This window comes from Cupressus sempervirens, chromosome 3, assembly GCF_028749045.1.
Source record: "Cupressus sempervirens isolate cs-2001-9-10 chromosome 3, ASM2874904v1, whole genome shotgun sequence".
In the NCBI taxonomy this organism is placed as follows: Eukaryota; Viridiplantae; Streptophyta; class Pinopsida; order Cupressales; family Cupressaceae; genus Cupressus; species Cupressus sempervirens.
In genome coordinates, this window is record NC_143120.1 from 834,209,967 (window position 1) to 834,786,682 (window position 576,716).

The 576,716-nt window shown below is 35.4% G+C and overlaps 2 protein-coding genes across 2 annotated transcripts; one reads left to right on the top strand and one right to left on the bottom strand.

Annotated features, from left to right (window-relative positions):
- Positions 1-87,313: 87,313 nt before the first annotated feature.
- ERA1 (Prenyltransferase family protein) lies at positions 87,314-388,598 on the bottom strand. Its single transcript, XM_089822091.1, has 13 exons — positions 388,113-388,598; positions 373,098-373,184; positions 324,818-324,923; positions 284,426-284,461; positions 252,683-252,765; positions 252,455-252,508; positions 226,427-226,478; positions 207,112-207,176; positions 176,303-176,359; positions 176,032-176,104; positions 148,073-148,162; positions 147,538-147,963; positions 87,314-87,893 (listed from the first exon to the last, which is right to left on the bottom strand). The coding sequence occupies exons 1-13, from the start codon at positions 388,223-388,225 to the stop codon at positions 87,657-87,659; spliced, it is 1,479 nt and encodes a 492-aa protein (XP_089678217.1). The 5' UTR covers positions 388,226-388,598; the 3' UTR covers positions 87,314-87,656.
- Positions 388,599-503,741: 115,143 nt separating this feature from the next.
- On the top strand, positions 503,742-504,333 carry LOC149569370 (uncharacterized). The gene has a single exon (XM_089816904.1). The coding sequence runs from the start codon at positions 503,989-503,991 to the stop codon at positions 504,331-504,333; it is 345 nt and encodes a 114-aa protein (XP_089673030.1). The 5' UTR covers positions 503,742-503,988.
- Positions 504,334-576,716: the final 72,383 nt, after the last annotated feature.

Below are 576,716 nucleotides of genomic sequence, written 5' to 3' on the forward strand. Positions count from 1 at the left end.
GAAGAAAGTTGGAAAACTTTCTTTACCTTATTATGATGCTTCAGGGAAGATGACTGCACGAGCTTGGATGCAGAAGGTAGATACATACTTGCAGCTTAATCCTATGCCTGAGGAGGAGGCTATCAAGTATGCGGCTATGCACTTGGATGGCGTTGCACATGAATGGTGGCATCATGGCATGGTGACTTTGGGGCATAATCAGATTACATCCTATGAGGAATTCACTGAAACATTGATTGGGAGATTTGACACTAAGGATCCCGAGTTACATTTCAAGGAGCTAGCACAGTTAAAACAGTCAGGTTCTGTGGATGCTTACATTGCCGAGTTTCAGCGCTTGTCTGTACTTGTTATTGATATCTCTCCTAGGAGATTGGTGGTGTTATTTTGTGATGGTCTTGCTGATCCATTACGAGGTTGGGTGAAGGGACATGATCCACTCATGTTAGCTGAAGCAACTAAAAAGGCACGAGATTTAGCCCCTTCAGTATACAAAGGAAAAAACCATTCAACAGATTCTTCCTACCGCAAGGACAAAGACAAAAAATCATTTCAGAAAGAGTATAGCAAACCCAAAGAAGGATCAAAAGGACTAGACAATGAAACCTTGAATGAACTTCGAAAGAAGAAGCTGTGCTTCCATTGTAGAGAGCCTTGGGACTTATCTCATAAATGTTCTCTCAAGGCTAAGGCAAATCAAATGGAGTATTTTTCAGCAGAAGAGTTAGAGTCAGAAGGGGAGGATCAGCACTCTGATTCAGATGAGGGTAACACTATAGATGAGAGCAACATTCCTAAGGATGATAGATCGTTGGCACGCTTGACAGGGGCCCAAAAGGCAATCACATTTAAGGTCAGGGGTACTATCCAGGGGCAGAAAGTGATATCTCTTATTGACACTGGGGCTACACACAACTTCATAGATGCACAGTTGGTAGCTAGGAGAGGGTTACAGACAGAGGAGCATGATGGGTTTAGAGTCATGGTGGCTAACGGTGATAAGTTATTATGCACTCGGAAGATATCTAATCTTCGCATCAGGTTTGGAGATGGCTACGAGTTGGAAGATGAGTTCTATGTTGTGGACATGGGAGATTATGATGTCATCCTCGGCATGACATGGATGGCTTCACTAGTTGAGTTCACACTCAATCTAGCGAAATTGGAGATGAGATTCCAGCATGAGGGGAGAACTGTGGTACTTAGAGGGCTTTCAGATGGAGGTTGCAGAATAGTGTCCTTGAGGAGAATGCAGAGACTTTTTCGTCATGATGACATAGAGTGGGTGGCAGAGTGCCACATCATGCCAACTTCACCAGAGCAACAAGAAAAGAGTCATCCACTAGATGTCCAGAAGATACTTGATAGAAACGCTAAAGTATTTAGCGATATTCCTCATGGGGTTCCTCCTGACAGAGGGATGGAACATGTTATTGAGCTCGAGGAGGGAGCCAAACCAGTTATGATTACTCCCTATCATCATCCTAAGAAACACAAGGATGAGATAGAGAAGGCGATTAAGGATTTGTTGGAGATGGGGCATATCAGGCCCAGTAAGAGCCCTTTTGCTTCAGCAGTAGTATTGGTAAAGAAGAAGGATGGGACAATGTGCATGTGCATCGATTACAGGGCACTGAATAAGACAACAATTAAAAACAGGTATCCCATTCCTAGGATTGATGAGCTGATTGATGAGTTGCATGGGGCATGCTTCTTCACCAAAATTGATTTGCGATCCGGATACCATCAGATCAGGATGAGAGCAAAGGACATTGAGAAAACAACCTTCCGATGTCACTATGGCCACTTTGAGTTCATGGTTATGCCATTTGGTCTAACCAATGCACCTGCTACATTTCAAAGTTGTATGAACCAGGTATTCAGGAAGCAGCTGAGGAGATTTGTCTTGATCTTCTTTGATGACATCTTGGTCTTCAGTAAGACCTGGGAGGATCACTTACATCATCTGGAGGAGGTGTTATTTATTCTGGAGAGAGAGTCATTGTATGCCAAGGAATCTAAATGTGAGTTTGGCATGACTGAGCTCCTTTACCTGGGGCATATCATTAGTGCAGATGGCATTCAGGTTGATCTCGAAAAGATTAGAGCTATTGTAGAGTGGCCTACTCCCACAAACCTTACACAGCTTAAGGGATTCTTTGGTTTATGTGGTTTTTATAGAAGGTTTGTTAAGGGATTCTCACAGATTGCTACACCCTTGACAGATCTTACCAGGAAACGAGCCTTCGTGTGGACAGGGGCAGCACAGAGGTGTTTTGAGCATTTCAAGCAGGTAATGTCTTCATGTCCAGTTCTAGCTCTACCGGATTTCACAAAGCCTTTTGAGCTTCATTGTGATGCATCAGGTGATGGGATTGGAGCAGTATTGATGGAGGAGAAGCATCCCATTGCATTCGAGAGTAGGAAGCTCCGAGGAGTTGAGAAAAGTTATTCTGTCTATGACCGGGAGATGTTGGCCATAATGCATGCATTGGCCAAATTCCGATCATATTTGGTAGGTGGACGTTTTGTGATCAAGACTGATCACAACAGTATTAAATACTTCATGAGCCAGCGTGATCTTAATGACCGGCAACAAAAATGGGTGACTAAATTGCAGGCTTATGACTTTGACATAGAGTTTGTCAAAGGTAAGAAAAATGTGGTGGCTGATGCCTTATCTCGGAGACCTCACTTATGTGCTCTGGCAGAGATTTCAGGAGATTGGAGAGATCGGATTATAGCAGAGTATGTCGGAGATGCTTGGGCTTTTGGATTGATTTCAGGTACCATACAGGATGATCGCTATGAGGTGATAGATGGATTGATCAGAGTTCAGGACAGGGTTTATTTGATTCCATCATCACATTTGAGAGAGGCGATACTGAAGGCATTTCATGATGCACCCACAGCTGGACATCTGGGGGTCTTCAAGACCTACAGGCAGATCCGAGAGCGGTTTTCATGGAAAGGGCTCAAGGATGATGTTCAGAGGTATGTCAGGGAGTGTGTGGTTTGTCAACAGAATAAGGGAGAACACACATTTCCTGCAGGTTTATTACAGCCCTTGCCCATTCCTGATAGGAAATGGGAAAGTATTTCGATGGACTTCATCACTGGTTTACCACGAGTACAGGGAAGGGATTGCATCTATGTGGTGGTGGACCGCTTGACGAAGTTTGCTCACTTCATTGCTATTCCGTCCACTTACACATCAGCACAGGTGGCAGAGCTTTTCTTTAAAGAGATATTCAGGTTACATGGGTTGCCCAGATTCATTGTCAGCGACCGGGATAGTAAGTTTATGAGTGTTTTTTGGAAAGAGTTGTTTAGGTTGTGTGGTACAGATCTTACACCTAGCACTAGTTATCATCCGCAAACAGATGGGCAAACAGAGATTGTGAATAAATGGGCGGAAGGATATTTGAGGAACTATGTAACTACACAACAAAAGGCTTGGATCAGATGGTTGCATATGGGAGAGTATTGTTATAACACCACTTATCATATGTCCATCAAGATGACTCCTTTCATGGCACTCTATGGTTATGAAGCACCTAGCTTCATGGATTTAATTTTGGGGGACAGTAGAGTGCCCAAAGCCAAAAACTTATTGCAGGATAGTCAGGACATCCTGAAAGTGCTCAAAGAGAATATACAACAGGCCCAGAATCAACAAAAATTGTATGCTGATCAGCATCGAATAGAGCGTAGCTTCGAGGTAGGGGATATGGTTTACTTGAGGCTACAACCATATAGACAGTCATCACTCAAGAAGAGCGGAGCTGAAAAGTTGAAACCTAGATTTTATGGTCCATACAGGGTGATTCGCAAAGTGGGCAAAGTCGCCTATGAGCTTGAGCTTCCAAAAGGCAATCGAGTGCACAATGTGTTTCATGTGTCTAGGCTTAAGAAAGCCATTGGTCAGAGTGTAGTGCCTTCTGCAGATTTACCCCCTTTGGATGAAGAGGGGAAGCTTGTGTTAGTACCTGAGGCTATTCTGGATACCAGAGAGAGGAAGCTTAGAAGTAGGATAGTGAAGGAGTATTTGGTCAGATGGAAAGACCTGCCGGAGGAAGATTCTACATGGGAGAGTGAGCAGGTTATTCAGCAGGCTGGACTGAGATTGCTTGAGGACAAGCAATTTCAAGGGGGGCGGACTGTAATGTCCCCATTTTAGCAGTTGACCAAGAGTGTGTGCGTTAGCCTTGTTCTACATGGTCCCGAGGGCTAACGAAGGGTTTAATGGGATCTTGGAGTGTTTTGGCCTAGTCATTTCCAGTTTGGGCCAAAACGAAGTTGATTTACTCAGTTTCAGGCATACTTACTATTTTTAGTAAGTTGGCAGGACACAGTGCAGGTCAATTTTGGTGATTGGATTCGATACTCCTCGGTGAGAGCTTTCTGATGAGCTATCACTCGCATTATTCGGAGTTTGATTGCTAATACATTTTAATGCCTGAAGTTTTATGAAAGTAACGTCTAATTTAATTGTAAAATATTAAAGTGTTACTTTAATATTTATTTTATGGTGATGTGTACCCAAGGGAGACATAAGGGGTATTTTAATATATGTTTTATATTACACATCTTTTATCCCACATTGCCCATATGAGTTGAGCGGACCCGTGGGAATAGAATAAAAGGAAGCATCTGTGGCTTCATTAGGCAGGTTGAATATGAGAAGAAATTGGTATGTGAGTTGCAGCTCAGTTCTTGGCATTTGAGGATGTCTATCCTCTCTTGTAACATTCTAGATGTCATTCCCTTGGGGTTTGGCCTTTGGAATTCTTTGTTTTTGGCTTCATTATCAGGCAGTTTAGTTGCATTTCTGGCTACAGGCAGATTTGGTATTTTGCTCATATCTTCTTCACTACTTGTCCGACGCTTATGCCGCTTTGAGGGAATGGTATTACGAAGGTAGTGGAATGATTGAAGGAAAAAGTATTGTAGCAGCAAGTTCGTAAGCATGGGCTGGAGTATTATGACAATATTGCTGAAGTAATTAGTGAGTTGATAAATCTGCCATGTATTTGGTTTTATGAATTCTGAAAATAACATTTTATTAGCAGCAGTTCATTTCCACTTTGCATATTATTGTAGTTCCTTTCTTGTTTATGTTGTATGATACCAATTCCATGTATGAAACACAACAAACAAATAAACGTTTGATTTCCGGAGTTATAAGGGGTTTTAAGAAGTTGAATGCAAACTGTTTGACATAATTCCTTTCAGCAATTTGGTTTAGTTTTTTGGGACATCCAGGGGTGCCCATTACAATAGGCAAACATATAAGGAAAAATAACTTCTTAATAGAACTTATACATATCTAAAAAGTATAACTTTCACTGTTAGAGGTCAATGTTTGTGTGGGATTGGTTTTCAGTAGGAGGTATGATATAGTAGATGTTAAATTGGAAGCAACTACACCTCCCATTAAAGATGCCCTGCGGCTTTCCAAGGAATCAGCTACATCTCTCATGGAGGATCATTCTCTTGGTGACTCCCTACTACAAACCAAACCAATGTTGATGAAATAAATAAGACATCCATTTTCTTCCATGTGTTCATTCACATCTCTTAATAGCCTCCTGTCAACAATATATGCCACTTTGTTTGGAAAAGCTAACCTCACCCAAGTTTGCAAGTTAAGGTCTCCCACAAACATTCCATCACTTGGCATCTTCCTTGTAACCAAGTTGAGGTCTCCAACAAAAATTCCATCACTTGGCATCTTCCTTGTAACCATCTCTAATATCAAAATTCCATAACTATAAACATCTCTTTTTATAGAAACATCCGCACTGGATCCATACTCTACAATCAAACTTATTCATGAAATTTTTGAAAATCTATTAAAGAAAGTGACAATACCAATATTATTATAATGATAATAACTAAAATAATCACTTAGAGCAATATAGCCAATAGATCCTCTAAGTGCAAACGTTGTAATAGTTAGTGAATCTATGGAGTTTGTAGCAAGTAAATGAGATATACCAAAATCACTCACAAGGGTTGTCATGTCGGCATCCAAGAGTACATTGCTAGGTTTTAAATCGTAGTGCACAAGTTGCAAAGGACAATCATGATGTAGATATTCTGTGCCATGAGCTACTTCTATAGCAATGTTCAAGCACTCACTCAATCCCAATCAAAAAATATCTTGAATATCTATTTTAGGGTACAAATGCTTTTCCAAGCTCCCCTTAGATGCAAATTGAAGAATCAGAACTTTCATCAAGGAAGTAAAATGCATGAATAATTCTGATGAGATTATGGTGCCGAATCCTTCCTAACACTTTGCATTCTGTATTAAAGCTCTTATCAACTTCTTCCTTCTATAGATTGAGATTCTTGATGGCAACCATCATACCAGCCCTCAAAATACCTTTTTAGATTGATGCAAAATTACCCACTCCAAGAAAGTTTGACTCATCAAATCTAGTTGTTGCAATGACAAGATCCTCATAAGAAAACATTGGGTAGCCAAGCCTTTGACAAATAATGTTTGGACGCGATGCTTGTCTTGAAAGTTTATACCTTCGTAGCATTGCTATCACGAAAGAGACTAATACTAAACCAATGGCTCTGGCAATCAATAAGACAATTTTTTCAGTAGTGAATGTTTTTCTTGTTTCTTCTTTGGCCACAGAGGTAATGAGTAGTTTCTTGAGCCACATAAGCCAATGTTTCCCACAAGCAATGTTAAAACACTTCTATTTGGAAACAACCCTCCTTCTGGAATTTGCCCTAAAAAATTATTGAAAGAAACATTCATGTACTAAAATTATTTTAGTCTTTAAAGGGACATTGGTATTGAACTTGATCAAAAATTGGTTGAAAGGTCCATTTGTAGGAGATTTTGTAATCTAGAGAGCAAATTTGGTATTGTACCTTTAAGTATATTGTGGGATAGATTTAGCTGCTCTAATGATGTGTAGTCTCCTAGAGAATATGGAATGACCCCAATAAGTCAATTTCCAAATACATCTATTTCTTGAACCATTATAATCTTACTCATTCCCTATAGAAAGGACCCTTCTAGAGAATTCCATGAAAGATTTAGGTAGATTTGCTGGTTTTTAAGTTTGGCAATGACTTCACGGGGTATGCTTCCCTGTAGTTTGTTGTAAGATAAGTCAAGGAGCTCCAGCTTCTAACATCCCGCTAAACTAAAAGAGATCTTCCCTAATAATTTGTTGTGATCAAGATGAAGATACCATAGCTATTGGAGGCTACCTATAGAATTAGGTATTTTTCCAAATAACTAGTTGTGACTAAGATGTAAGAGTCCAAGATTTTGCATTTGACCCATGTCACTTGGAATACTTCCCTCTAATTTTCTCTCACCCAAATAAAATCTTTCCAACTCATGAAGTCTATTCATTTCAAATGGAATATTTCTACTGAAAGAATTAATGTCTAATGATAATTAATTTAAGTTTGTCAAGTTGACAATCTATGGTGGTATGCTTCTACTTATCATGTTATCTGATACATCTAAGTAATAAAGGTTGGAAGATAGTAGGCCTATGGATGTGGGAAAAGTACCAGTTAGATGGTCATTTGTCACTAGTAGTTCTTGCAAGGAGGAGTAGTTAGTGAGAGTAGTGAAAAAAGCCAATGTGTTACTACTGTCACCAACAAGTTTATTGCTATGTAGGTAAAGACTATTAAGGAGGTTCAAAATACCCAGCTCCATTGGAACTATTCCACTGAGATGGTTTGTATCTAAATAAAGAAAAGTTAGATTGGAACAATTTCCCAAGTGTAAAGATTGCCCCTACAAAACCAATGCCACATCAACAATCTCTGTAAAATGCGGAAGATCAAAGAGAGTCAAAGAAATTGGAATACTAACTAGTATACATAAATATTTAATATACATTTACCAAATACTAGATACCAGATGGGCTAACCATGACAATTGAGTTGAAATGAGCTCCAGAACCTGTCTAAGAACACAAGGGAAAGAATATTGTAGGAGTGACTTACCACTCTACTACAAAGTTGTTAAGCTTCCTTGGAATCTTTCCTGACATGAAAGATACCCAGCTCGACATCGAGGAGACTAAAAAAGAAAAACTTAGAGGAAAGTAATGGAATTGTGTAGTAACAAGAAATCATATTCTAAAACTAATATACTACAAGACACTCACAAAACCACATAATTAGGTCAGTATCCATCTTATCATAATTAAAAGAATTTATCCCTATTTCTAATTGACATCATAACCATCATATATGCATGTGAAACATGTAAGATAAGAATCATAAGCGATTCATAATGTGGCATCCTCAACATTCCATGTAAAACCATCATGAAATCATTATACGACTTTATCAACCTATCATTTTCAACATCATACCTTGTAAAATATAATTCCATTATATACATATAGATTGACAAAATCCACTCAAAACTTGCTAGTTGGAAAGGTTCTCTCCTTAGTTAGGCTAGAAAGCTTATTGTTTTGAAGTCTATCCTACAAAGTGTTCTACTTTATGCTTTGAGTGTTTTCAAAATTCTAAGAAAGTTTGCTCTTGCTATTGAGAAAATTCAGAAGACTTTCTTGTGGACTAGAACAGAGAACAAAAAAAGACTCCCTCTGATTGCATGGGAAAATGTTTGTATGCCTCGAGAGAAGGGTGTTGCAAAGGGTTACTACTATGAATGATTTTTTATTGGCAAAATTATTATGGAGATGCAATAAGGAGGGGGAATGGAAGAACATTTGGGTTGATAAATATAATAGGGACCACTATGATTTTTATCTTTTCCTTAATAGTGACTTAGATCAAGGGGGGTCTATGATCTGGAAGAATGCTCAAAAATTCAAAAATATTTTAAGAAAAGGGGTTAAATGGAAGGTGGGTAATGGTAGAAGAGTTCTTTTTTGGGAAGACATTTGGATCTTGGACCACCCACTTTGTGATGATCCAAGGTGGAATAGGTATATGGAGCAATGTAAGAATCAGATTGGTACTTTTGTGGCTGACTATTGGAAGGATGATATGTGGGTGGATCTTAGTAGTGTGGACTACAACTTGGTAGAGCTTGGTAAGTGCCTAAATGAATTCTTTTTCAACCATAAAGAGGATGATTTGATATGGAAAACTAACCCTAGTGGAATGTAATCTATTGCCTCAGCCTATGATAATTCTTTCAATGATCATGATGAACCCTGCTAGGCCAAGGCTTGGGTGAAAGGCATGACACCCAAAGTTAATATCTTCTTTTGGATTCTTTTGCAAATAAAACTTTGATTCTTGATAATCTTAAGAAGAGAGTCTTCATCATTATAAATAGATGTGTTCTCTGCAAGAATGATGGGGGATCAGTTGGTCATATCACACTACATTTACCCTTTACCAAGAAGGTTTGGGATAAAGTTTGTAGCTTATTGAATGTGGATTGGATTTTTCCCTGCTACTATTCAATTGTTCTTCACTAGTTGGAAGGCCCCTTCCAAGAATGCTTTGATTGTAAAACTGTGGGACTTCATTCTTCCTTATCTATGCTGGGGCATTTGGAAGGAGTGCAATGGTAGAATTTTTAGAGGCATGGAATCCAGTCCTGATCAGGTTTTCTATAAAATTAAGGTCCTTATGATTGAGAATATTTAAATAACTGGTTTTGGACAACAACCTTGTAATGAGTGGGAAGACTGGGTGTTTTATAGTTGGAACCTAAGGAGTTTGGGTATGGATATTTAGGAACCTAATCCAAGGGATAATGCAAGACGGGACTGTCCTCCAAAAAAATGGTTCAAGATAAACTTTGACGGGGCCTCAAAAGGGAACCCAAGCAAAGTAGGGTGTGGAGTTGTTATTAGAAACTCTAATGGTGACTATGTGGGATGCATAGCTATTCCAATTGGGGATCAAACCAATCATGTGGTAGAAGCTTGTGCTACTCTACATGGTCTTCTCTGTGCTAAGAGTATGAATTTGAGGAAGATATGAGTGGAAGGTGACTCCCTCAACATTATTAATTGTCTAAATAAAATTACTAAACCATTGTGGAAAATTAGCAATATTATCCTCAAGGCTATTCACATTATAAATTCTTTTGAAATATGCATTATAACTCATAATTTCAGAGAAGCCAACCATACTGCTGATTGGGCTACAAACATGGCCTACTTTAGTGATCATAAAATCATTTGAGATTATTATGAGTCCTTACCTCCAGATGGCCACCAATTTATTGATTATGATAAATGGAGGTCTATGCAAAAATGTTTTAAATATGATAGTGTCAAAAATTTGTAATTATGGGGAGAACTCTTTCAGAGAGTGTTGGGTAATAAATTTTAGAAAGTCAAGCATTTATTTGCATAGATTCTAGGTAGTTATGCCATTTTTCTCTTTGAATGTGGTGTTTCCTTTTGTTATAGAGCAAATTGGGGGTTTTAGAGAAAGAAAACTAGTGAAATTGGTGAAGGGAATATGGTAGGAAAAAAGAAAAGGGTGGAACCGACAAGCTGCTTGGAGTGGATGAACAAGATAGAGGTCTGGGATATCTTAAGGCACACAAATTTCATTGGATACATGGAAAGGCTTAAAGGTAACAATCCTACCATTATGCATCAAATTATTAAATCTTGGAAGGATGGCTTTGTTATGGTTGGTAACCAGTGAATGGAAGTTACTGAAGAAGTGATTGCAGAGGCCATAGGGCTGGACATGGACGGGATTAACTTTTATCAGGAGAGGAAGCTGTCGAATAGGGCCATAGATGAATTTATGGAGATAGAGCATGGGAAAAGCCACTTGGTGAAAATAGGTAATTCTTATATCAACCCGACCTCTATTTCTTGACCATGGCAATTTGTGCTTTTTGTTATAATGGAATACCTCACTTTAGATGGGAGATTTACTAAGTTGTATGGGTACCATTTCATGTTGCCCAATCACTTTAGGCATGATGTTAGGATCAACTTCCCATTTTACTTAATGTAGTCTCTTAGCATTTCCATTCAAGCTATTCAGAAAGACCCGAATGGTGGGCATGTTTTCCACAAGGGTCTTATGGTTCTTATAATGAATGTGTTAAATTCCAAGAAGATTGTGAAACCTAGAGGCAGTTTGAAAGGGGCAGACTGTGATATGAAAGGGAGTCTCCCAGAAAAGGGTTATGATTTGCATACCCAAGATGAAGTTGAGGGGGGTATGGGGAGTTTGAAAAAGGGCTCTAGATGTAGTTCTAGAAAGAAGAAAAAGATGGTTGTTAACTATGATTCTGATCAGGAAAGTGATTTTATGGAGGAATTGGTGAGAGATCACTATAAAAAGAGGAGTGGAGGTAAAGGAAAGGGTATTAAGGGTTTTCAAGATGACCAGGCCTCTCGCCCTTCTGACAATGAGCCTTTGGCTCACCAGGTGGAAAGGAAAAGAAAATCTTCAAGGTGGCAGGAGGAGAGGTTACAAATTATGAAGAATGGGGATTCGAAAAATGAGGATGATGGGGAATAGGGGCATCTTCTAGATTTGGATGATAATACTGATGGTGGGCCCTGGTCATCCAAAGGTCTTTTTGGTAACCTTGGTACAATCATGAAGGAGATTGGCTTCCTAAAGCAACAAATGCAGATGCTTGGCAAGGAAGTGGAGCAAGTTAGTAAAACTGCCAGAGGTGAGTGTACACTTGGCCAACACATAGACAGGCTTTTAGAGGTTATTAGGAATGTAGAAGAAGTTAAAAACCTTATGCATAAGATACCACAAATTGAGGCCAAACATAGGATGCTCGATAAAGCGATTACTGTTAATCAGGGGAAGGTGTCTAAGATGGAAGCTAAGCTGTGTAATCTGGAAAAGTTGTTCAAATAGATGGCTGATAATGTGGGTAACCTCTTGAAGCTGCTTGAGCATGAAAAAGGGTAGGACTCCCCTCCAGTGGTAGAGAATTAGGGTCCTAGCAAACACACCTAAGATCATTCTAAGAAGAATGAGGAAGTGAGTAAAATGGACAAGGTGAAGGCCATTGCTAAAAATATGCATATTCTGGCGGATCAGGCTGTTGACTTGATAAAGTTTTCTTAGCTGGTCAGTTGCTATTTTTTTGTTGTCTTTTCTAGCTTAGTCTTATGTGACCTCATGGCTGTTCTATTTGGAGGTATATCTCATGTTGTCATGTGCTACTTTTCTATGCTGTTTACTTCTCTTGTTTCTTTCTAGATTTTGGCTTTATGTAAAAGGTTTTGAGTCCTTTGAAACCTATTTTTACTTAATCAAAAAATTATGCCAAGACTCTCCTTTAACACATAACACATCATGATTCTTATATGCATTCTATACATATAAAGGAATGTAATCATCCACTTAACTATCAAACATGTCAATTTCATAACACTTCCTTTATTTTTTTAGATAGTTTGATATGCCATTTACTTCAAGGAACTCTATATATGGGAAACATAGTAATGATAAAATATCCACTCTTCTTGGCTAAAGGCAACATTTATTTTCAAAATATGGCGTGTACACTACGGAAATAAGATTAAGGAAACCTAAACATCCTCTTATTCTTTACCAACATATTAATACTTTCCATACTTCCCAAAAATACATGATCATTTCTCTTACTCTTCAAATATTAATAGTTAATGAATTATTTCCCTTGAATATTGTGTATTTTTCTCTACTCTCTTAAGGAATCATCTAAGAGTTCATAAAATTAAATTACTCTTATTCCAAACCATTCCTTATCCCTACTCAGGATCAATAGAGACCTCACCAAAAATAAACAAATAGTTCGCAAATTCAATATTGAATAATTACATATTCTCAATTATGAGGTAATCTTTGATCACAAATGTATTTTAGACTAACATCTAAAAATAAGAAGAATTGATTGATAAAAAGTATCCATCTATTCCTAAAGTCAATTCTATAAGAGAACAATGAGCAAATGAATTATACATCATCTCATATAAAGGTTCATAATTTCCCAATTTAGTGCAATTATTTAAACTAACCATTTTAAGTTTTCATTAGACTAATATTTCCAATAGTGACATTATATATAGAATACTCCCAAATATCAATAATTAGAATTAGCATTTTATGGAGATCATTTCTATCTGCAACCAACCAGTGTGAATGGTACAACTAACTCACTACGATCCCATTCAACTTTGTGAGACTAAAATGTTTATGGTGGGGCCTATGCTACATTTATTAATGTGTTCAACTAATTGAAATTGATCTTGTACTATATTCAAAACATGTTTCTTATGTGTATGCTTTATAGTAGTATGCTTTTATGGTTATTATAACATCTCGTTATCTTGGATATTATTATAGGATGGTATCTGGGATGAGATCTATAGTTAGAGCTTGTAGCTTAGGCTGTAGTAGAAGCCAAGGGTGAGGCAGGGATGCTAGTGTGCATGAGCCTATTGTGAATAGTCTTGTTCAAGAGGAGAATCAAGCAGATTCAAAGGAAGTTGACTTGTGATAGATGATGAGGACCATCATGGATCACCTACCTCTTCCTCAGGGTACTGACCATCAGGAGTCACACCATGTAGGGAATGAGGAGAGACATCGGTCTAGGAGTCCTCATAGAGACCTTCACATTGATAGATAGAGGTTAGTTGTAGCTACTCAGATGAAGGACCTTCAAAGGTCCAAGGTCAAAGCTTTTAATGGGCTAGGTTCAGGTTATGTGGTTGAGCAGTGACTTATTGCTCTAGACAGGTGTTTTGCTTTATACAACTTTGACTCTAACATAAAAGTGAGATTTTCTATCACCCACTTGGAACTCTTTGGAGCCACATGGTAGACTATTCAAGAGAAGAAGTTGGGTATAGACATGAATATTTTCACATGGGAGTTATTTTTGGAGAACTTTCATGAGCGATTCCTATCAGAGGAATGAAATCAATAGAGAGTAGATGAATTCCACAACCTAAGATAATTCACTATGACCATAGTAGAGTATGAGTGTAAATTCTATGAGCTCATGCCTTATGCAAGGATCAATGATAGCTTGCCACAATTGGCACAACTTTTTATCAGAGATTTGTATAACAGTCTAGTTGGGGGTGTTAAAGTATTTGAACCTAAAACCCTCAAAGATGTGGTACATTGAACCATACTTGTAGAGCATAGTGTCACCTTAGGACATGGTGGATTTGTGGGAGCACCTGCAACATCAAGGTCCAAAGGTAATCAAGGAGCAAGAAGTAGTAGGAAGCCTACTTCTACAGGAGGCATTCAACAACAACATCAAGGAGTTTCATATCCTTCAGTGTAGAGTGGTGGTGGTGGACCACATTCTAGGAATTCTCAGTGTAATGAGTGCAACATGACCAGCCATCATAGAGTACTCAGTCTTTTTGTAGTAGGTGTAGTTTTCAGCAGTCCATCGCACCTAGAGCGTAGAAGAGTTTTGATGGAGAGTGTTTTTTTTGTAGACAACGTGGACACAAGTCATCCCATTGTCCTCAATGGAAATCATTGTTCTTAGATCAAAGACCTATAACTTCAGAACCCAAGGTTGGAGATATGGGTAGATCTTAGTGAGTGTTCTCAATGGAATCTCATCCTCCTACATTAGGAAAGGGTCCAATGGGACCCACATAATGAGTGCTTTGGTTTTATCTTTCTTGTAGGCTTCCAAGAGTAAGCCTAAGTCTAGGGGGAGTGGATGTAATTCCTACCCCTAGTTTTCTTTTCAATTATTATTTGGATGTAATTCCTACCCCTAGTTTATGTTTGATGATCAACTATATTTGTTTTCTAGATTATTGGATATTGTTTCATACTTAGTTGATTATATGATGAGATTACTTTGGTACTAGTTATTTCATGTATGAATGATTCTTCTTCGATGATGATAGTTATATACATTGATTTCAATTATTTCATGATGATAGTTAGATGGATTGTTTATATGTGTTTTCTATGGATACTTACCCCATATTTGCATGTGTATGGTGTACCTGTATGTTTTACTTTATGTATGATGTTTCTGATATGGTTGAGGGAGGGAGTCATAGTCACCTGCTAGTCAAGATCTACATAGTGCACCACTTCCTACCATTACCTTCTTAGTTTAGAATATATGTGTATGTAAATGTGTCGATTTTATGTAGATTACAGGTATTGGGTACTGACTTCCGTGAATTGCTAGGATGAGCATACCCTATCACAATATCTCAATGGTAAGAGAGGGGAGATAACTCTTGAGTCCAAATCCTATCCTTAAGCCAATTGTCATAGAAAGTAGGACAAATACCTAAGTTTTTTACCTTTCAAATTTGTCAAGTGACGTAAATTCGTGATTATAACCCTTGAGTTTGATCTAGTTTTTTGTACTTTATTATGGATTTTCATTTTAGTCTTGTAGGTCTATGATTATTTTTTGTCATAATTAAATTAAATTAAAAGAATAATTAATGATTTAATTTAATGAAAATTTTATAAGGAAAATTTAAAATTTAATTATATTTAATTAATTGAGAAATTAATTAAATAAAATAATTAAATTTAAAGATTTAGTTAAAGTCTAATTTTGGGTGTACTAATATTTATTTAATTTAATAATAATTTATTTAGGAGTTCATTTTTAAATAAATGCTAAATATTATTATTACTTAATAAATATTTTTGTTAAAAATGTCTCAAAAATTAATTAAAGAGAGAGAAAATTAATTAAATAAAGATATTTTAATTAAATGGAAAATTTTTTGTGCATGAATATTAAAATATAATTAAATAATAAAGGTAAAGGGGTTTTTGTGTGATTGCACAATCAAAGCCCTAAATTTGGGGAAAAACTCTTCATTAGCAATTTCCATGCGTGCTCCGAGCATTTTTCATATTAGCATCAGATTCAAGTAGAGTCTTGTGGGTTATTCACATAGTAGTTTCCATTCTTCAAATTCTCGTCTTCTTCGTGTTTGGATAAATTTGTTTTTTTAGAAATTTAGATTTGGTTGAAACCCTCGTGTTAAAATTTTTATTCTCCGTTCTTCAATACAACCTTGTACAAATTAAGAAGATTGAAACCCTTGTATGTGAACTATCATTCTTTGATTTAGAAATGTCTGTATAAGAATTAGAATTTAGAAATCCTCATGTGGTAAATTTTAGAAAATGAAATTGTGGGCAGGGTTTGAAATTGAATAAAGGTTGTTGATTAATCAAATTCATTTGATTGCTAGTAAATTCTCTCTTAGATCTACTATTGGAAAATTTATCAAAAAAGATATATATTAAATAATGTAATTACATAGTAATTTGTAATTACTATGTAATTACATTATTAAATATTAAAAAAAAGGAGGAATGCACATTTTTTAGTGGGGGACTTTTGTTGTTTTATTTAAAATAAAAATATATTTAATAATTATGGTGGGTGGGGGCCACCCCCCAATCCTCTCTTCTCCTCCTCCTCGTTTCCTATTTTCTCTTTTTCGGTGGCGTGAGGAGTGCTGCTATGTAGAAAGTACTGTTGTAGCAACAACAATACTATGTACTTTGCTACGACTACAGTCTACTACGGGAATAGACTTGTTGCCAGTCGGTGGGTTTTTAATTCAATAATTTAATGTTATTAAATTTTAAATAATATTTTTAATGTATTTTTAAAAATTAATTCAAATTTATTAAATTTTAAGTAATTTAAATAAAAGTTATAAACATGGTTTTTATTGATTAATTTAATTACTATAATTTGTTAATTATATTATTATTGTTCTTTATTACTTTATTAATAGATTAGTAATTATTTTATTAATAATTTAAAATAAGTTATTTTATTAATAGATAATTCTATCATTAATAATTTAATAGATTTTGATTGAATTTTAATAATATTTAATGAAAGTTTTTAATTAATTAATTATTAAAATATAATTGTACGAGTATATTGCAAATTGTGAATTAGGGGAAATTGGCAAACTTGGGTTTCTCTTAATGGCACAATTTATATGAAGGTGATTTATATTACAAGGAAAATTTTGAGTCAGAAACCTTAATTATAATACTTTGAATGTAGACAAAAACTGAAACCCTAGTTTTGAACATTGAATCTTGTGCTTGAAAATGAAAATGAGGACTTGAATTTCTATGTGAAAATTAAACCTTCATGTTTTTAAAACCTAACATATTGAGAAAGTTACATTGTTTGTACTGTATGCGATGTGTGGTTTACTGATGCTAGGTTTTGAGGTTGACTTAGCTTTGACCAAATAAGGATGTTTACCTAAGGCTTGGCGGTTTATTCTGTGATGTCATAATGATGTTTTGTATATGATCTTTTATACCCAACCTTGGTGATGTGTCACATGTTTCTATAATGAGTTTGATCTATTGGTGGTTATTGCTTTCTAGTGTTCTTGTGTGGAACTAAAGTGAATGGTGTGACTTTTCTAATATAACCTTTGAGTCTTTTATCAGTTATTTTTGGATTGGTTCCTAGTTGCTTGTATAGGACTAAGGTGAATATGAGTTATTTTTTTAGGTGATGTCATGGTTTCGTATATGTGTACTTGATTTTGGATCAGTCCCGTTAGGATGATCTGTGATGTTTTCAGTACTTTCCAGTTGCTTGTTTAAGAATTGATGTGTGATTTATGGTCATATGTGACCTTCTACTTTTACTAAGCTTAGGGTAGGTTATTTGTATGTCATGTTGGGAAGTGGCTTGCAATGGAGCGTGGAGCCTTAAAGAAGCTGTCTGGGTATTTAAAAAGTGATAACTCTACATTAAATGAGAGTAAAATGAATTAATAAGAGTCATTATTTTTCCTCGCCCATGCCTCAAGTGCTAGTACAAGCTAGAATGGGAGTAGAGAGGATGCTTGGTTGCAACTTTCCTTCATTAGTATGCCTTGTTAGTATGAAAGGATACTAGTGCCCCATAAAGTCACTATGGGGCCAAAGTCTAGTCAGGCTACCAGGGTAACCTTAGAGTTGGCTCATGGGATGATACTTGTGCACTTACATAGTAGATTTCTTATGTGTCATTTTTGCCTTTGGGTTTAGATGTCACTTGTGTCTTGGTACCTTGAGTTGATTGCTTTCAGGTTTTTCTTGACCTAGATGTTGATTTTGACTTTTGGGATTGTTATCCTGTTTGGGACTTGAGACTATCTCCTTAGCATAGTGGGAGTGGACCCTTTTTGGGTTACCATGAGGTCGGTGGTAGTGTTTTCTACTTTTACCATTGAGATTCAAAAGTTCGATGCTGTGACTAGAGTTCCTTGTTCTGTATTTCCTTTCATTCTATTTTTGTGTACTATAATGGATAGTTATATACCTATTGTATTTTATTTTATTTCATGGATCTTAAGAGATGATGTAATCTATTTTAATGATGTATATTCTTTCAGCCTTTCATACCCTATGACTTGTACAATGGATGATTGTGCATTCTGATTATTGCCAAGTGGCATTTGTGATAATTGTAGATTATTTAAATGGATTCATACTTGTAGTTATTCTTTAATATGGATGTGTTATATATTGGTTTTAGTATTAATTAAACTTAAATGTGATTCAATGTCCAATTGTAATCTATTTTATGGTATGTGTTTATGTGTATGCTGTTGCTTTTGCTGTATTATATATGTTGTTGTTAAGTTATTATCTTTCAAAAAAAAATGTTTGGCAAACTTAGTGAAACTTTAGGTTATTTTCTTTTGAGTTCCCTGGTGGGGTGTTACAGATCAGTCCTATCCACAACTAGCCATTATGAATGGTACAACTGATTCACTATGATCCCATTCAACTATGTGAGACTACAATGTTTATAGTGGAGCCTATGCTACATTTGTTAATGTGTTCAAGTGAGTGAATTTTCCAATGATCTACTTGCATAACAAAGATTGATGAATCAAGAACGATATTTGCATATGGTAAGTTCCAAATACAATAGAATAGAGACACTCCTCTTCCCAATATTATGCAGCATCTCATTATCATACAAGGTGATCGCTTGCTTGTTTTTCTAATATATTGGCATAGCCTATTATCATTTTCTAGCATTGACATAACAGGTGAAAATGCTAGTTTTAAGCATGGTAATGAGTTAAGCTTTGCATGAGTTTGTTTTAAAAGTTCCCAGATTAATGCGTTGGCTAGAATTCAAGGTCTTGATTCATAGAGTAATCACATTCTAGTTTGAATCAAATTACTATCAAAATTGTTTCACCATTTAGAAACATCGTATTAAGCAACACATAGAAAGAACATGATGTAAAGATTGACTCTTACAACATTATGCCAACTCATCCATAAAGCGAGAAATACAGAGAAAAAGGAAATACACATTAGTAGTGGAGTTGAAAAAGTCAAGATACTTCATTAAATCAGCTAAATATAGATTACATAAATTGTTATCTCCAATTTACAATACTGATCAGATAAACATAATGCTCACAAGTTAAATCTTATAAGTCTTCATTTCATCCATTCATTGTAATGTTTACATAATTGTATATGGTAAAAAAGTACATTCCTAGAATTCATATACATCAAAAGAAAGAAAAAGTGATCATCCAATAGGCATTAGCAACTTCCAAGTGTTTGTTGTCCTACTTCTGAGAGTTCTATTCCTTAGCCAATGAATGACGTCTATCTGCTTATCTGAATGGGGGTGTGGCCAAGGCACTTTTACCATGCCAATGAAAAAGTAATACTCACCTGGGGTTCTTCCTAACAATGAAGAACTCTCTGACCCTAACACACGAAGGTTAACTTCCCAGAACAAGACAGATCAGATGGCTCTGGTGCTACTGTGAAACTTACTACAAACATTCATGTGCTAAGTAGCCTAATCACAAATATATGGTAGGGAAATAAAATAACATTCTACACATCAACACATATGTAGAAAGTAAAGAGAACATATTTACCCATATGTACAAATCAACATATCTACCCATACGCAATGTCAGAAATAATAGTATTTCAATTGAAATAATAAAAGATGGCTTGGCCAAGCACTAAATTCACCAATATGATGCATGGAGAGTCAAACCGTAATGAATCCTACCACACAAAACTTGATAGGTTGAGAGAAGAAAAAATAGAATGCATCCATCCTGACCCTCCCAATGCTAAATTACACCCTTCCATAAGGAATTTAATAGCAACACTCAATCTATTTACTAGTATCAACTATCTATCTCTGTATTTACTCGTTCAAAAATAGTATACTTTGTTGATCAACTAGTTAAGATCTAACATGAAGTTGGGATATATGCTTATTCAATCATCTTCATGAAGATACTAAGCTATGCTTAAGTAATTTTACATTACTAAATCTATGCAAAAACTAAATCAAATATCAAGGAACTCATAGGCTGCAATCATATAATAACAAAAATTTACTCTATTTAAGTTTGATTACTACCCTGTAAGATATACAATCTTTTAGTTTCTCACAGAGTGAAGTTATTCATTGTTCATGAAAATAATCAGCACACATGAATAAAATAAGCATATGAGAATATATTCAGCACACTGATGAATATCTAATTTAATTTAACTTCATATTTAGTAATAAAAACATTCTTTCTAAAAATTCCTAACCAGCAAGTTAATAAAATATCTTATCTAAGAATTCGTATTCAACAGTAAAATAGCATTTTATTTCTAAGTTATAATCAATACAATGAACTATTGCTAAATGATGGAACAATTCAAGTTGTGCACACCCATCTACTTGGATGTTATTCTAATAAAGGTTTTTACCTATCCCTTGAAGATGTTGACAATCACACAACAACATATACAATTTCTAATTACTAATTTCAACAGATGGTTAAAATCTGATGATTGAAATCTTAATATTTGAGGCAAAACCAGAATTTAATACAAAGAATAGAGATAAATTCATAGCAAGGTTGGCTTAGTTACCCTTGTCTACCATACAGTAATATTTCCAACTATGTGAAAGAATCCTCCTATTTATACTTTTAGAGTATAATGTACAATTTTTCCTTTTATATTGAAAAATAATACTATATAAACCTGAATGCTCTATTTTAAGGCAATCAAACAACAACCTAATCACTCTAGGGTTGGTAATTCACATAACTAAGCATGTTTTCAGGGTTCTTTACATATGGTGATATCTTGAGGCAAAATAAACAAACAAAGAACATAATCTTTGGATAGAAAAATGCCAATCTAAACCTATGGATTTGTATCCCCAATTTTAAACCAAATCATGCATGTCGATAATAGAATAGAGTATAATATTCTATAGTGTCAATCATTCTATAGTCTCCTTGTATTGGCTTAGGTTCCAAACAATGGTTCAAGGTTATTTTTCTAATTACACATTCTATAGGAGATGAGAGAATAAACATGTAAAATAAAATTAATGCAAAATGAAATGGAAGGGTTTCTAATGGATCAAGTTAGAACTTATATGCAATAGCTAACATAAAGACATTTGGGTCTGTCCCTAAGAGATTCATTTTTGGGTTGGAGCTTGTTTTCCCTTAGGCACATCACATACTTCCCCAATTAAAACGTCATTAAAGGAAACTGAAGAAAATTGTTTTCATAACACAAATTTATTCTCTATTTATATAATCAAATCCGACAATATTTTTTTAAAGAAAAAACAATGTAATAGTTTTAAAATCATACTAACAACATTTTTTTGAAAACTAAAGGGTATGCTAAGCATTTTAAATAGACTAGAAGTTTTGAAAAAAAAGAACCTGCTGATTTCAAATCCAATCTTCCCAAAAATGTGCACCTCCAGAGCCGTCTTCATTGCTGATTGCTGGTCTCTCCAAGACTATGGTATTCCCTTCGGATCAACTTGTTAAGCCCTTCCCCAATCTCCTTTTTAAGAAAACCCACAACCACTTCCATTGTCCTCCTACCTACCCTGTTTTCCAGCCACGATTACTACTCCCATTATTTGCCATAAATTATCCTTGAATGCACTCCATTGTGGTTGTAACTATCCCCAAAAATGGTTAGTAAAATTATTCTCTCTCTTATCTTTGCTTTTTTTTTCGTAGGTCTCACCTCTATTTATCATTTTCAAAATTAGAATTCATGAAACCCTTGCACAAATATATATATATATATATATATATATATATATATATATATATATATATATATATATATATATATATATATATATATATATATATATATATATATATATATATATATATATATATATATATATATATATATATAAAGACTTAACTTTAAATGAATGAAATTGACCATACACATATCTTACCTCTATTTATTTATTTTTCAATAACAAAATAAGCTAAAGATATTATCTATTCACACATACACTCATCACATTAGCCGAATCAAGTATCATTATTAAAAGAGTTAAGCAAAAGATTAAACACAACATGATCTAAATCTATAATACACTCTAAGTGGTGTGTGTAAGATGCAAGGATTATCTATTTGTCCCCTTTTGAAAAGCTAATTTTTCTCTACCTCAACCACACCCTTGTCTTTGACAACCTGTGATCACTAAAACACTCAGAACCAAAAGCAAGTCAGTAACCATCAAAATAATAACAAGATTCATCATCATGACATCATATCATCCATGCAACATAATCATTACATCATCATCTAAATGAGATCCAACATAAAACAAAAATGTAACCAAAAATTCCAATGTGCTATTTAACCAATTAACCATGAAAAATAATCACATAATTAAGTAGTAGTCATCATAGCATTATTTAATCCTAATTAAATCAAGTTTTGACCAAGTCAAAATCAACAAGGTTGCCACATAATCGCCATGTAGGTGCAAACAAAGAAGTTGAGTTGTGACACATGGCAATGAATTTTTTTTTTAGAAACAAATACTAACATTAAGAATACACCATTATCTCCACACCCAAAATTTTTAATTTCAGAGAATAGATGGTAAATGCATAGAATACAGTTTTAGAATTAATGAAATTGCACGATAAATGAATAAGAATTGCAATGGAAAAACTGAGAAAAAATGGAACCTATGCATTCCTTTTCAAATCTAAGAGACCTCCTAATTCTCTTTATCCAATCTTTTCATCGTTCGGCCACCACCAGAGCTCCCAAGGCAAGCTGTATCCTTGAGTGGTTTGGGGATGATATGTGCTTGTAGCTTAGAGTTGATGAAGCAGTGGGCATTGAATTTATTGTAGTTAATTTGAGGCATGCCATGCTTTGTAGTGGCACTCCATGGCACTACTTTAAAAATCTCACTGGTGAACTCAAAAAATGAACCCTTGAATCCTGATTGTTGGGCTACCTAATTGTAGAAGCCCTCAGATGACAAAAAATCTCGCAATACCTCCTCAAATTGTGGCTCCAGTTTAAAAGATCCATCATAGATTTCAACAAGATTAACCATGCGAGTGACATGTAAGGGATACAAAAACCCACTCTGCCAAATAGATGTTCTTATTTTGTTGTGCAGTTGAATAAGAGGAGAGGGATTAGACAAGAGGGGAAGATACTATGGGGGTGTTGCAGGGGAGTGGATACTAAAACTAAAATTTTTCAAGGTAGTGGCCATGGCTTCATTTTTCAATTTTGTGGATAAGGCATACATGGATTTGAATTTCCCCCTTTATAGCCTTATGCTCAAACAGACAATTTGCTTCTTAGTTGCAGGACTACTGAGGATAGTCTCTGGCCCCCTCCTTTCCTCTCCAATAATTTTTTTTTTCCATATCACAATTCATAACTAATCTACTATCTTATTCAAGAAAATTCCTGAGAGGAAGATTAGTGGTGCAAATTATTAGGTTTGTAATTAACTAAATTCTTTTTAACAATGACATTCAACCACTAATGCCATTTTTAATTTTATAAAAAAAAAGAATTTTTAAGAATAAAAACCATAATAGGGTAACTCCTTTATAATAGGTAACACATAACCCCTGATCTCCTTCAAAGTATTTCTCATGAAGTCCTCTGGATCATACATTATGAATGAGGCAGTGGATAGGTTATAGTGGTGAAGGAAAGCACAGATTTGATCCAAGGATTCTTTTCCAATTGAAAAATCTCCTATCCTAAAACATCTACACAAGAAAGTACCTTTATGAAACTTTGGCCCTAAATATTCCTTATTTACCATAACCAATTATCATATGAATTCAATGATGGCAAGTCTATGGGGATATATTTTGGGAATATATGAGGAGGTTGGGAACACACATAAACTCTCATAAGAGAAAAGGTTTGAAACAAATATATATCACCCCAATTATGATCTAATCTCTTATGTTTGGGTAGGAGGGTTGTTCTCAATAAACTCTTCAAAATTTTAGGGGCTCTAAAGAAGCTAGGGTCTAAAATTTTCATTATCATTAAACTAAAATTATTGAACAAAGAAATGGAATCATAGTAACGGTAAAACCTATCCCATACCCGTGTCAATAGTTGCACTGGTAGCTCTCCATTCACATCAGATGTTTGGTCAATGAAGTCTAGGCTAATGTATCCCACATTCTTATATAATATAAGATGCATCAACAATGAATAATGGTGGAAGTTGAAATTCCCCAATTCCCCTCTCTGTGCTAATTTGATTTGTCCTTGCATCTTTTCAAGGATATAAGCCACATAGTAATATTCCCAACTATGGTATACATCTTGTACATCTCGGGCTATGATGTATATTGACCCATGCATCATTTCAAAACCATCACTTCCCACTACTTTTTGGACACCATATACAGTCTTCTAAAAGCAATTTTTGAATTTTCCCACAAGAATGAGTTTATCCACTTTCTTAGGATAATCCCCCACCTTCTTGAGGTCCATAGAAAAGTATTGCAACATAGCCTTCCTAGTGTAGGAATTTGTGTTTTCCCAAATTTCCCTTGAAGTTCATCTATATCTAGTGGGACGCTCATTTGACCCTCCAATACAAAAGGTTCAATGAATGAAGCATGATCCAATGTACACAAAATACTCTTGTCATGCCTATGAAGCAATTTGGTTGTTGGATTGTAAGACTTGATTATAGCTTTTACTGAATTTACATCTACATACACTTGTGAGAATAAGAGCTTTTCCAAATTCTTCTTCCATGGGTTGCCGATAGGAATCTTCTCAAGCCTATTATTATAGAAGTATCTAAACAACTCATATCCATTGACACCAGTGTAAAGCACATCCCTAAAAAATGAGTATGGATCTTCAAATTTGTTTGGCTTTCTCTACTGATTCTTTCCTCCTTTAGAGGTCAATATTTCTGCAATCTCCATATCTTTATCTTGAATCTCCTCTACTTCTTTCTTTGACATCTTGTATACAATCAAAATTTGGAAGTTTTGCAACTAGCAACTGAAAACCCTAAAACCTTCAAACTGAAAACTCTACAACTTCTCAAATCCTTCATGCTCTGTAAATGATATTTTGTATTAGCTTGATAAGTATCTTTTATATCATACGTACTTCATCAACTCTTTGTTGCATTGATTGTCTACATTCACAAGCTTTAAATCTCAATTTTTTCTGTCACCTCAATGGAGCGTCGACATAACTATCTAGCTTAGCACTTTTCTATACCTTTTCAAATTTTATTGGTTGAAATCTTTCTACCCTTTTCTAGCTCAGAGAAAACAAAAACACTTTTTTCATGTTATAATTAGGGCTTCCAATCTTACACTTTTAGTTTGAAATTCAAACCCCTTGTAATCCTATAAAAAAGGAAAATACCCTACACAATGTTATGCTCAGTCCCTAATTGTAGATATAGAAAGCCCTTTTATACTTCTTACAACCTTATGCCTATTAGTTTATGATAAGATCGAAAGTATTATCTACAATGTCACCTTTAGACCACAAACTTATGCTAGATGGTTTACAAACCTCTTCATAGCATCAATAAGATACATCTGAATCTTTACAATCTCACACTCATAGCCATCTAAATCTCCATTGTAACTCTAGGAGCTTTCTTTTAACCATTGCCTTCATCTTTTGACCATACACCAACTATTATATTTTTTTACTGTAGCCACAAAGATTCCAACATATTCTTTTCTTTAGTCTTTATGACCATATGCTTAACTCTTCATTGTAGCATTGAGACACTTCTTATTTCATCCTTTGATCTTACACTTTTCCTTGTCTCATAGTTGTGGAAGTCTTTGTAGCATGCTTTCATGATCTTACAATTTTCTATCTTTGTATCCTTAGGGAACTTTATTGATATGTGTTGAATTTCTTTATACTTATGCGCTAGGTTCCATATCATAAGATTGTAACACCATATAACCTTAAAAATTTATACCTTACAATCTCCTGCTTCTATTATTTGCATATGGTCAAGGGTCCATTCAAAATATTTTACAATTCCATGTTGCTCCTCTTGTCATAGGATCATAACACCCACTAACCACATAAGAAAACTTACAATGATACACTACCATCATGAGTGTAAGATAAAAAAACCACACAAAATAATTCTACACCTTTACAGTTGCAATAGATATCGTAACATTGGAAGATTGAAGAACTAACACTTATGATCATGTGCTAATCTTATTTTCATAACATTAGGATATTGCAAACCTTAAAAGTACAAAGGAGACTTAAAAATCAAATGCGATCTCCCTATAGATACAAAACCTAGGGTAATTCCAACCTGATCATGAAATAAGAAAAAATTTAAATGATAAGGTATGGGACACAATTCTTCAGAATACTTGCATGATCTTAGGTTAAGGTAAAATTTTGAAATGGGCTAGGGCATAAACCTTTATATGTTAGGGTTTTTATGGGAAACTTGATGCAATATATGAGAAACCCTAATTTCCCAACATTCTTCATGATATTTTCATAATATATTTTCAAAATTTTAACTCAATGAAAATATAGGCTAACAATAGGAACTCTTTTATCACCAGTCTTTTTGTCAGTATTGGGACATTCAAAATATTTGTGTTATTCTTCACTGCATATGTAGCAAGTTCCCTTAAATGCACCTTTTTCTATTCTCTTCCTCTATTCAACAGGTTTTGGTTCATCTTTAATAATCTATTTATCCTTCACCAAGCATTCCTTCTTTTCCTTTCCTTTGGAGTTACCATCATGTCTTCTCTTCAACTTCTCTTCTTGTCTCAGAGTATATTGATAATCATCCTCAACTGATGCAATATTCAAGGTACCAATCTCATCCTGAATATTGAATCTCAAACCATTAATATATCTTTCCACCTTTTCCTTAGATAACTCTTTGTCTAGAACACATAGTCAACTTATAGAACTCCTTAGTGTAATCTTTAACAAACATATCCTTCTGCTTTAGATTCTGTAGCTTCTTAAGCAATTCATGTTCATAATAAATAAGAATGAAGCTAGCCTTCAACTTTGTAACCATCAATCTCCATCTTGTGATCTTCATTTCTCCTTCCTCTTCTTTATCTCTTTGGAATTCTTTCAACCATAAAGTGGCATGTCCTTTCAACCAGCTAGTTTGTGCCAACCTCACTCTAAGAGGATCTAAAATATTATCTAACTCAAATAAGTCTTCCAATTTTCAAATCCAATCAATCATGTCTTCAGGATTCAAAATTACTAAGAAATTAGAAACATCTAACTCATACTTCAACTTCAAGTGAGATCCAGATCTATCCAATCGTCCAACCCTATCTTCCATAGGTCTCTCCATGGGATCATCTCTTTCTTCACCACTAGATCCAACAACTTCAAAGTCTTCAACAGCTTCCTCATAACCATATTGAATACCCACATTCCTAGGTACATTGATAATATCTCTCATGATCTCATTCTTCATCATCTCTAGCTTAGATCTAAAATATGATCGAACCTTCTTTGAAATCCCACTCTCAACAACATCATAGAGATAATCAATCACCCTAGGGTCCAATCTTCTCTGAGTAATCTTCCAAGATCTTCACAAAACCAAAGAAATAAATCCACAAGATCAACTAGCATCAACTGTCTCTTTGATACCACTTGACATGGTACAAGGCGGGAGAATTCCCAAAGGGATGTCCTATCCCCCAAAAAATAATTAAAAAGTGGAATATAAACAATAACACCAAGATTTAGATCCAAATTAACACCAATTTCAAAATAGATTCATAAGACTTTTATTGAACATGCCTGACTGTAAGGCCTTCTGGGTTATGGCCAAATCCATAAGCAATTACAATAGTAATTCTATAAGACCTCACAAGATTCAATCTCTAGCTATCCTAGACATAGAATCTAGTAGAAACTCCAAGAAGAGACTAAAATTGTGCTCACAAGCCACCAAGCAACCTTCTTGTTTTCAAAGGCCACACTTAGCTACTAGCTTTCCTAAACCTCACTCCTCTTAGCTACTCTTCTTATCCATGCTGAATGATATGACTCTAGATAAGACAAGATCCTCTACTTATACTAACCAAGATACAAGTTGGCCTAGAACAATAGACATTAAATATACTATCAAGCCACAAGTCATCTTGGAAACACTCATTAATTACATAAAATAATTTAATACTTAGGATAGGCCCCAAGTTTACAATGCATAACTAACTCTAAAGACCACATGAGAATATGTGCACTAAGACATAGGTCCACATGCCATCCAACCATCCAAATCCAAGAGTGCACATGCCAAATCCCTTAGATCAAAGTTCATGAATAAAATCTCCATAGTTTGGCAAAAAATGAAGAACACATGACCAATAGTCACCAAAATGGATCTAACTTGAAGATAATAACTCCAATCATTATGTGCACTTAGGACAATGTTGTCCAATGTGTCCCAAACACAACCCAAATTGCATAGACCATAAATTCACAAATCTGATCTTGAAGACCCTACATACATGATTGTTGACTTTCATAGGATACTACTGCATCAACTATCCATGTAATTAAAAAATTATATGTTAGATTGTGGTGACTGATCAGGAAAGTATTGTACATACTTCATAAATAGTGGGGTAAATTTTTTTTTTGGGCAGTAGCCGACATATTATGGCCGACATGTTATAACCCTAAAGCGGTTTAATACTTGTATAAAAAGGGCTTAGGGTTGGGTATTTTTCATTAAGTTGTGATACGAAATTGGTTCTTGCGACGGTATTGAGCTGTAAGGGATTACATATTGTAATTAGGTTGTAATCACTAGATTGTAATAAGATCGAACTTGCTGTTTGGTGGACATAGCCCAGGAATTGGGTGAACCACGTTAAATCTTGGTGCCTTGTGTTCATTTCTGTGTGTTCTATTATTTTTTTTGTTATTGGTAATATTTGCATGTAGTTTTTATTTCTGTCCGTGGTTTATCCTAAAAAGTGGTATCAGAGCGAGGTTGTCTTTCAGTTATCCTCTGCAGGAAAGTCTCACGGTTAAGTGGGAGTCTCACGGTTGAGTGGGAGCGATGGCAGATGAGGGTAAATTGAGGGTTGGCAGGTTTAATGGGCAGAACTTCCAGTTATGGAAGATGCAAATGGAAGACTATTTATATCAGAAGGATTTATGGAAGCCGTTGGAAGGAAAAACCAAGAATCAGGGAACTATGTCAGAGGCTGAATGGGATCTTTTGGATAGAAAGGCACTCGAAAGCATTCGATTATGCTTGGCACCATCGGTGGCATTTAATATTACAAAAGCAAAGATGACAGAAGATTTGATGAAAACCCTAGTGACATTGTATGAAAAGCCCTCCGCTTCAAACAAGGTATTTCTCATGAAGCATTTATTTAATATGAAAATGGTAGAAGGTGGATCTATTGCAGATCATTTAAATGAGTTTAATACTATTACTAGTCAATTATCTTCTGTGGGTATCAATTTTGACGAAGAAATTAGGGCTCTCTTGATTTTGTGTTCTTTGCCTGAAAGCTGGAATGGCTTGGTAATGGCGGTGAGTAATTCTGTTCCTGGATCTAGTACCCTAAAATATGATGATGTGATCAATGTTATTTTAAGTGAGGAAACTCGTAGAAAATCCTAAGGTGGATCTACATCAGGAAGTGCTTTAAATGCACAAAGCAGGGGCAGAACGACTGAAAGAGGAAGTAACTCTGGAAATCGTGAGAAATCAAGAGGAAAGTCAAAGGGGAGGAGGTCTCAATCAAGAGGACCAAATGATTGTTGGTACTGTGGGAAACCAGTGCACAAAAAGAAAGATTGCTGGAATCGAAAGAAAAATGAAGGAGATAAATTAGATGGAGACAAGGAGGCAAATGTGGTAAGTAACAAATCCGAAGAGGATGCTTTTCTTCTATCTTTAGAGAGTGTTGATGATTCATGGGTTTTAGATTCTGGTGCTTCATTTCATGCTACACCTCATAGAGGTTATTTCATTGATTATGTCCAAGGGGATTTTGGGCTTGTTTATTTGGGGGATAATGAACCCTGTCAGATTGTTGGAAGGGGAAAAATTAAGATTAAGTTGCAGAATGGGAATCATTGGCTACTACATGAGGTAAGACATGTTCCAAAACTAAGTAGAAATTTAATTTCAGCAGGGCAACTCGGTGATGAGGGTTGTGTAGTTAATTTTAATGATAAAAATTGGAAGGTTTCAAAAGGTTCCCTTGTAGTAGCAAAAGGTGTGAAAGTAGGCACCTTATATCTTTGTAAAGGTCATATTGTTCCTTCTACTTTGATTGTTTCAGAGAAAAATGAATATTTAGGAACAATTACTGCAGTTGAACAGGGAGAACAAATAACTGCTGTAGATTCTGATACAACGTCGTGGCACAATAGACTTGGGCACATGAGTGAGAAGGTATGAAAGTACTTCATTCAAGGAAAGTTTTACTAGGTCTAAAATGTGTGAATATGGATTTCTGTGAAAGTTGTGTATATGGAAAAGAAAAGAGAGTGAGTTTTGTAAAGACAGGGAAGGAAAACAAAAAGGAAAAATTAGAGCTTGTGCATACAGATGTATGGGGACCAGCCTAGGTATCTTCCCTTGGTGGCTCTCATTATTATGTTACATTTATTGATGATGCAAATAGAAAAGTATGGGTTTATTTCCTTAGACAGAAATCTGATGTATTTCAAACTTTTAAGAAATGGAAATGCTTGGTTAAAAATGAGACTGGTAAGAAATTAAAATGTCTCAGATATGATAATGGTGGTGAGTATTGCAGTCATGAATTTGAAGATTATTGCTCCACTAATGGTATTCATAGACAAAAAACTGTTCCAAGGACTCCACAGGAAAATGGAGTGGCTAAACGCATGAACAGGACTATAATGGAGCGCTCAAGGAGCATGAGGTTGCATGCTAGGTTGCCCTTACACATGTGGGCGGAGGCTGTCAATACTGTAGTATATTTGATTAATAGAGGTCCCTCTACTCCTTTGGGCTGTGGTATTCCAGAGGAAGCATGGACTGGTAAGAAGGTGAGTTATTCTTTTCTCAAGACCTTCGGTTGTGAAGCTTTTTCTCATATAGACTCTAAAAATAGAACCAAGCTAGAAGCTAAATCAAATAAATGTGTCTTTGTTGGATATGGCATTAATGAATTTGGTTATAGGCTTTGGGATTTTGAAAATCTTAAAATTTTTAGAAGTCGAGATGTCATATTCAATGAGAAAGTGTTGTACAAAGATTTGTTGCAGCAACATGAGAAGAAAGAAGATGATTATGTAGTGCTGGATGATACTCCAAAAGCTGATGTTCCAGCCATTCCTCATGATGTGCAAAAACTGCAACAACAAATACCACACACACCAGTAAACGTTAGACGATCAACAAGGCAAATTAGACCTCCACAAAGGTTTTCTCCCTCTTTGTATTTTATTTTATTTACTGATGTTGGTGAACCTGAAAGTTATGATGAAGCTGTGCAGGTGGATACTAAGATTCAGTGGGAGTCTGCAATGAAAGATGAAATGGACTCTTTGCTGAAAAATAAGACATGAGATTTGTGCAAGTTGCCTGCAGGTAAAAAGGCTTTACAGAATAAATGGGTTTACAGGTTTAAAGAAGATGACGGAGGTAAGAAAAGATTTAAGGCTAGGTTAGTTGTAAAAGGATTTGCACAGAAAAAGGGAATTGATTTTGATGAGATATTTTCTCCTGTTGTTAAAATGACTTCTATTCGTACTGTTTTAAGTCTTGTGGCTACTGAAGATTTACATTTAGAGCAGATGGATGTTAAAACAGCTTTTCTTCATGGTGATTTGGATGAAGAAATATATATGGCTCAGCCATAGGGTTTTGAGGTCAAAGGTAAGGAGAACTTAGTGTGCAAATTGAAGAAAAGTTTATATGGCTTGAAGCAAGCACCTCGACAATGGTATCTAAAATTTGACAGTTTTATGCATGAGCATGGATATAATAGGTGTCATTCAAATTACTGTGTTTATTTTAAGAGGTTAGATGATGATAGCTACATTATTTTATGTTTATATGTTGATGATATGCTTGTGGCTAGGTCTAACATGGATCATATTAAGGGGCTGAAACGCCAATTAGCACATGCATTTTCTATGAAGGATTTGGGGGAAGCAAAACAAATCCTTGGTATGAAGATTTGCAGAGATAGGAAGAACAAAACATTGATGCTATCTCAAGCTGATTATGTTGAGAAGGTGTTGCAACGTTTCTCTATGGAGAATGCTAAAGCTGTCAGCACACCTTTACCCAGTCATTTAAAATTGACTAAGGAAATGTGTCCCAAGACACAAGAAGAGGAGGATACGATGTCCAAGGTACTCTATGCTTCAGCTGGAGGAAGTTTTATGTATGCTATGGTATGCACTAGGCCAGATATTGCACATGCAGTGGGAGTCGGTAGCAGGTATATGAGTCATCCAGGATTTGAGCATTGGAATGCTATCAAGTGGATTCTCAGATATTTGAGAGGAACATCCAATAAGTGTTTACACTTTGGGGGCTCTACTACTGATTTACAGGGCTATGTTGACTCAGATTTGGTAGGGGATATTGATACCAGGCAGAGTACTACAGGTTATGTCTTTACTGTTGGTGGGGCAACCGTGAGCTGGGTTTCTAGGTTACAGAAGATTAATGCTTTATCCACTACAGAGGCCGAGTATGTTGCTACTATAGAGGCAGCCAAGGAGATGATATGGATTCAATTCTTCTTAGAAGAATTGGGACATCCTCATAAGGATAATTATTTGTTTACAGATAGTCAAAGTGCCATTCATCTTGCTAAGAATTCAGCTCTACATTCTAAGACCAAACACATACAGTTGCGGTACCATTTCATTCAGTCAGTTCTAGAGGATGGACAGTTAAAGCTGGAGAAGATACATACCAATGACAATCCAGCAGATATGTTGACAAAGGTTGTAACAAGGGAGAAGCTGAACTCCTCTTCAGCTTCAATTGGTCGTTTAGACTAACCATGAATAAAAGAACAACAGAGTCCAAGGTGGTTTGATCCAGTGGGAGCCCCATGTAGTAGTTGTATTGCTACAGGATCAGTCTCCAAGTGGGAGATTGTTGTTTAGTGTGGAGCCTGATCAGTCCCCAAGTGGGAGATTGTTAGATTGTGGTGACTGATCAGGAAAGTACTGTACATATTATGGCCGACATATGGCCGACATGTTATAACCCTAAAGCAGTTTAATACTTGTATAAAAATGGCTTAGGGTTGGGTATTTTTCATTATGTTATGATATGAAATTGGTTCTTGCGGCGGTATTGAGCTGTAAGGGATTACAGATTGTAATTAGGTTGTAATCACTGGATTGTAATAAGATCGGACTTGTTGTTTGGTGGACGTAGCCCAAGAATTGGGTGAACCACGTTAAATCTTGGTGCCTTGTGTTCATTTCTGTGTGTTCTATTATTTTTTTTGTTATTGGTTATATTTGCATGTAGTTTTTATTTTTGTCCGTGGTTTATCCTAACACTATAATCATAGGTTAACAATAATTTTCCATTAAGAACATTAATACATGATAGTTATCCAAAGATGTTAAAATATGTGTCATACATCCATCAATGTGCATGATTCAAATAACTACATATCATTGTTAAGTATCAAAATGGATACATCATTTACATATACATAATTACATTCAATTGTTCAATATAAGATGATTGAATCAATTACAACATATGATAAGTTTGAACAATGATTGCCTTGGACAAGTATCTGTCTTCAAGTCTTGATCTCCTCAGCCATTGGGCATCATCCATCTGTTATCTGAGATGAAAGTGTGTCCTAGATGCTTTTATCATACCAACCAAGAAGTGTTTATCTCCCTTTGAGCTTTTCCTAATATGAATAATTCCTTGAACTTGGCAGCCTACCAACCTAGAACAAGAGGTTCATATGGATCTAGTGTAGTTGTGAAACATACTACTTTTTACATATGTCTAATTATTCCTAATCATAGAATGTGATAAGGAAAAAGAACAACAACAAGCATATCTACATTATGCAATTAACAACTTTGGCCAAAGTAGTTAATCTAGAATTACTAATAGAAAAAAACAAAGACCATGTATCCATTTCTATTTGGAGTGACTAGTAGATAGACAAAAATAAAAATAATGTACCCATTAATATCCCTCCTTGATTATCCACTTTTTGGAAACCATCCCATAAGGAAACATACACACTCATGACAAAAAAAAGAATTCAAAGAATGTATTATAATTTTGAAATAATGCACTTTTTTTACCTTGAACACATGGCACACAATTGATCACATGCTACCTAAAGATAACCCTTAATACCCTTAAATATCACACTCTTATAAAAGGAATTCAATAAGGTTATATGAGGTGTTAAAATAATAAAGTACCCTTTTTGCGCTATCATCATATAGGAGAATAACATTTAACAGGTTTGTAAGAAATTATCAACATCTAATTAAGTATAGTTTGCACTCTTATAATTCTCTCTATACCATGTGGCGGTGTTCATATCACACAATGAAATGTAATTTGTTTACTATTTCCGTCTCATTAACATATACATAGGGATCCTAGAAAAATAGTCTAACCAACACTGCATAATAAAAACTAAAGTCAAACAACACTCATGGAAGAAGAGGAAGGTAAAAGAAAAAACAACAAAAGTACAAATTCATTATCATACACAACTAAAGTTAGTTGGTTATTCCACCTCTTTACAAATATTCACAATCACGCTAAACATGGATAACTCATGTAAACATATCTAACCATTCATTTTGAAGCTAAAGTAAGAATGTTGCAAAATAGTGGAAGATTTCTAGTATTTCACATAAAGAAATTACAGATATCACATTTAGTATGAAATTTTACAAAAAAACTTAGACATTCCCCCTTTTTAATAACCATCTAGAAGTTGAGTTTGGGGCTCATATGTTGAATGAGACTTACTATATTTTATTTTCACTTTATGTTATAACATCTTTGGGCAATTTCAATTCTACATTTGAACATATCGGCTGTAGGATTCTTACAAGTTACTCTACTATAATTAGAGGTGTTAGTAGTTCATACACAACCTTTGCCATTTTCCATATTCAAGGTTGGGATTTATAAAGAGAGACTTGACTCAACATGTAGTAAAGTTTGAGATATGTATTCTCCAGATATAATTTCAATTCCCATGCCTATGTAAATTTTTCAGTCTAGTCCAATTGTAAATACAATAATGTGTGAATGAACATTTCCAATTTGTTGTATTCATTAGTTCACAATAACACTATGGCTGAATGTTTGGAACCTATGTTATAAAGTTTATTTTAACTATGTGGATCACAATTTGTCCTCAAATCTAAAATGACACAATAATCTTCATACCACTAAGCTTTCACAACTATGAAATCGATAGGTTGAGAGCGAACTAGATTATTAAATGGACCAATCAATTAGAGTGAAATGGTCAACTCATAATGAAATGACATAAACATTTACATTCACTTTTGAGGCATAGTGTATCTTGTGACTTAGACTGATATGCATGTTCATGTTTACATATATATATCTATATAATATATATATATATATATATATATAGAAGTGTTATTTCTCTACATCTGCATTAAATTCATTTTTCCAAACTGTGTGTTGCAAGTTTGATCTATTAATATAGTTATGACAAACTTATAAAACAAAACAAGGAAATGCACTTGGATTTGTAGCTCAATGTTGTTTCCTTTAGAGAAATACGACAAAGATTTTTCCTAATTCCTCTTTTCCAACTCTCCCCTCTAATTCCAGCTCCCAAGATCAAGAACCAAGAATAGAATACTACTTTTAGTTATTTCTCCTCAATTTCCTTTTCTCAGCTTTGTGCTCTCAAGATTTATAATGGTATGCTTTAATAATCCTCAAAAGACATAACTGACCCAATTTCCTTCAAGATTGAGAAATATCCATTTAAAAAAAAAAATGGAAAGAAATTAAGTTTATTTGGTTAGTCATCATAAGTAGGGTTGTGGACATTTTCAAAATTTTTTCTACCATCAAGCATGTTTAATTTTTAAAGAACATAGGTATTTCTCATTTCTTGAGCCTAATTGCAATGCAATCATATCTAATCACAATATTTCATATGACTTTAAATGTCTACACAATGTGATTTCAACATTATGCAATTCATATTGTTTGTTCAATTTAACTGCCTAACTTCTAACTGAATTCAACACTAAGATATTCTATCTCTTATCACATCTTATATTCTATTGGTTTCGATCCCACAATTCTTTCTCATGTGAATTCCATGTGGGATAGCTTAAACATCACATACTAATGCTTAATTCCTAGACTAAAAGTGTTAAATAGTCAATTATTATTATTTTTTCATTTGTAGTTTATGCCAATTAGAAATATATTTCTCTTTAGCTTGTATTGTTGTGGTTAATTACACGATGAAAATTTCAAGGGCCAAGGGTTTGGTCTGGCCTCTTGTAGTTTTCGGTTAAGGAGGCTTCTAGGCTAATTGGATGCTAAAAACTCTAGGTGGAGCTAGATTCTTATCTTTCTCATTGCCTTGTCGAACTCTTTTAGACCCTCTTTCTAATATTTTTCCTTAAAACATGTTTAAGTATAGCTATCATGTTAATTTTGGCTAGTAACGTATGCTCAACATTTTTAGGAGTAATTTATGGAGTTGATGGTTTCATGAAAAGTAGAATTTGCTATTTTTTAACATTAATATTGAAGGAAATTCTAAATAAAAAGTTTAATATTATTTATTGTAAATAAAATGGGGAAGAAAAATTTCTAGGGAAATAAAAATAGGAGAAAAACTTAAATAATAGTTTCTCTACTAATGTAGGAAAAGATTCCAAATTTATCGATTTCCTAAAATTAAAAATTTGCACAAGAAGACTTTAATTTCTTAAATTCAAGCAAACTTCCTACTTAACTAGTCATCTGGGAATATGAAGTTAGAGGTTTCTATTGTGTTGATGCCCCCTCTTATTTTTTAAGGGGCCTTCATATGACTCGATGTCAATTTGGGAATTGTTTTTTGTTGTTTCCATTGGTTTGATTTCCTATTGAGATGGATTTTTCATCCATGGAGGTGGTGGTGTGTATTGAGGGCGATGATAGATATGGAATCAAGTGACTTTCTTTTGTTACTAGTTTTTGAGAGATGCCTAGTAGTTTTCAAGTTGGAGTGCTCTTTCTTCTTACAAACCTGTTGAGGTGAGATCCCCTTCTATCGGGGTTGAGGGGAGTTTTTTTGGGAGGAAAGGGCAAGTTCTTTTGGGAAACTTGTGCTACCCACATTTGGATGGTTTGGGGTTCTATGTTAACACTCTCTCTTCAGGTTGACTTCCCAAAGTTTTAGTTGGTTCTTTGGCATTCAATCTTTTGTGGCAACATCCAATTATGCTTTTGGGAGTCATGTTAAAACCCAAACATTATGGTTTTTGGAGCCATCAAAAATCTATAGATCTCTTTGCATAAGAGATGTCTTCTTTGATACAAGGGTTTGACCTCTTGTTGGGATGTCTTGGGAAATTGGTGCTTTAGATGATATGTATTTTATGGTTGTTGTCTATTTGCTAGCATTGGGCTATTTTTATGCAAATCATTTATTTGTTGTAGTGTCTTTTCTTAGTGGGATTTTAGATCCCCTCAAAATTTGATTGTAATTAGTTTTGGGGCCCATCATTACCTTTTTTTTTTTTCTTTCATCAAAATCTATAATCATTAACATGCATGAAAAATGTAGTTACCTTCAGTTCTTCTAAAATGTCAACTTGAAGGAAATCAATCTTCTATGAAAATTTTCGTGCTGATTCCAAATGTCAAACCAATGCAAAAATGGAAAACTTGTGTAATCCTCCTTCTTTCAACTAGGATAAATAGTGATTCAAGGTACAACTCTAGAATAAATTCAAAAAAACCCTCAAATCTAAATTAAGAATAAGATTAAATTATTGCCCACTCTTCTCTAATCTCTTGAATAATTCTCTATATATAATTAATGACTTTAATTAAAACCATTTAATTATTTAATAAACTTTAAAACACAACACTAAATAATTAAATCCTTTATAAATACTTTTAAACTTAAGTAATAGAATGATGTTTAATTTTTCAAACCTACAAAATTGGGATACCACTTAAGGAATAAAAACAATTACGAATGAGAACTATAAATGAATTACGAAAATTTTAAACACTCTTCATCATCATGATCATGATCATTAACCATGTCCATTGAAGACCCCCTTCCATTCTCCCCTCATTTCAAAAATCTATTAATAAATAGTTTGTTATTAGTCCATGCTTTTAAGATAGGAGACTAGTATTTTCGAGTCACACTATCACATTAATTTGTTCCTCGAATATGGTACATCTTTCATTTATCCTATTTTTATTCTATTCTTTTATGAAATTCTTATTAAAGTGAATTTCTTTTTTTTCTATTGGTTGTCTCTTTTATGCAGGGCAATATTTTCACTTTTTCCTTAGAAAATTGATAGAAAAGTAGAAATAAATGTGTCACGTGTTGGTCTTAAAAATAGTTTTGACATTTGAGTGTCAACACACTTAACCAATTTCTACATTGAAGCTTAGTACACTATGTATGCCAAGCCATAGTGTGTGTCGAGTCAGATTTGCAACAGGTGCCGAGTGACTTCAAGTGCTGAGTGATATATAGGTGCCAAGACACAGTCAATGTTGAGCAATCTAGAACTATGCATGCCCTAAGCAATCTAGGATCTTACATGTGCCAAGCAAGACAAAATTTAATAGGTTATGAGCAAGCTAGGATAGTATATGTGCTAAGCACCAGTAGTCCAGTATGCACTGAGTAACATAGAATCAACATATGAGTTTGTGCCCTCACAAAATCAGATGTAAACCATTTTTGGAGCTGACATAGAAGGATTTCAAAGGAGACAAAGGATAAGGACAAATCTTTTACGTTTCCTATGAAATCTACATGTAGCCAATTAGAAAAATGGAGAAGGCATGCAACCAATGAGGTAAATGCAAGGAATGAGTAGGAACTTAAGATTCAATATGGATCGTAGATCCATACCTAACCCTAAGTCTTCACAATCTTTGAAAGGAGGTCAAAAACCCCATTGCATGTGTGGAAGAGAACAATGTATGGGAAAACTATAACAAAATTCAGTGTGAAAGAAGAAAGACTTAGAGGAATAGAGCAGCAATTACATATCCAGTTGATTAGAACAATACAAGGGACAAGAGACATGATCAGATATCAGATCTCAGAGGATCAAGACAAGAAGGAGTAGAACAAGAGCCTAAAATCAGCAATTGAATATTGTAAGCAATCAGGTGAAGGATTCCTAATACTTTCTAGCTACTGTATTAGATAAGTGAAAATCCTATGTTGATAGGTTAGTTTAATAGCTACTTTGTAGATCCTTTGAAGAGGTGACTAAATCCTTTAACAAGGTAACACTTCATGTTAAGTGTTTGTAAATCCTCTAACTAGGTCACTATTGACACAGTGTAAAGCCTTTAATAGGGTTGGCCTTTCATAGGGAAGACCATTAGAAGTGGTCAAACATTTATTGTTGTAGTGATTTTTTGTGGGTATCATCCCCACCCCAGTTTTACCTTCTTATTCTTGGAGGGTTTTTGGGTTACCAAATTTGGTGTTATGTGTTATTGCATGTGTTTACTTTATGTTCATTTATATATTTGCATGCATGTAGTTTAATTTTTAGTTATTTGATTTAAAGGATTAGAAAAGGTTTAAAGTGTGATATTTCTAATTCAAACCACCCCCCACCCCCCCTCAGAAGTATTCTTCCCATTTTGAACATTTCAACAATTGGAATCAGAGCTAAGGTTCTCACAAGGAGAAGCCTAACAACTTAGAGAAAAGGTCTGAAGATGGAAGTTGTCAAACTTGGGAAGATCATAGACAATCAAGTGATTGGTGTGCACCTTGCTCTACACAAATTGGAGGAAGCCAGAGAAGAATTGAGAAAATCCTTGAAAATAAGGAAGGATATAGCCATAGCTGAAAATGACATACACTATAAGGAGATTGATACCACACAAGTGTTCTCAAATGGAGATTCCAAGGAATTTGATGCAGCAATAGCAAACTGATGGAGAAAAATAGAGCACAAGCTAAAGAAATCAGATTACTCAAGCTTGAACAAGAATCACAAGCTATAATACTTTGTGAAGTGATTGAACAAAAGAAGAGAGCCATTGAAGATAAGGTCATGATAGAAGATGACAAGAGAAATCTTAACAATAGTCTGGAGGAGAAGACAATTGAGTTTGAAAGGATCTCAAACATGTAGCTAGACACCTTGAGTTAGATGATAAATGCTCATCATGAGCTAAACATGAAGGACATTGAGATTTCCACTTTGAGAATTCAGAATGAAAAATTGTAGAATGAATTGAAGAGAGAAAAGGAGATAGAAAAAAGCTTCAACAAACTTAATGAGGCCATCAAGTACTTTGAGCAACTACTGAAATCACCAAGGGCTAGTAATGATAGTTCAGGATTGGATTACACTAGCACTGAACAAGGAGAATCATCCAAGACTGTAGAAGAAAGGAGTAACAAAGGTAAGAACACTAAACCTACTTGTCATTTCTGTGGTAAAAAGGGACATACTTCTAATGTGTGCAGGAGCAAGAATAGTCATCAGGATGATAAGCCTACAAATGTAAGCTTTTGTTACAAATGCAAAAAGTAAGGACATCAAGCACATGAATGTAGAACCAAGACCATGGGTACACCAAGATTTGAAGGTCATTGCTACAACTACAAAAAATATGGACATAGAGAATTTGAGTGCAAATCAAAGCCTATGTGGACACCTAATCAACTTGTAAGAGGAACCAACCATGCACATCACTACAATTGGGATTGCAACACCAGGTATAGGTATCACTATTGTCAAGAGTATGGACAGATTCTTGAAAATTGCATAAGGACACATTTTAGAGGGAGTTATAGTAGATGGTTAAGTCAAACTATATGTTTCAATTGCTTGAAAACTGGTCATATCAGTAGGAATTGTCCAACAAAGTCAAAAGCACCCAAGATAGAAGGAAAAGAGAACATTGATGTTGAACAAATAAGAGGGAAAATGAACAAGACTTGGAAGAAGAAAGATGAGTGCAACACATCCAATGGAGAGATCACTTCACCCAAGAGGTCAATTGATCACACTCCATCCAACTAAGCAAAAGAAAGGTGTATGTGACTGATATAGAATGTTATATTATACATCAGTTCCAAAACAAAGAAGTACTACAAGGAAGAAATCTGTATGAGCAAAGATGCCAAGCCAAAACTTTGAGGAAGCTACTACGTTACCCTTGGATGTTGAGTAAAGCTCTAATGGATGTCGAGTTTCTAATAGTGACTGAGTTGATAAGTTGAAGCTGAGTAAAGTGGTGAATTAGTGGAAACCAAGTAAATGAAATACAATGGGAGCCAAGTCATGGTGAAACTTTCAAGTGCCCAGTTGACAACTGTATGCACTAAGCATGTAAAGATAGGTTTTGATAGGTATAAGGTTGAATTTCGCTCATTTTTATGCCATTTGAGCATAGAGAAAAGATGAGAAGAGTGAAGAAGTGATTAAGAAAAATCTAACAACCATTTGCATGGATTTCAACAACAATTCAGCACAAGTTCATCGATTCAAAGGTATTTATCAAGTGCCGAGCTACGTAGAAGTTAGAATTTTAATACGTTTAAACTCTATTTCGGTATAATGACTTCTAGCTCAAGAAACCCCAAAGGAAAAGAGAGTCATGAGATTCAATTAGTTAACAATGAGGTCAAGCAACCAAAATTTAGGCCAATCCCTAAAGTTGCCTACAAAAACAACCCAGCTGGCGCATTATCCATTATTCCACCTAAAGTAGTCATGGTGTAAGATGTGAGAAAATGTTACAACTACAAAATTGGTGCCATAGGTGATTTTGAAATATTCCAAGCTTACAAAAAACTATGTGAGAACAAGATTTTGAAAAAGGAATTCGAGATAGTTGAGAAAAAGGGTTTGACCAATGCCATAGTCTACCCTATAGGATTCAAAACTGAATGGATATGGATTTTTTTGAGAAAAATTCATGATGGCTATCTATGGATGGAGATAGGACGTATTAAGATTACAAAGAGGATAGTTCATAGGGTTATGGAATTCCCAACCCTAGATTGGCCAAAGACCTTGAGAAGTGATAGAAAGGAGGTCATTGAGAAAAATATAGGAGCCAAATGGAACAATAGGGGAATGACCATTGATACTATAACAAATCCTCTTCTAGATTTTGCTGTGAGAATAATATCTCACAAATTCTATCAATCCAATAGATTAAAAAATGTGCCATGTTTAGTAGTTGATGTAGCCTACAAATTGGTGAAGAAAGATCACACATATGATCTGTCAAAACTCATGTTGCAGCAAATTAATGAGAACCTAGGAGCAATAAGGAGATCAAAAGCTGCTCAATGCAAATTTGGTTCAGTTCTTATGTGTATATTCTTTTATGTTATGGAAGAATTTCTGTCTATAGGAAAGGTGAATTGGAACCCCAACAAAATTGCAATTACACAAATCAATGAGTTCATTGATCAAATGAGTGACAATTTTGAGACACAAATGACAAGTTATTTTAAAGACTTTAAGCAATCCATGAAACAGAGAATGAGAATAATAGTTTCATTGGTAGAGAAACATGCCAATGCCATATGCTTCCTGGTTGACATTGACTACACCTACATCCAGGCAGCAATACCAAGAGTAAGATGGCTAAGGCCATTAGGATATGAGCTTGAAGTAGATGAAGCCTTAGCAGCAATCACAACATTTCTAGTAGAAGAGACAAACAAGAAGGCTCCTCACTTTGGAACATATGATGTTTCAAGTCCAAAGTTGAGAATGAATTAAAAATAGCCACTATTATCAAGAAGAAAGATAAGTTGGTAAAGAAGCGAAAGAAGCAATTTAGAGCAAGCATTGAAGGAGAAGCAGGTGAAGAAGAAGAAGAGCAAGGGCAAGGCCCAATAGAACTGACACAAGTCTTAGGAGAAGACAAGGAGGAAGGTGTCAAGGAAGAAGAAGCTGAGGAAGCACCTACACCTACTAAGAAAAAAAAGAGAAAGGTAAAAACTCAGCCTACAGCTCAGCCCAAGCCTAAGAAGGTCACTGAGCTAGCTCCAACAACAAGGGCCATTACAAGAGCATCCACTCAAAAGGCTAAAGAGGCATCAAAAGAGAAGAAGAAAGCCACTGAATAGCCTACTGAAGAGCCAAAGAAATGAAGAAAGTATGTGGCACGACCACATATAGATGATGAATAAAGAACAAAATCAGATGACATTAGCCAAGTTAAAGTGGTAAGCCATCCTCCTAAGACTACGATTGATAAACTTTGTGATAAGATTAAAAATGCAGATTTGAATGATTTAAAGTCTCTAAATTTCAATAAGCTCAGTAGGGAAGAGCAGAATAAAGTAGAGGAATTTGTGGATTCCATGATGGCAGAATTTAAAAACACACCTTTAGAACTTGACAATACCATTCCTAAGGAATTGTATGAAATAATTGAGAATAAATGGCATTATTGTCTAAAAATGGAAAAATAGATTAGAGAATTTACCCTAGCTCAAGTAAAGCCTGGCATGACAAAGGGCCAAATAACAAAGGAAAATAAGAAAAATGGTGGAAAATTTGCACCAAAGTATAGGGCCTTTAACATCCTTCAAAACAAGATTGAGAATGTAGTGAATAAATCCACACAATTGTGGAAAACAATTTATAAGATAACTAATGACAAGAAAGAAGAAAAAAATAAGGTAGAAACTAGTGCCAGGGAAAATGAAGAGGTAAAGGAAATAGAGAAGTAGGGGGAAGGAAAGATAGAAGAAAAGAAAATAAAGAAGAAGAAAGGAGAGGAAGAAAAGCAACAAGAGGAGAAGGAAGCAACAACAAGAGCTAAAGAAGAAAAGAAGAAAGAAGAGGAAGATAAGAAAGTTGAGGAGGATAAAGAAATGGTGAGGAAGAAGAAACATAGGAGGAAAAAACTATGGCAATAGCTGATTAGCAACAAGAAGAAGAACATAGTGTGCAAGACACACAAATGCCACCTCCCAGTCCACCTCATGTAACCATTACACCTGCAAAGAAAATAATCATTAAGAATTTTCTTGACAATTCAGCTCAAAACATCAATCCCCTAAATGTAGAGGATCTCTCCAAGATCCTTCACCAATACACTCTATAGGCATAGTTATGCACAAGCCTTGTATTGGTGAGTGTTGATGAGTTACAAAAGGCAGTAGCAGCACCACAAAAGGAAAAGGTGAAACCAAAGGAACCACCTTTCACATATACAACTACTTGAACTAAGATTTTGATACTTCCACCACCACCTCCACCAAGTGCAACAAGTGATACTGTTCAGATGTCAAGTGCAATGGAAGGGAAATCAGATGAGAAGGAGGATACCTCAAAAGAAAAGGAGCAGGCTTCCATACAAACATTGGTAGAACTACCAAAGGCTGACACTCCTACAAAGACCATTTAGAAGCCGAGAACTATAGCCTTTCCCTTGCAATTTTCAACTCCAAGCTCGAGCTCAACTAGAGTGGCCAAGGTACTTCACTATGGAGACCTTGAATTAGATAAAGATATTGTTATACCCTCCTATGATTCCAAGATCATCACAATGGCACAAATGACTGAAATGCAAAATGCATTAGATAGAAGGATGAGGTAGGAAATACTTAGGAAGGAGTTAAAACATAAGAAATCACTTCATGATATTAAGGACATCTTTATGGATGCCTTTAGCTTGCAGTCACCAGATGAAGCAAAGCCAATAATAGAGAAACTATCAGATACAGTTGACCAGGTGACCAATGAAGACCAAGATACTAATGTTAAACTCATGGAATGGTCAAAGAGAAAGTTTCAAGGAAAAGTGAATGAGAAGATATCAAGTGGAATAGCACTTGAACAAGTAGAGTTTGCCAAGAAAATAGACAAGGTCAAAGTTGTACTTGAGAACATTTTCTCATTGTACAGGAAGTTGTGTGATTTTGCCAATTTCACACAAGAATTGGGATGCAACTTTGAAAATAATAATGGAGGTAAATAGTAATTTTTTGGCTAAGTATGGTATTACTCCTTAGAACCCTTTGCATTAGTGTCAAAAAGGGGGAGATATATGTTTTAGGGGATATATAAAATTTTGATGGATATAACTAAGGGGGAGAATACTATAAATTTTGATTACATTCTTTCATGAGGAAAAATAATGTTTTGGGGGAGACATGAATAAATCAGCACACATGTACAAAATATAGGTATAGGGTAGAAGACAAGGAGTATCAGGCACATTCAACACAACATTTTAGTTGCAAGAATGTCAAGGCACAAATTAGCTCAGGGGCAGTTAAGGTATTTTGAACAAATTTTGAAATTTTGTGGATAGGGTACTCATAAGGACAGATTAGTAATGATTAGTTAAGTGTTTTTGACACTCATGTCAAAGTGGGAGATTGTTGGTCTTAAAAATAGTTTTGACATTTGAGTGTCAACACACTTAACCACTTTCTACATTGAAGCTGAGTACACTATGTATGCCAAGCCACAATGTGTGTCGAGTTAGATTTCCAACAGGTGTTGAGTGACTTCAGGTATCAAGTGACTTCAAGTGCCGAGTGATATATAGGTGTCGAGTAATAGTTAATGCCAAGCAATCCAGAACTATACATGTGCCGAGCAATCCAGAATCTTACATGTGCCAAGCAAGACAGAGTGTAATAGGTGCTGAGCAAGCCAGGATAGTATATGTACTGAGCACCAGTAGTCTAGTATGTGCTGAGTAACACCGAATCAACATATGATTTTGTGCCCTCACAAAATCAGATGTAAACCATTTTTGGAGCTGACATAGAAGGATTTCGAAGGAGAAAAAGGACAAGGATGAATCTTTTACATTTCCTATGCAATCTGCATGCAGTCAATTAGAAAAATGGAGAAGGCATGCGACCAATGAGGTAAATGCAAGGAATGAGTAGGAACTTAAGATTCAATATGGATCGTAGATCCATACCTAACCCTAAGTCTTCAAAATCTTTAAAAGGAGGTTGAAAACCCCATTGCATGTGTGGAAGAGAATAGTGTATGGGAAAACTATAGCAAAATTCAGTGTGAAGGAAGAAAGACTTAGAGGAATAGAGAAACAATTACATATCTAGTTGATTATAACAGTACAAGGGACAAGGGACATGATCAGTTATTAGATCTCAGAGGATCAAGACAAGAAGGAGTAGAACAAGTGCCTGAAATAAGCAATTGAAGATTGTAAGCAATCGGGTCAAAGATTCCTAATACTTTCTAGCCATTGTATTAGATAAGTGAAAATCCTCTGTTGATACATTAGCTTAATAGGTACTTTGTAGATCCTTTGAAGAGGTGACTAAATCCTTTAACAGGGTAACACTTCATGTTAAGTGTTTGTAAATCCTCTAACCAGGTCACTATTGACATAGTGTAAAGCCTTTAACAAGGCAGGCCTTTCACAGGGCAGACCATTAGAAGTGGTCAAACATTTATTGCTGCAATAATTTTTTGTGGGTATCATCCCCACCCCAGTTTTACCTTCTTATTCTTGGAGGGTTTCTGGGTGTGTTATTGCATGTGTTTACTTTATATTCATTTATATGTTTGCATGCATGCACTTTACTTTTTAGTTATTTGATTTAAAGGATTAGAAAAGGTTAAAAGTGTGATACTTCTGATTCACCTCCACCCTCCTCTCAGAAGTAGTCTTCCCATTTTGAACATTTCAACATCATGTTGCATGAAGCTTTAACGGTTGGCAATTGTTGAAGAGAAAAATGGTTCTTTTTTTAGATTGATGGTCAAATGGGTCTTTCTTCATAAAAAAAACCCACAACTTTCATTCAAATATGATTTTCTTCAAACAAAAACACCCACGCCTTTGATTTTTGTTAGTCTTTTGTTGCTCACATTCTCTTTAAGAGACTTTTTAACTAGTTATTTTAGTTTGAAACCATTTCTTTTTTGTTTTCGTTCCTGGTTCATTTGGACTTCACATAACTAATAACAAAAGGCAAATATTTAATTTTTTATTTTTCTACAATAATAATATTTTTAGTTTATAAATTTTGTACAACTTTTACAATTTTTGTTGTTGAAATTATAATCATTTATATTTGTAGGTTCCCCCATCTTTCACACCTTTTGCTCTGATTAAATTCCTCAGTACCTAATTCTACACAACTATAACATAGTCAACTCTAATCATAATCAATTTCTAAATTTTGCATAGATTTTATGTATTTCCTCCAACTATGATGAATGTGTTTTTTAGCTACATATTTTGCTTATTTCTTCTTATTTACATCCTCAACAAGAAGGTTAATGAGTTTAGCTTCATACTTTTCCATAACATTCAATTTTGTGGGACTTTTCAACAATCTCATTTTGTGCATATTCATTTGTGATTGTATCCTCTACTCCAAGTATGTCAATCACATCATGTTGGTTTGTTCATTAGGTAAGGTCCTTGTTTGGGTTTATTTTTATTATCGAAATGACTTGATATTGAATGTCTTTTGCCTCAACCTTTTATGTGTAATGCCCCCTTTCTAAATGAGATTTAGTTATAAATATTAATTAAAAATAATAATTTTAATAAATCAATAATAATATTGAAATAGCTAATTAAATAAATCATATAATTATTAAGAATAATATTTGCGTTACTCAATGATATTTAATAAATAGATATGAACATATACTTATATATTAATAATGAATATGATTGTGATGATCTTAAATAAATATATAATTATATAATTAAGATGATAAATATAATAATAAAATATTTTCATTTTCTGGAGTAATTTTTGTAAAGCATTTCTTTATTAAATTGAAGTTTGGATTAACTAATTATGTAGTTGTATGTCCCTTTTCCTTCGCCTTTGTTTCCAAATTAGATTTGGGTTTTTCATTTTATTAGGGGGTTGATGCAAGAAGTTGAGTTTCACTTTTGGCCATAAAGTGGAACTGTTGTTTTTTGTTTTTAGATCTTATTGTCAAATGATGGTAGAATATGAGGCACTTATAGTTTGAATATCAGAAAATTTCAGTAATAGAAATTGTAGTGCTCAGAGTTGCTTTTTGAATATGTAATTATTTGAATGCTTATATGATAGATTTTTATTTTTATTTTGTATGGATGTTCAGAAACCACATTTTCAAAATGTATGTTTCGTGACCATACCATTCTCATATGTGGACACCATAATTTGACACAAATAAATGAATTTTTGTGAATCCTTTTGAAAGCAGTTACTTGACACACCAAAGATTGATGAGAATGATTTTCCTTAATTTTTTATTGAATTTATTTTAAAATTATTTTTTAATTAACGATTAAGCTAATTTTTAAAACATCTCATGTACGGACACCATAATTTAATCAAAATTTAAGTTTTAAAATTTATTTAATTTAACTTCAAAAGAATTGTGTGTAGATTGATGACATGTAAATTGATTTAAGAAATATCATTTTAAAAAAGAAAGTTATTAATGTTTTAGTGAATCTTGCTATATTATGTTTAGGTGACACTTTTGATTAATAAATAATGTAAAAATAGAAAATAAACTTATAACACTATAATTTTAAATTTTTTTTTTTTAGGATAGTAAGATCTATAATGGGTTTTCATTTTGTCAAAAAATTCGACGAGGAAGACCCTGTAAATTTTTTGGTAATGCCTAAATTTGTCAAATAATTTCCTTAGTCAAAATTTGATGGATAAAGGCACATGCTTGGTCCCACCAAGCTTGTACCATGCCTTTCCCCAAGGAAAAACTTGATGCCAATGGAAAATTATCGACCGTGGCTTTAGAATGGGGCACCCAATTTTTATATAAAAAATCAGGCACCCAATTTTATATCAATAATCGAGAGCTTGATTGTAATTTAGTTGTTTCAAGAATTAGGCACTTGATAGTTTAAAATACAGGGTGTTTGATTTTAAAATTGTGCACTCAGTTATTTAAAAATTGACTACCCAATTCTTACATAGTCGTTTGGCCCCAAAAGATAACCCACAAAGCACAAAACAATCATTGCTTTCACTCTTTGGTAGTTTTGAGTTGCAACAAAATTTTTCTGTCACATAATCTTATTTTCTTTTCATCTTTTGCATTTTACAAGCTCTGATTGATTTGAATTCAAAATTGGTGCAAACATTGAAGAAAAATAAAATGAAAGTTTTGTTAGATGAGGAGATTTCTATAAACAAAGAGAAGGAAGCACAATGTCAACGAGAGAGAAGACAAAGAATTAGAGAGTTGAGCAATGTTGGTCTTCAATTTCAAATATTGTTTCAGAAGAGAACATTGAGGATACCATGATGGATGAAGAAGCCGAAGAAGAGAACCCAATACAAGGAGATTCAAGCGCACATTCTAATCAAGCATTCAATATAGGCATGTCTCCAAACCCTTGAGTTTATTCTCATAAAGAAATTGGTAATTTTGTATAAGCAGGTTACAATTTAAATGATTTAGATTTTCTTCACAAGAATAGATTGTTAAATGATTATGCACAACAAACTCCAATGGAAATGCAAGCCACAAAAGAAATACAAAGAAAAAATGAAAATGAGATTCAAATTCCATTGAAAATGAAATGCCAATTGAAAACAACAATTATATGAATGTAGACATGGAAGCACCAAGCAACGAAGAAACATGTTTGAATGATACTAAAGTGCATGAACATTTCCATTTTTCTAATGATATACTAGACAATCTTATGGATTGGTTTCATGGAGACAAATTATGACACATGCTAATAGATTATATAGACAATTTTTTTATAATAAGAAATTTGGGTTTCAATGTAAATTAGCAACTAATTAAAATTTCTAAAATGCAAAAAGTTATGAAAAGGTTAGGAATGTATTCAAAACCCAAGAATAAAAAGGAAACTTTAAAACAAGTTGTATCCACTATTTCTAGTGCCTTTAATATTATCAGAAAGAGAAGTCACTTTAAAGTCACTCTAAAGATAAGATTACAACACGACGAGCAATAACAACATCTTTATTTAATAAATAAACTTTTGGCAAAAGATTGATTAGTAACATAACATGATATCTTAATGTGATTCATTAAAATTTAGAAAGAGTTGTAAAGAGAAGGGTTAACTTTCAATGTGATCCAACAAATAGTTTCTAGACTTCTAGTGGTAGACTCTAGAGATCTGATATAAAACTTACTATTGAAGTCAAAAGTTTGGTTGAAATTTTTTGGGATGACGATACAAGAGTATCACCTAATTCAAGAGATGTTCTCAAATTGAAAATTGGCTCAAAATACGTGATCCACATCCTCAACACCTTTTGGACATGACTCAAACTAAATTGTACAAAAAAAATTTAGATGATAAGGTCAAAAATCTTTTGAAAAGTGTAAACCAAGGTATGTAAGGATTAACAAGGAAAGAGTTACATGTTGTTGTAAAACTCATGTTCAATTTTGTTACCATTATGATCTCTTTTGATCTCTAGATAGTACCATGCATAGTATAGAAATGTTGCAAGAATCTGTTATAAAAATACCACCTCTAACTATAAATGATTCATATTAGGTTTATTTTGTAAGCCACCTAATGAGCAATATTTTCTTTTCAATGCATGTCTTTCGGGTACATGTGATATATGTGGAAATCTTTCTTTGTTATATTAATGTTTGCATGATAATTCTTTGACTACTTTTGGACAACAATTAGTTGATGTCAAAAGATTCAAAACTATTGAATACGCATTGAAGGATGGGAAGGTTGGAAGAAGGTGTGATCTAGATACAAAAAAAATTAGTTGTCATGCATTTATGGATGAGTTTAAGAGTGTGATCATACCAAAATATGTTAAATACTCTCAATATACTAGATGAATTGATGGAAAGTTCCACATGTGTAAGAATAAGTTTCCAATTGGTACTATACTTCGAATCGTTGACTCTCCAGAGAATTACACACTTGCACCCCAAGATGAGGTACAATCACACTATTACAAATCAGTGCAAGTAGCATTTTTTGTTCATAAATATGTGTGTGTGTGTGTGCAAATAGGCATGCACCTGATAGTATAGAAGAGGATCAAAAAATATTAAGAGAGTACCATTGGTATATGAGTGATAATAAAATTCATTCATCTAAGTTTGTCCAATATTGCTTCAAGGTCTTTTATGATAATTTAAGAGAGAGAAAATCAAATGACACAATGTCTAATATGGTAAGATAATTGTATAGGACATAGGAAAACTAATATCCAACATATGTGGAGTTTTTTTGAGGCTAGATGTGGTAAAGGAGAACATGACGGTGTTGGTGCATGTGTGAGAGAGCCCTGTATATGAGCAATGTTAGTATGCTAATAGAAACCAAATTTAAATAAAGCTTCTACAAACTAAACAAAATTCATAAACTTCAAGATAGACTAAGATGAGCTCTCAATTGAGAATATGAGCCATTAATGGACTCTCTCAATAAGTAGCTCTCTTGTTGAGTGGCTTTGTCTAAATGGATAGGATGTATGCTCAATATGCTTCCAAAGGCTTCAATGGATGATTGTGGATTTTTGGTGTGGATAGATGGATTTAGTATGGATTTGGCTCTCAAAATAGCATTATAACTTTACTTCAAGGATTGTGTTATTTTGCAAAGGGGAAGGATCCAATTTATAGGCAAGAGGCTTGAGAGATGGAGGGCTAAGATGGAAGGAAAGATGAAAGCTTAAGGAGGGCTAGGATGCACTCAAAAGGGAGCACATGGATTGTGCTTGTTTAGCACCAATCAAGGAGTGACACATGTCACAAGGTGAGAGGATGGAGGAAAGGGCAAGGATGAGTCAACAAAGGAGGCTCAAGAGATAAAATCTTCATAAAGACCCTTCATAAGTGCTTTGTAAGAACATTTATGACTTTTTGGGCTTTATAAAGTTTTGTGGTTGAAGATATTTGTGAGAGATACCATGAAATTCGAATTTGAGGGTTTAGGGGGGTTTTAAGCTTGCTTAGGGTTGTAAAAATGATTAGAGGAAGGGTTAGAGATGGCTTAGGACTAGGCAAGTGGATGGCAAGTGGATTGCAATTAATGAGGGTGGGTGAAGGAGGAGATATTTGTTAACTTTGGCTTGAGTTAGCAAGTCTTAACCCATGTTTAGGGAATGTGACAAGGTTAGGAGGGGATTAGGATTAGGGTTAAAGACATCTTCTAGAAGAGTCTAGGCTTTGGATGAGGATGAAGACTTTCTAGAAGAGTCTAGAACTTTTTAGGATAAGATTTTATGAACTAAATAAAGTTTTATTTATTTCAAGGGTTTGGGTTGAGGAGATATTATTAAAATATTTTTAATAAACATGAGGATTAATATTTAATCTTGATTAAATATTTTGAGTTGGGATTAGGGGTAGGCAATGATGGGATTAGCCTTTAATCAAAATTAAAGAAGGATTAGAAGATTTTGGAAGAGGTTAGTGGTCTTAAGGAAATTGGCCAAGTTTTGGGCAAAAAATAAATTATTTATTTATTTTAGGATTTTTGGTCAATTTATTAATTAAATAATTAATAAATAAGGAAATAATGTTTAAATAAAATTTAAACATTTTTGGGAGGGATTCCTTAATTAAATATTTTTAATTAAGATAAAGGGATTTAATGGCATAAAAATTAATTAATTAATTAATTAAAAAATTAATTAATAAATGATGATGTCATCAAGGATTTTTCCAAAAAATAAAAATACTTTATTTTTTAAAGGAGTTTTATGTGTCTACATTTTGCCCCTCTTTGATGTGATGCCGCAAGTGGCATGGCATCAAAGATAAGAAAATAAGATGCCCAAGGCTAGAGCAGAAGAGGAGAGAATGGACTGTGAGATGCCCCCTCAAGAAGGCAGCGAGGAGAGAAAGTGAGGCTCGGTGGCTTCTTGAAAAGTACAAGAATCCAAGATGAGCAAGAAGACTCAGATTGGCTTAAGAGAAGAGGTTTAGTTAGCGCAAACTCTCACTACGGGAGAATGATAAAGGAGAATCAGATGCACAAGAGGAAGCAAGCTTAAGACTTTAGGGAAGGTGGAGGATGAAGGAGCAGAGCGCTATAAAAAGGAATCCAGGATAGGGAGATGGATGAGGGGATTATAAAGCTGATGCAACAGGATTTCAAAGAGTCAGATTGGTGGAAGATGGGTTTCGGAGATCCCTAGGACTAGGATTGTGGATCTCGAAAGATGAGGCTTGGTGGATTGATTTGGATTGGTGGATCCCTAAGACTAGGATTGTGGATCCCTAAAGCTAAGAGTGATGAGTGATTCAAAGAGATACTAATGCATAAGCTGGGGTAGGAGAGACGGATGCTGGATATGGATGGGGGATAACGGAGATGAAGGAAAACCATTGAAGCTTTTTGAGCGGGGGGATACTTCAAAGAGAAGTACCACCATGTAGTTGAGCACTAGATTTGCTATAGGACTGTTGGTTAATTGCCAAGGTTACCAAGAACATCAAGGCCTTTTCACCAACTATCCAGAGGACTAATGGACTGACTTAAAACAAACACACAAGGATTGCCCCAACATCACACATGAATCTCGAAAGAATCAGAGTGGAACCGACACTGGGTAACCCACAAGCAGAAAAGAAAAATAAACAAAAGACATGATCAAGACCTTACGCTCTGATTGCCCCATTCACAGTATACCATGATATGGAAGATTGTGGAAACCTTGAGGAGGGAACAAGGAGATTGCTTGGAAAAGATATTTCAAGACCCAACAGGGAAGAGTCCAAATCAAAAGAAAGCGAAAATCCAAAAGAGAACCCTTTGCCAACTAGATGGGTAGGACGAGGTACTAACGGACCAAGATCAGACATGAGGAAAGCTATATCCTGCAAGGACCTATCGGAGATCACCTAAGCTAGTGGATTTGGATGAGTGATGTGTCTGGCAAGCTGAACTAAGAAAGATAACACTTTGGTGACAAGAAATCTAGCTAAAGGATGCATTGGAATAGCTAACCAAGATGTGCGATGTGTGCAAGATGTTGATCAAGGAGGAACTGGCACAAAAGCTGGATAGATACAATGGTGCTAAGCTAAAGAGGATGTACAAGCTGATGGACCAAGATATTTACAAGCAAGCTAATCAAGATATGGTACAAGCTAATGGACCAATGATAGGTATGATACAGATGGATAAAAAGCTCAGGATGAGAGGATAGCGGGATGGCTAAAGTTGGTACAAGAGGCAGAAGCTAAGGATGAGGTGATAGTGAAAGATATGGATTTGGCAAGATGCATCCAATGATGATGATGGGTACAATGCTAAGGTTGGTGGTAGCTGAATGGATAGATGGCGCTAGAGTGAATGGCTAATGAGAGGATGACATTGGATTTGCATGAGGATAGCCTAGAGTGGGATACCAATGAAAAGGGAGGATGGGCAAGACAAGATCTCCAAGGAATATAGTGCCCCCAATCAGAAGATAACATGCAGAAGGAGGTCTTATGATGGATGTGATAGGATTGAAGCTAGGATGGAAAAAGCTGAAGGGGCTAGGGAGATGGATGATAGCTGGGATGGTTGGCTGAAGCTGCAGGAGATAAGTGGATGGTGTGAGATGGAAAATGGAGGGTGGAGGATAGGTAGATAGATTGGAAGATGGAGTTGGATGTCAAGAGATGACCAAAAGCATGAGGGTGATAGGCTAAGCTGGGGATGGCGGGATTACGCATGACGCTTGTTTGCCAAGTTTTCATCATGGTACTTGTCCAAGGTGCTTGAATTGCCAAGTTTTCACCAGTGGATGCTTTATTTTTTATTTTTTATTTTTTATTTTTTGACTTTTGGACTTAGCTGGAATGATTTTGGCTTTCTTCAGCTATTTTGGCTTTTTTTTGGGATTTTTCACTGGCTGTTGGAATGTTCAATTTTGTTGCTAGTTGTTGGTACACCGGATGTGTGATTTATGCAATAGATTGGATTAGATGGGATTGATGGTAGGAGATGGAGGGATGAAAAGGTTGGAAAGGAGCATGATATGGGGATGCTTGCAAGAGCAACATTGGCACATGTTGGGACGGGTGTGAAAAGAGCATATGGGGGATAGATGGTAGATGCGGGCGTGATGGAAGATTTGTGGAAGCGTGCTTGGGGATATAGGCACCCAAGATGGAGTTAGGAGATGGGGGACATGAGTCACTAGATGGGGGATTAGCAATGGTGGATGCCATTATGCATTGGGTTTCAACTTTTTTCTTGGTGATCCACATGGTTTTGGATTTTCTTTTCATAGGCTTTTGCATTGTTTTGCATTCTTTGATTGGATTTTTCCATTTTGGAGTATGTCTTTTAGAATAGACATATGATTGCCTAGGATGTGGATTTTTAGCTTTATGCATTTTGAAGTTGGCATTTACATTGTTGTGGTAAGCTTTGGGAAGATGGTTAGGAGAAGCTTTGTGAGATGGAGATGATATGGGAGACCATGTAGGGGGATGATGATGGATGATATGCCTCGATATGTGCCTTTTCTGATCTTGCATAGGAATGGAGGGAATAGGATTTGAAAGATGGCTGATAGGAGGATGGAGGATGGTAGATTTTGGGACATAGGGACCCAAAATGGATTTAGCAGATGAAGGGGGGATATGGTAGGTTGTTTTAGTTTGCAAAGATGGTGGAGGGGGGATGACATAAGATTTCTTGAAGGAGTGATGGGAGGCTGTCATGGGGGATTTGGAGATAGGCTTGGTTTGGGGGTGTGGTGTACCTACACCTTTAGATGGTGAGCCTTTGGATACATATCCAAGACCATGAAATCCTAGATTTTTTTGTGCAATAATAGGCTCTCTGATTCCTTGCTCTTGTGGTCCTAAACCTTGACCTTGATAATTCCATCGATTGAGCATTTGAACAAGCTAAGGAAACTTTTTGCTTGCAAAAAATGGTAGAAGTGATTTATTAGGTGTATTGCAATGGGGAGATACTGTTCTTAATTCTTCTGCTGAGAGAGGGCCACCATGGATGAATGTAAGTGAACCAAGAGGGTAGATTATAGATGGTGGAATAGCTTGGATAGGTGGTAAGATGGAAGCATGGAGCGGGGGAGATGGAAGGATAGGATCTTGATGTAGCTGGTGGGATGACAAGATATCTTGTAGTGGAGGAGATATGGCTTGAGGTTTTGGAGATGGAGGAGATGGTGACTGCACTATGGATGGAAGACATGGTACGATGATATCTTCATTTATGCTTTGGGAGATGTCAACATGCTTTTGGGCAAAATTTTGATAGGATTGGTTTGGAGTGGATTGTGCGATAGGAGGTGAAGGGATGGATTCTTCAAAGGCAGCAGATGGATAGATGGGAGATTCAGTAGTGGAGATGGGTGAGTAGAAGATGGATGCATAAGGGTCATTACGAGAGATTTGGGAAATGCTTGGAGGTGATGTGGATAGGATTTGGAGGGATTTGATAGGTGGTGGGATTTTGATGCTTACAGGAAGTGGAAGGATTTTAAGCAATTTTATGGATGGTATGGGGATGATAGCTATGGGAGATGGAGGTGATATTATAGATGGGGAAGCTTCATCACTGACTACTTCACATGGTTGGATTAGATGACATGGCTTATCAATTGTTGGAGGCAACTTTTCTTGTATTTCCTCTAGGAGATTCCTTGGAGACTCGTGTGTCGAAGGTGGAGGTGGATTGACAGGAATAGCTAGTGTGATGGGAGTGGAAGATTGGAAGCTTGGTTGATGGGGTGATGGAGGGGAAGCTGGAATATCAGATGGCATGACTAGATAGTTTGGAATAACTCTTGGATTTTGGGGGATGCTTGGGGGAATGTTTCTAAGGCTTTCAATATACCCGTCATAGTCAACAAGATTTTCATCATCATTGGAATAGGAGGTGGCGGGAGCAAGGACAATGTGACCAAACACATCATGATAGGATTGGTACTTCATGCTCTGATGGTGAGTTTGATGGGGATGGGGTCTTGCATATGGATGAACACGGAAGCTCATGGTTGGATTTGGATTAAGCACAGATTTTGGATTGGCTGATGAAAGATTTCCTAGGGAGAGTCAAAGCTGCATGACAGACCTAAGGAGGATTGGCTTTCCTGCGGATGGAAGACTTCACGGGCATGTTGTCAAAAGGTGAGAGTTTTGCTTTCCTATGCGCTAGATTTGGTGGTGGCTTTGTCAACTTGAGGATAGACTAATGATCCTATGGGCATGACATGAGATTGACCACTTGTGGATCCCAACCTTTAGCTCAAGGTGATGAGGGATGCAAGTGACAAAGTTAGATTACCCTAGACAATGCTCTGTCAGAGGGATAACCTTGGTGAGATTGGTTGATTGGTAGGATAGATTGATTGGATAACAAATTTTGGCAAAGTGACAACAACTCTTTAAAGGCTTGGGTGATTTTGGATTGGGTTGCTAGCTGGCTAGGGGGATGATTTGGATGGACTTTGGATTTGGGATTGTTCTAAGGCAAAGAACTAGATAGATTCGGTTGCAGCGGGGGAGCTTGGATAATTTTTTGATAAGGCAGTGACTACACTAAGTATGCCTTGAGCTAGGAGATTTCTACTTTTCTGGGATTTCGACCAAAATTGGCAAACATTCATTCAAAAGCTATGAACAAACAAGCAGACAAAAGTTTTCAGCAAGCACGTCAAACACACCAACATCCTAGGAAGCTTTCTACAAGGATGAAATTTGGTTTAGCTAGGGAGTCCTCGATATACGCAAGGTACATGAGGCCCAAATATGTAGATGAAACCAAAAAGATGTCATACAGTCGAGAGGAGCGGTAACCCACTTCTCCTCTTTCACTTCTCAAGGGTATAAAGTTCCTTGAGGCTTAGCCTGAGTGACAAAATTTTGATCCCAAGAAAGGTGTATTTGGATTCACCTCCTGATCTTTATACTCCGTAGGAATGCTGGAGTTGAGGTCGTCCCAAGGGGTGATGAAATCCCCAAGTAGGCCTCCTAAAAAGAAACAAGGTTTTGGATCCTAATCTTATGCACCCAAGATGGCCTCGAAAGACGACGAGGGGAGAGAAGACTTGGATGACCTTGGGCTAAAAAACACACTTGTTCTTTTACCAACTGACACTTAAGTTTTCTGATCTAGACTTTGCAACCACTCATGTTTAAGATACAATATTTATTCCAACTTTGAAGCGTCGACAAAAATAAAATTGATCGAAGAATGCGAACAAGAAGAAGAGTTAGGGTCAACAAAAGAAAACTCGCTCGCCCAGAGGCCCTCCACGTCAAGTATCGATTAGTTTTCTTTAAGGCATTCAAGATTGAGTGTGAGTTTGTTTTAAGCCCAAAACAAAAGTGTGTGAGATTCGATTTCAAGCGCGCGCCCGGAGGCTCTCCACGTCAGTTGTTGTTCAATTTTAGTGCCCAAACTTGAAGTGTGATCGATTTAATCTAGAGTTTTGATCATTTAAGAATTTTGATAAAGTTAAAACAAACATTCAAAGACCAAGTGAGTGAGTTAGATTGTGGAACATTTAACACCTTTTTCAAGTAGACCCATCCCAATAAATGGCGCTGAGATTGCAACCAATGGTTAATATTTGATGGGTGATTAGAAAAGAGGTGAGTCCAAGGAACTACTCAAATTGATTTTTGCAAATTTTTATTTTAACTTAACAAGGTTTCTTAAATGTCCAAAAATCAAACTTTACCTAGATTGCATGTGGAAAAGAGATTTGTTTTGTTCAATTTTTAGAAGCTCCAAATGAAGTGTTTGATATTGCAATGGTTAATTGATCCTTAGAATTCAAGATTGGATTTTTTGTTTTAATCATGCATTCAAGAAAAATTTGATTTTAATCCATGGCATTCAAGAGTGATTTTAGCAACATGCATTCAAAGAAAAGTGGTTAAACATTCAAGTGTTTTCTTTTGAGCATTCAAGATTGAGATTTTGTGTGTTGTTTTAAGAACTTTGAAGTGCTTTGTTTTAACCTTAGATCATTCAAGATTGTTTTGGACTCAAAAGTGAAAATGACTCTTTGGACTTTGGTTTTCATTCAAGATTTTGTGTTCTAGTTTGCATATTTTAAGCCCAAAAATGATATTCCTAGATTGTTTTGATGCATGAAAATCCTAAGAAACATTCAAGATTTTGCAATAAGAAATTTGTTTGGAACAAATAACAAAGCTTTTAGGACAATTTTTGGCAACCATTTAGAACTCTTAGTTTTCATGAGATTTTTTAAAAGAACTTTAGTGTGCACTTAGTGTTGATTTTGAACCTTTTGAACTGAAAACTTGAAGTTCTTTTTAAATTCCCAAAAATGAAGTGTTCCTAATTTTGCATGAATGCATCTAAAACCTTGATGTTTCAAGGATGCAAATGATTAGATTGGTTTAGTTTCACTTGTTAAAAGATTTTTTCTTTCTTGCAAATTTTTAATTTTTCAATGGATTTAAGTATGATTTGGGGGTTTATTTTAAGCACTAAAAAGAAGTGTGTATGATTTTGCTTCTTTAAAAAAAAATGGCCAAGATCTCCCACAAGAAGAAGAAGAAGAAGTAGATGGAATAAGAAGAATATAGAAAAGAAGAGGAAGAAGAATTTCAAGTTCTTTGTCCACCTATAAGCTTGAAAAATCTGCAAACACTATGAGATAGATTATGAGTTCCTTTGTCTTCTTCATGCTCATGTGGACCTATAAAACAAATTTATACAATCCTACCAATCACAAAAACAAGAAAAATTAGCCAAAATCAAAAAATAACATACAAAACTTTGACTAAAAAAGCTAATGAAGATGACCCATGCGGGGTCCCACCGGGCGTGCCAAAATGTATATGAGCAATGTTAGTATGCTAATAGAAACCAAATTTAAATAAAGCTTCTACAAACTAAAAAAAATTCATAAACTTCAAGATAGACTAAGATGAGCTCTCAATTGAGAATATGAGCCATTAATGGACTCTCTCAATAAGAAGCTCTCTTGTTGAGTGGCTTTGTCTAAATGGATAGGATGTATGCTCAATATGCTTCCAAAGGCTTCAATGGATGATTGTGGATTTTTGGTGTGGATAGATGGCTTTAGTATGGATTTGGCTCTCAAAATAGCATTATTACTTTACTTCATGGATTGTGTTATTTTGCAAAGGGGAAGGATCCAATTTATAGGCAAGAGGCTTGAGAGATGGAGGGCTAAGATGGAAGGAAAGATGAAAGCTTAAGGAGGGCTAGGATGCACTCAAAAGGGAGCACATGGATTGTGCTTGTTTAGCACCAATCAAGGAGTGACACATGTCACAAGGTGAGAGGATGGAGGAAAGGGCAAGGATGAGTCAACAAAGGAGGCTCAAGAGATAAAATCTTCATAAAGACCCTTCATAAGTGCTTTGTAAGAACATTTATGACTTTGTGGACTTTATAAAGTTTTGTGGTTGAAGATATTTGTGAGAGATACCATGAAATTCGAATTTGAGGCTTTAGGGGGGTTTTAAGCTTGCTTAGGGTTGTAAAAATGATTAGAGGAAGGGTTAGAGATGGCTTAGGACTAGGCAAGTGGATGGCAAGTGGATTGCAATTAATGAGGGTGGGTGAAGGAGGAGATATTTGTTAACTTTGGCTTGAGTTAGCAAGTCTTAACCCATGTTTAGGGAATGTGACAAGGTTAGGAGGGGATTAGGATTAGGGTTAAAGACATCTTCTAGAAGAGTCTAGGCTTTGGATGAGGATGAAGACTTTCTAGAAGAGTCTAGAACTTCCTAGGATAAGATTTTATGAACTAAATAAAGTTTTATTTATTTCAAGGGTTTGGGTTGAGGAGATATTTATTAAAATATTTTTAATAAACATGAGGATTAATATTTAATCTTGATTAAATATTTTGAGTTGGGATTAGGGGTAGGCAATGATGGGATTAGCCTTTAATCAAAATTAAAGAAGGATTAGAAGATTTTGGAAGAGGTTAGTGGTCTTAAGGAAATTGGCCAAGTTTTGGGCAAAAAATAAATTATTTATTTATTTTAAGATTTTTGGTCAATTTATTAATTAAATAATTAATAAATAAGGAAATAATGTTTAAATAAAATTTAAGCATTTTTGGGAGGGATTCCTTAATTAAATATTTTTAATTAAGATAAAGGGATTTAATGGCATAAAAATTAATTAATTAATTAATTAAAAAATTAATTAATAAATGATGATGTCATCAAGGATTTTTTCAAAAAATAAAAATACTTTATTTTTTAAAGGATTTTTATGTGTCTACAAGCCCTTTGTAGAGAGAAATTCAAATTTGAGGAAAAAGAAAAATTCAAAAATGCACATGACATTGTGGAATGGTGTAACACATATTTATACACAAGATCAAGTCATAATTCTACAATCAGATATTTCTTCTAACTAGTTGAAGAGAAGAATATCCTTTCAAGATATGACTATGATACAATTAGCAGGTCAGCTAAATAGCATTCATTTAGGAGTTTAGATTCCAACACTTGGACTACAAGGACTAGGGAGCTTGCTTGTTTTTGTCAGTTTTTTCTTACAAGTGAATGGGAAGAATGTGAGAATATAGAATGGGTTGAAGATTGGAAAAAAAAAATCATTAGCACCTATTGACACACAAATTGAAGATGATATAGTAAATGAAGGCCCAAATATTATGTTTGCATCAAAAGACTATGGTTGTATTTCAGACCTCATACAACCTGGTATGTACAATTTAATAAAATTTGTTGTGAGTATGCTTCAATTTATATTATTTATTTATGTACATGCCATTAATATAATTCAAGTACATGCATGTGTACTTTACCTTCTTGTAGGACATGTTTATGTTGTTATTTCACGTGATGATAATGATGAAAAAACTCAGTATTGTCTACCTAGATGTGTGGAACCTAAGAAAAAATTGATATGTCATCAAGTATATGATGATGGTTTTGAGTATCCAATTGGGTCTGTTGTTGTAGTTGACACCTAGCTACATACATACCTAATAAGAAGAAATGGTTTAGCAATGTTTGAAGACTACCAATCAGAAATAAGATTTTACACTATTCTCATTTGGTTGTGGCAACAAATATCAAATTAGAAAGATATAAAGAGAGACCACCAATAAGGAACTATGGACAATTTCAATAGAAGAGGATGCAAATGGTGTTAGTGTAGTTTTTTTATTTTTTCCTATTTTGCTAGGTTTTTCCTACACTTTTAATCATCTCGCTTAGGTTAATAAAGCATGTCTTATTAGGTGAATGGTTGTGAGGTGTTACCTTCCTACATGTGAGTATCCATTAGCTATCTTGGGAAGATACTTTGCTATCTTTAGTTCGATAGATGGTTTCTCCTCATTGGTTGGTGTTGCCACCTCCTCCCTCTTCCTAGCCTATATAAGCATGCCACCTGGCTTGTATTTGCATCTCTTGTTTTTGCATCCTCTTAATGCTATTTTGCTTCCAGCATTTGCATTACTCTTTTGGAGACTAACTCTATGATGCTATTTTGATTTTGTATCATTTGCATTCATAGTTTAGATATTTATTCTTTGCACTAGTTTTCTGGGTTATTAATCTTATCAAATTCTAACAGATGGTACAATAGGTTGACTACAAAATGCACACATGCAAGTTTTTTATTTATTGTTTGTGTTTTTTTTTAGTGTACTTATATAATTTTAATGTATGTGCATGTTGTCAATAGTAAATTAAAGTTTATATACCTCTTATTCAAGACTCAAGTATAACTTATGCAAATTTAAGTGTTTTAGGTGGATCCAACATCAACATACTGTGTGATAAAACATAGTGAGTGTACATTAAACATATTTACATTATACACATAGGTCTTATAAAATTATTCTTTTACTAACATTTCAATAAATTTATTTTTTAATTTTTAATTTTGGAGGACCCCATTTGAAGAAATGTGTCCATCCAAATTTTTATTTCAATTGAAACATATTGTAAACATTTAAAAACATGAGTTCACTTCTATTTATGTTCTTCATATTGTTTTACAAATGTATGACTTCACTTGTTTTAAATATATGACTTCAATAGTTTTTTAAATATATGAATTTAGTTGTGCAAATATAGAAGTTTACTTCTATTTGAAAGTTATGGGTGTACATTTGATATTAAATTCTCTGTTAATTTGTAACGATCTCCTATATTTTTCCATTAATTTTGCACTCAAACATGTTTACATTAATGCTCCTACATTTAATTAAATTATTGTTCATACCATTTACTAACAAAATGTGTCATAATGAATAAAACGTGTCACAATAAAAAAAAAAGTGTCTACTTACAACATGATAACATAAGAAGATACCACATACTAGCATGATAACAAGTCATAAAAATATATAACATGGTCTAATATGTGATAACATGATATCAAGTCATAAAAAATATAATACATATAAGTGTCCTATTACAAAGTGTATCATACTAAAAAAAATGTGTCATCAATAAACAATGCAAAGGTATCAAAAGACCTAATATATTTGATATGCAGTCCTCTTTATTCCATGCAAAGAGGACTCAGATGGATCATCTTGTGTAACATAATGTGTCTCATCATGTGGCACATCATATGTGATATCTTGTGTGGCATCATGAGAAGACAAGATGTACATGCTTAATTCAAATGGGTTTCATAATCTAGTTTGCATAAAATTAAATATTTAGTATTTATTTAAAGATTTTACCATGTGAGATAGGCGTCCCTTTGCAAGAGCAGGTGCACTCTCATATCTACCAAAAGTGGCAATAGTCCAATCCTACATGAGAATACATAAATTTTAAAAATTTGATAAAGATCATAATGAACTACATAAATAACAATATTGCTGATGTTTATACCTCCATCTAGATGAGTCCTATACTCCCACCAACACTCATGGCGACATCCTTCTAAAATCATGGATACATAAACCCTGTGTCAAAATTATATAAACATGAATTAAAAAGTACATAATTTACACTACAAATTTTTGAAATAAAAGCATATATATCATACTTGAGTACTAGCCAATGTCACAGATGATTCTAGAGATATGCTTCTAACATGATGATCACATTTTCCAATGGCCTACAATAACAATACACAATGATGAATTAGAGTTGTGCATATAAGTTAGTAAGCATACATATGTAACAAAACAATCTTGAAAAAGTACATACAATAGGTATTTGAGGCCGAGCCTCACTACTAGAATCACCAACATGTCTGAAATTGCCAAAAGATGAAGGACTTGAAAATAAACTATATTGAGGCCTGGATGGAATAGTACCATTCATCCCCTATTCATAAAACCAACATACATTATATTGATGAATCAAAGTTGAAGATAAGTTAATAACAATGCGTACATAAAAGTAGTAAAAAATATTGTTCTTGAAAATTTCATATCATAGGTATTTGAGATTGTGCCTCATTAGTGGATGGATCAAGACATGTAGAAGCATCCAACTATGTAACTAATGACAATCCATAAAAAATTAGAAAAATATAATGTATTAGCATATGTTACTAAATTTGAGTTCCAGTGTACATTATTTTAAGTACAATTCAAAGTGCATACCATGTGAGGGATGCCAATGCCCGAAGGTCTTGAAAAAAGACTATACTACCTCCTACAAAGAACTGCATCATCCATCCTCTGTTAATTCAAAATCAACATATATAATGATTAATATAATTATGCATATGTAGAAGGTAAATAATTATGTACTTTATAAATTATAATTAAATTTTTACCAGCTGCTCCTAATTATCTTCCTCCACACAAAGAAGGTCAATATATGATGACACATGAATATCATTTCCACCACCACCATGAGCAACATACACCTCATCATCAAGATCACCACCCTCGGTAGCATGGGCATCTTGTATTGTACAACTAGTACAAATGTGTCCAAGGGGATGAATATCACTTGCATGTGTCCATTGCTATACTAAATTTCCTAAAAGGTCTCTCAATGAATTGAGAGAAGATGAAACTACACGATGATGGAGAGGCATTGGAGCAACTAGCGTAGGAAGAGGAACAAGCGGTTGAGGATGCCGATAATCTCTAGTATTATCACTAAGCTTTTCCCCAGACCTATCCAGGGGCGTCCCTCCACCGACCCCCTAAAATGGTTTTATATCAAAATAATTTTGTTTTAAACCCAATTCAAACTCTGACCATAATTTCCTACAAAAGTACATGGGCACCTCATGATTAGCGTGTAGTGGATAGTCAAATACCATCCACCACCACTCCCAAAATGTTGAGATATCCAGGGGTGTGTACACCATCCAATAGACATACATGGCTTCTTTTCACTTATCTCATCATCCTTCTTTGGGTTCTTAAAATATCATTTAAAATTTCCTTTATTTATTTTCAATTCATAGACCTGTTTATAAGATAGACCATCATAATAAAAGACACACATGTTTTCCCTACATGCTCTAAATCTATATAACTCATAGTCTAAGTGCTCTTCAGAGTGTACAATGCCTTACATGTTATCTGGGGCAAGGATGTGTCTTGTGCCTAAGGCTCTCTATGTCATGCATGAGGTTGTGGAGGTTGCACTTCATTCTCTCTTGTAACTTCTCAGGGATAGGTGGTGGAGGAAGACTAGGTGGTTGTGGTGGTGGGGGTGGAAATTGAGGGGGCAGGGGTGGGGGTGGGTCCTCAACAAATATGTCATCCATGAAATATAATTTGCATATATGTATACAACATAACAATTCACAAAATTGTTATTTAATTAAAAAAGTATAAAACATAAATCTAATTACATGTCTTTACACTACTTAAACATCTTAAAATACATGTCATAGTTAGGGTAAGGTTTGCGATTATGTATTAGTTAGCTTGTTCAAACTAGTAATGTTCATTTTTCATCTAGGCTGACAATAATTTGAAAAATGGAAACCTATTTTGTCATCTAGGTCGGTACTAATTTAAGTCATCATCTAGAGTTAGGCCTTTGAGGTTTAGGGTTAGTTTCAGGATGATAGTAGGAGAGAGAAAGAGGAAGGGAAGACAGAGTAAGGGAGGAGAGAGAAAGGTGATGGTAGGATTACTTTCTAGTTCTACACATTTGAGGTTTAGGGTTGGTTTTAGAATCAAAGTTATTATGTAGTTCTACGCATTTGAGGTTTGGGGTTAGTTTTATAATTAGGGTAATGGTTTGGGATTATATGGGGAACTCTCTAAATTAATATCCAAATAATATTTATTTGTTTTCTTAAAAAATCTAGTGAAAACCACTATCAAACTCCTAAATGAGAAGAACCACAATTAAATGTATCTTATGTAAGACATAGTAAATGCAGATTTGTTAATATTTCTTTGGTGCACATTGATCCTTCTACACATTGTAAAACCTTCACCACCAACCATATAATTGATGGATTAATGAAGTTGGAGATCACTGAAGGAGAAATAATAATGTTGAAAAGCAAGAAGAATGAGTATTTCCATAATAGATATAATAAAATCAAAATGATTTCCTACTTTGAAGATCAATAACACATTTGGAAGACATGACATAAAACTATACAAATTCTAGTAAAGTTTCTCTTTACAATTTAGATTTATTTTAAATCATTTTCATAATTATTGTGATTTTACTATTTATTGTTTAGTATTGAATTATTAAAATAATCTAAAAGTAGATGTGTAATCTATTGAACATCATAAATTTTAATAAGACTTTAGGTTGATACAAGTTTAAGTTTCACAAGCAACATAATATTTTATGATTTTCCTTTACATTGATACATTATCCTTTGTCAATGTGGTATTCTATGTTTTTGACACTAAAAAATATATTAATGCATATTATAAAGAGAAGGGGAGATTTTTAGCATCCTTCATGTTGGTCAAAACCTTTTTTCAATATATAATATCTAAAGAGATGAACCAAAATTAAATATAATTCCTAGGATGTAATATTATGACACAGCTTCAACTCTAATTTTTCTAGTGTATATGCTATTTCTATGTGAAATTTTCATTCAATAAGATGAACTTTCAATTATAGCTAATTGCATAAGACTATCTATACATGTAGTTCCTTAGTATATCAACTTAAACTCTATAGTTTAAACTAATAGGGCAATGATAAAATTCTAGAGAAGTTAGTCTAGGGAATATTTTTTAATTTTCAAATATTGTAGCTAGGTCATGATGTGACCTTAATAGAGATATAGAGAGACACATATGAACTAGTCTTAGAATAGAAAGAATCATATGGATCAAACTAGGGTTGACTAACATAATGGATACGTCCAATATTGATTATAGGCTCAAGATTGTCACCTATTCTTGCGAGCCAACCAATTACTATTATGTGAATGTAAACGCACAAAACTTAAGTGATATAAAATCAAGGTGTAAATGTTCAAGATATTTATTTTTGTCACTTACATCCCCTACCTTAGGTAAACATTGAAAGGGAAACTACACATGAATCATGCAAAAACAAACACACATGGAAAAATGAAATGCTTGGAGTTTTTAAAATGTTGTTATGGATAAAACCTCAAAATCCTCCATGTAATTTAAAATGAATGATTATGACAAGTTAATTTATTCATTTCTATACATGGACTTATATGAGAAGTTCATCACTAATATAGGTCCTAGGGAGGGGAGAGAAAGAGAAAGGAGAGAGAAACAAAGGAGAGAGAAAGAGAGAGAAAGGAGAGAGAAATGGAGGAGAGAGAGAAAAAAGAGGTGGAGAGAGAAAGGGAAGAGAGAGAATTTAGAGATGGAGGAGAGAGTAAAAAGATGGGGAGAGAGAAAAAAGAGAGGTAGAGAGAAAATAGATGGGGAGGAGAGAACAAAAAGAGATCCTTTCTCTCTCCTCCCTCTCTTTAAAAAAAAAGATGAATGAGGATGAAAAGAGAGAGAAAGGGAGGAGCTTGAGGACAATAGGATATGAATGCAAATTTTTACATTTTTTAGTTTTCTAAGTTTAGAACTTTCAAATTTAGATTTCTTTTGTGTGATGAAGATTTTTTTAAAAATTGTTTTACCTAATGTTAATGTATTTGTTTTGTTTTGTTTTATCTAATACTATTGTTTATGTTTTCTACTTAAATTTTATGTTTTTGAATTGAAATTGAACCTATAGTTTATGTTTTCAATATTAGTTTAACCTATGATTTATGTTTTTGTTTATAGTTTACCTATTCTATGTTTTATATATAATTTTTTTTAAAGAAAATAAATTTTAAAGTAAATACAATGAAAATTTAATTACAAATATAAAACAAATAATCATTAACAAAATCACAATAAATTGAGCTAATTTTAAAGCAAAAAACTAAAAATATTGAAATATAATAATAGACAACAAATTAAAATACCTGGATGAGTGAAAAAATTAGATGGGGGGAGGGGTTAGTAGGGTTTTGAAAATTGGGCTCTCGCCTCCAAATATTGCCATCACAAGTGAAAATGACAAAAAAATGCTCAAAATTTTGATATATAAGATTTTACGAATCAAGCATCTAGTTTGTTTAAAATCAGGCACTTGTTTTTTCAAATCGTGTGCCCATTTGGGTTTGGTAGCCTAATTTGTAGTCGAGAATCAAGTGCCCAATTTTAAAAAATGGATCGGGCTACAGAACCATAACTAGCACCTGATTCTTAGATTTAGAAGAAGTCTCATTCCATAGAAAGGACTTTTGCAAAATTGAGACTCATCTTCTTGCTCCTATCCTAGAGTTTGGTGCATAGCAAAAAATCCACTTCAAGCTTGGTGTCGATTTTTCCCATAAATTATTGTGTTCTTGTGCAAATGTGTGAGATTGGTCTATTTATTTCATTCATAATCTTTGATGCACACAAATTCTTCAACGACCACCTATAATTTATTTTTAAGCACCACATATCAAAAAAAGCTCACACACCAGGTAAGTTGTCTTGATTAATACTCATGTCATTTTCAATAGCCTACGCTTTGGAAGAGTTTTCTGCAATGCACTAACTATGTTGATGAACGAGGCTTTTTGGAGTTTTAGGAGTGATCATGAAAGAATGAGTCAAAAAATTTCCATTGGTATTAATGAGAAATTCATTGGTTCAACTTATAATTCATGGATGTACTACATAGGCTATGGCCCCCTTTTTTAATGAAGTTGTATAGGTAGATGATTATTGTATTCTTATAATTTTTGTATATTACATACAATACCTAAATGCTCATGTGTCAAACTTATTTTGAAATTCAAAAGTTAAATGTTTTAAAATTCAAAAAGGGTGTACTCTACAAATCTTTGAAACCCTGCTACTTATTTATTTGTTACATTGATAAGATTTCCCTAACCTACCATCTAGAACTAACATCTAAAAAATGACACTAGATCTTTTCCCAACATGTAGTTTAATTATATTCTATGGAAATTAAAATTATCTTATGATTATTAGAGTTTCTTAAATCTTGTCAATGTTGTTTAATTTTGTTGAGTTACAAAGATATGAAAATGGGATATAATGAGTAGTCAACCTGTATACTATTATTTCCACCAAATTTTTTATATTAGGAATTTATGATTGTTTTACGCTATAGGTGGTGGTCAACAGTTCTTGTGGGTGATAGAAGAGAAGGAACAAATAAAATGAATTTTGTTCAAAACTCAGGAACAATTTCATTCTTTTATTTTTTCTATATTTAATTTTCATCAATGTAGGATGTCGGGAGCGTGTTTTCCATGCAAGTCACACATTCCATGTGGATAAAGCATTGGTATGTGCTCATGTCAAAATTGAGTATGGAGATGATGATGCTAAGATTAAAGTAAAAATGTAATTATTTTTTCTTTTTTATCAAAATGTAATTGAGAGAAACATATGTATAGGGATATTGATCAAATACATCAATGTAGTCAGATGCAATGCTCCATCCTTAAGTTTTATTTACAATTATAATAGAGAAAAATGTATTAAGAAACAATATTTGGTTTTGCTAGGAGGGTAAAAGCACAAACCTGTGTCACCTTTTTATAAAGAAAAGTGATATCAGAATGTGACAGTTCAACATTAATGACAAAAAAAATGGTATTTGCATTTAAAATATGAAGATGATGTAAACTGATGAAATGTGTAGAATTGTATGAATTTTATGCCTATAATTTTTATTATTTTTTTGACTAAGAATTTATTCATTTTATTTTATTTTGAAGTCCCTTTTTTAACTGTAAAAAACATAGAATGCAGTTCCCGTCAAACAAGTATGTGCAAATCATCTTTTTTTGTTATGATTTGAAAATATTTTATAGATGACATGTATAGCTAGTGCACAAAAAAAGAAATAATTATTTTTGATGTATATTTTCTTTGTTATAAGTACTCAAGTTTGACCTTGTCAGAATCCAACAGTTTTTTCCTCCCGTCAAAACTTCCCTATCAAATCTATACCTTCTTGAAAAAAAATTACATATTCATGAAGAGGATTCTCTCCTCTAGTGATAAATATATATTTTTTTATTTTTTTGATATGATTTACTTTTTTTTTTCATTTTTTGAGAGAGCATCTTCTGAAATGTTGAAATACCGACTTATAATATTTTTAGATTATAGCATATTATAACTAATCAAAACACTCAAAAATTTATATAATGATGATATTGAATCTAAAATCTATAAAAGGGTATTTTTAGTTTTTTTTTAAAATTGAGTTTTGATAGAGAAATGAGATTTGACCAAAACAGGTTTTTGTATCACAAACGGTGACACAGATCTATGCTTTTACCCAGGACATTATGCTATTTCTATTTTTTTAGTTAACTAAACTTGTTAAGGGGCTGACGTTGTGATATAGGACATGTATTCTCTTAAACCTAGTTGGTTTTTGTAAGCAATCTTGCCCTACTATTGTTTGTTCAAGTAGACCACATAGGTACAATATGTTTGATAATTCACTATCGCTATTATTAAGATATTTGAACTTATTTCTTTATTATCATGAAAGTCTTATTAAAGGTTTTATTTTGTTCTTGTCTCAAGTGATGTGTAACTATTTCATCAAATAGCAAAACTTATAGAACTAAGTGCGATATGCTCTCAACACATAATCTTGCTTATATATTGGATACATATTTTTGCTAAATATACCATACCATATCTAAGGATATAAATTAGATTAAATTTAGGCAGTTATTGCATGCAATTTTGCTTGTCCTTGTTCACTAAAAATTGAAATGCATCACACATAGAGTTAAATGTAGATTTCATATTTACAAACAAGCTTTCGTAGTGTATCCCAATTTTACTTTTGCTAATCTAAATTTCTGCAAGACATGGTAACATATATTTTTTTAATAGAGATACTGGTATTGACAACAATGTCTTCTAAGAAACTAAACTAAGCTGTTGAATTCTACATTTACAACTAAGAATATTTTTTTCATAACATAAATCCTTTTATCTCCAACATGAACCTACAAAAGACAACCAAATGTGACATGAAGTTCCTCTTATCTACATACTAGATCTTGATGCATGATTGGAGGGTCATAGGTAGTCACTTTCTATCTAGAGGATACTAGAAGCCTTTAAAGCAACATAAGTTCTCGCTAATAATAGTTTTAAAGATAATCTCATATTCTTCAATATTGAAGATTACTTTGAGTTGATTTGGAGTATGTTTGGAAGTCACTAATTTAGGAGAATTATTGAAAAGTCAAAGTATTCAAGAGGTGGTGATTGAATTGCAAATTTTTATTGGGTAGTTTCCCAATTATCTTGGTGGTTAAAAACCCTTTGATAACAAAATCTTTTTTACACATTTTGTGTGTATGGATTAAGGAATGGTTTAAAAGTTAACATATAAATATTAGAAAATTTATTGAATAGCATGAAACTTGCAAATTAAAGATTGAATGCTTATAAAAAATTAATTTGTACGTTCTATGAGCTAGACTAATTTAACCAACTATTTGATTAGTTTTATTGGTTTAAGGAAGTGTTAGTTATTTCAGATAACAAAATGATTTTTTTCTAATAGATTTGATTACCCACTTGTTATAAATAATTAAAAAAAATTTAAATACAAGTCTAATTTTTAAAAATGCTTTCCTAATGTTTGCATGCAGATATAAACATTTTCAGTTTACATTTCACAATAATAGTTTTTCTAGGCCTACAAGAACAAGTGTTTTAATTTATATTTGTCATTTTTAACACTCACAAAACTTGTGATCTCACAGTATAAACTAATCACAATTTGACCTGAGATGTCCCTACAAATACATTTTCTCATTGTATGCTTAATTTTGTGGGATGCTTGAAGATTGTGTAATAGTTTTGTATTTAAGTGTGTCCAGATGTAATAAGTTAATTTTCTTTTAATTCTCCTATTGTAAGAAAGTTGCTTGAGGTACTAGTTGAACTACTCACACCTTCAACTAGATGATCCATAAAGAAGAGACTTCGAATCTTCAATAGTGTAGTAAATATTCGTCACTATAATAGTGAAAATTGTAATTCCAACTCAACATATCAACATTATAACTTGTTTTTGTAGCCCAATCATAAATTTGTCTCCTATTGTCTATATTTATGTTGGAAAATTATAATTTACAAATAAAATTTTGTTTTTCCTTATAGTTTGACAAGCACAATTTGAAATTGATAATGATAAATAAGGGTTGTATAACAACCATTAAGTGTTTGATAAGAAATTTTCCTCTACTTGATTCCATTTTTGTTATATTTTTTTGACAAGAACAATTTAGATTTGATAATAATAAATGAGGGCCACATGTGAAGTTGTATAACAACCATTAAGAGTTTGATAAGAAAATTTCCTCTACTTGATTCCATTTTTGTTCTATTTTTTTCTTTTACCAATACAATTGAGAAACAAAAACTTTGTTTCATTAATTCCTTACAAGGGAGGAATAATGGTCTCTTCTTTTTATAATAATTTTTTATTTATTTCATCATTTTCATTAACTCTAACATTTTTTTGGGTCACTTTGTTCTTTGCATATTTGGTATAAGAACAACAAATTTTTCATGTCCTAGGGTTCACATTACTCCATGGCGATCACTATAACTTTTTAATTCCTTTTGTAATGCATATCAATCTTACATAATATTATCACATTGAGTTGCCAAGTATTTCAATTCCAACAATTTTCATATTTAGTGAGAAAGACACTCATCTAGAGTTGTAAAAGTGCAAACCTACATAAATATGTCTATCTTGCAGATTTTTCATTCATACACCACTTGTTAACCATGTCTTTTAACAATTACATGTTGCTCATATAATGGACTACACATACATTCTCCTACTCCCCTACCTTAGACAGGAACTTGAGTTGTGCAAAATCCTTGCTATCTAATATCACATAATTTGATATCATTTTGTTACACTTTGGTGTGATAACTAACTAGCCAACATGCAATAATGCACACTATTTATAATTTACTAACTATTAAAATTCTCCAATTATAACTTCAACTATCAAATCATCAATTTACACTTGACATGGTCAAGCATATGATCATCCAAAAATTATATTGCTACCAAAATTTGGAACTATTTATAATTATGGTTGGATGTATTCTAAAACCTTTTCGTCTTTCTTTAAAAAATCAATTGCTTATTCAAAACGGTTTTTCATTTGATGTAATTTTTTTCTTTCCAAATGAATTAATGATTGAAAACCTTGCAATTTTTTTTTTTAAATTATGCCATAAGAAAAAAGTTAGGTTGGCTAGAAATTTTAATTTCATTTTCTTTCATTTTCTTTGTGAAGTTGCTTTCTAAATTTGGAAAAACAAAATCTTTAATATAATTAGGAAAATGCCACATCCAAAAGTTTTACCCATAAAAATATTATTAACCATAAGGACATTATCAAAATTTAAACATTATCCTTGAGATCCCAGGCAACAAGTTGGGTATTTTCATCAAGCATGACCTTATCCCCTTTGAAAATATCCAATTGTTGATCAAGATTTGTTTATTGCTTAAGGTTATGCATCCAATCCTTTTTGAAATCAATGTTTGTTCTCAATGGGTTTCATGGGACCAACATATCATTGTTTTAGATGCCTTCACTATCCATTCTCTCTGCTTCCTTAGGGCACTTCAACATTGATTGTAGGGGCTCTCTACTAGATGCCTTATTGGTTTGAGAGGACCACTGCAATGACCCTTCTAAATGTTCACTAAAAACTCAACATGGATCTCTTGAAGCTAGGATTGACCCATCTCCCTTCAGTGCGGATGTGGACCAACAAATTTTCTCATCTTGTGAGCCAATACTCCATGAGCTAAGTAGATTATCTCCAGCACCTTCCCCTGAAGGTGTTCAAGAGGTCACCCAAACTTATGTATCTCTAGGTTCACTGGTCATTCATGCCTCTATCCTTCAGGTGGCTTTAGATCCTAAGGAAATCTTGTATGAGGGCATTCCACTAGTTGTCCTCCCATGTCATGCTGAGCCTATTGCTACCCCTTTTGCTCATTTTGCAGCTTCTCTCCTCCCTTTGTGTGAGGAAGAACTAATTGATCCATCCCTTCCATCGACAGTTGCTCCTGCAAGCTGTTCTAGTCTCTTTGCTCCTCACTCCCCATTGTGCTTTGAATACTTGGAGCCTCATATGTAGGCATTTTTGGACTTGGACAACGAGTCTCAAGACATCTCTTCGTGTTCCTCAGGCCAAAGGTGCATTTTCATGATTATTTCTAGCCTCTGTTCCAACTTTAAAGATCAATTCAATCCTATGACATTCCTTGACTCTACATTCAACATAAGGATAATTTATTATAGATGGATCTTTCAAGATAGATTATTCATCACATTATGTTTCATGATGACCCAAAGGATAATTTGGCCCTAGGGGTTTCTAACCCAAATTTTGAGCTCTCAGTGGGTACTAAGTCTAACCAAGATCTTATTAAGATGGTGAATGCTCTATTTGTTCAAGTGGCTTCCAAACACTTTGATATCATTTCTTAGGAGGAAATGTTCAGTGAATCAACCTTTATCACCTTGCCCATAAACTAGTTCATGAATACCTCCAACTCTTACATGGAGGAGATGTTCAGTGAATCATCCTTTATCACCTTGCCCATAAACTGGTCAGACCTCAATTGTTTGATCAAGTTCTGGTTGCCATGGATAACTAGTCTATCAAGAACCTTCTAGTTTTGAGTCCCCCTAAGTCACCCTTGGTTTCTCATGACCCTCAGGTTCCTTCTTTTAGCTTCTCTCAATCCCTATCTTTCCACTAATTTGTGGTCAATTCTGATCCTCGTCCCATCTCCCCCAAGCCCAGAGGTAGAAAGTCTAAAAGTGCAAAAATGAAAGAGGAAATTGTGGTTGGCATCCAATCTACCTTGGAAGAAAAATTCAAAAATGCAGTGGCATCTAACAACCATTCCAAATAGGTAGTTCATTCTTCCCTAGTTAAAAGAGTCTTGAGGAGAACTAGGTGTTCTCCTTGAAGGATATGAAGCTCATAACTTGGAATGTGAAGCATAAACACTTCTGACAAGAGAGGGAGGGTCAAGAATCTTCTTAAAAATGCTTTGAGTGATATTGTGCTTCTCTAGGAGACGAAGTAATCGAAGGACTCCTACTAGAAAATAATGGCTAAATGGTCTAAGTGAAATTTTGCACATCCTCAAAGTTTGAGAGCTACTAGTGATTGTATGACATTGTGCAACCCCAAGTCATTTGTTGGCAATCTAGTTGACCAAGGTGCAAGTTGGCAACTTCTATGTTTCAAACACTATAGTATTTCCTTCTGCGTTATTAACACATACCTTCTTCTTCATTGGATAAGAAAATACTCTGGGACATTTTTATCTTTCATCATTCATTACAGGTCAGATCGACATTTCATCATTGGTGGTGACTTTAATGCTATCCCAGACACAATTGAGAAGCAAGAAGGAATTATTCCTCCTACAAAAGAAATGGAGGTGTTTTATTTATTTATTCAGGCCAACTACCTTATTGACCTTCCTCCATCTAATGACACTTTTACTTGGTATAACAGGTGTGCCTCCTTCCCCATTGCCAAAAGATTGGGTAGGTTCCTTGTCTCTCATAATTGGAAGTTGTAAGGGTTCTCAATAAACTCTCTGATCTTGGGGCTTCTCGCTCAAACCACTTCCTAGTCTAGTTAAACTTATTTAAAATTGCATCCCAGGATCTATTGATTCACAAACTTTCTTTCAAATTTGAAAGCATGTGGTTTAGGCACCCACATTTCTTGCCTCATTTGACAATGGTGGGTAAGTGCTCCTCAATTTGTTGGGACAATAATCTTTCAGTTTCAGAAAAAACTTCAATATGTTAAAAAGAAAATCAAAGCTTGGAATATCAAGGTTTTCAAGAACATATTTGTTCAGAAAGAAGTGGTGAGTTGGAAGATATTAATGAGCATATTATTAAAAATGGGTTAGATCCTCTAACCTTTGAAAGATAGAAAAATAAGATGGAAGAATGGAAAAAACTAGGTTGTAGAGAACTTGAGTACTGGTGACAAAAATCATGCAAGTTTTGGCTGAAGGAGGGGGATAGAAACACAAAGTTCTTCTATGCTTCAACTAAAATCTGCAGGTCAGTTAACACTATTTTTAACATTAAAGATGTTGAATCTGGCACTAACATTTTGGATCCTATTAGAATCCAAAAGGAAGGAGTTAGATTCTTTCATAACCTACTGCATCCCTCTCCCTGCCTCCTACAAGATGAAAATAAACTTCAAGAGTTAATTGATTCTATGCTGACATTAGTTTCCCAACAAGAGAATGACTCATTATTAGCTCCATTCTCTCTAGAATAAATCCAAGGGGTGGTCTTTTGCGCCCCCCCTCGTCCCTTGACAAGGCACCTAGCTCAAGTGGATTTACAAGTCTCTTTTTCCAAAAATGTTGGGATGTTATTCCTCAAGATATGTTGTTAGCCTAGAAGAGGCTAGAAGGAACACTACTATGCTCAAGCACTTGAACACCACCAATATTGCTCTCATCCCCAAGGCTTTAGAGCCTCAATCTTTTGCTGGTTTTAGGCCCATCTCCCATCTGCAATACCATATACAATATCTTCACTAAATCTATCTATCTAAGGCTCCAACCCATTTTGAAGCGAATTATCTCACCTGAATAGGGTGGCTTTGTCCCAGGCAAAGAGATTATAGAAGGTGCACTATTAGCCCATGAAGCTCTTCACTCCATCAGTCAAAATAAACTTCCTTCTTTTGTGATCAAGCTAGGCATGGTGAAGGCTTATGATAGGATGAATTGGTTCTTTCTTTTGAAAGTTTTAAAGAAGTTCAGGTTTGTTGATAAATGGTGTACATGGATAAAGGCATGTATTTCTGGTGCATTTTTTTGAGTTATCATCAATGGATCACTGATGGGTTTTTTCAAATCATCTCAAGGTGTTAGATAGGGAGACACACTATCTCTTGCAATATTCATTCTTATGGTTAAAGCCTTCATTACAATTATTTCTTCCCAAAACTCTCAAGGCTTCTAGATTGGCGCTAAAATTGAGAGAACTAGCCTTGCAGTGACCCACTCCCTATTTGTAAATGATACTCTTCAATTTGGATCTGTCTACATCTCAAAGGTGAAGCAAATCAAATCAATTATGGACATCTACACGACATCTTCAGGTAAGGAAAAAAATGCTCCTAAATACAAGATTTTTTCTTCAATGTTAGTATTGATATTGCCAATAGAATTTGCAAAATTTTGATATTTTCAAGGGATACTCTTCCTTCTACATATCTTGGCATTCCCCTTTTCATGGGTCCTAATAAAGCCACATACTAAAAATTAGTTATTGACATAATTAGGTAGCGTACCCTTGATTGAGAAGTCTGTCGCTTGTCTCTTTCTAGAAATATTTTACTTATTAAATCTGTCCTAGCTACCATCTTGAATTACTACTTCTCAATTCTCCAAGCTTTGACTAGAATTATTTCTCAAATTGAAAGAATTAGTTAGGATTTCTTACAAGAGATGGCATCTCATAAACATGAAGGCAAGGTCAACCTTCAAGAACTTTCTAAAAGAAATATGGCATTTGGAGGGAAGTTGGTTTGGTAGCTATATGAACGCCCTCACAATAAATGGTATCAGATTATCAAACATAAATATCTTGACTCATAGGACCTCATGAGAATCTTTACTACCTTGGATCCTCCTAGGGGCTCAACAATATAGAATTTCATGGTTGCATCAAGGGGGTTAGTTTCAAAATACATCACATGGAAAGTCAACAATATAGAATTTTTTGTTTTGTGATGACTCCTCAAATGGTCTCCATCCAATCTCCTTGTCTTCTCTTCTGGAGACAGAGTACATCAAGACTTTTCAATCTCATTGGGGCAAATTTTTAGCCAATTAAATTGATCATGTAGACATTTACACAAGGAAAGTAGGTTGGAGAGATCCGTGTCTTCTTCTATTACCTAATGACTATAAATATTCTTTCCAATCCATAGTCAAAGATATGATGTTTTTCTTGTCATATCAGAAGGATTCTATTATTTGGGTTCCAATGAAAGATGGAAGATACTCAATCAAGATGGGTTACAAGATTGCCTTGAAATGGAAAGAGGGTCGACTCCAATGCAGAGCATTCAAATTTTGCTGGAGTGCCCATGTTCTTCCAAAAGCCAGTTGTTTTGCTTGGTTAATTATGAAGCGAAGAATTTTAACAAGTGATTAACTCTCCAAGTTGAACATTGTGCAACCCATCTCATGTGTTCTTTGCAATTCAGTGTTAGAATCTACTGATCATCTTCTCGTGCAGTGTGAATTTGCATAATAATGTTGGTCTCACATTCTTAAAAAAACTCTATATATATATATATGCCTCTTCCTTCAACATTATGTGATTTTTTTCAAAGCTAGTTGATTATATTTCCTCATTCTTTTTATTTGTGCATTTGGATCTACAAACCTATTGCAATTGTATAGGCTATATGGTGGAAAAGAAACAAACGTATCTTTAGGAAAGTCTCTTCACCACTAGATGTGGTCCTGAAAAAACAAAAAGAGTTTTGTTGTTGAGGTTGTTGCATTACATGAGAAACACATTGGAACATCTTGTTATCTTTGCTTGGGACATTAATCTTTCCAACAGATGGGAGGTCTCCCCTCCCCTTCAAACGTTTTCAATATACCTATCTTCTAGATAGTTAAACATAGAAAGTGTGTGAAATGGTTCACACTAGTTGAAAATGTCATTAAACTAAACTTTGATGGATGCTCTCTTGGTAACACTAGCATATCCAGAGTTGGGGTGTGTTTAAGAGATCATAAGGGGGAACTAATTGTAATTTTGGCACAATCGATCCCACCTGGAACAAACAACATGGTTAAAGCCTATGCTCTACTTCAAGGATTATCTATGGCAAAGAAACTGAAGATTGACAACCTACATATCAAGGAGAATTCAATGGTTGTTTTAATTGCATGTATAATCAGGTTGATAGGTAGTTGGAAGAATGCCTATATTCTTCATCATGCTTGGGTCTTGATGGAATCATTTGCCTTAGTGTCCTTTAGCCATACACTCCATGAAGGTAATGCTCTGGCGAATGCTCTTGCAAATATTGGGTGTGACAACATTTCACTAGACTCAACAACTTCAAGTGTGATTAAAACTAACTACCCTAGACTCCAGGTGTCTATTAACTTGGATAGAGCGAGTCTCACTTGATCAGGTACTAGTCTACTCTCACATTGACTCTATATCTGGTTGTCTTCACTCCTATGAACAGTAAATGGTTTTTTTGACTTGCGATCAATGGTGTCTCAAGTAACATGCAACTACTCGATTGTCTTCATTTTCTTGCCTCTGACCTTCCCCTGGTTATCTTTACTCTCAACATACTTGGGTAGTGATTGTCCCTAAACATTAAACTAGTTATGATTCTTTGACAGCTCATGGTTGATTGATTGATTCCATATTCGTACCTTGGGGCATTCAATGAGTTTAATTAATCTTCTGCATTAAACCCCTTTAATTTTTGTTGCAAGTACATTGGGATTTTGTGGAGTGGACCACTTCAAATAACTCTGCTTTCTTACCATCCTTTACTGCAATGTTGTTTGAAGAAGGAAAGTATAGATATTGTGCATAAATTTCCTAAATTCCTTTATAAAGCTTGATGGTTGGCATGTGGGCAATGCCTTTTCATTCTTGCATGATCACTTGCTTGGTGAAGTTCATTTTTGGTAGGTCATGTTGCATTTTCCAACATCATTCAATGCGTTTCTATTTATACCTATTCTCGTTGGGTATTATATTCACTCCAACCTGTCTATTTCCTCTCTCCAAATATGGAATATTGGCCAAGGAATTTCATAATTCAACCATCGTTTGTTGAGTGGGAAAGGTTGTTTGAGGACTCTATCTCGGACTCCCAACTGGCTCAGGTATTTATATGTTCATGTCCATTATGCTTCAATGTTATAAAATGCATCATTAGAGAAGAATTTCTTGCTCCATCTGAAAAAAGGTTCATCTTCCCAAGTCAGCTAGCTTCAATCTTTTATATCTCACATCATGGACTTTGTTCAATGCATGGGTGATCTTGAATTCATAATCAACTACACAATGTGCCCTCAAATTAGGCCCCCCATTGTGTTATTGGAGCTTATTAAGCAATATGATCTTTGGTGTGAATGTGAATTGGTTGCTAGCATTTTTCTGTGGGAACAAATGAAAGGTAATTGGGATTTTAAGCTTATCATGGACAAATTGAAAAGGTCTACTCTAACATGTCACATTCACCTACTTTGGCATACATTTCTAGAACGTGGGTCAAGTTATTTCCTTTTAAGTGTGCCTTGCAACCTTTTCCAAGCTATGGGCTATTCTGACCATCATTGGTCACGAATTCCATACTTGACCATTTGCTTGGTCGGGTGTTGCTTCACATGAATCGTGTGCTCCTGACATTGGCTCCTCTCATCCTCATGTGATTGTCGCTCCTCCTTTGGTTACCCTTAGATCTGGTGGCTTTGTTTATAGACCGCTTCTCCACCAATATGACATTGGTGGTTTAGAGAAGACGTTCTCCAATTTGAAACTAGAGGATGTGGGTGGGTGCCAAGTGGTCCTAATGGAAGAATAGACCTACACTTTTAAAATTTTGTTTCACAATTGGCTCCTTGCAGTCACTTAGGAGACTTCGTTTCAAGATGCCAAAGCAATCCCTATTTTATCTGATTAATAGGTGCCTTGTATTTTTGTTTGCTATGATTGTTTTTTCACACTTCTCCAAACTGTCTCGTGATGCCAAGTTAATAGCTTTTTTCCTTGTTGACAACTGCTTAAATGTGTCTTCTCTTCGTGTAGATTGCTTGTGATAAGGAGGAAATGCTACTAATGATGCTGCCCCACCGAATTTTTGGCTATACTACACTACTATCTGGTTCCTTATGATGGCTTCCGGTGGCATCCTCCTTTCCCCTTTGATAACTAGTCTAATACTTGCTCATACTCTTCTATGAGTATTACTAGGCCGACAGGTCCAACCGTGAGATTAACGAACGCGAGTTTTGTGCTAGGTTCATGACTTGTTCTTCGTAGATTCAACACTCTGTTGATAATGGTTGCTTGTTTTAGTCGTGTTTTGACCAATCTATGCACAATCCCTTTGAGTTCACACTATGGTTCATGAATTGTTTGACTACTAGCTAGACTGTATGAAAGAGTTTAGATACATTGATTGTAACCCATATGATATGGGCATCCTAGCTATATTAGGGCTTCTCTCTTTTGCACATTCCCTTTGATTTCGCATTTTGGCACATGAAGTGTTTGACTACTGGCTAGATTGTATGAAAAAAGTTTAGATACACTAATTGTAACCCATATGATATGGGCATCCTAGGTATGATTATGGCTTCTCTCTTTTGCTTTCAAGTATATCGAGTTTAGCTAGGAACCACAAACTATGTAATCTTTTGTATTTGTTGGCATTAAGGGTTTCCTTACTAGTTCTTTCCCTCATGAATCTTGAACCAATATTATTTATTAATATATTAGTGGCTTGCTAGTTTCACCAATTTTATTTTAGTTTTTAACATTATGTTCTTCAAATTAGAGAAGATCTTAATATAAAATCTTAGAGTTAATAAATGAACTTAAAACATTTTAGAAAAGTTTTATTTATTTCTTTATAGAATTAAATTTTTTCTAGAAATATTATTATTTTGTAAATTGAAATCACGACTTACATTGATAAGCATATTCCTTAGTCATCTTTAGGTCTTTAAACAAGATTGGCCCTTTAGATATTTAAGATTGGAGAATATATATAGGAAGGGGGTGACTATAATTTTACTCTTCCAAAAAATTCAGGGGCAAGAAGTAAAGTGCTTACATAAGCATTAAAAAATGACATTAATTTATGAATCTTGATCTAAAACCCAACAATCATACTACATTAACGATGATGTAAGTAGTGAGCATGTTCTTCAGTGGGTCTAGTCATTAATGAAGTTGCATAAACATACTAAAAAAATTCCTTCCATGCAAGCATCAAAAAATCCATTGCATGATTGAGAAGCCTACACACATCAGATGTTCACTATCAAACCTTTGTGGTATATTTTACTTTCTAGCTTGGTTATGGACCTAAGAGAAACCCGTTTCATGCCTCAACTACCTTCATCTTCCTTTTTTATTAAGCATGTCTAATTGTGTGTTGAAAAGGGAACTTTTATATGTTGTGCCTAAGGCTAGCTTTATGTAGTTATCTTGTTTGCAACCATATAGATAGTTTCATAGTTCAAAGGGCCTTAGGGTCCAACAAAGTTGGGTTGTATTAATCACCCCATTGATTGTAAATTATAACAAGCTCACAAAGCTAGCACATGGACCTAATCTTTCCTCTCCCTTGTCACCTTGTATTATTTTTTATTATGAAAATAATATTACTTATAATTGTATAGTCTTCTTTTTTGTATTTGGGTGTTCTCCTTCCTTCTTCGATAAAAACCTTTATCTTGGTTAAATTGACTTTGCTCTAGAATTAAAAAGCATTTTTGTAATTTTATTCTATATTTTAAGATGAATGATTCAATATTTGGAAGGCCTCATTTATAATTTAGTGATTATTATGTTAAGTTCATGTGTTGAAATATAATTTGCATACATAAATGTGAGCACTCTCATATTTACTTTTGGAACATCTTCATGTTGGTGTTGAACACAACATTTTAAAAATGTTTTTCTCATGTTCAACATTGTGATATAGACATGATTGGAAAACACAATTTCATTATACTTATAGAGTGATCATGCAAGCTAGGTTTGTCTATTTTCTATTTTTTGGGTGGTGGTGTGATACTTGTGAGTTACAACACTTTTGGTCTTGGGACTTGTGCCCAATGTTGAGATAACTAGCCTAGAGTTGTTGGGTGTTCCATTGGATTTCCCTCTCTAGACCTTTCAACACATGGCCATTAGATCCATATCATGATCCACGTCCTCATAGATGTGTGTAATCGACCTTTTCGTATATTTACTCAAGAGAATTGAATTTAAAGAAGTGTCTTTTTCAACTACAAAATTCTAAAGAATTTTTCCATTGCGAAAGAATGAAACTACACGACAAGAACACCATGTCCTTGAGGCAGTAGAGTCCTAAAGGTACCCTTACTATCTAAAAGTACACCATAAATCAAGCCATTTGAACAATAAGCATTTCTTAGAGGAAAATTATTCTTAGGAGTTTCCTTAGCGTTCCTAACATCTTACTTCAAGTTGTCCATTTTATATGTGAGAAATTGATCTCCTCATATCCAATCTTTGGTTTGTAGACTTGGATCTTATTGTTTCCACAACCTTAGGGCCCATTTGTTTACTAGAATTAGATTGGCATTGGGATTGTCAAATCTTGGAATTGACATTTTCAATGTTTGTGTTCAAAATATGAAACTGAATAGGGATTTGTTAATTCTTATTTACCCCCAAAACCAACACTTGAATCTTCCATCTAAATAGATGGAATTGTAAAATCAATTCCAACCCCACTTACATGGAATTGGAAGTAAAGCAAAATTTATAACTTTTTCAAATCTACTTCTCATATGTATTACACATTTATTTCGTGCCTTTCTGTTTTTGTATCTGTATAGGGCACATCAATGATCGAAGAGAGCTAGGGCATTGTTTGTAAGATGACTATGGAGTCACAAAGAATTTTGCTGAAGGCAGGAACGTTTGGTCTAGGCAAATGCTCAAGAATTGACTTCCGTTGGCCCCAAATCTGAATAGAAAAGCTTTCATTTCCAACCCTCATCATTGGAACCTTGGCTAAGGAATCATCCCAAGAACACAACTTAAGATTTGGTAGATAAATTTTCTTTTCTTTAGGGCTGCTTGCTCGAGAGCGATTTCAGATGCAACATTCCTTCGTTGGAATCACACCTTGCAGTTAAATTCATGGTGAAGTGGTTTAATCTTCATGCGTTGAATCCTAGACTAAGATTGTGCTCATATGGGGGATGCAAGCGGCCAAAAAGGAGAAAACATGAGTTCTGATGGTGCTTTGTCTATGATATTGTGAGCTATTGTTCAAGGGCTTGTTAAGCTCTAGACTGGAAAATCCAACATATAAAATACTTGCATGCCTGTGGAGAAAGAATCGTTGTGATATTGTTATAGAATATCTCATCAATATTTTTCATCTACTCAAAATACTTTTGGAAATTCTAGAGTTAACAAATCAAATGGAGAAAATGCATCTTCTTACTATGAATTCTAGGTGAACCAAATAGATCCACTCCTATTCCCAAAACTGTTTTCCAAATCTGAAACTTCCAAAATTGTCCAAATTCTAGATTTGGACAATTCCAACACTATTAGTTCTAGCAACCAAATGGGCCCTTATGGATGCATGCTCTTGGTGATAAAAGTTCTAAAGTTATGCCATGCTCACCTCTTGTCCTTTGCAAGTACAAGTGTTACTAGAAGTGACACAATCCCTACTTGGTTTGGCCATTGTGAGGGCTTGATCACATAATTGGTGAAGTCTTCCCCTTGTATTTTCCTTGGTGTGCTTTGACCATGGTGATGATGAAATGACATGATACTGTGTTGCCTTCTTGTTAAGTGTTTGGGATGTTGTAGAATTTATAGTGCTTTAGAGTGGGATTTTGATGTCTTACACTTACCTTTGAAATATTCATTGGTCCAAGTTTTTGTTCACTATGTCTTTACGTAAAAATTAGGGCATTACACTATTTGGATGTTGTGATGATTTCTCCTGAAGTCAAAAGAATACTTGGGAAGCACGAAGTAAGATGTAGAATTATGATTTTTTCCCTTTGGTTTCATTCGCAAGAGGAAAAATGCCTAATCCATCAGAACATAGGGAAAAAATGGAATAATTGGTCACAATAAGGGCTTGTTTGGTTGCTGGAATACAATGTGAATTGGATTAGAAAATTAGAATACGTTTTTAATTCTTTGTTTGGTTCATGGAATGGGAATGGACAAATAGGATTACAAATTCCTATTTTAGCCCAAAATGAGATTTTATCCATTCCCAAAAAAACTTGTAATTGGAATGGCCAATCCCATTCCCACTCTGGCTTTCCCAAAATTTGGCAAAATTTATAAATTGTCGGGTCTGTGGGAGCCTTTTTACCCAGTAAAAAAAACTCGCTCATACTCTGCCATTTCACGAGATCTGGTTATGATGTGCATTTTCAATGTCATCGATCACTGAAAACCCAATTTCTGGTCTTTCCGAGAGAAATTCTGAAGTCAAATCTTTGTCATTGTCCATTTCCATATATGCTTCAGCTAGGGCATCTAGGGTACCGTTACACTGCTTTGGACGACCATGTACTTCATGGGATTTCTCATTTCTTTGTAGTCGTTCAGAATCACTAACGTATTATATTAGCCATGAAAGAAATACCATCAAAAACACATTGAATGATGCACTTCCAAGGATAAAAGCAAATAGAGACTTGCCCTAGATAAAAACATATTGCAAATGTGAGAAAGCAGATATGCAAACAGTAAGCACCACCCACTTCTTCAATATATTAAAACAAATAAGATATATTAAAATATAAACTTAATTGTATTCCAATTTTAATTTTAGATGAACCAAACAAGAATGGGATTGGTCTTTTCCATTCGCATTCCCCATTTCCATTCCTATTCAAATTTTCCATTCTAATTTTCTATTCCTATGCCGACAACCAAATGGGCCCTAAATGAAAAAAAATACTTCATGAATCTCATTGATAGAATGCTACAACAGAGATAGTGGACATTGTTATCAATAACCATGAAGTTACATCCAAGGGAAATGACTAAGTGGTAAAGGTAAGATATTATGGCAATGGTGGCCACGTTTTCAATGTCAGATCTTTGAAGTATATTATTATGGGCCAAAATATACATATAGGTGTTGTAACCGGCTATGACACTAGGCCCCTAGTTTTGTTCCACACCTGAAGGACCTGTAGCATCCCCATTCATCAATTGAAAAACAAAATTACTGGAAGTGGGAAAAATTTACACGAGAAATCTAACAACACTCTCCTTCCGCTTAGCAGCAACCTTCATTCTTCCCAGGGAAAAAGCAACATTGAATCAAATTCCACAGTTAAAGAACATATTTTTAAGATAAAGAAGTTCCGATATAACTTTACCTATGTAAAGTACATAAATCACAGGAAGAAAAATCAAGAAACACAATTTCCATCCTATAGGTTGATTTCATGCATATAAGTTGACAGTATATAGTGAGGTGAGATCCAATTATCACGTTATAACCCAAAAAATAGTAGAACAAGGATCTAATCTAGAAAATTATGTCCACTGTGATATTATTGTACTTTCTAAATAATGACAAATGGTGAAAACTGAAACCTATAGACACAAGAAAATAAACTGTGGTGATGTTTTAGCATCATCGATCTTCTTCAGTATATGATATATAAGATGATTGAGAATTTAGTATCAATAAAGGTATTTAAACCTTATCAGATATGTATGATCTGTGAAGAGTATATCTTGTCTACTTTGAGAAAAATAATATCATAAAGCATGTGAATAGAATACCCATCACTAATATTTCAGATTATGAAAGTAAGCTCTGCACCTGATTGACATATAATGATCACCATTGCCTTCCAATTTTCTACATACTAGAAAGGTATCTTTGAGCATCATAATATCGGTCCAATACAACATTAAAGAGAGGGTGTATGGGTTCCAGCAAGTTGGTAAAAGGGCCCAGCACTGCTGCAGGAGGTGGAGGAGTCCCAATTCGATGTGACCAACTGTACTGTGCAGTAGACAAACCGCTAAGACAATAGCAAGTATGATAATAATCACGAAATTTTCCAGGCTTGTCTCGTAAACCTCCATCAGGAACCTGCAAAAAGTAAAGCAAGTTGTCATCACAGTAAAAAACCTTAATAGTTCTAGTGAGCCAGGGAATAAAAGCCAGATCACATAAGCATGCTGATGACAAACAATATAGTGCTTCAAATTTTAGTAGTTAAAAAGACACTCCAACAATACTCTGTTTACTAAGCAACAAATTGACAACAGAACATCAAAACGAGAACTAATGGAACCACCATTAATGACAACTGAAAACATTTACTGTGGGATCATACTTGCAAAGCTTGAATTTGTTTGAATAAGCACCTGTAGATATGCTGATACAATAACCTTTTGTATGGTATCTATGTATGATAGTGAGAGGGAAGACACACATTCATACATTTTGTCTAACATTCATATAATCTTATCAACAGTAAGAGGGGGTGCACAAGGTTGCAAGAAACACAATATGACAAGTCATATGAAAATGATGACGTTCAAGTCAGAAGTCTATGGAATAGATACACTCATAGTTTGGATAGGTAACACATCTAATTATCAGTCTATAAGGAGTCTTTTGCTCCATCCTGATCCATTTGGATCATATGATTCAAAACTAATGTCAATCAAACTATAATCTTTAACGTCTTCTGTTCACATTTATGAAAAACATTACGAGGTTGTTGTCTGAAGGTAAGCAGAGGGAATTACGATAGATGTGGATTCCTAAACCAAGGGACATAGATAGAGAAACCAATCAAGAATATTTGCAGCAGGGAATCATGTTTCATATCTTTGTTTAACAATATTAATGGAAGAGGGATAGAATGGGCATTTGATTGAGGTATTGAGGCAATATAGATCATAGATGTACTACTGGCAGAGTTGCAAAAACTGGCTGAGTTTTCTGGCCAGGCGAGTTTTTTAGACTTTTACTAGCACCAAAAACTCTCCAATTTTTTGCTAAAAACTTGCCGAGTTTTTGCCAAAAATCTCGATATGTTTTAATTTAAAAAATAAAAATTCAGTCGTAGTTTTATAACAGCACTTAAAGGCAGAAAAGAGTCCAAATTAATTTCATTTCTCATTTTTCACTTGTATTTTGTAGAGGGGGAAAATAGTCTTCCAAACACTTGTACTCCAAACACTTGCAAACTGATTTTTATCGATTTGAAGAAGATGACATGAATGATTTGGAGAAGGCTATGGAGGAGGGCAGTGGATTTAGTTTCACATTGGACACATTGAATTGAATTAGTAGTCATTGCTAGTGCTAGGAGAAGCTAGAGGTAGGGCTACATCTTGGATGGAGGACAAGACACAAACTGAGTTAGAAATACTAAACGAGCACACACAGTCATGTCCATTACAAATTCTAGGACTAGACCCTCTACTTGTACCCCTCCCTTAGTTTTTACTAGAGCTAGGAAGATGATTTATACAAATATAACATTTTAATATAAGTTATATTTGTATAGATACTGTCAAGATGTTTGAGATAGGTTTCAGCTTCATAAGAGTCAAAATACAGATTCAAGATTGTGAGGTTTTTCAAGAAATTCCAAGCTTAACCAAATTTCAGGATTCAACATGCCTTCATTAGTGTTATCTCCCACAACTTCTCTTGGCTATTTGAGGTCAACTTGAAGCTGAAACAAGGATTTTCTAATGATTCTAACTCATTTTCTCAGACATCACTTAGTTGCAATTCTATATTCTTGATTCCTGACAGACTTAGCTCACCACTTGCTCACACCCAAGACAAACAATACTTTCCAACATGCCAAAATTGCTCCAACTCACTCGGACTATTGTTTTTTATGATGTATTTGCTTCTAGTTTTATAGAAACTATTGACTATGATATGTTTACTTTTAGTTTTATAGAAACTAACTGCAATGATGTATTTACTTCTAGTTTTATAGAAACTATTTACTATTTTTCTTATCGCCATCAACATTTTGTATGAGAATGTGATTTTGTACCCACTTTGCATTTATATCTATGTTGCCCCAAGTTTCCAGGATGGGGACGACAAGACGAGTTTCTAGGACGACAATTTTTTTTAGTGATTTTGGAGACAAAGGGGGGGGGGGGGGGGTGTGCTTTTAAAATATACACTGAAATTTAAAAATATGCATATATGCATGTCATTCATATGAAACTAAGCACAAAGCATGTCATCTAAACATTATAGAACCTTAACATACAACATTTGAATGCCATCTAGGAAATAGTAACCAATTTCAGTACTCAATTGTCAATATGCATATCAATATGTGACAAAAATATTTAAACATAAGTTTAGCAGTGAACAATATCATAGAACTTTGAAAAATCTAAACATGCCCAAAGGCTAGAGGGCTGCCATAAAGTATCAATGTATGATCATCATGTTTAAGTTCAACATAGAAAACAAAATATAGAAAAATGAAGTAGATTGTTGCTCTTATTCTACCTCTGCCACCATGGCATCAAAATCGGAGCATAGTTTTTATGTTTTTTTGTTGACTTTATTTTTTATTTTTTCATTGAACAAATAGGGGACAATCAGGGGACATCTAGATGTTCCCTTTCCATAATGGGGACGACAAGTCGCCCCTCTTTTTTTGCCTAGGCATCCCTGAGTACTCGAAATGTCCCCTATGATTTTTGGCATTTTGGGCACTGCGGGGGGGTGTCCCATACCTATCCCCTCGTCTTGGGGACATCCCACTCTCAGAAACAAGTTGTCCCTCTTTTTTTGCTCAGGTGTCCTTGAGTACTTGAAAAGTCCCTTGCGATTTTTGGCATTTTGAGGACGGCAGGGAGACGTCCCATACCTGTCCCCTCGTCCCAAGGATGTCCTTGTCTCAAAAACTTGAGGTTTTTTGCTGAGGACGCATTCCCAGGGTACGTATATTTATATATACCTAAACTCTTCTTGTTTCTTTTGTATTCTCATTAATTAACTTATTGGATGCATCTTCCCATTGAATTTTGCAAAAAAAATATATTTTTAATTAAACTTAAGCTGTTTTCTAGGTTCATGAGTTTTTTTAAAAACTGGCCAAATTTTTCTTGAGATTTTTTTGGGCGGTTTGGCAAATTTTCATCGAGTGAGAGTTTTCCATCAATGATACAGATACTCTCAAAAATTGAGGGAGAGTGAGGGTTTAAGTCGAGATATATGTAATGGGCTTTTGTGGTGGTTACACAAAATTAAATAAATAACATTTTGTTTATTAATGTGTTGAATTATTTAAGGCAATCAAAATTTTATTAATAATTATTCTAATTTCAAATAAAGTAACTATTGGGGTGAAGAATCAATTTATGGCTTAAATATTAAATGATTATTATTGCAAGTAGCTAAAAGCGGTTGCTGGAAGTAAATTATAAAAAGGGAGTTCTTGTTAGGAAAGGAAAATTCATTCAAAAAAGTTTGGAAAATTAGCTTAGGAGAGCTTTTTTATGTTCTAGAACTTAAGGACAAAAACCCTATGGCTTGAATTGCATGAAAAGCCAACTCAGGTTGAGATATCATCTAGGCATCTCATAGAGAATTTATAGGTCTAACAAATTTGGTAAGTCTCATACTAAGAAAAATTTGCAAAGTAATGGACGTTTATTACTGACTTGATTTTTGTTGAAACGATTTTATTATTGGACAACTAGAATAAGTTTCTACATCATTATTTAATTCATGGTTTCCAAAAATTAATATAAAGAAAGAAAACTCTTAGATGTATTTGTCCCTATTCAAAATTGCTGACCTTGGACAAAAGAGTTTGTCCCTATCCTTGGTTCCATGGGTAGATGTTTTTTTACTTATCCTTGGATAAAAATACAATATGGTCAATCCTATTGAAGAAACCTAGTGAGTCCAGTTCCACTACTACTTATCTTGAGTAGATCTGTATATCCCTACTCATACCTCATGTTTTTCATCAACTACTAAATGGTCATTAAGTACTGTCAATTGACCTATCCACATTAGATAATGATGGAATATGTGGAACTTTTAGGAATATTACATCATTAGGTGTCTTGGTTAAGGTTTTTAAGTTTGTTTAACTTTTCTACCCATAATTATTTGTTTTTCCATGGAAGGGAATTGTTTAGTGATAATCCTTTAGATATTTAATATCTTATGAAATGAAAATATGAGAATTCAAGCATATTTTATCTAGTGTTACCCCGGCGCGGGGGTGTGGGGGGACGTTAGGACGAGTTTTGAGTGCGGGAAAAAAATGGCCTCAATTTGGGGATGGTGGGGGGACAGCGGGGGTGCGGCAGCGGGGTGCGGAAGGGCGTGGGGGGAGGGGGGAGACGGAGGGAGAGGTGGTTGCATAATATATAATATATATGACTGAAAATGCTAATTATGAAATGATACTTCAATATATTATATAACATACCAAATATAGTTGAATGGACAAAATTGAAATGTGATTCACAAACCATAAGTTCAAACTTGAAACTTGAAACTTCATAACCATTACCAATGACCATTTAACAAATTAACTTAGTTCAAGATGCAAGATTCAAAATTCATTGTTCAAATATGAATATCATAAAGATGCTCATGATGACAATGAGCTAAGTAGCATGAAATAGTGAAATGAAATAATGTATTGTAGCCATATCAAAGTGAGTACAATCAACAAAATGACAAAATGTCAATAATGAGAATGGAATCATCCCAAGTGCTCTCTAAGCATGCATAAAAAACAAATTTAAAAAGAAAAGAAAAGAATACTTTTTAAAAAACTATTTGGGCCATTCAGCCGGCCACACCTTGCGAGTACCCTGGGAGCACCTTGGAAGCACCCCCAAGCACCTTGGGAGCACCCTCGCACCTATGAACCACCCAGCTGCCTGACCATGCGGCGATACATTTTCGGACAGCGAGGGTACTCGGGTGCATGATGCACCCGCACCGGGTGCTTCAGGTTTTTGAACTGGGTGCGTGCACCCAAGTTACATTGATTTTATTTCATGCATAATCTTGTGCAGCTTCTATAAATTCTCCAAAATTCCCTAATAGATGCTACAAATATTTCAACATTACTTGGTAATATATGACACAAGCTTGCAATAGGTGTGACCGGAATTATAGATTTAATCCACACATAATAATACAAGCAACATGGGATTATAATCTTTCCATCATGCCACTCTCTAGAAGCAATAGGCATATCAATTGTACTATAAAAAATTGAAATACTCAAACCCTATAAACTTGTAAAAGCGTTGATTTGAATTATTAACCACCTTTCCGATATTGTCCTCGAACTATGTTACCTAGGGATGTGTCCCCAGCCATAAAAACCCTTCCCTATACCAAAAACAGTCCCAAAACTTAGGGATGGCCAAGGGATGCCTCCTTCCCCCAGTACCCAGATTTTAAAATCTAGTAGAAACATCTCGAAAACCTATGATCATTGATAAATATTTTTGGGGATAGTCATATGTCCCAAGGAGGGCCATGATTTTTTTTTTTAAACTATATTCTTTCATTTCTAATTGTTATGTAAGTCCATCCTCCCAAGTTCACCCTAACATGCATACTGGTTTATTTTTTGGCTCATTAGTTGTATTTCACTCATGGCAAAAAGTAATGCAGCAGTAAAAAAGGTTGTGTTAAAATTCAATCAGACTAATAACAATTTATTGCTTATATATATATGTAACAACATACACTTCAATAGGCAAAAACCTACAACACAACGGTAATTGTGAGCCTCTTATCTAGGAGGTCTTGGGTTTGAGTTTGCTCGAGTTTAATATATCATCATAATAATAATTAATCATAACACACAATAATAATTAATCTTGGCTTCGACGTCTAAACAATAAAAAAAAGCAATATACACTTTAATATTCTATATATGATGTCAATCATATATATTTATTAACAAAATAAATTCTCTTCCAAATATGTTTTTGGACTATGCCAGGTTCCACTTTATTTTAATACTGTTCTCTTTTTCTATTAGCTCATTTCACTTGGCAGATACGACTACTCTCATAAAGATAGGAATGGGTAGAAAGAGGACCAACGTGACATATAGGGTTCACATCAATCTGTGACATGACCAATGACAGTGATGGTGATGGACGTGATGGTATAGTTAGGCCCAATAATGTGACTATTGGTTATCAAAGATGCCACGAAGGCATAACTAGATAGTAATAAAAACACTCACCACTTTATAAATGCCAACTTAGTATATCATATGTTTAATATGGTAATTAATATCATTTTATTATTGTGATAACATCATGATATTAGATTACCAACTTTTGCTGTAATCACCATGAGTTAAACAAAATTTTATTTATGACATGTGCTTAGATATCACCATATGTGAAATCCATCATAAAGAGTTTAACTACCTACCATTTGTTGGGTAATAGTACAATATGCATTACCCACTATAATGGATTTAGGAAACTAACTTCATGGCATGTTATTGAATACCATGGTATGTGCTATCCACCATGAAGGATTTAAGACATATATCATTAAGACCTTGGACACCACTGTTGTGGTATCCTCCATAACGAATTTACAACAATATCTCTACCATTATGGTATATTCTTAGGTAGCACCTTATGCGCTTCCCACCATGATGTATTTTAAGACATCCCATTATGTCCTTGGATACCATTGTATGCAGTATCCTCCATAATGGATTTAGAACATCTACCAACATGGTATATTCTTGGGTAGCACAAATATGCATTTCCACCATGATGGATTGTAAGACACATACCATTGTGTCCTTAGATACCACCATATGCGGTATCCTCCATAATGAATTTCCAATATCTACCATGATGGTATATTCTTGGGTAGCACTCTATGCACTTCCCACCATGATGGATTTTAAGACATGTCAGGGATTTGCAATATCTACCACCATGGTACAGTCTTGGGTAGCACCGTATGCGGTATACTTTGTAATGGATTTGCAATATCTACCATCATAGTACATTCTTGGGTAGCATTGTATACGCTTCCCACCATTATGGATTTTAAGACATACCATTATGTCCCTGGATACCATCGTATGCAATATCCTCCATGATGGATTTATAATATCTACCATCACGGTATATTCTTGGGTAGCTCCGTATGTGCTTCCCACCATATGGATTTTAACAAACATCAACCATCATTGTAAGATAGTCACCTCACAGTGAAGGTAGCTATGTACAAGTGTCTTATCATTGAAAGATTGTAACCTCACAAAGATATTCATATAATAATATAACAAGTGCATTGAAATCAATATTAAATAAATTCTTTAGTATGTATACAAGGACACGTAATGTTTACATCTTAGTATTCAAACTTCATTCTCTACCATACTAAGTTTACCTCTAAAGTATTCAAACTTTATTCTAGGAAGAGGTTTGGTGAGAATGTTTGTTGTTTGTCCTTCAATCCTAGTGTATTTTAGTTTAAAGGCATTTGTTTCTACCATATCTCTTACATAGTGATACTTGATCTCTATGTGCTTTGTTTTGTTATGAGACATAGGACTAATAGATAGATTTATACAACTTTGATTGTCACAGTGAATGATAGTGGACTCTAAGGGTTTTCCAAGCAAACCAATAAGAAGCTTTCATAACTAGACTCCTCATGCTCCCACACATATTTATATATATTCAGCTTTTGTAGAGATTTGTGCAACTAAAAATTGCTTTCTGGTGGACCATGAAATCATAGTTGCGCCTAAATTGAAACAACAATCAGAGGTGCTTTTTCTGTTAGTAACACTTCTTGCCCAGTAAGAATCCATATAGCCATGTAGCTTCAATTCTTTATTTGTAGAACATTTGAGGCCAAATCCAATTGTGCCTTCTAAGTATCTTAGAATGTGTTTTGCAGCAACCATGTGTATTTGCTTGGTTCACTCATAAATTGACTAAGTACAATGTGTTAGGTCGAGTATTTATTAGCTAAATTAAGGATCCAATTATTTGTTTGTATATAGTAGAATCTTCTACTTTTGAATCTACAACAACTACTTTTAATTTGTGTTGATTAGATTCTATGGGTGCAGACATGGATTTACAATCCATCATTCCAAATCTCTTTATTATGTCTATGGTATATTTTCCTTGACATAGTATAATCTCATTTGATTTCTACCATACTTCTAATCCACAAAAGCAGTGTAATAATCCCATATCTTTCATCTCAAATTCAAAGGCTAGCTTTTGTTTACATTTAACAATAAGGCGATATTTTCCAGTGATAAGTAAATCATCAACATAAAGTACTAAGATTAGAGTCTCCCCATTGATTACCTTGAAGTACAAATTTGGATTTGAATCATTCTTGGAGAAACCCCAACTCATTGGATAGGAGTCAATCCTTTCGTATCAAGCTCTTGGGGCTTGTTTTAGTCCATACAATGCTTTCTTTAATTTACAAACATGAGTTTCAATGTTATTCATAATAAATCCTTTAGGTTAATCAACATATACTCCTTTAATGACGCTATTGAAAAAAATTGTTTTGACATCCATTTGATAGATCTTCCACCCTTCGGATACAAAAATAACAATAATAGTTCTAACTGAAGTTTAATGAGCAACAAAAGAAAATAATTCATCATAGTCAGTCCCTTCCTTTTGTGAGAATCCTCTAGCTACAACTCTAACTTTGTATTTGTCGATACTTCCATCAGCTGTGTTGTCCTGCATTTTGTCACCACAAAATGTAGGTAACAGCATGAAACTTTTCAACTTAGTTTTGTATTTCTCTGAAACAATTCATTATTTAGTTGGCAAACATTGATTAATCAATCGACCCAAATTCGCATAGTGAATCCTTTCATTGAAGGCTTTCGTCAAGTCCTTTTTGTTTTTCATTTTATTAAGCCTATGCTTCATTTTTGAAACCTTCAATGCCTTTTCTTGTGTTTTTGCGTGAGTGTTTAGTTTCTTTTAGTCTTTTGTCTTGTCCAATCTCTTGCATTCAATTTTCCTTTCGATTCAGTATATCTTAGACCTTAATCGGACTTAGTAGTCAGAAGATATGACCATTTAGGTGCCCAAAAAGTGGACTCTTTGGGCGCAATCGCATATTTAAAGTATCAATGTTATATTTTAATGTTGACATTCACTTGTTGAAAAATCTAACATAAATTGACTTTATGTTATGTTTTTTAGTTACTTTATCACTTAAATTTATTACTTAAGCGACTATAGTGCACTGTGTTATATTTTCATGTTGAGTTGCTTATAAATTTCTCACTTAAGTGACTTTATTAACTATATAGTTCTAATTTAATGTTGAGTATTACTTTATACTTTATTTTAAAACATAAGTTAAATATTACTTTTTGAATAATATTTGCACATGATATATAAACTATATAGCGTAAATATTACTTTTACCCCAATTAAATGATATTAACTCAAAAATCAATTAGACGTGCATTTAATTGGTCACATAAGTTGTGCAAACTAAATAACATGTATTTTATATGTTTACATGCAAGTGCATTCCTAGTCCGATTTTGGCTTTAGCATCTTGAGAGTGAGATTTGCACAAAGAAGGTAACTTGTGGACTTAGGCAAATAAAAAGTGAGTTTTAAAACATGTAAAGACATTCCTATAGTCTGATATACATGTAAAAGGCATTTCCAACCAAGGCAACACATGCAAATGCCCTTTTAGAGTGTGATTTGCACTAAAACATGTTATGGTAAGTTTTTCAAACATGCAATAACCTTACAAGAGTTGGATTTGCATGGAAATGGCTTTGTACATGCTAGCCATTACATGTAATTATTCCTCTAGAGTGCAATTTGCACTTCCAGCCATCATATGAATACATTTTAAACATGTAAATGCATCCATAGACCCCAACACATGCAAAAGCATTTGCGGAAACCGTTTTTGCATTCCAAAGTTAAAAACATTTCAAGTACATGCAATTATAGGGCACGGTTTTTCCAAAAATGCCCAAAAAATTGGATTTTTATCCACATTTTTGCTTTGAAGGGCCACATTTTTTAATTCTAATAAATGAATATACATTTGGGGAACACGTTTTTGCATTCCTTAGTCAAAAACAACACCTATATATGCATTTCAAAGCCAGGTTTTAGTTAAAATTGCCCATAAATCTGCATTTTGGAGCCATGAAATCCATGTTTCAAATCATGTTTTTGCATTTGGAGGCCATATAAATGCATTTCCAGCTCAAAAAACCAACGGCAAAGCCACAGTTTTGCATTTGGATGCTTGTTTCGACATTGGAGAATCATGTTTTTGCCCCATTCTTGCAAAAACGACCCATGTATGAGCGTTAAGAGGGCACATCTTTTATTAAAAATGCCTCACGATCATTATACTTGCAAAAATGTTTTACATTTTGATGGTTTTTGTGACTTACATTTTGCCATTACATGCAAAATCGACCAAGTGTTTAAGCATATAGATTTGCATAGGTGATGTTGAAAGGGTCAAAGGATATTGAGCCAAGTAGAAGATTTCAACTTTGCTTGTCTATCCTTGCTTACTTTTCTATTATGTTGCATTTTTGGCTCATCTTCATCCATTTGTTCAAAGGCATGCCATGTATTTTGCAATTTTTCTTTCAATAAGTTGAAATCTTCTCATTACAACTACTTGAAAATCCTCCAAACTCCAAAAATGAAATTGCATGTTGAAGACCATTTTGAAGTTTGTCAAAGTTTCAGTGAAAGCAAGAGGTATGTTTCTGTTTTACTTGTTTGTTTGTTTGCTTGTTTTAGTTTCCTTTGTTTTTTTGGAAGAAAGTTGCAAATTTCTAACCAAGAATGCAAGTGCATCCACATCCCTTCACCTTTCACCTTTTCATGTCAATGTATATTCCATCCTTTTTCCTACATATGCAATTACATCCTTCGAACTCGATTACACGTGTACATCAAGTAATTATTACATGTATTTACCATACATAGAGAACCCAATTTTTGTAAAAGGTCACTCTTTTAAATACTAAAGCTGTCATTTGCACACATTCCTATACACCTAGCTTGCATTCTTAGCCATAAAAAGTTACAAGCAAAAACCCATCTGTGATCACATGCAATTCACCCTTTAGAGTCCAATTTTGGCCCTTTTTGCCCAAATATATATGCTTTCCAATTCATTTCCAGCCATCATATGTGTTCCATAAGTATCTAATCCATACTTTGAACACTCATCCCTTGTGGATTCGTCATTGTAAACTCAAATCCCAAAATTTTCATGGATCCAATCTCATTGAAAGATATTTTCATCTTCATGTTGTGACACACTCTTTAAGAAATGTGCTAACTTCTTCACAGAAAAAAGACATCCCATGAAGAAGACATAGTTTGGTTCTCAAGAAGCAGTAATTCATTTTCCTAATGGTTGTTCGAGAATTTGAGTTCGTGTGAGAATGTGCGAAGCACTTTGCTTCACAAAAACAAAACTAAAGGTGCTAATGGAAAGTTGTTCTGAGTTTACATCCGGACACTATCGAGAAAGTTTTCAAAGTATTAGAGACTCTAGAATGTGTCAATCTACTAAGGAGAATGCACGACAAGTCAAATGAGAGAAAGCTTGATCACAACAAGTTTTCAAATGAAAATTGGAAACTCATCAAAGATAATTCAGTGGTGCAAAATACAAGAATCCCCGATCCTGGGATCATCACGAAATACAAGGCTTTTTCTTATAGCCTATAGGATTGATTCATTCAGAATCAACAATTTCAACATTTTCTTCAAGTGTTTTCTAGCTTTGCAAATACAGAAGATAGATTGCATGTACTCCAATCGCATGTAATCCGATTACATGTCCGAACATGTAATCAAATAATTCTTCTCACCTAGTTTGACAGGGTCAAAGTGGTTGAGTTGCTCCCATGTTTTCCTCCTTTTTCTCGCTTCTTTTCCTATATAAGAAGTGTTCCCCTCATTGTAAAAATCATCTTTTGTTGTATGCAAGAAAGCTCTGCCAAACTTGTGCAAGCATAACTTTGATTGTGTAGTACCAATTTGGAAGAAAAGTGAATAAATGAAGCAATTAGATTCGAAGCTTTGACTAGAAGCAATTGTGATAACACAAATTAAGAAGCTTTGATTGTAATTTGTGACTATTGTCTTCAATTTATGTTATTATTGTGTGTTCAATAATAGAGCATAGTGAGTTAAGAAGCAATCAAAGCCGAAGCTTTGATTGGGAGTGACTGTGATAATATATAGAAGCTTTAACTATAGCTTGTATTACCTTCTCAATTCACAATAATGGTTAGAGCTCCCTTCTTTTGAAAGTCATTGTGCCCCAAATGGTATAAGTTATTATTATAGAATAAGTTAAAACATGACTTAGAGCGAAAATGGTATGCTTTCAATCAGCCTTTGAGTTGGTGTGAGTTTACGTTATCATTGTTTTCAGCTATTAGATAAAAGTCTAGTTAGAGATTTCAACTTGTCATTACACACTCCACGGGCAAGTCAATTCTTTCCTAAAAGTTAAGGGGAAAGAATATTGGTAACACCCTTTCAAAATCTCTTAACTTCTTTCTTACCTTGAGTTGATGCAAGGAATGGTAAGAAGGGCGAGCCTTCACTTAAAGGTAGGAGAGACTTTGTCTCATACACTGTATTTGGTCTACCTATTTTGCAATTGGATTTTAACAAACTGTCGGCTGCAAAATATGCACCCAACAGTTTTTGGTAACTTTACTAGGTACACAATGCATATTTAAGAGCCTTGTGCTTTCATTTGAAGTAGACATGTGTCCTTTTTCATTGTAATTATTCATTGTAATTTAATTTCTTGAAGTTGTTTCATGCATTTACCAAGGACATGTAAATGGCCCAAGTTTCTTGGGGAAATGCTTTTGGACCATTGAATCTAGCTTTGCCTTTACATGATCTTCCTAATGGCTCATAAAAAGAACTTTCCTGAGTTTTTTAGTGATGAACATCTTGATGAGCATATTGTTGCCTTCTATATTGCATGTGGTGTTTATGCTATTGAATATAGGATGTGTATGTAAGGTTGTTAGTAAAAGCTCTACAAGGTGTGGCTTTTGATTGGTTCTACCATTTACCACCACGTATTATCACAAACTGGGCTACTCTCATAGCCAAGTTTGAGGAAAGGTTCAAGCCTTCTGAAGATGCCCATACATTGTTCGCCCAACATGCACAGTTGAATAAGTCATCTCACATGCCTATGCGTGAATTTGTTGCTCATTTCAACAAATTGACACAAAGAATTCCAATTGCTGCTCAACCTACAACTGCAAATTTGAAGTGTTTCTTTGTCAGTGCTCAAATTCCTAAAGATAGTTTTCTATTAAGAAGAGAAGCCCCAGCTACTCTCATAGTTGCACTAACATTGGTGATCAACATTGAAGATGATCTTATTCTTGTTGGAAGGATAAGAATCAAAGCAAGTGGGTTTGAAGAAAGTTATTATTCTTCTAATTCAGTTTCTTGCAGCATAAGGATGGATCTTAGTGCAAAGGTTAGCAAATGAGTTACTTGCCCTTAGAAAACAAATAGCTGAAGGCATGTTCTTTGTTCCTCACGAAGATTTACAAAGGCGTCCTCTTCCAACTATTCCTCATTTCTATTGTTGGGAATTAACATAAAGTGGTTTCACCATCAAAGAAGCTTGCAATTGAGGAACCATTAGCAAAGACAACTGTAAAACATCTTGTGTCTGAAGCTAGTGATCTTGCAATGCTCTTCTAGGCAAAGGAAGAAGACATGGCTAGTGACTCTCATATCTAGTGCACACAGTCTCAGAAGGTTTGTATTGGAAAAATGAGGAAGGGAAATTTTTCTTCCAATATTCAAAATAAACATGTCATAAAAAGGGACATGCAAGCAAGTTCTGATCAAGTTGAAAATAATGTATTTGTCTCAAGGTTATGAACTTGAGTACACTGTGCGTAAGTTCTATCCTGGAGCTTGAAAATAAATTTCTCATAAATAATAAAAACTTTCCTAAGTGAAGTTTGTGAGTAGTATGTTGAGATGTGCAGTGCAGGCATGTCCTTTTGGAAAACACATGAGCTAAATCTTCTTGATCATCTTGAGGTGTTGATGATTGATGAACTAGTCAAGCAAGTTGTTGTTGGCAAGAAGAGTCCAAAATTTGTTCAATCAAGGGGATGCCAATCAGACATCTTGCTTGGTTGGAAGCTAATGGAAAACTAGAGATTCAACATGTACTTGAACATAAAAATACAATTAAAGACGTCAAAGAAGCATGTTCAGTTCTATAAGATAAGTTTCAATTCATGGATGTATCTTGGAGCAGCAATACATACGGTTCATCTCAAAAAGGTGAATATTTTCATCACTTCCAAGGGGTGTTACATCAAGCATTGAGAACATTGTTTCAGTTGTTCGTGTTCCTTCTACATCAAGCTGCCTATGAGCATGCAAGGTATTGCAAGCTTTTGAAAAAAGGTAGCTATTTTGTTGAACTCGTAAATGGATTCATCTAAAAATTTGCATTTCTAGCTAGATTTAATTAGGTAGGCTTTTCTTTATTTTCAATAAGTGTGTTTGCACATTTTTATTTTATTTTAACTAGACTTGTTTTGTTTTAGTCGCACTAAATTCTTTTTTGTTTTTGGCCGCCTAACTCTATAACCCAATGAAGCTGATGAAGGCACTTAGAGAACTAGATTTTACACCACTCTTTGTTTCCAAGAACAAACGTGTAACATTTGTTGGCCAGAGCCAACCGTTGTCCTGCATTTTGTCATCACAAAATTTAGGTAACGATACAAAAAATTTTCAATTTAGTTTGGTATTTCTTTTAGACAATTGATTATTTAATTGGCCAAGATCAATCAATCGACCCCAATTTGCATAGTGAATCCTTTTACTGAAGGCTTTCGTCAAGTCATTTTCATTTTTCATTTTATTAAGCCTTTACTTGATTTGTGAAGCCTTCAATGTCCTTTCTTGCGCTATTGCATGAGTGTTTAGTTGCTTGTAGTCTTTTTGTCTTGTCCAATATCTTGCATTGTTTTCCCTTCAATTCGGTATATCTTAGGGCTTAATCGGACTTAGTAGTCAAAAGATATGACCATTTAAGTGCCCAAAAAGTGGACTCTCTAGGCGCAATCGCATATTTAAAGTATCAATGTTATATTTTAATGTTGACATTCACTTGAAAAATATAACATAAATTGACTTAATGTTATGTTTTTACGTTACTTTATCACTTAAAATTATTACTTAAGTGACTATAGTGCACTTTATGCTATATTTTCATGTTGAGTTGGTTTTAAATATTTCACTTAAGTAAATTTATTAACTATAGGTTCATAAGGCACACCACTTGGTGAAGGTTTTGCAAATGGGCTTGCAAGCAAAGTGGGTTTAACCATGGAGGGAACTCTGTAGTTAAGCGTGCTCGAGTTGTAGTATGGGGATGGTGACCTCTCAGGAATTCCTGGTGCTTCACCTCTGTGAGCATCACCTAGATCCAATGAGTGCTAAGTGTTCCATTCATTCTCATGAGAGATAAATTCATGTGTGAATCACTACTCATGATATATGGGTCAATGTGTTTGACTCAAAAACTACACAGTTAAAAAATCCTGATAGCAATATCACAATTTGATTTGCTATGGAAAATATCTCCTACTTATCAATTGATGAGCTTAAGGGGCTTTCCAATGAATGCATCATAAGGCACAACACTTGGTGAAGGTTTTGCAAATGGGGTTGCAAGCAGAATGGGTTTAACCATGGAGGGAACTTCGTAGTTAAGCGTGCTCGAGCTAGAGTGGTACTGAGATGGGTGACCTCCCGGTAAGTCCTGGTGCTTCACCTCTGTGACCATCACCTAGATCCAATGAGTGCTAAGTGTTCCATTTATTCTCATGAGAGATGGATTTATGTGTGAATCACTACTCATGATATATGGGTCTACAAGGTTGACACAAAAACTACATAGTTAAATCCTGATAACAATATCACAATATATAGTTCTAATTTAATGTTGAGCATTACTTTATGTTTTATTTTAAAACATCTAAGTTAAATGTTACTTTATTTGCATGTGATATATAAATTATATAGTGTAAATATTATTTCCGACCCAATTAAGTGATAGTAACTCAATAATTAATTAGAAATGTGCTTAATTGGTCACTTGTGCAAACTCATGTCTTTTACATTTTTACATGCAAACATATTCCTAGAGTCCAATTTTGGCTTGGAAATGCATATTTTAAATATGTAATGGACTTCCTAGAGTTCACTATACATGAAAACTCTCCTTTACATGAAAATCGGTTTACATGTAATAGCATCTTGAGTGTGGTTTGCACTAAGAAGGCAATTTGTGGACTTCAGCAAATAAAAAAGTGAGTTTTTAAAACATGCAAAGACATTCGTAGAGTCCAATTTACATATAAAAGGCATTTCCATCCAAAGCATCACATGCAAATGCCCTTCTAGAGTGCAATTTTCTCTAAAACATGTAAATGCTAAGTTTTTAAAACATGCAATAACCTTCCAAGAGTCCGATTTGCATAGATATGGCCTTGTACATGCTAGCCGTTACATGCAATGTCTCCTCTAGAGTGCGATTTGCACTTCCAGCCATCACATGAAGTACATTTTAAACATGCAAATGCATCCATAGGCCCCGAATTTGCATTCCAACACATGCAAATGCATTTGAGGAAACCATTTTTGCATTCCAAAGTAACAAAAGTTTCAAATACATGTATTTTAAGGGCACATTTTTACCAAAAGCGCCCAGAAATTTGGATTTTTATCCACATTTTTGCTTTGGAGGGCCAAGTTTTTGCATTCTAATGAATGAAATTGCATTTTAGGAACACGTTTTTGCATTCCTACGTCAAAAACAACCCCTATGTACGCATTCCAAAGCCGTGTTTATGTTAAAAACGCCCAGAAATCTGCATTTTTGAGTCACAAAATCCATGTTTCCAGTCACGGTTTTGCATTTGAAGGCGATATAAATACATTTCCAGCTCAAACAAACAAACAGCAAGGCCATATTTTTGCAATTAGATGCTTGTTTTGACATTGGACAATCACAGTTTTGTCCCATTCTTTCAAAAACGACCCATGTATGAGCATTAAGAGGACGCGTTTGTTATTAAAAATGCCTCAAGATCATTATACATGCAAAAAAATTTGCATTTTGAATGTTCTTGTGACTTACATTTTGCCATTACATGCAAAAATGACCAAGTGTTTGAGCATATAGATTTGCATATGCAACATTGAAAGGGCCAAAGGATATTGAGTTGTTGTATGCAAATCAAAGTAATGAGAATCAAAATTGGAAAGGCCGAATCGAACCGCGAATCGGCCATGAATTGACAAATTAAAAAAAACCCTTGAAATTTAAAGATTTTAACAATTTAAAACTTATTTCATGTACCCTTTATTGAATATAACTTAAACACACTATAACATCATCAAATAGAAGCCAACATACATAAACATGGAACATAAAAGATATATCGATCACATAAGTAACTAATTTACATGTAAAATGCAAATTGTAGCTGAAGTAAATAACAAATCATAGGATCATAATGAGTCAAATCATAGAATGTATGTAAGATGAAGATCCATAAGACATCAAATCATAGAATGTATGTAAGATGAAGATCCATAAGACATCAAATCATAAATGTATGTAAGATGAAGAATCAAGATCCATGAAATGTATGTCTATCAATATCTGTAATTGTAGGTCTATTAGTATTTGTAAACATATTCTTTTTTTGGTGCTTCTTTTCGCTCACTTCTCATCTCTTCTAATCATGCTAAACAATTAGAAGGCCCTCTAGGGTTAAAACAAAGAGGAAAGGCAAAAAAACATTAAAAAAAGATGAGTTTTTATTAAAATTTGACTTGACTTTTGCCTTACCTACATGGCCGATTTTTCATGATTCATAGAGGTGATTCATGCAATGGATCACATGAATTCGGCGATTTATGCCATGAAATCGCTGAACTAATTCATTGGTTTCAAAAAAATTGGAACCATGGGAATTTCATGGTGATTCTCGTTACTATGATGCAAATACACTTGGAGAGTTCTATTTTGGAGAAGAGTTTCTCATTGCAACTTCTCTTTCTTCCATATTTGGCTCTTTGAGCTCCAAGTAGAAGATTTCATCTTTTCTTGTCTATCCTTGCTTACTTTTCTATTATATTGCATGTTTTGGCTCATCTTTGTGCATTTGTTCAAAGGCATATGTATTTTGCAAATTTTCTTTAAATAAGTTGAAATCTTCTCATTACAAAAGCTTGAAAATCCTCCAAACTCCAAAAATGAAATTGCATATAGAAGAACATTTTGAAGTTTGTCAAAGTTTGTTTCAAAGCAAGAGGTATGTTTTTTGTTCTTGTTTGTTTGTTTGCTTGTTTTGGTTTCCTTTTCTCTTGGAAGAAAGTTGCAAATTCCTACCCAAGAATGCAAGTACATCCACATTGTTTCACCTTTCATCTTTTCATGTCGATGCATATTCCGTCCATTTTCCTACATATGCAAATACATCCTCGGAACTTGATTACATGTGCACTTCAAGTAATTACTAAATGCATTTACCATATGCAATTACCTCTAGAGAACCCGATTTTGGTAAAAGGTTACTCTTTTAAATTCCAAAGTCGTAATTTACACACATTCCTATACACTTAGCTTGCATTCTTAGCCATACAAAGTTACAAACAAAAGCCCATCTTTGCCCACAAGCAATTCACACTCTAGAGTCCGATTTTGGCCCTTTTCGCCCATATACATATGCTTTCCTGTTCATTTCCAGCCATCATATGTGTTCTATAATTATCTAATCCGTACTTTGAACACTCATCCATAAACACAAATCCCAAAATTTTCATGGACCCAATCTCATTGGAAGATGTTTTCATCTTTATTCTGTGGCACACTCTTCAAGATATGTGAACTTCTTCACAAAACATTGACATCTTGTCAAGAAGACATACTTTTCTCAAGAAGTACTTCATTTTCCCAATAGTTGCTTAAGAACCTAAGTTCGTGTGGGAATGCACCAAGCACATTGCTTCAAAAACAAAAATAAGAGTTGAAGGTGCTAATGGAAAATTGTTCGGAGTTTACATACGGACACCATTGAGAAGGTTTCCAAAGTGTCAGAGACTCCAGAATGTGTCAATCTACAAAGGAGAATGCATGACAACTTGAACAAGAAAAAACTTGATCACATCAAGTTTTCAAATGACAACTAGAAACTCATCAAAGAGAATGCAATTATAATGTCCCCATTTTTGCCATCATCGGAGTTTGAGAGATTAGCCTATTATTGTAATCCTTGCAGGCTAATTATTGTGAATATAGGGTCTTCTAAGGCAATGGGCTAGCTTGGGAGGGCCTTGTCTTCTCCACAATTTGGTAAGCTACAGGTTGGTCTTCATTTGGCTCAGATTGGACTTCATTTGGGCTTAGATTTGTGTAAGTCTATTTGTGGTAAGTTAGGCATTGATTGAGATGGACCCTTTCCATTTTTTGAAAGTGCCATTTGGTCACATGGAGGAATATTAGGTGTGACTTCTATTTTAGAAGGTATATTTAAGTGATGAGTATTTTGAGAATCATTATACTTTTAGTGGCCAATTTTTTATTAAATCATTATGATGGGATCCTAAAATTCAAAATTTTAGGGATCCATTTGAGCATATTTTATGGGTATCAAACTCCATGATTAAAAGAATGAAGCTATATATATTTGTTGCTTATTGATGTTAAAGACTTTAAGAGAAAAGTCAAATATTGCGAACTTAGAGTGAGCATGTGAACGCAGTTCATTTTTGCAAAACATTTGAAGATGATGATGATTATGATTACATACTGATGGAGTTATGTAAAGACGGAGAGCTCCTTGATCAGATATTGAAGTAAAAAGGATAAGTGCTAATGTAAATCTAATGTAGCCTGTTTGTTCATTAGTCAAAGAAGACTTTTACATATGTTTATGGATAGCAAAGCCAGGACTGAAGTACTTGCCTAAATCATTAATCCACTCTTTGATGTTAATGTGGGAACAATTTAAATGGAAACCAAAGAGAGAAGTTTGCTTAGAGAAAAGAAAAGCTAGTCCTAAAAGATTTGAAGCATATTTGGATAGTTGAGCACCTACAATAATACTTTCTAACTTTTGCTAATAGTTGATATGAAACAAATAATGATGTGAATACCAGTCAAAGTCAGTGCAAATGAATGGAGTAACAAATGGGCTTTGTTTAGAGTTCTTACGACAAGTAATTGTTGAAGTTTCTAAAGTCTGTTATTTAGATGTGGAGATTAGAATTGAGTACTAGTTATGTAAGATGAAAACTATAGGAATACAAAGCAAGGCACTAATGCTTATATAAAAGGTTATGGCATCAAAACTTACCTTATGCTACAAGATCATCAGGACAATAGTATCGATTCAAGGAGTTTCTTCTCCGAAATAGCTTGCAGTGCTAAGCATGGTTTCCAGATTTTGATGAAGAACAAATATAAGTATGAGTAGTGATTCTCATCTGAGCAGGACAAGTTAAAGGTAGTGGTTTATACTCTAGTAATAGCAGTGACAAAGGGGTCGTGATAAACTAAGAGAGAAAATATTGACACATTTCCTAGTATTGTTAATGCAGATATTAATAGGTAGTGAATGATTACATCATTAGAAACTTGCAAAAATAAGTAGAAGCAGGGACATCTAAGAGTGGAGACCACATGTAGGCTGAGAATAATGGTAATCATATTTCATGATTTCTTAACCAATAGGACTATGATGCGCAAACTTTACAAATAAAGATTAAGATTTGAATATGGCATAGACAGAGCACTTTGTATATTTTAGGATAGAACATGATTAAAATAGGAAGATGATTTTTGTGGCAAGATCCTTCTTCCGGTCACAACGAAGCTTGAAGGCGACTGAAGTTGTCCCTCACAGCCTGCACGGTCTTATAAATGTCTTCACTTAATGTTCCTGCATAGTCCCATCCCATGTGCCAAAGCCCATAGTGATTTGCGATTAGAGATTCCTGTGAATCTCGGAAATTAGTCTTGAGATAAACATAGGAGAACATAGACCAACAATCATGTTAGAGCGCACAACAGGGCTGCTTAACCAAAGAATTCATTTTTACCAATCAACTTGTACCTAATGACGTTCTATATTATCCTGCAGGTTATGGACGATGTGCGCTGAAGGAGAGAATAAGAGTGATTTAGCGAGCCCTCCAAAATAATTTTCTCATTTGTCTTAATGATCGGTTCACACAGGCACAGACACAGGATGAACTACTGGAACACATGGTGTCTCAGGATGTGGAGAGTAAATGATATGCACTATCACACGCTACAACGGTGTACAAAGGAATGAAGAACTTATGTGGATATGTAGCATAGGATTTTCAATGTATCCCCACATCAAGCGAATGTTTTGAAACCGAATTTTGTCATCATTTGAGGATACAAGACTCCGGGATCATGAACCTTGTAATGTTAAATCTGTATGCATATATTCAGAAGCTAAAGATTATATTGGTCATGGTCCAAAATTGAATATGGGATACTCGTTGAAATATCCTTGAAGAGCATTTAAAATCACACCTTGTCATTTAGCGCTTAATGATTTGTTGGCAAACAAGACAGATTGGATAATCTCAAAGGCATTTTGTGATGGGAAGATGCGTTCAATTTCATCATGGTAGATCGTTCTATATGATAGAAAAGGTCAAATGATGTGGCACCCAACTATTAAAAGCACCTAGGATAGTTATTCTATAAAAGTTGCTATAAATTCTAAATCAACTGTTGCAATAAGCATTCCAAGAATGCTAACAACTCCCTGTTGATTGAATTGTTATTTCCAAAAATATGAAAACATATGAACTTGATTAGTAATTAGTTTTGAAAGGATGCGTTGTTTTGTGAAGGGATGAGTACCCCTCCATCCTTTATAAATAGGAGATGTAAAATCATACAATGGATACAACTTATATTCATATATACTTCCAAAATATTTCCATACTATATACTAACTCTTGACATATTAATTTTTCATTGAACCAAGCAGGTGGATCTTGGAGTATTGAACAAAATTTTAACGTTGTTTGGGATTGAATTGCAACGGATAGAGCATAATTACTGAGTGTCTTAAATGCAATTTTATTTTTGGCACAATTAGTAAGAGTTTTTTGTTTTTTTAAAGCTTTAGAATCATAATATTATGTAGTTTGTCCTTTATGATTTTTCTTTTTAAGTAATTTATTTTCAGGGTAAGTGGATTGAATCAATTATAGCTTTTCAAGCTTGATAATCACAAATATTGTGATATACCAAATTGTTTCCATATTTGTGTCTATTTTGTCTCCGTAGGAGTTAAAAAGCAATTAATACTAGTTTGAATATGCATAAGTATAATTGATTTGTCGCATCTTGGTAATTAAATTGTTTTTAGTTAAAATATATAAGATTCGATAAAGTTGTACGTTATAATTTGTAATATTGACTCTATTGCCTCCTTTGAATTCTGACACTGGTCATTAATTTGCTCATAGTTCCTAATCCATATGCTGGCAACCTGTAATGTCCCCGTTTTTGGTAGGTCTACGCAGTTGATGGAGTTAGCTCATCATAGTGACCCTCATGAGCTGACAGGGTGTTTTGGGGGTCCCAGCTGTAGATTTACTATTTTTAGTAGGTCTATTTTTGGTAGTGCAATGGGTGGCTTCGGCAGTTGGTCATCACCTGCAGTAAATAAAGTTAATAATTGCTCGAGTTCTTATTTATTCAATTATTATTAAGTTGCATTATTATAATAATGTTTATATTATTATAATAATGACATTAAGTGATATTTCTAAAAAGTGTGTTGCAAAGTTTCCAATGTTGAGTTCTTTTGGGAAACTTCCACAATTTTTGAAATGGAGTTTTTGAGGAAACTTTGATCAACAAAGGATTAAAAATGAGAGCTTATTTCATTGGGAGAAGCACACTTGAATATTTATTTTCTTTTGTGCCTTTGTGGCTTTTTCCTGATTTCTAAATTGTATACCCTTGTTGAAGTATAACGGTAAGTCTAAGTCGTTCTTGACAATTGTGCTGAAGTATACAATTGGCCAACATTCTCCTACTATATTTTCTGTGGCTAGGAAGAACAATCTTGAATTTATATATTTTTCTCATATTATTTGGTTGAGGGTTTGAAGAATTTCTGAGATCTTCTTTGACAATTGTGTTGAGGTAAACAATTGTCAAAATCTCCTGCTGTAATTACTGTGGTTAAGGAGGTTGTTATCCTAGAGAGAATTGACAGCCACTGAGTTAAGTTACATATCAATTGGAGCGAATTCGATTGGTCAAAGTATTGGCTGCGGTTTGAAATTCTGGAAGCACATGTGGCTTTTAAGTTTGGTTTGGACACCACGTGGCATTGTAATTGGGAGGAGGCATCAGCTGCAGCTAGTATGGCATTGCATTTCCAGCCAGCAAATAACGTGAGCCACCTGCAACTTTGCTGATTGACATCTGACATCAATCTTCTTGCTTGTCGTTAGCACTTGGAGTTGTTTTAAGCTGTTCCAACTTAGACGTTGGAGGATTGGGGCGAGCTGAAGCTAGAGGTAGTAGATGTTATATGTTGCAGTTGCAATTAACATACATTGTGGATGTCCCTTCCATCTACCAGCTCTTATGTTTTTGATACAACAAACAGGTTCCATTGTCGATTTAAATATTGGTATTATGGATTATGTAATTGGATTAAATATTGTCTATCTTTTCCAATATAATCCATAGTAATTTTGGAGTTGTTGTTTAGACATAGCGTTTCCTTGCATTCTACAGATGTTATGGAAAAATTATTTAAAAAATGAATATATCTTAACGATCACAAGAGGAGCTTGTTCATTGGCACATTCAGTTCTGTTGAGGAGTACATAGGGTCTTTACAGTGGTATCAGAGCTTGCTTGCAAAGTGTTTGACGAAATGTCAAACAACTGAATTATAAAAGAATTTGGTGTTTGTTGAAGTTATAACTGGTTGGGGTTATTAAAGTGGTATTAGAATGGTTTCCTACCAGCTTGCAGGAATTGGGCTTAGTTATTATTGGTGCTGACTTTTGAAGATTTTCAAATTGATTCTGTGATTCGGTTACTAGCATTATGGATAGTGATAGAAGATTCATTCCAAGTAGATATTATACACGCAGAGGGCGTATTTCTTCGCCTAGAGATGCAGTGGTAATGAGGGTAAGCGTGTGCAATGATATATCTACAACTACTTCTATGATAAATGAGCCATCTAGTAATGCACTTAGCACTAGTACCTTAGAAGTTCAGGTGTGTTGTTGATAGTACGCATGTTATTGATTTTGAGGTTGACAATGATCACTCACCTAAGTGAAGTTGGGCTCAATTTACACCATTTGCAGATACAATTAAGTTTCCTATAGTGGCAGTTGGTGGTGTTTCTATATTTGCCAATTTTGATGAGGACGTGGGCGTTGTGGATACAATGGAGGTGAGTGCATTTGTTGAGAGCAACAGAGAACCACATATTGCACCTAGTTCTCCTGTGGCTTCATCTATTACAAGGGTTACTAGAGATGATTAGGATTCTAGTGATGAATGTAGTGAGGTATATTTTATGGGGAGTTCGTACTACTTTAGATTTGTGCAGGAGTCGTATGTTGTGTAGAGTTTGTTTGTACCTAAGTCCGATGATTGGCAAAATGATTGGGTTAGTGCAAAGGACATACAGGGACCTTATATGGATCTAACTACAGGTGACACTTGGGCACAAGTCTTTGGTGTTATATTGTAGGTCATGTTATTGGTCTTGTTGATGGTATTGGCATTCTGTTGGTTCAGTGAGGACAGGGATATCACTTGTTTCTTATGAGATCGCGGTGGAGGTTTTTGTATGATGCCGGATTGCTTGCGGAGAAGCAATCTTGGAGAGGGAGGACTGTAATGTCCCCGTTTTGGCAGGTCTACACAATTGATGGAGTTAGCCCATCATAGTGACTCTCGTGAGCTGACAGGGTGTTTTGGGGGTCCTAGCTATAGATTTACTATTTTTAGTAGGTTTATTTTTTGTAGTTGCTATTTTTGGCAGTGCAGTGGGTGGCTTCAGCAGATGGTCGTCACTTGCAATAAATAAAGTTAATAATTGCTTGAGCTCTTATTTATTCATTAATTATTAAGTTGCATTATTATAATAATATTTATATTATTATAATGACATTACGTGATATTTCTAAAAGTGTTTTAGAAAGTTTCTAGCGTTGAGTTCTTTTGAGAAACTTCCACAATTTCTGAAGTGGAGTTTTTCAGGAAAATTTGGCCAATGAAGAATTATAAATGAAAGGTCATTTCTTTGGGAAAAGCATGCTTGAATATTTATTTTCTTTTGTGCCTTTGTGGTTTTTTCATGATTTTTGAATTGTATGGCCTTGCCAAAGTATAAGGGTAAGTCTAAGTAGTTCTTGGCAATTGTACTGAAGTATACAATTGACCAACATTCTCCTACTGTATTTTCTGTGGCTAGGGAGAACAATCTTGAATTTATATATTTTGCTCATATTATCTGGCTGAGGGTTTAAAGAATTTATGAGATCTTTTACGATTGTGCTAAGGTAAACAATTGTCGAAATCTCCTATTGTATTTATCGTGGTTAAGGAGGTTGTTATTCTAGAGAGAATCGACTACCAATGAGTTAAGTTACATAGCAATTGGAGTGAATTCGATTGGTCAAAGTATTGGTTGCGGTTTGAAATTCTGGAGGCACGTGTGGCTTTTAAGTTTGGTCTAGACACCACATGGCATCGTAATTGGGAGGAGGCATTAGCTGTGGCTAGTATGGCCTTGCATTTCCAGCCAACAAATAAGGTGAGCCACCTATGAATTTTCTGATTGACATTTGACCTCAATCTTCTTGCTTGCCTTTAGCACTTGGAGTTGTTTTAAGCTGTTCCAGCTTAGACATTGGAGGATTGGGGTGAGCTGAAGTTGGAGGTAGCAGATGCTATATGTTGCAGCTGCAATTAGCATACATTCTGGATGTCCCTTCCATCTACCAACTCTTACGTTTTTAATAGAGCAAACAGGTTCCATTGTCAATTTAAATATTGGTATTATGGATTATGTAATTGGACTGAATATTCTCTATCTTTTCCAATAAAAACCACAGTGATTCTGGAGTTGTTGTTTAAAGATAGCACTTCCTTGCATTTTGCACATGTTATGGAAAATTTATTTAAAAAATGAATATATCTTAAAGAGGACAAGAGAAACTTTTTCATTAGCACATTCAATTTTGCTGAGGAGTACATAGGGTCTTTACAGTGGTATCAAAGCTTGCTTGCAGATTGTTTGACGAAATGTCAAACAACTGAATTATAAAAGAATTTGGTGTTTGTTGAAGTTATAACTTGTTGGGGTTATTACACAACCATTTTGTATCTTTTCATAGAAAATGGATATATACACTTGTTTGAACAATTCATAATGTCTTTTCATTTCAAATACTCTTACAATTATCATTTGTCTCCTTTTCAATTCAGGACATACAAGTTTGAAGTACTTACCTTCTGAAGTTGAAGTTGTGAAGTCAATATAATTTTCACACTTTTTGTAAACTCTAAAGCAAGTTAGAAGCTCTCTAAGATCTCTTGCCACATTCAGGAAACTTTCATTGCATTTATGTTCAAGTTGATTTGCTATAAGCATCTTGGATTCAAGTGATTGGTTCAAGATTAGGTACACCTGCCTTGGCCTTGCAGAGCCAAAAGCGCAGAGGATTCAGATTGAATTGATTGATCCTGTCAAGTTGGGCATAACTGGTTGGATATCCTAGCATCGAGTTGGCAAGACTCGTAGGATTCCAGTCTGGGGTTTTGAGAACCAACACATTAAATGGCTTATTATAAAGTTATAATTTAACTTTATGATTTCACTTAATTTGAGGGTTGAGTCATCATTGGGGGGGTCATTTATTATATACCTAAGCCAAGTATTAAATATTTAAAGTGATGTTGTGTTGGAAAGTTTCAAGAGATGATTTCTTTTGAGAAACTTCTATAGTTTTTGAAGTTGAGCTGTTTTGGAAACTTTTATCAACAAAGCATTATAAATATAAGTTTATTTAGTTGGAAAAAGCATGCTTGAATATTTATTTTCTTTTGTTGTCTTTGTGACATTCCTAAAGGTCTGATTTTTCATGCCCTTGCTGAGATATAAGGGTCTGATTGATGAGTGGTGTATTTGCAAGTTTGCTGCTGAAGTATAAAAAAATTGCAATTACTTCTCTATTGTATCTATTGTGGCTACGAAGAGAGTTTATTGCATCTTTATTTATATGCTACTATGGCTTTGGAAGAAGCTTTGGCTAAGAATTGCAGTGAGTTCAATTTTGAGAATTGAAAGTCTGGAAATTAAGGGAGTCTTCCTACTATACATTTTATTATTAGGAGACGTCATTGTTTGGAATGTAATAGCATTATCATTGAAGGTCGATCTGCATATGTGTGGACTGCTGAGAGAGTCTTTCATTTCTATAATTATCTGATTTTGAAGAGACTGGAGGCAGCAATTATATTCTACAGATCTGTGATTCTGATTGTGGAAAATTAGTGTGCATTGTGGTATTGTTCCATCTTGTAGCAGTGTTAGAACATTCTCTATAGAAAAATTGACATTACTTCTCTATTGTATCTACTGTAGTAGAGAAGCGAGATTATATGCATCTTCCATTTCTATGCTACTGTTGGAAGAAGCTTTGGCTGAGAATTGCAGTGAGTTCAATTTTAAGAATTACAATCAAGGAAATGGAACCTAGTAAATATATCAGAACTCCCAGGCGGATAATGATGCATAGGATTCCTTCCTCCAAGCTCAAAGCGCAGCTCCAGAATTGGGTGAACAGACCAAAGATTCTCTCCAAGCTGGATTCTACTCTCATCAATGATAATATCAGTCAAAAAGCCCAATGCTAACCCATTATCATGTGCATAATTCTTCTGATATCAGGCGCAACCCTCTTGATAATAATTGCAGGTCAAAGAAGATTATTTACTAGTCACAAAACTGCCTTGAGATGCCCAATATATCAAATGCAAACCCTGAATAATGAAGCATAGGCCTTCATAAAGGTGACGTAGAGGAAAAAGAAACACATGCCCTCAGAATGTTCTAACACTGCTACAAGATGGAACAATACCACAATGCGCACTAATTTTCCACAATCAGAATCACAGATCTGTAGAATATAATTGCTGCCTCCAGTATCTTCAAAATCAGATAATTATAGAAATGAAAGACTCTCTCAGCAGTCCACACATATGCAGATCGACCTTCAATGATGATGCTATTACATTCCAAACAATGATGTCTCCCAATAATAAAATGTATAGTAGGAAGACTCCCTTAATTTTCAGAATTTCAATTCTCAGAATTGAACTCACTGCAATTCTCAGCCAAAGCTTCTTCCAAAGCCATAGTAGCATTTAAATAAAGATGCAATAAACTCTCTTCTCAGCCACAATAGATACAATAGAGAAGTAATTGCAATTTTTTTATACTTCAGCAGCAAACTTGCAAATACACCACTCATCAATCAGACCCTTATATCTCAGCAAAGGCATGAAAAATCAGACCTTTAGGAATGTCACAAAGACAACAAAAGAAAATAAATATTCAAGCGTGCTTTTTCCAACTAAATAAGCTTATATTTATAATGCTTTGTTGATAAAAGTTTCCAAAACAGCTCAACATCAGAAACTACAGAAGTTTCAAAAAAGAAATCATCTCTTGAAACTTTCCAACACAACATCACTTTAAATATTTAATACTTGGCTTAGGTATATAATAAATGACCCCTTCCAATGATGACTCAACCCTCAAGTGAAATTATAAAGTTAAATTATAACTTTATAATAAGACATTTAATGTGTTGGTTTCCAAAACCGCAGATTGGAATCCTACGAGTCTTGCCAACTCGATGCTAGGATATCCAACCAGTTATGGCCAACTTGACAGGATCAATCAATTCAATCTGAATCCTCTGCGCTTTTGGCTCTGCAAGGCCAAGGTGGGTGTACCTAATCTTGAACCAATCACTTGAATCCAAGATGCTTATAGCAAATCAACTTGAACATAAATGCAATGAAATTTTCCTGAATGTGGCAAGAGATCTTAGAGAGCTTCTAACTTGCCTTAGAGTTTACAAAAAGTGCGAAAATTATATTGACTTCACAACTTCAACTTCAGAAGGTAAGTACTTCAAACTTGTATGTTCTGAATTGAAAAGGAGACAAATGATAATTGTAAGAGAATTTGAAATGAAAGGATATTATGAATTGTTCAAACAAGTGTATTTATCCATTTTCTATGAAAAGATACAAAATTGTTGTGTAATAACCCCAACAAGTTATAACTTCAACAAACACCAAATTCTTTTATAATTCAGTTGTTTGACATTTCGTCAAACAATTTGAAAGCAAGCTCTGATACCACTGTAAAGACCCTATGTACTCCTCAGCAAAACTAAATGTGCCAATGAATAAGTTTCTCTTGTCCTCTTTAAGATATATTCATTTTTTAAATAAATTTTCCATAACATGTGCAGAATGCAAGGAAGTGCTATCTCTAAACAACAACTCCAGAATTACTATGGTTTTTATTGGAAAAGATAGAGAATATCCAGTCCAATTACATAATCCATAATACCAATATTTAAATTGACAATGGAACTTGTTTGCTCTATCAAAAACGTAAGAGCTGGCAGATGGAAGGGACGTCCAGAATGTATGTTAATTGCAGCTGCAACAAATAGCATCTGCGACCTCCAACTTCAGCTCACCCCAATTCTCCAACATCTAAGCTGGAACAGCTTAAAACAACTCCAAGTGCTAAAGGAAAGCAAGAAGATTGACGTCGAATGTCAATCAGAAAATTCGCAGGTGGCTCATGTTATTTGTTGGCTGGAAACGCAAGGCCATACTTGCCACAACTAATGCCTCCTCCCAATTATGATGCCATGTGGTGTCCAGACCAAACTTAAAAGCCACACGTGCTTCCAGAATTTCAAACCGCATCCAATACTTTGACTTCAACTCATTGTTTGGAATTTAATTGCATTATCATTGAAGATCGACCTACATATGTGTGGACTACTGAGAGAGTCTTTCATTTCTATCATTGTCTGATTAGAGAGGCTGTGATTATATTCTACAGACTTGCAATTCTGATTGTGGAAAACCAGTGTGCATTCTGGCATTGTTCCATCTTGTAGCAGTGTTAGAACATTTTCAGGGCCTACGTTTCTTTGTCCAAGTCTGCATTATCTTTATGAAGGCCCGTGTTTCATTATTTAGGGTCTGTGTTTGATATAATGGGTGTCTAAAGGTAGTTTTGTGACCAGTTACTAATCACCTTTGACTTGCAATTATTATCAAGAGGGTTGTGCCTGATATCAGAAGAATTATGCCTATGATGCTGGGTCACTGTTGGGCTTTTTGATTGATACTGTTATTGATGAAAGTAGCATTCAGCTTGGAGAGAATCTATGGTCTGTTCGCCCAATTATGGAGCTGCACATTGAGCTTGGAGGAAAGAATCCTATGCATCAATAGCCGCTGGGGAGTTCTGATATATTTACTCGGTTACATTTTTTTTTATTGTAATTTTCACTTGCATTCGCAATCAAAATAAAGAGTTCCATTTGGCTTTAAAAACTAGTGTATGTTTCAATATTTTATTTCAGTATTTCATTTTGGCAAATCAAACTAAGATGAAGTGAAGGGTCGTATCCAATTATAGATCATTGTCATAATTAGTGCATAACTTCAGATTTACAGCGATCCTATTGTTACAGAATTAAATATCAGTTTTTCCAAGGCTGGAGTGTTTAGAGATTTGATTGACTGCATCATTAATTGAGCAAAATCTATTTGCATTGTGTTGAAGACTTTAACATCATATATAGTGATAATTAGCTTTGCCTACCAAGTGTTCATTTAAATGACAACCTTATGAATAGGTAAGGAAAATGATGTTGATAAAATTAATTTGGTTAAGCCATAACCGGAATTGGGCTATTACAGCTGTGTTGTAGAATACTGGAATACCCAATCCTATGATCATCATGGAGTACAAGGCTTTTGTTGATAGTCTACAACATTGATTCATTCAAAATCAATAGTTTCAACATTTTCTTCAAGTGTTTTTCATCTTTGTAGATGTAGAAGATGGATTGCACGTAACTCAAATGCATGCAATGCAATCGCATTGTAATCTGATTACATGTCCTTCAGTTATGTAATCCAATAATTCTTCTCACCTAGCTTGACCAAGTCAAAGTGGTTGAGTTGCTCTCACTTTTCTCCTACTTTTCCTCACTTCTTTTCTTATATAAGAAGTGCCCCGCCCTCCATTGTAAAAATCATCTTTTGTTGTATGCAAGAAACATCTTCCAAACTTGCGCAAGCATAACTTTGATTGTGTAGTTCCAGTTTGGAAGAAAAGTGAATAAAAGAAGCAATTGGATTCAAAGCCTTGACTGCAATTTGTGCCTATTTTCTTTGATTCATGTTATTATTTCGTGTTCAATAATAGAGCAAAGTGAGTTAAGAAGCAATCGGAGTTGAAGCTTTGACTAGGAGCGATTGTGGTTATTATAGACTAGAAGCTTTGACTATAGCTCATATTACCTTCTCAATTCACAAAAATAGTTACTCTTTCTACTTCTGGAAGTCTTTGTGCCTCAAAGGTAGAGGTTATTCTTATACAATAGGTTAAAACAAAACTTAGAGCCAAATTGGTACGCTTTCAATCACACTTTGAGGTGGTGTGACTTTATCAGTATCACCGTTTCCATCTATTAAATAGAAGTGTAGTTAGAGATTTCATCTTGCCCATTACTCTCTCTATGGGTAAGTAGATTCTTTCCTGAAAGTTAAGAGGAAAGAATATTGGTAACACCCTTTTAGAATCTCTCAACTTCTTGCTTACCTTGAGTTGATCTAGGGAACAGTGAGATGGAGGAGCCTTCCCTTAAAGGTAGGAGAGACTTTGCCTCATACATTGTGGTTGGTCTACCTATTTTGCAATTGGATTTTAACAAACTGTCGGTTGCAAAATATCCACCCAATAAGCTGCATGTTTGATTTTGAATAGCCATTTAGAAGAAACAACTGACTTTCCTTCTAGTCTAGTACTATGTCCCAAACATTTTTCTTTAGTATTGACTGGTACTCTTTAGTCATTGTATCTTTCCAAACTTGCATACATATGGCTTCCTTAACTTCAGTGCATTCTGAATTTATGATTTCATTGTTTAGTGCAACATAGTTTGAGAACTTGTGTTGTGTTTCCCGTTTTTGTGTGATCCTTAAGGTCCTTCAAAAGTTTCAGCTTCTTGTATTACTTTTGTTGCCCATAGAGGCCTTTTGCGATTTACAATGATGTCACTAGGACCATCAACGTGATGCAATGGTCCATTATCTTCTTTAGATTCATGAATTTCTCTTTGAATTTCAAGAGAATTAACTTCTTCCATATTTTGAGAACTTTCTTGATCTTTTTCCTCGGTCTTATAATTATCCTTGGATTTTCTAAAGCCAATATCTTCTTCAAATGTGACATTCATACTTAGTTCAATAGTTCTTTATTCTGCTATATATATCCTGTAGGCTTTTGATGTTTCACTATAGCCTATGAATATTCCTTTCTTGCTAGAGGGGTCTAGTTTAGTACTTTTATCTTTGGGTATGTGTATATAATTTGGAAAACAAAAATTTCTTAGATGACTTATATCAGGCTTCTTTCCTATGAAGGCTTCTTTAGGTGTTTTATTTTCCAAATTTGATGTGGACTTCTAGTTTGAATGTAGACAACAGCTCTTGAAGCTTTTGACCAAAATGAAGTTGGTAGAGTTTGATCGTGGAACATGACTCTAGCTACTTCCACAATGGTTCTATTTTTTCTTTCAGCTACTCTATTTTGTTCGGGATTATAAGGAATGCAAAACTCACTCTTAATCCCAACATCAATTCAATAATTCTATAAGTTAGATGAAGTGTATTCTCCTCCGTTATTGGCTCTTAGGATTTTGATTTTCTTTTCAAATAGATTTTCCAATAGAGCTTTAACCTCTTTGAATCTCATAAGAACTTCGTCAAACTCATTATTTTTCAGGAAATACATTTAAGTTTTCCTAGAATAATCATCGACAAAATTGATATAATACAAGAAACCACTAAAGGAAGCAGCAGGCATAGGACTGCATAAATCTGAATGAATGAGTTCTAAAATGAATTTAGATCTGTTTTCACTACTGAGAAAAGTACCCTTAGTGTTTTTGCCTACTACTTCCTTCATGTGTATGAGTAAGTTTTGGAAGGCTGAAGACCATCTTCTCCATAATGGGTAGTGCTTGGATTTGAAAGTGTACCAATCTTCTATGCCAAATTTCACTTGAGTTTGAAGAATTGTCAATTAATGCTTGAGTAGGAACAATGTATAGTTGATAGAGATGCCCAAGTCAAACTCCAATAACCTTAGCTGATTTGATATTAGAATTCTTTGGCCTTAGAATAACTTGACCACTTGCAAATGAAATGTGATATTCCTCATCTTCCAATGTTGATACTAAGACAAGATTTTGCTAGATTCCTGGAACAAATAGAACATTATTTAATTGTAAGGAGATACTAGAATTTACAGCAAGAGAGGCAGTTCCAACTCCTTCAACTGAATAATTTGAATCATCTCTAATAGTCACTTGATCAAATGCATTACTTTGTGTCAATTCTCTTAAATTTTCCCTAAACCCAATAATGTGTTGAGATGCACCACTGTCAATTACCCAAGAGCTACTATTGGTAGGCACATGACTTGATAATTTTGAATACAATAAGAATCAATCTAAATCCTTCTCTGTAACAAATTTTACCAACTTCACTAAAAGAAGCTTGAGTCTTAGATTATGTCTACACTGATTTCAATAGTATCCATATTTATCGCTGTTAATGTTTAGCGTCAGAAGAAGCAAAACATGAATCTCGTATGCTACCACTGTTTACTTTGCATCACAGAGATATAAGCATCTGTATTTTGTTACTGATATCTGCTTTACATTACAGAGAGATAAGCATCAAATTGATGCTACCACTGTCTGATATATATCACAGAGATATGTGCATACGTACATATATTCATACTTACATATGCATACATATACGTATACATATACCTCTGTCATACATACGAATTATTGACAGCAAGGTAAGCATACTGTTGACCAACCCATATTGGTTGGGCTTCATATTATCAGCGACTTATTACTTGCATCAGGTTTCGTACCCCGTGCTTTGCCCTTGCTATGTATTAAGCATTATTGGGCCCTTTGATTGTTATCAGGCGTGGCTTATATAATTTGTTTGGGCAGTTGTATTAACTAAACATGCCTCCAAAGAGGCATGTCCCTACGTGACTTTTGGGCCACGTAGAGACATGACTCTTCGGAGTCATGTCTCTCCATGCATATATATATACTTACCACTGCCGCTGGGAAAAGCATTGATTCAAGGCATTTGAGTACCTGCGGATAAGTATCAACATTATTTATTGTTATCAACTTCATTTTGTTATACAGTGATCAGGAGTCTTTGCCATTGCTGAAGAAGGAAGACTGATGAAAGTTTGCTGCAAGTCACAGTACAGATAAGTACTTATATTCTGCATAGTTTGATTCAGAATTTATCTACAAGCATTTTGTAATTGTTTATCTATCAGTGATCCACTATTCTTAACAATTGCAGATATAACATTTGACTTTCGTTATGTCTTTTCTTCTTTTGAATGTAGGGCTACTTTAAAATTCTTTGGCTTTCTTCCTTTTGAAATGATTTTTTTGACTTTTCTTCTTTGATGATTGTGAAGTTAGTGCATGACTCTCTTCAATGGAAGAACCTATACAGATCCCTTTTGTAATCAATCTTGATTATTCTTGTATGCAATCTACTTCTAATCAATCAAACTTAGGAAATTTAGATCTTGCGCTAATTCCTTGGATGAAGGATTCCCACGAGTCAGGAAGTCCATTGAACACCAACACTGACAGTTTTTTGTTGTCAACAATATGACCAATAGTGGAAAGTTGATCTCTTTGATCTGAAATTTCATGAAGTAGGAAGTGACAGATTCTTCTTGAGCCATCTTGATTTGATGTAATTTTTGTTTCAAAACAAGTAAATTGCTTGTGTTGTTGATTCCATACATACGTTCTAAAGTCATAGACATTTCTTTGGGTGTCTTAAGTTTGGAGATGATTGGAACAATGTGATCCTTTATGGATTAAACTATCATCCTCATTGCCTTTAAATTGTTTTTATTCCATTGTGCTAACTCAATTTTATCAGTGGGTGAATCATTCTCTTCTAGTACTAATCTAGCTAAATCGTTTTCTTTCAAGGCAAGTTTCATTCTAAACTTCCAAGTTGTGAAGTTTGAAGCACCCTCTAGCCTATCCTCAACTTTTAATCCATTCACCATTTTGATTTTGGACTATTAAAAGAATCTGGATATCAAGTATTTCAAATTGTTACTGTTATATGTCTAATATATAATACTTTAAACCTGCTTTGATACCATGTTAAAATTCAATTAGACTAATAACAATTTATTGGTTATATATTTGTAACAATATACACTTAATATTTTATATATAATGTCAATTATATATATTTATTAACAAAATAAATTTTCTTCCAAATATGTTTTTTGGGCTATGTCACGTTTCCTGATGCTAATTTTCAACAGTTTAAAGGAAGTCGGGGGAAACCTTTTGCTTGAAGCTTGGAAGAGATAAGTTACATCCTTCCATTATTTTTGTTTGTCAAATTTTTCAAAAACTTGAAGCTTGAAAAGTCTGATATTTTTAAAAAATTTCTTTTTCATTTTTCTAGCATTGTTCAATCTCCAAGAAATTCAAAATAAGTAGCAGTGAGAACGAATTGGAAGTGGGTGGTGAAAATAGAGTTGAAAATATTGAGGCTAGTAGTGGGCAGAAACCAGACTTGTTTAAGTGCCCTTCAACAAGATAAAACCTCTTCTCCACCTAGGGATCGGAAAGAAAAAAAAAAATAAGGGGGAGTACAGTATGAGATTGGGATGTTTGTTTGTATGACTTTAGGGGCAGCTACACAAGGACAAAGTCTCATTTTCTTGGGCATTTCATGTCGTTGGTCTAGATTTAACCAAAGAGGAGAGGATGCAGTGCAATAGGTTGCACAAGGACGCTGAAATGTGGAAACAAGGTTTAGCAATACTAGCACCTCCTTTTGCAGGTGCATAATCATCTACCCCTATGTCATCACTATTCCTAGTAGTTCTGTCGAGATAAAAAAAGAGTGGTGGTGAGAAGGGAGTATCAATTGAAAGTATGTTGAATATGCAAGCACGAGAAATCACTATGGGTTCTTATTTCCACTAGGTGAAAGATATAGCCACTATGGGTTCCTCATTCATACCCCTTAGAGATCATAAGCTATGAACTACCCTCCTAGACAAAGAGTATTCCAAGGTTAATGTGTTGTTAAAGGATATGAGATGGACTTGGGTAAGGACATATTTTAGTGTGATGGATGGGTAAATTGATGTTAGACATCGACCACTCATCAATATCGTCACATCTCCTACTAGTTCTTATTTTCTAAAAACAATAGACTATTTAGGAAAGTGTAAGGATACAAACTTCTAGTTTATCATTTTAATAAATGCTACATAGGATTTTGGGCCTGCTAATATTGTATAGGTGATCATAGATTCAACATGTGTGCAAACTGGTTAGTTTGATGGTAAAGGGTGCTTATAGGCACATCTTTTAGACCCCTTCTTGTGTTCACATATTGAAAAATGTATTGAAAGACATAGGGAAGATAGATTGGGGGAAGCAAGTGGTAGTAGAAGCTAGAGAGCTTCTCATGATCATTTGCATATATCACTTGATCTTTTTAGATACCTTTTAAAGTTCTTCAAACCAATTGAGCCAAGGATGTTACTCCATTTTATTAAATTATTTTGATTTCAATTTATGGAAACATTAGGAAACTAAAATTTTAAAACTTCAAACAATGTTTAATATGTATTCATATTCACTATTCCAATTACATTGAGCCTTTCAATTATATATATTATATGTATGACACCTCATCTTGTCAGAGAGGATGCTTGAAGTGCATGAGGCTCTACAATTGATGTTGGAGAATTTAGATTGGATCAGTGGCCTAGTTCAAGCTCCTCTCAAGAAAAATGGATCAATCAAATATCCTTGATAACAAATGGTGACCACAATGAGGTAATAACTAATAAGTTGTCGATTCTATTTAAAATTAAATATTAGATTGCTGATTTTCATATTAAATTTCTGATTATGATTCTTTGGAAACTTTTTTGTTTGCTTTTTGTAGAGCTTTGCCTTGTAATCTCACCCATTCTAAATGTTATTAGATATACTGATACAAACTCTCCTAGTCTTGGAAAGATATATGAGACATTTGACCATATGCTTGGGAAGAGAGAGAAAACAATTTTGGCTAAAGATCCTACTTTGGGGTTATATGAGCAATATATTAGGCCCATTGTAACACAAAGGTGGAACATAATGAATACACCACTTCATATGTAAGTCTACACCCTATATCCCTAATATGTCGAAATGGATAGAAAGGTGCTTCCATGTAATGATCCAAAAGCATTAGATTAGTCCACAAAAGCCATTGATAAGATGTTACAAGAGGATAATGCTTCCATACTTGGAACACAATTCCTAGACTTTACAAAACTAGTATACCGCATGCAAGGTTGGATAGAGTCATATTGGGGCAAAGAGATCCTATTGGATGGTGGACATGGCATGACAGAGATACAATAAAGTTAAACATGCTTTACTCTCGCCTCCTTGCACAAGTTTCCAATTCCTCTTTTGTAGAGATGAATTAATCTATATGTGACTTTCTCCTCTCCAAGAGTAATACCTACCTCTAGATGAGTAGAGAGGCTAGTAGCCATGCATAGTGCTCTTCAACATCATGATTGTCAAACTCCAGAGTATCGACAAACTCCTGCTTGATAGTGGGATGTTGCTCCTAAAAATGTGGCCCATGTTGATGAGAAGAGACACTCCCAAGATTGGTTAGGGTTTTGTTGGATGCAATGGAGCATGATAATGACAATGACTCAAAAGATTTTGATTTTGATGCAATGTTGGAAGATGCAAAATAGGAGCAACTATGTGATTTATTTTTTTTATTTTAATTTTTATATTGAACATAAAACTATATGGCAACAGTTAAGGTTCTATGATGTTTAAATAGCAAGCTTTATCCATATTTTCATATAAATGTAATGTATGTAAATTATCCTATCTATTTCAAAATTTCCCTATATTTTACACACTCGTCCCATTTGTTGTCCCCTTGTCGTTCCCTTTCCTTGTCATCAATTGATTATTATGGTAAAATAAAGAATGTGTTATTAAACAGAGATCATAAATTGATCTATAGATACAAGTATACACAAGAATGTTTCTATAACAATCAAAGAGAGAAATAGAAACATTCTAAAGAGAGATAGCGAGTTTCCATATTGAATACAGAGAGAATATGGAAACATAGAAGAGTGACCATTAAAAATATCAGTAAATATACGGAAAAGAAAAAAAATGGTATAGAAATTTAACTCTAATACACTCCTTAAATGGCCAATCTAATTTCAGAACAACCAAAAAAATTGCAGGCAAATCCTCGAAAGGCATAAAAGGAAGACTCAGGCTGATTAGGGTGTAGGATGAGTCTTTGTACCCAGAACAAGCGCCTCAAGGCGAAGGTACTCAAAGATTGTCATCATTCTCTACTTCCAGGTGTCGTAGTTTTTTTCGTTGAATTGTTGTTTGCCTTCGAAGAGAAGATTGGTGAGAGATCCCATTACATATTTTTGACGCAACAAAACATAAATATCTGAAGAGGCACAAACTTAGAGGTAGATTGATGAAAGACCCAAAAAAATGAAAGGACACCCTGAAGAGAGCTCAAAAACCCAAAATAATCTTAAGTTAGATTTTGAATCTGTTGGCTAGAAAATTGAGGCATGGAAAATGATGCACCCAGAATAAACAGACATTGACCTAGTTGAGATATGCAAAATCCCACCAAGAATTTGCAAAACGTTTTTCATAACGACAAACAATTTTAGGGTTTCGAAAGAAACCCTAGCCATTTATGGAAAAACCAAGAAATTGCAAGGATGACTATAAAAAATGCTGAAAAATGAAATTGTTGGTCGCAAATCAAAGTCAAAAGGTTGTAGGAAAACCCTAGACGGTGCCAATAGTAGTAGATATAAAGGACAAAACAATTTGAAAGGCCCCCAACAATTGCTGTGATTTGTAGAGAAACGATGAGTACAAAAAATAGTCAAATGGCAGCAATGTTCAGAAATAAAACCACGAAAAGAGAGAAAGATCATGCTTGAAAAATGCGACTAGGTAGAGCCAACAGACATGTCAAGACAAACACAAGCTAGGAGAAGAATGGGCATTAAAAAGCATACGGAAAAAAAAATGCCAAAAACGGGTTCCAAACCAAAAATGATGTCCAAAATGAGGATGCTAAAACCCTAGTCCAGTTTGGAGGAAATAAATCACTACAAAGAACAGACATGTGCAAAGGATGTTGAAAATCTCGAGTCTAAAATTTCATGAAGAAATTCAAGATTTACGAAACCTATTTAGAAAAATAACTCGGAAAATTTCAATAATGAAATAATTTTTTCAAAACAAATAGCTCTGATACTATATTATGGTAAAATAATGAATGTTTTATTAAATAGAGATCATAAATGATCTATATATACAAGTATACACAAGAATGTTTCTATAACGAACAAAGAGAGAAATAGAAACATTTTGAAGAGAGAAAGAGAAAGTTTCCATATTGAATAGAAAGAGAATATGGAAACATACAAGAGTGACTATTACAAATAGAATTAAATCTATAGAAGAAAAATAAAACTAGAGACGTTTAACTCTAATATTGATGTGAGTTTTTTTCCACTACAACATATAAAATTAAACACTAAATTTTTCAAAGTTGAAACACAAAATAATCATTCCTCTCTTGATTAAGGTTACTTCTCATGCTAAGCTTGCAAAGTAAGATGTCATGTCCCCTATTTTTCTAATAAAATTCAATAATGTAATAAGTTAAAGAAATAATTAATTTTATAATCTTAAAAGAGAACATAATATTATAATGATTATGTTGATCATAACATTATAATATGATGGTAACAAGAAGAAATAATTAACAAGAAAACATAATATGATAATAATATTATTATTAAATATATTATAATAATAATATTATAATATAACAAGAAGGAATATTTAATAAAGGATGATTATAATGAAATAAAATATAATACTATTAAAAGGTAATATAAGATAATGTCAAACAAACCTTATTAATCAAAGGTGATATATGATTTTAATAACTACAATCTAAATTATAAATATAATTATAAGTTAAACAATTATTAAACTAATATTAATAATTGTTTTGATCGGTCGTGCCTTTTGGAGATTAAAATGGATGGGTATATAATGGAGAACAAATTTAAATGGAAAGGACATTAGAAAATATGATAAGAAAATATATGGAAAACTCTGAGAATAATCAATACTATTAAGGTTTTAAGAACAAATGTCCCTATTTTCTAAATGGAGGAACTGGGAACATTACATAAGATCATGAAATGACTTCAAGGTTCCTTCTTTCGTTGATACCCACTACGTGAAATAATTGTTAGGAATAACCTCAAACAAAAATAACAGTTACATACAAATATAACCAATACTAGAAAATAGTAGATCGCACAGAAGAGAAGACAAGATGCCAAGATTTAACATGGTTCACCCAATCTCTGAACTACATCCACTAACAAGTCCAATATTATTATCATCCCGTGATTACAATTTGCAATCCCTTACAGCTCAATATCGCCGCAACAAGCTACAATATCACCATTGCATTATGAAATCCCTAACCCTAAGCCTTTTCATGCAAGCTTTTTCCACTTACAAAATTAGCGCTTGAATAAGTCGTCCAATAGGAAAAATAGCAATCAACACCTTTTACAATATAAGAGCATTTTTGGCTTCGAGAGCACTGCCCCCAAAAACCCCTGTGGAGGTGTTGCCCCTCAACACCACCCTGTACTGTGACAGGGAGCGCACTTGAGGCGTTGCCCCAAGACCCCCCAGGGGTGTTGCCCCTTGACCCCGTCTTGGGGGTGTTGCCCCCAAAATCCCCGTAGAAATAATATGGGGAGAAAACCGCGCTGAATAAACCTCCGAGTCTGATTAGGCACCACATCACAACAATCTCCCAATTGGAGACTGATTAGACTCCACAACAATAACCTTCCACTTGGAGACTGAGCATAGCACTGCTAACCCTATAGCTCCCACTAGAATATCAAACCAACCTGGACCCTGCTATCATTTTATTCTGTTTAGTCTAGAAGACCAACCGAAGCTAAAGAGGAGTTCAACTTCTCCCTTGTTACTACCTTGGTAAACATATTTGTTGGATTATCTTTTGTATGTATCTTGTCTAGCTTTAACTGTCCATCATCCAAAACAGACCAAATGAAATGGTACCGCAACTGTATATGTTTTGTCTTTGAATGCAGAGTTGAATTCTTTGCAAGATGAATGACACTCTGACTATCTATAATCAAATAATTATCCTTTTGAGGGTCTCCCAATTCTTCCAAGAAGAACTGAAGCCATATCATTTCCTTGGCTCCCTTTGTAGCAGCAACATACTTTGTCTTTGTAGTGGATAAAGCATTAACATTCTGCAACCTAGAAACCCAGCTCACTGCTGCTCCACCAATAGTAAATACATAACCTGTAGTACTCCGCTTGGTATCAATATCTCCTGCCAAATCTAAGTCAACATAGCCCTATAAATCAATAGTAGAGCCCACAAAGTGTAAACACTATTGAATGTACCTCTCAAATATCTAAGCATCCATTTAATTGCATTCCAATGCTCAATTCCTAAAAGACTCATATACTTGTTGACAACTCCCATTACATGTGCAATATCTAGCCTAGTACATATCAGGGTAAAAGCACAGACTTGTGTCACCCTTTTGTAAAAGAAAAGGCTAACAAAAGTATAACTGTTGACCTTCAATGACATAAAATTGGTATTATCATTTAGAATTTGACAATGATGTTAACTAATGAAATGTGTAGAAATGGATGAAGTTTAGGATAATAATTTTTAAAAATTACTTGAAATAAGAATTGATATATTTTTCTATTTTTTATAAATAATTTTTTAGTTGCTGAAAAACGTTGAAAATTAGGGATTTAGTTCTCACCACAAAACTATATGGAAATAAACTTATTTTCATTTGAACTCAGACCATGTTATAGTTAACATATATACTTAGAACAATCAAAAATAAAAATTGACTTTAGACCTATATTTTCTCTTTTAAAATGATTCAAATTTCAACTCACATGAAATCAATAGGTTTCATCTCCCACCATATTTTTCAAAACAAATCTATTCTAACCTAAAGAAAAATTATACATTCTAAAAGAGGACTAACTTCTCTAGAATGTCATATAATTTCTAATTTTTTTGATATGATTTAATATTTTTTCTTTCACAAAATCGAAATTTTTCAAGTGTTAAAATACGTGGTTGTAGAATATTTTAATTACAATATATTATATATAATTGAAACCCTTTATATTCTATATGAGAATATTCTTGACTTTCAACTCTATAAAATGGTGTTTATATGTTACTAACAAAATATCATAAAAAATAGTAAGAGTTATTGAAATGTCAGTTTTCTGAAATAATTTTATTTCTTTAGTTATTAGACGCAAACTAGTTTATGACATGCATTTAATAGACATTTCAAATTGGAAAAGCGTGAGACTATATGTAACTTAGTTAGAATGAATTTATCTTGATCATATGTTTAAGAATAATTAATTTTTGGATAGAAATATTTGAATTCAATCATTTTGATAAGTCAGCCTAAAAGGTGACACAACTTTGTACTTTAATCCAACATAGCCTACATCAAGCTTCCTACAACTAAAGCATAAGGTACTTTGGACATCTTATCCTCCTTTTCTTGTGTCTTGGGACACATCTCCTTAGTCAACTTCAAATGACCAAGTAAAGGTGCAATAGCAGTTTTAGCATTCTCCATAGAGAAACGTTGTAATACCTTCACAATATAATCAACCTGAGATAATGTCAATTTCCTGTTCTTCTTATCTCTACAAATCTGCATAACAAAGATTTATTTTGCTGCCCTTAAATCCTTCATAGCAAATGAATGTGTTAATTGTTCTTTTAACCCCTTAATGTGATCCATGTTAGACACAACTACAAACATATCATCAATATATAAACATAAAATAATGTAGTTGTCATCATCCGACCTCTTAAAATAAATAGAATGATCTGAATGATGCCTATTGTATCCATGCTCATGCATAAACCTGTCAAATTTCAGATACCAGTGCCGACGTGCTTGCTTCAAGCGATATAAACTTTTTTTCAATCTACACTTTAAGTTCTCCATACCTTTGACCTCAAAGCCTTGTGGCTGTGCCATATATATCTCTTCATCCAAATCACCATGAAGGAAGGTTGTTTTAACATCAAGCTGATCCAAATGCAAATCTTCAGTAGCCACAATACTTTAAATAGTGCGAATAGAAGTCATTTTATCAACAGGAGAAAATGTCTCATCAAAATCAATGCCCTTTTTCTGTGCAAATCCTTTTACGACTACCCTGGCTTTAAATCGTTGCTTACCTCCATCCTCTTCTTTTAACCTATAAACTCATTTATTCTATAAAACCCTTTTACCTGCAAGCAACTTGCATAAATCCCAAGACTTATTTTTTAGCAAAGAGTCCATTTCGTCTTTCATTGTAGACTCCCACTGAATCTTAGTATCCACCTACACAACTTCATCATAACATTCAGGTTCACCAGCATTAGTAAGTAAAATAAAATACAAAGGAGAAAATCTTTCTAGAGGTCTACTTTGCCTTGTTGATCGTCTAACATTCACTAGGGTGTGTGGTATTTGTTGTTGCAGATCATGAAGAATTGTTGGAACATCATCTTTTGGAGTACCATCCAACACTACATAATCATCTTCTTTCTTCTCATGTTGCTGCAACAGATCTTTGTACAACATTTTCTCATTGAATATGACATCCCTACTTCGTACAATTTTACGATTTTCAAAATCCCAAAGTCTATAACCAAATTTATTAATGCCATATCTAATCAATACACATTTCTTTGATTTAGCTCCCAACTTGCTTCTATTTTCAAAATCTATATGAGAAAATGCTTCACAACCAAAGGTTTTGAGAAAAGAATAACTAACCTTCTTTCCAGTCCATGCTTCCTCTGGAATACCACAACCCAAAGGAGTAGAGGGACCTCTATTAATCAAATATACGACAGTATTGACAGCCTCCGCCCACATATTTAAGGGCAACCCTGCATGCAACCTCATGCTTCTTGCACGCTCCATTATAGTCTTGTTCATGCATTCAACCACTCCATTTTCCTGTGAAGTCCTTGGAATAGTTTTTTTGTCTAAGAATACCATTAGCAGAGCAATAATCTTCAAATTCGTGACTGCAATACTCACCACCATTATCATATCTGAGACATTTTAATTTCTTTCCAGTCTCATTTTCAACCAAGCATTTCCATTTCTTAAAAGTCTGAAATATATCAGATCTATGTCTAAAGAAATAAACTCATACTTTTCTAGTTGCATCATCAATAAATGTAACATAATAATGAGAGCCACCAAGGGAAGATACCTGATTTGGTCCCCATACATCTGTATGCACAAGCTTTAATCTCTCACTTTCTTTTCCTTCCCAATCTTCACAAAACTCAATCTCTTTTGTTTTCCATACACAAAACTTTCACAAAAATCCATATTGACACATTGCAAACCTGGTAAAACTTGTTTTGAATGAAGTACTTTCATACCTTTCTCATTCATGTGCCCAAGTCTATTGTGCCACATTGCTAAATCGGAATCTACAACAACTATTTGTTCTCCTTGCTCAACTGCAGCAACTGTTCTTGAACATTCATTTTTCTCTAAAACAATCAAAGTAGAAGGAACAATATGACCTGTACAAAGATATAAGGTGCCTACATTCACACCTTTTGCTGCTACAAGGGAACTTTTTGAAACCTTCCAATTTTTATCATTAAAAGTGACTATACAACCCTCATCACCGATATGCCCTGCTGAAATTAAATTCCTACTCAGCTTTGGAACATGTCTTACCTCATGTAGTAGCCAATGATTTCCATTCTGCAACTTAATTTTAACTTTTCCCTTTCCAACAATCTGACAGTGTTCATTATCCTCCAAATAAACAAGCCCAAAATCCCCTTGGACATAATCAATAAAATAACCTCTATGAGGTGTGGCATAAAATGAAGCATCAGAATCTAAAACCCATGAATGATCAATACTTTCTAAAGAAAGAAACAAAACACCCTCTTCAAATTTGTAACTTATCACATTTGCCTCCTTGTTCTCTTCTGGTTTATCTCTTACATTGTTCTTTCGAGTCCAACAATCTTTCTTCTTATGCCTTGGTTTACCACAATACCAACAATCTCTTGGTCCTTTGGATTGAGACCTCTTCCCCTTTGACTTTCCTCTTGATTTTCCACGATTTCCAGAATTATTTCCTCTCTCAATCGTTATGCCTCTTCTTTGTGCGTTCAAAGCACTTCTTGATGTAGATCCATTTGAGGTTTTCCTATGAGTTTCCTCACTCAGAGTAACACCGATCACATCATCATATTTTAGAGTATTAGATCCATTAACATAATTACTCACAGCCATGACCAAGCCATTCCAACTTTTAGGCAAAGAACACAAAATTAAGAGAGCCCTAATTTCTTCATAAAAATTAATACCTATAGAAGATAATTGACTAGTAACAATATTAAACTCATTTAAATGATCTACAATAGATCCACCTTCTTTCATTTTCATATTAAATAAATGCTTCATGAGAAATACCTTATTTGAAGTGGAGGGCTTTCAATACAATTTCATTAGGGTTTCCATCAACTCTTTTGTCATCTTTGCTTTTGTAATGTTGAATGTCACCAATGGTGCTAGGCATAACCGAATGCTTCCAAGTGCCTTTCTGTCTAAAATCTCCCATTCCTCATCTGTCATAGTTCTCTAGTTTTTAGTTTTTCCTTCCAACGGCTTCCATAAATCCTTCTGATAGAGATAGTCCTCCATTTGCATCTTCCATAATTGAAAGTTCTGCCCATTAAACTTGTCAACCCTCAGCTTACCCTCGTTTGCCATCACTACCACTCAACCGTGAGACTCCATTCAACCATGAGACCTTCCTACAGAGGATCGCTAAAAAACAAATGACGGTGGTCTAGCTAAAAAAAAGATGATCATCTGGCTCTAATACCACTTGTTAGGATTAACTTCAAACAGAAATAACAGTTACATGCAAATATAACCAATACCAGAAAATCGTAGATCGCACAGAAGAGAACACAAGACACTAAGATTTAACATAATTCACCCAATCCCTATGCTACGTCCACCAATAGCAAGTCCAATATTATTATTATCTAGTGATTACAATCTGCAATCCCTTATAGCTCAATACTGCTGCAAGAAGCTACAATATCACCATTACATTATGAAATCCCTAACCCTAAGCCTTTTTATACAAGCTTTTTCACTTACAAAATTAGGACTAGAATAAGTCGTCCAATAGGAAAAATAGCAGCCAACGCCTTTTACAATATAATAGCACCTGAGGCAGCCTCGTCCAAACCCCCACAGAAACAATATGCGGAGAAAATTGTGCCGAATAAACCTGAGTCTAATTAGGCTCCACATCACAACAATCTCCCACTTGGAGATTGATCAAACTCCACAACAATAACAATAATATAGTTTGTTGGGACCACCAAGGGACTTACGCTATTTATTCAGTGGATATCAAATCTTTCTAAATATTTTGGCTTCACAATGTGCAATGGAAATATAATTTGATTTTTCAATTCTTGAATTCTCAACTTGAACTTTAACTTAAATCCTAATTCTACTTCTAACTATAAATGCAAAAAGTATGGATGAACTTGGACTCTACTAGGTGCAATCTTGCTAGCGACTTCACCCACCTAGTGCAAGCTTCTAAGGTATATTTAAATGATTTTTAAATCACTATTTCATCTTTAGTTCCATCAATTGATGCAAACTAAAGATTGAATATCAATTTAAGTACAGTCACTAGCTAACAATGCAAGTCACTAGTGTCCTAGTTTGTTTGAACCAAGAAAGTAAACATCCACAATATCTTTCATCCAACTAAACTACTTCTAAACAACATGAAATGAAATCTGCTCCAAGCAAGGGATTGAAAAAACCCTGCAACACTTCAAAGCAACATTAAGCAATTCACCATGAAGACCAACAATGAATCATCAATCACTTTGATAGCATTATGGAAAAAAATTCGACAAGTCTCTCCATTTGTAAAAACCCCACTTGGTTGTAGCTTCAATTAACACTGATTTCCCGTAATATCTAAGGGTTAGGCATTCTATTAACAATTGTCTAGCAACCGCATAACCATTGTTAATAACATAGCTAAATGTGAACTATTATGGCTCCATAATCAAGCTATAACATCTGGTTCTCCCGGGTCTAAATTAACATTTATCATACTCAAGGAATACAATTATAATTTTGATTTTATAGGAAGGCAATTACATCATTCATGTACATGTGAATATGATTTACCGTTAAAAACAGTTAAACAAAATTTCTTAACTAAATACTTGAAATACCATTAATGAAATTACTTTTGAAATTAAAAATCACTTACCTCGGAAAAATTGAGACTGAAAAACAACGAAGGATGCTTCTACAACCACCCGGATTAGTCCACAAATACACTATAACAATTTCACAAGTCGACTATCATCTAAAAACTACTATACAAAAATCATTGATGATTACAACTAAATATGACTATAATTTAAATTAGGGCATCACATATCAATTTACCAATTAGGGCATCAATTAACATTGGTTCATTTAGGGCTTCTGATACCACTTTACCACTTAGGGCTTTCGTAACCACGAATTCAATTTAGGGCTTCCGCAACCACGAATTCATCTAGGGTTTTCCATACCACAGATTCAATTAGGGCTTCCAATACCACTGTATCATTTAAGATTCTAACTGTCACACAATCATTTAGGGTTTCGGATTTCTTTTCCTTTCGATTGCTTATCTATGACAGTTCCTCAAGATTAGATAAATACTTATATTCAATATTCATTTATATGAAAGTAAAAAGATGATAACAATGAAATACTTCAATTTAATCTTACCTTCTCATAAACAAAAATGATAATACATGTTTCCGGTAAACAATTGAAAGCATGGCTTATCTTTGTCCAACGCTTATCCAACATCTTGAGAGGGGTGAAACATTGTCAGGGGCTTAACCACCCAACCTCGGACCACAATATATCCCCACTTGATCTCTAATGAGAAAGGCCCTCCCTACTCGGAATTGACAGAGAACATCAATCCATCCACTGGGCATCATGATATATAACACGCCATACTTGGCCATAGGAGATCACCATAACAGGAATATGCATGAGCTATTAATTAATTCTTGTTAGATGATAAATATGGAAATGTCATATCTGATACGGATTCAATTATTACAGATTCATCTCTTTTTCACCTCGTCACCCTATTCAAGCCTCCAAGCTGGTGATTTCCCATGTGCTATCAGGTTAAATTCACTGTGAAATTTCTCACCTTCTTCACCCTATTTTGGCTTTTTCGCCTGGTGAATTCCTTGGCGTTCTGATTTCAATCTTTCATTTTCAATTATTTATACTTATACCAGGATGTAATTGATTTTATCTGAGATGATAACTTTCTTAAATAACTCAGAGAAATTTTCAACACATTCACGTGTATATATATATATATATATATATATATATATAAGAGAATCTCAAACCTGAGTGTAAATCATTGTAGTAAATATCATGAATGGTAGTCGGCAAACTCGTAAAACTTATTAAGGAATAAGAAAGATGACATGCTTCACAAACATATTGTTTCTATGGAACGACAAAAAGGAATATGACAGACCTTTTACAAGAAGGACGACATGCTTTAAACATTAATCTTTGCCATATTGTTTCTAAAGAATCGACAACTTGCATGGGTTAATTTGACGAACTTATACATTAAATGGCAACATTTAATCACATGTTTTAAGGGTTACAATCAGAATCGATGGTTAAGAGTCAAATTCGATTTTCAATAACAAAAACATATCAGAAGTCTTACGTGACTCCACCACAAAATGTCTGAAGATGATCATGTGCTTGAAGAAGTCTGCTATTCCGGCTCTGGTTTTATTAACTCATCTCAGATTCAACATTATATCAATTTGCACAATTAAATGTTATCAAAAGGAATAAATTTTAAGAAAAATTCTGAAAGATGCATAATATAACAGTAACAGACTTATGTTTAATCATTGCAATAGCAAATCGACTGATAATCCAGCTGATGATAAAGATTTGAAAAAGGACATAGACGGTTCAATATATTGCAAAAGAAGACTGAGTATAAAAATCTCTTGATCCTATCTCAGATTGATGTCTCAAAATGAACTATTTATTTGCCAAGAATAGTTAGAATCTTATATGACCATTACAGGGACAAATGCATATACCAGTCATGAAGAGAATGAAAGACGTTTTCAATGAAAAGCATTAATAGGTTCTTACTGCCCTGAATATGTAACTCGGGTTTGAAAGTATCCTCCAGCCTGCGGCAAGACACTTAACCGTATGCATAGCATTACTCGCTGTTGCTATTTCAATTTATTTTTCCCACACTAACTGAAAGGATTGGATTATTTAATGGTTTGGAAGCTATGAGCAGAATTGAATGCCAAAGCTAGGAAAAATAATAATGATGCCGAGAATGTTTGAAGGTTTACATAAATAATTTTGAGCCGACCTTACGGCTACCCAACAGTTACAAAGAAGCTATTTGCATTCCTAAGGTACCCATTTGATTCCAAATGTTAATTCAATGTAAATCAATTAAAAGCAAGAACATAAGTTGGAAAATTATAATCGATTAACAAGGAAAAACATAAAAGAATTGAAAGATTATGACTCAGAATTATAATAATCAAATGTTATTATAATTATTAAATTCTTATATGCACAAACAACATCATGTTATTAATTATTAAATTATAATGGTGCTAAGTCATTTTTATATTTAAATGCACATAATTAAATTTTAATTAAAAAAATAATATGATTAAAATCTTTTGGGATATTTTATATATTTTAACCCAATTACTCTAATTAAATTATTTATTTAAATAACTCATGTGATTCCATTGATGTACCCTGTTTCCAAATCACTAGGTCCTCTATCAGTCTGCCCAGTGATGATGATGCCCTACCTAATTATTTTCTGACAATGCTTCCACCCCTTTGGCTGCTTCCTACAAAGAATTTCTCCATAATTAAATTATAAATTAATTTATCATAAATAATCATACCAGTTAACCTTTCATCCTAATTTCATGAATTGGCGATTAATGATCAACTAACATGTCATCTGTATTTGAAATCATAATGACCAACTATCTTTCCATTTCTCCAGATTATATCAAATTAAACTGCCAATTGACTTCATGTGAACCTCAACGGCTATATTTTAAGCTAGGTCAAAAATTGGGATGTAACACAAGCCAAATACTGAAATGAAATTTGCATTCCATCTTGGTAAACATCAACTTGCGATTTATTAATTAAACCCCTGATTTATATACATGCTCTCAACAGAGATAATGAAGAAGTCTGAAATTAAACTACTCCATAACAATTATGGGATTCTGTAATATATTTATTGACAAAACATAATAATAACAAGGGAAGATACTTTGAAATGTATTTGCTAATGACTATGTACGACTCTTTGCATATAAATTAAATGTATTGCCAATTAAAAAGAACTTGTTTAAATATATACGATTGATTCTTTAAAGGCCTTATCTGCCTGCAATGGAGAACACAGGGCTCCTAAATGCCGGCCGCAGGTCACAGAGGTATTTGTGATTGCTTCCAAATTCACCCTACAGCTGAAGATTCCAAACCTGAGCCCAAAAATTCACTGTATCAGCCAATATTAAGTCTGTCATCCTCCCATATTCAAATCGCAGGTCAAAGATATAAATGCAGACCCTTAATGGTAGATCGCAGGCACAAGGATTTGTCACGCAGGTCAATAGAATGGCTTGCAGACTACATACAACAAATCGCAGGCACTGTATGTGTGCCTTCCAACCTCCAGACTTGACTTCTTATGCCCAGGCCAATACTGCCAATGATTTTAGAGCCAGAGTGGCTTCTTAAAATGATCACAAGGCACTATAATGACAAAATTGTACCTATAGAATGCAGCTTCAGAATGACAAATGTAATCACCAGAAAACAATTTAGTGGAAGACACTCAACAATCCCCAGGTTGAAAAATCAAACTCTCCTTTGATCTGCAGATATTAATGCTATCAACCTTCTTCAATCGCAAAGACTTCCAACCATAGAAAACACAGCCAATGGAAGCCCTCTTAAATCAGATTGTAGACAACTCAACTCACTTTACCTCAGCAGTGGTTGAATGCACTTCTCGGAATCTCAGAATAATCCCTTATACCTCAGCAAGGGCACAAAGACCAATACTCACAAAAAGTCACAAAGATACAAAAGCAAATAAAATTCAATCCATGCTTTTTCCATCAAATGGGCTGATATAAAAAATCTCTCATTGGCACAAAGTTTCCCATAAACACTTCACTTGAGAAACTTCATCAATATAACTTTCTTTCTTGTATAACATTATTATAATAAAATACAATTTTAATAATGAAATTTTAAAAAATTAATTAATAAATATAAGCCCGTGCTATTAAATAGTGCAAGCTAATGCGTGATATGACTAAACATGTGTAACTGGAATTTCCCAATTGGTGGAAGACAACTAAGTGCAACCTCAACATCCTTGTCTTACTCTTGTAGACTAGATCCATCTCTAGGTGATGAGGAGATATCTCTTGATACTCAACATTTCCAAGTCTAGGATTGTGATAGCATATTCCCAAATTGCTTCATTTTTCTAATTTTCCTCGTCTTCTTTCCTAGAAATTTTCACATTGCCATGACTTTAACTTGCAGTTGCAAACTTGAGCCTCGACTTGAATTTGTCTCTTGACTTTGTCTATTGATAATTTCCCTCAGAGTCCTTTATTCTCATTTGGAGTTCTTGAGCTTAGCCTATCTCCTCTTGCTTGAAGTCTTTGTCTTGAGCTTTGCTTGAAGTCTTGAGTTTCCACTTCTCGTCTTCCAAGCCACTCATCGCTTCCCCTTCAACAACTTTCCTTACAAAACAGAAAGAGAAATTGAATTAAGTTCATGAAAGGATGAAAGAAATCTAAAAAATTCATGAGATGAAATCATGTTAACATCAAGCAAAGATGGATTTATCAAGTTCAAGATTAATTTCCTTCATCCTCTTAGAATTCAAAACAATCTTGATCCGTAGCTTGAAATCTAGGAAACAACAAAACTCTTATTACCCTCATCATCTCAGATTTTTTGGGAAAAGAACTTCCTTTACTGCTGTCTCTTGAAGACAAATTCATTGTGTTAATGTGTAGTTTGTTGCCTTTGGATGAAGGATTGGCTACCTCTATGAGGATGAATTCACTGCTCATTCAGGAGGAGAAGGTAGCAGAAAGGAAATTGCAATGGTTTGATGTTAAAATGAATTAATCTTTCTCATGTTATATAGGAAATGTCAGCTTGGGGTTGCTCACCTCTCAATGTAGGCTGACTTCACCTTCTTAAACCAATCAAAGCATTTTATTTAATTATTGATTCACGTCCTTAAGACAGACCAACATGATGAAGGGACATTTAATTCATGTTTTCACCCCTCAAGCATTGATCAAATCACACTTATCCCATCTCAATAAGTCTCATTGTCTCCTTGGTAGAAATGACGCATGTTAGAGGATAAAAGAATCATCTAGGGATGGCGGAATCCGTCACTCCCCAAGGATTTTCCTCACCTTCTACCTTTCTCACAAAAACTTGCAACTTAATCCTTCAAATGCTCAGTCTTCCTTTTCATTCTATATTGGAAATCAGAGGTGTTCAAGGATTTTTATCATTCACTTCAATTTCAATCACCACCTCTTTAGATCTAGATAAATCGGTCTCAATTTCACTTCTTGGAATCAATTTGCCATCAGTTTTTTCTTTGGACAAGCCTAGGGGCCTATTTTACACACACATCTTCGTGTGGGGGGCAGAATGTCAATGGTAAAGAGGATTTATAAATCCTCTAAGGCTGGAAGATTCCACCAAGCCTAGGGAATTCTCTCCTCAATCTTTTGCTTCATCTTACCAAATTCAATTCTACCATTTATGTCTTCTGTCCCTTTCATTATTTCTTTTCTCAATGCAGATTGGAGGCCTTTGGTGCATGTTTTTATCACTTTTTCTCAAGGCAGAAATTGAGACATGGAGAGTATTCTTGAATCTGCTATTTCATTTTCAATTGATTTCCTCCAAAACTTGATCAAATCTATCACTCCATGTTCTTGTTTTCCATTTATGTGAGTTAGGAGGCTTTTTTCTTTGAGTTTGTCACCATTTACCCTTGGCAGAAATAAGGGGTCCTTGAGGATTATGGAATCCTCAAAGGCCGGTGAATTCAACCATGCCTTGAGGATTTTTTTCTTTGCTTTCCAACCCTTTAAACACAGCTTTCTTCATTGATTTTGGCTGGCATCCGATTTTGATTGCCAAATTCATGCTTGGATTTCCATTTTACTTCATTTACAAGCATGTTTGTGCTTTAATCTCCATATAGATAGAGGGCAGAAATCTGAGGTAGGAGAGGATTATTGGATCCTCTAAGGCTGGCAGGATCTTCAATGCCTAGAGGATTTTCCTTTGCACATTTCACCTTTCAACTTCGAGTTCACCAAACATAAACTTACATTGTCACCTTCATCCCTCACTTCACTAACCTTAGCAAATTAATCTCAAACTCATGATTTCTCCTTACCATAATTCTTCTCTTCTATCATGCCCCCAATCGTTGCCTCCACTTGTTTTTATCATAGTGGCTGATACCAGGGGTCCTACAAGATTTTTCTTCATTCACCTTGTCAATTTGCCCAACTGTCTAGCTTTGAGTATCAAAACTTGCATCCTTCATGTCTATTTGGGGAAGGAACGAACTCATTCACTCTTACGATGACTTTCCTCACTTATTCTTAAGGGTGGAAATTGAGAGGTAGAGAGGATTATTGGAATCTGCCATGCCTTTTGGATTTTCCTATTTCTCATTCATCCTTCTCATTTTGCCTTGTAACTTCAAACTTGTTCTACTGACTTCCTAAACTCATATTTTCATAGCAATTTCTCATTTTCTCAAATACAAACAAGTTTTACATTGTTTCTAAGGTGAGCTTGCATTCAATACAATTTGATTTGGGCAACATGGAAGTCTCATCTTATGATTTATCTCCATCCTTCAATCTGATTTTCATCCTTTTCTCAGATTTTAGCCTCCAAACATGTTTCTCTACTTACCAACTTTCCTTAATAACTTTCCCATGGGAGAATTTAAAGGAGTTTTGTAGGATTTTGAGCAACCAAGAGAGGTTGGAATTCAAGGTGGTAAAGGATTTTAATTCACAAGGTGAAATTCTGACCTCTTAGAGGATTTTAATGATCACCTTTAATGATTTCAGATCAGTTTGTCTCCTAAACTTTTGTTGTTCTCCTCAACCTTGCCTCTTGGATCGATTTCTCTCACCCCCCATCATTTCATGTTTCTCACCTTATATATGGTGGAATTTAGGGAGTCCAAAGGATTTTGAATCCTTGGAGGGAGGCAAAATCCGCCATGAGAATACAAGAGAATTGGAGGGCTCTAAGAGTACTTCCGTTACCTTGCCTTCATTTGATATTATTTTGACTAGTGTTGAGATTGCTTTGCATTTAATCACGATCTAAGGGGGCAAATATTTGACCCCTTGGAGGGTTGGGAATCCTATCAGGTACATGGATTCTGCCATATCTTAAGGATTCATCTCTAGTTCACTACTTCACCTCAAGCAACATTTTTTTTCGCATTTTCCTTGACTTTTTTCAGCAGTTTGCACTTGAAAGTTGTTTTTCCAAGCAGTGGAATTTTGGGGCATTGGAGGAAATTGCTTTTGGGGCAAGCACCCACCATGCTCAAAGGAATTTTCCTCTCAACAACTTGTTGTCCATGCCTAGTCATTTTTTCAGCTCAGAGGCTGAGAGAATTTATATGAATAACATTTAAGTTATACTTTGTATAAATACTATCAGAATGGTTGAGATAGGTTTCAGCTTCATTGGAGTTTTATAAAAGAGTCTAGATTTTGAGAGTTTTCAAAAAATTCCAGACTTAGCCAAATTTCAGGAATTAGCATGCCTTTAGTAGTGCTACCTCCCACAAACTCTCTTGACTTTATAAAGCTCAAATTGAAATTGGAACAAGGATCTTCAAAATTTTCTAAATCATTTCCTTACAAATCACTAGTCTATTTGATTTTTGGGATTGCGGAATGTTGGAATTTGAAATGCTAGAATTAGCCAGTTTAGGAGTTCAAAATTCAAAAAATGGTTTTCGGAATATGGTTGGAACTGTTTGATTCACCTGAAGATGTATGAGAAGATACATTTTCTGCATTTGGTTCTTCGAATTGGAATTGAAATAATGTTCACTATCCTCAAGCTCCCTTTGGCCACAACTACCATGGAAATTTGAGCATAGCTTCAAATAGTAAATGATGGTGATCTAAATATCTTCCCTGTTGAAAGACATATCTATTTGTCAATTTTAGAATCGCTTTCAGTTATTGAATAGGTCTAGATCTCTTGTTACCCAGAAGTAATGATCGCACCTTCTAAAAATACAAAAGTGATGGTTGCATTTTCAAACTAGAATCGTCAACTCAATGAATGAACAATAAAAACAACACAAGGGAAAATGTGAGGACAACCAATAAATCCATTTAAAAAAAAAAATCTGATTTATTGAAAAGTGGAATTGGAATTGGTTTTCCAAATTCACCTTTTGAGATGGAAGATTGATATGCTCATTTTGGGCCAAAATTAGAATTTGGAAAATCCTATTCCATTTTCACATTTTAGAAACAAACAACAAATTGGAAATTCTAGTATTTGAATATCCCAATTCCAACTTAAATCCACGAACCAAACGGGCCCTAACTTCCCAGTAGACAAAAATTGTTCAAAACTCATCTCTCTGACTTAGAGACATGAAAATTGCTACCAACTATGACCACCTAAGACCACCTAAAGGCATCTAGACCACTACTATTGCCAAAGACAAAAGAGGGGTTTCCTATTTGCAATGGGGCAATGGTGTGAAAACCTCACATCATCCCTATTTTGGCAACTTGAGGTAACCTTGGTGCTCAACTGCTTAGCAGTGCTTAGCAGAGTCACCTGTCATCCAAACAAATCAATCTCAACCATCACTTTATGAAACATCACCCGTTGTCACCCTTCAAATCACCAATTGCACTCCAACGACATCTACAGAAGAATTGCAATACTTCATGCACCACCATCAAACAACCCTCTTTCTCAGCTAAAGAAGAAAATGGCTTCTATTTGCACATGAGCCCTCTACCAAAAGCCAGGTTCTCCATAAAAGAAAATGAAAGAAGGCTATCCTTCCTTAAAGAAAAAAAGCCTGATCTTCTAGTTTATGGTTGTCTTCCTACATCAAAAAACCTTGAGAACATGAGAATACAAGAGAACCGAAGGCCTCTAAGCTTGGTAGACTTGCTCATGATGCACATAGGATCCTTGATGGTCATTTTATTCTCCAACCATGAGATATTGCGGCTCATTCTCCACAAAGCATTGGTCAACAACGTAATCTCAAAAGGAGACCTTCCAATCATAGTCCCTATGTGAGACAGATTTCCTGTCCTCCCAAGTGAATATTAGCACAAATTCTCTCTAAGATATCAAAAAAATTGGAGAAAGAAAATGGAGAAACAAAAAACAATCTATAAACTCACCAACACCAGAGCAATTACTGTTGTAAATTAGAGGGCCAGATAATCAGGGTATATGGATTATGGCATTAAGAATGAATATTCCGGGAACTGTTTAGTCTTGTTTAGGGTTTAGGTGTATCAGATTGGGAGGCAGCATATTATTTTGATATCTTTTTCATGTAGAGGGTTGAACAGATATCAGTTAGAACTGAGAAATCAACACAGAGAACCATCTTTACAACTTATTTACTCGTTCTGCCCACATTTTTAATACAACGGGATAACTCCCTTAGACAAACATCAGAAAGCCTCACAGAGAAAAACAATTGAGAATAATTCAATTTTATGAAGGTAAACTCTCTATGCTCTACTGGAAATCTGTTAGAATACAGTAGAAAACTATCGTCTTTCAGGTAGGAACTGAATTGGAAAAATTCGCCAATATGTCACTCAAGTCCTGGTCCATACTTTAATCATGACCATAAGGATTACAAACATAAGGGCCTAGTCTACTCAGCCAAAAATCAACATATGTACAATATTTTTAACAATGCACATCTTACACATTGTGAAAATATAACGAATCCCCTTCCATTACATATACACATGGCCATGTATAGCTCTCCTACTTATTAGAGTCGAGCACCTCTTCCAAAGGAGTCCACAAACCCAATGTTTGTGGGCATCAAAAAATGAATCTGGGTTAAACACTAGGTACCTAGTGCATGATAAACACAACAAACAAAGTACAATCTGTGAATAATTTAACACAAGCTATAGTCTCTCTTCACCACACCCTCAATGGAATGCATCAAATTGGCAAGAGAATAGCTCCAAGAATTCACTAACTATAATTGTACAGTCTATTTGCCCAATTGTAGCTTGCACTGACAAAGGATATAGAGCAAATCCTTTCTGACAAGCAAAGGTAAAATGATGCAAGTGGATTCTCCTCGGGCAACTAGTGGTGTTGAGTCCTGACTAATGTCACATGGTTTATGGTATTCAAAAACAATCTTCGAAGGTTTGTGTAATCTCAAAGATCATGAATTCATATCCATCAGATGAAACACAATTTTACAGTGGCACACGAAACAATATGAGCCTATCAGACATAGATACTTCCCATACACACAAAACCTTACACAATCTTCATCATACACATTGTTAGGGTTCCAAGCACCTAAATATCAACACAAAGGTCCACTCACAACATGTGTTGATAGAAAGTGCCAATATTGTTTTAGCCTTTGCCAAGATTCAGCTGTTGAAGATTCTTTTGCCTTCATGGCTTCATAATATTGTAAAATTTCATGGCATAGTCATGGTCATAACATAGGCATGGTTATTGGAAGATAAACAACCATACATCTCTCGTGAGAGTATGCAATGTTTGAACTTTGAAGTGTGCAAATCCATAAATCTTTTTTGTTCCAGTTACAATATGCTTCTTCAAGTCTTCCTCTGTTAATACCCATGTCTTACTTATCATTCATATTGCCTGTGCCTTATTATTTAGAGTGATGTCCCATGAAATCTCTCTAGGACTTAGAATGGTAAATATATTCTGCAATTCATTTATGGCTTATACCAATGGTCAACATGTCAGAGAATTAAAACTAACCTTTGGTGAATCAAAGGTGATAAGAAAGGAATTGTGATGGCAAAAAAAATTGTGTGATCCTTGTAAATGAGTGCTCCATGTCATCCAGTGACATGGGCTCCCTGCATACATTTTTCATAACATGAAACACTCACAGCAAGGGCCATAAAGACATTTTGCAGAATGTCATAAAACAATATGCCTGAAAATCCAATATTGCAGATTATGTGGTCTTCATTGGGATTCTCCAATCCGCCAAATTATTTTGGCTTGAACACTGACATGGACTTGTTATAATGTGGCCTCCTCACTTTGCGAGTTATCCCGGGAGAACCACAAATCCATGTGCTACAAAAGTCTCTAACAAGAAAACTAAATGTCAGGTTAGTAGGCAAACATTAATCAAACATCAGAGGCCTAATTTAATATAATATTATGTTTACTGATACAATGTTAGATACATTTATGCACTTAGCAGAAACTGAAATGCTTCTCTATAAAGATTATCAACAAAGTAATTCCATTCATTTAAATAATACCACCTCAAAGTTTACTCTACAGCATGTCAGTGCCATTAAATGCCTCAGTGGCCTAGCATATCTCTATAATTGTCACCACGATGCAATTAAAGCAACAAAAGAAACCTGATCATCATCCATGAGAACATTATGAACAAAACTGTATTGCTTGTAAAGAAATAGTACCTGTGAACATAGCAATAAGTAACCTTGCAATGCATGCGTGTTAAATAGGGGACCATATTGAATGTCCTTTTCAAGAAAATCCAGTAAAGAATCATGGCTTCCTTGGTTGCCCGCCCTTGAGAAATTGCTGCTAAGAGATTGATGTTCCTCAACAGTTTCAATGCACAATGATTGTTTGAGGAAGCAATCAAAAACTGGGAATATCTTTTCAGCTGTCAAACCTCTGTCAGTATCTTCACACTCCAACCTAGTTTCTGTCACATCCAACTCTTGACCACTGCTTTCCCTTAATAATACACTTCCCTCCGAGCCTGTATCTCTCTTCAATGGTAGTGGTTTATCAATGACTTTTGTTTTGGCATAAGACATACTTACCTGCTGATTCACGTTGGCTAAAAGCCTTTGAATAAGGGGAAATACTCCTCCCTGCAAAATATGAACCACGTGTGTCAATGAAAAACTGTGCCAACTAGAAGCATAACCTTTCAGGCTTTCAGGAATATTATACTTTGCAGAAATATACTTGAATTCTAACCTGCCAAAAGGAATAACATCCATCCACTAATTTATTTGTACGGCCTTGAAAGCCACCTTCTACTCTCCCCTGTCGAAATACAGCCCAATCCTGTAAAAACCTTTATGGAAATTAGCTTACACTTCAAACAGTTAAAAACAAATGTAAGACAATATATAATACAGACATTATCGGACAGCTTATCGATTATTTTATTCTCTTGGAAGGATACTGAAACGGGATTGAAACTATAAAACAAACAGACTTTAAAATTTTGTATAGCAGTTAAAAGCATAGCAGAAAAAAATCTTTTGGGGAAAAACCAACAAACTGAAGTAAAAAAAATTTAAAAATGGGATTCAAATGGGTAAAAATCGAATTTGAAAAAACAAAATTAAAAACTGTTGAAAAAGATACAATCTACTCATTTTCCTAAATTTTAAAGCATTTTCACAGCATAGAGATATAGAGAACAAAAAAAATTAAAAAGTTTCAGCTTCGCCCATGAATTGTCTAAAATAGAGTGTTTAGCCCATGAACTAAACTAGAGCATTCAGCCCATGAATTTTCCAAATAAAAGTTTCGAATAAAATAGGAGAATGCAGTGTATATGTAAGGCTTTCATAGTAATGATTATTTGGTAATTTATGATAAAGTTATTGCTATGTTAGCAATAAAACAGTTCACTAAATTATATACAAGTAAAAATCTTGTGCTGTTGTATGTTGTGAGTGGATGGTAAAATGTTATGAACAACATGGTATTCCAAATTAATATTAGTATCAAAAAAATGTTCAATAATAGAGAGTGCACTATCATAACAAAATCTGAAAAGTAAGACTTCAAAACAACTATATACCAATGAGATAAAAGGGAAAACACATTTTATCACTGCAAAATTTTCAAGTGGTAAACTTCAATGAACATATCATCCAAATAAAAATGTACGAATAAATAAAAGAGAAACCATTTCTCATAACAAGTAGGCTTAAACGGGCATGATTTATGCAGTTTCAAAGATTCTAGGTTTAAGCCCAATCACTTCGCTATTAAATCAAACCTTCGAATTTAGTCAAAGTATTGACTCCTATAAAGTAGAAGAAAATAGACACCAAAAACATGTAGAATAATAGAGTAAGCATACAATATCACAGCGACCAAGATTTTGATGTCACAAAGACCAGAGATCTTGCTCCAATACTGGGTAACATACAAACATATGGCTGATGTTTATAAGGAGATGGGTTTTTGCACTACAGCTTGAGGGGAAGATAAAATATTATGAAGAAAGATGATCTACACGTAACATTACTTCTTTATTTCTAGTAATGGGACTATGTCAAAAAATGGAAATATGGCATTGAATTCATCAAGGAAAGAAACAATGCGACAGAGAGCCTAAATTAGAATTACGTTCAATCCATTTAGCCAAGAATATGGATTATTTCTTTCTAGGAAACAAACTTACAAGGCTATCACTACAGAAAACGATAGAACATCAAATGTGTTTTTGGACCAAATAACCAACAAAACAGCAAGATAAAAGTAGACACAAAATTAAGCCATACAAAAGTAGACTTAAAATATGAAGTAAACACATTGAGCTAAAATATAATCTTAGAATATAGACCATTCACCTGTCACAAAAATAAAATGCTCTCTTTGAGTTGAAGTTTCACCAAAATAAAATAGATTTAACATTTGTCATCTTGTTGATTTTAAATGAAACATCCTTTTGTTGTGCACATTGTAATTTTATTTAACATTCAACATAGATAAAAAGTACACACAGAATTAAACCAAGTGTCATAGCATATTGACAATATTGGCATAAATCTGAGCATCTGCAAACAGATAAAATTAAATCATAATAAAGCAGACACACAATATGAAGTATGAATTACTAGAGAAGATATAACCTTGAAAGATAGATGATTCACTTGCCAGGATGGAGGCTCAATTTGAAAGATCATTCTGATGTGCACATTGAAAATTTTATTAACAAATTTATTCATCTATTTGTCTGTACTGGTTGAATCTTTTGTAGATACTATTTATATGGCATGAAGTTATAGAATGCATTTGTAGGAGTTTAAAAGCCAAAAATTTCCTACCTTCGACTCAAATACTCTGCTTTCCAGCTTCCTACGAATTTGTAGATAGTTTTGCCTTCTACGCATATCTCGATGAGCTCCCATAGATGGTTGTTTTCTAAAATTACTGTAAAACTGCACTATTAATAAAAAAATTGCCTTTTCACAGATTTTGAGGGTTTTACATGTTGGAAGAAGATTGATTAAGGTTTCAAATGCAATTTTTATGCAATTTATATGAAAAAAAAATGTTGAAAATTGAAGTCAACAATTTTTTAAAAAGGGAGGACTCATTTGGGGGGAAATTGTCTGGGAAAAGATTTGCAAAAAATTGAGGGTTAATCAGCATTTTTTGGAGATTTCTATGGTCCAAAATCTTACTCATACATATGATTGATTATATTCCTTGATGGAAAGAAAAAAGGTTGATCAAAATAATGCAAGGCACAATTGTAACATCCACTTGTACAGCAATTCGACCTAGTCCAAACAAGAAGAGATTTACATAAAAGTATCAGTTACATGCTTACCATCTTGAAAATTTGAAAGGCCTGATAAAAGGTTAATAACTGCATTACATCAAGTTTTTGGGACAAGGGGATGGGGGAACGAGGAAATGGGTTTATGAGACAGATTTTTTTCCCCTTGTGTTAATTCAGAGACAATTATAAATACCATTAAAAAGGAAGTTGATTCCAAGTGTTTGACTGTCACACAAGCTTCGTGAAGTGTTGGACATCTCTCTTTGTCATGCAACTGTTGGAAATTTGTTCAGCGCTCCCCTCGTGATTTGTGACAAGGGCTTAACCGCCTCTTGTGTACTATAAGTTGAGTGGTTGTATCGGGCATTGATAGATCAATCTTTTGGTGCAGTGGTAACCCCACTCTAACAAGTGGTATTAGAGCTTGGTCACAAGTTCGAATCCTCAGACCCTCGGGTAACGCTGAGGAGGAGATTGTTGGAAATTTGTTCAATGCTCCCCTCAGGATTTGTGACAAGGGCTTAACTGCCTCCTATGTACTATAAGTTGAGTGGTTGTATTGGGCATTGGCAAATCAGTCTTTTGGTGCAACAACAACCCCACTCTAACAGTAACCTCCCTTTGAAGCTCAATGGACTCTTTTTAAACATGATCTTCCTCTTTTAATGAAGATGAAGTGCTACCAATTTAGTATCACCTGCAAACAACGTTACTAAATCTCTTATTATCCCATTGCACCCTTCAACGAAGAGAAATTTATAACAACTTATAAGATCCACTTATCACAGAGATCAAAGAAAAGATATACTCTCTTTCTAGTTAGATCCAAAAATCATAGAATAGTCTCTCTCTCTAAATATGATCTTCCTCTTTTAATAATGAGCCACCAATTTAATATCAAGACTACAAACAACATTGCATAATCTCTCACCCATCCCATTGCATCCTGCGACCAAGAGAGATTCATGAGATCCATTTCCTATAGAGATCAATGCTAAAAACAATCACTAAAAAATCGTTATCAATATTCAAGACATAATCATAGAATACTTATCTCTTTGTAGTTTGGATGCACAAGAACTCGTCTCTACAACAAAATATCCTTACATTGTAAGATATGTATTCTCAACAAACTTTGAATATGAATGGATCCACTTCATTCCATAATTCTGATTTAAATTAAGGCTGCAACAACATAGTGGTATGAATTGAAGCATCTTCATGCCCTTTTCCAAGTGGAAAATTATGCCCAGTCAGAGGTCTTGAAGCTCTCACACTTCCCAAACCTTCAAAGTAAGTTAGAAATAAAAAAATCTCAATACATACTAAAGACACTCTACCATAAACACCCAATATAAACACCCAACATGCATGACTATAAACAAATAAAAAGTAAAAGGGATATTTCCAACAACCTTGAAGTTCCTATCCGCTCCCAAATAGTGATGATCAAGAAGAAAGCTATCAATTGCATGACACAATGATACGAGCTTCAACAAATTTACACAAAGATGAGAATTCTCAAGAAAAATTAATAGCTCGATAAACTTCATTTCATGGAGCTCAAACTAGTGACTTACCAAAATCATCTTGAGAAAAAATGAAACACTTTCATAAAAGAATCCCATCATTGACAACAACCTGGTTTGCCCTAAATGCCTTCTATATGATAGGAAAATCAATACTCGGAGATGGACCCCATTTTCTCAAATAATTCTTTTTAACATAATACTGAGTAGTGAAGTTCAACCGACGCATCTTTGAGTACTTGAGAATAAAAGTTCCAAATCATTGAACTCCACATGCTAAGCCTGGAATATCTAACACATGGAGTCATTACACGACACTCCAAAAGTTATATAACTGTGAACTATTGAGAGAGATCAAAGAGTGGCGTAGATAAAGCTATAGATAAGAACTGAACACATGAAAAACAAGAATAAAACCTTTGATGATCCTGACAAATCCTGCTGAAGATAAAAACGATCACCAAAGAAATCAAAATAACACCAAACTGAAGAAAGAAAGCTGAAAGGACATGAATGACTCATGAAAAAAAAAGTCAACAAAGGTAGCATATATGAAAGCATAAAGAGCCTAAAGCCAAGCCAACGACTCATCAAATTCAAATTGTTTACACTCAATATGAGTGTCATCACCGTTGATGGCTTCCACGTGATAGATTGCACCCATAATATAAAATGAACCAATGATTAATGGAAGAAAAAAAAGGTTACACAAGAAGTCATCATGAACAAACTATCATAACGAGAGACTTCAAATATTGATAAAAAAGCTCTCAAATAAACATAGCTCCGTCCATTTCATCTTTGTTGGGACATTTCATGAGAATCCTTTTCTCTGAAATTCCCTTGCACTGAGAGATGTAAATCGATCAAAGATGCAAATATTTTCTTAGATCTCTGTATATTAATATGATTACTATTGTTTAAGTAAGAGTTTCCGGAGAAACAAATTTTGAAGGAGAGTCAAAACAAAATCTGAAATTTACTAGAAGCCGCAAAGTTGTTGCGTGCTCAACAAATGTTGTGATGAATCCATATGAATCAGAAGATGAACTTAAAGTATGCAGAGGATACCATAGAATCATTATCCTCTCGGTAATTTTAGAAGCCTTTCTGTAGCTGAATAGTGAACTACTCCTAGCTCTTGACGATGATGCCAAAGAGCCTGTAATTATGCAAGGCAGTAGGACTGTAGAGAAAAATCGTTGGGAGGTATCAAATTCGACAGTGCTTGAATTTTTCTTTTATGGAAAATGAAAAATGTTCTGCAAGTCTATATGAATTCTTGGCACTGGGTGGAAAAATGAAGTATTTGAAGTTTGGCAGATTTCCACCTGTATTTTAAAGTATATTTGCAGATTGAAAGAAAGAAATTACTTCTCATGTTCTTCATAGCCCAAATGACTGGGAGGATTTAGCAGTTCTTATCAGAAGTAAAAAGCTACATCAAATTCAAATGAGGCTATCGCTGGTAACCAAAAAGATCCAAAGACCATAAACCAAAATTGCAAAACTGGGATAAGTTAAGATCTAATTTACAGCTACAATAGATTTCAACACTCCAAAATACCGAGAAAATAATAGAAGCAACTCAACAAATATACTTTCAGAGCTGAAAGAACACATAGATTCCCTTATTCATTGTTATCTAATTAGGCTTGGATACCATGCTAATGTGTTAGCTTAGAAATAGAGATAAACAACAATAAAGGAGCATAAATAATACATGAAGCACTCAATACATTTATCATAGGAAAACCCTTCCACTGAAAGGGAAAAATCCAGCCACACCAAAAAAATATATCTTTTATTGATCAAAAAAATTCAAGTACATGGCTTTCGACTTGATTGATTTACAATATCCCAAGCCATCACATCAATAGATTGCTTAAGACTTCATCTTTCACACGGTCTTTTTGAATCCCAAAAATAAGAACCTTCATATTTCCTTATATTCAATACTTCATATTTCCATATGCATACCTCTTCAAATGATGTATGACACATGTCTTTTTACATAATATTAACTTAAATATAATCACAAGTATCTCTTTCAGCTAAAGATGACCATAACGGTCATAACAAACATATTTCTATCTAATAAAATGAGAGATAAAGATCTCTATCGCAGCTACCATCTTCAACAATTTCACAAATAGAAAAGACCAAAACAATGTTTTCATTCTAAGCTGTCATTTTCAATTCTTTAAGGTTCTATGAGGTCTCAATTTTAAAATCACTTTTAGGAAAGAAAAAATGTAAAACGCAATTTTTTCCCTAAAATACCCAATTTTCACTCCTTTATTCCTAAACCCACTCGTTTCTGCCCTAAGTTCTCTTATAGAAAACGTCAAAGAGTTTTTTTCCTCCAAGATACCATTTTGGGTCCTTTAAAGTTTGGATATTCCTCTTTTCACCTCCTTTCAACCACTTGTTCACCCCTTCCCACATTTTTGAGGCCATTAGATCCATGAAGTGTAGTAGAGTTGCTGATGAGGAAGGTTTTTAAGTTGAGCTTTTTAAGTTCAATGCCTTAGTTCTGGGACCCTATCTCTCTATTCTTTTTAATAGAGTGATTCACATTGGTTTTCTGACTTCTTGGTCCAGGCATTTGATTTATCCTATTCATAAAATCGGCTCGGTCTCTGATCTAGGGAATTACAGAACCATCATGATTGGGCACAAGTTTGCCAAATTATATGCAACAACCCTTAATACTATGTTATCTGGTGAGCTAGACAAGATAGGTTGCAGGGCTAGAGGGTAGGCTAGTTTCAGAGCAAACTATTAGATTATGGATCACATCTTCACTCTATGGGCTATTATTGAGGAGGCTAGACACAGATCGGAGAAGATTTATTGTTGCTTTATCAATTTTCGCAAGGCTTTTGATTCTGTTCCTAGGGTGGCTCTGTTTGAGAGGCTTAGGGAGATTGGCATCTCTGAGATGTTATGCACCGCTATTATGAGACTATATGAGACTATGGTTGGTAGATTCAGGACTCCCTAAGGTTTCTCAGATCCGATCCATAGCACCATTGGAGATAAGTAGGGTTGTCCTCTCTCTCCTACGTTGTTTGGGTTATATATTGATGAGCTCGAGGACTTCCTACGGAGGTCCTCACTTACTGGTGATGGCTGCTATTTTCACCAGGTTCTGATCTCCATCCTTCTTTTTGCTGATGATGTAGTTCTCCTTGCTTCCTCCCCAGACAGTTTACAGAGGCTTCTTGATGGCTTGGCTTCCTTCTGTGATCAATGACATCTTGTGGTTAACTTAAGTAAGACTCGGGTCATGATCTTCAATTGTTTAAAGACTTCCAATCTCCATTTCTTTTTTTAGGGTCAGAAGATCGAGATCACTACATCCTATACTTATCTAGTGGTTAAGTTTTTCGAACCACGATTTAGTATGAGGCCATCTATTCAACCCAGAGTTAAAAAGGGTATGTGTTATCTTGCTTTGCTTGAGAAACAGTGTTTCAGGCACCACTTTCAGGATACCTCGTCTAAGTTATCTCTCTTGGACTCCCTTGTAAGGCCTACTATTCTCTATGGGTCTATGGTTTGGGACCCATCTCTTCTTGGGTTTGATTGGGCCTTGATCAAGCGGGTTTAGACTTTATTTTTGAGGCGCATCATTAGATGTCAAAGGCTCACTCCTCATAGTGTCATTCTTGCGGAGTTTGGCACTCATCCTTTCAGTGTTGCAGCCATTTTTGATTTGGTTTGGTTCTTCCATCATCTTCGTGGTTTTTTGGATCATGCTGGTGATTGTGATCCATAATCCTATTTAGCTTATTGTTTGTCTGTGTCTAGTGCGAATGCTAAGTCTAGTTCTCGTGCACATTGTTGGTATGCATAGGCCTCTTCTCTGCTCGGCTCACTTGGGATTGATATTGACTGTCTCCCCCCCTTTCAATTCTCGTTAGATGCCCCGATTCATCTTCTCCCCTCTCGATAGGAATTGAATGAGCATGTCGGACTTGAAATCTATAGACAATACATTGCCACTACCTGGGTTAACCCTCCTAGTGGGTTACACCCACGGATATCCTTTTACATGTATCTCTTTAGGGTCTTTCAGAGTTGGTTCTCACTGTCTTCGGGTTCAAATTGACCATCATATTGATAGTGGAGAGTAGATTTGTAGGATTTGTACTTTGGGTGAGGTGGAGACTAAGACACACTTCATTTTTCGTCGCCCCATTTATTATGAGATCAGAGGAAGATTTTTTTGTTTGTTTTGGAAATGCTTCTCGCTCTACGATTTCTTCAGCTACTATGATCAGCACTGTCTTGCACTTTATCTTCGAGAGCCCACTATGCTCCATGATAGCACGATCCAATCACTGCTTCCACATCGGCACTCGTCTACTCAACTCATTACTTCATTTTTCACACCATTGTCCCCTTTGCGTGGTGTGAAAAGGCCTTCTAGCTCCACTAGATCTACTAGGCATTCCAGATGTGTCAGATCCCAGACTGGTTATTTGCACTAGTGACACTCCTCTATGAGTGGCCACAGAGAGAGCAAGGCCTTTACTCATCTATAATGTCCCCGTTTTCTGCTTAGGTTCAAATGTTGTAACCTGCAACCATTTGTCAGTACAGTATTGAAAGTTGCATGTAAAACATATTAGCAATATTGGATTTAAGTAAATACTAATCTAAATACTACCCAAGCTACCCTTCCTAATCCTTCGGGAGAAGTCCTTTCTCCAATCACCTAACCCTCTAGTGAGAACTATGTCTTGATTAGGTAATTGTCATAAAAAGATCTTCCCCTTTATGCCTCTTTGGGATCTATGGTAGCACTACTTGGTAGAGATCCCACCTCTACTAAGTCTCTTATCTTTGACATATGAATATGTTTGACCACTACAATATATATTGCTTCTAATTGATCCTCTATAGATCCCTCTTTGGATTCCATTTTGAAAATCCAACATTCAACTTAGAATCCCCTCTAGGTCTTGAGTTCTCCTTTAGAGAAACTCGACATTCTAAATGAATCTCCTCTAGTCTTTGATTTCTCTTTAAGAGAGCTTGATCTTATAATAATCATCCTCTCTTTGAACTAAAAATTCTTATTCATTTACACCTCTGTTATCTTAATTTCATACTTTATGAAAACTTCTCATTATTTTAACTCTCAATTGTCCATCTCTAATAGCAATCCTACTTCCCTAGTCTCAATATATATGTTATGATATCTCCATACTTAATTATTTATTGTAATCTTGGCTCTTCTAGTCTTCAATATCTTCCTCTTCGATCATTGCTTGTTCCAGCTTATGGATGAATTGTTCTAATAATCCCCCATCTGACTTGGTTGGTGATCCTTCAATAATTGTTTGATTAACCCCCAGATTTATCCACTAATTCTTTGTCATTTATTGACATGCTGCCTATTTGGTGGGTATTGGATTCTATGGCCCTGTATGTTTACGTTGTCTGAAGACGATCAAAATGTCATTTTATCTCAATCTTCCACAGCGAACATGGTGTGGGCATTTTGTTTTGACCGATTATTGTCTTCTTCTTATATTGCTGATGCTCAACTTCCTTCCCATGCAAGTAATTCCTCGTAACCTTAAGAGTGGTATTCTGCATCTAGCCCAACTGGTGACTTTGTCATTTCTACCCGTGTCCCTCCAACATTGGTTTATTCTATACTTGGTAATGTTTTAGGTGCTTTCACAGCTTACGTAATCTCCCTCCTTATTCTTTTCTCCCCCAATTAATATACTTTTGAATGATTCCTTCTCATATAGTTGTGCCTCCTCATTAGTGATTGTATTTGATATCATACTTATTAATATCCTTAATCGGGTTATCATTTCTTGAATCTATTTATCGTTTCAATAATGATCTATTTATTTATAACATTATTTAAGTATTCTTACAACAATTATATATATATAATTTTATTAATATTGACTACTCTTATATTTCTTTATATTATTGATTATAAGTTATCATTGCCTATTATCTCGTATTAGTCAATATCTTCATTAATCACAGATGTTGTGAATAAAGGTTCTTTTGATACTTGATGATAATGATCACCTTCTTTATGAAACATTTGTTTTATATTCTATATTATTATTATTTATTGAGCATAGTTATTTGTAATATTTGATAAATATCATTGACTAAATTATTTACAAGATTCATTATATGTAAATATAGGGTTATGACATCATCAGCATCATTATCATTCAGTGACTAATTTCTTTTTGCCTAGAAAGGACTCCTAGTCTCTCTCTTGGCCTCCTCTCTAGTTCCTTGTTTGCTTTCTCTTGTTGTTGTTCATATTTCTTTTTCGGACACCTTTGTGTGCTCCTACTGCTGTCAGCCTCATTGATGTAATCCTCCAGTCCCATAGACCTTTTGTTGGTCTTTTGTTGGACATTAATATCATTATCTTATCTTATCTAAAGTTGTTGAACCTCCTTTCTAATACAATGCAATGCTTAAATATTTACTCTTTTACATCTTTATATCATATATTGCAATACATCTTTTCATAACCAGCATTTTAAGTACCATATGTATAGTATATACTATATACAACCCCCCCCCCCCCCTTGGGTCCTCCACTACTATCCCCCCACCGTCCCCCTGTCGTCCCCAAATTAAGGCCCCTCTGTCCCTTTGTCCCGGAAACTTGTCTCACTGTTCCTTAGTCTCCCCCCCCCCCCATGGCGATCTAACTATGATCAACATCTATTACATTCCTTAAATCTCCTCTTATCTATGTGTATTTCTTACATCTCCTATTTGCCATATTTGACATGCCTCTCCTCCACTCTAGTAAATTGATCTTTCCTATATCTATAGGAGGGGGCAATGACCCTTGGATGATATCCCTAAAGCATAAACTATACTCGAAAACTCTTATTCCATACCCCTTATTTCCAGTTTCTTGTCATATGTTTCTAATCCACTGTCTATATAGATTTTCTCAACGAATGTCATCTCCTCTTCAAACCCTAACTTGTTTGCAAGTCACCTTTCATATGGAAGAATAACCTTGTATTTGGTCTAGAGGGATCTAAACTTACAATCCCATTGTTTCTTTGCAATCTGCATCTAACTGAGGTGCATGTGGAGTTGAATGAACTGGTTTTCTACTTCTTGGAGTGAGTTTGGGATCTGCACAAATTCTGAACATCTTGAATAATGTTAATGATGTCAACTAAACTTAGCATGACATTCCTTCAATTCTCTAAACTTCCATCAAGCTTTAGTTTTCTGCTCCTGGACGTGTTGATTTTGATCGTGTGATTCTTCTATCAGTCTCATCCAAGTCCTAAAAAGAAATTGTAATATTTAATATTGTGCCTTCTTGTTACGAATCTAACCTAGATAATCTATAGGTCCAATGGTACAGATCGTACCTAGGCTCTTCTATTTATATATTCTTAAATAAATGGCATTCAACATACTTTATATGTGTAATGTCCCCTTTTTGACAGGCAACAGCTACTTATTTTATTTTAGCCTTTATTTTCCTCGGAGGCTAAAAAGGAAGAAATAAGGGGGAAAAGATATATTAAATTAATTACTTATAAGGTTACTAAACAATGAAATATTAAAAAGAAACTTTATATTTAATTGATTTAATATTAAAGTGACTAACATAATAAAATATCAAAAAGTCACTTAAAAGAATAAAGTGTTGGATTCCTCTAGAAGCTTCTTGGAGTTGCTTGTGAAATCTTTATAAGGAGCCTTTGGGGGGCCATATTACACATCTTGAGTTGCATATTCATCTATTGTGTTGAGAGCCTTAGTGCTTGCATACTTGCCTGAGGGTTTGAAGACTCTTAAGGTGCCAATTTCGGTTGTGAGATATCAACCCTAGTTGGGAGTGGAGGAATTGGTATTCAGCCAATTCATTTGTGATTAATTGGGAGATAATATTCAATGATTTTTGTTCAGCCCGTGCATCTAATTTTTGACATCAGTTGGCAAAGAGAAAGGTTTCAGTTTTTGCAGCAGATCCAAAAAAGTAGTCCAAAAAAGAAGATCCGAAAAAGCAAAGCGAAAAAGCAAATCTGAAAAAAGCAAAGCCAAAAAGCATGTCATCTCAACTACTTATTCCAAGTTCTTTTGGTATTTACATTTGGCAATTGTAGATGGATAAATTTAACAAGTAATATATGTCTTTTTGTTACCAAAGTATTCAGTCATTGTAAACATTGAAGTATTGAAGGGAAATCAACTTAATTTAGTTGTTCAGTTTGTATGCCAAATGTTTGTAAAAATGTCTCATTGCATAGTCATTCATAGGATGCATGCCAAGTGTTTGTGAAAATACCTCTTGGCTGTAGGTGTGCATTTTACATCAGAATTTCATGTACTTGCATTTGGAAAATAATAAAAAGAAGTTGCATATCACTTTGATTTCCAATTAGTTATTTTGCAATCATTTGTATTCATCAATATCATTGGCATTCAAAGATCATAGCAAAACAACAAACATCAGCAAATTGAGGCTGCAAGGGAAGTGTTTGACAAAATTCCTAAGGCAGAAAAACAAGGATAAAACTTCAAAAATTGTCAAGGCACTTTACAATATGTTCTCTATAGGTGTTGGCAATTTGTAGGTAATTACCTTAGTTTGTTCCTGACTAATCTTAGTTAGACATAACTAATATTTGCATTAAGATCGCTGGCTTAGGGTTGACTGATTTATTAGTTATATGCTAAGGGTTATGTCCCTTGAGGGACATACCCTCTAGAAGAATATATAGACGGGTTGAGAATGTAGTTTGGAGACACACAGATACAACACAGTCTGATCATCCAAGCATTCTCCTTCCCACGGATACATAGCAGCGATTTTTCAAACACACAAGTTTGTGCATAGAAGTCTGGACTTGTAGTCATCATAAATATATCTGCCTCAAAAGATCTAAACATACAAATTGTTGAAAGGAGCAATCACAGCAACTCTAAGTTTGTCTTCAAGGCTCACGAATTTACAGAACTGTACATGGTATCACAGCCTTGTTATCAGATCTAGGGCTCTGCAAATTTTCAGTAATCAAATTTTTTATTTAGTAGTTGTCTTCCATCTCCAATGGCATATACAATCAACCTTGAGGACAGATTCGATGGGAAGGAAGATTTTGAAGCATGGAAATTTAGAATCTTGATGATTCTTGAAGAAAATAATGTTAAACTGTTTGTTGATGGAGCATCCAAACAGCCAATAGTTGAACCTCACAAATCCATATGGACCAATGGAAATAGAAAAGCCATTCAAATCATCTTGGATGGAGTTAAGAATGATATCGTACCTATGCTTACGAAACACCAAATTGCCTACGATATGATGAACGCATTATGGAATGCATTTGAAATAAACAATGCAACCAAGGTCCTTGCATTAAAAAGACAATTGGATCACATCCAAATAAAGAAAGGAGAATCAATAAACTCTTATTTCCTAAAAGTTGTTGGCATTAGAGATGAATTGTCAAGCATAGGAACCATCATTAATGACACTGAACTATAACTCATGGCCATAGATGGATTGCCAGAATCATGGGAAACTTTTGCACAAAGAATAAGTGCTAGAGATCAACTTTCGGACTTTAACAGGCTCAAGAATGATTGTCTTCAAGAAGAGTCAAGAAAGCTAAAGAAAGGAGGAAAAACAAAAGTAAAAGATGAACTTCACGTTCTTAATGCAAACTCCTATAAAGGCAAGAAAAAAACACTTCCAGAAGAAAGGGGGAAATCAGAAGAATGGAAAGCCCAAGAAAGATCTATTTAAAATAAAGTGTTTCAAATGTGAAAAATTTGGACACTATAGATCTAATTGTCCGAAAAACTCCAAACAATAGGCAAATTGTACAAATGTCATTAGAGAAGAAGAGACTTATGATCTGGAGAATTGTGTTTTGTATTCCTCTCTATCAAATGAAATCTCAAATAAGGCATGGGTAATTGATAGTGGATCTTCCAGACATATAACAGGATACAAAGAAACTCTAGATTCCTTATTAGAGAAAGTTAACGGTGAAGTTACTATTGGTGATAACTCTACACACTCAGTTGAAGGAATTAGTAGCTGCACTTTGAAGCTAAAGACATGAAATACTCTTCTTCTTAAAGATGTACTATATGTACCGGGGATTAAAAGAAACCTAATCTCAATTACAACATTAGAAGATGATGGACACAATGTTGCATTTGTGGATGACAAAGTATTAACTTGGGCTAAGAACTCTTCCATCAAGAAAGCTAAAGTAATTGGTCAAAGAAAGGGATATTTGTATGAACTCAATATAGAACCCAGTAGATCCATTCAAGCCCTAGTTCACAAAGCAGAAGATTCAAATGAAATATGGCACAGAAGATTAGGGCATCTAAACTTTAAAACCTTATCAACTATGGAAAAGATGGTTACCAGATTACCTAAATTAAATAAAGATCACTTTAGTATTTATAAAGAGTGTGCTCTGGGTAAAAGTACTAGAAGTCCCTTTCATGATAGTACTAGGAAAACAAATAATGTACTTGAGTTAATTCATTTAGATTTATGTGGACCTATGTCCGTTCCCTCTCTTGGAGGATTCTGGTATTATATCTTGTTCATAGATGACTTCTCTAGGAAAACATGAATTTATTTCTTAAAATGCAAAGAATCAGAAGAAATCCTACAAAGATTTAAAGAATTCAAAGCATTAACTGAAAATTTTTCAAGATATAAAATTAAAACCCTTAGAACAGACAAAACGGAACAAAACGGAGTATACTGTTCCCTATAACCCAGAACAAAACGGAGTATATTGTTCCTTATAACCTAGAACAAAACAAGGTAGCTGAAAGAAATAACAGGACAATTATAGAAGCTACTAGGGCCATGATTTTTGACAAAAATCTAGAATAGTATCTTTGTCCAGAAGCCTCTTGTATTGCTATATACATTCAAAATAGAAGCCCTCACTCCTATTTTAAAGATAAGACCCTTGAAAAAGTATTTACTAAAGTAAAACCCAATATAAGTCACCTTAGAATTTTTGGATTAACTGTATACATTCATGTTCCAAAAGAAAAGAGAACCAAATTAGAACCATCTAGGAAGAAAGGCATCCTTTTAGGGTATAGTGAAACTTCTAAAGCATATAGAATTTTCATACCTGGACAGAAAACTATTGAACTTAGCAGAGATGTAATCTTTGAGGAAGATCTTGCATTCAAAAGAGCCTTAAGTTCCAATGACCCTTCTCCTTTATCAAATTCTGAAAGAACTAGTGAATCTGAATCCTAGAGGGAGAACCTAGAAGAGGTCAAAAATGAAAATATGAACCTTGAGGAAAATTCAAAGAAAAGACCACTATGGGCCATAAAAATAGTTGAAGCAGCTCAAGATTTTGCTGCACCTTCAGGATCAGTCAGATAAAGTAAAAGACCTAAAAGATTCTCTGGTTATACAACAAATATGATTGATTTATCCAAAACAGAGCCAACCAATCCTTCTGATGCTATTAAACATCCAGCCTGGAAAGAAGCTATGATAGAAGAATATCAATCAATTATGAAAAATTATGTCTGGGAAATAGTTCCGAGACCAAAAGGAAAATCCATTGTTTATTCCAAATGGATATTCAAGATTAAGCATGTTGCAGATGGGAGTATTGAGATATATAAAGCCAGATTTGTAGCCAGAAGTTTTTCTCAAAACGAAGGGATTGATTATGAAGAAACCTTTGCTCCTATTGCCAGATATACTACCGTTCGAGCTGTCTTAGCAATTGCCGCATCTAAGGGATGGAAGGTACATCAGATGGATGTAAAGACAACATTTCTCAATGGAAAGATTTTAGAATAAGTCTATCTGGAGCAACCAAATGGATTTGAAACCCATGATCCTAACGCCTTTGTTTGCAGACTCAAGAAAGCTCTTTATGGGCTTAAACAGGCTCCCAGGGCCTGGTATGAAAAGATTGATAAATATCTTACCGGCTTAGGATTCTCTAAGAATGAAGCCGATCCAAACTTATATTATAAAAGAGATAAAGATGGTATGGTAATATTGATATTATATGTTGATGATTTATTAATCACAGGTGATGATCATCTTATAGATCAATGCAAGAAAGATCTAACCAAAGAATTTGAGATGAAAGACTTGGGTCTTCTCCATTACTTCCTAGGATTGGAAGTATGACAAAATGCTGATAGTATCATATTGAATCAAGGAAAGTACACTTCAGATATCTTGAAGAAATTTGGAATGTGGAATTGCAAGTCCATGTCTTCTCCAATGAAGACTAATTTGCATAAACTTAAAGAAGCAGTTGCAAAATCACCTCCAATAGATTCTACTCTCTACAGGCAGATGATTGGGTCCCTGATGTACCTAGTAAATACAAGACCTGATATTTGCTATGCTGTTTATGCCTTAAGTCAGTTTATGTGTGAACCTAAGGAGATTCACTTGTTGTTAAACACATTATGGGATACATACAAGGTACTCTTAATTATGGACTCAAATATGAGAAAGTTGCTTTAGATTTGGATGGATTCAACAATTCAGATTGGGGTGGAAGTGTTAAAGACAGGAAAAGCACTTCAAGATGTTTCAGTTTAGGATCAGCTATGATTTCATGGATATGCAGAAAGCAGTCTTCAATAGCTCAGAGCTCCACAGAAGCCAAATACATTGCAGCAACGATGGCCTCTCGAGAAGCAGTATGGCTGAGGAAGTTACTTGTGGGATTATTTGGGCAAGCCATGAATCCTACAATTATTTATTGTGATAATCGAAGTTCCATCAAGCTCTTAGTGAATCCAGTTTTTCATGATAGATCCAAGCATATTGAAATTCCTTACCATTATGTAAGAGATATGGTAGACAGGAATTCTATTAAATTGGAATACATTTGTATTGCAGATCAGACAGCAGACATACTCACCAAACCTCTATCTAGAGTAAAGATAGAACATTTTAGAAAGAGACTTGGTATGGTTGAGTTGTAATTGATTTGTACTCTTTTGATTATTAATAAAATAATAAATTTTATTTTGTTAGGCTATTGACTGTTATGGGCTCCACCATGTGTAATCATTATTTAAGAGGTGACAATCTTTGAAATAATGAATACTTGTGCAAAAGGCATTATGAGAGGTGACGATCTCTTAGATAATGTACTCTATAATAGATTATACTGTAAAATCCAATTGAGTTTTAGATCATCTTGTAACAATTACATTGCTATGTTCATGGGTCACAAATTGGATAAAGTTTTTTTTCTTCCAGGTTTATCCTGTATTCTGGTAGATCTTAAACTCAGGATCTTGTTGTGATATAGAAATACCAGTTTCTATGAGTCACAACATGTGTCTTATCACTAGTAGTAGTGATTTGTCATATCACAATTATAGTAATATGACTTTGTATCATGTGTTCTATGATACCACATACTAAGAAGAGACAGACAGATATAGAGTATTAATTCTTGCTTAAACATTCGTATTGATGATGCTAGATATGATATCTCTCTGTAGGATTATCAGGTTAAGAGGGAGTGTTACGAATCTAACCTAGATAATCTACAAATCTAATGGTATAGATCGTACCTAGGCTCTTCTATTTATATATTCTTAAATAAATGGCATTCAACATACTTTATATCAAAGTAACGAGAATCGGAATCGTATCGGAATCGGCACGGCCGAATCGAATCGTGAATTGGGGGTGAATCGCCGGTAAATCGGCGATGAATCGGCAAATTTGAAAAAATCCTTTAAATGTAGAGATTTTAACAATTTAAGACTTATTTCATGCACCCTTTATTGAATATAACTTAAACACACTATAACATCATCAAATGGAAGTTGAAACTTAACATATATAAACATGGAAGTTTGTGTTTATCACATGGGGTAAAGAGTTTTTATAAGACAGCTTCACATCCAACACCTACTCCAAGTGCTTCAAAGCATATCACCCCTCTCGAAAGGCTTGCTCTATTGTTCTCTCCACCACAAACACTCCATGCCTGCAACAGCTTCAGGTCTCATCAACTGGTGAGACTTACCACGACTGATAACCGCAGCGACTGGGGGTCTAGGGGGCAACGCCCCCAGCAGGGTCGAGGGGCAGCGCCCCCGTCGCCAAAACCAAATTTGCACTCTGAAACCCACACAAAACTATATGGAACACAATGTTTTTGTTATTTTCTTCTGATCCCACACTCTTTCTGGGAACCGCTGATGTTTTACTACTTGATTATGTCTTTCCCTTCCCTTGGGCATCATCCGTTATGCATTCTAAACATTTTTTATTTGTCATCGTTTTTTTTTTTTTTTTTTTTTTTATAACCTATGGTTCTTCTTTTCTCTTCTCCTCTCTTCTAGTCATGCTTAACAATTAGAAGGCCCTTTAGGGTTATAACAAAGAGGAAAGGTAAAAAAGAAAGCAAAAAACATAAGTGATTTTTTTTTTTTTTCCAACTAAACATGCATGCTGTTGCCAGCCGATTTTTGGCGATTTCTAATGGCGATTTAGGCGATTTTTTGAGTGAATCGCCGATACATACGATTCACCCGATGAAATCGCCGATCACGATTTCCGACTCCAAAAAAATCGGGGTGCATGAATCTGATCGCTGAATCGGCGATTCACGCGATTTCAGCGCGATTCTCGTTACTCTGCTTTATATGTTCTCTATAGGTGGCAGCGATCTGTAGGTAATTACCTTAGTTTGTTCCTGACTAATCTTAGTTAGACATAACTAATATTTGCATTAAGATCGCTGGCTTAGGGTTAACTAATTTATTAGTTATATACCACGGGTTATGTCCCTTGAGGGACATACCCTCTAGAAGAATATATAGACGGGTTGAGAATGTAGTTTGGAGACACACAGATACAACACAGTCTGATCATCCAAGCATTCTCCTTCCCACGGATACATAGCAGCGATTTTTCGAACACACAAGTTTGTGCATAGAAGTCTGGACCTGCAGTCATCATAAATATATCTGCCTCAAAAGATCTGAACATACAAATTGTTGAAAGGATCAATCACAGCAACTCTAAGTTTGTCTTCAAGGCTCATGAATTTGCAGAATTGTACACTTTTGAAGGATTCTAACCTCCGAGCGATCCGTTTGAGTCTTCAGGTTGCATAATATGATTGGTTACTGTAAGCAATACGGGTATAATTGAAGAATTTCTACATTGGTATTTTCAGGAGAAAAGTTTGGTGATGTCCTAGCATCTTATCATTTTGAAATAGTGGAGGGTGTCTGAACACCCATTTATACTCTAGACGGCTACTTAGAGGTGTTCAACACAGGGCTGAAGGTTTGTAGAGATTGGCAAATCTGATTCAGATTTGTCCTAAACTCCATCAGCTAAGTTGCAGACTGTCCCTTATCAAATAGAGCTACTTACGGCATCATGAAGAGTACACATAAGCATACAATCAATCCAAGTATGTAAGGTTCCAAATCAGACTTTGTAAATCACAGAAGAAATGTATTCTCCTTAGGACATTACAGTCTGTTAACGTTTCCATCAGACCTGGTGCTTAGTATAAACAATTCTAAATTGCATGTTATCATTTCTTGAGATTGTCTTGTTTAATTGGATACAAGCATTGCTATCATTTTCTATCCAATGTTGTTTGCTTTGGCCATGAGCAAACAGCCCAAAACATAACAGTGATTAGAAATTCAAAGTGCAACGAATTGTTTACCAAGTGTTTGGTAACATTTTGAACACCTATAATTGAGAAAATCAGTCCAGATTTAGCAGGGGTTCTTACAGGTTTGGGGTTTAGTAGTAGACTCTTGTGGACTCTGCCATAAATCTAGGAGAGACAATAATGAGAGCCAATGAGGGTCAGTCATGAAACTGCTCCTTCACAATCTCATATTTTTTGTTTTTGTTTTTGATCGGGAAAAGGCATAATGCCCTATGTATTATATTTTGAAATAATTTACAAAAGTTTGTACCCCATTCAGAGTGCAGGCACTGGGGGGAAAGGAATGGGGAAGAAAATCCCCCGTGTTTCCCAAGATATTCAATGCCCTATATATGTGATGATACATTTTCCTTTGTCACTAGTCAAAGGTCTTTGAGAGGGCATACCCTCCTTTACATCATTTCTCCTTTGCATTTTAGGAATACTTAGGAAGGCATACCTTCCTTTTACAAAGAATTTGTTTATACCTTCTAGGCTTCATACATTGATTTATAGAAGAAATTATACATTGAGTTTCATACATTAAGCTTCATTGATAATACATCAAAGCTTCTTTCTCATCTGATCCTTTTTCTTCTCAATTTATCTTCATAGTATTTAGAATCTGTCTTTCTTATCCCTTTCTGAGTCCTACAACTTTTTGACACACTTCAAACTCACTTGTTAATTCCAGATACCATTAAAGTACAATGAAAGATGATCATGGAACGAAGTTTCTAGTTTTAGAGGTGGTTTAAAGTTATTATATGCTTAGTATATTAGAAGATTCTTTCGTTGACAATGAATTTATGAATAATGTTGTTTACCGCATAGATTAATTGATTAATGCACACAGACAATGAGCAAGAACAGCAACAGCAGTACTCCATTTATTATTCGCACATGCCAAGAGATTACATAACTGATGATAAGATAAGATAAGATGGTTTACAATGATCCCAGATGGGATATAAATACTTTCCGCCGAACCTTCCCGAAAGAGTCCATCGGCTACATAACAATACTAATCTATCCGTCGGCTTCAAATCTTTACCGACGACAACACCCTATCGGCTACACAATATTTACAGACGACAAATGTAAAATTTCAAATCTATTTCTTGTGTAAATTATTTGAATTATTGTATTAAATTTTGAGCTTTTTTGAGTTTGAGACTTAGGATTTCTTGTTGAGCCTAACGCTTGAGCTTCTGTTTTTGGTCCATTTAAAGTGTTTCATATAAATCTTGTTTTAGTTTCAGACCATTACAGTTTATAATGTTTATTATTGTATCATTGGTTTGTAAGTTATTGACTAGTCATACCATTAGTAGTTTGCTTTGGTGGTTAATCCATTATGGCATCCTTATTCTATAGTTGTTATTAATAGGAAGTTATGACTTCTCTGTTTTCTTTCCATTAGAAGCTTAATCTTAGATGAGTTTCCCCAATTAAATGTGGTTTGTACTTTGAAATGGAATTGGATTCAACAGATTGCTTTCATACTTGTTGTGATCGTTGTTCTTCATTTTACTTTCTGCCATTTGTTTAATTGTTTTGTTCTGCTGTTTAAATTCACTTTCTGCCATTTGTTTAATTGTTTTGTTCTGCTGTTTAATTTCACTTTCTGTCATTTGTTAAATTGTTTTGTTCTGTTGTTTGATTTCATTTACTACACGTTTACTTCTTGGTTTGAAGCTAACTTTTGAGTCTTCTCAAAGGTTTAACCTGAGGGTAATTTGATATGAAATCTTCCCAAAATGACAAGTTCCTAGCAAGACTACTGTATGTTTGATAGTAAACTACAGAACGTTGAACAAATCAGATGAGTGTATGCTTGCCCAGAGCTGAAAAAACTTTCTGCATAAATAAGGAAATCAAATACATTGTCCCAACCATTTATAAGCTAATGTGAAGAAGGGAAGCACAAAGATTCATGGCTTAACAAATTTGTCCTTTGAGGCAGTATATACCTTAACCAAATTACTAAGAAAATGAAGATTAATTAAGACTTATCTTTATTCCATCGTTTATTAAGCATGAACATACATGTTTGAAAACCTTGCCAAAGAATCCTTAATCACTATAACCAAAATACTGGCAGCTATTCAATTGATGATAGGAACATTAATCTAGCTCAGTACAGGTGCTTCCAGGCTAATATTGACAGAGAAGAAGAAAAAAACCATTAATCCTCTGGCATTAATAAAGGTGATTGAGGTTCACTTTCCTCTCACGTTTCCTCTGTCCTAGGGTTGGGTAATTCAAGCATATTGGAATTCAAGACTTGGTTAATTTCCCAAGCCTCCACTTTATCATCAGCTAACTTCCATCCAGTTACTATTATTTACAGATCTTATGTGAAAGAAGATCATCAGGAAATCCAGATTTCTCTTCCCTATCGGGAACCACTTTATGAGGCGGCTTGTATCAAATGATTAGACCATTGGCTATAGTGGGACTAGCTGCTTGCTTTCTCAGGGAAAATCATAATGGCAAGGTCAGCATATATACATATCATTGCGTATATTGGCCATTACTTTGTCCAAATTACCCAGGTATTCAGATTTGAACAGCCCCTTGCAAAGAGTAAGAATGTTTCATTTGTTTGGTTCAATCAAGCAACACATCGCCACAAACATTGAGGGAAAATCGCTGGGAACTCTATACCAATCTGAGTTTGTTATGAACTTTCCTAAAATCCTGTATACAGATATGGTGATGAGGAAATGAGTATTCAACAACACTATTGATAAATGCTGTTCAGAGATGAGTTCATCAGAGATCATTTGGGGAGATAGTCCTCTCAACTTAATCATTGTATTCATTTTGAGAACCCTACTGAATGCAGAGATACATCGTTGTTTAAATAATTATCATTGAGTACCTAGAAAGCCAATCGTTCAATTTTCCCTAGAAGGTCAAACAATAGATGACTGAAAAGACAAATGGCTAAAAGAATGTCAATCGGTAACAATTAACCTTCAACCAACCTCTAAATTGCTTCTATGGCGAGAGCAATGACAGAATAACAAGGGGCACCAAGATATGAATCGTCATGAGTCCTTAATCTGTATTTCTTCGTAATCAATATTCAGCTGTTTCTGAAATCGCAGAAATGTACCTTGCTTCCTCCTGTTTCTTCTAAAGTTGTGATTATTTTTCAGAGAGATGTGTTTAATTAATAAATTTCTACATATTGAACTTATTGACCTATTGAATTTAATAAATTTGTTATTCTAAGTCAGAGAGATGTATTTGATTACAAATGTGTTTGATTTATAAGTCTTTTATTTTGCTGACCTCCAAATCCAATGTCAATGCCTAGTATGTTCTTATTCATTTTCAGTCTCCTGTAGCTGGATACGTGAAGATGTCTAGATGCTTTGTGTTGTGTTCTGATGCATGAATTTAGTTACTGCCTTGTGTTATTGAGGTTGGGAATTGATACGGATAATTAACCTATATTATTAAATTAAGAGTAGTTTTTGAATCCCATTAATAAACAATTTATTTTTTGTCATGTCCCCTTTCTAGCGACATGACTCCTACAGTAGATTTGCCTATCATTGACTCTCGTAGGCAAATGATTTTGGAGAGAGAGAGTCATTCTGTTGCTAGATGATTGCATTTTGCTCTCGGAGAGTTATAATCAATCCTACATCCAGTAAGTGGAGCCTACATGTTCTAATGTTGAATTGAGATTGCACTTTTAATTTTATAAAGTTATTTATTCAATTTTATAAAGTTATTTAATAATAAAGTGCATTATAATAAGATTTTATAAAAGATGTTTTTAGAAGCTCCCAGTGATTTCTTAAAAAAAAAAGTGAATAAATAGAGGGCAGGAGGCACCCATTTGGACAAGCGGTTTGGTAGATTCAACTTCTATTTCAGTTGGAGCAATTTGTAGTCATTTGGTCTGTAAGTTCTCAAATTATCTTTGGGAACGAAAACTCCTATTGATAAGCAATTTTGAGGGTGTGGAATATCACCTGAATTATTGCAAATTGGAGGTGATGTTACAATCATTTCATCAGGGCAGAACTCTGGGGCCTAAGGCCAGTGTAAGGATTCAATTTAGTAGAGACTGTTAGCAGTGAAGAATTGTTTGAAGGAGGAGAACCAGGGCTTACAATAGAATTTCTTCATACCTAGTTGAAACAGCAGGGGCACTCTTAAACATTCCTTGCTGGAGCCCATATCAGCGCCGATTTTCCTTAATGATTGAGGCGCCTCATTCTTGAGATCAAGCCGAAGGTGTTAGGAGGAATCAAGGATTGGGAAGTGGCCTAGGTTATTTATTTTTCCCACAGAGAAATTCGTGGGTCTGCTCATGGACTTCAATTTCTGGAATCATCATTGAAAGAGGGCAGGAAGTATATTCTAATCCTTCATAATCTGTTCCATTTTACATGCGACTCAAAGCTCTATCCTTCTCGACGCCAGGCGGACTCAATAACACCAGTTGGAGCACTGTTTGGAGTCAGGTCGAAAGTTTTAAGATGTAATAAGAGGAGGGCTGGAGAAGAATCTAATACCTAATCCATATTGCATGCGACCTAGCGCATTTTACATGTTCACACTAGGCGGACGCAGATTGGACAGTATTTGAAAGGGGTGCGAATTATATTAGAAATCGCACCAGTCTAGAAGTATTGAACAGCCAGCAAAACTAACAGTATATGATTAATTCGGCGGTACCAGCTATAGTCTTGGATTTGGAGGGCGGATTAAGGAAAAGACCTGAATCGATCACCATCCAGATAATCTCACTCAAACAGCGAACAATGGAAGCAATAATCCAGGTTCTTAATGTTGCTTGAGTGTCTATGTACAGACCCTGTCATTTATTTCAATTGGATTGTTATTGGATAAGAGAAGAACTTGTTATTCTGTAACAGATTTGTCCATTAAATAAATGTTCCTGAATACTGTTGGTATCACCTGCATTTGTTACAACCAGCTCATTTGGTGAATTGTTTGAGACATTACACTCTTAACCATTTAACAGTTGCATGCCCAGTTTTGACAAATTTCATAGTACATTATCTTTTCATAGTGCAGTTTAGACTACAAGACAAGTGTTTTACGAATTGTCTCAGTTTATCATTGATTCTTTACTGACCTTTATAGTTAGGGTCATCTCATTTTTTGTATTTCTATTCGGTACTATATCTTACCGGATGTGGTGTGATTTTTTTGTTTTATTAAATTGGTTCCAAATTGTGCTTGAAACCTGTTCTTACAAATTGGAATTTTCAATAACAGATACCATTCTTATTAGAGATTTCAAAATTTTTGATTTCATTGACCATTCTTATTCAAGTTTTAATGACTAGACAAAGGTTACATTTCCATTGCGGGAATATTACCAGATTCACAATTGCTGCATTCTAAGAAGAATTGAACTCGTCAAAACAATTTCTATTAATTTGCACATACAGAGTGTCAATGGAGATTGGAAAACCAAAAACTATATATTTATTTACTTATGTTTTGATTATACATCTATGATATTTTGGGGGACAGAAAGTCTACTGACTGGAACGATATGTTACTGATACGATAGACCATGCTCTGTTTCCAACAGCACCTGCTATATCCGTATGTTTACACGACCAACGGATAGTAGAGACTATTCACAACACCAAAAATAACTAAATCTGTATATATCACCATTTCAATCCAAAATAATTAAATAAATACAGTGAAACAATAAGGTAAATGTGTAAAATACAAAATAATTATTGCCCAAATCAAAATAAAGGTGTGAAAGAGAATAAGCTAAGAGGGGAAATCTACGAAAAGAAAAATAAATTAAAGATTACAAAGTTACTGCTCTTTAACACACCAATTTTCTATCCAAAGTTATTGTTTGACATCTTGTCAAACATTCGGCAAGCAACACTAATATCGGATATTGATAAATAATAAACTAAGTTGGGACTATGAACATCCACTCATTAAATTTTGGTCTTGGTACGGATTGAACTATGATACCAAAAACAAGAGCAATATCATCTCATCATTCACTGTATTAAAAAACTGTTGCAGATCATAATTTATTTTAAATAGAACATTGAACCTGATGATGCCATGGCAGTCAATGAACCTATGCCACCCTCTTTGAACCAAATTGCAGTCAAAGGCAACACTCACGCTGGTGTTCCGAATTAATTCGCAACTTATACAAATTTCTTGCAGGCTTTCCAGCTTATATCATGTCCCCTCGCTCCACAATGATACACATATCTCAGCGGCCCCTCTTAAGACAAATCACAGTTGTAAAAGGAAGGAGCGTTTGACCATTACAAACTGAAAGCTGGGTCCTGTAGCAGATCACAGGCCCAAAATAATTGAATGCTGACTTTATTGGCACACCTGTGTTTGCAGAACAGGTCCCCACGTGGTCATAAATGAATTGCAGACCCAATGTAAATACAGCCCAGCCTCTAAGTAAGACAACGAGGTGCCAAATGTGCCACAACAAGATGAAATGCTGTCCTCCTGGTATAAATCGGCAACCCACAGCTACCTAATTTCAAATGCCTTGGATACTACAGCAAATCAATTATGATCTCTCAATGATTTCTCTTTCTAAATACCACACATAATCTCCTTGGACACAGTGAGAATAATTGGCAAATTACTTTACAGCAGCAGCAATTTGCAAGCTATCCTTCAAGGCGATTCTCAGAATTATCAGAAACTTCTCACAGCAGACCCAATACAAACTCCAGAAAATAATCTTCCTTCAAATCACACCACAGAATGAATCTCTCCCTAGATACAATGAGTACAGTAAGGAGGATTGGTAAAGTACTTAGAGCTTGTTCCACAATACCTCAGCTGTGGAATCAATGAACAACTCAGAACCAGGCCCTTATACTTCAGCAAGGGCAAACTATTCAGAAAACTCAGAAAAAGCCCCAAAGCCATCAAAGCAAATAAATATTCAAGCGTGCTTTTCTCAACAAATGGGCTTGTATTTATAACCTTTAGATGCCCTTTTTGTTGCCAAAATGTAACATCACTCAAAAAGCTTAACCACACAACATTAATTAGAAGCTTCCATTAAATTCTTTCACTTGGCTTAAACTAATTAATAAATGACTCTTTCCAATGATAACTCAACTCTCAACTTAAGTGAATTATAAAGTCAAATTATAACTTTATAATAAGCCATTTAATGAATTAATAATAATTTGGCCACTAAAAATATAATAACTCGCAAAATACTCATCATTTAAATATGCCGTTTGAAATGGGAGTCATACCTATTATTTCTCCGTGTGACCAAATGCACTTTCCAAAAATAGAAAGGGTCCATCTCAATAAACACCCAACTTAACACAAATAGTAAGTACACAAAACTAAGTCCATACGAAGTCCAATCTGAGCCAAACGAAGACCAACCCACAGATTACTGATATCACTGTTAACTTCTATTTCTTAGCAGATCTGTGCTGGTTTCATGATCAGAAATGAAGTCGGTATTCCGGGCAGTTACCAATCTAAAATCACACTAGAAAATAAAGTGAAAACTCTGATCCCAGAAAGTTTGGATGAGATGGGTTTCTACTTTATGAACAAGCCCGTTGATGGTTATGGCCAACATTAGGTGATATATGAATATGATATCTAGGACCAATAAATATATCTCATTGCCACATCCATGTCTAATGTTTTATAGTCAATGTTGATCAAGTGCTCATTTCATACAATATTGACTCATTAGCATTATAATTTAAATTTAAACATAGAACATACAATGAAATTTGATATAATTTTTTATGTTCTGAAAGTAGATGCATTGATTTGAATCTGACTAACTTGCCACCTACTTGCATGCATTTATCCTACTAAACATGTATTTAAGTAAACCCCAACACAGATTACCAGAAGAACTTTGCAGCCTTAGGATCCTTGATTTCAAAATTGAATAGACATCCTGTAACTTTAATTTATGACAAGCACTCATCATCGTAAGTATATCCAACTGAAAATCATTCATAGGTTTAATATGTCAATATGGAAATGGAAAGTAAACAAAACATTGAAGAAACATTCACGATATTTTATATAAAAAATTGTCTGGAATAAAAGCACGCTGTAAGACCAAAGATGTGGGCACTAAAGTCAGGTGGATCATCTTACAAGAAGACTTGGTAAATCTAACTGATGAGATTCGTTGATTAAGATTAGTGCAGCCAACCCACAAAATGTGTACCTTGTAAAAGTTTACAAACATAAGTCAGCACTTCAAAATATTTCTACAAATACAAAGACATAAATACATACACACATATATGTGTGTATGTAAACAAATTAATTTGACAAGAATTTATTAAAAGCCTCCAGCAGACACCCTATAAGACCTGCAATACAACAGTAATATTATAGAGATTCCAAGAGATGCATGACCTACCCACCATGAGCTTCAGCTCCAGGTTCGCCTCCAATACCACCCTCAAATGTTTGGCAACTGCAAACAACATAAAGTAGAGAAAGCATATAGTCAGAAGATCATCTCAAAGACACTTGCCTTATTAACTCAATTTTGAGAATCAAATCATAAACATTTAACGATGAAAAGATCAAAATGTACTTATTTCCAAAATTTCATTGTCACTTCTGCTTTTTCCCCATGTATATATCAGAGATTGCAGCATTTTAATTATGGTGAGATTACGTCTATTGAAAACTTATATTTCTTAAAGATAAGAATTTTTGTTGAAATATAAATCTTCAAATAATAATTGTGGGACTTCGTCCAAACTGATTTTGGGTTGCACTTAAAACACACAATTAAGTAATTACTGGCAAAGATTATTTTCTCGTATCAAAAGAAGAGAATATAACACAAGAATTATTTCTATTTTTTTTTTCCTAAGAGGGGGTAAAAGTTTATCAATCAACAAAAAAAATTACAAAGAAGCTACAACGGCTCGCCCAAAAGCAAAAGCAACAATGAAAGTTCTCCTAAGACTCCCAGAGAATCTCTCATGTCCTTAATAACAAGCTCTTACATAAAGCAAGAATACTCAAAAGACAACTAACTCATTTCCTTGACATTCCACATCCCCATTTTCTCTGAAGGCCATTTCAACAAACAATTTGTTGCCTTATTCCACTCCTGAGGGACATGGCAAAATGTTAAAGTCAAAGAATCTACCCAGTTTAGTGATTTGGTTGACAACCGCAACTAATTGCTAGTTTTTTAACTTTTCCTCTCATTTATTCAAAAATTCAACAACTAGCTATGCATCTTACTCACAAATGATTTTTGGCCATCCCAGAGCCCAACATTTCTCCAAAAAGAAAAGAATAGTCAAGGCTTCCATAAAGTTGTTAGCATGATGACCCTCAGCAAACAAGAATTATAAAACCCCAAAGGGAATCTCTTCAAACTCAGTATGCTTGGGATAACCTCTAGAAAAACCATTAACCTTCACATTCAGAACCTCATAGTGAGGTCATCTCCAACAGTCATCTCATTCAAACATTTTCCTGCAGTGACAAGCCACTCTAGGAGTATGTTGGGTCCCGCATTCTTCCAAAACCAACCACTAAATAATTGCCAAGTCCCCTTGATCCACACTACTAAAAAAATAATGCTTGGCTAGGAGGGTTTCCTGTAACCCACTAAAAATTTGTATCCATAATTGATGACTCATCATTTTCATCCTGAAAAATCCAACTGACCCCAACACTGCACCAAGGAAGAAGCATGAAGACTAGGCTTATTCAAAATCCCCCACCAACAATTCCAAAAGCCAACGAACTCACTTTCCTTGATGCTTAGGCACACTGCCAAGGAACTCATTGTTGCTAAGAGAAATTGCACAACAAATATAGATCTGCTCAAAGCTACTAAAGGAGTGTACAACTATCTAGTAGGCACAAAGGAAATATGAAAAGATGCAGAATCTCCTAATCAAATTCAGTGACCTTCCTGTCTGATTTAGAAAATTAACCCTTCTACTCTTCCTTATTTGCATTATTTTGTTTTCGCATTCGATCTACACAGCTTCACAAATACCTTACACACTCTCTATTATTACTTATCAATTCACATACACACGCACACACACATATATAGTAATTTGTTCATCAGACACTTCAAAAAAGTTGTCCATAATAAATATAAGCATTATTGATGCAGTCCACCCTAGCGGATATAGGAGAATCAAATGATAAGATCAAAGTACACACGTGGCATTAATCTCCAGAGTAAGCCCCAAAAGTAACATGTAAGAAAGCATTAAAACATGTTACTACTCGGCTCAAAAACATTCTCCAAAGCACACAACACCATCTGAAGCACAAAAAACTGCAACATGATCACTCCTAACCTCTTAACTCTTCCCTCATTCCCACATGTGGTCCAATGAGTCTCAAATCCAATCACTACAAATAGCTGAGTTGTCCAAAAGCCAACACAACAATATCACATTGGTGATGATAAATCTTCACTTGAGGAGCAATCCAACAAAAGATATTTGAACTGAAGCACTGCATGAACCATCTACCCATGTCCATGTAATATCCCTTATCAATTCAAACCTCAACTTGTTGATTTGTAGGTCAAGGAAAGTTGTCAAACACTTCTAATACGATATCTATGCTTGTTGTCTTTGAGTTTCAGACTGATTATGCTTACTTAAAATGATATCAAAAGGAATCTAAAAGCCTGTAATTGATTACTACTATATCTAAGAAAAGAACTAAATGCATATGGAATTCTCTTTTGGCTTTTCAAATATATATCGATGAGTTCTAAATGAAAAATGTGCACTTACAGCCAATTTGTCAAACACTTAGCATGCATACTATTATGTCAATCATGGAAGATATAAATATGCACATTACATGTAAAAACACTAAGTATGCTTCCAACAGAATTGCCAATGTCAATGAACAATATCACTATGTGTCTTTGTTTGATTAAAATTTTCAGTAATTATTAGAAGTGCATGGCAAATGCTGAATCTAACAATTCAACTTCAAATTATAGATAATTTTGTTCAAGTAAGGAAAACAAAATCTGAAAACATAGCAAGAACCAAATTCTCAGTACTCAACAACAATAGTGAACCTGATTTTATTCGTAGCACAGTCCTTGTAATTGCCAAATGAAAGAATAACCTGAAATATATATCAGAGTTGAATCCTTAACACAACATCCTCCCAAATATCCTCAACGCAAGCCAAGGACACTGTCAAATGATCTAATATTAATTCGAATGGCCTCCAATGCAGAATGTGGCTAGGAAAAGAATGACGCCCACATGCAATGTAGAACGCCAGTTGCATAGACAAGACATGTGACAATGCAGATTGCCAATCTGCATTATTTCTCCATGCCAAATCCTAAGTCTAGCAGCAAACCAACTCTCAGCTTGACGTCTAGCTGATACAATCTCAGACGCAACCCAAGTACTAAAAAATGAGAGTCACAGTACCTCCAATCGATTTCTAGATGCACACATTACAATCAATTTCATTTAGAATACCTATCTTCGTAGCCACAGTGAAAGTAGTTGGAGAATTACGACAATTGCTTACCTCAACACAATTGCCAATGATGATTCTTAGACTTCTTCAAATCCTCAGTCAGGAAATTCAAACAAAAAAAATATGATATTCAAGATTATTCTTCTTAGCTATAGGAATACAATAGGAGAATGTTGGCCAATTGTATACTTTAACACAATTGCCAAGAACTTCTCAGACGAAACCCTTATACTTCAACAAAGGGCTCACAAGTCAGAGATCAGAAAAAGCAACAAAGGCATAAAAAACAAATATATTTTTCAAGCGTGCTTTTCGCATTGAAATGAGCTCTCATTTATAATCCTTCGTTGGCCAAAGTTTCCTAAAAAAATCCACTTTAGAAATTGTGGAAGTTTCCCAAAAGAACTAAACACTAGAAACTTTCCAACACACTTTTTAGAAATATCACTTAATGTCATTATTATAATAATGCAACTTAATAATTTATGAATAAATAAGAGCTCAAGCAATTATTAACTTTATTTATTGTAGGTGATGACCAATTGTCGAAGCCACCCACTGCATTGCCAAAAGATAGACCTACTAAAAATAGTAAATCTACAACTAGGACCCCCAAAACACCCTGTCAGCTCACGAGGGTTGCTATGATGAGCTAACTCCATCAATTGCGTAGTCTTGCCAAAAACGGAGACATTACATTACATCAAATATATAGACCTGCAACTTATCACTCCTTTATTGAGATATTTTCTAATTCAATGCTTAACATAATATTCCAAGGCTCTTGGCTTTGCAACCCCAAAAAACAACTAAGTAGAAATGACATTATAAATTTGATATAAAATGTGCATCCACAACTACTTATGACACCCACCTGTACAATGCCAAATGACCAATTTAAATGATGCAAATTGATTGTAGAACCTGATATACAAATCACCCAATGAAGGAGATGAAATTGCAATCATAATCAAGCCAAGTAATATAGCGTAGGTATTGTTCATGTCAATGTTTACGTCACTATTCATGGCATTGTAGCAGCTAGCAATAAATGTATTCTCCAATTTAAAAAACAAACAAATCTCTAGAATGAAGCTCTCCTGAATGCTAAATTCAGTGGATATCTCACCACTTCAATGGTTCCAACACTAAAGAATTGACGCTCTCCAATGGCTAACTGAAATAAAAAACCCTTAGTTTCTTCTTCGAAGTTTTTATCAAATGCAATTGACAATAATCAGATGCCTAACAATGAAGCACTTGCCTCTTTATTATTTTCCTTCACCCTTTTAGAAGGAAATAAAATATTATTTAATTGCACTCTCTAGAAGCTTCCCCCTTTCCAATATAATTATTAGTTGTGCTTCTAGAAAATGTATTCTCTAGACGCTTCCCACTTTCCAATACAATAATTAGTTGTGCTTCTAGAAAATTAAATTAATATAAAGTCACCTTTAGATTTATTTATTTATCGACTTTAATTCAATTTATTTCTCCTTATTTCTCCACTTAGCCTTCAAAGAATGAAAGGCTAAGAACTCCATTAAGGGACCAAAAGATGGGGAACATTACAATCTGCCCTCCCTGAAATTGTTTGTCCTCAAACAATCTAGCAACACAATGAACTCCAACCTCCACCTGGATCCCAAATGAAGTAGTATATGACACCTCTGTTAACATTGAACCAACATCATCAAGACCAACAACATAATGTGCGGTATAACACTCAAAACGTGTGCTAATGATGTAGGAGTTAGAATATCACCGAAAGAAAATGACACACAAAATATCTTCATCTTGGTCCCCACCCATATAATATATACTAGACTGGAATCCTGATCAACAATCCCTTGAAGAGACATAGCTGTAGGAGAACCATATGCACTCATGCCAACTGTATCAACAATAGGTGTAGCCACATCAAAATCTGTGGACACAGGATTATTACCAACTGTAGCAACACAAAACTGAATCTTTGCAGATGGTGAAAACTGAGCCCAACTCCATTAGGTGAGTGATCAACATCAACCTCAAACATCAGATTGTCATATTGCATCCATGTCGAACATAGTACTGTCCATGAAATGAACATCAACACTTTGTTGATCAATAATATAACATGACTTTGTCACTATATCACTCACATCATCAACAATAACAAGTGTACTATCATCAAAGCACACATCTACAACCGCATGCATACTGCTAAACTCCTCATTTGATGGTTCAACCGACACAGAAGTAGCTCTCAATATGATAGTATCCTCTGTAATGTCCCCATTTTAGCAATTGACCAAGTGTGTGCGCATTAGCCTTGTTCTACATGGTCCCGAGGGCTAACGAAGGGTTTAATGGGATCTTGGAGTGTTTTGGCCTAGTCATTTCCAGTTTGGGCCAAAACGAAGTTGATTTACTCAATTTCAGGCATACTTACTATTTTTAGTAAGTCGGCAGGACACAGTGCAGGTCAATTTTGGGGATTGGATTCGATACTCCTCGGTGAGAGCTTTCCGATGAGCTATCACTCGCATTATTCGGAGTCCGATTGCTAATACATTTTAATGCCTGAAGTTTTATTAAAGTAACGTCTAATTTAATTGTAAAATATTAAAGTGTTACTTTAATATTTATTTTATGGTGATGTGTACCCAAGGGAGACATAAGGGGTATTTTAATATATGTTTTATATTACACATCTTTTATCCCACATTGCCCATATGAGTTGAGGAGACCCGTGGGAATAGAATTAAAGGAAGTATTTGTGGCTTCATTAGACAGGTTGAATATGAGAAGAAATTGGTGTGTGAGTTGCAGCTTTGTTCTTGGCATTTGAGGACGTCTATCCTCTCTTGTAACATTCTAGACGTCATTCCCTTGGGGTTTGGCCTTTGGAATTCTTTCTTATTGGCTTTAGTATCAGGCAGTTTAGTTGCATTTCCGGCTACAGGCAGATTTGATATTTTGCTCATATCTTCTTCACTACTTGTCCGACGCTTATGCCGCTTGGAGGGAATGGTATTATGAAGGTAGTGGACTGATTGGAGGACAAAGTATTGTAGCAGCAAGTTCGTAAGCATGGGCTGGAGTATTATGACAATATTGCTGAAGTAATTAGTGAGTTGATAAATCTGCCATGTATTTGGTTTTATGAATTCTGAAAATAACATTTTATTAGCAGCAGTTCATTTCCACTTTGCATATTGTTGTAGTTTCTCTCTTGTTTATGTTGTATGATACCAATTCCATGCACGAAACACAACAAACAAATAAACGTTTGATTTCCAGAGTTATAAGGGGTTTTAAGAGGTTGCATGCAAACTGTTTGACATAATTCCTTTCAGCAATTTGGTTTAGTTTTTGGGACATTCAGGGGTGCCCATTACAGTGGTATCAGAGCTATAAGTCCTGCCATCCTGTGGAGGTCTTATAGGGAATTTGGAACAGCCGGATAGAGGGAAAAAGTAAGTAAAAAAAACACAGGCTAAGCATTTATGTTTGAGCATGCGACAGGGGTCTTATAATTTCCGCGATACCAGAGCAAGACAAAATAGGATTTCAGACTTGCAAAGCAAACAGTCTAGTACATCCGTGCAGGGGGACATTGAATTCAACCATACAGACACAGAGGAGATATTCTGTGATCAGGACAATAATATGGGTGATCGAGATGACAGGAATACAGGATTAGGCGGAGGCAGAAATGCTGATCCAGATCAAGGGGAGGTACTGTTCCGACAGTTACTGGATACATTAGAGCAGGGGCAGCGTATGCAGCAGGAGCAGAATAGGCGAATGGACATGATGTTGCAGCTCATGGCTAGACAGATGGGTGTCAATATTAATCCAGGTGATGCCAACATCAGAAACAATAACAACGAGGGAAACAATAACAACGGGGGAAACAATAACCATGAAGGCCAAGGCAACAACAATGGTCCTGAGAATAACATTAATGGTAATAATGGACACGGCAACAATGGGAATGAGGCTGATAACTTTAGACACGTTGCACGCCCAGCACGGACTATGAGCTCGAGACCTCTTCTACCCACTTTTCCACCCAGAGATCCGGTTCATCCAGTAAACGAACCGCAGATTACCGAGTTACAGGATCAGTTCAGGAGGGACTGGGAGGCTAGTGGACCAGAGTTTCAGGCAGATATTTCTCTTAGAGATTATATGGACTTGAGGATGAGACACATGCCTAAAGCAGGAGGGAGGAATCAAAACTTTGAGCTGAGGAAGAAAGTTGGAAAACTTTCTTTACCTTATTATGATGCTTCAGGGAAGATGACTGCACGAGCTTGGGTGCAGAAGGTAGATACATACTTGCAGCTTAATCCAATGCCTGAGGAGGAGGCTATCAAGTATGCGGCTATGCACTTGGATGGCGTTGCACATGAATGGTGGCATCATGGCATGGTGACTTTGGGGCATAATCAGATTACATCCTATGAGGAATTCACCGAAACATTGATTGGGAGATTTGACACTAAGGATCCCGAGTTACATTTCAAGGAGCTAGCACAGTTAAAACAGTCAGGTTCTGTGGATGCTTACATTGTCGAGTTTCAGCGCTTGTCTGTACTTGTTACTGATATCTCTCCTAGGAGATTGGTGGTGTTATTTTGTGATGGTCTTGCTGATCCATTACGAGGTTGGGTGAAGGGACATGATCCACTCACGTTATCTGAAGCAACTAAAAAGGCACGAGATTTAGCCCCTTCGGTATACAAAGGAAAAAACCATTCAACAGATTCTTCCTACCGCAAGGACAAAGACAAAAAATCATTTCAGAAAGAGTATAGCAAACCCAAAGAAGGATCAAAAGGACTAGACAATGAAACCTTGAATGAACTTCGAAAGAAGAAGCTGTGCTTCCATTGTAGAGAGCCTTGGGACTTATCTCATAAATGCTCTCTCAAGGCTAAGGCAAATCAAATGGAGTATTTTTCAGCAGAAGAGTCAGAGTCAGAAGGGGAGGATCAGCACTCCGATTCAGATGAGGGTAACACTATAGAGGAGAGCAACATTCCTAAGGATGATAGATCGTTGGCACGCTTGACAGGGGCCCAAAAGGCAATCACATTTAAGGTCAGGGGTACTATCCAAGGGCAGAAAGTGATATCTCTTATTGACACTGGGGCTACACATAACTTCATAGATGCACAGTTGGTAGCCAGGAGAGGGTTACAGACAGAGGAGCATGATGGGTTTAGAGTCATGGTGGCTAACGGTGATAAGTTATTATGCACTCGGAAGATATCTAATCTTCGCATCAGGTTTGGAGATGGCTACGAGTTGGAAGATGAGTTCTATGTTGTGGACATGGGAGATTATGATGTCATCCTCGGCATGACATGGATGGCTTCACTAGTTGAGTTCACACTCAATCTAGCGAAATTGGAGATGAGATTCCAGCATGAGGGGAGAACTGTGGTACTTAGAGGGCTTTCAGATGGAGGTTGCAGAATAGTGTCCTTGAGGAGAATGCAGAGACTTTTTCGTCATGATGACATAGAGTGGGCAGCAGAGTGCCACATTATGCCAACTTCACCAGAGCCACAAGAAAAGAGTCATCCACTAGATGTCCAGAAGATACTTGATAGACACGCTAAAGTATTTAGCGATATTCCTCATGGGGTTCCTCCTGACAGAGGGATGGAACATGTTATTGAGCTTGAGGAGGGAGCCAAACCAGTTATGATTACTCCCTATCGTCATCCTAAGAAACACAAGGATGAGATAGAGAAGGCGATTAAGGATTTGTTGGAGATGGGGCATATCAGGCCCAGTAAGAGCCCTTTTGCTTCAGCAGTAGTATTGGTAAAGAAGAAGGATGGGACAATGCGCATGTGCATCGATTACAGGGCACTGAATAAGAAAACAATTAAAAACAGGTATCCCATTCCTAGGATTAATGAGCTGATTGATGAGTTGCATGGGGCATGCTTCTTCACGAAAATTGATTTGCGATCCGGATACCATCAGATCAGGATGAGAGCAAAGGACATTGAGAAAACAGCCTTCCGATGTCACTATGGCCACTTTGAGTTCATGGTTATGCCATTTGGTCTAACCAATGCACCTGCTACATTTCAAAGTTGTATGAACCAGGTATTCAGGAAGCAGCTGAGGAGATTTGTCTTGATCTTCTTTGATGACATCTTGGTCTTCAGTAAGACCTGGGAGGAGCACTTACATCATCTGGAGGAGGTGTTATCTATTCTGGAGAGAGAGTCATTGTATGCCAAGGAATCTAAATGTGAGTTTGGCATGACTGAGCTCCTTTACCTGGGGCATATCATTAGTGCAGATGGCGTTCGGGTTGATCCCGAAAAGATTAGAGCTATTGTAGAGTGGCCTACTCCCACAAACCTTACACAGCTTAAGGGATTCTTTGGTTTATGTGGTTTTTATAGAAGGTTTGTTAAGGGATTCTCACAGATTGCTACACCCTTGACAGATCTTACCAGGAAAGGAGCCTTTGTGTGGACAGGGGCAGCACAGAGGTGTTTTGAGCATTTCAAGCAGGTAATGTCTTCATGTCCAGTTCTAGCTCTACCGGATTTCACAAAGCCTTTTGAGCTTCATTGTGATGCATCAGGTGATGGGATTGGAGCAATATTGATGCAGGAGAAGCATCCCATTGCATTCGAGAGTAGGAAGCTCCGAGGAGTTGAGAAAAGTTATTCTGTCTATGACCGGGAGATGTTGGCCATAATGCATGCATTGGCCAAATTTCGATCATATTTGGTAGGTGGACGTTTTGTGATCAAGACTGATCACAACAGTATTAAATACTTCATGAGCCAGCGTGATCTTAATGACCGGCAACAAAAATGGGTGACTAAATTGCAGGCTTATGACTTTGACATAGAGTTTGTCAAAGGTAAGAAAAATGTGGTGGCTGATGCCTTATCTTGGAGACCTCACTTATGTGCTCTGGCAGAGATTTCAGGAGATTGGAGAGATCGGATTATAGCAGAGTATGTCGGAGATGCTTGGGCTTCTGGATTGATTTCAGGTACCATACAGGATGATCGCTATGAGGTGATAGATGGATTGATCAGAGTTCAGGACAGGGTTTATTTGATTCCGTCATCACATTTGAGAGAGGCGATATTGAAGGCATTTCATGATGCACCCACAGCAGGACATCCGAGGGTCTTCAAGACCTACAGGCAGATCCGAGAGCGGTTTTCATGGAAAGGGCTCAAGGATGATGTTCAGAGGTATGTCAGGGAGTGTATGGTTTGTCAACAGAATAAGGGAGAACACACATTTCCTGCAGGTTTATTACAGCCCTTGCCCATTCCTGATAGGAAATGGGAAAGTATTTCGATGGACTTCATCACTGGTTTACCACGAGTGCAGGGAAGGGATTGCATCTATGTGGTGGTGGACCGCTTGACGAAATTTGCTCACTTCTTTGCTATTCCGTCCACTTACACAGCAGCACAGGTGGCAGATCTTTTCTTTAAAGAGATATTCAGGTTACATGGGCTGCCCAGATTCATTGTCAGCGACCGGGATAGTAAGTTTATGAGTGTTTTTTGGCAAGAGTTGTTTAGGTTGTGTGGTACAGATCTTACACCTAGCACTAGTTATCATCCGCAAACAGATGGGCAAACAGAGATTGTGAATAAATGGGCGGAAGGATATTTGAGGAACTATGTAACTACACAACAAAAGGCTTGGATCAGATGGTTGCATATGGGAGAGTATTGTTATAACACCACCTATCATATGTCCATCAAGATGACTCCTTTCATGGCACTCTATGGTTATGAAGCACCTAGCTTCATGGATTTAGTTTTGGGGGACAGTAGAGTGCCCAAAGCCAAAAACTTATTGCAGGATAGTCAGGACATCCTGAAAGTGCTCAAAAAGAATATACAACAGGCCCAGAATCAACAGAAATTGTATGCTGATCAGCACCGAATAGAGCGTAGCTTCGAGGTAGGGGATATGGTTTACTTGAGGCTACAACCATATAGACAGTCATCGCTCAAGAAGAGCGGAGCTGAAAATTTGAAACCTAGATTTTATGGTCCCTACAGGGTGATTCGCAAAGTGGGCAAAGTCGCCTATGAGCTTGAGCTTCCAAAGGGCAATCGAGTGCACAATGTGTTTCATGTGTCTAGGCTTAAGAAAGCCATTGGTCAGAGTGTAGTGCCTTCTGCAGATTTACCCCCTTTGGATGAGGAGGGGAAGCTTGTGTTAGTACCTGAGGCTATTGTGGATACCCGAGAGAGGAAGCTTAGAAACAAGATAGTGAAGGAGTATTTGGTCAAATGGAAAGACCTGCCAGAGGAAGATTTTACATGGGAGAGTGAGCAGGTTATTCAGCAGGCTGGACTGAGATTGCTTGAGGACAAGCAATTTCAAGGGGGGCGGACTGTAATGTCCCCATTTTAGCAGTTGACCAAGTGTGTGCGCGTTAGCCTTGTTCTACATGGTCCCGAGGGCTAACGAAGGGTTTAATGGGATCTTGGAGTGTTTTGGCCTAGTCATTTCCAGTTTGGGCCAAAACGAAGTTGATTTACTCAGTTTCAGGCATACTTACTATTTTTAGTAAGTCGGCAGGACACAGTGCAGGTCAATTTTGGGGATTGGATTCGATACTCCTCGGTGAGAGCTTTCCGATGAGCTATCACTCGCATTATTCGGAGTCCGATTGCTAATACATTTTAATGCCTGAAGTTTTATTAAAGTAACGTCTAATTTAATTGTAAAATATTAAAGTGTTACTTTAATATTTATTTTATGGTGATGTGTACCCAAGGGAGACATAAGGGGTATTTTAATATATGTTTTATATTACACATCTTTTATCCCACATTGCCCATATGAGTTGAGGGGACCCGTGGGAATAGAATAAAAGGAAGTATTTGTGGCTTCATTAGACAGGTTGAATATGAGAAGAAATTGGTGTGTGAGTTGCAGCTTTGTTCTTGGCATTTGAGGACGTCTATCCTCTCTTGTAACATTCTAGACGTCATTCCCTTGGGGTTTGGCCTTTGGAATTCTTTCTTATTGGCTTTAGTATCAGGCAGTTTAGTTGCATTTCCGGCTACAGGCAGATTTGATATTTTGCTCATATCTTCTTCACTACTTGTCCGACGCTTATGCCGCTTGGAGGGAATGGTATTATGAAGGTAGTGGACTGATTGGAGGACAAAGTATTGTAGCAGCAAGTTCGTAAGCATGGGCTGGAGTATTATGACAATATTGCTGAAGTAATTAGTGAGTTGATAAATCTGCCATGTATTTGGTTTTATGAATTCTGAAAATAACATTTTATTAGCAGCAGTTCATTTCCACTTTGCATATTGTTGTAGTTTCTCTCTTGTTTATGTTGTATGATACCAATTCCATGCACGAAACACAACAAACAAATAAACGTTTGATTTCCAGAGTTATAAGGGGTTTTAAGAGGTTGCATGCAAACTGTTTGACATAATTCCTTTCAGCAATTTGGTTTAGTTTTTGGGACATTCAGGGGTGCCCATTACATCCTCAGACGCTCCTACTCCCACTATTGCTGCATCGCCATCAAATACATGATCCAAGGAACTAATAGCAACAACTGTATCATCTGACTTGACATGAATTCTCATCACCTTCCACCTCAATTGTGCCCAACTAATGTAGTATCTCATAAGACATGTCCCACAAATCTGAAGTCGCAAATGTGTCATCACATTTTGCTCTTCAAAATAGCGATATCATGCTCTACTCAAATCTCGAATTCAAAATTAGTTGGGTTATCCATTTGTGGTTTTGATTCATCTCATTCACTAGCACATCCAATTGTTTTACAATACCCTGTGTCTTAGAATCTCCATCCCTTGGTGGAGAAGTCCACCCTTTGCAGGTATAATGAATACCAAACCTTCTGTCACCATCCATAATGCTGAAAACCAAGTCCTCTACCTGTGAGTCAAAAGAAAAGTGACGAGCACTCCTCACAATGTAATGCCAACAAAAACTCCCAATCTCTGTCAAGGGCTCATCATCATCAAACTGGGAATTACAAGATGGCTCCAATCTCTAACTCCGAACTATTGGTCGGGCAAGATTCTAAGCAACCCTCTCAGCAAACCCAACCATAGAATCCCTATTGGGAAGCATTGTAGCCAAGGTCTCTACAATCTTCCTCACCAGTCGTTGTATAGCACGAGAGCCCTGAATAAGAGTACCCTCAGATATACTATCTGAAACCTCCTGCAAATCCAAGCTCTCAAGCAAATACTCCATGAATAACTCAGTACAGTAAAAATTATATGTGGAAGCATCAATCTGCTTCCCCACAATCCACAAATGATCTCTCAAAAAATGTCACAATGCCGACTGTCCAATGTTACAAGTTGTATGAAAAGAAGAAATAGATTCACTTCTAGCAAAAGCAAGAAAATCACCATGAGATCCTATCTCCACTGATGCTCTCACCTCCTCTGTACATACTACACTCATATCCTCAACAAATGTGCTCACCACATCATCACGTCCCTCATCCTCAACCATAGAAGAAAACTCACCACCAACCACAATATGTAATTGAACAGGATCTGGGGTTGGTGTCAACTATACCCATTCTAACTCCATGGTAACCTCATCCAACTGTAACTGTGACTTCTGAAGAGCCAACTGAGCATACTAAAGAGAGTCCACAATCACCTTAAGCTCCCGACTGAGAGTAACTATGCTTCAAGATCCTAACAGCCTCTTAAAGCACATGAACCTCTGGTAGGGAAAGACTACTATCACCGTGCTCCTCTGACATAGGAGCACCCCAACCAGATGTAGCTAGCATCTGACGAATAGCATCATAATGATCAAGAAATGAAGAAATGCCACTATCACTCACCTTCAACTGATCAGTCACATGATGCCTTTGTAACCCCTACCTCCTATGCAAGCTTTGTATCTCACTAACTGCACTGTGATAGGAAATTGAATTAGAATTGTCCACCACAAGATCACTCATATGTGTGCTATCGTTCTTGCACCACTCTGCATCCGAGATACAATTACTATGTACCTCAAACAACTCCTCATTCGAAGTAATGAAAGCCCTCCTAGTATCAAACTCCTCACATGTCTCAACTTGCACCTCTATAATAAGATCCTATAAGCATCAATCCTGGGACCCATTCAAAACCTCCTCGGATTCATCACCCAATTTTTGAAAAGAGGTGTCATACCCCATAGATCTCATAGCATCGTCAAATGGATCATTAGATGTGTCCATACTATTTGTATTGACATCTGTTGACAAAGCCTCAACTATGGACTTCTGACTCTGCACAAATGACTCAACACCAGGTTGTGAATCAGTAATACTGGAGCATAAACCCAAATCTATCAGCTCCGCTAAAAGCCTGAAACACCCACATCACCAACATCATAGCTAGGTGACTATATGTGCCTCAGTCCCACCTGAGGAAGCAACTGCCTCCTGCACTATAGCAACACTATGAGATCTCACATACAAATCTGCAATAATAATCATGTCCTTGAGAGAGCTGAAAGTATTAGTGGTAACAACTGGATCAACTGCCTTTACACTAATTGTAGGAACAGCTCTGGGAGCCTCAACTTGCTGAAGCTCGATGCTGCTATCCTCTATTGCCACTAACACAACCACATGTCCCTGTGAAATAAGTCCATCGTCAACACTGTAGATAGGACTAGCAGGTGCTGTACTAAATATAGGTACACTTGCATCAGGGACTCCTGTAAGGGAAAACTCAAGCTTCCTTCCTTGCAACCTCAATGTCGGTCTTCTAAAGGCAGAAACCATATAACTCACTGCCCTTTCAATTGTCTCTGGATCCAACAAGCTTTCTATCAATCTCTATTGATGAAGGTTAAGTTTCTCCATACTCTCTCGCAAAGCATTCATCTTCACGCTAACTTCCTCATTACTCCATCGACTTCTAGCACTGTCAGTCCTCCTATGTCTATCCATGACTAGAAAATGCTACAGCACTGGTCACTCCAAATGCAACAACAAATCTGACAATAATTAATATTTTCCTACTCCACAGGATGGCAGGAAACTGCTTTGATACCACTGTAATATACCTTATCAATTCAAACCTCAACTTGTTGATTTGTAGGTCAACGAAAATTGTCAAACACTTCCAATATGATCTCTATGCTTGTTGTTTATGAGTTTCGGACTGATTACGCTTGCTTGAAATGATATCAAAGGGAATTTAAAAGCCTGTAATTGATTACTACTATATCTAAGAAAAGAACTAAATGCATATGCAACTCTCTTTTGGCTTTTCAAATGCATATAGATGAATTCTAAATGAAAATGTGCACTTACAGCCAATTAGTATTTTGTCAAACACTTGGCATGCATACTATTATGTCAATCATGGAACATATAAATATGCACATTACATCAAATATATATACCTGCAACTTATCACTCCTTTATTGAGATATTTTCTAATTCAATGCTTAATAGAATATTCCACGGCTCTTGGCTTTGCAACCCCAAAAAACAACTAAGTAGAAATGACATTATAAATCTGATATAAAATGTACATCTACAGCTACTTATGATAGCCACCTTTACAATGCCAAATGACCAATTTAAATGATGCAAATTGATTGTAGAACCTGATATACAAATCGGCCAATGAAGGAGATGAAAATGCAATCATAATCAAGCCAAGTACTATAGCATGGGTCTTGTTCACGACACTATAGCAGCCAGCAATAAATGCATTCTAAGCACAAATAGAACTCCAAAATGAAGCTCTCCTGAATGCGAAATTCAATGGATATTTCACCACCTCAAATGGTTGCAACACTAAAGAATTGATTCTCTCCAATGGCTAACTAAAATCAGAAACCCTTAGTTTCTTCTCCCAAGTTTGTATCAAATGCAATTGACAATAATTGGATGCCTAACAATGAAGCTCTTGCCTCTACTTATTCTTTTCCTTCACCCATCTAAAAGGAAATAAAATATTATTTAATTGCACTCTCTAGAAGCTTCCCCCTTTCCAATATAATTATTAGTTGTGCTTCTAGAAAATGCACTCTCTAGAAGCTTCCGACTTTCCAATACAATTATTAGTTGTGCTTTTAGAAAATTGAATTAATATAAAGTCACCTTTAGATTTATTTATTTATTGACTTTAATTTAATTTATTTCTCCTTATTTCCCCACTTAGCCTTCGGAGAATGAAAGGCTAAGAACTCCATTAAGGGCCCAAAAGATGGGGAACATTACAGCCCACCAAAATGCACAACCTGAAATACTAATGTAGAGCATTCTTTAAGACTATCTAATCTATAGTTCAAAATCTTGTTCTCTGCCATTTATTAGCAAGGTTAAAAAAAGTTTTCTCATAAAATATCAAAGATAAATCAGTAACTTCTTGGGAAAATTCAGGGAATTTTTAAAATGACTTAAATTTAATTTAAAAGGCTTTTTTTTTTACAAAGTTCAATAGGTAGATGCATCTAATGAGTCAATAAATGAGTAAACAAACCAAACAAGTTGATCTAGATATATATAATGCAATCAGTAACAAAATCACATCCTCATGTGAAATGTTGTTATAGTTAGTGACTCTGAACTTTGAGGTAGCTTAAAATACCAAATTGTCTTTGTAAAGAGATAAGCAAATACAAATGTCAAACACAATATGAAACTAGTCGACATCTTCCTCTTTCCCCTCATAGTAGTGCTGGTAAAAACTATGGGAGAGGGAGGGTGTCTAGCATCTCTAGCCCTACCAGTCCTCTGTGATGTTTCTGGTGTTGGTGTTGGCACTGGCAATGACTCATCATCTGAATTTTCACTGTCAATGTCCTCACTCTCACTGCCCTCTTCCTAAATGTTGTCCAATCCCAATGCAAAGCCCTCCTCCTCTATAGCCTATCTCTCCAAATCGTATATGTCATTCTTTGTGAACAATGTAGGCTGCTCCTATGTTGTCCAATCAAGAAACCAAAAAGTTGATGATGGTAAAGTTTCTTCTATCTGTCCATCCATTTGAAAGTATCGTGCAGCCATACTATTTCCATTGCAAGTTTTGCTCTTCAACCACATCATTAGCCCTAGAAACAACATCTTTAAGCAATCTAATCCATTCAACTTAGAATTGTGAAAATGAGTAGGTGGAAAATATTCTTATTATTTAGAGGGGAGAAACTTGAGGTTATTATTTTATCAATAATTTTAGACATAAAAGAAGCACATGAATTATAACTTCCTCTATCAATTTAATTTAATTCCAATGTCATATACAAAAGTGAAAGAGATAATTCTTTATGATAAAATACAATTAACGATTTCCTTATTGTGTTGTGTAGTGGTGTGGGCATGTGTGTGCATGCATTCGTGTCTAGTTGTCTAGTGTTTATGAGTGTGTATTCACATGTGTGTTTGCATGGTTGTGTGTGGGTGTGCACACATGTGCATTGTGTGTGCATGTGTCCATGTGCGTATGTGGATGCGTTTATTTCCAAAACTACATTTTGATGGTGTTTGTAGAAAAAATTGTGTGCGCATTTTTGCACATACATGTGCATGTGAATGTTCCCAAGAAATTGTATGCAATGTTAATATTGAAAAGAATTAATGTTTGAAATAAACAACTTTTAAACTAAAATAATCTCAATATTGGGAAATCACCTTCTTAAAAGTCTCTATCTTTTATTGTCAAGATGTGGTATGCTAAATAATAATATTAATAAATTCGGATAATGCTATCAAGATTCAACTATGTAGTTTTTGAGTCAAACTGATTGACCCATATTTCATGACTAGAAGTTCACAAGAACCCATCTCTCATGAGAATGAATGGAAAACACTTAACACTCATTACATCTAGGAGATCATCCTTAACTCACTTAGCTTGCAAGCTCATTTGCAAAACCTTCAGCAAGAAGTTGTTCCTTCTGAACAATTTATTATAGAACCACTTTAGCTCAACAATTGATTAGTAGGAGGTATTTTCTACAAGTAGTCAAATTGTGATATTCCTATTAGATTTCAACTCTATAGTTGTTGAGTTAAACTTGTTGACTCATATTTCATGGATTAATCAGTGTACAAAGCCTAAATTGTCTATAAAAAGTTAATTGTCCATAATATCGGCTATTCGGCAACGTATTAATTGCCTATAAAAAGTTAATTGCCACTCTTGAGTAGTTCTATGTTGGTTGGTTGACGGTTGTATTCCTCTTGGTATTTATTGGGTCCTTTAAATATGATGTGTATTGCTAAGGAAGGTAGCATGGTATAGTTGGATGAATTGTAATCCTTGACCAACCATCTCTAGTTTTCTCTGTAATGAATTCATTTGTGAGAAAAGATATATTTTACTCCTATATATCATACACATTGCCATCTTTTGTTGAAATTTCATGTCCATGAATCACTAGGTACAATAGTAAACTTTTCGCAGCATTACCTTAAACGAAATCGGGTCAGAGTTGTGTGATTTATACCCTTGAATCTCAATAAAGGTAAGAAAATGCCAAAAAGGTGGTCAAGATCAAGCAATTAGGCAATCTATAAGGATTATGGAAGAAAGAAAGCAAAGAAGAAGATTATGCGAAACATTTGAGGAAAACCCAAGAAGATGATTTCCAAGTTGAAGCCATTCCATACAGTCAATGTCAAATGAGTGCAAATAAGGATATCTTGAACTAGCAAACATATTCCACTACATTGAGAATCTATCCATATCAGAGAACCCAGATTTGGAGGATCCAAACAAGGACCCCAAAATGAAGGGACTATACAAACAAATCAAAGCTTGAAAGTACCTAAGTTGTTGGTAATGCTGCAAGTGGACATATATAGGATGTGTGTGGCCAAGAGTGCAAGTAAAGCATCAAAACGTAGTGGTCAAAATAGTCCACCCAAGTTTTGGGCACAAAAGAGAAAATGAGTGAGAAATATGGTCAGTGCTTCGACAATTCCGAACGTGGATTAGTAGAAATTGTTGGAGTTCATGGGGAATGGGTCAAAAGATCCTACAAGACACTACACAACATACGAGACTATTTGGGCAACAAGCGATCAAGAGGGAAATGACTATTGGCTAAGAGTATTTCCAACAATGCTATGAGTTACAACCATTGGCTAGTTCACACAACTGGACGATTCGTAGCAATCGGAACAGATCACCCAAATCTGGCACACGAGGGAGAAAACAAGTGATAAAGATAGTAACTCCGCCAAAAGTCCAAATATTAAAGCTAAAAACAAGATTGCAATAACAAGGTTTTACATATCATATTCTTGGTTCTACATCTAATATTTATCAAGAAAAAACCAATTATTTCAACAAATTGGGTACTTAAATTTTTTTTGAATGCTCAATTAAGAATGTTGCATATTGTTCTCATGTTTTCACACCATCGCCCCATTGCACATGGGGACTCCTCTTTTCACTTTGGCAATAATAGTTGTCTCTATTAGCTTTAGTTGGTAGTGATTTCAAGTTCCTTGAATTGATAGGCTTAGATTGATCAAGTCTAGATGCAGGTCCTTAGGAATCAAGTTTGTAAGAGAAGTGGAGTTACGAGCAAGAGATCCAACACCCAGCCAAACCCTAAGATGGTTGAGTTTGAGATGATGGTGAGAGAATTGATCTAAGCCTAAGTCTTATCACCTAGAAAGCGTGAGGTTTGGATTAAAAAGATGATAGGTTGAAAGCGGAGAAGTTTGATGTTACAAGAGCACTTGGTGTTACATCCAAATTTTTAACCTAATTTAAAATATAGCCATTGAGGTTCACATGAAGTCAGTTGACACTTAATTTGGTTATAATCCTATGAAATGGTAAGATGGTTAGTCGTTATAATTTCAAAATGAAGATAACAAGTTAGTTGATCATTTGTCATGAATTCATGGAATTGAGAAGATGGTTAACCGTTGTGATTAATTATGATTAGATAATTTATTATAATAATATAATTTAATTGTAGAGAACTTCCTTGCAGGAAACACATCGAAGGGGTGGAAGCATTGTCAAAAAAGAATTAAGCATAGGAGCATTACCATCACTAGGCAGATGGGTTGAGAACCTAGCGACTTGAAACGGGATACATCTGTGGGACCCGCATGAGCTATTTAAATAAATAAATTGAGAAATATAAAATAATTGAGTTAAAATATAATACATACCTTTAGAGATTGTTTATTAATTTTTATCTTATCATTATAATAAACACTTACATACAAACAAATAAATATAAAAATGAAATGGCACCAATAAATTATAATAATATAATCTAATGATGTCACCTCATCAATAGACTTATGTGAACGTATATAAGAACATATTACAATAATAAAATAAAGTCTATAACTCTTCAACTCCTCCTTAATTCTTTTCCCTCTTTATTTCTCTTCTTTTCAAATCGGATTAATGTTTGAATTCAAATGGATTTCTTTCTTTGAAACCGATGGGAGCCAAGAAGTCACGGCTTGCTCTTTAAATGGAAGTCGTGAGGGAGGTGGCAAAGAGACCTATTCTTTCATTCACCTGTCTACCTTTTTAGAAGATCGGCCTTCCTTTAACTTAAGTCGTCCTTCCATTTCTAAGGCGTTCATTGCTCTTTTAACAATTTTGGCATTGAATCCACATAAACCTATGAGCCGAAGTTCCTTCCATTTACTTCTAGTCTATGCATCCAATTTGCAATGGTTATTCTACTGTAAGAACTCAGACTTTGGAGTAAGTATGCATTGATACGTTTGCAACAAAAGAGTAGAAGATTCCAACTCGAATTTCAGGGAACTCAAGCATATCCAATGATTACATCAGGTCATGTATGACATTTCCATATTTTATTTACCTTCCAAAGCAGCCAATCAAGCGTCTAAGCTATTTATCATTTCAGATTTATTTTCAAGAACTAATATGAGATGCTACTTATTCAATGCCCTTATTATCAGACCTTTTTCCTTAAACTTTTGTAATAAATTAGATACAACCCTTATGGAAGCATATTTCCAAATGTGTTGAAGTTTGGAATGAAATATACTATCCAAGGATATTTTCCAAATAGTTTCAAGAACCTAATCTTTTGGTCACAGTTGAGATAAGCATACTAAGCAATGAATCTATGCATAGAATGGATTGCAGCAAGTTTCAATATTTATCATGACGATATCTTGTTGATATCTTGTTTCAAATTCCAGATTGAACTTCATTAAATTAGCCTTGCTCATTACAAGTGATAACCAAGTAACCATAGTATGGATCCATAAATCATTTTGCCACTAGATAATAGAATCGATTCTGAAATCTTTAAGAGAACATAATCATGTAATCACAGATTGTGAAATGCTATATGCATGGAATCTTCTTGTATAATTGATAGAACTAGTTGTTCTAAGAATTCTGAACACTTGGGGCTCACTCGACTGTGTAGCAAAGGAAATGGGTGAAGAGGTGAGAGAAAGGAATCTGCAATAACATGAAATAGTAATCAGTTATGACATATCAATGTTTATCATTTTTTTTAATATGAATTATTTAATAGCTCATGCATGATCCTGTTAATGTAACTCCTGTTGTCAAGTCGGGTGGTGTAGATACCAAGATTGCTAGGTAGATGATAGATGTTCCAAGTCCAAATTTCGGGTAGGGAGGGCCTTTCTCGTTAGAGATTGTGTGGGGAATAAGTTAAGGTCCAAGGTTGGGTGGTTAAGCCCCTAACAATGTACATGCAAGATGAAGGTAAGAATAATTGAGTTTTATCATCATTACAGTTACTTTACACTTAGTTGCGAGAGAGAGATTTATCTGATGGATTGTTATCTCAATCTTTTGTTTATATGAATATTGAATATAAGCATATCTTTTAATCTTAAGTTGTTGCCACAGTAAAGAAAATGGAAGGAAAGGAATGATATAGTGATATTTGAAGCCCTAGATGATACCGTGGTATCTGAAACCCTAATTGATACAGCGATATCTGATGCCCTAAATAATCCAGTGGTAATTGAAGCCTTAAGTGATACAATGGTATCTAAAGCCCTAAATGATCCAATGGTAATCGATGCCCTAATTAATACAGTGATATGTGATGCCCTAATTTTATATAGTGGTATTTAATGGTAATCAACATTTGATTTTGATAAAGCAGTATTGGATGGAAGTCGTTATATGATATTGTTATAGTAGTATTTGCGGACTAATCTGGGTGATTGCAAAAACATCCCTACAATGATTTATCGATTCAAATTCCCTAGTATGTGGATTTTAATTTCTATAGTAAATTCCTAGATAGTGTTTAAGTTCTAGTGAAGAAAATTTTTTCTAACTGATTTTAACGGTAAATCTCATTCATATGAAAATGACTGATATAACTATCTTCCTATGAAATTGAAGTAATAGCTGTATTTCTTTGAGCATCTAAATTGTTAATTAAGACCTCGGAAAACTGTTACACTTGGTAAACATGAGGTGAAGAAGAGATGTTAAAAGTATGAAGTCAAGATGCAACTCAGAGAATGGACTTTGAGTGTGAAAACATAGAGATGAAATGCAAAAACATGATGGAATGGATACGAATTCACCCAAATAACTTTGAGAAAATAAGAAAAACAGGAAGGTGTATGTTTGAGCCAACTTGGACTCGTGTCCAAGGACAGAGATTCCAACCTGCCCTTGGATGAGGTGGTCCAAGGACCCCTGATTTCTGCCCTCCTGAGTCCAAGAGAATTTCTCTCCTTAGACATGCATTATAATATGAGGTTTCTATGGCGCAAAATACCACTCCCTCCCAATTTAATCTTGTTTGAGCTAATGAAGATATCAACTTCCAAGACAAACATGAAAACCAGACTTTAGGTAGAGTGAGAAGTTATGATCAGGTCTGAACTCAAAATAAAATCAATAAGAACTTGTCACAATGCAACTAAGAAGAAAGTTTGGAAGTTACATTTAGGTGAAAAAGAAGAGTGAATTAAACCATTTTGGGGAATTTGAAGTCAGGATTCAAGGGAGGCAACTTGGACATGTGTCCAAGGACTGGTCAGATTCGGACCTGGCCTTGGACACAAAACCTTAGGTAGAGTGAGCAGCTATGATTAGGTCTGAACTCAAAGTCAAATCAGTAAGGAAACTTGTCAATATGCAACTAGGAAGAAAGTTGGGAATTGAAATTTACTTGGGCTGAAGAAAGAAGTGAACAGAAACCATTTTAGGGAATTTGAAGCCAAGATTCAAGTGACGCAAATTGAACTTGTATCCAAGAACAGATCAGATTCCAACCTGGCCTTGGACAAGCTTGTCCAAGGATATCCAAAATTCCACCTTCTACAAGAGGCCACACTTTCGCACCACTTTAATTCCCAGTTTGAGTTTGAGGGTTTAGAAGCCATAACAAAACTAACTCAAATGAATAAGAAGTCAGTTTTCCTACCAAAATCAGTAAGATCTGATTTTCAATGCTAGAAACCTTTGCTATGATCTCAGATTTGGGACTGAAAACTCCACTAAAGCTATCAATTCCCTAGATGTTAAGTGGCAAAGTGAAGGATCAAACATGAAAAGAAGAGAAGTTTCAATCAAAAAACAATAAAGGATGTAAGCAAGACACTTGGACTTGTGTCCAAGGACAAGTCAGATTCTAACCTGGCCTTTGATATGCTTATCGAAGCATCTCAAAATTCCTGCCAGGTTATAAAAGTCCAGTTCAATCTTGAAACTAAGCTGTCCACCCCAAAAACTTCCATGTTGAAATAGTTGGAAAATGGTTTTAAGGCTTAGTTACCGATTTGGATGTGGATCTAGAAGTGGACACAAGATGCAGGAATTTTGTTTTGGCAGTGAGGGGGGGATGCATATGGATGCGCGCATATACAAACACACACACATACAATTCTCCTATGTATACACAAAGAAATATAGAGAATTTAAACATTTGATAGCTTCTAACTTCACCAATACATATCCAAATAATCAATAAGATTAAAATACTTTCTCTATATATATTTTTTAAATATATATAATAAATTTATATTACAAATTACAAATATTATATATATGAATAATTTATTATAATTTATTATAATATACAATATATATAATTTAATATTTATATTATAAAATAACAATTGTTAGTCAAATGACAAATAAGATCAATCGCCCAAGATGAATGACCAAACACAAGACTATATTATTAATATATTATAGTAGGAGCTTTGTATGTTGTTCCCCATCCCTAACCACAGTTACAAATCTCACTCAATCAAATGGTCTAAACCAATTAGACAGATTCTGTAGACCGAAGAACCTACAAGCTGAAAACGTTGACCTGCAATTAAATAGGAATAGAGACCGGATATGCTCACTCTTAACCTAGATAGGGTGGTGCGAACATAGATGCTCTCAGCAGCTCAAACTTCAACTTTGCACAGGCTGGAGGTCAGGCTCGATTTGTCTTTTCTTGTTTAACATACAATTGAGCTTTGCACGTACCAAGTGAAAATATACATACACATCCTGTACGCTTCTGCTTTCGGATCCACATTTGGAGGCATTAACATTTGAATCTGTCCCGAGACTGAGTGCATTGGTATCCAAGTTTTAAGGATAAGAATTTTCATTTTACATTCAGCTATTTAAACTTGGAATGTGAGGATGGTGTTGAATAAATGTTTTAAGATAATATGAATTTAAGAATACAAAGTTTGTAAGAAGCTTCATATACATTTCTAGGAGTTAATGAAATTAACTCCTTTGTTTTGCAAGATAAACTATGGAAGATGGAGAACTTGAAAATAAGAAGAGGCTGTGACAAGATGAAACAAGAGACTTCAAGTAAGAAGATGTTTCGAGGTCGAGGATCAAAGTAGAATTCAAGGAACAAGTTGTAAAAGATAATGATAAAGGACACAAGCAGGAGGATAAGATTAGCATGTTCAATCAACTCATCTTCAACCAACAAAGGTTCTCAATTGCATGTAATCAATCACTCCAAATGTAGATGAGTCCACATAATGCTTTTGCCTAACCTATTCTTTAATTGGCCAATAAAAGTTGTGTAATTTTCTTATTAGCCGACAAGTTGGCGCTTTGATGGAATTGGTCAGCATTCAATGCATATAGAAGTTAGTTATATAAGGGCTTTGTTGGATAAATCTTGGCCCTTGATCTTGAATTCACTAGAAGCATCTTTTGTAATTGAACTACAATAAACGACAAGGCCTTGCCGTTTGTAAAGTGGAGAGACTTGTTATAATTGTTGCTATACGACAAGCAACATTGTTCATGATTCCTTGTTGGCATCCATAGTGCATTAATTGTATTGTTTTGGAGTATATTATGGTTTCAAATTTAACCATCTAGATTAGATTTTATTTCATGTTAAGTAGAAGAAGTGTAGACGATTGGAGGTAATTGTGAATCTATCTTTGTGATAACCCATAATAATAAATGTAATTTCCAACACAAGAAATTAATATTTTGTAATAATCATTATAAACGAGGAAAAATATAATTTCCTACCCAAGAAATTTATATTTTATTTACAAATGAGTAAATAAGAAAATAATATGCATATTACAAATAATAAATAACTAAATACTAATAACAACTAAAAATAATAAAATACAAACAAATAAGAACCAAAAACTAATAGCATTGACAAAAATAACAAATTAACTATTACTCTCAATACAATTAATTGCTCCCCAAGAGACACGATTGGTCAAGAAGGCAGTCATATATATCAAACGTGAACCGAAGGTAGAAGGGACAGAACAGAAGATCAATGTGAGGAAGCCCAACAAACTTTGGCAAAGAGCATTCACGTACAGGCAAAGAGATCCGGAAAGGAACGACAAACTCCCAAGCACCAAGCTAAGCAAGACAGGGATCCATACCGTCCCATTATCCAACACACACATGAATATAATTTATTTAATTGAAAGCAAGAGAATATCATTGACAGTGAATAAGACATTGCACAGGGCAAGGAAAACGAATCTTAGGAAATGATCAAAGATATCATACACCTCTCCAACATGGATAATATAACTGCAGATAAGACAACTCCTGGAGGTGTAGACAGAGCCGGAAGCCATCAATTTCGTGAATCCAAAGCAAATTGTAAAGAAATGAATAGTTGGAAGTGCCTTTAATAGAAAGGAAGAATAGAAAATTAACAAGAATGACCATCACCAGTGTCGACTGTCACAAGTCATCGCCTAAGCCGCCTCCGACTCTAAAATAGCAGAGAGCCAGCAAAGGATATAAAAGAGGACTAATATAAAGAATATACTAAGAGGATCTGGCATTGACCAAACTGGTATGTGAACTTACCATTAACAAAGGGAATTCCTTAATCATTAAGGGAATACTTAGAGAGCATCTAGTTGGATGCAGAGCCTCTCTTGAGGACATCAAAGATAGAGGGCATTCTAGGGTGAATGTTGGATTCCAAATAGGAATCCTAGGGAAGGGATTTATGAAGAATCTCTTAGAGGCAATATATATATTGTAGTGGTCAAACATATGCATGTCAGAGATGAGAGCCTTGGTAGAGGTGGGATCTTTACCAAGTGAATAATCAGAGATCCCAAAAGAGGCCTTGTGAAGATACTTTTTAATGACGATTACTTAATCGGGAAGCAATTCTCCCTAGAGGGTTAGGTGATTGGAAAGAAGTCTCTTCTAAAGGATTAGGAAGGGTTAGACGGAGTAGTCTTTATATTATTAGTTTCATGTTTCTATTGTAAATTTCATATATTTTCCATTATACTAACGATTTGATGCAAATTCCTACTCTCAATCCAAATCCAGACAAGGGGACATTACAGTGGTATCAAAGAATAATCCTACCACCCTATGGATAAAGGCTTATGCAAACTCACGAGAGAAAAACAAAGACAACAGTGAATGACTTAGCAAATGAAGTGAGGTCATATATGGAGCAAACCATCCAAACCACTCAAACTCTATTAAACCAAACGGAGAAATCAAATCAGGCTCTCCTACAAGCCTTACAGAACATGGGAAATTCAATCAATAATTTAAGAAATCAACCAAACCTGGGGAGAGAAACTAGTTCAATCCATTCTAAAAATAATAATATAACTTCAAGTCTGCCCCAACCAACATTCCTACCTAGAAGAACAAACCTAAGAGAAGAGTATGTTAAAAGAGTGAATAACGAGGCAATGGACGCCTTATCTAGGAGATCCCGCATCAACAATATTTCTTGCATTTCAGGTTGGAAAGATGATATAATAGCAGATTATGCTAAGGATCAAATTGCAACCGAAGTACTGGAAGGGAAGGTATCCAATGGAAATTTTAAGATCTCAAATGAAATCATCTTCTACAAAGGGAGGATCTATTTGACTCCAAAATCTAAGGTGAAAATGATAATTATGAAGGAATATCATGACAATCCCTTAGCAGGCCACCCTGGATACAACAAAACATATAAACAGATAAGGGAAAAATATTCTTGGAAAGGATTAAAAAGAGACATACAAAAATATGTACAAGAATGTAGAATTTGTTAGCAAAACAAAGCTAAGCAATCACACCCTGTAGGGCTATTACAACCATTACCTATTCCAAATCAAAAATGGGAAAGTATATCCATGGATTTCATAATAGGGATTCCAAAGGTTCAAGGAAGAGACAACATCTATGTGGTGGTAGACAAACTCACAAAATTTGCACACTTCTTCCCCATCTCTACAAAATATAAAGCACCTCAAATCACGAAAGTATTCTTTAAGGAAATTTTTTGTCTCCATGGATTACCCAAGAATATTGTAAGTGATAGAGACAACAAGTTCCTTAGCAAATTTTGGCAAGAATTATTTAGACTAGCAAGGACTTCACTCACCCCTAGCACCAACTATCACCCCCAAACCGATGGTTAGACTAAAATCGTAAATAAGTGGATAGAGGGATATCTAAGAAATTATGTCACGGGACATCAAACGGCTTGGATCAAATGGCTACACTTGGGCGAGTATTGCTATAATACAACACATCATATGTCCATAGGGATGAGTCCATTCAAGGCATTGTACAGATATGAAGCTACTACATTCGGAGACCTAATCATCCTTAAAAGTAGAGTACCCAGTGCACAAGAATTCATTCAAAGAAACATTGATATTTTAAAGGAATTGAAAGATAATTTACATGTTGCACAAAACCAACAAAAACTCTATGCAAATAAGAACAGAGTAAAGTGATCATTCCAAGAAGGGGATCTAGTGTACTTGCGATTACAACCCTATAAACAATCATCTATTAAGAGGAATGGAACTGAGAAACTCAAACCTCGATTCTATGGACCATATAAAGTAATCAAAAGAGTTGGAGAAGTAGCCTATGAGTTGATTTTACCTAGCAATAGTCGAATCCACAACATATTCCATGTATCCAGACTCATGAATGTTTTGGGCCAATAGATAGCACCCTATGTAGGACTTCCCCCACTAGATGACGAGGGACATCTCATGTTGGAGCCGGAACTAATTCTAGATACCAAAGAAAAAGCACTAAGAAATAGAACCGCGTGAGAATTCTTAATCAAATGGAAAGGATTGCCAGATGAAGATGCTACTTGGGAAAAAGAGGAAAGCCTCAAATTTGCTTGAGGACAAGCAAAATTGAGATGAAGGGACTGTGATAACCCGTAATAATAATAAATGTAATCTACACAAGAAATTCATATTTTGTAATAATCATTATAAATGAGGAAATAAGAAAATAATATGAATATTACAAATAATAAATAACTAAATACTAATAACAACTAAAAATAATAAAATACAAACAAATAAGAACTAAAAACTAATACCTTTGACAAAAATAACAAATTAACTATTACTCTCGATACAATTAATTGCTACCCAAGAGACATGATTGGTCAAGAAGGAAGTCATATATATCAAACATGAACCGAAGGTAGAAGGGACAAAATAGAAAATCGATGTGAGGAAGCCCAACAAACTTTGGCAAAGAGCACCCATGTACAGGCAAAGACATCTAGAAAGGAACGACAAACTCCCAAGCACCAAGCCAAGCAAGACAAGGATCCATACCATCCCATTATCGAACACACATGGGAATATAATTTATTTAATCGAAAGCAAGAGAATCTCATTGACAATGAATAAGACATCGCACAGGGCAAGGAAAACGAATCTTAGGAAATCATCAAAGATATCATACACGTCTCCAATGTGGATAATATAACCGCAAATAAGACAACTCCTAGAGGCGTGGACAAAGTCGGAAGCCATCAATTTCGTGAATCCAAAGCAGACAATACAGAAATGAATAGTTGGAAGTGCATTTAACGGAAAGGAAGAATAGCAAATTAACAAGAACAACCATCACTAGTGTCAATTGGACAATACTCACAAGTCATTACCCAAGCCACCTTCGACTATAAAATAGCAGAGAGCCAGCAAAGGATATAAAAGAGTACTGATATAAAGAATATTTTAAGAGGATTGGGCATTGACTAAACTAGTATGTGAACTTACCATTAACAAAGGGAATTCCTTAATCACTAAGGGAATACTTAAAGGGCATCTAGTTGGATGCAGAGCCTCTCTTGAGGACATTAGAGATAGAGGGCATTCTAGTGTGAATGTCGGATGCCAAATAGAAATCCTAGAGAAGGGATTTATGGAGAATCCCTTAGAGGCAATATATATATTGTAGTGGTTAAACATATGCATATGTCAAAGATGAGAGCCTTGGTAGAGGTGGGATCTTTACCAAGTGAATAATCAGAAATCCCAAAAGAGGCCTTAGGAAGATACTCTTTTATGACGATTACTAAATCGGGAAATAATTCTCGTTAGAGGGTTAGGTGATTTGAAAGGAGTCTCTTCCGAAGGATTAGGAAGGGTTAGATGAGGTAGTCTTTATATTATTAGTTTCATGTTTCTGTTGTAAATTTTATAAATTTTCCATTATAGTAACAATTTGATGCAGATTCCTACTTTCAATCTAGATCTAGACAAGGGGACATTACAATCTTTCTGAAACTCGCCTAATTCATACCACTATCGATTTATTGATTGTAAGCTTGCATTGTGTGGTCATATGGAAATGTGATAAGCTTTACTTTGATTATTGATTGCATATTGATATGCATCCATTAATGTTGCTAATGTGACGGTAATAGTTTGAACATCTTACATTCACCTTAGGAGATCACACTAGCTTGGTCAAGTTGATGACAAGATCAAGTCTAGTAGAGTGATAAAGACATTCACAATTTCTTGCATTCTAGGAATACAACAGCTTTTTATACCCTTTATCTCCCTTTGCAGTTTATTTGATTAAAAGCAACTTAGAAGTCATTATTGCCATATCTTTCACATTTGTAAAGTTGATATCTATTGAATAAACACCGAAGTCCCATTGTGATATTGGGCATATCACATCATTACAACTGAGTGAAAGTCCACAACTAGGAGGAATCTTGAGGTTGTCTCATATGATCGCACAATCCATATACATTGTTTATCATACGAGCATCCTAATTCTAGAGAGAGTTGGAGAGTTAGTGTTTTATTTGGAATACTAAGCATTTGATTATGCATGTTGAACCAGTCATATAACTTACACCAACACATAATTGCTTTAGAAAATTAAGATTTCAGAAAAAAATCAGTACATAATCATTAAAGTAATTATGAAAGAACAATTATAATGTACTAACCTCACGATATAATTTGCAAGATTGTGCTTCAATGCAGGAACTAAGATGCCAAGCATTTTTGCAATCTGTACCAACAAGGTAGAAAGAAAGAAATTATATTTATATCCACAACTTACAAACACAAGTATAGCCAAAACAAAAGCAAAAGAAAGAAGTGCCTGAAGCAACTATCATACCAAAGTAATGTAAAGTTTTTCTTTAAATGTCCATTTCATGAAAAAGAACTAAACAAAACAACTAAGAAAAGATGAAAGAGTCAGTGTTGTATCATAACCAAAATGAAAGAAAACAAAAATTAAGGTGAAGAGAAGATGAACAGGAACATCCACATCTTTTTATTTTCATTTTTAACTAGAATGTAATTCATACGAGTTGTGTTGGTCATATCTCATTATATAAAATTTAATCAGATTACGCATTTCCATCCTGTGCTCACTTACACTATCAAAATAAAAATGCAACATATTTGTCAATTTTAATCTCAGCCATATTCATCTCATAAGGCATTACAACTTTGTATAAAATTTATCAACTTTAAAAACTTTCAACATGACTAATCTCAGATATGATAAGCTCAATGACTGATTGGTGCAGGTAGCTGTACTTCTGTGTAGCATACACAAGCAAAAATGATGCCAGGGCTGTCTATATCACTCTCTCCTCAAAATTAATTCTTAAATAGGTAGTGCATGTGTGCAAGTATACGTTTGCAATCATTCCATCAATGGTTGAAAACGGTAACCAGAACATAAACACACAAATTTCAACAAAACAACATTTTTTTAATTAAAATATCAAAACTCACAAAGATAGCATATAAGGCTACAAAACATTCAATAGGCAATGAACACTAAAAGTTCCTAATACAACTCTAGAAAGAAACACTGAAAAATTTATGAGATTAGTACAGCTATAAATACAATGAAACACAAGGGAATTCTACACAATGGAAAAACTATGGCGAAACAATTAACAGTGATGTAAGGATTTCCAACAATGGAATCAACCAAGAGCTCACCTAACATTAAAGGCAATGGAGTAAGTTGGGAGGGAATTCCTAGTGACAATGACATAGGATTTTGAGATCTTCACTAACTTCAACAACATGAATTAAGATCTCTTGAAATACCCTTGAAATGTTTTTGCTTCTTCATAAATAATGTACTATTAACACAAATTGGTGAGACCCATATTAAGATATATGCTCATATTAGGGTTGCAATATCTTTGGCTTATTCTGACAGATTTTGCAAACACAAAACAGATGACAAAGAAGACATTTTTTTTTTCTGCCACGGATCCAATGATGCTCTACAATTCTGCTTCCAGAAAAAATGAAAATGTTACAAGTTCTGGTAAGGAAAAGTTATGAGTTCTACAAGGCCTCCTATGGACAGCATCTTCCAAGATGCACACCACAGGCTCTATATTACCAGTTCTAAATGAATTACCTTGTATAACAATGTGACTATGAATGCAAAACAACCTATGAAACCTCAACAAGGGAATAACTGCATATGATGGACAGCTGGTCCGTTATTCTGACTGAATTTTTACCAATATCAAAATATTGTTCACACAGGTAATAAATACACCGAGATTGAAAAGATTCAGTTGTATACAACAATCATTCCTTGAGCATCAAAAACACTCATGTATGAGCAGAAAGATCATTCACCTATCTGTTATAATAATATGCTATTTATTTCTCATGTTTGTTCGACAAATACGAGTAATGGATATCCACAGGTCTAGTTTACTTTAATGTGGTCAGATTCACAAGTAATGTCCCCATTCTTGCAACTTCCAAAGCATCAATTATTTTCAGAGGTTAGCCTGTTATCAGTGGTGTAATTGTGCCTTTGTTCATTCTCCCTCCTATTTTCTTTGCTTTTCTTGTCGTGCATTTGTTGTTCTTTGTCCTGCGGCAAGTTGTTGGACTCACACACTCCCATCATGAAATTTTCAATGAGATGATTGTCGGTTATATATAGACCCATTTTGGGGTTTACGACTTCACCAACAGTACTATCAGTGTGAAGCAAGGTTGCCCTCAATCCCCTACCTTGTTTGGGCTTTATATTGATGGGATGGAGGCTTTTCTTTAGGAGCACTCACTTCCAAGGGACAACTTGTTTATTACACCAAGTTATGATTACTAGCTTGTTCTTTGGAGATGATGTGATCCTCCTGGCTTCCTCTCCAAAGGTCTTATAGAGACTGCTTGATGACCTTGCTTCTTTTTGTGACTCATAGCTGCTGGCAATTAACCTGGGAAAGGAATAAATAAATAACAAGCAATTCTAGGAAGACAACATTTAATGCACAATGGGCATTCATTTTACCCCAATCTCTTGCTGAGTGGGCTTACATAGTGAGCATTTATTACCCCACCTTCCTAGACATGTGCTTTTTATTGGTCCATGTGGACCAACTTATTAATTGTAGATTCTCTTTTCTTGGCATAACCCTAATCAGGGCTAATGTGGCAAAATCAAGGCCATTAATTTTGTTTTGAAATTGACCACCCATTGTAATGTGAAACCTATATAAAGGTGTCAATTCTCATTAAGGAACAAAATTTGGAGATTATTGTTTATGGGCTACCAGGATAAAAGAGTTATCATTGCAATTTGGTGATTTATTGATGCATTTTGGTGCTTGCATGTTCTCTTTGTTCCCTCACATAGATTAGAATTGCATTTTGGTGATCGCATGGTCTCTTTGTTCCCTAACTTCAAATAGATTTGTTTTCAAGAAGTTAAATGAATCTCATAGATAATAGTGTTATGGTGAAATCTTCTTGCTCATACCTTTTGTTCTTAGTTGATTGTTTACCGCATAGGTTAATTAAGAATTGCACACAGACAATGAACACGAACACGGACAGCAGAAATCTTCTTATTATTATTCGCATATGCAAAACAGTACATTATGCTTCAATGATAAGATCTCCTGATTACAATGCTTCCCGAAGGGGTTATAAATACTTTCCGAAGAGCTTTCCCGAAGGAGTCCGTCGGCCATATACAACATGTTGCTACATAACAAAAACCTTTCCGAAGGGACCCGTCGGCTGATACACAATTTCCTTCCCGAAGGGACCCGTCAGCAGATACACAATTTCTACCAACGACATCATTCCCCCAAAAAGAAAAGTCATCTCTTGACGACTATTACAAAATCTCTAAGACAAATCAACAACTAAAATACATTGACTGACGAACTGGTCTTCAACACTGTCACCTTAGCCAATCTGACATCTGACCCTGATAGCCACCTGTGCCGCTTTCTGCCTTCCAATTCCGAGTACACTGAACCAAGTGTCGCTGCATTGCCTCCAACTGGATGATTAGCTCCTCCCGAGCTCTCTACGCATCCACCAAGACAGCCTCACGGCCAACACCTACTCTCAGTGCCTTTGGTACATAGACACTCCATGCCTGCAGCAGCTCTAAGTCTTCTCAACTGGTCAGACTCCCAGGACTGATATCCGCAACGACTGGGGGTCCAAGGGGCAGCGCTCCCGCGGGGTCCTGGGGCTAAGCTGTTGCTATTGCTGTGTACGACTAAGCTGTTGCTTTAAACAAAATTTCCGTACGGTGAATAAGGACCCAAAATCCGTACGGTAGCTTTTCCCTTCAATTTTTTTTTTTTTTTTTCAACTTTTTTTGTTTTGTTTTTTTTTTTTTTTTTTAAATTTTTTTATACTGATCTTACATATGTACAATATTTACAGTACTTACAGTCGTTCTTTTCTCAGTTGTTCGTCCATGGAGGTGCGTTATTTCTTTCATGGTAGACATTCATCTTCGACCTATGCATTGTGTCGGCCACTTCCTGTCCATCTACCATCCATGATTTTATTGTTCCATTATCACCCACTTCTCGAATCTTGTATGGCACGCTGATCCATTTCACCTGGAACTTGTCTGGTTTGATCTCGTTTTGTCCGTCATACTTCAACACCCACTGTCCGAGTTGAAACCTGCTACGCCTGTTCTGTGTCATCTCCATATCGCCCAGTTTGTTCCCGAAGCTCGCTACCATGGACTCCATCAGCTACCCCTTCTGTCCGTCAATAATACGTCCACTCCATACTGCTGCAACTTTTATTAAACCTTTCCGCTTTGTTTCCTGTGCAAACCGTATTGTGTGTCTTCCTTGCTACCTGTACCTTTCTGCTATCTCTATGGTTCGACGTAATACTTTCTTCCTGCGCGGTCGTACAGTGGAATCTTTCCTTCTTTTGAGTCTGTACTGTATATTCTTTCCTTCAGCTTCATTCATACCCGCGTTTCCTTCTTCGGCTTCTCTATGTTGCTTCAAACATTCATTTCCTCCGTCGGCTTCTCTTTGTTCCTTCGGACATTCATTTCCTCCTTTTTTACCTTCGTCGATCCTTAGCATATTACAACTCGGAAAGAGTTCGTAGTCCTCTATCTACCAGTGGTAAAGACCATTTACTGAATCCAGATCGTCATCTCCTTCCAATCGTAGGACTCCCTCCTGATCGGGTTCCATACTCTGCCTCCTCTCATCGTCTTCTCCTTCGAAATCCGACGATAGAGTTTCTTCTCCAACCATCTGAGTGTGTAGATCGATGACATACTTTTGGCCTTTGCTTTCAAGCGATAAAGTATTTTTCTTCCAATCGTGTTTTGCCTTGGCTTGTATCAACCACCCCCTGCCCAGAATGGCATCATATCCTCTCCGCTTCAGTGGGATCACGACGAAGTCCAACAGGAATGGTTGTGTTCCAATCGTTACTAGTTGCGCTGTGAGTATTCCCAATGGCTTGATTCCATGTTGATCAGCTATTAACAGCTGGAAGGTAGGTGGCCATAATGTCGGCTGTCCCAACTTTTTCCAAGTATCCTCTAGTAGCACATTGACACCGGATCCTCCGTCCATGATCGTGTCCGTTAGCACCATCCCGAGAATGCCCATTTCAACAACCGTCGGATAGCATTCGGATGAAAGAGCTAACAGCATCGGGTCTTCTGCACTTATACCCCCTGTTTCTCCTTGTCTTGTTCTACGGGTTGCTTAGCACTCGGGACTATATTTGTGAGGGTCGTACGGAGTTGCGGCGTAGTGAGCAACAGATCATTTATCCTGACGGGCATCTCAGCTTGCAATATTTGTCGTACAATGTTCTGTTCTGCACAGTTCCTTACGGAGGTACTTGGTGTGTCCTTCAAGTGTGTTGTTTCTGCCTTCTGGATCTCTGCCCGTGCTTCCTCCAGTCTCTTCTTTTCTTCCGCTGGGTCAGGGTATAGCTTCGCCTGCTTCTGAGTGATTGCCAGAACTTCTTCCTCATCCATCCCGACAGTAATCAAGTTGACTCCGGACTTCGGGCACTTAGCATCATCATGATCGCCAGGTCCACACCATCAACATAGCAACTTCGGTGTGTTCGTCATTGTGCACTCTCGGGCGAAGTGACCCCACAAATTGCATGCGCGGCATTGAACAATTGGCCGACCATTCGCATCGTACTGAATTCGACTCCTTCCGCCATTATTGTTGTTGCCGTTATTGTTGTTATTGCTATTGTTGTTTTGACCGCGCCAATTATTTCTATATCCACCTGATGTGGCACCTTCCGTACTTGTGTTCTCGTTCCCTCCTGACGGGGATGCCTCCTGCGTCAGGAACACTTGCTGCGATGTTCTTGTTTTCAAATTGAAAGGACATTCCTTTACCGAGTGTCCCATAATCTGGCAAATCTCACAAAATTAATCTTTTGGGCAAGATCCCTTCGTATGGCCTTCTTTCTTGCACTCCGTACACCATAGGTCATTGCCCTTAGTCTCCTTGTTCATGTTTTTGAACTCCCTCATCATCCGAAGCATGTCCTTCTGAAGAGAACGAACTTTCTTGCTACTGCCTTCATCGTCGCTGCTATCTTCTCCTGAAGGCTCATCGTCATCTGAATCGGATGAGCTGGTCTTCTTCTTCTTCTTCTTCTTTGTCTTCTGTTCACTTTCGAGGTTCAATGCCCGATTGTATGCTTCAGTATATGTTGATGGTGGCACGATTTTCATCATTTTCCGCAGCTTCGGGTGAAGGCCTTCAATGAACCATCTTTTCTGGAGCCCATCTGCCGGCTTATTCTCCATTTTATTGATTAAGTCCTTCAACCTCCTGGCGAAAACCCGTACTATTTCATTCTTCTTTTGCTTGGTATTGAATATCTCCGCTACAATTTCATTATTGTCACGCAGAAGTTGAAATTCTGCGATGAACTCCTTAATGTTATCCCAACTGTTTAACTTTTGTGGATGAGTATCAGTAAACTAATCAATCGCAACACCCCGTAGGGTAGCAGGAAATTGTCGGATCCATTCGTGTGTATCTGTTATGCCATTTGCCCTCCAGATTGTTTCACATGTTTTACAATGTCGAATGGGATCAGTTGCTTCATCACCATCAAATTTAGGCAACTTTTCTTTCGGACCTGCCATTATCACTGTATGTTGGGGGTTTTGTTGTGTACCTGCGTTGTTTTACACTCCCGCACTGTTTTGAGCACTCGTGCTGTTCTGAGCGCACTCGTGCTGTTCTGAGCTCCCGTGCTGTTCTGTACACCCGCGCTGTTTCCAACACTCACGCTGTTCTGAACACTCGCGCTATTCTGCACTCCTGCGTTGTTCTGCACACCCGCGCTGTTTTCTACTTCCGCGCTATTTTCAACACTCGCGCTGTTTTATGCTTCCGTGTTGTTTTCAACACCCGCGCTATTTTCGACTTCCGCACTGTTTGGTGAAGAAGAGGGTTCGTCAACTGAAGTTGTTCGTTCCGAAAGTATATCTCGGACGAAGAGGTCACTCCACGCTCGTGCTCCTTCGGCACTTCGAGTCGTGCGAGTCGATCTCCTTCCGTCAAGATTCTCTTCTCGTGGCGTATGCAGGTTCAGAAACTCCTCCCTCGCTTCTTTCACCAAAATGAGCCGCTGTCGAGTCTCCTTCAACAATCCTTCAGCACTCTTGTTTCCGTCGGCAATCTTCTGAAATCTCCTTCAACGCTTTGTCTGCTGAGCCAAAATTAAATTTTCCTGCGCAATGCGTATGTCATCCTTTTCCTTCAACTTATTCTTATTCTTGTTCAACTGATTCAACATTTAATTCATATCCGCCTGCCTGCGTACCAAGTCCATCGGGCAATGGCGCCAAATGTTTACCGCATAGGTTAATTAAGAATTGCACACAGACAATGAACACGAACACGAACAATAAAAATCTTCTTATTATTATTCGCATATGCAAAACAGTACATTATGCTTCAATGATAAGATTTCCTGATTACAATGCTTCCCGAAGGGGTTATAAATACTTTCTGAAGAACTTTCCCAAAGGAGTCCGTCGGCCATATACAACATGTCGCTACATAACAAAAACCTTTCCCAAGGGACCCGTCGGCTACATAACAAGAACCCTTCCGAAGGGATCCGTCGGCTAATACACAATTTCCTTTCTGAAGGGACCTATCGGCTGATACACAATTTCCTTCCCGAAGGGACCCATCGGCAGATACACAATTTCTACCGACGACATTGATTACTGAGTATAGTGTAAGGTTGGATCTAAGCCCTTATGTGGATGCTCTACTTCTATCACTAACAACCATTGTTTGTTATGATAGTGTTCGCTATGATATGAAAATTATTTGCACAACCATTGCCAATTGCACCAGCTTTGCATCGTTGTTCAATTTGGCGATACAAAGTTTTGTAGATTTCATCGTAGCAATATTCATCTTTCAAGTTCTTCAGATTAAAATAGTTCTCTCAACCCTAATCTCATGTAATGTCTCTATTTTCCCCAGCATTGGAGTTTAAGGGACTAACCTATTATTGTGATCCTCATAGGCTAATTATTGTGGATAGAGGGTCTTCTGTGGCAATGGATTGGCTTGGGAGGGTCTTATCTTCTCCAGATTTCAGTAAGCTATAGGTTGGTCTTCGTTGGGCTCAGATTGGACTTCGTTTGGGCTTAGTTTTGTGTACTTACTATTTGTGGTAAGTTGGTGTTGATCGAGATGGACCCTTTCTATTTCTGGAAAGTGCATTTGGTCACATGGAGAAATAATAAGTATGATTCCTATTTCAGACGGCATATTTAAATGATGAATATTTTGGTAGTTTTTATATTTTAAGTGGCCAAATTATTATTAATTATTAAATGGCTTCTTACAAAGTTATAATTTAACTTTATAATTTCACTTAACTTGAGAGTTGAGTTATCATTGGAAAGTGCAATTTATTAATTAGTCAAGCCAAGTCAAGTGAGAGAATCTAAAGGAAGCTTCTCATTAATGTTGTGTGGAGAAGCTTCTTGAGTGAAGTTGCATTTTGGCAACAAAAGGGAATTTGGAGGTTATAAATACAAGTTGTTGAGAAAAGCATGCTTGGATATTTTATTTGCTTTTGATGCCTTCATGGCTTTTTCTAAGTTCTGATTTTTGTGCCCTTGCTGAAGTATAAGGGTCCGAATTCTAAGTTGTTCCATTGGATATACAACTGAAGTATTGTATATTCAAATCTAAGATTTTGTTCTAAGTTTGCATTAGCAATTGTGTTGAGGTGTACAATTGGCCATTTCACCTACTGTTTTACAGTGGCTAAGGAGAAGATTAATTATTGGAGCTGATTATTTTCCAACCTACTGCTGAGGTATAGTAGTTTTGGAATTTGAGTCTTGTAGATCAATTTCTTAAGGTTTGCATCTTCCATTTATGTCATTGTTGTTGTTTGGAAGAAAGTGTGTGAAATTCTGAGATGCAATTTGACTCAATGCTGATGTAAATTGAATTGAGAGATAGACATGATGCAGTTCAATTTTTTTAAGTTACATGGCATAGTAAATCAACTGCAAATCTACCATTGCCATTGAATTGAGCTTGGTCATCATCAGTGTTATTATAAATTGCCTAACCTTAGTGAATGTGATATAGTCGGACTTGGAGTTCTTTTCAGTAGTATTGGCATTATATGCTAAATGTTTTGACGTAATGTCAAAAGTCAAAAAATTAGTATTTGTTAGAGCTATAGCCAAGCAAGGTATTACAGTGGTATCAGAGCGGTTTCTTGCTAGCCTGCAGGAATTGGGCTCAGTTATTATTTTGGTCAGTGCTTACTTTTGAGATTGTCAAATTAATTTTGTGAATGGTATAGTGACATGGACGGTGATAGGAGATTCATTCCAAGTAGATATTATACTCGCAGACGACGTACTTCTCTGCCTAGGGATGGAGAATCTAAGATACAATGTATTGTAAAATAGTCAGATGATGTAGTTGTTGGCATGAGTTCCTAGGATTATGCATTTGATGGTGATGCGATGATAGTGAGAGTAGGAGCATGCAATGATACGGTCATATCCGCATTGGCGGCTATTTTTGCGTCGATTGAGCCATCTATGGAGGAATTTAGCGATATGCACGTAGTTGTTGATGTGTGTTCTGATGATGGTGCACATGTTGATGATTATGAGTTCTCATCAACAGCAGATTCGGTTCAGTTTTTTGTTGTGGAAGTTAGTATTGTTCCTATGTCCGCGTATTTGGATGTGGCTACACCTATTGTTGATATAGTTGGCATGAGTTCATGGGGTTCGCCTATAGCTAGCTACATCTTTTTCAACAATTATTGGTGATAAGCAAGATTCCCATCCAATATATATTATGTGGGTGAATACAGGGAAGAAGAGGATGGATAGATCTTCTATGGAGTTGTGGTTACAGTCTAACTTCTACATCATTTGCACAAGTTTTGGGTGTGAGGTTGTAGGACATGTGGTTGGTCCTGATGATGCTAGGTTGTAGTTGGTTTAGCGTCTACAGAGATGTCACACAGTTCTTCATTTGGGTTCCAAGTGGAGGTTGGAGTTCACTGTATTGTCGGATTGCTTGAGGACAAGCAATCTCGGGGAGGGAGGACTGTAATGTCCTCATATTTTCCAGCATTGGAGTTTCAAGGATTAGCCTATTATTATGATCCTCATAGGCTAATTATTGTAGATAGAGGGTCTTCTATGGCAATGGCTTAGCTTGGGAGGGTCATATCTTCTCCACATCTTAGTAAGCTACAAGTTAGTCTTCGTTTGGCTCAGATCGGACTTCGTTTGGGCTTAGTTTTGTGTACTTACTATTTGTAGTAAGTTGGTGTTGATCGAGATAGACCCTTTCTACATTTGGTCACATGGAGAAATAATAGGTATGACTCCTATTTCAGATGGCATATTTAAATGATGAGTATTTTGAGAGTTGTTATATTTTTACAGTATTGTCAGATTGCTTGAGGACAAGCAATCTCGGGGAGCGAGGACTGTAATATCCCCATATTTCCCAGCATTGGAGTTTCAGGGATTAGCCTATTATTATGATCCTCATAGGCTAAGTATTGTGGATAGAGGGTCTTCTATGGCAATGGCTTAGCTTGGGAGGGTCATATCTTCTCCACATCTTAGTAAGCTACAAGTTAGTCTTCATTTGGCTCAGATTGGACTTCGTTTGGGCTTAGTTTTGTGTACTTACTATTTGTAGTAAGTTGGTGTTGATCGAGATAGAACCTTTCTACATTTGGTGACATGGAGAAATAATAGGTATGACTCCAATTTCAGATGGCATATTTAAATGATGAGTATTTTGGGAGTTATTATATTTTTAGTGGCCAAATTATTATTAATTATTAAATGGCTTCTTGTAAAGTTATAGTTTAACTTTATAATTTCACTTAAGTTGAGAGTTTAGTTATCATTGAAAAATGTCATTTATTAATTAGTGAAGCCAAGTCAAGTGAGAGAATCTAAAGGGAGCTTTTGATTAATATTGTGTGGTGAAGCTTCTTGAGTGAAGTTGCATTTTGGCAACAAAAGGAAATTTGGGGGTTATAAATACAAGCCTATTTGTTGAGAAAAGCATGCTTGAATATTTTATTTGCTTTTGATGCCTTCGTGACTTTTTCTAAGTTTTGGTTTTTATGCCTTTGCTGAAGTATAAGGGTTTGAATTTTAAGTTGTTTCATTGGATCTACAGCTGAAATATTGTAGATTCAAATCTAAGATATTGCTTTGGGTTTGCATTGGCAATTGTGCTGAGGTATACAAGTGGCCATTTCTCCTACTGTTTTACTGTGGCTAAGGAGAAGATTAATTGTTGGAGCTGATTATTTTCCAACCTACTACTAAGGTATACTAGTTTTGGAATTTGAGTCTTGTGGATCAATTTCTTAAGGTTTGCATCTTCCATTTCTGTCATTGTTGTTGCTTGGAAGAAAGTGTGTGAAATTCTCAAATGTAATTTGATTCAATGCTGATGTAAATTGAATTGAGAGATAAATATGAAGTAGTTCAGTTTTTTTAAAGTTACATGGCATAGTAAATCAAATGCAATCTATCATTGTTATTGAATTGAGCTTGATCATCATCAGTGTTGTTAAAAATTGCCTAATCTTGATGAATGTGATTTAGTCAGCCTTGGAGTTCTTTTCAGTAGTACTGGCATTGTATGCTAATTGTTTTGACATAATGTCAAAAGTCAGAAACATTAGTATTTGTTAGAGCTATAGCCAAGCATGGTTATTACATCTCATTTACTTTCTCCACATATCACGAAAAAACCAAATAAGTACTTTTATTGCCATGTCTTTTGAATAATTCCCATAACTAGTCATCTGAATCATCTTGAGAATGAGTATGCAAGTCCCCTCCTAATACCATCCCATTGCATCAACCATTGAGCTTATACACAATCAAGAATTGATATAAAGGAGCCATGGAGTCAATTGTGTAATCTTCCACAATCTTAGCATACACATTATTTTCATCAAGAGAGGATAGGATGTCTCAACATTTTATTTGACTATTGGTAAGGCCATAAAACACACATCAACAATACCCACAGCAAGACAAGTATCTATAATACTTTGGTGGCAAAGCAAATGGTAAAAGTTGCAAGAGCTAAGCATCTTGCCCAATAGTCAACAATGATTTCTTGCAAACTTTTGAAACAAAATTCTGTTATTTCATGTTCATTAGCTTGCATTATCTCTCTTATTTTTCTCAACCGTGCAGTTCAATTCATCATTAATTTCTCCTAAACACGCATAGTCTATATCAGCATACCTAAACATATTGATAATGGACTCAATGAAAATCAAAACATATTCCAGACTAGCCCACCACTCATCATCTAGGATTAACGCTTTTACTTTTTGGGCACATTTTGTTCTTGACTAGCTCCATACACACCAAAAGTTGTTCATAACCATGAAACTCAATTCTTCTTGCACCTTCACAACTCATCTTAAATGGTGTCAAAAATATGTCACATATCAATACTTGAAAATTAAAATAAAAAACTATATTAAAATTTAAACTACCTTCAACCATTCCAACTTGGACAAGGTCCTCAGGATGCCTTACAAGGTATGATTATTAATCAAGAACATTTGGATTTCATAACCCTTCATATGGTTTTGTTTGACTTACTCAAATTAGTCAATTAATCTTTTATAATATAAAATTGAGTGAGTACATAAGGGTGGAGCTCAATTATTCATCGTCATTCTGACCAGGTCCAAATACGATATCGATTGGGTCCAAATTTCCTAATAGAATCGATTGAAATGGTGGGCCCCAAAAACTTTGTCCAAGACAAATGGACAACACTAAAAATTCTAGGGCAGCTAGTTCTATAGTGGAAGACACATCTGGTCACATTTTCTAGACATCATGTGCAATCTACTAACCCACTTCGATATTGTAAATGTTGCACACAAAAATTGAGTGAAAGAAATCTACATGGAGGATAAGGAGATTCAAATGTATCTTATTGACAAATAGTCTTGTGTCTCAAGGCGTCTTTGTGACCCTCTCTAAATTGGATTTGTTGAATGCAACTAAAATGTATACTCTAATATATACTTTATTGTTGATATGTGACATGCATTTCTTACAACATGTGACATGACTAAACTTGATTTGCATCTCACACAATCGTCTTCAAATGACTAGTCAAGATATGAGAGGCAATAAGTTTTGTGGTCATCAACAACCTTTGGAGTGCGTTCAGGTAGTCAAGCATATTACAAGAAGTAATAACACAAAATGACTACAAAGATATTTGGTATTAGCAAAGGAGTGAAAGACTCCTTAAATAAGCAGTACAAATGCTTTATCCATAAAGGATAAGATCAACAACTAAGAAAGGACGGGATAAGAAAGACGTCAAAAACAATAAATAATATTCTTAATATCTTTAAGTGACTATACAATATAACTTCAATACACTCCCTTAATGTTTATTATATTGACTACACCATGTTTATCCTGAAATTTTACAAATTTGCCAAGACTCGAGTACTTGGTAAGAATGCTTGCAATTTGATCCTCAATTAGACAATAGTGCAACATCACCAATCCATCTTCTACAAGTTGATAGATGAAATGACAATGAAGCTCCACATGTTTGATATATTCATGGAAGACTACATTTTTGGCATGCTTTAGCACCTCGTGATTGTCACAAAACAACAGTGAAGACCCTACTCGAGTTCATGTTTAAAATAAGTCATCAATGCCCAACAACCTCATATACTACTTTGATTGTCCCTCAATACTTTGCTTCTTTCAAGGAGAGAGCTATTGCTTGTTGCTTCTTACTAGTTCATGTTCACTACACCTATACTCAAGTTGAAACATATCAAGAATTTGATTTCCTACCATCAACAAATCCTAACCAAACTGAAATATTTTCTTCTACTTTATATGACACCAAACTCAAGTGCCAGTAGCATATTTTAGCACCCGCTTCACTCCGACCCAACGTGTTGCCTTTGGTGTAGTCATGAATTTGGAAATGTAATCAAACCCAATCATTGTAAGGTAGATAAGCTTGTGCTCTAATTGCATAAATGTCGGCCCATTGATTAACTTTCAGTCTGCTAGTACTAAAAGTTTATACCATTTTCCCATAGTTGCAGATGCAATTTTGCAATCTTTTATTCTAGACTTGTCTTGCAAACTACTAACATATTTACATTTAGAAATAAAAATACCATCACCTATTTCCCTAAATTCTACATCTAGGCAATAATATATGGGGCCTAGGTTAGTTGTTTTGAAAGAATTATTCAAATTAAATTTGATTTGTTCAATCAAATGTGTTTCATTTCCTATAAGAAGATATAATTAACATAAATGACTAGTTCGATGATTTTGTCACCTACATTTTTTATGTACATTAGATAATGGAAGACTTCTTTAGATTTCATAATTAACCAAATACTTATTGATCTTAATGTATCATTCCTTAGGTGTATACTTCAAGTCCTCCACCCTGGAAACCCTAAACCTGAGTCATGTACACTTTTTCCTCCAAGTCACCAATGAGGAATACACTCTTAACACACATTTGACCGACTTTTAAACTAAATTGTGTTGTCCTAGCTAGAACTAATTGCATGGTACTATTTTTGTTGTAAGAGAAAAAGTCTCCTCATAATCAATACCTTTTCTCTACGAGAACCCTTTTGCCACCAACTATGCTTTATACTTTTCAAACATACCATCAAATTTGTACTTGACTTTACACATCCATTTGTTGCCAATTAAAGATTTAAAAGAACCCAAGACTCATTTTTCATAAGACTTCGTTTGTCTATTCCCATGGTCATTTCTCAATTAGCTTTACTTTTTCCTTCCTCAAACACTTGAGGGTTTTTAATTTCTTGAATATTAGTCATTAGAGAAAACTGAAGTATGTTTTTCTTTCTCTTGCCTCTAGATGATCTGCCCTCAATTACTTCATCATTCTAAACATCACAAACAACTTTCTCTCACCATTTAGACCTTGTTTAAGCAACCTACCAATACAAATCAACTTTACTACCATGAATTGAGCTGCTTTCATCATTGTCGTCTGCATGCTGATCTATGTACTCCTTAAGAAAATCTTGAAGTGTTGGTATATTACACTTCAATTTCAAAAGTGTAATATAGGATATTACACTTCTTTGGAATGATCAATAGTCCCTTTGAGTTAAGATAGGAGCTAAACACCAAAATTTGTAGCATTTAGAGATTCATCTTCAGTGCTCAATGTCAAAAGTATGTTGAAAAGGCCTGACTTTTTCATTAATCACAACATCCCTACTGAATGTCTAGCAACCATTAACATCATTCAACCTATAGGTTTGATAGTTTTCACTAAAACCTAAGTTATTGGGTTCAGACCCTGCCAGGCAGATCCGGGTCCGGATTTGCCGCAGGTCCACAGCAGGTCCTCACAGGGTCCGTATATGGGACTGTGGGTTCGTCAGGGATTGCACTAGTGCAGACCCATCTGGACCCTTAGTATGAAATACGGACCCTGTGGGGACCCACCGATGACCTGGATGAACCCAGGAAAACCTGAGCATACCCAGGAGAACCCAAGTAGACATCAAACTACCAGGTGAAAGCAAACATCTTTAATTGTTTTTAGAAGAATGTTCTATATTATCTCTTATTGTAAATAGAGAAAAAGAATATCTAGGTCAGCTTGTACTCAGTTCTTTCTAGCATTTGCTAAGCATTGTAATACAATCTTTCAAAAATACGACATGCAAAAGCTTGATTCAATACAATATAGCATTATTCACATATTTGTACTCAGCTTTTGTACCTTTAATCAATGAAAAAACTATTTTTAGTTTTTCAAGAGCTGTCTATTGTGCGAATTTCAGTAAATGGTTGATGTGATCCTGTCATACTATATTTTTAATTCTAAATTTTTTGTCCCATTTTCATCACTGATATGCAGAAATATATGTATGTTTCAGGTCATGACTTGTATTTATCTAGTTGTGCAAGAATTTAGTTCTGAGAATGCAGTGATTAAAACCTCTAAAAGACACTTTAAATTCCTCCCAAATGCTTGCTTTGATTTAAATCTTGTTATGAAAGTTTGATGCAACACATTAAAATCTTGAATTATGTTTTCTGTAGTTTAGCTTATTGAATTAAGTAATCAACAGACAATAAAACATCTCATGTATCACCTCCTTTTGTTACTTGCACCAAATCATAAAACATCTCACGTATCATAATGCACATACACACTTACACACTCACGAACCCATCCATGAACCCAAATTGAGAAAAAAAATTTGCCAGAACCCTTGAACCCAAACCAGCAACTTAGATTAAAACCTATAAGTATCAACTTTTGGCTCCTCAAGTCCAACTGGGTTCTCCCTGAATCTGGAGTCTAAACATGTACAGTAGAATCAAAAACATTAAGACGCCTTAATCTGGCTTTCCTCTCAAACCATGCTTCCTCCAGGTCTCTTTGACTACCTGTGTTGAAGACCTATTGAGAAGATAAACTGATGTATAAACTGCTAGATCAAAAAACTTCTTGGGAACACTTTTGTTCTTGAACACAATTCCTCCTCTCAACCACTCCATTATGCTGAGAAGTATAGGGTGCTGAAAATTGGAATTGTATCCTGCATTTACCTCAAAAGTCGTTGAATTCAATTTGAGCAGAATTCACCTCCATTATTAAACATAAGAGTGAATGTTTAATAGACTCTGTTTCTACTAATTATTTGAACTTCTGAATTCTGTAAACATATCTGATTTGGACTTCAGGAAAATACTCCATATTTCCCCACTGAAATCATTAACAAACAAGACAAAATAACTAGCATCCATTACCATATTGGTTCATATACATCAGTGTGAACCAGCGTAGGGAAGCTTTGTGGTCACTATCACAGACTAACACAATGAAGATATGCACATCTGATCACATAGCCAAGCATATTATTATATTTCTGAAAACTAATAATATGTATCATCAATAATATTCGTGTGCGTGCATATTATACCTCGAATATTTGGCAGCACTATTGAAGAACATAACTAATATTGACAACATTTGGAATTCTGAGTTTGGCAGAGATGATCACTGGTGGATGGTATCATGAGTCGTCTGACCAACTCGCTTAATATTGGCGGCAGAATTGTTAGTAGAGACAAAAATTTCAATATTTAATATTAATTCCCCCCTTGAATCTCAATCCCAATGTAATAATCATCCAAGCCATGACAATACAATTAGAGGGGATCGACATATTGAGGCAGCCAAATAATGAAGTGAAATCCATTGTGATATTAAATCCAATAATTCACAAACCAACATTAATGATTAGCCACTGTCAGCATAAAAGCATATATAACCATGAAAATCCAATAACATTAATAAAGAATAATATTGACTGAGATGGCAACACCCACCAGCCATACATGTAATGATGCTTTCATGAAGAGACTTGATTAATTACTGGTGATCATAATAATCATCCTTATGAGGAAGAACTAAGAGAACAATTAATTAATTGGTGATAATAAGATGTCTAGCCAATTATATGTCAAAGATGCGTCTAGTTATAAGAAAAGAAATGTCCCTTGGCACTGTACCTCATGATTCTTGACATTTGATATAAGAAGGCACTCTCTATCATTGATTCAAGCGTGGATGGGGAATAATAGAAAGGATCAGAAATTATTATTTACTCCTGATGGAAGAAGTAGAGTTTAGAAAATTATTTGACACACTTTCACAAAAGAGATAAAAAAGGAAATGAATTGTTTAGATTGCTGGTTAGCATTGAGTGACAGACAAATTATGCTGCAACATATCTATGAGTTAAATCTGATTACAGAATATTATACCTGAATTCTATTAGGGATAAAGAACCCTATATATAAAGTGAAATCAGAATTTTAAATATATACATGTGTGTTAATAATCGTTAAATCAGAATTATATCAGTTATGTGGTATTATATGTGCATGCATGCATGTATGTATGTACATGAGATATTAATGTAAATCAATGTAACACTGGTATTGGGGTACATCAAGATGTCGGTACAAGTTTCCAGGACAGGGGGACAAAGGGCCTTAATTTCAGAACCGTGGGGGGATGGGGGCAAGCGGGTAGGGGGATGTTGTATATTATACATATGGAACTTGAATTACTAGTATTCAAATGATTTTTCAGTATAGCATAGCAAATTGAGATACTTGAATATAGCAAAATTGCAACACGAACCAGAACCATTAAACATTCAGCATAGTAACATAGTACATATCCAATAGTAACATTCAAAATCCAAATAGAAATTCAAGTATCCTTCCCGGTGGCAGTGTGGTTGCGGAATGGTAGAGGGGGGGAGGGGTACTTGGGTACTCTAAGCACCTAGTGTGGAGACATCTTGGGGACAGGTACTTTGAGGTTTTGTGGGCGGAGTGAGTCCTCGGACTTCATTGATATATATATATATATATATATATATATATATATATATATATATATATATATATATATATATATATATATATATATATATATATATATATATATATCCTATTCCTTAATCACTTTCAAGGATAGGTTGGTTGTAGGGAACGGCTGGAGTAATTCCTCAGAAGGTGGGTGAATTCTGAGATAGTCTAAGGACATGTATTTCCAATGCCTTGAGAGACAGGAGAGGTATGAATATTTGTTCCGGAAACCTTGAGGGAGTCTTCTTGTACGTTGGTTTCCAAGTGCCCCATGACAAGTATTCCTTGTCCTTAGGGTTTACAAGTTGAGGAAAAAAGTAAGCAAATGGGCTTACGTATGTTATCTGTCAAATGTATTATGAATCATTTACTGAATCTTTAATTCAATTCGATATAAACACATAGTGATGTTTGTTGATCATTGGAAATGGGCAGCTTACATGTAAGAAACATTACAAAGCTCAAGAAAATTGTCATTTCTAGGCTCAATCCAAACCCTAGTTGGGAATTTTAAGGTAAACCGAGTCCAGTCCCAGTAAGGAAGATTACATACCAAATGAGTTCTTTAATGTCATTATTTAAGTCCTCACCTTGTACGATATGTCTTTTCCTTGGTGTGTCTTTAAGTGGTAATCTAATTTATATTAAAGCCATGTTTGTGTTAAGAAAGGAGATATCAATATAACAAGTCTTCTTGTCACTCTTCCATCTAATAATAGTCATCCAGTTCTCTTTGTTGCATGTCCTATATTTCAATTGGTTGCTTCGCTTTGGATCAATATAACCAGAAAATATAAGGTACACCTGCTGACGTGCCAGAGATGCATAAGTGCAGTCCCAAATTGGCAGAATAAAATTATTTACAAATACTTCTATGCATAAAACAAGAAAGCATACTACATGTTAGTGAAACCATCAGACAAGGCAAATACAGTAAACAAATACAACTTGAAAAAGAAAACCTTATAACTTACAGCAACTGCAGTGTAAGAACCTCGAACATCGATTTCACCAGCATCATGCATTCTGCAAAAAAAAAAATGACAAAGAGATAGAATAATCATTTCAATCCAGGTTCATTTTCTCTAATCAGAAGTTATTTTGCTGAAATCAAATCTTCCAGTTCTATTTAGTTTTGTTATGGTCACACACATTTTTCAAAACTATGTTTTTAAAATCAAAGTGGCAATGTCATTTTGGTCACATTTACTTATTTGAGTACAAATAAGAAGGCCTTGTAGTCATGAATAAAAATGTCATCAAGTTTAACAATTTAGATGACAGGTCAGAACAAATTAAAAACCATAAGGAAAAAAGGATACTAATATAGTCTGTACCACACCAACCTATCACCTTCGAGGGCTATAGAAAGAGATTAAGTAGGCTAAAAATATATTAATATCTCTTATAACAAGAATTTACATATATTCGCATAATACATACATACATGCGTGTGTGTGTGTATAATTCTAATTATTATTATAAATCTCATATCATATATTATTAACCACCTCCATAATATATATATATATATATATTTACTATAATATTATAATGACGTTCCATTCTTATTCTGCCTATGAGGAGTATGCAAATACATATTCTTCTCATATTTCATCCTTTGGGAATGATTTCAATCCTTATTAAATAAGTGGGATCGAATTGTTGCACCTTATTGGAAAGTAACACATCCTTTTCTCAACAATTAATTAATTTTTATTTATTTGTCACTCTCTCATAATGTATGGGATTTTCTTGTTTTTTTCTCCCCTTTCAAATGAAATTCCATTCTCCATTTAATACCTCACGTTTGAGGGAGTCATCTCTTTTCATTTCATGCATTTTGACCATTAACTAAACTTAGTTATATTTTAATTTAATTATTTTATATTTCGATTTATATTTTATTCAAATTTCGTTTATATTTTAAATTAGATTTTATTTATATTATAATTATTTAATATGAAAATCTTGATAAGTTTAGGAGAGAATATTAGACATCTCTTGATATAGTTTAGAGCTATGTTAATTAAAATGAGTTTAGTAATTATAAATTTAGATATAGATAGTTTCTTAGTTTAAAGAATTTTGTAAGTTTATGATTAACCAGTTTGATTGGCAAGATGGTTAGACAGGAAAGTTCATACTTGGCAATTATGCAAGAACGTAAAGAATGTGATGGAATTTGTTTAAGAAATCTTGTAATCTTTCAAGAAGCTTTACGCTCAAATAATTTTATGTAAATTTGATCTTTGTAATGTAATATCTGAGACAAGAATTATTTGACTGGGGTATACCCCTTTTATTTTGTAATAATATAGGACCATGGTCCCGAGCTAGACTGGAGGTTTTCTTTCCTACCAGTGCCTGTTTGAACAGTGGAATGCTATTGTATTTATTAATTTTATTAATAATCAATTATCATGGACATTGGCCGTTTACCGATTTTTTTTTTTAATTATTTAATATGAAAAAGTATTTTGAAAAGGGAACGTGGCATTTAACAATTTTGTCCCCTGTAATTTATTTTATATTTTATATTTTTTAATATTATTTATTATATTCTCTTTCTAAAAGAGGACATCGGTCTATTAAACAGAAAACCAAAAATAATCATCCAGGAGCCTTCAATTTTCACTGGGAATCTAAAAGAATTCATATTGGAAGGTATAAGACAGGTGACCCACCGAGATTAACTCAATTATGCTAAAACTAACTTGGAAAAGGAGCTCCACTCACTTTGTATCAGGCAAATCACTATGTGGCACTGGTGTGAAAGACATGAAAATAATGAGCTCTGATCTGTGCAGGAAACCAATTTGGAGAAATATTATAGAAAAGGAATGGTTGTGGAGCAAGACTCTACAGGCCAAGTTGGATGGTATGAGAATGGAAAAACAATTCACCTCAGGTAAGCTGGTTAAAACATCTCCCATGTGAAGTTGTATGGGAATGGGCAGAAATTTAGTAATAAAGAACCCAATCTGGATGGTTAAAATTCGTCAGTGGGTGATCTCCTATGAGGACACAGAGAATGCAAGAAGTACAGACAAGAATTGGGTATCAAAACAGTTAGCCAACCTGGGCAGTCATGCATAAACAAAATAACTTAGTGCAGATATTTTTGACATTCCATCAAAACAACTAAAAATATAGCACTAAATAGGCTGCAAAACCTTAAAAACCTACCTTACAAACAATTGTAAGGTTGCAAGCCTGCATTGACTTGTTAATATGTTATACACTCCAACAGCTGAATATTCTAAGGAGGGTGCTTGCAACTGACTGGTAACTGTTAGTGTCCAGCTCATTTTATAACTGTTATCAATTGCCCATGCCAGGATTAAAACTGACTTAGCAGCTGTTACCTGTTATCTAGAATCTACAGTAAGTTATTTGCCATGCCCAGCAATTAAGAATTAAGTACCTAGGAAAACAGAAACAAATTTAACATCTACCCTAGGCTAGAGAAAACCAGAAAACACCACCACAATAAAAGGAACCACAACACAAAAGCAGAAGAAAAGAAAAATGGATAACATGAAGTTTTCAGCATGCAGCATTGCTCAAGCCCCAATTGTTCCTGGATCATATAGCCCAACTTTACAATAACATCTCTCAGCTTTTGAGAAGAATGGTAGCTTATTGTCAGTCCAGGAAACAGCAAGTTTGGAAGTGACAAATGTGATGGAAGAACCCTGCTAGTGTGGCCCAAAATCTTCTGAACAAATGTTAGCCTTGCGGGCGTTCCTCCAAAATACTGTATTGCCCTCAACTCTGCTAATGATAGATTATTTGGATGTGGAGCAATACAGGCAGCTACACAGCTAAGTCAGGCCATGTAAACACTCTACATTATGCAATTAAAGTCCTGGTGTTCACACAAAAAAAGATCTGGATAGTAAAAACTTTCCTCTGACATGGATCCAGATCTCTGAAAGATTTGGATAGACTCAAGCGGAAAAGGCTGACATTTTGCACAGTTAAAAAGTGTTTTTCTTTAATATTAAAGTGAATATGGACCCACAAGAAGAAAAAAAATTAATATATTATCCATCAGGAAGACTTCTAAAAGGAGTTGTGATGAAAAAAGGTTGACCATTTTTTCATATCTGCTATTTGATTTGAGAAGATTCAATTTTTCTTATTTCTTCAGGACAAAACCCCTCTAGAAATACTAGTTTCAGGGATGAAAACCATCCTAGCTGAATTTGGAGATTTCCCTCGTAAGTCACAACTGTCCCTACAAGTTAAGATCTTTCCATTTGCTGCTAAGAGATGAATGTATCATGAAATCTGGTTTTAATAATGTTCTATGTGTAAGTTTCCAACTTTGGAGAGCATGAAGATGCTGAAACGCCAAACTTATGAGACCCTGCTCGTCATAATTTCTTGCAAACTGTACCACACAAAGTTTCCAACTGTAGAAGGTGCAGGAGAATTTGTGGCTTCTGTTTCAAGTCTTAATGCCTCCTATACAAGTCTTATACCTCCAGGCTCCTGCCTTGGGTTTACAAGTGTGAAATGAGTGTGCAAAGTAGACGGTCAAGTCCCTGCCTTTTTCAGTCCATTCCTTACTGTTGGGAAGCACACTATGATTGTTTGATGAACTGATGAGATTTTAGTGCCTTTGTACTTGTACTAATTGTTCCAGCAGCAAGAACTGTCTGTTTCAGATTTGTGATTTCTATCATTAGTTTGATGAAGTATTATTCCAATGTGTGTGGGTGTGTTTAGTGGAGGTTTTGACTGTTTCCAGTAGTTTGTCAGTTTGGTGGTGTTGATATGCTTCTAGGCAATGGTTTTTTTCTGTTGTCAGCAAGATTCAGTTCAATTTCGAGTACACAACTTGCAGGAAAGAATGATATCAGACCTACATCAGCCTCTTGTATCAACTATTTAAGGTATTCTTCATGTTAGGTACTTGCTTACATTGTTTATCAATGTTATTTGTCCTTTTTTTGGATATTGGAGCAATCTGATTTTGTGATCAGAACTTTATACGAGTAGCTTACATCTTCATGTGTCAATTTGTATTGTTTTAAACGAATATTGTAAATCCCAGAGGGTAGTACTGCCAGAGGTAATTTGAATGCATTTTTCATTTGCAAGTTGGAAAATTAATGCCAACAATTACATCATTTTAATTTAGCTCATTTGGCATAAGCAAGCTGGTTTTATCAACCATTTTGGTGTGACCATTTTTAGAAATTCTGGAAATGGCTTGCATTGCAGATACACAATTCACTGAAGAAGCATGCTGATTTGTTGGCTCTTCTGCCTACATGTCATTTTACGCAATAATTCTGATCAGCTTTCCGACATATCATAATTGCATTCATCTAGATTAGTTGTGAGGTTGGAGGCACTGTATGCTCTCACATTTCCCGCACTATGATCTAGGAGATCAAAAGTGTTGAATGGCTTGTCATGCATAAACACAATCCACTGAAGAGGTGTTGATACATTAGCTCTACCGCCTACATGCCATTTTATGCAACAATTCTGATCAGCTTGCTGCCATATAATCATAATTGGATTCATTTAGATTAGTTGTGTGGTTGGAGGCACCATATGCTCTCACATTTCCCACTCTCTGATCGATAGGAGACCATTCATTCTAATTCAGCTCATCTTGTAATGTGAAAATAACTTAATGGAAGATCGACAAGGATCTAGAGCAATTAAACATATTGACAAAGTAAAGGAAATTTAGCCTTTCCATCACACTTCATTAAGATATTCTTGGCATTGCACACTTGTCATCTATGCTTAAATTGATGCTCATCTATCATCAAAAAATTGATAATGCATAAATCATTTGTTGCAACAAATATGGAATTCAACAATTTATAGAGTTGACAGCTATCTTAATCTTATCGAACTCTAATGCATGAAAACTACAATGTCTATGAGGTTTGTGATGAACAGATGTATCATTAACCTTGATCTAAGATGTCAATAGCCCAAAATGAGGTTTATTATCTATTTTACTTTGAGATCCATAGGACGGAAATTGAAATAACTTATCTTCATTATTTCAGGGCGGATGTGCATGGATGTAATGTGCCCAATACACTTGTACCCGTACGACACTTCCAAACTCATTCGTACTTGCACTTCTTCCTGTAGGACACTCCAATGATACACCCATACAGCTCTTGGAGACTCAAGCTCATTTGGCTGGGCACACCCATACGATGCCCATAGAGCACCCCAATTCCCTATCTGGATCTCTAGTAGTTTTGCAATATTTTCCCCAACAACACAAATAGTTCAATATTGACAGGATGTTGCTTTTAACGTCATAGTTAGTAACCAATTATATTTGATTCTCCTTACTACTTAATCCGTGACTGCACAATATAGCTATGTAGTTGAGTGCACTTCATAGAGACCTTTGCTGATGGATAGAATTATATTTTCAAAAAATATGGAAAGATTTCCAATTATAAACATATAATTTTGTATCCAACACAAACTTAAAAAGTTATGCAAATGAGCAGATTAAAGTGGCTACTTGTAGTCGGAATAAAGTAACTATTGTGCTTAGTACTTGTTAAAGCTTAATTGGATTGGGTAGTTAGGAGGTGAGGAATGCATCAGTTGGTTCTCCCAACGAACCGAACCTTTTATAAGTACTTGGAATGTTGTCAATGTACTTACGATGTTTTTCGTATAATAAAGAAACCATTTCCTCGCCATTGGGTATTGTGGTATTAAGGTACATTCTATGCTTTGCTCTATGGTTATATCAATTGCATTATTCTATATCATTTGCATTATCCTATAAACTTGAGTTGTATTTCCATTCTACATTTTTGGCGTCATTGCCTAAGTCTGAACCTGGAGGTCAGCAAGATGGAGTATGGGAAGGTCTTTTGTACCACTCATACAAGTAACAAAGAGTGACAGAGAAGAAGAGGAAATAACCGGGGAAGATTAGTTGGCACGTGATCTAGTGACGGCCTGGGAAGTTGTGGTCAATCAGTATGTACAAAGGGAAGTCCGTGAGAGAACAGTCTGTGAAGGTACGATACGCAACAAACTTTCGGTGCCACCAGCGGTGTACGATCTCCTAGGAGAGATTCCTCGCCTATTGGCACACAATTTGTTACAGGTGGAAAAGGAAAGAACTAAAACACAAAGGGAACAAAGGAGACAAGTACTCCAACAGTTTGTTGAAAGGACCAGGGAACACAACTTGGAGGAATGTGAAAGTTTTGAAAAGGGAAACAAACACTAAAACTGATTAATGCCCCTGATTCCAAACATATATCTGAGGCAGGTATAGGGAGTAGAAACTGAGGAGAAAGTCGCCTTGAGGACACTACATCTCCAGTAGCAGCAGGAGAGAGACGTCATAACTTGAGGGGAGGACAAGGGGATTCCACCAAAATCCAAGAAGGGTTGATTGAGCATACGATCGAAGGTATAGCCAATTTGGTCATCTCGGAGACACAGGAAGGAAGCTAGGGTACAGAAATCCAGAGACATCTGCACGAAGAGATCTCTAATAGGAGCAATGTCCAAAAGAAGAGGATACTTTGAGCAATCAAGAATCAGGCACCTCGTCGAGAGGGTGTATATAAGCAATGTTAGTATGCTAATAGAAACCAAATTTAAATAAAGCTTCTACAAACTAAACAAAATTCATAAACTTCAACATAGACTAAGATGAACTCTCAATTGAGAATATGAGCCATTAATGGACTCTCTCAATGAGAAGCTCTCTTGTTGAGTGGCTTTGTCTAAATAGATAGGATGTATGCTCAAACTTATGCTTCAAAAAGGGCTTCAAATGGAGTTGGAATTTGGGTGTGAGTGTATGGTTTTGATGTAAAATGGCTTCTCAAAATGACATTATGACTTTACTTCATGGATTGTGTTAAAATGGCTTGGGAGAGGATTTCTTAAATAGGCAAAGGGCTTGAGGGATCAAGGGCTAGGATGCAAGGATGGGGAAAAGCTCATGGAGGGCTCAGATTGCATGAGAGGAGAGCACGTGGATTGTGCTTCCTTACAGCCAATCAAGGAGTGACACATGTCACATGGTGAGAGGATGGAGGAAAGGGGAAGGATGAGTCAACAAAGGAGGCTCAAGGGATAAAATCTTCATAAAGACCCTCATAATGGCTTGTAAGAGCAATAAAAGGGCTTGGAAGAGTCATTTATGGCCTAGTGGGCTTCATAAAGTTTTATGGTTGAGATATTTTGAGGGAGATGAGAGCAATTTCGACTTGGGCTTGATTAGGAAGGTTTTAAGCTTGCTTAGGATTGTGCAAATGATTAGAGGATGGATTAGGATGGTTTAAGATTAGCTTAGGGATAGGCAAGTGGATGGCATTTAATGAGGGTGGGTGAAAGAGGAGATATTTGTTAACTTTGGCTTGGGTTAGTAAGTCTTAACCCATGCTTAGAGAATGTAACAAGGTTAGGAGGGGATTAGGATTAGGTTTAAAGACATCTTCTAGAAGAGTCTAGACTTTGGATGAGGATAAAGACTTTTTAGAATAGTTTAGAATTTCCTAGGATGAGGATGAAAACTTTCTAGAAGAGTCTAAAACTTCTTAAGATGAGGATAAATTAGATTTTTAGGAAATAAATAAAGTTTTATTTATTTCAAGGGTTTGGGTTGAGGAGATATTTATTAAAACTTTTTTAATAAACATGAGGATTAATATTTAATCTTAATTAAATATTTTGATTTGGGATTAGGGGTAGGAAATTATGGGATTAGCCTTTAATCAAAATTAAAGAAGGATTAGAAGATTTTGGAAGAGGTTATTGGTCTTAAGGAAATTGTCCAAGTTTTGGGCAAAAAATAAATTTTTTATTTATTTTGGGTTTTTTGGTCAATTTATTAATTAAATAATTAATAAATAAGGAAATAATGTTTAAATAAAATTTAAACATTTTTGGGAGGGATTCCTTAATTAAATATTTTTAATTAAGATAAAGGGATTTAATGACATAAAAATAAATTAATTAATTAAATAATTAATTAATTAATAAATGATGATGTCATCAGAAATTTTTCAGAAAAAAAAAATACTTTATTTTCTAAAGGTTTTTAGGTGTCTACATTTTGCCCTTCTTTGATGTGATGTCGCAAGTGGCATGGCATCAAAGATAAGAAAATAAGATGCCCAAGGCTAGAGCAGAAGAGGAGAGAATGGACTGTGAGATGCCCCCTCAAGAAGGCGGCGGGGAGGGAAAGCGAGGCTCGACGGCTTCTTGAACAGTACAAGAATCTTGGCAGGTGGGAGGACGAAGAGTGGCTTAAGAGAAGAGGTTTAGTTAGTTCAAACTCTCACTATGGGAGAATGATAAAGGAGAATCAGATGCACAAGAGGAAGCAAGCTTAAGACTTTAGGGAAGGTGGAGGATGAAGGAGCAGAGCGCTATAAAAAGGAATCCAAGATAGGGAGAAGGATGAGGGGATTATAAAGCTGATGCAACAGGATTTCAAAGAGTCAAATTGGTGGAAGATGGGTTTCGAAGATCCCTAGGACTAGGATTGTGGATCTCGAAAGATGAGGCTTGGTGGATTGATTGGATTGGTGGTTCCCTAAGACTAAGATTGTGGATCCCTAAAGCTAAAAGTGCAGATTGATTCAAAGAGATACTGATGCATAAGCTGGGGTAGGAGAGACAGATGTTGGATATGGATGGGGGATAATGGAGATGAAGGAAAACCATTGAAGCTTTTTGAGCGGGGGGATACTTCAAAGAGAAGTACCACCATGTAGTTGAGCACTAGATTTGCTATAGGACTGTTTGTTAATTGCCAAGATTACCAAGAACATCAAGGCCTTTTCACCAATTGTCCAGAGGATTGACGGACTGACTCAAAACAAACACACAAGGATTGCCCTAGCATCACACATGAATCTCGAAAGAATCAAAGTGGAACCGATACTGGGTAACCCACAAGCAGAAAACAAAAGACTTGATCAAGACCTTACGCCCAAATTGCCCCATTCGCAGTATACCATGATATGGAAGATCGTGGCAACTTTGAGGAGGGAACAAAAAGATTGTTTGGAAAAGATACCTCAAGACCCAAAAGGGAAGATCCCAAATCAAAAGAAAGTGAAAATCCAAAAGAGAAACATTTGCCAACGAGATGGGTAGGACGAGGTACTAACGGACCAAGATCAGACATGAGGAAAGCTATATCCTACAAGGATCTATCGGAGAGCACCTAAGATGGTGGATCTAGATGAGTGATTCGTCTGGCAAGCTGAACTAAGAAGGATAACACTTTGGTGACAGGAGATCTAGCTAAAGGATGCATTGGGATAGCTAACCAAGGGTGTACGATGTGTGCAAGATGCTGATCAAGGAGGAACTGACACAAAAACTGGATAGATACAATGGTACTAAGCTAAAGAGGATGTACCAGCTGACGGACCAAGATATTTACAAGCTGAAGCTGACCAAGATAGTTACAAGCAGGCAAAAGCTCAGGATGATAGGATAGCGGGATGGCTCAAGTTGGTGCAAGATGCAGAAGCTAAGGATGAGTTGATAGCGTAAGATATGGATGTGCAAGGATGCATCCAATGATGATGATAGATCTGTGACCAAGGATGGGGACAATGCTAGGGTTGGTGGTAGCTGAGCTGATAGATGGCGCTAGAGTGAATGGCTAATGAGAGGATGACATTGGATTTGCATGAGGATAGCCTAGAGCGAGATACCAATGACAATGGAGGATGGACAAGACAAGATCTCCAAGGAATAGTGCCCCCAATCAGAAGATGACATGTGAAAGGAGGTCTTACGATGGATGTGATAGTATTGAAGCTAGGATAGAAAAGCTGAAGGCGCTAGGGAGATGGATGATAACTGGGATGATGGGGTGAGGTTGCAGAAGATAAGTAGATAGCGATAGATAAAAGCTAGAGGATGAAAGATAGGTGGATAAATTGGAAGATGGAGCTGGATGGCAAGATGTGACCAAAAGAATGAGGATGATAGGCTAAGCTAGAGATGGTTGGATTACGCATGATGCTTGTTTGCCAAGTTTTCATCATGGTACTTGTCCAAGGCGCTTGAATTGCCAAGTTTTCACCAGTGGACGCTTTATTTTTCTTTACTTTTTTTTTTTTTTGACTTTTTGACTTTGGACTTAGCTGGAATGATTTTGGCTTTCTTCAGCTATTTTTGGCTCATAGATGTTGGTAGGATGGATAAAAAAGGATTGGATTGAACAAGTGGAATGGTGGGTGGGAGTTTGACAGATAATGGATGCGAAGACATAAGGCTTGTGGGTAAATGGATGAGGAAAATGGAAAGATCATCATTGGCACACACCTTGAGAGGTGATAAAGTAGTGGGAAAGATGGTTTTGAGTGAGGTTGAGGAGAAAATGGAGGAAGAGAAAGATAAGGACTAAAAGTAGAGTTGGAAGATGGAGGATGGGAAATTTAGGATAAGAAGCATATGGACTAAAAGTGGATTGGGGGGATGAAGGATGCTTATATGGGGATTTGGATGAAGGATGGATGGATGAGGCTTTTTGAGTAGCATGAATGGATGCCAATTGAGATTTTTCTTTGAGATGCATTTCTTTTATGAGCATCTTGGGTATCCACGTGATTTTTGACTTTTTTAGCTTGGGCTTTTGTGGCCTCTTGACTTTTTCTTTGATTGTGATTAAATGTTTCTTGTTTTGAACATGTATTTTAGAAGGGACATGTTGAGACTTGGATTTTTGTGGATTTTTGGGTTTATGCTTTTGTATTTTGGCATCCAATATGCTTCTATTAGCCATGGGATGGGAACAAGAGCATGGAGGAGATGGAGGGATAATTGATGGAGTGATAGAGTTTAAAGGTTGGAAGGGATTCAAGGGTGAGTGCCTTTGATGATCTAGCTTGCGGATTTGAGGGGATGGAAGGAAAGATTGGAACATAGGATATGGATGGATATAATTGCCCAAAATGGATGGAGGGAAGGAAGGATATGGGCCCAAAATCGGGGAAGGTGTAGGTCCCAAAATAGATGGAGGGGATAAAGGATTCATATTAGGTATGTAAGGACCCAAAATGGATGGAAAGGGTGTGAGATTTAGATAAGGGATATATGGACCCAAAATGGAGGGTTGGAGATAAGGAGTCGGATGAGGACCCAAAATAGATGCGGAATAAGATGGATGGGAACTTTGGGGTGGAGATGAAAGGACTTGGGACCATGCAGGAATAGCGGGGATACCAACATCTAGAAATACATTTTCATTTCTTTTTTCAATATGATGTTCATTATTTGGAACACAAGATGTGAGTCCATTACTAGCTGAAGGAGTTGGAGCTTCGGATATGATAATTAGTTCTTTTTCGATGGATCTATCATCATGGATTATGGGAGATGTATGATCATGAAGCAGAGGAGATGGGAGGATAGGATCTTGAGTTGGGTGGGCTAAGGGAAAGGGATCTTGAGATGGAGTACGTAAGATGGTAGGATTTAGATATGGAGGGGATGGTAAAAGTGGATCATGTAGGGGAATAAGTGGAATGGCGAGATCTATTGTTCTATCGGAGGATATTTCAACATGCTTTTGGACAAGATCTTGGCAAGAATGGATGGGAGTGGATGCATGAGGTTCATTATATGGGATTTGGATAATGCTTGGAGGAGGAGATGTGGATGGGATTTGGAGCGATTCGATGGGTGGTATGGGGATGATAGCTATGAGAGATGGAGGTGATATTATAGATGGGGAAGCTTCATTGCTGACTACTTCACATGGTTGGATTAGATGACATGGCTTATCGACTGTTGGAGGCGACTTTTCTTGTATTTCCTCTAGGAGATTCCTTGGAGACTCGTGTGTTGGAGGTGGAGGTGGATTGACAGGAATAGATAGTGTGATGGGGGTGGAAGATTGGAAGCTTGGTTGATTGGGTGATGGAGGAGAAGCTGGGATATCAGATGGCATGACTAGATAGTTTGGAAGAATGCATGGATTTTGTGGGATGCTTGGGGGAATGTTTCTAAGGCTTTCAATATACCCGTCATAGTCAACAAGATTTTCATCATCATTGGAATAGGAGGTAGCGGGAGCAAGGACAATACGACCGAACACATCATGATAGATTTGGGATTTCATGTTTTGATGATGAGTCGGATGGGGATGGGGTCTTGCATATGGATGAACACGGAAGCTCATCGTTGGATTTGGATTAAGCGCAAATTTTGGATTGGCTGATGAAGGATTTCCTAGGGAGCGTCAAAGCTGTATGACAGACCTAAGGAGGATTGGCTAGAGATTTGTGGCTTTCTTGTGGATGGAAGACTTCAAGGGCATGCTGTCAGAAAGTGAGAGTTTTGCTTTCCTATGCGCTGGATTGGTGGAGATTGTGTCAACTTAAGGATAGACTAATGATCCTATGGGCATGACACGAGATTGACCACTTGTGGATCCCAACCTTTAGCTCAAGGTGATGAGGGATAACAAGTGACAAAGCTAGATTACCCTAGACAAAGCTCTGTCAAAGGGATAACCTTGGTGAGGCTGGTGGATTGGTCGAATTGATTGGATAGAAAATTCTAGCAGAATGACAACAACTCTCTAAAGGCTTGGGTGTGATTTTGGATTGGGTTGCTAGCTGGTTGGGGGGAATGATTTGGAGAGACTTTGGATTTGGGATTGTTCTAAAGCAAGGAACTAGATAGATTCAGTTGCAGCTGGGGAGCTTGGATGATTTCTGATGAGGCAGTGACTATGCTAAGTATGCCTTGAGCTGGGAGATTTCTGCTTTTTTGGGATTTTGACCAAAGTTGGCAAACATTCATTCAAAAGCTATGAACAAACAAGCAGACAAAATTTTGGAGCAAGCATGTCAAACACACCAACATCCTAGGAAGCTTTCTACAAGGATGAAATTTGTTATAGCTAGGGAGTCCTCGATATACGCAAGGTATGTGAGGCCCAAATCCGTAGATGAAACCAAAAAGATGTCACACAGCCGAGAGGAGCGGTAACCCACTTCTCCTCTTTCACTTCTCAAGGGTATAAAGTTCCTTGAGGCTTAGCCCGAGTGACAAAATCTTGATTCCAAGAGAGGTTTCTTTGGATTCACCTCCCGATTCTTATACTCCGCCGGAACGCTGGAGTTGAGGTCGTCCAAGGGGTGATGAAATCCCCAAGCAGACCTCCTAAAAAGAAACAAGGTTTTGAATCCTAATCTTATGCACCCAAGCTGGCCTCGAAAGACGACAAGGGGAGAGAAGACTTGAATGACCTTGGGCTAAAAAACACGCTTGTTCTTTTTACCAACTGACTCTTATGTGTGCTCATCTAGACTTTGCAAGCACTCATGTTTAAGAGACAATGTTCAATTGCAACTTTGAAATGTGTCAACAAAGCAAAATCGAGCGAAGAATGAATACAAGAAGAAGAGTTAGGGTCAACAACAAAGTAAACCCGCGCGCCCGGAGGCCCTCCACGTCAAGTATCGATTAATTTTTTTTAAAGCATTCAAGAGTTGGTGTGTTTTTTTTTTTTAAGCCCAAAGCAAAGATGTGTGAGACTCGATTTGTCAAGCGCACGCCCGGAGGCCCTCCACGTCAAGATTTGTCCAATTTTTATGCCCAAATGAAGTGTGAGCGAGATTAATGCGCATTCAAAGAATTTTCTAACTTAGAAAAACCACTAAAGACCCAAGTGAGTGGAGTTTGATCTTTGCGGAGCACTTAACACCCTCTTAGGTAGACCCATCCCCATAGATGGCGCTGAGATTGCAACCAATGGTTAAATTGATGGGTGATTAAAGAGGGTGAGTCCAACTACAAACTTACTCAAAGTGTCTTTATTAGTTTTTATAACTTAGAAGATTTCAAAAATGTGGATTCTTTTTATGCCCCAAAAGATGATTATTTGATCTATGGCATTCAAGATTGGATTTGTTGTTTTAGTCATGCATTCATAAAAAAAACAAACTTGATTTTAATCCATGGCACTCGAGAGTGATTTTAGCAACATGCATTCAAAGACAAGTGATTAAACATTCAAGTTTTTTCCTTTGAGCATTCAAGATTGAGATTTTGTGTGTTGTTTTAAGAACTTTGAAATGTTTTGTTTAACCTTAGATCATTCAAGATTGTTTTGGACTCAAAAGTGAAAATGACTCTTTGGACTTTGGTTTTCATTCAAGATTTTGTGTTCTAGTTTGCATATTTTAAGCCCAAAAATGATATTCCTAGATTGTTTTGATGCATGAAAAACTAAAGAAACATTCAAGATTTTGCAGCAAGACATTTGTTTGGAACAAATAACAAAGCTTTTAGGGTAATTTTTGCTAACCATTTAGGACTCTTAGTTTAAATGATATTTTTAAAACAACTTTAAAATATTTGCAAATGAGGTTCATTTTATCCTTGATTGATGCTTTGAGTTTGATTTAGATTTTAGTGTACACTTAGTGTTGATTTTAAACCTTTTGAATTGGAAACTTGAAGTTCTTTTTAAATTCCCAAAAATGAAGTGTTCCTAACTTTGCATGAATGCATCTAAAACCTTGATGTTGCAAGGATGCAAATAATTGGATTGGTTTAGTTTCACTTGTTAAAAGATTTTTTCTTATTTGCAAATTTTTAATTTTTTAATGGATTTAAGTATGATTTGAGGGTTCATTTTAAGCACTAAAAAAAAGTGTGTATGATTTTTCTTCCTTAAAAAAAAATGGCCAAGATCTTCCACAAGAAGAAGAAGAAGAAGTAGATGGAATAAGAAGAATATAGACAAGAAGAGGAAGAAGAATTCCGAGTTCTTTGTCCACCTATAAGCTTGAAAAATCTGCAAACACTATGAGATAGACTATGAGTTCTTTTGTCTTTTTCATGCTCATGTGGACCTACAAAACCAATTTATACAATTCTACCAATCACAAAAACAAGCAAAATTAGCCAAAATTAGCAAATGGCATACAAAACTTGACTAAAAAAGCTAATGAAGATGACCCATGCAGGGTCCCACCGGATGTGCCAAAATGTATATGAGCAATGTTAGTATGCTAATAGAAACCAAATTTAAATAAAGCTTCTACAAACTAAACAAAATTCATAAACTTCAAGATAGACTAAGATGAACTCTCAATTGAGAATATGAGCCATTAATGAACTCTCTCAATGAGAAGCTCTCTTATTTAGTGGCTTTGTCTAAATAGATAGGATGTATGCTCAAACTTATGCTTCAAAAAGGGCTTCAAATAGAGTTGGAATTTGGGTGTGAGTGTATGGTTTTGATGTAAAATGGCTTCTCAAAATGGCATTATGACTTGACTTCATAGATTGTGTTAAAATGGCTTGGGAGAGGATTCCTTAAATAGGCAAAGGGCTTGAGGGATCAAGGGCTAGGATGCAAGGATGGGGAAAAGCTCATGGAGGGCTCAGATTGCATGAGAGGAGAGCACATGGATTGTGCTTCCTTACAGCCAATCAAGGAGTGACACATGTCACATGGTGAGAGGATAGAGGAAAGGGGAAGGATGAGTCAACAAAGGAGGCTCAAGGGATAAAATCTTCATAAAGACCCTCATAATAGCTTGTAAGAGCAATAAAAGGGCTTGGAAGAGTCATTTATGGCCTAGTGGGCTTCATAAAATTTTATGATTGAGATATTTTGAGGGAGATGAGAGCAATTTCGACTTGGGCTTGATTAGGAAGGTTTTAAGCTTGCTTAGGATTGTGCAAATGATTAGAGGATGGATTAGGATGGTTTAGGATTAGCTTAGGGATAGGCAAGTGGATGGCATTTAATGAGGGTGGGTGAAGGAGGAGATATTTGTTAACTTTGACTTGGGTTATTAAGTCTTAACCCATGTTTAGAGAATGTGACAAGGTTAGGAGGGGATTAGGATTAGGTTTAAAGACATCTTCTACAAGAGTCTAGACTTTAGATGAGGATAAAAACTTTCTAGAATAGTCTAGAATTTCCTAGGATGAGGATGAAGACTTTCTAGAAGAGTCTAGAACTTCTTAGGATGAGGATAAATTAAATTTTTAGGAAATAAATAAAGTTTTATTTATTTCAAGGGTTTGGGTTGAGGAGATATTTATTAAAACTTTTTTAATAAACATGAGGATTAATATTTAATCTTAATTAAATATTTTGAGTTGGGATTAGGGGTAGGAAATGATGGGATTAGCCTTTAATCAAAATTAAAGAAGGATTAGAAGATTTTGGAAGAGGTTAGTGGTCTTAAAGAAATTGTCCAAGTTTTGCACAAAAAATAAATTTTTTATTTATTTTGGATTTTTTGGTCAATTTATTAATTAAATAATTAATAAATAAGGAAATAATGTTTAAATAAGATTTAAACATTTTTGGGAGGAATTCCTTAATTAAATATTTTTAATTAAGATAAAGGGATTTAATGGCATAAAAATAAATTAATTAATTAATAAATGATGTCATCAGGAATTTTTCAAAAAATAAAAATACTTTATTTTCTAAAGGTTTTTAGGTGTCTACAGAGGGAACTTCCAATTATGAGAAAGTGTTCCGTCAGGAGGAAGTGTTCCATCAAGAGGAAGTGCTCCATTGGAAGGAAGTGCTCCATTGGGAAGAAGTGTTCCGCCAGGAGGGAAAAAGACCAACATAATGGCAATAGACAAGCAAAAATTGCTGAGGTTCACGAGGGACTGCTCGGAGAACCCCACCTACCATTGTAAAACTTGCATAACCATATGGCAAGCGAATGGAGAAAATGACGCAGCGGAATGGCTAAAAGTTTTCCTTGCCACACTAAGGGGTATTGCCATTAATTGGTATACCAATTTGGAGGCAGGAATGAAAAACACATGGAATAATATCCGTATAGCCTTTAAGGAAGAATTCAGACTCCTAAGAGATGATGATGAAATAGTAATGGAGATTTATAACACAAGACAAGGGAAGAGTGAATCCGTCAAAGCCTACAGTAGAAGGCTAAAAGAGCTGATAGGTAAACTCGATAACAAGCCTGCAGATGGACTAAAGAAAAGATGGTTCATTGACGGATTAACACCGTCCCTTAGGAAAAAGATGAAGATAGTCCCACCATCAACCTTTGGGGATGCGTGTACTCACGCGATGGATATAGAAAGCGAGAGCAAAACTTCCAAGGCAAGAAGGCATGGAAGCGCGAGTGAAAGTTCCAAGGAAAGCGAAGAAGAATCCGAAACCATCCAAGCCCTAAGAAAAGACTTGAGGTGATTGATGAGGGAAGCGGCAGGGAGTAAGGAACAAAAGAAAGAAGGGAGGGAACTTTGGTACACCAACTGTGAAAAAGGCCATACATAAGGAGCATGTCCAAAGAAAGAATGTTGTGAGATTTGTCAAGTACTGGGACATGTAATTAAAGATTGTCCCTACAATTCAGAAACACGGAGCGCTCAAGTATTCCTCACCCAAGGGGAGCAATCTAAACCACCCTCCACTCCTAAGAATACAAATACAAAAGCCTCTCCAGGAGGATACAAAAATAACAGAAGAGGAAGTAATAATAATAGCAACAACAACAACAATAACAACAACACTCTAGCATCCAATGCAGTATGATTCGAAGGGGAGGCCTATGATCCAATGTAGTAGATGCAATGAATGGGAACATTTTGCATGAGATTGCCAAAACGAGGGAGGACAGAATGGAGAAATGTTGTGTAAATGGTGTGCACTAGGCAATCATGAGGATGCAAATTGCCCGAGATAGAAGGGGGTAAATATGTTAGATATTGAAGATCCAAAAGGCAAAATTCTTGCAGTCACTAGGATGAAAGCTAGAAAATTAGCCTATCCAGATGCTACTACAAAGACGGAAAGATTTCAAGAAGCAAAGGACATTCAAGATAGTATGGGAGAGGAAGGAAAGACAAGGCCAGAAAAACCTACTTCGAGTAGGGGTGTACCGAATATTGTGAGGCAAGTACTGGAAACCACTATCCTGGTAAAAATCGTTGATTTATTAGAAACACTACATCAATTGCAGGTACCGCTAACACAGAGGGGAAGCCTGAAAGGAAAAACCTCTAAAAAAGAGAAGGAAGGAGAAGTACAGACAAAAGACAATACCCTATTCACTATAGGAATGGGGAGAACACCAGCAATAGTAGAGATGGAGATATTAGGGTGCAAGCTTTCATAGACTATTGTTGATGGAGGTTCTAGCGTAAATGTTTTATCAAAAGAAACATGGAAGGAAATAGGAAAACCTACACTTTGGCCACCGACATTTCAACTAGTGAGAGCCAACCAACATGGAATCAAGAGTATAGGAACCTTGATGGGACAAAAAGTCATAGTTGGTACGCAATAATTTTTTCTGCATTTTGTGGTTATCACTTTACAGAAGAAAGGTACGATGCTTTAGTAGGAAGAGTATGGTTGGTCGCAACAAAAGTTACCCATAATTGGAATAAAATACTCTATCTATTGAGTCTGAAGGAAGAAAGTACATCATAGATCTCAAGAACCAGTTAGTAAGGACTTGGCATCAAACTCCAAAGGAGAAGACTATAAAGCGATGGAACTAGATGACAAAGGAGTGCTTAGATTAGGGGAATGCTCAGACAACGACACAAGTTCCCTTAATGGATTATTTCACTAGCAGATGGGAGACTATGAAGTTTTCCATGCAGAATGTAATATGCTGGAAGTATAAGATTCTGAGTTAGAAGAACAATACCCCAAAGGGTACACAGAGTATAAGGAAGGTGTGGCAATCCTCAACAAGATGCCTGCACACATTTTTGAAAAGGAGGTGGAATACAAGGAGGCTAGACTCTAGACTTTAAAACTGGGGGAAGTGGATCAACCCAAAGAAATCGAGATAGGGGATGATTGTGACCCAGTGTTGAAGGCAACAACCCTTAGAATCTTCCCGAAGGATATGGATGTCTTTTGCTAGACATACAAGGAATTAAGGGAGTACCTCCGGAGCTATGTGTCCATCAAATTCCATTGGTACTCGAAGCAAGACCAGTGCAAAAACGACCTTACAGAATGAATAAGAACTATGCAAAAAGGGTTGGGGAAGAAATCACAAAGATGTTAGAAGCAGGGATAATATTCAAAGTACAAACAAGTGAATGGGTATCTCCTATAGTCATATCACTCAAGAAGGATGGCACCCAAATTTGGATATGTGTAGACTTCAGATGTTTGAATGCGGTGACAATAAAAGACCCATTCCCCATTTCATTACTGATAGCACTTTGGAGAAGGTAGCCAGCCATTAGATGTATTCCTTCATGGATGGATTCTCAGGGTACAATCAGATTAGCATTGCGGAGAAAGATGTAATGTCCCCACTATTAAGATTAGTTTAGGACAAGTAATTTCTAAAAAAATAATGGTTAGAATCACAACAATAACAAAACTAACTATATTATTCTACCCTCTAAGTTAACCCCAATCTTAAGGACGTCTCCAAGTCAGGCTTCCTAGCTTAGAGCTACCTCGTCATTTTCCTTGGAGCACACCCCTTAAGATTCTTCTTGGGCAGGCATCCTCTATCCAAGGCTACTCACATATGCATATGTTGACAACATCAGAATATTCTGACACATCGATTATTGGCCATGGCAGACAATGGAGATCTTAATATCTGACATGCTCCATACTTCAAGTCTCATCAATTTTTACGGTGTTAATCCTATAGAATAACACAATATTACTCAAGATCCAATGTTCTTCAAATAAGAACTATAACAAGATTGTTATGAATAAAATATATTCGTATCATTCAAATAAAAATCATTTCAATCTATATTCAATAATAAAATATCATTTGAAAATTATTATTTATATTTATAAATAATGTGAAAGAAAAAATTATATAATAAAATTCTTGCTCAAAGATGACTACTTTTTATTAATAAAATATATATATTTCCATAATACATACCTCATTTAAGTTGTCCCTATAATTTTGGGTCTCTTTATTCTCTTTCCTTATTTGGTGGATTCCTTATATATGGAATCCCCTTTCTTAAGGAACTCCCACTTAACTTTGCCTTATACTTAATGCTTTTTAATTATGCAATACTTTTAAGTTTATTTTTCCATCATCTATTATCTCAGCCTTCTTCTATCGTCCATTTCCTATATCTTACATTTTATATTTCTCTCCTTTTTAATGTGGCGCATGATTTTTCTTCTTCGCCTCGTATAAATTTATGAGATGTAGGTCTACAGTTTATCTTTCTTCTCCTTTTTTTCCCCAGTGCCCCATCTTGGAGATCGGTGTGGTATTAATATTATAATAATACCCATGCCACCCCATCGGTTACACCCATTATCATTTGGTATGTGTAGGGTGTCTGGTCATTAGCTTAGATTCTTAGAAAACTTTAGGAAATGTGTTTAGAGTATACTATTAGTGGTGTATTTGATCATATCATTTCTTATGTTATTCTTACATTAAAATTTATTAATTGTATTGAGTTATAAAATCATAATAATATTTTTTATTTATTATCTTTCTAATATTGATTTTTGGAATTACATACCATTTTAGTTAATTACAAATAGGAATACCAACATGAGATTATTTAATTAGAGGGTTATTACAGTCCTACCCTCTCAAAATTGCTTGTCATCAAGCAATTACGATTTTTATTTCATTTACTAGATCACAATCAATGCATGACTCTCATATTATTTTCAAATTAAAGTTAAAGGATATGATCAATAGTTTGAAGATGGAACTTATATCAAGTGGTATGAGAGATTCTATGAGATTGATTCTTATTTAAGTGATTGATTGACCATACTGATGAATTGCAGCTTGATTGAGGTCGGTGAGTTACTCAAACTATGATTTGATTTATGATTAAATGATGAATGTTTGATGGATCAAAAGATAAAGTATGATCAATCCTTATAGTTTCAATATATTTTTCTTGATGAATCATTTAATGAAATAGATTGAATAGGTTAGCATATTGAGCTCAAGTACTTTTGTGTTTCATACATTACCTGAAGAGGATGAAAATCTCAATGTCACAGGGTGCTAGATACCTCTCTATGAGTAGGCTCTCTCAAGGCATAAGGACTACATGTTTGTACCCATCTTGGATTCTTTCCTCAGGGATTTTGGAATCATGTACTTACCTATCTTGGACTCTTTCCTCAAAGCATTTGAAACCATATCCTCACCCATCTTGGAATCTTTCCTCAAGGCATTGGAACCCATGCCCTTACCTATCTTGAAATCTACCTATCTCAAGTGGATTTACTCTGCCTCTCCCATCTTGACAATGAATCACTTGTATGAACTTAGATTCAACATTTATTTAATCATATTTCCAGGCTTCTTTAACAATTTTATTCAATAGTTTGATCTATTTATTGATTGAAATGTTTATAATTGTCTTTACCCTACAAGATGACAAGATCATGCTCTGATACCACTGTAATGTCCCCACTATTAGGGTTAGTTTGGGACAAGTAATTTCTCTAAAAATAATGGTTAGAATCACAACAATAAAACCCTCTAAATTAATCCCAATCTTAAGGACGTCTCCAAGTCGGGCTTCCTAGTTCATAGCTACCTCGCCGTTTTCCTAGGAGTGAACCCCTTAAGATTCTTCTTGGACGGGCATTCTCTATCCAAGGCTACTCACATATGCATATGTTGACAACATCAGAATATTCTGACACATCGATTATCGGCCATGGCGGGCAATGGAGATCTTAATATCTCCATGCTCCATGCTTCGAAATTGATTCTCGCCCATGGCGGACAATGGAGATCTTAATTTCTCACATACTTCATGCTTCGAGTCTCATCAATTTTTACGGTGTTAGTCCTATAGACTAACACAATATTACTCAAGATCCAATGTTCTTCAAATAAGAACTATAACAAGATTGTTATGAATAAAATATATTCATATCATTCAAATAAAAATCATTTCAATCTATATTCGATAATAAAATATCCTTTGAAAATTATTATTTATATTTATAAATAATGTGAAAGAAAAAATTATACAATAAAATTCTTGCTCAAAGATGACTACCTTTTATTAATTAAATATATATATTTCCATAATACATACCTCGTTTAAGTTGTCCCTATAATTTTGGGTCTCTTTATTCTCTTTCCTTATTTGGTGGATTCCTTATATATGGAATCCCCTTTCTTAAGGAACTCCCACTTAACTTTGCCTTATACTTAATGCTTTTTAATTATGCAATACTTTTAAGTTTATTTTTCCATTATCTATTATCTCAGCCTTCTTCTATCGTCCATTTCCTATATCTTACATTTTATATTTCTCTCCTTTTTAATGTGGCGCATGATTATTTTGCTTTGCCTCGTATTGGTTTATGAGATGTAGGTTTACATTTTATTTCTCTCTTCTCCTTTTTCCCCCAATGCCCCATCTTGGAGATCGATGTGGTATTAATATTATAATAATACCCATGCCACCCCATTGGTTACACCCATTATCATTCGGTATGTGGAGGGTGTCTGGTCATTAGCTTAGATTCTTAGCACACTTTAGGAAATGTGTTTAGAGTATACTATTAGTGGTGTATTTGATCATATCATTTCTTATGTTATTCTTACATTAAAATTTATTAATTGTATTGAGTTATAAAATCATAATAATATTTTTTATTTATTATCTTTCTAATATTGATTTTTGGAATTACATACCATTTTAGTTAATTACAAATAAGAATATCAACATTAGATTATCTAATTAGAGGGTTATTACAGAAGACAAGCTGAAAACTACATTTGTGGTTGAAGATGGGGTATATGCCTATAATAGGATGCCCTTCGGACTATACAATGCACCAGCTACGTTCCAGAGGATCGTACTACATGTCTTTGATGGTATATCAGTGGGAAATTTCAAAGCCTTCTTGGATGACTGCTCGGTTTACAGTGGGAAAGAGCAACACCTCAATATTATTGGAGAATGCATGGAGAAATGTCGAAGAGCAAGACTGGCCCTCAATCCGAAAAAATGCAGGGAGTTCTCAAACTTACGAAGAATTAAGTCTTCTATTAAAGAACCAAACATGCAAACATTCATTGTCATTACATTTGGCAATTGATTAAACATGGGACAGTTCAATTGCAATATGTTCCAACAGCGGATTAGGCTGTAGACATTCTCACCAAGCCTCTTGGTCCAGATAAGTTTGTTAAATTCAGGGCGCAACTTGGTGTTGTTGATAGATTGACCATTAAGGGAGGATATTAGAATATTATTATATTATTTTAATGGTCATCTTTTGTATATTATGTAAATTAGGTAGATAAGATTGTTTCTACAATCTTCTTCAATTTCTTATTAGAAACATGCTATCTCCTATATTTGCAAATTCTTTATAATGATCGTCTTGATCATTTGTTAATACATAAAAATATTTTACCAATTACTTCTCAAAAAATTTGTAAAATTTGGGGGTAGCTTGGTATAGTTGATAGATTGAGCATTAAGGGAAGGTATTACAGTAATATTAGATATTTCTTATTGTTAATGATTATTGTGTTTAGAAACATTGTTCATGTAATTCCTTTAAATTGAGCTTTTGTTTCCATAGTTAATACAAATAACAAATACCATTTCAATCATGCCACATTATCACATCCCCATTTTTGTGTTGGAAATGTGAATGAATACTTTGGGAGTTAACTCTTAAAAGTCCAGCTGTCCTGTTGTTCAATAATGAATTCTTCAGTATTATCCTATTTCAGTAAGTATGGGAGAAGCTAAATTGTGCAAAAAGATTCCCATCTTGAGAAACAACAAAAGAAACATCACTTTGAAACTCAAATACTTAAAGGAACATCTTTTCCTTGTTAAAAATAGTTAAATATCTCACAGACATGTTTCTCAGCTTAGGATAATGATCTGCCTAACATTTGATTTTCTTCATCGATGCATTTTGATGCAAAATAAAAGGTTGATTGAGGAGTTGTCTGGGATATAAACAAAAATTGTAAAAACTTTGATCCACAGGAGCAACATGAAGAAAAATGTCAGTTACCTAAAATGAAAAAGATATCAATCTCTAAATACAGAACATTCTCCTCTTACGCCTCCCATTGGAGCTGCTCCTGTTACCTCTTTTATTTCTGTTGTCCAGTTTCATTATTTTGAAAATTGAAAGCTAAGTGTCAATGATTAAGTTAAATTGTTCTTTGGTATGTGTGGTCTTTTATATAATATCTGATTCGGATTCCTTCATGTCTGCATGATATGAATAACCTAATCTGCATATATTAACTATTTACATTATGCATCAAAATTGTGCAGGAGATTTAATAAATAAATGTGCCTTTTAATATTTCATCTACTTAGATTTTCTAGGTAAAATGCATTATTATTTTTAAAAATTCAGTACTTTTGTTTTATCAGTTTAGTTGTTTCCTATTTTACTTGAATTCACAATTCCAAAAAGCTCATTATTTCACAAAACATACCCCTTTCCAAACTTCATAAAACTTAGAAGAATATATGGCAAATCAATGAACACATAAATTAGCAAGGCCGGCCCAAAACAAAAGGAGAAAAAAATCTATAATGCCAGGAAGCATTGACCCTTAAAGTTGGTCTAATGTGGGAGGGTCCTCAATTAGCATATCATAATTAAATCATTATCCATCAGTGCCACTTCACTACTAATGCATTGCATGCTCTAACCTTTCCAGAGAAGCATAATTACACCACCCTGGGGGATAGGGGGATGGCAGAACAAGGGGACAAGTTTCCAGGACGGGGAGACAGAGGGACCTTAATTTGGGGACTATGGGGGGATGGCAGGGGGATGGTGGCGCGGGATAGGAGGGTGTGTGTGTGTGTGTGTGTGTGTGTGTGTTTGTGTGTCTATATATGGTACTTTAAATGCTAGTTATGAAAAGATGTATTGCAATATAAGATATAAAGATGTAAAAGAGTAAATACTTGAACATTGGATGGAATTGGAACATCGAACATTGAACATAAATAGTCAAATCAGCAAATAATCAACATCAGGATGTCCCCCATCCTCCGCGGAGGTGGTGGAATCTAGTGGTGCTGCTGGGGACGGGGGGACAGAGTCCCCAAGTCCCCAGTGCGTCCAAGTTAATTTCAACACATTTATAGGAAAGTATATGGATAACAAAATGTAAAATGTGTATCTGGATTTCCATGTATTGTTTAAACTTTAGCCATTATCATATCTAGATCATATGAAGGACATGATGGTTCTTCTCCTAAAACGCAGTAAATTAATTGTCTTAAATAATGCCCATAAACATCTATCTATCTATCTATCTATACACACACACACACAACTGACATGAAGACATCAAGGGTCTAGGTAATATATATATATATATATATATATATATATATAAATTAATTGTCTTAAATAATGCCCATAAACATATATCTATCTATCTATCTATATATATACAACTGACATGAAGACATCAATGGTCCAGGTAATCTATCTATCTATCTATACAACTGACATGGAGACATCAAGGGTCCAGGTAATAATTAGAAATGTAGTCTCATGCACTAAAATAATTAATGTGCATTAACAATGCCCCATACATATACCAGAAAATTTGATGCAAGCAGATCAAGTTTCTACATATCCATAATCCATAAACAATTCAATATCAACATAACAAGTATATCTGGTTTCCATACTTATTCGTTGTACAAATATTTAGAAAAGTGGTCAAAATCTGGCAGACCCCACATAACATTTACATAGAGTTCACTTCAATGAAAAGCATTGAGAACTCTGGCAAATTTTATAATCGATGTCCCAAATGTAACAATTAACAAATATTATAGTCCAAGTATTAAATTTCAGATGGTGGCCAAAATGCAACACTGCTAAGAACTTCCATGCTCAAAACACATCCAAAAGAATTTAATAATACACCAATGCACAAAAAGTAGGATACATTAAATTATAACAAAGTTTAGGGATAAACTAATGTCCCTTTATGATCAAATGAAATTTTAAGAAAGTACAGATGAACCTGAATCCCCCCAAAGGATCTTTCATCCGCTGCAAAAACTTGAGCATATTTCCCCTGTTCTGCAAATAATTGACATCAGACTTCTATAGCATATACTATTATAGAGCCTCAACCAATTCCATTCAACTGACTAAATTTAATTAATGTAAGATTTTCCCAACAAGTTTTAACATTTTTCCTCATCAAGTAGAAAAATGGAAGGGCTTGAAAAAACAACGGAATTGATACCTGTTAATTGAAGCCAAAGCTGTCTCTCCACCAATAGTGACAAGGGCATTGACAGCGGCATAAGTTGTTGCAAGATGAGCCATCTACAAAAGTGCAACACCATTAATATACCCAGAATTAAAAACCCTAAAAAATAGATTATACAGAGGAACAGACAAGTTTATGCTGTTGGAATTTAAAAGAGTTCATCATCACAAGTCTAAAATGTTTTGGATGAGCTCGATTTGGTACTATATAAGCATTGTATCAATTATGTTAAAAACTTCAAAACCTTTCGTCAGACTAAAATTGCAATAAAAAAAATATAAACTATGAAGTTTATGTCTTCCCATTTCAAATGTGGTGACTTACCATGTAATCAGAAAGCTAATAAAATTGTGAAATTCAATAAGAGACACAAGTTATACATTAAATTAGTTGCTGCCTAAGATAGCTTCAACATTGTTGTAATGTCTGGTTTTATCTTTGAAAGATAAAATGGAGCACAAATAAGTAAAATTATTTCTTTAATTAATTAACAACTATATTAAAGTAGTACTAAGCAATTAGCAATTGTGACTTAAAACTGAATTAATGGAAGTCACTATTAACTTTAAGTCATAACCTTACAGAACTGAACAATAATAGTAACAGAGTAAAGTATTATGCAATTGCTCTTGGGAGTGGTGAAAGATATGCATTGAATTAATTTGAGAGTCTCAAATTAATCTTCTCGAATGGACCTGAGGAAGCTATGTTCATCAGTGAGAGATCTGCCCTTGGTGGATTGGAAAGATCATACGGATACTTCACTGGGTTTAATATGTGCTTTTCAATAAAATCAATGAATTTCATTGATGAATTCGTCCAGAAGATCAATTTCAGTTATACTGTGTATTGTGTAACAGTGCCAGCAAATATTGTATTGAAAAGGCGGTAGCCTTTCCAAGAGCAGTCAAATATTAACCAATCTTGAAAAAGTGTAGACTTCTTGTCAGAAGATACAACTGTCGTGTGTATCTGACATACAGATTTGGATGTTGCAGGGTTGCAATTATGACAAAAGAAATCAGGAATATCATTATTCCAGTTTAAGTGGCCATACATATTTGAATCTCAGAAATTGATAGCTATGTGAGTAGAATCCTATTCATACTAGATGGTGATCAGTGTATACTTATCATGGAATAATTCAAGTGCTCACTCAGCGACCCCTAATATCACAACATGAACTCTTCCTTTAGTAGTGGCGCCTGGTTTGATATTGTTGTAGAGTTCAGCAATATTCTTCTACTATGTATTGTAAATTATAATCGAAGCATTGTGTATTCTTCACCGATGAAAGCGGCCTGTGTTATGGTAAATGGATGTATTAAGCAAAGGAGACGAAGGCCCAATAAACAGATTTACAAAGACGATGTCTCTAAATGAAACAATTCTGAACTGAAAAGAAAACTTCCTAAAGCAACTAAGATGACCATTAAAGAAACATTACAATATTTTAATATCCTCCCATAATGGTCATCTTTCTAACTTCTAACAACCCTACAGATGACAATATGCAGGTATTACAGTTACAAATGTATTGAAGGCTTCCCACATCTGATCACAGGTGCATAAAGAAGGCTGCTCCCTTCTCTTTATAAAGCTTCTCCAAAATGAGTCTGCTACTAAGACCCTCCCTGATTCTAGAGAACTATTAGAAATGACAAGGTAACTGAAAAGTTGAAAACCATCCAACCTGATGTTAAGAAACACAATTGTCCCTCCCTGTAGCCACAAACACCAAGACCAGCTTCTGAAATTGAAACGAAGATTTTGAGAAAAATTTGCCAAACCCTTTTGCAGATAAGCACTACGAACCATCTCTCCATTCCAAATGGGGACCTCCTCTTTTTCCTTTGGCAGTCAGTGCTAGTTTAGTAGTAGATTGGCAACATTTTGAAGTTCAAGTCTTGGCTAAACTTTAGGCAAGTTGTGATGTTCAAGCTTTAGAGAGGAAAGAATAAAGTAGAGATTGATCACTATCAAATGGTGAATGGGCATTTCAAGAAACATAGGAGAAGAGAAAAATCAGGTCAAGCCCGGGAGGGCTCGACAAATTTCAATTCACACTCGATATCGATCCAACCATTATCAAGAGCAATGAAATTTTGATAATATTGGTGTAAGCAATCAAGGCGCTTGAATGAAGTATGAATTCAAGATGTTTGAGTCCAAACAAGGATTAGATTTTGAATCCAACCAAGGAGAATTCACTGAACAAGCTCTAATTCCATGTTGCAAGATCAAATTCAAGCTTATGGATGAGGCAAGTTCCAAGTATCAAAGGAAATCCAGCAACATAACATTTCTAAAGATGCTTAAGGGACTTTGCCACATCTTCATGGAATTCATTAAAACCCTTGCTACATACAGCTTGAAATTACAAAATATACTTGGCCTGTAGCCCTCTGAATTCTGAAGTTGATTTGACACATGAGCTCAAGATTTCTGCAAGCCACATCCCACATAAGGCTGTGATTTCTGATCTAACTTAGTACTTTACCAGATGTACATAGTTTTTCTGGAATGTCTTGAGAACTTGCCATGTGAACTCCTAATTTCCGTCAATTCATATATGCCCTCAATTGCAATCAAACAATAAGCCAAAATCAAATCATAAAAGGTGCATATCAAACTTATCCAGTGGGGCAGCACATTGAGGTAAAGTAAATGAAGCATTGTAAGCTGAAAAGCATATCTGTCTTAGACTTGGAGAATATTGGAAGTCAATGCCAATCACTACTACAAATTCAGATCTCATTGTAGAATCAGGTCTTCTAAAGCATGAAGCAATTCCAGATTTAAGCTTCCAAACTCAGAATTTTTTCATTTCTTACGGCAATTTGTAATTAATCAAAGGCTGTGAATGCATAATGAATGTAGAATTCAGAAGTGATAATGATATTCTCTAAACCTGGAGACTTTGTTTGATTAGATGCAATCCGTTTTCAAAATAAAAACATTGTGTATTTTGAAATCATAGAATGATCATAACAACTATCTAGGAGTGTTTTGTCAAGAACTTTGATTTCCTAACATTAATATAGACTTGATATGAAAATGTGAAATTTAGGTATTTACTAAGGTTATGTTGTTTTGCAGGGTGGAAAGGATCGATGAAGAAGGAAAGGCATCAAGATGGAGGTCAAGGTACAAGTTGTAAAAGAGAAAGAACCAAAGCTATAAGAAAATGGAGATGATTATCACACTTGAATTTCCTTCAGAAATCTAAGTTCAGTTAAATTAATCCAGCTAGATGAAGTATCTACATCATTTCTAGAAGTGCAAGTTCAAAGGCATGGCAATGAGAAAGGTTTCAAGGTGAGCTTCAAAGGATGAAGGACTTCATGAAGATGAAGCAATTTGGAAATATGAGCCATTACAATTGTTCAACAATTTGGAAATATTGAGTATCAAGAGATATTGTTGGAGATGCAGCCTCCTTAATGAAGATGGAGAAGCTGAAATGATGAAGTGTACAAGATTGGCATGCTGAGGTGGCCCCATTCACCTCCAACCAATCAGATCATGCCAAATGTCCCCATAGAAGAGCTAAACGATATTATGTCTAAATTTGTTGAATTTGCCAAAAGGGAAAAAAATTTTAAAGGAAATTATCTTTTAAAAGAAAGATTGTTATAAGCCTGCATGCCAATGATATTATCATTGGCCCATTGTTTGGTGTCTTTTTCTATAAGATTCTACCTAGCCTATTTTCTTATTGGCTCTTAAAAGTGTTGTAAATTTCTCCTTGGCCCACAAGGTAGTGCCCAATCGTAATTGTTCAAACATTTAATGCTATAAGCAGTTAGGCATATTGGGGCTTTGTTGGATAAATATGGGCCCTTGATCTTGAATCAATCTCAGCCATCCATTGTATTTGAATGACTACAAAAGATGAATCCTTCTCATATGCAACTCATTAGATTAGATTAGAGTAGAGCGACATGGAGTGATTGTTGCAATAATACTGCTAGAATTGTTCATTATTGATTGTTGATCTTAACGGTGGATTAGTTCTGTCATTTTGGAGTATTGCATGGTTTCCACAATTCCTCACTTAGATTAGAATCTTCATTTCACATTAAGAAGAAGACGATAATGGAAGACAATGTTCGATGGTGATTAATAGTGAAACAAGTGTCCATACCTTTTAGTGCTAATTGATTGTAACTATCAATGCAAGGTTAGTTTCAGTGTAATTGCAAGCATTCAGCTTCAATTGGAAATGTTCTTTTGGACTGTGCCTCCATAGAGGATTTGAATGAGTTTTGACGATTTGAACATCATTCTCACGTCCTTGGAGCAAGCACCATCCTTAGTGTAATTCATTTGGCAAAGCAAGGACTGGTTATTATTTCACAACATCATCAATGATCTCTTGCATTGTTAAAGCTAATTTAGACTGCCTAAACCCTTATCTCTTTGCAATTTTTTTCGTTAGAAGTAGTTGTACTTGATGTCCATTGAATGAACATAGTAAGTCCCTTTCCGATACCCAACTTTAGCCATAATTTAGTTAGCAAGAATAATAATTTATGTTTTGGTTACTCATGGCAACATAATTGCAATTGCCTCTTACGCAGTTGTAGGAAGTTGTGGAAACTGATGGTTGGTATGCTCAACCAACTAGCGGGTGCTTTATATATGTGAATTCGCACCAAGAATATGGTACTTTTTGGTACAGCATTACATGGAATAAAGAATATCATTTTGCCAATACTATGTGCATTGTGTTTATCAGTATGTGCATTGTGTTTATCAGTAATTATTATGGTATTCATGTTCTTGTTTGAATCTACTTGTTGACTCTGTTTAAACCAATATAACTTATAACGAGTAAAAATTTTGGTGTTGTTTCCAAGTTTGAACTTGGAAGTCTAACGAAATGCAAATAGGCAAGATGGTGGAATAGTGGTTTGCACCTTTGATCAGTAAGTAATGTGATTGACAGTGACGCCGAGGACAACAGAGAAGACTAGTTCTAGAGGATTTGGTTCACGTGTGGGAAGTCTTGATTGAGTAATACATGCAACAATGGGCTCATGAATGAGCGTCTCAGTTGCCATAGTATGTGGTGAACTCAAGATGAGCACTCATGTGTATGATCTTTTGGGAAGTCTTCCAAGATTGTTGTCAAGAGAGAGGCATAAGGCACCTTGATCAAATTCCAAGAATGGCATAAGGCAAGAGAGAGGGAATACTAGAGAGGACAAATAATACAACAGCATGAAAGCCAATACCAAAGGGAAGAGGAGTGTGACACAAGCAGACACCATACCTCTGGCAATTCTAATAATTAATGCCCTTCTACCAAACAAGGATAGAAGAAGACGTATTGCGAGAGAGACATACGAAGAGAGAAGAAGAAACCTCTATGAAAAGATTTCTGCGAATCAAGGAGAAAAATGAGAGACAAGAATGGTTGAAGAGAATTATTAAGGAATCTCAAAGGCCTCCATGAAGTAGAAGCAAGAGTGGTGGGAGGCAAAGGCCTACCACTAAAGAAGGCACAACACAACCTACAAGGCAAGTGTGGGAGGAAATTGCAAGAAACTTACCATTCCTAGACGAGGTATGAAAGGACCTTGCCAACCAAGCGAGCAATCCTCCAGCACAAGTAGTGACCAACAAGAAGAGTTTAAAGTCTGGCTCTAGACAAAGCGATCTGTCTCTACCTTTCGCATGGGAGGAAGATGACAAGGGAAGAAACCTCCACAGAGAAGTAGTATTTGAAAACACACTATTGGTCTTTAAGAACCTAGTCATATCAGTGGTGTGAAGGATAGGAGGCCAAAACAAAAAATTCTAGAGAGAAAGGAGCACCAGTATGAGGGAGGTAACCAAGGTGTAAACAATGTAGGCGTAGGGATGGATAGCTTGCACATGGTTGAAGGTGCAAGTGAAGCACAGGTACACAGGGAAAGATCAAATCCACATGGGTCCAACATGTACAGTGCCAACTGAACGAGAAAGATGGTAAATACCCCAAAGAAGAAAAAGCTCCCTAAATTCACAGAGATGGATCAAAGGACCCTACCTACCATTGCAAAACATGTCTAACCATATGAGAGGCTAACGACGAGGACGATCATGACTATTGATTGAAGGCATTCCTCACTACTCTACAAGGAGTTGTCATCGGCTGATACACAAATCTACCAAGAATGTATAAAACAACATAAAATGACTTGAAGAGGGCACTTAAAAAAGAATTTGAACTACTACGGGATCGCAATGAGGTAGTAACAAAGATCTACAACATGAGACAAGGAAAGAACGAGATTGTACAAGCCTACAAGTAGGCTAAGAGAACTCATTACTAAATTGGAAAACCAGCCAACCCATAGATTGAAAAAAGACGTAGTTCATTGAAGAATTGATTCCTTGCTTGTGGAAGAAAATGAAAGTGGGACCTCCCTCCTACGCACACACTTATAACCAAGCAATTGATGTCAAGAGAGAACAAGACATCCTGAGGGAAGGAAAATGCCATTGATGATAATAGTATAGAGGACAGCACTAATAGAGAATCTAAGACAATACAAGCTCTCAAAAGGGATATGATGCAAATGATTAAGGAAATGAAAGTTGACAAAGGAGTTGAGGGATGGTAAGCAAATGTGATGTGCTGACTGTAAGGTCGAGAGCCACACAAAGGCAAATAGCCTAAAGAAGTTCTTCAATAGCATCTTCCAAGTACTAGGATACTCTATTGAGGAGTGCTCATATAACCTGAAAGCTAACAATACCCAAATGCTCTTCACTCAAGGAGAATACCAACCAAACCACCTAAGCCACTTACAAACACTAATGCTTCATTAGGTGGATACTGCAATAACCAATGAGGGAACAACAACAATAAAGGCAATAACAATACACCTAGAAGCCACATCCAGTACGATGCAAAGGGGCAATCCAAGATACGTTAGAGATGGAACGAGTGGGTGACACTTCGCACAAAATTGTCAAAGTGGTTAGGGAGGTGGAAGTACGTTGTGCAAATGATGTGGTCAAGTCAATCAAGAGGACATCAACCGTCCCAAGCTAAAAGGGATAAATATGTTAGACATCAAAATCCCAGAGGAGGCGTACTAGCAATCACCAAGTTTCAAGCCAAGAAGGTGACATACCCTAATCCATGTATAGAGAAGGAGAGGTTGGGGGAAGAAAAGGACAACATTGAATGAACAATAGAGGAGGAAGGAAGAATGTCACATAACATTACCAGTACTCCCCTGCACTTGGTGTTGGAAACTAACATTATGCAACAGATGTGGCAAGCCACCATACCTATACAAGTAGTAAACCTTCTAGAGAGCATGTCACAATTAAAGGTAGTCATTACCAACGTAGTTAGTAACAACACCAATGACCAAGACAATGGCAAGCCAACAACAGAGTAGAAAAAAGGTTCCACCATAGATTCGATGCTACTGGCAGTTGTTGTCAGGACACCAACAATAATAGAAATAGAAATAATAGGGCGAAGACTAATAAACACCACTGTGGATAGAGGATCTAGAGAAATTGCATTGTAGAAGGCCCTCAACAAGTTGACACTCTAGTTGTCAACCTTCCATTTGGTGGTTGTCAACCAACATGCCATCAAAACAATTGGAACATTAATGACCCAAAAGGAGATTTTGGGTATCCAACAATTTTTATTGAACTTTGTGGTCATTTCATCAGAGAAGGGGTACAATGCCCTTCTTGGAAAAGGGAAAAGGGAAAAGGGAAAGGGAAAAGACTGGTTAGTCACAACAAATGCAAACCACAACTAAAAGCACACACTCTAGATTGAGAGTGACGGTAAGTACATAATTGACTTGCAAAACCAGGCAGTTGGCCAAAAATTGGCATTAGACTTAGAGCCTAAAGGAGGGGAATTTAATAGAGGAGGCATGGAATCCAATCACCAAGAGATATTGAATAGGGAAAATTTTCAAAAGGCGAAACCAATTCCCTTTAATGTGTTGTTTTAATGGAAAATTGAAGACTATGAAGTAATCCACCCAAACTGTAATATGTCAGGAATTGAAGAAGTAACACCACAGAGTAACACTTTCTCTTCCAACTACAGAATTTTAAGGCTTGGTGAGGGGTGATATACATTGGGAACAAGATGACTCAAGGCTAATCTTCATCGAGATTAACTGGGACCCCATACTCAAGACAACGACATTCAGATTATTCTTCACATATAAAGATGTTTTTGCTTGGACGTATAAGAATTTGTAAGGCATACCACCAAAGTTGTCCACCAGATTCCTCTCCTATAATGTGCATGATCTATACAAAAGAGGTCATACTACATAAACAAGAACCATGCTACTAAGGTACAAGAAGAAATAGAGAAGGCGTTTGAGGCAAGCATCATTTTCAAGGTAGAGCCAAGTGAATGGGTGTCTCCCATTTTTTTTCCCTGAAAGAAAAGAGCGAATCAAATCCGAGTTTGTGGTGATTTTAGATGCCTCAATGCAATCACCATTACGGACCCCTTACCCATCCCCATAACTAACAACATATTATAATAAGTGGCAAGGCACAAGATGTACTTATTCATTGACGGGTTCTCAGGTTACAATCAAATTAGTATCACCAAGGAAGTTGATTAAAAACCACATAGTTGAAGATAGAGTGTTTGCATACAACAAGATGCCCTTTGGATTGTCCAATCCACCCCCCTTCCCCTGCCACCTTTTAGAAAACAATATTGCATACATTTCAAAAGATGTCAGTTGGCATTTATTCAATGATTGGTCCATATACAATGGGAAGCAAACACCTCAAGGCACTAAGGGAGTGCATAGGAAGATATTGGAGGCATTGTTGACACTCATCCTAAAGAAGTATCGGTTTGTGGTACCACGATCAAATAGTATGCAAAGAGGGGTTGCAAAACATCCCCAAAAAGATATGTGTAATCATCCAAATAAAGAGCTCGGAGAATGTGAATTGAGTAAAATCTTTCTTGTGACATGTCAGCTACTAACCATGGTTCATCAATGGGTTTGCAAAAATAGCATTCCCATTAGACAAACAAATGAGGAAGGGTGAACCATTTGTATGGATAATAGAGTAGGAGGCATTCAAGGAGACGAAATCTAAGATTAGTAAGTGCACCCATTTTGGCTTACCTAGATTGGGAGAAAGAATTCCATATGCATGTGGATGCTTCAAACTATACCATTGGCGCCAATGAGCACAAGGCAGTGTAGGTGTGTTGGACGATCCCATACTCTATGCTACTCAGTTGTTGTTGAGGGTTGAGTGGAATTACAACATGATGGAGATGAAAGCACTCCAATTGATATATGTTGCTCAAAAATTTATGTAAATGGTGGATAAGTTGATTATACAAGGAAGGGTGAAGCATTGGTTACTCCCACTCCAAGAGTTTTCTTCACTATTGTGGTATGGCCCACAAAAAGCCATATCCATAGGGAAACATCAAGGATCAAATCAGGCGAGCCATGAGAGGGAGTAAATGTGGACTTTTTAGATGTTCATCTATTCTAAATAGCAATCCTATTAAAACTATAACTTCGATCCTCATATCGGTCTGACTGTGCAAATCGCACAATCCTCATTTTTCAAATAATACCATTATGAAGGCTATTAATACATTGCCCCTTGGTTAGGCATGATCGGCGATCTTTGGTGATGACCTTGTGTTAGCATTAACATCAACTTAACTTAGTTATGTTTAATTGTTAAACTGATTCTCCTTCTAGGCCCAATTATGAGAAGGCATTGTAGGCTGACCTAGGTAGGGTCATGTCCCTTTAAGGGACATGCCCTTTGGTTATAGTTGATGAGGAGGGTACAGTTGTAGTTAATGGACATACAGAAGAACACCAAGTCTGCTCCTTTAAGCAACTCTACCAAAAATATTTGCTGTGATAAATATATATTTCAAAAGGACAATTAATATTGTCATCTCATTTTAAGAGAACAAAGAAGGAAGATCAGAACAAGAAGTTTCAAAGGTATTTTCTCAGATCTGGAAATTCAGAATTTGCAGAATTTTACATGATATCAGAGCTCCAGTAGTCAAACCTAGGCTCTACAAATTAAATAATCAGACTTTATATATATCTAGCATCATTCTTCTATCTTCAATTGCATACACAATTAGACCCAAGGACAGGTTTGATGTGAAAGAACACTTTGATGCTTGGAAATTCAGAATCATGATGATTGTTGAAGATAATGATGTAAAACAATTTGTTGATTCAGCATCCAAACAAACTACTATTGAACCTCATAAAACTATATGGAGTAAAGGAAACAAGAAAGCCATACAGATCATATTAGATGGAGTAAAAAAATGAAATAGTACCCATGCTAACGAAACATCAAATAACATTTGATATAATGAATGCATTATTAAATGCATATGAGGTTAACAATGCAACTAGAGTTCTCGCACTAAAAAGGCAACTAAATCATATACAAATAAAGGGAGAATCGCTGAATTCTTACTTCCTAAGGGTTGTCAGTCTAAGAGATGAACTTGCAAGTATAGGAACCATAATTTATGACACAGAACTAACACTGATGGCTATAGATGGATTACAAGATTCATGGGAAACATTCGCACAAGGAGTAAGTGCCAAAGACAATCTTCCTAACTTCAATAGACTTAAGGGAGATTGTCTTTAGGAAGAATCTAGAAAACTTAAGAAATGGGGAAAGTTGAAAACTGAAGATGAAGAACTTCATGTTCTTAACAAAAATTCCTATAAAAGTAAGAAAAAGCATTTCAAGAAGAAAGGTAATCAAAGGAATGAAAAACTTAAGAAAGATCTATCCAAACTCAAATGCTTCAAATGTGAAAAATTTGGACACTACAAATCTAATTGCCCTAAGAATTCTAAACAGCAAGTAAATTGTACAAACATTACCAAAGAAGATAACTATGATCTTGCAAATCGTGTATTGTATTCGGCTCTATCAAATGAAGTATCAAGCAAGGCATGGGTGATTGATAGTGGATCATCTCGATGTATTACAGGATACAAAGAAGCACTAGACTCTATATTAGAAAAAGTTAATGCCAAAGTCACCATCAGTGATAATTCAGCACATTTCGTCAAAGGAATTGAAAATTGCACCTTGAAACTAAAGTCAAGTAGTTCTCTTCTTCTCAAAGGAGTACTCTATGTACAAGGAATAAAAAAAAATCTAATCTTGGTTACAAAACTTGAAGATGATGGACATAATGTTGCATTCATGGACGGTAAAGTAATGACCTAGGTTAAGAACTCCTCAATTAAGAAAGAAAAATTGATTGGTCAAACAAAGGAGTACTTACATGAGTTAAATTCAGAACCTAGTTCACCTATTCAAGCCTTAATTCATGAAGCTATTGATATAAACGAAATAAGGCACAGAAGGTTAGGACATCTAAATTTCAAAGCCTTATCAACTATGGAAAAGATGGTTACTTGTTTACCTAAACTAAATAAAGATCACTCAAGCATATGCAAAGTATGCACTCTGGGTAAGAACACCAAAAGTCCATTTCATGATAGCACTAGAAAAACTAACAATGTTTTTGCATTAATCCACTCAAATTTATGTGGGCCTATGTCTGTTCCTTCTCTTAGAGGATTTTGATACTATATACTTTTATAGATGAATTCTCTAGAAAAACTTGGATTTACTTTTTAAAAGCTAAAGAAATAGAAGAATTCTTTAAGAGATTTAAAGAATTTAAAACTTTAACTGAAAACTTATAAGGACATAAAATTAAAACTCTTAGGACTGATAATGGAGGGGAATATACCTCATATTTGTTTAAAGAGTTTTGTAAAGAAACAAGAATTAAGAGATTGTATATCATTCCTTATAACCCACAACAAAAGAGGGTAGCAAAAAGGAAGAATAGGACAATTATAGAAGCTGCAAGAGCTATGATATTTGATCAAAATCTAAAATATTATCTTTGGGTAGAAGCCTCTTGTACTGCTCTCTATATTCAAAACAGAAGTCCTCACTCCTACCTTAGAGATAAAACTCCTAAAGAAGTATTTACTAAGGTTAAACCTAATATAACTCATCTTAGGAATTTTGGGTGTCCAATATATATACATGTTCCAAAAGAAAAGAGAATTAAGTTAGAACCCTCCGGGAGGAAAGGCATTTTTGTTGGGTAGAGTGAAACATCTAAAGCATATAGGATTTTTATACCTGGTTAGAAAAATATTGAACTTAGTATGGATGTAATTTTTGAAGAAGATTTAGCATTCAAAAGAGCTCTAAGTTTTAAGAACCCTCTCCCTTACCTAGTTCTAAAGAAAATACTGAATTTGAGTCTCAAAGGGAGAACACTGAAGAAATTGAAGATGAAATTCAAATCTCATTCTTGAAGAAACTCAGAATTCTAAGAAAGGACTACTTCAGGCCATTAAGACAATAGAGGAAGCACAAGACTTTGTTGCACCACCCGGAATAGTCAAAGAAAGCAAAAGACCCAAAAGATTTTCTAGTTATGCAACAAACATGAATGATTTGTCTAAATCAAAACCAACCAATGTTTTAGGTGCTATTAAACATACAGCTTGGAAGGGTGCTATCACGGAAAAATACCAATCCATTATGAAGAATGATATTAGGAAAATTGTTCCAAGACCTGAAGGAAAATTTGTTGTTTCTTCCAAGTGGATATTTAAAATAATTCATGCTGTTGACGGTACCATTGAAAAATATAAAGGCAGATTTGTAGCCAGGGGATTCTCTCAGAAAGAAGGGATTGATTATGAAGAAATTTTTGCTCCTGTTGCCAGATACACCTCTGTAAGAGCAGTCCTAGCTATTGTAGCATCGAAGGGATGGAAAGTACATCAGATGCATGTAAGAACAACATTTTTGAATGGAAAGATTATAGAAGAGGTATATTTGGAGCAAGTTAAAGGATTTGAATCTCATACCCCTAAAAATTTTGTTTGCAGGCTCAAGAAAGCTCTCTATGGGCTTAAACAAGCTCCAAGGGCATGGTATGAAAGAATTGATAAGTATCTCACCGGCTTAGGATTCTCCAGGAATGAAGCTGATCCAAATCTGTATTATAAAAGGGATAAAGATGTTATGGTAATTTTGATACTGTATGTTAATGATTTACTAATAATAGGTGATGATCATCTCATAGATCAATGCAAGAAAGATTTAATCAGAGAAATTGAGATGAAAGATTTAGGAATCCTTCATTACTTCCTAGGACTAGAAGTATGACAAAATTATGACAGCATCATACTCAATCAAGGAAAGTATACATTAGACATCTTGAAGAGATTTTTAATGTGGAACTACAGGCCTATGTCTTCTCCCATGGAGACTAATTTACATAACTTAAGGAAGCAGCAATAGAATCACCTTCCATAGATTCTACTCTTTACAGACAAATGATTGGGTCCCTTATGTAGTTGGTAAATACAAGACCTGACATTTGCTATGTTGTTAATGCATTAAGTCAGTTTATGTGTGAGCCAAAGGAGATTCACCTGGTTGTAGTCAAACACATCATGAGATACTTACAAGCCACTCTTAACCTTGGGCTCAAGTATGAGAAGGTTGAATTGGATCTACATGGATACATAGAATCAGATTGGGCTGGAAATGTTACTTACAAGAAAAGCACTTTAAGATGTTTCAATTTAACCTCAGCGATGATATCATGGATATTCAGAAAGCACTCTTCAGTAGCACAAAGTTCCACAAAAGCTAAATACATTGCAGCAACGATGGCCTCTCGGGAAGCAGTTTGGCTTAGAAAGTTACTTGTGGGATTATTTGGTGAAGCCATGAATCCTACGATTATTCATTGTGATAATCAAAGTTCAATCAAGTTTTCTGTGAATCCAATTTTTCATGACAGGTCTAAACATATCGAAATTCCTTACCATTATGTAAGAGATATGGTAGACAAGAATATTGTTAAATTAGAATACATTTGCACTACAAATTAGATAGCAGAGATTCTCACAAAACCTCTCTCTTGAGTGAAGATAGATCACTTTAAGAAAAGACTTGGTATGGTTGTATTGTAATTCATTTGTATTCTTTAAATTATTAATAATAAAAAATTATTGTCAGGCTATTGACTGTTATGGGCTCCACCATTTGTATTCATTATTTTAGAGGTAACGATCTCTGAGATAATGAACACTTGTATGAAAGACATTATGAGAGATGACGATCTCTTAGATAATGTGCTAAACAGTAGAGATCTACTGCCAGATCTAGATGAGTTCAAAATCACATTGTGATGTAGACATTGTTATGCCTATAAGTCAAAATTTGGATAAAGGAAGAATTTTATTATTCTCCAGAGTTTATCCTATGTTCTAGTAGATCTTAACTCAGGATCATGTTGTGATATAGGAATGCCAGTACCTATGAGTCACAACTTGGATAAATGAAGAATTTAATTATTCTCCGGATGTTATCTTGTATATTGTATTCATTGCAATACTGTTATCACTAGTATAGGTGATGTGTCATATCAGAAATATAGTAATATCACATAGGATCTTGTGTTCAATAATACCACATGCTAATAAGAAGATTCAGATAGATATAGAGTATCATTCTATGCTTATTCGTCGTAATTGATGATGCTAGATATGTTATCTCTTAGTATGATTATCAAGTTAAGAGAGAGTCTTAAAACTATAACTTCGATCCTCATATTGGTCTGACTGTACAAATCGTGCAATCCTCGTCTTTCAGTTAATATTTTTATGAAGGCTATTAATACATTGCCCTTTGGTTAGGCATGATCAGTGATCTTTGGTGATGACCTTGTGTTAGCATTAACATCAACTTAAACTAGTTATGTTTAATTGTTAAACTGATTATCCTTCTAGGTGCCAATTATGAGAAGGCATTAAGGGCCGACCTAGGTAGGGTTATGTCCCTTTAAGGGACATGTCCTTTGGTTATGGTATATGAGGGTATAGTTGTAATTAAAGGACATACAATAGAACGCCAAGTTTTCTCCTTTAAGCAACTTTGCCACATATACTTGTTGTGATAAATATATATTTCAGAAGGACAATTAATATTGTCATCTCGTTTCAAGAGAAGAAAGAAGGAAGATCAAGACAACAAGTTTCAAAGGTATTATCTCAGATTTGGAAATTCAAAATTTGCAGAACTTTACAAATCCTACCTCCTTGGTACAAAAACATCAACCAATACTTAGCAAATTATACATTCCCTCAAGATATTCCACCAAGTGAAAGGAGGAAGTTATTCCTGAAAAGTAAGACTTTCCAACTCATCAACAAGATGGGGTCCGACCAAGTTCTTTGCAAATACATAATGGAGAAAGAAATATCAAGTGTGTTGAAGGAATCAAAAGAAGGTTGGCAGGACATGACATGGGGCTTGATGCCACTGCGCAAAGGTTGTCCATCCTTGCACATCGATGCTCACAATGCATACTAGGTTGTGATACCTACCAAAGACTAGGAAGAGAACTAAAGAGAGATTATGTGCCCTTATTTCTATCTCAGCCACATTGGTTATTTGAGAAGTAAGATTTCAATTTTGTGTGACCATTGAAAGTGAGCAACATGCACAAGTGTCGATACATAGTGGTGGCCGCAGAGTACCTCAAGATATGGACAAAGGCAAGGGCACTACCTGATAACACCACACTTAGCATGGAAAGGTTCTTGTACAAACAAGTTATAACCCAGTTTTTCATACCAATACAAATCACAAGCAACCCAGGGGTGCACTTTGTGTGCCAAGTGATTTGTATGATGCCAACAAAATGCAAAATATTCCACAACTTGTCAAGTTCGTACTACCCAAAGGTAGATGGACAAGCTAAGTCAACAAGCAAAGTGTCGGTACCAATTCACAAGGCGTGTGGAGAGAGCAAGAGCATTGAGAAGAGGGCTCCCTATTGTACCTTGAGAACACGTAACACATACAAGGTGATGAAGGGACACACACCCTTCCAGCTAATGTACCAACAAAAGTATGCAATATAATCTCATAAAGTTTTGGGATGACAAGCACCTCTTGCAGATGAACTTTCGGTCAAGGCATTTAGTACTCAAGTATAAGGACAATAATGAACTTCAACTAGGTAAGTTTCAAATTCGTTGGTTGGGACCAAATAAAGTTAGGGAAGTAGCATTAAATGGTGGAGTCACGCTATCAACATTAGACAATAATCCTATCAGAGATTCACTAAATCACTCAAAATATATAAGGAGAGAAGCTGGAAATAGCAATTAATATGCTAGATGCAACTAGAGATGGAACAATTAGACACTAACGAAATTGAAGAGGATTCAGTCATCAAAGAGGAGCCATACAGGCCAGACATGGATTGGGCTAAACCCATGATGGCTCCAAAGGAGCAGTTCCGAAGGAAACATGTCAACAAAATTATAGTTCCCCAAGAGCATAAGCATCTCACAAATGCATCATTTGGGACACTAGCGCTATGGATGAGAATAAATGGATACTAGAGGTGGACAACACTCGATGAGGTAAGACAAGATGGATTTTTAGCCTATGACATCAATGAAGAGGTCAAGGAGAGACACAAAATAGAACAAAAAGCCAAGGAAGAAGTTAACGAGGAGGACCTAGAGGAGGAGATTGACCTTGAAGAATACAATACCATCCTCAACCTGGGCCTAAAAATGGTAGTGAAAATATACAATCTATTCATTGCATAAGATAGATACACCTAACATTATCCAAAAGTATGTTGTCGAAGGGAAAGAAGCCCAATATCAGCCTAATCTTGAATGCATTGTGGAAAGTAATACCAAATCTAGCTAGACCATTGACTGTGACCGAAGATAAAGTGGTGTGGTACCAAAAGTATAGTGACCAATATGTGGACAAGAGTTATAAGGGTGTAGGACCACCACTCTTAGTTGACAAAATATTTGATCTTGAACATATGGGGACATACTATGAAACGAGTGTTATAAAACGCCTCCAAGGACTTGCATATGACAGCATGCATCAGATCTCAATGCCTGCAACAATTAGAAAAAAAGGGACAAAAAGGCAACTAAGTGAAGAGAATGAGGAACCATGGAAGAACCAAAAAGTTGGAGCAACAAAAGGAAGAAGAAAAAAGGGCTAAAGAAATGAAAAAAAGAACGTATGAAAAAGTAAAAAATCAAAGTGAAGCATACTATTGATGGTGAAGCATAGTGACGAGAAGTGGTGGACAAAGGAAACATCACTCATGGTACATGGGGAGGTTATTAAGATAGAGGAAGAGAGCACCCAGCAAGGGAGCACCGCCCTATAGGAGGCAAGGGTGACAAGGGACATTGTACCTAAGCCCACTCAAGAGAAGGCTTCAATGCCCGTAGTCAAACAAGGCAGATATGATGCACTTACATCAATCTAGTGATTCTTTGTAGAGCTGGAGAGGATGGCAATAGCAGCACGTGAAGTGGCAAACGTCACTAGGCAATAGGACATGGGCCATGTCATGGTGGAGGCACAAAGGCTTATCAAGTTAATGTAGGGGGATTGTGAACAAAATTTCACAAAGGAGCTCACAACTTGCGAATGGCCCCATGCGGAGACTACAGGGATGGAGTGGTGTAATGTCCCCGATTTAGCAAGTTTCTAGAGCATGGGTTTGTCAGCTCATCACTCCGACCTTCATGCACTGACATCTTGATTTGGGGGTTTGTGTTGCGAGATTACTATTTTAGGACTAAATATTTTTAGTAAGTCATTTTGGCCAATTAGTATTTTTAGTTGTGCAGTTTTGGTCGAGCTGGTCGCCTGGTATTCCGATTCTCAGTTTCCGGATGGATTATTTGGTGGTCATATTTATGTCTATCATAATGCGATTTAATGAGTATTTAATGCATTTTTAATTATTATTGTGCTTTATATTATAACGTAATCAAACTTCATATTATAAAGCTATTTCTAAGTGAAAGGTGTGTGGATGAAGCTAATTGGCACAAAAAACATTATAAATATGACATATGGGGTGAAAATGAATCATCTTGAATATTTATATCTTCTTATTCATTGTTTGGCTGAGGATTTCTATGAAGTTTTTGAGAATTGTTTTGAGCATTGCTGCAATTTGTTGCTGAGGTATAACAAATTGCAAAGCCTCCTACTATTCATACTCTGTCTTGGAGATTGGTTTTGAAACATTGACTGATTTGTGAAGAGGATCAAATTACCATCTTGCATAGGTGAGATTGCAAATTTTGAATTCAAATTGTGGCACTGGAAGTCTGCCAACTTACACCTGAAGGCACTGTTTCATGCTTTTTGGCGAGTTCTGAGCCAAATTTCACTTGGAGGTTGGCCAGCATATTTATCTAGCGCTGCGATTTATATTTCAGGGAATTGGGGATCAAGTTACGGGCTGTGTGAGTACTAAAGATGTCTGTGTTTGATGCAATTAAACCTTTGCCTCTTCATGCCTTTTCTCTCATCAACTTACCCTTCAAGGACACAAGACTGTCCTCAAAATCACTTTCTAAAATACTTTTGTCAGTGGAGCATCAATTGTTGTAATAAAAAGGTCCCATAAATCGACCATTCCTCTTGCTGCTACACAACTACAAAAATATTGCCATCTTACCCATCCAAGACCCTAGAAGATGCACTACCACCATCTCTTAGTGGTTTCTCTCTTTACACCTACCTAACTTCATCTTGACGGAGACAATATTAAGACTCCTCCTTAGGTCTTCCACACACACACTTTCTTACTACATCTTCGATGGATAAGAACCCTGCAACTAAAACTCATCAACAAAACAAATACCAAATCTCTAAGGTTCTAACGTGGATTGCCTCCCTCGTGCTCTACCCATACACTCAAGATCTTCAAGCTCTGATACCAATCTGATGCAAAGCATCATACAAAACAAACTAATTAGTAGGATACATGCTGATCCCTTCAAAATACATTAAATAATTCCATTAATTAGAGGCATCTCATGAGGCAAAACAAAGCATTTTCCAATGCAAAAACATCAATTCTTCTCCATTTCCATATCCTGATTTCTATATATGATTCCTTTATTCATAACATTTAATCCTTAATGTTTCTTTCCAAACCATTTGGAGCAATTGTTCCAAATTAGGAATACTAAGATATAGCAAAAGATGATACCCATCCAATAAACCAATTACAAGTCATAGTCTTTGTATGAAGACCCATTTCCTCTGTCATAAACCAGAAACAAAACTGGTAATCCTTCTTAGGGTATCAAACAACTTGCTCAAAACGACTCCAAATGAGACCAAACCAATTTTAAATTATCCATCTATGAGTCTAGTTTCCAAATACATAAGCCATTAATTTTTCCAATACATAAATCAATATACCATTTTCCTACAACTCCATTGAAGAGGGTTTAAAACCAGTCTTCATTAAAAATGTCATAAATTCCACAAATTATCATAAAATTGAACCAAACCAAAAAGAAATAAAATACCACTCAAATATCTTTCCAATGAATATAATTATAGTTCTTAACTCTTCCATATGCGTTTTTACCATGCATTTTAGTATGACTGTTCTCAGAAATCCTGAATCTGCAAATACTAACTTCCACCAAAAACCTCATAACTTCCTCCAAAGTTAATAAAAATTGATCAAACCAAAAGTATAAGAAAGAGGATTCATTATACTCTCTAACCATTATAAATATACACGATTTCCAGGCCATACATGACCGTACAAGGCCTGGAAACAACAACTTAACAAAAAAAACCAATCAAAATGAGAGATTCAAACTCACTTAATTGTTCCAAAATGTTCTCCCCTTTCTCTATTCCCTCGAATATGATTTGGTTCAACCAATACATCATATTTATACATATTTAGGAAGTTAAAAACTACTTAACTATCCTTATGACCTTTCATCTTCTTTTTGACAACTTTTAATGCATTTTTGCATTGTTGCATGCTTTACAAGTTTTATGCATTTTGACAACAATTGTGACACTTAATAAAAATGACTCCACAATTTGTAAAAACACCTTAGACATGTCCAAATAACATATTTAAGACCTACATGATTTATAGCATTTTCATGGCTTTTTTATACAAATTTGACCTTTTGACCAATCTAGGTCTTGAATGACAACTAAATGACAACTTCACAATTTTATTGCCCTTAGGCATTACAATTTATTCCATTACATAGAATACCACATCCAAACATATGGCTTTACATTAAATCATTAAAATATCTTTGGGATCATCTTCAATATCCTAATGCCTAGGTGCTCTTGCAACATACTCCCAACTTTGAAAAGTTTCCAAGTCTCTTGGAAACATGGAACCAATAACTTGCAAGAAAAAAAAATTAGACCAAAATTCTTCACCTTCACCTTTGCCTCTTCATGCCTTTTCTCTCATCAACTTACCCTTCAAGGACACAGGACTGTCCTCAAAATCACTTTCTAAAATACTTCTGTCAATGGAGCATCAATGGTTATAATACAAAGGTTTCATAAATCCACCATTCCTCTTGCTGCTACACAACTACCCACCTATTGCCATCTTACCCCTCCAAGACCCTGGAAGATGCACTACCATCCTCTCTTAGTGGTTTCTCTCTTTACACCTTCTAAATAGCTTCACCTTGATGGAGACAATATTAAGACCCCTTCTTAGGTCTTCCACACACACACTTTCTTACTACATCTTTGATGGATAAGAACTCTACAACCAAAATCCATCAACAAAACAAATACCAAATCTCTAAGGTCCTAATGTGGATTGCCTCCTTCGGCACTCTACCCACACACTCAAGATCTTCAAGCTCTGATACCAATCCGATGCAGAGCATCATACAAAACCAACTAATCAGTAGGATACATGCTGAACCCTTCACATTAAATAATTCCATTAATTAGAAGTATCTCATGAGGCAAAACAAAGCATTTTCCAATACAAAAATATCAATTCTTCTCCATTTGCATATCCTGATTTCTATATATGATTCATTTATTCATAACTTTTAATCCTTAATGTTTCTTTCCAAACCATTTGGAGGAATTGTTCCAAATTAGGAATACTAAGATATATGAAAAGATAATACTCATCCAATAAACCAATTACAAGTTATGGTCTTTGTATGAAGACACATTTCCTTTGTCATAAACCAGAAACAAAACTAGCAATCCTTCCTAGGGTATCAAATAACTTGCTCAAAATGAATCCAAATGAGACCAAACCAATTTTAAATTATCCATCTGTGAGTCTAGTTTCCAAATATGTAAGCCATTAATTTTTCCAATACATAAATCATTATACCATCAGAACTCTTTTCTTGCAACTCCAATGAAAAGGGTTTAAAGCCAGTCTTCATTAAAAATGTCATAAATTCCACAAATTATCATAAAATTGAACCAAACCAAAAGGAAATGAAATATTACTCAAATATCTTTCCAATGAATATAATTATAGTTCTTAACTCTTCCATATGTGTTTTTACCATGCATTTTTGTATGACTGTTCTCAGAAATCCTAAATCTGCAAATACTAACTTCCACCAAAAACCTCATAACTTCCTCCAAACTTAATAAAAATTGATCAAACTCAAAGTATAAGAAAGAGGATTCATTATACTATCTAACCATTATAAATATATAGGGTTTCCAGGCCATAAATGGCTGTACAAGGCCTGGAAACAACAACTTAACCGAAAAAAACCAATCAAAATGAGAGATTCAAACTCACTTAATTGTTCCAAAATGTTCTCCCCTTTTCTCTATTCTCTTCAATATGCTTTGGTTTGACCAATACATCATATTTATACATATTTAGGAAGTTAGAAACTACTTAACTATCCTTATGACCTTTCATCTTCTTTTTGACAACTTTTAATTCATTTTTGCATTGTTTCATGCTTTACAACTTTTATGCATTTTGACAACTTTTGTGACACTTAATAAAAATGACTCCACAATTTGTAAAAACACCCTAGACATGTCCAAATAACATATTTAAGACCTTCTACATGATTTATAGCATTTTCATGGCTTTTTTATACAAATTTGACCTTTTGACCAATCTAGGTCTTGAATGACAACTAAATGACAACTTCACAATTTTATTGCCCTTAGGCATTACAATTTATTCCATTACATGGAATACCACATCCAAACATATGGCTTTACATTAAATCATTAAAATATCCTTTGGGATCATCTTCAATATCCTAATGCCTAGGTGCTCCTGCACCATATTCCCAACATTGAAAAATTTCCAAGTCTCTTGGAAACATGGAACCAATAACCTACAAGAAAAAAAAATTAGACCAAAAATCTTCATCTTCACCTTTGCCTCTCCATGCCTTTTCTCTCATCAACTTACCCTTCAAGGACACAGGACTGTCCTCAAAATCACTTTCTAAAATACTTCTGTCAGTGAAGCATCAATGGTTGTAATACAAAAGTTTCATAAATCCACCATTCCTCTTGCTGCTACACAACTACCAACCTATTGCCATCTTACCCATCCAAGACCCTAAAAGATGCACTACCACCCTCTCTTAGTGGTTTCTCTCTTTACACCTTCTACCCAGCTTCATCTTGATGGAGACAATATTAAGACCCCTTCTTAGGTCTTCCACACACACACTTTCTTACTAGATCTTTGATCGATAAGAACCCTACAACCAAAACTCATCAACAAAACAAATACCAAATCTCTAAGGTCCTGGTATGGATTGCCTCCCTCGGCACTCTACCCACACACTCAAGATCTTCAAGCTCTGATACCAATCTGATGCAGAGCATCATACAAAACCAACTAATCAGTAGGATACATGCTGATCCCTTCAAAATACATTAAATAATTTCATTAATTAAAGGCATCTCATGAGGCAAAACAAAGCATTTTCCAATACAAAAATATCAATTCTTCTCCATTTGCATATTCTGATTTCTATATATGATTCCTTTATTCATAACTTTTAATACTTAATGTTTCTTTCCAAACCATTTTGAGGAATTGTTCCAAATCATGAATACTAAAATATATCCAAAGATGACACCCATCCATTAAACCAATTACAAGTTATGGTTTTTGTATGAAGACCCATTTCCTTTGTCATAAACCAGGAACAAAACTGGTAATCCTTCTTAGGGTATCGAATAACTTGCTCAAAACGACTCCAAATGAAACCAAACCAATTTTAAATTATCCATCTGTGAGTCTAGTTTTCAAATATGTAAGCCATTAATTTTTCCAATACACAAATCATTATAGTATTACAACTCTTTTCCTACAACTCCATTGAAGAGGGTTTAAAACCAATCTTCATTAAAAATGTCATAAATTCCACAAATTATCATAAAATTGAACCAAGCCAAAAGGAAATGAAATATTACTCAAATATCTTTCCAATGAATATAATTATAGTTCTTAACTCTTCCATATGCATTTTTACCATGCATTTTAGTATGACTGTTCTCAGAAATCTTAAATCTGCAAATACTAACTTCCACCAAAAACCTCATAACTTCCTCCAAAGTTAATAAAAATTGATCAAACCAAAAGTATAAGAAAGAGGATTCATTATACTATCTAACCGTTATAAATATACAGGGTTTCCAGGCCGTACATGGCCATACAAGGCCTGGAAACAGAAACTTAACAAAAAAAACCAATCAAAATGAGAGATTCAAACTCACTTAATTGTTTCAAAATGTTCTCCCCTTTCTCTATTCTCTCCAATATGATTTGGTTCGACCAATACATCATATTTATACATATTTAGGAAGTTAGAAACTACTTAACTATCCTTATGACCTTTCATCTTCCTTTTGACAACTTTTAATGCATTTTTGCATTGTTTCATGCTTTACAACTTTTATGCATTTTGACAACTTTTGTGACACTTAATAAAAATACTCAACAATTTGTAAAAACACCCTAGACATGTCCAAATAACATATTTAAGTCCTTCTACATGATTTATAGCATTTTCATGGCTTTTTTATACAAATTTGACCTTTTGACAAAATCTAGGTCTTGAATGACAACTAAATGACAACTTCACAATTTTATTGCCCTTAGGCATTACAATTTATTCCATTACATGGAATACCACATCCAAACATATGGATTTACATTAAATCATTAAAATATCCTTTGGGATCATCTTCAATATCCTAATGCCTAGGTGCTCCTACACCATGGTGTTTGTTGGTTGTTTCTTTTTTGAGGCAAATTGATACTTTAATAGTTTGATTCTCTTGGGCTTGGCCTAGTTTGTGTGACTTTAAGTAATGTTTCCATCCTCTCCATCTTTTTGTGAATAATCTATACAATATTTGATAGATAATATAAATTTCATTAAAAGAAAAATGCATGTCAAGAATTTACTAAAAAGACTTATTAATATTAATAAACCACCCTGAAGAAGATGTCTTCACTCAACCTTCATCAAGTCAGTGTACATGTAGAAAAATCTTAACTGATATTGGAAGGAGATCTTGCAGCAATGTCAGTTTGCAGGTCGTTTCAATCTTTGTTACCTTTTGTTGTGAGATTTTCACACAATCATCCCAAAATTTTGGAGACCCCCTTTTTTTTATCGCCTTGGCAATAATTTTTGAAGTTGTCAAAAAATTCCCAATCTTAGAAAATTTTACTTCTTGGACGCCTTCGGTCAAGAGGGTGAGGGTTAGATTTATTTTCACCCGGTTTCAATTTGATTTACCAAAATGACTAATTTCATCCTTAGGCTGAACAAATTTCAAAGAACAACACTTGGTAGGGTAAAATTGTAATTTTTGTACTTAGACGATTTTTTCTTGAAAATTTGGATATAATTGTATAAATTTGAATAATTTTCAAAAAATAAATTTTCGTTAGATTTAAATTTTTTCTGAAAATCTTGACAAAAAAATTCGGTGAGAAAATTAATTTTATGATGTTGAAATCAAATAAGAAAATCGATTTTGGATTCTAAAGAAATGATTTATTTTTGTCAAAAAATTAAAATTGCATAGCAAAGTCAATTTGGATTAAATTGCAAAAATTGGTTTTAAGTGGATTAAATTTCTCTTAAAGATTTTAAAATATTTTAAAATCCAATTTTTAATGATATATTAATTACTAAATCATCATTAAATGGAAACATTTAATGTTTGCAAGGCTTTATTTATTTATTTTGCAATCTTGGTCTAACCGGCAATTTAAAAAAAGTAAATTTCATCTTGGCAAAATTATTTTTTGGCTAAACATTTAATTGGAACCAAGTTTGTGCTCTAATTAATGTTTTCTTTCTCCCAGGGTCCTAGTTGGCCAGCTAAGGAGGGCAAGCAAATGGGGTTTAAAAGGAAGCTCTTTCCCCTTATCTCCTCATTCCTCATTCCTCCTCTTCATGGTGCTTGGCGATTTAGACTAAAGAGCAGATTTCTTTTTCCTTGGATGATTTTTATTGCAAGGGCAGATTGGTATTTTCCTTGGATGATTTTTTGCAAGAGCAGATCTGCACTCTTCTTGCTTGGTGAATTTTGAGAAAGCCGAATTTTATGGGAGGCGAATTTTGAGGCAGCCGAATTTTGAGGGGATTGAAATTTGTGGAAGATAAAAGTCTGATTTTTGCTAGGAAGCTGCAATTTCTGCCCTAATTTGGGCAATTTTATTTGGAGGTTATTGTGATCAAAGGTCTGATTTTTTTAGGCAAATGGTGGGCAGTTTCAAGGGATTAAAATTCTAATTTTTCCAACTACGGCATCAAGATTTGCAAGGGAATTGAAATTCTTAAGTTTGATCCTGAATTCCAAAAGAAGACTTGGCTATTGGTAAAGATAACTTCAAATCATTTAGAGTTGAAAGGGGTCCTTAAGAAGATTTCTCTCTTTCGTTCTTGTCTAGTTTTGTTTCCCTTGGTTCTTGCATTCATCATTCACCACTTCATCATCCCATCCTAGGTTGAAGATTGGAGATTGATAAGGGTAGAATCCATGATAGGACATTTGAGAGGCAGAAATAAGCTAGACCACCCTAGGTTGAAGTTGGGAGATATAAGTGTAGTCCACCCCAAGGTAACGGCGAGGCAGAAATAAGTGTTAGTCCCACCCTAGGTTGAAGATTGGAGATTGATAAGTGTAGTGATAGGACTTGGTGAGACAAAAATAAATGTAGAATCCATCGATAGAAAGAAGATTGGAGATCGATAAGGGTAGTCCATATCACTTAGAACGAAGGGGCAGAAATAAGTGTTTACGATAGTAGATGTTAGTGCAAGCAAGAACCCTAAGGGAACAAACATTAAGAAAGACAAAGAGGATATGATGCCAAAAACAACTTCCTTCTCGAAAATGAGGCGAATAACTGATACCAATGTCGGGACAGTAAATATGCTACAAATAAAGGACACACTAAAGGAAGGACAATCCCCTTTGGCAAAGAAGATATACAGGAGAGAAATTGTACATGCAACAGCTTTTCCTCCTACATTGCCTTGTCTAGAATTGGTTATGGAGTGCGCATCCAAGTTTGATCTAATCAGTAAATCCATCATTTTTTATGAAGGGAAGAGGGTGTTGGCCAATATTGGCGGACAAGCGATCGAAAAAGCATTTAACATTCCCCAATACAAGAGCATGACAGTGGTGATGATTGATCAGGCAGACAAATCATTTCAGGATAACTAAGAAGCATATTTCACACATCTAAAACAGGATTGGCCACATGAGGGAAAGAAAGGGGTAACCAAATCATCAAGGCTTACAGTGGCGGACTTCAAATCAAAATATGGAGATCTCATTGTGCTTCTCAGTCGGATCATGGGCCTAGCTCAAGGTATGCAATTCGAAAACTGGATGTACTTTATTGATGAAATTGAAAAAGGAAAAAGAGGATTTGACTGGGCTAGGATCATAAGCGAGAATCTAGAGTTGCAACTTAGAACCGTACAAAACCAAAAGCAATTCTACATGGGATCCTATTTGTTTTACCTAATTGCTAGATTGTATAAAAATCCGGGACTTAAGGCCTTAAGAGAAATTGGCAATGGGCCGAGGCAATATATGGTGCATGAATGCTATCCGTAGCTTCATTTGCATAACAACAAAGATTACAAAATGTTTTGCGATGCATTTACCATGAAGACAGTAAGGGTATTACAAGGGACACCTCTTAAGAGACTTTCACTAGAAGCATAAGCAAAGATAAAGAAGTATGGGAGTTGGTTCATTCAATTTTTCGCAATTCACATACATTAGAGTAGCAAGGAGTACAGTTTGTCCCAAGGGGCTTCCAAGATACCCACCTGACAAGGTAGTTTTGATGGAATTGGCTAGGCAACTTGAGCATTATGATAGAATAATGAGAAACAAAGGTAAGATAGGGATTACCTTCTCATTCGAAATTGGCAATGATAGTTGCTCCAATCGGGTCACCTTTGCAGCTGCGGAAAAGGAATTGGAATGGTATCATCTAGGATGGTATAGAGCAAGGCAAGGGTTCGATCCTAATTGTTTTATCAAGGTATCTCATGGAAATGTGTTTAAACATGTTCCCACTATTAAAGACTTTTGGGCCAATGCCAAGGATGACTTTCATGTGAGAAAGCTAGCTTTCTCAAGATTGTCGGTGAACATGATGAGAGATATCAAATGGAGAGGCCTTGACATTCCCAATCAACTGGAAGATGACGAAAATGTGTTGAGAAATGATTATGATTCAGTAGAAGGAACAGAGTTGAATCTAGTAGATTGGGAAGATCATCAAGATCCTTCCTTGGAGGTAGTTACAAGAGCAGTTGATTTGCATACCGATTCGTGGTATAATGAGAGATTAAGGAAGCTACAAAGTCAAAGGATCCCCCTTACTTATGAGAAGATGAAGTTGAAAGAAGGTCCAGTAGAATCAATAGGACAGAAGGGCAAAGGAAGTAGCCGGCACTAGGAAATAGTTAGAAGCAAAAAAAGGGCTTTGGAGGTTGAGAAGAGCAAAGAACATTCGAAACCTCCAGCCAAGAGACAGCATGCAACACCATCAAGGGAAAGCAAAATTGAGGCTAGAAGCCAAGAGGTCAATTCAAGTGATAAAGGGGCCGCGGTAGAGGTAAGCTCTAATTCAAAATCAAGTGGTTGCAGCGAGAGCACCAAGTACTCTCCTCTCTCAGAAAACCAACAAGGAGATGATATGGCAGTAACTAGTAGAGAAGAAGATGGGCCGATTGATATTGAGGCAATAAGTCAAGCACCCGAGGCCGTCGGTGATGCTCTGTTAGTCGCACTGAATCCAGATTTGGGGAGATACACCGCACCACTATGGTTAAGGAAAATGCTCATGCCAAGAGGCGAGGTAGTAACTGCCCGAACAGCAGAAGACATTCAAGGATTAATAGAAAAGGGTGATAGCGAGAACCAAAAACAGATGGTGAAGACGGTGGCAAAGGTAATCAGGAGCGACAATGATGGTCAACAAAAGGTTCAGATTGCTATACCAACAATCAATAAGGCAGTGGATGAGATTGCCGCCCAAGAATATGAGATAGTGGAACACAACTTGGGAAGAAACACAAATGATATGGAAGGTGAAGAGATCCAAGAGGTTATAGCTTCAATTAGAGAAAGGTTGAGGAAGGCAAATGAAAGGATCGTAAAGTTGGAGGCCGAGAACAAATACTGGAGAGATTGCTAGCCTATCCAACAATTGCACCAAGCAGCCCTTCCTTAAGATAGCGGGAGCAACCTAGAAGAAATATCAACTCAACTACATGAAGTCAAGGATTGGATCCATGATACAATCCAAGATGGGCGAAATTTTTTGCCTTCATTTCGACATTTCGAGCATTAGTGACTATTAGAAACAAGTTTAGAATATTTGAAGAGGAGTGGACGGATTTCCTTCCAATCAAGGATTTGGCTATTCTTAGGTTACAGGCGTTCATTGGGCTACCAGAGACATATTTGGAAAGGGCCAAGTTGGTTTATGAAAGAGGATTGAGTACGGTTGAGTCTTGGTTTGTTGTCTTGACTACCAGATTGAGAATGCTCGAGGAGATACAGAATGCAGTTGCACAACATAGCCCAAGCGTTGACACTTCCATTTCAACCATGATGAGCGACATTGGGATGGAACTTGATTTTGAAGACATTAGAGAAGAGGACATCAATGAGACAGGGCTTGGATCAAGATTGGACGAGTTAGGAAAGGTTGCTATCAAGAAGAAACATTTGGGCACCCTTTCCTTCCCTCAATGCCTTTATCGAATATGCAAAAGAGTATGAGAAGGACCATGAGAAGACACTACAGGCAGCAAGCAAAATGGTGAAATCAGCTGAGTTCAAGATAAAGCATACATCTTGCCCTCCCATGGAAGAAGTCAACGAAAGGCTAGCAAGGTTCATCGCCTTAGCTAAAAGAATGAAAAAAAAAGGGAGATTCATATTAGAAGATCATTTGATGTAAGCCCAAGTGGCGATTTCTCTTTCTTCTAGGATAGGACAAGTGTCTAATTCTGATTGGCCACTATTATGGTGCCTTCTCATTGGTTGCTACTTTTCCACTTTTTTCATTGGTCCATTGACGAGGTGGCATCTTCTCATTGTCCGATCGGGTGGCAACCCTAATTAGGGTTTCTAGGATTCAATCTGGATCGTCAGTTTTGCCTCTTTATCTCCACCGTCGGTTGTACATTTTGGCCTCTACATAAGGCCATTTGCTCTCATTTGTAATGGTTGGAGAAAATTGTTGCAAAGATGATGCCAAAAATTCACTTTTCTTTCTCATTGTTGTGACTTGCATGGTGATTAAGAGCTTTTGGTATTGTTGCATGGTTTCTACTCCAAATAGTTAGAGTAAAATTTATTTTCAAGTTGTTAAAGGGGATTGCATTTCAAGTTGTTAAGTAAGAGTAAAATAGATGGATAGTTGCATGGTAACATTAGTAGATGTTTGATAGGGATCAATACTAGACCACTAGCATCCTAGCGGCTTGTTGGGAAGCCTTGTATGGTAAACTAGTTTATTTTTCTTTGAATCATTGCATTTATGGAGGTGGAGCCACTGGTTAACTTTCATTAAATTCGATTCCAATCCATTTGCTAATCTTCCATCCATAGGAGTAGGAGTAGAATAGCAAGTAGTTTAGGACTTAGAATTTAGAAGAAGAGAGTTAGAAAGATACCAGTCATCAGAACCATTCACCCTCCACCACCATCACTTTACCACCAACATCATCTAGTTGTCACACCGAATCACCATCTCCATCATCCCACCAGAGTCCAAGTCATCCTCAACAATCAGCGTAAGGCCGCCTACGTGATTACCAACAAATCACATCGATAAACTAAGTGAGTAACCACAGGTGTAAGGAACATTGGAGTTATTCTCATGTCCCATGAGCATTAACTTTTCAAGAGAGGAATTGTGTGTTTGATACTCCGTATCAGATATTCAATTGCTAATATGTTATGTGGTATAAAAACTGACATCAACACCTTTATTGCTCTATGCTTTTGTATAACATACACGTTATTTAAACAAAAAGCATAAAAGGATCATGAGCCTTGATATCATCGGTCGACATAGAGAGAACCCTTTCCCAATTAACATATGACCAAGTATCATATTTGTAATCACGCAGAACACACAATTGTATTACATGACAAGAAGTCCCACTTCAGATAATTTACAAATCCAGAATCAGCATCATGCAGTGGCCATTACTCCAAAATGACTTTTACCTATCTCATCGCCAATTCCTCAGATTGATGCATAACGATCATATGACTGTTTTACACAGTCAAAATTGCATCTATTATACCTTACTTGTCATATAACTTGTCAAAACTCACTTTATAATGGGTGCCTCAGGTACTAATAATAAAGGTTGTACACAGTGGTGTAGCTCCCAGGACCAAACTGTCATGCTATTCAAATGGATTATGATTCTCCTGGTATGAAAAGCTTATCTTAAATATGCTCAAATGAAAAAGTAGGAGCCAACCTGCTCAATTTTGAGCAGGAAAAAGAAGCATGGTCTAAAACAAAAGTTTCAATATTGCATAACCCAGATAAGACTTGAAGCTGTGGTTTTGCCATTAGTGAAATTCCACCACATAAAACATGGGCGTGGAAAAATCAGAATTTTTTAGCTTTTCTGAAAGGTTTCACTCTTTTAAACTTAATCTCTAGCGAAACAATTCTGAATGACATCACTTGTATGACTATGATAGAGAGATGCTTGATAGTTACAGCACTCAATCAGAAATATAAATTTCAAATATCAAGAGAATATCATTTCTGCTTTGAAATCTTCATTATGATGATCACAAGCCATTTTTGCAAAGGAATCTTCTGAATATGTGGGGCCATTAGAGTTTGATAGCTACATTATCAATAGTCCAATAAATAATAAAAATGACAAAAAGTACAAGAAATTAATGCAGCAAATTTCTCCCATACATTTGATAGTAAAAATGTTGATAGATACAACTATAACTTAAAAGAATAGATATGACTAGGTATCTTTATCTCAACTCTAAGATGCATCCTTTTCATAAACCATACAGCGGGTCACTCCTGTTCCAAACCAAGACTTTTGAATTTAAGCACATAAAGTTAACTAGATTTTGAATGAGTGAAAAGGGTTTCCTTATGTAATGTTCATAGGTAATGATGATTGCATGAAACAAATGATACTTTCACCCTTAAGAACAACACTTTCCTCCAGACCTTCAAAAAGTAATCACTCTTACCTGACCAGGACCTCCACCATAGCCACCATTGGGATCCTATAATGGAAAATCACCTAAATAGGTCAGCATAAATATTCCAAATTCAATAATTGCAGTTCAAAACCCTGAATTGGCATGCAAAGTACATATTTATTTTTTATTCATTCTTGGCATTAAAAACTTCAAATCATTTTTATAAATGAATGCAAATTGATATTTATAAACAGCCACCAATAGAAATTTACTAGATGAGTATACCTGCTTGCAGAAAGCCATTAATGTCCAAAACAATTCAATAGTGAACAAATACTGCAAGATACTGAAGATTACTAATTACAAATCATGTCCAGCCTGACAATCATCTGCCTTTAAACACATTATCCAGAATCACTAATAGAATAATATTGTATTATTTACCTCACAATGGCCATTTAAGTATTTTAGTGTATCTGGACAATTTACCTTCAGAATGTATCAGGTCACTTAATGTATATAGTCAGTCAGATAGCTAAATATGTTTCAATTTTAGCTCTCAGTTAACAATTGTTTCTTTTAGAGACATGATCTTTTTTACCCCTTAATTAAGGAGCCTTCATTCCCTTTGTAATTCACTTCATTTAATACCAATGGATTATCATTTCATAGTATCAAAGCCCATATTATAGTTTCCAGACTTGCATACCTGGAATTGAATTACAGAAGTTTTTAACAAATTTTTATGAAGCATTGTGTAGAATCCTAGGAAACTTTAGAAGATTCTTTTCTGATTTTAAAAATTACAAATCTCTGAAGATTTTGAAGGTTTTCTTTGCCAAATTCAAAGGTTTTTCTACGGAGTGCAGGGGTTTTCTATCTCAAACCTGAACTTTCCTTGGAAGTTTTGTTTGCCACATTTTAGGGTTTCCGCATTTCATCATGAATGGAGGGTTTGCTGAATTTGTTTTCCACAAAAAGTCATGGATGGAGAGCCCACTAATTTTTCTTTTCCCACAAAATAAACATGGATGGAGGGTTCACTGATTTTTCCCCACAAAAGATCATATATGGAGGATTTTGCATTATGGTGTTGTCCTAAAATTCATGGTCTTCTGTTTGAGTTTACTGTTTTTTTCCACAAAAAATCATTATGGGTTTTGATCGATATTTTTCCAAAAAAGAAATATGTAGACTTTCAATTTCTTTTCTAGGTTTTTCTCTATTGTTTTCGTTAAAGATTGTGATGTATTGGAGATTGGTATAGTCCCTATAATGTTGGTATGTGAGGTGGTTATAATCTCTATTTGACTAACATGACAAGGACTAGTGCAATCCCCGTGTGCTAGAATATTCTGATGATGTCAACATATGCATATGTGATTGGTCTTGGGTAGAGGATGTTCCGTCCAAGAAGAACCTTAACTGTTGCACTCCAAAGAAGACAGTGGAAACTAAGAGTTAGAAAACCCAATCTGGAGACGTCTTTAAGATTGGGGCTAGGCTGGAGGGTAGAATATATATTTAGACTTGCTATGTTTTTTATTTCCAACATTTTTTTTGCAGGTTTTACTCTTATTTGCTAGCCCCAATAATGGAGACATTGTAGTGGTCTTAGAGCATTGTCTTACCATCTTGTAGGATAAAAGAGGATATTGGAAAATAATTCATATAAAATATTAATGTGGAATGCCAATAGAGATTGGAAGAAGTTCAATCATATTCATGATAATAACCGAAAACTTGGACTAAAAAAAATACATCTTTCAAACCAATAGAAGAAATTATCTAATTGCTTGAGGACAAATAATTTGAGGAAGGGCAGACTATCATGCCCCCATTTTAAGATTGAATTTTAATTAAAAATAAGATAATATAATATTATTAAATAAATTGTGATTGGGTTTTCAACTGTATTTCTACTCCTCATTTTTCTATCTTGGTTAATGGAAATCCTCAAAGTTCTTTTGAAACCTCTACAGGCATTAGGCAACGTGATCCATTATCTCCTTTCTTATTTATTATCATGGCTGAAGTTTTAGGTAGATCTATCAATTGAGCTAATAGGAATGGTGAGTGGAAAGGTTTGAAAATTGCTAGGGGGATTGATCTGAAACACAACAACAGTTTGTTGATGATAATTATTTAATGGGGGAAGCTATGGTGCTTGAAGCTTAACATTAAATTTACATTAGAAATGTACAGCAAAGCCTCGGGTCAATTTATTAATTGAAAGAAGTCAGAAATTTTCTTTTTTAATACTTCTCCTCCACTACAAGAACATATATGCAGAATACTAGGAATGCAAACAGGATCTATGCCAAGTATATAACTCGGGATATCCTTATATGGAGGAGCAAACAAAGCCAGCCTTTGGAAAGATTTGATTGATAGCTGTGTCAAGCATTTGGAGAATTGGGAAGGCAAATGGTTAACTTATGCTGGTAGAATTCTATTATTACAGTCAGTTATTTCTGTTATTCCTAGTTTCTCTATGAGTTGTATCAAAATCTCCATCAAAGTGTTGAAATACATTGATCAAAGAATACGAAACTTCTTCTGGAATGGAACTCAAGATGAAGACAAATTACCGTTGGTGGCATCAGATTCTATATGTAGACCTAAGAAGAAAGGTGGGACTGGTATTAGAAGATGGCAGTTAGTAAATATAGCTTTAGGTGCTAAAATGGTTTGGGAAATGTATGCCAATCCATCTCAATTATGGGTGCCTATCCTAAAAGCTAAATATCTAGATTCAGGTGATGAGACAAGGGTCTTCACAGTCAAGAACCCACCTAAAGGTTCAGCTATTTGGAACTTTATCCTTGAATGCAGACCACTGATAATTAATCATCTCTCTTGGCAGATTCGCAATGGAAGCAAGGCTTTATTTTGGGAAGACTCTTGGAATGGAGGTGAGGTGCTAGGTAATTTAAATAAATGCTACAGAGGTGATGGAAAAGTTGAAAAGTTTGTGGGGTCATAAGGTAAAGGACTATTTAGTTTTGCGGAATACCCCTTTGGGACCTATTTGGTGTTGGAAGGCTATCTCTTTGTGTGATCTCACCAAAGAGCAAAAGGCCCTTATGAGTAACATATTCAAGAATAGAAGAGTTTCATTAATAGATGGCAAAGACAAAATCATTTGGTGTGCTGCCAAAAGTGGTAATTATTCAGCTAAGCACGGATATCATATACTTTCTAGGGATGAAGTAAATAAGGCTTGGCCCTATAAATTGTGTTGGGATAAGGATTGCTTGCAGAAAGCAGGAGCTTTTGCATGGTTAGCTATCCAGAAAAAAGATTTTGATGTGTGAAAGGAGGGAAAAGTTTGGTTTCATTAGGCCAACTAGGTGTGTCATGTGTAATAAGGCCACGGAGGAGGTTGATCATCTCTTACTCCAATGAGAGGTGGCACAGGAATGTCGGAACAATTTAAAGACAAAATTAAATCTAGTTGGTCCGTTGCCGAATGAGCTATGGAATTTATTTTTGTGCTTGCCCACTCACAATAGTAAATCTACGATGTTGAAGATATGGATTATCAGCCCATCAATAGTGATATGGGAGATATGGAAGGAACACAATACAAGAACTTTCAGGAACAATTTGAACCAGTTTTAAGGATTTTGACTAGGATTAATCTATCTATTGAACAAGCGATGTGTTTGGTAACGAGTAATCTGACTTCAAGTAGGGTTTTCTCTTCTTGGGATAGTAGGATTCAAAAGCACTAGCTTGGTATTAAATTAAGATGGAGTTCGGATGGTGGCAGCTCTGGGAAGCAGCAAAAGTGTAGGAAAGATGTTGAATGGTGTCCACCTGATCTAGGATGGATTAAAATTAATTTCGATGGTTCTTCTAAAGGGTTTCTGGGGATCTCTAGAGCAGGGGCAATAGCTAGAAATTCTAATGGGGAAATCTTAGTCATGGCAGCCAATAGATTAAATAATGGAACCAGCAACATGGCTGAAACACATGTAGCAAGGTTAGCTATAAGATTAGGATGTAAACTTGGCTCGAATTTTTTAGAGTTTGAAGGTGATTCAAAGATTATTAAAAAGGCTTTAAAAGAAAATCAATCTCAAACTTGGTTTATTCAGACCCTAATCGAAGAAGTGATGGTTGAGTTGAAGGAAATTTCAAATTATAAAATAAGCCCTACATATAGGGAAGGGAATAAGGAGGCAGATATATTAGCCAATTGGCTACAACTTCCCCCAATATTGGAGATACTACCCTTGAAGATTTTAGATTTCTAAATTGGGGGGAGTAAAGAATACAGAAGATCCCATTTTATTGTAATGAATATGGGGGATGTTTTGGAATGTGAAATAATGATTATCGTCCAAGCTAGCACCATGTGAAGTGGAGTGTAAGGACAGCATAATAATGATTATCTGAAAAGATGATGAGGAAATTGGAAGGCTGAACTGATGTGATGTGATTGTTCGTGCATGGGAGAGGTGGAGCGTTTGCCAAGTTTCATAGTTATTAATCTCCTGGAACGAGCCAGTTTGAAGCAAGTGAAGCAGAAGGAGTTTGTAATGGAGAAGAATGAAGGCAACATTCTCTGTAGACTCAAAACAACAAATGAAATCCTTTTAAGGGTCCGGCAACTAAAGAATGGGTAAAGGGTTTGCTGAAAATAAAAACCGAGGAAATGGTTGCTACAATGATTGGAGTTTTAGGCGACCAGTTTTAGGAGAGGACGTTAAAGCAATGCACGAATCTGGATATTATTGCTTTATTGGTAGCATGGGGCCTAGAACTGAATGAAAGCACTGAGGAGGTTGGGAGAATAACGCGTGTTTTCTTTGAGGAAGATTTACTGGATGGTCTGGATTCGTTATTGGAGTGGGCTGTTCCGAGGATAGGGGCAGATTTAAGTGAATTCTTTGAGGACGACGAAGAAGGGCAACATTTTGAATATATTTCCTTTTTACGAGGGCGAGAAAAGGTAGACAAACCTCTTATGTTTGAGAATGCAACCAAGGCATGGAAGAGAGTAAAGATTGAGCTAAACAGATATGAGGAGGCTGAAAATGAAGATGTGGGTTTTTATCCTGGAAATTTCCCTCGCCGTCACCGTAACCATGGGAGGAGAATTCTGGTTCCAAAAATATTGGTTTGCTGCCTCCTTTTTTTGAATCTTTTTGAGACCTTTTTGGATGATCCACAAGTCTCAAAAAGGGTAGCGAAGGCATGGTTAAACAATGTGGACTAGCTGATTGAAGAAATTTTGGTAATGGTAGAATGCTTGTTGCAAGTCTTGGAGAACATACGATGCTGCATCGGTAGGCTGAAGAAGATGTGCGTTTTTGCTGTCGAGTGGAATTATTTTTGCTAAAGCATTGTAGGTCATTACAGAAAAGTATCAAGTGCAAACAGTGCTATTAAAATCTGACTGTGAGGAGTACATTGTAGATAGTAATATGATCTTTATGTTTATATTTTGGAGTAGAAGTAGTCTAAGAGAGATAGAAAGACTGAAGTTTACTATATTAAGGGCAGAAGAAAGTAATGTTTTATATTGTAATTTCAATAAAATACTTATTACCAATCAAAAAAAAAAAGTCATATGAAAATAAGAAATAATAATTATATATATAATCTATTATTGATAAAATAACATTTAGTAATAATAAAATTACAATAAATGAATAAATAGATAGAATTACATACAAGAAATAATATTGTAGAGAGTATGTTATCTTTTTGAATGCGATTTAATAATAAATGATAATAAACACAAAATAAATAATATAATATAGAATAATATAAATTAACTAAATCTAATGAAAAGTAAAGAGATGTGACTCATTGAAATTAAGATATAAATGGGAGAAGAGGAGCAAATAGGAGAAAAAGGACTAGTAGAGGAGGAAATGAATGAGAAGAAAATAAGGAAGTGGACTTTTTCAAAGGCTTGTAATGATAAAAGAATGTAATTCTTCGAAAGGGTTGTAATTATGAATGGTTGTGACTCTTTCAAAAGATTATAATTATGAATTGTTCTGACTATTTGAAAGGGTTATAATAAGTGCTATGACTTTTCAAATGGATTTTCATTATGAAGGGTTGTGAGTTTTGGAAGGACAACGTACATGACAAATAAAACAAGATTCATAAATTAGTATTGAATAAGAAAAAAAAAGAATTCTATCAAAAGGAGAAAAAAGAACAAGGTAACAATGGAAATGTAATTACATACCTCTTGGCACAGATTCTACGTTACCCCAATTTTCCAAGACGGGGGGACAAGGAAACAGGTTTCTGGGACTTTTATTTTTTGCCAAAGCAAGAGGTGGCAGGGGACGGATGTGTGTGTGTGTGTGGATTCATCAATTTCACATTCATCGCAACAACAGTGTTTAAAACTTTAGAATTGTCAATTTCATTCATCAATGATCATAGAGCCTAGCAATTGGCATCTAATTAAATCATCATTGAAAATGGCACCATTTTCAATCATCATTTAAGAATACCAATAGTAAGTCATCAAATGAATCAAATGAGAGAATGAAAAATATCATAGGTTCATATCAAAAGACTATAATTTTCAAGTTTCAGCTTTCAATTTTCAACAAAATGAAAACATTAAAATGTTAAAAACTTAAACTTTAAACTTTTAAATTATCAATGATCATATAATCATTCCATCAATCTTTCAACTATCAACGATCATATAATTTCAAGACAAAACACTCCAAGTCTGAAACATCAAAGTCAAAATCAAGACAAACAAAATTATAAACTTATTTTTTTATAAATTATAAAAACTATTATTTATAATTTAATTCAAGTCTTCATTCCAACACATAGGGCTCGTAGGGAGAAAATCCATTTTTAAATGGTTTTAGGGTCAATTTTTTTTTTAAATAGGAAACTTTGAGCAGCCCTTGGAACAGCTACCAAACGGAAAATCAATCCCCAGGACAATCAACAAGATTCAAAAACTCGCTGATCATTTCCTATGTTTCAAGGACATGTTTCCATTTTTCTAGGTACTAGGTGGGGACGGCTTTGAAACAACCCCTATCATCCCCCCATTCTTTAAACCATCCTCATTTCCAAGACTTGGGGCTTAGGGGTGGAAATGCGTCCTTGGGTAACATAGCTTATATTTAAAGTGAGAAGCAAGGCAACTCTAAAAGGTGGTAAACGATCCATAAAGGTATATATATAAGGTCATTGATAATCAAACTTTTCTTTATATGTGTGTGTGTTATAATTTATGTAATTCCATTTGAAATATACATTCCTTCAAAATTATATTTAAAGGTTTATGTATATTTAATAATGGAAATTCACATAATGATATTAAGATTATTTAATGTTATATTATTAATTGAATATAAGAAGTAATAAATTAAAACTCTCACAGTGCTAGTGTAGGCATTGTGCTCATCTCTGTATGAATGGCTATGTGACAATGTAGGATTTTAGGTTGTCTCTATATGAATGGCTAAGACAGGATAGATGGAACCTCATAGTGCTAGTGTGAGAGGTTAGTGCAACCTCATATGAATGGCTATTGTGCCAGTGCGAGATATTAGTACAACCCCATATGAATGGCTATTATGCCAATGCAAGAGATTAGTACAACCCCATATGAATGGCTAGATGAGATTGTAGTGTTGGTATAAGGGATTAACATAATCTCCATCTGACTGACACCATGGAGATTGGTATAGTCCCTATAATGTTGGTATGTGAGGTTGTTGTAATCTCTATCTTACTAACATGACTAGGACTAGTATAATCCCCATGTGCCAAAATATTCTAATGATGTCAACATATGCATATGTGATTGGCCTTAGATAGAGGATGTCTTGTCGAAGAACCTTAAGGGGTGCACTCCAAAGAAGACAGTGAAATAACTAAGGGTTCGGAAACCTAATCTAGAAGCGCCTTTAAGGTTGGGGCTAAGATAGAGGGTAGAATTTATAGTTTGTTACATCCCAAAATTTTGACTTGATTAAAATAAGTCATAGTCATTGAGATGATTAGTTAAAACTATCATTTTTTTGATCATGTGAAAAGAGGACATTATAGTTAACTATTTACTTCATGTGAATATGGTTGTTCATAGTTATTACTTTTAATTGCTTATTGAAAATGGTAGTAAGTCATTGTTACAGTTATTTGTGTTATATTCTAACAGTGATTTAAATGAAGAACTCATTATTATTGTGGAAATGTTGCACGGGTGGTTGCAAGAGCAAACGAAGGGGAGAAAGCATTGCTGAATGGGGTTCAAGGGATGGGGCACTATTCTAGTCAATTTGAATCAATCGCTAGGCATGACCTCTAACTACCTTGATAAGGATTTAGCGACTTCATAATAGAGTACGCCACTGGCCAGTCATGAGTTACTTGGGCAAACATGTAAAAAAAAAGAAATTTTTAACTATCACTATCAAAATTCATATTCAGAACCATTACCTTCATTATTTGTGATGTCTTCTCCATTTTTTTATCATCGCCTATGTACATACGTATATATATATATGGATGATAGCACCAAGATATTAAAGTAATATCTATAGTTCGTACTTAATAATGTGTATATATATACATGTGCATACATCAAAGAGGATATGATGTTATAATAAATTACGCATGTATATAATTATAGATATTTTTATGAGTACAACTTTAGATACAATAATAGCTTGGTGTGATCATAGATGTATGTATAAATAGATTTTTCCCGAAGGAGCTTTTACTAAATCAAACTTGTATCTCCCCTTGGGAGGCAATCATGTAAATTCTTTTAAATTCGGTAACACACAACATCACCTTTTCTTTTCTTCTTTGAAACTGAAAATCTTGAAACCTTGAGCGAGCGGGCAAGGAAAGGCCACAACTCACTTGAGCGAAAGAGATGTTACATATCACGGCACGTCTAACTTCAAATGTGTGGAAATTTTCTTATCTCTTACACAAGCAAGATACTTCCTAATTTTGGACGCTGGCCATTCTCATCTATTATCTCATTCATAGCACAACTAGAGTCATTCCAAGCCGAGAGGTTGGAGCACCCACTAAGCCATTAAAGGAGTATTGACCAGGTTATGTTCTACGTTCATGCACCTGATTTATATTCTATATCACTGCATCAGATTTTTACGTTATTAGTTATGCACCAGTATGTGGTTCAATATCAATGCTCTTTGGCATTTATGATCTCGAAGTTCTGATCAGCGTCCATGCATCTAATACTGTGCTTTGTATCAATGCATCGAATTTTACATTAATGTTTATGCACCAGTATATGTTCTATATCATTGCGCTTGACATTTCTGATTTTGAGTTCTCTGAAACTGTTAATTCTGAATGGAGACAGATGTACAAGATGTATAATTGCTTGAGGCCTATGTTTTTCTCTGTCTTACATCTGCAATAATTGCCTTTCTTTTTGCTATGAACTCTGCTCTAAAATCCGGATATTGTAAGAACTGAATTTATCATTGCACAAAGTTTCTACTAGTGATTTAGCCACCCATGGAAAGAAATTCATAATGAATCATATACAAATGAGAGTTACTTTCTCCAAGGACCCACCCTGGCTGGAGTAGCCATAGAAAGGGGGTGAAGAGGAGGTAATTCCTACAAGGGAAAGAAACTGAAATCAGTACATCAATATTTGAAATCAAGTTAAGTCTTATAATATATCCAAGTAAGCTCATGTTTGTTCAATATGTACTCTGTTGTCAAGTCAAACGATGGCAATCAGGTATTAGAAAGCCATCTAAATCCTTGGCCAAGGTCGTTTAGAGGCGTGTTTGCCTACTTTTATCACAAGATGTTAGTGGCGCTAGTTAATCAGGCATGTCTGCCTATTACTAAGTGGACATTCTAAAACTTGTATGCTCGGATGGTTGGACTGTGGTGCCCCAGGCCTGACCCCAAGGTAGGGAGGATCTTTCTTGTTAAAAGATTGTGTGGGGATTACTAAGGTTCGTGGTTGGGAAGTTAAGCCTAAGTCAATGCTTCTCCTCTTGCTTGAAAGCCGAGGCTTGCACAACATCTTCGGATACTTCAGCCAGATTTTGTATGTTCTTTTCTTTATTTTATCTTGCCAGTTCATTTCTCGTAAAACATTGTATAATTCATGGAATATATGGAAATGATTTAGATTTCTCTTAAAATTGTTATAGACATTTGTTAGTTATTTCAGTTATTTCAGATTTATGCAGTTACTTTCACATGAAAAGGATTTAAGATGTACTAGATGTTGACTTCGGCATTATGGTTATGTGATTTAATTTCCTAACTGTTTATAATTTCAGAATTTGGTATCTATTTTTCAGTCTAGCAAACTAGTATGTTACATAGTTAGACTTGTTATTTTTTTATCTATAACATTTCTTTTGCAATTTTTACTCTTATTTGCTAACCCCAATAGTAGGCACATTTAGTTATATACTATCTGTGTTTTTTCTTGTTTGTTTTTTCCATTTCCATTATTGTACCATTAATCATTTGTTGGGAATTCAAGGATATCACTACAAATATGGCCACAAAAATATAGGTAGAGATCTCACCTAGACACGACAATGTAAAAGCCTTGAGAAAGAAGGTGTAAGGCATCACCAAAATTACAAACCCAACTTAGCATGCATGGTTTAAGTGAGTAGACTGGGCAATGGTGACTGTCTGGTGGTCCTTAAATTGAATGACATTTATTCTTGTAATGTCCCCAATTTTGTCGACATCAAATTTTTAGAGATTAGCCTATTATTGTGATCCTCGTAGGCTAATTATTGTGGATAGAGGGTCTTCTATAGCAGTGGCTTGGCTTGGAAACGTCTTATCTTCTCCACATCTCAGTAAGCTACAGGTTGGTCTTTGTTTGGCTGAGATCGGACTTCATTTGGGCTTAATTTTGTGTACTTACTATTTGTGGTAAGTTGGTGTTGATCAAGATGGACCCTTTCTATTTTCGGAAAGTGCATTTGGTCACATGGAGAAATAATAGGCATGACTCCTATTTCAGACGACATATTTAAATAATGAGTATTTTGGGAGTTATTCTATTTTTAGTGGCTAAATTATTATTAATTATGAAATGCCTTATTATAAAGTTATAATTTAACTTTATAATTTCACTTAAGTTGAGAGTTGAGTTATCATTGGAAAGTGTCATTTATTTATTAGTTAAGCCGAGTCAAGTGAGAGAATCTAATGGAAGCTTCTAATTAATGTTATGTGGAGAAGCTTCTTGAGTGAAGTTACATTTTGGCAACAAAAGGGAATTTGGAGGCTATAAATACAAGCCCATTTGCTGAGGAAAGCACGCTTGAATATATATTTTCTTTTTTGTGCCTTTGTTGCTTTTTCCTAAGTTATGAAATTGTGAACCCTTGCTGATGTATAAGGGTTTCTGAGTTTCTAAAGATTGTCTGAAGTCCCTATTGATGTATAGTGACTTCATTGGTTAATTCTCCTATCTGTGATTATCTAGGTTTGGGAGATTGGCATTATCATTCTGAGATTAACTGGAAGGTTGACTGCAATTCATTGCTGAGGTATAACGCCTTGCACATTCTCCTACTATTCTCACTATAGCTTTGGAGATTGGTTGACAGTCATAGACTGAAAATTGGAAGAGGTTTGAACTGCTCTTCATTCTGATATCTGCCAGCTGGGAAGACAAATTTTGACATAGAGGAAGTGTCGAATACCATCTGGGGACAATATCTTAAGTCCTGGCAGAGTTTTGAACCGTACAATTTCATTGGGAGTTGGGTGGCAATAAAACAGGGCCTGCAGATTGCTACTGGCCGTGTGAATGATTTATTAGCAGCTAAAGGGGTAATTATTGGGTCTGCGTTTTGATACACAAGTGTTGGAAGGTGTATAGGTTGTAGCCGAGTTGGTTCTGCAACTCAATCAGTGGCAACTTCATTGAAGAATTCTGGGCACGTGAGACTGTATATGTTGGCTGCCTGCGACATTTCTGAAGTAATTTGTTTTGCATCCTTGTGGCATTTCGAATTGGCATTTGATCCTGGATGTGAGTACTCCAATTCAGCTATTGCAAGTTGTTTCTCAAACCAGGTTCATTCGACATTGTCTTTCTTTGGTTTGTGTAAACAAGTAAATAAAATTATTGTGTAGTTCAATAAGAATTCTGAATAATACATTGTTTCCTTCAAAGCAATCTTGTTAAACATAATTGACAATCTATGGAAAATTGAATCATTTAAAACAAAAGACGAGAGAAGTAAGATTGCAATTCAGTAATCCCAATAGAAGCCAGTTGGGGTTTTCACATTCTGTGATTTTTTGCCATTGTTGATTGCTTGCAAATGAAGTAATGAACACTCCTCTAATGTTTGAAAACTTTATCTTTGGAATCATGTCCAAAAAGCAAAGTCTCTTCATGAGACTCAAAACACAAACTAGGTTGAAAGTCAATAGAAGAGGGTAGCCTGTAAAAGGCCTATGTGTATTAGGTGATGCTTTTTAGTAGAATGTAAGTAAATTAGAAATAATCATCACACAAAAGTGTTACAAGATGAAGTTGTTGAATTTCTAAAGTAGTTGAGGGGAAATAAGTCCAAAGTCATGCAAAACAAAACCACAACTAGGAATTAAAGTTGGGTATGTGTTGTATATCTTTCATGTTTTACACCCCTTGTCAATTGTACACCTACCAGCCACAGTTAGAGAGGTCAGGGGCAGGACCCGTACTATGGGGTATGAGGGGATTAATAGCACCCAAGAGCCTATGGTTATAGGCCCATTGTATTACAATATTGCTCAACAGTTCCTTATATTGTGAGGCTATAACTACTTTTTGAGTTCCACTAAGCCTGTCTTGAAAACAATCAGATTCATCAATATAAATCAGCCATGTTTGGCCAATATATATCTTAACATTGCCTCCATGATCAAAAACATAATGATATAACAGCAGCAAAGGTATGATATAACAGCAGCAAAGGTACAAGACCCTTCAAAAACATTTTTGAAAAGGTAGAAAAAATCATCATTGAGCTGGGGAACAATATGACCACCCTAATGGATCACCTTACGTTTCCTACAACTCCTAATTCCTTTTCCACGTGGATACTTACATTGCCCAGGAGAATGCTACCATAACAAGCTATTGTAACATATGTGCAAGGTGATATTGGTTAGACTCATGCCCAATCAAAACATAGAGGACATAGTTGAAGGCAAGTTTTAAGAACTGATAGCTTCAACGAGTCCTAACATCAGTTCTCTTTGAAACAGGTACAAGGATGACCATACATGGTGATAACTCTATTAACAAGGAACTTCTTACCTGTAGCCTATTGTCATCAGAATTCTATCACAAGCGTTTATTTTAAATAACATACCTCTTTACATCTCTTTGGGCAACTTCACTTTAAGAGTTATCATTTTATTATTTGTAAATTCATACAAAATAAAAATTGTAGTGACTTGTCCCAGCCCCCAATTGGCTAAAACTTACAAGTTCATCCTTAGCACAGTTGAATTAGAGAGTAGTAGTTAATTTCTAAAAAGATACGGGATTTGTGTATGTGTGTTACAACCTACACCTCATTTCATATTAGAAAATCAAGTACAAGAATGAAACAATGAAGCATTATGATGTAGCACTGAAGCATCCTAAATTGGATACTTACATTGCATGAGTTTCTTAAGTGTTTATTTCAGATGAGTGTAATAAGCCCAGCTAGGATATTGCCTCAAATCTGATTTGAGGTTTCAATATTGGATGTTTGAAATTTAGTCGAACACTTTGCATGCAAGCTCTGATGCCATTTTAAGAGCCCCTGCAGGTTCTAACTCTGAAACTCAATTTTGGCCTTTGACATTTCATCAAACAATTCCCATCAAATCTTTTAATTCTGATTTCTGAATGTTTGTGTTCCCTTTGTTTATATTTGAATCATTTTGAATTCTAAACATATATCAATGCATGTTATTCAAATTACAAAGCAAGAAAAAAACCAATTTGAATGCAACAACTTCTTTTCGGTTCTTATTTCCCCTTAAACTAACATGTAATTATTCCAATGAAAGGAATATATAATATATGCACACAAACTATGGTTCAAAGTTTATTGAAAATTTGGAAATGACTCAATAGATTCTTGAAATGCTCCAAACATTAACATTGCTCACCAACAAGCTTTTCTAAACGTAGATGCTGGGAAAGTAATGTAGCACCCTTATGGACAAAATCAAGCCCTATAGGTGAAATGTGGGCTCTAAACTAATAGCTGCAGCTCTTCTGATAATTATCCTTGCCTTGGAATTTTCCTCCCTACCCTCGATAACCACTAGAAGCTTCAAACACAGCTTTAAAGGTATGACTGAAAACCTAAACTCGAGAAGAAAAACGTTCACAGCGTCTTGCAAATCAATCACAATTCAAAGCACAATTATGGCCTCTGAAAAAGACCATCACAAGCACAATTCGCTGGATAGTTTAACTAGTTCAAAATGCAAAAATACTTGGTGGAATTTAAAATTCTTCAAGCTTAAAATCTGAAACCCTTGCTTCAATTTCGTCTCCACAAAAGCAAAAGCAAATGCACAAGTAATGATGAATCCATTTTCTTGTGCCTTGGCTTTTTACAATTTCCCAAGAGATATCGTCACAAGCAGGCCTGGAATTTGATGGTCGTATTGGTCATTTTTGCACTTTTGAACCGTTTTTGATAGGCTGAAAATTTGATCGGCTGTATGGATTGATAGGCTAATTTTTTCTAAAACCGTAAATATGACACTCAAATTTACTAATAAACTGTAAAATTTTATAATAAGCAAGTACAATATATTATTTAACAATGTAAATAAATATATATGTATGTACTTTATTTGATAGTGTTTTTTATTTTTATATATTTTTTCTATTATTTATAACAATTTAGAATGTTTTTAAGATAGAATAAAGCATGTTATGAACTTATAAACGTGGTTAATTAATTTGATACTTTGTATATTAAAACATAAATTTTAGGAATCCATTCCAAATTCATGGCTTTTACAAATATTACAAAAAACAATTATTTTCAATTTATAGCAGTTTAATCTCTTTAAAATATTTATTATATATTATTAACTATTTGGAATTTTTTTATATGTATTTAAATTATTTGTAAATTAAAAATATGAATCTGACAATCACTTTTTTTCATAAAATGTATAATTGAAGGCATTAAAATGATCAAACTGTCACAAAAAATTCATGTGATAGGTAATAAGAGTGACCGTCAAATTCCAGGCCTGTTCAAAAATACTCTTCTCATAACTTAAAAATGACTTTGCTTTTGAAACCATTTTCTTTTGTTACAATTCAATTATAAACCCTCCTTTTGGTGCACAATATAACGTATACTTTATTAAACACATATATCTCTCTTTTAAATAAACTGCACTTAAACCATAAAATTATATTATATCATTGTGATGCACTTTATTAAACGACTTTTAAGTCATGAAGTGGGCCCATTCACTTAAAGTGAACATATAACTTTAGAATTGCACTTTATATTATTTATTAATAAATTATTATTGATGAAGGGTGCTCCCCTTAATATTACAAACACATAACAGAAATAGAGAAACAATAGCAATTCGCAAGAACAGAAAATGGGCCTCTTATTATCTTCAAAACTATGGAATTATAAATTTCAGCAATACAACATGCAAAGCCACATGGGTGTTTTTTTTACAATTTTCTATAAGACAAAGTCACGAAAAAACCACCCAGAACTACCCTAGACACCCAATGGGCCTTCCTTATGTAGGCAATTTTTACCATCTAGGAAGGTTCTAGAAATTTAGCCCTAGCCCTTGAGACCAACCAACCCGAAACTATTTTATTTTACACACCTTATTAGAGTCAGCTCAAAACAATTTTAAATTATAATTTTAGGTATCCCAACCTTTGGAGACCATAACTTTTTAGCCATGACTCCAATTGGTATAACCGCTTTTCAAAAACGAAAGATTGTAAACTATAGCGCTCTAATTATGTAAGTACTATCAATTGGGTACAACCTCATTTCAAAGCCTTCAAAATTGAGCTCAAATATTTTGTACCAAAAATCATCAATAACTTCACCAATACATACAATATTGCAATGAAGCTCAACTTGTAGGCTAATATATCTAAGATGAACTTCCACCTATGAAAGTAGAGCATTTTGAGCTCGTATGACAAACTTACTAAAAATAGTAAGCTTCCACAAACAGTAACTCTGCACTGAAACAACCCTTATTGAAAAAAAAAAGAAAAAAAAATATTTTTGGGTGATGCAAAATTGCCCTTGCACCCAAGATACTCCTACATCAAACACTTGGGATAATTTGAGAAGTGACTCTATCACATCTCAGGTGTGCAAAAGAAAACCAAAACGATTAACCTCCTTCCTTGTCAACTATGATGAATCTTCTACAAGTCGTCCTTTCCATTTGACCAGATAGTCTTTATATGTTGTTATATCCCAAATTTTTGCCCTAAATTTTAAATTGAACTTAGCCATTGTATCAATTTATTCCTGATCATGTGAAGTGAGTTAGTTAATTATAGCTGTTGTATCAATTTATTTATTCTTGATCATGTGAAGTGAGTTAGTTAATTATAGTCATTGTATCAATTTATATCTTCCTAATCATGTGAAGTGAGTTAATTAATTATAGCTGTTGTATCAATTTATTTCTTCCTAATCATGTGAAGTGAGTTAGTTAATTATAGTTGTTGTATCAATTTATTCCTTCCTGATCATGTGAAGCATATATGTGATATTTACTGATAATGAGATATTTTCATGATCATATGAAGTGAGTTAGTTATTTAGACGATGATGAAATATCTAAAGGTCACTATATGATCGGCAATGGTTTTGAATTAACAATTAATATTTATATATCTTGAATTAATGTTTTGGCAAGAATGTTTGTTTGAGTTATTACAAGAAGAAGACTGAAGAGAGGGGAAGCATTGCTAAACGGGGTCATCGGAAGGCAATGGTCGAATGGTCCAATCATCAAAATCGACAAGTTTGACCTAAGACTACCCTGGCAAGGTTACTAGGATTTGACAATATGATACATGGTGGAACCGCATGAGCTACAAAAGGAGCATTATAATAAATAATATAAATTAAACATAATTCTTACCTTTAAAAGAATTATCGAAGAATTTATTATTTAATCATTATTATACACTCTCAAATACGAACATATGTATATTAAAATAAGGTGACACCAATACATTAAAAACTATAATCTAATGATGCCACCTTGTCAATACGTACACATGAATGTAGACAAGAATACATAATAATAATAAAATAATAATAATAACCCTTTAACTTCTTATCTTTTCTTTCTTTCCTTTCCCTCCTTTTCTTTTCTCCTTAATCGATTTGAACAGTTCTCAAATGGATTCTTGTAACTGAAGGAAGCCGTAGAGTCAAGTTCTTCCTTTTATAGAGTCTTATAATCGTATCACAACACAATCTCTTCATTCTTTCTCTTAGCCACCAATAACTCTTTAAGTTGCCGAATTAAATCCAAATGAGATACATCTCGTCTGAGATACATTCCAATTGAGAATATTGCTCACTGATCTTCTCCTTCACGTTTTTGCCCATGGAAATCAAAACAAGTGGTGGAGTCCATTCTCCCAATTCAGATCATTCCAATATAACCGAAGTGTCAAGTAAGAATACAGTCGGACCATGTATTTCCTTTTGTATTTCTTCTTTTGGCTAAGTCAGTCGGGTTGCAAATAGTATACAAAAACCAAGTACATATATTAAAGAAACTTGTCTGTATTTCTTTTCACGTATCGCACTAGTTGTATCCTTGTGCCTTGTCACATTGATAACATAACATTGATGTATCTTTATTTTTAGACCAAGTTCAAGGGAATATCGTATAGATATTAGAATATGGAGTTTCTCAAATATTGATGTTATTTAATCATGATAGCATGTCAATCTTGTGTAAATAAATATCTCAGCTTAGAATTCAATATAACCAGTTATATCACATAGAAATGAATTTGAAAACATGTAATCTAAACACCGAGGAATTCACCGGCTATATTGCCATAATAGGTGAAGAGGTGTATAGCACAAGCAATGGATATAAACTCGCGAGCACCTATGAACCACCGGCATGGTAGCCTGAAATGGTGAGGTGTAGAGAGTCTACACAAATAAAAATGGCATCAAAATCAATAAATAACAAGTTAAATACTACGATAGCTCATGCATGTTCCAGTTATGTAAGATGTTGTCAAGTCGAGTGGTGGAGATCGGGTTTGTAGAACCAATTTGAAATCCTTGGCCAGGGTAGAAATAGGTAAATATGTCGAACATGTGATCTTTGTTGATTGTCCAGATGCTTCAGTTATTTTGGAGAATAACTATTGGGACTTCAACCCACCCGATTACTCTAATGGTTGGGCTTATGAACATCCCAAGCCCGATCCCTAAGTAGGGAGGGTCGTTCTATTAAATTAGAATATGTGGGGATAAGTAATGGTCTGTGGTTGAGAGGTTAAGCTTATGTCAATGCTTCTCCTCTCACCAATGCCGAAGCTTGGACAACAAGTTAAAGAGATTCTTGTTATTACTATATGTTCCTTTCACTTTTTACCTCTATAAAAGTAAATAGATAATTTCATTTTCAGTTAGAGAAAAACATTTACTATTGTGTTGAATAAGCTTTTCAATCGATTTAATTAGTTGTTAGTTTATTTTCAATTGAACAATTAGAAATAGTTAAATTGATAGTAATACATAAATATCCCTTCTTGCTTCTCATGAATTCACTTGAATATGTAAGATAGATTGAAAAGAGCTTCTTTAGTTATAATCTGCTGGTAGAAATCATTTTCATATGAAATTACTTGTGAAATTAGATTAATTTGAGATTAAAATTTGGTTGCAAAATTCCATATGTTACATATGTCCTATTCCTTGTACTTATGTCAACACGATTGTCTAGTAAATCTCTGATCTCCTTTTTAGCTAAAGTAGTTGCTGGAATGCTCTAATGCCTTTTGTAACCTCATCTTCAACACTTCCTTCATGATACTCTATCATATCTAAAATGTTGAATACTAGTAAAATATTCAATTCAGTGGGCAACTCTACTTCATGGTATTTCCTAAATCATGCTTCTTCACTATCTTACATGGTTCAAAATTCTTCATTTTCAACTTATTGTATGTATCTACTGGAAATCGCCCCTTCCTCAAATAAACCACGACTTCATCTCCAACATGAAATTCCTTATGCCTCTTTTTTTCATCTGTATTTTCCTTGTACAATGTATTCATCTTGGCAACGTGCTTCCTCACATCCTCATGGATGTTCTTCAAGTGTTCCACAAAATCCTTAACTTCAGCACTACTTATCTCCTCATTGTCCAACTTCCTCAATTTAGAAGTATTTCTGAGACTACTTCCATACACTTTCTAAAATGGTGATTTACCATTGCTCCTGTTAATAGAATTATTATATGCAAATTGTCTGTGGTAAAATTAAATCTCATCCTCTTGGCTTATCTCTAACAAAACATTTCAACAAATTCCCCAAAGTCCTATTGACCACCTATGCTTGTCCAACAATTTGTGGATGATGTGATGAGTTGAACTTCAAATTTGTCTCTTCTACAATGTGCGCCAAAAATAGCCAACAAACTTATTGTCTCCGTCTGAAACAATGCTCTTTGGTAGACCATGTAGTCTCACCACTTCTCTGGAAAACAATTCTACCACATGAACAACATCATTAGTCTTCTTGCAAGGACTGAAATGTGTCATCCTTAAAAATTTGTCAACCACCACAAAAACTAAATCATACCCTCGTTGAGTCCTTGGTAAGCCAAGAACAAATTCCATACTAATATTCTCCCACAACTTCTCTGGTACAAGCAATGGATGGTATAACCATTTATTCTACTTTGCTCATTTTTCCATATGACATACCCTGCAACTCTGTACAAGTTTCTTGACATCTTTCAGCAACTGTGGCCAATAATAATTCTCATTAACTAGAGTAATGGTTTTATCTCAACCAAAATGTCCAGCCAATCCTCCATTATGCTTCTCCTTGCTGAAATACTCCCTCATAGAACTTGGAATGCAGAATTGACTTCCTCTAAATAGCATACCATCCTAGATGATGAAATCAATAGACTTGGTTCTATCTAGAATAACAGGTTTTGTAAAAGCTTTCCAAGCTTCACCAAAATCAGCATCCTTTGGATACAAACTCTTGAGTTCCTTGAACCCAAAAACCTCAATCTACCTCTGTTAGCAAAATTTGTCTCCTACTAAGAGCATCTACAACCCTATTAGACTTCCTACCCCTCTATTTCAAAACAAATGTATAACAAATATATAACTCAGCAAAAACTCAACCAATTTCAAGTGCCTCTGATTTAGCTTTGCATGACTATTCAAATATTGCAAAGCTTGAACTATAGCATAGAATTCTTGAATGTTAACAGACTATTTCCTTTTAGCATCATTTAGATTCTTACTTAGGTAAGCAACATTCTACCTTCTTGGCTCAAACCAACCCCTATTGCAATATCACTAGCCTCACAGTCTACTTAAAACACCTTATTAAACCTAGAAGTGTTAAAACAGGGTGTTATGTCACCATTTGTTTCAACAAAATAAAACCCTTATATGTTCATGTAATCCACATAAACTCCTTCCTATCCCCTTGTTTTAGTCAAGGGCCCACAAAAACTAATAAAACTCCTAATAAACTTTTTGTAAAATCTAGTCAAAACATGAAAACGTCTTACCTCAATAGCACTCCTTGGAGTAGGTCATTCGAAAATAGCCTTCACTTTTTTGGGGTCCATTTTAAGACCTTCTGCTAAAACTACAAGTCCCATGCATATTAACTCCTACACAGAGTTGCACTTCCTCTTCCTGTAACTTCTCAAACACCCTACAAATATGCATTATATGCTCATCCAATGTCTTACTGAAGATCAAAATATCATCTAGGTAAACAAAGACAAACTTACCCAAAAATTATTTTAGTACCTCATTCATGTACCACATGAAAGCGCTCGGTGCATTAGTTAGCCCAAATAACATGACTAACCACTCATACAACCCCTCTTTATTGAAGGTAGTTTGTCCCAAGTATATTAACTCCTCCATAGAGTTGCACTTCTTCAAATTAAGCAATGATTACTCTTCCTGTAACTTCTCAAACACCTTGCAAATATGCATTATATGCTCCTCCAATGTCTTACTGAAGATCAAAATATCATCTAGGTAAACAAAGACAAACTTACCCAAAAATTCTTTCAGTACCTCATTCGTGAACCACATGAAAGTGCTCGGTGCATTGGTTAGCCCAAACAACATGACTAACCACTTATACAAGCCTTCCTTTGTATTGAAGGTAGTCTTTCATTCATCTTCTTCTTCAATACGAATCTAGTGATATCTACTCTTCATATCTATCTCTGTGAAATACATAGCTCCACCCAAATAGTCCATAATATCATTCATTCTTGGCAAGGGAAATTTGTACTTGATTGTGATCTTATTGATAGCTCTAGAATTTGTGCACATCCTCCATACTCTGGTCTTCTTTGGTGCTAATCCTACTGAAACTGTATATGGATCCAGGCTCTCTCAAATCAATCCCTTTTGTAATAACTCTTATACTTGCTTGTTCAACACCTCACTTTTTTCTAGTGCCATTTTGTGTGTTGCCTTATTTGGAAAACTTGCTCCTGGAATCAAGTCCATCTGATGACTAATCTTCCCTACTGGTGGCAATTCATCAAATTATCGAATACAATATCTTGAAACTCATCCAACAAATCTACAACTTTTGCAGATACATCTTCTATTTCTTCTTTACCAACTCTTTGAATTCTAGCAAAACACATGCTCATGCCTCATACCTTCTAGGAACTTCCTTCCACCAAAATAACATATTCTAGCATTACAACATATCTTTTCATCTATGTCCTTTAATGGCTTTAGATCACGTCTCACTCCATCCTTTGTTAGGGAATAGGTAATTACACGACCATCATGTAGAGCATGCCTATCAAACTATCACGACCTACCCATCAACATATGACATGAATCCAAGGGTATGATATCGCATAGTACCTCATCATGGTAACTCCCAATCTTGAACTTTACCAAACACTATTCCCTGACCATGACCTTGTAGTCATCTTGCACCCAAGCAATCTAGTATGGATGTGGGTGTTTCTGCCTCTTGAGCTTTAACTTTGTGACCATCTCCTCTAAAACCAAATTATCAATGCTCTCACTATTGATAATTACATTGCAACACTTATCCTCACTCTTGCACTTGATGTGAAACAAGCTCCTCCTTTGCTCAAGTTCATTGTCACCACTTACCAAGACTCTTTTTTTACCTAGAACCTCTCCTCTTTCAACATCTTCTGAATGTGTTGATTTGGCATCTTCATCCATATGCGGAACTCTTGCCTAGCCTTCAACCCTCCTATCTGTCCTTCCTTGGCATTAAGGACATTCACAAGCCCTATGACCTTCTCCACAATAAAAACATTTTCCACAAAAGCCTCCACTTCCTAGTCCTTGTCCTCTTCCTCTTCCTCTCTGATCCTTGTTATTTTGATCATGGAAACAATTGAAATTGGTTCTCCTCTGATTCTGACTACTGTCAGCCTCATGCTTCTTTCCTTGATCTTCATTCGGCTTCCATAAGACCCTCTAGTGTATCTTCCACCACAACCTCTTCCACTTTTCCTACTCTCAAATCTCTTGTTCAAATTTTCCTCTACCCTTAGGACAAACTAATATGCCTCTTCAATATCGTTCATCATGACCAGACTCAACTCCTCCTGAATACTTGGCCTTAACCCATTAAGGTAATGGGAAACTTTGTCCTTGTTAGCTTCTGAATGGCCTATTCTGATGAGAACTCGGCAGAACTGTTATGTATTCTCCTTGTTAGCTTCTCGCTTGTTTTAACCCTTGCATTTTCTTTAGCAAGTCAAGCTCATAATCAACGAGAATGAATTATCACTTCAATTTATCCACCTTCCGATCTCATCTTGTGATTTTTTCCTTTCCTCTTTTGTTTCCCTCCAATTGAATCTCCTACAACCAAGTCTTCACATAACCCTTCAGTCTGGCCTTCAGAAACTTGATCTCGATCAGGAGCCTCGATATCTTCATACTCAATATTCTTCTAATTCATTGATCCAATTAATCAATTTCTCTAGGTTAAGATTTGCTAACAATGTGAGGACTTCAACTTGGGTCTTTTCCAAATCTTAAAAATTGTTGTGAAAAACCTTTCTTCCTCTTGGTTCCTAGTGTCGTATTTTCCTTCTTGATCAACATTTCCTTCTTTGAATTCAATCTCACTTTCATCTCTTACTGCAAGAGCCCTCTGCAAATCTCTTCTTGCAACACTTGCACTTGTCACTAAAGGGCTCTAAAACCTTTAGGTGTCACACTTCCAACTCTTCTCTCATGTTCCCTTCGTGGAGGCATATTAACAATTATCACTAAAACAGGAGGGTGTTTGAGGATATACCTCTAGGAATTCCACCAGATAGAGGGTTTGAGCATATCATTGAGCTAGAGGAGGGTGCCAAACCCGTCATTACCACTCCTTATCGTCACCCTAGGCACTACAAGGAGGAGATAGAGAAGACGATCAAGGAACTTCTAGATATGGGAAATACCAGACCCATCTCTAGTCCCTTTGCCTCTTCAGTGGTATTGGTTAAGAAGAAGGATAGCACCCTTCAAATGTGTATAGATTACCACGCCCTGAACAAGAGAACTATTAAAAACAAGTATCTGATTCCCCACATTGATGAGTTACTAGATGAGCTTCATGGGGTTGTTTATTTATTAAAGATAGATGTTCAATCAAGATACCACCAAATACGAGTCCGAGAGGAGGTTGTGCATAAGATAGCTTTCAAATGCCACTATGGACACTACAAGTTCTTGGTGATTGCATTTGAGCTTACTAATGCACTAGCCACTTTCCAGTCATGCATGAGCCATATTTTCAAAAAACAAGGAAGAGTGTGTTGGTTTTCTTTGATGACATATTAATCTGTAGTAGGACTTGAGAGGAACATTTGCAGCACTTAGATGAGATCCTCAATCTCATGGAAGAACATTTTTTATTTGCAAACGAGCCTAAGTGCAAATTTGGGCTAACCAAGATTCTCTATTTGGATCATGTGATTGGTGCTGAGGGGGTTAAGGTGCATCAGGAAAAGATACAGGCAATCCTAGATTGGCCACCTCCGAGAGATGTATCCGAGTTGCAGGGTTTCCTTGGTCTTTGTTCTTATTACCAGCGATTCGCCAAAGGTTTTGTTAGGATTAAACCATGGACAGAAATAACAATTACATGCAAATATAACCAATAACAGAAAATAATAGATCACACAGAAAAGCACACAAGGCACCAAGATTTAACGTGGTTCACCCAATTCCTGGGCTACGTCCACCAAACAGCAAGTCCGATCTTATTACAATCCAGTGATTACAACCTGATTACAATCTGTAATCCCTTACAGCTCAATATCGCCGCAATAACCAATTTTGCATCACAACTTGACATAATAATGAAAAACACCTAACCCTAAGTCATTTTATACAAGTATTTTATGTCGTTTTAGGGTTACAGTACTTTCTTGATCAGTCACCACAAACTAACAATCTCCCACTTGGGGACTGATCAAGCTCCACACTAAACAACAATCTCCAATTTGGAGATTGATCCTGTAGCAATACCGCTACCACATGGGGCTCCCACTGGATCAAACCACCCTAGACTCTGTTGTTCCTCTATTCATGTTCAGTCTCGAAGACCAACCGAAGCTTAAGAGGAGGTCAGCTTCTCCCTTGTTCCTACCTTTGTCAACATATCTGCTGGATTGTCATTTGTATGTATCTTCTCCAGCTTTAACTGTCCATCCTCCAAAACTGATCGAATGAAATGGTACCACAACTGTATGTGTTTGGTATTAGAATGCAGAGCTAAATTCTTTGCAAGATGAATGGCATTCTGACTATCTATAAACAAATAATTATCCTTCTGAGGATGTCCCAATTCTTCCAAGAAGAACTGAAGCCATATCATCTCCTTGGCTGCCTCTGTAGCAACAACATACTCTGCCTCTGTAGTGGATAGAGCATTAATCTTCTGTAACCGAGAAACCCAGCTCACAGCTGCCCCACCAACAGTAAAGACATAACTTGTAGTACCCCGCCTGATATCAATATCCCCTACCAAACCTGAGTCAGCATAGCCCTATAAATCAGTAGTAGAGCCCCCAAAGTGTAAACTCTTCTTGGATGTGCCTCTCAAATATCTGAGAATCCATTTGACTACATTCCAATGCTCAATTCCTGGATGACTCATATACCTGCTAACAACTCCCACTGCATGTGCAATATCTGGCCTAGTACATACCATAGCATACATCAAGCTTCCTACAGCTGAAGCATAGGGTACCTTGGACATCTTATCCTCCTCTCCTTGTGTCTTAGGACATCTCCTTAGTCAACTCCAAATAACCAGGTAAAGGTGTGTTAACTACTTTAGCATTCTCCACATAATCAGCCTGAGGTAGCGTCAATGTTCTATTTTTCCTATCTCTACAAATCTTCATACCAAGGATTTGTTTTCTTGCCCCCAAATCCTTCATAGCAAATGCATGTGCTAATTGGCTTTTTAGCCCCTTAATGTGATCCATGTTAGACCTAGCTACAAGCATATCATCAACATATAAACATAAAATAATGCAGCTATCATCATTCAACCTCTTAAAATAAACATAGTAATCTGAATGACACCTATTATATCCATGCTTATGCATAAAACTGTCAAATTTCAGATACCATTGCCGAGGTGCTTGCTTCAAGCCATATAAACTTTTCTTCAATTTGCACACTAAGTTCTCCTTACCTTTGACTGCAAATCCCTGTGGCTGAGCTATATATATCTTTTCATCCAAATCTCCATGAAGAAAGGTTGTTTTAACATCCAGCTGCTCTAAATACAAGTCTTCAAGAGCCACAAGACTTAAAATAGTACGGATAGAAGTCATTTTAACAACAGGAGAAAATATCTCATCAAAATCAATTCCCTTTTTCTATGCAAATCCTTTGACAACTAACCTGGCTTGAAATCTTTTCTTACCTCCTTCCTCTTCTTTCAACCTGTAAACCCACTTATTCTGTAAAGCCTTTTTACCTACAGGCAACTTGCATAAATTCCATGTCTTATTCTTCAGCAAAGAGTCCATTTCATCTTTCATTGCAGACTCCCACTGAATCTTAGTATCCACCTGCACAGCTTCATCATAACTTTCAGGTTATCCAACATCAATAAGTAAAATAGAATACAAAGAGGGAGAAAATCTTTGTGGAGGTCTAATTTTCCTTGTTGATCGTCTAACATTCACCGGTGTGTGTGGTATTTGTTGTTGCGGTTGTTGCACATCATGAGGAATGGCTGGAACATTAGCTTGTGGAGTATTATCCAGCACTACATAATCATCTTCTTTCTTCTCATGTTGCTGCAACAGATCTTTGTACAACACATTCTCATTGAATATGACATCTCTGTTTCTTACAATTTTCTGATTTTCAAAATCCCAAAGCCTATAACTAAATTCATTAATGCCATATCCAACAAATACACATTTTTTTGACTTAGCTTCTAGCTTGGTTCTATTTTCAAAATCTATGTGGGCAAATGCTTTACAACCAAAGGTTTTGAGAAAAGATTAACTCACCTTCTTACCAGTCCATGCTTCCTCTGGAATACCACAGCCCAAAAGAGTAGAGGGACCTCTATTAATCAAATATACAACAGTATATACAGCCTCCGCCCACATGTGTAAAGGCAACCCAGCATGCAACCTCATGCTCCTTGCACGCTCCATTATCGTCCTATTCTTGCGTTCAGCCACTCCATTTTCTTGTGGAGCCCTTGGAACAATTTTCTGTCTACGAATACCATTAGTGGAGCAATAATCTTCATGTTCATGACTGCAATACTCACCTCCATTATCAGATCTGAGATATTTTAATTTCTTACCAGTCTCATTTTCAACCAAGCATTTCAATTTCTTAAAAGTTTGAAATACATCAGATTTCTATCTAAGGAAATAAACCCATACTTTTTTAGTTGCGTCATCAATAAATGTAACTTAATAATGAGAGCCTCCAAGGGAAGATACCTGAGCCGGTCCCCATACATCTGTATGCACAAACTCTAATTTCTCCTTGTTTTCCTTCCCAGTCTTTACAAAACTCACTCTCTCTTTTTTTTCCATACACCCAACTTTCACAAAAATCCATATTAACACATTTCAAACCTGGTAAAACTTTCTTTGAATGAAGCACTTTCATACCTTTCTCACTCATGTGCCACAGCACTATATCAGAATCTACAGCAACTATTTGTTCTCCCTACTCAACTGCAGCAATTGTTCTTGAACATTCATTTTTCTCTGAAACAATCAAAGTAGAAAGAACAATATGACCTGTACAAAGATATAAGGTGCCTACTTTCACACCTTTTGCTACTACAAAGGAACCTTTTGAAACCTTCCAATTTTTATCATTAAAAGTAACTACACAACCCTCATCACCGAGCTGCCTTGCTGAAATTAAATTCCTACATAGCCTTGGAACATGTCTTACCTCATGTAGTAGCCAATGATTCTCATTCTGCAAATTAATTTTAATTTTTCCCTTTCCAACAATCTGACAGGGTTCATTATCCCCCAAATAAATAAGCCCAAAATCCCCTTGGACATAATCAATGAAATAACCTCTATAAGGTGTACCATTAAATGAAGCACCGGAATCTAAAACCCATGAATCATCAACACTTTCTAAAGATAGAAGCAAAGTATCCTCTTCGGATTTGTTACTTACCACATTTGCCTCCTTGTCTCCATCTCATTTATCTCCTTCATTTTTCTTTCGATTCCAGCAATCTTTCTTTTTATGACCTGGTTTCCCACAGTACCAACAGTCGTTCGGTCCTCTCGATTGAGACCTCTTCCCCTTTGACTTTCCTCTTGATTTCCCACGATTTCCAGAGTTACTTCCTCTCTCAGTCATTCTACCCCTGCTTTGTGCATTCAAAGCACTTCCTGATGTAAATCCACCTGAGGTTTTTCTACGAGTTTCCTCACTCAAAACAACACCAATCACATCTTCACATTTTAGGGTACTGGATCCAGGAACAGAATTACTCACAGCCATTACCAAGCCATTCTAGCTTTCAGGCATATAACACAAAATCAAGAAAGCCCTAATTTCTTCATCAAAATTGATACCCACAGAAGATAACTGACTAGTAATAGTATTAAACTCATTTAAATGATCTAAAACAGATCCACCTTCTGCCATTTTCATATTAAATAAACACTTCATGAGAAATGCCTTGTTTGAAGCGGAGGGCTTTTCATACAATGTCGCTAGGGTTTTCATCAACTCTTTTGTCATCTTCGCTTTTGTAATATTAAATGCCACCGATGGTGCTAGGCATAACCGAATGCTTTCGAGTGCCTTTCTATCCAAAAGATCTCATTCATCATTTGACATAGATCCCTAATTTTTGGCCTTGCCTTCTAACGGCTTCCATAAGTCCTGCTGATAGAGAGTCTTCCATTTGCATCTTCCATAGCTGGAAGTTCTGCCCATTAAACCTATCAACCCTCAGCTTACCCTCATCTACCATCCCTCCCACTCAACTGTGAGACTTTCCTGCATAGGATAACTGAAAGACAACCTCGCTCTGATACCACTTGTTAGGATTAAACCACAGACAGAAATAACAATTAAATGCAAATATAACCAATAACAGAAAATAATAGATCACACAGAAAAGAACACAAGGCACCAAGATTTAACGTGGTTCACCTAATCCCTGGGCTACGTCCACCAAACAGCAAGTCCGATCTTATTACAATCCAGTGATTACAACCTAATTACAATCCGTAATCCCTTACAACTCAATATCGCCGCAAGAACCAATTTTGCATCACAACATGACATAATAATGAAAAATACCTAACCCTAAGTCCTTTTATACAAGTATTTTATGTCGTTTTAGGTTTATAGTACTCTCCTAATCAGTCACCACAAACTAACAATCTCCCAATTGGGGACTGATCAGGCTCCACACTAAACAACAGGTTTTTCCCAAGTAGCAGCACCCCTTACCAATTTGACACGAAAAGGGGCATTTAATTGGATAGTGGATTCAGAGGCAGCCTTTGATAAACTGAAACAAGTGATGAGTACATGTGCAGTGCTAGCCCTTCCTAATTTTTCTAGGCCCTTTGTTTTGTAGTGTGATGCTTCAAGAAGCAGAAAAGGGGCAGTATTGATGTAGGATCGTCATCCCATTGCTTTTGAGAGCAGGAAACTTAGGGGCAGTGAATTACTATATTCCACTTATGATAAGGGAGATGCTAGCCATAATGCATGCCTTAGCCAAATTTAGGTAGTACTTGGTGGGAAGTAAATTTACAGTGAAAACCGACCATAACAGCTTACGTTACTTCCTGGAATAGAAGGAATTGAATGAAAGACAATAGAAATGGGTCAGCAAGATCCAAGCTTATGATTTTGACATTGAATATGTTAAGGGGAAAAATAGCATAGTTGTTGATGCTTTTTCCCAAAGACCCCCACTGCTAGAGTGCTACGTTATTTCTGAGATTTCAACAGATTGGAAGTCCTAGCTATTAGTGGAGTACTGTAAAAATGCTCACGCATGTCAAATTATGGATTGTATACTTCAAGATGAGAGGTACAAGGTAATGAATGATGTTATATATTACAAAAATAAAATCTACCTAATACTCGAATCTAAACTTAAGGGGGATATTATGTACACCATACACGATGCACCATCAACAGGGCCCCCAGGTTTTTTTCAAAACCTACAGGCAGATTAGGGAGAGATTCTCTTGGAAGGGGCTAAAGGATGATGTATTGTAGCATGTTAGGGAGTGTCGGACTTGTCAAAAGAACAAGTCTAGACAATGTTTCCCTGCAGGTTTACTTCAGCCTCTCCCTACTCTAGCTCAAAGGTGGGAGAGTATTTCCATGGATTTTTTCATAAGACTGCCTAGGGTTCAAGGCAGAGATTGCATTATTGTGCTAGTAGACAGACTGACTAAGTTTGCACACTTCTTTGTGATTGCCATAGATTGGTCAGCCTCTCAGGTGGCCGAGTTGTTCTTTCAAGAGGTTTTCCATCTCCATGGGTTACCCAAGACTGTTGTGAGTGACAGGGACAATAAGTTTCTCAACCCCTTTTGGCAAGAGATTTTCAGATTGACAGGTACAAAGTTAACTCCCAGCACTAGCTATCACCTGCAGACGGATGGTCAGACCAAAATAGTGAATAAGGGAACTTGAGAAATTACATTGCAGGCCAGCAGAGAGCTTGGGTTAAGTGGCTATATTTGGGGAAGTATTGTTATAACTCCACTTATCATATGTCCATTCAGATGACTCATTTCTCTGCCCTTTATGGTTATGAGCCTCTCTCTTTTATTGATTTGGCCTTACAGGACAGCAGGGCACCATTCGCCAAAGATTGGATTATGGACCAGTAGTACATCCTCCGAGCTCTCAGGGATAATATTCAGCAGGCACAGAAACAACAGAAGTTATACGTTAATCGACATTGTACTGAGCAGAGTTTTGAGTTGGGTGATAGAGTTTTTCTTCATTTACAACCATATAGACAGAGCTCCTTGAAGAAAAGTGGGTCAAAGAAACTTATGCCCAAATTTTACGGACCTTACTATATCACCAAGAGGGTAGGAGAGGTTGCTTATGAGTTGGATTCACCAAGTGACAGCCAAATCCACAATGTTTTTCATGTTTCATGCCTAAGAAGGTCGTGGGCCAGTAGATTGTACCTTCAAAGAGTGTGCCCCCGCTTGATGAGGTAGATAAGCTTATTTTGGTGCCACAGTAAGTGATTGAAACCAGGGAGAGGAAGTTGCATAACAGGACTATCAAGGAATATCTAGTTCAATGGAAAGACTTACCATATGAGGACGCCACTTGGGAAGTTGAGTCTATACTGCAGCACCCAGCATTGAGATTGCTTGAGGGCAAGCAATCCCGAGAAGGGAAGACTGTCATGTCCCCTTCTCCGCACTAGTGTCTTGGCACCAGGTTAATCTACCTCCACATCCAGATAGATTAACAACATTAGCTATCAGGATTCCTACCAATCACATCGGAGGTTTTATCATATGTACTTCAGTATTTTATTTAAGTGTGTGGATAAAGTCACTTTATGTTATAAATTGATTTACTTTATAAAGTGACTTAAGTGACTATAGGACGAAAATTGTGTTTTATCCCACATTCCTTGCTTCATTGTTTTTCCCTCACTTTGAGGTTATAAAAGAAGGAGCTTGCATTGGGATTTACACACAAGAATCTAAGAACTCAAATATATTGAAGCTCTAGTTACTTAAATGTGACTGGTCTGAACTGTGAGGACAAAACCCCTCAAGGTTGGAGTTTCCAAGGAAGTTGGACGTCACCCCAACCTTCCTTTCGTACATAGTTGTAGAAGTTGGGCAGAAAGTTGACAAGTTAGAGGTGTTCAAAGATCAAGCTAAATGGGAGGTGAGTACAGTTGAGAAATCCAGCAAGTACATAGTTTGGAATACATGGTTTGAATCTTCATTGGTAGAACCGTATTTGGATGCAAGGAGTTAGGATCGGATGAGAATGTCTAAGAGAGAATAATGTGGAAGGCACCCACGCAATACAGTGAGGAGACACGAATTCGCAGACAGGAGGATCACTATACTCATTGCTAAGATAGCCGTCTACATGGGCAACCCGTATTCTACCCATAGTAGAGATTCTGGAGTCAAGGAAAGAAAGTGTCGTATGTTACAGAGTTCACAGGTTTAGAGTGTTTGTGGAGAATGTTTAAGGAAGCCGGGTGGAGATTGTTTGAAGTGAATACGAGTGGATGCACAGCAATTCCCTTAATAGTTCATACCCTAGCTGTGTTCAGAGACTATCTACTCTTTGCACGGGATTGTGAAATGTCACTGCCACAGCAAAGCACGTGAAGACTGTATGGACCACGACCAGTGACCACGGGTTGGAGAGGTATGCCAGATGTGGGCTCTCAACCGTCTATCCATAATACAGTCAGCCATTATGTATCCACCACTTCGTATTTTGTTCTTACCGTAGCTGTCACTGTTGCTTTAGTATAACTTTGGGTATTGCAATTGTGAGCATATTATTTCGTATAACCAATGTTGGAATGAATGAATCAGTGCCCGTTTTGTTGGATTGTCTTTTCGGGTGAATTCTTCAATGCATTTACTGTTATTTAATAATTTAGTCCATAGTGCTTAATACCAAACCAGTGACACAAATTGTTTTCAGAACATTAATTCGTTGCTGAGACTTAAGATTGTTAGTCAAGTGTTTGCTTAAACGCTCTAGTTTCAAACTAAGTCCGGGACTAGTTTAATAAATTTATTAGCAGTGGCATCAGATCATACCCAGGTTGTCTATGGATTGTTTGACAAAATTCCTCTCATGCTATATTCAGCATTCTGATTACAAAATTTAAACTCGGATTATTACATACTCTGAAATAGTAAGTGTACCGATTTAACTCAAATGAAGAGCAATCCTAAAGATCACCAACCACTAGAGTGGGAAAATAGCTATGAAACCCTAAAGCTCAACACTACCACCAAGTTGTCCAAGCACCCTACTGAAGATAGAAACTCTAACTTACCCAAAATACAAACTTACTATAAAAATAGTAAGTGTACTAATCTAAGTCAAACAAAGAGCGAACCAGACAATCCCCAACCACTAGAGTGGTAAAATAGTTGTGAAACCCAAGGAGTCACACCCACCCCCCCAACCAAAACCTCAAAGTACCCATCCCTAAGACATCCCCGCATCAGCTTCTTGGAGTACCTTAGTACCCCCACCTCTGCCACTTTGCAACCACGCCACCGCTAGGACAGATACTTGAATTTCTATTTAATTTTTAATTTTTGAATGTTACCATTGGGTACATTCTATGTTACTATGTTGAATGTTCAATGGTTATGTTTTGTGTTGCAATTTCATTATGTTCAACTTATTAAATTTGGCATGTTATATTGGAACATCGTTTCAAGAGGAGAGCACATAAGGTGGGATAATTTTCTAGATGAAGTACCACATCCCTAAGGGTTGGAACCACTTTTTACAATTCAGTGGAATCTTTACACTCAAAACCCTACATGAATATCTAGTGGTACCTATCCACTACCATTCTCAAGTTCTATATGTATAATATGCATCACCCCCTCTTGTCGTCTTCCCATAGTCTCCCCATCGTCTCAAAATTGAGGTCATTTGTCCCCTCGTCTCAGTGTCCCAATGTCCTTACCCCACTGAAAAATAGTCACTGACTCAACTAACCAAGACCCCTAACCATTACATTAGCCTACAAGGTTCGCAATGATGGGCTAACAACTCATACTTTGACACTGGCTAAAAAGGAAACATTACAATGAGGGGCATGAAGCTACCGCTTTGGACATGCATAGTATAGGGATGGTGGCAATAGCACTAGCAAAACTTATAAGTATAATGAACCAACTAATGATATTAATGCTCTTGATAAAGAGCAATACAACGATTTATGATTATATATTAAGTATCAATGTACACTTGCACCATGTTAATGTAATATGACAATTACTTGGTTTTCAAAACATCACCCATTGCAAATGGGGCCCCCTCTTTTTACTTTGGCAATAGGAGTAGTGGTCAAAAATTGTCTTAGTAGTAATTTTCAAGTCTCCAAATCTAAGGGATGAGTTTGAGCAACTTTGGCTTGCTAGGAAGTCAAGTCAATCAGGGGTGTGGGTGACAGTTGGGCTAAGATGGTCAAAGATATGAAGTTAAAATCAAGGGATTTCTAATGAAATAAGTTATATCTTTTCAAAATTCTTGCTCCAATTCCAATTTTAATTTCATTTTAAAAAGTCAAGTAAGGCTGAAATTTGGCTAAGTTTAGAATTTTTTTAAAACTCCCAAAATCTAATAATTTTATTATCTCCTATGAACCTAAAACCACTCTCAAAAATCCTAACAATATTTATATAAAATATAACTTATAGGCAACGTAGCTTGTACTTAAATGTTATATTTTATATAAATCATTTCTCCCTCCAAGAAGAAAATTTTGAATTCAACAAGTTGGGAGTTACAAAATACAAGTTGTGTAGCATCAATGACAATAACAATTGTTTTCAACAACACCAAAACCCAAATAATGACAATCAATAAAATATCATCTGAAAAATTACTATAGGTGTTGGAGGAAACAACTCATCAAAACTCAACCAAATGAAACACCAACTCTGTCAACACCTAAGTTCCTTTGATCTAAAATTCACACTCAAGAACACTATGGAAATGACAACAACCATAGATACCTGAATCACTACCAACAACTCCAACCTCCGATTAATACTCCTAAGGGTGACGACATGGCAAGTGGTCTAACTTGCAGTTGTTGATCCCATCTACAAAAGATGGTGCTAACCCATCCCATAATGAATGGTATGAAACTAGAGGCAACCACACTGACATGAAACCAAATCCTCTACCTATCGGTCAAAAGAGAAGTGATAAGCACTCCTCATAGTGTAATGCCGATAAAAATTCCCAATCTCTATTAAGGGCTCATCATCAATATCAAACTAAGAATCAAGAGACAACTCCAATCTCTAACTCTGAACTATTTGTTGGGTAGGATCCTAGGCAACCCTCTCAGCAATCCCAGCCACAAAATCCCTATTGGGAAGCATTATAGACAAGGTCTCTACAATCTTCCCCACCAATCATTGTATAGCACGAGAGCCCCAAATGAGAGTACCCTCAAATACTCTATATGAATCCTCCTGCAAATCCAAACTCTCAAGTAAATACTCCATGAACAACTTAGTGCAGTATAAGTTATATGTGGAAGCGTCAACCTGGTCCCCTGTGACCCACAGCTTATCACTCTGAAAATGTGGCACCACCAACTATCTAATTATACCAGCTATATGAGGTGAAGAAATAGATTCGCTTCTTGCTGAAGAAAGCAAATCACCATGAGAGCTCATCTCCATTGCTTCTCTCACCTCCTTTATACCTACTACACCATATCTTGGACAAATGTGTTGACCACATCATCACATCCATTATTCCCAACCACAGAAGCAACCTCACTACCAACCAGCCACTATGTGCATCTGGATCTGGGGCTACTATGGACCAAACATGCTCCAACTCCAGAGTCACCTCATCCAACCGTGACTATGACTCTTGGAAAGCCAACTAAGTACACTAAAGAGAGTCCACAATCACCTCAAGCTCCTGGGTAAGCTCATCCACCTCGTCTTTTCCTAACAATGCCTCATAACAAGTGCTATCTCACTCCATATGGTAATCCCAGTTAGCAACTAACTATGAATAATTATGCTTCAAGATCCTAACAGCCTCTCGAAGCGTATGAATCTTTGCTAAGGAAAGACTACTATCACTGTGCTCATCTGACATAGGAGCACGCCAACCATGTGTGGCTAACGTCTAAAGAATTGCATCATAACTCTCAAAAGATGAAGAAATGTCACCATAACTCACCCTCAGTTGACTAGCCACATGATGCCTTTGTAACCCCGGCCTCCTATACAAGCTCTTTGCCTCACTAACTGTGTTTTAATAGGAAACTGAATCAGAACTGCTCGCCACAAGATCACTCACCTCCTGGGTGCTCCTATCCTTGCACACATCTACAACCGAGATACAACTACTCAGTACCTCTTCTAACTCCTCATCTTAAAAAGTGGAAGCTCTAGCAATATCAATCTCCTCGCATAACCCTACTTCCTCCTCAACATAAAGTACGTAGAAATCCTAATCTCAAGACCCATCAAAAACCTCCTTGAAGTCATCACCTATCATCTAGCAAGGTAAATCAAACCCACAACAGCTCATAGCATTCCCAAACAGATCATAAGAGGTGTTCATACTATCAGTATCCTCATCACCTGATAGAGCCTCAAGTGTTATCACTTGACTCTACACGCATGAATCTATACTGGGCTGTGAATCAATAGCGCTAGAGCATGACACAACATCCATTGATTCTACTATAACAACCAGATCACCAATATCATTGTTGGATAGCTCCATGCTATCGCCTATCCCACTTGAGAAAGGTGTTGCCTCCCACTTTGGAGCAACACTACGACAATTGACATAGAAATCTCCAATAACAATCCCCTCCTCGAGGGAGTCTAAACAATCAGTGGTAACTATTGTATCCACTGCCTTTGCACTAACCGCAACAAAGGCTCTAGAAGCCTCAACTTGTTGAAGCTCAATGCTGCAGTCTACCAATGGCACTGACACATCCACATGTCTCTATGTGGAGCATCCCTCATCAAGACTACAGATAGGACTAGAAAGAATTGTACTAAATACAACTACATCTGCATCATGGACACTTGTTGGGGAAAACTCAAGCTTCCTTCCCTGAAATGTAATGTCCCTGTTTTAACTGTAATTTGATTTAATTAATTTAATTAATTAAGTTGTCCAAAATAATGAATATTTTATGAGGATGACTCATTAATTATTTTAATTAAATAAATAAGTGGTATTAAGTTAATTATCTATAAAGTTATCAAATAAATAAATATTATAAAGGTAACTTTATATTTAATTAATTTGATAAAGTGACTTGAAAAATATCTTATAAAGTCACTTAATAAATAAAATAAAAATAATGTTCTAGAAGTTTCTGGAGAAAGTAGAGAAAAAGAATAAATAGGCATCTTGGGCTTCATTCTCATCATCCAATTTTTATCATTTCTATTGACATCAGATTGTGAATACAATCACATGGTCTATTGTGAAGCCAAGGGTTTCAGATAGTCTATTGGTCTTTGGGAACGATACCTCCCAATAGATCGCATAACTAAGGAAGTGAAAGATCTTCTGAAGGGTTGCACTTTAGAAGTGGTATTCAGCCATTTCAAGTTGAGCTTAATTTGTATACTCAGACTACCTGAGGATTTGAGTTTTCGAAAGGAAATCCGAAAAAGCAGTCCGAAAAAGCGGATCCGAAAAAGCAGATCCGAAAAAGCAATCCGAAAAAAGCAGCTCAAAAAAGCAAAGTGAAAAAGCAAATCCGAAAAAAGCAGGTGAAAAAGCAGATCAGAAAAAGCAAAACAGGAAGGCAACATTGGAGACAATTATTATAGCCATCTACAATCAGGTTCCTTTGGATATTACATGCATTGTTCTTATCATGCATATTAGAAGGTAAGGCTATAGGTGAAAGTTGTAACAGATTTAAGCATTATTCTTGCGGATGTAAGCCAAGAGTCTTGGCCATTTCATACTAGCATTGTAGTTGACATCTTATGTGCAATAAAGGAGACATAAATTGCTGGTCTGATATAGTGTAATTGAATATGTTTTTATCATTCATGATCAGCTTATTAGTTTGCATGCCAAATGTTTGACAAAATGCCAATTGGCTGTAGGTTCTCTTTTTTGGCATAAATAATGTTATAATTCTGCATACCAAGTGTTTGTCAAAATCACTAGTTGTTGTAGCTGCATATTGCAAGTAGTTTCAATCACATATTTGCATTGAATATTGTCAAAATAAGTTGCACATTCATGTTAGCTCATTGTTTAGTCGATTTAGAGTCTTTTTGCAAGCATTCTTATTGATGCTAAGTGAAGGAAGGAGCCATAAAAGCAAATTGAAATTTTATATCAGTCATATGACCCTTGTATGCAAAGTGTCTTCTTGAACCTTTATCAGCATTTTGAGATCAGATTTGAGAAGGGTCATTACATGCAACCTCGACGTCAGCTTTCTAAAGGCGGCAACTATATACCTCGCTGCCCTGTCGACCGTCTCAAAATCTGACAGTCTCCTGCCAACCTCTACTGATGAAGACTAGGTCTCTTCATACACTCCCTCAAGGCATTTATTTTCTCACTATTTTCCACCCTCTGCCAACTACCAGAACTACTAGGCCTCCTACATCTATCCATAGCTGATAAGTGCAAAAGTGTTGGTCACTTCGAATACAACATCAAGTCTGAATTAATAAATATTTTCCTACCCCACAAGATGGCATGAAACTGCTCTGATACCACTATAACAAGCCATGCTAGTTATATCTTTGACAAGCATCAAATTTCTTTACTAATTAATTGTTTGACATTTTGTCAAACACTTGTCCTGCAAAACCTTTACCAGTTCTTTGTTTCAGTTTGTATTGTTTTGAATCCGTATCTTGCAAATGGTGTTTTGAATACTTCTTATGATGCAAATGAATTGGCAATGTAACAGAGATCATATGCTATCAAGTTTTCAGCTTTCTCATGCACATGAGTGATTGAAATGAGTTTTTACATTGAGTAAGCATATTGTCAAACACTTCCCATGCATTTTAGGAAAATCAAACGTTCATCTACAGCCACGAGCATATTTACAAACATTTGCATGCAACATTCACTATATGGTCTAACCACTTAACTTGCAAATATACAGTTATTATTACTGCAACTATATTGAAATTCCAGTTAAATGTAGACCTAGTAATCATCACCCTTGGTTTGATTTGCAGCAGAACTGTTTAACAGGCTTGGACAGATCAATTGGCTCTGCTTGAATGAGCCCCCACACCCGAAATACTTTCCACGGCTAGCCAGAATATGCTGCAACTTTTACAGTGAATGCTTCCCACATTCAGGCACACTGACTGCTGGAAATAACACTGTAAACAGCGTCTCAATTTGCTGAAAACAACGCCCAAGTATGCAATCCAAATTCCCTTTTGTATGCAAAATAATGGACACTGAAAATAAAATTACACACTGAAAGCCTCAAACTTGATGAACAGATCAGTAGTGATAAAACTCTGTGATGATGCAAATGAAAACAAACCTCCAGCAATCACAGTATCTTCCTTAATCACAGAATCGGAAGACAAATAGATTCCACTTCTCAGCCACAGTAGAAACAGTAAGAAAAGAAACTAAGAAACTCAGTCCAAATCCATTTTAATTCAGCAAAGGATTGAAATTTACAGACTCAGAAATCCTCACAAAAGATAAAATAAAATCAATAGACAAATTGATGATCTATTTGCTTCATGAAGCCACCTTTTATAATGCACTTGGCTTCGCCAACACACCATTAATTAGAAGCTTCCACTAAATTCTTTTAATAAATAGCTTTCTAGCACATAGCTTCATGAAGACACTTTTTACTTAAGAGGCTTCAACTTTTAAATATAACTCCTTGCACTTTTATATTTAATACTTGACGTAGGCTTATAATTAATTAATAAATGGCCCCTTCCAATGATGATTCAACCCTCAAGTGAAATTATAAAGTTAAATTATAGCTTTATAATAAGTCATTTAATCATTTAATATAATTTGGCCACTAAAATAATAATAAGTCCCAAATACTTATTCTTTAAGTATGTTGTCTGAAGTAGAAGTCGCTCCTATTATTTCCCCATGTGACCAAATGCACTTTCCAAAAATAGAAGGGTCCCTCTCAATCATCACCCAACTTGTCATAAATAGCAAGTGCATGAAACTAAGCCCAAATGAAGTCCAATCTGAGTCAAACAATGACCAAACTGGAACATACAAAATCGTGAAGAAGACAAGACCCTTCCCATAGCCAAGCCTCTACCTTAGAAGACCTCCTATCCACAATAACTAGCCAATGAGCATCACAATAATAGGCTAATCTTTGAAACTCTAATGCTCACAAAAATGGGGACATTACAATCCCCAATTTAGGGGTGCATTCCTGGAAGTTATTAGGGTATGGCTAGAGGATTTCCCTTAGCCTCCCCACATTACCGAACTGCCTTTGGGATGGGACAAGGTTTTGAGGGTTAAGGACGCATCCAAATGTAACCCATGAGAAAACACATACAATAAGTGAAAACAGTAAAGCAACAAGATGTTAACAACAGTATTAGTAAGAAAATGGCTCAAGTGCCCAACTATGATATATGCAAATTTTGGAGTACCGCCATACTTTCAAAATATTAGACTCTTCAAACTTCCAAAAACCATATTGTTTGTTAAACAAGTTCTAGGGGAAAATGCACACGAAACATAAATGAATCAATATTTGGATTACACTTTGTATAATAATCTACCAATTTATGGGGGATTCACCCTTGTATCAATGAGAAAAAATATATAAGATGTTGCTATGACAATTTTTAACATTGTAACTAAAGAAATAACCTTAAAAACTAACAATTAAACGATCCATAGAGACAAACATATACCTGGCAACGACAAAGGAAGCTAACCGTGCGTTGCCTAAGTTCCTCGTCAATAGGCTCTCCCAAAAGAGCCATGGAGTGAAGAATCCAATAGCATAACCAAGGACGGCTGCAACCATTTGACAAAGAATATATATGTAAAAACCATAAGTGCACATGTATGAAGATAGTAACTTTTCTTAGAAAGAATATATGCCTATCAACTGTGATCAAACCAACAGTATGCAAAGAAAACCTTTGTGACCATCTAAGAAATTCGAGATAAAACTTCATATTTTTAAGAATATTTGGGGAAAAAATAGTAGTATTACATATAGCTACAAATTTCCCTTCATATGCACATTCTTTAGAGCATCACTCCAGTTTAAATCAAGACTGGTTTTATCAACCAAAATTAATTTTAGCAGCTATTTAAAATGCAAGAGGAAACTTTAATTGAAAATATGCCACTGACACGTTTTCCTTTCATAAAAAAATGATCAATGCTTCAATTACCTTTTTTGGAGAAATAAATATACCAAATGGTTACTTGTAGTTTGTAAGACTTAATGAGTCCCATATCTGTAGAATATCAAGCAAGTCACCTAAAGGTCCTAAACACACTTCATTTCATTTTACAAAGCAAAGCAATAGACATGAGCATATCCAACATGAACAATAGGTTGGGGATGCTTTGACACTAGTTCCATATGTATCATTTGTACATTCTGAAATCAAAGTCGAGTTACTCTTGCAAATTTCAAGTTTTCTTCATAATACTATGTCATAACATGCCCGCTGGCTTGTTTTGATGGCACATTCTTCACGGCAGCACTCTATTTCAAATCAAAACTACTTTTATCAACCAAACTAAATTTCAGCAGCTGTTTAAAAAACAAGAGGGGACTGTAGTTGACAATATGCCCCCACACATTTTCCTTTTCCATAAAAAAAATGATTAATGCTTGAATAACCTTCTTTTGGAGAAATAAATAAACCAAATGTTTAACACTATTTTGTAAGACCTAATGAGTCCCATATTTGTAGAATATCATGCAAATCACCTACACACTTCATTTCATTTTTCAAATTAAAGCAATAGACATGATAATATCCAACATGAACAATAGGTTGGGGATGATTTGGCACCAGTTCCATATGTATCATTTGTACCTTCTGAAATCAAATTCCTATGTTACTCTTGCAAATTTCAAGTTTTCTTCCTTCATAATATTATGTTATATCATGTTGGGTGGCATGTTTTGATGGTTAAGATGTTGTTTAGTTTCTTGCCATCAAGAATAAATCCCATGTGGGGTTAAGGTCCCCCAATTAGTGGCCTCAAAGGTTCATAGACCCGGGCTAGAGTGTTTACCCCCTTTTTTTTTTAAAGATATTACATTATAACATTTCAATCTTATTTCAATTTAATACATGTCTAGGCTGAATGATTGAGTAGAATGGTAATATTAATCAACTAGAATCTGTGTCATAAATAATCATACCTATCCCCCACTAATGGATTATCTAGGGTTAAGACATTCAAAAGAGATAGAAGATACCAAACGAGATTCCCCTTCCACTGGAAAATTCAAGATCAACTTGGGTGGCAATTCTAGGGTAAATCCAGGTCCCTTAACAGCTAGCCACATGATCTACAGTATCTCAAGGGCTCTTATTTCAGCATCTTCCAAATAACTTCAAAATGGTACTAACAATGAAGCTGAAGTTCAAACCTTCATTTTGTCTTAAAACTGCACTTCTAGAGGAAATCCAAGCTCCTCAAGAGCTGGAAACATTATTTGCAAGAGACCAAGGTCTCTAATTTTGGAAACTTCCAAAAGCCTTTAATATAAGACTAACAACTTTGGTTCATTCTACTCAATCATTCAGCCTATATATGTATTAGATTGAATGAGTGAAATATTATAACGCAATATCTTTCTTTTCAAAGAAAGATAAATGCTTTGGCTCAGAGCTATGGACCTTTGAGGCCCCAAACGGAGGACCTCAAACCCAATGGAATTTGATTCTTGATGGCAAGAAACAAAACAACTTAACCATCAAAACACGCCAGCTGGCATGTTATAATGTAATATTATGAAGAGAGAATACTTGAAATTTGCAAGAGTAACATAGGAATTTGACTTAGGAATGTACAAATGATACATATGGAACTGGTGTCAAATTTAAGTCTTTAAGGGTCTGCATTTTGTATTTGGGGGCCAGTTTATAACAAGGAGGGGCAGCAATGGGTATTGAGGGCTGCCAATCATAATTTGCAGGCAGAGTCCAATGTTTATAGGGCTGCACTCAGAATTCTGGGTACGATTTCATTGGCTAGCTTCACCAATTCAGAATGCACAACAGCTGTAGAAATTCACAATTTCTCAAGCTTTTCCTTCTAAAACCCTCGTCTCAAAACCATTCACAATCTCTCAAGCTCTTTCTTCTAAAACCCTTGTCTCAAAGCCATTCACAAATTCACAAAAATCCAATGCACAGTGATAAAGTTCAATTTACATCCCCAAGCTTTTATATTTTTTTCCCAATGCCAATTGCACTTCCAGCTTCAATCACACACTTCTCATAACACACATCCTTGGCGATTACATTCAAAATAATCATATTTAGTTCTTCCACTCTCAAAGTTTGGCATCAGCATAAGAATTAATTATAAAATGATCATTGAAGGCACTTTAATTATATAACTTAACTAATGCTCTTAGTTTTTTTTTATAATTACCCTTATAATATATTATTAATAAAGTATGACTTTATTAGTGATAAGATAATCATGCACACTGGCTATAAATGCATATCCAAGGAACCAATGATAAATCCAGAAGTATACTGCAAATGCCAAACATCCAAGTGCCTTGCCCATAATAGCAACTGCATGAAATTGACTTACTATAAATAGTAAGTCTCTAAAAGCAAGCTCTATCAGTGCTATCAAAACTCAACACTGCCACCAAGTTGTTCAAGTGTCGTGCCACAAATAAAAATCAAGACTGACCCAAAATAGACACTTACTATAAGCATAAATATTAAGTGTGCCAAACTGATCCAAATGAAGAGCAATCCTAAACATCCCTAACCTTTGGAGTGGGAATTTGCTTCTCACTCTACCAATTGAGATCCTCTATCCAACTGATTACCCTACCAATGTCACTGATAGGCTTATTGAAACTACCAACCATGGTGAGCTAAAATGGGGACATTACATCCACCAAAATGATCACAAATATCCACCACGCAAAAAAAACAATGAATAGAGAGCAATTTGAGCAGTATCATGGCAACCATAGTTTGCAAAATCTTTGAGTACTCCCCGAGTTGTCGAGTACTCTCTGTTTTTTTTGTTGGATGAGTACTCATAAATTTAATTGGATAAGTACTCATAAATTTAACTCTTGGGTTTTTTGAAACATAAAAAACCATTACTACAAATGTTGGTGTGCGTAAAAAGCTGGTTAAAATTTGTTTTTCACATGCTTTTTTTTCTATAAAACCATGCATTTTCTCTTTCAATATGGCAATTTTTAGTTTAATACATTTTGCAATTGAATTCTACAAAAACAAATATGTTCCTTTAAAAGATTTTAATTTTTAATTCTTTCTAAATTGCAAAGTTTCCATGGATTCTTCTCCAAGTTTTTGCCAAGCTGAATGTTTTGGGCTTGATAATTACTCTCTCAGTCCAAGTCTACAAACTATAATGGCAATGATTCTCCAACAACCTCCTTTACAAATGAAGAGAGCAAGCTTTTATATAGGGAGTTCTATTACAATGAATGACCAAGATTAAATTAGGATAAATTGCCCAAATTAATCCATCAAATCCCTAATTAGGGTTTCCATAACCACTGCTAACAAATATTAAATGGCCAACCAATTACAAAAGAGCACCACCATGTGGGCCAATCAAACAAATTAGAGATTTTATAGCCCAATGAGAAAATTGGTTAGGTATAACTAATAGATAAAGGGTACAATTAAATGGGCCAATGAGGAGATAGATTACGTAAAGAAAAATTATATTGCTTCCCAGAGCCAATAGAAAAGGGGTTAGGAAGAAACTATTTACTTCACACCAAATGGGCCAATCAAAATGAAGCACCTATTTATTAAACAATGAGAAAATTCAAAGGCACATGGGCCGACACCAAATCATCATCTAGGAATTTGTTCCCTTCATCATTTTCCTTGTTTGCATATTCAATATATCTGCACATTATCTTGTTCAACTCCTCCATGGGTCACTTGGCACCAATTCAAGCCTATGCAAATGATATTCCATATCACTTGTACAAGTAACACTTGTCTTCTTCCACTTAGTTGCATCACATATTGCCATGAAGTTTGAAATTGTGAGGTTCTTTTCAAATGCTAAGTGGGGTGGCCTCCATGAAGTAAGTATCCTTCACCTTTTCTCACAATTACTCAACACTTAGCCTTTGATCATCTTCCACCTCTAAGTGAAATATAGTTCTTTAATAATCTTCCACCCCAAATAGTATCCCTAGTATTCGTACAATTGGAACCCACCTGTTTCAGTACACCACTCATGTGAGCTAAAGCTCGACACCATGATGGAAAATCAACATTCTGCAACTTGATCAAGAAATCAACGAAATGACTTCCTGTCAAATTTGATTTATTATTTGCCTTGTGTATTCCTTCAAGCGTATGGCCTCTACTCTATATTTTCTTTCACGCTTTGTATGGCCTCTGCTTTGTATTTTATTTTCTTCTTCGTATTCTCTCTTCTAAAGCTTATATAGAACATATGTTGTTGCAATCTCTTGCTTCTTAGTAGTCAGTCACAACTCATGTTCTTCAATGTCAAAGGCCTTTGCAAGCATCCCTCATCTAGCCTTATCCACTTTTGCAACTGCAACCTATACAGTACATGCACCTGAGTTATCCCTTGTGACTTTGTAGAATCTCTAAGTTCTTTGAGTTGGCATCTTGCTCTTTTCATTATTTCTCTTCACTATTTCCTCTACACCCAACAAGTTGTGCAATTTTTGGTATCTCTTCTTTATCCTTTCCATCAACCATGAGGGTGTGGTAAGCTCCCCAAATTAATCTTATTGATTTTATTCTTCTTGGTTTCGGTTTTGTACTTCCTTATTGATTATCTTCATTTCCATTCTTCTCCTGAGGTTGAATCGCACCATCATCCAAAAGGGCCTCTAATTGTATTGTTTTTCTTTTCTCAATGTTCTTCATTCCTTTAAAGAGGTGAATCTACCTCTTTCTCATTCTAATCTAAATGAACCTAGTTGGAACTCTTACTTGTTTCTAAATCAATTGGCTTGGGGTTGCACCTCATTTTCTAGTATGGAAGTTCCATTCACTTGCTTTGAGGATGCAATTACTACTTGAGACATTCGTTTCTTTTAATGTAGTCTCATGCCCATGTCCTTTTTCCTTACTTCCCTTTGGTTTGTAAAGCCTTATCACTACCTCTCTTACTATTTTAGCTTTCCATCCTAGTACTCATTTATTGTGGTTGCTCACTTGATTATTCCTCAAGTTCTTCTACATCTTTCATCAAGTCATATGTCAGAGGTAATTTCCTTGTATTTTTGCCACCTGCTTGTTCAACCATGCTTTAGAAAATGTTTTGACTATCACCATTATTGCATCAAAGCTTCCCTCGTCTTTATCTAGGCAATCAACAGTGGGTATGCCATACTTTCTTCCTATCTCATAGTCTTCTTGAAAACAATTCCCATCATCTTCAATCTAATCAAGAATTTGAAACTAGTTGGTTTCATGAAGAATCCCCTCTTAATTTCAAGAGCATCAAATGCATTCGCCCAATGATCTTCAATGTGTATTCCATGCTTATATCTTACTCCATAGGCTCTTTTGATTTGACGGTATGGATCAAAATTGGATCTTCCTCCATATAGCCCCACAGAATAGTGTTAAAATTTTCTCTCTACTACTTCTACTACTAGAAGGGATGGACAAGCCTTTGTTTCAAGACCACATGAGAGTGTGATTTCTGGTCTATGCTACTGCTTTAAAATCCTGTCATATGTCACCAACTATCTTGCAACTTCCATGAGCACTAGCTTGGTCAGTGGAAACCTTGAAAGTTTGATTGGGCATACCATACTCCCTAACACACAAATGTAAGTCAACTTCTAGAACTAAGCATATCATGACCCATACTTCTTTACAAACTCTTATACTTGTTTAGATAATCTCTTGCTAGGAGTGCCTTGTACTGCTCTTATTGTGTGCATGGCGAAGGCATCCTTTGCAATCTTGAACCCATCCTTGTTTTGAAGATGCACTTGTTGATAACAATCGTACACCATGCATTGTCCTAATTCTGTCCCAACTACACCCTAATTCCAATCATTTACACTTGTGCACCCACATCATGTAGATCATTTATAAGCTCATGTAGAATGCTTTAGATTTCATCATGGTTCTTAATTGTTTATTAAAGTTATCACCAATCATCGTTACCCAATTGAATCTTTCATTTGTGTTGATAATGCTCTCAATGAAATAGCACATCCAAGGTTCAAATATTGTGTTTCCCAATTGAATCTTTCACTTGCTTTGATGATACTCACAATGAAATAGAGCATCTAAGGCTCAAACAGTACTTCTTGTGGCCACCCCATCACTCGATTCAACATGATTACAAGATCACCTATCTAGTCTTTGAAGTCTACCTAGTCAAATTTGGTAACTTGGTATGGTGTCTCCTTGATTCCAACCATTCAATGTTGAACAAGGTGGTGTAATCATTCTCTTTTTTATCAAAATCTTCATAGCAAACTCTTGTTTCCTGATTATGTCATCCTTGTAGTATGGGATATTGAATGCATCTGTTATGTCATCTGATGTAAATGCAAACACAGGCATTCCTTTAAGAGGAAGTACTTGTCTTGTATAAATATCATTTCTCTTGAAGCACTCAACTATCAGTTCAGGTCATTGCTTGGTTGGAGGAAATACAGTTGCTTGAACTATGCCACTTTTCATTATCTTCTTCATCCACAATGATGGATTGTGTTGCAACAATCTATCCTTTATTAAGTTCATATTGTATGGACCGTGATTGGTATCATTTATTTTCTTCCACTTGGGTGTGAAGTTTGTCTTCAGAACCATTATCTTATACATCATATTTGGATTGCGTTGCAATCTGATGTCTTGAACTCTTCACTCCCTTAGCTCCTGTCATCGCCTAACCTGCCACATAATACTTTATATTAGATTTTTGCATTTTAAATCTCATCTTGAAATCAAGAGCATGAATAGTGATAACAAACATAACTCTCTTGAACTCAAAGTCTAAAATTGATTTTATTGTCTTCGTTGAGCCCATCTGAGACTCCTCAATTTTTTTGTGAAGGCTACCTATGTTATATGACATGAGGAATCCATAAGGAGATTTAAAAATTATTTCATTTTCACTTGAATTCATCTACCTAAGCACTTCTGGAAACCAATCAAAATAACAAAGTCATACAATGATGGATTTTTCTAAAACTCTTAGACATCTGACAGGTCCACAAGTTCACTGCTATAGTCTGATGTCTTCACTTTGATTGTTGATGGATGGCCTAGAACATCGTCCAAGCTTATCAACTTGCTCTAGCTCTCACAGCTGGTAAACATGTGTTTGTACTTGTGACTTTTCAGCATATATAGATATCTGGTCTGCTCATGGACTTCAATCTGCACTCCACAAGCTTTAATATGCCCTTTGTAAATTCCACTCTACACTTTTCTTTGGTTCGAAATAATCCTGGAAGCTTTTGCTCAATGCGATTGGAGCCTGAAATGAGAAAGCTTGCCTCCCTTTTATATGGTTGTCAATTCCCAAATGGGTGTGATTGCTCACCAAGGCCAACATGACAAAAGGATTAAAGGATTAGATTTTAATTATTTCTTTATTAAAATCCTCCCTTCAACATGAATGAAATCAGCCCATTAGTATTTTGCATCATGGATTTAATGTGTGGCATCTTTCCCTTGCCTTTTGAGCCCCATACAGGAGCCCTAAAAGAAAGTATATTTCATTTCTCTCCATCATCATTTCAAATCAGATGCTTTGTATTTAATTTGAACCTCCACTCCATTAAATTGGACTCCACTCTGAATTCTAATCAAAATTCGCTTCATTATTCTGATCATAAATTGCAGCCCATTCGCATTTAATAATCGCCTTTCTTGGTTCAATGAAATCACACTATTTGTTTATTAATTGTCCCTTGATAAATCGCACCATTTTTATATAGAATTACATTTCCCCATGGTTTGTAAGCAAGCCTCATTATTGGTGATTTTTGTTCAAAGTGATGGAATCACAGCCCCTCTATATTTGATAAAATCACCAAGTATACCACTCATTGATAAAAATCATAGCCCATAGATCATGGATCGCACCATTTCATTTGTATTTAAAACAAGATCTGCTTATTTAATAAAATCACACTCCATTGGTATGAATCGCATCTCCATTGCAATAAAAAAAATTGGTCCTCTTAGTTAACGAGGACAGGGCCATTCCATTATCCAATTATGTCAATTGGTATTTTGAAAAAATCACACCCATTGTTATTGAATTTGGATTGCTGTATACTGGCATTGAAGTTGCAGCCCCTACTATATGGATCACACCTTGTCATTAGGATTTGAAACAGGGTGCAAACCTTTGCATTTAATTTCAGTTCCATCTCACATTAAATAGAGCTATTTCATCATTATTTCCATGCACCAATTAAATGAGGAACACTCAACTCAAAATCTCACCACTTTGCTTTGTAATGTTGATGTTCCTTAATAAAAAATATGTTCCATCAAATTCATCTATCCAATGTGAATTGTCCCATGTCAACATTCATCTTTACAACCCCTTGTTAAATGTAAGCCCCTTATTTAATTCAATCAATCTCTCCATCCATGTATTTGCAGCATTACTCCAGCACATGTGGTTGAAATCCTTCATTAATCTTATTATAATGGAACCCATTACCTAGTTAGGTAAAACCATTATACAACAAGTGGAAACCTCCTTTGACTTGGGCAACACAATAGATCGCCAACTACAAACTACTAGTAAGTCACGAAAAGCTTAAGTGGAAATCACCACCTTCTTACACAAGCTTATAATCACAAAAGTAGAAATCAAGCTACACTTAGGCAAAACTACTGTGCATGGAGTGGAAACCACCACTAAGTTAGGTAAACCCATCAAACAATAAGTGGAAACCTTAGATACCGATTTGCTAGGAAAATCCCTAGACGTCGATACTAATACATGCGGATATATTGATGCGTCATGGTTGTGCACTGATGTGCCTAGGAGGCACATCCTGGGACTGTGGATTCTCTTTGGATATGAAGAGCATCTAGAGGAGAACCCAATGTTCCAGGATGCACTTCCTTGGAGCACCCATGGCCAATAGGCCTTTTAGATGCCCAAAGTCACTTAAGTGACTATTTTTTCATGTGTTTAATTATTTTTTGTTCATAAACCCTAAAATGGCTCTAAAAGACATCATTAAATTTTGTCATCATTTTAATTACCTAATAATGAACAAACATGTCTCATGAAGAGACATGCCTCTTCTTGGCTTATTCTCAATATAAATACAAGGGATTGTCGCCTTTGTAAAATACATATCGAACAGACAATGCTAGTACATTTGCAACGATCCTCATAATCAACAATATTTAGGAAAGGAGTAAAGAAGTCCCTGACTAAGGACTAGTGATGAGGAGCGACGGATGCGTGTTGGGCTAGGGCTCAATCCCTAGCCCCATGTTTGTTGTTTGTCTATTAGCTGATATTATTTCCTGTTCTTTTTGGATTAGCGACTGCTGGACAAAGTTAGTGTGGGTTCATAGCATTTGCAAACATTTTTGGATTGGATTTTTTTATTATTTGCATGGCAGGGCCTATGATTTCTTCTGCATTGGTGAGGATAGATGGTTCTTCTCCAACTATGCAGGCAACAAGATTTGAATTTTCTTATTCAGTGGAGAGCTCCAAGATGAAGTGGTTGCTTTCCGCATAGCCATGATCGCCCTATTCCGGTTATTCCTCCGACGGCGATGATGGAGGACATTGAAATTGGACTAAGCATGCTTTGATATGCAAGTTTCTTGGAATCCGGATTTCCTTATCTGCTCACAAAGCATGGATCCGTCACTCATGGCAGGTGGAAGGAGACATGGAGATCATGCTAGCTAGGTATAGCTATATTTTTGTTGTATTCTCATGCATGTTTGATCGGAGTCGTGTTTTTGAAGGAGGGCCTTATTTCTACAACCATGTGGGGTTATTTGTCAAACCTTGGCATTTGGGATTTAATTATGTTGAGGATCTCCCTTCAACAATGCCAGTTTGGGTTCGCTTGCCTCGCCTTCCCTTGGAATTCTGGCAAGAAGACATCCTTCGTTAAATTGTTGCTTTGCTAGCAAAGCCAACTGTGATGCCTCGCCTTCCCCTGGAATTCTGGCGAGAAGACATCCTCCATCAAATTGTTGCTTTGCTAGGAAAGCCAACTATGACTGCACATCAATCCCTCAATAAAAAGGTTATTTCTTTTGCTATAATTTGTGTTAAAATTGATTTGAATAACCCATTACCAGATTCTTTGAAAATTTGTCTTGGGGCTTCTTCCTGGGTGCAGCAGTTGGATAATGAATCCCTCCCTTTCTGATGTCGGATATGTCATGAGTGTATTGTGAGGTTCTCACACCATTGCCCCAAAACTTTGGGGACTCCCTTTTTTTAATCACCTTGGCAAATTTTTTAGTTTGTCCAAAAAAATTTGATTCAATTTTTGAAAACTTTAAGTCTTGGACACCTTCAAGCCAGAAGGGAGAGGGTTAGATCTATTTTCACCCGATTTCAACTTGATTTTCCAAAAGAACCAATTTCATCTTTAGGCCAAATAAATTTCAAAGAGTAACACTTGGCAGGATAGAATTGTAAAAATTGTACTCAGATGATTTCTGTTGAAAATTTGGATGTAATTGTGTAGATTTAAATAATTTTCAAAAAGTGAAATTTTGTTAGATCTGAATTTTTTGAAAAATCTTCAATTTCTTTGTTGAGAAAAAAATTTCTTTTGCGAAGATGAAATCAAATTGCAAAATCGATTTTATACTTTAGAAATCTTTTTTTTTTTGTCAAAAACTAAAATCGATTTGAATTGAATTGCAAAAAAAAAATTGGCTTTAATGGGTTAAAATTGCCTCGAAAATTTTAAGCCTTTAATGAAATTGGTAATTTAATATTGAAAAATGGTTTTTGGCTATAGCCAAAATCCGATTTTAATGACATATTAATTGCTAAATCATCATTAAATGGAAATATTTAGCATCTTTAGCATCTCCAAGGCATTATTTACTTTCTTTTTGCAATTTTGGTCTAATTGGCAATTTAAAAAAGTAAATTTCATCTTGACAAAATTAATTTTGGGCTAAGCATTTAATTGGGGACCATATCTTGTGTTCTAATTAATTAATTTTTGCTCCCAGGGTCCCAGTCAGCCAGCTAGGAAGGATGAGCAAGTTGGGTATAAGAGGAAACTATTTCCTCTCATTTCCTCATTCTTCACTCCTCTTTGGTGCTTAGGCGATTTTTAACTTGGAGCAGATTTCTTCTCCTTTAAGCGATTTTCCTTAGGCAGATTGGCATCTTCTTTGGGTGATTTTTCCAGCAAGGGCAGATTGGCATTATTGTTGGCAAATTTCTTCATCGTAGAGATCTCTCTAATATCAATGAGACAAAACTTAGATCAAGACTGGATGAGCTAGGAAAGGCTACTATCAAGAAGAAACATTTGAACACCCTTTCCTCCCTCAATGCCTTTATCGGATTTGCAAAAGAATATGAGAAAGATCATGAAAAGACACTACAGGCAGCAAGTAGCACAATGAAATCTGCTGAGCTCAAGATAAAGCATACACTTTGTCCTCCCATGGAAGAAGTCAATGAAAGGCTAGCTAGGTTCATTGCCTTAGCTAAAAGAATGAAAGAAAAAGGGAGAGTTATATTAGAAGATCATTTGATGTAAGCCCAAGTGCCAATTTCTCTTTCTTCTAGAATAGGACAAGTGTCTAATTCTGATTGGCCACCATTTTGGTGCCTTCTCATTGGTTGCCACTTTATTGGTCCATCAACGAGGTGATGTCTTCTCATTGGCCGATGGGGTGGCAACCCTAATTAAGGTTTCTAGGATCCAATCTAGATCGTTGATTTTGCTTTTGATCTCTACCGTCGGTTGTAATTTTGGTGTCTATATAAGGCCATTTTGCTCTCATTTGTGAGGGAGTTATGTTGGAGAATTGTTGCCAAAATACTATCAAAATTGTTCTCTATTCATTGTTGTGGCTTGCATGGTGGATATACATGATCATTTTGGTGTATTGTATGGTTCTTCTCATCTCTCAAATTAAAGTAGGATTTCATTTCATGTTCTTAGAGTAGAAGTAGATGGCTAATTTTATGGTGATGTTAGTGAATGTTTGATAGGGATCTACAACTAGGCCACTAGCATCTTAGCCGCTGGCATTAAGTAGCCTTGTGTGGTAAACTAGTTCTCTTTTCCTTTGAATCATTGCATCTATGTAGGTGGAGCCGCTGGATGGCTTTCATTAGATTCGATCCCCGTCCATTTGCTAGTCTTTCCATTCATAGGAGTAGGAGTAGAATAGCAAGTAGTTGAGTAGTCGGATTTCACTCTAAGAAAGTCAGGAAGGTAGAAGTCATTAGAAGCATTATTGCCTCCTCGCGCAATCAACATTATCTGGTGCTACATCCTCCACCATCACCTTCTCCATCAACATCATCTGGCATTCACATCAAATCACCATCACCATCATTCCACCAAACACCAAATTATCTTTGAATAAATAACGTAAGCCCGCCTACATGATTACCACCAAATCACATCAACAAACTGAGTGAGTATCCATAGGTGTAAGGAACATTGGAGTTATTCTGATGTCCCATAAGCATTAACTTTTCAAGAGAGGAATTGTGTGCATGATACTCTATATCAGATATTCAACTACTAATATTTTATGTAGAGGTACAAAACTTACATCAACATTATGGTCATTTACAGCGTCAGTGTCCTCACAACTTGACTTCCAAAGGAGTGGATGGTTCTACAGCCAACAATGGTGGTGGTCTGGCAAATGCTGTAGGGAAAAGACAAGCTCAGATGGATAATATAGCTAAGGGGAAGAATCAACCACATACTACAGGAAAGGGAAAGGCTCAAATGTAGGATAAGAATGGATCTACCCCTACTTGCCCACGAGCTAAGGGGTGTGGTCAGAAGAGGCCTTTGAAAGATCGACAATCTAATTCGGGTTTTAATCGCTTTGAGGTGCTGGATAGTATGGTTTTAGAGGAGGTTATTCCTCCTAGTATCTCTTTTGGCCGAGTTTTCCCAGATGAGGGACTTTCACCTCATGACGCTTGTGGGGCATCCCAGGTTGTGGTACACCAAAATAGTGAGGTCCTTAAAGCTCCCGAGTCAGATGCTCTAGTGACACCTATGGTGTCGAAGGATAATGACATTGTTCTAGGAGACTTGGTTAAGGATGAGCTAGCACCTAGTAAGGGTAAGGGGTCTCCTCTGCCCTTGGGGTTGATGCATAGACCCTTTAAGCATATTTTCCTTTACTCCTCTAAGGAGTGGGCGCAAAACAGACCAAGAGAAGATTAAACTCACGATAGATCTATTGATAGAGTCTGGGTCAGTGAAACCATTGGATGCTCATTTTTCCCATTCTACTTAATGATGATTATTCTCTCATGGAATGTTAGGGGGTTGAATAGCATCCCTAGACAAAAGGCTATTTAGAATTTGGTGGTTGATCATTCTCCTGATATTTCTTGTATCCAAGAGACTAAGCTCTCTATGGAGTCTATGGTCCAATATGCCGCTAGTATTTGGCCTTGTGGGCAATGCCAACGGGTTGGGGTTATGGGAAGTGCTAGTGGTTTGGCTATCTTTTGGTATCCGTAGAAAATTTCTCCCCTTGGCTAGGTGTCTTCTCACTTAGCTCTCTCTATGGTGGCTTCTGCTTTGGACTCAAGAGAGGTAATCATGATTACTAATGTGTATGCACCTATTGATTTTGTCGGAAAGGAGGAACTTTGGAGGCATATTCAATATGTTAGAAATTGTCACCCTTTTTATCCTTGGGTGTTAGCAAGAGACTTCAATTCAATTTTAAGTCTAGAGGAGAAGCAAGGTGGTTTGGCTAGATTGGGGCCTTCTTCTACTCATCTTTGTCAACACATAGCACTTTTGCACCTCTCTGATGTTAAGCCTTCTACTGGTCTCCATACTTGAAATAATCGAAGGATTGGGGCTGATGCTATCTCAAAATGTCTGGACAGATTTCTTGTTTCTTGTTTCTGGGTTAGTGGCACCCTTACTCTCTCTTCAGGAATTTTGGACTAGAGGGGTTCTAATCATTGGCCAATCAAATTTTCTGCTACTAGGGCTTTTATTCCAAAGCGTCCACCTTTTAAGTTCCATTTGATGTGACTTCATGACTCCTCTCTTCATGATCTTGTATTATGTTGGTGGAGAGATGGCACTCCTACATATGGTTCTACTATGTTTTCATTTTCTAAAAGGCTTCAATATGTTAAAAGGCAGCTCAGGATATGGAATAGACAATGTTTTGGGAACCTTCACTCTATGAAGAGGCTTGCTCAGGAAGCTCCTAATATCATAACCAAGTGGATTAGAGATCAAGGTTTCTCGAAGGTTCTTGGAAGGGTTGAATCCCTAGCTTCTAGAGTTCTAGAAGAATGGGAACTTCGAGAGGAAATTTTTTGGAAGTAAAAGGCTAGAGTTAATTGGCTCCAGGAAGGTGATAGGAACACTGCTTTTTCCTATAATATTGTGCAATCTCACTGGAATCAGAGCAATATTTCTTCATTGGTTAACTCTCAAGGTATCCAACTGGCTTCCTTGCCAACTTTGGTACAGGAGGCTACTCAGTACTTTTCTACCCTCTTCTCTGAGGACTCTCCCCCTGCTAATAATGAAGAAAATATTATTTTGTCTTGTATTCCTTCCCTTATTACCCAGGAAACTAAATGATTTATCTTATGCGACCGATATCTTTGGAAGAGCTGGAAGAGGTGGTCTTCGGCATGCCTAAGGGAAAGGCTCCTAGTCCTGATGGCTATTCATTTGAATTCTTTCAGGAATTCTAGGACATCATTAATCATGATATGTTGGAGGTGGTTAAGGAATCCTATTTTAGCAAGCAAATGCTTCGGGCATTGAATTCTACTTTCTTGACTCTTATTCCAAAAAGAGAGGGAGCTAATCAACTGGAGTTTTTTAGACCAATTGCCTTTATGTAATGTGGTTTACAAAGTCATTACTAAGTTGATTGCTGAGAGAATTAAAAAGTGGCTCCCCATTATTATCTGGAAGACAAATTTTGGATGGGGTGGTTATTGCTACTGATGCTATTCACTCTATGGCTAGTTAAAGGGAGTTGTCTATGTTTGTTAAGCTAGATATGGCTAAGGCCTACAATAGAGTTAAATGGAGTTTCCTGAGGAATATTCTTCTTGCCTTTGGCTTTAGCTCTAACTAGGTGAGTTGGACTATGAGTTGTGTTACTTTTGCCTCTTTTTCAGTTCTTCTTAGTGGTCAACTTCCCAGCTATTTGATGCCTCTAGAGGTCTCCGCTAGGGTGACCCTCTCTCCCTCTATCTTTTTATCATCATGACTAAGGGCTTGGGCAGATTCATTAAGTATCAGGTGTCCAAGAATTCTATTCAGGGGTGGCAGTGGGGTAATGGTTTACCTACTCTTTCTCACCTTCAATTTGCTAATGATCCTGCTCTTGCGAGTCTTGCTAGGATCAAGGAAGTTGAAGCCTTTTGACATACTCTAGATATTTATTTGGTAGCTTCATGCCAAAAAGTCAATGAGCACAAATCTTCCATTTACTTTTTTAACACTCCTAATTCTATTCAGCAAAGGATCGTTGATATCCTGCTGTTTCAGATTGTGCCACTTCCTTTGACTTATCTTGGCATCCCTATTGTTGTTTCTAGGCAGCCACAAGTCTTCTAGCAAAATTTGATTATCAAGCTTCAAGGAAAGGTAAATCATTGGACTCATAGATGGCTTTCTATTGCTGCTCGGGTTACTCTTCTTCAATCTATTATTCAAGCTCTTCCTACTTATAGAAGCATGGTTCAAACTGCTCCTATTTACTTTCTCAAGGAGTTTGATGCTCTTTCTCGGTAATTCCTTTGGAGTGGTAATTTGCGTAGCACTAAATGGAGTTTGATTAGTTGGGAGACTGTTTGTAGGCCTAAAAAGGAGGGTGGTCTTGGTCTTTGATCAGCTCTCTTGAGAAGTCAAGCATTGGTTGCTAAGCTTTATTGGCGATGATGCTCTGGACAACATCAACTTTGGGCTCATATTATCACCCATAAATATTTTAGTGGTGTTGATCCTTGCTCTATTTCTGCACTTCCTCTTGAAGGTCATGGCTCTATGGTCTAGCATACTCTGAAGACTAGTGCTCTGTTAGTCAAGGGAGGTTTTTTCTGGATATGTAAGGGAGGCTCTAAGGCTTTGTTTTGGTTTGATGCTTGGGATGGACTCCCATCCATATTATCCATGCACCCTCATCTTCAGATTCTCTATGATTCTTTTCATGATTTTGGATGGGATAAAGCGGCTCATTACAAGACTCCTTATCAATTGGGACCTGTTGTTGGTTACAAATGGAAGCATTCTTCTGATTGGCCTTCTGGAGACACAAAAGTGGATCGTCAAGAGCTTTCTCAGATTTTGGCCTCTAGGGAGTGTTCCTCTCTGCTAGGACTAGATATTTTGGCTTGGGGAGGTACCTTGTCTGGTAAATATCATGTTCCTATTGGGTATCAGGAGATAACTAGACAATTATTTGGGGATGCCAAGGTCCCTTGGTGGAAGCAAGTTTGGAATAAATTGTCTTGGTCTAAGTGCAATTTTTTCATGTGGCTAATGGCTCACAACCGCTCTCTCACGTGAGATAATTATTGTAAACGTGGATTTCAAGGCCCCTCTTATTGTGTTTTGTGTGGTAATGGGGAGAAGTCTGTCTCACATCTATTCTCCCATTGCTCCTTTTCTACTCAAGTATGGCACCTTTGATGGAGTGCTTAGGGTTTCTCTTGTAGACATGCTTCCTCTTTGCCTGAAATCTGGGCCCACTTGGGCAGTGCTCCCTCCAAGTCTTCTCCTCTCCATGCTGCTTGGATTGCTGGCCCATCTTTCATTCTTTGGCACACCTGGCTGGAGAGGAATCGTCAAATCTTCCAAGATGTTCGGATTGGTGTTATGCATCTTTGGTAGAAGATCTCACATTCTCTTCAAGAACTATTCAAGTGAAGTGTGTGCTAGATGGGGGTATGGATCTAGCTGATCTTGCTATATATGCAATCACCTCAATTTTCATCTTCAGGATGGGGTTACAGCTCAATGGTATCAAAGAGTGCCCAAACAGCTTCGGCAACAGGGGAAAGGACGGGTGAATTGGGAAGGGCATTGGACTCATCATGGAGTTTTGAAAATTAACACTCATGGTTCTTCCCGAGGGAATCCAGACCCTACTGGTATTGGGCGAGTGGCTTGTTGCAGTTCTGGTGAAGTTCAATTCTTTTTCTTAGTACATAAGGGTGACCATACTAACAATCTCATGGAGGCTCGAGCCATTTTATATGTTGTGGAACAATGTTGTTTGCAGGGATGGCGCAAGATTATTTGTGAGTATGACTCCCAAGTGGTGGTGAACTTGCTTTCCTCGCAAGAGCATAAGGATGTTAGTTAGCAGCTAGCCACTGCTGTTAATCAGACTCTTCTCTTTTGTATCTCTATTGAGTTCATTAGGTTTACTTACATTCCTCATGAATGGAACAGAACTGTTGATTGTTTGGCCAAATGGGCTTCTGGTCATGCTTCGGAGTTGAATATTATAGATAGGGGGCAACTCCCCCTTGAGTTGTTACAAGAATTTGATGAACTTGTTGCTTAGAACAGAGCTCCTTGTTGAGCTCTCCTTGTTGTAATCCTTTATGTCTTAAGCAATTTTTACCCCTATTTCAATCAACAATATTTAAAATATATAGATATATACATGCATCCAAACGCATCCAAATTTCAAAAAAAAAATCACAAATTCACATCCACATCAGAATCGGCAACTTAGTTGGAAACCATTGCCAAGCTACGCAAAGCCTCTATGCATCAAGTGGAAACCACTCACGCAAATCTAGAAATATTCTAGTGAAAAAGCAAGGCAACTTAGGCAACACCTACAATTGCTTAGTGGAAACCCATACCAACTCAGGCAACGCATTGCAAATGTTAAGTTGAAACCAAATTCCACTTGGCCAACTTAGCAATGAAAGGTGGAAATCAGACCTGACATAGGCAAGTGCATCTGATGTGCAGCAGAAATCACCATGGACTTGTTGTGAGGTTTTCACACCATCACCCCATCACAAATGAGGACAACCTCTTTTACCTTGCTGCTATAACATTTGGTCTGTAGGGTAGATTTAGATAAGTTTGTTTGGTCAAGTAAACTTAAGTAGGAGGTGGAGGTGCCTTCAAAGAAAGAAACAAGTCAGAGTTTCGTAAAGGAAACGTTCTAAAGGGATGAAACAAGACTATGTATGGCATCAATTTTTGGGAAATTCCCCAAGGGTGTATTCTTTCCTCTTTTGGGAATTTTAGTCTCAAACACCCTCTCATTTCCACCCCTCCAATCAAGCCTTCAAGGCATAACACAATGAAGAACTTTGAAATATGGATGACAGAATGTGGAAACAACAAATTAATGAATTTCATGATATTGAAATATTTTGGAAGTGGTGGAGATTCCCCAAGAAAGGGCATAATCTTCTCCTTCTTGGGAATTAATTCCCAACATGTGTTAAATTCCGCCCGCACTACTTGATGAGATCTTATGATGCCATCCAGATTCGTGGAGAACTTAGCAGAAATCTGGAGATCAAAAGGTTAGCACACAGAGTTTTAATGGAAAAGGATCGAAAAAAAAAATTTAATCCCAAAATGTTGGGGGATACACACATCTTTGGGGAAATGATTCCCAGCTTCTCCCAATCTCCACCCCCTTCTAAAAGGAGAATTCCTAAAACATGGAGGAATCTGCCCAGCCTTGGGGAGAATTCCCCATCCACCTTGGATTTCCCCTCCAAACTCAGGAAATATTCTCATAATTGATGGATTTCCACTGATAATCGGTGAAAAAGGTTTGAGATTTGATTAATATTTCACAAGTGGAGGCAATTTTGAGTTAAGTGTAAGAATTTCATCCCAAGAGGGCAGATTCCGCCCTCTCCTGCTAATTTTAATCCACATAAGCCTGCCACTTCCACCCAGCACATAGGACATCAGCAATCACATAAAGGGGGGGTTAATTCAAATTATTTGTTAAACAAAATGTCATTTCCTATGACAAAGTCGGCCTGTTCGTTCGATAAGAGGCGTAAGTCGGCCTTGTTGAAAACTGTGCCCCTTCAGCACCAAATAGCTTATAAAAAGAGGTTGAACCATTTCATTTGCACATCAAATCAAAACAAAATCAAGCTCTCTGTACCTGCAATTTATGTCCTTATTTAAGCAGCGAATCCCATCATAATTAAGGCTGAGAAATATCTTTAGGCAGCGAGTGAAGCTCCAGATTTAGCAGCAAATTAGTCTCCTTTAAGGCGGTATTTCATACAATTTGGGCACAGTCAATCAGCGACAATTATGGGCCGAAAAGAAATGAATTTCCAGCTATAATACTGAATGTGGAAGGTGAAAATTTCTCAGCTCTGGAGTCTGCGTGATGAAAGTTTCAATTTCCAGTTGTATTTCATTTCAAATTTCTCAGACTTCTTCAAAATTCAGAGTAATTGATGAGAAAATCAGAATTGTTTAGGATAGGCATGGAGTCATAAACTTGTTGAAATTGATTGCAATTTGAAATATTGATTAGAATTTGTACAGTCCAAAATCTAGCAAGCAAAGTAAATCCTTGAGAGCAATTTAGTTTAGTGGATTTCATTACAAGTTCAAGTTTTCCTTTTAAAACAAATTGAAATATCAGAAGATGGAAACTACAAGTTTTTTATTTAAGGTCTAACTGTAAATGAATTAAACTTATATCAAACTGTATGTTCTTTTATCAGTCTTGATCAATCTTTAATGTCTGCAATAGATGTATTTGCACTGCAAATAGAAGCACGATCTGCTGGTAATATAGACTTCAAGTCTTAGTCTCAATCCGCAGTGATGAATCCGATCTGTGATAATGTCAATCTCTAATTCTTAATCTCAACCTGTAAGAACAAACTGAATTGTGACCTGCAAATGCGAATATAAATTGGACAACAATTTGTTAAGAATAAGTGACGATATTGGTTATTGATCTGCTGTAGGTATTGATCATATATTGAGTTTGATGTCAATACCACAATAAATGATGCACATATATATTGTCTTCAATAGATGCGTCTCAAGATCGGTCATGATCTTTCAATACAAGAGGCACAATTTGTTTACTGCTTTAGTTGGTATTAGCTAATCCAATCTCATACAAGATCTGATTAGTCAGTTAATACTAACTAATTGTGACTGTTTTATATATTCAAATTTAGAGGCATAATTGATTGATCTGCAATACATAAATACATCGTATTTCATCTCAGTTGTGCTTGGTTGTTATCTGATATAATATGTATATTTATGTGAGTGTATGTAAAACATACACACACACACACACATATTTAACTTGCAGTCTCAGGAGATCTGACCAATGCTATTCATTTACACTCCCTCTTAGCTAGGGGAGATAACTAAGATGAATGAATTTCAGTTATCACCTTACTAGTGACATCAAGGAGTATATTTAGAATATCAGATCTCATGAGATTCATATACCCTAGTTATGGTATGTGCACTAACATCGCGTCACATGATGTCTATCATAACTCATTATGGTGTCTCACCATGATTATCTCATAAAGAACATGATAATGTGTAAAGGTAGCACATTTCATGATATCCATCAAAATGTTCTAAAGGTACTACTATCATGACCTACATAAAGATATCAAGTCACATGATATCCATCATGATAGGAAACATTGCAAAGTCGTCACCTCACAATGTTTAATACAAGTGTACATTATCAGAAAGATCATCACCTTAATGTAATGTATTCAAAAAGAGGGCCCATAAGTCATAGAGTCACACATATGACAAAAAGAGTTTACACATTAAACATCTTTAATATATAACTTTACAAATGAAATAAATTTAGAGATTGAGTCTCAATTACATTTCAATCATACCAAGTTTCTTTCTGACGAGCTCCACTTTAACTCTAGAAAGAGGCTTGATGAGAATGTCTACAGTTTGATCACTAATATCAATATACTCTAACCGAATTGCTTCCTTCTCTACCATATCTCTGACATAGAGAAAAGGAATTTCAATATGCTTGGATCGATCATGGAACACTGGATTTTCTGACAGCTTGATACTTATCACATAGAATAGTAGTAGGCTTTAGAGGATTTCCAAATAGTCCCACAATCAACTTCTTAAGCCATATAGCTTCTCTAGCTCCCATAGTAGTTGCAATATATTCTGCTTTAGTAGAGCTTTGTGCAACGGAGGATTGTTTTCTACTTGTCCAAGAGATCATAGTGGATCCTAAACTGAAACAATACCCAAATGTACTCTTCTGATCTGTCACATTGCCAGCCCAATCTAAATCTGTAAATCCATGAGATCAAGATCAATCTTCTTGTATTAAGGCCATATCCAATAGTACCCTGTAGGTATCTCAAAATATGTTTAGCAGCAACAAGATGAATTTCACGAGGCTCACAATGCACTGACTTAAAGCATTCACTGCGTAGCATATATCAAGTTTGGTGTTAAACAAATACATGAGTGACCCAATAATCTGTCTATAAAGTGTAGGATCTGCAAATCTGGATTTTGATGTAGATTCTTTTAATTTGTGCAAGTTTGTCTCCATGGGAGTGGACATAGGTCTACAATTTAACATTCCAAATCTCTTAAGTATATCAACAGTGTATTTTCCCTAATTTAGAAAGATACCATCAGGTTTCTACCATACTTCCAATTCTAGAAAATAGTGTAGAATACCCAAATCTTTCATTTCAAATTCTTAAGTTAAATCTCTTTTGCATTGAGCAATAAGATGATCTTCTCCTGTGAGTAATAGGTCATCAACATTAAGAATTAAAATTAGCATATCACCATTAATACATTTAAAATAGAGATTTGGATCAGCAACATTCTTAGAGCATTTTAATCTCATGAGTTATTTGTCAATTCTTTCATACCGGCTCAGGGAGCCTATTTAAGTCCATATAGAGCCTTCTTTAATTTGCATACATGAGATTCTATATTATGAACTATAAATCCTTCAGATTGTTCCAGATAGACTTCTTCTATTGTTCCATTTAGAAATGTAGTCTTAACAACCATTTGCTGAACCTTCCAATATTTGGCTGCTGCAATGGCTAACACAGCTCAAACAGAGGTATATCGAGCTACAGATGCAAAAGTTTCCTCATAGTCAATGCCTTCCTTATGAGAGAATCCTCGAGCAAAAAATGTGCTTTGTATTCTTATATGCTACCATTTGTAGCATGTTTAATTTTGAACAACTATTTGGAGGAAACAACTGATTTTCCCTTTGGTCTAGGAACTATATCTCAAACATCATTCTTTAAAATGGAGTGGCAATCTTTTGTCATAGCATCTTTCCAGGCTTCTTGTTTGAGGGCTTCATCAACATTGGCTGGTTCAGAGTCAAAAATTTTACTCATTAATGCATTATGTGTTAGTTTGTGGGGCCTTTTGCTTTCTTTGAATGTACCATCAGGCGCTGCAAAGTTTTCAGCTTCCTTCATAATTTTCCTTGCCCAAAGTGGTTGTTTTCTTTCGTTGGAATTTTTATTTTCATCATGACACTCATTATGAATCTTAGATTCTGGTGGATTTTCATATGAGGTGTCTTTAGGACGTTCTGACTAAATTTTAGGAGTAGAACATATATCCTAGTTTATGATTGGATTTTGATTTTCTAATTCATCATAATTCTTTGCCCTTTTAAAGGCTATATCTTCATCAAATATTACATCTCGACTAAGTTCTATTTGCCTTTGTCCAGGAATGAATATTCTATATGCCTTTGAAGTTTCACTATATCCCACAAAAATTCCTTTTCTTCCAAAGGGTTCTAGTTTTGTTCTCTTCTCTTTGGGTACATGAATGTACACTGGGCAGCCAAAGATCCTTAGATGGCTTATGTCAGGTTTATGTCCGATAAATGTCTCCTCAGTTGTTTTGTTATCAAGATGAAAATGTGGACATATATTTTGAATATAAACAGTTGCTCTAGATGCTTCTACCCAAAAGGAGGAATCTAGATTTTGATCAAACATCATGGATTTTGCTGCCTCCACAATAGTTCTATTTTTCCTTTCAGCTACCCCATTTTGTTGAGGATTGTAGGGTAGAGTGAACTCCCTCTTAATCCCCGAACTAACACAATATTCTTTGAACAATTCTAAAGTGTATTCTATCCCATTGTCAATTCTCAAGGTAGTAATTTTCTTTCTGGAGAAATTTTCAGTTAGAGCTTTTAACTCTTTGAACTATTTAGGATTTCCTCAAATTCTTTACATTTTAGGAAGTATATCCATGTTTTCCTTGAGAAATCATCTATGAAGATTACATAATATAGGGCTCCTCCCTTGGAGGGTGTTGACATAGGTCCGCATAGGTCAAAGTGGATTAGTTTCAATATATTTTTGGTTTTGCTTGAACTAGTATGGAATGATCCTTGGATTTTTTCCCTAGAGCACATCATTTGCATGTTCCACAATATGAGGAGTTTAGTTTGGGTAGTCTAATCACCAATTTATCCATTGAATTTAAGGCTCGAAAGTGTATGTGCCCTAATCTTTTGTGTCAGATTTCATTTATGTCGGGAGATTCAAGAATGAGAGTTTGTTTAGGTTCGATACACAGTTTATATAGATAACCTTGCTTTATTCCTATAGGTTTGGCTTTCTTAAACGTGGTGGATTTATGTCATGCCAAAACTCTCGCATTCATGAATGTGATTTTGTATCCATTATTTTCAAGAGTCGAAATAGATATTAAGTTTCTTTTGATTTCAAGTACGTATAGTACATCCTTTAGTTGAATTTTCATGCCTAATTCTAGATTGATGGTACAGGTCCCTGCACCTTTTACAAAATGTGCAGAATCACCTCCGATGGTCACTTCATCAGTTTTTTCTACCATAGTTTCCATATTTTCTCAAAATCCCATAATATGTCTGGATGATCCGCTATCAATTACCTAGTTGCTTGATTTGTTTGATACTTTATTTGATAGTGTTGAATAAAATAAAAACTTCTCAAATTTTTCTTGTGAGTTTACTTTTCCAACATGGGCATAAGATGCTTGTTTCTTTGTTCTGTCGGGATAGTTTACAGCATAGTGCCCATATTGGTTACATCTAAAACATTGGATTTTTCTTTTGAACCTCTTCTTCTTTCCTTTCTTCTTTGTATTTGTATTAAGAATGTGTAGGTCTTCATCTAAGGATTTTTGTTTGATTCCTTTTGGTAACAGCCTGGCTTCTTCTTGTAGACAGTCAAATCTTTAATCGGTCTAGTTTTGGGAGTTTTGATCTTGCACTAATGCCTTGTTTGAATGGTACCCATGAACTTGGGAGGCCACTTAGTGTTGTTACAGATAATTCCTTACTGTCTATTTCATACCCAACGTTAGACAATTGACCTTTATTCATGCTCATGTGATTTAGTTGTGTTTTTAGTGCAAGATTTCTTCCAGTATTATTTACCTCAAATGTGTTTTCTAAGGATTTGAGCATGAGGTATGCAATTGCTTGTTTTGCTAGAATAGGCACAATGTGATTCCTTACAGAATCCAATATTAATTTCACAGCCTTCTTATTGTTTTCAATCCATTGTGATTTTTTTGGCTCATTTTGAAGCTTAGTGCTTTTATTTTTAACAAATGAATCTACTTTGTTTTCATCTAATACCATCATGATTCGTAGCTTCCATGCTGTGAAGTTATTGGCTTCCTCAAGACGATCCTCAAGTCTTATTGCACTTGTCATTTTAAAAGATGAATTTGATAAATTAAAAGTATGCAATCTGAATTCTCAAGTTTAACTTTAGGTTTTCTATAACCATAGCTCTGATACCATGTAAATGAATTAAACTTATATCAGACTATATGTTCTTTTATCAGTTTTGATCAATCTTTAATGTCTACAATAGATGTAATTTGCACTGTATGTAGAACAATCTGCTGGTAATATAGACTTCAAGTATTGTGATGAATCTGATCTGTGATAATGTCAATCTCTAATTCTGAATCTCAACCTTCAAGAGCACACGGAATTATGACCTGCAAACGTGAATATAAATTGGATAACAATTTGTTGAGAACAAGTGACAATATTGGTTATCAATATGCCATAGTTATTGATCATATATTGAGTTTGATGTCAATACCACAATAAATGCTGCACATATATATTGTCTGTAATGTCCCCACTACTGGAGTAGATGTTGACTATCTCCTTGACAAACAAACTTAAAACATATGTTAGTACTCCAACAAGAAAACATGTATGAGATTATAATAGTAAAATATCATTCAATTTTGTAAATCTATAAAATATAAGATTGTAAGTCCCAATCTAATCCCCTTCTTAACGAGATACTGCGATCAGATGCTTAGTTCCTTGGGGAGTAATTCCTGGGGCTCTAATTAATAGAACAGCTCTCCACTAAGCACCATCTCCTCACATTACTTTCTCTCATTAAGACCTTACGGATAATCAATCTTGATATATCCATCCTTCCTAGGAGAGAGTTATTTCTCATCTTAGGCCTTACGGATACCCACTCTGGGTGTATCCATCCTTGCATATGCATATGTTTTTCCTAACAGTATATACTGCCCTTCAGAGACATACAAGCTCTGCCTTAATTCCTTTCTAGGAGTTTCAACATTTACTAAGAATTATCTTAATCTCAGCCTTAATTGCAGGTTTATGTAAACTCTTATTTCATAATGATGATTCTCAAAATAAAGATATAAATTATGCTCTGATCATAAAATCTTTATATCTATTAAAGATTTGTGATCATACTTATAATTCAAATGCCCTGCATCATTCAGATATATAATTTGTATATACAATTAAACATAATATATTTCATACTAAATCCTATATATATAATTTTGACACTCTCTCACAAAAATTGTGATTTCCTTACCATTATCATTTCTAATTAACAATAGAACTGATTTTGTTTCTACAATGTATAAACAAATAAGTATAGTTTTGATTTCATTTCTAATATATATAGACATATAATATACCTCTGATTCAATTGTTATTATATATATTTATTTAGATATATACAGAAACATATACGCATAGTTCTGATTTCATTTGTCATACATATATATAAAGGCTTAGTTCTGATTTCATGTTTACTCAATATATAATTGATATACATGTATAAGTATATAATCATGGTTCTGATTTCATTTCTACCACACAGTATAACTATAACTTCGATTCCATTTCCATTTTCATATGTCATGTTATACATACATATATATATATATATATAAAAGTGGAATATACCAGAAGTTTTTATACTTCTAAAATCTGTTTATAATTAATCTCCTAACATATTCTCTTCACAGCAATGTTGGTGTATCTAAATAACTATTTGTCTTCTACAGACATACACCGTACTTCTCTCTAATATAAACCTTCATTCATTTTGTTTTAATTTTCTGTCCCTTATTCATCCATTCGATGTGTAATGCAATCTCTATCCCCTCCTTTTCTTTGTTTCCATTCTAAAAATCCTTTGATGCCCTTTGTATCCTCCAAAAGGATGTGAAGTTTTCTTGTCTAAAGACATGTTTCCACACCCATCAATTGCCAAACACTGCCTCCAATATAATTGTCTTTTTTCATATATAATCTGCTTGGCAAACTAATGGTTAATGATTAGACTTATCTAAGTGGATCAATATTGTGGTTTAGATAATCCAATGCCTTATCTTTCTTAATTCTTGACCCCTCGTATTTGTGTTTAGTTTGCTTCCTAACTATGTAGCAGAGTTAGTCACATATTATATTTTAGAAATATTTTAGATATTATTAGTAGTTATATCATATTCAAAGTGTTAGAAGCATTTTTTTGATTTGAACTCTATTTATTTATTATTTTTTATTAACTATTATTAAATTATATTTTACTGAATTATCATTTATCATTTACAAATATTCTTTATTTATTTATTCTAAATAGTATTTTTTATCTGTATTATTTATTTGTATATTTATTATTCATATGTAATATTATATCAATATTATATTGGTAAAACAGATCTACTAAATTAAATTATAATTTATTATTGTGTATTCAATTTATTGATATATATTTATTGTTTATTATTAAGTCATATTATAGAAAGGGGACATTACATTGTCTTCAATAGATGCCTCTCAAGATCGATCATGATCTTTCAATACAAGAGTCGCGATTTGTTTACTGATTTAGTTAAGATCGGATCAGTTAGTTAATACTAACTAATTGTGACTTTTATAAATTCAAATTTAGATGCGTAACTGATCGATCTGCAATACATAAATGCATTGTATTTCATCTCAGTTGTGCTTGGTCGGTATCTGATTATATGTGAGTATAGGTCAGGAGATCTGACCGACGCTATTCATTAACACTAACTAATGCATTAATGAGGTGTATTTCGAAATTACAAAATGGCTTAGCTTGCTAATCAAGTCCAAATCTAAAAGACTGAGCATACTATTAGGATTCAAAGTGTTGACGGTTGAATGCAAAACTAATTGTGGATTTTGGTGGCAAGAGGAGGCATGCCAAGCACCAAGACTCAAAATTTGAATAAGGCAAGACAAATCCAAGTGAGGAACAACACCAAAGACAAGATGTTAAAGTCCACATTTACTACCAAGCCAAGAAGATTGGAGATACTTGCCTAAGATCCCTTGACATGATTCAAGAATGACAAGAGAACCGGATTCCAAGATGGCCAAGATGATAGTGAGGAAAGGAATAGTCAAGGCAACTAATTTCCCTCCTACAATGTAGTGCACCAAGTCAGTCCTTGAATGTGCAAAGAACTATAATACTAAAAAGAAAGTTGTCGAATGCAAGAAAGAGAAGAAGCTTATAACCATGCTATCAAAGAAAGCTATTGATATGGCATTCAACATACCATCTCATGAAGGAGCAATCTTTATCATTAAGGAGGAAGTGTTGAAACATTATAATGATCAAGTGGATGCATGCCTAAAGAGGATGAACAACGAGTGGATAGCAATCCCTAAATGCCATTGCCCCAATGAGGTTGACAAAGATAACCAAGTTGGAATTCAAGCAAGATACTAGCAACTTCATTGTAATGCTAAGCATGGTGATGGGAGAGCCACATGATGGTGATTTTTAACCTTGGATGGGCAAAGATTGTCAGTGTCAACATTGAACATCAATTAAGAACATTAAAGGACGCCAAGGCATTCCGCATGACATCATGTCTTGTTTACATGATAGATGGACTATTCAAATTTCCAAGATTGAGGCCTTTGGGAAAATATGGATCCAAAAAGGGAGTTTACCCAGTGCATGCATGCTATCCACATCTACATCTTAGAAATCATAAGGATTTCAAGATATTCAACGAGGTATTCGCTATTAAGATCGTAAGGCTCTTTGAAGAGGCAAAATAGTTGATTAGAGAGAATGGATCATGGTACATCCAAAACAATAAGTTCACATAAATTCACGTACTTGGAAACACAATTTGCCCAACGAAGCTGCAAAGGTATCCAACAGATAGGATGGTTATCATGGAAGTGGCATGACAACTTCTCTCCTATGACAAAATTCTAAGGGATAAACACAAACAAGGAGTTAAGTTTGACTTTAATTTGGGAAGTGAGACTTGCCCAACGAAAGTGGCAGCCGAATCAATAGATGCAGAATTAGAGTACCATGGGCTAGGATTCTATGAATCAAGGCAAAATTTTGACACAAAGGGAAAGATCAAAAGAGCACATGGGAATCGATATATACACATCTCACATTTAGAGAGATCTTGGGCCAATGCAAGTGATGATTTAAAGTCAGAAAGAGGACATTCTCAAGGTTGACAACAGATGAGATCAGCAAATGCACATGGAAGGGAGTAGAAATCCTTGATTAGCCAGAAATCCTTGATTAATATACCAAAACTGGGCCCCAATTAAATGCTTACCTAAATATTAAATTTGCCAAGATGAAATTTGCTTTTTTAAATTGCCAATTAGACCAAAATTGCAAAAAGAAAGTAAATAATGCCTTGGAGATGCTAAATATTTCCATTTAATGAAGATTTAGTAATTAATATGTCATTAAAATCGGATTTTGGCTAGCCAAAAGCCATTTTTCAACATTAAATTACCAATTTCATTAAAGGCTTAAAAATTTTCAAGGCAATTTCAATTCATTAGAGCCAATCTTTTGCAATTCAATTCAAATCGATTTTGCTAAGCAAATTAAATTTGACAAAATAAAATCATTTCTAGAGTCTAAAATCGATTTTGCAATTTGATTTCATCTTCACAAAATTAATTTTCTCACCAACAAAAAAAATTCGAGATTTTCCAAAAAATTCAAATCTAACAAAATTGCACTTTTTGAAAATTATCCAAATTTGTACAATTATATCCAAATTTTCAAAAGAAATCGTCTAAGTAGAAAATTTACAATTTTATCCTGCCAAGTGTTGCTTTTTTAAAAAAATTGTCCAGCCTAAGGATGAAATTGGTTATTCTGGAAAATCAAGTTGAAAGCGAGTGAGAATAAACCTAGCCCTTCTCCCTTGTGGCCTAAAGGCGTCCAAGACTTCAACTTTTCAAAAAAAAATAGATCAAACTTGTTGGACAATTCAAAAATTTGCCAAGGCAATTAAAAAAAGGGGGTCCCTAAAGTTTTGGGGCAATGGTGTGAAAACCTCACAACATTTGGCGACTCCACGGGTGAAATGTTCCTGAACGTTTCAAGGACAAGATAACTTAGAGCAAAAATCTCAGGATGGCTTATCCGAAAATCTACTTAAGGATGATCACTCAACAAGGAAATAACTCTCAAGTCGAACTTAAGCATCCTAACCATAATTTACTCACGTGTGTGCAAATGATTTTTTTTCTACTCGACAAGAACTTGATAATCTCTCAGATCCATTAAACTTAGTTATTATAATATCCTTACTTTAAAAGTAACCTGGATAGAGCCCCGCAGCTAGTCAGACGTCTATAGCCCTGACGGAGTTATCGTTGTGGCACCACAATCATGGTTCTACCTTTAGTGATTATTTTTATAGCACCGATAGAGATGATTGCACACCCTTGAACCAAATTTCATCTTTATTTTCACTTTGATACTGCTTTTCTCTTTTCTCATGATATTTTCTCTTTTTTCTTTTTTTCTTTTCAATATTTTGTTTGGTTTGTAGGCAATGAAGCTTGCGGAGGGTTTGGAAGACCACAGTGGTGTTGAAGCAGGTATATGATTTCTACTAAGTCCAATTTCACTTCAAAACATCAAGAACTCAAAGCAATTAAGTGTGAGTAGAATGTTGTAACCATGCCAAATATAACCCAAGAACCTCCATCGAGTCTAGCCCAAATTTAGTACAAGTCCTACAATAGACCAACGATTAAACACATCCTTTAATCCCTAAACCTTGTTAAATATACTCAAGAAATGAACAAAACGGAAACGTAAAATCTACACACCTCGCCCACGAGCAATAACATGGACCCCCCCCTTTGCTCTTGCAAAGGCCCAAAAACCAAAATTCACTTTCCAACTGAGGGAAGCTAAAAGATCCCAAGTCAAAAGACTTGATGCAACTCAAACTCGGGCTCCCTCACAACACCTAAACTAAACAACTAAAAGAAACCTATTCTAAACAACTGAAAGGGAAACTACCCTAACCCCTGGGCCAAATGGGCCAAAACAAACTCTACTGTAAAGAACAAAAAAAAAACTAACTACTAACCAAAAGCAAACCTATTCTAACTATGTACAAAAAGGGCTCCGGATGGAGTCCTAGGCTTGGAAATAATGCTCGAGGAATTGCCCATTGATAGGCAATGGGGCATCCTCGCCAGTGAGTGTCTTAAGTCTAAATGCATTATCTCCAATGATCTCGGATATCTGGAAAGGACCCTTCCATAGTTTATCGAATTTGTCATGTTGTCCTTTCCTCTCATGGGCTTTGTCCCAATATAAGACCAAGTCAGAGATCCTAAAGGCCTTATTTTGCGCTCTCCTATAGAACCAACGTTTCACTACCCCTTGATGTTTTGCAAATTTATCTAGGGCTTCATCTCTTTTCTCATCTAACTGCATTAGTTGAGCCAACCTAACTTGGACCCTGTCTTTGTTCTCATCATAGTATTCCTATATGAACCTTAAAGTTGAGATTTTCAATTGAATTGGGAATACAGGATCTTTTTCATAAACCAAATGATAAGGTGTGATTCCTATGGACTCTTTGATTCTTGTTCTGTCTGCCCACAAGGCTTATCTCAGTTGTGTGTGCCAATCTCTTGGGTTCCTGTCTAAAAGTTTTCCCATTACGGTCAAAAGGTTCTTATTTGTGGATTCTACTAGGCCATTTCCCTGGGGATAGTAACCTGATGAAAATTTTAACATGATCCCATGGTCAAATGCCCAAGTATGAAATTTCAAAGAAGTGAAAGCAGAACCATTATCACATACAAAAGCAAAAGGATATCCAAACCTGGTGGTGATCTTTTCCTCTAAAAACTTAATGACAATTTCAGCAGTGCAATTCTTGAAAGCCTGAGTTTTTGACCACCAAGCACAGTAGTCAGTTGCGGTTAGAATATACCTGTGTTGTGCTGAGGAAAGTGGATTGATAGGATCAATGAAGTCAAGTCCCTACATCGCAAAAGGTCTCACCCCAATAATTGATTGCAAAGGCATTGTTGGGTTCCTTTCTCTCTTTGCCGCAATTTGACAAATATGACAAGTCTTTACATGCTCATGAGTGTCTTTGAACAAAGTTGGCCAATGGTATCCTACTCTTAGTATCCATTGTGCAGTAGCCAAATCTAATCCATGTCCTATTCCCCATTTATCATGAAAATGCTCCAAAATGTTTTTGGCTTCTTTCTTTCCAATGCATCTCAAATATATCCCCTCGTGATTTTGCTTGTATAACACTGCTCCTTGTAGCATATATCTTCTGCTCTTGAATCTCAGTGCCCGCTTTTGTATTGGGTTTAAATGTGAAGGGCATTGGTGATTTAATAGATAGTTGATTATGTCTTGATACCATTCATCGGGGTGTACATCCTCCAATTCATAAGCTTGTTGCACAAGTCCAGGCCCCTCTGATGCCATGGTTTGCGCCAATTGTTGCCCTCTAACCAACTTCATTGGTTGAATCTCTATGTCATATTCTTGGATTGTGGCAACCCACTTGCCCCTTCTTTCTCCAAGCCCGTTTTGCATCAAAAGAGTCTTCACTACTATGTTAGGCACAATTGCATATAATTTACTTCTCAAGATGTAATGCCTAAACTTCTTTACCGCCTTGACCAAGGCATAAGCTTGTTTCTCCACATTTGGGTAGTTCAATTCGACCTCCCTGAAAGGTGCACTCATGAATGCAATCGGATGATCTTCACCTTCCTTATTCTTTTGTGTTAAAATGGCTGCACACACATGATCAGAGGCAAAAGAATATATATTGAATGGCCTTTCATAATCCGGGCTTACCAGAACTGGTGCATTGATGATAGCATGTTTTATCTCCTCAAATGCCCTCTTTGCTACTAGACTCCAATCCACTTTTGCATCTTTCTTTAACATGTCATTCATTGGTTTCACAATCTCAACAAATGCAGATATGAACTTCCTCACGAAGTTGATCTTTCCAAAGAACGATTTGAGCTCTTTTTTGCTAGCTGGTATGCCAAGTTTGGAAATTGCTTCCACTCTCTCTAGATCTATCATTATACCCTTCCCTGAAATTACATGTCCCAGAAGTCCTCCTTCGGTAACTCCAAACATGCATTTCTATGGATTCAAAGAGACTCCAAACCTTCTACATCTCGTGAAGACTTTCCTCAAATCCATAATGTGATCTTCTCTGTTCTTTGAAAATACTGTTATGTCATCCATGTAAATGATAATGCATTTATCCTTTAAGTCCTTGAAAGCATAATCCATGGCCCTTTGAAATGTTGCGCCTGCATTGATCAAGCTAAAGGCATCCTCCTATATGCAAAAGTTCCCCACTTTGTGGTGAAGGCCGTTTTCAATTTGTCTTCTTCTTCGACAATCACCTGATTGTATCTTGAGTATCCATCCATGAATGACATCATTTTAGCTCCATTTACAATTTCCAAAACCTCCTCCAGTGATGGCAATGGGTAATTGTCCTTTTTTGATGCTCTATTCAGATTTCTAAAATCAACACATAGCCTTATCTCTCTATTCTTCTTCCTAACTGGGACAAGATTGGCGACCCATGTTGAATATCTCACTGGGAAGATGATCCGCGCATCCAGCAACTTCTTCACTTCTTGATATATCAATGGTTCTAACAAAGGGTTGACTGGCCTTTATCACTGCCTGAATGGCTTGCTCCCTTCCTTCAGCAGAATCGTGTGTGTGATGATGGAAGGATCATATGTTTTCAAATCTTCATATCCCCAAGCAATCACATCAAGGAATTCCCTCATCAAATTCAATATATCTGCTTTCTCCTTAGGTGTACAAACTTTCCCAATATGGACAATTTTGGGACACTCCTCTATTCCCAAATTAACTTTTTCAAACTCATCACCTCCTGTAGGCTGATATTGCACTTTATAGAATTGGTCCATGTCAAATATTCTTTCCAATTCAATCATTCCCTTCAGAATAGTATTTGTCTTTAAGCTCATAACTCCTACGTCGATTTCTGCTTCATCCACTTCACCATCAATGATTTGTGCAGTGAAGACATCTGAGTTAGTCAAGAACTTGAGGATATATCTATCATCCTCAAACACCTAGAAATTCTCGACATTGTATGGTACTGATGGAACCGATGCCAATTCAACTCTAAACTTCTTCAAGTCATCCAACTTAATTGGTGCTAGTGAGCTTGCAGTCTGTGCGAGGGCATTTGCTCTATAGCTGAACTTGATATTGAAGGCATCGAAGCTTTCTTTCAAATCCTAGACTCTGTTTCTATATCTCTTCAACCTCTTTTCATGGCAGGCGAACTTCTGCTTTATCTGCTCGATTACTAAATAGGAGTCTCCAAGTACATTAAGTATTTTGGCACCTTTCTTGATGGCACACAACAAGCCTAGAATCAACGCTTCATATTCTGCCATATTGTTGGTGCATGGGAATTGTAATCCGTGTGCCTCCAAATATGTTGCCCCTGTTGGGCCAACTAACTCAAATCCAGCTCCAGCTCCTTGCTTAGTTTTGGAACCATCAACCTTTAGAGTCCATATCCCACTACTTTCTTGATACTTCTCCTTTTGGAAATTCTTTGACTCATTTGTTTCATCATCTTCTTTTATTTCCGCATTGGGTGGTGTAATTTGGTTCTTTGTTTCACCCATCATACTACTTTTTGCTTCATCAACTTGTTGAATCTCAACCTTCTGTTTGCCATGTTGATCTTCTCGTTTTAGAGCCCCTAGGATTCGCTTTTCCACTTGTTCTAAGACCACTGTACACAAGGAGCAAGATAACTCCGAGTGGAATGCATTGTGAATTTTGCACTAGTTGGGTAATAATAAGTCTCTTACTGGTGTTCGGTTACCCGACTCCATTCCTTGCTGCACAGTTCTAGTCACGAAGTTCTTGAAGTTCTCAAACATGCCTTCATCCTCATCGGATGAAGCATCTGGATCTGACTCAATCAGGATCTTAGTGGAATCCCTTCCTTCACCTATGATGTTCATTATCAGCACTTTTCCCTTCTTTGGTCTATAGGTGCTCATATTTGTTTCTACAAACAATATTTTGTTTGGTTCCCCATACTCTGTGACAATCAGTCTCAACCTCGGGGTGCTATTGATTTTGATTTGGTTGGCTAGTCCTTTCCACGAAACCACATGTGAGAGAAGTCAGTTGCCATGTATCCATTCAATCTTCTAGCCCAATCTCTACCTAGGATCAATCCATAGGTATCGGCTACATCTACTACTGAAATGTCTACCATGTGTTCCATTCTCGAATCAGACGCCAGCTGCATGTGTATGTTGTGTAGTTCACCCACTATCGGCACTTCCATTTTATCCAATTGGGTAACCTTTCTGTTTGATCCCAAAGGCGTGATTCCTAAACTTCTGCAAATGTTCAAAGGCATGACATTACTTGATGCTCCTGAATCTATCAAGCAATTGTGAAGCAACTTCCCAAATATCCTTACTAATAGCAAGAATGGGGCTGGCTCATCTTTTCCTTGATAATACACCATGGGTGTCTTATGTACTTGCTTTGGCTTTACTCAAAAATATGTTGGTTGAGCAACCTCTTCTTTCTTCACCCTTTTCTTATTGTCTTTCGGGTCTTGACTCCTTTGAGTTTGTTGTTCTACCGGCGTTGAACCTTGAGCCACATAAACTAGTTGAGGCCCTAGCTGTCTATTGAGTTCACTGATATCACCATAAGCAACCTCTTGTGTAGAGCTTCTTGTCTCTCCGTATGAAGTGTCTTCAGATGAATTTGTCATATTCGCTCTTGGAGTATCTTCGATTACATGTACAAAATTGGGAGGAGGCCTCCCTTGAGTATGTGTTGTTGCACCTTGAGTGTGAGATCCTTGTGATTTATTGTCTTTCAAACTATCAAGGAACGTATCTCTAATCTCTGCTACCTTCAATAATTCGAACAAAGGGAGATTGATTTTGACCTTCTTCATCTCCTCTATCACACTTTGTCCTAATCTTTTCAACTCTTCATTGTTCATGGCATTGTTTCCAGTTCTTCCTCTATTTGCTTCTTCTGTCGACTAGACATTCTACACTCTTTAAGTACCTTGATTGTTCTATTGTGTGTTTTGTTAAAGCTCGATTGTCCATTCCCACTACCATGGTTACCTTATCTGTATTTGGGCGCATCCCTCGAAGCATTCGGTACATTATTCGCATTGGGGTGTGGAGGCGTATAGAAATTAGTTGGGGGTATGGAGGATGTGAAGGGTCCATCATTTCTCTTGTTGTTCCTCTGATAAAACCTCGCATTGCTAGCCGGTTGTTGAAATGTTTGGTTCCCACCTATTCCTTGAACTAGAACAATGTCTCCCAAAGGTGGGAAAGAAAAATCCGACCCATTGTTATATCCCTTCTGATCTACTACCTCATCAACTGGCCCGCTTGCTGACTCGGGAGGAAATCTCCATTGGTGTTCTTCATAAGCTTCAAATTCTGACGGGGATGAAAACTCCTCAAAAGTCAAACACTAATCAGATCTCGGGGATCGGACAATCTCATACCCCATAACCTTAACATCTTCCTGATTATTCGACTCATCTATTATGTTTTGAAACAGGTTAGATGCTCTCTTGAATTCTATACACCCTAATTCCGAATGTTGATCAGTCTCATGGAATCTGCAATATTTGGACATGGCAGACTCAGCTAAGAATATCCTGTCCACCAACCTATTATCTGCTAGAGCCTGATTATCAAGTGGCGACACCACATTTCCATTGTTTGGGCTTGTATTCCAAGTCCTCCTCTGGTTAGACTGATTGTTGTATCCTTGATCTAGTGGCTGGTTGTTACCTTGATAGTTATTGTTTTGATAGTTCCTTTGATAACCGCTACCTTGGTTATTCCTTTGGTAGTCTGTCTTGATAATTCCTCTGGTATCCTCCTTCCTGATGGTTTCTTTGATATCCTCCTTGGTAACCTCCACCTTGATTTTGGTAATTACTTCCTTGATTATTTCTTTGGGAACTTTGGAGTTGATTGTTCTGGTTTCTCAAATAGGTGACTTTCATAGACAACTTCTTGACTTGGTCAATAAATTCCTTCATCTCATCATTTTCTTCTTGCGTTCTTGTGGATGAACTTGCATTTTACATGTAAACTGGCATTGATGGCAGTGCTTGAGATAATGGGGGCCCCAGATGTATTACCAACTGATTTGTAGATGCCTGGTATGCAAGCTGTGGAACTGGGTTATTCGGATATCTAGCACCTTAGGGTTCCATTCCTTGTTGGCCCAATTGCTTTCCTATCTCAATTGCTTTAGTGTAGGCCTCAGTCGATGTTGTGGGAGCAGGATTTGCCATCCTTGCGAACATAGTCGTCTGGTTGTCCAGGACACTGTAGTATGCTTCCAATGCACCAATTTTCATCATTGTGTAAGGGGCTTGCAATCTCGTGTAAGCCTTATGGAAACGGTCATTGAAGGAACTTATTGATTCTCTATCATGTCTCCTTATGTCGACAAACATTCTATGTAACTCCAATGGTGAGGTGGGGATAACAAATTTTGCAACAAAGGCTTCTTTGAGCTGAACCCATCCCGTTATTGATGATGCTAGCAAATTGACAAACCAATAATAAGGTTCTTCCCCCAACGAATAAGGGAAAAGCCTACACGTGACATCCTCCTCTTGAATTCTTCTGTTGCACATTCCCTCTTCAAACACTTTGATATGCTCCTCTGCTGTACGATTAGGGTCATTGACAAAAAACTTGGGAGCAGAATACCGCCGGATTCTTCAGTAGATCATGGTATTGTTGGAATGAAATGGTGAGGCATTGTTTCGAATCCATGGTGGTTGAGCCATCGTTGGTTGATTGACTTGAGCTTGAACTGGTTGATTGACTTGAGCCTGAACTGGTTGGCTACTCGAGGGGCTAGATAAATCTGAGGTATCAACTACCCAGCGATTCCTTGATTTCTTATGAAATTCTAACACAAGTCCTCTTCTTGTTAAATCTAAGGTATCAGCTACCCAACGATTCCTTGATTTCTTATGAAATTCTAACACAAGTCCTCTTCTTGATGTGGTGTATTTCTCAGTATCCTCTGCCTCTTATCAGCTTTCAATTTCTCAAACCTTTCGAGGGAAAAAGACCCAATCTTTTTATCTAGCTTGAAAATAATCCCAACTTGATTGACTCTCTAATTCGAGTTTTCTTCAACAATAGCTCAAGCTTGTCTTTGTGCTTTCCTTTCTCTCTCAAGCTTCCTTTCCAGTTCTCTTTGACGTTCCAACCTCTTCTGAATTCTCCTTTCAATAGCTCTTGCTTTACTTTCTTCTTGATTTAGCACGTCAACGGTGTCCAGGTACTCTCTAGTGTTCTCACTTTCCTCCCAAGCAGTTGAGCACAAACTTGCTACAATGTGATCTTGAAGTGTTCCCCAAGTTGTTCTAGGCTGATTTGATCTAGGAAGCACCATTCTTCATCATAGTCGAATGCCAACAAATCCTAAAAATAAATTTTCAGGCCCTCCTTCTAGCACCAAATAATGTTGATGTGAGTTTTTGTACCACCACATAACATATTAGTAATTGAATATCTGATACGGAGTATCAAACACACAATTCCTCTCTTGAAAAGTTAATGCTCATGGGATATGAGAATAACTCCAATGTTCCTTACACTTGTGGATACTCGCTCAGTTTTATCGATGTGATTTGCTAGTAATCACGTAGGTGGCCTTATGCAAATTGTTGAGGATGACTTGGACTTTGGTGGGATGATGGAGATAGTGATTCGATGTGAATGCTAGATGATGTTTGTGGGAAAGTGATGGTGATGGTGGGTGAATGGCTCTTAAGACTGGTCCTTTTCTAACTCTCTTCTTCTAAATTCTAAGTCCTAAATTACTTGCTATCCTACTCCTACTCTTATGGATGGAAGACTAGCACATGGACTGGGATCGAATCTAATGAAAGCTTACCAACGGCTCCACCTTCACAGATGCAATGATTCAAAGGAAAAATAGACTAGTTTGCCACGCAAGGCGTCTTAACAAGCCACTAAGATGCTAGTGGTCTAGTATTGATCTCTATCAAACATCTACTAATACTACCATGCAACTATTCATCTACTTTACTCTCAACAACTTGAAATGCAACCAACTTTAACAACTTGAAAGGAAATTTTACTCTAACTATTTGGAAGTAGAAACCATGCAATAATACCAAAGGCTCTTAATCACCATGCAAGTCACAACAATGAGAAAGAAATAGCGAATTTTGGCATTATCTTTTGCAACAATTTTCTCGGACCATTACAAATTAGAGCAAATGGCCTTATATAGAGGCCAAAATGTACAACCGACGGTAGAGATAAAGAGGCAAAATCGACGATCCAGATTGAATCCTAGAAACCGTAATTAGGGTTGCCACCCCATCGGCCAATGAGAAGATGCCACCTCGTCAATGGACCAATGAAAAAAGTGTAAAAGTGGCAGCCAATGAGAAGGCACCAAATGGCGGCCAATCAAAATTAGACACTTGTCCTATCCTAGAAGAGAAATTGCCACTTGGGCTTACATCAAATGATCTTCTAATATAACTCTCCCTTTTTCTTTCATTCTTTTCGCTAAGGAAATGAACCTAGCTAGCCTTTCGTTGACTTCTTCCATGGGAGGACAAAGTGTGTGCTTTATCTTGAGCTCCGCCATTTTCATCACGTTGTTTGCTGCTTGTGGTGTCTTCTCATGATCCTTCTCATACTCTTTTGCGAATCCAACAAAAGCATTTAGGGAGGAAAGGGTGTTCAAATGTTTTTTCTTGACAGCAAACTTTCCTAGCTCATCCAATCTCAATCGAAGTCTTCTCTCATTGATATCCTCTTCTCTGATGTCGTCAAAATCAAGCGCCACCCCAACGCCGCTCACAAAGCTTGGGCTGTGCTGTGCAACTGCCTTCTGTATCTCTTCAAGTGTTCTAAATCTGGTAGTCAAGGCGACAAACCAAGATTCGACTATACTCAATCATTTCTCATCAACCAACTTGGCCCTCTATAAATATGCTTCTGGTAGCCCAATGAATGCCTATAGCCTGGGAGTAGCTAAATCTTTGATGGGAAGGAAATCCTTCCACTCTTCTTCAAATAATCTGAACTTGTCTCTAAGAGTCACTAATAACCGGAATGTCGAGATGAAAGAAGGCAAGAAATTTCGCCCATCTTGGATTGTATCATGGATCCAATCCTTGACTTCATGTAGCTGAGCTGATATCTCTTCTAGGTTGCTCCCGCTATCTTGAGGAAGGGCTGCCTAGTGCAACTGTTGGATGGGCTGGCAATCTCTTCAATATTTGTTCTTGGCCTCCAACTGTACGATCCTTTCATTTGCCTTCCTCAACCTTTCTCTAATTGAAGCTATACCCTCCTGAATCTCTTCACATTCCATATCATCTGTGTTTCTTCCCAAGTTGTGTTCCACTATCTCATATTCCTAGGCCACAATTTCATCCATTGCCTTGTTGACTGTTGGTATAGCAATCTAAACCTTTCGGTGACCATCATTGTCGCTCCTAATTACTTTTGCCACTATCTTTGCGATTTGTTTTTGGTTCTTGCTATCACCCTTTTCTATTAATCCTCGGATGTCTTCTACCGTTCGAGCAGTGACTACCTCACCTCTTGGCATAAGAATTTGCCTTAACCATAGTGGTGTGGTGCATCTCCCCAAATCTAAATTTGGTTCGACTAACAAAGCATCACCAACGGCCTCGGGTGCTTGACTTATTGCCTCAATGTCAATTGGCCCATCTTCTCCACTAGTTACTGCCATACCATCTCCTTGTTGGTTTTCTGAGAGAAGGGAGTACTCGGAGCTCACTGTAACCACTTGATTCTGAATCAGAGCTCACCTCTACCGCGGCCCCTTTATCACTTGAATTGACCTCTCGGCTTCTAGCCTCAATTATGCTCTCTTGATGGAACTGTATGTTGTCTCTTGGCCAGAGGTTCCGGATGTTCTTTACTCTTCTCTACCTCCAAGGTTCTCTTCTTGTCTCTAGTTGTTTCTTGTTGCCGACTACTTCTTTCACCCTTCTGTCCAACTGATTCTGCAGGACCTCCTTTTGGCTTCATCTTCTCATAGGTAAGGGTAATCCTTTGTCTTTGTAGCTTCCTTAATCTTTCATTATATCACAACTCGGTATGCAAATCAACTGCTCTTGTAACTACCTCTAAGGAAGGATCCTGATGATCGTCCCAGTCTACTACATTCAACTCTGTTCCTTCTACTGTATTATAATCTTCTCTCAACACATTTCCATCATCTTCCAATTGATCGGGAATATCAATTGATCGGGAATATCAAGGCCTCTCCATTTGATATCTCTCATCATGTTCACCGACAATCTTGAGAAAGCTAGCTTTCTCACATGAAAGCCATCTTTGGCGTTGTCCCAAAAGTCTTCTATAGTGGGAACATGCTTGAATGCATTTCCATGAGATAGCTTGATAAGACCATTAAGATCAAATCCTTGCCTTGCTGTGTACCACCCTAGATGATACCATTCCAATTCCTTCTCCACAGCTGCAAAGGCGGCCCGATTGAGGCAACTATCATTGCCAATTCCGATTGAGAAGGTAATCCCTGTCTTACCTTCGTTTCTCATTATTCTATCATAGTGCTCAAGTTACCTAGTCAATTCCATCAAAATTACCTTGTCGGGTGGGTATCTTGGAAGCCTCTTGGGACAAACTGTACTCCCTACTACTCTAATGTAGGTGAATTGCGGAAATTGGATGAACCAACTCCCAAACTTCTTTATCTTTGCCTCTGCTTCTGATGAAAGTCTCTTAGCAAGTGTCCCTTGTAATACCCTTACTGTCTTCATGGCGAAGACGTCACAAAATATCTTGTAATCCTTGTTGTTGTGCAAATGAAGCTATGGATAGCATTCATGCACCAAATATTGCCCCGGCCTATTGCCAACTTCTCCTAAGGCCTTAAGTGTCGGACTCTTTACAATCTAGCAATTAGGTAAAATAGATAGGATCCCATGTAGAATTGCTTTTGGTTTTGCACAGTTCTAAGTTGCAACTCTAGGTTCTCGCTTATGATCCTAGCCCAATCAAATCTTCTTTTTCCCTTTTCAATTTCATCAATGAAGTACATGCAGTTTTCAAATTGCGTACCTTGAGCTAGGCCCATGATCCGACTGAGAAGCACAATGAGATCTCCATATTCTGATTTGAAGTCTGTCATCGTAAGCTTTGATGACTTAGTTACGTCTTTTTTTCTTTCGTGTAGCCAATCCTGCTTTAGATGTGTGAAATAGGCCTCCTAGTTATCCTGAAATGATTTAGCTACTTGATCCATCATCACTATTGTCACGCTCTTGTATTGGGGAATGTTAAATGTTTCTTCAATCGCTTGTCTGCCAATATTGGCCAACACCCTCTTCCCTTCATCAAGGATGATGGATTTACTAATCAAATCAAAACTGGATGCGCATTCCATAACCAATTTCAAACAGGGCAATGTAGGAGGAAAAGCTATTGCATGTACAATTCTGCTTCTATATATCTTCTTTGCCAAGGGGGATTGACCTTCCTTTAGTCTGTCCTTTACTTGTATCATGTTACTGCACCGACATTGGTATCGATTATTCACTTCATTTTCGAGAAGAAAGTTGTTTTGGGCATTATATCCTCTTTGTCTTTCTTAGTATTTGTTCTTTTAGGATTCTTACTTGCACTACCATCCTCCATCTTGTCACCCTATTACGAGATGGTAAAGTGGTGGACAATGAATGCAAGAAGAACCAAGGGAGACAATATTTAGACAAGAATGAAAGAAGGAAGTCAGCTTAAGGACCCCTTTCAACTCTAAATGATTAAAAGTCACCTCTACCAATAGCCAAATCTTTCTTTTGGAATTTAGGATCAGACTTTGAGAATTTCAAATCCCTTGCAAATTAGAATTTTAATCTTTTAGAATTGTCCATCATTTGCCCCAAAAAAAATTAGACTTTCATCATGTATTTCTTCTCCAAACTAAAATCGCCCAGATCTGATGTAAAAATGCAGTCCCAAATGGAGAAAATCGGACCTCCATCATAAATCGCCTAGGGCATAAAAAATCAGATCTGCCCTCAAAAAAAGAAAAAGCCAAGAGTGGAAAATTCTGCCCTCAAACAAATTCGCCCAAGCATAGAAGATGTTTTCTCTTAAAATTGCCACATATGAGAGAAATCAGACTGCCCTAGCAAAAATCGCCCAACAATGGAGAAGAAATCTTCCCTTTCAAAATTGTCCAAGCATGGAAATTCTGCCCAAAGAAGAAAATCGCCAAAGGATGGAGAAATCTACACTTGCAAGAAAAATCGCCTAAGGAAGAGCTGCTCCAAGTTAAAATCGCTAACACCAAAGAGGAGGAAGATGAGACGTGAGGAGAAAAAAGGAAAAAGTTTCCTCTTATACCCAACTTGCCTCTCCTCTCTAGCTGGCCGACAAGGACCCTGGGAGTAAGAAAATATTAATTAATATACCAAAATTGGCCTCCAATTAAATGCTTAGCTAAAAATTAACTTTGCCAAGATGAAATTTGCTTTTTTAAATTGTCAATTAGACCAAAATTGCAAAAAGAAAGTAAATAATGCCTTGGAGATGCTAAATATTTCCATTTAATGAGAATTTAGTAATTAATGTCATTAAAATCAGATTTTGGCAAGCCAAAAGCCATTTTTCAACATTAAATTACCAATTTCATTAAATGCTTAAAAATTTTCAAGGCAATTTCAATTCATTAGAGCCAGTCTTTTGCAATTCAATTCAAATCGATTTTGCTAAGCAAATTAAATTTGACAAAATAAAATCATTTCTAGAGTCTAAAATCGATTTTGCAATTTGATTTCATCTTCACAAAATAATTTTCTCACCAATGAAAAAAATTCGAGATTTTCCAAAAAAAATTCAAATCTAACAAAATTTCACTTTTTGAAAATTATCCAAATTTGTACAATTATATCCAAAATTTCAAAAGAAATTGTCTAAGTACAAAATTTACAATTCTATCCTGCCAAGTGTTGCTTTTTTAAAAAAATTGTCCGGCCTAAGGATGAAATTGGTTGTTCTGGAAAATCAAGTTGAAAGCAGGTGAGAATAAACCTAGCCCTTCTCCCTTCTAGCCTGAAAGCGTCCAAGACTTAAACTTTAAAAAAAAATTGAATCAAAATTGTTGAACAATTCAAAAATTTGCCAAGGCGATTAAAAAAGGGAGTCCCCAAAGTTTTGGAGCGATGGTGAGAAAACCTCACAATAAAAACAAAACAGAAATGAACTTAGCAAAGACGAACATCTGACACACACCTACACCTCCAATGAATGAAGTCAACAAGAAGGCGTCCAAGTTCATCAGATTGGCAAAGAAAGAAAGAGACAAAGGAAATATTATTCTACATGATAATTTGATATAAGCCTAAGTGGCGAACTATTTTCTTAATGGTTAGTAGTGGGGGTGCTTAATTGTGACTGACTCACTTATGTGGTGTCCTCTATTTGGTTGCTAGTTTCATATAATTTTGTTATCGGTTTTTTTTTTGGATTCTTCAATCTCATTGATCGATGGGGTGGCAACCCTAATTAGGTTTTTTAGTATTCAATATGGACCATTGATTTTGATTTATTCTTAGTCGATCATTATATTTCAGCTGCCTATATCAGGATTGCTCCTATCATTTGTAAAGGGAATGGTTGGAGAATTGTAGCTAAAATAATGCCAATTTTTCTCTAGTTACCATTGTTGCGTTTACCATGGTGACAGTTGTCATCAAGTTTGAATTATTGCATGTTTAACTTCATTCTCATTTAGAATAGACTTCATTTCAAGTTGTTGAGAAACAGTACAATAGAATTTGCTAAGTAATTTATTTGAATGAAAGTAGTTGTGGATGTTAACTTGCATGACTCGAAAAAATTAGTGTCACTGATCTCTCATGGTTGTAAGAGAGCCTTGTGTCGTTAGTCAATGAACAATAGTAATTTAACTTCATTTGGTATTGAATCTTTACTTAGCATCTATTTGATGGGATTAAGAAAGAAGTATTGATTTGAAAATCTTTAAGTATATCTTAGAAGCTTGCACTAGATGAGTAGAGTCATTGATTAAGCTACATCTAGTAGATTCCAAGCCATTCACAAGTCCTTGCATTCAAGAATAGTAGAAGTAGAAATCAAATTTTAAGTAAGTTAAGAAGTCAAGAGTTCAATAACCAAAAACAATATTTTCATTGCACATTGTGAAACCAAGTCCTTAGAAGTGCATTGTCAAATTTTGAGAAAAGGCACAAGTCCCCAAGTTTTACCAACATATCACATCATTTCACTAAGTGAGCATCCACGATTAACAAAACCTTGAGGTCATTGCATGATCTTACATTGCAAGCTTAGCATGAGAGATGACTTTATTCAAGAGTCACTGAAATATCAAATATTTGATTTTGCATGTTGTAGTGGAATTAGGCAAACTTGAAGCACAAGGAGGATTAGGCAAAATTTATTTCAACTCAACATACTTAACGATATGAGCCTGGCTTTTTATCACTTCAAGTTGACTTGAATTTACACTCCAGCTGGTTTCCTTACATAGCTGTCATATTTGCATTCGTTAATTACCAACAATTTTTATGTATAGCCAATCAACATGATCAAAATACTATCAAGAGTGATTGTACCACTAAGCCCAATTTTACAAAGTATGATTTTATCAATGCTTGCAATGTGGCTCAACCTATTTGCTCTTCGGGACTAACTCTTCATCGTGCTCTCACTCAAATTCTGAAAATATTGCCAACCTAACTAAATGCCAACACCTGTAGCAAAAAACTAATACCTTCTAAAAGGCATAAAAAAAAGAGGGGTTTCCAATGTTTCATGGGGCGATGGTGTGAAGACCTCACAACAAACCCCAATTCCCAACTCCACTTGGATAGACTATTTCTCTCATCAAAAAAGGAGCAGCAGGTCTTTTCAAATGCATTCATTAATTACCAACAATTAGCTGTCATATTTGCATTCATTAATTACCAACAATTTTTATGTATAGCCAATCAACATGATCAAAATACTATCAAGAGTGATTGTACCACTAAGCACAATTTTACAAAGTATGATTTTATCAATGCTTGGAATGTTGCTCAACCTATTTGCTCTTCGGGACTAACTCTTCATCGTGCTTTCACTCAAATTCTGAAAATATTGCCAACCTAACTAAATGCCAACACCTATAGCAAACAACTAACACCTTCTAAAAGGCATGAAAAAAAGAGGGGGTTCCAATGTTTTGTGGGGCGATGGTGTGAAGACCTCACAACAAACCCCAATTCCCAACTCCACTTGGATAGACTATTTCTCTCATCAAAAAACAAGCAGCAGGTCTTTTCAAATGCATCTTTTTTCATTATATGTTTTTTTATGGTCTAGAGTAGCATTACACTATCACTTCAACGGACATTCGTAGTTTTGGGACTATTTGTTCGCCACCATTTCCATGGAGCCTATTTTTTATATGTTGGCAAAGAAAAGGGAAATGGCATTTAGGGGCCCATTACAAATATAAGGCTTGGGGAGATTTTTATCATCCAAGACGATAAGCTCTAGGAGCCCATCAAAAGACATTCTGGGAGAAGAATATTTGCAAATGGATTTCAAAAGTGGAATCAACTCCAAAGTACCTCTCTATTCCTCTCCAGCTTATTGATCATCATAGAAAGTCCAACTATTATCCAAAAAACTTGATGATTGACAAGGTTGGGATTGAGGGAACGATGGAATTTATTAAGGATAACTACTGGATGATCTATCCATTCTTCATGCACAATTCCATGGCGTTGTATCAGCAATCGCTATCTCCTGTTGAATCAATCTATTGGTCTCCTCTTCAATGCATCAATATTTGTGCTCAAATGCCTCTTTTGCTCTCCTTGCATTTGCAAACAATCAAATGGTCTTTTACAGTTTGGATGCAAACATAAACCCAAAATGAAAAAGTGAAAAACAATTAAAAAGAGGATTTTTTTAACCTTTCAAGCTTGGCCGCCGCAGTAAAGTCCCAAGCTCGAAACTCGGCAGGATTGCCGACTTGGCCAAGACCAAGTCCCAAGCTTCTCAAACATGGTAGAGCCGGGTTGGCCCAGAACTCGCTGAGTCTAACCAAGACTCGCAAAGTCTTGTAACTATGTTACAAACTATTTGAATACGAAATGCCTGCATTTCAAATTGGCGAAAATTGCATTGTTTTGGTATTTTGAAAAAATGGACAGAATGGGGTGATTATTAAATTATTTCAATAGTTGTAGAAATATATCACAATTGCATTTATTTATTCATCTATGCTGTTATTAAAAAAAAATCCAACATGTGGTGCCCTTAACTAACTATGAAATATAAACTCAATGAAGGTCACCAAGAAAGAGTATAACTACCAAAACTATTTCTTCTTAACTTCCACAAGCTAATAAAGCATTAGCATACCTGTCAATGATAACCAAAAAATAACTGATACAGGTTTTACTATCTACAGTGGTTTAGTTATTCTAATAGTTGTCTAGCACAAATGTATGGTTAAGCTTAATTTCTCTAGATATATTTCCTGCATGTAGCATAGATGGTTGCTGGCATTTGAATATATTAAGTCCATGATTTTATTTTTAAAGTTGTATACAAAAATGGCAAGTGCTCCAGTATTTCCTCTTAGCTATCAACCAAAAAAATTATGTAAACTAGAAAACAGTGAACATCCATGGCAATCAAATTTTGTAGACGGATGAAAAAAATGGAGTTAGCAAGAACAAGAGAAATATCTTTTTGTAGCAATGTACAAAGAACATGTGTATATTTTGATAAAATGAGTGCATCATTCTTCATCTTATCGCTTACCCCTGCATTGCTATGCATGCATGGGTTAGTATTATAATAAATAACTATTTCAATATTTTGACATGCATAGATCAAAGAGTGGAAGAATCTTTGCCAGATTTGAATTATTAATTTCTCTTCATCTGGATGCTTTAAAGCCCTTTTTCTAACCACAAAAAAAGAAAACATTCAGGACAAATGGGAAGATCTGTACTTTGCATCCAAAACAGAATGGCCTGGCCCAAGGCGATTGATTCCTTGTTGTAGAAAATCAATGTGCTGATCACGCCAAAGCTCCAGTCTGATCATCAAAAAGAAAAGAAAACTGTAAATGTCACATCTGGTATGCAAAATAATGAGAAAAATCATTGAAAACTCTAGACTATAGCCATATGTAAATGAATGCATACCCAAAAATTGGAAGATAGAAGAAGGATCAGCATATGTAAAGGCATCAGGAAAGCTTAAACTAGGAAAAAAGAAGTGCACATATATTAAATTCACAATTCCTGTTTTCATTAGCTTAAAATGAAGACTGTACGAGAAGTGAATTAAAAAAGGAGAAAGATATCACACTTATTCTTCACAGCTATTCTTGTGATTGGAGAAAAAACAATCTTCCATTGCAACAGATATCATAACAATGAAGATGTCATCTCAAATCTAAATACATGCTGTATTGGAGATTCTTCTGATTGACAGAGTCTTGGGAGAAAAATTGAATTTCTGCATATCCTGACCTAATAACACAATCATTGGTGATCAAACAGATTGAGCAATCTTTACTCCACTGTCATTGAATAGTTCACACGGGACTTTCATATATGGATTTGCACTCTTAGCAAATAAAATTCCAAGTTATATTTTCTTGTTTGCTATTGTTTGCAATTGCATGATAATGCAATGCTCTAGTGCAATGTCCCCGTTTTTGGCCAGTCTGTGCGGTTGATAGCGTTAGCTCAACATAGCGACCCTCGTGAGCTGACAGGGTGTTTTGGGGGTCTCAATTATGGATTTACTATTTTCAGTAAGTCTATTTTTAGTAGTTGCTATCTGTGGCAGTGTAGTGGGTAGCCTGGCAGTTGGTCATCACCTGTAGTTGATCAGGCTAATAATTGCATGAGCTCTTATTTATTTATTATTCATTGAGTTGTATTATTATAATAATGTTTATATTATTATAATAATGACTTTTAGAGATATTTCTAAAAAGCAAATTTCTAATGTTGAGTTCTTTTGGGAATCTTCCACATTTTCTAAAGTGGAGTTTTATGGAAACTTTTGCCAACGAAAGCTTATAAATGAGAGCTCATTTCATTGGGAAAGGCAAGCTTGATTATATATTTGATTATTGTGCCTTTGTGGCTTTCTCCTGAATTCTGATGTTTGTTCCCTTGCTGTTGTATAAGGTTTTCTGAGTTCTGAAGATTGTTTGGAGTCACTGATGATGTATAGTAATTTCAATATATTTTGGCTATTCATTTATTCTCCCTTACCGTATTAGTCTGTGGCTGGGAGTTAGTGTGGCTGAGAAGTATTACTGGCTGAATTGTTAAAATAATTAAAGGAGTTCTTCCTTCATACTGAGTGACAGCAATTGTGAATTCGAATTACCTGAGGGACTGTTGTTTTGCTTTCATTAGAGGCATTGAATACTCAAACTGCATTTCCAATCAATACCAGGCTGGGTGGATAGACTTGTGACACCTGCAATCTCAATCTCTAAAAATCGCAAGGACATTGGAGGCAGCGTTTGAGATTCCTAAGGGTCACAGCTTAAATGCTGATTGCTGTAGCATCGAATTGGGGCATTTAGATGGCAGAACGATCAGTCTGAGAAAGGATGGCCGTGTGTAAGCTAGTGTGACACTAGACTGAACTGCAGTTTCAAGACTGGTTGCGTGGGAGATCAGACCAAGTCATGAGAGGTAGTTGGACTCATATATAATAGACAGCATCTGCTGGGAATTGTGTTGAAGTCAAATTCATTACGGCATGAAGGGAATTATGTATTCCTACGGTTTGCAAATGGTGGAGGCAGCTGCAAATGGTCATTAGAGGGGACGGCTACATCAATATCTTCATTACAGGTTCCAATTACTATTTAGAGTTGTATTCAGATTTTTGGCAAGGTTGTTCGTCATCTCAAAATTAATAAATTGACAAAACTAGTTATTTGTTCCATTAATGAGTAATATTCTGGATTTTCAGTGAGCTGTAATGTTTGATGAACTTCCTTTGGAGTGAGTTGCTTGTTATTTCAGAACTAGATTTTGTCGCAAATCTCAAAGTTTGAATTATTCTGAAATCTTATAAATGATATAATTGTTTGGGAAAAGTTAATTTACATTATGTTCTTTTCGGAGTTGGACTCTTGACATCATATACAAGTTTTACTTGCCAAGCGTTTAACAAAATGTCCAACACCCGGGTAGTGTGAAGAATGGGTTTGATTTTGCCATAACCTGGACAGGGTTTTTACATATAGCTCATTAAATAAGTTTATTTAGTCAAGCCCTCTCAGCCCACAAGAGATTTTGAATACATCATTGCACACGGCATTGGCTTTTTATGGTAATCAACAACAATGCCTACCCCTTTTATGTTCTTCCGAACTCTAATGTAATCTAAAGCCTCCTTCTCCATCAACCTATTTATCTTACCTTGGTAAGTTTCGATCCTACTTTCAAATGATTATTTCTTACCATATTTTTTGTATATAATCATTTGCTAGGGGTCCATCCCCTGCCTCTTACATGATCTTATTGTTTTCTAATTTTAGTTTCAGATGTCAGATACCACAATATTGAGTTGTTTAAGATACTCTTTAACAATCTTGATTAACTGTTCTAACATGTAGGATGTTAAAAATAATTTCTATCTTTTTTTCTGTTAAAATATCAACGCTAGCAGTTGTAATGGGACTACTCATATTGCCATGTCCCCTTTTCATATCAAAGATAATCAAGTATGGCTAAACTTACTCTTTTATTTTCCATTAGATTATGGGGAAGGGTGTTTTCCATAAGCTTATGGGAAAGGTGAGGGAAGATATTGTAATAATATTTTTTAGTTGATCCTAGTATTACTAATTGAAAACATTAAAAGGACAACTTAATTATTTTTATAAGTTGGCCAACTAAATGAGGCGTGTACGGTTTTGTTTACTTCATGAAATATTTGATTACTGGATATCTTATAAATAGCTTGCTGGTGAAGGAGTTATTGACTATTTTAAGTCAGGGTGGGTCATGTCCCTCTATTTGAAGCCTGTTGCCAATATAACTGCTGCTCAATCTATAACTGCAAATTTGAAGTGTTTCTTTGTCAACGCTCAAATTCCCAGGTCAATTTTTCTATTTAGAAGAGAAGCCCTGGCTATTCTTGCAGTCGCACAAACTTTGGCAATCAAAATCGAGGATGATCTCCTTCTTGCCAAGCAGATCAGAATAGAAGCAAATGGGTTCGAAGAAGAAAAAAGAACTTTAGACTTAGTTTCTTCCATCACTAGGATGGATTCTACAATGCAAAGATTGGAAATGAATTGCTTTCTCTCACAAAGAAAATAGCTCAAGATATGTTTTTGGGTCCTAACAAGGATGTACAAAGGAGGCACCCCCCAAATGTTGTTTGTAATCCTGCTAGTGGGAATCATCAAAAGTTACTTTCATCACTGGAGAAACTTGTCATTGAGCCACCATCAGTGAAGGCAGTAGTGAAGCATCCTAAATCTGAAGCTAGTGATCTTGCTATTCTCTTTGACAAAAAGGAAGCAAACATAACTAGTGACTCGGTTCTGGGGTTTGCATTCTCAGAAAGTCATCGATGAAAAACAAAAAGATGAAAATCATTATTCTGATATTAAAGTGAATGAAGATAATCATGTCATTCAACATAAAAAGAAGACATGCATGAAAGTCTCAGTCAAGTTGAAAAGGATGCATTAGTGTCTCCAGGTCATGAACTTCAACACACTATGCATGAAAGAACTATCCATGAGCTTGATAAAGGTCTTTTCATCAACCGTTCAGTTTTTTCCAAGTCTGAAGTTTGTGGGAAGCATACTAAGGTATGCAGCACTATTGTATCTTCATCTGAGCCACATGAACTAAGTCTTCACAATCAGCCTGAGGTTGCCATGGTTGATGAACCAGTCGTTCAAGTTGCAACATGCAAGAAGAGTTCACTCTTTGTATGATTAAGGGGATGTCCAGTAAGACATCTTGCTTGGTTAGAGACCAGTGGGAGGTCAACAGTTCCACTTATACCTGAACATAGAGATACATTAGAAGAAAAGGTCAAATATACAGTTCAACGGGAGTAGTCTGAATTCATGGATCCACATTGGAGTAGCAGTACATATGATATCTTTAATGAAGGTGAATTTGTTTGTCTTTTGCAAGGAGTCCTACATCAAAATTTATACAAAGTTGTCTGTGAACATGCATGGTACTAAAAGCTGTTGAAAAAAGGCAACTATTTTGTTGAGCTAAAAAATAGTTTCATCTGAAAGGTTTCAATGCTCCCTGATTTAAATTAGGTGGGTTTTCTCTTTCTAATAAGTGTATTTACATAAGTTTGTGTTTTTTTTGGGTATTTTTGTTTTCCGCCAGTTGCGTCATCCTTGTCGTTTTGATTGTTGCTTTGGTCACCTAATTCTATAGCTCAATGGAGTAGATAAAGGCACATAGAGATCTCGATTCTATGTTTGTTGTTTCTAAGGACAAAAGAACTACATTCCCCAATCAGAGCCAGCTGTTGTTCGTAATTTTAAATTTGCAAAATTAAAACAACACTACAGAATTTTTGATAAATTCATAGTTTTATTCCCTAAGATAGCATTTTGAAAGCATTTTTCAAAGGAAATTGATCATATCTTGAATTGGCCTTAGTTTCTCGTCTTACAGACGTCATTTTTCAAAACATTTGGCGATTTCTTCATAGTATTTTTGCAATTTAGAGTTTTATTTTCCTAACTGCAAGTGCTCGATTCTTGAAAATCTTGAATGTTTTATTGATTTTTTTTTGTTTGAACTGATTGTTTTTGTTTTTCTTTGTGTCTTAGGACCTTTTACTTTTCAAAATTTAATTGTTTTGAGCCATTGCAGGTTAAATAGATGTTTTATTTCAAGAGAAAATGAAGAATACATTACTTGCAATCAGGGTTTTAAATCCCAACCAAGAGTGGTATTTACTATTCTTTAAGTTTATAAAAGCAAGAGCTTGTAATATTAATCGAAAAATTCAACTAAGTCAATTGGACTATTTTTTGCACAACTAACAAGTTAACCTTACTTACAATCAAGTTTTAAAATCCTGATTCCAAGTTTTCTTTATAAGTCTTTCGTTTTTAAAATACTTGCAATTAGGGTTCTAAAGCAGGATTACAAGTAAAAGAGTTTTGTTTTTGAGTTACAAGTTATCGAAAGTCTGACATTAGCATCATGTCTCAAAGGTTGTTTGTTTTTGTTCTAAAAATACTTGCAAGGTCAAAAAAAACCTAAATAAGCTTTTAAAGTTCATAAGGATGGAAGTTTATTTCAAATCGCAACTTGCATTCAGGCTTTTAAAACCTAACTACAAGTTTCCATTACTTATGCATTTTCAAAGTGCTTGTCATATGTATTGTAAAAATGCAGGAAAAGACCGACTTCCTTTGAGGTCCATGTTCTGAACACAAATTTCAAGCTTAAAAAACTTGCAACTTGGAAAACAAAGTCCGAGTTGAAGGTATTATCATTCACTTTAGAAAGAATGTTTTTACACACACGTTGTGACTTGGAATTGGGACTTTAAAGCCCGACTAAGAATCTTTTCCTCCACTTTCAAAACAAAACGACTTCCAATGTCCAATTGAAAACCCAACCAAATTTCTTATATTGGCATTTTGGAATAAAAGAAAAGTTTGTAAGTTATACTTGTAATCGTTGGCCCAAACCCTGATTACAAGCAAAACTAATTCCTAAAAGGCTCATTACTTGCAATCAACACCACGAGACCCAAAATCATTCATAAAAAAGATGATGATTTCTACAAACGCAAGGTAGTGGTGTGATTAGGTCGAAAATTCACTAAAACCATTTGTTAAGCATCTTAAAAAGCCTAAAATGAAGATTTGAATCCATATTCTAGAGTCATTGTGATCGTTTTCCCTTCTCACTTGCGTTTTTGGGTGGTTGTTTCGCCATTTGTCATAGAGGATTTCACCAGGACTGCGAACACATTCATGGAAGAGGGGTTGCAATTTCATTTGACTTGTGATACCCTAAATCTTTTATAAACTCGAGTGGACAAAGTTTGTCTTCATTCGTAGAAATATTGGGGTGGTTTTTTAATCTTTACGGCATTTTTATGAAGCTTTGTCATTTTCGTTTCCATCTACAGATAAAAATTCGCCGCATACCAGGCATTATTTTGGTCTCTTATTCATAGATGGCTTTTTATATTGCAGTCATTTGTAAATGTTTTGTACATTTGATCAATGGCTAGGGTTTCTATTTATTTGTTTTGTTTTGATCTTGCTGGCCTTTTATCTCTATGAATCTTTATGGACGATTTTCATTTAACTGAGATTTTTGGCATTAAATCAATGCAACTTCTTCCCACAAACTGAATGCAAATTCTTCCCAAAAGCAGGAGGGATATGAACTCAATTTTGCAGACTTCGAGCTGCATATTATGGTCAGAGTTATAATTTGGTTTCAGATTTGAACTTGCAGATTTTGAGCTGCTTATCAAGTCTGAGATTAACATAGGACACTCAAGCAAGGGAATTGTTTGCAGACTTTGTGCTGCTTTATTTTTGTTGTTTGCGCATGCAAGGTGAAATAGATGTTGGAGCCTTTGAATTGTACATGTGCTTCATTCTTGTTCTCAAAATCTCATAAGGAGACATGAAAAAACAGAAGTTTCATGAATTCCCAGGTTACATAAAATGCTGATATGGTAAAGATTATTCTGATGTCTAATCTTCTGTTTAGCGGAATTACTGCTCCAACCAATACTTTGTAAGTGAGTTACACCATTGATTAAAGATTGTGTTGTAATGATAACATTTATTCTACAATAAGAGAATAGGTTGAATTTCTAGCACTGAATTAGCTTACTGTAAATGATGGTTAAGTGTTTTGTTGATTCCAGTAGAAATAAGAACACGGAGTCTTCCTTAGAATTAGGAGGGATTGGTTCTCATGCACTGTGGCAGGAACCATTGTTTTGCAATTGATCCTTAGAACTGTCAGTTGCAAAATATCCACCCAACAATGTAAGTGTAATAAAATGGCATAGGATTTTATCTAACTGGGGAAAGACCTCAATACAACATTATCTTCCAGCTCTATTAAGATTTTATCTAGAGCTTTATAATGTCCCTTGTTGGGAATTTGCCCAAATTTCAAAGATTATCATACTTCACTATGCCATTAAATTAAGTTAAGCATAAGAAACAATTTAGGATCCATAATACATTTGAAAGTTAGCATACTCAATCCCAAATTCCCTATTCCTCTCTAATTGGTAACCTTAAGAAGGACGGAGATTTACTTGTCCTAAGGGCACTTGGACACCAATCTACAAGTAGACTCCGTCAAGGCATTGGGAATGAATGTTTATACCCATCTCAGACATTTTCCGGCAAGACATTGGAAATACATGTCCTTACCCATCCTGGGATTTCCATCTTACATTGGAAGGTTTTACTCCACCTCTCCCTTACAAAACCAACCTATCCTCTTAACAGTACTAGTCAGTGATTAGAAATAGGCTATGTATATATTTAACATTATTATCTTATGTATTATGAAAATATATACAGATATAAAATATAACTATATATATATATATATATATGGCTATGGCCTATATTGATGAATAATTAGGCTACCCCTGCCCCTGCATGCAGCCATATACATACATACATACATACATATATATATATGACTTACATTATTATTAACAGATGCATAGGTGTGTGTAAGACCATATTTAACTCATAAATGCTTCCAGGCAATATAATACAATTCATCTCCTTTGATGAATGCCAGTTATAAATAATTATTAACAGATGCATAGGTGTGTGTAAGACCATATTTAACTCATAAATGCTTCCCAGCAATATAATACAATTCATCTCCTTTGATGAATGCCAGTTATAAATAATAATTCTCATCATTCCTTTCTGATCCTTTTCCACGTGATCAATACCAATTATATTCAATAATCTACAAACCTTCCACTCCTGAATGTGTTCGATTGTTATACCTAACAATAAGAAGGGGCATCTTTTTCTTGTCCAGTGAACTGGGCAGTTAGACGGTTATGGGTACGGGCACAGCTGTGTCGCTTCATTGTTGTCTCGCAAACAATGGAATGCCACTTTTCATAAATGGTCAATTAGTCCTTTATTCTAATCTATCCTAATGGAAAGTCAATTTAGTTATCTATGCATTTGCTACCTTGTACTGCTGCTGATTATTGATTTAGTCACAATAAATCCTTTTCTTATTGAAAGTCAATTGCTGCCCTCTAGTCAGGATCGCTGACTTAAACTTGTCAAATTATAATTTACAGTATTTATGGTGTTTGGCATATTACTTGCAGCCTCCTATATGCTTCATTGGTAGACGGTTGTCATCACCTCTTCATAACAGCGAATTGAACATAACTGACATATCACTGGTGCATGATAACTGTAGATGTGTTCTGTTATGGAGATATCAATCAAACATTCCTAACACCCTTAACATATTGTGTTCTGTTCGGTCTATGTTAATCACTGAAGACTCTATGTAGCTTCAACTTATTCCTGCGGATATCCTTAATATGATACCCCTGAATCTGAAATGAAATAACATGAATAATCTTCCATGGTAGACTCTGCTCTAATATTAGACCATTGTATCCGATCGACTATTTTTAGTAATGTCATGTATTATGTTCCCATTCCTGATATTTCTTGATTCCCCACACAGAACCACTAGAATACTCATTGATAACACTTATCAATGTTGCCATTGAATTAATTTAACATTTAAATTATATATTATTTTGTTAATATTTATCTTTTTTATTTTTTTTTATTTTTTTTTATTCAGAAAGGGGACATTACAAGCTTCTTGTAAATTTTGTAGGAAAGAGAACATTACTTTCCAAACTATTCAGATTTTATCTAGTTTGATGAAAGGTTCATTGGAATGCATTTGTTGTTAAAGCTGTTACTTTAGTTGATCATTTCTCCATGAACTCACTTTGTATTTTTGAGGACCAAGGCTTCCCAATTCTCTTCCTCGTGCATAAATTGCACTCCTTGTGTGGAGCCAAACACTGAAATGCAATCGTGCTTGATTGTGTTGTGTTTTTGAGGTCACTCTTGTATGTTGTGCTTATGGATGATAACCATATAATCCAACTCTCAATCTAGGCAAGTGGGCCTCAATGTGCCAAATTGGCCAAAAGGTAAATATTATCCTACCTTGGTTTGCATGCTTGGAAGTATGATGGAGCTTCTTGGTGTGTCTATGAACATTATTGATTGTATATTTTTATGGCTTGGCACCATTCCAATTATTCAAAAGGCTGTAAATAAAGAATCATTTTACTCTATGAATTAAAATGTACTTGAGTAATTGATAATTTAGGGTTTGTATATCATCTCCAAATATGGCCATACGTGCATTCATTGATTCTGGGCTTAAATGTTTAACACTTGTCATATATTGCAAAATGAATGGAAATTTTTCTTAAGCAAGATATCTCATCGAGTTTTGCAGATGCTTTGTTCATTCTTTCTCAAAAAGTGTGAAATTGTGGTATTTTATTAGATTTTCATAATGCTATGGTTGAATGTAACCAATGGTGTGGTTGGTTTAAAGTCAAACCTAAATGCTTAAGAGTTGTGTGAATACATGAACTGAGTCTATGGCCTATTTAAGCTTGACCATATCTTGGAAGATAACTTTTTGGTCATGATGATTATTCTATTGATTCAAACTTAATCTTGGGGGTTGATTAAAGTGATTGACCTTCAGAGATTCCTTTCCTAATATGAAAATCGGTTTGGTACATTTCCCGTCTCCATGTGTACTGTATGCATGTTCCCCTTTTCAAATCACCCATTTGGAAACAAGGACCTTTTGGACACAAAACAGGGGCAATCTAGTGCATTGTTACCAAAGACAATTTCAAGACAATAAGCACTTCTAGATCTTTTGGAAAATAATATGGATGAAGTTTTCTCTAAGTGCCTATTGTCTTGGTTTAATCTTAATTTTTGTCCTTGATTAGTTGTGATCCTTTTGTGTTGTGGATATGCCCATGGATGTGCTTTATCTATCTTCTAACGAACTGCTTGTGGCTTGCATGCAAGGATATTTCTGTGTTGACAATCCAGTCATTGGGTTCCTGCTTGAAGCTTAAATTTGTTAGGGATTAATTTTAGTACTGATTGAGGTCATTCCATTCTTCAACTTCATTTGTGATGGTGATGAGAGTTAAGTAATCTATCGTCAATTGAGACTCTTTTTCCTCCATTTTCCCTTTGATGTCAACCCACAAAGGTCGTCATATGTATTCTAGTTGTGTTGTTTTTGTGTGTATTTGATGACATTGTTTAGCTATACTTTGGCAGTGTCATTGTGTGCTTTGTTCACAATGTTGCTTATTTTAACATCATGTGGCTTGAGTTGTGCTATGTGTATGTAACAATTGTAATACAAATAAATCTTCAATCTATCCTTTGTCTGTACATGTGCTCATGTAAAAGTTGAGGTAATAGACAAGGCTTGAAAAAAAGGTCTTGCTGTAGTTAAAAAAATAATCAATATTAGGAATCTTTAGGGGTTTTGTTTTCTCTCTCCATTGTCTGGTTTAGAAATTGTCACAAGAATAGAATAAAGTGGTTGATTTTAATTTTATGTTTCAGTGAATGAGGCTCTACTTTTACCCATCTACTGATGATCGGATTCTTGTCCCAAAATTAATCAATATTTTGGTTTTATGCCTTTGCAAGTGATTTATAGGAATTTTGTAATGCATGGCATTATTATAGATTTTTAGTAAGGTAAGGATTATGTGTTCACAATTCTCACTATTATTGTGAATCAATTTACAACGCAATGTTACATTTTTATTTGAACTCGTTTGGCTGTCAAATTGGTTTGAGTTTCTTAGTGATTGTATATATGTGATTTATTATCGCCTCACCTCTCCATTATTTCTTTTTTAAAGAAATGGACTCATAAGATTCATTTTGCTTCAAATGCAATAATTGAATGGGTTGTCATGTGGCTACTTGGCTGGGTGATGTTGTGAGGTTTTCACACAATGGGGACCCCATCTTTTTGCTTGGCCAGGAGGAGTAGTTCCTCTCAGTTAGTTTTTAAGGTCTTAGATGGCAGCAATTTCAAGTCTCCATGCCTTATAGGGGAAGATTGGTGAAGTCAGCGGATAGGTGCAAGGTCAAAATCTGTTTGTCCATGAACTTGAGTATAATTTAGACAAATGCTTGACAAGGCAAAATGATTTGGCCCTTACTAAACTCATGCTCCTAGTATACCTCTTAAGCCTGCTTGTCTTAGCACACCTCTTAGTGATTGTATGTATGTGATTTATTATCACCTCACCTCTCCATTATTTCTTTTTTTTTTAAATGGACTCATAAGATTCATTTTGCTTCAAATGCAATAATTGAATGGGTTGTCATGTGGCTACTTGGCTGGGTGATGTTGTGAGGTTTTCACACCTTTGCTCCATTGCAAATGGGGACCCCGTCTTTTTGCTTGGCCAGTAGGAGTAGTTCCTCTTAGTTAGTTCTTAGGGTCTTAGATGGCAGCAATTTCAAGTCTCCATGCCTTATAGGGGAAGATTTGTGAAGTCAGGGGATAGGTGCAAGGTCAAAATCTGTTTGTCCATGAACTTGAGTATAATTTAGACAAATGCTTGACAAGGCAAAATGATTTGGCCCTTACTAAACTCATACTCCTAGCACACCTCTTAAGCCTGCTTGTCATAGGGGGAGGATTCTTCGCATAGACTGAAGATCAAAATTTGAGCACAATCTAGCCAAGAGAAGATGAAAGTTAAACATGGGATCAAACCTTTAAATTGTCTATATCAGATTTGGATAAGCGATGGTACACCAGAGAAGCAAGGGAGGAACACCAATGGAGAGAGAGCTAATGATTGACTTAGGTACCAAAGGGTAGGGAAAAAAATTGCAGAAGTTTTAAAAGCTTTCGAGTATAAGATAACAATGAAGGAAGTCAAGAAGTCTTAGTTTCCTCTCAGCCTGTCAGATTCCACTTCCCATTTGGGATCTAAAATGAGGTTCAAATTGGTAAGTATAGTTGTTGAAAGAAGTTTTGAAGGCAATGTGTTGTGGCAAAAAACATACTTGAGGAAAAATCCCCAAAGGAAACGAGGTTCGAATTGGTAAGTTAAGTTGTTGAAAGAAGTTTTGAAAGCAAAGTGTTTTGGCAAAAATCATACTTACATGAGGAGGAATCCTCGAAGGGGATGGATTCTGCCACCTCAAGAGGATTCCAATCCTCTGTCCTCACTAATTTCTGGCCAGCCTCAGACAAATCCTTTCCAACCTGGCAATTTTGCCTTACTGAATGATGGGGGTATGATTGAAGTCTCAGTGCCCGTGAGATTGTGGGAGAACCTGTTGCGTCTATTGTCCTTGATGCAAATATGATTATAACAAAAAGGTGGCAATTTGATATTTTGAAAAGTCAATATCTATCTGGCGGCAATATATATATTTGGCAGTGATAAATAAAGTGGCCAAGTTAATATATTTAACATCTTTATCAGCGGAGATGTGATATTTTCAACTGCATGGTTGGCATGATCATTTAAAAGCTCACTTATGTTTAAGGTTAATAAACTTGGTGGTCAATTTACTTGGTGTTTGATATGCCATTTGGCATAATCCTATGGTGGATGTGAAAAGGATATAAAATACAATTTAAGAGTTTTGTTAAAAGATGTGAATACGATGTCATTAGTTTTTTTTACAACTTCTCAAAACCAAAACCTTACTCAGGGCCACAGCCATGGATAAAAATACACAGATTTTGAAGCTTTTCTTGTGGAATGCGATTGTGGGTTTTCAGTATGAATTTCATCTCAGTGTGACAAACAGGATAATGGTCTTTTTGTCTGAAAAAGTTCAAGATTTACAAGGCAATGTAAAAGAAGAGTTGTTGCTCAATAAAGGTGGCAGGTTACATCAGAAGGTTTTTTATCATATGACAAAACCTTATGGTTTTGAGGGTTTCCCACTCAGCACAAAAATCACTTGTGTCGTCTCCTTTTGTGAGTTGTGTTATTGCTCTGATATCTTGCATTTCCTTTTATCCATTTCAGTTTGTATGTATACAGTTGATTCTGAAATTTACATGTTTATTTTCAAATCTGTTATTAAAAAAATTAAGACGTATCTTCCCAACTGCTGATGTCACATGATATGTTAAAACACCTTGGAGAATGTTTACTGTAACAAAAGAACAAATAAATTGCCAAATAACAAATAGAAATTCAAATACCCAATGCATAAGATGCCAAAATATCCCACCCAATCAGTTATTCATTTGAACAAAGAAGATAGCAACGCTTTTGAAGAGCAAACAAAAATCAGCATGCTGAGGCTGATTTAAAATAATACATGAGAATTTAGCACATAAATAGCCAAGGATAACTATCACACTGCACAGTGAAACTGACATAAATGACCTTATTTTCATTTAACATTCCATTCTAAATAAGAGCTCATTCGTAATTTAATATTATTGAGATTTAAATGTGTAATACGCATTCCCTTGTTTAAACACATGCCCATGCCCTAACTCTAATAATAGCACACGCTTTCCTCCATATAGACCTACCTATGTCTCCTGGTGACTATGGTAGAAGTGTGTCACAACACTTATCAATATAGAGGCCTTCTAGATAGAGTAGAAAATAGCAAGAATTTAATCTCAAAGCAAAACATGTAGAAAGAGCCTAAAAAATAGACCACCCATTTCCAGGGTACATTTTCCCATTGACTAGCAGCTTTCACATTACCCTACCTTCTAAGGGTCTAAGGGTTACACACAAAAAGCTGTGCACTATTACAAAATTCAAAGCGTATTATTCTAATGCAAAAAGATTACACACATAAAGATCTCTGCTGGATTCTTGAATGCTATTGATCTATTTCGGTCACTTTAAAACATTAACAGAAGTCCTTTACTTTTTTATGTCTTACAGATTTTTCCCCTTGAACTTGACACCACAGTTTCCCTCCAGCACTAATAGTTTGATAAAATTCTAATACAGCGTAAAAGAATGATAGTTCTTCCGATCATTCTCAGTGCCTCCAATTTGAAAAGTCATATACAGTCTCTAACATTTCAAAATTTAGGTCATTGCTTACTTTTAAGTTTAGCTCATCAATGCAGAATACAGATCAACTTCTCATTTGTGTTTTAAACAAACGCAAATGTGCAATAGCCTGGGTCAAAATTAGGGCTATGTTTCGGAAAGATGTACATTATTGTTTACGAGTAAACATTTCATGTGCTACTATCGTCATCAAATTACAACCTGCAAAAGAACCAGCCCACCCTCACCAAACAAGTTCATGAAATCCCACGATACACCGACCCCAAGAGACGTGAAACCCTAATACATTTCTAAGTTCAAAACCTAACTATTGTAAAAATTTGTAATAAGTACACTAGGCATATAATCAGTAATCCCTACTTTGAGACTATCATCTGCTGTCGTTGAGACAAATTTAGCACAAAGAAAAGACGATTTTCACCGCTTTTCAATTTATACTTTCATGTATAAGCTTTTAATTCATTATACCCATGAACTCGTATAAGCAGAAATAAACAGATTGTTCTGAGTTTTTATGCCAGCTACTAACGAGGACCTTAACTACACGATATACAAAATTCTAACTAACAAGCTGACCGTCACGAGTTTCTGTAATTCAACCACTCGCGTGCAAATTTAATCAGCAATGGCTGCACGTTGTCTATCACTTATAAAAGCTTTTCGATCGGAAGCGAAATAAAAATCAAGTTCAAGCGCAATAAATTATATATTTCCATGAGGAAACATACATTAAAATGTATTTAAGCTCCGGTAAGCTATATTAAACAGAATTCAGAGACTTCTGCGATATTTATACATCATAGGAGTATCGTACAACGAGAGTTTATTTGAGAAAACTTACACTACGGGATAATTATGTGGCGATAATATTTTGAAAATGTCTTGGACCCTTTCTTCCACAAGCAGCTGCTCTTGTTGTGTCACGGTTAGTGAATGCGACGAAGGGGACGCCATGGCTGGAAACCACAAAAGCTTGGTTTACAGTTTTCTTGCTCTCTTCTTTGAATTCCTTCGCTCTTAAATTTCTGTAGGAACTTGACTGCAACTTTTTGACACAGCCAAATAGAAAGCTGATTCAATATTTAGAACATTTGTATTTCCTGCTCTCTTCTGTGGATTCCTTCGCTTTTAAAATTCCTTTTGGGGCTGGAGTTCAAATTGCCGACAGGCCAATAGAAAATTGATTCAATGTTCCCAAAAAAGTCTGTGTCAGATGTCTGAAGAAATAGTTAGAAAAGGTTTGAGAAGTTATTCATGGTATCCGAAAGCAAGACTGGCAGATTTCTACGGTGGCAATTGTTGTCCGTTTTATGTTCAATTTTGGGTTAAATTTTATGACCAGCTTTGGTTAACAACGGGAAAGCATCTTTCCCAAAAGATAAAAAGTTGAAGTTGCTCGAATCAACTTTCATATAAGTTGTCTTGCAAGAGGGCCATGTTTATGCTGGCATCAAAATGGCAATTTTTAAATAAATTTTAATTTAAGATCCAGTTTTAACATATTTTTTAATTTAATTTTTAAAAACAGTAAAATGTCGATTTGATGTCGGCATGGACATTGGCTTGCAACAGCACCTATGTTTGCACAGGCTGCTCTAATGAGGTGTGGCAGGTTGCTTTAACCATAAAAAAGTTTGCTTCGTTCTAAAATACTTAGAGGAGAGGACCCACTACTTGAACACCCTAACTTTGCGCTTATCAAAATCCTACGCGAAAATTTCAAATTGCTCCCATTTTTTTACAGTAGCTTATTTGGTGAGTCAACTACTTAAACTAAGGTTTCAAGTCCACATCACTCATTATGATGCCAAATCAGCATTTTTTTGCCAAGTTGTCCAAAACGGCCCAAATAAAAAGTGAGACCAATGGTCGTGCATAAAGAGTACCCATAGTTGAACAGCTAATGTGACATCACATCATTGGTTAATTTTTATAACTAAGGGTACATTTTATTCAATTTTGAGTATTCAGCATTGTACTAACAACTTTAAAGTCACAAGTATTGGTACAATGTCGTAAAAAAAATTGGGCATTAAGTCAATAAGTGTAGGTATCAAATTAACCAGTTTTAAAATATTTTTTAATTAAATTATTAAAAATAGTAAAATGTCAATTTGATGCCGGTATGGACATTGGCTTGCAAGAGCACCTATCTTTGCACGGGCTACTCTAGAGAAGTGTGGCAAGTTGCTTTAACCATAAAAAAATTGCTCTGTTCTAAAATACTTATGTTGGATGTGAAATCGATTGATAGTTTGTATTACTAACATTTGTAATCAATGGAGGTGCAAGGGAACAATCTATAGATAATATGATTAGGTTTTTTTTTATGTTTTTATTAAATCAAAAGTTTTTAAATGAGGATAATAATTAACATTAATAATTTATTTATGAAATATTTGTTACTATTAGGTATATTTATTTTAATTTTATATTAAATTAAAAGTTTTTAAATGAGGATAGTAATTAACATTAATTTATTTATGAAATATTTGTTACAATGACTCAAATATAAATATTGTGTAATAATTTTCTATTATATAGCTTAGAATGAAATGTAATTATATAATAAGTAAGCAAAAAAAAAAATTGTAATGACCTCGTATAGCGAATTTGTGAATAATAGGGGAGAGGACCCACTACGTGAACGTGTTGTAATAGTTGTGATAGAAGTTGTTAATTTGATACCTACACTTATTGACTTAATGCCCAATTTCTTTGACAACATTGTACCAATACTTGTGACTTTAAAGTTGTTAGTACAATGTTGAATACCCAAAATTGAATAAAATGTACCCTTAGCTATTAAAATTAACCAATGATGTGATGTCACATCAACTGTTCAACTATGGGTACTCTTTATGCACAACCATCGATCTCACTTTTTATTTAGGCCATTTTGGACAACTTGGCAAAAAGCATGCTGATGTGGCATCATAATGCATCATCGGTGCTAAGATGGGTCGGGGCGAGGCCTCACATCCTCCCCCACTAGGCATGAACTTCCTTCTGGAGTTCATTAGAAGATAAGGGTACTAAGGTCGCATCCGTGTTGCATCCTCCCATGAAGTTGTGACCTCATCGTAACAATCCCATTGGACCCTAACCTGGTCCAGCTCTCGTCCTCGAAGTGCTAGGGTCTGTCGGACAAAAATATGGGTAGGCTCCAGCACTACCCAGCCGTCCGACTCCACCTGTAGCCTCAATAACTGTAGCCTGATGCTCAACTTGGCGGTTATCAACCGCTGTAAAAACTCTGTGGGACCTGCCCATGTCTCCAACTGTCGGCTCTGAAAAAGCCCCTCTCTGACAATTGGATGACTGTCCCTGAGGACACTCTGTAATAATCCCAATAGGTTATAACTCCCTCAAATACCAAAAATCTTTATACTTCAGTTGTTTGACATTTCGTCAAACACTTTGCAAGCAAACTCTGATACCACTGTAATAACCCTCCTCAAACCTGCTCTCAAAAATGCTGATGAAAGCTCAAGGAATTTCATTAAATAATTCACATGCAAGGGACGTATGACTGATATAGTATTTCAGCTAGCTTCAATTGACTTTTTCTTCAATTTGCATCAATGAGAATCTTGTGCTAGAAGACTACAATGGACTACGCAATGACCTAACATGAGTGTGCTACTAATTTTGACAATATTCAATGCATATATATGATCTAAGCATGAGAAATGAACACCTACAGCCAACTGGCATTTTTACAAACAGTTGGTATGCAAACTAACTAGCTGATAAATAATGATATTAAATTGCTTAAATGACACCAACAACTATTATCTTCTTAATTGCAATAAAAAATACAATGCTCATGAAATATGGCCAAGACTTTGGCATTTACATGGATTACAAAATGATAATGCTGGTACAATGCACACTTACAGCTAAAAGCTTATAACACCCTAAAAAGCAATACTACCAAAAGAACCTAGTTGTAGATGGCTGTAATAATTTCCTTCAATGCTGCCCCTTCTGCTTTGCTTTTTTTGAACTGCTTTTTCAGCCTGCTTTTTTTATTTTGCTTTTTCGTACCCATTTTTTCAGCCTACTTTTTCGATTCCGCTTTTCAAGACTGCTTTTTCGTATCTATTTTTTCGGATTGCTACTATGTTGAATATCAAGACCATATCTTTCAATGGCATCAAGATTTCCAGCTTGAAGGGATTTCGTCCTTCAAACTATTGAGACATAATCTCCAAAAAAATTTCCAATTTTTTGATATTTCCAAGCCTGCCTAAAAGAAGCTCTTCCAATTTTTTTATAGTGTTCTCACAAGGGCTCCATCCTTCGTTTTCTCAATGTGGGATAAAACATCACTCTCTTTTATGTAACTTATGTCTCCAATGTGTTATAAAATAAAGGGGACTCTTTTAATTTAAATATTTCCCACAAACTATAGTCTATGCATTCATAAAGTTAAATAATTAAATTTAACTTTATAAAATAGCTTTATCAATGCATAACAAATCTTATCAATGATAAACAAGTCTTCTTGCCGATTTTAAACAATTACCATCGACATACCGCTGCCACTAGATGTCCGACCATATCCAAGATGACTTACTATAAATAGTAAGTATGCCCAAAGTTGCCTCAAAACCCCTCAAAAAGACCTGCAACTGAAACTATCTAGGCCAAATGGCCTCTAAGTCCCTTTAATGTCCTGGTTAGCCTATGGGACCATGGGGAAATAGGCTAACGACAACATCATGCTATGAATGCTAAAAAGGGGACATTACAGTTTGCCCTTCCCAAAATTGCTTGTCCCCAAGCAATAGTCAAACAACAACCCAATCAATCCACCTAGATCCCAAATGTAGTCATGAACTATACTGCTGTTAGTCAACATAGGCTCCTGCAACAACCTCTGAAAATTAACCAAGAGGAATCCATAATCAAATTGACAATTACAGCTCAACCAAACTCCACAATCACAATTGCCACAGTCAGAAACCCATGAGACATGAACTCTTAGAACATCAGAACCCAAGTAAAGTGGACAAATCAAGCTGCCAACACAGTAAATACCATCAACGCATCCCACTGGCCTATACGGAATGTATAATCCAACTATGCAACAATGGTGAATGCTCTCGAATGAAATTGCACCAAGTATGGAGAATCCACACACTGCACAACTCTTGCAGTCAACACAACTCTGCAGATCATCGGCCACTATCTCATAACCATAACTCCCATGCACCGTTGATGGTGAAAAGACATCACAAGATAAACAACAAGAAATGGAACCCAAACCAAATTTGTCTGCCATCAACTCCTCAACACAAGGATCAAATGCTAATTGATGTACATACCCTGCAGTATAATACTGATAAAAAGAACCAACCTCAGTCAACAGCTCACCATGAACAAGTGATACAACCCATTGTGACTGATCACCAATTAAGTCAGGAGATGTCATAGCCAAAGGTGTAGAATCAATAACAACAACCGCTGAAGCATCACTCCCAAACTCTTGCTCTGAGTCATGTACTATCAAGCTGTCAACCGCAGAACCTATCGCCATGTCATGCCCATCACAATTCTCATCCCGAGTCGTCAAACAGTCCCATAACTGATGACAAGCACTAGGAACCAAAGTACATCTCTGTATCATCATCTCATCAACATGTTCATCAAAGGTAAATTGATGAGCATACCTTACAGTGTAATGCTGATAGAATGCACCAATCTTAGTCAGTGGCTTAGACTGCAATCGATCATTAACTATGTTGGAACTGACTACTACCTCCGAAGACATCACCAAGGGAGTAGTATTACTAGTAGGAACCATGCCAACTGCCGGCTCACCAATATCACACATGATCTTTGATACAACATCTCTAGTCTCCGTGCCATTAGTACTAGAGGCCACCACCATGTCAAGCATACCACAACAATCTGCTGCAACACCCAACTCAACTGATCCTAACTCTAGTGGGAATGAACCCGATATGCCAATGTTAGTATCAAGGATGGATGCATTCCCATCTCGACTGTCTTTGACAATCTCGACCATGGACATCCTCGAATCACTAGACTCCACAGCTTGTGACTGTACAGAATCTGGTAAAGACTGCAGTCGCTCTAACTCCATGGTCACCTTAGCCAAATGAAATTGTGACTCCTCAAAATCCAACTGTGTACTCTCAAGAATCTCAGAAGTCACCTCGAGCTGTTGAGTAAGCTCACTCACCTCATCTTCCTTGGCCAATAATGCTTCATATGTTGTACTCCCCCACTCCATAAAATAATCTCTATCGGCTACCAACTGCATATAATTCTATCTCAGAATTCGAATAGCCTCCCATAAAGAGTGGATCTCTTTCAAGGAAAGATAACTGCCTCCCTGCTCATCACTAGTAGGAGAACCCCATCCATAAACTGCTAACAACTGGCGAGCAGCATCAAAATGTTCGCACGCAATAGCAATGTCTCGCTTGCCAACTCTCAGCTAACTAGACACATGATTGTGTCGATTGGTCAAACTCCTATACTCTATCCCTGGTACACTGTCCAAAGGAGTAACCTCAGAATAGCTATCATCTGTAATACTTAGATCCTGGGATTCTCTTGTAAACTCTGTCATCTCTGAGAAATCATCAACATGTGACCTGACTGTAAAAGAAAACTGAGTCCCTGCTATATGCGCTAACTCCCGAACTGAGCTCACCTCAAGACAAAGCTTGTCCACATGTCTCTCAGAATCCTGGAGAGCCAACTGAATACACACCAAGGAATTTTGAGTATCCTCGAGCTCATGAGAAAACCGGTCAACCTCCTTCTTAGTCAATGCATCTAAATAGATCCCTACAAGATTAAGGAGATGATCGCGATCTGAAAGTAGGTGTATGTAACTTACCTTCATTTCCTCCATGCCTTCCTTGATCTTCTGCAAGTCATCACAAGAAGAACCTGTTGTGACTCCTTTCTATCTCTCCTGTAGTTGAATCATCCAAATGTGATTCTCAATCAATCCATGTATCCTATCATGATGAGATAAAGTCGTGATAATATTCTTGTCCCTTGTCTTCAGCTGGCGTGCCAAACCAAGTAAAGAGCTACTAGCCTCTATCTCATATGAAGAAGCATCCAATTGTGCCTGATATTCACTTTCTGCAAAGTCCTGAATGCTCACTTTCTAATCAACTGTACTATCCTCAAACATGACAGTATCCTCAACTGTTGTAACTTCATCCAACCCAACTCTACTAGAATCACTATCTGTGTCAATCGCACAATCTGGTGTGCCTATGATATCACCTTCTGATGCAATTGGCTCAACCTACACAACATCTGAAACCCCTTCTGCCTATGAAGATGATGTAGATAAACCATTACCTGAAGATATGCTAATGTCTCCCTGTATTGAATCAGCATGTCTGTTAAACTCCTCGTACAAGTTTCTGCTTGTCATAGGGAAGGTACGATCCTTAGGCCTATCAAAATGTTCAATCAGTCTCTTCGTAAACTCCACATATGAGGTAATGTGTGCATGACCCATAGTGACCATACCATGATGCCACCACTCGTGTGTTAACCCATCCAAGTGAATTGTTGCATACTTAATAGCTTCTTCCTCAGGCATAGGGTTCATTTGAAAGTATGTGTCAAGCTTTTGAACACGAGTTGTTGCTATAGACTTCTCCGAGCCATCATAATATGGTAACTGAAGTTTTCCTACTTTCTTCTGTAGCTCATAGCTTTGGTTCCTGTCATGTCCACGTGGCATATGCTTCATCCGCACATCTATATACTTCCTAAAGGTTATTGTAGCAATAAAATCTGGACCTTCGGCTTCCCAATCTCTCCTCAGCTAGTCCTATATATTAGTGATTTGGGGCTTTGGTACGGGCTACTCTGGAGCTCTAGGAGGAAATATGGGAATCATGGGCCGCGAACTCACTGTCCTAGTTTGCTGGGGTGCATGACCGAAATTGTTCCCAACTTGTTCGCCTCCATTATGTGCCTCATCCTGATTATTACCATTCTGATTATTTCCTCCACCCACATTAGCATTCAACCCCATTTGACAAGCCATCATCTGCATCATAAGCTCAAATCTCTGACTCTGTTCCTGTGCTCTTTACTCTGCTAATCACTATCCCTGTGCTAAGGTGTCTAATAATTGTAAGAATCTTTCCTTTCCCTAATTTGGACCGGCATTCATTTTGTCAAACATTTTTCTCTCTATTTGGCTATCCAAATTCCCTATAAGACCTCCACAGGATGGCAGGACTTATAGCTCTGATACCACTATAATAACCCCAACAGGTTATAACTCCCTCAAACACCAAAAATCTCAGTGCTATAAGTCCTAATGATACCACTGTAATGTCCCCTTTTTAGCATTCATAGCATGATGTTATCATTAGCTTATTTCCCCATGGTCCCATAGGCTAACCAGGACTTCAGAGGGGATCCTGAGGTTATTTGGCCTAGTCAAATTTAATTACAGGCTAAACGGAGTTTGTTTGTTGGATTTTTGAAAAGACTTACTATTTTTAGTAAGCCAATAGGGGGATGCAGTGCCTTCAATTTTCAGTGACAGGATGAGATGCGTTTTGTTGGGCTCTTTCTGATGAGCTATTTTATGTGAGATTTTGAGTTTATTTGGTATATTATTTTAATGTTTGAAGTTACAACGGTAAAGTGATTATTTAAAATTAAATATTATAATGTTTCATAAAGTCACTTTATAAAAAATCAAGAGTCCCCCTTTTGAGTACATACATGGACTTTGTAAAAGGAAAAAAAGAAGTAATATTAAAACTCATGTATTATCCCACATTGGCAAGACGGAAGCGTGGAGCAAGTGAGGAAGGGATTAAAAGAAAGAGGATAGCTCTCATTTATTCAGGCTTGGAAATATCAAAGAAGTTCTATAATAACCCCACTACGTTATAACTTCTTCAAACACCAAAAATCTTTATACTTCAGTTGTTTGACATTTCGTCAAACACTTTGTAAGCAAGCTCTGATACCACTGTAATGAACCTCCTCAAATCTGCTCTCAAAAAATGCTGATGAAAGCTCAAAGAATTTCATCAAACAATTCACATGCAAGGGACGTATGACTGATATAGTATTTCAGCTGGCTTTAAATGACTCTTTTTTCAATTTGCATCAATGAGAATCTTGTGTTAGAAGACTCCAAATGGACTACACAATGACCTAACGTGAGTGTGCTACTAATTTTGTCAATATTCAGTGAATATATATGATCTAAGCAAGAGAAATGAACACCTACAACCAACTGACATTTTTACAAACAGTTGGTATGCAAACTAACTAGCTGATAAATAATGATATTGAATTGCTTAAATGACACCAGCAACTATTATCTTCTTAATTGCAATGAAATTTCAAATACAATGCTCATGAAATATGGCCAGGACTTTGGCATTTACATGGATTACAAAATGATAATGCTGGTATAATGCACACGTACAACTGAAAGCTTATAACACCCTAAAAAGCAATACTAACAGAATAACCTGGTTGTAGATGGCTGTAATAATTTTCTTCAATGCTGCCCCTTCTGCTTTGCTTTTTCGAACGACCTTTTTGGACTACTTTTTCGGCCTGCTTTTTCAGTTCCTCTTTTTCGGACTACTTTTTTGTATCTGCTTTTTTTAGATTGCTACCCTGTTGAATCTCAAGACCATATCTTTCAATGGCGTCAAGATTTCCAGCTTGAAGGGATTTCGTCCTTCAAACTATTGAGACATAATCTCCAAAAAAATTTCCAATTTCTTTGATATTTCCAAGCCTACTAAAAAGAAGCTCTTCCCTTTCTTTTATAGTGTTCTCACAAGAGCTCAATCCTTCGTTTTCTCAATGTGGGATAAAACATCACTCCCTTTATGTAACTTATGTCTCCAATGTGTTATAAAATAAAGGGGACTCTTTTAATTTAAATATTTCCCACAAACTATAGTCTATGCATTAATAAAGTTAAATATTTAAATTTAACTTTATAAAATAGCTTTATCAATGCATAACAAATCTTATCAATGATAAACAAGTCTTCTTGTCGATTTTAAACAATTACCATCAACATACTGCTGCCACTGGATGTCCGACCATATCCAAGATGACTTACTATAAATAGTAAGTATGCCCAAAGTTGCCTCAAAAGCGCTCAAAAAGACCTGCAACTGAAACTATCTAGGCCAAATGGCCTCTAAGCCCCTTTAATGTCCTGGTTAGCCTACGTTACCGTGGAGAAATAGGCTAACGACAACATCATGCTATGAATGCTAAAAAGGGGACATTACAGTCCGCCCTTCCCAAAATTGCTTGTCCCCAAGAAATGGTCGAACAACAACCCAATCAATCCACCTGGATCCCAAATATAGTCATGAACTATACTGCTATCAGTCAACATAGGCTCTTGCAACAACCTCTAAAAATTAAGCAAGAGGAATCCATAATCAAATTGGCGAATACAACTCACCCAAACTCCAAATTCAGGAACCCATGAGAAACAAGCTCTCAAAATATCAGAACCCAAGTAGAGTAGATAACCCAAACTGCCAACATAGTAAATACCATCAACACATTCCACTAGCCTATGTGGAATGTACAATACAATTCTGCAACAACGATGAATACTCCTGCATGAAACTGCACCAAATACAGAGAATCCACACACTGCACACCTACTGCAATTAACACAACTCTGTAGATCACTGATCACTGTCTCATAACCATAACACCCATGCACTTCTGATGGTGAATAGTCATTACATGGTAGATAGCAAAAACGAGAGCCCAGACCAAACTTGTCTACCATTAACTCCTCAACACATGGATCAAAAGCAAACCGATGAACATATCCTACAGTATAATGCCAATAAAAAGAACCAATCCCAGTCAAAGACTCATTCTATAGACGTGATACAACCAAATCTAACTGATCATCAGCTAAGTCAGAGGATGATATAGCTAAGAGTGCAGAATCAACAACAACATCACTAGTCTTTGTGCCCTCCAAGTCAAACATACCACAATGCTCAGCTGCAGCGCCCAACTCAGCTAAACCTACCTCTAGTGGAAACAGACCAAATATGCCAATACTAGTGTCATGGATAGATATATCCTCATCTCTACTGCCTCTATCAAGCTCGACCATGGACATCCTCGGATCACCAAACACCACGGTCAGTGACTGTACAGAATCTTGTAAAGACTAAAGTCGTTCCAACTCCACGGTCACCTCAGCTAAATGAAACTGTGACTCCTTGAAAGCCAATTGTATACTCTCAAGAAACTCAGAAGTCATCTCAAGCTGCTGAGTAAGCTTACTCACCTCATCTTGCTTGACCAATAATGCGTCATATGTTGTACTGTCCCACTCCATAAGATAATCTCTATCGGCTACCAACTGCATATAATTCTGTCTCAGAATCCAGATAGCCTCCCATAAAGAGTGGATCTCTGTCAAGGAAAGATAACTACCTCCCTGCTCATCACTAGCAGGAGAACCCCATCCATAAACTGCTAACAACTGACAATCAGCATCAAAATGCTCGCAAGCGATAGAAATGTCTCGCTCGCAAACTCTCATCTGACTAGACACACAATTGCGCTGATTGGTCAAACTCCTATACTCTACCCCTGGTACACTGTCTAATGGAGTAACCTCAGAATGGCTATCATCTGTAATACTGCCATCCAAATTTTGCAATCCAATTGCTGAACTTGTATCATCAAATAGAGTGATTAAGGCATCAACATAAACCTTCGTATCAAAGGAAACTATTGAGGAGACTAAGTCTTCAAAACTGTCCACAACATCCCCCTGGGTGTCATCTGTAATAATCAGATCCTGGGACTCTTGTGTAAACTTTGTCATATCTGAGAGATCATCAACCCATTCCAACAAGAATGGTCGACTGGACACATGAACAATGCCCAACAAAAGTGTGTAAAAACTAATTCCAGCATCAAACAAGCTACTAGCATGGATGAGAACTACACCTAGCAAGCTACTAATCAAGTCCATGATGGTGCAACAGATAGTACTACCAAAGAATGATAAATAACTCCGGTCAAAATGATCCCAAGTACTAAGATAAGGATCCCAACATCTAATCCATGAACAAAAACAAACTGGCAATTCAAGTAAACTTCTCACCTGAGTAATGTGAACAATACCAACTGACTTCATGCACCTGTCTACAGTCTCTGAATCCGGAGTGTGAATGCTAGACGTACTCATATCATCATCAATATGTGACCCGACAGTAAAAGGTAACTGATTCTTTGCTATATGCGCTAACTCCCAAACTGAACTCACCTCAAGACAACGCTCGTCCACATGTCTCTCAGAATCTTGGAAAGCCAACTTCATTGCCTCCATGCCTTCCTTGATCTGTTGTAAGTCGTCATAAGAAGAACCTGTTGTGACTCCTTTCTATCTCTCCTGCAGTTGAATCATCCAAATGTGATTCTCAATCAATCCATGTATCCTATCATGATGAGATAAAGCCATGATAATATTATTGTCCCCTGTCTTCAGCTGGTGTGCCAAACCAAGTAAAGAGCTACTAGCCTCTATCTCATGTGAAGAAGCATCCAATTGTGCCTGATACTCACTTTCTGCAAAGTCTTGAATGCTCACTTTCTAATCAACTGTACTATCCTCAAACATGACAGTATCCTCAACTGTTGTAACTTCATCCAGCCCAACTGTACTGGAATCACTATCTGTGTCAATCACACAATCTAGTGTGCCTGTGATATCACCTTCTGGCTCAACTTGCACAACGTCTGTAACCCCTTCTACCTGTGAAGATGATGCAGATAAACCATTACTTGAAGATATGCTAATGTCTCCCTGTATCGAATCAGCATGTCTGTTAAACTCCTCGTGCAAGTTTCTGCCTGTCATAGGGAAGGTACGATCCTTAGGCCTATCAAAATGTTCAATCATTCTCTCCTTAAACTCCACATATGAGGTAATGTGTGTATGACCCATAGTGACCATACCATGATGCCACCACTCGTGTGCTAACCCATCCAAGTGAATTGTTGCATACTTAATAGCTTCTTCCTCAGACATAGGGTTCATTTGAAAGTATGTGTCAAGCTTTTGAACCCAAGCTCTTGCTGTAGACTTCCCCAAGCCATCATAATATGGTAACTGAAGTTTCCCTACTTTCTTCTGTAGCTCATAGCTTTGGTTCCTATCATGTCCACATGGCATATGATTCATCCGCACATCTATATACTCCCTAAAGGTAATTGCAGCAGTAAAATCTAGACCTCCGGCTTCCCAATCTCTCCTTAACTGGTCCTGTATATCAGTGATCTAGGGCTCTCATATGGGCTGCTCTGGGGCTCTAGGAGGAAATGTGGAAATCATGGGCCTTGAACTCACTGTCCTAGTTTTCTGGGGTGCATGACCAAAATTGTTCCCAACTTGTTCGCCTCCATTATGTGTCCCATCCTGATTATTACCATTTTGATTATTTCCTCCACCCACATTAGCATTCAACCCCATTTGACGAGCTATCATCTGCATCATAAGCTCCAATCTCTGACTCTGTTCCTATGCTTTCTACTCTGCTAATCGTTGTCCCTGTGCCAAGGTGTCTAATATCTGTAAGAATCTTTCCTTTCCCTGATTCGAACTGATATACATGTTGTCAAACATTTTTTTCTCTCTCTCTAGCTATTCCAAATAAGACCTCCACAGGATGGCAAGACTTATAGCTTTGATACCACTATAATAACCGCAATAGGTTATAACTTCTTCAAACACCCAAAATCTTTATACTTTAGTTATTTGACATTTCGTCAAACACTTTGCAAGCAAACTTTGATACCACTGTAATAACCCTGCTCAAATCTGCCCTCAAAAAAACACTGATGAAAGCTCAAGAAATTTCATCAAACAATTCACATGCAAGGGACGTATGACCGATATAGTATTTAAGCTAGCTTCAATTGACTTTTTCTTCAATTTGCATCAATGAGAATCTTGTGCTAGAAGACTACAATGGACTACACAATGGCCTAACATGAGTGTGCTACTAATTTTGACAATATTCAGTGCATATATATGATCTAAGCATGATAAATCAACACCTACAACCAACTGGCATTTTCACAAACAGTTGGTGTGCAAACTAACTAGCTGATAAATAATGATACTGAATTGCTTAAATGACACCAGCAACTATTATCTTCTTAATTTTCATTGAAATTTCTAACACAATGCTCATGAAATATGGCCAAGACTTTTGGCATTTACATGGATTACAAAATGATAATGCTGGTATAATGCACACTTACAACTGAAACTTATAACACCCTAAAAAACAATACTAATAAAAGGAACTTGTTTGTAGATAGCTGTAATAACTTTCTTCAATGCTGCCCCTTCTGCTTTTCTTTTTCGATTTGCTTTTTCGAACTACTTTTTCGGCCTGCTTTTTCGGTTCCACTTTTTTGGACTGCTTTTTCGGCCTACTTTTTCGGTTTTGTTTTTTCGAACTACTTTTTCGTATCTACTTTTTCAGACTGCTACCCTGTTGAATCTTAAGACCATATCTTTCAATGGCGTCAAGATTTCCAGCTTGAAGGGATTTCATCCTTCAAACTATTGAGACATAATCTCTAGAAAATTTCCCAATTTCTTTGATATTTCCAAGCCTACTAAAAAGAAGCTCTTCCCTTTTTTTTTATAGTATTCTCAGAAGAGCTCAATCCTTCATTTTCTCAATGCATCTAAATAGATCGCTGTAAGATTAAGGAGATGATCACGATCTAAAAGTAGGTGTATGTAACTTATCTTCATTGCCTTCATGCCTTCCTTGATCTGTTGTAAGTTGTCACAAGAAGAACCTGTTGTGACTCCTTTCTGTCTCTCTTGCAGTTGAATCATCCAAATGTGATTCTCAATCAATCCATGTATCCTGTCATGATGAGATAAAGCCGTGACAATATTCTTGTCCCTTGTCTTCAACTGGCTTGCCAAACCAAGTAAAGAGCTACTAGCCTCTATCTCATGTGAAGAAGCATCCAATTTTGCTTGATACTCATTTTTTGCAAAGTCTTGAATGCTCACTTGCTGATCAAATGTACTATCCTCAAACATGATAGTATCCTCAACTATTGTAACCTCATCTAGCTCAACTGTATTGGAATCACTATCTGTGCCAATCACACAATTCGCTGTGCCTGTGATATCACCTTCTGATGCTACTGGCTCAAGCTACACAACATCTGTAACCCCTTCTGCCTATGAAGATGATGCCGATAAACCATTACCTGAAGATGTGCTAATGTCTCCCTATATCGAATTAGCATGTTTGTCCTCATACAAGTTTCTTCCTGTCATAGGGAAGGTATGATCCTTAGGCCTATCAAAACGTTCAATCAATCTCTTCGTAAACTCTACATATGAGGTAATGTGTGCATGACCCATAGTGACCATACCACGATGCCACCACTTGTGTGCTAACCCATCCAAGTGAATTGCTGCATACTTAATAGCTTCTTCCTCAGGAATAGGGTTCATTGAAAGTATGTGTCAAGCCTTTGAACCCAAGCTCTTGCTGTAGACTTCCCCGAGCCATCATAATATGGTAACTGAAGTTTCCCTACTTTCTTTTGTAGCTCATAGCTTTGGTTCCTATCATGTCCACGTGGCATATGCTTCATCTGCACATCTATATACTCCCTAAAGGTGATTGCAACAATAAAATCTAGACCTCCGGCTTCCCAATCTCTCCTCAGCTGGTCATGTATATTAGTGATTTGGGGCTCTGGTACGGGCTGCTCTGGGGCTCTAGGAGGAAATGTGGGAATCATGGGCCTTGAATTTACTGTCCTAGTTTGCTAGGGTGCATGACCGAAATTGTTTCCAACTTGTTTGCCTCCATTATGTGTCCCATCCTGATTATTACCATTCTAATTATTTCCTCCACCCACATTAGCATTCAACCCCATTTGATGAGCTATCATCTGCATCATAAGCTCCAATCTCTGACTCTGTTCCTGTGCTTTCTGCTTTGCTAATCCCTATCCCTATGCCAAGGTGTCTAATATATGTAAGAATCTTTCCTTTCCTTGATTTGGACTGATATACATGTTGTCAAACATTTTTTTGTCTCTATCTGGCTATTCCAAATAAGACCTCCACAGGATGGCAGGACTTATAGCTCTGATACCACTATAATAATCCCAACAGGTTATAACTCCCTCAGAAAGACCTACAACAGACACTATCTAGGCCAAATGGCCTCTAAGTCCCTTTAATGTCCTAGTTAGCCTACGGGACCGTGGGGAAATAGGCTAACGACAACATCATTCTATGAATGCTAAAAAGGGGACATTACAATCCACCCTTCCCAAAATTGCTTGTCCCCAAGCAATGGTCGAACAACAACCCAATCAATCCACCTGGATCCCAAATGTAGTCATGAACTATACTACTGTTAGTCAACATAGGCTCCTGCAACAACCTTTGAAAATTAACCAAGAGGAATCCATAATCAAATTGACAATTACAGCTCAACCAAACTCCAAAATCACAACTGCCACAGTCAAAAACCCACGAGACACGAGCTCTTAGAACATTAGAACCCAAGTAAAGTAGACAAATCAAGCTGCCAACACAGTAAATACCATCAACGCATCCCACTGGCCTATACGGAATGTATAATCCAACTATGCAACAATGGTGAACGCTCTCGAATGAAACTGCACCAAGTATGGAGAATCCACATACTGCACAACTCCTGGAGTCCACACAACTCTGCAAATCACCGGCCACTGTCTCATAACCATAACTCCCATGCACCGTTGATGGTGAAAAGACATCACAAGATAAACAACAAGAAATGGAACCCAAACCAAATTTTCCTGCCATCAACTCCTCAACCCAAAGATCAAATGCTAACTGATGTACATACCTTGCAGTATAATACTGATAAAAAGAACCAACCTCAGTCAACAGCTCACCATGAACAAGTGATACAACCCACTATGACTGATCACCAATTAAGTTAGGAGATGTCATAGCCAAAGGCGTAGAATCAATAACAACAACTGCTGAAGCATCACTCCCAAACTCCTGCTCTAAGTCATGTATTATCAAGCTGTCAACTGCAGAACCTATCTCCATGTCATGCCCATCACAATTCTCATCCCGAGGCGTCAAACCATCCCATAACCGATGACAAGCATTAGGAACCAAAGTACATCTTTGTGTCATCATATCATCAACATGGTCATCAAAGTTAAATTGATGAGCATACCTCATAGTGTAATGCCGATAGAATGCGCCAATCTTAGTCAGTGGCTTAGACTGCAATCAATCATTAACCATGTTGGAACTAACTACTACCTCCGAAGACATCACCAAGGAGGAGTATTACTAGTAGGAACCATGCCAACTACCGGCTCACCAATATCACACATGATCTTTGATACAACATCTCTAGTCTACATGCCATCAGTACTAGAGGCCACCACCATGTCAAGCATACCACAACAATCTGCTGCAACACCCAACTCAACTAATCCTGAATCTAGTGGGAACGAACCTAATATGCCAATGTTAGTATCAAGGATGGATGCATTCCCATCTCCACTGTCTTTGACAATCTTGACCATCGACATCCTCGGATCACTAGACACCATAGCTTGTGACTGTACAGAATCTGGTAAAGACTGCAGTCGCTCTAACTCCACGGTCACCTTAGCCAAATGAAATTGTGACTCCTCAAAAGCCAACTGTGTACTCTCAAGAATCTCAAAAGTCACCTCAAGTTGCTAAGTAAGCTCACTCACCTCATCTTCCTTGGCCAATAATGCTTCGTATGTTGTACTCCCCCACTCCATAAGATGATCTCTGTCGGCTACCAATTGCATATAATTTTGTCTCAAAATTTGAATAGCCTCCCATAAAGAGTGGATCTCTGTCAAGGAAAGATAACTGCCTACCTGCTCATCACTAGTAGGAGAACCCCATCCATAAATTGCTAACAACTGGTGAGCAGCATCAAAATGTTCGCACGCAATAGCAATGTCTCGCTTGCCAACTCTCAGCTGACTAGACACATGATTGTGCCAATTGGTCGAACTCCTATACTCTATCCTTGGTACACACTCCAAAGGAGTAACCTCAGAATAGCTATCATCTGTAATACTTAGATCCTAGGAATGTCCTGTAAACTCTATCATCTCTGAGAAATCATCAACATGTGACTTGACTGTAAAAGAAAACTAAGTCCCTGCTATATGTGCTAACTCCCAAACTGAGCTCACCTCAAGACAAAGCTTGTCCACATGTCTCTTAGAATCCTAGAGAGCCAACTAAATACATGCCAAGGAATTCTGAGTATCCTCGAGCTCATGAGAAAATCGGTCAACCTCCTCCTCCTTCTTATTCAATGCTATGAATGCTAAAAAGGGGCAACATTGAAGAAGATTACAAAATGATAATGCTGGTACAATGCACACTTATAGCTGAAAGCTTATAACACCCTAAAAAGAAATACTACCAAAAGAACCTAGTTGTAGATGGTTGTAATAATTTCCTTCAATGTTGCCCCTTCTGCTTTGCTTTTTTTGAACTGCTTTTTCAACCTGCTTTTTCGGTTTCGCTTTTTCAGACTGCTTTTTTGTACCCATTTTTTCAGCCTGCTTTTTCGATTTTGCTTTTTTGGACTGCTTTTTCGAATTTATTTTTTCGGATTGCTACTATGTTGAATCTCAAGACCATATATTTGAATGGCGTCAAGATTTCCAGCTTGAAGGGATTTCGTCCTTCAAACTATTGAGACATAATCTCCAAAAAATTCCTTGATTTTTTGATATTTCCAAGCCTGCCTCAAAGAAGCTCTTCCATTTTTTTTATAGTGTTCTCACAAGGGCTCCATCCTTCATTTTCTAAATGTGGGATAAAAGATCACTCCCTTTTATGTAACTTATGTGTCCAATGTGTTATAAAATAAAGGGGACTCTTTTAATTTAAATATTTCCTGCAAACTATAGTCTATGCATTCATAAAGTTAAATAATTAAATTTAACTTTCTAAAATAGCTTTATCAATGCATAACAAATCTTATCAATGATAAACAAGTCTTCTTGCCAATTTTAAACAATTACCATCGACATACCGCTACCACTGGATGTTCGACCATATCCAAGATGACTTACTATAAATAGTAAGTATGCCCAAAGTTGCCTCAAATTCCCCTCAGAAAGACCTACAACTAAAACTATCTAGGCCAAATGGCCTCTAAGTCCCTTTAATGTCCTGGTTAGCCTACGAGACAGTGGGGAAATAGGCTAATGGCAACATCATGCTATGAATGCTAAAAAGGAGACATTACACACTCTCTAGCAATATGATCCATGCCACCACAAGTGTAACATGGTCCTCGTGTATAAGATCATGCGCCTTGAGATCCAGACTGTTGCGGGCCTCTTGACTTGCTAGACCCACTGTATCCACCCCTAGAATATTGTTGAGTCGTCTCTGACTGTGACTATGGGGCATGTACTTTCTGATCCTGCTGTGACTGCTACTGCCTGGGCTTAGAGACCTAATAACCCTATGAGGGTTCCTGATACTGCTGCTGAGACTGTTGGCCCTTAGAGGACCCTAGGGTATAGTTCTGATTCCCTTTCCAAGGGGGTTTCTTTCAGGTAGAGTTTTGGTTCTGAGGCCGATCCCATGACTCCTGCCTACCTCGAGTATCCTTAGCCACTAGTGCTATCTCCACTACCTGTTTGAAGATGGTAGGGAAGGCCATACGAACTGGACCCTAAAGTGAGAAATTCAAACCCATGATAAAGCGATGCACTCACAATTTCTCATCCTTCATGTATTCAACATAAGGAAGGAGCTCTAGAAACTTTCTCTCGTACTAAGCTACTGTAAGGCCCCTTTGATATAGAGAATGAAATTCCTCTATCTGCTTCTGTTTGAAGTGCTCTGACAGATACCTCTCTCGAAACCTCTCCAAGAATGACTCCCACGTGAGGGTATCCATCATCACACCTCCTATAGTCTCCTCCTGATGCCACCAATTGGAGGCATCTCCTCTCAACTGATGGACTACTAGTCATGCCTTTAGATTACTCCCATAAGGACATAATCCAAAGCACCATTGTAAGCTCTGCAACCATACCTCTGCTATTGTCCCCTCAGTAGAACTAGTAAATAATGGTGGTTCGAGCCATATCAACTCCTTGATATCATCTCCTATATGCCTAGGAGGTCTGTCAAGTGGTGGTCTTCTTTGATGAATCGACTCACCCTCATGCTCATCCTATCCCTCTAACTGCCTTGGTGGGGGACTCCTAGTCCTCTCCCTGCCCCTAGGCTTGCCTCCTCCGGGTCCCTCTGCCTCCACTACAGGAATCTACTACCCTAGCTGAACTATAGGTACTACCCTTTGCTAAACTACACCGATCAAAGTTTGAAGGTCATCTATAATGTCTTGGTTGTGTTAGGTGGTGGTGGAGGTGGTGGTGGTAGAGGTCCATCCTCTTGTCCCGCTCTACCACCTCTCGCCCTACGGCCTCTACCTCACTGGTTGCTTTGAATAACAGGAGGCATCCTACACAATTTAATGTTTAGTTTGAGCTTTAGAAGTGCAATGGTTAAAGGTTCCTAGTGTTGAAACACGGGCTCTGATACCAAAATGTCATGCCCAAAATACAAGGGCAAAAACACACACAATTTTTTTCTTTTTTATTAAATTAATCTACTAATAATCTGGTTGACTAAAGAACATACATACCACACAAAGGTTTGACACAAAATTTTGATAAAAATTCTAGAAGTTTGATTCACAAGTTTGACCATGTAGGTTGAAATGCAGAATCGAAGGAATTAATTTCAAAACCATATATATAGTTTTTAATTACTTTCAAAAAAAATTGGAACAAAATACAGAATAAACCTATTATTCAACGTGAAATCTCAACCATATCAAAATGTTGATTGACACGTAGTTCAAATCACCCTCATAACAATTTTTATAAATTTAAATCTAACAATTCAAAACATCCAAAAATTGAAAACAACCAACTACTAATCCAACATCTATCAAATTTAATAGCTAGACTTTATGTAAACTTTATTTTAAACTAGTTATTTTTTTATCCTACAATCTACTCTGAAATAAAACATTATTGAAAGAACAATATAAATTAAAATTACCTAAAACTAAAATTAAATAAAACTAAATAATTGAAACATTAATACCTCTAAATTATATAACAATTTACTACAAATTACATACTAATATAACTACCAACACTAAGCTAGCTAATTTTTTTTTAAAAACATACAAATTAAATAACTTACATTTCAACTAACTAAAACTTTACCAAAACTACACAATACTTGTAGCTAATATTATTTACTAAAACAATCTTAATAACAAGCTACTAACATCTAACAATACTAATCTAACTACTAATTAAAACTAAATAAAATTAATGGACAAATACATTAAACTAACCATCCTACCAAAATATCCTAACATTTAAAATATACTTAAGTAAACAACTCCATCCACAACTTTATTAAACTAATCTTAAATTAATAAATTCTAACAATTTCTTATTAACACTAACTTGACTATGAACCTATCTTAACTAACCACACCTTAACTCTAACTAACACACACTTTATTAAATTAAAGCCAACTAAAACAAAATTTAAATTAACCCATACACTATCCTCACGTGGGCAGCAAAGAGTGCAAAAAAAAATAGTTTTGTCTTTAAAAATAAAATAAAACTCAATACACACATTCTTTCAAATCTGCACCACCTAAATTCATTTACAAGACAATTATTATAACTGACATAGACAACCCACTAATTTTCTGGTTAGAAGCAACGTATGGAGAGGAGATTTTAGTTTAAAAGTGAGTAGTCAAATCAATTAAAAGCCATAGCTGCCTTGGTGCAGATTTCATTGACTTGGTTGACATCATTACCCAAAGACATGACCCTCCACACACCTGTCCCATTCTTGGGCAGCAAATCAGACATTGGGGAAAACATAAAGGTGAGTTTGATGATTATAAAACTGACTTGACTTCTACCCCAACATGTTGCATACTATATGGAAGGGGAGGAAGGTTGGGTGGTTGAGATTGGAGCAAGGATTTTACTTCTTCTTTTTTTGTTGGGAGAAAATTTCCTTCCAAGTTTTCACAATACCCTCTTCCTAAGTGATTTGTTTCCCAAGTCAACCTAACATTAGACATGGGGATTGATGTGCCATTAACTTTTGGCAACTCTCTTTGACCTTCAATGTGGTATAGGAAGGAGAATTTATGATATAAAGTTAAGTTGATATTATTTTTTGAGTTGATAAAATAGGATAGTATTTCATAGCAATGAATATTTACATTTATATTTATTGTTCTTCCTTTTTATTTAAAATTTAAACATCTAATATTAAAGGAATATTAATAGAATATTTAGATGCTCTGTTGTAGAAAGAGCATTAATTTGGTTTCCATACAAATTCCAGCATCCTGTAGGTGGATGTTTTCCTCTTTTTTTTTGAAGTTCTAAAGAACCAAGTTACATGTTTTTTTTTTTTTTTTTTTTTTTTTTTTTTTTTTTTTTTTAATTTTTTAATTTTCAACTTTCTAGTGATATAATTTGGATCCAAATTTAATAAAAAATTTTTAGGGACAACTTGAAAAGTGAGAAGCATATATCTCGACTTATATTCAAATCTAAAGTTTTATCGACATGTCTAATAAAAAAGAAATCATATCCAAAGTAGGTTATCCAAATACTAAGATTTTGATTTAATTTGCACTTATTCGCTTATCGAACATTCACACAAAATATACTTAAAATAGATCGTTCCATCCTTCTTCATTTCACCTAATTAGTATTAATCTTATGAATACAATTTCAAATATAAGAATGCCTAAGGAAGAATAGACATCATCACATCTAACTTTTAAATAGCATATGCAAAACTGAAGAAAAAGCTATAAACTCATATGCAAGATCATATCTCAATCCCCCACTTTTTTTTTTCTTCTTCTATTATTCAACCTAGTTGAAGGCTCTGTCGGGAAAGAACCAGTAAGAAAACTCGATGTCTTTGCCAATACATCAAAATTCAAATACATTTTACATAATATTATAATTCAAAGAAATCTCTTCAAAATCCTTCACAAGTACTCTCTTCTAATACCTTCAAAACTTTAAGGAAACATAAGGAGAACACAAGCGCTGACCCGAGGTAAAACATCACAACATCAATAACAATTCAAGCATACACCCCAACCTGGTTATTCACAATAGGTCCAACCATAGAACCTGACTAGGGGGGAGGTGAATTTTCTCAATGGGAGACGTCAATCACTATGCCATATCATAGCCCTTTCGAGGCTAAAAGTTCAAGAACTTTCGTTCTTCTACAAGGCCCTTTCGAGGCTAATACCACAAGGATTTTCATTCATTTTCATAATCAAGAATTCACAATATTAAACAAGGCATGTGATGACAAGTAGGGGCCCATACACCCTAGCCTCTTTCCCTCCTCTCAGGATGAGAGGAGACTCTACACAATTGAGGTCCAACTAAGGCCCTACCCCCGTACATGGCCACTTCTTCCTTACCCAAGGGTGAGTGATGCCAAAACAATCTCCATGAAATCATCTCAAAACACAAAACATCAAGACAAGCATAAGAATGCATCAAGAAAAACAAAAATCCCTCCAAACCCATCCCAACACACTAACAAGCAAAAACAAAGAAGAACACAACAACTTATACATGATTCAAGCATAGAGAACATGAAGGAACAATTTAATGGAGTGAAGAATCCCTACCTTCACCAAAAGAGTTATGGCAAAAATGGTGGTTTGAGAAGAGCTTTTCCTTTTCTCCCTTCAATCTTCCAACTTTCTCCAAATCTAGAGATTGGGTAACAACCCCAAAACTACTCCAAAATGCCTCTAAGTAACATCCCCTTAACTCAACTAGACTTCAAGAAAACTCAAGATGGAGTTGGAGTCACCAACTCATGTAGATGACAATCAATTTTCGCAATCCCTCAAAAATAGGGCTTTTGAGTGACCCTAAAAGTCAAACTAAGAGGCTAAGGGGGTGGAAAGTACTCCCCACCCATACCCTTACCCCTAGGGCACTTAAATTTAATGATTTTAAGCCTTAAAGACTTAATAGGAACAATTAAAAGCTAGGAGAATAATAAAATCAAATAACAACCTTTTAAAGATAGACAATGCAAGGATAGCATATTTAAACAAGGGGTTCAATTCTGTCTTTCCTTTAGGTTTCCCGGCTACATGTCTTGCACACTCATTGCATGCATCAGTAGGTTCAAGAAATCACATGCATTATGAAATTTACGTATCAGAAAAATCATATAAGTTAAAACATCCATTTTCTAGTGATCAAGTATTTATCTAATTCTACTCATACTTCTGATCATTTGAATTATATAATCAAAGTGTTAGTTTTGCATTCATTTACTTTATCATCATACATGTTCGTAAAGCATTAAATGATGAAATCAAATATCTAAAAGTAAAGCATCACACATCATAAATATCATAATAATGTTCAGTGCATCAAACAATGTTCTGACGTATCGAGTCATGAGTATCAAAATAATAATGCATCATCGGTGCTAAGATGGGTCGGGGTGAGGCCTCACATATTGTGATTTGAAATGTTGATGACAAAAATAATACATAATGAAATCCATAAACTAGTTTGCATTTTCAATACTTTTTAATGGAAATATAGGTTTTTAGAAGTGTACCTAGGTACAAAATTATGTAATAAGCCAAAATATTAGGGTGATATTTTGTATTGCTTTGAATTGAATACACATCAAATTAGACATTATGATGTCAAAAATTTGTAAAAATATGTATTACAACAAGCTATTGTAGCTAATGTTTGAATAATGTAGCTCTAAAAACTAGCTTTTATGATAGATGGAATCTCTTTTTCCATGTATTTAGTGTAGCATCAAGGGTTCTGAGGAGAAATAGGAGGTGTGAAAAGAAGGGAAAGGGATTGAAAGAAAGAAGTAGTTGCATCTAGACACAAACAAGAAAGGTCAAGCAATTTAGACGAAGAAGGAAAAGGTAAATGGTTAAATGCTATTCAGGGGAAGATGGCGTTGGCAACTACAATGTATAGTGATTGAAAAGATTAATGTGTAAGATTTGCAATGATGTTGTTAAGCTAAAAATTTAGAGAGAGAGAGAGAGAGAGAGAGAGAGAGAGAGAGAGAGAGAGAGAGAGATATAGAGATATATATATATATATATATATATATATATATATATATATATATATATATATATATAGAGAGAGAGAGAGAGAGAGAGAGAGAGAGAGAGAGAGAGAGAGAGAGAGAGAGAGAGAGCATATGGTGTTCCATCAAAGTAGTTGAATCAGACATTCATTCTGGTGTGTACATGTGAATTAATCATTTTTTTAGAGAGTGTGAGCTAAAATCCATTCTCATAGTGTCAGCAGATGAAGCCAATATAAGGGCTAAACTAATTAACATCCAAACAACATTGACCCTACACATGGAGATTTTGCACAAGGAATTAGGCTATGTTGAAACCTTTATGAAGAAAGACCCAAATCTTTCAACATTAGACTGCCTAGTCCACCTTGTTGCCAAGCCATCTATCCAAATCAAGTCTTTGGATGTAGCATGTGAAAATTGGGATGCAGCTCTCAAAATCATCCTAGATGTCCATAAATCTTTCTTGGACAAACACACAATTAGTGTATAGCCCATTGACATAAGTGTCAAAAAGGGGGAGAAATAAGGAGAAAGTACAAATGGGAGATATAGATTTTGGGAGAGTAAGAAAGGCGATAGAGAAAAGATAAAATAAGCTAAGGGGAAGCAAGAAAAGAATAGAATGGGGGAGAATAAGAAGCAAAGAATGGAATGAGGGAGAATAAGAACTGAGAGCAGAGCAAACAAAGGGGGAGCAAGTATCAAAACAAATAGAGTATCATATGATCAAATGAAAGAGTATTAGTTGAGACACATTTACTCAGTTGAAGTACAAAATTTTGAAACAGAATAGGCCTATCAACTCAGGGGGAGTTATTAGATTTTGAGGTATAAGTTGTTACATAATTTTGAAATTTTGAAGTTTTGTATATAAGCTGAATAAGAGATATGTTATGCTTGTAAGTATAAGGATATTAATGCATGACCAAGTGTTTTTGACACTCATGTCAAAGGGGAAGATTTTTGATCTCAGATTGGTTTTGACAAGTGAGTGTCTACACACTTAAGTCATTTACTTAGTTCATTCAGAAACAAGTAAGTACATGTTGAGCACAACATGTATATAATAGAGCATGCCAAGTCCATAGTGAGTGTCGAGCCACTCATGTGGCGAGTCACTCAAGTGTTAAGTAGACAATGTATGTTGAGTGATTTAGGAGCCGAGTAAACAATGGATGTCGAGTGATACAAATGTTGAGTCATAGCAGAAAGATCAGTGTATGCCGAGCATCAGAGACTTCATATGACAAATAAGATAGTTTTGTCATAGTTGTTTGTAATGGCACAAATAACTATGTAAACCATTTTTGAGCTGACTTAAAGTTTCAATTATGATATTTTGGAGATAAGGACGAACCTTAAGTTGGATTCCCAATGCATTACATGCAACCAATCAAAAAAGGGAAGGATTAAGTAGCAAAATAGATGAATCACAACTATTGATTCATACTTAAGCCTAAGTCGCTTAAGTCTTCTTAAGGAGGACAAACCCTAAACTGGAAAGGAGTGTGAAAGGAGTGAATAGAGAAGTTTGCATGCACAAACATAGCATTCATGGTCACTAAGGAATTGCGAAATTGTGATTGCATTGCAGAATCAGTTAAAGGAGAACAAAGGAAAGAAAAAGTATACAACAACAAGACATCTGATCAAGGAGGATTGAGAATACATCATTTTAGGGGCAATCTGTCATCAAGAAAGGAAGTGCTAACCATAGGATCATTATTGAATCATTTTAATAGGTGAATCAGTCAAATCTCTTAACAAAGTAGTCCTAACAAGCTGTATGAAATCCTCTAACAAGGTGCTTACTTAATTGTGAGTTGAAGTCCTTTAACAAGGCACACTTCTAACAGGGTGTTGAAATCCTTTAACAGGGTGAGACCTAACAGTCTTTGTAAGCCTTTAACAAGGAAAACCTTTCACAAGGTAGATCATGTCTCATGATCAAAATATTGTAACCTTCATTGGATACACTTTATTACTGCATTAGTAAAGATTTGTGGGTGCCATCCCCACCCCGATTTTACCTTCTCATTGGAGGGTTTCTAGGTAATCATATCTGGTGTCATATATGTGTGTAAATGTTTACTTGCTTATATATTTTAGATGTACATGCTTTACATGATATTTTAGTTTGCTTAGTGAATGTATGAGATGGATGTGTGGCGAATATTTTTATGGGTCAAAGTTTAAACTACTGATTCACCCCCTGCCCCCGCCGCCCCTCAGAATTTTACCTTTCCTATTGTAATTCCAACACTGCCTACCTAAAGCGGGTATTTTGAGAACAAATTTGGGTGCTCTACTTCTTTTTTTATTTTAATTTTTTCATAGATTGTTTTTGCATCTTGGAGTAGTCATCAGAAGATAAATATTTTTGTATGTGAAGGCCATGTATGATAGTGAGTGAGGATTTTGTTGTAAAGGTGAGGCTGTTTCGTTTGGTATCCAATTGTGGTCAAGCAAGGTTTTTTAGAGTGGGTGTTGTTGCCTTATTTTTGTAAGTCACCTCCAAATTGTCTTATTTTGCAAATAAATGCAATAAATTAGAAATAACAAATTTGTAAATATTAAGGAGACATTGACGTGGTAGGGGAATATACTTAATTTTGTTCGAGAAGCAATCTAAACATATGATTTCTACTCAATGTAGTGGTGGAAAGAGAATGTTAGTTATATAAGAATGCCTTGTATGATTTTCACTTTGGGAAATTGGTGTGCTTGTGTAGCCTTGACAATTGATGTTGAATTGTATGAGAGTTAAGTTCTTTCAATGTGTGTAGCCTTATAAATGTAATAAATTTAATTAGAAATCATATTTTTTTTTCACAAATTTGTTGCAGACATTTAAGTACATAAAGGATGAAGACCTCTTTTTTTTAAGACATAAAGTAGATATTTGGTATTTCACTTTCTTGTCCTTTTTTGTTTGATATTGCAGGGATAAAATTTAGTAGTTGATTTAAATGGTAGTAATTATTAGGTAATAAAGAAAAAGAAAAATACAAGTTTGTTAGTATGAATACTATAGAAGTGTTTTTACATTCCTAAACTATGTTTATTTAAGGCCAATGTAGGTGAGTTTTTTTCTCCATAGATGTGTAGTATTTGGGAGTTGCCACTTTGAAACCCCAATGAGGAAAGTACACTACTTCTATCACAAGGCATTATATGGATTTGACTAGGGAGATTATTGCAAAGGTGGTGCCTTGTCATTTGACTCTACACATATTGTTTATGATCCAATCACCTTTGGAATGTGTTAGAGTTGTCAAAGTGGCCAATGTAGAAGACTACCTTTGATTGTTAGATTTGTTATTGACATTACACATTTAGATTTAGTTTGTAAAGCAAATAAACATGTTTTCTCTTAAGAAGGAAATTAAATCTTAGTTATATCTTCTTCTTTTTTGTAATGTTAAGTAAAAAAGATAAAATGTAGTAGTTTATTAATGGTATTAACTAATAGTTGATAAAGAATAGAATGATATGTGTTTATTAGTATAAGCGATGTGCAAGTTCTGCTTGCCTAAATTGGCAATTTTTAAAATAATGGTAGTTGATATATTCCTTATTTCTTTTATGATATTGTATGAATTGTATTTGCCTTTCAGAGTCTTGAGAAAAAAGATGATGATGCTTTCTCCTTGAAGGCCTGAGATATCTAATATTGAATAATCAAGGTTCTTTAAGTATGTCTTATTACCTTTTTATGTAAGTCATCTCCACCTTTTTTTGTATTGAAATTCAATGAAACAAATCAATAATTATTTATTTCTAAATATTTAGTAGACAATAGTGTGTAAAGTAAATAGAACTAATTATTTTAGAAGCAAAGTAGTCCTTCATTGTCTGCCCTTTTTTTAAGATTTGCCACGTAGAAGATAAAATGTAATACTTGGCTATTGTTAGAAACAATTAGTTCTTAGAATTCATGCAATAATATAATCTTATTAGTATAAAAATTATAGAAGTAGTTGTGCATGTACTTGAGGTTTCTATTTAAAGAGTAGTATGGGTGAGATTCTTCTCTTTTTCATATATTGTTGTATGAATTATTTTTCATTTTGAAGTGTATTTTAATGTATTATTTTGTGCATTGTATAAAATATTTCCTATAGTGGAATTTAAATGGAAAAATTAGGGAAAAAATTAACAAAACTTTAATAGAGAATAACGTATAAAGGAAATAGATTTTTTTTATAAAGGAGGAGGAAAGTAAATCTTCATTGCCTCCTTTTCTTCTTATTTGGGATTAGATTCGTACATAATAAAACATAGTAGTCACTTAATGGTAATACCTAGTAGGTATTAAACAAATCGACAATACAATTTTATTAGTCCAACATTGTAGAAGTTATTGGGCATACTTGAGCTTGCTATTTTGAGAGCAATTATAGATGAGATTCTTCTTTTTTCCTTATAATGTTGTATGGATCTTTTTTCCATTTTGGATTAATGATCAAAAGAAAATTATGGTGGTTGTATCCAAAGCCCTTGTATGTTTTTTACTTGAGTGACCATTGTAAAGGTGAGGCTTTATTGTTCAACTTTACCAATATCAATTGTTGCCTTCTTCAATGTTAAGCCTTGTGATTTGTGAATAGTGATAACCCATGCCTTTGATAGTGCTATTTGCCTACAACTACCTTTATTTATGGGTTGTGTTGGTATAGATTTTTGTGTTTTTTCATCTCACAACACACCATTATAGTTGTCAAATATTGGAGTCACATATGTTGGTAATTTTAGTGGTTTTGATCACGTAAAATAGACAATATCTTTGACATCTCCAAGTGACCCATTTACAAGACCAACTTGGAATCATAGGTTTTTTGTCAAGATTACATGTTGAGATTTGTGTAGTAATAGTTATTGGGGTAGTTTCTCATCATTATCGATATTAATTAATTTGTGTTATGCATTTACTGCAACCCTTTTTGTTGTGTACTATTACAAATTTATTTGTTGGGAATAAGTGTTTGGATCGGTCAAAATCTTCTCATTCAATTGTTGTTAGGTAATTTTTGTAATTTTCATTAACAATTATCAATCAAACACTGTTGATTCTATTCTACACATGTTTTGCAAGGTTTCTCAAAATTGTACTTGCATTGCATTACCACCCTCTTATCTATAAATTATTTGCAATGTTACTATTGTATTAAATTTGTGCCATAGATTTTATGTAGTTGTGTATGATGGGTAGATGGGTTATCTATTATAGGTGGTAGTTGGGCAAAGTCACCTATGAGTATTATAGAAATGCAACTGAAGAAGACATGTTATTTTTGGGGTATTGCCTCACATAGAATGGAATCAATTTTTAGCAACATATTATTATTTGGATTTGACCTATAGAAGATAAAGTGTAATAGTTGGCATCTAGGCATTGTGTTGCAGGGGTGATGGATCTACTATCTTTATAAAACCATTAATTCATATTCAAAGATTCATAGCCATATTATTTTGGTTCTTCTAAAGGAAATCTAGTTTTCAACCTTACTATATGCCATAGTGTATTTTTTATGTCTCAAGAACATTGAAAAAAGATAATATTTATAAAGAACTAAGTGCATTATTCAAGTTAACATGCCAAAATATGTAATAATAACAAGTAACAATATGTACCTTATCAAAATGTCTATTAAATCAAAATATTTGCAAACTATGAATCACCCTTGTGTTATGCTAAGTCAAAATAATTTCCACTAAAAGGTTACAACATGAAATAAGAAAGAAAGAAAACACTGCTACTAGTATGTAAAAATATATTTTAAAAATGGGCATGATGTTCATTGGAACATAATAAGATTGTAGTGATCACTCTAGAACATATTTCATTTGGTCCTAAATGACTTATGTTGAAGCTTGGATGAGTTACATATAGACACATCTACAAAGATTGGTTGACACACAATAATCCTTGACCACTATTTGGCATAATCCAAGTGAGAATATAGAAAGCCTAAAATCTTGGTATGTAACTATAATTTTTAATGTACCTTGAATTGATTTCTAAATCTTGGTTTGCATGTCTTAATTTGTCAATTAATAAATTAGTGTATACTTTTTTTTGGGTAAGAATACATATTTATTTATTTATAAAAGAAATAATGTATGCCATATTCACAAAAAAACCTTAAATCAGATGAGATTTCAACAAAGAGAAACTACAGAGTATTGGATAGAAAACATTTAAGTATTCCCTAACATTTAGAGGACTTCAATGAAAATAGATAAATGCCAAAAGAAAAAAAGTGAGAGTTAAACAAAGAAAATTTGGAGAGCATTGGATAGTAGGCACAAAAATATTCCCTAACATTCAGAGGACTTCACTGGAAATATCCAATTTCCAAAAAAAAAATTGTTGTGAAGATTGAATGACCAATGTATACCTCATTATATCTAAGCCTTCTTTAACTTTGGTACTTTGAAATAAAAAATGGAAAACCCTTTCTATTAAAAAACTGAACAAATATAGTAGTTGAATCAATAGTCGACACTTTATACAAAATAGACAATGACATAGACAATAAAAATTGAAGATCAAATTCAAACCTCAATCAAATGAATCTATCATGTACCCTTAAGTATGCGAGCATTCTCAAATATCTAGTGCTTTGAAACACTTTTTCCATATAGTTATAAGCAAGAGTTGAAGACATGAGGAGATACATCTCTAGTTTTTAAAGCAAAGCCAAAAAAATAGATGAACTTTTTTGTCAAATGATAAAAAACATAGAAATATGAAAACAAGTTAGTAAATCTCCTTTGCAAAATGAATATATTAGACCAATGATTGAATATGCAAAAAAAAATAAATAGGGAAATTCTAAAATAAATTAATAACTTTTTATCTATTTTAAAATTATATTTTGTTTACAATTTTAATAGTTCTAATTGATTTTGAATAAGGGTAATTCATTTTAATCATGTGATTTATAACAGGCATCTAATGATAGACATTGCTTTCTAGTAAGTTTTCTTAAGGTTTATGTTGTAATCACCCAGAAATGGTCTAGTAAACTATAAGCCCCATTTTAGCATTTTTAATCTCTATGCTAAACTACATCTTATGCTTGCATGATTTATTTAATCATTTATCTTTGATCAAATCCTCAATCAATAATTTATTCAATTATATCTTATGGTTTGACCACCTTATGCTAAGTCTTTATTTAATTAGAAGAATACATCCTCTTTTAATTAAATAAATCTCATTTATTCTATGTGCGCACATAAAAGGAATTTCCTAATTTAAAATTAAAGAATTTTTTTTTTGTCTACACATTGAATGCACACTTGTCAAGGTGAGTGGAATCTCTTTTGCCTCTTATTCTCCTCCACACATCTTTTTCCTCTTAACCACATCTATTGATTTTGCCTCTTGAGAATATTGTGCACCAAAGTTAGAATTAGAATTATTATCCATTGTAAATCTTGCCTCTTAATCTCTCGCCACATATTGCTCTTTAAAGGAGGCTCTCTCCTCATGCTCTCATGTTAGATATATATTATACTCTCATGCTATTGGTATGCTATCAAATTGAGTTTTGAGTACTTGAGGACTGTTGCATTCTAGTTGAATACTCTTGCATCCATATTAGTTTAGTCTTCATTGTAGCTTACTCTTGCATTGATAGCTTAGCTTTACTTTCTTGTTGTTAGATTCTCCTTTACTTTCCTTGTACTTATATTAGATTTACTTTTCTTGTACTTGCATCTCATTTAGACTTAAATTGCATTCTCATTTAGTTTACTTTGCATTTTTATTCACTTGAGGTTCTTGGAATCTAGCATTCTTGCTCTTATATTTAAATCTTCTATTCTATGGTGCACATTGCAAGGGTCTTCTTTTGAGGTTCATTTGAGAGTCACTGCTCATATTCCCTTAGGTTTTTTTACATCATGGATAGGAAGCTATAAGGTATCTCTTGAGACTCCCTCTCCATGGGTTTACTCAAGTATAATGGTTTTAGAAGTGTGTCAAATTTTGGTGCACATCTTCCTTATTCCTCTTCATAGTTTTACCTTGGATGACATTATCAAGAATTCTTCTGACTCATTGGCATACTATTAAGGCGATCTCATATGGTAGGAGTAACCTTCGACTACAGGAGCTTTATCTTCTTATTTTAAGTGCAAATCAATCTAACAATAAAATAATGTAGGTTTACAGTACTTGAGCACTTTAAAGTAAATTATAGAATAATGAAGGCTCATACATGAAGCATAAAGATAAAGATAAAACACTTCATTAAAGATGTAAGAGAAGGTATACCTTCTCAAAGACCCCAAACAAGGGTCAACTATAACTTTTCTGAATCAGGTATCTTATTATATGTAAGGGAATATATGCCTCCCCAAAGAACCCTACTATATACAAGGGGCATGTGTATTATATATAAGAAAATAATGTCCTAGGACAGACTATGGGTTTTCTTCCTCGTTCTTTTTTTGCCAATGCTTGTACCTTGCACGAGGCTAAAACAAATGTAAAAATTCCAATTTTATAAAAATTTAAAAAATCCATTTATTGATAATTTAAAAAATAAATTAATACATAAAATAAATTGTAATTTATTATTTAAAATTTTTGAATATAATATTATTTTTGTAAGCTCTTAAAATAGTATAAAATATGGGGATGACCCCATAGCATGACGAAAATGTCACGAGCCTCGATAGTATGAGGTCTTTGTTTCCAATCCCAACAACTTTCTCATTTGATGCATTATCTAAGGGTGTTGATGCCTGTGTTTACCCTCTGTTGATGATGTTAGTTGTTGTGCAGATATTGCATGCCTCGCTATGTGAGCCCATTACTTTGCCTTGTGAATAGGGCGGAGTCCTCGATGCTATTGGTTGGTGGACCTATTGCTAGCTTGTCAACTCATGGTGATTATTCATGTAGGTGTTGTCACTTGTTTCTCTATTCTTTTGTTCTCTACTTGAAGCTATCAACAATGGGAGACAAGGGAGATAGAAGGAGTTTGGAGTGATAAGGAAAATGTTGAGAGATATAAGGCAATTAGAGTGATAAGGGAGCCTTTGGGAGTTATGAGGATATTGGAGAGATAAGGGGAGTTATTTGGGAGTTTTAAGGAGATATTTGGCTTCCTTGTTGATGGTCTAGGATTGGGTTTGGTGTAAATTTAAAGCGAAATTGGCTTCTGTGTATTATATGCTCAATGGATAATAGAAATGTAATGTTCTACCAAGGGGATGGGGTCCCCCAAATGTGATCCCAATGGTTCAATAAATCAATACAATAAAAATGTTACCTATCAAAAAAAAAGAGTACAAAATATAGTATTTTATTTATTAATATAAAAGGTAATTATTAATTTATTATATAATTTTTTTGAAGATATAATCTTTGTTTACCCTTTTGAAATCTATAGATAATATTAATTTATTTATATTTTTTTCAATTAATACAATTTTTTTTTTGTCATAAAAGACAATTTCCCTACCATTTTATTAATTAATATTTAATTACATATTGTTCTCTCCGTTCAAAGTGTAAGCACAGAGGGAACAAAAGATTTTTATTTATTATTATAGAAATTTAGGAATATTATTATTGTTAATTTAAATCTTGGTATTTTTAATTAATAAAAAGATAATTTCAATTTATTATTCTAGAAATTTAAATATATTATATCATTAAATATCTTTATCAGTACAAAGATAATATTTATTTATTATTTTTAAAATTTAAAGATAGTGTTGTATACAACAATGATCTTTATCTATTATTTTAAAAATTTAAAAATAGTACCGTTATAATTTTTTATTAAAATTTAAAACATTTTTATGATACTTTATTTAAAATATATCAATTTTCAAGTTTAACGTTGATAGAATGTTGACAAAAATATTTTATATTTTAAAATTTAAAATTTTAATATTTTATCTTAGTGTATATGTTGGATTACAAGTCTCATTGACACGATGATTGTAGACTGGTGATTCTTACACTTAGCATACCTTTGTAAGGGGGGAATGGAAGGAATCCACCTAAACACCTTATGAAGGGGGAAGACCAAGATCCACTAATTTAATTAGATTTGATTGAGGCAAAATGAAGTATGAATGTGTAACCTAATACAAAAGGAGTAAATAATTTGGATTTATTATCCTCTCATCTCCACCTTAAAAGGGTTTAAACTAGTAGATATGGAATATGAAGTTGAAATATAAAAACATGATAAGATGATAAAGTGTGTTGAAATGGAAAAGAGGAAAATGATATCCCTTGGAAGATGTTGGAATTCTTTAGAATAATTGCTTTGGGGGGGGGGGTGAATAAGTTATCCAAGGTCTATATGTACAAATAAAACTTTTCATAGCTTACTGAACCCATATCCATAAAACATTTTCATCATGCATGCATCCTTTAGATTATGCAATCACTTAAACTTATGGGTTACTATCGAATTGATTAGCAGAAATGTAAACATGAAACATAATAGATTCAATAACACATTTGACACAATGATTTAATGTGGAAACACAATTTGAGAAAAACCACCAGTAACATGCTACTCATTCTCACTCTTTTAAAGTGAAGCCCTGTGAAAGGCCAATCCTATTAAAGTTTACAATGCATATTGTTAAATGTGACCTGATTGAAGGATTTCAATCACCCTGTTAGGAGTGAGTCTTGTTAGAGGACTTTAGATCATTCACTTGGAATGTCACCCAGTTAAAGGATTTATAAATGACCATTAGGTCAAACTTAATCCAAAGGATTTACCCTAGACTGATACAATGATTAGAGAGTAATAGTAAGACTTGATCTTATAACAACTTACAACTCCATTTGCAGATTACAGATCTTTGTTTCAATCCTCCATTCTACTTGGTTTTGACACTTTTAAGCTCTAATATCTTGTTCACCCTTCAAGCATCCAATACTTAAACCTTCTTTCTTTCTTTACCAATGCAATCTCTTCTCTTATATCATTTAATGAAGTAATACCCTAGACTCCTTGTCTTCCTTATGTTCTCGCACATGAAAACCCTTGCTTTTGACCAACCATCTCTATAAACAAAGAATTAAGTTATTTTGTCATTCATCCTCCATTGTACATTTAGGGTTGGGTTAGATTAGGTAGGATTCAATGAAACTCCTCATTTCATTGCATTCCCTTCTAGAAACTTCTCCTTCAATCCTCTTGAATTCACCTCAAAATGGTTTACCATGAATTCTATGCCACCAACTCATCAATCTTATCTTCCACACAATTCACACAATTCAAGAAATCAAACTTTTCAACTCAGATTCATTGAATTCTCAATCTTTTCTCATAATGCTAACACTCAACATTAACTTGCTTCTGATGCTTGGCACATACTGCATTGGTCGACATCCTCTATTAAATCACTCGGCATGAACTAAAGTTTATTGGTGCTTGACATCAACTAAACTTTACTCAGCTTACACTATTTCACTTGGCTTATACTGAAATTAACTTTGCTCTGCTTGCACTATCTTTGCTCAGTACCCACTGTGCAGAATGTTAAGCTTGGCAGAGAAACTTCATTTAACTTGTTCTTCTAAACTTAATCGGTGTAACCAACCTTTGCAACCTTAAGTAGATTATCAATGCACTATAATATCACTGTCTGAACTAATTTTTGTACTCTTTTTCATATCATAACTCAACCTTTCCTCTAGGTTCTATTGTTACCTCATATGATCAAATCCTCTTCATCAATCAAATTAATGATAGTATTTAAATTATATAAGCAATTTTCTTACCAACAACTAGCAGGTTTTACATTAGTGATAAAAAAATGATTGAAACACATTTATCATACTTGTATCAATCTGTTTTCAATAATCTCCCTCTTTAGCATTGATGGAAAACCAAACTGACCAGACTTAATTAGTAAGACCAACAAAATACCAAAAAGAAAATAATTCCTTGTATTGAAATCTCTCCCTCTATTAGCAACTTTCATCTTCTGAATAGGTTACAAAATTTTGTTCTGACCAACAAACAATCAATCAACTCATCCTTATGAATCCCTCTCGATTACTTCTTTTATCTCCCTTAACATTGTCTCCCTCTTACTAGGTAGATGTAATCAGTAGGTACACTTTCTCCCTTAGCATACTTTAACTCTCAGTACACTTTCTCCCTCTTTGGCAACAATGCCAAAGATTTGTCATCTTCATATGCAAATATGAATATTTTTAGTTTCTCTCTCTGTCACCTTGCTTGTGGCTAATTTATAGCTCTAGCTCTTTGATTACTTTAGGCAGCTCCTAACGTATGATCCACTGCATTAATGTGTAACATATGTCAATCAACTTGTTTGATGTAGGGCACTCCTCATGCTTCTTAGATAGCCTTTGATAAGGCTATCACCCCTAGTTTACCTCTTAGATACTCATGAGCATCCTTAGGTAATGCTTTTTTGAAGATATTAGCTATTTTCTCTTTTGTGTTAACATATTCCATCTTCACCTCTTTATCTTGAACTAATTCTGTCAAGTAATAATACTTGATTGCAATGTGCTCAGTCTTTGTATGCACCACAAGATTCTTTGGTATATTTATAGCACTTGTATTATCATAATAAAGTATCATAGGTTCAATGATTTCCTCCTTCATACCTTTGAGTAGTTGTTTGATCCATACAATGTTTGTACAATTTACCACAAAAGCAACATATTCAACTTCAATAGTAGATTGAGGAATGCAATTTTGTTTCTTGCTAATCCATGTAACCAGCCCTTTGGCTAAGAAAAATGCTCTTCCACTAGTGCTCGTTTTGTCATCAATATTTCAAGCCCAATTAACATCATTGTATACCTTCAATTCAAATTTCTCATTTTTCTTGTAGTATAGACCATACTCCTCTGTTCCTTTTAGATATCTCATTATTCTCTTTACTGCCATCAAGTGATTCTCCCTAGGATTAACAAAGAATCTTGCAACTATCCCTATAGATAATGCAATATCAAGTTTGTTGTGTACTACATATTGCAATTTGTCAATCATAGATCTATATAATGTATAATTCAACTCAACTAAATCATCATTCTTTGACAATTTATGTCCTATCACCATAGGTGTACTTACTGGCTTGGAATCCTCCAATCCAAAAGCTTTCAATATCTCCTTTACATACTTTGATTGAGTAATGTATATACCATATTTCATCTGATATACTTGCAAATGCACAAAGAACTTGAACTCTCCAAACATAGACATCACAAATGCTTTCTTCATTTCATTTGCAAAAACATTACATAAAGTATCTTGACCTCTAAATATGATATCATCAACAAAAATTTCAGATAACAAAATACCTTTTCCTTTCTCTATCTTCAAGTAAAAATTGTTGTTATCATCAGTGCTCTCAAATCTAATCTTGACAAGATAATTATGAAGCCTCTCATACCATGCTCTTGGTGCTTACTTGAAACCATAAAGAGCTTTGTGTAGTCTACATACCATGTTTTTGTTGTTAGCATCAACAAATCTTTCTAGTTGTTCTATATAAACCTCTTCCTCTAATATAATATTCAGAAATGCAAACTTAAAATCTATTTGATAAACTTTGAAACCTTTGTATGTAGAGTAAGCAAGTAGAGTTCTTACTCCTTCTAGTCTTGCAACAGGTGCAAATATTTTTCCATAGTCAATACCTTCTTCTTGTGCATATCCTTTACAAACTAATCTTTCCTTGTTCCTTGTGACTTCACCATTTTCATCTAACTTATTTATGTATACCTACTTGGTACCAATCACATTTTTTTCTTCAAGTCTAGGAATTAGAGTCCATGTCTTATTTGTCTCAATTTCTTCAATCTCTTCTTCCATGGCTTTACTCCAGTCCACATCTTCTAAGACATCTTTCTCTATTTTAGGTTCTTGCATGTTTAATAAACATGTATCATTTCCCAACTTGTTCCTTGTCATTGGTCTAACATCTTTATCTCTAATGATTTGTGTAGTAGGGTGTTGTCTCTTGACATACTTAGACAATCTTGGTTCAGCACTGGCTTTTACATTTGGTCTCTTAGTTTCTGAATCACTATGTACCTCTCTGTCAAGTAGTTTAGCATCTCTTTCATGTACACTAATTTCAGAATTAGAATGTGCCTCCATTTCATTATGTAACTTGACACGTGAATGTAGCTTGGTTTCTAAATGCAACGCAACATTCACAGTATGTGACTCGATGGTCATTGAAACTTGTTGTTGGTTTGCACCTTGATTTACAACATCTTCATCAGTAGGCATACCTTCATAAAAGTATACAAATGATTTGTATTCTTCTGGTTCTTTCATAGGTTTAGCCTCATATACTTCTATATATTCATCGAATTTCACATTTCCACTTTACACAACTTTGTTAGTGTTAGTATTTAAACACTTATAAGCTTTAGTTCTTGTGAAATAACCAAGAAATATAACTTCTTCACTTTTTGCATCTAGTTTACCATTCCTAAAATCTTTAAAAATATAACACTTGCTTCCAAATACCTTAAAATATTTTACATTAGGTGAGTATCCATACCATAGTTCAAAGGTGTTGAATGAGTACCTTTCTTGACTTGTACATGGTTCAAGGTATAGACAACTATACTTACAACTTCTCTCTAGTATTTCAAAGCAACATTTTTCTCCATCATGAGTGTCCTAGCATAGTCCATTACATATATGTTTCTCCTTTCAACAATTCCATTTTGTGGAGGGGTTCTAGGGGCATATGTCTATCTTTTGATTCCTCTGTCATTACAAAATATCTCAAAATCATTTGATGTAAATTCTTCTCCTCTATCAAATCTCAAACATTTCAAACTTTTACTTGCTTCCTTCTCAACTCTTGCTAAGAACCACTTAAACATTTAGAAAGCATCAGATTTATGTTTTAGAAACATAACTGTCATTATTCTAGAATAATCATCTACAAGTAGAATAATTTTCTTATATCCTTTGTAGCTTTGCGCTTCAATTTTTCCACACAAGTTAGTATGAAAAGTTTCTAATATTCCTTTAGAGGTATGAGTCTTACTCTTAAAACTTTACTTTTTCATTTTGCCTAAACGACATTGTTTGCAAATTAAATTGTCAAGCTTCTTCAACATAGGCAAACCTTTGACTCTTCTCATGTTACTGATACTAACCAAGTTATCAAAATTAATATGACATAACCTCTTGTGTCATAGCTATACATCATCAAATTCTACAACTAAACAAGTAGCATCCTCTATATCAAGGTAGAATAGATTACCTCTAGTTTGATCACCTTTTCCAATCATTTTTCCATCTGTATCATATATCTTAGCAATCTTGTTTTAAAACTCAACCTTACATCCTTAATTATTTAGTTGTGACACACTCAACAAATTATAGTTAAGTCCTTCAACATAGTAAGCATTTTCATATAAAATCTTTTTTGTGAGCTTGATAGAACCTTTTCCCTTTATCAAGCATAGTGCATCATTACCAAACCTTACACTATTTCCATCATAATAATTCAAGGTAATGAAATTACTTTTATCTCTAGCCATATGATGTGAACACCCACTATCAGTGATCCATTTGTCATTCTTGTTGACACAAGACACTAGTGTAATTGCCTCATCCTTGTTAGATTCATCCTTCATTGCAACATTCGCCACTTCATCACCATGATCGTCAAATATTTTTTTTTCCCTCTTCAATAATGTAGGAAGACTTCTTGCCTTTGTCTTTGTAGTCTTTGTTGTCTTCATCTCTTCTACTTTTGTACTTGTCACCACCTCTAAAATTCTTCTTCTCTGGATATCTAGTGGCAATATGACCAACCTCATTGCAATTGAAACACATGTTAGGTAACTTACCTTTAAACTTGTCTTTACCTCTATGAAATCTCCTTGCTAATAGTGCTTCAAGTTGATCTACATCTTCCTCATCTGTATCACTATCACTGGACACATATTTTGTCCTTTTCTTCTTCTTTTCATTAGGTTCCTTCAATGACAACTTAGCTTTGAAAGCAGATTCAATGTTTTTAGGTCTGTAATTATCAAAGTTAGATAGCTCAAAAGAAGTTAGCCTACCTACTGGACCTTCAAGAGTTAGATCATTCCCCTACATACATCTTAGTTCTTGTATTGCAAAAAATCTAATAGTATAAATAGGCAATAGTGTTCTCAAAACTTTACTTAGTACGTATCATTATCTATTTTACCAGTACCTCCTCTTATTGCATTAACATCACCTTTTATCCTAGAGCAATATTGGGCAATATGCTCACCTTATTGCATTCTCATATCATCAAAGTTACCTTAAGACTTTTAGCTTTGGCTCTTGTCACCTCCATAGATAGTGTGTAGAGCATCCCACATTTTCTTTGCACTATCACAACCTTTGATGTCATCAAATTTGACATAGCTTAGGGTAGAGGAAATCTCTAGCATTGCTTGGTTGTGTTCTTTCTTCTTTTTCAGATCTTCAAAACTTAGGGCTCCAACAGGATCATCATGCTCAACAATAATGGTAGATTGTGCATGATCTCCAAGACCTCTTAGGTGTAGCTTCATGAAACTTTTCCAAGCAGGAAAGTTGTCTCTATTAAGCTTGGGTACTTCTCTTTTTGACATCTTGGTCTTTTTGCTTCTAGTACCTTCAAACTAGTCCTCTTAAGCAAATGGCTTTGATACCAATTGTTAGAATTCTTTAGAATAACTAAGAGGGCATGAATCAGTTATCCAAGGTCCAGATGTAAAAATAAAACTTTTCACATCTTAGTGAATCCATATCCATAAAATATTTTCATCATGCATGCATCCATTAGATTATGCAATCACTTAAACTTGTAGGTTGCTGCCAAATCAATTTATAGATATGTACACATGAAACATAACAAATTCAATAACACATTTGAGAAAATGATTTAACGTGGAAAACCAATTTGGGAAAAACCACTAGTAACATGCTATTCATTCTCTATCTTCTAAAGTGATGCCCTATAAAAGGCCAACGTTATTAAAGGTTATAATGCACATTGTTAAATGTGACCCAGTTAAAAGATTTCAATCAACTTGTTAGGAGTGAGCCTTGTTAGAGGACTTTAGAATATTCACTTGGAATGTCACTCGGTTAAAGGATTTACAAATGACTATTAGGTCAACCTTAATCCAAAGAATTTACCCTAGACTGATATAATGATTAGAGAGTAATAGTAAGGTTTGATCTTATAACAACTTACAACTCCATTTGTAGATTACAGATCTTTTTTTTAGTCCTCCATTCTACTTTGCTTTCACACTCTTCAGCTCTAATATCTTGTTCACCCTTCAAGCATCCATACTCTTAAGCCTTCTTGCTTTGTTTGTTAATACAATCTCTTCTCTTAGGTCAATGAATGAAGTAATACCCTAGATTCCTTCTCTTCCTTAGGTTCTCGCACATGACAACCCTTGCTTCTAACCACCCATCTCTCTAAATAAAGAATAAAGATATTTTGATCTTCATCCTCCATCATCCATTTTAGGGTTAGGCTAGATTAGGTAGGATTCAATGAGTCTACCCCTCATTTCATTACATTCCCTTCTAAAAACTTCTCCTTCAATCCTCTTGAATTTTCCTCAAAATGGTTTACCATGAATTTTGTGCCACTAGCTCATCAATCTTATCTTCCACATGCTTCACACAATTCAAGAAATCAAACTTGTTGGCTCAGATTCATCAAATTCTCAATCTTTCTCATAATGCTAACACTTGACACTAACTGGCTTCTGATGCTTGACATCCTCTATTAAATCACTCTGCACAAACTAAAGTTTACAGGTGCTTGGCATCAACCAAACTTTACTCGGCTTACATTGTTTCACTTGGCTTACATTGAAATTGACTCTACTCGGCTCCAACTAATTTTTTGCTTAGCTTGCACTATCTTTTCTCAGCACCCACTATGCAAAATTTTAAGCTTGGCAAACAAACTTCATTTAACTTGTTCTTCTAAACTTAATTAGTGTAACCAACCTTTGCAACCTTAAGTAGATTATCAATGCACTATAATATCACTGTCTTAACTGATTCTTGTACTCCTTTTCATAGCATAACTCAACCTTTCATCTAGGTGCTATTGTTATCTCATTTGATTAAATCCTCTTCATCAACCAAATAAATGATAGTACTTAAATCATATAAGCAATTGTCTTACTAGCAACTAGCAGGATTGACATCAGTGACAAAATAATGATTGAAACACATTTATCATACTTGTATCAATCTTTTTTCAACAAGAAGATATAAACCTGATAATGGACTACCAAAGAAGCTCCAAAATTTTTGATTCTAGCACTTTGAAGCTGGAAATGGTAATATTTACAAAACCTAGAAATCATTCAATGATCTTCCAAGGGTGACTTTTTCTTGTGACAGTGACCTTCGTGGCCTTGCTTCACAAGGGTGACCTCTATGGCCTTGCTAAATTGTATCTAACTTTAATTTTTATTTCATAGTTATGAAGAGAGCCAAACAAGGTATCCAAATCTATAACCTATTCACTAATCCAAGATCTTAAACCTGCAAAATAACGATTTTTTTAATTTGTTGTTTGTGGGGGGGGGGGGGGGGGGGGTGGGGGTGGGGTGGGTTCGCCTTGCTCAAACCCCAGTTTGGGAATTATCCTTCAATTGAAATAGAAATAGAATGCTTGCAAGTATTAGTGATAGATCTAACATGAAGCAATGCAAATATATGATTGTGCTCTTGAATTTAGAATGTAATCAACTATGTAGATACAATAGCCTTGACTTGACTTCAAGAACGCTATAGAGGAAATTAGAGTGAAACCAAAACCTTCATGAATCAATGTTCTTGAATTACGGCTTAGGAATAAATGTAGAAAAATATAGATCTTGAGAGGATGAATGTCGTATATGTAGAAAATGATGTTGAATGTATAAAGGAATATCGTGAATGGTTAAAGTGCTAGGTCTTGCATAAACTCCTTCAATGGCTTGAGTACAGGAACCCTTGATCTTTAATGGAGAAATTTCTTGAATGTCTTGAATGCTTGAAGAATAATTAAGAACTTGAGAGCTTGGATGCTTGCACATGTGTGTGATGAGATATGAGATGAAATGAAAAATGGAGCAAATGGACAAGTTTATAAAGGGATTAGCCTTAACTTTTATCTTGTAGTTTGATTTACCTACAAGTTAACACCTTGGAATAATTTGGACATGGGACCTAGGAAGTGGACCCAAATCAATTCTTGAGTAGGGTTGAACTACTTGTGTAGGAATGAACTTCTTGAGAAGGGTTGAACTATGTCCCTACTAACCAGGGCCCAAAACCCTCAAGATACCTTTGGGGTCCTCAAATTGTTTTGTTCTACAAATTAGGTGCAAAACTTGAGATATAGTTGTTACAATGGAGACAATAAATTTTGAGTGATTGGATAAAGGAAAGGGAGGACTTGGGTGGTTAGATCCCACCTCATACTTTACACCATGAGGAGCTTTAAAGAGGGTCCTAGCCTAATTCCTCCTAGGAGAAAGGAGGAGAAAGGGGATAAATGCAAATGAATGATGAAGTCACATTAAATAGGTACTAAAATGTCATTTAATTGAGGTGCTTCCAATTTAAGGTGGTACAATACCAAGATGTTGTCATTAATTGGCAATAAATGATAAAAGGAAGAAGGAGATACAATGGCTAAATAAAATTTGGTATACTGTTAAACTAGTTAGATCATGAAAAAGTCAAGGATGAGGCAGAATAGGAAAATAGGAATAATGAACATAACATAAGCAACGATCTAGCAGGTCGAGTCATTGTTGATGTGACATGGGAGATGAATGTGAATATTGCAACTTGATTTGAGAGAATAAATAGTTTTTGAGCATATGCAAAGAGTAAAGGTCTTAGGCTACATATAGGTCTATAGGGTGACTAGTAGGCCTATTAATCTAGACCCTACTAGTATGTATCATGGGTATTCTATGACTAGCTCAAGTATGTGATTCAAAATTTGAATGCATATGCTTGGAGTAGGATTTTTATTTTAGGTTTTGGTGCCCAAGTCTTGGAGAAAACATAATGTGTAAAAATTTATTTTAGAAGTTGTTATTGTGGGAAGTTTCCAAAGATCAGAGAGTGAGAGAGAGAAAGAGAATATAGTTGTATAAAAGAGAGTTGAAGTGTAGCAGATCGATGATTGAAAATGGTTAAGAAGAAAGAGAGAAGGCTGATACAACAACTATCATGGAAGAAGCCAAGATAGAGAAGGAAGATCAAGTAATCTTTAAGGTATACTGAGGAGATCTACAAGGCAAGGTGTCTCACTTATTTACACTAGACATTTTGATTTCTTTCTTACAATTACAACATTTATAAGCTCTTAACTAGGCATGGTTTAGTAGAAAACATATTGAAAATCCTCTAATTGGGTACCTCCTAGAAAGAGTATTGTAAATCCCTTAATAAGGTAGCTTTGAAAGGCTGTTGTAATCCTAGCAGGTTACTAGCATTCATAACTAGATGTATTTCTAGAAATAATATTTGTAGCCTTTGACTAGGCAACCTTTTATCTATGGTTTAAGGCTAGTGGGTATATTACTCCCACTATGGTTCTCATCCTCTCATTGAGGGTTCCCATGTACAAAAATCCACATATCATTGATGTATGCATTTTTGTGTGAGACTGTATGTTTTTATCTCATTGCCTTTAATATTATGTTGCTGCTAAAGCAACTGGTATATAGAATATTTTGTGTGATAGATTTGCATAGAAGATGGAAGTTTGTATTGGTCCACCCCCTTCTCAGTACTAGTTTGGGATAAAAATTGGTATCAGAACACAAACCCTAATAGAAGTGAGCTTAACAGCTCGAGGGAAGATCTAATGGAAGATTTTAAACTTCAAGAGTAGCTTTAAGATGCTCTCTCCACCATTGAAGACTTAAAGGACAAGTTAAGGGTTTCCTTAACAAAGAGAAATAAACTCATGAAGAAACTTTGTGAGAGTCATGAACTCATTGAACAAGTGGAAGAATAAAGTGGGTTATATGAATCGAAAGAATCCATTTATGATCTTACAACTAACAATGATTAACTAAGCAAAACCAACATGCATTTGAATAAAGACTAGGAGGAGATATTGTAAAAAATGAACAAACTACAAGAAGAGAGAGACAACACCATTTTAGAAAATGTGAAAGTTGAGGAAGCACTAAGAGTAGCTCTAAAGGCTAACCAAACAACTAAGGAAACAACAAGAAGCATAAATGCATAAAGAGTGTAGGTAGAAGAGGAGCACAACCATCCTTACATGGAGAAGTTCACACAACTAATTGATTAGGTACTCAAGCTAAATGAGGAGCAAAAGAGTAATATTGAGAGGAATGAAAATCTGAGAAAGTTTAATGGGAGCTCAAAAAATATAGATGAAAAAATGCAAGCTCAAAGAAGAAACAAAAGCATTATCAGTGTTGGATATGAAGGTCACAACAAAATTGAGGAAGGTGAGCCTTTTGGAGGTAAAATCCCAAACTTCAACAAGAAAATAAAGACATCGCCCAAATGTATGAAACATTAGAAACCTACTTGCCATTGTTTTGGTAAAGTAGTACATACTTCAAACATATACTGGAAGAAATAGGTGTCACCTGGTATCTAGTGTACCTTTAATGGCTATTATCATAACTACCATTGGTATGGCCATACTACACATGAATACGTCTCATTTCAATGAGAAAATGATTGATGGTTATTGTTACTACTATAACAAGTATGGGCACAGGGCTTAAGATTGTAGATCTAGGGGAAAAGATCAAAATAGTCATCCCCAAAGTCAGTAAGTCCCACTGGGAGGGATGAGTTCACCATAGAGGTATAATTAACCTATAGAAATGGTGGATAACTTACAACACATTGCAAGATAAAAAAGGGTCAAATAAACACTTAAAGACCTAGGAGAGGAAAAGGTGTAACCTATTACAACTGCAACAAGATTGGACATCTTGCTAGAGACTATAGATCAAGAGGTAGGTCCAATAACTAATACCTTGATAAGAAAGAGATAAATAAGATTTTGAGCATAAAGGAAGTAAGAAAGGACTTCTACAAGAGATGGACAAAGAAGAGTGATGGAGTTGTAGAGGGTAATCTTGTTGAGGTTTTGAGTTCATTGATTAGTGGCGAGACTCCTAAGACAAACTAGTCTATTTAGCTTAAGGAGTTATGTGAAAGGAAAAATATTACACTAGTCCCTAATCTAAATCTATAAGTCATGCATAATGATTGCCACAGTGAAAGATAAAGTAGTAAATGTGGTACACCTATAGTATGATGGGAGTGTGGTAATAATGTAGTTGTTGGTTCATGGGTGATGAATATTAATTATGGGTTAAGTTGTTATGTTTTCATTGATGTCAAGCCTATTTGTTTTATATAAGCTACCATATCAATCTAAAGTATGCGGTGTTGAGTAATGTTGAGTAAGGTAGAAGATGAAATAAATAAGTGATGTTAAGTGTGTGAGCTTAAATGGGAAATTGAAGAAATATTCTTTGAAAAGGTAATATTGGTTTGATTATTTTACATTATTTGATGAACTGTTAGAATGTTGCAAAAGTTAGTTATATTGGTCAGTAATAAAGGAATGAAGTTGTGAAGTGAAAAGATAAGGAACCATTGTGAGTTACCAAGCTAGAAATGGTGGTTGGTAAGCAAAGATATTGTTTAGTTGAAGCAAATAAAAAATGTATTAGTAAACTAAGGATGTGTCAATTTTACTGAGTACATAATGTTAATCAAGTAAATAGTTTTAACCAAGGAAATAAAGATGTTCGGCTAAACAAGAACACAAGTCAGTAAAGAAGAATAGTTTTGAAAAAATTAATTAAAGGGCAATATCGAGTGATGATCTATATTGGTATTGAAGATTCTATGGAAGGAATAAAGTTGATTAGTCAAATAAATAGGTGAAAAGGTTTAGGTATAGATAAATGATGAAGATTTAATGATTGGATTGAGATCCAAGAAATGTTCAAGTTTCAAGCCAAGATCCAGCTAGCATGATCCATAAAAAGTTTTTCCTGAACAATACATTCAATGTATGTGAGTTATGATTTGATTGAATGGATACAAGGAATTCAAGGAAACCTCAATGAATGAGATTAAGTGGAAAAATATTGTCTATATAAAGAAGGTTGGTGTTGTTGATAGTCGAATGAGTACATAAGAGTCATTTACTATGGAGAGACATTTTCCCATGTTGCTAGATTAGAAGGTGTATGAATTCCACTTGCATACACAACTTATAAAAGTTTAAAAATTTATTAAATCGATGTAAAGTTTGTATTTTTGAATGGAATACTGGAAGAAAAAGTGTACATTGATCAACAAGAAGAATTTATTGACAAAAGTGAGAAAAATATGGTATGTAAACTACACAATGAATTGTATGGTCTTAAACAGACACCCCAAGCATGCATGGGAGACTCCACTCATATCTAATGAGAATAGGTTCTATTAAAATTAGTGATAATGGTAGTGTGTATTTGAAAACTAAGTTTGAAGATAAGGTGTTAATAGCTGAAATGTATTATGATGATATCATATTTGGAGGAAATGAGCTAATATGTAGATCATTTGCTAAAGAAATGAGGAAGGAATTTGAAATGTCAATGATTGGAGATATCAAATTATTCATTAAATTATAATTTCAATAGATCAAGGATGGGATATACATAACATAGTGAAAATACATCAAGGAGATCCTGAATTTTTTTGGGATGGAAGACTCAAGACTAGTTGGTACACCAATAATTATTGGAGGTAAACTGTGAAAAGAAGATAACTCTACTGAGGTGAATTATATTTTTATAGATAAATGATTTGTAAGTTCCAATATGTTGTTCATATTAGGCCAGAAATTGCACATGTTGTTGGTATTGTGGGAAGATTTTCTTCTAATGCTAAAGAGACACATATGTCTTTTGTGAAGAGAATATTTAGATATTTAAAAGGAATCAATGACTACAACTTATGGTACAAAAAGGATGGATATTTTGAATTCAAAGTGTATAATGATGCTGACTAGGAAGATAATGTGGATGGAAAGAAAAGTTCAAGTGGAGGATCATTCTTGTTAGGAGAAAAACTAGTTACCTAGAGAAGAAAAAAATAAAGTTGTATTTCACAATCAATTATTGAGGAATAATATGTTGTTACTACAATCAATCATTCCAACATTTTCTAGATTAAATAACTAGCTAAGGCTTCCTAACCAAAGTGAAAAGTCATCCTTACCATATCCTCTAGCGTTGGGGCATTAGGAGTTGGCTCCAAGTGAAAAGGATTCCTTACCCAATCTCTAGTAAGCTAGATGACATGCCTAGCCATGTGTTGTATATTATCATTCTCCTCTTGACCGATCTCAACATTCATTATGGGTCTCTCAAAGATTCTATCCATGTTATACAGTGGGTCCAACACATCTTCGCTGTCTTTATTCCATATCTTCAAGGGCATGTTCAAATTGAGGAGTCTCTCTACTATCTGTAGAATTTTCCTACAATAGTTCCTAATTTGAACATCGTAGTCATCCATGTAATTCATCCAATGATATTCTATTGTGACATTAGGCATGAATTTCTTCCCTACGAGATGTTGTACCATCTCAATGTTGTCAAAGTAGGGGCGAGCTACTAGGTAGTTGTCCAAGGGATATTGATCCCATTTTAGCTCATATGTATCAATATCTTGTTTTGTTTGACCTCGAAAGCTCTGATAGTAATGGGCCATACCCATGTCTTCATATGTTTCTTTTTGAACCTATCATATGTTGTGACTAATTGCCTAGCTATCTCTAGTAGTGTCAATCTATTGAACATATAGCGATGAAGCTTATTTGGACACATGAGGGTCCCTACCACCCATATATAGGTGAATGTGTTGATTTGAATGAAGTAAGCACCTACTTGTTATACTTAGGTGGTGGCCTCTACATACAATCTCTTTGCATAATCTCCTTTAATAAACCATGTTGTAGCAAAGATGAAACCATCATTTACTAGTCTATACTCTAGGATTTTGAATAGAAGTGTCTTTCATACGAAATAAGGGTATATTATGTATGGACATGCATTGGCATCTTGCATGCTTCCTTTCTTCACTAACTCTGGATAAATATTTGGTCTAGCTGCCAGAAGATAGACCACATAGGAAGTCATGTAGAAGAAAGGGTGGATCTTTACCAAAACAAGTTGTTCATCCAGGTTATTGTTGATGATGGTGGCCCAGTGAATTGGAAACCCATTCCTCTTGATGGTTTCAATGAAATGAACCATCCAAATTTCAAGATGACTAGCTACAGGAAGTCCCATAACTCTTCTTAGGAGCACTAAACTATAGCCAATGTCATCTACCATGTACCCCTGGGTCATGTCAACCTTTCCAACTCTTTTGATGGCAAGGGGTTGTCCAATAAGGTACTTTTCCAATACTATTCCTTTTACCTCTTGTTCATTCTCCATGTACCACCTCTCTACTATGTCATATGTGATCTTCTAGAATTGATCTGCAAGAGGTAGGTGAAAAAAATCTCTATATCATCGAGGCATATATCCAAAACAATCTTCCCTATAACACTTCTTATGACCTTCTCCTCTAGTATGTAATGGCGGGCTAGTTCCATGAATAATTCTAAAGATTGGATGGATACAGGGTGAGAAGTTGCATTCACTAACCCACTTAGAATCAACAATGAGATCATCTTCTAAGTGCTTATCTACAAATCAAGATTTCATTGGTAAGCCTTAGAACTTTTAAAGTAATTGGTTTAGGTGTTATCTTCACCATCATAGATGATAAGGATGATTCCATTTTAACACTCATGAGAGACATATTTTAGTACATTAATGTCCAAAGCTCAAAAGATGTTAACTAGTATAACCAAACTGGCAAAAACTGATAAGAAATTGGCAAGAGAAAAAATAAAACTGATAAAATTGACAAAAGGGCTAGAAAATCGGACATGCACACATTGTGCACTATGTGCACCTTTGCATGTGTACAAGGTGTGCATGATGCATGCACTTCCTTGTGGTGTTCAAGTTCACGTGTGTGTTGTACACCATGCACACAATACACACCATTGTGGGGTGTGTATGTGCGCATCTAGATTTACCTAGGGTAGTTGGTGGTAGGAAAGGATGCACATATACTATACAAATGTTTGAATGTGTGATTCTAGATGGGAGCAAATGAAAAATGTTCTTAACATGAGGGTTTTAATTCTATTTATAATGAGTATGCACATAGCCCACCTCTAAGAGTCTGTACATCGGCATGTGCGCATGTGCACCTCTTAGAAGTTATTCTCTTTAGCACACATTGCACACACCTTATGGTGCACATATGTGCAATGTGCACATATGAACACATTTTATTTTCCCTGGTAAGATTTAGACTTTCTAACCTATCAAATTCATTCTAGACTGACCAACTTGGCATCCTAGACTGACCTAGACCTAGAGGGAGACCCTATCTACTAAGGTACCTGACTAGGTGCCCTGTTATGGAGAATAGGATCCCTTACCCTAAATGAAAAGAGGGAGGTGCCCATTTTAACTTAAAATAGAGCATATATTGTGAAGCCACAAAAAATAGCCTCGACAAAAGGAAGAACTAAGAATAACATTTCTCTATCAACAAAAACTATTTAAACATGTGTCAAGTTTGCAACTTGATTCTTGATGTCAAAAGTGAATTCTAAGTACTTGAAACTAGAAACTCAATGTTTTAAAATTTTATTCTCAATTTGTGTTCAATGCCTTAATTCTTTTGACATTCCTTGGTGCTACGCACCGTGAATGTGCAAGAATGTAGAAACCATCTTTTACTAATTGGAAAAGTTGCCAAAATTTCACATAAACCTACTACCAATCATTGTATGATTAGATGTGAGAATCTATCCAGAGGGCTCTTAATGAGTAATTAATTTCCTTTCTTTTGGTACTTGGTAATTCATTGGCTTGCTTCACAGAGCTCTCATGTTTTCACTTGATTCTTCCTTGAAGCCTTTTGGTTGTGTGGAGTGGGATAGCAATTATGTTGTGCTAACTCTATTTGATTACCCTTTTCATTGATACCAAACTCTAGAATCTTTTGTGTGACACCATTTTGATTTTATTTTCTTTTCTCTTTTCCTTGACCACAATTAGACTATGTAGCCAATGTGTTGGTGTTCCCTTTTGGATCTATTCCAGTCCGATAACTCCTATGTTCCTCTTTTAATGAACATTTGGAAACTCATATGCCAAATTAATCTTGATAAGTCTCTGGGGAAATATTCTATCCAAATCAATAAGTTTTGAATTATCTTTTGCTACTATCCATTTGAATTGAAGGCAATCTAGATGGTCTATACTTTAAACTTGTGAAGTGTTGAGCATGATCAATCAAGAAGATGATTTTAAGGTTGAAAGTCCTCTTTTGCCTACAAATAACACTTGTATTTTAGTTCGTAAAGGAAACCACGTTATCCAAATGCTTTAACGAAGAAATACCTCTTTAAAAAATTGAGACCAGTTGGGATAGTTCATTGACCAAGAGCAATTTCGAATGCACACTAACCCCTGACTCAAACAACTAAAAAAAACACAACTCAAAGAAAATGACTAATTTTTTTTTTGAATAAAATTTTCTCTTTTAGGCTTCAAAATAAGGTTTCAAAAATCGATCATTAACTGGTAACGAAACTAATTCTCCTTGTAAAGTACTTAGCCTAAAAGTATTTTCTTTCAAAATCTCTACATTCTGATAAGGACCAATCTACAATCATTGGAATTTTGTGTGACTTCCAAGTTTTTCTTTTGCTTTGTCCCATACAAGAATAAGGTCAAAGATTCTAAAAGATTTTAGCATGGTTCTTTTTTCGAACCAATGTTTGATGATAACTTTATTTTTTGATACATGTTCTAATGACATTTTCCTTCTATCCTCCAATTCCATAAGGTTCATCAATATTATTTGGACCCTATCCACATCTTCAACATATCCCCTCATGAACATGGAATCTTAAGGTTGAGGGGAAATATAGGCTCCTATCCATAGACCAAAAAATAAGGGGAAGTTCCCAAAGCATTCTTTACTTTGACCCTATTGGTCCACAAGGCATATTTAAATTGTATGTGCTAATCCTCTGGATTTTTTCTGAGCAGGTTCTTTATGACTATTATTAGGTTCTTGTCTGTAGATTGAGCCATGTCATTCTCTTGTAGATAATAGTTGGACGAGAATTTGATTATGACCTGATCGTCCAATGCCCATTGGGTAAGGTAAATTGATGAAAAATATGATCCATTATCACAAACCAGAAAGAATGACATTGCAAACCTAGTCACAATATGTTCTTCCACAAAATCAGTGACCACTTGTGTAGTAAAATTTCAAAAATTTGTAGCTTCAGTCCATCGTGTGCAATAATGTGTAGATATCAAAATAAAAATATGTCCTATAGATGATCATGGGTTTATAGGCATAATAAAATATAGCCCCCACTTGGAAAAATGGCAAACCTCAAAAATTGGTTGCAATGACATAGTCAAGTTTCTTTCCCTGTAGGCACTAGTTTGGCAAATGTGACAAAAACATACATGTTTGTATGTGTCCTTGAAAATGGTAGGCGAAAAGTATCTTGATATTAGAATATTATGGGTTGTGGCCTCTGCTGATCCATGTCTAGCATCATACTTGTCATGATATTGCTTTAGTACTTTTCTTGCTTCTTCACAACCCAAGGTAAATCTCCTCGTAATTTTTCTTATAGAGCTTTCTATCTTGAAGCATATCAGATTTACATTTCATCTTCAAACCTCTACATTGGGATTAGAAATAGTTTGATTATAGGGTGAGGTATAATGGCATGCACCTTACTCCACAATATGTAATGGAAAAAATTCTTGATTTCTTTTAGTAGGGAAAATAATTGTTTATCGAGATTAGGATAATTTAACTCGACATGCTTCAAGTAGAAAATCATAAATGCAATGAGTCTTTCATCCTCTTTATCTTTATTTTGTGTGAGGATGCTTGCACATGAGTGTTTTGAAGCAAAACAATAGACTTTGAATGATAGTTGATAATCAGGACTCACAAGTACTAGGTAGTAGAAATAGCCACTTTGATATCTTCAAAAGAGTTTTCGACTTCAAGAACCTAGTCAATCTTTAATCCTTTCTTTAGTAAATCATTGAGGGGCCTAACTATCTCAGTGAACCCACTAATAAATTTTTGTACAAATATTTTTTGATTTTAGGAACCTAGTCAATCTTTACACCTTCCTTTAGTAAATCATCGAGGGGGTGAAGTATCTTAGCTAACACACTGATGAACTTTCATAGAAAGTTAATCTTCCTGAAGAAAGACTTGTTTTCTTTGTGACTATCAAGAGGCAATATTTATATAATTACTTCTATCCTTTCTGGGTCAATTAAAATACTAACTTCATAGATCATGTATCTCCAAAGTTTTCCTTTTGTAACTCTGAATAAACATTTCTTTGGGTTAAGAGATATGATATATTTTCTACATCAGTTGAAAAATTGCTTAAGGTCAGCAGCACTTTGATATCTTCAAAATATTTTTTGACTTCAGGAACCTAATCAATATTTACTCCTTTCTTTAGTAGATAATTGAGGAGGCAAACTATCTCAACGAACCCATTGATGAATTTTTGTACAAAGTTATTCTTCCTGAAGAAAGACTTAAGCTCTTTGTGACTATTAGGAGGCAATAATTTCACAATTTCTTCTATCCTTTTTGTATTAATTGAAATACCAACTTTGGAGATGATGTGTCCTAGGAGTTTTCCTTTTGTAACTCTGAATAAATATTTTTTTGGGTTAAGAGATATTCTATATTTTCTACATCGGTTGAAAACTTGCTTCAGGTTGGTAATATGGATGCTTCTCTCTTTTGCAAAAACTATGAGGTCATTCATGTAAATGACTATGCATTTGTGTACCAATTATTTAAATACTCCATCCATTGTTCTTTGAAATGTAGCTCCTACATTAATTAAGTCAAGTGACATCCTTCTATATGAAAATTTTCCCCTCTTGGCGGTGAATGATGTCTTTAGTATGTTTTCTTTGTCTATCATCACTTGGTTGTATCTCGAGTATCCATCTAAAAAAGACATCATCTTAGATCTAAACACAATTTGTAATACTTCATCAAGTAAAGGCAATGAGTAATTATCTTTCTAAGGTGATTGATTTAGATTCTAGAAGTCCATGCAAAGGTGAATCTCTCTGATCTTTTTCATGCAATTACTAAGTTGGTGACCTAGGTATAGTGTCAAATTGGAATAATGATTTTGGTGTCCAGTGACTTCTGGACTTCTCTCATTATTAAGGGTTCAATAATGGGGTTTACCTGCCTCTATCTCTAGTGAAAAGGCTTGGTGTAAGGCTTTAGGAGAATATCATGGGTACTAATACTGGGATCATATGTCTTGAGCTCCTCATAACTCCAAGAGATGACATATATTTATTGTATGAGTAGCTACAACATGTCTACTCTTTCCTCAAAGTTATAGGATCCTCTAATTTTTACCATCTTAGGATCATCTTCAGTGCCTAGGTTGTAAGAGTCACATTCATCATTTGCCTTCTCTTCAGAGGTTCTCCTATGGTATGTTGCTTCCTCTAGATCAACTATGCATTCCAACTCTACCAACTGACAAGACTCTGATGTCTTCTCCACTTTTAACTCTACCAAATCCAGGCGGGTATACCTAGGAATTCACTCTTTATCCCTTTAAAATTTAAAATCACAACATGAGTTCAAAAATAACATATGATTTCCTTATTTTCTTCTAATTCTAGGACTATAAAAAAGATGATAAATGACTTTTTTTATCAAACCACTCCATGAATCAAGTACAGGCTCACACTTCATTTCTTCAATAATAAAACAGATAAAGATTGATTTTATAAATGTAATGTGCCCAATTTTGCCAGCATCAGAGTTTCAGGGATTAGTCTATTATTGTGATCCTCGTAGGCTAATATGGTGGTTAGAGGGTTTTATTGGGGATTAACACTTTATGATGGGGCATAATTTCATATTATATATTATAATAAAGTGAAAATATTATAATATTATAATAAAGTGAAAATATTATAATATTATAATAAAGTGAAAATATAAGAATATCTTTAATCCCACATTGGGGAGAAAAGTAAGTGAGCTCCCACAAGAAAAGAATAAAGGGGGCAAGAGAGGCTCTTTTCTTATCATCCAATTATTGTCATTTACATTTGATGAGTTGTGTGAAGCTAAGGGTTTTAAAATTTGTCACTAGAGAACAATGTTCTTTTGTGTGCCTCTATTTGAGCTGGTGAAATACCCAATCAATTTGATATTAGGAGGACATCATATAGGTGTTCTATTTGAGCATATTAGTGAAAGACCCTTCAAGGGGCTGCAGTTGTTGGAGAAGACAAATCAATCTTTTTCATTCTATCAAATTTGTGGCCTAGGGCCAGATTTGTGGAGTAAGATTGAAGGAATAAGTTGGATGTTATTATAGTAACTTCCTACAATATCACTGCTATAAAAATGCCACTACAATAACACTACTATAGTATCATTGCTATAGTAATGCCACTATAGTAACATTGTTACATTATCTCTGCAACAATGTCATTGTTAGTGATTTGCTACAGTAATTCACTACAGTGTTGTTGCTGCTATAGGAAATCACTACAGTAAAAATCTTGATTCTCTTGAGTTGTTTCTAGGTTCCTATCCATTTCATTTTTCATTGCATGGAGGATAGATTTGAATATCTTAGGGCATGTGTAAAAATTTAGAAATAATTTGTAATCTAATTTATATTAGAGTTTTACATCATAATTTGTTGCCCTAATGTCTTATTGATGTAGATGCATATTTTCTCATTTATTGTCAATGCTCTATGTTTCAAAAAAAAATAAAAAAATTGTTGTTGGTTGTTTGGAGTTTTGCAAGTGTATCAATTAAAGTTTGGCATTTATATATATCCCTTGTGTGCAAAGTGTTTGACGAAATTCTCAAGTTAGCAATCAAGAAATACAAATTAGAATTGCACGAGATATTATAGTGGTATCAGAGATTCTTACAAAGTGTTTGAAAAAATGTGAAACAACTAAATTAGAGAAGAATTTGGTGTTTGACAAAGTTATAAGTGGTTGGGGTTACTACCACAGTATCAGAGCTTGCTTGCAAAGTGTTCGACAAAATGTCAAACAACTAAACTAGAGAAGAAATTGGTGTTTGATGAAGTTATAAATGGTTGAGGATATTATGATAAATGATTTATACTGTAGAGACATTCCAAATGAGATCAAATTTTATGGATGGCCTTGATACTTTATCCATTGGGCTATTAACTTAACATGAATTTGACACCTATTTATCAAATCTATCTTAATATTTTGTGAGAAGAATATCAATATTCATTTCTAGATCTCATTCTAATCAAAATCTTCAGTGATAATGAAAGAATTCTTCCAATTTACATTAAGCATTTACATAACCCATTAGATTATTAGCAAAAGTATATTGAAATATAATTTAGAATGAATTACAACCAAAATTTAATGAATTTTTTTATTAAATCTCAGTGAATTGAATGGAAACAAAGGAAGAGACAAGATCTAGAATGAACAATCAACTTTCTGCATCTTTGTATTAATTTCCTTGAAAATATACAATTAGTTGTCAACTCATATCAGAGAAAACTCAAATAGATCAACAACCTTTAACTTTATTTTTCATTCTATCTTTGAAAAAAACATATAATATATATTTGGACCAATTTAAGAATGAACAAGACTTAGCTCAAAAAAATGAAGCTAGACCCTTCCTCTAGCCTTGAGAACTCATTTATATATCATGAGTTGCAATAAGCTTCATGCCTACAGGGTAAAGGACATTTGTCCTTAAACCAAACTAAAGATTACACAAAAAAACAAAATGTCACTTTCTTCATAGCACGAGAAAAGATAAAACATTGATGGCATTTCTCTCAACAATAGATAGCTCCTTCATTCATTGCTTTCAGGTGTCTTTTTTAGGTTGTGGGGCCACTTCTTCTTCTTCTACTCTACTTAGATATGATTCTTATGTGTTTACAATAGGTAATTGGCTGTCTCTTTCCTCAAACACCTCTAATGTCATGTTTTTAACTTCTTGTGTTGGTTGAGGGCTTGTCTCATTTAGCTCCACCATGGTTACTTGAATGGTTTGGTCAAACATTTCTCTCTCCTTACTAGCAGTGGATTTATCCATAGCTTTATCCTCAGATGCCACCTATAAGATTTTGGAAGCTAAAGAATACTCTACCATCCACTTTTTAAAAATGGTGTCTTATGACCAATTGAAATTTAGAATTTCATGTTTTCTCTTTATGATATCTTTTCCCAACTTCTTTAATTCTTGAAAATCTTGTTGGAAATAATCAAAGAATATCTAGACATTAACCACATCCTCAATAGTTCTTATACACCAAATATAATTGTCCTTATTAACAACATTATTCATCCCAACACTCATTATCTCTTTTAATTCATTTCTCCATTCCTCTTTATCTTTTATAATGCCAAGGACCTTTAGCACATGAGTTAAAGATCAAAATTCTTACCGAGATATTTAGAGAAACATGTTCTCAAATTTCTTTGTGATATATCTCTCTTTAGATCAAAATCTAGTAGGTGACCTGCTTAATCATATGTTTTCTCAATTTGATCATCAATATTGTCAATGATAGTAAAACATATAACAATGATATTATCCTCCCTACTGATCCATTTATTCAAAATTTCTCTCAAGGTAGCACCATTATTTTCTAATTCCTTCCAAATATCTACTAACTTTGACATCTCTAATAAAACAGAGGCCATTTTATTCTATCTACTAGAAACATAATTGTCTCTCTAACCCTATCTTCATATTGGATTTGCACCTCTACATGTGCTACTTTGAGTTTAGCCTTTTCCTCATTTAGCTCATATCTAGTGTAGAACTCTTGACATTTCAATGATTTTCTTAGTAGGAGGTGGTGGAGTAGGGGAGGTTGCAATTATAAGTTGGCCGGATCTTTCCCCTACCTTCCGCTTACCTTGTTGCTTCTGAAATTTTGAAATTATTTTCTCCATATAATAAATCTTTCATTGCCTTTCATCATAAGCCTCTAATGATTTTTTCAAATTTAGCATTTAGCTCCAGAAACTTATTTTTTTCTTTCATAGCTGCTTCCACACCAAAGTCAACTACCTCTTTATTCATGTGGGCAACTTTTTCACTTTCTACATCTTCCACTATGTACACTACCAAGCTCCCCATGTGTTCTGCATTTGATACTTTTTGGAGTCTAGATTTATCCTTTTTTTGAATGAACCATATTACTAAGGCCTTATGATCATTATTGTATTTTACCCCTTTGTGGGCTTCCTTGACCTCTTCTTCTGTATTAAATTTTGTCTCCTTCTCCTTCCTAACAACATAAAAAACCATTGCATTAGCAATGTCTCATTTTGAGAGTATAAAGACACCTGAATTATTTAATAATTGCCTTCCCCCTTCAAGGGTTATTTGATTAAAATCCTTCATTAATTCAGCTTTTATCTCTTCCTCTATCTCAAAAGTCATGTTTATTAGGTTGCCCTACCTTTACCTTTTTGCATTTTGCCTCAAAATTAGATATACTGTTTCTCCATAAAAATTGAATAAACTCCCTAAACTTCACAAAATCATCATCATTCAAAAATTTCTTAGCAACTTATACTATAATGGGATCCATCTCTTTCCCTTTGAAATTTTCAACAGTGAGGGCGAAGAGTGGCATTGGGGGTTCTTCAAGCATTCCCTCCTCTACTTTTGATGTTATTATCACAACATCATCTTGACTTCCTATTTGCTTCAATTGCTCCATTAAAGAGTCTTCATTATCAAAAGAGTACTCTTCTACCTTTGATGAAGATCCCTCTTCCAACTTCTACCTTTTTTTATGTTGGTTCTGAGGGTTGGCTTTTTGAATGTTGTCTCTTATAAATTTGCATAAGATGTGGCCCCACATTCCTAGCAACTGCATACTGGCTTTCGTTTGGAGTGTATAGTGCCCTGGACTGATGACAATCCTATTCACCATTCTTCTTTCTACCTCCTTAGCCTGGTTTGGGTATGCTTTTATCAATGCCTTTTTTTTTCATTCAAGGTTTGCATGATCCCAGCAAAATGTGCTATCAATTTATTTACCTTGTCTCCCCAAATCTTGATATTAGCTAAAGGATCATACTTTCTATCTAAAGTATTTAAAAAATCCAAAAACCTACTATAAACTCTCCATTTTTTGATCTTTACTTCATGTTCTTGTAGAGAGAAATAATTTCTATTTATATCTTCAGGTGAGTAAAATATATGTACATAGGATTTTTCCTTAGTTCTTTCTTTAAACATCTCAAAAAGTTCTTCTGGGTCTATAAAATGAGAATGATATTAGGCCATTTGATATCTATCAAGGAAATCACATAAGTGTCTCCATTCTCCTTTGGTCAACACAAAATTGTGGACAATTGTAAAATTTGGGAAGATTGTCCCCCTAGATCTTCCCACCAACTCTCTCTCTTCAAGTCCTCCAACCTCCCATAAAAACCCAACAACTCCTACCTTCAAAGGAACCTAGTAGGGTAGAAAATGAGGCTTCCCTTGGAAACCATACAATTTGAAAATAGTTGACACTAAATATGGGATGATGTCTCCCTAGTTGTGACTAACCTTTAGACACTTAGCATGATCCTTAGGCCTAATAAACTCTAGTAAGGGTTTGGGAATTCAAGGGTCATCTCCACTTAAAAATGTCCTCATCTTTGATGCATAATACCTATCAAGATGAACAAAACTTGCGCCTATGACTTCCCAAGTCATATCTACACTCCAAAGCTATACTGGTAACTTCTCTCCACCCCTTTCTCACTCTAGTTGCTTGTATTTTGAAAAGATAGAAGCACCCTTATATAGACACATATACATTAGAAAAGAATACTAGCCAAAGGGTTTGTCAACCTTACCCTTGCTTATGCCAACTAGCCCATTATGCATTTCTTCAGCCAAATGGGTGGCAAAATTAAAAAATTGAACTCATTCCATACTACAAAATTTGAATCATCATAAAAATTAAAGATCCTAGAATGTGATTCTCCTCATCTATGCCAAAAATATTTTAGAGGGAAATATAGAGGGTCTATGTCCTTTTGTTGAAATATTTCTTTAATAAGGGCTCTGGGGTAGAAGGTGTTACTAGTGTTAGATGCCCTAGCTTTACAAAATGCTCTTGCAGTAGTCCCCCTTGAAGGTATATTCTCTAAGCATCGTACCTAGACTGCAAATCATTTAAATTGATCTTCTCATGTAAAGCAAGGTTAGGTTTTAACATAAAAACATCTCTGATCACCTCTATTGCTACCCTAAACAAATTATCTCTAGCATGGTTCTTCACAAACCACAACATAGGGTCATACCTCTTTTCTAATATTGTCAGCAAATCATCATCCATGAAGACACTTGGCACAACTAGCTTTCAGATGTCAAATTCCCAAACATTATTCAGTGGTGAATCAAGGTTTCTTTATAAAAACCATTTCCTAAAAAATTCCAAACCTCCCATTGATGTTTTTACTTCTCTCAACTAATTTCCTTTATCGTCCAAACCCTCATCAATTTTTAGTTTAGGGCTCTTTGGGACCAAATTCTTTTCCTTCATAGTTTCATTTGTGGAGGTAGATGATTTTTCAAGGAAATCATCATGCACACTTCTATGCTTATAGTTTGTCTTTCTAGAAAAGTCTCTTCATGCAGGCATCTTATTAATTCAACAAATTTTGAAAAAGAAAAATCTTTTCATAGTAAACATTTGTGGTACTTACTCATAGACCTCCGATCACAACAAGAAAACTTGTGCACAACAATTCACAGTATGAAGGCTACGAAATCTGGGCTCTGTTCACTCTACTTCAATTTTGGTTTGTATTATACCACATCATGGAATGAATTGCAAAATTTATGCCAAATGCATTCACACGAGGTTTCCTTGAAACACCATTAATGCTCTAATAGTCGAATTGTACATGTAATGCAAAGAATTTAAAAAATGGTCATTGATCTGAATGAAATATGATTACTATGATTCAAAATTGATATTAGGTCACCTTTTTGTTTAGTGGGACATGTGTCAAATTCTCATATTCTCACTTTCATTAAAAAGTTTGCACTTGAATTTTGCGATATCACGATAACCCTCAACCAACCTTACATCAGATGATCAGGAGATAACCATGCTTTCTTAACCTTCCTTTTAGAAAGTGGGCCTAGTAAGATACGTTTCACTTTGTCTCTTTCTTTGGTTAACCATCTTTCATGTTTCTTCTGCAAGAATCTGACCACCAAAGATCTTTTGATACTTGATGGTTATGCTTTTTACATGCTAGTGTGGTAAGGAGTTGGCCCACAAGGGAACATGGTGAGTTCTCATATTCTCACATTTCCTAAACATTGAGCACTTTCATTTTTCAAGATAGTAAGAAGCGTTGATCATCCTTTGATCTGATAGCTTGGAAAAATTCTTTAATGTTGTTATGCATTACACTAAGAGCAAACTAGAACACACCATCGTAGATCTTCATCTTAATTTATGGCTAAGAAAATGTTCATTCTTCAAATTGTTCAATGAAAATAGGTCCACCAGGACATGCGTTAAGAGCTCTCTTTGTCACACTTTTTAAGTAGCTTGCATCTTGATTTCATGACAATGTGAGGATCCTCAATCTTTTCTTTGATCAATGGTTGAAAATATTACATACTTTTCCATCCTTTTGGGGATCCACATGGACACATGGTGATCCCTCATATTGTCACACTTTTTAAACACCAAACACTTTCATTTTGTGAGTATTCAACAATCCTTGATATGTAATTTGATCAACAATCATGAGCTTACGAAGAGAAAGACTTAGTATTAATTGAGAACTAATCACAGGATGATAGTTGGCATATGATGATAAAGCACTTCAAGAAGTCTAAAATGGGCCCACACTATACATGTAGTGATCCCTCACATTCTCACTTTAGTTAAAGTTTAAACACCTTTATTTTGTGAGATAGTGAGAAGCATTGATTTTAATAGGATCTGAGGGCTAAGACCAAACTTGAGGATCCTACATTCTTTCAATCCCACTAGACAGGTGTCACAAACTCATATCGTCACATTTGTTAAAAAGATATCATTTTCAAATTGCTAGAAAGTGTGAGCCGTAGATTTAAGGAAGATCAATGGTTATCAAGAATAACTCATCACTTGGGTTAAAAGAGTGCATTTATATAGGACGTGAGCTAACCAGGATGAAACCATGGGTTGAGCAAAGACATGACTTAAAGAATTAACCCTATGTTGTGCAAATTTAAAACTAACAAGGAAAAAACCTTACCAAATATTTTTAAAGTAATACTATGGTTTTTTAGATACTCCATGTTTGCACTTAGGGTTTATTCAAAATTTCCCACCCTAAACAAAGGATATGACCATTGCAATTTCATTTTTTTTGCAAAACTACTTTGAAACAACAAGGCACACAAATAAGGGTTAACAAAACCCTCTATTCAAAGATCCACATAAGATGAGACATTCTTGATGTGCAAAAGATAAATTATAATCATATTAAATAAATTAAATTACAAAGAGAGATCAATATTTATAAAAGGAGATAAAAACCCTAAAAGGTAACTAACCTAGTTTACATTATAATAATTAATTATTACATGCCTAAAGTTTAGCTTAAGTAAAATAGGAACAATAAGTGACTTAATAGTTAATTAAAAATAATTTAATTAATAAGAAAATACCTTATTACTCTATCCTCCCTCCCCCACTCAAGATAAACTTGGGGAGTATCTAAAATTTAAAAACTACTATTGAAAGTTAATTTGAGTCCCAATGTCAAGGCCTGATAAGGCACCCAATCACAACCAAATCTCTGTAAAGTGGAGAAATAGAGAAATCCACGTGGGAAATACCCTACTCCAAGAAGCAATAGAAATAATGTTGAAAGTAGTGAAGGATTGCGAAAGCCTCCAAACTAGAGAATGTCCCAAAAGATAGGCACAAAAGGATGACCATGAAGAACACCACCGAAGCATACAAAAGTTGTAAACACTATCAAAAGATATAGTTGATGTAAATAATCTCCACTTAAATAGAACAAAAAGTAGAGAAGACTATAATCTGCATGAGTTCCCTAAGAAGACACTACTAGAATTAGGAGGCAAACAACCAAACTTGAAGATATAGGTGGAATGAAACACCAAAGCTCAAATAACTGATCAATCGAAAATGGAAAGTTGAATCCAAAGTAGGAATGAAAGGAAAAGTATCCATACAGTAAATGATCGATCTCACCAAAATGTGTAGGTACCCAACCAATGCATCCACCTAGTACATAGGAGTAAATATTAAATACATAGCTCACTCCATCGAACCAAGGAAGCATATAACAACCAACAAGAGAACCCCACCTAATGCAGACAAGGGTGAGGTGATAGGAAATTTAAAAAGTGGGCCAAAAAGAATTACATGTCAAGGAACCATGATCAAGATGCACAAAATAATATAATATAATGTCATGAGGAATCAAACATGGAAAGTTAAATCCAAAGTAGAAATGAAAGGAAAAGTATCCATATGATAAATGATTGATCTCACCAAAATGTGTAGGTACCCAACCAATGCATCCACCTAGTACATAAGAGTAAATATTAAATACATAGCTCACTACATCGAACCAAGGAAGCATATAAAGAACCAACAAGAGAACCCTCCCTAATGCACACAAGGTTGAGGTGATAGGAAATTTGAAAAGTGGGCCAAAAAGAACTACATGTCAAGGAACCATGATCAAGATGCACAAAATAATATAATATAATGTCATGAGGTGATCAATCTCACACATGTCATGAGGCTAATGTCATGAAAAGAATACTCACTAAAGAAGGTAGATGAAAAACTTCAACCCCTTGTGACAATTAACCAAAGTAGTACACACACACACACACATATAAGGCAACAAATATGTAGATTCTTATACTAAAATAATATGTATGAGTGCCTTCAGATGACACTTCTTGAATCATAAGTTAAAACAAGGCAAATAACTAAAGAGAAAGTATGGATAAAAATATGGTACTTTATCTTAGTACTTTGAAAAAAAAACTTATAATAAATGTCAATAAAAATTAGAAGAGACATGAGGCTATTGCAATAGATAGGACAACCCAAAATGAGTTATCCTAAGCAAAAAAATGATCCCCAGACCTGAATCAACCAAGATATCCATTAGAGTGCAAAAATACAAAAAAATGAATAGAATGTACCTAGAGCAAAATTTGGAAAAATAACCAGCATCATTGGAAAGAGCACAGAACAAACTTTCCAAAAATATAATTTTTTTCCCCAAAATAGAGATTGGATACTCAAGATATGGATCATGGAGTGCAAAATAGAATGTTTGACTTTGACAAAAAAAAGCTATCAAAATAGAAAAATACCTATACCACTATGAAGGGCTCAAAACTAGCTTTTTGACGACATATTGTTTATGAAAAACATACACCATAGGCCAAAAATATGAGAAAAAACCCAAGTTATGTACAATGTGAGGCAGAAGGGTTAATGAGTATGTTTATGCAAGCTGATGCTTGCAAATGATGAGCTCAATTTTGATGGTCAAGTGGCCATTAAGGCAACAAAATGCTAGAAAAATAACCCCACATGTTTAAAAATTATTAATTTGCCATAAAAGGTCTATTTTCTAGAAAAATCTTCCCAAAAATAATTTGATCTCACTAGGAAAAAAAATGCCGGTGCCAGAAAATAATCCCAGTGGCAAAAAATATGCATGCAAGTGATTCTTGGGAGCTGTGGGTTGAGTCACCAAGAAGTCCCAAAACCACCATGCAAAAATATCAAAATCATTTGAAAACCACTTTTTTTAAACAAAAAAATTAAACCGCATGGGTAGGGGATTTGTGGCATTTATTGGGATGATGTGGGGTCCACTGGAAGTCATGTTAGTAGAGCTAAGGTGGAAAAGTTCTTACATAGGCTCTAATGAGAGCAAAAAAGGGGCAACACAAGTGGCAGGGTCTGACAAAACACCCAAGGTTGATGGGTGGGACCTTGGTCATTGTCAGAAGGGAACATTGAAAGAAGACACTATTGGTCACTTGAGTGACATAAAGTGACCAGCGTAGGCTTGAAGGAAGGGCCTGTCAAAAGGATAGCTAGGCCTCACAGAGGTCGAAGAGGCACATGTGCAGGAACCCAAAAATTACAAAATGTGGTCAAAGCCAGTTGTAGGCACAAGGGGTACAAGTGCACAAAAGAGGGACAATGCCAAAAAGTGCTAACTATACTTGGGAGCTTGCTTTTGACAAGTACAACACAAGTATTGTACTTGTCCCAAAAAGGTGCAGTAAAAAAATACCCTTATTCTTTAAAACATACATGCACATTTCTTTATTTAAAAAAAAATATCTGTAGAATTTTAATACCAAAATGCCATGTGTTTTTTAAATGATTTTACAAAAAGAAAATTATTTTTTAAAAAAATAGTGTCGATAATTGTGCCTAGGCAGTAGGGCATGGCCAAAAAACTTTTCACCACAGATTGCAATGTCATCCAAAGTAGATGTATTTACATGAAAATGGGGGTTTTTGGGTGCTTTGATCTCAACGTTGGTATCTGTTTGGGCTCAAAGTGGTCCTAAATAAGCCCCCCCCCCCCCAAATCCAATACAAATTTCTTTGAAAAAAAGCACAGATGTAAAAACCAAGGCCAAACATCTCATGAAGAGAATATGGGCATGAAGGTCTAGAACTTTGATACCATGTTGAAGTTAAAAAAAGCTCAACCCACATCTCCCAAGAATCACTTGCATGTAAACATTTATTACAAAAAGAGAGAATAAAAACTAAGGATGCTTGAATCTAGAGATCTAGAGAAGATGAGACATTCTTGATGTGCAAAAGATAAATTTCAATTATATTGAATGAAATAAATTGCAAAGAGATATTAATCCTTATAAAAGGAGATCAAAACCTTAAAAATTGTTAGTTTGTGGTGACTGATTAGGGAAGTACTGTACATACTTTATAATTTTTTTGGGTCATGGCCAACGTATGGCCAACATATGACCAACATGTTGTAATCCTAAAGTGGCATAAAATCACTTGTATAAAGGGGCTTAGGGTTAGGCATCTTTGATAAGATGTGATGTGAAAATTGCTTCTTGCGGCAATATTGAGTTGTAAGGGATTACAGATTGTAATCACTAGATTGTAATAATATTGGACTTACTATTTGGTGGATGTAGCCCAGGGTTTGGGTGGACCATGTTAAATCTTGGTGTCTTGTGTTCTTCTCCATGTGATTTAATATTTCCTAATATTATTTATATTTGCATGTAATTGTTATTTTTGTCTGAGGTTAATCCTAACAAGTGGTATCAAAGCATAGTTGTTTTTCAGTTATTGATGTAGGAGCATCCTGGGTGTAAGAGCAATCTTGCATCACCCAAAAATGTTTTTTATTCAGTCTTTCCTATTTTAATAAGGACTAGTAGATAGGGTGGTTACTATTTATGGGAATTTGCTATTTTTAGTAAGTTTATCATATGAGTTCAGAATGTTCTCATTTTCTACAGGAAGGTTCATTTTAGAGATATAAGCCTACCATTAAAATCTCATTGCTTCAACTTAAGTATCAGAGAAGTTATTGCATATTTTTGGTGGAATTTGTAGAAAATCTCTAGGCTCATTATTGGAGGCCTTAGAGTGCTCAAATGAGGTTCAAAAACTCAACAGAAGGGCACTTACACAATTATGAGCCTATAGATCAGGAGTTGGCATTTCTGAAAAGTGGTTATAACAACCAATCAGAGAGATGATTCAAGAGTTATGGCATTTCAAAATTGGGCTACCCAAAATATCTAAAATAATTGTCAACGATGTGTTTGGCCAACTCTTTATGTATTTTTAGGGTCTATCAGGCCTAGGTATTAAGTTTCAATGTCTAGAACCTTCCCGGATAGAATAAAATTGCCTATTTAAGAAAGGCCCGAACATTGTCTAGAACAACTATGGGTGGTAGTTTGCAGCTTAGTCTTGCAGATTACTATAATGAAGGCAACATTGGGTTGGCATTTTATACTTGTGAATTTTGTAATTCCACATTTACAACACAAATAAGAAGTCCATATTTTGTTCTCACATTTTTTGTTGTTTCTTTGTTTCTATTATGAGTTTGTGGTTTTAAGGGGAGCACTCCTCATCAAGTGGTATCAGAGTTGGAGTTCTTGAGTGTGTAAACTATTCACCATCTATGAGGCAATTCACACCAGGACCGTGGTTTGGGCTGAGTGTGTAGACAAATTGTCGATTGTGAGGTAGTTTGTACTAGGGTTTCAATGGAAGCACAAAAATGCCTCCACGAAGAGAGTGGTGTAGAAGAGCTATAGGTGTTAGACCTGAGGGTTTTCAAGCCCTCCAAAGACAAGTGCAAGAATTAGAAGAATATATGTGCAAAGGAATAAATCTTGTTTTAAGAGATGAAAGCAAGGATGAGGACAAAGTAGACAAAAATGTCGAAGCAGAGGTAGTTCTAAACCTAGAGGAAGAAAGGATTTTTAGGGCCATCTCCAAGATTGACAAAAGACCTAAGTTTGAAGTTCCCACATTTTTAGAAAATCTTAACCCAGAGGAGTTGATCGATTGGATCAATGAACTAGAGAAGTACTTGAAGTATGAAGATATTGATGATCCTGATAGGGTCAAGTTTGCGAAGGTGAAACTGAAGGGACATGTAAAGATCCGGTGGCAAGAGGTTTAGTTGGAGCAAAATAGAAAGGGAAAGGACAAAATCACCCAATGGGAATAGATGGTAGCTTAATTGAAGTGACAATTCATTCCCACAAATTATGAGCTTGATCTATTGAAGAAAATGCAAGGGTTGAAGCAAGTGGGAAAATGTGTTCAAGAGTATACCATAGAGTTCTACCAAGTTCTCATTAGAATTAGCCATGCAGAAGATGACAAGGAGAAAGTGGCCCATTTTCTGTATGGGTTAAGGCCAAGCATTTAGAATGAGCTAAGTCTAGTTTGAATGAATAGTATTGAGGAGGCATACCAGTTTTCCCTAAGAGTTGAGAAGAAACTAAGCAAGAAGTTTGACAATAAGAATAGGCATAGAACAGGTCATGGTGGAAGATCTAGTGGATGATCTTATGGTGGCCATATTGATGATCAAAAGAAAAAAGGATGAGGATGGAAGTAGCAATCAAAACTAAAGGGTAAAAAATTCCAATCATTTTCATGATCAAAACAAAAGAGATCAAAGAGGAAAAGGTGGAGGACAAGGAGCTGGAAGAGGAGGCTTTAGTGGGAAATGTTTTCATTGTGGAGAAGAAGGGCATATAGCATTTGAATATCCCCAATGCCAAGGAAGGATAGATCAAAGAACATAAGGTTAGGCTAGAGGTGCACATGTTGATGAAGATGCTAGATCATCACATTCTAAAGATGTTGAAAGAGGAGAAGTCCTAGTTAACGAAAGAGTCCTGCTAAGTGGTGAGAATGAACCTGATCAAAGAAGAAGTTTGTTTCACACAAGGTGCAGATACAAAGATAAGTGTTGTGATATGATCATTGATGGTGGAAGTACTAAAAATTTCAGAAATTATGGTCACCAAGTTGATGCTAAAGAGACAAAAATACCTACATCTATACTGTATTGCTTAGGTGTAAGATGACCACAAGGTCATGGTCAATGAGCAGTGCTTAGTGAAGTTCAACATTGGAAGCTACTAAAATGAGGTACTATGTGATGTCATAGAGCTACTATGTGATGTCATAACTATAGACATATGTTATATGTTGCTAGGTAGGCCATGGCAGTTTGATGAGAATGTTATACATGATGGGTGATCAAATACCTATACTCTGACCAAGGATGGAGTGAAACATAAGTTGAAACTATTGAAGGATAAAGAAGAAAAGATGTGTAGTACTACTAGAATATGCTTTGTTGATGGAAAAGAGTTTCTAAAAGGTATGAAGTGTGAGCATGTGTGTTTTTTTATAATTCCAAAAGATAGTAAAGAAGAAGTAGAGGAGGCACCTGAAGAAGTTGCAGATATGTTGGGAGAGCTTTCTAATATTGTATCAGATAATGTACCTAATGGATTGCCCCTAATGACAAAGATTAGTCACCAGATGCATTTGGTTCTAGGAGCCAGTTTTCCAAACAAGGTAGTGCATAGAATGACACCGGTAGAAAGTGAAGAGTTGAACAGACAAGTTCATGAGTTGTTGTAGAAGGGGTTGACTCGAGAGAGTCTAAGTCCATGTTCTATATCATCTATACTAGCACCAAAGAAAAATGGAGGATGGAGGATGTGCATAGATTATCATGCTATCAACATGTTTACAATCAAGTACAGATTTCCATTGCCAAGGATGGATGGTATTATGGATTATTTGAGTGGAGCTGAGTATTTCATAAAGATAGATTTGAAGAGTGGATACCATCAGATTTGCAAAGAGAAGGTGATGAGTGGAAGACTACTTTAAAGACAAAAGAAGGACTATATGAGTGGTTAGTCATGCCTTTTGGGCTAACCAATGCACTAAGCCCTTTCATGAGGCTCATGAATGAGGTATTGAAGGAATTTCTGGGTAAGTTTATCATTATTTACCTAGATGATATTTTGATCTTTAGTAAGACATTGGAGGAGCATTTGATCCATATTCACAAGGTGTTTGATAATTTGAGGGAAGAAAAGTTGTTGATAAACTTGAAGAAGTGTAGTTTTGTAAAGGAGTTAGTGTACCTAGGATTTGTAGTCTCAGCAGAAGGTCTAAGAATGGACCTAGAGAAAGTGAAGGCTATCCTTGAATGGCCTACTCCAAGGAGTGCAATAGAGGTAAGATCTTTTCATGGACTGGCTAGTTTTTATAGAAAGTTCATAAGAGGTTTTACCAGTATTTGTGGATCCCTGACTGAAACAATGAGAGGGGATAGAAAAGAATTTAAGTGGAATGTAGGAGTAGATAAGAGTTCTAATCTGTTGAAATAGAATGTTAATAAGCAACCTATTTTAGCACTTCCTAATTTTAACAAGGTGTTTCAAGTAGACTAGGATTCTAGTGGTACTATAATAGGAGTTGTTATGAGCCAAGAAGGTAGACCCGTTGCTTATTTAGTGAGAATTTGAATGATGCAAAAAGAAAATATTTTGTTTATGATCAGGAATTTTATGCGATAGTTCAAGCATTGAAGAAGTGGAGACATTATCTTCTTTCTAAGGATTTTGTTTTGTATATTGATCATCAAGCTTTGGAATATTTGAATAGTCAAGGAAAATTAAACCAAATGCATTTGAAGTGGGTTGAGTTTTTGTAGAGTTATACATTTGTTTTGAAACATAGGAGTGTGAATTCCAAAAAAGTTGCAGATGCTCTTAGTAGAAGACAAATTTTGCTAACAAAAATGTAGATAGACATGGTTGGGTTCAAGGAACTCAATATTTTGTATCCAGATGATCCTAATTTTGGTGAAGCATAGAAGGCTTGTACATAAACTATTACACTTGATAGGACAAAATGGTTGAATTTTATGATCTAGGATAGTATGTTGTTCAAAGGAAGCCAATTGTGTATTCCTAGAAGTTCAATGAGGGAGAATCCCATCAGGGAGAAGTATAGTGGAGGATTGGCCAAACATTTTGGTAGAGATAAAACCATAGCTTTGGTTGTGGAGAATTACTATTGGCCACACTTACATCAAGATGTGAAGAAGTTTGTACAAAGTTGCAGAGTATGTAAGATGGCACCATTACCTATACCAAAGAAGCCATGGGAGGATGTCAACATGGATTTTTTTCTTGGATTACCAAGGACACAACATGGGCATGATTCTATTTTTGTAGTGGTTGACAAGTTTTCAAAGATGGAACATTTTATTCCTTGCAAGTAGACTGGTGATGTTGTTCATGTAACATAATTATTTTTCAGAGAAGTGGTAGGACTACATGGTCTGCCAAAGAGTATAGTTTCAGATCAAGATACCAAATTTTTTGAGTATTTCTGGCATACATTGCAAAAGAAGTTGAAGATAGATTTGAAGTTTAGTTCATCACATCATCCACAAATTGATGGATAGACAAAAGTTGTGACTTGCAGTTTAAGAAACTTACTAAGATGTTTGGTTGGAGACAAGCCAAAAGGATGGGATCTAATTTTACCACAAGCAGAATCTGCATACAATAATTCTATGAATAGGAATATTGATAAATCACCATTCCAAATTGTATATGGGAGTAGTTTCAAAAATTCTTTTGAATTAAGGCAGTTGGATAAAGGAGACATAAGTAAAATGCCGAAGCAAAAGAAAATGTTGACCATTTGAAGGACATCCATGAGGAGGTGAGGAAGCACATTATAAAGATGAATACATAGTACAAGGCTAACATAGATATGAAAAGGAGGTATAAGGAATTTCATATTGGAGATGAAGTTATGGTTCAATTGAGAAAAGAGTTTTTTCTAGTGGGGAAATATAATAAGTTGAAGATGGAGAAGTTTGGACCATGCAAGATAGTGCAAAGGCATGATTTTGGAAATGCTTATGAAGTGGGGTTGCCTGCTAAATTGAATATTTCACTAGTATTTAACATTTCAAATCTGACAGAGTATTATGAAGGAGGTAATGGAGATGAAGTTGTAGAAGTGCAGTGGAGTATTCCAGCAACTAGTTCGACTACAGACAAGATTAAGGAGATATTGGACAATCATTTTGGAAAAATTTCAAGGAATAGAACTTATGAAGAGTACCTAGTAAAATTAAAAGGGAGGCTAGTAGAGGATTCATCATGGCTAGCAAGGGGGGAGGTTCACTGTCTTGGTTTTCCTATAAACACTTGAGACATGACAGAGTCACTTCTCAAATTACCCCAGATGTCTGATAAAAAAAATCTTCAAGCTCATTGTTGGAGGCCTTAAAGTACCTAGATGAGGTCTAAAAACTTGATAGAAGGGCTCTTGCACACTTTTGAGCTTGTAGATTAGGAGCTGGCATTTCTGAAAAGTGGTTATAATAGCCAATCGGAGCAACAGTTTGATAGTTATGGCCTTTCAAAGTTGGGCTACCCAAAATATCTAAAATAATTGTCTAAAATGTATTTGGTTGACTCTTTATGTATTTTTAGGGTCTGTTGGCCCTAGATATTAAGTTTCATTGTCTAGAACCTTCCCGGGTGGCATAAAATTGCTTATTTAAGAGAGGTGCAAACATTGTCTAGAATAGCTCTGGATGGTAGTTTGTAGCTTAGTCTTGCAAATTACTATAATGAAGGTGCTCATGTGGGTTAGCATTTTGTACTTGTGAATTCTATAATTCTGCATTTGTGGTGCAAATAAGAAGTCCATATTTTGTTCTTTAATTTGTTGTTGTTTCTTTGTTTTTATTATGAGTTTATGATTTTAAGGGGAGCACCCTTCATCGCCTAGGGTATGGGTGAACTAAATTAAATCTTGGTGTCTTGTGTTATTCTCTATGTGATTTATTATTTCTTGAAATTGTTTATATTTTCATTTAATTGTTATTTCTATCTGAGGTTAATCCTAACAAGTGGTATCAAAGCCTAGTTGTTTTTTAGTTATCCTCTACAGGAAAGTCTCACGGTTGAGTGGGAGTGATGCTAGATGATGGTTGACAAGTTTAATGGGAAAAAATTTCAGTTATGGAAGATGCAAATGGAAGACTATCTCTATTAGAAAGATTTATGGAAGTTATTAGAAGAAAAAATTAAGAACCAGGGAACTATGACAAATGAGGACTGAGATCATTTAGATAGAAAGGCACTTGGAAGCATTCAATTATGCTTGGCACCATTAGTGACATTTAACATTACAAAAGTGAAGACAATGAAAAAGTTAATGAAAACCCTAGAGACACTATATGAAAAGCCCTCTACTTCAAATAAGGTATTTCTCATGAAGCTTTTATTTAATATGAACATGATAGAAGGTGGATCTATTGCGGATCATTTAAATGAGTTTAATACTATTACTATTTAGTTATCTTCTATGGATATTAATTTTGATGAATAAATTAGGCCTCTCTTGATTTTGGGTTTTTTTCTTGAAAGGTGGAATGGCTTGGCAATGGTTGTGAGTAATTCTATATATGGATCTAATACCCTAAAATATGATGATGTGATCGGTGTTATTTTGAGTGAGGAAACTTGTAGGAAAACTCCAGGTGGATCTACATTGGGAAGTGCTTTGAATGCACAAAGTAGAGGTAGAATGACCAAGAGAAAAAATGATTATGAAAATCATGGAAAATTAAGAGGAAAGTCAAAGGGAAAGAGGTCTCAATCCAAAGGACCAAGACATTGCTAACACTGTGGTAAATTAGGGCATAAGCAGAAAGATAGCTGGACTTGAAAGAACAATAAAGGAGATAAACCATAAGGGAAGAAGGAGGCAAATGTGGTAAGTAACAAATCCAAAGAGCATGCTTTGATTCTATCTTTAGAAAGTGTTGATGATTCATGGGTTTTAGATTCTAATGCTTCATTTCATGCTACACCTCATAGAGGTTATTTCATTGATTATGTCCAAGGGGAATTTGAGCTTGTTTATTTGGGGGATAATGAACCTTGTTAGATTGTTGGAAAGAGAAAAGTTAAGATTAAGTTGCAGAATGAGAATCATTGGCTATTACATGAGGTAAGACATGTTCCAAGGTTGAGTAGGAATTTAATTTCAGTAGGGAAACTCAGTGATGAGGGTTGTGTAGTTACTTTTAATGATAAAAATTGGAAGGTTTCAAAAGGTTCCCTTTTAGTAGTAAAAGGTGTGAGAGTAGACACTTTATATCTTTATACAGGTCATACCATTCCTTCTACTTTGATTGTTTTAGAGAAAAGTGAATGTTTAGGAACAATTACTGCAATTGAGCAAGGAGAACAATTAGTTGCTGTAGATTCTAATACAATGTTGTGGCACAACAAACTTGGACACATGAGTGAGAAAGGTATGAAATTACTTCATTAAAAGAATTTTTTACCAGGTTTGGAATGTGTTAATATAGATTTTTATGAAGGTTGTGTGTATGGAAAACAAAAGAGAGTTAGTTTTGTGAAGACTAGGAAGAAAAATGAAAGTGAAAGATTAGAGCTTGTGCATATAGATGTATGGGGACTAGCTCAACTATCTTCCCTTGGTGGCTGTCATTATTATGTTACATTTATTAATGATGCAACTAGAAAAGTATGGATTTATTTCCTTGGACAAAAATATGATGTCTTTCAAACTTTTAAGAAATGAAAATGCTTGGTTGAAAATGAGACTGGTAAGAAAATAAAATGTCTCAAATATAATAATGACGGTGAGTATTGTAGTCATGAATTTGAAGATTATTGCTTCACTAATGGTATTTATAGATAGAAAATTATTCCAAAGACTCCACAAGAAAATGGAGTGGTTGAACGCATGAACAAGACTATAATGGAGTGTGCAAGGAGCATGATGTTGCATGCAGGGCTGCCCTTAAACATGTGATATGAGGCAATCAAAACAACTATATATTTGATTAATAGAGGTCCCTCTACTCCTTTGGGTTGTGGTATTTCAGAGGAAGCATGTACTAGTAAGGAGGTGAGTTATTATTTTCTCAAAACTTTCAGTTGTGAAGCATTTGCTCATATAGATTTTGAAAATAGAACCAAGATGGAAGCCAAGTCAAAGAAATGCATATTTTTTGGATATGGCATTGATGAATTTGGTTTTAGGCTTTGGGATTTTGAAAATTGTAAAATTGTAAGAAGTAGGGATGTCATATTCAATGAGAAAGTATCGTACAAAGATCTATTACAGCAACATGAGAAGAAAGTAGATGATTATATAATGCTGGATGATACTTCAAAAGTTGATGTTCCAACACTTCCTAATGATGTGTAACAACCGCAACAACAAATACCACACACACCAGTGAATGTTAGATGGTCAACAAGGTTATGTAGACCTCTAACAAGATTTTCTTCCTCCTTGTATTCTATTTTACTTACTGATGTTGGTGAACTAGAATGTTATGATGAAGTTGTGTAGGTGGATACTAAGATTTAGTGGGAGTCTACAATGGCACATGAAGTGGACTCCTTGTTGAAAAATAAAACTTGGGATTTATGCAAGTTGCTTGTAGGTAAACGAGCTTTATAGAATAAATGGGTTTACAAGTTGAAAAAAGAGAATCAAGGTAAGAAAATATTTAAAGCTAGGTTAGTTGTAAAAAGTTTTGCACAGAAAAAAGGCATTGATTTTGATGAGAAATTATCTCTTGTTGTAAAAATGACTTCTATCTATACTATTTTAAGTATTGTGGCTACTGAAGATTTTAATTTGGAATAGCTTGATGTTAAACAACATTCATTCATGGTGATTTGGATGAAGAGATATATATGGTACAACCAGAGAGATTTGAGGTCAAGGGTAAGGAGAACTTAGTGTGCATATTGAAGAAAAGTTTATATGGCTTGAAGCAAGCACCTCAACAATGGTATCTAAAATTTGACATTTTTATGCATGAGCATGGATATAGTAGGTGTCATTTAGACCATTGTACTTATTTTAAGAGGTTGGATGATGATAGCTACATTATTTTATGTATATATGTTGATGATATGCTTATAGCTGGGTCTAACATGGATCATATTAAGGGGTTGAAATGCTAGTTAGCACATGCATTTGCTATGAAGGATTTATGGGCAACAAAACAAATCCTTGGTATGAAGATTTGTAGAGATAGGAAGAATAAAAAATTTACTTTAACTTAGGCTGATTATATTGTGAAGTTGTTGCAACATTTCTCTATAGAGAATGCTAAAGCTGTGAACACACCTTTACTTGGTCTTTTGAAGTTGACTAAGGAGATGTGACCAAAGACACAAGAAGAGGAGGATAAGATGCCCAAGGTACCTTATGCTTCATTTGTAGGAAGCTTGATGAATTCTATGGTATGTACAAGGCCAGATATTGCACATGTAGTGGGAGTCATTAGTAGTTATATGAGTCATCTAGGGATTAAGCATTGGAATGCTACAAAATGGATTCTTAGATATTTGAGAGGAACATCCAGTAAGTGTCTATATTTTGGGGGTTCTAACACTAATTTACAAGGATATGTTGACTCAAATTTGGCAGGGGATATTAATACCAGGTGGAGTACTATAGGTTATGTATTTACTATTTGTGGGACAATAGTGAGCTAGGTTTCTCATTCGTAGAAGGTTAATGATTTATTTACTATAGAGGTAGAGTAGGTTGTTGCTTCAGAGGTAGCCAAGGAGATGATATGGCTTCAATTCTTCTTAGAAGAACTAGGACACCCTCAAAGGGATAATTATTTTTTTATAGATAGTCAAAGTGCCATTCAGCTTCTTAGCTTTGCATTCAAAGACAAAATACATTTAGTTGTGTTACCAGTTCATTTAATGATTTTTGGATGATGTACAGTTAAAACTAAACAAGATACATACAAATGACAATCCAACATATATGTTTACAAAGCTAGTGACAAGGGAGAAGCTAAACTCCTCTTTAGCTTAGGTTGGTCTTCTAGATTGAAGAAAACAAAAGAACATCTGAGTCTAGGGTGGTTTGATCTAGTGGGAGCCTCATGGAGTAGTGGTGTAGTGACAAGATCAGTCTCCAAGTGGGAGATTGTTGTTTAGTGTGGAGCCTGATCAGTTCCTAGGTGGGAGATTGATAGTTTGTGGTGACCAATCAGAGAAGTATTGTTAGTTTTTTGTGGCCGACGTATGACCGACATATGGTTAACATGTCATAACCCCAAAGTGGAAAAAAATTACTTGTATAAAAGGGCTTAGATTTAGGTATCCTTGATAAGGTGTGATGCAAAAATTGCTTCTTGCAGTGGTATTGAGCTGTAATGGATTATAGATTGCAATTAGGTTGTAGTCACTAGATCATAATAATATTGGACTTGTTGTTTGGTGGATGTAGCTAGGGTTTGGGTGAACCACATTAACTCTTTTTGTCTTGTGTTATTCTCTATGTGATTCATTATTTCCTGATATTGTTTATATTTGCATGTAATTGTTATTTCCATCTAAGGTTAATCCTAACAAAAGTTAACTAACCTAAGTTGCATTATAATAATTAATAAAAGAATTAATTATTACATGTCTTAGGTTTAGGTTAAGTAAAATAGGAATAATAAGTGACTTAATAATTAAATCAAAATAATTTAACTAATACAAAAATGCCTTTTTTCTAACACTTGACCTAGGTGGGTGGCTTCATGGACAACTGATAAAAAATTTCGGCAAGATAAAGAAGAAATATAGTACACATATTTTCAAATTTGGATCTATTCTTATTGGTATATACTTTTACTTTAGAACAAAATTTCCTAGGTATCCATTCCACATATTTTAAGAAATTTCAATAAGAGATGTACAAAAGGGAGATGATTACCTTTAGCCTAGTTGAAGAACACAAGAATGAGTTGTGCTTTTTGGACAACACAAACTATTGCATGTTATAGGCTATTAAACTACACACCAATTGATTAACAACATTCCAATATGAATTGACAGACGAAGGGGAAAAGCCACATATTGATAGATTATTGGCAATGCTAGTAGACCAAAAATTGCCTAAGTTTGGCACATGTATGGTGATTAATGATACAATTCTTAAGCAACAAAAAAGTATTGCATAGACTTAGAAAAAGACAGGAAAATTGAGAAGGAAATTGGGAACCAAAGAAACCAAATTAGAGGAGACTAAAGAAATGGACATTGAGGAAGAGCTAGAGGTCACCAAAAAATCCCCATCAAGCCCACAACCTAAGGTGAATGTAGAAGCAAATTGTGACTTAAATGAAGAGTCATCACTTGAGCCAAAAAGGATTGTGAAGGACACAAAAAGGAAGGAGGAAAGCTCAACCCAACCGAAAAGGATCAAGACCTATAAAAGGAAGAAGGGAAAAAAAGAAAAGGGAAAAGAGAAATCACCCTCACCAATCCTCAAAGATATAGAGTCCTCTAAGTTAGAATCAAACGTGGAGGTAAGAAAGACAACGAAGAGAGTTAAGAAACAACTTGTCCCACTCTCAATTGATGACAACATAAATGATATTGTACATAATAGAAGCTATAAATATTGATCAATAGGTTTTCAAAAATTATCGAGGAAGATAAGAACAATGTCATTAGTATTGTCCTACTCAACATGACAATATATAGTATGATACCTACTAAAATTGGAAAATAATTACCCCCAGAACTGACATCAATCATTTAGGAGAAATGACAAGCTAGAATGATTAAATTCAAAGGAATAATATATATTGCACTAGTAAGGGTAAGGCCAAAATATGTGCCATCATAAAGAAATTCATTGGTCAAGGCATATAAACATTATATGTCCATGCAAGTGAATGTAGCATTGGTAACTATAGGAAGAGAAAAGGATGCATTTGAGAATGTTATGAAATGTTGGAATATTGTTAAAACACATTTAGATAATTTCAGTATGAATTGTAATGAAGAGGAAGTGAAGGCACAAATATGTTTACAAACTAATCCAAAGGAAATAGGCATTTTGCAACTTGAAAAGAGAAAGAAGACGAAGATAGTTGGATCAAGTAAAGATGAAGAAGAGGGACATGTAGAAGACCTACTAGATATACCTATTTATTTCAATCCTCTTACTTTCCCAAGTAGAGAAGAACACACAAGCCCACAATGTGTGCACAACCCTAAAAGAGGAGAGTCTCTAGAGTTAATCAATCCACCAAAGGATTCAATCAAGGAGAAAATGACAACAATAAGTGAAGAAAAGTCACCTAAAAGGGACCACACTCAAGTTAAGGAGAAGAAAAGAGAAAGAAAATAGGAGGCAACAAAAGAAGCCTCACTAATTAGATCAGTTTTACTGATAAGGATAGAATCTCCAATGAGAGTTAACTCACTATCCAAGAGACTTGGCAAGAATAATTGAATACTACTAAGAAAATATAAATGGTTAAGGAAAAGGTTTAGAAAGAGATACAATAGGAGAAGGATCCCAAGGAATAGGAACTACACAGAGTGAAAGTTCCTAAGATAGAAAATAATAATAAAGCTTCTTGACAATAAATTGCATGGGAGAAGGAGACAACTCAATCATAGGTGCTAGTTAGTGCGACCACACTAGTCACAGAGAAAACTGAAGATGAAGATTCTCAAGTGCCAACAAAAGAGACTAGTTCTTAGGAAGAAAGGACTAAGGAGATAAATAATACTAACAATACTACATGTACTTGTTTGAAACAAAATTCACCAAAAAGGAGGAAACCCCAACAAAGTAGACAACATCTCAAGGGAATAATGCATCTAATAGGGAGGAAACTCATGTAAAAGAAAAGAAACTAGTCCAATGAGAAAAGAAAGAGAAAGAGATAAATAAATCACATGTAAGAAAGTAACATGAGACACATCTAAATGATTGGAAATAGATCACATGGATAACAAAGTGTAATATTATATAAGTCCTCAAAGAGGAAGCTTGATCTAGAAGAAGGAGACAAAAAACATGGGAAGAAGAAGATAAAGAAGGATCAAAACTTGTCACCCTAATCATCATGATTTTTTAGCTTGGAAGATGAAGGATAAATATTCAAGCATGATATTGAAGAAGAAACTAGAATAAAAAAAACCAAAGAGGAGCTCAACAAATAGAAAGGGAGAGTTTATGAGATGAGAGAAAAGGAGATAAATAACTACTATAAATTTGTTTTTTGGTATAGACTCCTTATACAAACATTTAAGAGACAAAAATGAGCACATACAATCATGAAGACTAGATATTTGATAATGGACTTAGCTACAAATGTCTAGTATGATGCTAATAATGATCTAATAAGTTAACTCACTAAAATTGTTGACAACATAGACATAGAGAAGATAGTAATAGAGAAGGTGGAAGAAAAACAAAAGGAGAGGCTCATAAATCTTCTTGAGTAGAGAAAGGTAAATGTTGTCACAAAAGTTTGCACCCTTGTCCAAAGTTTTTACCTAAGGACAACCTTGTGAAACATGGAAACAACCTCCAAGCTATGGGACTTGAGCTGTGAGGTTGAGTCTCCGGAGAAGGCTGACTTCCTTTACTATCAGGGTGTACCTAACTACTCTTGGAGAGGAAAAGGGAGAATGAATGCATAAAAGAAAATCTACCTATTCTAACCTAAGGGGGGTGATGCACCAAAAATATAGTGTTCAAACCAATCTCTGCCCATACATGCACGATTGAACCATCATGACACCAAAAGATATACACATCCAGACTTGGTTTAATCTAACAATCACATGCAGATCATAAAAAACCCAAATGAATGACACAAGGAAAGAGAGGATTCACTTATATACCATTCATAGGCCAAAAGAGATATAGTCATGCAAGATTGCAGATATCTACAATACACCAATGAGAGGCAAATAGTTCTTGCACTTCACATCAATGACTGAAGGAGATAAGAATGTCATACAATTTAGAGGCAAAGGGGATTTACAGTAAAATTGTAGAGCAATATTAGAGAAAATAGAGAAGAGTTGACCCCAAAAAAATCTACAAAAATTGCCTTTATAGCTTAGGCATAACTGAGATGTTCTCTAATCTGAAGTTACTCCACAACCATTGCCATTAAGTCTCTTTAGAGATCTGGAGAAAATCTGATCTAGGCACAAATTCAGATACAATGAAATCTAACATTTTGTTGAAACAGGGCCCTGACAGAAAGGACGCCATTAAACTATTCTGACCAAGTAGATGGATAAACTAGGATGGTGGAGTGTTCTCCTAGTATTTACTAGGTTCAACATTCATTCGAGAGTAGTTGGAATTGATCATGAGGATCAAATCCTGCAAGAAAACTTGATTTCCTTCATTTCTAGCTCATCAGTTAGCAAAGTCAAAAAGTCAACCAAATCCTGCAACCAAAATGGGCCACATGGACCAATAATTTCATTTCATTTTGCCACCCCGTAAAGTCTCCACGTGGTTGACCACATCTTCTCAATTAATTGAGCCACCTTTTCAAAACCCTAACCATGGTGGTCTCCCAACTGCCAGCCTTAACTGTGCTACCTTTCTATTAATTTCCTTAGCTAGGCTCACTGGGACACATGTCCTTCAGGCGCTTTCCCACATTGTTTAATTTCTTTGTAACTCCAGAATGCGGGAAAGCACCGACTGTTGATCTCTATGAGATCAACGATCGTGAAAGATCTTACTATATTGCACTTGCCCATATAATTTCTAGGCCCACAAACCACTCAACACAACCTGGCATCCAACTGGAACCACCTTGGTGACCCACACAAGAAATAGGTCCCACAGAGACATGCGACAACGAGGCACTTGCCTGCATTCCTTAATATCCTTGCATCTTCATAATGCAGGGAAGTGCCAACCCTTGATTTGTTTGCATCAGATAGTGGAAGGTACAACTAAGAACATGTTATGTCACTATAACTTTTATTCCTTTGGGCCCGTGAGGACAGGTGGTGATCTAACACTTGCCCATATTGTTAGGAAGTTTGATAAAACACAGAATGCGAGAAAGCGGGTGCCAATCAAATTGCTAGCTCACCTCTGCCACCTTGTCCACCCTGTCTATGATGGTATACTGAAAAGGCTAGACCCATGAAACCACATGGCAAAAAAGCACTCATTCGCATTATGTAAAGATAGTGCATTTTGAGAATTCGGGAAAGCGCTCACCATAGATCATGAAAGATTTAACGGTGGGGAAAGTTGCAAGCCAGTGAAAATAAACTTAGGGAATATATGGGATACAATAAGGTTTTTTACTCATTTATTTTTTTATTTTTTTTGTATCTCCATGGCTTTTGAATAATATAAAAGTGGGGAGAGACCATTCGGTGGGCTTAGGTATTTGAATTCAAATTTTTGGCAAGAGGCAAAAACAGGTAACATTTCTGGCAACTTAGAGGGGATGCAAGCCAGCTATGTGTATGACCAGTGACCTTATGCATCCATTGGGTCATAGAGTCATAAAAAATGTGGATCAGTACATTATGAAACCCCAGCCCTACCTCTGTGAGAACAAAACCCTGAAAGCTCTGTCTTTGCTCATTTGCAAACTTAGCAAAACACATGTGCTCGTGCACTTCTTGGAAAGCTGGAAAACAACAGGAAGAAAAATAAGCTACCTATGTACATGAAACCTCAACCCTTGTTAGAAACATGGTTTGAGATAGATCCCATTGACTGGGATAGGCAAAATTTCACCACCAGGCTTGCTTAATTGAAAAGCATTAGCCTGCTTGCAAGTGACAATCACATAGGGACCACTCCATAGTGCATCAAATTTTGAGTGTCTCCCTAGTTTTTCCCTTTTTGCATCCCATTTCAAAACCAAATCACCCTCTCTGAAGATTCTGACCCTAGCCTTCTTGTCAAAGCTCCCTTTCACCTGCTACTGATGTGTTTCTAGGGTCTGTATGGCCTAACTTCTTTTCTCTTTCAGCTCTATCAGCTTTGCCATTCTCACTGTCATGGCATCATCCTCAATTAGATCTAGCTAAAGAGCTAGTTCTAGGGATGGGAATTCTAATGAAATTGAAAGCCTTGCTTCTCTGCCATATACCAACTTAAATGGTGAATTTCCTATTGACCTCTTAGGTGTTATTCTATCAGCCCACAGTGTAGTCCTCAACTTTTGATGCCAACACCTCCGATTATCCTCTATAGTTCTTTTCATAATCCTCATCAGGTTTTTGTTGGATGACTCAACCAAACCATTGCCTTGAGGATAGTAGTTTGAGAATGTGCTTAAGTAGATATTATGGTCAACTGCCCATGCACAAATCTAAGATCTTACAAAAGAATTTGCATTATCTGAAATAATGGTTAAAGGGGCACCAAACCTGGTCATAATTCCGTCAAGGTACTCCATAACTGAAGATTCTGTGGCATCCTTCAATGCAACTACCTCTGTCCATCTGGTGAAGTAATCTGTAGTAGCCAAAATCCATTTGTGACCAGAACTAGAAGAAGGATTGATAGAGCCTATGAAATCCAATCCCCATTAAGCAAAAGGCTGGTCCACCTGAATGGGATGAAGAGGAAGAGCTGCTTACTTTTTCTTACCAAAAAAGAAGGCACATTTTTCACATTTCCTCACACACCTATGACAATCATAGAACAGGGATGGCCAGTAGTAACAAGCTCTCATGATCTTCATCACAGTTGTCCTTGCTAAGAAGTGACCACCATCAAGACCATCATGAAGCTCTTTGATCATTCTTTCAGCTTGGTCTATGTCAATGCATCTTAATAGGGCTCCATTAAAATCTTTCCTAAAAAGGATACCATCAACTATGACATAAGGAATTGACTACAATCTATACTGTCTCCTTTTAGTTCTATCTAATCCTTGAGGATATCTATTGCCTAATAAGAAGTTCTTCATATCATCCATCCAATTCCTTGGGTCATCATTTCTTGTCTCTTGTCATTCTATTAGTATCATAATGACTTCACCATCCAATTCTTGATATGATATCATCTATTTACACAACCCTTTCCCTCTTACTAGCTTGGTGATCTAGATGTCAACATCATATTCCATTACTTTAGTAATCCAACTAGCTCTTTTCTCACTAATATCTTTGCTCAAAAGGAAATCCTTCACACTCGCATGGGGTACTAACAAATGAATTTTATTATGAGACAAGAGGTGTCTAAATTTCTTTAAAGCTTTGATGATTGCAAGGGCTTGCTTCTCTACATAGTTGTATTTGTCTTCATACTCTTTAAGCCCTTCACTAAAGAAGGCTATGGGATGTTCATCTTTATCATTTTTTTGAGTCAAGATAGCAAAAATTCTTGACTCACCACCGAGGGCATAAAGGATGAAATCCTTTTCAATAATTGGATTAATGAGAGTAGGGGCCGAGGTTATGGCTACCTTGATCTCTTCAAAACTTTCCTTCCCTTCCTTGGTCCATGCAAAGACCATACTTTTCTTGAGCATAGCCATAAGGGGTTTTACCATGGTAGCAAGATTAGGGATAAATATTCTCACAAAATTTATCCTACCAAGGAAACTTTGCAACCCTTTCTTATGTTTAGGAAGAGGGAGAGCAAGTATTGATTTTGTTCTTTCTAGATCAATGGTTAAACCATCCTCAGATACAATGTGTCCTAATAATTTTCCTTGATTAGTAGCAAAGACACACATGCTTGGGTTAAAGGATACCCCAAACTCTCTACACCTTAAGAACACTTGTCATTCTTTAAATACACTGTGATATCATCAAGGTAAACTAATAAAAACTTTTCAATCACATCTTTAAAGGCCATCTCCATTGCCTTCTGAAATGTAGCACCTGCATTGGTTAGTCCAAATGGCATCTTACAATAAGCATAGGTACCCCGTTTGGTAGTAAATGTAGTCTTGTACCTATCAGACTCTTTGACTAGCACTTGATTGTAGCCATAAAATCCATCAAGAAATGAGAATCTCTTTGAACTACTGACCTTGAACAAAATCTACTCCATGGAAGGGAGAGGATGGTGATCTTTAAGGGAAGCTTGGTTAAGGTCCCTAAATTCCACACACAATCTAATTTCTCCATTCTTCTTCCTAGTAGGGACATGGTTTGCCACCCATGATGAGTGTTTGATGGGGAAAATTATATTGGCCTCAATCAATTTGGATAGCTCTTTTCTCATTAAGGGTTCAATTTTGGGATTCACTAGCTTCTATTTTTGTCTTACTAATTTGACATTATCAATTAAATCTATGGTATGCTAAAACAACCTTGGGTAAAAACCCTTTAAATCATCATACGTCTAGGAAAATACATAATTAAATTCTTGACATAGATGAATAAAAATTTCTTGCTCAATCTCAGAACATACCTTCCCCATCTTTAAGGATTTTCCATTAGCAACCGTGACTGGGGTGTGATCGTCTTCGTCAGCAGATAGGTTCATGACTCTGCCTCTTGCTTGGTCATCAGGATTGAAAACACTCTCTAAGGTAATGAGACCCTTAGGCAATTTTTTGGAGCTGAGATTAATAATTTGATCACCATACTGATCCTGCAGTCTCGACTAGTTTTTATCTGAAAATTCTACTTCATTCTGCAAGAAGCTTACAATTTTTTCATCATATTAAAACACTTACCAATGGATGTTGTTGTTAGGTATGGCAAGCCTTACTACCATTTTGATTTTTTGCTTCTTCTTCTCCTCAATATTCCTTGGCACATCATGAGATGCACCTATTGTTGCAAGTCTATCAGCATATCTATTTTATTTTCTAGGGATGCTTTGAATATTAAATGCATCGAAACCCTCAAGAAAATCCCATACCCTATGTTTATAAGACTTGAGCAAACCATTCTTGGTGATATTCTAATTTCTCATTTGATTAACCACCAACTCACTATCTCCATATACACGTAAGGCTTGAATTCCTCTTTTTTGAGCAAGTAGGATACCTTGAATCAAGGATTCATACTCAGCCACATTATTAGTGCAACTGAACTGGAGCCTAAAGGAATAGTAGTACCTTACTTGTGCAATAGAAATCAACATCACACCAGCCCCTAATCCATTCTTATTCCTTGATCCATCAAAGTACATACTCTATGTCTCACTCACATCTTCTTTAGTCTCCACAAGATTGGGAACTAGAGCATCCTTCTCTAATATACAATATGTACTGAGGCATGTCTTAAGGGTTTATGACATAGGATCAAATTGATATGCATTAGCCCATTCATCTAAGAGAAAATTAAGTAATTTTGTTAGGGAAGTAGTAGGCTCATTCATTATGTCATTCCATCCATTTCTAGGATAGTGCAATTATGTTGATGAGATTAGGGGCGTAGGGTTCAGTATGATGGAGGGCTAGAGGATTTACTCTGATTGAAGATTTTGTCCCATATCTTGTTCTAAAAGACATATGTGACCAATATGAAGATATGTAACCACCTATTTGGGCAGTGAAGTCTCTTGATAGACAGATGGCAAAATGTGGCTTGACTTCAGCAACAGATATATCTTGAGTTATAGTATAACTAGGGCATGCATGTAGGGCCATTTCCACATTCCTAAGGATACTTATAATCTTGATAGTACTAAAATCCAATTGTAATACATCTCTAACAATGGGCTCATATTTCATTTCGAAAGCATCAACAACACACCTAGGAATCACTGAACTACTAGCCCCTGAATCAATCATGCAATTGTGGACTAGTTTACCCCCCATAATTAGAGAAACATAAAATGGAGGGGGTCTAACCTTTTTACTTGTTTCTACCTCCTTTGATGGTTTTACTAGTCTTGTGGCACTTTCCATGCTGGGTGGCTGACCCTTTGGTTCAATACTTTCCAATTCATGCTGCAACAACCTCTTTTGCATGGGTATAGTAGCAACAAAATCCCACATGGAAATATTCACATTTGTCTTCTTCATTTTTTCTACCACACTGAATGGCATAGTAGGTACTTTGATAGAAGCCTTGGGAGCCACATTTGTAGGAGGTTGAGATGGAACAACCTGAGGATCACTTACATCCTTTTTGCCATTATTTTGCCTTTGTTGCTGAAAGGTATTTAATTGATCATTTACTACTTGATCATAAGGTATTGCATTTGAAGTTGAGGCATGATTGGGAGGAGGAGGGGTAGCATCTTCAATAGCTCTTCTTTTTCTCCTAGTGTTGTGAGCAATGGAATCCTAGTTTACATTACATAAAGGAGCAATCACCTTGTCCTTGCATGTACAAGGCATCTTTAAATTGGTCCTTCTTGTACACTTGTCTTATTGCAGGCTCTTGGATGGTCAAAGCCAAATAAGATTCAACCTTCTGACACATGCAATGAGCATAGGAGTAGTTACAAGAGGGACAAAAATCTTGATCTTGGGCCATGTTGTTTTGAGGAACTATGGCCCTACTTCGGTTTACATTTGAGGTTGAAGCATGGCTATTCTGCCTATTATGATCAAAAGAATTATTCCCATGATTATGATTTGGAGGCCTACCACTAGTTAGAATTTGATATTGCAATTGATAAGCCTTACTATCTTGAGCTTGCTATCTCTCTAAAGTCACCACGAAGAAGCTATCCTCCAACTTTTTCACTTGGCCCTGCAATCTTTTATCTATGTTCTCTATGTTCAACATCATATATTGCATCATCTCCTTGATTTCATCTATTCCATTTGAAGATGTGGAAGCTTGAGTTACTAGAGAAAGGGATTGTGGTGTGGAAGTTGTGGGAAGAGGAGCCATTTCTAGTTGGTGATTTGGAATGTTAGGGAAGAAAGTCATATGAGGCCTTGGAGCTAGCTTACCTCCTTGTATTAGGATGTTTTCTGACTTTATTGCTATGTCATAAGCATTAAGAAAGGTATCTCCTCCCATAGTTTGGATTATAGTGGCAATGTCACTGTTAAAAGCTCTGAGGTAATGTAAGAAGGCATTACCAGGGGTAGGCTTTACTGAAGTAGGTATTCTATCCAATGTCTTTTGAAATCTATAGTTGAAATCAATCATACATTCATGGGGGGTTCTTTTTATAGTAGTCAATTATTCTAAAAGTGACAAATGGTCACTTTTGTCCTCAAAGTGTTTGCACAGTCCTACTCCTAATCCATCCCAATCTGCTATAGAACCATGAGCCAAACCTCTATACCATTGTAGTTATTTTCCTTTCAAGGATGAGGCTAGAAGCCTAACTGCAACATTATCTTCTGTAATACCATGGATATTGCAAATATTTGAAACTTCTTGAATGTCTTCTAAGGGAGAGATAGAAGTTTCACCAGTAAATTTTGGTATACTTTTGAGTGTAGCTATTGTTATGTCATGTCTTTGGGCCAATAAAAGAGGACTTCCACCATTAAAGGTGGCAAAAGCATGAGCTCTAGGCTGCACCATATAGACAAGTGATCTATTGATATGTTTTGATGGTAATCTAAGCTGAGATCTAATAGCAAGAGGAGTAGAGATGGATCTTGCAGGTGTATTTGTTACTATTGCACTCCTAACTGGTGATAAAGATGCTCTAGTCTTCCTTCTTCTAAGATTTGAAATGAAAGCTCTTGGTATTGAAATTTACCTCTAAAAGATGCCCTTGTTTCAGCTTTGGGCATGAATTACTGCAACTTTGGTCTGGAACCAGATGTATTTGAATCTCAGAGTCGCCAAGTACTTGAAGAATGAGCCTCTTGAAGGCTTGAATACTGAAGCCAATACTATCTCCTTGGTATTAATCTTGAAATCTTCCTTTTGACACTAGTAGACTTGAATTTTTTTGAATTTTTTGTCCCACCGGGTGTGCCAAAAATTGTTGTCACAAAAGTTTGCACCCTTGTCCAAAGCTTTTACCTAAGGACAACCTTGTGAAACATGGAAACAACCTCCAAGCTGTGGGAATTGAACTATGAGGTTGAGTCTCTAGAAAGGGCTGGCTTCCTTTACTATTAGGGTGCACCTAACTACTCTTGGAGAGGAAAATGGAGAAGGAATGCATAGAAGTAAATCTACATATTCTAACCTAAGGGGGGTGATGCACCAAAAATATAGTGTTCAAACCAATCTCTGCCCATACATGCACTATTGAACCATCATGACACCAAAAGATATACACATCCAGACTTTCTTTAATCTAAAAATCACATGTAGATCAGAAAAAACCCAAATGAATGACACAAGGAAAGAGAGGATTCACTTATATACCATTCATAGGCCAAAAGAGATATAGTCATGCAAGATTGCAGATATCTACAATACACCAATGAGAGGCAAATAGTTCTTGCACTTCACATCAATGGTTGAAGGAGATAAGAATGTCATACAATTCAGAGGCAAAGGGGATTTACACTAAAATTGTAGAGCAATATCAGAGAAAATAGGGAACAGTCGACCCCAACAAAATCTACAAAAATTGCCTTTATAGCTTAGGCATAACTGAGATGTTCTCTAATATGAAGTTACTCCACAACCATTTCCATTAAGTCTCTTTAGAGATCTAGAGACAATCATATCTGGGCACAGATTCAAATATAATGAAATTTGACGTTTTCTTGAAACAAGGCCCTAACAGAAACGATGCCATTAAACCATTTTGACCAAGAAGATGGATAAATTGGGGTGGTGGAGTGTTCTCCTACTGTTTACTGGGTTCAACATTCATTCAAGAGTATTTGGAATTGATCATGAGGATCAAATCATGTAAGAAAACTTGATTTCCTTCATTTCTAGCTCATCAATCAGTAAAGTCAAAAAGTCAACCGAATCTTGCAACCAAAATGGGCCACACAGGCCAATAATTTCATTTCATTTGACCACCCCGTAAAGTCTCCATGTGGTTGACCACATCTTCTCAATTAACTGAGCCACCTTTTCAAAACCCTGACCATGGCAGTTTCCTAACTGCCAGCCTTAATTATGCTACCTTTCTATTAATTTCCTTAGTCGGGCCTGCTGGGACACGTGTCCTTTAGGTGCTTTCCTGCATTGTTTAATTTCTTTGTAACTCCAAAATGCGGGAAAGCGCTGACCGTTGATCTCCATGAGATCAATGATCGTGAAAGATCTTATTATACTGTGCTTTCCCATACAATTTTTGGACCCACAAACCACTCAGCACAACCTGGCATCCAACTGGCACCACCTTGGTGACCCACATAAGAAATAGGTCCCACAGAGACACGCAACAGCAAGGTGCTTGCCCGCATTCCTTAATATCCTTGCATCTTCATAATGTGGGGAAGCCCTAGCCCTTGATTTGTTTGCATCAGATGATGGAAGGTACAACTAAGAACATGTGATGTCACTATAAATTTTATTCCTTTGGGCCCGTGAAGACATGTGGCAATCTAGCGCTTGCCTGCATTGCCAAGAAGTCTAACAAAATACAGAATGTGAGAAAGTGGGTGCCAATCAAATTGCTAGCTCACCTCTGCCACCTTGTCAACCCTATCTACAATGGCATACTAAAAAGGCTAGACCCACTCAACCATGTGGCAAAAAAGTGCTTGCCTGCATTATGTAAAGATAGTGCATTTTAAGAATGCGAGAAAGTGCCCACCGTAGATCATGAAAGATCTGACCGTGGGGAAAGTTGAGGGCTAGCAAAAATAAACATAGGGAATATATGGGATACAATAAGGTTTTTTGCTCTCTTTTTTTTTGTATCTCCATGGCATTTAAATAATATAAAACTGGGGAGAGACCGTTGGGTGGGCTTAGGTATTCAAATTCAAATTTTTGGCAGGAGGCAAAAATAGGTAACAGTAACATTGCTAAAGGCCAAAGATATAATGGTGGAAGCATTAAAGAACATCACATCAGTACTTCATAAAGTGTCAAATATGTCTTCATTTATGCTAGACTTGGAAAACATTATAAAGAAATATCAATAAGACCTTACAAAAATGTAGACTATACGTGACTACACAATAAAAGTTCAAGAAAATATCCATATGATCAATAGGATCAAGGATGAACAAGAGAAAATTACACTCAAGATCCTAGAGCAACAATCTTTCATTTTCCCCTTAGTGGGAATCACTCAAGAGCATGTAAAGGATGTTGAAACACAACTTTCTAAGAAACCAAAAAGCATAGGGGATGATATTGAAGAACACATGGAAGACATCACAAGTAAGACACTTTTTTTCAACTATCTCGAAGAGTCTTAGTGGGTGCAACTAGATAGTGCTTGACCTCGATGTAGAGGGATACTCAAGCAGCAATGACCACAAGAGTCATATTCTTTATCATTGATGAAAAAAAGGGGGAGAAAAAATATAAGTAAAAAGGGGAATATTAAATGAGAATCAAGGGGAGAATGAGATAGAAAGTTAAGAAGAAATAGAAGAATCCAAGAGGAGAAGAAAAGAAGCTAAACAAGCATGCAGAGGGAAAATAAAAGAAAAGAGGGATAATAAAAAGAATAAAAGATGACATATGAGGCATGGTGAGAATGAACAAAGGAAAGAGACAAGGTAGAGAATATTGAGTGGAGGGGGAGTTCCAACAAATTTTTGACTACTTGTCCACACTGATGTAGATACTTCTACTAGTACAATCAAAGGAATGCAGAAGGAAACATTGAAGTCCAAAGGCTCTAACAAAAAGGTCAAGGATGATTAAATATGTTTCCATTAATCCCAAAGGGGGAGATTGTTGGATTGCAAGTCTCATTGGCATGATGGTTGTAGATTGATGATGCTAACACTTAGCATACCAAGGTATTGTCATTGATTGGCAACTAGTGAACAATGAAAGGAGATACGACGCATAAATGAAAATTGGTAGGCTCCTACACCAATCAAGTCATGAAAGAGTTGAGAACAAGGAAGAGTAGGAAAACATGCATAATGAAAATGCCAAAATTAATGATCTAGCATGGTGAGTCACCATTTTTGTGATATGATAGATTAATGTGAATATTGTAGCTTGAGGTAATAAAACTAACAATTTTTGAGAGTACACACAGAGTGAAGGACTAAGGCTATATATTGGTCTATAGGGTGACTAGAAATCCTACTAGTAGTTGTCACAAGTATTATATGACTAGCTCAGGTATGTGATTCAAAATTTGAAATAATCTGATTTGACCAATATTTCTTTTTTGGGTTTTGGCACCTAGACACTGCATAATACATAACATGTAAGACTTCATTTATTTATTGTTGTGGGGAGAGAGAGAGAGAGAGAGAGAGAGAGAGAGAGAGAGAGAGAGAGAGAGAGAGAGAGAGAGAGAGAGAGAGAGAGAGAGAGAGAGAGAGAGAGAGTACAATTGCAAAGCAAAGTGCCAAAGTGCAACAAATTGGTGATTGTAGATAGAATTAAGTAGAAAGAGAGAAAGGTGATACAATAGATATCAAAAAAGAAGCCAAGAAAGAGAAGGAAGATAAAGGAATCTTCAAGGTATACTTAGGAGATCTACAAGGCAAAGTCTATCATTTAGATCAACCATTTTGATTTCTTTCTTATCATGGAACACATTTTGTAAGCTCTTGACTTGAAATGCTTCACTAGCAAGCATATTGTAAATACTCTAACCAAGTACCTCTTCAAATAAGTGTTGTAAATACTTGCACACATTATGTTTGAAAGGCTTCTTTAATCCTAATAGGTTACAATCATTTATATTAGATGTGTTCTTAGAAATAATTTTTAGCCTTTGACTAGAAAACATTTTATCTACAATAAAAGGATAGTGGGTACATGTTGGGCGTTCATTTTGCACGAGGTCAATGACAAGAATCCATAGTGTAATTCCTCTCTTGAAAAGAAAATCTTTTTAAGGATCCACTCCAAGGTTCAGTATTTATCTTACGACGTACCAAAATCTGCTCAGTAGAAGATAAATGTGAGTGTTCACGAGGAGGCCTTTGCTGGTTCTAAAAACTCTTTTATCTTGGAATTGAAGTAAAATCTGTTCGCTATCTCAAAATATCACACCAAAAGAACAATATTTTTGTATTTTTCTATTTTTCAATGAATGCAACTCTAACAATGTAGCTACTATGAGGTCCTATTCTAACAGGGGGGTTAGCAAAGAAAATAACGAAACTAAAAGAAAATAACATGAAATCAAATGACTTTGAAATTGAAATTCCTAAATGGACATAAGCTATAGGACACAACACGTTGTGAGTTAAACCTTTGACGAGATCGTTAGGAAACCAATGAAAATAGGAGCAACACTTCCTAGAATCCATTGATGCAATCATTGATGAGAATATTTAACAAATTGAATGATATTTCACTCTTCATCAAATCACAAGGCCACAAAAAGTGTGCTCATGCGAGACAAAAAGCTATGTAGACACAATCGGGTGATCTCTTCTCAAGCTCGTTACATCAGTGAAATTCATATATCTGTAGCAAACACCAAAACTAAAAGATCACACATCTAGAAACAATGTAATAAACTTTTGGCTCAATCACAATCTCATGAATAAAATGCACAAAAAAATGACACATTCAGGCAAGAATAACTACACTCTGAATGCTAGCACCAAAAGCATAACTTTATTGCATAATAACGACGACCCTTCTTACATTTTACAATGGGGTATTTATAAGAAATCATCTCCTCAATTTGTGTTGAGAGTGAGAGATATCTTGATGCAATAAAATTCTTTTAACACATTTAAACAAACTAAATATATACAAACTGGCAATATAACTAGTGCTTAGAGGGACTCCATCCATATTGTATTCATTAGTTGGATGCATGAGCCCTTTACATGTCAAAAACAATGAAAGCATGAGAGCGAAAGTAGGAGGAAGCCATCAGTCAAAGTGGAAGTGCATGGAGGCATCAAAAATGGAAACTGGCCCTTCACTAGGCGTGTGTCAGAGTTAACTTGCCATTAGAATGTGCTCTCGATGCATAGAAAGTGCTATTTTTGGAACTAGCAATCAACTGTCAGTGAACCTCTAAATTATGGAGTTGTAGAGCTCAAAAATGCAGAGCTACAGACCTACATAGCTCACAAATGTGGAGCTGAGGACCTGAAAACTTGCGCACCTCGACAGGGTCAAAAAATCTAAAAATTTCACTAAGTGTCAAAACTGAAATTCTAGCATCTGGGTTTTGTCCTTCTTCATCCCAAAGGTATATTTGGATGTTTGCCCTTGAATTTCTCTATACTCTCAGTGATTTTGGCTGCATCCAATAAATCCAAAGCCTCATACTTGTCCTTGATCTTTCATTTGTAATTGTCTACCTCAATTCAGGTATCAACTAAATCCCTGAGTCATATCCACCGTGCTTGTTATCCTTCCTTGAGGAGGCTTCTCAATGAGGTAAGATGATTGTATAACATTTTTTGCCTCCTTCTGGTGCTCCCTATATCATCTCTGCTACTTCGTAGGAGATCTAATGAACTAATCCAGTCTTGGTAAGTGAAAAACCCTCTAAATGTTGTCAGGTTGCAGATCCAATACCACTTCCCCTGTGACACTCTTGACCACCCTCTCATCAGGCACAAAGTGTTGTGATAGGGCCCTAATTAGTTCAGTTGATTGTACTTGAGACAAGATGTGACACTATATTCACCAACCCGGAGCGGATCAATGCAGAAACCAAAGTTGATCTCTCTGTTGGCTTGTTGCAAATTTTCAAGAATTCTCCTAAGTCTGTGTGTCTCAGGTCCGTATCTCAGATCTCAGCATAATCATCATGGAATCTTGACTTCGATGGTACACCGTGGAATTTGAACATGATGAGTTTGGCTGCTACTTTGGATGTGGACATCATTTGATTATAGTTACCTACACATTGTGAGAAGAGCGTTATTAGTCCAAAGATTAGCAAAAGCTCATAAATAAACATGACTAATTTTTTTTTTTTTAAAGTCCCCTTTGGGTGATTTATTTATTTTTTATCTTTTCTCACTTTATCCCTTTTCAAAAATTAATTTTTTTAAATATATATATATATATATTTTAAATTATATATATATATATATATATTTTCAAATCTAAAAAAAAAAAAAATTAAATAAATAATTTTAAAAAAAAAGAGTGTATAGGGGTATTGAAGAGCATGCAATGGTCCAAGGGCTGCTACGGGCATTAAACACACCGTGGGCATGGGAGGCACAATGTGGAATGGTGGAGGGGCGACACAGATGGGGTGGTGGAGTTTGTTGGGCATGCACTTAGGGTATCCTATGCACACGTGCCCGTTACATGGTGTGCGAGAGAAATGGGCACGAGGCAGTGGTGTTTTGGTGATTCAGGCGGAGGAGGCGCGAGATGGAATGGCATTGGTGGAGCGTGCATGCGATATGTCGAGGTATGGCATGGCACGGGCGAAGGATGCAGAGGGGTGCGCAGTGAAGAGTGTGTACGTGCTGCGCGCGGGGAAAAGAATACGTGTGGTGCACGGGTGGTGAGCATCGTGGTGGTAGGAAAAAGGCGAAGGTAGCGCAGATGAAGGAGAAATGGGCATGCGACAGTGTTGGAATGGAGGAAGCTGCGCGTGAGCTTGGACAATTTTTATGTCGAAAGGTTTGGCCGTGCACCAAGGGGGTCCACTTAGTGTGGAGGTGAACCGCGCAGCGGAAGTGGTGTTCAAAGTTGGGGGTGGGGTTATACCCATGCCCATCCTCGGGGTGTGCGGTGCACTCGACCAAGGATGATGCGCACCCTGCTCTTGATCTTATATGTGCGGGTGCGCTTCTTTTCTTTCCATCTTTTTTAAAATAAATAATTTTTTTTTAATAATATTTTTGTGTTTTCCTCTCTTTTTTTTCTTTTCAAAATTTTCTTCTCTTTTTTTTTTGTGTTTTTAATTTTTTAAAAATATTTTTGTGTTTTGTGTGTTTTTTTTTTTTTCGATGATACTAACACTTTTGACTTCTAATGTTTTCTCCTGACTCTCGAATTGTGAGTCGAGGAGTCAAAAAAAAGTAGGAGCCCCCATTCCTGACTAGGAATGGGGCATGTGTTGTGGAACCACAACAATACATTACTCCCATTGTGGTTTTCATGTACCAATCAATCTGTCATTGTTGTATGATTTTATCTTATTGCCTTTATTATTGTTTTTTTGTTAAAGTAATCAATATATAGAATATTTGGTGTGATAGCTCAATAGACTAGTCGAAAAGTTTGTACTAGTTTGCCTTTAACAAAAAATAAATTAACAAGAATTTTTTTGTGAAAAATAAACAAGTTGAAAGATTTTCTTTATTTGGATGACTTTATTAGAATAAAATGAAAAAGTAAATAAGTTGACCATCAATTTCTTTCCCGTGAAAAGATCTTAACTATGAAAAATTGGTTTCATGATTTGAGAAACGTTACTTTGTGGGTTTTTAGGCAGTTTCATGGCATGAGACAATGTTTTCGGTAGTAATATACAAGGATGAACCCAAAAATAGAAATGCTACAAAAATATTTTATATATTGTTGAGTTATCATTTTGCACGATGCTTAATGGTAGGAATCCTTTCAATTTCCTCTCTTGAAAAGCTAATCTAGGATCAACTCCAAGGTTTTGGGTGATCTTGCAACCTACTAAAATCTACTTAGTTGAAGGTAAATAGGTCCTAATTTAACCAAAGGTTAGCAAAGAAAATAACAAAGAGAAGGTAATGAGAGATGAAAGCAAATAACATGAAAGGAAAATTCCTAACAGACATAAACCACAATAACAACATGTCTGTGAGTTAAATCATGAAAAAGATTAGGTAGGAAACTAATGTAAATAGGAGCAGTGCTTCCTCAAATCCACTGATGCAATTGTCAATGAGAATTTATTAAAAAACCAAAAGATGTTTCACTTCTCATCGAATCGCAAGGCCATGGAAAGTACACTCATGTGAGACAAGAAGCTATGTAGGAAAAATAGGGTGATCTCTTCTCCAACTTGATACATCAGTGGAATTTATCAACATGTTGTAAACAAAATAACTAACAGATTGTACAACCAAATCTACACAAAAAAACTATTAACTCCATTATTATTCATGAATAAGAAGTCACAAAAATAGCACACTCTGGCAAGAATAACTACACTTAGAATGAGAGCACTAATAACATATATTATTGCATCAAAATAATGGCCTGAAATACATGTTATATTATTGAATTTATAAGAAATCATCTCCTTAATTTGTGTTGAGAGTGAGAGATCCCTTAATGCAAACATATGCTTCTAAACTAATAAAACAAATATAATTATATACAAACTGACTCTCTAAATGGTGCTAAGAAGGACTTCACCCTTATTTATATCAATAAATGGGTACATGAGCCTTTAAATGACTTAAAAATAAATAAAGAAGAAGTAGATAAGAAGAAGGAAGCTATAAGAGGATCTAAGAGTCATTGGAAGCTCTAAAAATTGAAGCTTGACCTTCTCTAAATGTGTTTTTAGTGCATGGAAAGCTCTAAATTTGTAACTAGTAGTTAATTGTCGGCACACTTTCACTTCTTTAAAATTGTCGATGCACCTCTGGAATAGTGCACCTTGGTGGCAGGTTGAAAAAATCCAAAATTTTTGCAAGTGTCAAAACTAAAATTCTAGCTTCTGGATTTTCTTCCCCTTTACACTAGAGCTATTTTTGGATGTTTGCTCTTGAATTTCTATATAATCTCTATCACTTGGGTAGCATTCAGAAAATATAAAGCCCCATATTTGTTCCTAATTTTTTGCCAATAATTACTGACATCCATTCAAGTTTCCAAAAAATCATCAAGTCTAGTGTCCAATTCTAATAATACCTCTTTAGTCTTAAATGCTTGCCTAATATCTTCATCAGACAAAGCATCCTTGAAAGTTCTTCAAAAAAAATTGACCATTGCTTGCACTGATTTGAGCTTTATTTTTGGCTCATCTTCAAAAATATCAAGGGCAATAGCATCATAATACATCTCTACTTCCAAAATTGTCTCTTGAGTCTGGTCTTTTAACTTTTGGATATCTTCATGAAGTCCTTCCATGACCTTATTCCCTACAACTATTTTCTCAATCCAATCTTTTAATTTATCAAGTTCTTCTGCCATATATACATCCATGAGGGTGCGATATCTTTGACCTTTTATTGCTGTCAAAACTTTAAGGTCCTTAGCCTAGGTTTGTACTTCATCCATTAAACCAAAATCCTTGTTCACTATAGATACTAGCTTCTCTGCACTAGACTGAATGTAATGTAATAGGTTTAGATTATCCTGTATTATCTATACATCTTTTTGCTCAAAATTGTCAAGCCATTGTTGGCATACTGCCAAAAATGAATCAATTTGTACATTCTCTTTATCTTTCTTCTCAAATGTCATAGAAAGAGTAAGTTCTGGGTGATCTTTGTCCAAAGGGCCTACAATTTCATGCAGATAGCCTCTTAGAAGCTCATTCTATTTGTGCAACATCACCAATTCAGACTCATTTCCATCTATTTACCTCAACACCTCCTTGACGCCCATAGTGATCATTACTTTAGCCATGTCTATCATGGTATTTCCTAAGAAGACTTCTTTAATCTAATAGTCCTTAGGAGTCAAATCTTCAATATTAGCATGTGGAGGAGGGATGGCTATATGGGCAAGTAAGTCCTAGTCTTTATTCTTCATTATGAAGGCCAATTGTTGTGCATCACCCATAGGTGGCTAAGGCTTCTTGATTGCTTTTACTAGCTCATTCATACTCTCCTCAATAGTCATGTCTAGCTACCTCTTTTACCAAATCATAACCTCCCTCTTTATCCATCTTGGTGTAGTGCCCATGGGAGACATGTATTTGGTTGAAGAGGAGGTTTGCAATATTGATCCTTTACCCTTATCACTCCTTTCCAAAGTCTTCTCCTTCTGAGAGAGATCTACATTAGGAGTCCCTATATCTATTGCAGCTAAAGTCCTTGCCTCTATATCTTGAGAAGTTTGTTGAGGTTTTCGAGTATCCATATCTCCTTTGATACTTCATCAGCTAGCCTCTATTCAGGCTCTGCGTCATGTGCTACTTGTTTTGGTTCTTTAGTGATAAGAGGGAGAGAAGCGGTTGCCCCTTTGGCCAAGAAAGACAAGTCCTGAAATGATGGTGGCAGTGTACCTAGGTACCCTTTTGGAAGAGGTGGCATTTGGTTCCAATCCTCTCCCAAAGGTTGGTTCATGGGTGTATCTCATATCTTATCACCCACCATTTTAGTGCCCATCCGCATAAAATCAAAATAAAAAATATTGAAAATATCTATTTCTTGCCCTTCCTAGCCATCAATCCACTATAGCTCCTCATCTTCAGAAATGGTAACCTATATAGGTTCCTTAGTAATGGATGGCAATATTATGGTCAAGCTTCTTCTTCTTTCTTCTTGAGCAGTCCTATCTAAGTGAGTCTTCTAACTCAAGGGGATATTATCTTCTCCTTCTTCATTGTCCATCTCCAGGATGGTTTCAGGAGTTGAAGGAATGGGAATAACTTTCTTTTGTAACTTTCCCCTTCATTTCCTTTTCATACTAGGCCCAACCTTAGCCTTCTTAGTAGTTGAAGGAGTGGCCTATTCCTCTTGATCAAGTAGTGACACCTCTTGTGCTTCTTTCTCTAGTTCCTACTTCTATTCTTGTGGGGGCACTTGTATAGTATCTTGATCCTAAGCTGCTTGCTCATCTTGAGGCTCTGCTTCTACTAGATCTTGTTGAGGTTGCTGAGATGGCTAGGCCTGATGAATTTTCTTACTCCCCTTTCTTTTCCTCTTTCTTTTATTCTTTCCCTTATCCACCCTAAAGTACTCAACTTCCATCTCATGCTGATGAACTATTTCTAATTTGACTAGGGATTGAGCAGGGAAAGATGGCACTGTAACTTTTGCACCTTTACCCTTAATTGGGCATGCTATGGCTTGAAAGATAACTTCCTAAGGAACTGGGTCAATATTAAAAGAGTTCTTGATCCATACCCTTGTTAACTAGATTATGTGCCTTGCCCTATGACTTATATCTACATTCTCATCATTGTCTATCTCGACATTCATGATTATCCTAGGATCAAATATCTTGTTGTGGTTATATAAGGGATCTAAGACATCTTGAGTGTCTTTCTAAAAAACCTTGAGTAGGACCTATATTTTTAAGGCACTCCCTACCATATATAGAATCATCCTACAATAATCCTTAATTTGGCTATCATAGTCATCTATCGCATTCATCCAATGATCTTCAATGACATCTTAATGCATAAACTACTTTCTTGCCAAATGTTGAACTCTACCAATATTGTCAAAATAAGGATGAGGGGAGTTGTAATCTTCCAAGGGATATTGATCCCACTCTGAATCAAAAGTCATAATATCCTTTTTTTTTGGACCTCAAATGCACCTAGAGTAATAGGCCATACCCATGTCTTCTTAAACCATTTTCTCACTCTGTCATATGCAGATGTGAGTTATCTGGCAATCTTCAATAGGACAAGCCTACCTGAAAGATGTCTTAGGAGTTTTTTGGGATTCACCATTGTACCAACTACCCTTAGGTAGGTAAATGTTTTAAACTAGATGCAATAGGCATTGATCTCTATGATCCTTGTTGCTACCTCTACCAACATCCTCTTAGCATAATCACCCTTTATGAATTAAATGATTGAAAATATGAAAGCACCATTCACTATCTAGTATTCCTTTCTCTAATTTGAGAGCTTCTTCTTTACCAATTGGTGGTATACCACATAAGGCCATGCATTAGCATCTTTCATGCTCCCCTTCTTATAAAGACTTGGGTAATTTGTCATTCTATCTACCAGTAAATACACCATGTATGATATCATATAGAATCTTAGATCAGCTTGTACTCCTACGAGTTGCTCATGCATATTATCACTAAGGATAGTAGTCCATTCTATTGGTATTTTGGCCATTTTGATTGTATCAATGAAATGGACCATCTAGATGTTGAGATGTCCTGCTACTAGTAAACCCATGACTCAGCTCAAAAGCACAATAGCATATTCAATTTCATCCTTCATATATCCTTGTATCATGTCTACCTTTCCAACTCTACGTCCCACATGTGTTCTATCAATAAAAAATGAAGATTGTATCATTTTTGAAGTTGCTTTTTCATCCTTCCTATACCATCTTTCTCCTAGTCATAGGTTATCTTAACATATTGATCAACTCTTGGGAGATGGAAAAATTTCTCAATATTCCTAGGTCTTAGGTCTAGAACTATCTCCCCTATAATGCTCTTTACCACCTTCTCTTTAGGTACATAGTTCTCTGCTAATGCCATCATAAGTTTAGAGGATTGCACGGATGTGGGATGCCACATTTACTAATCCTAATTTGATCATTACTAACACCATGAGAGACCTCTCTTTAGGTTTGTTTCATATTGTGAGGAAAGCATTCCAATCAATGTGGCCAAGCTCAATGCCTCTAATCCCCGAATGTCCATCCTAAAAACATAATTTCTTTGGTGCACCTTTGAATTTAAATACTCAGGCTTTGAAGCCATCTTTTTTACAAGTGAAGATGATGAGGATGCCTTTTTATCTGCACACAAAAGAAAAACATTAGTCCAGAGAGGTGAAAATTAAACCCTAAACAAACCCTAACTACCAAAAAATCAAACCCAGTACAACTAAACAACTAAAAACCAAATTAAATTCCCCCACATAGCTCTAGAATGCAAATCAACGCACCTTGTGCACCTTCATAGGTATTCTAGGTGCCCCAAAAAACATTTCTAGAGTCTTTTAGGTGTAGTTGCACACATGTGCACGTGCACACCCTTATGAGGTGAGCACTTGCACATGTGCACAATTGCACACATGTGAAGCAAGTGCATTTGTGGGGGGAGGACTTAGCTTAGTTCCCCCCTTGCATTATTTAGGGTGTGCACATGCACACCCTTACTTTGTTTTTGTACTAAGGGTAGATATAATGGTGTGCAGATGCACACCTTGACAAGGTGCACATTTGTGCACCATTATCTTAGTTGAAGGTTTTCTTTTATAAAAAGGTGCACATGTACGCACATTGGGTAGGTGTGCACATGCGCACCTTTCCTTGTTGTTTTATAGAGTTTCTTTAGTATTTAAGGTTTATCATGAATCAAAGGTGCACACGTGCACCTGATGCACACCTTTATTTGACTTAAATTTTTTGTTTGTGTAGGTTAGTGGGGATATTGGTGCACCTCAATATGATCGAGGTGGATCCAGAGAACCTAAAAAAAAGTCACATTTTCAAAGTCCCACAAAATCAAGTTTGTTAATATGACCTTAACACAACTTGAATCACGTTGAAAAGAGGTTGTGGTGAAAAATAATGCTTGGTCAAATTTTTGATCAGATTGGTGAACTAAAGGCTGACATATTAAAAGAGGTGAAATTTAACCATCTCAAAAGTGGTCAACAATGGGTTTCAAATTAAAGAGCTCGCTAAGATCTTTCCAATAGAGTTTGTTTCATCAAAAACGAAGTCCGTATGTGGAAGTTATGACAGTTTGAACTTAGAAGAAAAAGGAAAGTAATGATGACATTAGCATCCTAGTCAACAATGTGACATGACATAAATATTGAGATAGCATGTTCCAATCATCTTATGACATGTGTCACTGTGAGCTATTAAAAATAACACAATTAGCACCACTCCAAGGTAGGTGATTTCACTTTAAGTTTAGAATTTGATTGCTAAAAATGAGGTTCAAACTTGCAACCTTACTATTACAGGTGCACCCCTCCACCACCATGCTACACGGCTACCTTTTCCTTGCTAATGCGCAAATCGTTAATCTAACACTATTGACAGGTTTAGCAAGTTCAAAAGCCACACAATCAAGATTCGAATCCTAACAATTCTCATGCTATTTCCAATATTGCCTACAAAGATAAACATAAATTCTAAGATTTTACAGTGCATAATATAGTATTTGTTATTTCTTTGCATGGTGATCTTACAATGAAGAAGTTTAAAATATATTTGAAAGGCTTATTTGTGAGGCTCGACTCATGTAAGCAAAAATTATAAGGGAAAGAATATATTTTATAGATTAAGAATATTAACAGTTTAATGTTAGCAATATTTGAAAGTGGAGAGTTTATTTTAAAAATATTGGGTTGTAAATTTGTTATTTGGTTTACAACCAAATATGACAAAAATGATGTATAAAAGGGGCTTATTTCCTTTGGAAAATAATAAGTCCTTGTGGGAAAAAAATTGTCTTGGAGAATTTTCACAGAGAGAATTTTTGTAAAGAAAGGAATAATTTTTCCTTGTTAGAGAATTTGTAAGCACGAAGGCATTGTGTATTATCTTCAAGTCCATAGGAGAGACAGTGAATGCTCAAAGCTTGGAATTTGTAACAAAGCAAATTTTCTTGGCAAATTTAATAAAGCGGTCCCCATATCGAGAAGCAGACTTGGAGATGTAGTCTTCACAAGGCAAACTCCGTTATCAAAGTGTTTGCATCTCTTTACTATCTCTTTCTTATTCTCTCACTTCTTCCAATTTATTTATTATTTTATGTAATTAAACACATTGTTAAATTAAGTGTTTTAAGCTTTAATCTTCTTGTAATTTCAATAGTTTAAAGTACATACCACACAATTACTACCTAGATCAGGGATTAAATTTGTATTTTGGATTAAGTTATAAAACTTGTAAATCCTATTTTACAAATCAAGTTTGATATTAGAGCTTATTTTGCATAAAATGGTAGGTGGTGAATTTTAATTAGGTTGAAGTTAAAACAAGGAGAAGGTGAACTTGCAGAGTTCAATCCAAAGATTGGAAAAATAAGAACTTTTTCACAAGTCATGGCATTTGAACAAAAACTTTTTGAATTTGATGTGAAAGCCTTCCAGAGATTTTTTGCGGAGTTGAAAGCTTTGGTGGACATTCTTCTTCAAGAGAAGCATGAACAACAACTGAGAAAGGTGAACAAGGCTAGGAAGAAGGAAGAAGCTAAATCTTCATCCAAAGATGAAAAAATCAAAGGATTAGGAGATGGTAGCTTGACCCTCCTGAACCTCCATCCCCATCCTCTTCATCTTCTTCATCCTCTTCTTCTTCTAAGTTGTTTCCTTGTAAAAAAACCATATGAAGACACCTTTGTTAAAACTTGATATGAAGTTTGATCTACCTGTATATAGTGACAAATTGGATGCAAAAAAACTAGATAACTGGCTTATTGCAAGGTTCAAAATATTTTGGATGGTTCTTCTAGAATGTAACTAGCTACTCTAAAAAATGGGAGGTACTGCATTAGTCTGGTGGAAGAGTAAGATCCATGATGATCTTGCTATGCATGGTAAAATCATTTCATCTTGGTATGAATTTACTTCTACTTTGAAGAAACAGTAGGTCATATCAAACAAGCCATTATGGATTGGCAAAATCTAAAACAAGGTAAAGGACAATCTGTGCAAGGGTATACACAGGTGTGTAGGAAGAAGGCATTAACTCTTGGAATTCCTCTTTACACACAAGATACTTTGTTAAATTATATAGGTGCAATGCATTCTTATTGAAACATACAATATTGATGTTTAGTCCTTCTAACTTTGATGAAATGTGTGTTCAAGAAACCCATATTGAAGCAGGTGGAGGAAACACAAGTTTTAGTTCAAAGAAGGAATGTGTTCCCCCTAAAGGACACAAGAAGGGAAAGAAAGAAACCACTCTAAGGAAAGAGGAAGATGAAAATCCTACTTGTTCACATTGTCAGAAGAAAGGGCATGCAGATGCAAAGTGTTGGAAACTGCATACTAGATTGAAACCAAAGTGGTTTAAGAAGGATCACAAAGGAAAGCAAAAGACTATAGTTGTTGTTTAGGATCTTGGACTAGATTTTGATGATGAAACAAAAATATCAATTGTGGGTTTGAAAGGTAAATATTTTGTTGATTCTACTACTAATGGTTCATTTTCTACTTCCAAAAGTCATGATGTTTTAGAAGATAGTAAAAGGTGTGAACTTTTTCATATAATGGTGATTTCTAAGAACACTAAAATTGACACATGTATTGATAGATGGTGGATCCCAAGTTAATTTAATTTCAGAGGAAGTTGTTAAACAATTGGGATTGGAAACTAAGCTACATAAGAGACCTTATCCTTTAGGTTGGGTGTACAATGATAACTGATTGTGAATAACAAGGCAATGTGAGTTAAGATTTGCAATAACATCCAAATACATAGATGCGATTGATTTTTATGTGGTTCCACTTGACATATGTGGGATTGTGTTGGGTAGCCCATACTTATATGATAGAAAAGCTATCTTGTACAGGGAGCATAATAGGTATCATTTGTTTAAGGATGGGATTGAATACATTGTAAAGGCTCATTATATGAAGAATGAAGGTTCAATTGTAAATACAAGGCATTTGAAAATGATTGTAAATGCAAGAAGTAGACTAACTCTCATGTCTGCCACACCAAGTGAGGATTAGGTGCAAGTAGAATCAAGTCTTCAACTAGTGAAGTTAAAAGAGGGTTTGAATGATTCATTTTCTAATGGTATTCCTGTGCAGGAGATCCAGAGAGTTGATACTTTTCCTTTTTCATTAGTTTATTTAGTGTTGTTTCCTCTTTTTCTACTAGTTGGTACTATGTGGGTGATGGATGCAATAATGAATCTTGGTGGATGTATGGTTAATTGTGTCAAAAATGCTATCTCATTTTTGTGTGTGTTTATGATGAGTAAGATATTCAAAATTCCAGTAGGTTGTACAAGTGATACTAGACAAGTGAGGTAACCATGCCTTCACTTTCATTCTATGTAAAAATAGAATTTTGGAGGTCCAAAAGCTTCTTAGTGGGGAGGAATGATCCAGGTGGATCCAAAGAACCTAAAAAAAGCCACAGCCTGAAAGTCTCATAGAATCAACATCATTGACTAGAGTTTGTTAATACAACCTTTACACAATTTGAATCACATCAAAAAGAGGTCATGGAGAAAAGTTATGCTTGGTCAAAGTTTGAGTCAAACTGGTGAACCATAGGTTGACATAATAAAAGAGGTAAAATTTAACCATCTCAAAAGTGGTCAACAATGTGTTTCAAATTGAAGAGCTCACCAAGAGCTTTGCAACAGAGTTTGTTTCATCAGAAATGTAGTCTATATGTGGAAGTTACGACAATTTGAACTTAGAAGAAAAAGGAAAGTAATGGTGACATCAACATCCTAGTCAATAATGTGATGTGACATAAATAGTGAGATGGCATATTCCAATCATCTTATGACGTGTGTCATTGTAAGCTATTAAAAATAATACAATTAGTACCACTCCAAGGTAGTTGATTTCACTTTAAGGTTAGACTTTGGTTGCTAAAAATGAGATTTGAACTTGCAACCTTACTATTACAAATGCACCCCTCTACCACCATGCTACGTGGCTGCCTTTGTCTTGCTAATGCACAAAGTGTTAATCTAACACTACTGGCGGGTTTAACAAGTCTAAAGGCCACAGAATCAAGATTCAAATCCTAGCAATTCTCATGCTATTTCCAATACCGCCCACAAAGATAGACATAAATTCCAAGATTTTATAGTGCATAATATAGTCTTTTTTATTTATTTACATGGTGATCTAACAATGAAGAAGTTTAAAATATATTTGAAAGGCTTATTTGTGAGGCTCGATTCATATGAGCCAAAATTATAAGGGGAAGAATATATTTTATAGATTAAGAATATTAATGGTTTAATGTAAGCCATATATTTGAAAGACGAGAGTTTATTTTAAAAATATTTGGTTGTAAATTTGTTATTTGGTTTACAACCAAATATGGAAAAATGATGTATAAAAGGGGCTTATTTCCTTTGGAAAAACAATTAGTCCTTGGGGGGAAAAAATTGTCTTGGAGACCTTTTGCAGAGATAATTTTTGTAAAGGAAGCAATAATTTTTCCTTGTGAGAGAATTTGTAAGTACGAAGGTGTTGTGTATTGTCTTCAAGTGCATAGGAGATACTGTGAATTCTCAAAGCTTGGAATTTGTAACAAAGAAAATTTTCTTGACAAACTTAATAAAGTGGTCCCCATATTGAGAAGCGGACCCAAAGATGTAGTCTTGACAGGGTGCACTCCATTATCAAAGTGTTTGTGTCTATTTACTATATCTTTCTTATTCTCTCAATTCTTCCAATTTATTTATTATTTTATGTAATTAATAACATTGTTAAATTAAGTATTTTAATCTTTAATCTTCTTGTAATTTCAATGGTTTAAAGTACATAGGTCACGTAATTACTACCTAGATTAGGGATCAAATATGTATTTTGGATTAAGTTATAAAACTTGTAAATCCTAGTTTATAGATCACAATAGGTGTGGATGTGCGGGTCGAGGGAGCGTAGAGAGGGTCCCAAGCTTTTATAGACCCGAGGTAGTGCACACCCTTTGGAGGTGCATACTTATGCATGTGCGCATCTCCAAAGGAGTAAAGTGCACACTTTCACACCTTGATAGGGTGTGCATGTGTGCTAGGTGTGCAAGTACACCCTTTAGCACTAAAAAACCTTCAATCCCTTAACATTTATCAATTCTGGCACCTAGGTTTCTTCAGTTAGAGGACAAGGTTGGAATCAAACTCTAGGTGGAGTTCCAAGAATGACCTAGACCCTAGACTAGGGGTCTAGAAAAATAAATTTTTACTAGGGGGTCTCAATTTCTTGGAGAAATGGGGAATGCATTGTGAAACCACAACATATATTAACATTCTTTAAATTTAATATTTTATTTTATTGTATAGAATAATTGATATGAAGTTTATTATATTTTTTAATCTATATAATAGATTTAACAAAAAAAAAATAGATAACAATTTTTTTGTGTTTTTTTTTTCCACAATAAATAGGGTGAAGGATTTTCTTATTTGGATGACCTTATCGAAATAAATTTAAAAAAAAAATAAAGTCGACCATCAATTGCTTTCTTGTGAAAACATTTGATGACTACTACAAACTAGTTTCACATTTTGAGAAATGTTATTTTTTCATTTTTTAAGTAGTTTCACGATGTGAGACGACTTTTTTGATAACAATATACAAGGGTAATTTATTCACAATAAAATTCTATCAATTAATTCTTTTTTATAATAAAAGTATATTAGAGAAATGATAATTTAAAATCAATTATGTATGCATTTTAGAAATCTAAACATGACCAAAACAAAAGAAACTTGAATTAGGAAGATAATCAAGTTCAATTAACAATGTGGTCATATTATGTTTGTAAGAGGGACATATAGAGAGAGGGGAGAATAAAAATAAGGAGAGAGAAAGAAAGAAACAGTTAAGGAGATAGTGAAAGAGGTGGGGGGTGAGGAGGAAGATAAGTAAAGTAGAATATCGACATAGCCATGGAAAGGGTTTTCCCCATGGAGATGTTGCCAAGTAGGCAACCCGAGTCTCACAATGGAACTAAAAAAATAAGATCAACAATTCACACCTTTGCATTAACACAGATTCTTGAAATTACATCAAATTGGTCAAAAGCATGCAACTGACATTTTGGCATACATGCTTGCTTTACAACATAAATTAAACTTTCAAGTCCTTTGATCCTTCAAGTGTATACAAATAAGAACTTTTTCAAACAATGAACAAATGCCTCAATATATAGAGCCCTCGCAAGAAACATGTTGGCCAAGATCGATCACATTTTTCAAGAACAACAAAATGTAACACAAAAAAAGTAGGCATGATGCAAATCATGAAGATATAATTGATCTCAAGTTTTTGACATGATACATAATCCAAGAGAGATGTCAACCTAAGATTGAGAAACTTCATGATATGAGACACAAAGCTTTGTTGATTAGTAAAATGCTCCATGAGATCAGAAAACCCCAACTAATTATTATAACATGAAGAACACACATGTCCAAACAAGAAACCATTATAAATTAACCATGAAGAATCCAAATAAGGTGTGAACCTATTAATAAGTAAAACATGATGCCTATAATATATCTTGGGGTCAATAACAAAAAATGATCCAACAAAAAAAAGTGTTACTTAAAAATTAGAAAGTGAATGATAAAAGAAAAAGAAAAACTAAAAATGAAACATTTTTGGGTGACACAAGATTTCCATTAACTCAAGGATACTCCAGCAAAGAGATCAATACATAAAAAGGGGAAAGGACCAAGGGAGAGATATAGAAAAATGGAAATAGAGAAGGATTCCTAGAGGTTGGGGACAAATTAAAGGAGAAGATAGAGATAAGTAGTAGAGGGAGGGAGATAGGATAGAGATAAAAATGTGTGTGTTTGTGTGTGTGTGTGTGTGTGTGTGTGTGTGTGTGTGTGTGAGAGAGAGAGAGAGAGAGAGAGAGAGAGAGAGAGAGAGAGAGATTTAAATAAGATAACATTGATGTGCCATTGTCCTATCGATGATGAAGTAGTTAATTGTTTGTGTTAATATTGCAAATGAAATTATCTCTTATAACACCCATTCATTATTCTTGTTGTTGTTTCTTAATTGTCTAGATGTTTAATATAATATTAATATATTTTATACATGCAAAATACAAATACATTTGATCATCAGGAATTAAAGTAATGTCTCATAGGGAAAATTATTAATTGATTCTATGAAATCTATAGCAGTGATAACAAAGAAAAGCATGAATGCAAATATAGCAATATTTCAAATGCTATAGCAATAAAAAATGAACCAGTGTTCAATAAGTAGCCATTATTTTGATTTTTTTGCACTAATAAAATATTTTGAAGATAATTACTTGATTCATATGAATATTATTTGAGACAAAATATTATGCAGTCAAGAAAGAAACCAAAATAGCTCCAATGTCAATAAATAACTATATTTGTTTATGAAACCGTAGGTGAGCGAGGGTTTTGAACCAATATGTACTAAATTGCAAATTTATTCTACAAAAAACTATAAAATATCACCAAATCAATCTAAAATAATGCTAAATAATTACTCTATTGAACTATATGTATTTTATCAATTATTGAATCCATACTAGTTCATTCAAGCAACAAAAACTCAAAATTTATAGGAAAATAAAAGTGTATTTATTTCTTAACAATCCTTTAAAACCTCAACAATCATTTTCCCTCATTCATCATAGGCCTAAATAGAAAATTTGAAAATTCCTTCAACCATCCCATCCATAAATCAAAGTAGAATGGTTTGTTGCAAAGTAAGTTGCAAAGTTGAACAATTTGTTGTCAATTTTATCAAACAACATGACAACTTTTTGCTCTAAATGTCAAATTTGGAAATTTTCTATCTGATTCAATTAAAGAAATGTCTAATTCATCATTTATTATCTAAAAAATTTAGGACACCATTACAACACCTTCCTAGACTCCCATCAACCCACTGACCAAGTAGGCTTGTATATACATTCTAGGGCCAATGACCTTACAAATGGGTCTAAATCATTACAAAAATATTTTAATTGGTACTTAGGACCTTATTACATTCAAATTAAATCATGAAACTTCCAAAATCATCTTAAATTTATGTTGTCCCCTTGAACCACCCAAGATTTTTTTATTCAAAAAAGATACTTAGTGGTCCAATATTACCATTTTACCTTATCATCATGCTTCAAGCACTAGAGAGCTTGATTTCTAAGAAAGATAAGGATGGTTTGTGAAAAAACATAGTAAGGTAACTAAATGTATTGACTCTATCTTACATTTACAATTTGTATATAATACTTTCTTAATAGGAGAAACAATCCTTATACAATCTCGAGTAATGAAGGAGATTATTGAAAGATATATTACAAATCTTGTGGACAATGCAACAATTGGAAGAAACTAGAAATTTTATTTTTTAACATTTCTATTCAAAAGAAAATGTAAATATGTAATATAATAGGCATGAGAATGGACACTCTTCTATGCAAATATTTGGGTATCTCTATTTTTGGAGGAGATCATAGATTTGGTGTAGGAAGGATCTTGTGGATTATTGTCTTAGGAGAAGGGATGAGTTGAAAATAAAATGGTTGACCTTTTTAGGAAGGATTATATTGCTAAAATTAGTAATATTAGCTATACTTGTCTTCCATGTATTGTTCTTGATATTTCAAAGAAATTAATTAGGGTTATAGGATATAAAAGAGAAATGATTACTAGAATAGGGAAAATTATCAAGATAAAATTCCATTATTGGCATGGTATAAAGTCTGAAGGTCCAAGGAAAAGGTGATAATATAATTAAGCATTGACAAATTATGAATGAAAATTTGGGTGTAAAGTTGGCATGGAATATTTACTTCAATTAGACTATGGATTAAGTTATGAAGGGCAATTTGGACTTAGAGGAAGATCAAAGGATTTTCCCTTCCAAAAACCATCCAAAGGTTTAATAATTTGGGACTTTATTATGACATGCAGACTTGTCACAATTGACCATACTTCTTAGCAAATTGGTCATATAATCAAAGAAAAGTCTTGGGATAATTCATGGGAAGGACTAACAACCCTAAAAGAAAATGTTGATTGCATGATATTAAACTTATTTTTCTTTAAAGGAAGGGAGATAAATTTGAAGGCTTTTTGGAACTAAGGAAAGGGACCTTTGGAAATGAATAGGGTCTGAAGTCCTTGGAAAATGAAGGCTTAGCTAATCAATAACTGAGACTAATGAAGGACATCTTCAGTGAAAAAAGTTTTTATTAATAGAGAGGGATGATAGAGTTCTGTGGTGGATCCTTGAATGGAAAATATTGAGTGAAAATAAGAACTATCATATTATAGATAGAATTGATGGTGAGAACCATTGGCCAAAAATATTTGTTGGGGGAATGATTATTTTCCTAAGGTGGGAGCACTAGCATAGTTATTTGTTAAAGGTAGAATTATAATAGGTGAAAGGAGGAAAAGTCTTGGTATCATAAGACTATCAATATGTGTCATGTGTGATGGAATGGAGGAAACTGTGGACCATCTACTTCTTCAATGCAAAGTGGTTTTATAATGTTAAGAAAAGCTCAAATTGAATTTGGTGTGGTAGAGTCCCTTGTAGAACTCATTAAGGGAGGTTTTTTTAGAGCTAGTTGATTTTTAATAATAAATCTACTCTCTCAATGTATGTGTGGTTATTCCTTCAATAATGATTTGGGAACTTTGAAAAGAATTAAACTTAAGAATTTTCTTGAAGCAAAAAATATACTTTGGATAGGTTACTTGGCACAATAAATCATATGCAAGCATATAAATCTCATATACCTTATACATTGTAGGACAATTAGATTCAAAGTATATGTCCAGGAATTAAAATTAACTAGGTTATGGGGTATAACTTCATAAATCTTGTTGTTGTTTCAAATAACAAATTAATTTGGGAGAAACCTAAAGAAGGATGGTTCAAAAGAAATTTTGATATGGTAGAGAAAGGAAACTCAAGGCCATCTATCACAAGAGTCATTATTCTAAGGTTGGTGAGGATAAACCATAGTGATAAGGGCTAAGAAACTAGAGGAGGAGATAAATTATGTAGTTGAGGCTAAATTTACAATGATGGTTGTGAGTCTAGAAATATGATGGGATTTATAAGAATTCATTTAGAAGGATATTCTTTAATCATAGCACATGAAATAATGAAAGGGAAATCTATAGCATTACACTTGTAAAATTTCACCATGGGTGTAGTGAATGAACTAGAATAGAGAAGGGGATTACCTTTCCAAGTGAGAAATAACCTTTCAATATTGTGAGGAAACTACAAAAATAACCTTTTGATGATAACAAGGTTTTAGGGGTTGTTTAAAGTTTAACATCTCAAAAGGTTTTTGAAATATAAGCATTTCGATGTGATTAATTCTATGATAGAACTATTGGGAAAGTAATTCATGGATGTGAAGCATTGATATCAACTAAATGGTGACATCATATCCCTAGTCTTAGTAGGGGGTTAGAGTTAGCTAAAGAAGTTGTCATCATAAAGTGGGCGGTGAATTATCTATTCAACAAAGACCTTTATAGAATGGATTTTTTCTTTGAATGGGTTATTCTAGGAGTGGGAATTTATGTCTCTAAAGACATTGAGGATTATCAAGATGCAAAGAAGTTTTTAATTGTACCATTTGTGTAGTTATCAAGTAGTGTGGACAAGGAGGAGTACAAACTCAAGGTACTCACAACATGGGAAGAGCTTAAATTGGTACTATGTAGATAGAAAAATTGGCAATGTGTGATAGGAGTTTGATCTGTAAACCATAACTTGATAATGATGGATGATCTGCATAGGGCTTCAAAAGTTGTCAAACTATAAAACCAATGTGGGAAATGTTTGGGAAAGGAAAATTTTTGGGTGGTTAATAGAGTAGGACTTGGTGCATTGAGATTTTTGTGTTCACTTTTAAAAAATGAAAGTTTTATTTATTGGTTTGAAATGTATACATGTCTTAGTAATTTAGTTCCATAATATTGTGTAGAAATTCCTTCTCTGATTTTGGAATAATACGAAGGATGATGGTATGGGCATTAATGCCTTAATTCAATGAGATAGGCTTAGGTATTTTTGATGGCTTACAATCAACAATGGCTACATGGGTAGTAGTGTAGAAAAATGGAAAAGCTTCTTGGTATTTCCATATCTTTAAAAGTGTAAGAAATGTATATCAATGAATGAGGTCATTTTTTTTGCTAAAATCTTGTTGACCAAATCTATGCATCTATGTTGGACTCTATAGTGTAGTGATGGCATGGGTGATGAAGTGGAGCTCCATGTTGCATATAGATGTGAAAATGATATGGAAATTTGACTTAAGATAAATAAAATATTAATCATGTCATAGACACCACTAAAAAATGGATGTCAATTAATGATGTTTAGATTATTAACTTGTCTACAAGATCTTGATTTCATATGTTATTCTCACTATTTTATGGAAACTCAGAAATAAGAAGAAACAAATATAAAATTATCAAAATTGGCCCTTGTGTGTGCATTCAAGACCCCTAATACTATAAAATATACACCTTCATATGAGATTTCTTTTATTTAAAAAATGTGCATTTGCTAAAAACACAAGAACCAATCAAACTATCAAAGTTGGCTCTTAAAGTTATGCTTTTTGTTGCCACTATTATCAATTCTACAGTACAAATGTACCATGTTTAGTTAATTGGTTGAGGTTGTATGTAAAATTAAGATTACATCTTGGTTACAAAAAAAACTTCAATATTAATTGAATAGTTAAGCTATATGCTTTTTGAAGTTTTAATTACAACCATGAAAATTTCTATTTGACTTATTAATTTATAAATTATCAAGCTATGTTACGCAACACAATGCTAAATTGTGAGCCTTTTATCAAAAAATAAAAATTATTAAGCTATGTTTTTTGAAGTTTTAAATACAACCATAAAATTTTCTATTTGACATATTAATTTATAAATTATTTTTTAACATAAAGTTTTTTTTTTTTTAATACAAAATGAATTGTTGATTAGATACTAGTTATCCTTTCTATCATCTAGAATTAACAAGAATCTCTATAATTTAATTCTGTATCACTAACGTTAAAACATCTATAAAATAATCTTATATATTTCATCTATTAAAATAAATGAAACTTGGGCAGGGGCCCTAGTTCGGTTGGCTAAATCTTCCTTGTTGCAGGGGATTGGTCACGGGTTCTAGTCTCCCCCGTCCTCGTGGTACCAGTGGGTATGTCGCGCCAGTGCTACCAATCACGTTAAAAAGTTTACCCAGCACACTGCAGTTTATAGGGGGGGCCGTGCCGTGTTGCCCCTGATTCCTGGCCGTGCTGCCCCTGATTCTTGTAGTCTAATAAAAAAACCAAAAAAAAAAAACCTATTCATTATAAAACTAATTCTATTAACTAATTACAAATTAAAATTATTGAATTTTCAAAAGAATAATTAAAGTTAGAATAAAATATCTATGAATTAATTTTTTTAAATTATAATTTTGTATAAGGAAAGTTCTTAACTAATTGCAAATTTAAATTAACCAATGGATAACTAAATCATTTATAATTTCAATATTAAATTATTTAATCCAAATTTTTCATAAATTTTTTCTTTGTTTTTTATACATAGCCAAGTAAATAATAATAATAATAGAAAAAATAAATCAAACAAGAACACCTTAGAATTTAAAATCAGTAGCTTCCTCCTCCTAAAAGTATATTAATATCATATCTAAAAACTATAATACGAAATTGACAATCCCATTCTTAAGATTCACCAACATATACATTAATTCATATAATTTACATCTCGATCATCCCACAGGGTTCGATTGCTGTTTCCACTATCGAATCCCTAGAATGCATAAACGTGTAAAGTAGCTTATGTTTATGAAGAGTGGATAACCACTATCCTATAATAAACCTCCTGGACATGCAGCTAGGCTACATGTAATAATAATAATATCACACCATCACTATTCCAACAGAATTTTTAAAATTCAATAATTTATGCAAACCATACGTCGAATAGCAGCTTCAAGTGGAATCCCCGAATAACTCATGGGGGCAAACTGGATGACAGCGCATAGAAGATGAGAACAGATAAGGATCATATTGTCCGTATCTTTACTTCAGCGATGGCCACGTTGTTCTCAACGTGCCCTCTTTATAAACTGGACAGGTCGAGTGGGTACTGAAAACATCATGGGGAGCAGGCACATATCTGTTTCATGGATGTAAAAACAACTATAAATAGGAAACCGCATAAGTGAACCTCTTCAATCTGGTACGTAGTAAGCAATGGCATCTCATACGAAGACAATATGTTATATACTGCTGGGCCTCATAGTTTCCTGGACCCTTGTTGAAGGGGTGGCGGCGGTGGAGGAGGCGAAGTCTGGTGATAGACATGAAGATTTGAAAGCGCGAGGTGAAGGACATGGAGATTTTGAAACAGAAGACCACCGTGGCGGCGGTGGCGGATATGGCGGCGGCGGCCATGGCGGTGGAGGAAGAGGTGGTGGATATGGCGGCGGCGGTCATGGTGGATATGGCGGCGGAGGCCATGGTGGCGGCTACGGCGGTGGCGGCCATGGCGGCGGAGGAAAAGGTGGCGGCGGTGGACACGGACCTCATGGTAACTGAGAGAGCAGCAGTTGCTTAGATTTAGTAATATTAAGTTGTATTTAAATAATAAAACGAGCTCGGTCATTGGCTTAGTAGTGATGTTTGTGATAGTCCAAGCTTTGCTTTTAGTTGTGGAAGTAGTTTTATGGCCCGTGGGCTTCCTGTGCTGACCGTCACTTATATGTAATTTTGCCCTGTAAAAAGTTTCGAACTAATATATCGTACATTTTGAGAAAATATATCACAGGAGTTTTGTGTGGCCGGAAACAATGTCTAAGTGCAAGCTTTGTACTGTGGGTGGCTCCAACAAAGTTAAGTTTTGGTGGAAGTGCTAAATCATAAAATTAATGTGAAGAGCGATAAGACAAAATAAATACCTAAATGATATATGCATAATGGAAGATCTTGATATCAATATAAATTTATTGAAATTATTTCTTTTGAAAAAGAATTATTAAAATTTACTTTGTTAATATAATTTTATTATTTATACAATTATTTATAATTTATTTTGTTAATAGAATTTTATTATCTATACAATTATTAGTCCTGCCTATATAATATAATATAGGCGGATACTTATTTATTAACCTCATTTTTTGTGTGCATTCTAAGATATTAGATTATATTTATAATGTTTTTGAGTTATATTATTTTTATTTTTAAAAAGTTTTTTCTTTTTATGTTTCAATAAATATATTTCATATAAAATCTATCTTTAAAAAAAAAAACTCCACAAAAAAAAACATATATATATATATATATATATATATAATTTGTTGTATAGATTGTAATATTATTATTAAATTTTTTTTTGACAAGTATGACATGTTTCAAAGTTCTAAAGAATTTATTGAGATATATATATATATATATATATATATATATATATATATATATATATATATATATATATATATATATATATATATATATATATATATATATATATAATTTGTTGTATAGATTGTAATATTATTATTAATTTTTTTTTTTGACAAGTATGACATGTTTCAAAGTTCTAAAGAATTTATTGTTGTATAGATTGTGATATTATTATTAATTTTTTTTTTGAAAAGTATGACATGTGTTATTAATTTTATATATATATATATATATATATAATTATAATTTAAAATATTTTATTCAAAGTTTTAAAGAACTTATTGTATAGATTGTGATATTATTATTAAATTTTTTTTTGACAAGTATGACATGTGTTATCAATTTTTTTTCAACTTTAATTCTATTTTTTAACAGTGCTATCATAGTTCTTGTATACTTTTGCGGTCAAATTTTTAAAATTTTGTTATTTCTACATTGAAGTGGATTTATAATTTTGTTATTTCTACATTGAAGTGGATTTATGTTGAAAATTTTTAACACAAAAAAATTCATAACTACAAAATAAGTTTCTATTTTTTCTTAAAAAAGAATCATGTGTGTCTATTTAACATTAATTTATAACACATTAATTTATAAAACTAGAAATACTTGATTGCTTAAGCATCAACATTTTATATCACAATTCAATATGAAAATCTAGAAAATATGAATTGGATAAATAATGAACAATTTTTCAAATCTAGAAAATATGAATTGGATAAATAATGAACAATTTTTCAATTGTTGAAAAATTTTGTATTATATTTTATTTCTTTAATTTAGAAGTATGATTTTATAATAGTAATTTTGAGTTTAATAGAGAATATATATATTTTAACTTTATATTTTATTTCTTTAATTTAGAAGTATGATTTTATAATAGTAATTTTGAGTTTAATAGAGAATATATATATTTTAACTGTGGGTTCATACATGTCTCGCTCATCATTCATAGTGGTCAAATATTGATATAATTTAATTTCATCTAAATTTTGTTTTTCTTGAACATTGGTGTTGGTGTTGGTGTTGAGCCACTAGGAAGAAAATTAATAAAAAAATGTGGTGAATATTCAACATGACAAAAAAATAGAGGACACCAAGTTAAAATAAAATAACATCTTAAACAAAGATCTACAAATATGAAAATATTAACTTCACTTAAAATTAAGTCCATTGACATTACTTGTGATGATCTAATCCAGTTGATTTTTGTTATTAATGAGAAGTCAAGATTTCCAAACCAATAAAACATTTTTTCCTACAAGGTTGGGAAAAATTGAATTGTCAAAAATAATTAAATCTTTGGAAATGGAAAAAAAATCTCTGTTAGGGTTTCATGCGATCTTTGAGTTTCTTTGCGTACGACTCTTTATTTGAACTTTCCTTTTATGTTTTCCACTTGACAAACTGCATTTATTGTAGGAGTTTTTAGGCTAGTTTATAGTGGCCCTGGCCAGTGGTGACCCAATTGTTGATACTGATGTTCACGATGCTACTTCGAAAAACCATGGTGCCTCCACTAAACAAACATCTTCGCAAATTCATCTTGAAGGTTTTTCATAAGGTAATCCTGATATTAATATCCTTCCTTTGAAAGAATTTGATGCTGCTTGTGATTGGTTGGAACATACCTTGATAGGTTATTTTGTGGATAGGACTCCTCCTGAAGCTATGCTTCAAGAATGGGTTAACATGAGTTGGAATCCTCATGGAGTCCACCTTGATGTTGTGCAAAACCTTACCAAAGGGTTTTTTATTTTGTTTTTCCAACCCGTCTCAAGCAAACACGATGTTTAACAATGGCCCTTGGTATGTGCACTCGTCCTTGCTTATTTTTCAAAGATGGTCAAGAGACTTTACCGTCTCTAATGAAAAAAAAGCTTAGGGTCCCTGTGTGGGTTGAGTTCCTGGGTTTACCCTTGTTGTGTTGGCCTTTTATCGAGTCTATTGCCAATACTCTTGGAAAGTTATTACTAAGGAACATGAAAAGTTTTTCAATGCTCATCCTCAGAAACACGTATGCATTGAGGTTGATCTCTCCAAGGATCTCAAGGATTCTATGAAAATACAAATTGGTTCTCAAACCTTCTCTTAGAAGGTGCTCTATTTGAACCTGCCCACACCTGTTATCGATGTCAGTCAGTAGAACATAAGATCAAGGATTGCCCTTTGGCTGTACCTAGGGTTAAACCCCTACTTAAAAAGGGCCCAACTAAATTTGCAAAAGGGAAACAAAAAGATGAATGAACTACTATTGGGCGCAAGGGCAAAACTCCCTTGGCTCTGAAACAATCATATGCGACTATTATTTTTGTTTCTCCTATTGCCACAGGAGTGCAAACTCTAGTCATTATAGGGTCGAAGCTAGTTTTTCCAAATTCAAACCCTGGTGTTTCCTAGGTTTCAAACCTTAGAAGTTCATTGGGGATCAAGGTGGCTGCAAGGGCTAACACTTCTATGGTGATCCGCATACCTCTTGCGATCTCTTCCATTATGACCCAGAATGTGCAGTGTTCTCACAATCCTTTCGGACGTGTTGAGACATCAGAGAAAAGATGAGCTATCAATTCAAAGGATTTTCCTACTGGATTCAACCAAGCTTCCACTTTCCTACAAAATAATTACTCCTCTCTTGAGGATGAGGAAGATATGGAAGATTTTTCATGATTTTTTAAAATCATAGAACGTAAGAGGCCTTACAGACCTCTCCCAAAAGTATTATGTCAAGGATACCTATCATAGACTTGGTAATCTAGATTTTCTCTACATGCAACAGGTTAAATTTTTTGGTTTCATGCTTTATTCTACATGTTGCATCATTTGGCCAGATGGCATTATGTTTTCTTCTTAGCATGAAATTGGTAGAGGTGGTGTAGTTACTTTGATGTCACCTCATCTTCATTCTGCTATTATTTCGCATGGTTTCAACCCCACGCATAGAATAATTTGGCTTGTGCTTTCTATCAACAATAATTCCTTTGGAGTAGTTAATGTTTATGCTTCCAATGATGTTGTGGAAAGATCTCAACTGTGGGGTTGGATGGCAGACAACTTGCCTCCAGATACTTGGATTATGTGTGGTGACTTTAACATGGTTGAGGAGGCCTCTGACAAAGATGGCATTTTTCCTTTTTTCTAGATAGTTAGGGAAAAGGAAGCCTGGTACTACATGCATAATAAATTGGCCTTTATGATCCCAAGTGTAACCACCACTAGTATAGTGGGGTCTGGCACACTTGGTCCAACTTTCGAGCTACCTCCAAGACTACATTCTAAAATGTCTCGATCATGCTATGATTGTTGCACAATATTTTTTCTCCTATTTAGAGGATCAAGATCTACCTATCATTCCTTTGCCAGATGTGACATTATCAGACCACTATCCCATTTATTTTTCCATCTCTTGGCATACAGTTGTCCAACATGTTGTCAAGACTCAGTTTTTTCTCAATATGTTAGTACTAACACATGCTTCCACTATTTCTCATATCCTACATGTCTGGAATTTGGAGCCACGTCCACATTCTCAGACAGGTTGGATTCAGTGGTGGAATGATGCCATCACTAGAATTGCTAGATTTCTACACATCTATGGGCAACAGTTGGCAGTTTTAATATGTCGATCTTATGAATCCACTACCATGGCTCTCAAAAAAGCTTCTGAAGCTCTCACCCTCAACCCTTTTGATGTCAATTTGCAAATTTAGCTTACCAAGTTTCATCATGACAAGTAGGTTGTAGATGATTATGTTGCTTGTGGCACCCAAATCAAAGCTTGTCTCCATTAGTTGGAGGTTGGCGGTAAGACTTCTAAAGGATTTTTTCAGGCTCTTAGAGCCTATCATACCAATTTTGGGACTAAAAAGATTAAACAAGGAAATTCTGTTCTTTCCAGTTTCCCTAACATCCTGCAAGCTTTTGTTCACCACTACAAAAATGTGTTTTCTTCATAGGGAAATTCAGTTGCTCAAGAGGAAGCCCTCAGAAAGTGTATTAATGTTACTCCAAACTGCCTAGTGGTCAAGCAATGAGCCTTCTGTGAGTAGCATCTCACCATCTGAGACCTCAAGGATGAATTTTTTTCTATGGCTGATGACAAATGCTCTAGGTGTGACGGGTTCCCCTATGAATTTTACAAACATCTTTGGGAGGGTATTGGTCCAGACCTGCACAAAGTGTATCTTGAAGCCTATCATTCCAAGAGTCTAGGAGCTATTATTAGCAAAGGAAACATAAAATTCATACCTAAAGCTGACAATCTCAAAGATATCTATAATTGGCAACCTATTACCTTGCTTAATGTGTCTTATAAGATTATTATTAAAGCAATTTCTCTCAAAATTTTCCATCTCCTGCCCTTAATTGTACAGCTAGAGAAAACTAGCTTTATTAAGTCCAAGTATATTCTTGACAACATCATTGATGTTTGGGAAGGCATGGAGTGGGCTCGCAAGTCCTTTCAACTGTTTGTGTTTTTGAAAATTAAGTTTGCTAAAGCTTATGACCAGATCGAATGGCCTTTCATTTTAGCTATGCTTCAAGCTCTTGGTTTCAGCCCCAATTTTCTTCAGTCTATGGAAATGCTTTTTGGAGATGCTAATGCTTGTATTATTATCAATAGCTCTCAATCTAAAGGTTTTGAGCTCTTTTGTTCCATTTGGAAGGGTTTCCCTCTAGCTTTGACCTTATATGTTCTCGCTGCTGAAGGTTTTGGATGCTTGCTAGCCCACTCTATTTCTGCTAGTTTGGTGTGTGCCATTTCATTACTAGATTCCTCCTCCTAGTTAGTCAATGGTCACTTTGCTGATGATTCCTTTCTCACTATTTTGGAGGATGAGGAAAACATCACTAATGCCTTGTAATGTCTGGATACCTTTTGTCAAGCTTCTGGCTCAGCTATTCAATGACACAAAATGCTCTATTATCTGCAATCTTTTCTTCCAGCACCACCATGGCTTGACCAGTTCCAATGCAAATGGGTCACTCATGGGGAGATCTTTCATTTTTTGGGCATTCATTTTGCCTTCAAGCATCGCTAGTTGATTTGTGGAATATTGTGCTTATCAAGATTGAAAAGAAGCTTGACTATTGTCTTACTAAACCCCTTCCTCTTGCAGGGAAATTCTAGATTTTCTCAAAGGTTCTGGCAGCTACACATGTATATTATTCTTCCTATTGGGATCCCTCCAAATCCTCTTACCTAAAATTAGATAGATTACTTCATGACTTTCTTTGGGCTTCTGGCTCTGACCATCATGTCTTTCACAAAGTAGCTTGGGATTATTGTTGCCCCCCCCAAAGAGTTTGGAGGCCTTGACCTTCTTTCCACTCAAAAGCAAGGCCTTGTTGTTTGTGACAAATGGATCATTTATGCCATAATTGGAGATGAAGCCTAGAAAGCTTTAGTTCAACATTGCATTTCTTCTGGCTTTCTTGCCAGCAGACCTGCATGGAAGGGGATTAGCTTTCAAACCCTTCTTATCAAGCTAGAACCTATGCATATACAAGGCTCTTTTTTTATCAAGAGCATCTAGAAATATTGGTTTCACCGGTCTGGTGATGGGTTCTCGGATGGACTCTCTTTGAATCAATAGAACATTTGGTGGTCTCCTATGTTTGCCATCCAGGGTATCCCTCTGACCAAGACTCAAGGTGCTTATGCTCTGCATTTTTTTAAATGTGGCATCAAGACCCCTAAGGACCTCTTTTCTAGGGTCACTATGAACCTTAGATCATGGGAAGATATGCAAGCTCAGTTTCATCTTGCTTGTTTAGATTGACAGACTTTTTATCTGTTGCTTGCTACAATTCCAGATCATTTACTTCATAAGGTGGGTATTCAGTCTATTCATCCTTGGTGGACTGATTGGAAATGGTATCCTTCCACTCCCTTCACCTATAAACCTAGCTTGGGATATCACTGGCGTTCTCCTCATCTGTCGATGGTGGATACTCTCAAATAGCACTAGCATTTGTAGTCTTCTCTCTCAATGGAGAAAGCATTTTGACACTATTTGGAATGCCATTATGGAGCCCAAGATTGCCCACTTTGCTTGATGTCTAGTTTTTCAAGGTCTTCCCCCTAGGCCTTGACTCAAGCATATTGGGGTTTCAGATCCTTAGTGCCCTTTCTAGAGGCAGACAGAGACTTTTTTGCATCTCTTTTGGTTTTATAGACGTGCTTAGCAATATTGGCACTGGATTCATGATTTTTTTTAGCCCTTTCAACTAGAACCCTTTTTGTGGCATATGGTTATTTTGGGTGATTCTCCCAAGTTTCCCAAGAAGTTTACCTAGATCTGGCATACCTTTAGGATGGAGATTTTGTTTACATTATGGAAAGATAGGAATGTTGTTATTTTCACTCATAGTTTTCTTGAATAAATTTCACTATGTACACTAAAGCATGCATTTATAATAATGTAATGATGCAGATTTAGGTACAAGCCAACAAGGTGGCTCTAGAGGTGGCCCACCTCTAGGAGCTACTTAACTACTAGGGTAATGCTCCCTATATGATTGTGAGAGTTCCACCTAATGTCTTTGTTGACACTACTCCACCAAGGGGCTACTGTGAGGGGTGTAGTTCTTCAGACCACCACTCGCACATGCCTCACTCATAGGCTTCCCATCACCGCTCTCCCAATAGTGATGATGGTGGTTGGCATCAATGCTCAATTTCTTTGCCTTGAGATGGCATAGGGTGGTCTCTGGGCTGGTGGCTCCCTTAACTAGTGCTCAACATATTGTACCTAGTAAATGGCTCATTCACCTAGATTTAGCCATCTCACCCCCAAGGATTGATAACAAAGATGAAGCTCATGCCCCCGATGATGTTGCTAATGGTTGGACTATTCCCAACCTACCTACCAATCCCAGAGATGATTGGGGATTTCATGACCACCACCCTTAGTTGGCACTGCTTTCGTAGCCTAAGGATGTTTCTTATAAGTTTTTTTTTGATGAATAGTTGTTGATTCGGGTTGAAGTTGTGTGAACTTTCACGAGGTGATCTTGTATCCCCTGACCCTTTTTTGTGAATTGTAACTTAGTATATTATTTATTAATAGAAACATATTATTCATCAAAAAAAAAATTGAATTGTCTATCCACATATTTTAGGATGGAGTTAACTCCCATAATAATTTAAGGTTGGTCAACTAATATAAGATGAAACATCTTAGAGTAGTCGGCTGCCTAAAATCATTTGTACTAAATAAATGAGTTGTAGATGGCTATCTTGTCACTGTTGTCAATGCATTATTACTAAAACTTGTAACTAGATGCATCCCTTCTTAAGTAGCTTCCCAAGACATCATTAATAAAATTAGTTTTAATCAATTTGGGGTACAAAAGCTGGAATCAGCAGAAAAGTCTATGTGCACCAATGTGTAATGGAGAATTAAAAAATTCTTCAGTTGTTAGCATGAAACTTTAGATAGAAAGGCAAAGTAGAAGAGGGAAAATTGAGATGACAATCAATGGCATAAAAAATGTAGGGATGGCCATCAGTCAAACCATTCACACAACAAGGGTTTGACAATGTGAGGAAGAGTTCAATTTGGCACTGGTTGGGCACAATCTCCTCTTTTGATTTGATTATTACTTTTTTTCTTTGTTAGTTCATGATTTTTTTGAACTTCTACATACATACATGGTTTCACAAGCCAAGTAGAATTGGCCATAGCCCTTTCTGTTTTATTGATTTTGGCTATAATTTTTTGTGAGAAAACACAATAGATTCATCATCTCCCCTTTGTGTTTCTTGAATACCACCAATACACTTCGTACAACCAATCTCCCATCCTAAAACAATGATACGAAATATATCAGGTTAACTAACAAAGCATAATACAAATTTGAGCAAGAGAGGGCAGAAAATGATGAGCATTGTAGATTCATTAACCTTGATCATTCATGCCTGTTGAAGGATTTACCCATGTTGAACTACAATATATTACCATGCATTTAATGCTTTACTGTCTTTTCACGACTCTCTAGCTAAATACATTTAATTTCTCCTTGCCCTCATTAAATGTATCTCATCCATGTGTCCATTTATACAATTTTTTCCTTGTTTTATTTGCATCAAAAAATTCTCAAAACCCCAGCAAAATTACCATTGGCCAATTAAAAAAAAGAAAAAATAGTTATAAAAATAATTTTAAAATATCGTGATATTGCTATTAGGATTTAACTATGTGATTTTGAGTCAAACTCATTGACACGTGTTTCATGAGTAGTGATCATCAGGATTTAACTTTGTGATTTTGAGTCAAACTCATTAACCCATGTTTCATGAGAATCGCTACTCATGAAACACGGGTCAATGAGTTTGACTCAAAATCACATAGTTAAATCCTGATGGCAATATCATAATTTGACTTGCTATGGAAATTATCTCCTACATATCAATTTTAAAATAATCACATCTCAGACCTTAGGCTTTGAGTTTTATGCATGCCCAAAATAGGATGAAGATCTTTGAGTAAATTTCTCTCCGTATAACTTGTGGTGTACTTTTTTCTTCTTCTTTTTTTCTTGATTATATGAGTGCACAAACAAGATTATTTATATTAAGGTCTATCTGCAAGATTTTGTGACTTTTTGGGTGAAAGTTAAATCATTTTATTCAAGGGGCTTTGAATTGAAGATCTAATTTGAATCAAGTTTTAAAGAGATTTAACTGGGAAAATGAATGAGACAGATGGGACAAAATGATTTGATCAAATTACTAGATGTGATAAAATACAAAGGAGATGGACATGTCAAAATAATTTATTAAATTAATAATAGATGATAGATGATGGTTTATGATTGTGTAGGTAATATTGCTTGAAAAAGCTCATGGTAGGCATCAAATTAATGATAGATGATAGATGATGGTTTTTTATTGTGTGGGTAATATTGTTGGAAAATGCTAATGATAGGCATCAAATTAATAACAGATGATAGATGATGGTTTCTGATTACATGAAAAAACTCATAGCAGGCATCAAATAAATGACAGACATCTATTTAACAAAAAAAAAAAAAATAGATGATGGTTTCTCATGACAGGCATCAATTTAACAAAACATGGTTATTTAATATATAAAAGTTCATAGCAGACATCAATTTAACAAAATATGTTTGTTTAATATATAGTTCTAAAAATTTCATCATAGATGATGATGGTAGTTTTTGGTTGTGTAATATTGCTCATAAAAGCTCATGGCAAGTATCAGTTTAACAAAACTTGGTCGTGGTAGGCATTGATTTAACAAAACATGGTCATGACAAGCATCAATTTAACAAAACATGGTTGTTTAATATATAGCTCTAAAAAGCTATCAAAGATGATGATAGTTTTTGGTTGTGTAATATTGCTCTAAAAAGATCACGACAGGCATCAAATTAATAATAGATGATGGTTTAACAAAATATGGTTGTTTAATATTTAGCTCTAAAAAGTTCATCATAGATGATGATAGTTTTTGGTTATGTAATATGCTCTAAAAAGCTCATGGCAGGCATCAAATTAATAATAGATGATGGTTTATGATTGTGTAATATTGCGAAAAAACTCACAGAAGGCATCAATTTAAGAAAACATGATTGTTTAATATATAGTTCAAAAAAACATAGTTTTTTAATATATAGCTCGAAAAAGTTGAAAAAGCTCATGGTAGGCATCAATTTAACAAAATATCATCATGCATCAATTTACTAAAATATGGTTGTTTAATATATAGCTTTAAAAAGTTCATCATAGATGATGATGGTTTTTGGTCGTGTAATAGCTCGAAAAAGCAAAGAACAACCTATATCAATTGAATCAATTTAAGGAAAAAGAAGAGCACAATCAATTTAATACATGAAAGAGCCTATTTTTTTAAAATTAAAGAACCCAATCTATTCTTTCAATTAAAGAACCCAATCGATTTAATAATGAATCCAATCAATTTAATATATTGATAATGAACCCAATCAATTTAAAGAAAAATGAAGAGTCTGTATTAATGTGAAGAACACAATCAATTTAATATATGAAAGAGCTTATTCTTTTCTTTTAATTAATAAACTCATTCAATTTAAATGAATCCAATCAATTTAATCTATGGATAATGAACCCAATCAATTTAATATATAAAACAGTCTATTCTTTTCTTTTAATTAAAGAACCCAATTTATTCTTTCAATTAAAGAACCCAATCAATTTAATATACAATTATAATGAACCCAATCAATTTAAAGGAAAAGGAAGAGCGTGTATCAATGTGAAGAACACAATCAATTTAATCTATGAAAGAGCCTATTCTTTTCTTTTAATTAAAGAACCTAATCTATTCTTTCAATTAAAGAACCCAATCAATTTAATAATGAATCCAATAAATTAAATATACTGATAATGAACCTATTCAATTTAATATATAGATAATGGTAATTTATAATTCTAGTATTCTAATAGATTTTATAGTTCTCTAATAGGTTCTAATACTTATAATTCTCTAATAGATATCAATGTGAAGATCACAATCAATTTAATATATGAAGGAGCCTATTCTTTTCTTTTCTTTTAATTAAACAACCCAATCTATTCTTTTAATTAAAGATCCCAATATTAGTATCCAATCAACGAAAGAGCATATTCTTTTCTTTTAATTAAAGAACCCAATCTATTCTTTCAATTAAAGAACCTGGTCAATTTAAATTAGGATTCAACAAATTTAATATATCGATAATGAACCCAATCAATTTAATATACGGATAATGGTAATTTATAATTCTGGTACTAATAGATTTTATAATTCTCCAATAGGTTCTAATACGAATAATGGTAAGACCTTTTAAAGAACACAATCAATTTATATCAATTTAAATTAGGATCCAATCAATTTAATCTATAGACAATTTAATATACCGATAATTAACCCAAGCAATTTAATATATGGATTATAATGGTAATTTATAATTCTAGTACTCTAATAGTTTCTATAATCCTCCAATAGGTTCTAATACTTATAATTATCTAATCCTCCAATAGGTTATAATATTCATAATGGTAAGAGCATTTGAAGAACACAATCAATTTATATCAATTTAAATCAATTTAACTTAGGACCCAAACAATTTAATATACATGTTCTAATAGATTTTATAATTCTCCAATAGGTTCTAATACAGATAATGGTAAGAGCATTGAAGAACACAATCGATTTGTTTCAATTTAAATCAATTTAAATGGTAAGAGCATTTGAAGAACACAATCAATTTATATCAATTAAATCAATTCAACTTAGGGTCCAATCAATTTAATATATGGATAATGGTAATTTATAATTGTCCAATAGATTTTATAATTCTCCAATAGGTTCTAATATGGATAATGGTAAGAGCATTTGAAGAACACAATCAATTTAATATACCTAAAAAAGAGCTTTTCAATTAAAGATCCCAATCTATTCTTTCTAATTTATAATTCTGGCTCAATGAAGAAGTAGATGCCAAGGCTAAACCCTTTGGAAAATATGAAGAAGGAAAAGCAAGAATAAATATTGACATTAAGATAGCTTCTACTAAAAAGAAGAGAAAGAAGATGATTGAAGACCTAGAAGAGAATCTAGGCACACAAGCCAAAGGAAAAGAATCTTTAATGATTACTCAAGGACTTGGAGAAGACCAAGCAAATGTTAGTAATGCAAAGGAAGAGGAAGAAAGTGCAAAGCAATAGGGAAAAGCCCTAGCACTTGTTACTCCACCAGCTAAGAAGGCCAAAATATTTGAGCATAAGGTGAGGAAGGCAGAAAAGAAGGTAACATCTAAGCCCCTCTGTTCTCCTGCACCACAGAGCTTGAGAACTAGGGTAGAGGTAGCTAGCAGTTTGAGCCACCATTGAAGAAAGGTGTGGTAAAGATTACTAAGCCAAGAAAAGTTTCAAGTGGCATAAGTGCAGTTAAGAGGAAAATGCAAGCCACCAAAGATTAGCCAAAGAGGAGAAGGCTAATAAAGGAAAAATATGTTGAAGAGGAAGATGCAAAGAGGATCAAATCTGATGAACTTGGTCACTACCAAGTCATTGTACATGCAAAGCCTAAAACAATTGACAAAGTACGTGACAATATCAGAAACTCTACAAGATTATCAAACTTTAAATTCTTAAAGTATGATAAAATGAGCGCCATAGACAAATCAAAAGTAGAAAAGGTCATGTTAGAGATGATGGCTAAGCACAAGCTAACACTTTCAGAGATAGGAGGCAAGATTCCTAGTAATTTTTATAGTAGAATTGATGGCAAGTGGCAACGGGCTACTATAATTAAAAGGAAAATAGAAGAAAGAACATTAGCCAAAATAATGCTTGAACTATTAAATAATGAAAGACAACATCTTTGGAGAAATATAGAAATAGATTTGTTCCTAAATTTAGAGCATCTATGATTTTGCAAAATAAAGTCAAGGTTGTTGTTCAACAAAATGATTTGTTGTGAAAGAGTATTTTTGGATTAACTATGGTAAGAGTTGAACAAAAGAAGGAAGAAGACATCTTTACAATTGAGGATAATCACAGTGATGAAGAGGCTTCAGGTGTGTCGATCCCTCAAGGCAATATATCACTTATTCATGCATCTACACCTGACACTCCTGTGATTCAACAAAAAAAGGACTATCCTAAGTTAGGAGAAACTCAAGTCCAAGTGGTTGATTTCAATGATTAAATAAAATAGCTAGAGCAGCAACAATAGGCTTCACAAACCAAAATATTGTAATAGATGCTGAGGAGTTAGTAATGGAGAAGCAAGAACAAAAGGAACCAAAAAAGGAAACAAATATAAAGCTATCTACTATAGGTCAATCAAGACCACATGTCTTAGGACCTCTGGATGAGGCAAATAAGGAGATTGTACAACAAGAAGAGAAAGAAAAAGAGAATGTAGGTTTCCTAGATAGTGTCAAGTGCTGCTATTGTTGTTCATAACACTGATATATATGTTAGACTGAGTGGTGACACCCCCTCACCTACTCTAGCTCAAGGAATGTCGAGCAACAACAGTCCAAAGAAAGGAAGAGGAAAGAAGAAAAAGAACAATTCTCCAAATAATATTGTTACTCTAGATGAAGTTATGGAAATCCCAAAATGGGATCTAAACAATCTTACATTTGAACAAATTGTCATCTTACAAGATATTCTTGCAAGAAAGAAAAAGCAAGAAGAGATGAAAAGAGAGAAACAATAGAAATAATAATGCATGATATCAAGGACATATGTGTTAACACATTTGATAGTGATAACATTGATGAATAGGCCCCCATTATATCTCAATTAGTGAAAATAGTTGAAAAATTCAACACTGAGGATATTGAGGCCAATGAAAAACTTATGGCCTGGTCTAAGAAGAAGTTTGAAAAGAAAGTATTGGAGAAAGTTTCTACTATAATTGTAGTAAGAAAAGTAGAGTTGCAGGCACTAGTAAAAAATATAGAAGAATTTGTAAAGATGTAAGATTTGTACAATATTCTTTGTGACGTGCCAATATTTACTAATGAATTTTAGGCAAACATTCAGAAGATTCAAGCTAACATGAAGTTATCAGGAAGTTCTATCTCTTAGTCAGCTGGATCAAGTTCAATCCATTACAATAGGTTGTTGCTTGCACAAGGATGATTGGTCGAGCTACATACATTAGATAACAAAATGTAGGCCAAACTTAACTTCATACAGACCATGTTGATACCCCACTTGGAGGTTATGCAATGTGAGTTGGCTTCAACAAAATATCTAATTCAAAGATATCATTATCTTTCTATTGCGGATAGCTTAATTGATTTAGCTACAAATTTGGAGATAAAGATTCAAGTTTTAGAATCAGTGAGAACCAATGGGATCATGAACTTTCCATGATTATTCAATCCCATTAATCATTCAATGATAAATATGCTTTGATTCCATCTACTCAGCCCTAGTAGTAGACATAAGTGTCAAAATCAAGGGGGAAAGATATGATTAATACACAATACACTAAAAACTAAAAGGGGAAAATGCAATGAATGTCATGAGTCATAAGGGGAATGATGAGAAAAGATACATAGATACAAAGCTCAAAAAGATAGAAGTTAGACAAGGTATGAAGCTACATTAGACTATTTTTTATTCATGTAAACTATGTATTGTATACTATGTTGTAAAGAAAATTTTTGAAGTTTTATAAGAACGGAGTCATCGGCTTAGGGGGAGTACTAATTTTTTAATGTAAAGATATAATCATGATGAATTATTTTTTCCACTAATGTAAAAGGGGGAGATTGTTGGTCTCTCTAAGGTTTTTTGTTTATTAGTGTCAAACACTTAGTCATAAATAAGGTAGAGTCAATCGATCATTACTGTGATTGAGTTACTCTACATAGGCTACAACATGTAAAAACTTGTAAATAACCATGTAGAAGTTGAGCTCTATAGGAGCCAAGAAAGTCTTTGGTCACCGAGTACTTTAGTATAAGATAAGTACAATTAATGCCGAGTAGAAATAACACATAGATGTTGAGTCATACAGAAGGAGCCAAGGCAGTTAAGGTTGAGTAATAGTAGGAAGAATAGGTATGACTAAGCATCAGAGATAATATGTATTGAGTAACATAGAGAACAAAATTGTATGGAATGGTATAAACTTTGAGGTAAACCAATTTTGAGCCAATATGTAAATAACATTTAATGATTGTAGAGCTTGTTATAAAGGTTGTTATGCATTTTGACGTGGATCATTGATCCCTAACCAATTAGATGAACAGGCAAAAATGGGAAACATCTAGATCATTGATCTTAATGTAGAAGACTCTACAGATGTATTTAAATATGCATCTATCCAAATCCTAGTTTCAATAATATGGAATGTGAGAGAGCATATGATAATGCGAATTGTGCGAAGGATGCAAAGGAGTTAAGTTTTGGGTAGTGCAAGAGAATGTTGTAAAGTAAACAAAGTTAGTGACTTAATGAAGTAGTACAAGATGGAGTAAAGATATATCAAATAAGAGATCATATCAAAGATTGGAAGGAGGAGACCTGTAATCAACATTGTAAGTCTAGATGAAATGATCAAGTACTAAATTAGTTTTGATAGATTAAATCAGGGAAAATCTCTTAACAAAGTGGTCCTAATAGGCCTTTGTAAGCTCTTAGCAGAGTCCTTACCTCATTGTAAGTGTAAAATCCTTAATCAAGGTAAGACCTAATAGCCTTGTAAAGCTTTTGACAAAACAAACCCCTCATAGGGTAGATCATTAGAAGTGATCAAAATTGTACTCCTAACAAGCTAACTTTGTTACTGCAGTAGTGAAGATTTGTGGGTGTCCTCCCCACCCTAGTTTTACCTTCACCTTGTAGGGTTTTTGGGTAACCAAAATATTTTATGTTATGTGTTTACATTTCATGGATGTGATAGTTAGATTTATTTCATAATTTTATATTTCAAGTTATGTTATGCATAAATTGGATATGAGATAGTTACTATAGTGAATTTATAGTCAAGTTGTTTTGAAGGATAAAACTTATATAGATAGGGATTCACCCCCTGTCTCAATATCTTTTTTCCTAATAAGACTTACAACAATATCTTTATAATTTCTCACAATAGCTTTGTAGTGACAAATACATTTGGAACGACGCGTCTGCTTATATTTGTTGTCCATCCTTGATAAACTAGGCATCTTTCCAATCTTCTATTATAATGAACCATAAATAATTCATATCTCATCTTCATTGTCCATAATCCCAGGCTTCCCCATAACTATCTTCAATTCCCACCTCCCCTTACTTCACCCTTTTTTAATTTTGAGAAGGTAGTAGTAGCTAGTCCAATAGGCCTTGTTTGAGATGTCTCCCCTTTTCTTTGTGCCTCTTACATTTGTGTTATTTAGTGCACTACAACATTCAAACATTATTTTCCTTCTTTTCCATTCTCTTTCTAGGTGATGAAGGTTCCATTTCATTTAAATTCTCTAGCTTAATTTGTAAGAAAAAAATAGTCATGATCATATTTAAATCTTAGTCTTTCATTGTCAAAAAAACTCCATTCATATGTTTTTAAGGGCATCGAATAACCATTCTTAATAGTTATTCGACAAAACATAGGTGGGGTAACATGAAACCGTCATTTTAGTTTATTTCTCAAATCTTGAGTGGAAGGCATAACTCACCTAAAAGTTGTGGTTCAAAATCCCTTTTCATAACTTCCATAAACATTGACAACCCTAACTCCACCAAACATTTACCAGATGCTACAAAACCCTAGCTTGACTTATCTATATATTTCTTTAACACCTTGCCTCACTCAAACCATCAAATAAACATTTTTATCCCTCATTCGACAAACCATTTAACAATTAATGAGAAGTTGTTTGCACAGTCGCATTATAAACCTCAATCATTAGAAACTTTATTCGTTCCTTCGATGTTTCCTTTCAATTGCATAATTGTGGGTCTCATTATTTATGGATAATTAAATTGGAAAATGTGTGAACATAAGGTTTTGTACCATCATGACCACAAACAATTTGACATTCAATTAAGTTGTGAATGCTTGAATAAAATTGTTCCTCACTATTGTGGCGTCTGACAAATCAATATGAATTGAACTTGCTAAAAATAGAGAACATCACCCTACCTTGAACAAAACCCTAGCTTAAATGAAACCCTTGGTTGATACAAAACCCTAGCTTGACTTCGATGTATCTTTCTTTGATGCCCTGCCTCGTGCAAAATTAGAAGTTGCCTCGTGCAAAATTAGAAGTTGGAAACCATTGAAGGTTAGTCATTACGGATGCCACCTTCGAAACAAGGAAAATTTGTGGTGAATTTTTGGAATTTGAATAATAATTTCACTAGTCAATCGATGCAAAAGAAAAATGTGTGAATTGAACTATGTTTTCCTCTCTATAAATTGAATGACAAAAATGTTCTACATTTTTGATATAACCCTCACCGCTCGATCAAATTATGCGGTTACAAGTTCATTTATGGGAAACTTTTGTCAATCCCATTGGAAATCCTTTCTGTTTATTGAAACATGTGTCAAGATCTCACTTCCCCAGTATAACTTTTATCAAAATTTGAGAGAACATGATAGCCATTGATTTAAACAAGATGACCCACTATGTTAGAAAAGGAAAATTGGACCCACACATCCATGTGGCAATATTTTAGCATCTTTATTGCATAACTCATACTTTCGACCCATTTATACTGGCTGGCATGGGCATGCATGGACCAATCAAATAGTAATAAGTCTTCATTGGAACTGGTCCTACAGAACAACATAAGCTTGAAACTTACTCCCCATGGAAACATCTCACTTTATCACTATAGTTGCAACCAAGAGTTGTGGGTTAAAGAGGACCATCAATTTATCCTTCAAAACAAGGAAAATCTATGGTGAATTTTTAGAATTCAAATAATAATTTGACTAGTCAATCATAGCAGAAGATAAATGCATAAATTCAACTATATTTTTGTCTTTGTAATTGAACAACAAATTTGTTCTAATTTTTTTATATAACCCTCACCTCTCAATAATATTATGCGATTATGGGTTCATAGCTACAATTATTACATCATTCACATGTGAAGGGGTATATCATAATTGGAACCATCAAATAACCATTTATATCCCTAATTTGAAAATCCATTGAAGAATTAATGAGAAGTCATTCACATGGTCACATCGTAAACTTCAATCGATAGAGTTTTGTTTCTTCCTTCGGAACATTACTGGTCTGCACAGTCACAGGGTTCGATAGTTTAAATTTAGATGATTTTGTATACTAGTAAAGAAAATCATTTTGCAACTTTGTGCCTTCCATAATTTTAAGTTAAATGATCTTGCATAGCATTGATGAAGAGAGTTTCACACCTTCGTTGCTTCAAACATATTTATTTTAAATGGGCCTGTGAATGTTACAAGGATATATTTTCGCACCATTTTGGCCTTATATAGTGCACTGATCCATGAACATGCAAAGAACTCGAATAGTCAATGGTGGCCACCAATCTCATACATGTGTAATAAAGTAAAGAATGTTAAATTTTTGAAAGCCAATGAAAAAGTTGTTGGACAAAATCAACATACATTTAAAAAATTTATGAGAATGCAAACTGTGTTGGGTTACTTCAACCCTAAGCTACGGATACTTCACTCATAATGGCTAAAGCATGAAAACATTACACAATTTCTGTTGTTGGAGCTATTTCACTCTCAACTACATAGACATGGGAAAGCATTTTTGGGGTTGCAAATTATGGAGAAACCAATTCGGAAAGTAGGTGCATTTATAGTTAAATACAATTCAATTATAATCTGAATGTGAATTTATAGCATTTGGTTTATTGTGCTAAATTTTTGTGTCATGCAGAGTACAATTTGGTGGTCTCGATATTGCATTTTTGTGGCATGTGTTGTGCACTATCGTGGGGAGGAAACAATATCAACTCAAATTTTCGAGAATGAAATGTATTAATTAAAAAAATGTGCACCCATTATTATGCTTCTTGAGTATGATAATGCTTGGTAAAATTTTTGCATGTCTTTACAATTAATGTTTTAAATTGTATCATTTTTCCCCAATGCATTTCATAGTCAATATTATGGGAGAGGGAATGAAAGTAGACAACATTTTTGAGATTAATATGTATGTTTTGCAATTCTTGCTTATCCCTATAAAAATCATTTTGGGTTGTTTATTGTTCCCCTCCATGTCTAGAGTAACTATTAATATTATGTATGGTAAAGCCTTGTTGGTAGGGGATTTAATGTAGTTCCTCTCTTCTACCTTATTTTAGTTGGGTGTAATGAATATTTAGATTTTCTTATATTTAATTGTAATAGTTATATTTCACCTTTGAAGTTGTAACCATTATTTGCATTCATTATTGAACATAGTTCTTAGCACAATAATTACATTTTTTCGATTAGTAGCCATAGTTCTTTTATGCACTAATCATATAACTTTAGCTTTGAAATTAGATCAACAAAAGAAATGTAACATAGCTAACTCTCAATATCAACTTACCAAAGATAAAACAACAAAAGAAATGCAAGATAGATAACCTTTAATTCTCTCACTTCACACTAAGCATTTACTTGATCTATTTGATTAACATCAAAATATGACATGTGATAGAAATCAAGAGAATTGAAACTAAAACTCAACATTCTTGATATTAAATTACATAAAATTAAAAGAAACACAAGATGGGACAAGATCCAAAATAGGAAACTCCAAATACTTGTTCACTTGTATTGATTTCTTGCAAAATAGAACTGAGATATCACATGTCATGAAATACACAACACTAGACCGACTCAAAACATGAGAATAACATTCATTGTATCAAAATTCAAACCCTCCACATCCTAGACTTGGAAATCCTTTTATAACATAATGATTGTAACAAGATTTAGACATGGGAGAGTAATGAAACATGTCATATTTCAATTTGACAAACTTGTTAAAAATAAGACAAAACAACAAGAAATGAGATTGGAGATAGTTTCAAAATGAACACTTGGCATGAAATGTATTCTGGACCAGTTTTCTATTTACAATGTAGGTGATCAATAGTAGGTGAACCACAAAATAATTATAACCAATTATGATTATTTCCCTCCCTCTATTGGCTCTTCATGCTTTCTTCTAGCTCTCTTTAGTCACTATCTCTGTTAGGAAAAGCCTTGATTTCTGTTACAACCTCCTAGATGGTAATATTAGTGTTTATAGCCAACCAAATGGCATCCTTAATTATATTCATTTCATTTAGATTATTTTCCCACTTTTCATTTGTTATGGCTCTATCATCAACAACCACCTTGTTCAAGTCCATTTTAATTTCATATAATGTATCAATGATCTCATAAAATTGACACATCCACATCTCCATTGCAATAAGCTACAAACTTTTCATTATTTAAGATATTGTCAAAATATGTGGCCAACTCTTGCCAATCTCTTAAATTTCTTTCACTATCAATAATTGGAGGTATGAAACCATGTGTTCCCTCTATAATGATATTCATCTAATTCTATATCATTTTCAACTTACCAGTAAATAATCTATCTAACTCCTTGACCTTGACAATCATCGTTCTGGTAGGAATAATGATTTCCTTTGGCAAATTATTTTTTCAAGTCAGTAGTGGAATTTTTTTTTTGATAGAACTGATTGTATGGGCCCCATTATTTATGCAAAGGAGTTAGTAATGCAAGTGCCTCAGAATAATGGTGCTCTACCTTATAAAAGAAAAAAATGTTATGTACATTGTGAGAAAAAAAATCTTCAAAACATCAATCCTGTGGCATAAAATGTCCTTCATTGCATTCATCTCTTTCTCTCTTATTGAATCTCTCTCATCAATGTCCATGCTAAGTTGTTTCTCTAACACATTCTCTATCTGAACTTCCTTATCACTGACCTTTGTTATAGTCCTAGTAGCAAATTTTAAAGTCCTTATCCTTGTTTCCAATTGTGCAATTCTTTACTCCATCATATAAGTCTTTTTCATTTCCTCATCATATTGCTTTGTTATGGAAATATAATTCCTAAATGTTTGAGAAAGATGATCCTAAATCTCGTTCATTTTATCTTTTCTAAATTCTAATATCATACTCAATAGACTAGATACCTCATCACCATATGTAGACTATACACTCCAAAAAATTGCACTCCCTTGAGGTGTATCTTGTATCTCCATTAATTTTGGTTTGTTTGATTCAAGAGCTATAATCCATACAACCATAGTCTAAGAATCTATATTATACCTTGATCCTCTTTGCAACCCCCTAGGCCAAAAGCTTCAAAAGCATTTAATTTTTCCTAGCTCCTAATTTGGCCTAGCATAAAAGAAGAACTCAAATCCCATTTGGGAAGAAATAACATCCCACTTCTTATTACCAATTCTCTAGCCTCCTCCATAGAGAGAGCTTCACTGTTAGGACCATAGGCTTCCAACTTCATAACCATTTCAACAATCTTCTCATCAGAATCTCCTAGTTGCAAAGTTAGAGATAATTGAATCTATCTCAATTTAAACAAAAAATTTTTAAATTCTTCACTCTTTACAAAATCATCATCTCCCAAGAATTATTTTTCCTCGATGATTCTATCATCCAATATTTTGGCAACCATGTCCAATTTAGTAGGAGCTTTTTATTCTCAGTAGCTTATTTTATCAAGAAATTTTTCCTTAGCATAGAAAAATACTGGCTCTTTCTAGGAAATATTTGAGATGCCTTTTCTCTGTCCTTTTAAGGTATTTTTATTAAATTCATTTTTTTATTTCTCCATTTGGTCCATGTTGATGTTTTTGAATGACTCTCACCCTCTTCATATTCCTACTCTTCAGTGAACACATCAAGTTTAGATGATACATGATTTACCATCTCTTCTCCTTGGCCTTGGCCTTCTTCAGGCACTCATCCCATAATTTTGTCATAATTTTGTATGCAAGTATCAATTCTATCTAGATACTTTTCCTCATTATAAAAACCTTAGAAAGAAGGTTCAATTATCCTAATTTCAGCCTCAACTCTCATAATATCTTTCCATTTTTGCAATCTTTAGGCAAATCATACCCTCTCATGTTTCTCAATGCCCCCCTAATCACATCTTCTGGATCATAAACCCTAGCTACTAAACATGGAAATTTATATTGGCTAAGAATTTCATCAATTTCTTCATGTTCTTGTTTCCTAATTGTGAAGTTCCCTATTTTGAAACTTCTACACAAGAAATTCCCCTTTTTTACATTACATCCTAGGTGCTATCTGACCATTAGAACGAGTTGCCAATTTTTTTCTAAAATTTCCAACCTTTCATGTACAAACCTAGATAGAATGCGGGAAGGGTGGATGCATCCATATAGTCTTATGATGGTACTATTCCCAAAAAACAATGTCCCCTCAATTATGACTTAATTTGAATTCATTGTAACACAAAGTATGTCTAAGAAATTTGCTTATTGCCTTTGGGACCCTCTCCATATTAGACACTATCATTCTCATTATTGGAAACACAAAATCATTATAAAATGAAATAGAGTTGGTGTAAGGATAAAACCTGTTCCATACTCTATTCCATAATTTCATGGGAAGAATCTCTCCTATTTCTTCAGTTTGCTCAATGAAATTAGGACTGATGTGCCCAATATTAGTGTACACCAACAAATGCATCAAAAATGAATAATGATGAAACTTAAAAATTTAAAATCACCATCTTTAGCAACTATAATTTTATTATGTGCTATAGTAATTATGTGTTTATAGAATCGTATCCCAAATTGGTATATTGGTCCTGTATGTTTATGGGCATCACATATGAGGCACTAGATGTGTTCATTGTCCCATCAACACCCAACAACTTGTTCACACCAAAAACTATGTTCTGAAAATACTTGCAAAAGTATTCCAGGGGCATGAGCTTGTATGTTTTCTTAGGGATTTCTCCCATCTCTTTCTTGCTCCTTGGGATATGAATTAGGATAATTTTTTTGTGAATAAATTCTTCTGAGATTGAAATTTTTTTTCTAGCCTCTCTATTTCAATTTCATGTCGCATTGGTCTGTCAAGTCTGAAAGCTTCAATGAGTGTGTTTGTATCCAACCTACATCATATACTTCTATTTTCCATGTGGAATGACTGAGAAGCAGGGTTATAGGCTCTAATGAGAGCCTTGACAAAATCCACATCAATGAACACTTATGGTTCTATTTGCCAACCACATCGCCAGATATTTATCATATTTGGGTTCAACGACCATGGTAGTCGCCCATTAGTTATCACATGATTGGTCAACAATATTGGTCTAATCACCAATCCAATATAAATTTTGGATACATTTATTTTAAACATTTCATCAAATTTTACATGTTTGTTTCTTATTGGCCCACATTATTTCACCAACCAAATATTTTTCCCTTGGGTTGGGCATCGCCTACTATTTTCCCAACACGTGTCGACCACCAACCTCATTTAGCCAACTATTTCATACTGTGGGCTTGCATAGGAAGGTGCACTTTGCCTACATTTGACATTCTCGCTTGTTAATCCTACATAATTTGCCAACCTAGATTGGACTATAAGATATTATTATTCTACACAATTCACTATTTTTTGGTTTGGAGACTGGCATTTCTTATTGCCGCTGAAGTTTTAGAGTGCTAAGTGCATTGCCCATTGACTCATAGACCCTAGTTTTTGTAAAAGGCAAGTGATTTTTAATTTTAATTTTTATGTCGACAACAGTACTACCATATTGGTATAGTGGTACTAGTTATTTTTTAGTTTTACCACTAGTGATTAGACATCTCACATGCTAAGATAGCGTATAGGTTTGCGAATTATATTGGGTAGTACCATAGACTGTAGTACCATAGCAGTAGTACCATTTTTTTGAGAATGAATCATATTATTGTTATTATATGTAGTCTATATGTAGTCTAAGTAGTCTACTATCACTGTTCACAGTCTTTGAGTCGTCACTATTTGAGTCTTTTATTCAACAACTAAGTTTATTTTATTTTTTTGCAGCCTTTATTAATTTGCAATGTCAAACAAGAGGGGTAACAGGAGTTCCAATAGGATCCCTAAAAGCCAAGAGAGGCCACCATTATGAAAATGTAGAAGCATAGTTACATATTTTGGTGGTGGAAATGTTGGCAACCTTCAAGATCCACAAGTTAGATCTCCAATACTTATTGAAAAAGGAGATTCATCACAAGTTGGAGACTTAGACCGTATTGAAGTTCAAGTTGGTGAACCTGATATCTCAATTGACAACAAACTTGAAAATGATTTGGAGGCACTTCCCTTGAGTAGGGAGTTAGAAACTAATATTATAGAGTTGGAGTCGATCCTAGACCAGTTGGGTGAGAAAACCAAAAGTGATTCCATAAATCATGTTCATGCACAAAAGGGGAAAAGATCATTGGAATCAAAGAAAGATCAATCTCGCTAGGATCTATCCAAAAGGAATTTTTAGTTAGAATGGGTGGAAAAGTACTGATTCATTGAACTAGTGTCCAATCCAATTGATGGTGAGCCTCTTGTAGAATGCAAATGTAATATTTGCACATAGATAACAAAGAAGGAGAAAAGGTTACAGCTTAAACTTGATACCATAGAAAAGCACATCGGTAAAGTTTACCAAAAGGAAACTATAGATGGAGTTGAAAAATATGTGCTAACTTGGAAAACAAAGGACAAATGTTTGCACATTAGAAATGCCAAAATATACAAGTTACACCAGAAAATACGAGAGAAGCATTCTTCAATAAAAGGTTTCATTGAAGATTTCATTGGGAAAGCAATGGAAGTGAAAAATATGGGAAAAGTAGTTCAATTAAGTGTGGTCTTTTATATTTTGAGTAGAGGACGTCCTATGATAGAGACTACCCTTCAATTACTACCTTATTGCACTTTTTCAAGCTTTGAAACTATCCGAACAATCATTGGTTAGTAAATAATGGGTGGGAATGGGCTAGATGTCTTGCACAAGTTGAAAAAGAAGATATGAAGGAAAAAATAAAACACTCAAATTTCATTGCACTGTCTCTAGATGAAATTACAACAATTGATAATACTTCCTAGGTGTGCATGCATGTTTATACTGTAAACAATCTTTGTCGTCAACCCTTTCTACTATTTGTTGCTAAATTGAATTGTAGTGCGATAGCTGAAAATTTATATGATTTATTAAAGAGTACTCTAATTGAATTTGGAGGTTTGGATAAAATGGAGATTTTCAAAAATTTGGTTTGTGTTGGAGTGGATGGAGCTTTAGTTATGCAAGGTCATAAAGGCGGTCTTTGCAAAAATATCAAGAATGATTTGGCACCCTACACTATTCTCATTCATTGTATGGCCCATCTAATGAATCTAGGTTTTGGAATTGTCAGCGATTTTGGTTGTGTAAGTAAAGTGGAATCTCTTATCAAAGAGATTTACCAATACTTTTTTCGAAGTCCAAAATGAGTCTGAGAATTTCAACACTTTTCTAAAGGACTTACTAATGGGAAAAAGCTTCTTAAAGACAATGATACTAGATGGATCTCTTTGGATGGACCAGAACATCAAGTAATCTCTGAAAATCTTTCATCACTTGGACTAATCCACTCTATGTGAGACAGATACCCTAAGCTATATTCAAGTCTAACTAATGTTAAGATACTCTTAACTTTAGCAGCTATTCTCTCCATGCTATAGGACATGAGAAATATTATAAAAAAAGGTTCAACAAAGAGCTATGTACATTGCATAATATAATAAGATGTGTAAAATGACATGTAATAGCCTGGATACTTTGTATCAATTACTACCACTAGATGAATGAAAGTTTGCAAAGTGGATAGAAATCACAAATTTGAACAATCCTTAGAACTTTTTACATATTGGTGCAAATGATGAGGTTTATCCCAGGGTACGTGGAGTTGACATACCAATGATGTACTATTCCCACATCAACCCTGACTCTAACCCCAACGAAGCAAGAAGAAAAGTTGAATCAAAACCATAGAAGGTACTTTCACGTGTTACAAGTGAAGACTTTAAGAAGATCAAAGACTCTGTGCTTGACTCTGTCAAGCTAATTTTCTACAATCTTTCATCAGAAATTAGATTCAGCTGTCCCCCAGAGGAACTGGTTGAAGAAATGTCAATTTTTTTCCACAATATTGGTCTCCAAACTATTCGACTAATTTTTGAAGAAGATGACAACTTTGATTCAACATTTTTGTAAACCTAAAGTAATCAATGGAGTAAATATAAATGAAATTTTAGATGAATATCAACTGAGAGATCAATCATATTCTTTTGCAAATAAAATGAGGGAACAATATGATCTTATGGAGAACCCAAATGAAGAGGGAGTGGTAACAAAGCTTTGGAAAAACTTCGGTGAGAGCAATCAATTGAGAGAGTCAATACTAGAATATTTCAAGCTTACCGATTTATGTTTGACAATGATATTGGGTTCAATAGAGGATGAGAGAGTTTTCAGTACTTTGGGCTTCTTGAAGTCAAAGATTAGAAATAAATTAGACAAAAATTTGGATAATTATTTGAGGCTCTATAATTCTAGGTACGAGGTAGATAGTTTCCCTTATGAAAAGGCTTTCAACATTTAGAGAAACCAATGTCAAAGAAGAGGGATTGCCAACATTTCAAACCCAAGTGGTAGTGGAATTGGCAGTGGGGGTGGTAGTGGTGGTGGCAGTGGCAGTGGCAGTGGCAGTGGCAGTGGCGGTAGCGGTGGCAATGGCAGTGGCAGTGGCCATGGCAGTGGTTCATGTCTTGATATTGGAAGCAATGAAGATGATGTTGACCTTGACATGCATATTGATGTTGATAGTGAATCTGAAGAAAACACAACGAACAATGAAATGTTATATGCAATAAATGAGGAGGATTTTGATGATAGTGATGTTGAGCCAATCCAGATGGATTGGAAACTACAACAGCTTCTCAACCTCAAGTTCTAACTTCTGCATGAGTCAAGTAGTAGGCTAGTAGTAGCTCTGAACTAAGACTCTATCTACTAATTAATTATGTTTGTAGAAGTCAATTTATAGCCTTCATTCACTGCTCTTTTATAGATGCTTAATTATTATTTTTGAACATGTTGATGTTACAAACTTACATGTTGAGATTTTCATTGATTGTATTCTTTTAACATGTTGATATTTTTATTGATTCTAGTTTCTTTAAGAAATTATAACATAATGTATTTAATAGAATAAGCTCTATTTAAAAAAAAATTGTATTATAATTTATAATTATAAATCATCCTATAACATATTACATTTAATAATTACAAACAATTACAACCCTTTGCAAATAACTCAATGTCAAATTGAAATGACCATTGACCCTGAATTCCCTTTTGCAGATGTAAGGGAGCAACAATAGTTGTAGGTCAATTTTTAATTGTATATATAATCATATTATTACTACATAATACATTATGTGCATACAACATAGTTCCAAGAATCACAATGATTCACACGATTCGATGATTCGATTTGAGCTTGCTAATTCCGATCCGATTCTGATTCTTGTTACTTTGATATACAATCACATTGCCAATTGTACAATTTTTCCAAGTAGTAGGGAAATTTTTTTCATCTGCTCTGTGTAGTAATAGTATGCCAGTGCCTGGTTGCCCAACTATCCTGATATGTTAGCTCTTGATTCCTGTAACAATTAACATTAAACAAAGTTGAAATTAAATCCAAAATTAAAATTAAAGAGCAACAAGTAACAAAATGATTATGGTACTATCACTTACTAAGTTGTTACTTCTTAGTTCTATCAACTATGACTACCACTGACAGTAATAGTAATAGTTTGAGAAGATGACCTAGCTTCAATGAATTTCTTTAGGGCACTCCATTTTGCATCATTTGGAAGCTCCATTTGTTTGAGATTGTAGCTAAATAGTTGTAACCTCATCAAAAATATATACATCTGAGAGATAGTTTTACATAAATTGAGGAGTTTATCTATAACTTCATTCATTGTTAAGAGTGGTTTGATGCGACTTGCAATTCTTTCTAGACGGGTTTCCTCAGGAAAGTTTCCTAAATCAGAATTCATGCTATCTTGCAACTTTTTCATGTAATTTTCTTTTCCAATGAATCTATTGTCTAAGTTAGTTGGATTTGGTAATCTAATAGTTAGCAAGTTTAGTATGATGTTATTCATCTTCATCAAGTCTTTGGAAATAGATTTGAGAGCTTCAGCTATTTCCATTACTTGTTCACAATTGTAACAGACTTCAATGGTCATTACAGAGGCATCTAAGCAGTTGTTTATTCCATGGTTTGCTAAATCACTATCACTGGATCTCTTTACTTTATTCAAAATTTGGTCAACAAGATTTTTTAAGGAATTGGTGAAGATTTGTCTTTTACCCACAATATCATTTTTTACATTTTCAAAGACAAGTCTGAGATTGCTACTTAAATCAAGCCATTCAAACAAACTATCACTGTTCTTTATTATTTTGTCCCTTTTTTCTTGTTTGATAAGCTTAACCATGTTTATTAAATTATCCTTCACATGATGGTCTTCAAAAGAGGTCGTTCTATTTTCTACCATTACATTCTTCATCTTTTTCTTCATTCTAGACATCTCTTTTTCACTCTTTTTCTATATTTCCTCTAGTTGCCCTTGCCAATTAGTTGCTCTGTTCCTCTCATCCTCCAATTTCTTCTTCAAATCTTGGATTGTATTTGCAGTAGTTACCTCTTTTTTCTCCTCATCCTTGAGTTCCCTTTTCAAATCATGGTTTTTCCTTGCAATAGACTCCTCCTTTTTCTTCACATTGTCCAATTCCTTCTTCAAATCATGGATTCTCTGTGTAGACTCCTCTTTCTTCGTGTTCTCCAATTCCTTTCTCAAATCAAGGATTTTCTTTGCAACTGACTCCTCTTTTTTCTTTGCATTCTCTGATTCCCTCCTCATATGGTGGATTGTGTTAGTGCTTGCAGTAACACTAGATTATGTTTTCTTTGCATTCTCCAATTCATTCTTCAAATCAAGGATAGTTTTTGCAATTGACTCCTCTCTTTTTTTCATATTCTCCAATTGCTTATTCAAAATGTGGATTGTGTTTGTACTAGACTCCTCTTGTTTCTTCTCATTTCCCAATTCCTTTTGCAAATTAGAAATCATCCTTGCCCTAGACTCTGAATTTTTCTTTTCATTCTCCAATTCAATCTTCAAATTATTATTTTCCTTGATAGTAGAGTCCAAGTCAGTTTTCAATTTATTGTTGACTTGTGCACTATTCTCTACAGACTTGAACAACTAGGCTTGTTCATGCTGTAGTCTTTTTTTGGCACTCATCTAGTTCTTTAGTCAAATTTTGCACTTGTTCATTCATGTTTTCTTGCTGGACAATTGCCTCTGTAGGAGAAGATTTCTTTATCCTATTTTGCAATTCTTTGAACCTATTGTCTTCTACTTTCTCCTTCATGTTCACATTATCAAGGTCTACCTGTAACTTTTCTATTTGCTTTGTAATCCTTTTGTTTTTCGTCTCCACTTTCAGAAGTGTAGAGTAGACCATTTTGTTGCTCTCTTTTGATATATTTATTTTGTCAATATTTTTCACTTTTGACAAATCCATTTGAAGACTAGTAACTTGTATATCCTTACAATTTATTACATTTTGAGGTGGATTATTATCTCTACCTAGGGGCATAACAACCATGAAGTTCATCATTTCATTGTTTGAATCATATGTCAAAAATATTCTGTTAGTAGATCCTTAACATTCAGCAACTACATCACTTTTTAAAGTCTTCATAATTTGCCTATTTCTTTCGCTTGTCTATTCAAACTTTGATGCAAACTCGTTCAAACTAAAATCTAGGTTTGTTGACACAATTGAGTGTTTGAAAGGTAAATTATTAGTTGTATCATCCAACTCTAGTTAAACTTACTCCACCTACAATTGTATTTTGAGGATTGCCAATAGATTGAAGATGGCCCATTCCAAATCCTGGCATTTTAGGATTGCTTTCTAGGTTTTGTACAGAAGCTACTAGTGCATACATTGGTGAAGTAACTACTGACATTGTTGGTGGTGTAACTGTCATAACTTTTTTCTTTTTTGCATCCATGCTAGTGCCAGTACCAATGCTAGTGGGATCAACTACAACTCGATTTGAAGATTTAACAAATAATGTGTTGGGATGACCTTCAGAAGTAAAAGTGTAATGTTTTTTTCCCTTTCTAGATGAATCATCTTCAATATTAGAGAGTCCAATGATTGGATTACATCCTCTTTTGGGTGGGTCTGGTACTAGAACTAGATTCCAAATCCCTCCACCACTTGAACCAATGGGCCCTATACTTACATAACCCATTTTTTGTATCATAGTTTCCCCTTTACTATGCACTTGTTTAACAAAATCACTCATTTGAAGTTTAACAATATCTCTGCCCTTGGTTGACCCAGAATCCTGAATACCTTAAATTTTGGCATCAGACTCGAGGTCCTTCTGTCATTCATTATCACTGTCACTGCCAAAATCATATAGTACAATCGGATGCTCTTTATTCCAATAATTGTTGAAAAGTTCATCCTCCTCAATTTCATCAAAACTAGTTGATGTCATTGGTTCACCCAAATTTTGCCTCATTTTCCAAAAATCAGTCATCTTGGTTTGACAACACAATTCAGTTGTGCATGCCTCTTTAATTTCTTTCAACATAAACCTCTTAGAAGGTTCAGATGCTTTCTTGTAGAAATTTAAGTATGTCAGAGGCTCTGATTTGTGCAATATCATAATTTGGGATAACAATTCTTGCATTGAAATATTATTCTCTATTGCATGCTTCTCCATCTCTTTCTTAACCTCATCCCATGAATCCTTATTTTTTAACTTTTCTATCAATGGCATCTCCTAATGTTGATATTTGTTCATAGAGTTTCTATTGGCAATAAGTCTCATTTTTATTATGTTCAGTGGATCATAATTCAAGTGATTGACAAAATCAAAGTCAAAAAAAGTTACCAATTCATTTGCCACTTTGAAAGCCTTTCTCTCAAATGTGAGGCCTCCAATTGTGAAAGGCAACTTGGAAGGAAATATCATTTTCTTTTGTTGTCCACTAAAAATTTCATCTGTGCTCTCCATCTACCATACATATTCCAGTGCAAAAACCCTTCTGTAACATGCATTGGAAGTTTGCATGGTTCAACCGCTAAACTATAAAACCTTAAGACAATGTACTCTTCCATGAAGAACCAATTAGCCAATTGAATCTGACTTCCCAGTTGAATTAAATCTTTACAAGACATAGGCAATCTAGGCATCAAAGTGCCTATGATTTTTTGGTAAATAGGTTCCAAAAAGAAGTCTATAAAATGGTTGTAGTTTTTATTTGCAACAGTCATCCTCATCTTATGTGTCCACTCATTTACTAGACTTGGAGTCTCTGATTTCTTTTGGGTTTTGTCATCAAACTTATAGACCTCAATATCAAGCTTGTTGTTCTCTGTCTCAAATATTGGGTGATGCTTTGCTAAAAGAAGGTAGCACAAGTAACTTGTGAACCTAAATGTCTTTGTCTTGCTTGTAGTTGTACTTTGTTTAATCATTAGTAATTATTGTTGCATAGATTCAACAATGTGCTAAACAAAATTATATCTTACATCTACCTTCTCAACTGATTGATCTCGAAAATGGATATTATAAATCATTTCAAGAACACTGGCGCCCACTTCCTTGTTACTGTCCAATCCCAGACAAAATGATAACAAAGAAATAGTATTCTGAACCCATGGCACAAAAATATCATACTAATAAGGAGGCTTATGGTCTATGTCTAGTGTAACACTAGTAGAGGACTCATAGTTTATTAAACCCTTAATAAATGAATCTTAAAAAACTCTTTCCAGTTTGTCATAAGCCTGTGCTAGTTTATCCAAGTCAATGCGCTCATTAAAGCTTTCTAGTTTAAACCCTAGCCCTATGTCTAACAGAGTGAAAAATTCACTCTCAGTTATGGATAAAATTTCCTCCTGAGTGTTTTGGTTTACAATTGCCTTTCTATTTTCATCATAATTATGAGCACATAGCATTACAATTTCAAGGCAAGGGAATACTTCGGGTACAACGAGGTTTGCTAATCCAGTAACCAAAGCAACTAGTTTATTTTTATGTGCACAAATACTATTGTTATATTTGTAATAATTTCTCCCCTTTGGTGGATCTTTCCACTTATTAAACAATGAACGTCTAATTCCCATGATTCCTAAATCTCCATGGATAACAAGATCAAAAATATCATGACATTCATCGGTGAAACCTAGGTTTTGTAGCACTTGCCTAAGTTCTATAATGTGTTTCTTTTCCTTTATGCTTGCACTCGTATGGGAGGTTTTTGACTTTGTTTTTCCCATGCCTGCTATTGGTTATTACAAAAAATTATTCTTCAAGCCCTATTTAAAATAATTGTAAAGTGTAAACCTAAGACAATTAAAATCAAGATGTCTATTGCTGAAAATTGTAATGAAAAAAGTTTTTAAAAAGTTAAATACGTGGAATTGAGATTGGATAATTGATGTTGTCATCTAATACTCAAGTTTCACACTTTCAATCTTCAAAACACAAAATAGAATTCTACCAGTCTTTGAAAATTTGAAATTTGAAAACCTTATCGTATCGGACTCAACTTGGAAAACTTTCAACTACATACTCTAAAAACATACAGGGTTAATAGTTAAAAAGAAAGTATTAAGTAATTAATGGTTTTAGGTATTTTATTAATAGTATGTACAATGTACATGTAAATGGCATAAAGAGTCAAGACTCAATAATTTAGTAATGTACATAACAATAATAATATAAAAAGTAAAAATTTATTACATTGATATACATTTGAATAATTTTTTTCATTTTAAATAAATTAATTAATAAAAATAAAACTTAATTATCAATGATTCGATATGATTTTTGGGTGAATTTGTGGAGTGATATCGATGTTGTCAAGAGTCATCTAAAATCATGACATGTGTCAATCGTGACACTTGTCAAGGACACATGTCACAATTCCAGATGAATCTAGGCACTTGGGAAAGCATTTCCCAAATCGACCTGAAATTCATCTCGGGCCGTCGATCTTTCTTTTAGCCAACGGTTAGGATTTTAATTTTTGGGTAGAATCTTGTAGTACACGTGTCCCAATTTCAAATTTATTTATATAAAATATTTTATATATATATATAAAATATAATTCATAATTATAAGTGCTTTCCACTTTGCAAAGTCGATATGAATAAATGTAGGAAAGATGTCAAAAATTGTATGTGACAAAAAGACGATTTGGAAAGTGACATACATGCAATCGAAAAAAGATCCAAACTAACAAACTAAGATGATATCCATATGCTAGAATTACAGAGACCATAAGTCAGATTATGAAGTAGGAAAATATGTAACAAGTCACTATTTTTATATATTATATATACTAATAACAATATTTACATATCAAAATTATATACAGGATAGTTTCAGGTAGATAAGAGGATTGCTTATAAAATGCAGGCTTACTACAACTTGTCGAATAAGAAACTATAACTGGAAACCAGTTAGCGAGAAGTAAATAATCGATACCTATGTGTAAGTACTATGCCTTATATTTAACTAGGTCAAGATAGTACTACCAAAATGACCCAAAATTATAGCTAAGTATGTCAATATTGTTTCTTAAAAACCATGATAATCTCTAAAGCCTCATGTAGATTTGTGGCCTTTGAACCTGAAGGAAACTCGTACATCATCCTGCCTCTGCTTGATTTATCATAATTTGGAATGCAGAATGCCACATTGTCCAAATCAGAGAGATCTACATCTGGGTGAATGTATACATCAAAGGCCCTCAAATAATTCAGGAGCCAGTCTCTACCGAGATCCTCAATTACACCTCTCCATCATAGCAGGAAGTTAATGCTTGCTTCCATCCTCGGTCACTCTTTGAAGAATTGAATGTTGTCCTTGATTACCAAACACGATAGCCTAGGGCTTCTAGCTAGCTCTGGACTATCCAATTCGTACTCCATGTATGCTTCTAAAAGGTGGATTTGTAGCCTCTAATCGATGTTAGCTACCACTATCTCTAGCCCTAGCAACCAATAGGGGTTAAAATGGTTGTAGCTTAGCCTAACAATGTCCCATTTCTCCACCCCTGCCCTAGTAAGGCAGCCTACCCAAAGCCCTATTATATCACTATTAGTCCTTTAAGAATACTCATAATTGAAAACTCCCTCACCCAGCACTCTACTAACTACAATTTGGCTCATATCATCTATTGGCTGAAATAACCTATTCCATCTTTCTTACTTGATAGGGTCACAGAAGGCCATAGCGCAATTTTCAAAGGCATGATACAGGCAGATATTTGTATCCATGGAGAAGCAAAGTAACATTCAAGGGCTACTGTGAGAATAAATGCTTCCAAGTTGAAACCACTAGTTATAGATTTTAGGAGGAAAAAACTAGAATCAAAATGATGACAAGGACGCCCTAATGGGTCTAGAAATGTCACTTTAAATCATAATTATGTGGCTTTTCATTTATGAAGAGAGATATTCTTCGATTTAATGATATTTATGATTTTGAAATGGGAATGAGTTGGGCAATAGAATAAATAACTAATAGGAAGATTTATCCTATTATGTTTTGGTTATATATAAGTAAGTTTTCTCCATCAGTACCTTTATTAGCTAAGCTATAATTTATAACAATTATTACAATAGTTATAATATAATATAAATAAAGGATTTTCTTTTCTATTATAGAAATAATTTTCTTTTCTATCATAAACTTATTAATGAAAAATTCAACGAAGATATATTAAATTTTATAAAATAAAATTGGTGCAAGATATGAAACAAGTGCCACTAGTACTTGCCTTTAGTTTTTATATAAATTTAATAAATTTATTATAATATATAAAATATTTTAATCAATAAAAATGTAATATAATTATATTTTTTTGTAATGATGTTAATTTAAATTTAAATTTTATTCATAAATATATTATATAATCATTGATATATATGTTCTATTACATATATATCATATGGTTATAATTATATTATATTATAAATAATTATATTATATTTTTTATTATATAATAAATAATTATAAAAATAAAAATAATAGTTTTATAATAATAATAAATCTTAAATGATTATATAATATAAGTAATATTATTTTTAATTCAATGACAAAAAACATATTGTAATTTATTAAAAAAGTACATTATTAGAATATAAAATATAAACCAATGCACTTACATTAAAAAATATATACATTAATGATAATGAATCACATTGAAAATGAAATATTTAGCTCTTAGCCCTAAGCCTAGTACCTACTGGCAAGTACTAATAATTATATATAAATTATAATGACAATAGTTTAATTTAAATAAAATAAGTAAAATTTTAAAATATAATTACAAATGTTATATTTTTATTCATATTTATTATTTAGGTTCAAAATAAAAATGTAATATAGTTTAATTATCTATAAATTATAAACATATATTAATAATTGTGATAATTATTTATAAACATAATTATTTATAATATTAACTAAGTCATCCAATTGGCAATGACCAGACAATTGTCACGATTCTGGATGAATCTAGGCACATGGGAAAGCATTTCCCAAATCGGCCCAAAATTCATCTCGGGCAATCAATCCTTCTTTTATGCAACGATCGAGATTTCGAGTAGAATCTTCGAGTACACGTGTCTTGATTTCGAGTAGAAATAGACTTTATCTTTGATTTTTTAAAATTTGGCCTGAAATTGAGGCTTTCAGCCACGGTCATTGAAAAGAATTTACATAGCATATTAATTAATATAGAGAAAAATAAAAGAAATTGTTATTAATTATTAATATTTTACTTTTAAGCTTGAGCAATGAGAATGTCAAAATCATGATGTTAATTTAATTATTTATATAAAATGTTATATATATAATATAATTTATAATTGTTATTATAATAGTTTTCATATATATAAATAAATGATTTTTTTTTCTATCATAAGTTTTTTATTGTAAAGATGATATGAAAAATTCAATGAAGATATATTAAATTTTATAAAATAACTTGGTGCAAGATATGAAATAATAATGACAATAGTTTAATGTAAATAAAATAATTACAATTTAAAAATATAATTGCAAATGCTATAGTTTTATTCATATTTATTATTTAGTTTCAAAATTAAAATATAATAGAGTTAAAATATCTATAAATCATTAACATATATTGAAAATTGTGATAACTGTTTATAAACTATTCTTCATCATTTAAAATATTTCATAATGAAAAAAAGTTAGGAATAGGTGACAAGATAGGTATGAAATAAAAATTTGACACATAAATTATCAAAATTATATTTAACTTTGTTAAGGTTATAATCTATTAATCTTTAGTTTTCCTTGAAGCTCCATTTGTTTTAACCAATCAGATTAAATAAAAATAGTTAATTATTAATAGTTAAAATTTTTAACAAAGTCACAGATTAACAGTAACATTTCAACAGTGCATTGAGAATCACGATGCCAAAAACAAACTTACAAAGTCGTAGACTAACAAGAACAATGATCTGAGAAGCCAAAAACTATTGTTTTCGTTGATAATATTTTAGACTGTACAATGTGCATAATATTGATTCATAGCATAGATATTCAAAATAGCTAATTAAACAGCCTGATTTTACTATTTCGTAATTTACAAAAAAGGGGCAAGGCCCAATCCAAAAAAATACGAATAGCTTAAAAACATTTTTTTGCCCTAAGGGCAATGAGTAAGGAAACAATATTCAGGAAACAGGGAACAGGGAACCAAGGAACTAGGGAGGCTGGAAGCATCAATGGGCTAAGGGGTTGAGAGCTTGAAGCCTTTAATTAGAAAGGTCTTCAAGTCCGTCCACAAGGAATTTGTTGGAGAAGATGATGTTGTTGAACTCGTCTAGCCATGTGAAGTCCATCTTGCTGACATCATCCAACAACAACCACTTCCATAGAAAATTCCTTCCAAGTCACGCCCACTTCTGATGGCGAGTCAATTATCATTCGTTCATGCTGAGCAGGAAAGGATGCTTATGTATAATGCACCCTATGCCTTCCTCCCAGCACTTGTCTACTACATTTACAAAAGGAATGCCAATGCCTGGCCCCAATACCTGCTTAGCTAATACAAGAATTTTGACATCATCTTCTAAAAATGCTTCCTTAAAAATTTATGCAAAAGAATTAGAATGTCTATTTGATTGCCTCCAAGGTCAAGAAGAGACACGAGGAAGCAGGAGGTAAATATATGTGGACACACAGTACCTCTTATCATTTCTCAAGAATTCATTGCCGGGTACCATGAATATAGCATGGTGGATAAAAGGACTTCAGGCATCTGGCTTGCAAACCATGGCAAGGACGTCGTCAAGAATCCTGTCCAAAAAGGGCTTTTTCAGAGCCATTGTAGTGCATTTTAGGTGAATTGGCATATCCATGACTAAGATTCAAGAAACTTTACAAAGTGTAACTGCAAACCAAATTTAGATTAAACAATGAAGAATTTGAGCATTGAGAAATGACAATGAAAGAGGAATTGAAGAGGCTATTTAATGGCAGTTGCATTTAATTCTTTGGCGTTCATGATCTTTCATATCTTATTTTTTCATATTTCTATTAATTTTCAAGTGTGTGAAACACCGAAATCTACTGGCATTAACATCGGACAGTGGATAGTGCCTGACATTGAGTAATGATTTCCATGCAAATCTTTCCATGTGTCTCCATTCTAGAGAATTTCGTGCCACTCTAGGTCTTTTGAAGTGAGTGGCCCTGAGATGCATCTTCTATCATTGATCTCTAATTAATCAATGATCAATTGAACTATTGTATTTACTTAGTACTAGTGATACTGATGTAATGATCTTACAACATTAATAATAATACTCCTAAGACAGTACACAAGTTGAAACTTGAAGTGACTACTCAGCAGTCAGTACAGTCACTAGCCAATACATGTGCAAATTTTGCTTTCAAATTAAACAATTTTTCTATTTACCACTAAAGATTAGCCAAAACCATTATTATTCATTTTCTTACAAAACAATAATTCGTCTCTGACATTATTAATTCATTTTTGGCAAGGGAAAAAATAGCCATCATTTATTTATTCGTCAGTAAAAAAACATTAATTCGCCACATTTAAAATGATTTTTACTAGGGCAAGAAAAAAATCACCAACATATAATATTTTATTTCCCTATATGGAACAAAAAAATTTCCCTCGACATTAAAATTTTCTTGCCCACAAAATGTTGGATTCGCCAACATTTTAGGCATTTTTTTTGGGAGGGGTTTCTTAAAGTTATCACTGTTCGTGTTTGGGACTGTAGCATGCCTATAGAATGCATATGGGTCTCGGAGGTTATGGGCATTAGCTGACTATGTATTTAAAGAACCAGATAGAAAAGCTAGCCCCTAATCCACAAAGTAGCTTGGTTTCTATTGTCTTGTTTGACTAGATGACATTGAAACTTCCTCCACCTCTGCTTCAACCATAGTAGATCCTTTTTCTACCTTCTTACAATCACTTACTTCTGTAGTTATCACTAAAATCTCTTCTTTGTGAGTTCTCCAAGCTCTAAAAAACTCTCTGTAATGGAAACCTTTGCAAACTACTTAGTAACACTTTAAAATTGGGTATAAAAATATCCTTGAATGTAGAGCCAACATTTATGACATTAACTCCTACATGCACGAATTCATTCCAAAATCTTGAAATTTATTTTCATCAAAGATTTTGGTGGTGTTAGACACATGGATAGTAAACTCTATGGTGTTAAAATGTTTGCTAGACCCACCTATTCCTTCCTCGTAGGCTTGCTCTGATTTGTCAAATTAAAAATTGTGATATCGCACTCATCCCTTAACATAACCATCATCATCCATTCACAACAATTTATCCTTTTATGCCTCAAAGTCTGGTGAAGTTGTAGTCCTCTGATTCATGTACATCGCTCCCTCGCCACTACTTATCTCAACATTATTTTGGTCCTTGCGATAAAATGCTTAATGATTTTGTGTTTATCTCCACTTCATAACTAGCTATTCATAGCACAACCTAAATATTGTGATGTAATGCTTAATTACTTCCTCTAATTTCTTAACCTTGTTGGGACCTCATAACTTGCATGACCAAACTATGTTAGGAAACTGCGATGGTGTGCTAAAAAAAATTTTCTATCTTGTAAACTTGCAACCCCTTACCTTAATAGTGTATACTTAATTGTGATGTCACACTCATGTTACATTGCCAGCTCACAACTCCTCTTTAGCCTTGTGAAGTAGTGCCTAACATTTTTTACCTTTATCATAATATTATGATAGTTAAGCAACTAAGCCACATTAAGGTGGAGATGTTGTGTCTACTTCATTTTATTGTCAATCACAACATTGCTACATTTTATTGAAACCATGGCATTTGACTTGAAAGGTTGAAATTTTAAACATTTGTATTCTCATCACCACTTCACATAACTAAAGCCTAACCATGTTTATAAAATTACAAACACACACAGTCACTAAGGTTAATGACCCACATGATTGAGCAAGTACTATTTTCATCATCGATCTTTAGTCTGGCTCACATTGATTTGTCCACGTGGAAACATCTTAATTGTAGTCACCCTTGTGAAGTTCTACACAACCCTTTTTCATGACCTCACAACTTAAATTGTCATGTTTAAACTAACTGCAGAGATATTTGGCTCAACTTTCAACACCCACTATTAGAATATTTAGAATAAATGAGAGGAGGGGGGTGAATCAATTATCCAAGGTCTAGATGTACCAATTGAACAAGAAAACACTTTAAAAAAATTAGATATTATCATTCCATTACTTGGTATCTACTATAAACTATTTGCAACATTAGTTGGTTGTCCATTGTTCTTAAAATAACAAATTAGAATGTAAACTTAAATCAATAAAGCATCATAATAACATCCACACAAGTTTGACACTAGGATTTAACATGGAAACTCAATTTGGAAAAAACCACCAGCAACATGTCACCAATTTTTACTCTTATAAAGTGAGCTTTCTTAGGAGCCAACCCTATTAAAGGTTACAATACACACTATTAAATGTGACCTTGTTGAAGGATTTAATCACACTATTAGGAGTGGCCTTGTTAGAAGACTTTAGAACATTCCATTAGAATGTCATCTAATTAAAGGATTTACATAGACTATTAAATCCTTATGACTTTTAGGTCAACCTTGATTAAAGGATTTCAAATATCATTCACAATTGTTAGAAAGTAACAATAGATTTGATCTATTAAGTACAACTCACTTTGCATGTTCATATCTATGTTTAGTTCTTAATACTAATTCATTGTCTAGCCTCCATTGTCATCGCAATCTTAGATTCACTTGGCAACCCTTCAAGCAATCACCCTTCACTTCTTCTCATCTCAATTAATCCTTCTGCTTAGATTTGTCAGTCAACAATATCAGTAATAGTACCAACTCTCTGAAACTCCACATGCACATAACCTCTTTGCCCATATACTCTCTATAGAAAGTTTGCCTCTGTACCTCTTTAAATAGGCAGTTTTGATGTTTTGTCACTTAATCAACACTGTAGTTCTTAGGGTTGATGATTCAATCCATCAAATACAATGTATCTAACTATCATTTTGTTTATCTCTTCTTTAAAAGAAACTTCTCCTTGAATTCATCTCTTAGGTCATTTACCTAATCTTCTCATGAAATTAAATGATTCGACTCATTAATCCTTATCATCAACATGTTTTCCATATCCCAAGAAATCAACTTAGTCGATTGAAAATTACACTTCCTTGTAAATAGTTAAAATGATGTTTCTTGGCCAACACTAAGTTCCGACACTTGGTCATCACTGAGTTACTTGGTCGCTATAAAAATTATTGCTCAACATCAACAATATCACTTGGTTGATAGTGATGCTCAGTCAACATTGAATTTCCTCAGTACTTATTATGGCTCAATTGACACTAGCATCACTCAACATGTTCATAAAAATTCCTTAGTCTTTTACTCTATTACTCAATCAGGCCTACACAAGTTATCTATCTTTGCTCACACTTTCAAGACTTGAACAATACTATCTTCTCCTCTATCAACATGATTTCAAGAATCACTTTATCTTGTCAAAGTCTAACTAATCAAATGTTCATTGTAGTTTCCTCTTCATAACTCAACCTTTCCTCTACATGATTTTTTATGAAAAACTTCTCACATCCTCTTCATCAATCAAATAGATATGACATTTAGATAAGACAAAAAACTATCTCACCAATAGATTTTACATCAATGACAACATAACAATTGTTCCAATTATAATTTCCAACAATATCCCTCTCGCATTTATAGCAACACCTCAACAAAAATATTTGCAAAAATACTTTAGGTTACCATATAATCCAAAATTTGTATAGACTTCAAGTAACACTCTCAATTTATCAAATCTTTTATTTATATCCTTAGATTCATTCCAATGCATATCTCTTATCTAGTAACACCTCTTAAAATTTTATGAACTCTCTCTATGTAATCACTCCCTCTTACTTAGCATATCTCTTCCAGCATCCAATTTCTCCCTCTGGGATATTCTCTCCCACTAGATTCTTATTTTTGTTAGCTTGCATGAATAATCTCTCTCTCTTTAATACTGTAATATTTTATGCAATCTCTCCCCCTTTGAAAATGATTCCAACGACGCTATCTCTTGCTCATACATCTTGATTATGTAGATAATTGCATTTTAGGTCTGAATTCTTCATCTATCATCTTCATATGACTAATTTGTTATGCTCTTCTTCTTCTTCATTACTACCTTAGGAAACTCCTAAATTAGAACTATCTGCATCAATGTGTAAGATAGTTTGATCATCACATTTAATGCAATGCTTATTTGTAGCTTAAGTAGCTTTGTCTAGGGAAATCACCCCCCAGTTTACCTCTAAGATATTCATGAGCATCCTTAGGTAAAGCATTAGTGAATATGTCAGAAATTTTCTCTTTTGTGTTCACATATTCCAATTTCACTTCTTTGTCTTGAACTAGCTCTCTCAAGTAATGATACTTGATAGCAATATTCTTTGTCTTTTCATGCATAACAAGGTTCTTTGATATATTAATAGTACTTGTGTTATCATAGTAGATAACCACTAGATTAGTAATCTTTTCCTTCATACCTTTCAACAATTATTTGATCCGAAAGATATTTGAATAATTTACTTTTGCTACCACATACTCCACTTCAATTGTTGATTGGGAAATGCAATTTTACTTCTTGCTTGTCCATGAAATTAGTCTCTTTCCTAGAAAGAATGCACCACCACTTGTTCTTTTCCTATCATCAACATTTCCTACCCAATCAGAATCAATGAATATCTTTAGTTCAAATTTATTTTTCTTCTTGTAATACAATCCATAGTCTTTTGTTACTTTCAGATACTTCAGTATTCTCTTTACTATCATCATATGATTGTCCTTAGGACTTGTTGAAAAACTAGCAACTATCCTAAAAACTAATGCAATATCTGGTCTACCATGAACAACATATTGCAATTTACCAAATATTGATATGTATTGTGTCTAGTTCACATCAACAAAATTAACATTTTTACATAGTTTGTGTCCAGTAAGCATAGGTGTAACTACTAGTTTAGAATCTTCTATACCAAAAAAATTCAATATCTCCTTGATATATTTGGACTGAGTGATGAAGATAACTTGCTGCATTTGATATACTTGTAAACCAACAAAGAATTTGATCTCACCAAACATTGACATATCAAATTCTTTCTTCATTTCATTAGCGAAAGTTTTGCATAACACTCCCTTTCCTCCAAATATGATATCATCAACAAAAAATTTGAATAAAAATACCTTATTATTCTTTCCACTCTTCAAATATAGATTGTAGTTATCATTTGTGCTTGTAAAACCAATATTCACTAAATAATTATGTAGTTATTCATACCATGCTCTAGGGGCTTGTTTCAAACCATATAAAGCTTTGTGCAACTTGCACACCACATTCTTCTTGTCAGGATCCACAAATCCTTCAAGCTAATCTATGTATACTTCTTCTAGTATCCCATTCAGATATGCAAATTTGACATCCATTTGATATACCTTGAATCCTTTATAAGAAGGATGTGCAAGCAGTGTTCTTACTCCTAATCTTGTTATAAGGGAAAATGTTTCCCCGTAGCCAACACCTTCCTCTTATGCATATCCTTTGCATAAAAATATAGCTTTATTCCTTGTGACTTCACCTTTCTCATTCATCTTGTTCTTGAATACCCACTTTGTTCTAATAACATTTTTGTCTTTAGGTCTAGGTACTAGAGACCATGTTTTGTTCTTTTCAATCTACTCAATATCTTCATTCATAGCTTGTATCCAAATTCATTCTCCAAAGTATTTTTCACAAATTTGGGCTCAAACTCACAAAGTTGCACGTATCACTTATGAGTCTTTTTATTATCATAACACCAAACTATTTATCTCCAATGATTTGTTTAGTTGCATGATGTCTTCTCACATATTTTTTCTAACATAGGCTCTTCCCTTCTTTGTTCTTCAATAGGTTCATCTTGAAAAATAATTTCAAGCTCATGATCTCTTTCTTGCTTGGGTTTTGGTTCAAGTTATGCATGCTTGAAATTACCTTCCTGTTGTTTGGTTTCCTCTATCTATGACTCAATATCATTTATCTATTGCTCGGCACCCATAGTTTGTTGCTCAGCAACTGGTTGTTGCAACTTGACATTTCCTATCTACTAAGGATCTACAACTTTGATTTCTTGTGTAGGTGGAGTTCTTGGAGCACTATCATTCACATATATGAATGAGATGTAATCTTCAGGTTCTATCTTACATTCAACTTCATTTCTTTTGTATATTCATCAACTTTTACATTTGCACTTTCCACAACTCTGTTAGTGTTAGAGTCCAAACACTTATAAGATTTGCTCTCAGTGGAATATACTAGGAATATACCTTCATTACTTTTAGCATCAAGTTTTCATTCCTATTTTCTTCAAGTATGTAAAATTTGATTCCAAAAAATTTGAGATATTTTACATTAGGTGCATAACCATACCATAATTTAAAAGGTGTAGCATTTTTGTACCTATCTTGACTTGCACTCTGTTCAAATTATAAATAGTTGTACTTACAACTTCTCTCCAGTATTTATGTGATGCATTCTTCTCCATCATTAGTGTTCTAGCACAATCCATAATTGTTCTATTTCTCCTTTCAACGATTCCATTATGAGGATAAGTCCTAGATGTAGACATTTGTCTTTTGATTCCTTTTTCATTTCAAAACATGTTGAACTAATTGGAAATGAATTCACCACCTCTGTCAGATCTCAAACACTCCAAAATCTTCCCTATCTCCTTTTCAACTCTGGCCAAATACCACTTAAATAGCTGAAGAATGTCATATTTTTCTCTAAGAACCATCATAGTCATCATTCTAGAGTAGTCATCAACAAATAGAATGAAATATTTTTTTCCATAGTATTTTAAAACTCCAATAGGTCCACATAAGTCAATATAAATGAATTCCAAAATGTCACCAGAGGAATATGTTTTTCTCTTGAAACTAGACTTTGTCATTTTTCCCAATTAACATTGCTTACACATAGCATTGTTAGGTTTCTTCAGTTTAGGCAAACCTCCTACCCTTTATATTTTACTAATGCTAACCAAATTGTTAAAGTTTACATGACATAACATTTTGTGTGATAACCAAATATCAGTTTATCATCAAAATCAAATATATTGACCTTTCTACAATGGAATTCAACTCTATAACCTAATTTTTTTAACTATGAAACACTTGACAAATTATAGTTAAGTCATTCAACCTAGTAAACATTGTCACATTTAATTTTATCTGTTAGTTGAATTGTCCCTTTACCTTTCACAAGACATGGAACATCATTAAAAAATATAACATAGCCACCCTTGTATGGTCTAATGTCATCAAATTTTCTTCTATCACCAATCACATGATTAGATCAACCACTATCAATTATCCATCCATCACTTTTGTTCACATAAGAGATTAAAGTAGTTTTCTCATCTTCATTGAAATCTTCTTTCATAGCAACATAGACTACCTCTTCATCATTACTTTCAGATTCAATTTTAGTTTCTTCTTCAATAATATAACATGTTTTATTACCTTTTTCTTTGTAGTCCTTGTTCTTCTTGAACTCTCAGTCATTTCTTCTTCCTTTGTACCTTTCGAGCTATCATTTTGCATGATGCTTAATGACAGGAATCCTTTCGAACTCCTCTCTTGAAAAGCTAATATGGGGTCAACTCCAAGGTTCTAAGTGATCTTGTGACCTACTGGAATCCACTGAGTAGAAGATAAATATGAGTGTTCATGAGGAGGTCTTTGCTGGTTTTGACCACTTTTGGATAAGATTTTGAATCTTCTTGCTATCTCAAAAGAATAACCACATAAAAACAATTTTTTTTTTGTATTTTTATATTTTGTAATGAATGCAGTTTTAACTATGCAACTATATGAATTCCTAAATTAAGCAAGTGTTTGTAAAAGAAAATAAAAAAAGATAAGGTAACAAGAAGTTTAAGAAAATGATTATAAAAATTAAATTCCTAACGGACATAAGCTACGAAAACAACACATCTGCAAATTAAGCCTTTAAAAAGATTGGTAGGTGGCCAATGAAAATAGCAGCAATGCTTCCTCAATTCCACTAATGCAATCATCTATGGGAATTTAGTAACCATAAGATGTTTCACTTTTCATCAGATTGTAAGGCCATGGAAAGTGCGCTCATGCAAGACAAAAAGCTATGCAGGAACAATAGGCAATCTTTTCTCAAACTAAGTATTTCAACCAAATTTGTAAAAACCATAACAAACACTAGAATTAAAAGGTTTCTCGATCAAAATAATGTAATAAAACTATTGGCTCCATTATATTCCATGAGTAGACATTCACAAAATATAACACATGCAAGCAAGAATAGCTACACTCTGAATGAGAGCACCAAAAGCATATATTATTGCATCAAAATAATAACCCAAAATACTTATTACATTGTTGAATTTATAAGAAATCTTCTCCTCAATTTGTGTTGAGAGTGAAAGATCTCTTTATGAAAACATATGCTTCTAAATTAATAAAACAAATCTATTTATGTACAAACTGACTCTCTAATTGGTGACAAGTATAACTCCATCCTTATTTATATCATTTAATGGATGCATGAGCCTTTATATGTCTTAAAAAAAATAAAGCATGAGAAAATAAGAAGAAGAAAGTTATTATATGATGTAGGAGTCTCTGAAGGTGCCAAAAATAGAAGCTCAACCTTCACTGGATGTTTGTAAGAGTTAAACTATCGTCAGAATGCATTTCCAATGCATGGAAAGCTCTAAATTTAGAATTGGCAGTTAACTATCGATGCACCTCTAACTTCAAAAAGTTTTGACACACCTCAAAAGAAGTGTACCTCAAAAGAATTGCACCTAGCATACCTTGGAAGCTTGCGCACCTTGGAAGCGAGGTTCAAAACTACAAAATTTTACCAAGTGTCAAAACTAAATTTCTAGCTTCTGGGTTTTGTTCCCTTCATGCCAGAGTTATGTCTGGGTATTTTCTCTTGAATTTCTCTATAATATCTATGACTTGGGTTGCATCCAGAAAATATAAAGAATTATATGTATCCTTTACTTTTGCCTATAGTTGCCCACCTCTATGCAAGTCTCTGTAAAATCTCTCAATTTCACATCCAAATCTGGCAATGTCTCTTCGGTCTTAAATGTCTATTTGATATCCTTGTTGGGCCCATTTGCCATTGCACCAAAAGCCATGACTGTTAGTGAACATGGAACACCACATAATTAACCACCTGTGGGCAGGGGAGCATGTCGCATCACCCAACAATCTCCCCCTCGACGCGCATACCAGGTGCTTACGTGGGTCGGGAAGGCACCGGGGAGATTTGAACCCATGACCAAGCCAAAACCAGGCTCTAATACCAATTTTTGGGCCCATTTGCCGTTGCACCAAAAGCCATGACTATTAGTGAACATGGAACACCACATAATTAACCACCTGTGGGTAGGGGAGCGCATCGCATCACCCAACAATACTCATCAATAGAAGCTTCTTCAAAAGTCTTCCAAAATTGTTCAATAACTACTTCTACAACTATCATTTTATCCCTTTAATCATCTTCAAAAATATCCAAGCAAGCATCATTGTAATGTCTCTTTGCCTCCAAAATTTGCTCTTGGGTTTGATCCTTGAGCTTATGAATACCCACATGTAATATCTCCATTACTTTATTTCCATCTGCAATCTTCTCTATCCAATTATCTATTTTTATCTAACTCATGCACAGTATATACATCCATCAACATCCAATACCTTTGACCCTTTATTGATTATAATGCTTGTAGGTCTTTAACCCAGGTATGTACTTTATCCATTAACCCAAAATCCTGATTCAAGATAGCAACCATCTTATCTATATTATTCTACATGTGATGTAGTAGTTTAAGATTTCCTCATATGATTTTCACACCTTTCTCTTCAAAAATTTCTTGCCATTGCTGGCAAGCCTTCAAAAATGGATCTAATTGTGCAGTCTCCTTATCCCTTTTTTCAAGTGTCGCATTTAGAGTCTCCTCAAGATTTTTAAGATCCAAAAAACCAACTACTTCATTTAGATATCCCCTTAGGATTTCATTCTACTTCTAAAGGTTTAACAATTTAGTCTCATCCTATTCTAAGTGCCTAAACACTTCTTTGGATCCCGTAGTAACCATCAATTTAGTAGTATCCACAGTGGATTTTCCAAGTATGACCTCTTTGATTTGATAATCTTTTGGAGTCAAATCCTCCATATCTACATGTGGAGGAGGGATGAAAACATGGGTGAACAAGTCCTAATTTTGATCACTCATGACAATGGCTAGTGTTCATGCATCACCTATAGGTGATTCAGGTTTCTTGAGAGCTTCAATTAATTCTCTCATGCCCTCTTCCTCAATATTATACAACTACCATTTGTGTCTAACCATTACCTCTTTTCTCAACCATTTTGGGGCATCTTCCATTGGAGATTTATCCTTACATGAAGATGTCCAGCCTATATCACTATGCTTTTTCCCTTATCACTCTTTTCTAGAGTCTTCTCCTTTTGTAAGAGATCCACATTGAGCATCTCTATGTTTTTTGAGTCCACAGTCCTCACCTTTATATATTGGGAAGTCTGTTGAGGTTCCTCATATATTTTCCTTTCCTCTGACACTTTATCAGTTGGTATTTGTTGTGGATCTTCTTCCTGTTCAGCCTACACCTGTTCTTCATTACTCGGAGGGAGAGGAGTAGCCAAACCTTTATCCAAGAAAGATAAATCTTGACTTGATGATTCTGGAGCACCTAAAGGTCCTTGTGGATGAGGTAGAAATTGAATCCAATCCTCTTGTGGAGGTTGATTTGTTAGTTTATCCCTTATTTTTTTGCCTACTAACTAAGTGCCTACTGGAACAAAATCAAAAATTAACATTTAAAATTCATCAACCCCTTCATCTTCTTGCTCATTAATCCATTTTTGGAATTCATCCTCAGAGGTTTCTTGAATAGGCTGTGTAGGAATGGATGGTGGAGTAATAGTGGAGCTCCTTCTCCATTCTACCTCTATAGCCCTAGCAAGATGAGTCCTCTGACTCAAGGGAGGGTTATCTTCTTCATCTTCATCATGCTCTTCTTCCTCTTCTAGAATAACTTCTGGAACTAATGGAAAATGAGTGACCTTTCTTATCACCTTTTATCTCCTTTTAACTAGAGTTTTCATCTTTCTTCTCTTGGTAGCTAATAGAGATGCTTCTTCCTCTTGTGTAGGCTGAGACACTTCACGTGCCTCTGCTTCAACTCCTTGCCCTTGTTCTGACGGTGGAACTAGAGGATTATCCTAAGTCTAGATAACTTTTCTACCCCTTGTACATTCTCTGCCCCTTGGTGTCCTAGTGCTTGAGTTGCCTCTTCTTCAAGATCAACTTGTTGAGGGGAAGTTCTTTTCCTTTTGTCTTTACCCTTTTGTGTCCTAAAATATCCAACTTCTCTATCAAGTTGATGCACCGTTTCTATCCTTACTGGAGATTGAGTTGTGAATCTGTGTGATGCCTACCCCTAGTTTAGTTTTATCTTTCTTGTAGGATTCTAGGAGTAAGCCTAAGTCTAGGGGGAGTAGATGTAATGCCTACCCTTACTTGACTTTTTTGATTGTATTGTCAAATTATTTAGGCTAGTTTTATGATTTTGTTTTATGTTTAGGTAGTGTTGGATTATCGAATTGATTAATTGTATTTCATATTCATTTAATATATGTGTTGAGTTACTTTAGTATTAGTTATTTTAGTTATTTCACGATTGTTTCGATGATGATATATATGTTCATTTAGTGACTTTTAGTTATTTAATGATGTTAGTTAGACGAATGATTTTTATGTGATTTCTATGGATACTTACCCCATACTTGCATGTGTATGGTATGCGTGTATGTTTTCTTTATGTTTGACATTGATGATATGGTTGAGGAAGGGAGTTGTAGTCACTTGTTAGTTGAGATCTACATGATGCACCACTTCCTGTAATTACCTATTTAGTTTAGAATATTGTGTTTGTACATGCGTGGATTATATGCAAATTGTAGGTATCGGGTATTGACTTCCCTGAATTGCTAGGATGAGCGTACCCTATCGTAATATTTTAGTGTTATAAGTGCAAAGATAAATCTTGAGTCCAAATCCTTACCTAAGCCAATTGTCCTAGAAAATAGGACAAGTATATGAGTTAGTTTCATCTTTCTGGATTCATCAAGTGACATGAATTCATGATTTTGACCCTAGTTTTTAGATTTAGTTTTATGTTCTATATGATGAATTTTTGTATTCAATCTTGTGGGCATGCGGTGATTTTCTCTTATAATTATATTTAATTAAAAGATAATTTAATGATTTAGTTTAATGAAAAATCTATAAAAAAAAATTTAATATTTGATTATATTTAATTAATTGATTAATTAATTAAATAAAAGAATTAAATTTAAAAAAATTAATTAAAGTTCTAATTTTGACGTATTTATATTTATTTAATTTAATAATTATTATTTAAGAGTTTTTATTTTAATAATAAACCCTAAATAATATTATTATTTGAGTTATAAATATTATTTGATTAAAAAGAAAATATTAAAATATGTGAATACTTGATTAATTAAAAACTAATTAAATTTATACTTTAAATAAAAAGTTTAAAGTTAGAAGTCTAAATTTAGAGGTCTAAGATTAGAAGTCTAAATTTAGAGGTCTAAGATTAGAAGTCTGAATTTAGAAGTCTAAATTTAGAGATCTAAGTTTAGAAAATTGGTTAAAGAGAAATTAGAATATGATGTTATTTAATTATATTATTAAATATGTACTTCAGTTTAAAATATTTATTTTAAAAGTCTAATTTAAGAAGTTAAATAAAAATAGAATTAAAATATTAAAAGATTAAAGATTTAATATTGTTTTATTATGATTATTTAATCAATAATTATTAGATTAGAGTTGCATTTAAATAATGAGCTTTAATATTTTTATTAATTTAAATAATAAACTATGCTTTAAATAGTGCTTGCACTAATTAATAAAGTGGAGGAAAAGAAAATATAAAATAATATTTTAATTAAAAAGTTCTTTAAATGTGCAAGTTCTATTTTTGACATATTTATATTTATTTAATTTAATGATAATTATTTAAGAGTTTTATTTTAATAATAAAATCTAAATAGTGTTATTAATTGAGTTAATAAATATATTAGCAAAAAACTTCTTGTGAATTTATTTAAACAAAAGAATAAAAATTTAAAGATAAAGTTATGGTTCTAATTGTGGCATAGTTATATTTATTTAATTTAATGATAATTATTTAGGAGTTTTATTTTAATAATAAATTCTAAATAATATTATTAATTAAATTAATAAATATATTATTAAAAATACTTCAAAAATTAATACGGGAGAGAAAACTTTAATTTATTAAAATTTATTTTAATTAAATTGCATAAAGTGTGTGCATGAAAATTAAAATATAATAATTAAAGACAAAGATTTTTTGCATGATTGCATGATCAAAGCCCTGATCTGGGAAAAAACTATTTATTAAGAAAATCGGGGCTCATTTCTAGACATGCAAGTTTGGAGGAGCCAATTTTTGAAAAGAGGGTTTTCAAAGGAAAAGGAAGATTCATGTGTGTTTGTGCATTCATTGATTTAGCATCAGATCCAGTTAGGATCTTGTGGGTTTGTGCAGCAGTTGCTCATTCTTCAAATTCCTATCTTCTTTGTGTTTGTTGTGTTTCTATTTTTAGAATTTCTCTAGGTTGAAACCCTTGTTTGAGAAAATTGATTTCCATTATAGAATTGTTAGTGATTTAATCTAAAAAAATTTAGTAAATATTGAACTTTAGGGTTTTCAAAACCTAATGAATTATGAAATTCACTTTTGTATGCACTTTTTTTTTGTGTGATTTTATTGTTGGGTGTTGAGTTGACTTAGCTTTGACTAGTCACGATGTTTACCAGAGGCTTGGGATTTTTGTCTATGATGTCATGATGATGCGTTGTATACAATATTTTATACTCAACCATGGTAATGTGCCTTGTATGCTCTATGAAGTGTTTTGATCTATTGATTGTTATTGCTTTCCAGTGTTCTTATGTGAAGCTGAAGTGAATAGTGTGACCTATTTGATATAATCTTTGAGTCCTCGATCAGTTTTTTTTTTAATTTCTTTCTAGTCGCTTGTATAGGACTCAGGTGTTTGTCTAATTTTTTCTTGGTGATGTCATGTTATGATGTGGTTTAGTTTATGTATACTTGATTTTGGGATCAGTCCTATTAGGATGATCATTATGGTGGAATTCGTGATTATGATCAGTGATTTTTGGTACTTGTTAGTTTCTTGTTTAAGAACTAATGTATGATATGTGGTCTTTTGTGATATTTTGATTTTACTGAGCTTAGGGTAGGTTATTTATATGTCATGTTGGGAAGTGGCTTGCAATGGAGGTAGAGGCCCTAAAGAGGCTAATGGGTAACCCATTGTAGGTTATTTAATTAGTGGTTAACATTTCATTAAATGGCTTTAAATGAATAATAAGAGTCATTTTTTTCCTCGCCCATGCCTCGAGTGCTAGTACAGGCTAGGATAGGAGTAGAGAGGATGCTTGGTTGTGACCATGCTTCGTTAGTATGCCTTGTCAGTATGAAAGAATACTAGTGCTACATAGAGTCACTAGGGGGGTGGAGGATTAAAAGACTAGCTAGGACACCTTAAAGTTGGTTCATGTGATGACACTTGCCACATGCATAATAGATTTCTCACGTGTCTATGTTGCCTCTGGGATTAGTTGATAATTGTGTCTTGGTACCCTTTGAGATAGTTTTCTTTCAGGTGATTCCTTGAACTTAGATGTTGGTTTTAACTTTTGAGTTTTTTATCTGTTTGGGACTTGAGATTATCTCCTTAGTGTGGTGGGAGTGGGCCTTTTTGGGTTCCACAAGGTCGTGTACTAGTGCTTTTTCTTATACCATTGAGATCTGATCGTTGGATGCCACTACTAGATGTGTTTGTGTAGATGTTCATTTCTATCTATTCTTGTATTTCTATGATGGATGGTTATACTTAGTATATTTTATTTGATTTCATAGATATTACAAGATGATGTATATTATTTTGGTCTTTCATACCCTGTGACCTGTACAATGGATGATGGTGCATTATGATTATTTCCAAATGGCATTCAAGATGACTGTACATTATTCTTTGATGAGGATTTATTATATATTGGCTTTATTTTTAATTAAAATCAAATGTGATTCAACATCATGGGACCCTTAAGAGTTTTAACCTATTTATGTGTTGTTGATGTATGAGTGTATGTTAATTGCTTCCGCTATATTATATATGTTGTTGTTAAGTTATTATCTTTAAAAAAAATATTTGTCAAGCTTAGTGAAACTTTAGGTTAATTTCTTTTGGGTCACATGGCGGGGAGTTACAATGTGGGCACTATCACCTTAGCTCCTCTACCTTTCATTGGGTATGTTGTAGCTTGGAAAACTACAGTTTGCAAAACTAGATCCAACTTGAATGGTCTTTTAATCCAATCCTTGGTTAATTTGATGACATGCATTTCCCTATGATTAATATATGTATTTTCCTCTTTAACTATTTCTGCATTCATAATAGGTTGATCAGATATCTTATCTTTATTATACAAGGGATCTAGGACCTCTTCAGTGTCTTGTTGTACTATCTTTAAAGGGACCTTTATTTTCAAGGCATTGCCTACCAAATAGAGAGTCGTCCTAAAATAATCCCTTATTCAAATTTCATAGTCATCTACTACGTTCATCAAATGATCCTATATGGCATCTTCATGTTGGAATTGTTTCCCTGCCAAGTACTAAACTCTTCCAATGTTATCAAAATATGGACGAGGAGAATTATATTCCTCCAAGTGATACTGATCCCAATTAGATGTAAAAGTAACAATATCCTATTTTTGGACAACGCTAAACAAACCTATAGTGATGGGCCATACCTGGTTCTTCTTATGTTGCTTCCTTACTCTCTCATATGTAGACAAGAGTTGTCATGCAATCTCCAGCAATACAAGTCTATCAAACGGATACCTAGGGAGCTTCTTTGGATTGATAGTTATTCCTACCACCCTCAACCAAGTGAATGTCTTAAATTGGATGTAATAGGAGCCGATTTATGTAATCTTTTTCACCGCCTCATCTGACATCCTTTTCACATAATCTCCCTCAATGAACTGAATGATTGCAAAAATGAAGGCATCATTCACTATTTTGTACTCCTTACTGTGCTCTGAAAGCTTTTTCTTTACCAACTAGGGGTATACCACATAAGATCACGCATTTTCATCTTGCATGTTGCCCCGTTTGAACAACCTCGAATAATTTGTTTCTCTTGTAGCTAATAGGTACACCAAATAAGATGTCATATAGAACTTTTGGTTGTTCTTGAATGACACCAATTGCTCACATAAATTCTCACTAAGAATTGAGGCCCAATCAATTGGCATCTTTGTTGTTCTGATGGTGTCAATGAAGTATACCATCCATATGTTTAGGTGTCCTAATGCTAGTAAACCCAGAACTCTACTTAAGAGCACTATAGAATATCTGATAAAATCCTTCATATAGCCCCTTTTCATATCTACTTTGCATGCTTTTCATCCAAGAGAGTCTTATCAATGAGATACGAAGATTGGATGATTTCTGATGCTTCCTCTCCATGCTCTCTATACCACCTTTCTGCTTGATGATATATCAGTATGATATATTGATCTACTCTTTGACGATGGAATACCTTCTCTATATTTGTCTTAGATTTAGGACTATCTCTCTAGTTATACTTTTCACAACCCTTTCATCTAAAACATAGTTCTTTGCCAATTTCATGATCAACTCAAAAGATTGTATTGATACTGGGATACTAGTCCTAATTTGATAAGTGCAGATACCATAGGAGGCATCTCGATTGGTTTGTTGCATAAAATTAGGAATGTATTCCAGTTGATATGACCATCTTAGATCTCTAAATATTCATCCTAGAAGTGTGACTTTGCTGGAACACCTTGAAATTTGAAGACTACTAGTTTCAGAGCCATCTTTGTAGTGAGGGAGGATGAGGAGGAAACCATTAAATCTGCCCAAAACCAATATCCATTAGTTTAGAGGCAAAAAAAAATCAACTTACATAAACCCTAATCACTAAAAAAATAACCTAGAAACCCTAATTACTAAAAAACTATTAAAAAACACCAAAAACATATTAAACACCTTTATTATACAAGAAATTATGCACCTTACACACCTTGGAGGTGCACTAGGTGCACCTTCCCCTATATAAAACCCTTAAAACTAAGTGTGTGCATCTAGCGCACCTTGTGGGGTGCGCTAGGTGTGCACCCTTATAGTGCAAAACATATGCATAGTGTGGAAAAAAGGGTGCACACATAGCACACCTCACAGGGTGCACTATGTGCACACCCTTACTTAATCATAAGGGAATGTTAACCTTTGAAAGGTGCACATATGCACACCTTTCACAAGGTGATCTATTTTTAAGTTTTGTTTGTAGTTTTTAGTTTTATTATGTTAAGGTTTTGCAAAAAAAGATGTGCACCTTAAGGATGTGCATGGTGCGCACCTTCTTGCTTGTTAATTAATGTGTTTGTGTTTTGGTTGTAGGAAATGGAGAAACAGAGTGGCACACCTTAGAAGCTATGGAGGTGTGGTAGTTGGGAGCTCGAAAGAGCAAATGATAAGTGAGGAAAGGGGGTGGGGTCCCGGGCTTTATAGGCCCAACATTGAGTGCACCTCTTGGAGGTGCACAACTGCACAGGTGTGCAGATGTGTACTTCCAAGAGGGATGTATCTTTTCCCTTAGTGAGACTAGTGCACTAGCACACCTTGAGGGGTGAGCTAGGTGTGCTAGTGCGCCCCTTATAAAAAAAATGATTCTTTCCCCTAGAAACATGGTTTCTGACAATTGGGTTTTCAGGCAAAGACCTAGATTACGAAAAAATGCAAGGAAAAAAATCCTAAAAAGACTCAGACCCTAAACTAGGGATCTAGAAAGCTAAAAATTGAAGTAGGGGGTCCCCATTTCTAAGCAAAATGGGGTGTTCATTGTGAAACCACAACAATACTTTCTCTCTTTTTTTTCATCCTTTTCCTCCCTATCAGGAACCTTGCAACAATATGATTAACCTTGCTGCATAAAAAATAGTTTATGGGAAGTTTTCCTTTGTATTTTCCTTTTCCTCTTCCAAATATCCTAGTTATTAGTGCTTCAAGTTCATTAATTTCATCATCAGAAGTATTGCTGTCATTTTTCACATCTGTCCCTTTCCTTTCTTTCTAAGAACCAGTTGTGATTTAAAAGGAAATTCAATAGTAGCAAGAGTATAATTATCAAAATTTGACATCTCAAAAGTAGCAATCCTACCAATTACACCTTCTACAGTTAGGTCATTACTTGGTGTACATTTTAGTTCTTGTATTGTAGAATTCCTAATAGAATAAATATGAAGTAGAGCTCTTAATACCTTGTTGATTATTCTTTCATCTTCAATATTTCCTTTACCTCCTCTAATAGAATTGACAACTTATTTTCTTCTGGTGTAATACTATACTATGTTCTCACCTTTTTTCATTCTCATTTCATCAAACTTACCTCTCAGACTTTCTAATTTGGTTCTTAAGAAATTATCATCTCCTCCATAGATGGTCTTTAGTTTATCCCACATTTCTTTTGAATTATTATATTCCTTTAGGTCATCAAACTCAACATAGCTTAGCACTAAAGCAATCTCCAACTTTGACTAATTATGATCTTGCCTATGTTTTAGGTGTTTGAGTAGTTAGAGGGACTGTTGTTATGGCCACATATGTACTATCTAGAAAAACTACTGCAGCATCACCAATACTAACCATATTAAGTCTCATCAACATCTTCACAATGGTTAGAAAGTAGCAACAAGTTTGATCTGTTAAGTACAACTCCCTTTGCATGTTTAGATCTCTATTTAGTTGCTAATACTAATTACTATTTTGGCCTCCATTATCATCTCAATCTCATACTCACTTGACAACCCTTCAAGAAATCACCCTTCACTTCTTCTCAACTCAATTAAGCCTTCTTCTTAGATTTGCCAGTCAACAAAATCAGTAACAAATCCAACTCTTCGAAACTCCTCCACATGCACACAACCTATCTGCCCATATACTCTCTATAGAAATTTCACCTCTATACCTCCTTAAATAGGCAGTTTTGATCTCTCTTTTTTTCTTAATCAACACCATAGATCTTAGGATTCATGATTTGATCCATTAGATATAATATATCTAATCGTCATTCTATTTATCTCTTATTTTCTAAAAACTTCTCCTTGGATTCATCTCTTAGGTCATTTACCTAATCCTCTCCTAAAATTAAATGATCCAACTCATCAATCCTTACCTTCAACATGTTTTCTATATCTCAAGCAATCAACTTAGTCAGCTAGAAATTGGCATTCCTTGCAAATAGTTAAAATGTTGTTCCTCAGCCAACATTAAGTTCTAACACTCAGTCATCGCTAAGTTTCTTGGTCGCTATAAAACTTCTTTCTTGACATCAACACTATCACTTAGTTGATATTGATGCTTGATCATAAAAATTCATTAGTCTTTTACTCTATTACTCGATCAAGCCTACACAAATTATCTATCTTTGCTCACACTTTCAAGACTTGGACATTATTGTCTTCTCCTCTATCAACATGATTTAAACAATCAATTTGTCTTGTTAAATTCTAACTAATCAAATGTCCATTTGTATTTTCCTCTTCATAATCAACATTTTCTCTAGATGCTTTTGTTATGAACAACTTCTCAAATCATCTTCATCAATCAAATAGATATGGCATTTAGATCAGATAGCAAGCTATCTTACCAATAGATTTGACATCAATGACAACACAGCAATTGTTCTAATTGTACTTTCCAACATCAACATCACTGCATCACAACTATTATATTCATTTTCCACTTAACTACAAAGAAACTATGATGTTATAACAAAAGGAAACAACCATGAAATCATTGCCTTGGTAATATGGTCATGAAAACCCTTGCAATGTAGCACTCCCAGTCTAGGTTGTCTTAAATCACACCTACACAACTTCAAAAATTGTGGTCTAAAATAAGCTGGAGATATTGTGATCAAGTGCTAACCATGACTTCATTACTTTAATCTTATAAGACTAAATTCATCCCATGATGTCATGTACTTCTTCTCATCATTGGATTGCAGCAATAAATTTAAAACTTTAAATGAGTCTAGAGATGTTACAAACAAGGGTACATTGCAATTTCACAACCTATGAGCAATATAAAGCCTCCACCCCTTCCAAATTACCAGTTATGGAGAAAATTATTAAGGCAATGTTTAGTATGACAAAACATTTAGAGGATTGAAATGAGATTCATATAATAGATTAAAGTATGAGTCTCAAAGAATGCTTATAAAATGACTATTACCATGAATATAGAGAAACAAATTTTGCAATAAACATCATCATACTTGGTTGTAGGAAATTTTTGAAGCAAGGTAGTTATCATGAAGTTATATACATCTAAGTGTGTTTCATTTGGCTTTACATATTTTATACTTGCCCTTTTAAATTGTAGTCTCATGTGATGGGCAAAAATTGTAAGTGGCGCCTGCATGTCTAACTTGAAGTGCAAGATGGAGGTGATGGAGTGAAGCCTTTTCCAATGGAAAAACTTAAGTGGAGTCCAATTGGGTTCAATGATGATGGGGTAATAGAGTTATGTGTAGCAATTCTGTTGCATACACTTGATGCATTTTTTGCAGGGGAATCAAAGTGTGATGGTGTGGAATGTGGATTCATCTATGTGACTTGTAGTTATTAGAGCCATGTAAACCACAAGGAATGAAGAGACAAGATGCACACTAGGTGATTTCAGAGATAATTTGTAGTTTGTGTTTGTTATTAAACTATACCATAACCTTTATGATTTATAGATTGTTTGAGTATTCTTTATGTGCAGTTGTTTGTGTTCATTTGGGCTAGAAGATAACAAGAAGAAATCACCAGCAAAGAAACACCCCTGTAAATTTATTAAGAAAAGGGGTTGTTGATGACACTTCAATATTAAGGTTATGTTTGGTAGACCAAATGTTGCTATTATGAGCTACACTGATATGGTACACATAGATGATGAAGGTTTAGATTGTCATGGGATTAGTGATCCAAGTAATGAGCCACAGGCTCATATGACCTTGAACCTATCTATCAAATGCAAGGCTTACATAGAGGGCCTACTAGGAATGGATGTGAGTGTGGATGTTATAATGGACAAACATCTGAGTGATCCATATTTTGTGGGTATGTTGCAGAGGGATAGTTTCTTCCCTCAGAAAGATGTCATGAATGCTTGGAAGAGAGTTAAGTCTAGTTGAGTGTAAAATCATGTCAATGATCCAATTAATATTATAAAATGGAGAGAAAGTGACCAACATAATTTATTTTAATGGCAATAGGCACAAAAAGATGGCACACCTTTCATTACAGGTATCCAAACCCTGTGGATTCTTAATATGATAGTTAGACACTCTCATAATTCTATAATATCCATGGATTCAATTTTTGGAACCAACAAATGTGGGGTGATACTTGTACAATTTATTTAGTATGAACTAACATTGTGTTCTACTTATGAATTCCCACTAACATGTTACAAGTCATTGTCAACTTCTTACTCGATTGCAATATCACATATATTCTCTTGTTATCTTTGACAAACATCATTTGGGGGTTCTAGTTGCATGGGATGTTTTGTCTCACAACAAGATTGATCACATTGAATGATGGTTCTCTGTCATCTATAGATGAGGAAAGGAGGCTACAAATGAGTGAACGGTTAATAACTTCTTGATCAATGATGCTAGTGCAAAGATATAGGCAATTTGATAAGTGTAACAATCTTTGTCTTTGAATGTATGTTTGAATTTTGTTAACCTTCATATCTTACAAGTTTTCCCCCCACAAAGCCATTGAATATCATCTTCATGCCTACCAAGGCCACTTTCAAATGTCATGTCATTCTGTGTATTTGGCACGATCATCAGGTATGGTTGAAGAATATGCTAAAGTATGCAACCAAAGATAGAGTGAATTCAATGTTTGAATGGCTCAGGATGATTATGAATGCAATGGGTGAGAGAGGGGATACAACTTATAGGCTATCGAATGAATTTTTTGTTGAATTCTCTAATCAACAAAATTCTTAGGTTACTTCTCGAGGACATGGTGCCAAGGGGATGGTCATATACATAAGACATTCTTGTCTCTTATTTGGAATAGTTTATTACATTTAAATTTTTGTTCTCTTGAGTAGACTGAGTCTACATGAAATCCCTTCCCTCATTATACATACAAAAATGTGGGCCAAAATGTATAGACTCTTCCCACATGCAAATAAGGACACAAGCACTACTATAAAACCTTATCATTGCATATTGAAGATGCAATACCTTTTTAACCGTCAAAAGAAATGTATGCATCAAATGGATCATCTATACTTTAGCCTCATATATAAGAGGGAACCATTCTACGAGAAAAAGGAGAAGTTATTGGACTCTAGTTTCATCAGGAACTAAAGGGCACAAAGTTTCCAAAAAATTGTAGATTAGTCAATGTCAATTCCTGCTAATGATTGGATTACTAATGAAAGTAGACTAGTCCATCCTATTTTTTGAAGATCCAGACTACAAGAATTTTTTATGTTTTTAGACCCAGTAGTGATTAGATGTATTTGTGTGATTGTCCTTGGGCCCTATAAGGTAACGCATGCAAGCACACATTGAAGGTTTTAGCTATGATTACTAGCAAGTATACGTATTATCATCAACCTGTCTTCTATGTAATTAGGCTTACAGTTTGGATTTGTTCATTGATTGAATGCCTCTAACATTACAATTGGAATGCAGGTAGTTTATGCATGCAAAATTATTCAAGTAATTTAGAGATAGACAGCCCACCACCCCAAATTATTGTGGAGAAAATTCTCCCTGCTAGACTTATTTCAAACACCTTTGGAATGACAAATGACATGCAATCCCCTGTTCGAATAATGGTTGAGTGCAATGATTCCATGGCATTGCTAAATTTTGTTATGAAAATAATACGATTGACTAACAAACAAGCAAAAACATTCTCTAAATGTGTGGAACACTTTTTGAATGATCTTGACAAGTGTGATGTTGTTCCATTTAGTCTTACTCCCAACATCAATCCATCTACAATTAGCACAGTACATATGCATCCATGGTATAGTGCAATGATCATACCAGTCCCCAAGACATGATGATGCTAGCATGCCTCTCAACATGACAATCTAAATAAATATTATTATGTGTAGTCATTTGTGTTTCCCACCAAGGGACATAGGAGGGGGAGGAATCAAAAGGACTCCTTGCATGTAGCTGAAGTCATTAGTCATATTGTATCTACTTCATTAAATATTGGTGAGCACTTCATTTGGGTGTGCATTTGTGGGAAATACACACAAAATCTATTCAGGATTCATAGCAGCTCATGTTTTTATTATTATATTATTACTATTAAGTTTTCTAATTAATTAATGTTTATAATTGGAAAGTAGGCACGACATCTGCATTTACAAATCATTAGTGTCGATTGTCATTTGACGGTGCCAAGGGGATGGTTGTATATGTAAGACATTCATGTCTCTTATTTGGAATAATTTATTACAATTAAATTTGGTTCTCTTGCGTATACTTTGTTTGCATGAAATCTTGTCCCCTGTTATACACACAGAAATGTGGGCCAAAATGTATAGACTCTTCCCACATGCAAATCAAGACACAAACATTGTCATAAAATCTTATCATTACACACTGAAGATGTGGTACCTTTTTGACCGTCAAAAGAAATGTACATGATGGATGGATCATCTATACTTCAACCTCATATATAGGATGGAACCATTCTATGGGTAAAAGGAAAAATTATAGGACTCTGCTTTCATCAAGAACTAAAGGGCACAAAGATCCCATAAAAGTATAGATAAGTTAATGTCAATTCTTGATGATGACTGCCTTGTTGATGAAAGTAGACCAGGATACTATTTTTTGAAGAGCCAGACTACAAGTGATTTTTATTTTGTCAGAACCAGCGGTGATCAGATGTATTTGTGTGATTGTCCTTGGGCCCTGTAGGGTAACACATGCAAGTACATGTTGAAGGTGTCAACTATGATTACTAGCAAGTATATGTGTTATCATCAACCTCTCTTCTATGTAATTGGGCTTATAGTTTGGATTCATGCACTAATCATTGCCTCTAACATCACATTTGGGATGTAGCCAATTTATACAAGCAGAATCATTCAAGCAATTTAGAGACAAATAACCCACCACCACAAATTGTTGTGCAAAAAATTCCCCCTACCAGACTAACTTCAAACACCTTTGGAATGACAAATGACATTCAATTTTTTGTTCAGACAATGGTTGAGTGGAATGATTCCATGGCATTGCTGAATTTTGTGATGCAAATAATGCAATTGATTGACAAACAAGCAAAAACATTCTCTAAATGTGTGGAACAATTATGGAATGATATTGACATGTGCAATGTTGTTCCATTCAATCTTACTCCCAACATCAATCCATCTACAATTAGCATAATACATATGCATCCATGGTACAATGCAATGAGCATACCAGTCTCCCAAATATGACAATGCTAGTATGCCTCTCAACATGACAATCTAAATAAATATTATTCTCTACATTCATTTATGTTTCCCACCAAGGGACATAGGAGGGGGAGGATTGAGAAGGGCTCCTCGCTTGTAGTTGAACTCATTGGTCATGTTGAATCTACTTCATTAAATGTCGGTAAGCACTTCATTTGGGTATTCATTTCTAGGAAATACACACCAAATCTATTTAGGCTTCATAGCAGCTCATGTTCTTATTATTATATTATTACTATAAGTTTTCTAATGAATTAAAGTTTATAATTGGCAAGCAGGCCTGACATCTGCAACTACAAATCATCAATGTCAATTGTTATTTGATGGTGCCAAGGGGATGGTCGTATATGTAAGACATTCATGTCTCGTATTTGAAATAGTTTGTTACATTTAAATTTTTTTCTCTTGAGTAGACAGATTTTGATGAAATCATGCCCCCTATTATACACAAAAATGTGGGCCAAAATGTATAGACTCTTCCAACATGCAAATTAGGACACAAACATTGTCATCAAATCTTATCATTGCACACTGAAGATGTGGTACCTTTTCAATTTTCAAAATAAATGTACACATTGGTTGGATCATTTATACTTTAGCCTCATGTATAGGATAGAACCATTCTACAGGGAAAAGGAGAAGTTATATGACTTGAGTTTCATCAGGAACTACAAGGCACAAAATTTCCAAAAATGTATAAATAAGTCAATGCCAATTCCTAATAATGATTGTATCATTGATGAAACTTAGATATTATTTTGTTAAGAGCCATACTAAAACCAATTTTTATGTTGTTGGACCTAGTGGTGATCAGATGTATTTGTGTGATTATCCTTGGGCCCTATAGGGTAACACATGCAAGCACACATTGAAGGTTTTAGCTATGATTACTAGCAAGCATATGTGTTATCATCAACCTCTCCTCCATGTAATTGGGATTACAGTTTGGATTCATGCATTGATCAAACACCTCTAACATTACAATTTGAATGCAGGCAATTTATGCACATAGAATTGTTAAAGCAATTTAGAGATAGACAACCCACCACCCCAAACTATTATGGAGAAAATTCACCTTGCTAGACTAACTTCAAACACCCCTAGAATGATAAAAGATGTCCAATGCCTTATTTAGACAATGCTTGAATGGAATGTTTCCATGGCATTGTTGAATTTTGTGATGCAAATAATGTGACAGACTGACAAACAAGAAAAAACATTCTCTAAATGTGTGGAACAATTTTGAAATGATTTTGACATGTGAGGTGTTTTCCCATTCAATATTACTCCCAACATCAATCCATATGCAATTAGCATAGTATAGATGGGTCCATTGTACAGTGCAATAAGGGTACAAGTCCCTAGTTGTGACAATGCCAGCATGCCTCTCAGCATGACAATCTAAATGAATATTATTCTTCACAATCATTCATGTTTCCCACAAAGAGACATAGGAGGGGGAGGACTAAAAAGGAATCCTTGCATGTAGCTGAAGTCACCGGTCACGTTGCATCTACTTAATTAAATATTGGTGAGCACTTCATTTGGGTATTTATTTGTAGGAAATACAGACCAAATCTATTTAGGCTTCATAACAACTCATGTTTTTTTTGTTATATTATCATTGTAAACTTGCTGATGAATTAATGTTTATAATTGGCAAGCATGCCTGACATCCACATCTACAAATCATCAACACAAACTGTCATTTGATGGTGCAAGTGGCGAAGACATTCGGCAAGCTAGTGCAAAATAGTTAGCACATTCTACATTATTTTCATTAACTTTTGCTCATTGTAGCTAAACTAGTATGATTTTTACTTTCAATTTTACTTAATTCATGTTATTACTCCCTGTTATTAGTACTTGTCATTACCCTTGTTAGAAAAAATAGTCCACCGAGATAACTGAGAGGGGGGTGAATCAATTATCCAACAATTGAAATATTTATCTTCTTTAAACAAACTTAACTATTCAACCAAAGTAAACATGAACCATAATAAGATGCACATAGATAATAGCACTAGATATGTTAACTAGAGAAACCCTTGATTAGAGGGAAAACCCTGGTGGGAATGATGTCCACAAGATGATATACTAATATAAATATTCCTTGCTAGAGGATAGACCCTGTTAGGAGTCTATTACAACATTTAGTACATATACGTCCCTGTTAGGAAACTTTGAATCCCTGTTAGGAGATTCCAACCCTATTAGGAGTTGTGCCAACCCTATTTGGAGTTGTAGTACAATGTATGCAAGAAGAGCCCACTACCCAAACATGCAATTCCATCTACAAGAAGAGCTCACTGCTCAAACATGCAGTTTACTATTATGTTCCTCTTTCCTTTGTTTTTTCAACCAAACCAATCATTTTCAAATCTTTTAGACTAGGTCACAAACCTTGAATCCAAATATCAAACCTCAAATCACTCAGCAAAACCTCGGCAATGAAGTTTCCTTCACTTCTGCTCAACTTTGCATTCTGCCTCTCTACTATTTAGAATTACTTCTTCATGTTACAATCTCATCTCTCATGATAAAGGAAAATGTCCTTCCTTTATACTAAGTCCATAAAGAAACTCCCTGAATCAACTATTTTTGATAAGGTAAACAGGTTTTAAGGGATCCTGAAACCCATAAGTTTAATCAACAAGAAAGGCTGAAAATAAGCGAAAAATCGCCCAGCCAAATCATAATCCTTACGGCTGAAAATAAGCCCAAAGGCCCAGCCCGAAACAGCTGCCCACTAAAAAGGCTAGAGAACCAACTAGAAAAAATGGAAACCAGACAAAAAGCCAAAGCCAGGAGAAACAAAAACCAAAGGACAGAGACCAAACCTAGCAGACTACTTCTCCATCTCGAGCATGGTCTGGGCAGCTTCGGCGCACTCTTGTTGCTCTTCTACCTTATGATCCTGGGCGTTCATCAAATCCTGCTCCATAGTGCTGTCCTTGGCTTTATCCACATCCAGCCTATCTTTGTCTCTATTCTGTTTATCATCTTCCTCCATCTGGTTCCTGTCTTTGAGATTATCCAAGAGAGAGAGGATGTTGTCATTGATCGAAGCGAGGAGGGAGATCATTTGACTAGCCAGGTTGTGATTGTAGTTCTCAATATTTTTTACTCTCCTCTCCATCAGAGTCTCCCAGCTGTTTCGGTCGCCTTGGCTTTCAGCACCTGTCTTGCTCTTGATTTTTTCCATTTGGGAAACCCTATCTCTAACATCCTCAAGCTCATGGAAAAGCCATTTAATTGATCTGAAGTTGTTGATCATGCTATTGCGGGCATTGTTCAATAGATTCATACCCGTTTCTCTTGCATTATCAGAAATAGCCACCATAGCCAGATCAATTAGCTCATTGAGTCTAGGCTTCTCGAGGTCATCCACCAGGAGTTGGGGGTTCATCGCCTCTCTGTAAATTCCCATAGTGGCCGTTCTCTTGAAGTTCTTCCAAGCCTTCCTTCTATTATTAACTTGCACTTCCCCCTCAATCTGTCCAGTGTTATCATTTTCCTCCAAAGGAGGCTGAGGATGTATAGGGGAGAGGGGAATGGGCAGAGAATCCTTTCCCTGACTGCTGGATCGCTCCATGCTCTCTCCTTCCCTCTTCTGTCTTTTTCTCAGTTTCTCCTCATCCAGCTCCTCCTTCGAAACCTTGTCAGAATCATCAGTATCCATTTCCTCCTCCTCCTCAGCAAAGCCAATTTTAGCTGGGGTATGACCTCTAGGGCTCTTTCTGCTGGGTAATTTGATAGAGGGGTAATCCTTCTTATGGCTTTTAGTCTTCTTACGTGAGTGCTTGAAAACCTCATCAGAGCTGATGCTCTCGACATCGTCGGAATCTGAGGAAAAACTGGAGCTGCTCTTGTCAACATCCGCCCCCTAGATAGGGTTTTTGCTAATGGTTTGAGTGTGGAAATGCTCATGAATCAGAAGCAGAAGACCCTCATGCAGTGTCGGGTTGACGGTAGCTTTCTTTTTAAAACTAGAAATGGCCTTGTTCATCAAGTTAAAAAGATAATACGGGAAGGAGATCTTACTACCATGCCAAAAATGATTCAGAATCACAAAATGGTGAGTCCTAACCCTATCAAACCTGGGGTCTAAGGTTATATATTCAATGACAGCGTAGAGAACATACCTCCAGAGCTTCTTTATAGTATCCGTTACAAAAAACATCTCTTTCTTGCCCAGCTTGTTCAGCTCTTCAGTGTTTTTCACAAAATCCTTGATAGCATTAGAAGACATCTTCTTGTCTCTGAAAAATTTATGCCCCTCCTTCGGAATCCCCGTGACTTCAGCAACCACATCCTCAGTAATTTGAAAGTAGACCCCGTTCACCTTAACCTTACCATTATTCCATGAATTCACCATGCTGTTAGTGATCTCAGGATCCGAGCCATGCAGTTTCTCGAAGAAATTAGTAACCCCACCCTTTTCCAGCTCTCTCCAAACTTTGGCCTTGTTCTTCCACTTCTGAACTTCCCCCACCGGCTCCTTTTTGCTCCTCTCACCCGTCATGTTTACCTGATCAACTTCCACAATTCTCATGAACTCTGATCTGTGCAAGTTATTTGCATTCGAAAAAATGGTGATGTTTCTTTTATGATACCCATGAATAAACCCCTTTCTGAAAATAATGGTATCGTCCTTTCAAACGTGTCGAAATGTCAGAGGAAACCCCTTTTGCTGGTGCAAATCACGATGCCAATAATGGCACTTACCATTTATTAAGCAATCTTTATTATCCATAATTGCATTGGATTTGAGCCGTCCTTCCCAAGATATTATCTTGGTCGATGAGCAACTTTGCCTCCGCTGGAAAATCTTTTCTAGCATGCTAGGACAGATTATTGGTGGCGTTAACCCCTTTATTAGCAAACCAATCAGCGACTGGGTTTGCCTCTCTGTAAACATGAGTGACATGGACCTTATCGAACTTTGTGAGAGTGGCGCAAGTCTCAGCAATTATGTTCGCAATCGTCCACGAGGGAGGGGAAATACCATTAATGGTATTAATAATATTTTTGGAGTCCCCCTCAAGCCAGAGTTTAGTAATCCCGACTTCAAAAGCCAACTTGACCACCTTACTCGCAGCTCTTGCTTCAGCCAGATGAATAGTTTGAATCCCCAGCGGGGAAGCAAAGGCAGCTATTCCCTCCCCATAGCTATTTCTTATGATTCCACCACAGCCTGAAGGGCCTGGGTTACCCTTGGAGGCCCCATCAAAGTTGGCTTTTGACCAACCATCTGGGGGGAGAAGCCATCTAGCATCCTGCCTTTTGAGGTTCCTGTCTTTTTCTTTAGCTATCTTTCTGTCCCCTTCTTCTTCTTCTTCCTCCTTCAGCACTTGGAGATTTTCCTTTATATTCTTCGAGACCTTCCTGCCAAGGATTATAGCCGGCTCCTCTCTGTCTCTAAATATTCTATTATTCCTTTCCTTCCAGATTCCCCAGCAAAAATGGGGTAAAATCCAGTCCGAGTGATCCTGTCGACCAGCAATCATACAAAGACCTTTCCACTGATGGAAAAAATCCATGAGATTATCCGGTTTGCACCAGAGGGTTTCATTATCATGTGTGATGACATTCCACACCTCCCTGGCATAGTCACATAAGATGAAAATGTGATTTCCGGTCTCAGCCTGATTCTTACACAAGGGACATCTACTGGGCATAACATGTCCTCGCTTCATGAGATTATCATGAGTAAGTATTTTGTTCTGAAGAGCCAGCTAGTAAAAAATGTTGATCTTTGGAGTGAGACCTGGAATCCAAGCCTCTGCCCAAGGGGCCTTCTCTTTTAAGCTCCAAAGGGAATTATAGCCTGAGGCAACAGAGTATCTTCCATTAGGATTATCCCTCCAGACCAGCTCATCCCCCAAATTGATAGGAATCATGGAATTGAGCATAAGCATTATAGGAGTCAAGTCCTTAGAGATGAGGGATAGGTCACTCCATTCCTGGCCATTCCAATAATCACAAACTTTGGACCCAATTTGATCAGTACAAGCTTGAATCCATCTCTCAAAAATAGGGTTATTGATAAGTGGATCTTGGGAAAGCCATCTATCCGACCAGAACTGGATGTCCTTCCCATTTCCCAATTTCCATGATATCCTGGCCTTAGCCAGGTCCCTGGCTTTCATGATCCCATTCCAAATGTTCGATCCTTTTGGGATATCTTCATTAAAAAGGGTGAAAAGAAGAGTGGGTCTTCTAAGGTACTTATTTACCAGGGTGTCCCTCCATTCACCGGTGCTACTGAAGATCCGCCATATTTGTTTAGCTAGGAGAGCCTTATTAAGGTGAGTGATCTTTCTAATGCCCAGGCCTCTGTACCTCATAGGGAGGCAAACCTTCTCCCAAGCAACAAGAGGATATCTTTTCTTCCCTTCATTACCATTCCAGAGGAAGTCTCTCTGGATTTTCTCCATTCTTTCAGCTATTTTCCCCGGAATTCCAAAGAGGCTCAGGGCGTAGATTGGCAGATTTTGAAGAGAAGATTTGACTAAGAGGCATTTCCCCGCTTGACTAAGAGAGACCCCTTTCCAACCAGCCATCTTCCTGTTGAATCTGTCCAAAATATCATTCCAAAAAGACTCCAGGGGTGAGGATCCCAAGGGAAGACCAAGATAGGTAGAGGGGAAAGAGCCTACCCCACAACCCAGAATCCTGGCGATTTTACTTTGTCTAAACTTAGAGGTATTGATGAAAAAGAGCGAGCTTTTGTTCCAATTAATCAGCTGACCCATCCCACTGAAGTAAGTATCAAGAATCTTCTTCAGGGCTCTGGCCTCTTTGACAGAAGCTTCCCCCCCCAAGATAGTATCGTCAACAAATTGTTGATGAGTGAAGGGAACGCAATTAGAGGAGGGAAGGATCCCTTTGATACAAGCCTCACGCTTTCTACGGTCTATAAACCTTCCTAAGCATTCAGCTAAAATGATGAACAATATGGGCGAAAGGGGGTCTCCTTGTCTGAGGCCTCTGGAAGGTTTGAAAAAATTAGAAGGGATTCCATTAACCAGAACAGCCAAGGAGGAGGTGGAGACCAATTGAGAGATAATTTTGCAAACTTTACTGTCAAAGCCAAAAGTCGAGAGGACCTTCCCAAGGAGAGACCAGTCCACCCTGTCATAAGCTTTAGAAAGATCCAGTTTGAGAAGCATACCTTCCCGTTTGGATGCCTCAAGAGAGTGGATGACTTCGTGCACCATCTAGACAGAATCCAAAATTTGTCTCCCTGGAACAAAACCCGATTGATGTTGCGAGATTAACATGGGCAATATCTTGAGCATTCTTAAAGTGAGAACTTTAGAGATGATCTTGTAGAGAGAGTTGCACAGACTAATAGGTCTGAAGTTGTTGAATGAGTCCACCCCAGGGGATTTAGGAATAAGAACCACAAAAGTCGAGTTTAGCTCCTTGAGAATAGATTTGGCTCCAAAGAATTCCTGGACAGCCTGAACAACCTCTCCCATGATCACCGGCCAGAACCTTTGGAAGAAAAAAGTGGGAAAACCGTCCGGGCCTGGAGCCTTGTCAGCAGGCAGAGAAAAGAGAGCCTCTCTAACTTTCGAAGCCTTAGGAATAGCACAGAGTTGTTTGTTATGGATAGGTTGAATGAGCTGAAGGATACAGTGTAACAAATCCTCTTGGTCCAAATTGGAAAGCATTGGGTCCTCAGAAAGAAGGCTAGAGAAAAAGGAAACAGCTTCTTCCGAGATAGCAGTTTCTTCAGATAACAGCTCCTGCCCCTTTCTGATACCATAGATCATGTTACTAGCACGGTGCTTGAGGGTGGTTAGGTGAAAAAACTTAGTGTTCTGATCTCCTTCCTTTAGCCAGGTGATCCTCGATCTTTGCCTCCAAAATTTTTCTTCCTTATTAATAATGTTATGAATTTCAGACAGGGTTTTGAGCTCCGAAACCCTGTTGGTCTTAGTGTAACCTTCCTTCTGAATGCAATCTTGGATAATAGTTAGATTATCAAATAACTCTTTCTTTTCATGGAAGATGTGACCAAAATCAAACTTGTTCCAAATTTTAATCATCCTCTTCACATTGCTAAGTTTTCTGGTGACTCTGAACATGGCTGAGCCTTCCACCTCTATCCCCCACCATAGCTTGATATTATCCATGAGGTCAGGGTGAGAGGTCCACATTTTCTCAAACCTGAAAGGATGGTATCTCCTGTGTACCAGAGGGGAAACAACAAGAGAAATGGAAGAGTGATCCGAACCAATTCTGGGAAGTAGGGATAGTCTGCAGCTGAAGGATTGAAGTCAGTCTGAAGATATAAGAGCTCTATCCAGCCTTACCTGAATGCAATCATGGCCTTTTCTCTTGTTTGACCAGGTAAAGGATCCGCCCTTAAGCTCTACGTCCATAAGGGCCAAATTATTTATGAAGTTAGAAAGATCATGTTTACTTTCCCAATCCGGGGGCATACCTCCCTTTTTCTCTTTATCTTCTAGTGGTGTGTTAAAGTCTCCCATGATTATACCTTTCTTAATGTCACAATCTTGCACCATATTACCAACTTTGGTCCAGAAGTTTTTTCTATCCCTCTTATTATTGGGGGCGTAAATATTCACTAAATACCAGGAATCATTGGTGTGCAAATGTTGTACTCTGCAGAAAAGAATGTTGTCTTCATCATACTCAGCTACTATATTGAAATACTTATCATTGAAAAGTAACAGAAGTCCTCCAGACGCTCCTTCAGAGTTAGAGGCTATGCCCTTCATGCTATTGTCGAACTTAATATTTTCCATCCTTTCCTTCTTCATTTTAGTTTCCTGGATTAGAAACACATCAGGCCTTTGGTCCCTTAACATGTTTCTAATAACTTCTTGCTTGTGGATTCCATTGAGTCCACGAATATTCCAAGATAAGATCTTCATGATTTAACTACTGAACATGCTTCCTGGATGGTGCGCTGCGTACCATCCTTAATGTTTCTTCTGGCTTCCTCTTTCCTGATTTCATTCTTGTTTTTCCTTCCCACTAGGTTAGATTTGTGGCCGAGATCAGCCTTGGCCATGCTTCTAGTAGAAGGGGGAGATATCGGAGAAGGGTCCCTGCTATTCTTCTTCTTTCTACTCCTGACTTCCGTCCAGGGATTCTCTTCTCCTTCTAGTCCTTTGTCCAGCCAAGCATCAATTCTCACCAAATCTTCCATTGTCGATGCAGACAGCCTCTCTATGATTCTGTTTACTGTTGAAGGGGGGGGACAACACACCTGGATGGGTTCCCCCTCCTTTGGTTCTTCCATGGAGTTCGGGACAAAGGATAGTTTTAAGTCATCCTCCTGAGAGTCCAGAGGGGGGAGAGTCATTTTTTCACCTATCTCCTCAGATTTCTTCTCAGATTCCTTCACATTGGGGAGATGTGTTGAATCGTCTTTCACTCCTTCCTCTTCTCCCCCTCCTAAGTTTCCAGTCACCCGAGG

Coding starts and splice junctions, on each gene's coding strand:
- ERA1 (XM_089822091.1), bottom strand. CDS start 388,225: ATGGCGTCCCCTTCGTCGCATTCACTAACCGTGACACAACAAGAGCAG. Junction 252,509..252,682: donor GCTTTGGCTTCAATTAACAG/GTATCAATTCCG, acceptor TTTGCAGAACAG/GGGAAATATGCTCAAGTTTT. Junction 148,163..176,031: donor TAGATTTACCAAGTCTTCTT/GTAAGATGATCC, acceptor AGGTTTTTACAG/GATTGGGCTGTATTTCGACA.
- LOC149569370 (XM_089816904.1), top strand. CDS start 503,989: ATGGCATCTCATACGAAGACAATATGTTATATACTGCTGGGCCTCATA.